The sequence below is a fragment of the Lissotriton helveticus genome, chromosome 1_1, assembly GCF_964261635.1.
Source record: "Lissotriton helveticus chromosome 1_1, aLisHel1.1, whole genome shotgun sequence".
NCBI classification, from domain to species: domain Eukaryota; kingdom Metazoa; phylum Chordata; class Amphibia; order Caudata; family Salamandridae; genus Lissotriton; species Lissotriton helveticus.
This window is the reverse complement of record NC_136057.1, coordinates 1287452220-1288028935: the sequence shown is the minus strand read 5'-3', so window position 1 is coordinate 1288028935 and position 576716 is coordinate 1287452220. Positions and strand designations below refer to the sequence as shown.

Below are 576716 nucleotides of genomic sequence, written 5' to 3'. Positions count from 1 at the left end.
TTGGAATAGGATTTGAGAAGGCAGACATAATCATTTCTTCGGCATGAGGGCACTCCCTGACAAACTCCGGTGGCCAGTCTTTCTCAGCTAAAAGGATGTCATAGCCTTTGGAAAGGTTATCCCAAAATAGACCCCTTACTTTCCTAGTCTTATCTCCCTCTATACGTAATGTTATTTCGTATATTTTATGAGGTTTGCTAACTCTGGTATCTGCAGTTTCCACCTGAATGTATTCATTCGTGTCCACTGTCTCCAGATGATTCATTAGGATCTTGCGAGCTATGGTCACTTCTGCTGCGCTGTCTAGCATTGTCTGGGCCCACTCTCCGTTTTTCAGTTGTGTCCTCAGTATCCTCGGCAGGTTTAATTATTTTAATACTGGCTACCTTCTTTCTTGGAAATTGTAATTTTTTACTTTGATGAGCAGGTTCCTTGTCTTTGGACTTGACGTGCTCTTCCCTGTGTTCTGACAGTCCTCTTCTTTCCGATTTCCGCAAGGAAGTCTGAAAAGATCGAGAGGGACGTGTATCAATATCTTGATATCTATCAGGTTTCTTCAAATTATCCCTATTTCTAAGGTTGTATCTTTTCTCAGAGGGCTCCCTCTGGGGAGACTTGTGTCCTTGGTCCGGAGATCTTTCTCTCCGCCGAGGAGACCTTACTCTGGACTGGAATCTCTTTTCTTTGGGAGTGGATTGTTTATTTCCATCCCAGCTCTTTTTTGGAGTGTTTAGATTATTTTAATAAATATCTTTTCAGGATTTTCAGTTAGTTGAGGTTTTACTGGTTTCCCACCCAAACTATCTCTTCCTAGTTCTTCATAGGATTTTTCTATGATTCTGGCAAGTTCAAATGGTTGTTCTGCTATATCTGTTTCTTTCAATTTCTGGCAGATCGCCACAGATGCTGCTTCCCCTTTTATGTTGGCTAATAATATAGCCGAGACCTGCTTGAAGTCTTTCAGTAATTTCATACCCAGAGTTAAAGCAGGTTCTGGACCGTATTCATTTTGAATCTGTCTTTGCACATCTGGTATTACCGCCATGGACGGAACACCATGTGTTTTTGTGTAAATGGAAGCAAAGACTGTGCCCCAAGTGTCACAGTCCTCCATATGTGGTGCGATCCCCATTGGAAGACAGCTAGTCAGAATTCTGTGTTTCTCAGTAGGAGTAGTATCCGGAAATACTACCTCTATTTGAGTGATTTTTTGTGCTAACCAGAGTGGAATTTGTTCCCGTTTCGCGGGTGTTTTACCAAGACATGATTGTATGTTCTGTGGTGTAATTTTGTTTGTGTTCCCCTGATGAGGGGTCAGCTGTGGATTGTTAATTGCTGGTTGGACTGTTGTAGTCCGAATTACATATTGGACTAATTGTCTATGTATTTTAATCAGTTGTTTTAGCTGGGCTAAAAGTTCTGATACTGACATTTTTCGATGTCTGGATGTGGTGTGTAGCTGGCTAGAACCGGCCACGTTGCTCCTGGTCTACCTAGTGGACCGATCCTGGTGATGTGATTGTTATGTTTTAGGGCGCCATTAAACCAGAGCAGGTGCTCTTGGTAATTTATTGGGATTTCCACCTCCTCGAAAGGGGTGTACTCTTCCGGAGTTTCCTCTATTTTGTAATAGTGGAATTCGTGTGTGACAGCGTTTGCTGCTGGAAAGTTTATCCATGAATAGAATACCTCTGTCTGCTGATATTCATGGGCCTCTACCACGAATATGACTGTACCACCTCGTGATGTCAGTCCATTTTCTATATGTTTAAGAGTTATAGTTTTTCTTATGTTGACCGGAATGAGTATAGCATTTGGGTCGTTTTCTTGGAGACTTGTGTCATCCGCTAGGAGTTGAGCTGCTATTCTAGCTGCCTCCCTTTCGTCTTCACTTTCTGACATTTTACTGACAGAAAGGTTTTTTTGTTGCAGATCAAGTTTCAAGGAAACAAAGATTAGGTGCACAATATTTTGGAACACTGTATCCTTCAACGTTGACTAAACCAAAAACTATACATAGGAATCTCTTCCTACTAAGTTCCGGTGGATTTTAACCTTTTACCCACTCCAGACGTCTTTTGGAGTATTTATGGGAAAAGGGTCTGTGTGAAAAAGCACGACTGAGTTACTCTAACGTCTTGCGTTAGATTTGTCGCCTTACCAAACGTTGGGCGCCATGTAGTGTAGTTCCTATATTCCCAATAGGCTCTGCGTATTGGAATAATATATTCAGCAGTGTAGACGTAGGACTGAGGTCGACTAGGCCTCTACTGACTATATTAGACTTAAGGTTTGCCAGCTAGCTCAGAGGTCACTAGAAACTTTCTCGAATAAACGAGGAGGGGTTTAACCTCCCTGGATAGACAAGAAGGGATTAGCTTCTGACAACCATAAAACATGACAACTCTGCTCCCTCAGAATAAGAGTGTATCTCTAGAGTCGTGTGAAAACAATAGACAGCTATTTCACTCAGTCAAGTGTGCATACTTAGTTTCACCAGAGTGCAGAGAATAGAGAGACGGGCGTTTTCAATAAAAGGTGTAATTTATTGAGAAGTCTTCTTTCCAATGCAAGAGAAATGAATTGCCACAATTGCAATACTCATAGTAAAGTAAAGTGCGTACAGTAAAAGGAGGATCATAAAATAATACTGTAAAAGCATTGATATGGTTTCTTAGCCATATGATACTTTAAAATAGATAAAATATATACATACTTATATACATTGACTAACGTACTAAACTGCTGCTTCTAAATACGCCTACCCCGGCGTACCCGGCCTAAGCCTTATACGTGGGAAGGAGTAAGTAAGTAGCAGTTTAAGTTAAGTTTGTTTTGCCAAGAATCTGACTCAAGAATTCTCTTTAAGGGTTTTAGTCAGCTCCGTACCTGGGTATTAGAAAGCAGGAGGTCTTGTATCTCTCTCTCAGGACTCGATATCCCAGTAACCCGCGAAGGTATCTGGAAACACCGGAGCTGGATTTCTCGTCAGGAGAAAAGACAGCATCTCTCTCAGTGCGTCAAAGAGGAGGGGCAGCGTCCGTGGGCTCTCGCATCAGCTGGGCTCTCGGGCAAGTAGATAGCTGCTCTGCTCCAAAACCACCACCGTGTGTTTGCTTAGGGCAACGTTGGTATATTTATACCTGAAAGGTGCCGGGTTTGACGTAAGGTTTGACATGAGACGTCAATAAAAGATGTCACTAAGAACTGGCCATTCTTACAGGGCTTCACAGGAGTTCTAGGACGAAATCAAAACAAAAGCAATGGGGATTTCCCAGGTTGCTGGAGGTTTGGTTTGTTTAGAGAACTTGTTGTGCTTTCTAGGAGTCCGGGGAAGTAGCCTTGCTTAATGTGACTGCATGGGCTACGACTAAATATGGATATGATTCCTATGCCTGTGTAGGGATATTATTTATTATAACCGTACAAAGGCATAAAATAAAAATATGGATTTAGGTTCCTAGATAAAAACACAATATCTTACAGTAGCAAAAACACTTAATATATATAGCCAGACTGCACTGATTAGACTGCCTAGCACCAATGAACATGAATTTATCCAAGTAGTGACAAACTAGAGCATGGTGAATCAAACGAAAATCCCCTTCTGTTTTCTTGGGGACCACTCCAAGAGTGGAGACAATCAGATTCTCAAAAGGACTCTGTAAGAAGGGACCAGCTATTCTACCTGCTTGTAATTCTGAATTAAGTTTTTGTTGCACAATCTGAGGCAGCTCTTTGGCAGATTTGAACTTGTCTGCCCATCTCTTTTGGCGGGGCCCTTGGTAACCAATTTTGAAACCTTTCCTGAAACCCCAGTACAAACTAGATGCGGCGTCTATGTCTGGATAACAGCCCAACCAATGTTTTAGCACTTCCAAATTAATTGGGGTAGGAGCCCTTTGGTGGATATGGAAAAGTTGTGCCTCTCCCCCCCTGGAATCGGCCATGATCTCGAAATTTATAGACCGTAAAGCATTGAGTGATTGGGTGTTTTTCCCCACATTGCAATAATTTGTGTTTGTACCAACAAAATTGCCTGTTACAAAATCCTCTATTAAAGTACCAGCAGGCCCTTGTGGCTGATGGTTGTCCCCTCCCATGCCAACCCGCCCTATCCTGGGCCAGGACGAGGCTGAAAGGGCCCATAAGTAATCGGCAAACCGCTTGCTATGTGAGTCATGGCTGGCGAATGAGTAGAAGACCTCCATTGAAGCCTCAGCTCGGAATCTATATCCTGCCATGTCTTGTCATGAAATATACTTAACCTGGCTATGAACTCCTCATCATAGCTCAACCAGGCATAGCCTCCAAAATGCATTTGGGCCTTACAAATTAGATCCATGTTCTTGAACACAGCTATCGCCCTATCTTGGAGACATTCACAATATAGGCTTGCATATATGAGAAAGGCTGATGTCCAATTTTCAATGGTTTTGGGAACCCTGGGACTTTTAGGCAGTTTCCATTCCTCTTCTTTAGATCCCTCCTTGGCTTGAATGTCCCTGTATAACAATGTAAAAACATCCACAAACTCATGTTTCCAAATTCAGTTTTTTGTTCTGTCTGAAAGATGTGACCCCCAAAGGCATCTCAATACCCATATAAGGAAGCTTTCTATGGATATTCTGATCCTCTTCTTTTTCGACTTTATCAGCATGCGCTACCTCCACCACTTTCTTTGTCTGAATAGAAACATCCATAAAACCACTATCTGTATCTTTAACCTGTGTCCCTGGTTTCTGCGATACTACTTCTGATTGTGAGATCAAGTCAGCATTCACAAACCCCTCCCCCACACCAATAGAATGCATTTTATTTTATTTTTTATCAAATTAATGCCACGTGTTCCACCACTGTGCCTTACCTGAAGGAAACTGTGAGGAACGCTTGTGAAATTCCCTAGGATAATCCCGCTGACGAGGGCCGCTCAGCCGATCTCGATCAGTCATCCTATCCGCTCTAGACTTCTGTAATATACTAAACACATTTGTTGTCCCCAACAAACCCTTTTGCACACCAGAGTATAGGTGTGAAGCCTTCAATGGTCCATCACAATCCCCTTCCCTCAACTCCCCCTCCTCAAATTTATCACTGTCATCCCCATAATCCAAATTGCCTTCATGGATATCCATCCCAGCATTGCTCACTCCTGGCTATTCCCCCTCAAGATCTTCTTTGAGTTTTAGTCCAACGAGGTGAAGCCGCATCCTGCTCCGCAGACAAAAATCCGGTATCACCAGACTCCGCAATAGTAGCGGTAGAAAAGTGTGTCTTCAAGCCGCACTTGCCTGAAAGGGGCGCTAAACCCATTTTCTTTTCCACCTTCTGAAATGTGGTACTTTTGGCACCGATGAAAAGGCTAACTCTGAATGAGTGACCCAAACCCATTGACCAGATTGTGGACCTAAAACTGGGTCAAAATATGACATGGGCTGAGAAACAGTATTAACACTAACCAGCTGAACAGGGGGTCTGACAAACATCAAGCCAACAAGTGCTTCAAATAGTCACAAACAGAGTTAAAGAAGTCGAGTGAGGAAAAGAAAGGAATAATAAAGGAACCAGAAAGCATTGGGCAGAGCTTGGATACCCATCAATTATCAGAGTGATCAATCTTATCATCTGGTTATCCAGCAATATGGATGGTGTATCTCCTGATCATGGAGACAGACTTCCAACATAAGGATTTGCCCAATGGAATCTGATGGAAGACCCCAACAAGAGGCGAACCAGACTGTACAGTGTTTTCAGTCTGTGATCACTTGGAAATCAAAAAGCAGTGCGAAAAAGTAAAAGAGGTGTGTGAAGTTAAAATAGAGTCGTGAGGAGGAAGTACTGAATTTATTAGTGTTATCACCTCACCTTCTAGACTAAAAACAGAACAGTGCAAAGAGCAGTGTTAACAAATAACAGGTAGATTAATACGGCCATCACGTTTCAGCCTATAGGGTAAGAGTGCCCTAGGCTTTCGTCAGGACCTCTGTTCTTAGTGATTTCTACTGCTTCAGTCACCCATATCGTAGAAGTGAAAAAGGAGTGAAAAAAATGAAAATAAAGATAATAATAATTTGGTTGGAATCAATACAACCAACTGTAACATATCCTCCACTTCAAGCGATGCAGATGGCATCCGTCTTGATCGGGGACTGTACCTCTGAAATGTGGTGCTGTTTGGCACCAATGAAGAGGCTAACTCTGAATGAGTGACCCAAACCCACTGACCAGATTGTGGACCTAAAACTGGGTCAAAATATGACATGGGCTGAGAAACAGTATTGCCATTATCATCTCTTAAGTGAGAGAAATTTGAAAAACCCTTGTCACTAGGCACAAGTGAGACGCCCACATGTTCAACTGGATAAATAACATTTTGGTACATTGACATAATGTCATCTGGGCCTAAAACCTGGCTAGACTCATCAAAAACAGATACCATGACAGAGAAAGCCTGCATTTCAGAATTAATCTCCGTAGCCAAAGCAGACCTTTCAGAAGGAAATAGACTCCCTGAATTAAAGCCACCAAAAGAGGTTGCATTACTAGATGTGGCAGGAAGAGCCGGTAATTTAATGGACTCTGAAAAACATTCCTCCTCACTCTCACTAGAATATGCCACAAGCGAGGAGGACCGCTGAGAAAGCTTCCTGTGATGGTGATGTTTTCTTTATTATCAGAGAATGTTATGCCCACTAAATCATTATGAGCCAACAACTCACCCTGATACTGTACTGAGTTAAAGGAAAGACACAGCAGATTTTAAACCCTTCCATCGCTTCTGGCCCCTGAGAGAGAGAGAGGAAGCCAATTTTGCGTTTGAAGGACCGCCTCTCCTGCATGACAAGCGCTTGGACGGCCTGCCTCTTTTGAAATCAGACGGAGAATGCGGCCGCCCCCCTGCTGTCATAGTTAAAGAATCACTAACACGCCCGGTCTAGTCAGCGGCCGGCTCTGAGAGAGAACGATGAGCGTTCGTGCTCATTAAAACCTTTCTTAAAGCCGATACACGTGACTCACTAGGGGGCCTGGACTGAGCACGTAAACATGCCGCAACTGCTACAGCAACCCCTTTTGCCGCTTTGCATTTCGGGCGCTTATCCCACCCACGCCTCCCCTGGAACACCGGGTTGCAATAAATCATCGCGCCCGGCTTCACAAATGACGCGTATTGCGTCAAAACAGCATCGCTGTTATTCATAATTACAGATATGCCCAAATAATGAAAATCTCACTAAGAGGTACCTGTCTGAAAATTACGTCCACGAAAATCCTCCTACAACATGGCCCGCTCCAGTTGCGGGAAAAAGCCCAAGAGAGACCGGCTCATCACATGCCATGCTCCCCTTGGGATCCCATTCTAAAAATGAAGAGCGCTCCCTTTCCCTCGTTCTCTCCTGTCTTTCCACCTCCTCCTCGACTAACAATATAAACAAGTGAGGGGCAAGCTGTAGGAGCACGTTCGTGCCTGCTTTCCTCCAGATACAGGAAGTAGCTCCTATTTATAGTCCCTGAGCTAATATTTCACAAAACAAGCAATACTTTCTTCGCGCATAAATGTGGTTTTGGGAGGGATGAAGGGGGCAATCAAGACCGACTACCATTTTGTGTGTGTAAAAGGCAGCTTTATTTGAAACAGGTGCACATCACATATATATTAAACTGGCAACCGCCTCACAAAACTATAACCTCTCTAAACATCGAGTTACCTGACCCCTTAGGTTTCGTCTCCCCCACCCCTACGATCCCCACATGATACAATCCCCCCACCCTGAATATACAAATATACAATTCCATTACATCCTCATAGTATCCACTTTTCTCCCCTACATCCTAACTCCCAAACCTGCCAATACCTACAGACCTATCGGCCTTCTTGCAACTGTAACTAAGCCCCTCTAATGTAACTCCAAAACTGTTTACCCTTTCCCCGCTCCCGTTCCCCAAATCCCCAAACATAATGATAAAGACCCGAACTCCAGCCAAACTTGGCCAACATCAACCCAAACTCCGCCTGCACCTGCTCAAAGCAACAAATACATAAAATGTTTTCCCCCCTGTGCACCTGTCCCAAACGCCGCCTCCCAAAAACAAAACCTTACTCGCCAAAAAGAAACCCCCCCCCACACCAGCCAATTCCTACGGGTGGTAGGGCGGGACAAGCTACCAAATACGCTCCCAGCCACCAGGTTTCAATACCTAAAATGGTGGCTGGGAGGAAGTGGACCCCAGCTATATAGCCTCATTTGGGCTTGCTAGTTGTGTTTGGGCTGCCTTTGGGCTATCCCCAGCCCAAAACGCGGCAAAATGGCAGCGCCCATGTTTACCCACTTCCCCCTCCCAAACCTGCCCGGGGGGCAGGCCTCGCGGCTCGGCTGCCCCCCAAATCCCCCTTGGGAGGGATGAAAGGGGCAATCAAGACCGACTAGCATTTTGTGTGTGTAAAAGGCCGCTTTATTTGAAACAGGTGCACATCACATATATATTAAACTGGCAACCGCCTCACAAAACTATAACCTCTCTAAACATCGAGTTACCTGACCCCTTAGGTTTTGTCTCCCCCACCCCTACGATCCCCACATGATACAATCCCCCCACCCTGAATATACAAATATACAATTCCATTACATCCTCATAGTATCCACTTTTCTCCCCTACATCCTAACTCCCAAACCTGCCAATACCTACAGACCTATCTGCCTTCTTGCAACTGTAACTAAGCCCCTCTAATGTAACTCCAAAACTGTTTACCCTTTCCCCGCTCCCGTTCCCCAAATCCCCAAACATAATGATAAAGACCCGAACTCCAGCCAAACTTCAACCCAAACTCCGCCACCCAGGAAAAGTGGGGTAGGTGCTTACACCTCCTTCCCCCTTTTCCTGCCCCCCCAACCCCCAACACTTCCGCGTAACCCGGAAGACACGTTCACTCCCGACGAACCCCCAACAATTTCGCCAACACATCCCGAAGCTCCAACAGATACAAGTCCATTCCAATGCGGGAGAGATGTACCCCGTCACCTCTGAACATTTCCGGCGCATCGTACTTGATGTCTCTGTGCCATATGCTCGCAAAACCCAAATGCCGGCAGAAACGCACCATCTCCACATTTAATTTCCGCCGAGCCTTGTCCACCGCCTGCGGCTTCACCGCTTCTCGCCACACTCTACGCGGCACCAGTTCGGTCCATACCACCGCACGACCTGTCCAACGCCTGCGCAGCTCCACCAAATCCCGCCGCATCGCTCTCATGAGCACCAAACCCGACTCCTGAACTAGGTCGTTCTCCCCCAAGTGGAGGACCAACACGTCGGGGCAACGCCCCCCGCACACCAAACCGTTCAACGTCGTGACCAACTCCTTCCATCTCATGCCCCCCCTCCCTGACCAAACCACCTGAAACAATTCCGGATTGAAACCCAGGTTATCCCCAAAATAACTGTCTTGCGCCTGCCACTTTGCCCTCTTCACAAAAGAATGTCCCACAATCCAGACCAACATGTCCCGGGACCTGGGGCCCGCCACCGAACCTGAAATGAGAAACAAATGGCAATCAACACTGTCCCCCCAACTCCAACACGCGCGCTCCCGCTGTGTCCTCGCAGCGCACATAACGGCGATAGCAATCCGAGGTCCATCTACCCAAGCGCATGATGGCCCCCCTCCCGCACCCCCGACGATCTGCCTCGGACGCCGTCCCTATCCGAAACGAGTGCGTGCCAAATTGCCGTCCATCCACTCCCAGTCTGACCAAGGTCTTCCGTAACATTCCCAACAGCTGCGCTCCGGTCGCACTCTTCCCATTCGCGTGCTGAAACACCAAGCCACTCCCTGCACCCTCACTCATCCATCTCCTGCCCCAAAGCACCAGGCGCTCTCTTCCTACCTCTCCTTTTTTCAGGCCCACCCATGCCCCCACCGCCCTCTGATCCCTCTTGGACTTACGCAGCCACAGGCGCACCTCCGACTGTCCCACATGCACTTCCGACCATTCGACACCCCGCCCGGCCTTAGAGCCCAACAGCTCAGACACCCTGAAAGCCCCTGCGAACATCCACACCATCAACGTCCCGAACAGGCATGCCTCCCTTCCATCCCTACACACGCGAGGCAGTATACCCACCACTCTGCCCAACAGCTCTTCCGACACCGGCCGCCGCACCGGCCCCCCCTCCCGCATTCCCACGCCCAACCCTCCAACATCCTAGTCCCCAATTCACCTGCAGACGGTGCGTATCCCCAAAACAGCTTCCCCATGAAACTAATCCCCGCCATCTTACCCGCTATTGTCACCCTCGACAAACCCCTTCCAATCAGGTCCAGTAAGTATTGTACCACCTCTTCCTGCCTGTCCCTGCCCGGCGGCCGCCACCGCGCCCCGGTCGCCACTAACTCCCCCCATGCTGACACATACGCTGTTCTGGTTGACTCCGCCAAAGATCCTAGAACCAGCTGCAACATCCGGTGTTGCCTATGTCCCACATCAGCGCCGGCATTGGTGTCGGGTCCCGTTCCGCATCCTTGGCTAACCCACGGAATCTCCCCCACTGCGAACGAGATAGAGCGTCCGCAATGTCATTGTCCATTCCTGGGACATGCACCGCGCGAAAAGCAATGTCATGGCGCAAGCAGCCCAGCACAAACACTCTCAGCAGTTTCAACACTTGCTCATCCCTCGCGGACTGCCGATTCACCACTTGTACCACCGCCATGTTGTCCACATTGAAAGTCACCCGTCGATGTGCCAGTGTTGCCCCCCACAGCCAGACTGCCACCACCAGCGGAAAAAACTCAAGGAAGGCAATGCTCCTCCCGCCTTTGACCACTCCGCGGGCCACCTCTCTGCGCACCATTTCCCGTTCCAGTAGAGACCGAAACCCTTGCTGCCCGCCGCATCCGAGAAGATCTGCACATCCCAAACCAAGTCCACGTCCCGCTGTAAGGGCACTCCGTTGAACTGGTTCAGGAAAAACCGCCACATCCGCAAATCCTCCTGCACATCCGCCGACATGCGCACGTGGTGGTGTGGCGGCCTCCGGCCCGCCAATGCCCTGCCCAGTCGCCTACAGAACGTCCTTCCAACCCGCACCACCCTGCACGCAAAGTTGAGATGTCCCAACAGCACTTGCACTTCCAACACCGTCACCTTTTCCCTGGCCACCATCACCTCCAGTAACCCCAGCATCTGCTGCTGTTTGTCCGCCGGCAGTCGTGCTTTCATTGACCTTGAGTCAATCTCAATGCCCAAAAATGACAGCGCCGTGCCTGGCCCCACAGTCTTTTCTGGCGCCAGCGGCACCCCCAGGTCCACCATGATCTCCTGAAACCTGTCCAGTGCCACCTGGCAGTTCGTGGAGTCTGGCGCCCCGACCAAGAAGAAGTTATCCAGGTAGTGCGTGACTCCTTGGTGACCCGTGCATTTTGTAAAAAACCACTGCAGGAATGTGCTAAAACACTCAAAAAGCGCGCAAGACATTGAGCAGCCCATCGGCAGCGCCTTGTCCACATACCAGCGGCCGTGAAACTGGATTCCCAGCAGGCCCAGTCGTCTGGGTGAACAGGCAGCAACCGGAAAGCCGACTTGATGTCGCACTTGGCCATCACCGCACCTCTTCCTTCTTTGACCACCAATGCCATCGCTGCCTCCACCGAGGAGTACACCACGAGGCCTCGTTCTTATTGATATAGTTGTTCACCGACCCGCCGTCCGGCCAAGACAAATGTTGAATGAGCTGGAACTGCCCTGTCTCCTTTTTGGGCACCACACCTATTGGGGACACTATCAGGTCTGCCATTGGCCAGTCCACAAAAGGCCCTGCCATGCGGCCTTCCTGTACCTCCCTGTCCAACTTACTCTGTACCACCTCCGGGTGCTCCCACGCCAAACGCAAATTTTCTGCCCACCGCGGCACCCGAGGACCCTCGTATCCCAAGTGAAACCCGTCTCGAAACCCGGCACGTAGACGTTCCGCGGCCCCCGCGTCCGGGTAAGTGCGCAGGGCCGCCGCCAATCTGTCCAGTCTAACCGGCGTACGAGCCCTTTGGCCCAGGCCCTTTTCCGCCCCTGCCGCTGCCTGACAGCTGTCCGCCCCCAGGGCGAGTTGCTCCCGCCGCTGCCGCATGTGTATTGCCATGTTGCTGTCCGTTCGGGCCCCAACAGCGCAGCACTGGGTGCCCATATTTGCCGCAGCCCGAGCACTCGTGCCTAAAACGGCAATGCTCCCTGGCGCATGCCCCTTTATTAAAATCCCAGCAGGGCCCCGCGGTTCCGGGCTGGCTCTTAGCTCCGGCCCCCACCCCTCCTCGGGTGGGGCGCCCTTGAAAGGGCTGATATATGATCGGAAGCCCGCTGGCTGTAAAGATAGTCTTGCCTGACCCCGCCAAGCCCATCGTGTGTTGCCACAGGTCGCAATCCAGTTCCCCCCACTTCGCTTCCGGGTCCCACGCCATGCTTACCCTGAACTCCTCGTCGTACTGCGCCCACGCAAACCCCCCCCCCCCCGTAATCTGTGCCTTCCGTATCACATCCATGTACTTAAAAAGTGACACCGATCTCTCCGGGAATTTCTCACAGTAAACGCTCGCGAAAAACAAAAACGCCGCTGTCCAATTCTCTATCGTCAGCGGCACCCTCGGGCGCTTCTGCAGCTCATACTCCTCCTCTTTCGACCCTTCCTTAGACCGAACCTCGCGGTGCAACAGCTTCAACAACTCCACATATTCTCCCTTCCATATCTTTTCCTTTGTGACCCCCATGTAAGGGAGCCGCTTAAACTTCAATTCCGCCGCTCGCACTCCCCTCCGCCTCTGGCTTTGCAACCTTGCCCGCTGCCGGCAAACCCTCCGGGCCCCCGTCCCCAGGACCCCTGCCTCCTTCCCTCCAGGCGCCGGCGCGGCCACATCCGTCCCCACACCCCGATCCGCCACATACCGCCCCTTGCATAGCCGATCCTCCCCCCACCTACCCTCCCCCCCCACCCCTACCGACACCATCCGCGGCGCCTCCCTGCCTTTACCTGTAACCAAGGTATCCCCTCGCCGATCCTCGCCTCTCCTGTCTGGCGCCGACCTGTCTCCCGACTGTGTCCGGGCCGCCGCAGCACCCAGGCCCCGTGACACCTGCAAAAAGGAATGACACCATTACCGGACCCCTGCCCGCCCGGCCCATCCCTCACTTCCCCTTCCTCCGAACTGTCCTCTCCTTCCGTCAACTCAACACCTCCCCACCAATACTTCCGGCGTGCCGGTGGCAGCGCCGACTGAACCCTCCTAGAGGCCCTCCTGTCGCCTCTGTCCCCACTCAATTTACAATAGTCCTCTTTGCCGCTGCTCCAGGATCTCTGCTGTTCCCCAAGCCGCTGGGGCCCTGTGGGTGCGGGGGCCGGCGAGCCCGCCGGGGGCCTTCTTGAGCCAGCCGTGCCGTGATCCCTCGTGGTCTCCAGGCTCGCCGCAGGAAGCTCCGCCCTCCCTTCTCCTTGGTGTCGCTGGGCCGCCCCCAAGCCTTACCAAGTCCGCTCCCCCGCGCCGGCCTTCCCCCTGCAAGAAAAAAGGTACTGCTGGTGTGCCAGGTCCCTGCCACTGAGCGCCACCGTCGGCCCGGTACCCATCTCCCCAGCCGTCCTCCGCCCCACCCTCATCCTCCTCCTCGCTCCAGCTAAGCCCCCCTACACCTGTCCCCCCTGCCAGCCCCAGTTCCTCCCCGACCCACCCTGCCCCCCCCAGCTCCCTGCCGCCACCCCGCCCAGTCTCTTCCCCCCCCTGCCCAGACGGGCCCGCCTCGCCCCCTACCTGCACCGCTGCCCCTTCCGCCGCCATACGTGCCTCTCGCAGACCCTCCTCCCATGACACGAACACATCCAGCCCCTCCCACTCTCCTTGCCCTCTGCCTGTTGCCCCCTCCCCACCCTCTTTCAACCCCTTCTTCCCCACCCCCTTGCCCCTCCCCCTCGCCTCCCCTGTCCCCTGTCTGGCCGGCGACGTGCTCTCCAAACGCCTCCCTCTGCCATTCCCCTCCTGCTCTTTCCCCCCCCTCCCCGCCCTCGCACCACTCGCCGTTCCCCTCTCCCGCACCTCCCCCGCTCCAACTCAACCCGCCCTCCCAGCCTCCCGGAAGCACCCGAGGCCTCGCCTGTCCCCCGCTCTCCCCCGACACAAGCTCCCATGCCCGGGCGGCCGCGGGCCTCTCCGCCCGGCCGCTCGGCCTCGCAGCCGTGCCTCCCGCCCACTGCCCCGCCCCCGCGCCCGCCCCCAAACGACACCGAGAGACACGGCGAGGCGTCCCTGGCCATGCGCCTCGCCCGCTCTCCACCAGATCGCTCCCCTCCGTCTCCCGGGGCCGCGCTCCTGGCCTCGGCGCTGCCCCGGAGACTCACCTGCAATCTTGCCGCCTTCCTCGGCGGCGAGCAGGCACTCACCGCCGCCGCCATGCCGAAGGAGGCCTGCCGGACCGGCCGCGCCGCCCGCGCCGCCCGCGGCCCTACCAAGAGGTCCATCCGCCCTGCCTCGCTCAGCAGGCAGATGGCCTCCAAAACACGCACGTCCTCAGCAACCGCCATAATCTACTCCCAAAAACGTCACGACGCACGACAAGCTACCAAATACGCTCCCAGCCACCAGGTTTCAATACCTAAAATGGTGGCTGGGAGGAAGTGGACCCCAGCTATATAGCCTCATTTGGGATTGCTAGTTGTGTTTGGGCTGCCTTTGGGATATTCCCAGCCCAAAACGCGGCAAAATGGCCGCGCCCATGTTTACCCACTTCCCCCTCCCAAACCTGCCCAGGGGGCAGGCCTCGCGGCTCGGCTGCCCCCCAAATCCCCCTTTTTGCCCGGTGAAGTGATCTTCAATTTACGAAGAGTGTAAAGCTACAATGGCATTCATTGCGAGAAAAAAATGCTGTCATTTCTTCGGTGCAAAAGTATAATCTATTTGTATTTAGGCCTTAATGATATGCACTACATTGATGTCTATATTCATTAGGGCACTTTGCAGTTGATACTCGAAGTATCATAAAAAGACTTGCTTGCAGGCTAAAAGTCAAACAATCATGTCACACACACATTTCTCCAAGACACAATCCTTCAGTATTTGAGCACTTACATCGCCAACTATATTTAATCTTGCAGATAACAGAAGGGCTTCGTTTGGCCAACTCTATGGGGATTGATTTCAGAAAGTACTTATTATGGAAATCGAATTGTATCTATAACAGGCATTTTGCAATTCAATAGGCATCTTATTTTCGAAACTTTGATCTATTAGTGTTGAAAATGACAATGCATTTTAACCCGTTGGCTGCTGCAGTCGGCCATTGGGTGACGGCAGCACTACCTTGCTGGTGCTACCGTCGGCCAATGGCCGACGCGACCACGCCCGTTTTTTAAAACGGCCGCACTGCCGCAAAAAAGCTGAAGCAGCCAACGGGTTAATATTGCAGGTTTCTGAAGCATAAATAAAAGGTATTGTCATTTACAAATGCCAATAGCTCAAAATCTCGCAATTGCGAGACCTATTGCATTGCACATTTTTGTTATATTTTAAATGCAGGCATAATTTACATTGTGCCATTGAAATTTCCCCTATTCATAGGATGTTTCAGTTAATCGCTCTTCTCCTTACAACCCTCAAGGACCTGAAATGCCGATTCAGCCCGGTTTTATGGTTTACACATTAACTGCAGTACTATATTAATTGTTCCACTGCATGTGCGTGTCATATCCTGCAATGATATTCAGGAATGATGTAATTATATGGCAAGAAAAGGCAAATTATGTAGTGTAATGCGGCACATTTTGTGACAGTAAGACTTCATTATTTTTACATTTTAAGGTCGAGCCTAGGCAGCGCTTGCATGGCCTCTTCGAGAAATGTTGTATATACTTTGTGAGCTTACAGCCCACCCATTGCCTCTCGCTTCATTAAATCGATTGTCCTTTAAAAATGGTTGCTACTAGTGGTAATCTGTTCTTTTTGTCTTTTGTTTGTCATTTGCTTCCTCCCACACAGCAACACCTAGCTAGTAGTCTCTTCCCACCTGATTGATTATGTGTTATTGATCCAGCGGCCTATAGGAAATATGTCATAAGTAACGCTACCCAACTTCACAATACTCACCATTAATCATAAATCACTCACAAGGCCCATAATCTAACATGACATATTTTGACCAACTGAATCATGTGACCTAATTAACCTATTCACAAAATGTATACATTTATATACAACTGCAGTTAAACGAATTTATCACACTTTAACAAACCCTACGATTAATTAAGCCACTGTGGCGAAAAGATCTGCTAATGGTAACCTAAACTCATGAAATAACAAGACCAGCTTGTTTTCCAAAATAGCTTTTTATTAACTATTATTTTTGAAAGTGCATTAGAATCTTTTATTAAAGCATTTTTATTAAAGTTTTTGCAAAAAGGTAATGACAGTTTCAAGTAAAATCAAAAACATAATTCAAATAGGAAATAGCAGTTTGACATCATCTAATTTCTAAGTCCCTAGCTACACTTGCTAAAATTTTAAAATTAAAAAGAGTAAAGAGTCTTTAAGCCCTAAGGGTCTCTTACGTGCTCCAAGTAAAGTCCGTCAGCACGACACTCCCATCTAAGGTCAGCAAGAAGCAGCAGCTCTCTTCCCCGGGAGAGAGTTTTTATACCTTTTTACACTAAACTAATCTAAGAAAACTTATATTTTTCTGCTCAAGTCGAAGTCTGATTGGCTGTCAAGTGACAGGCCATCATGTCATTGCATTTTTTAGAACCTCAGTTCCGTCTCTTTCTTAGAGTCCATTGTCCTTCGCTTTCGAATTTGTGAGGCTTCCTCCAGTTTGCAACATTATAATAATAGCGTCCATAACTTCCTCAGCTTGTCATATTCCTCTGCCGGTTCCTGGCCTTGGCCTTGCTTGACTAAAGAACAGTCAGCTCATCACGTTTCATTTTTCATCACGTCAATAAGTTTGGCAGGGAATCCGACCACATTTGGACTCTTGCTTTCTCGAGCAGAACTTTTTGCCAGTCACGAATGCACTAGGTCCAAACCACCTTTTATGTTAACTAGTATATAAACAAACACAAAAGAGTAATTAATGTAAGAAATGAAAATCGTTCTGTTACCCACCCACCATTACTAATTATTAACCCATTAGTCTATATTATCTAGCAGAAGCAAACAAATAAAGCAGCATTTATATCTACCATTCTTCATTTAGTCCAGCAGGATTTTCCACATACCTGTATAAAATAAAAGACACCACATAGACAAAAGCATGCATAATATAGGCGCATGCCATTAATTAAACAGTCGCAATTAATAAGACAATAGACAAACAAACAAAGATTAGTTAATTAATTTTAAAACGTACTTGTTGCAACATAGAGCACATATATGTTAAACCCATATGTTCGTGAATGCAATACTTAATCTAAGTTGAATTAGTAATCAAACAACACAAATCATCATTAATATTATTAATTAATTATGGAATTGTAACTTCACGAGCTGAAATGAATACATTTCTGAAACTCGCTCCATCATTATTCCTGGGGCAATATTTTTTTATTAGTTTACTGCTGGTGGAAGCCTAAAGGCAAAGCTCCAATGTGAGTATGGAGGCCGCGCAGCTTTAATTTAATGAACATGGCACCCATGCAGATTTGATTTTATCAGCAGGGCGTCTGCTTCCCAGACGCTGTGTGTTATGTTTTTGCTTTTTTTTTTAAACAAGCGAGTAGCGTGTGTGATGTTGTAGGTTACACAGCTTTTATTTTATAAACATCGCATCTGCGCAGCTTTAATTGTATTAGCATGGCACCAGCTTCATGGACGCTGCACATTATGGTTTTATTTTTCTTCTGCTAAGAAGGTAGTGTGTGTAATTTTGCAGGACGTAAGGGTTTAATTTTATTAACACAGCTCCCTTGCAGATTTGATTTTAGCAGCACGCTGTTCACTTCAAGAATGCTGCACATTATGTTTTTGTTTTATTTTTTTATGAAGAAGGTAGTGTGTGTGACTTTTTTAGAGTATACAGAGTTCATTTTTACAACACGGCGCTTGTGTGGCTTTTATAATATCGGCATGGCACCTGCTTCACAGACGCCACACTTTATTTATTTGTTTTTTGTATTAAAGAGGTAGTGTATTATTTGTTTGTGCAAAAAGATCTGTGACTGGAGGTGAATATTTGATTTGTTCAGCATTCCATCCATCATCTGTACTTTTAGCTTTTGTCGCCATAGGTGGGTAGGGTATGCCCAGACGTGGATCTTGGGCTCACTGTCGCACTGGATTCAAGCTATCCTGGCTTATGAGGGTGATGCCCCAAAACCGGTCCCATATGCTTATTTCTGGTCAAGGAAGGACCTGGCCAGGCATTTCGGGCTGGACTGTTCCCATCAGGATAAGGGTCAAGAACGATTTGCATATGGCTGGGTCCAAACCGGGGTGGCATAGTGAGCAAAAAACTATGGATTAAACCCAGATCTGTGACTGGGGGTGAATGTTTGATTTGTTCAGAATTCTGTCCATCATCTGTACTGTTCGTATTTGTTTGTGGACATAGTATTTTCCTTTTATTCTTGCTAATGGCATCTATCTTTAAGGCATTATTGTAACATGAGCATGTGTTTATAACTGTTTCAAGTGCTTAGTTTTACTTTTGCAAACATAAATAAACTTTCTTTTTATTTCCCATCAAAAAGGTAGCGTATATCTCTGTGGACATAGTATTTTCCCTTCATTTCCGCATTTGGTAGCTTCCAAGCATTTTTGTAATGTAAGTGTGTGTTTATGTATTGCGCTTTACTTAAATTTGGGAATCTGAGGGAGCATTACCATATTTCCTTATTTACGTATTCACAATGACACAACGTGTATTTATATACAGTGCTCCAATATTTGGTGGTATAGTTTGTGCTTAATTCACACAAAATGAAAAAAAAATGAGTAGCTTTAGAAAACTGGGAAAAACAATTTAGCTGCCTAATATAAATAATATTTATAATTTTGTATATGCAAAACAATTTTGTTTAATTTCCACAAACTGACAACACTCTTTTTATATATCTTCTTTGATCAAGTTTTATATAGCACGAACTCGACCTGAAGGTATCATACTGCTTTACATGACCACCAGCTGTGTAATAAAGGGACACATTGATTTCTTATGCACAGGAAGAATAGGTAATTTACTCAGAATCAGCGCTTCATGGACGTTACGTGTTATGTATCTGCTTATTTTTTTGCTTTGTTAACAAGGGAGTATGTGTGATTGTGTAGGCCGCGTTGCTTTCATTTTATCAACACAGCGCCTGCACAGCTTTTATCACTACAGTGCTGCTTCATGGACGCTGCGCTTTATGTTTTAGATTTTTTTTCTTTTAAACAAAAAGGTAGTAACCTTTCCGATGTATACTTTACAAAACATGTAATTTATTTGTTGTGAAGGGATAACTCCTTTATTAAACACCATATGTAATTTACTAAGTATAGTGACTGACTTTGTTTCTTGGGAACCAGTTCTGTGCCTTTGTGGGAGGTTTCATATCCTTTGATTTATACTACTTTAGGCTACTTTGTTGTGTCTGGGAAAAAAACGCAAATGCTGCATGTTTCCACTATTCCTTAACTTTATTTTCTCCTTAGGCTATGTCGCACTTCATCCTGCAGTCGATTTTTTAGAAAAGGTATGAATGCGTGACAACCAGGTACGGTGCTAACAATGAACCAAATGCTTACCGGCCATAAATGTTTTACTCACTTTTACTTTAAACAGACTGATCATTCCATTCAGCAGTAACATTACAAATATAAAAATATACAGGCAAGCCTTTCTTTAAAAAAAAACAAAAAAAAACAGTAACTAGGTTGTCCTAAAACACTAAACTTTAGAAACACCTTCAGTTTAAAAAAAACTTGCAACAAAGTTGTAAAACAAAAAATTAACTCCTCAAAATTCAAAAAATATATTTCTTTAACTTGCTAACTAAAGCCTGCTTAGTATATCCAATTATATCAATGCATAAAAAATACTTTTTAACATTAAATGTATGTATTTCTATATAAGACTATTATTTTCCTCACGTTTATTCACAGCCTACAGAAGCACCATCAGAAAGATTAACCATCTACATCTAAGGGATAGAAGAAAACCACACCAGAAATAACTACACTAACAACTCAACACAAGTTGATAACAATGACAATTTACAATCTACGGACATAAATAATAAAAAAACTAATGGGTTGGTTCTTTATCAATCCACAAGCAGAAGACCTAGGCAATGAATTAGAGGTACATCTACCATTAACATGCAAAATAATTTACAGCAATAGATGCATCAAGAACATTCTTAACAAAATTGCCACAGAGGAAATAATAAATAAAAAACATGTAAATAGTTTTTAATTTAAAATAAAATGTTTTACTGCTATCAAAAAATTATGATGCTAAATATGTATGCCATAAAAATACAAAGAGGAAGAAAACCCTAAGTCACATATAAAAAAGTGTCTATTTTATTTGTGTGCATTTACTCACTCACAATGCACCCAACACCACTGCAATTAACACGAACCTACTCCTCTGCACTACTATCCTTTACACAACTTTAAGCAAAACGACTCTACAACACTCCACCCTACAACACTCCACTCTATCTCCACTCTACAAAACGCAAATCTACAACATTTCACTGATAACAAGCGGAAAATCCATTAAACTATACTCCAACATAATACTCAACTCCAATCTATATCAATTCACTCAAAACTCTACAGCACTCTATACAAATCAAAACTACAACACTAAAGTTCACACTATACCACTCTACAATACTAATCCACTCAACAACACTGTACGCAACTCCTTCTACACCACTCCATACCACTTTAGTCCACTCGAAAATACAATACACTAATCCACACTACACTTCCAGTGTACGCCACTCTACTATACTCAAAACCACTAAACTTTACAACATTCTACTCCAATCTATACCATTATACTCATCTACAATACTCCACTCTATACTACTCCACACTCACAATCTACTGTACTATAAGCACCTCTACTCCAATTTATACACCACACAAATCTACTCTACACCACTTCACAATATTCCATACAACTTTACACTCTACTATACTCAAAACTTTACTCCCCTCTAACAATTACTCCACTAAAAACTACACCCTTCCACTGTACAACACTATGGGCAATATGTATCAAGCCTTTTGCGAATCGCAAACGGCCTTTTTGCATGTTTTGGTATGTATGAAATATTTTAAAATAAGGAATAGCAAAGATTTGTGATTCCTTATTTTGCCATAGCATTTAAGGAATCGCAATTTTGAGATTTCTTAAATGCTATGTATGTAGCATTTTTAGGTTGCCAATTATGGTTCAGAATTCGCAAATTATCACCAACTTGTAGTTGATGGTAACTTGCGAATTCTTCAACAAATGCACAATTTGGCATTTTTTAAGGTGGCATGTGATGCATGTGGCATGCATGTGCGCCATATGCACACACATGTACATTTCAGGGGTGCAGCAGGGTGTCTTGGAGACACCCCTGCACCCTTGAAATAATTCTCAAATTGTTATTTCGCAATTTGAGAATTATTTCAGAATCATTCCTATGGGCCTCATGGCCCATAGGAATGCATTGGAAATTATTCCCTAATTGCGAATTCGCAAAATGCGATTTCGCAAATAAGGAAGATTAAGGAATCGCAAAAAATAGCGAATTTCTTCATACATACCATTTTGCTATCCCTAAATAGCGATTCCTTAAAAATCGCTATTTAGGAATCACAAAAGGGTTTGTTGATACATATGGCCCTATACTCCCTACATTACACAACACAACACTCCACGCCACTCCATTATACAACTCACTCTTCACCACTATTTCTACACACCACTCTATAACACTACACTATACCCAACTTTATAACATCATTCAAGGCCCTTTTACACCAAAAACTTTCAAACTGAGGGGACTATTAGGATGGCGGACGGACCTGCGTCCGTCCGCCACCCCGAGGTGGAGGGAACGTCAGCAGGGGCTGCGGCGTTCCCTCCGTGCAGATTAGGATCTGACCGCCACTCTGGCGGTCACATACCCTATGTTTAACATTGCGGCGGGTGCTGCTTGAAGCAGCGCCCGCCGCAAGGTTAAAAGTGCATGCTTTGCATATGCATGCACAAAGCAGCAGGCACCGCGCGGTGCCTGCCGCTTTGTGCATGCATATGCAGAGGGGTACCATAGGTACCCCCCATGTGCACCCACCACCCCCCAACACCCTGGGGGCTCGCAACGAGCCCCCAAAAACGAAAGACCACATGCTTTTCCACGGCGGAAAAGCCGCCGCGTAAAAGCATGTCTTCTGCCCCATCCTAATATGGCTGGCGGTGTCTGATAGACACCGCCACCATATCAGAGCTTTTCCGCCGCGGTCGGAATGCGACTGCGGCAGAAAAGCGGCGGACGGTCTTCCTGACCCACCAGCCAACCTAATCTGGCGGTGGGTCTTTAGAGCCTCCGCAGCGGTGAATCCGCATCCTCTGGGCTGGCGGAAGCGGATTCACCGCGATCCTAATCGGCCCCATGCTGTTGGAAAGGGAGGTGTCTAGTTGGCTGTGGTAGGTACCTTTGTCCAAATAGGGACCCTTGCTTCTAGTCAGGGTAAGGGAGATACCCTTTTAAAACACCCCCTGCTCACCCCCTTGGTAGCTTGGCATGAGCAGACAGGCTTATCTCAGAGGCAGTGTGTAAAGCATTTGTGAACACATACAGTAATACAGTGAAAACACTACAAAGGGACACCACAACAGTTTAGAAACATAGGTAATCTTTATCTAAACCAAAACAAAACCCAACCAACAAGAATCCACAATTCAGTACTAAAAATATGACTGTCAAATGGTAGAAATAGTTCAGTTCAATGCAAATTGCAGATGCAACACTTTTCACACATAGTACCTTGGATGCATCATGCAAACAAAGAAAACGGGGTGCAGGGAAGGTGATGCGTCAGTTCCTTACACTCAGGGAAGGTGATGCATCGGTTTCTTGCTCCGGGGGAGGTGTTGCATCGGTTCCTTACGGCTGCGCAGGAGAGTTGATGCGTAGGTTCCTAACCAGAGAGGAGTTGATGCGTCAATTTTTTACTGTGTGGGGAGTTGATGCATCCGTTTCTTACTGCATCCCTGAATTATGTGACAGACTTGGCACCTCAATGCGATACGTGGATTCTTGCAGCCGCACAGCAGGCCTTGCATCATGATCGGTGCAGTGATCTTGGACTTCGGAGACCGTTGCACTCAATGCGGCGTGCAGTGATTTCTCGAGCCGCGGCAGGCACTGTAACGGTTTCTTCAACGACGCATCGGAAATAGGTATGGATGAGTCATGCTTCTCGATGTTGCGTTGATTTTCCAGATCACAGCAGAAAACAGTTCTCTAGAGGTCCACAACAGCAGCAGGCACCTCTTTGCAGGTCAGAACTCCAGCAAGGCAGTTCAGGAGAGCTGGTGGTGAAGTATTTGTGTCCCTGATACTTCAGAACAGAGGCAAGCTCAGTTTCAAGCCCTTGGAGATCTTCCTCAAGATGGGGACACAGTAAAAAGCAACGTCCTTTTCTCCTTTCCTTAGCAGCAAGTAGCCATTGCAGGCCAACCCCAGACAGCAAACAGCACAGGGACAGTATTCCTCCTCAGCTTTTCTGGCTCTTCTCCTTGACAAAGGTTCCTCTTCATTTCCCAGAAGTGATCTAAAAGTCTGTGGTCTGGGCCCCTCTTTTTATACACAAAAATCCTTTGTTCTCTGAAGGCAGAGAGTGTCTGTACCTAGCCAAAACCGGTTCTGTCCTCACAGGTGCAGCTTCCTGGCAGGAGGTGGAGACAGCATTATGGAAGGCAGACCAGGCCCATTCAGGTGAAAGGAAATTTCCTCCCCCTACTCTAAATGCAGCCCATGTCTATTCAGCCCAGACCCGACTCATAAGACTCTCTGGAGCCACTGCTCCTCCCCAGACCCTCACACTCCAAAGCCAGAAATGCAATACACAAACCTAGCAGAGGCACACTGGATGCCTAAGCAAGAAAATACCTACTTTCTAAAAGTGGTATTTTCAAACACAGAATGTAAAAATCACTCTCACTAATAGATGCATTTTAACATTCTAAGTTCAGGAATATCAAACTTTCTTTTCCTACCTTGTTCCCAGGGGATGTTATAAACAAACTCCCCATTCTATCCTACATGAGCAAGTAGCCTTGCAATAGTGAAAAACAAAATTGGCAGTATTTCACTATTAGGACATGCCACATACATACAACACACCCTGCCCACAGGGGTACCTTGGGCCTACCTTAGGGCTGACTAACATGTAAGAACAAGCATTTGCAATGCAATAGGTCTCGCATTGTAGTGTAGTTCCTATATTCCCAATAGGCTCTGCGCATTGGAATAATATAAACAGCAGTGTAGACGTAAGACTGAGGTCGACTAGGTCTCTACTGACTATATTAGACGTAATTAGTTTTGCCAGCTAGCTCAGAGCTCACTAGAAACTTTCTTGAATGTTCAGGAAAGAGTTAACTCTCCTGATTTAGACAAGAAGGGATTAGCTTCTGACAACCGCATAAACATGACAACTTTGCTCCCTCAGAATAAAGAGTATATCTCTAGAGTCGTGTGAAAACAATAGATGGTTATTTCACTCAGTCAATCGTGCATACTTAGTTTCACCAGAGTGCAGAGAAATAGAGAGACGGGCGTTTTCAATAAAAGGTGTTATTTATTGAGCAGTGTTCTTTCTCATGCAAGAGAAATGAATTGCCACAATTGCAATACTTATCATGAAGTAAAGTGCGTACAGTAAAAGTAGTATTATGAAATAATACTGTAAAAGCATTTATATGGTTTCTTAGCCATATGATACTTTAAAACGGATAAAATATATACATACATAAAAACATTGACTAACGTACTCAACTGGTGCTTCTAAGATACGCCTACCCCGGTGTACCTGACCTAAGCCTAATACGTGGGAAGGAGTAAGTAAGTTGCAGTTTAAGTTAAGTTGGTTTTTTGCCAAGAATCTGAATCAAGAATTCTCTTAAGGGTTTAGTCAGCTCCGTACCTTGGTAATAGAATGTAGGAGGTCTTGTATCTCTCTCTCAGGACTCGATATCCCAGCAACCCACAAGGGTGACTGGAAACACCGGAGCTGGATTTTCTTGGCTGGAGAAAAAGACAGCGTCTTTCTCAGTGCGTCAAAAGGGAGGGCCGGCTTCCTTCGGCTCTCGCATCAGCTGGGCTTCCGGGCAAGTAGATAGCCGCTCTGCTCCAAACCACAGTGTGTTTGCTTAAGGCAACGTTGGCATATTTATACCTGAAAGGTGCCGGGTTTGACGTAAGGTTGGACATAAGACGTCACTAAGAACTAAGGGGCAGATTTATGTTAACTGGCGCATCCCCAGGGATGCGCCAGTTAATGTGCGCCACAGTGCGCCACAGCTCCGCCACCCATGGTGCACCGCATTTACAATGCGGCGCACCATGGTGCAAGGCAGGGAAGATGCGTGACGCATCTTTCGGCATACGGGCGGCGCATTGCTGGAGTCATGTCGACATGACTCCTGCAATGCACAGGGGCCACCCCTACATTGCATGGTGTATCACCCTTACGCCTGCTTCAAGCAGGCGTAAGGAATTGACGTAGAAAGTGACTGAGTGAAATCTTATACGTTTAGGAGGCATTCCTGCGCAGGAACGCCCCCCCTGCGCAGGAACGCCTCCTTATGGCGCAGGGCTTTACAATGTGACGCATCTCCTTGATAGGGCATTGTTTGCGCCGCCGTTGCGTCAAATAAAGTGACGCAATTGCGGCGCTAAGAGGCGCAAGGGCCTCATAAATCTGCCCCTAACAGTTCTTTCTGGACTCCAGGAGTTCTTGTGCAAATCAAAACAAAAGCTGGGGGAATTCCCGGGCTGCTGGAGGCTTGGTTTGTTTAAAGAACACGTTGTGCTTTCTAGGAGTCTATGGGAGTAGCCTTGCCATATTTGGACTGCGTGGGCTATGACTAAATATGGATATGATTCTTATGCCTCTATAAGGATACTATTTATTATAACCATCTAAAGGCATAAATCGGGAATATCAAAGTAAGGTCCTAGATAGAATCACAATACCCACTCCACGTATTAATGTCCATCATTACTAAAAACTAAGCAATATTAAACATATAACGATGCATGTGTGTTTACCAACCCACCCCAAAATACAAAATTCGCATTTGAAATGGTATATGGTAAATACACGAAAATGAGTATTGGTACTGTACGTTTTTCAAGCAGCGGTATCATTCAGTTAGATGCATATATATAGCAGCTGAATGAATTGCAAAAATTACACATGAAATGGCTCTGAATACAGAAAAGAAGGTCGAGACCATGTGCTAGAGGCTGAGGTAAAATATTGTCTCCAGAGTTCCTAAAATAGAAGCTCTGTTCTCTAAGAATAGTTCTACTTTAAGCAGAGTACCATGTGCCAGAAAAAGGTAAATATTTGGAAGTGAAAAAAAAATTATTTCGCTTTCAGGGGAAAATAGTTCCAAATGTTTTCAGTAGCTGTGTTTATCAAAAACTGAAGGCCGAATTCAGAGTTCAGGGAACGCTGTGTGCTCGTTGTTTTAAAAGTTATTCTCGTTGTTAGGGGAGAACATCATATCAGACAGTGTTGCGAAAAATTGGTCTACAACATCAGGTGAAAGTTCGACCAAGTTCGAAAATGCCGAAACAGTGCATATGTGAGAATCATTGCCATCATCGATGTCAAGATCAGCAATGCTCACAGAAGGTTGTACATGTGTGGTGCCGCTTTCATCTCGTACTCCACCGCCACCTACTCGTAGTGGTGAAGTCTCAACGAATGCCGTCATCAGAATAGGTAGCCGTTGGGAACAATACGTTGCATGAGTCGTTACCGGACCTAGCAAAGCATCGATATCCATCGGTACTGCTGATGGTAGTGTAAGACAGACGTCCAACACGCATTCTTCTCCGCATAGCAGACATCGAAGCACAGGTAAGATGCAATCTTGCCAGATTGGTCTGAATGAAAGAAACCAGGTTGCACTTAGATCTCTTAGCAGGGCTAATCCGAGAACTTTAGTGATTCGGTCTCGGTAGCGTATAGCTAGAATCGTTTCTCCCATCGTTGCTGAAGTCTTGTCTGTGGCTTAGCTTGTCATATCAGTGCAGAAGGATCAAAAATAAAATTCCTGCTACGAGTCCCAAAAGAAGAGGCAGGCTGCCGAAGAGGGAATGGACAAAAATCGGGAAAATGCCGAGAACTGTTTCAAAGGGTGCTAACAGTCCAGAAATAATTGTCTTAAATACATGTGCGATGCCACTGGTATCAGACATGTTTAAAATTTGACTTAACATTTCTACGAAATGGACGGGGCAATTTGTTGATAATAGGGAATGTATCTCTGCCACTGTCCTTGCAACTTGCAAATCATACGTCTCTGTGGACGAGGTTAAAGGCACAGTTGTCTGTAAAAGAATAGACTTCATTCTGCTTAAAGTATCAATTCAAATAGAAGAGATATTCAAAGAAGGCCATAACGCAGCCTACATGTCTGGATTGCTGTGTGGATACAATACTTGCATACAGCAAATGACCCTGGAAGTGACGGTTACGATATAGGGTTTTCTTGGCACCATGCCACAACAGCTGTGGTCACTTATTAGAACATAACTGCGGTTGGAAAGCTGTCTGAAAAATGGCTCTACCTGTTTTGCAGGAGGGCCATGCAGGTGACATGAAAGGTTATTTGAAGACCCTTCGCAGGCTCCATGCAAGTTAATACCTTGACACAGAAGTGTACCACTTAGTGATTTTTTACAATTGTTACCACTAAGGAATACTTCCCTTTTTCCTTCACAATAACATTTGTGTGTGTAAGGTAAGTCCCAGGTTGATGTATCCTTTACCCTACCTTTCATACTGGCCTGCTGGTATATACTCTAGGCAATATTTAAACTGGAAAGTTGTTATCGGAATTGTAACTGTTCCATGTATTATCCATTCAATGACAGGTCTTTCTGACATTGTCAATGGTATTCTCTCAAGTTTTTCAATGCTCAGAATCGTATAGTCTGCTCCTTTTTGTGACAAACTCATTTGTTTTTCAGTAAGGTTAAAGATAGAGAATAATGACGTTGTGTTGATTAAACGCCATGGCACGTAGCCTGAATGCAGATTTTGCAACGTCCAGCCAAGCTGTACAATAGAACGCAATTGGGACTGACCATGTTGTAACATTAGCAAGTCCTGCTCTATTATATCAATAGCAGATGATACAATGCTGTCCAGTGAATATATTCTGGAGGACAGAGTCATTAACCCATTGTCCACTACAGAAAGTGATTTTTCCAAATTTATACGATCAATTTCTCATATTTTTTCAGCTGTTTAAACTTGGGTTTCTTTCCAAGCTTCGTTGTATGCAGCGTATATACCGGCCGCTATGAAACGTTTTTGACGCTGTTTGCGTGGTCCCAGTATGAAATCACGCAAGTCAGCACCGTCTTTAAGTAAAGTCAAGTGTTGCTTAATTTCAGCCAGTGTGGATTTCTGTAGCCACTCAAGGCATAGTTTGTAGACATTTTGTCATAACATTTTTCAGAATAAATCAATTTAGTATTTGTCAACATTGTTTTCATTCCTGTCTTATTTAACATTTTAAAATAAAACGTTTCTGGATCACTGTTGTTAAACCCTGAGAAGTATTGGAATTTCTCATAAAATGTTTTCGAGCTGCCTTTTGGCGGAGTTGGACAATGTTCCCATTGGTTATAAGTAAAAACATTTCTAGGTTGAGCAGATTTATGCAAATAGTGATCACCAAAATGATTAATACAATATAACTCTTCATAATTTGATGAACCCTGTAAATAATCATGTTCTGTGAATTTAGCTGACATTACTAAATCTGACATCATATTATTAATGTTTTCAAAGTCCCAATCATCAGAGAAAGTACTTGGTTTTACAAATTCACTTAATGAAACCTTGAACTGGTGTAGATATTTCAAGAGCTCAATCGGGCCATAAATTTCATAATCCGTTTTGTCCCATGCTACCCCACCGGGTATTGGATTGGCTGTGATGTTCACTGATGATAGTTCTCTTTTCTCGATGTGAGAGGATGTGTGAGGCTTTAGGACCAAGTTGATGTTCTGACTTGCTGTGTCCATTGTACTATATTTTCCATCAATAAATCTACCCAAACATAAAACCATGTTGAGCCAAAGCAGGAGGAAAAGTACAACTAACACAATCCAAAATGCAATCCATGGTGAAATCAGAAATGTTTCTTTTGGTTGATGAAAAAGTTCAGTTACTTTGTCTTTGAAAGTTTTTTCATGTTCACTTGGATCTTCAGAAAAGTCATCGCAATTGATGAAATAGCCAGATGCAGTTCTGTCAATTGTTGGAATCGCCTCCGGATTTTCATTTGCCTTTGGATATTTCTTTGTTTCATTAGCATAGTCTGAGGCTACATCGTTGTAGACAGGTGTTTCTTGACAAACTGTTGCAATTTGGGGTTCAAGAGGCACAAGTTCCATGGCTTTGTTGCATAGTCCTTTTTTATTCACTGCAGGTTTATCAAATGTGATTAGTCTCTCAGTTTGAACCTCTTGGATTGTAGCAAGATTTGGTCTTCTGCTATTTCTTGGGAGTTCACCGGGCCTACTACATATTATTGGCCACATGATTGTGGTTTTACCAGGTCGATGGATACAACTCGGTTCTCCTTTTTACCAGCAAGGGCCGGTAGTACTACTGATCTTGTTCCGCTGACAGCTAAGATAGGTACTGCTTTTCTGTAAGAAGGCCCAAATTCCTTCTTCACCGTGATCTTCTCTCTGACTAGATCCCCAATCTTTGGATTCCAGACAGGTCTTGCTGGGACAGGTGGTTTTTCTTCAGTGGCTGTTGGCTTTAACTTTATATTACTCAGACTTCTTCTTGTTTCATTTAAGTCCTGTAAAACAGCAAAACGGTCTTTGATATCAAAGGCTTTTTCTTCTACCACTGAAGTGTGACTATCTAAGTCCTGAATATGCATTCTAGTACCGAACAATAGTTTGTAGGGAGTGAGACCTTTTAGAGAATTTCTTGGCAGATTGTTAAGACTACGTTGGACACTTGTTGAATGTTTGACCCACCCATCACCCGAACCTAATACCCTCGCCGTTATAGATTGCTTTATGTGCCGGTTTTTTCTTTCCACTACCGCATTTCCCTCAGGATGGAATGGAGAAGAGTACCGCAATGCAATGCCCATGCTGGCCATGGCCTCCTTGTTAGCCTCAGAGCTAAACGCAGGACCCTGGTCAGAATGTAGCATGCCAATTGCGTATGTGCCGATAAAGACTCACAAATCTTTTATAACAGTTTTTCACAACTGTGACAAATCTTTTATAACAGTTTTGGCATCAGCTGAGCGCTGGTGTCTGCATTTTAAGTGAATCTAGTCTTAATATTTATGGGATCGCATTTCTTCTGCTGGATTTTTGCGTATAGATAGCCTTATGCTTTCTAATAGAGGTGTCCTGGCACTAGCCTGGTCCGGTTCACGACTGCGATCTCGGTTGCAGTATGGACAATCCTTTGCAAATTTGTAATTTTGCACGCTCATCCCCGGCCACCAGTATTCTGATTGTAATTCTTTTAGAGATTTCACAATCTCTTTGTGCCTTAGACCCAATCCTATGTGTGCGTCTTCAATCAAGAAGACTCTCCGGTTCGTGTTTGGAATTACTCTGTCCCCCACTCCAGGGATTTGAGCAAAAGGAACGGAGTTTGCATCAATTATGTATGTATTATTGAGTGGATAGCCGAGAGGTAATGCTGCATAGTCGCCTTTTAATGAGGCTTTTACCGCCAGCATGGTTTCTCCGTCTATGTGTTTTTTGGAACGCTTTTTTGTGGCTACGGAAGCCGGTTGAACCGCTTCCGCTGTGGCTCGGTTAGCCAAAGAATTCCCTGCAACGTGAACGCCATTACGTTGATGACTCAGTGTATGTATCACGTGAGTCTTTTGTAGTTCTTTCTGCAAAAGAACTACCTGTTCCCAAAGTTTTTTTATGCTTTATTGTGGCACCTGTGTCATCTTTGTAATCGTTTTTGATCTATGTCTGCATGTCATTATTGTAAGACTTGACGCAGAAATGCGAATCGCACACTATCAGTGTCGGGAATTCACGATCGGCATTTTCAAGCGCCATCTTTAAAGATCTTATTTCAGCTCGCTGACCTGAACAGTTTCGGAGTGATTCAGTTTTGGTGACTATTGGTCTGAATTTACCAAAGCGCCAGCGACCTTTAACAATCGCGCACGCTGCGTTGTAGGATTTTTTCTCTACATCGTAGTGTTGTGCAAATCTATCCATATAGATTACACATGTGTACTGTTCGAGAGGCAGAATTTCGATTGGCAGTGGATATTCTTCTTCATATTCTAGATCTTCTAGTTTTTTCATTTTCGGGTCAAAATAGTATTTCACGTCTTCTGCAGCAAGAGAATTTTCCCATTGTATCAATTTTGGATCTAATGCCACTGCATTTAGATTGCGTGGGCTTGTTAATACCTCAAGGGCTGATTCTGCTTTTAAAACAGATATCCTCCTGCCTTGGGCTTGGGCTCTTTCTTTTGCTACAGCAGTTTGAACCGCTATTAGAATTTTTTCAGTAGTATTGAATTTCATTTCAGCTTGTGTGTACAAGTGGGATTTGTAAGCTATTGGTACCGTTTCTCCCTCATTAGAGGTCAGGTACGTGAATCCGCATCCTCCTGGGATGACTCGGATTACAAGGTTGCGTATGTTTTCGCGAGTTTGCAATTTTGCTTTATCTAACATGTCTGTTTGCAATGATCTTAAAATTTCTGTGTGTTTCTGAGTCCAATTTAATGGTTTGAAATCAGGTTTTATTAATTCATAGAGAGGTTTAACCCTCGCTGCATAATTTAGAATGTATGTTCTTCCGAAATTCAGGAAACCTAGTATTGATTGTAAGTTCTTCAGCGTTCTAGGTGCTTGCAGTACAGCACACTTCTCTAAGAAGTTGTATGCTAGGCTTTTGCCTTCACTTGATAATTCATATCCTAAAAACAGGACGGTTAGGTGAGCAATTCGTGAGTTTTTAAAGTTGAATTTGTACCCTTCAGCTGCGAACCCAAGTATTATGGTGTTCACTCTTTTCAAGTGTGTCTCCAGGTCATCATCTGTGAGATAGATGTCATCGACATAAAATAATGCCTCATCATCATATATTTGTAGTAACTCTGTTACCCTTGCTGAGAATAATCCTGGGCTTTTCTTGAATCCCTGTGGGAGTCGACAGAAGTGTTTTTGTGACCCCATTATTGAGAAAGCGGTCAAATACCTGCTTTCAGGTGCAATGTTTTGACAAAAGAAGCCATTTGAGATATCTAATGTCGTTTTATATTTTTTGCGCACGATGTTATTCATTAGTGCTGCACTGTGTGAGTTTTGTACTGCAAATGTTTTGCAACAGGAGTTTAGGTGTCTGTAGTCCAAAACTAGACAATATGAATCATCTGGCTTGGAGACAGGAAACAAAGGATTGTTCATTTGTGAGGTGCATGTTTCAACCACCCCCTGATATTCAAGTTGATCTAAGATCTCCCTGACTTGCTTTTTCGCTTCTTGCTTAACTGGGTACTCCCTTTGTGCAGTAGGTTGACTTTTTAACTGGATTTTGTGAGGAGGAGAATCCTCATCCCATCCTACATGATTTTTATATAATGCAGGAGCTTGGGCCACTGCCCATTTTCTTGCAAATGTACATTTTTTATGAATTGGAATATGATTTGAGAAGGCAGGCATAATCATTTCTTCGCCATGAGGGCACTCCCTGACAAACCCTGGTGGCCAGTCTTTTTCAGCTAACAGGATGTCATGGCCTTTAGAAAGGTTATCCCAAAAGAGACCTGTTAGACCTGGCATCATTGGCATGAGTCTCTCCTCCATTTTTTTCTGTTTGCCTCCTCTGTTTACGATGTTTTTGCTGGTATATTGCTTTGGGCACTGTGCCACTGCTGATCAGTGCCACAGTGCAAGTGCTCCCTATGTGAAATTGCTGTATTGATTGAATTCCATGTTTGGCTTATTTGGTTTACTGTCAGTCCCTAGTAGCGTGCACCAGGAGTGCCAGGGCTTGTAAATACAAATGCTGCTAGTGGGCTTGCAGCACGTGTTGTGCCACCCACAAGAGCGGCCTAGTAAAAGTATGTCTAAAGGTCTGCCATTGCTAGACCTACGTGCAGTCTGGTACTGTCACGCAGACTGCGCAAGTACACCTACTTGCCAGTCCCTAAACCTTCCCTTAACTTCATGTTAGTCACCCCTATGGTAGGCCCAAGGGCAGGGTGCATTGTAAGCATAAGGTAGGACAAGCCTGACAAGGTTGGCATGTCCTAATAGTGAATTACAGCCATATTCGTTTTTCACTATTGTAAGGTTACCTGCTCTCCATCAGTTAGAATGGGCTACCAGGATTATTAATAGCATTATTAATGCTATAATCCTAGCGGGCTCGGGGAGCATGGTGCAATGTCGAGTTTGGTACCCTGAACTCAGGGTTTAATAACGCATCCGTTTGGGTGGATGGTTTTTGGACTCTGTGTTTGAAAATAGCACTTTTAGAAAGTAGCTATTTTCTTGTCTAACTGTCTACCGGTCTCTGCTGGTTCTGGTGTGCGTGTGACAGGAGCTGGGTGGCTCCAGAGGTCTGAATGAGTCAGTGTGGTATGAGTGGGGCATTTGCATTGAGAGTAGGGAAAGAGTAGCTCCTGATAGCCTGCCCTGCCTGATACAATGCTGGCTCCGCCCCCCTGCCAGGCGACTGATGACTCTGTGCCTGCCAGGGACTTTCCTGGAAAACCTCCTGCCGGGCAACAGATGGCCCTGCCCCTGCCAGTGACAATGCTGGCACCGCTCCTGCTGGGCGGCTGAAGACTCTGCCCTGCACAGTGAATAGGCCAGGTGCCTCGGCCTGGCAACACCCACAACAAACCCAAGATGGGGGGAAATTCCCCTGCATGGACAAAGGGATCAAAGCCAAAAAGGGGTATAAGAGAAGGACCCCTGAACCAAGAATTTAGATCACTTCTGACAAGGAAACCTGAACCAAGGACAAGAAGCCTGCTGATCCAAGGACTGCCTACCCCTCATGCCAGAGTGCTGTTTGTTGGGGGAATCCTGCAGTTGCTTCTTTATTTTTGCCAAGGAACCAGGAGAGAGGAACTGAGTGTGTACTCTCAAACTTGCTAAAGAAAATCTCCAAGGGTTGGAAGAGTGCCAGCCTCCTGTTGAAGTCACAGGGTCAAAGGACTTCATTTATTTGCTAAAAGTGCTTGTTGCTGGAACCTGAAATCCAGCACCTCTGAAGAATCCAGCAATCTCGACGCCGACGGACGCCGCCGAATCCAGCTCGACATCGTGAGTAACGGCTCCAGTGTCCCGCACCTTGGACGCCGGCCGCTGGGCCTGATCGACGCCAGTAGCGACGCCAGTAAGTAGCGAGTTCGGCTCCAGCTCCAAGTGACCCTGTGTCGACGCCGCCGCTGATAGCATCGACCTTGAGCCCCCTCGACGCCGTGAGCGCTGCTCACTCTTGCAACATCATCATCGACATCGACGACGACGCCGTATCCTGCTTCGCCTCGTGAGCGCTGCTCCTGCCTGACTTCGGTCGACGCCGCTGCAGATCGCCCCGACCCTGAGGCCCGATCGAAGCCGAAGACGCGACGCCGGACATCTCGACGCCGCTGATCATCGAGTGCTTCACTTTTCCAAGGTACTGTGTTGTTGGGGTCTGTGCGACTCCGGGCTCGACTTAGCGCTCCTCGCGGTCGACGCCGAACCTTTGGATTAACTTTGCCTCGACGTCGTGTGACTCCCGTGTGGGTTACATTGTTGCCAAGAACTGTGTTTTAAAGAAGAAGAGTTGCTTTTGATACTAAAGACTTTGTGCTAAGAAGAAACTACGCTTGAACTATTATTTTTCCTTCCAAGAGTATTTATTAAGATTGTGGAATATTTTTGTCGTTATTTGGTCTTGTGCTAAGCCTTATATAAAAATCCTTATTTTTATAATACTACTGTGTCGTGTCCATTTGTAGTGTATTCACTTTATTACTGTATGTGGTCATAAATGCTTAACGCACTGCCTCTGAGATAAGCCTGTCTGCTTTGCCAAGCTACCAAGGGGGTGAGCAGGAGTTATCTAAGTGTGTGATCCCCTTGCCCTGACTAGAAAAGGTGTGTCCCTATTTGTCAGAAGTGTATACCTCTGCCAACTAGAGACAGCCGCTTCTAACATTGGTGGGTCAGCGGTGGGATTTGAACTTAGCATTTATGACCCATGTGAAGTGATTAGTGTGCGCTACATAGTGAAAGCAGACCATAGCGCATCCACAATCTGTTTTGGTAGGATATTTTATTTTTGTTCTCCGCTTTCCTGGAACTTGATTTTTGAAACTGCCAGTTTTGACCATGAGTGATGCCGGAGTCACTGCCCCTGTTGTTGTGGAGGAATTTGATAGGAGTAAGATAAAGGATTACAAGTTACAGGATCTGAAATCCTTTTGCAAGCAGTTTAAAGTTCCTACCCCAGGCATCTCAAGGAAACCAGAATACCTTAAAGCTTTGGAGGCCTGGTTAGGGATGTATGACGTTATAACGCATACTATTACTCCGCAAACCATTACAACGCGACTTTTACTCCGCATACCGTTACAACGCATAGCGCCTTGGGGCGCTGGATAGTGGTAAGTATAATTTTCTATTCCAGCACCAGTCCCCGTGGACACTAGGGAAGGTGTTGGATAGAAAATTAAACGTATTCCCTATCCTACAGCGCCCCCCAGCGCAATGCGTTGTAATGGTATGCGGAGTAAAAGTCGCGTTGTAATGGTAGTGCGGAGTAAAAAATGCGTTGTAACAGGTGTATACCACCAGTTAGAGGCCAGAGATCCCTCTGATCCGGTGGTGGTACCGACAGAGGAAGGGGAAGGGGAGGAGGAGGTGCCGATAAATAAGCCCACATCCCCTCCTGGCAGCAGTGTTTCCTCCAAGGGTCTTTCTCCTGAAGAAAGAGAAGAAAGGGCGAAGGAGTGAGCATACAACATGGAAATGGCCAAACTTAAGATAGATGGGCAGTTGGAGATAGAGAATGCAAGAGGCAGGAGAGAAGCTGATATGGAGATCAAAAGGTTGGAGTTTGAAAGAGAAAAGTTAGCTTTTGAGCGTGAGAGAATGGTGAGGGAAATGGAGCTCAAGGCTAAGAATTTAGAATTGAATCCCTCTGGTGGCAGCATCCCATCTGGGCCTGCAGAAAGTAGGTTTTATTTTCCCAAAGATGTGATCAAAGATTTTCAGAAGAATGAGGATATTGGTCCATGGTTTAAAGCATATGAGTTAGCATTGTTGGCCCACCGGGTCCCTGAGAAGGATTGGGGGGCGGGGTTGTGGGGTCGCTTTGTGAATGAGGGAAGAGATACCCTGTTAGACATGCCTGTTGAGGATAGGATGTCTTATACTCATATGAAAGATGCTTTAATGTTAAGGTATGGCCTAACCCCAGAAAAGTACAGACAGGCCTTTAGAGAATGCAAGAAATTGCCTGGTACTACGTGGGTTGAATATGTGTCATTTTTTTGCAGAGCCATGGATGGTTGGGTAAAGGGCAGCAAAGTGGAAAGTTATGATGCTCTTTATGATTTGTTTGCTTGGGAGCACTTGTCTAATAACTGTTTTCCAGAGCTGCGCCAGCACCTTATTGATAGCAAGATATCTAACCCTAGAAAACTTGCTGAGGAGGCGGACCGCTGGGTCAGTACCAGGGTCCACAAGGGTCCAGTGGGAGACTCAGCCAAAGGTGGGCAGGGTCCCCAGCAGAAGAGTGGGGGGGACAAGGGTAAACAGAGGGAGTTCCAGAAAGGGCCCCAAAGTAATCCCCAAGTGAACCAAGGGAAGGGTTCCCAGCCTCCCCCAGTGAAGAAGTCAGAGGCCCCGACAGGTAAACCTGTTCATAGGGTCCCAATGACCTGCTATGTTTGTAAGCAGGTGGGACATCGTTTTTATGACCCCCAGTGTCCCATGAGGGACTCTAATGCACCACCACGTGCACCCCCCCGTCAGTTGGCGAGTGTAGCCCTGGGAGGGGTGGAGATGGTTGTCCATGGTGGGGAGGGTCCTGAAGAGATGTCCCTGGTCTCTTTAGGAGACATGGAAATGGTCCCTCCACCCCCTCTGCCTAGTAACACTAAGAAATATAGGCAGTGGGTGACCATTAATGGCCATAGAGTGGAAGCTCTCAGAGACACCGGAGCGAGTGTGACAGCTGTCAAGTGTCACTTGGTGTCCAGAGAGCAGGTTGTTCCCCACGCATTCTACGCTGTGATAGCTGCTGACAACTCCCAGAGAGAGTGTGAGGTAGCTCAGGTTTCCTTTGAATGGGGGGGGGAGTTTCAGGTACTCTTCAAGTTGCTGTAAGGCCCGCCATGCCTGTTGATTGTCTCCTGGGCAATGATTTGGAAGACTCCCCTTGGGCTAAGGTGGAGAGGGAGACACATTTGAAAATGTTGGGTGTGCCAGAGTGGGTGTGTGCAACCACTCGATCGATGACAGCAAGTAAGGGTGTTGATGGAGTCCCGGAGCCTGAAAGTATGGCCCAGGACCCAGCTGTGAAGAGAAGAGGCAGGGGGCGCGGGAAACCGTCCCCCGTAGTTCCCGTGGTCCAGGAGGAGGCAGACCTTGAGGGGGATGCCCTGGAACCCACAGGTGAACAAGTTGCAGAACTGGGAGACCTGCCCGAGCTGACCCACTGGCAGCAGGATGGTGGTCCCTCCAGGGAAGAATTTTGTGCAGAACAGAAAGTGTGCCCTTCTCTTGTGGGTATGAGGCAGCAGGCCTCAGCCCAGACAACAGGTGATCAGTCAGGGTCACATTTGGTGTACTGGGAGAACGATCTCCTGTATAGCGAGCCTAAGGCTGCTGAGCCTGGGTCAGCCCGTGTGCTGGTGGTACCCCAGCGCTTCAGAGCCTTCCTACTGGGTTTGGCTCATGACGTTCCGTTAGCTGGACATCTGGGGCAGGACAAGACCTATGACAGGCTTGTCACCCATTTTTATTGGCCTCAGATGAGAAGGGATACAGATATCCATTGCAAGACCTGTCAAACTTGCCAGGCAAGTGGGAAAAGCGGGCGGAAGCAGAAGGCTCCCCTCCAACCTTTTCCCGTGGTCAGTACCCCCTTTGACCGGGTGGGGATTGACATTGTTGGGCCCCTGGACCCCAAGACAGCCATGGGCAACACGTTCATCCTGGTCTTGGTGGACCATGCCACACGGTACCCGGAAGCCATCCCTCTCAGAACAGTGACGGCCCCCGTGGTGGGACGGGCACTGATGGGTGTTTTTTCCCGAATGGGGTTCCCCAGAGAGGTGGTGTCAGACCGGGGCACCAACTTCATTTCCAACTATATGAAGTCTCTGTGGAAGGAGTGTGGGGTAACCTACAAGTTCACCACTCCTTACCACCCTCAAGGTAATGGGTTGGTTGAGAGATTCAACCGTACCCTTAAAGGCATGATTATGGGTCTTGAAGAACCAATGAGGCGTAAATGGGACGTCCTCTTGCCATGCCTGCTGTTTGCTTACCGTGAGGTGCCACAGAAGTCTCTAGGGTTCAGCCCCTTTGAGCTTTTGTATGGACACCCGGTAAGAGGACCTTTGAGTCTGGTCAAAGAAGGCTGGGAGCAATCTCCCAGGAAACCTCCCCAGGATGTATACAATTACATGCTGGCCTTTAGGAACCAGACTAGGCGCTTCAGAGATCTTGCTCAGGCAAATCTGGAGGCCAGCCAGGAAGAGATGAAGCGGTGGTACGACCGGAATGCCACTCTGGTGGAGCTTCAGCCTGGACAGAAAGTTTGGGTCATGTCCCCTGTGGAACCTTGTGCGCTCAAGGACAGGTGGACTGGACCATTTAAGGTTGTGGAGAAAAAGAGCGATGTCACCTACATGGTGGACTTGGAGTCTCCCAGGAACCCCTTGCGGGTCCTGCATGTCAACCGTTTAAAGCCCCACTTAGAAAGGTCCGAAGTGGGCATGCTCCTAGCTACAGATGCTGGAATGGAGGAGGAGAGTGAGCCTCTTCCTGACCTCCTGTATGCAAAAGAGCAAGATGGGTCAGTGGATGGTGTTGTCCTCTCTGACACACTGACCCCTGAGCAGCAGCAGGATTGTCACCAACTGTTGGGACAATTCCCTGATCTGTTCTCCTTGATTCCTGGTGTCACTCAGTGGTGTGTCCATGATGTGGACACTGGGGACAGCACTCCTGTCAAGCACAAGGCTTACAGAGTGACTGACAAGGTCAGAGCATACATCAAGGAGGAGGTATCCAAAATGTTTGCCTTAGGGGTGGTTGAGTCCTCTAGCAGTCCTTGGGCCAGCCCAGTGATCTTGGTCCCAAAGGCTGCAGCGCCTGGTGCTTCACCGGAACTTCGGTTCTGTGTGGATTACCGAGGACTCAATTCAGTCACCAAGACTGACGCGCACCCCATCCCCAGAGCTGATGAGATCATAGATCGGTTGGGGGCTGCCCGGTACCTTAGTACGTTTGATCTAACGTCTGGGTACTGGCAGATCGCCTTGACTGATGGGGCAATGGAGAGGTCAGCATTCTCCACACCAGATGGGCACTACCAGTTCCGGGTTATGCCCTTTGGGATGAAGAATGCCCCTGCCACCTTCCAGAGGTTGGTCAACCAGGTCTTGGCTGGACTGGAGGATTTCAGTGCCGCCTACCTGGACGACATCGCAGTGTTCAGCGCCAGCTGGGAGGAACACTTGCGCCACCTCCAGGAAGTGTTGTTGGCCCTGCGCAGAGCAGGCCTCACAATCAAAGCCAGTAAGTGCCAGATTGGGCAGGGTTCAGTGGTGTACTTGGGGCACCAAGTAGGGAGTGGCAAGGTGGCCCCCCTGCAACCCATGATTGATACCATCCTGGCATGGGCACCGCCCAAAACCCAGACTCAGGTGAGAGCCTTCTTGGGTCTCACGGGTTACTACAGGAGGTTCATCAAGGATTATGGTAACATTGTGCACCCCTTGACTTCGCTGACTTCCAGGAAGCAGCCACGACTTGTGATCTGGACTGACGCCTGTCAGACGGCCTTTGACACCTTGAAAACTGCAATGTGCACAGCACCCATACTCCAGGCACCCGACTTTTCTAAAGAATTTGTTGTCCAGACGGACGCTTCAGAGCATTGCGTGGGGGCTGTTCTAGCTCAGGTGAATGAAGAGGGTCGAGACTTACCTGTAGCCTTCATCAGTAGGAGGTTACTTCCCAGGGAACAGAGGTGGATTGCGATCGAGAGAGAAGCATTTGCTGTGGTCTGGGCGCTGAAGAAGCTAAGACCCTACCTGTTTGGGACTCACTTCCGGGTTCAGACAGACCACAGGCCCCTCAGATGGTTGATGCAGATGAGGGGTGAGAATCCAAAGCTGTTGAGGTGGTCCATTTCCCTACAGGGGATGGACTTCACGGTGGAACACCGCCCTGGTACAGATCACGCCAATGCTGATGGTCTGTCCAGATTTTTCCGCCTTAGTGATGAGGACTCCCTAGGGTAAGGGTAGTTCTCCCCACATTTCAGCTGGAGGGGACACGTGTTAGACCTGGCATCATTGGCATGAGTCTCTCCTCCATTTTATTCTGTTTGCCTCCTCTGTTTACGATGTTTTTGCTGGTATATTGCTTTGGGCACTGTGCCACTGCTGATCAGTGCCACAGTGCAAGTGCTCCCTATGTGAAATTGCTGTATTGATTGAATTCCATGTTTGGCTTATTTGGTTTACTGTCAGTCCCTAGTAGCGTGCACCAGGAGTGCCAGGGCTTGTAAATACAAATGCTGCTAGTGGGCTTGCAGCACGTGTTGTGCCACCCACAAGAGCGGCCTAGTAAAAGTATGTCTAAAGGTCTGCCATTGCTAGACCTACGTGCAGTCTGGTACTGTCACGCAGACTGCGCAAGTACACCTACTTGCCAGTCCCTAAACCTTCCCTTAACTTCATGTTAGTCACCCCTATGGTAGGCCCAAGGGCAGGGTGCATTGTAAGCATAAGGTAGGACAAGCCTGACAAGGTTGGCATGTCCTAATAGTGAATTACAGCCATATTCGTTTTTCACTATTGTAAGGTTACCTGCTCTCCATCAGTTAGAATGGGCTGCCAGGATTATTAATGCTATAATCCTAGCGGGCTCGGGGAGCATGGTGCAATGTCGAGTTTGGTATCCCTGAACTCAGGGTTTAATAACGCATCCGTTTGGGTGGATGGTTTTTGGACTCCGTGTTTGAAAATAGCACTTTTAGAAAGTAGCTATTTTCTTGTCTAACTGTCTACCGGTCTCTGCTGGTTCTGGTGTGCGTGTGACAGGAGCTGGGTGGCTCCAGAGGTCTGAATGAGTCAGTGTGGGATGAGTGGGGCATTTGCATTGAGAGTAGGGGAAGAGTAGCTCCTGATAGCCTGCCCTGCCTGATACAATGCTGGCTCCGCCCCCCTGCCAGGCGACTGATGACTCTGTGCCTGCCAGGGACTTTCCTGGCCCACCTCCTGCCGGGCAACTGATGGCCCTGCCCCTGCCAGTGACAATGCTGGCTCCGCTCCTGCTGGGCGGCTGAAGACTCTGCCCTGCACAGTGAATAGGCCAGGTGCCTCGGCCTGGCAACACCCACAACAAACCCAAGATGGGGGGAAATTCCCCTGCATGGACAAAGGGATCAAAGCCAAAAAGGGGTATAAGAGAAGGACCCCTGAACCAAGAATTTAGATCACTTCTGACAAGGAAACCTGAACCAAGGACAAGAAGCCTGCTGATCCAAGGACTGCCTACCCCTTCTGCCAGAGTGCTGTTTGTTGGGGGAATCCTGCAGTTGCTTCTTTATTTTTGCTAAGGAACCAGGAGAGAGGAACTGAGTGTGTACTCTCAAACTTGCTAAAGAAAATCTCCAAGGGTTGGAAGAGTGCCAGCCTCCTGTTGAAGTCACAGGGTCAAAGGACTTCATTTATTTGATAAAAGTGCTTGTTGCTGGAACCTGAAATCCAGCACCTCTGAAGAATCCAGCAATCTCGACGCCGACGGATGCCGCCGAATCCAGCTCGACATCGTGAGTAACGGCTCCAGTGTCCCGCACCTTCGACGCCGGCCGCCGGGCCCGATCGACGCCAGTAGCGACGCCAGTGAGTAGCGAGTTTGGCTCCAGCTCCAAGTGACCCTGTGTCGACGCCGCCGCTGATCGCATCGACCTCGAGCCCCCTCGACGCCGTGAGCGCTGCTCACTCTTGCTCACTGCTCCATCAGGATTCAAGCAAGCCGGGCCGACGACGGCTGAAATGCCAGACACCGGTCCCCGGAAGCTTGTCTCCTTTCTGGTGAAGAATTGGCTTGGTAGTTTGGTCTGCCCTGTTCCCATGATGCACTGGGCCAGGGACAGACTAATTTGCATATAGCCAGGTTCTGAGCTGGGATGGGGCAGTGAGCTAAATAACGGTGATGGATCAAGCCCTGATCTTTGGACTGGGTAAGAGTGGTCTGCTTAATTCAGACACTCTGTTCATCACCACCCCCTTTTCTGAATCACTCTTGCAACATCATCATCGACATCGACGACGGCGCCGTACCCTGCTTCGCCTCGTGAGCGCTGCTCCTGCCTGACTTCGGTCGACGCCGCTGCAGATCGCTCCGACCCCGAGGCCCGATCGACGCCGAAGACGCGACGCTGGACATCTCGACGCCGCTGATCATCGAGTGCTTCACTTTTCCAAGGTACTGTGTTGTTGGGGTCTGTGCGACTCCGGGCTCGACGTAGCGCTCCTCGCGGTCGACGCCAAACCTTTGGATTAACTTTGCCTCGACGTCGTGTGACTCCCGTGTGGGTTACATTGTTGCCAAGAACTGTGTTTTAAAGAAGAAGAGTTGCTTTTGATACTAAAGACTTTGTGCTAAGAAGAAACTACGCTTGAACTATTATTTTTCCTTCCAAGAGTATTTATTAAGATTGTGGTATATTTTTGTCGTTATTTGGTCTTGTGCTAAGCCTTATATAAAAATCCTTATTTTTATAATACTACTGTGTCGTGTCCATTTGTAGTGTATTCACTTTATTACTGTATGTGGTCATAAATGCTTAACGCACTGCCTCTGAGATAAGCCTGTCTGCTTTGCCAAGCTACCAAGGGGGTGAGCAGGGGTTATCTAAGTGTGTGATCCCCTTGCCCTGACTAGAAAAGGTGTGTCCCTATTTGTCAGAAGTGTATACCTCTGCCAACTAGAGACAGCCGCTTTCAACAAGACCCCTTATTTTCCTAGTTTTGTCCCCCTCTATACGCAATGTTATTTAGTATAATTTATGGGGTTTGCTAACTCTGGTGTCTGCAGTTTCCACTTGAATGTATTAATTTGTGTCCACTGTCTCCAGAAGATTCAGAAGGATCTTGCGAGCTAGTGTTACTTCTGCTGCGCTGTCTAGCATTGTCTGGGCCCACTCTCCGTTTTTCAGTTGTGTCCTCAGAATCCTTGGCATGTTTTAATCTAATACTGGCTACCTTCTTCTTTGGAAATTGTAATTTTTTACTTTGATGAGCAGGTTCCTTGTCTTTGGACTTGACGTGCTCTTCCTTGTGTTCTGACCGTCCTCTTCTTTCCGATTTCTGTGAGGATGTCTGAAAAGATCGAGAGGGACGTGTATCAATATCTTGATATCTGTCAGGTTTTCTCAATTTATCCCTATCTCTAAGGTTGTATCTTTTTTTTCAGAGTGCTCCCTCTGGGGAGACTTGCCACCTCGTTCTGGAGATCTATTTCTCCGTTGAGGAGACCTTCCTCTGGACTGGAATCGTTTTTCTTTGGGAGTGGATTGTTTATTTCCATCCCAACTCTTTTTTGGAGTGTTTAGATTATTTTTAATAAATGTTTTTTCAGGATTCTCAATTAGTTGGGGTTTTATTGGTTTCACACCCAAACTATCTCTTCCTAGTTCTTCATAGGATTTTTCTATGATTCTGGCAAGTTCAAAAGGTTGTTCTGCTATATCTGTTTCTTTCAATTTCTGGCGGATTGCCACAGATGCTGCTTGTTAGAACCTGGGGTAGCCTGGCCTAGGGCAAGACATATTTTTCAGAGGCACAGTGTTAAGGTTGCAGACCACCCAAGAGTAAATCCACGCAATAGTACACCAAAAACAACACTACACCAAAGTATAGGAAAATAAGCACTGCTTTATAAAAATAATATTCTCTTTGTTCTCAGAATATATAGCTTAGGGCATTTCAGGTTACTTTTAGAATCAGCAATTATACCTTCTAAATTACTAAGCAAATTATCAATTAGCTTTTTCAGTACATTACATTTAGATGTCAAAAGTTCCACTTTCAGAGATGTTCACCTGTTTCAACTAAGCAAATTATCAATTAGCTTTTTCAGTACATTACATTGAATCAGACACCAGAATTATTATTCCCCACTCAATCTGTGAATACTCCTGGAATGTGCAATTAGACTTTAGTATTAATTAACTCTAGTTTCCATAAGGTACTCTTAATCTTCCTTCCTCAGTTCCTCTCACCCTCCTAGCAACTGAGCAGACACTGTGAGGATTCAAACCCACAAGAATGCCACTTGGGCATTAGCAGACCCTACGAGGAACTGTTATCCTTCTTCTACTCAGCAGGCCCCACCTCCTATACACAACTGAGGGCAATGAGCAGAGTCAACACTACCCCCACGTTCTCCTTACTGTAGCGTGGAGACGGTGTTCCCAGTCTCCACGCGTCGCTGCTGTTCTGGGGCTCCTCAACAGTCCGAATTGCCGATTTCACGACTCCACGCCCAGCGCGCTGCTGACTCGGCGCTGGTGTGGGGAAATGTTAATTTTCTAATCAATTCCCGGTCCAGGGACGTCTCCACTGTTAGCGCCCACTCCCCCGTTCACACCTCCGGGGCTCCTTCCGTCGAGACTGGGCTGCGCAGGCAAGCGCTGGTTTCCCTCACGCCTCTTCCGCCGGCTCCGCCTCACCACGCCCGGTGGCTCCACTAGGCATGCGCGGAGGGAGAGTGTCTCCCGCCGGAGATCGCGCTGCGTTGGGGACGCCTCTCCTTGTCTCCGCCCACCCGGAAACAGTCCGGGGACTTCACCGATCGGCTCCTCACCTCAGGATACTCAGGCTTCACTCCGTCACGGCGCCGCTCACCTTGCGCCGGTAATGGCAGAACGGCCTGACAACTCGCCGCCTCTGCTCCCTCAGCACGCACACACCGGCTCCCAAGCAGAGTGACTCCTCGTCCCACTACCTCCGCTGCCACAGGTAGGAAGAGGGGCTCGATGGGGGTGTAGCGCAAGGGGGCTTCTCAGAAGTCGATCGGCTACCAATTAACGAACTGAGCAACAGGGGGGGCACCAGGATTAGCCCCACTTTGTTTAGGACTCTTGCTGGCACAGTCTCTTTGGGATCCTTATGCTGGCACAGTTTCTTTGGGATCCTTATGCTGGCACAGTTTCTTTGGGATCCTTATGCTGGGCAGAGGACTACACTTTTTCAGTGCTGCAGTCTCCTTCTCCTGGTCACTTCCTTACTCTTCCAGTCAAGGGGTTAGACAGGCTCCCAGGGTCTCCAGTAACTTCCCACAGCGGGGCCAAGACAAGTAACTAAAAGGGGAGTAGTAGGTTGGACCAAATAGGCAGCTTCCCAGTCCAGGAGGTCAACCCTAAGTCTAACCTTTTCCCACCCTTAGCCACCACCTGTCCTCCAGCTGACTTCCACAGGTAGACCAAATGGCTGCCCTGCATTCCGCCTTTTATAGGCTGCCCTTCAATGGTCCAGCATGGACCAGAAGGTTCTGGAATGCCCTATGTTAGGCTATGGCCAAGTTCTGAGTGCGACAGTTGGGGCAGTTGGAAGCCACCATTTTGTGTGGTTCCAACTTTCCTGTCAGAACAGGCCTCTGGGCCTGAGGTAAAAGATTATGGGGGGAAAAAGAACACCTATCCCCTTGACCAACACCTAAAAAAATAGTAGACACAAAAATATTAAGGGTATGAGGGGCAAAAAGGGGACAAAATAAAGAATAATGAGGAGGGACTGCGCAAAAAAATCCAGACAGGTCTAACACGCGCCCCCCCCAGCTGAAAGTGGGGAGAACTACCCAACCCCTTGGGAGCCCTCTTCACTAAGGCGGAAATACCTGGAGAGACCGTCTGCATTGGCGTGGTCCACTCCAGGCCGATGTTCCACCCGGAAGTCCATTCCCTGTAAGGAGATGGACCACCTCAACAGCTTGGGATTTTCCCCCTTCATTTGCATCAGCCAACGAAGGGGGCGGTGGTCAGTCTGAACCAGGAAGTGCGAGCCAAAGAGGTATGGCCGCAGCTTCTTCAGAGCCCACACCACCGCAAAAGCTTCCCTCTCAATTGCACTCCACTTCCGTTCCCGGGGAAGCAGTCTCCTGGATAAGAAGACTACAGGCTGATCCAGGCCCTCTTCATTTAGTTGCGATAACACTGCCCCAATGCCATGTTCGGATGCATCTGTTTGAACAATGAACTCCTTGGAGAAATCGGGAGCCTTCAGGACCGGTGCTTCACACATTGCCTGCTTCAACTTTTCAAAGGCTTGCTGACAAGCCTTTGTCCAAACTACCCGTCGAGGTTGTTTCCTAGAGGTGAGCTCTGTGAGGGGCGCTACAATAGTGCCATACCCCTTCACAAAGCGACGGTAGTAACCTGTGAGGCCCAGGAAAGCTCGGACCTCAGTCTGTGTCTTGCGGGGTTCCCAGGCCATGATTGCCTCAATCTTCGCCTGCAGGGGCTGCACTGACCCCCTACCCACCAAGTGTCCCAGGTACACAACCGACCCCTGCCCAATCTGGCATTTGCTGGCTTTGATGGTCAATCCAGCTTGTTTCAGCGCCTGGAGAACTGCTTGCAAATGTTGCAAGTGGTCCTCCCAACTGCTACTGAAGACAGCAATGTCATCCAGGTATGCAGCCGAGAAACCCTCCATTCCAGAGAGGACCTGGTTCACCAGTCGCTGAAATGTGGCAGGGGCGTTCTTGAGCCCAAAGGGCATTACACAGAACTGGAAGTGTCCCTCAGGCGTGGAGAAGGCTGACCTTTCCTTTGCTCCATCTGTCAAGGAGATCTGCCAGTACCCTGAAGTGAGGTCAAAGGTACTTAGGTATTGGGCAGCTCCTAGCCGGTCAATTAACTCATCCGCCCTGGGGATTGGATGAGCATCAGTCTTGGTAACTGAGTTCAGTCCTCGGTAATCCACACAGAACCTCAGCTCTGGTGTGGTGCCCGGTGGGGCGGCTTTTGGGACTAGCACCACCGGACTGGACCAAGGGCTGCTGGACGGTTCTATCGACCCTAGTTCCAACATCTTGGCAACTTCGCCATGGATGCTAGCCTTCACCTTGTCCGACAGCCTGTAGGTCTTGGATTTCACTGGGGGGCTGTCTCCTGTGTCCACATCATGGGTACACAGGTGGGTTCTTCCCGGGACAAGGGAGAACAGCGAAGAGTACTGCCCCAATACCTGGCGGCAATCCTCTCGTTGCTCAGGAGTGAGAGACGGGGAGAGAATCACTCCCTCCACCGACCCATCCTTCTCTTGACATGAAAAGAGGTCTGGGAGAGGCTCGCTTTCTGCTTCCTCAGCACCATCAGTCACCAACATCAGGATGACCTCTGGCCTCTCATGGTGGGGTTTGAGGCGATTGGCATGCAGCACCCGTAGGGGCTGCCACGGGGTCTTAAGATCCACCAAGTAAGTGGCCTTACCCTTCTTCTCCAACACCTCAAATGGGCCTGTCCAACGATCCTGAAGGGCACTTAGCTCTCCAGGTTCCATCACCCAAACTTTCTGGCCAGGCTCCAATTCCACCGGGTGAGCATTTTGGTCGTACCATTCCTTCATGACTGCCTGACTGGCCTCCAAGTTGTCAGCAGCCTGCTTCCACAACTTGGCCATCTGGCTTCTGAAGGCCAACATGTAGCTCACCACATCCTGGGGAGGTTTTCTGGGGGACTTCTCCCATCCATCCTTCACCAGGCTGAGAGGCCCTCGCACAGGGTGCCCGTACAACAACTCGAAAGGGCTGAAGCCCACTCCTTTCTGCGGCACCTCTCTGTAGGAGAACAGCAAGCAAGGTAGGAGGACGTCCCACTTCCTCCGTAAGCTCTCTGGCAGACTTCTTATCATGCCCTTCAGGGTCTTATTAAACCTCTCAACCAGTCCATTGGACTGGGGGTGATAAGGAGTGGTGAACCGGTAGGTCACCCCACACTCCTTCCACATGGTCCGCATGTAAGCTGACAGGAAGTTGGTCCCCCTGTCAGACACAACCTCCTTCGGAAATCCTACACGAGTAAAGATTCCCATCAGGGCCCTAGCCACCACAGGTGCAGTAACAGTCCTCAGAGGGATGGCCTCTGGGTACCGTGTGGCATGATCCACCAGAACCAGGATGAACCTGTGACCAGCTGTTGTTGGTGGATCCAATGGCCCTACAATGTCGATGCCCACCCTTTCAAAGGGGGTGCTAACGACAGGAAGTGGTTCCAGGGGAGCCTTTAGCTTCACCCCTGTTTTCCCACTGGCCTGGCAGGATACACATGTCCTTCAGTATGTGTTGGACGCCGCTTTCATCTGAGGCCAGTAAAAGTGGAGAACAAGCCGTGCAAAGGTCTTGTCCTGGCCTAAGTGTCCTGCCAGTGGTATCGCATGAGCCAATTCCAGCAGAAAGGCTCGGTATTGCTGCGGGACCACCAAGGCCCTTGATGAGCCAGGTAGAGGTACCTTAGGTTCACTGTAGAGGAGGCCACCCTCCCAGTAAATATGGTGGTGTCCCGTAGCATCACCTGCTGCCTGGGCTTCAGCCTGACGCCTCAGTCCCTCAAGGGTAGGGCACTCCCTCTGCCCCTTACAGAATTCCTCTCTGGTAGGACCTCCCTCCACATGCCATTCAGCAGGGATGGGTAAATCCTCCAGAGAGTCTACTCCCCCCTCCATGGACTCCTGGCCTACCACCGCAGGTGGCCGATCTGTCACATGGGGCGTGGAAGCCGAAGCAGGCTGTCCCTGTCTCCGATTCTGTCCCTTTTTGGCAGCGGGTTGGGCCATTGTTCCAGGCTCCAACCCAGGCGAACTCCCTCTCCGGGCAGTCGCAGACCGTGTGCTTACACAGGCCCAGTCAGGTGTACCCAGCATCGCAGAATGCGTCCGGTATTCCACCTCTCTCCAAGTGTTGTGCTCCATGTCATTTCCCAACAGACAATCAACTGGCACGGCAGGGCTTACTGCAACCCCTTCCCACTCAAAGGGAACCTCAGCCACTGGATAGTGGCCCATTCCGCCGTCAGCCATCGCGGCGGGGTGGAGTACATTAGGAACAACCTGCCCTGGAGACACCAGTTGACTTCTCACCATAGTCATACTGGCTCCTGTATCTCTCAGAGCCTCCCCTCTTTGGCCATTGATGGTAACCCATTGCCCATACTTTGTAGTATTTGGGGGCACCTGGATCTTTGGTACCATCTCCCGCTCTCCCAGGGACACTAAGGTGACACCCGCCCACTCACCCCCCTTATCTAAGGGCAACTCCTCCCCGAGCGCTACACTAGCTACTCCCGGTGACTTTCCTCCGGTGGGAGGGGGTGGTCTCTTTGGGCATCTGACATCTCCCTTATAATGTCCAACACCACCACATTCAAAACAGTGGGGAACCCTTGGCTGCTGGCTTTGGCCAGGATTAGGGTTTCTGGGCGGGTTTGCCCTAGGGGTGAAACCTGCTCCCTTACCTTGGAAATTATTTTGGGGACCTTTGGAGAACTCCTTCTTTTTATCTCCTCCCTCTTTCTTCTGGGGGGCGCCCTGTCCGGCTTTTTGAGAATCCCCTCCAGTCCCCTTGGAGGACACCCGGGTACTTGCCCAAGTGTCCGCCTCCTCTGCAAGCTTCCGGGGATCGGTCAGCTTGCTGTCCACCAGGTGTTGGCGCAACTCGGGAAAACATTTCTCGAGGAGGTGTTCTTTCAAAAATAGATTGTACAGCCCCTCATAGTCTTTCACCTCGCTGCCCTTGACCCAACCCTCCAAAGCTTTCTTGGCGTAGTCTAAAAAGTCTACCCAATTCTGGGTACTCATTTTGTGACTTCCCCTGAATTTCTGTCTGTACCTTTCAGGGGTAAGTCCAAACTTTTTCACCAGTGCCACCTTCATTGCAGGGTAGTGGGTTTGCTCATCCTGCTCCAGAGCCAACAAGGTGTCTCTGCCAGCAGGTGGCATGTATTTATACAGCCCACCTCCCCAGTGAGTTTCTAAGATCCCGTGAGCCCTTAAAGAAACTTCGTAGGCGGCCAACCATTTGGCAATGTCATCACCTGGGGTGTAGCTAGCAATGACATCTTTGGGTAAATAGGGTCTGGATTCCCTGGTGTTCACTTTATTTTCGCTGCCACCATTATCAGGATTGGTAGACCTTCTTAGTACGGCTTGTAGATCCATCTCCTTGATGGTTCGCTCATGAGCTAACCTCCTTTCCTCCCTTTCCATATCCATCCTAGCTAATTCCAACTTCATTCTCCTCTCCTCCCTCCTATCTTCTAGCTCGGCTTCAGTTAAACCCCTGTCTGAGATGCTGCTGCTTGCCCTTGAAGGTATCCTGGGACCTGTCAGCAGATTCCCACTTCCCACTTGGTTCAACAATGCAGCCTCAGGGACAGTGTCCTCGTCACCCTCTTCAGTTTCTGGTTCCTCCCTTATATAAGCTTCCACCCATGCCCTTATGCTTGTCAGCAACTCTCCTTTCTTGGCACCTTTATTAAAAAATACCCCTTGATGCTGACACCAATCTCTGAGTTGGGCCACAGTATTGGCTTCCAGCTCTTTAAAATTCAATTCCATCTTTCGCTATGGGATAGAATCAACTCACAGGAGAAAAACAAGAAGTGACCTGGGGTTAACCTCCACCCACCACCAGAAATAAATTTAGAAAAAACAAAATTCAAATTAGGAGGGCCGCAAGGAGAAAACTCCTGGTGTAGGTCAGTGTATTGCGTTAAATTACTAGTGAGTAGCTGCAACCAAGTCAGTATCCCACCGCTAGGCACCAAATGTTAGAACCTGGGGTAGCCTGGCCTAGGGCAAGACATATTTTTCAGAGGCACAGTGTTAAGGTTGCAGACCACCCAAGAGTAAATCCACGCAATAGCACACCAAAAACAACACTACACCAAAGTATAGGAAAATAAGCACTGCTTTATAAAAATAATATTCTCTTTGTTCTCAGAATATATAGCTTAGGGCATTTCAGGTTACTTTTAGAATCAGCAATTATACCTTCTAAATTACTAAGCAAATTATCAATTAGCTTTTTCAGTACATTACATTTAGATGTCAAAAGTTCCACTTTCAGAGATGTTCACCTGTTTCAACTAAGCAAATTATCAATTAGCTTTTTCAGTACATTACATTGAATCAGACACCAGAATTATTATTCCCCACTCAATCTGTGAATACTCCTGGAATGTGCAATTAGACTTTAGTATTAATTAACTCTAGTTTCCATAAGGTACTCTTAATCTTCCTTCCTCAGTTCCTCTCACCCTCCTAGCAACTGAGCAGACACTGTGAGGATTCAAACCCACAAGAATGCCACTTGGTCATTAGCAGACCCTACGAGGAACTGTTATCCTTCTTCTACTCAGCAGGCCCCACCTCCTATACACAACTGAGGGCAATGAGCAGAGTCAACACTACCCCCACGTTCTCCTTACTGTAGCGTGGAGACGGTGTTCCCAGTCTACACGCGTCGCTGCTGTTCTGGGGCTCCTCAACAGTCCGAATTGCCGATTTCACGACTCCACGCCCAGCGCGCTGCTGACTCGGCGCTGGTGTGGGGAAATGTTAATTTTCTAATCAATTCCCGGTCCAGGGACGTCTCCACTGTTAGCGCCCACTCCCCCGTTCACACCTCCGGGGCTCCTTCCGTCGAGACTGGGCTGCGCAGGCAAGCACTGGTTTCCCTCACGCCTCTTCCGCCGGCTCCGCCTCACCACGCCCGGTGGCTCCACTAGGCATGCGCGGAGGGAGAGTGTCTCCCGCCGGAGATCGCGCTGCGTTGGGGACGCCTCTCCTTGTCTCCGCCCACCCGGAAACAGTCCGGGGACTTCACCGATCGGCTCCTCACCTCAGGATACTCAGGCTTCACTCCGTCACGGCGCCGCTCACCTTGCGCCGGTAATGGCAGAACGGCCTGACAACTCGCCGCCTCTGCTCCCTCAGCACGCACACACCGGCTCCCAAGCAGAGTGACTCCTCGTCCCACTACCTCCGCTGCCACAGGTAGGAAGAGGGGCTCGATGGGGGTGTAGCGCAAGGGGGCTTCTCAGAAGTCGATCGGCTACCAATTAACGAACTGAGCAACAGGGGGGGGGGGCACCAGGATTAGCCCCACTTCGTTTAGGACTCTTGCTGGCACAGTCTCTTTGGGATCCTTATGCTGGCACAGTTTCTTTGGGATCCTTATGCTGGCACAGTTTCTTTGGGATCCTTATGCTGGGCAGAGGACTACACTTTTTCAGTGCTGCAGTCTCCTTCTCCTGGTCACTTCCTTACTCTTCCAGTCAAGGGGTTAGACAGGCGCCCAGGGTCTCCAGTAACTTCCCACAGCGGGGCCAAGACAAGTAACTAAAAGGGGAGTAGTAGGTTGGACCAAATAGGCAGCTTCCCAGTCCAGGAGGTCAACCCTAAGTCTAACCTTTTCCCACCCTTAGCCACCACCTGTCCTCCAGCTGACTTCCACAGGTAGACCAAATGGCTGCCCTGCATTCCGCCTTTTATAGGCTGCCCTTCAATGGTCCAGCATGGACCAGAAGGTTCTGGAATGCCCTATGTTAGGCTATGGCCAAGTTCTGAGTGCGACAGTTGGGGCAGTTGGAAGCCACCATTTTGTGTGGTTCCAACTTTCCTGTCAGAACAGGCCTCTGGGCCTGAGGTAAAAGATTATGGGGGGAAAAAGAACACCTATCCCCTTGACCAACACCTAAAAAAATAGTAGACACAAAAATATTAAGGGTATGAGGGGCAAAAAGGGGACAAAATAAAGAATAATGAGGAGGGACTGCGCAAAAAAATCCAGACAGGTCTAACACTGCTTCTCCTTTTATGTTGGCTAATAATATAGCCGAGACCTGCTTGAAGTCTTTCAGTAATTTCATACCCAGAGTTAAAGCAGGTTCTGGACCGTATTCATTTTGAATCTGTCTTAGCACATCTGGTATAACCGCCATGGACGGAACACCATGTGTTTTTGTGTAAATCGAAGCAAAGACTGTGCCCCAAGTGTCACAGTCCTCCACATGTGGTGCGATCCCCATTGGAAGACAGATAGTCAAAATTCTGTGTTTGTCATGAGGTTTAGTATCAGGAAATACTGCCTCTATTTGAGTTATTTTTTGGGCTAACCAGAATGGAATCTGTTCCCGTTTTGCGGGTATTTTGCCAATGGCTGATTGTATATTCTGTGGTGTGATTTTATTTGGGTTCCCCTGGTGAGGGGTGGTCTGTGGAATTATTATTGCTGGTTGGACTGTTGAAGTCCGCATGACATATTGGACCAATTGTCTATGTATTTTGATTAGTTGTTTTAGCTGAGATAAAAGTTCTCCGTTTGACATCTTTTCAATGTCAGGATGTGGTGTGTAGCTGCTAGAACCGGCCACATGGCTCCTGGTCTACCTAGTGGACCTAGCCTGGTGATGTGATTTTGATGTTTTAGGGCGCCGTTAAACCAGAGCAGGTGCTGTTGGTAAGTTAGTGGGATTTCAACGTCCTCGAAAGGAGTGTATTCATCCGGAGATTCCTCTATTTTGCAATAGTGGAATTTGTGTGTCACAGCGTGTTCTGCTCGAAAATGTATCCATGAATAGAATACCTCTGTCTGCCGATATTCATGGGCCTCTACTACGAATATTACTGTACCACCTCATTATGATACTCCATTTTCTATAAGTTTTTTGTTATAGTTCTTCTTAAATTTACCGGAATGATTATAGCATTTGGGTCATTTTCTTGGAGACTTGTGTCATCCGCTAGGAGTTGAGCTGCTATTCTAGCTTTCTCCCTTTCATCGTCACTTCCCCCATTTTACTGACAGAAAGTTTTGTTGCCGATCAAGTTTCAAGGGAAACGAAGATTAGGTGCACAATATTTTTTAACACTGTATCCTTCAACGTTGACTAAACCAAAAACTAATACATAGGAATCTCTTCCTACTAAGTTCCGGTGGATATTAACCTTTTACTCACTCCAGACGTCTATTGGAGTTTTTACGGGAAAAAGGGTCTGTGTGAAAAAGCACGACTGAGTTACTCTAATGTCTTGCGTTAGATTATCGCCTTACCAAACGTTGGCCGCCATGTGGTGTAGTTCCTATATTCCCAATAGGCTCGGCGCATTGGAATAATATAAACAGCAGTGTAGACGTAGGACTAAGGTCGACTAGGTCTCTACTGACTATATTAGACTTAATTAGTTTTGCCAGCTAGCTCAGAGGTCACTAGAAACTTTCTCGAATGTTCAGGAAAGAGTTAACTCTCCTGATTTAGACAAGAAGGGATTAGCTTCTGACAACCGCATAAACATGACAACTTTGCTCCCTCAGAATAAAGAGTATATCTCTAGAGTCATGTGAAAACAATAGACGGTTATTTCACTCAGTCAATCGTGCATACTTAGTTTCACCAGAGTGGAGAGACATAGAGAGACGGGCGTTTTCAATAAAAGGTGTTATTTATTGAGCAGTCTTCTTTCTCATGCAAGAGAAATGAATTGCCACAATTGCAATACTTATCATGAAGTAAAGTGCGTACAGTAAAAGTAGCATTGAAGATCTGGACTCCGTGCTGTTGGGGCTGGCCCTGAAAGCGGAACATTGCATCGTGGCAGGGGATTTTAACGTTCGGATGGATGATCCGTCCGACCCTGCTGCCATCAAAATTTCCGAGGCTATGACCCCGCTGGGATTGATCCCTCATCTGCAGGAGCCTACGCACGAGAAGGGGCACACTCTCGACCAGGTATTCTCGTCTTCCCCTCTCGAGGAGATTGAGATTTCATCAGTACTATGGTCGGACCACTCGCTTGCCAAATTTACGATCAAAGGCATAGCCAAACCGGTGGCTGCCCTAGCACAGCAACAGGATCGTGTCCATAGGGCATATCACCGAGTGACCCCAGAGTTGCTGGCCCAGGCAGCTGTAGATCACCCATGTCCCCTCTCGGGCGATCTGGACAGGGATCTAGAGACCCTGCAAGATTGGCTTCTAGACAGGCTAAAAGATCTTGCCCCGGAATTGACACCCCGCCTGACACCGAAACGGGTCTCTGCGCCTTGGTTTACCGCTGCACTGTGGGCCACGCGGCAGCAGTGTAAGGTAGCCGAAAGAGCTTGGCGGGCACAATATGATACTGTAGCCAAGCTGGCCTATAAGACGGTGGTCAAGGCCTATCACCGGGACATTCGCCTGGAAAAGAGAGCATATCTAGCTAGGAGAATAGAAGCTGCTTCTAACTCCTGCAAGGAGATTTTCTCCATTGTGAGAGAATTTATTTCCCCATGGTCTAACACCTCGGATGAAAAACCATCCGGTACCTGGGCTTCGGACCTTGCTGATTTTTTTACGAGCAAGATCCAACGCATACAGGATTCTTTTCCATCGCCTGAGCCCAAGGGCCTGACTTATCCTGAGATCACCTCACCCCAGCGGGCGTGGCCAGGTGTGGTGTTGAGTGTGTTTCCATCGATCTCTGCCCCTGACTCTTTAGCGCTAATGGGCAATCTTAAATCGGGTTCGCCCCGCGACCCATGCCCTGCAAAATTTTTAGCGAAAGTTGCGGAGGTGATCAATCCACTGGCAAACCCGCTGTTGAATCTTTCGCTGAGTCAGGGAGTGGTCCCACAAGCCTGGAAGCAGGCGATGGTGATTCCTTTGCTCAAAAAACCAGGTCTAGATCCAAAGGCCCCGGTTAATTATAGACCCATCTCCCTGCTGCCGGCTCTCTCGAAGATCGTGGAAAAGCACGTTCAGGTTGTGCTTTCCAATTTTCTTGAGGCCAACGGGATCTTGCATGCCACCCAGTCGGGTTTTCGTCCCCATCTAAGCACAGAGACTGCGCTCCTGGAGGTCTCAGAAACCATTAAAGGGGTTCTGGACTCTGGGGGCAAAGTAATGCTGGTAATGTTGGACTTGTCGGCGGCATTCGACACCGTCCCCCATGATGGCCTTCTCGCAAGACTCTTTGAGATAGGTCTGCGGGGGACGGTGCTCGACTGGTTTTCTTCCTTTCTAGCCGGCCGCCGGCAAACGGTCTGGGCGCCGCCAGATTCCGCCGTGATGCCGCCTCTGGGAGTCGGGGTCCCACAGGGCTCTATTTTGAGCCCGACCCTATTTAACATCTTCATGACCCCGTTGGCGGCGTTGGCGGAGTTGTATGGCGCCCGGATCGTATCCTACGCTGACGACACCCAGCTCCTCTTCTCATGTAAGAGAGGAGGAGACTTTGATGAGGAGAGTATCCGGGATTGCCTTGGGGCTGTTTTCCAATAGTTCCATCTGAACAGCCTCAAGTGCAATTCCGATAAGTCCGAGGTACTCTTCTTTGGGTGCGACACAGAGCCAGACTGGCAGGCCTGGTGGCCGATTAATATGTTTCCTCCGTCTTGTTCTTCGCAAGTCGCCAAGAATCTGGGGGTCAAGATGGATAAGGGGCTAACATTGAAATCCCAGATCCTTGGGGTGTCGGGCATCTGCTTCGGCATCCTTAGGATGTTGCGGAGGTTCCTTCCCCTGTTGTCTGAGGAGCATAGGAAACTGACAGTGCAGGCTCTGATTGGGTCCAGGTTGGATTATTCCAACATTCTTTATCTGGGCCTACCAGAGTACTTGCTGCAGCGGCTCCAAGTGGTGCAGAACGCTGCCGCGAGAGCAATCTTTGGATTAAATAGACGGGCCAATGCATCGGGCCTGTTGACAACCTTGCATTGGCTTCCTATCCGGAAACGGATTGCCTTTAAGGCTCTGACGCTGGCCTATAAAGCTCTCCACGCGGTGGGAGCAAAGTACCTTCAAAAGAGACTGGTCTTCTATCAACCGACCAGGTCTTTGAGGTCGGAATCCCTGCTTTTGGCGGTTGTCCCGCGTGTGAAGAGAGCTCGCCTGGGAGGCCGCTCCTTTGGATTGCTGGCGCCACAGCTGTGGAACTCTCTGCCGCTTGCTCTGCGGGGAGCTACCAGCCTATTAGCTTTTAGAAAAGGCCTTAAAACCTGGCTGTTTACCCAGTAGCCTATTTTCCTGCATGTTTTTGTTTGGCATTCTGTTTTTTCTTTTATCGGTGTTATGTTATTTTGTTGCAGCCTTCCTTTTCCATTAAAGCGCCGGGACACTCTTTTTGAGTATCCGTGCGCTATATAAAAGAATAAATAACATAACATAACATAACATTATGAAATAATACTGTTAAAGCATTGATATGATTTCTTAGCCATATGATACTTTAAAACGGATAAAATATATACATACATAAAAACATTGACTAACGTACTCAACTGGTGCTTCTAAGATACGCCTACCCCGGTGTACCTGACCTAAGCCTAATACGTGGGAAGGAGTAAGTAAGTTGCAGTTTAAGTTAAGTTGTTTTTTTGCCAAGAATCTGAATCAAGAATTCTCTTAAGGGTTTAGTCAGCTCCGTACCTTGGTAATAGAATGTAGGAGGTCTTGTATCTCTCTCTCAGGACTCGATATCCCAGCAACCCGCAAGGGTGACTGGAAACACCGGAGCTGGATTTTCTCGGCTGGAGAAAAAGACAGCGTCTTTCTCAGTGCGTCAAAAGGGAGGGGCGGCTTCCTTCGGCTCTCGCATCAGCTGGGCTTCCGGGCAAGTAGATAGCTGCTCTGCTCCAAACCACTGTGTGTTTGCTTAAGGCAACGTTGGTATATTTATACCTGAAAGGTGCCGGGTTTGACAAAAGCAGGGGGAATTCCCGGGCTGCTGGAGGCTTGGTTTGTTTAAAGAACACGTTGTGCTTTCTAGGAGTCTATGGGAGTAGCCTTGCCGTATTTGGACTGCATGGGCTATGACTAAATATGGATATGATTCTTATGCCTCTATAAGGATACTATTTATTATAACCATATAAGGGCATAAATCGAGAATATCGAATTAAGGTCCTAGATAGAATCACAACAGCATGTACACGAGTTTAAGCTATTGGCTTTGTAAATGACAATGCCTTTTATTTACATTTTAAAAACCAAAACATAAATAAAAGTTATTGTCATTTACAATGGCAATAGCTAAAACTCATGTAAATGCGAGACCTATTGCATTGCAAATGCTTGTTTTATATAGCTGGAACTCTTCCTTTGAGGTCAGAGACTGGGGTGACACATACTGCCTCGATCTCTGGCACACACAGTAAATGGAGACATTCATTTTGAATGCACACAACATGATGCTTGTGTTCTAGTCTTCATCCCAAAATAACCCTGTCAAACTTATTTATTGTTTAAGGTTTATTAAGGTTTCTAAAGTTAGACATATTTAAAATGGTAACATTTTCCAGTGATGACTATCTGATCATATAGTACAGCCTTTTTATTGACATGTTGACAAGCTTTTTAAAGGACTTTAGAACATAACTCAAAATGTTTACTAATGTCTACAATTTCTTTATTTACCCTTCCATATCGGTTCCTCCATATTTTTACCTTGCTCGTATAGCTGCAGTCTTCTCAGATGTATTGTTTTACAGTGATTGATGACATAGCTGTTCACCAAGTTATTTATGGCATGACTGTTCTGGAGGGATTTCCGTGCTGCTGGGTGCTCCACTGTGTCCCCTCCCCTTGGTAATGCATGTCGGGAGCACTGCACATGAGAGCGGAGATTCCAGAATGGAAGCACTTGTAAAACAAGTAACCTGATACTGGAATGCAGTCTGCCATGCAGCTGGCACACTTCTGCCGTTGATGACTGTGCTTGCTCCCGAGACACATAGGCTATGGGAGGGAACTTTTAAAGAAAAAGCGGGACATACCTACGCCTTTGGCCATTTGCGTGCTTTCTTTTGTGAAAGCCTTACGCAATGGCCAATCAAATGTGTGGGCGTAAAAAAAAACACACATAGGAAAAGCTCTAGGGAGTTGGGAGTGCTTACAAGAAACCTCCCATAGAGTAGCTCATGCTCGCTGCACTTAGACTGTCATGTGTGAGCACTTGCCAAGTCGACACAACAGTGCCAGACTGGTTGACACGCGCTGACGCTGGCTCATTCTCTGACCGACCACGGACGGTGGTCTACGGTGCGCGATCCACGTTTTGGACGCGCTACGAAGCATACTTGTACTGCGAAGGTGACGTGCTGTGACTGCTCCTTCTGAGGGTTTGATGTACTAATCCCCTCGGATGAACGCCCGTGTCCCAGTAAAGCGGCTATAAATCCATATATCCTGTCCTGGCATCAAGACCAGGACACAGCCCCACCCCATCCTTCACCTCCCCCCACGTCCTGATGAAGACCCGCGAGTAAGGATCAAGTATCCTACACCTTTGGGTCGAAACGTAGACCACCATCTACCTACAAGAACTCCTTAACCCAAGATTGATAATAATAATCATCACGGGAGTTTCTGTTTTATGTGATATGTTTCTGCTGCTCAACATGTGTGTTTTCTTGATCTCCAACATATGGATCAATGATAATGTTTTCAGCTTGTGTATTGGTGCTTAATGATTTTTTTGATTAGTGATGTTAACTAATTGAAACACACCCCTTCCCTTGCACCCCCCCCCCCTCCCCCTTCTTTTGTGGGCGCACTGTAATTTTGTATACTGCACTAGCAATCGCAAAAATAATACATGTTTTTTCTGGTACAGTGATAATAAAAACACTGTTCACCATCATTTGTGTCTTATTTAAATAATTAAATAATATTTCTAAGTGTTGTGTGTTTGGTCAGGGACCCCTTTATATATCTTAGACTGCACACAAGCTCTGCAATGGCAGGCCAGAGTTACATTTACAGGCTGCTTATATGGGTGGCACAGTCAGTACTGCAGCCCACTAACAGTATTTGATTTACAAGCCCTGGGCACACACAGTGCACTGTACTAGGGACTAACTAGTAAATCAAATATGCCAATCATGGAATCAACAATCCATAAAAATAATTTACAAAGGGAGCACATGCACTTTGGCACTGAACAGCAGTGGCAAAGTGCCCAAAGCATCTAGACCAGCATAAACGGAGTCCAACACACAGCAAAAACACAGGAGGTAAAAGCAAAAATGCTGGGGAGACCCATGCCAATGGTGCCGGGTCTAACACATACTAAATAACAACCACACTAATATAAAACGAAACTAAAACATATTGTCAAAGCCATCGGCGAGACCTATTGGCTATGCCAGTGCTTGTAAAACATTGTAGGGCTGTCTGGGAAAAGATTTAACCTTATTACCAATTTAACATCTAAATACAGCAAAAAATAACTGAAAGATGACCAGTCAAATTTTGTTAAGGGCCTTTCAGTACATGGATGTTCCCATGTTTTCAGTAACGTTTGATCCGTTTTTAGCTAGAAACTATTTTTTAGGTTAAAATCTGCAGATTATACAGCAGATGGTGGATTATATTTGATACGGCAATTCTATAATTATGTAAAAAAGAAGCCACTGTTGCAGAATCACATAATTCCATTGGCCGTGATTGATAGTTCATTTAGATCAATCAATCAATCAGGAAATTTGTAGATCACACTACTAGCCAGGTCTTGAGTAGTCTCCTGAAGGTTAGTAGGTCTTGGGTCTGCCGTAGGAGGATGGGGAGGGTGTTCCAGGTCTTGGCCACCGGAGGTCACTCTTCGGATGCGAATGACGGTAGCTAGGGTGTGGTCGGCGGAGCGGAGCTGGCGGTTTGGGGTGAAGGTGAGTCGTCTGTTGAGGTATGCTGGTCCGGTGTCATGGAGTGCCTTGTGTGCCTGGGTGAGGAGCTTAAAAGTGATCCTCTTGTAGTGTAGTTCCTATTATCCCAATAGGCTCTGCGCATTGGAATAATACCTTCAATAGTATAGGCCTAGACCAGACGTTAACTAGGTCTTCTATTGTCGATATTAGACTTAAAGTTTTGGGTTTGCCAGCTAGCTCAGAGTTCACTAGAAACTTTCTCGAATAGGCAAGGAGGAGTTGAACCTCCCTGGATAGACAAGAAGGGATTTCGTTTCTGACAACCATAGAACATGACAACTTTGCTCTCCCCTAATCAAGAGTGTATCTCTAGAGTCGTGTGAAAACAAAAGACAACTTATTTTACTCAGTCAGTACGTGCATTCTTAGTCTCACCAGATTGTAGAGAAAAGGAAGAGACGGGCGTGTTCAATAAAAGATGGTATTTATTGATCAGTCTCTTTTCTCATACAAGAGAAATGGATCGATATTATCGCAATACTTATGGTTAAGTAAAGTGCATACAATAAAAGCAGAAGTATAAAATAATACTGTAAAAACATTTATATGGTTTCTAAGCCATATGCAGGTTTAAAATGGATAAAATAGATATATACATATATGCATTTGACTAATCGTACTCAACTGGTGTTTCTAACTACGCCTACCCCGGTGTACCTGACCTAAGCCTAATACGTGGGCGGGAATAGAAAGTAGCAGTTTAAGTTAAGTTTGTTTTGCCAAGTGACTGACTCAAGAATTCTCTGCGAGGGGTTATTCAGTTCTGTACCTGGAATTTAGGATGAATGAGGGATGGTATCTCTCGTCTCTGGTCTCGATATTCCAGGCTGCCTGCGAGGGCTACCCGGAAGCGCCGGAGCTGGATTTCTCGGCAGGAGAAAGCAGCGTCTCGTTCTCAGCGCGTCAGGAAGGCGGGGCTGCGCCAGCGGGGTCTGCTCTGCTCTGGGCTTCGGCAAGTCTGGCTGCTCCGATCTCGTCACCACCGCGTGTGTTTGCTTAAGGCAATACCGGTAATATTTATACCTGTAAGGTGCCGAGATTGACGTAAGGATGGACATAGATACGTCAATAAGGATGTCATACGACTTGGTCGTTAGCACATTCTTTTGCTGAAGTTCTCGATGAAATCAAAACAATGGCCGCAGGGTTTTTCCCAGGTTGTCATAGGTTTGATTTGTTTTGAGAACTCCGTATGCCTTATCAGGGGCTGGAGGAATATCGCTTGTCTAATTAGATGGCAAGCGTTATGACCTAATCAGATAACACGTTCCTGTGCCGTGGTGTGGCTTAATCAGATAACGGTTTCTGCATCATGGGATGGCTGCTAGTTAACTTGTTAACCAGAACAGGGTCAGGAATAGGGGGATCGATACAGAACCTATAGGAATACATCACACCCACTCCACGCTAACTATGGCCATATTTACGAATCTAGGCATAGTAAAACATACTGTAGAGTATTGTGTATACCTTACCACCCCAAAATACATATAATGCATTTCGAATTTATCTAATATACGAAAAAATAGTCACATGTATTATATGCACTCAAGCTGTAGAATAATGCCAAAGTAATCAAGCATATGTATACATTATTACTAATCAAATATGAGAATTACACATGAAATGGCTCTTAATACAGAAGAAAAAGTTCGAGACCATTCCATCACAGAATAAAATAATTATGAACATACCAGCGGGCAGCTAATGTCTATAAAGTATCTAAAAATAGAAATTTTAGTTCTCTAAGAATAGTTCTTACTTTAAGCAGAAGATAAGTGTCCCGAAAACTCGTAAAAATATTTTGGTGCTGCTGAAAAAATTGCTCTCCGTGAACTGGAGGGAAAATTGTTCATGGTATTTTGTTATTAAAGTTGAAGGCCAAATTCAGGGTGTTGGGAACGCCATGTGCTAGCTTGCTCAAAAGTCTCTATTTCTGCTCTGGTGAGAACATCATAACATTTAGACTGTCGAAAAAGCTGTCACAGCTTCCTGGGAGAGTTCCACTAACTCGGAAAAAGTTGTAACCATGCATTCGTGTGCATGATTGTCTCCACTGACGTTTTGATTAGTATTGCTGACAGAAGGTCATACCTGATCGATGCTGCTTTCATCTTGAACTTCACTACCCCTTAATCGTAGCGGTGAAGTCTCCACGAATGCCGTCATCAGAATTGGCAGCCGTTGAGGGCAGCACAAAGCATGAGCCGTTATCGGACCCAACAATGTTTCTGCATCCATAGGCGCATCCGATTGTAGCGTCAGACAGGTGTCCAACACGCATTCTTCTCCGCACTGCAAGCACCTTAATACAGGTAAAACACATCGATGCCACATTGGTCGAAATGAAAGAACCCAAGTCATGTTCAGGTCTCTAAGCCGGGATAGTCCCAGGATTTTTGATATCCGGTCCCGGTATCCAATGGCTCGGATTGTTTCTTTCCTTGTCGCAGGTGTTTTGTCTGTGACACGGTTTGCCATAACGAAATATTAGGACCAAGAATAGGATTCCTGCAATTAGTCCCAAAATGAGGGGAAGTCCGCCAAAAATCGAATGGACGAAGTCTGGAAAAATACCTAGTATGGCTTTGAATTGTGTTAATGCCATCGAAAATACTGTCTTAAATACTTTTGAGACTCCACTGGTATCAGAAATATTTAAGATTTCATTCAGGATTTCTGCGAAATGTATGGGGGAATTAGTTGATAACAATGAGTGAATCTCTGCAGTCGTCCTTGCGACTAGGAGATCATACGTTTCTTTTGATGACGTGAGCCTGGTTGGCGTCTGAAGAAGCACTGTTTTCATTCTGCTTAAAGTGTCTATTCGAATAGAAGTAATTTTCAAGTTGGGCCATGCCCTTGCCTCCCTGTCTGGAAAGGAGCTGGGGAACAATGAGTGTCCACAGCACATGACCTTCGCAGTCGTAGTTACGAGATAAGGAGTCCCGGGCAGTAAACTACAACATCTGCGATCCACAATTAGAATGTAACTCCCATTATAGAGTCTTTTAAAGAATGGTTCTATCTCTGTTGCAGGTGCGCCTAGCTGGTGACATGAAAGGTTATTTGAGTTCCCTTCACAGGCTCCATGCAAACTAATTCCATTACACAGAAGTGTACCGCTTAGTGACATCGCACAATTATTGCCACTAAGAAACACTTTCTGTCCTTTATTACTGACACATGCATGTGAATAGGGCAAGTTCCATGTTGTCTTAATGTACCCTTTTCCCAATTTTTCGTACATGCCAGCCTGTATATATTTTTGGCAGTATTGAAACCTGAAGGTTGATATTGGAATATTAATTATCCCATGTATTATCCATTCACTGACAGGTCGTTCTGACATTGTCACTGGTAATCTCTCGAGTTTCTCAATGCTCAGGATTGTATAATCAGCACCCTTCTGTGCCATACTGATTTGTTTATCAGTAAGGTTAAAGATATTGAATAGTGACGTTGCGTTGATTAAACGCCAAGGCACATAGCCTGAACGCAGATTTTGTAACGTCCAGCCAAGCTGTACAATAGAACGCAATTGAGACTGACCGTGTTGTAACAACAGTAAGTCTTGCGATAATATGTCGATTGCTGAAGACACAATGCTGTCCAAAGAAAAAATTCTGGAGGACAGAGTCATTAACCCATTGTCCACTACAGAAAGTGATTTTTCCAAATTAATACGGTCAATTTCCCGTATACTTTCTGCTGTCTCAATTTGAGTCACCTTCCAGGCCTCGTTGTAAGCTGCATATACAGAGGCTGCTATGAAACGTTTCTGACGCTGTTTGCGCGGTCCCATAATGAAATCACGCAAGTCAGCACCATTAGTAAGTAAAGTTAGGTGTTGCTTAATTTCTGTCAGTGTGGAAGTTTGTAGCCATTGAAGGCAGAGTTTGCCCACACTGTAGGTGGTTATTATCCCTGGGTGTTGTCTTTGGGAATATCTAGGGTCTGGCCTGGTCAATGTGAACATTTATAAGCAATATATCCCGAGCAGTTGCAATCCGCGTTAGGAAAAGCAATAAAGAAGAAAAAAAAGTCTTTCAGTATCAATCTTCTTCTTTTAATGTTCTTAAAATGATATTTCTTCAGATCTTTAGCCTTTAGCCAACACGTGTTTCGTCTACAGCAGTCTATGCTGATAGACTTCGTCAGGGCTGTCTGATTGTTAGAACTAGATCTGTATTTCTGATTGGATTTATCCCATAGACAAATTCAATGTCACTCGTAAAATCTTAAAAGGACTATCCAGTCCAATGAAGTAGCAGAATGAAATTAATGTTCTTGAATCGCAAACCCACGTCTGGGTTGGTCAAATCCCACAACTGTGTGCAGTTGAATCTGTATCTCACGAGTATTCAGGGCGCGGCGTTTAGCTAAACGCCTGGAAGGTGACTCAAATTGAGACAGCAGAAAGTATACGGGAAATTGACCGTATTAATTTGGAAAAATCACTTTCTGTAGTGGACAATGGGTTAATGACTCTGTCCTCCAGAATTTTTCTATGGGATAAATCCAATCAGAAATACAGATCTAGTTCTAACAATCAGACAGCCCTGACGAAGTCTATCAGCATAGACTGCTGTAGACGAAACACGTGTTGGCTAAAGGCTAAAGATCTGAAGAAATATCATTTTAAGAACATTAAAAGAAGAAGATTGATACTGAAAGACTTTTTTTTCTTCTTTATTGCTTTTCCTAACGCGGATTGCAACTGCTCGGGATATATTGCTTATAAATGTCTTATATGTAGTTTACTACATTGTTTTTGACGCTGGATAGACGTCACTATTGTCCCTTGTAGCAATATTGAGAATTGATTTAACTTAAATATTAGACATTTGTGCGCAATTTGAAGAACCTTCTATCTTGTCCTGGTCAATGTGAACCCCTGTGTTTTGTTCAGGAATCTATCTTGACAGTTATTAGTATCTGGGGGCCAGATTAACCATTGTTTCCAATCAGGATTTGTTCTGTTTTGGTTTAATATATAGTTTACGTCTATCTCTTCATATGTAGAGCTATTGCTGTTCATTGTTGGCTTTGGAATAGACGGTTTATTTAAGTCTTTGATTTTGGCTAGGCCAAGACAGGTAGTTTGTTGAACAGTGTCATTCAAAAATATAATTTGTTCTGGGATCATGCAGGCTCTAAACAATGATTCTATACCTTGTACTTGCCATTCTTTTGTACCCCAAACACTTTTTACTTCAACATTTTTGTCCCAATAATCAAAACCAAAGGTATTCATTTGTTCAAAAAATGAGTCTGAATATATCAATTTCGTGTTTGTAAGCATGGTCTTTGTCCCTGTCTTATTTGACAATTTGAAATAAAATGTTTCAGCATTACTTGTGTTGAACCCTGAAAAGTATGAATATTTGTTATAAAAGGTTCTTGAGCTTCCTTTTGGAGGGGTTGCACAATGTTCCCATTGATTATAAATTAAAACATTTCTAGGTTGTGCCGATTTATGTAGAAAATGGTTACCATAGTGGTTGTAACAGTACATACTATCATAATTAGTCGAACCCTGCAAATAATCATGTTTGGTAAATTTAGCAGACATCACTAAGTCAGACATCATATCATTTATATTTTCAAAGTCCCAATCATCAGCAAATGAGCTTGGTTTTACAAAGTCACTCAACGAGATCTTGATTTGGTGTGGGTATTTCAGGATTTCAACTGGACCATAGATTTCGTAGTCAGTATTGTCCCATGCAACCCCACCTGGTATAGGATTGGCTGTGAAGTTGACTGAAGAAAGTTCTCTTTTCTCGATGTGTGAAGATGTGTGTGGCTTGAGGATCAAGTTGATTTTCTGGCTTGCTGTGTCCATTTTAGCATATTTTCCCTCAAGGAAGCGTCCCAAAGTTAGTACCATGATGAGCCAAAGTATGAGGATAAATGCACCAAAGCCCACCCAAAATTCAATCCATGGAGAAATCAGATATGTTTCTTTCAGTTGTTTCAAAAGTTCTTTAGCTTTATCTTTAAAGGTTTTTGTTGATGGCTGTGTTTTTGATTCACTTAGGTCTTCAGAGGAATCATCGAAGTTTATGAAGTAGCCGGATGCAGTTCTGTCAATTGTTCCAATTGCTTCAGGATTACTGTTTCTTGCATATTCGTTTGTTACTTCATTGTAGGTTGGTGTGTCTCTACTAAATGTTTTTATTTGGGTTGTTAGAGGTCTGAGTTCCAATGCATTGTTGCATAGTCCTTGTTGTTGTTCTGTAGGCGTTTCGAATGTGATTAGCCTCTTAGTTTGGACCTCTGTATTTGTAGCAAACCTTGGTGTTCTGCTACTTATCGGGAGTCCACTTGGCCTACTGTTTGTTATCGGCCACATGATTGTGGTTTTACCAGGTCGATGGATACAACTCGGTTCTCCTTTTTACCAGCCAGCGGCGGTAGTACAACTGATCTTGTCCCGTTGATAGACAAGACAGGAACTGCTTTTCTGTAAGAAGGCCCAAATTCCTTCTTTACCGCGATCTTTTCTCTGACTAGATCCCCGACTTTTGGAATCCAGACAGGTCTTGCTGGGACAGGTGGTGGTTCTTCAGTGGTTGTTGGCTGCTGTTTCAACTTTATGTTGCTCAGGTCTTTTCTTGTTTTGTTTAAGTCCTGTAAAATAGCCAAACGATCTTTGATATCAAAGCTTTTTTCCTTCACCACTGAAGTCTGACTGTCAAGATCTAAGACTAACATCCTAGTTCCAAACAATAATTTGTACGGACTGAATCCCTTCAGAGAATTTCTTGGCAGGTTGTTTAGACTACGTTGGACACTTATTAGATGTTTGACCCACCCAGCTCCCGAACCTAATATCCTTTCCGTTATAGATAGCTTTATGCCTTGGTTTTTTCTTTACACCATCCCGTATCCCTCAGGAAGGAAGTGAGAAGAATCCCGCTATGCTATGCTCATTTGGCCTTGTTTCCCCACAGGCTTGAGGGCTAAAGTGAAAACATTGGTCAAACGTAGCATGCTCCTAACGTATATGCCATTTAGACTCGCAAATCTTTGTATAACAGTCCAGACGTCAGCCGAGTGCTGGGGATCTACATTATAAGTGGAAACTAGCCTGTATATGTTAATCGGGCGCTTTGCTTTTTACTGTTGATTCTTTCTGGAGTGAAACGCCACGGTAGTATACCGTTTCACTCGCCACTGCGATCTCTGTTGCAGTCCGGGCATTTTTTTACAAAAATGTGATGCTGCAGGCTCATGCCTGGCCACCAGTACACTGATTGTAATTCTTCCAGAGAATCTTTTAGTTTGAGGTGTCTGAGACCCTCGCCCATATGTGCGTCTGCAATTAACAAAGTTCTCCTGTCCATGTTTGGAATTACTCTATCCCCCACTCCAGGGATTCGAGCAAAAGGGACGGAGTTTGCATCGATTATGTATGTATAATTGAGTGGATAGTTGATCGGTAGCGCTGAGCAGTCGCCTTTTGATGACGTTTTCACCGCCAGAACTGTTTCACCGTCAATGTATTTCATTGTACGCTTTTTCCTAGCTACGGAAGCCGATTTAGTTGCTACCGCTGTGGCTGTCTCAGCCAATGAATTCCCTGCAACGTGAACGCCATCACGCTGATGACTCAGTGTATGTATCACATGAGTCTTTGGTAGTTCTTTTTGTAACAGAACTATTTGTTCCCAAAGCAGTTTTTGCTTTATTGTTGCACCTGTGTCATCTTTGTAACCGTTTTGAATCCATTTCTGCAAATCGTTGTTATATGATTTGACGCAGTAATATGAATCGGACACTATAAGTGTCGGGAATTCGTGATCCGCATTATCTAGCGCCATTTTCAATGCTATTATTTCAGTCTGTTGTTCTGAATTAGTTTCTACTGAGTGTGTTTTTGTTAATAGAGGTCTTAGTTTACCTCCGCGCCACACTTCTTTTGTAATCTCACATGTGGGGTTGTATGCTTGTTCTCCCCAAACGGAGGGTTGAGCATGTCCGTCTGTATAGATCACACAAGCGTACTGTCGTAAAGGCAGAATGTCGATTGGCAGAGGGAATATTCTTTCATATTCTAGATTTTTTAATTCCTTTAGTTCTGGATCAAAGTAGTAGTATACTTTGTCCGTTGTAATTGAATTCCCCCATTGTATCCATTTTGGATTCAATGCCGTTGTTGGTAAATTACACGGGGTTGTTAATGCCTCAAAGGCTGATTCTGCTGTTCTGACCGTGATTCGTCTACCGTCAGCTTTATCTTTTTCTCTAGCTATTGCGGTTTGAACTGCATGAACAATGTTTTCTTTAATGCTGAATTTCTTTTCAGCTTCTGTGTACAAGTGTGATTTGAATGCAATTGGTACCTTTTCTCCCTCATTAGAGGTCAGGTATGTGAATCCGCATCTTCCTGGGATGACTCGAATCACAAGATTGCGTGTGTTATCACGTGTTTCTAATTTTGTTTTAATTAACATGTCTGTTTGTAAGGATCTCAGAATTTCTGTGTGTATTTGAGTCCAATTGTTTTTTTTTAAATCTGGTTTTATTAGATCATAAAGGGGTTTGACCCTTTCTGCGTAATTTGCAATGTATGTTCTTCCGAAATTTAGGAAGCCTAGAATTGACTATAGGTTTTTTAGTGTTCTAGGTGCTTGGAGTACGGCACATTTCTCTAGGAAATTGTCAGCCAGGCTTTTGCCTTCACTTGATAATTCATATCCTAAGAACAGGACTGTTAGATGGGCAATTCTAGATTTTTTAAAGTTGAATTTGTAACCCTCTGCTGCGAACCCAAGTATTATGGTGTTCACTCTCTTCAATTGAGTATCCAAGTCATCATCTGTTAGGTATATGTCGTCGACATAAGATAATGCCTCTTCATCATATGTTTGTAATAACTCTGTTACTCTCGCTGAGAATAATCCTGGGCTGTTCTTGTACCCCTGGGGTAACCGACAGAATTGTTTTTGAGCGCCATTTATTGAGAACGCAGACAAGTATCTGCTCTCTGGTGCTATATTTTGACAAAAGAATCCATTAGAGATGTCTAATGTTGTTTTGTATTTTTTGCGCACTATGTTATTCATTAGTGCTGCACTATGCGAGTTTTGCACTGCAAAAGTTTTGCAACATGAGTTAAGGTGTCTGTAATCCAAAACTAGACGATATGAATTGTCTGGTTTGGAGACCGGAAACAAAGGGTTGTTCATTTGTGAGGTGCAAGTTTCAATCACCCCCTGGTGTTCTAATTGGTATAGGATTTCTTTTACCTGTTTTTTAGCTTCTTGCTTAATTGGGTACTGTCTTTGTGCAGTAGGTTGTGATTTTAACTGGATTTTGTGAGGAGGAGAGTCCTCATCCCATCCTACATGATTTTTATATAAAGCAGGAGCTTGAGCTACTGCCCACTTTCTTGCAAGTGTATATTTTTTATGAATTGGGATATGATTTGAGAAGGCAGGCATAATTATTTCTTCGCCATGAGGGCAGTCCCTGACAAACTCTGGTGGCCAGTCTTTTTCAGCTAGAAGGATGTCATAGCCCTTGGAGAGATTATCCCAAAATAGTCCCCTTATTTTTCTAGTCTTATCCCCCTCTATACGTAATGTTATTTCATATATTTTGTGAGGTTTGCTAACTCTGGTGTCTGCAGTTTCCACTTGAAGGTATTCATTCGTGTCCACTGTCTCCAGATGATTCATAAGGACTTTGCGGGCTATGCTCACTTCTGCTGCGCTGTCTAGCATTGTCTGAGCCCATTCTCCGTTTTTCAGTTGTGTCCTCAGTATTCTCGGCATTGTTGAATACTTTAATACTGGCTACCTTCTTTTTTGGAAATTGTAATTTCTTATTTGGATGAGCAGGTTCCTTGTCTTTGGACTTGACGTGCCCTTCCCTGGGTTCAGATCGTCCTCTTCTTTCCGATTTCTGCGAGGAAGTCTGAAAAGATTGAGAGGGACGTGTATCAAAATCTTGATATCTATCCGGTTTCTTTATATTATCCCTATTTCTAAGGTTGTATTTTTTCCCAGAGGGCTCACTTTGGGGAGACTTGGGTCCTTGGTCCGGAGATCTTTCTCTCCGCCGAGGAGACCTTCCTCTGGACTGGAATCTCTATTCTTTTGGATTGGATTGTTTGTTTCCATCCCAGCTCTTTTTTTGTGATGTTAAATTATTTTTAATAAATATTTTTTCAGGACTTTCAATCAGTTGGGGTTTTACTGGTATTCCACCTAAACTATCTCTACCTAGTTCCTCATAGGATTTTTCTATGATTCTGGCAATTTCAGCTGGTTGGTCTGCTATATCTGTTTCTTTTAACCTCTGGCGGATCGCCACATTCGCTGCTTCTCCCTTTATGTTGGCTAGTAATATAGCCGAGACCTGCTTGAAGTCTTTCAGTAATTTCATACCAAGAGTTAAAGCGGGTTCTGGACCGTATTCATCTTGAATTTGTTTTAGCACATCTGGTATTACCGAGATGGATGGAACACCATGCGTTTTTGTGTAGATGGAAGCAAAGACTGTACCCCAAGTGTCACAGTCCTCCACGTGTGGTGCGATTCCCATTGGAAGACAGATAGTCAGAATCCTGTGTTTATCCACAGGAGTGGTGTCTGGAAACACCGCCTCTATTTGGGTGATTTTTTGTGCTAACCAGAATGGTATTTGTTCCCTTTTAGCTGGTACCTTACCTAGGCAGGACTGTATGTTCTGTGGTGTAATTTTATTTGTGTTCCCCTGATGAGGGGTCAGCTGTGGAATTTTAATTGCTGGTTGGATTGTTGAAGTCCGCATTACATATTGGACTAATTGTCTATGTACTTTTATTAATTGTTTTAGTTGTATTAAAAGGTTTGCTGCAGACATCCCATCGATGTCTGGATGCGGTGTGTATCCGGCTAGGACCGGCCACGTTGCTCCTGGTCTACCTAATGGACCGAGCCTGGTGATGTGATTATTATGTTTTAGGGCGCCATTAAACAAGAGCAGGTGCTCTTGAAATTTAAGTGGTACTTCCACCTCCTCGAATGGAGTGTACTCATTAGGAGGTTCCTCTGTTTTGTAATAGTGGAAGACCTTTGTTACAGCGTTTGCTGCTGGAAAGTGTATCCATGAATAGAACACCTCTGTCTGCCGATATTCGTGTGCCTCTATTACGAATATGACTGTGCCACCTCTAGGTGTCAGTCCATTTTCTATAAGTTTTAAAGTTATAGATTTCCTTATGTTGACCGCGATGAGTATTATATCCGGGTCTGCTTCTTGCATAGTATTATCAGCTGCTACGAGTTCAGCTGCTACTCTAGCTGTCTCTCTTTCTTCTTCAGTATCTGACATTCTACTGTCAGGAAGGTTATTTTGTTTGTTTGCAGATCAGGTTTCTTATGGAAACAGAGATTAGATGCACAATATTTTGGAACAGTGTATCCTTCAACGTTGACTAAACCAAGAACCATACATAGGAGTTTCCTCCTGCGAGGTTTGGCGGATATGACCTTTCACCCACTCCAGACGTCTTTGGAGTATTATGGGAAAAAAGGGGTCTGAGTGAAAAAGCACGACTGAGTTACTCTAATGTCTTGCGTTAGTTTTATCGCCTTTCCAAACGTTTGGGCGCCATGTAGTGTAGTTCCTATTATCCCAATAGGCTCTGCGCATTGGAATAATACCTTCAATAGTATAGGCCTAGACCAGACGTTAACTAGGTCTTCTATTGTCGATATTAGACTTAAAGTTTTGGGTTTGCCAGCTAGCTCAGAGTTCACTAGAAACTTTCTCGAATAGGCAAGGAGGAGTTGAACCTCCCTGGATAGACAAGAAGGGATTTAGTTTCTGACAACCATAGAACATGACAACTTTGCTCTCCCCTAATCAAGAGTGTATCTCTAGAGTCGTGTGAAAACAAAAGACAACTTATTTTACTCAGTCAGTACGTGCATTCTTAGTCTCACCAGATTGTAGAGAAAAGGAAGAGACGGGCGTGTTCAATAAAAGATGGTATTTATTGATCAGTCTCTTTTCTCATACAAGAGAAATGGATCGATATTATCGCAATACTTATGGTTAAGTAAAGTGCATACAATAAAAGCAGAAGTATAAAATAATACTGTAAAAACATTTATATGGTTTCTAAGCCATATGCAGGTTTAAAATGGATAAAATAGATATATACATATATGCATTTGACTAATCGTACTCAACTGGTGTTTCTAACTACGCCTACCCCGATGTACCTGACCTAAGCCTAATACGTGGGCGGGAATAGAAAGTAGCAGTTTAAGTTAAGTTTGTTTTGCCAAGTGACTGACTCAAGAATTCTCTGCGAGGGGTTATTCAGTTCTGTACCTGGAATTTAGGATGAATGAGGGATGGTATCTCTCGTCTCTGGTCTCGATATTCCAGGCTGCCTGCGAGGGCTACCCGGAAGCGCCGGAGCTGGATTTCTCGGCAGGAGAAAGCAGCGTCTCGTTCTCAGCGCGTCAGGAAGGCGGGGCTGCGCCAGCGGGGTCTGCTCTGCTCTGGGCTTCGGCAAGTCTGGCTGCTCCGATCTCGTCACCACCGCGTGTGTTTGCTTAAGGCAATAGCGGTAATATTTTTACCTGTAAGGTGCCGAGATTGACGTAAGGATGGACATAGATACGTCAATAAGGATGTCATACGACTTGGTCGTTAGCACATTCTTTTGCTGAAGTTCTCGATGAAATCAAAACAATGGCCGCAGGGTTTTTCCCAGGTTGTCATAGGTTTGATTTGTTTTGAGAACTCCGTATGCCTTATCAGGGGCTGGAGGAATATCGCTTGTCTAATTAGATGGCAAGCGTTATGACCTAATCAGATAACACGTTCCTGTGCCGTGGTGTGGCTTAATCAGATAACGGTTTCTGCATCATGGGATGGCTGCTAGTTAACTTGTTAACCAGAACAGGGTCAGGAATAGGGGGATCGATACAGAACCTATAGGAATACATCACACTCTTGTTGATGGGCAGCCAGTGCAGGTCTTTGAGGTGGGGTGTGATGTGGCTGTGTCAAGGGATGTCGAGGATCATGCGGGCAGAGGCGTTCTGTATGCGTTGCAGTCGTTTCAGCAGTTTGGCCGGAGCTCCAGCATGGTGGGCGTTTCCGTAGTCTAGCCTGTTGCTGACGGGGGCCTGGGTGACCGTTCTTGTGTCAGTGGGGATCCACCTGTAGATCTTGCGGAGCATGCGGATGGTGTTAAAGCAGGAGGATGAGGTGGCGTTGACTTGCTTGGTCATGGAGAGTGTTGAATTGAGGATGAACCCGAGGTTGTGTGCGTGGTCGGTGGGTGTCGGTGCTGCTCCCTGGGCTGTCGTCCACCAGGAGTCGTCCCAGGCTGAAGGGGTGGAGCCGAGGATGAGGACCTCTGTCTTGTCCGAGTTCAGCTTCAGACGGCTGTTCTTTATCCATTCGGCGACGGCTTTCATTCCTTCATTTAGGTTGGTTTTGGCGTGAGTGGGTCCTTGGTAAGGGAGAAGATCAGCTGTGTGTCATTGGCATAGGAGATGATGTTGAGGTTGTGCAGTCTGGTGACGTGGGCGAGCGGGCCATGTAGATGTTAAACAATGTTGGGCTGAGGGATGATCCTTGGGGTACGCTGCAGATGATCTTGGAGGCTTTGGATCGGAAGGGGGGGAGGCGGACGCTCTGGGTTCTGCCGGAGAGGAAGGAGGTGGTACAGTCCAGTGCTTTGTCTTGGATTCTTGCATCATGGAGGCGTGTGCGTAGGGTGTGGTGGCAGACTGTGTCGAAGGCGGCTAATAGGTCCAGGAGGATGAGGGGCGCGGTCTCGCCGTTGTCCAGCAGGGCCCGGATGTCATTGGTGACGGCGATGAGGGCTGTTTAGGTGCTGAAGTTGCTGCGGAAGCCGGACTGGGATGGGTCCAGGATGTTGTTCTCTTCGAGGTAGCGGGCCAGCTGTTTGGCGGTTTTCTCGATGACCTTCGCCAGGAACAGGAGCAGGGAGATGGGCCGGAAGTTCTTGAGGTCCCTCAGGTCTGCCCTGGGTTTCTTGAGCAAGGCGTTGATCTCGGCGTGCTTCCAGCTCTCCGGGAAGGTCGCGGTCTCGAAGGAGATGTTGATGGGCTTGCGGAGATGGGGTGCGATGACGGCGCTGACTTTGTTGAAGATGTGGTGTGGGCACGGGTCTGACGGGGAGCCAGAGTGGATGGTGTTCATGGGTTTGATGGTGTCATCATCGTTGAGGTTAGTCCAGGTGAGCAGGGGATCGCTGTAGGTGGTGGCCGTGGCGTTTGAGGTGTCATTGGCTGTCGTGGTTGTCTGGTTGTCGAAGCTGTCATGGATGTCTGCAATCTTGCGATGGAAGCAGGAGGCAAGGGGGTTGCACAGGACTTGTGATGGTGGGATGTTGTTGGTGTTGGAGCTGGAGTTGGAGAGTTCCTTCACGATGTTGAAAAGCTCTTTGCTGTTGAGTGTGTTGTTGTCGAGGCGGTCCTCGAAGGAGGTCTTTTTGGCAGATCTGATGAGGTGATGGTGTTGGCGCATGGCATTCTTGTGGGCTGTGTGGTTCTCCGGTGTCTGTTGGTGGCGCCATTTGAAGTTTGGAGGTCTGCGGAGAACCAGCTGGCAGTCTTGTTGGTGCGTCTGTTGGAGGGTTTCTTGATTGGGCGAGGGTGTTGGCACAGTCGTCGATCCAAAGCCTGAGATTGCTGGCGTCGGGTCGGTGGGGGTCTGTGGGTGGGCTTCGGGCGGTGTTTAGCTGGCCTACTAAGCTTGATGCAAAAGAACGATGACAGTGCTAATAAAGATAAGTGCAGGTTTTTTTTTATTAACAATGAAATCATGAATGAATTCCACCAGGTAAAACACCATCTACACAATGAAAAATGCTTTTCTTCATTGACACACTTATGGAAGAATAAAGTCAGCTTGTCGAGTACACAGTGGTTGAAGTAGGCAGGTTCTAATAAGAATGATGTTCCCAATCTTATCTAATTTAACAAAAACAGTTCCCTTACTTTTTGTTAAAATACAACCGTCTCTGGGTGGTTAATGCTGACCTTCAGGTGTCTCTGGATGAAAGGGAAAGGAGGGGGTCTCCTACACCCTGAAGCCAAGGGATAGACAGGCAGCCAAAAGAAGAAACAAGTTGCATTTGCAGGTCATTTAGGATGACATACTAGAGGTACGTGTTAATTCTTTCTATTTATTTTCTCTGTTTTGTTTCTTATTTCAGAGTCCTTCACGGAATTATATATAGAAAACCTCAACTAAGCCAAATAAACAAATGATCCAAGGAATAAGGTCTTCGGTCTGGTCATCTGGGCTTTCTAGTCCTGGGTTTGTCTTCCTCCCTTTGCAAAAACTTACCGGCGGGCCCTCTGGAAAAAAAAGGTCCTGTGAGGTCTACTCAATGTCCGGGGAATTAGTCTCATCACCAACACTATTGTGAATCACACAAGACCGCCAGACTCAAGAGGGCAGTCCAGCCACCGCTGCACCGGCGGTCTGGCCACCCAATTGCGACTTTGGCGACCAGATCGCCATTGCAAAGCCACAACTGCCGTTCCCTAGCAGTGGCACGCAGTCAGGGGCTCACCAATATGCTGGTGGTGCTGCTGCGACCCCACCATGATTATAACGAGTTTCAGGACTGCCAACGATGTCATGGAAGTCTTTACTCCATGAAAAGGCTAGCGATTCTGAAACAAAGGGGGCCCTAGATGCCCATGTACATGGGGATACAGGCAGGGGGGCACAACATGTGCCCCCCTATGTGCATGTACTCCAGTTCCTGCACAGCAAGTCCATTCTGTGCAGGAACAGGGGTGCATGCACAAATGGGGGCACACGTTGTGCCCCCTGTATGCATTGCCATGCACATGGGCAACAGGCAGCCCATGATGTGCAGGAACTGGGGTGCATGCACACAAGGGGCATGCCCCCTGCATTTCATGATGCATCCCCATGCACAACATGTGCCCCCCTGCGTGCATGCACCCCAGTACCTGCACTATATGGACTTTACAGTGCATGCCGTGCAGGAACTCTTTTTGGCATTCCCATTGCGGTGCCCATTTTCAGAGGTAGTGCTGTGGGACCTCCCAAAAAAACCCACCAGACACGAGGAACTTGTAATCTGGGGTTGCGGTGCACACACCGGTTGGCATTGCAGGAGCAGGCCACCAGCGTGGCAGTCTGCTACCGCACCGCCAAACTCGTAATCAGGCCCACAGTGTTTTGTTTTTGTGAGGTTGTGCTTTGAATAGTGCTCTGTTCCCAATATTCACCACAAACACCTTAGGAATAGGGAGGATGGCACCCTTCCTCTCTGTAGCCCACCAACTCCTACCAATCCTGGCGACATGGGTAAAAAAGGGGGAGCTGGAGTTCAACACTTGCCTTAAGCCGCAGCCCGAGAGCCGAGCTGCGGCGGTCAGGTCCTCAGGGCTTTTCCGCTGATGCAATGCTCAGATTTCCATGACGCTCGCCCAATCCTAGGTTGTCGATCTCTTGGCGCTCTCCCCTTCCTGGGTTGTCGTTCTCCCAGCTGTACTCGTCACAGTCCTTTTACTTCCTGTTTGCCCAGAGTCTTACTCTCTGGCGATAAGTGGCAGCTGGTCCTCTCCTTCCTTTTCCTGCGTCTCCATTTCCTTACGTTCTACATCTTTTGGACCACTCCACAGCTGGTCAGCGGTCCTTCCAAGGCGAATGCCCCTCCCTTCGACTGTGGACTCACCCAGTGGGCATGAGTCATCTCCATCATCTAGTGCGCTGCCTTATCACACAGTGGTGCTTTGTCAGCCATGGTTAGACTCCAGGCGACCGTATAAGGGTCCCTGACACACAAGTGTTCTTTATCAACAAGAGGAGGGATGGTAGGGCTTTTATTCCAGGTCCAGCATACGTGCCCAAGGCAATGTACAAAGAAAGGGTATGCAGTTCCTAGGGCATGAAGATATACAGAGTCAGAAGTATACTAGGTTCTATGTGCAGGGTCACAATGTATATCCTGCAGTAGAAGGCGGGGGAGAAGCCCCACTTTGGAACTAGAGCCCTCAGACATCCAGCAAGCTAAGTGTCATGCTTCATCATATGGGCCTGCTCCTCGTTGGGCCGGCACTGCAATGCCCGACGTGCACCCAATATGGGGCTCTTCTTCGGAGATCTTTTGTTCCTGCCGTTTGGTGCAGTGGGGGTGAGGGGCCTAGTAGTGTAGATGTTGTGTGAGTGAGTTAAAACAGGTCAGTTAGTACTTGAACTGACTTTATTCTAGAAGGTAAACTGCCTGATTAAAAATATATATGAAGCGGCGTAAATCTAGGACCTATGTGTCTAGATGTCTACTCCCTACTCAATAGGTTGACATGTTTCTTGCCTTTGTTGTCAGAAGGATCATTGGCAGTTCTTCAGGACCAGAGTAAAGAATGCTATCTACACACAGTGGGAAGGGAAGGGAAACCTCCCTCCTACATCGTAGTACAGTGGGTGCCATCCCTCCGTCGTCAAGGAACCTAAGGGCCTAAATAATTATGAATCATCAGTCTCCAGCGTGACAAAAGGACACCAACAGTTAGTGTCCGGCCCTCCAATGAATGCATGCAGAGTGACCTACCCTCGCCCCGAACAAGCCCATACATGGCCACAGAAGAAAATGAAGGCCCTACAGAAGATCATATTCAAAATCCCTGACAAATATGGCTGACAGAGATGCTGCGCCGCACCCGAAATACAGGGCAACTAATCAGACGAAGCAAGAAATAAAAATCACGTCAGCAAGGTACGAGAACTTACTATCACGGGCTACTGAAGCATACTGTTACCATGATTCAAGAAGCACCTTCTGCTTGCAGGAGTTTTCAGAGCCAGCTTGCATCACGATCGTTTGAACGGCACATGCCAACACAATGGTGGCAGAAGGGAGTGCGAAATACAATGTAGCCATGTTCCTGAAGCCACCAACGCCTTTTGACACTTCTAAGAAGCAGAACATTGGTGGGAGGCGTGCTGCATGGATCGAAACATTTGCTAACTCCATAGATGCCATAGAGGAAGAAGATGACAAGAAGTTCATCAAATATTTGAAAAGCCTTGCAGGTGATAAAGTGAAAGAAACCGATGTAAAAGTTCAATTCCAATGCAGAATGTCTACTATAAAAGGTATAGCTTCAACCAAGCACAACAACAGGTTGGTGAAACAATGGACGAGTCCGTTGAAAAACTTGATGCACTTATTAAACATTGCAAGTTCTGAGACTTCATTTATGAAGAAGCCAAGCTCCTCAGAGTCATTGGATGCCTTTCAGATTCATTTAGAAGGCATATGCTGAGAGAAACAAACAGTCTAGAGAAAATGCCAATAGCTGACAGAGCAGAAGAACGAGCAGACCAACAAGGTGTTGACATGGAAGCAGGAACAGCACACAATGATTTGGCATTGACCGTGAAAAGCAAGCACAAGCATAAACAAGATTTATGTAAGTCGCTGTCTTCAAAGAAAACATAGCTATGCTTCTGATGTGGATTTTTGTTTCCACATGAAGGTAAATGTCCAGCTATAGGACAAGCCTGCAAAAGTTGTGGGAAGGAGAACCATTTCATAACTGTGTGCAGAGAAAAAGAAAAATCGAGTGCGTCCCGACATCAATAAAAGATGGACACAAGAACGTTCTAGGCGCATTCCCGTCATGCCCCTAAAACCAAAAAGCAACATCAGCTATGACAAATAGAACCCAGGCAAAATCAGTTGTCACCAATCTCCTCGTATAAAGGTTCTTCAACGTCACTGTTGAGTACCAGTGAAGAAGATGGATGTGCACTGATGATATCTACAAAAGGATGACGTGCATGTGCGGTGTTAGCTGCCTGTAAAGAAGATCACAGTTCAAAGAAAGCTCACCAAACAACACAACAAACTTCATTTGGACACTGTCCTAAAATTACATTGAAAGTGAACGATCACCCAATAACTTTCATCATAGACAGTGGTGAGTTGATTAATATCACGCCAGTAAAAAAGTTTCAAAGCCTATCCCATGTATCTAGCCTTACACCGTCAAGGATGAAGGTATATACATGGGCCGCTTCTGAGCCATTCCAAAGTCAAGGGTCATTTACAGCAACAATGTGACACAAAAACACATAGGTGCGAGCCAATATTCATGTTCTACAAGGGACTTCATTGACTGTCTGCATGTTCAGTTTTGCCACATCTGCTGACATGGGGTTGATTCGTGTAACAACAGTGGTCCTTAAAAAACTTTATAGAACATTTCAATGAAATATAGCCCACAATAAATACTATATTCAATAGTGTCCAGCCGGACACAGAATTTAATAAATGGAGTATATAGAGGAATAATTCAAATAACAGTGAACAATACAGTGGGATACAATCCTGTATCCAGTACAAGGAAACATACCAAACAAAACAAAAATAAACAAAAAGGTATTTCAGGCAACAAGGAAAAGGGATGCTTCTGGTCAATGGTACTACACAAATGAGCTATCCAAAATAGTTAACACACTGATAGAACACAATGGTTGACTGTGTGTAACTATATAAGTGGTCGACAGCGTTTCAATCCCTTTAAATGGGTAATGGGATCATCATCAGGACTTCATGTATCACATGCCTGAATAATTATTAACTGCCTCAATGGCAAAGTAGTGTTTACAATCTGTTTATGTGTATTAAGCACACACGATACCTTAGTCCAGGGCTAATGAGAACAACAAGTTCGAGATACTATTTCCGCTAGATTGGTGAACAGCGAGTATGGCGTCTGGAGAGGACGATGCCTTAATACCGACAAGCGCGGCCGAAGTTCGCTGTCACAATGGCGTGTGCAATAAGATATCACTCAACTACAATCTCCGTGCTCAGTCAAAGATCATGAGCCGATTCCCATAGTTGTTCTGTGGCCTAGGAAACCTCAAAAAAATGAAAGTACAGCATGATATCACTGAAGAAATCCACACTGTTGCTCATAGGCACCACAGTGTTGCTTTTCATCTACATGAAGCTGTGGATAAACACGTTCTTTGGTCAAACACTGCTCTGATGTTTATGACCTTCTTGAAACCGAATCCCCTGACACCTTATTTTTAACTGAGACGTGGCGCTCTGAAGACTCGGTGGCGATTCCAGGACTGGCACTGCCGAAGGGTTATGCTATTTATACTCTGAATAGAGACACGAGAGGCGGGGGTATTGCGGCTATTGTTAAAACTGGCTATTCCTTCACCTTCACTAAACAACCCATTTTGGGCTGTGAATGTGCGTGTTTTAAAATCACTTTTAACTCCAACTACACTACGACTGGTCTATTGGTATACAGGCCACCAGGCCCATCTAAAGCTTTCAGGGAAGCGCTTGTTGAAACCATCTGTACTCTGGCGGTTAATACTCCCAACTTTATGGTCCTGGGAGTTCTTAATCTACATTTCGATAACCACCTAGATGGCGATGTGGTCAGCTTGATGGCAGATTTAGTGGCTTGTCAGCTGGATCAGCGTGTCTCTGGCCCCACACATTCGGATGGTCACTGGTTGGACCCTGTTTTTACCAACCTTTCGGCTCTCACGGTCCATCCGCTGGTCCCGATGGCTTGGTTGGACCATTTTTTAGTCCCTTTGAATATTCAGGGCATTGCACCTATGCGAAAATTAGACAACTTCCATTCTTTTAAACGCCCTTGGCATAAGCTAAACTGGGATCAATTCCAAGCCCATTGTTCAACTTCCGTTCCATCGCTGCCGACGGACTCTGATGAGGCCAATTCTGCCTTTTCAGACTGGATCAATCTACCATTGGATAAGCTGATCCCAGCTGAGTGGTCTCCCAATCGTATGTCTAAAGCTAATCCGTGGTACAATGAAAAATTAGCGCTGCTGCGGAAAATTTGTATAAAATGCGAAAGGTCTTGGAGAACAGACTTTGATCCATTATATAAAGATCGCTATCGGGAGGCAGTAGGTATCTGCCACAAAGCTATTCATACTGAATGTGCGGCGTTTTACGCCAAGGAAATTAGTACCAGCATCAACCCTGCGAAGAGTATCTTCGCCATTGTCTCAGGCCTTAACAATCAGAAGGCGGCTGCTGGTCCATTGATTACTTCAAATAAGCAGTGTGAGGAGCTGGCCTTGTTTTTTTTTTAAAAAAGGTGGAAGATATCTATAAAAGCTTTTCCACGGCCAAACAGACTTGCTTGAGCAAATCAATAATGGTACGATGGCCACCTTAGAGGTTTTCCTTCAGATTCAACAAGACCCTCTGTGTTAAAATCAAGTCAGGCTCCCCATTTGACCCATTGAAACCGGACCAATTTAGAAAAATTCTACCAACTATCTCTCCATTCCTTGGTCAGGTGATCAATAAATCGCTCAGTTCTGCTGTTGTGCCCAGAGCATGGAAACAAGCCAGTGTGTTACCACTGCTCAAAAAATAACTTTGGATGCCAAAAAACCTGAGAACTTCAGGCCAATTTCATTGCTCCCCTGGCCTGCTAAGCTCTTAGAGGCATACATTAATTCCATCCTCTCAGAGCACCTGACCATTATCAACACGCTAGATCCCTTGCAAAACGGCTTCCGCCCCGGCCATGGCACAGAGTCGGCGCTTCTGGCGGTGACAGCGCTGGACGCAGGACAGACATCGGCACTGATCCTTTTTGACCTCAGTGCCGCGTTCGATACCGTGTCCCATGCCATCTTGCTGCACCGTCTAGAAGAGGCTGGTGTCGGCTGCCTTGCATTGAAGTGGCTAGCGCCATTCCTCTCTGATAGGACCTATCAAGTGATTGCCCCTCGTTCTCTTCATCTACCTTTCCCATCAACCACAGGGTTCCTCTCTGAGCCCTCTGCTCTTCAATTTGTACGTACAACCTCTGGCTGTAATGGGCAGGAGCAGAGGACTGACGGTGGTATCCTACGCCAACGACACTCAGCTGGTGGTAGCCCTTTCGAGCAACTCCAGGCACGACGCCTCGAAGTTTCAAGGAGATCTTGCGGCAGTTGCTGAATGGATGAAAGCTAACTGCCTCCAGCTGAATGCCATAAACGAACAATGGTTCTGCTACCGTAGAAAAATTGTTTTGATTGTCAAATATTTGTATTGAACCCATTCAATGAGAATGCAATGATTCACGAAGAACTCCGGATTCACTTAAATAGTCATACATAAACAATTCAAATGATTCATATATATTCAAGGCATAGTATGAACACACATAAAACACAAATATGTTCCACAATCTATACAGAAAAACAATACAAATACAGTGTCTAAATGATTAAATATATAAATCACAACACATTGAAATACACAGAAAATAATAATTACAGATAAAAATTATTTTGGTACATATAACGTCACACCGTAAAGGCAGTCTAATGTCAAATATGACAATTAATTCCAATCTCCCATTTAACACTGACTACGACGTTTCAATACTCATATACATCGACGTTCCGACCCCTCCTTGTCATGCAATATATTTGTTTCATCAATATGGGGTCTTCCTCAGGACTATATAAAGTGTGGGTAACCTATATAAAGAAAGAAAACCAAATATAGCTAATTTAGAATTTGGGATTGCAATAACACTGGAGAACTGTATTGGCAAAGTTAGAAATTCTGCGTTCAATGGCTCACCATAAACTTATTGTAGCGTCGTGGAGAACTGCTAAATCAAGGTACGGGGTCTCATAAATGATCTCCGCGTTCCATAACCTTTGAGATCAACAAATGACAACATAGAAACAAAACCTATACTAATGGTTTAGTTCTAATGTTCCTTCAGTTAAATCGTTGGCGACACTGTAGCAGGTATCTAACTCACCTCCTGCGTCTATGTGTCAGTGGTCCAATATATTCAAAAGTCGGATTAATAGTAAGACTCCTCTCCGTTGTATAAAATCTCTGACAGAGTCAATTACACTACCATTACGCCTGGTCCTATTTTATTTGATATGTATATATTGTTTATAATTGTACTGTGAAGGAACGTACCTCCTTTCTTGCCTCTAAAGCCAAAATATACGGAGATCCTCTGGTCGATTTTATTCTAAGAACAAGCTCCATCAATATTCCTTAAAGTTTAAATCACCTTTCTGTCGCTACAAAGAAATAAGCTCTTTGTTAGCAAATTGAAACCTTCACAAAAACAAGTTAAAAAATGAAGTGTAGGTAAAAATCTCTTACCTACAACAGTTCTTGAATCACCCCACAACACTTAGCAATTCATGTCTTACTCAATTCGTAAGAGGCGCGTGATTGTCGCCCCGAGCGCAGTTAGGACCAAAACAGAATATAACGCCCATTACTCTTAGTGTCTCAAAAAAAGAGGATTCTCTAGATAATCATTCCAAAGCCCGTATATAGCTAAGCGAGTTCCTACCTCTCTGTGGCCGACTCTCTGCCAACAGGAAAAAAGGCTGGGAACCAGATTCCATATTTCCGGCCCCATTAGTAACGAGGGAAGACGCCAAAGGCAACGTAAGCACGTGTACGTGCAAGACTCTCCCCGTTGTCATGGCAACCAAGTCGGCTCCGTCGTAACTTTTACTATTTCCTGGTTTGCATAGTGTGATGTACTAAATCGCCACACACTGTGGACATTAAACAATCTAAAGCAATATATAGTTATTTGTAAAGACGCAAACTTCTGAAAAATTATCATTAACTGATTGTTTACTCTAATTTTAAAACTCGTCATTTTAACGCATGACTACCGCGTATGGACTATTCTTTGTGATAAAAAATATACAGAATAGCCCTTTGTCTGGATGTCTCAGCCGAGACCATCGGTATTAACAGATTTCTTGTTGATAACAAGATAAACGTCGTCAATGAAGACGTGAGTGACAGACAGTCTACCTTTCGTCTAATAGTCAAAGAATACAACATGCGGTATATGGACTCTGACAGGGACCTCAGTTCCATTGGTAAACTCCGTATCTGATAGTCCTCCCCCTATCCAATATTTAGTTGTATACAATCACAGATTTAACATATCTCAAATTCACTGAGCATTATTACAAATAGAGAAAAACATATCAATGAACATGGATGACAATTATACATTATACGGATTATTGATCATAACACAGTTCCCAATTGGTAGTTAACAAAGTTAATATAGTCCAGAACCCACACGTGTTGTGTTCTAGTCAACACAGGGTGTCCACAATCATTGTTCACATATTCCACAGCTACTCTGAGTAGTGTCTTGGACATTTGTAGTGGTAGTTGTGTATCAAAACAAGTACCATACTATAATAGGCAAACTTATTTTTTATCAGTTAGATAGGCTTCTAAAAAGACGATTACCCCAAATTTAACATTAGAGTTAGCCAATATTCAATAGCAAAATCTGCCTAGAGATTTCTTCCTGTTTGTTCAGACCCAGGTTTGTTGAGTCAAGAAGGTGTATCCACTTACATTCACGAAGACTCAGTAAAAGCTGATATGGATCCACCTCTTGCATTGGGTATGATTTTCTCTAAGACCCACCATCTCAGGCTGTTATAAGGATGGTTCTTTTGTCCAAAGTGATCTACTAGGGAAGCCCCAGGTGTTTTACACCGAATCCTCGAACAGTGTTGGAGTATTCAAACCCTTATTTTCTGTCTCGTTTGCCCTACATATACCATCTCGCAGGGGCACTTGATAATGTATACGACGTCCGTCGAATTACAATTCGTGTGATGTTTCAGATGGTAACACTTTTGACGGTAGATGAAATCCTTTTATTCAATAGCCAATTCACATGCTTTACAGGTACTGCATCTAAAATGACCCTGCAAAGGAGGTAACATCAAGTGTGTACGTAAGTCAGATGGTGTTAGAGCTTTTAGAAATGAACTTACAACCTGATCCTTCAAATTACGACCCCTCTTAGTAGCAAAAAGAGGCGGATCTTTGGTTCCTATATCATCGGTTATCATAGACCAATTCTTAGTAATGATCCTTTTTATGTCATTACTCCTATCACTGAAGATTGAGACACACACAATCCATTCATTCTTCTTGCTTTTATTGGGATTGATCTCAAGTAGTATTTCCCTGTGGCAGTACCACGCTCTCTTCCTTGATTTCCTTAGGAGACTACGTGGATAGCCACATTCTCTGAGTTTCATAATTAGTGAGTCAGATTCACGAAAGAAGTCAGACCTACGGGAACAATTCCTGCACAATCTGAGAAACTGCCCATAGGAGAGATTTTCTCTCAGATTGCGTGGATGTTAACTTGAATATCCCAAAAGTGTATTTCGTTCCAGCGGTTTTCTGTACAAAGTTGTATACGACTTGTTTTTATCATGTTTGATAGTTAGATCTACAAAATCCATTGACTCACAACTATACTTGATTGTGAATTTGATATAATTCGATCTTCAGTTAATCCGCATGCAGAATTTGTTAAGTTTTAGAATCTCCCTTCCACACCATAAGAACATCATCGATATGCCGCTTCCACAGCACGATGTTAGCAGTGAAAGGGTTATCGGTATTGTAAATGAACCTAGTTTCATATTCGTCCATAAACAAGTTTGCTATGTCCGGGGCAAACCCGGCCCCCATAGTCACTCCCTTGCTCTCGTAATAAAATTGTTTCTGAAATACAAAGAAATGTTTTGTCATTGCTATTTCTAATAGCTCTATAATAAAGTCAGTTGGAACCAAGTGCAGCCTATCCCTATATTCCAAGACTTTTCTGGCTACATCTAGTGCTTCACTCTGTGGAATACTCGTATATAGGGACGATACATCCATAGTTACTAGGAATTGTGTATTAGTGTCAAAAGGAAAATCCTCCACCCAATTAATGACTTCCATCGTGTCTCTTATAAATGACTTAGTCGTTGCAACCCAAGGACGCCTCTTGGCTGGGGCAGCTGTCGCGCTCTATAAATGATAGAAATAGAAATAGAAATAAAGAGCTAGAAGCAGTCTTAAAACAAGACATCATTGAGCCCCCTCACAGGCCCCACACCATGGGTTTCACCCTTAGTGGTAGTATCAAAAAAGACAGTTGTGGAGCTGTGTGCATTTGCATTGATATGCACCAGGCAAACAAAGCCATTGAGAGGGAGAGATGCCCTGGTCCACATATAGCGGACATGATCATGCAATTCAACTTAGCCAAAGTGTTTTCCCGACTTGACCTGAATAAAGGATAACATTAACTCGAGTTGGAGGAGAAGTACAGGTACGTTACTTCCTTTTTGACTCATGTTGGTTTGTTCAGATATAAGAGACTGAGTTTTGGAGTATCTTTGGCTGCTGGGATATTTCAGGATGCAATTCTCTGAGTAATCCAACCTGTTACACATACTTTCAATTACAGTGATGACATACTGTTTTTTGGGAGAACACAGAAAGAACATGACAAAGCTCTTACCCAAGTGTGCCAGGTACTTGCTAATGTATGTCTCACTCTTAACGCAGCAAAGTGTGAGTTTCACAAAACCAAACTCAAGCTTTTTGGGCACATAGTCTCTGATGAGGAATTGACTCCAGTCCCAGAAAATGTGCAAGCACTGTCATCCACTGCCCTCCTGCACCCCACTCCCCAAGGATTTTACCATGCTGTGATCCTTTCTAGGTAAGGCCAGCTATTGCTCAAGATACATTTGCAAATTTGCTACAATGAGTGCCCCATTGAGTGACTTGACAAACCTAAATTAACCATTTCAGTGTCTCCGGAGTGCGACCAGAGTTTCAAATACACTAAAGATGGGATTAAGAAAACAACTGAAATGGGTTACTTCGACCCAAAGTTACATACCAAAATAGCGGTTGACGCTAGCCCGGTAGGACTTAGGGCAATCCTTGCTCAACACAATGGCCATCCGTTTGCTCAAACACATTGTGGCCTATGCCAGTTGAACCCTGTCTAAAACAGAACTTGCCTACTCTAACCCGGAGAAGGGGAGTCTGACTGTGGTGTGGGCCTGCAAACATTTTCATGTAATCCTCTACAGAAAATTATTCACTATCATCACAGATCACCAGCCGTTTCTTTCAATTTTTGGAAACCAAAAGGCTAAGATGCCCCTTTGTATTGAGAGGTGGGGGTTGAGACTGCAAGAATGCGACTATGAGATGAGGCGCTAGGGGGCGCACAGCAGGATGGCAGCTTAATCAAGCAGCTCCGCCGGGCAGATGTAAACAACGCATATAAAATGCATTGAACGGATCGCCGACAGGAACGAAACAGGAATTCCATGTCGGAAAAGTACACAGCGTGAAGTGGAGGCAGAACAACCACCGGGAAGATGCTGTGAGACTTGTGAAGATGGTGAGCAAGCGACGGCCACCGGGGGAGCCAGCATGGCGGTCGGCACGGCCGGCTCGGAGGGAAGCTAGTAATGCAGGCAATGTTCAGCACGAAGCTCCCGGGACAAAGTAGATGAGCTCGTTTGGATTCCGCTAGGCATATGAGACGCTCGGATAAAATGTCTGTGGGGTGGTGATGCCAATAGCAGTGATTATGTGCAGAGGCGTAGAGGGCAGGGAAACACAAAATGGCAGCGCCGAATTCAATGCGCGACTGGTAACGGACTACTATCTCGCCCTCCGGCACTAAATGGCCAAAGAACGTCAGGAGCAGCGGATTGACAATGTAAAGGGCTACGAACTCTGTGGCAGAGGGCTGTAATCGGCCGTGAGTATTCTGAGTGAGACTGTTGGCTACTAGGCGCCCGGAAGCAGCATAACAAAATGGCGGCGCCCGTACTTCATAATACTTGGCGCTAACAACAGTGTCCTGCACAGCGGGGTGGTCCTGAATTAGGGGCATTACAAAAACCTACCACAGATATTCCTACCTGTAGAAATGCTGCATCCCGCGGGGCCATCAACATAAACAGAAGGCAAGGTGCCCATTATCACTTCCTCCGATGTCCATCCCTCTCCATATATTAAAACAGTGACGTATCAGAACACCCTGCTACTAGGCCAGAGAAGGAAAAGCAAGAAGGACACCCGCCCTGCTTGTTTGGATTTAAAACCGACGCTACAAACTCATTACTGCGCAGGAGCTTCACTAGGGGGTCTGGGAGCCACTACAGAAGTTTGCAAACACACCAGGTCACTCCTGAGTGGCGACCTACACTATCCGGGGGTGCACCAGTTTCTGTAATCTACATCATGGGGAAACCGGATAAGCAGCAGCCTACGATTACATTCACGGCGCACAAGACTCCGAAAGGCCAGAGTGCGCCCATGGAAGAGGATCCAGAGGTGGAATCGACGGTGGGTAGCAAATTGGAGGGTATTCTCACAGCCATACAAGCAAATCTGCAAGAAATAAATGGCAAATTGGATCATCTTACGGGACGAATGGACTCCATGGCCACCAAACTCGACAAGCAAGGTGAAAGACTAGCCACGGCTGAAACGCGAATCTCCACGATCGAGGATGAATCCAAAACTTCAACGGCCAAATGCACTGGGTTGGAGAAAACGTTGGCTATGGTCGGGGCCAAGGCGGAAGAGTTGGAGGGACGATCGCGACGTAATAACATTCGCGTAGCCGGATTGCCGGAATCCACGAACACAGGCCGTATGGAGCTTTACATTAAGCAGGTATGCAGAGACATTTTTGGTGAAAAGGCGTTCTCCCCCATATTTATCAAAGGGAGGGCGCACAGGTCGTTGGCACCGAGACCTCCTCCAGGTGCATCGCCTAGGCCAATAGTGGCCCGGGTCCTAAACTACAGGGATCGTGATGCCATCCTCCGACTAGCACGACAAAAGGAGAAATTCACCATCAAGGGAACAAACTGGAATTCTACCAAGACTACACGGTGGCAGTGCAGCAGGCAAGAAGGGAATTCAATGATGCCAAAGCGAAACTGCGTGACTTACATATTCCCTATGCCATGCTGTACCCGGCACGACTGAAAGTCACGTGGGAGGACAAACCGGTGTTCCTCGCAACCCCCAAGGCCGCTCTGGACTTCATCAAGAAAGTTGCGCCGAAGGGTAAGAGAGGGGAGCGGAGAGATAAACCTGCTGACTCAGACTAAAGGTAAGAAGCTAATGCGTGTAGTGCCTTATTATTGAATGCAAGATCGGCTTAGGATCGCTGCTGCGGTACTGGATGGTGTGAGACACGGACTACTACCCATAACATTGATCGATGGCCCTAGGAACTGTAAGATGAACTTTATCTATTGTGTTGGTGTATCGCAGGGCCGCAGACTGTGTGGAGAAATGACTTAACTGCCTATTAAACTGGGCGTCCCAACATGCTGATGTGGGCGACTACTTGTAGGGGGAGAGAGTGCATGGTAAACTGGGCATAGTCAGTGCCCTATACCCCCCTGCAGTGGTAATGAGTGATGGGACTATGACTGCGTGATAGACTATTCATAATTCATGCGTCTCATTACTAGCCTGAAATTGTTCCGACTGTGATCTGTGTTATGAATCGTTAATCTGCCCCCGTCCTTTCCGGAGGACGGTGAAGTGTGCACTCGGCGGACCTCCACATGGATGGTCCCCAAAAAGTTATGTATCTTGTTGCTGTTATGAGGGGATTATGGCTTCGGCAAATTTGGGATGCTGGAGTGGGTGGGATTTGGGTTAGTTGGGATTTGATTTACTTGGAACTGCCAGGACACTTGAGATGCATTGCTGACCTTCATATGGTGCTGAGCAAACAGGAGACAAAGTTAACAGGCACTAAACTGAACCGAATTATGTACCGAGTAACAAAGCCAAACTGTAGTAGACTGTATATGGTTACCAGGGACGGGTACGTTGAATAAAGACAAGTTGAACCTTATAACGTGGAATGTGAGGGGGTTCACCAATCCAAAAAAGATTAGACAAATTTTTGCTCGCCTGGATAGCAATCATGTGGATATTGCACTGTTTCAGGAAACGCATGTTGCCCCACACACGTGCAGGAACATAGGGGCGAGATGGGCAGAATCCAGATACTCGGCTGAATATTCCTCTTACTCCAGGGGAGTTATGATTCAGATTAGGAAAGGGGTCAACTACAATATCGACCGTACTACTGTAGACACGCAGGGGAGATATGTGATTGTTTCGGGCATGCTTCGAAGGCAGAATGTAACCCTGGTAAATGTATATGGTCCGAAATTCGATTCCCCTGAATTTTTCAAGAAATATGGTCTCACCTGTTGGAGTTTCTGGACGCAAATATTATTTGGGGGGGGGGGGATTTTAATATAGCGCTGAATGATGCACTAGACCGCTCATCAGCATCCTCAGAACCCCATAGAAGGGCAAGAGGTAAAGTGAATGATATTATGGAGGAGTTGTCCCTTAAGGACATTTGGAGAGTGAAGTACCCGACAGTTAATGGCGCAACACACGTGAACATGGCACACGGAAGCTGGTCTAGAATAGACTTCTGGCTAGGTTCGGATAATGTTATGTTATGGACAACAACGATGAAAACGCTGCCTGGGACCCTGTCGGACCACAATCCAGTTCTATTAACTTTCCAGGTCCCTCATTACACACCCCCTCCCTTCAGTTGGAGATTTAATGCGCAGGCCCTCCTAGATCCACTATATGTCGATACTATATCAAATGCGATCAAAGAGTTCTTCCAATTGAATCTAGATACGGTTGAAGACCCAGGCACACTCTGGGAGGCATTCAAGGCCACATTGAGAGGTGTATGCATGAGTACAACAATAGGGATCCTGAGGGATATAAGGGAACAAATCACTAAGCTTGAAAGCAGAATGAAAGAGCTGGAAACAGAATTCGACCGTACTCACAATGTCGAGTTGTTGGGTGAGATCAGGCAACTATACACTGATCATCAGATATACGCAGAGGATGAGTTGAAATATGTCACCAAAAGACCACTGGCTAGGCAATTTGGCGAGGGAGGGAGGCCTGGGAGAGTACTAGCACGGAAGATATGTGAAGGGAGGAGTCCTCAAACGGTGCTGCAAGTGCGAGACGAAGCAGGCACATTACACTCAAGACCTGAGGGAATCTTAAGCAGTTTCGTAGACAATTACACATCCCTCTATCAATCTCACCACACGGCACCACAGCAGGAAACATTTCGATAATTACAGGATATTGCTATTGCGTGGTTATCTGATCACCAAAGGGAATATTTGTCACAACCTATCACGGTAGAGGAGGTGACTGAGATCATACGCTCCCTCCCAAATGGGAAAGCACCCGGTCCCGCTGGTTAGACTTGTGAGTTCTACAAGGCCTATGTGGACCTATTGTCCCCTCATCTAGTAGCCATGTATGGGGACGCGTTTGATCAGGCTGTATTACCCCCATCTTTGCGCGAAGCAATTCTGATTACACTCCTCAAACCGGGTAAAGATCCTGAAATGTGTGAATCGTACAGGCCCCTGTCACTACTTAATGTAGACTCGAAGATCCTGGCCAAGCTCTTAGCAACTAGATAACAGCCGCTGATGACCAATTTGATATTACCTGACCAGGCGGGGTTCATTCCCACTAGAGCTACATCGCACAACACGAGAACTCTATTTGCACTCTCCCGTTATCTCGACCCACGCACCAAAGCGGCGGCAGTGATGCTTGATGCTGCCAAAGCATTCGACACGATTGAATGGTCCTATCTTCAGACGATACTACACCGAATGGGGTTTCCTGTAAGATTTGTATCATGGGTTACACTGCTGTACACCAACCCGACGGCAAGAGTCTGAGTTAATGGCTACATTTCGGAGCCGTTTCACATAGGAAGGGGCACCAGGCAGGGATGCCCTTTGTCCCCACTGCTCTTTGCCCTTGCTCTTGAGCCTCTGGCATGCATCATTCGGCAGAAGCACAATCACTCGGCTCTACACTTCCCCGGCCGTCCATTGCACATCTCATTATATGCGGACGATATGCTTTTATATGTCCGCCACCCCGAACAAACCCTAAGCCCACTACTAAGGGAATATGTTAAATTTGGTCATCACTCCGGCTTGCAGATTAATTGGGACAAGTCGTTAATTATTCCTCTTACCGATTCCACGACACCACATGTTCCTGACTTTCTGCTGGATTGGCAAACGGACCCCATTAGATATTTGGGGATTTGGTACAGCCGGGACCCTGAGGAGGTTATACGTACTAACTATGGCAAAGTGCTTACTACGCTGGAGGAGAAGGTCAGCAGGTGGATAAGGCTTCCATTATCACTGGCAGACCACATAGCCATTGAAAAGATGAACATCCTCCCTAAGTTCTTATATTTATTCAATAATATACCGATTCCACCGCCTAAAGCGGTATTCAAAAATATAACGTCATTAATATTGAAATTAATTTGGGCAGGTAAACAAGCACGCATTGAATTGCGCACACTCACATTGCCCTATGAGAAGGGAGGATTTGGGGTCCCTGACTTCTATCTTTACTACATATGCGCACAAGCGCAGTATGCTGCACATTGGTATCATCCCACCCCCTACCTCACACACACAGCGATCGAGGAAGGAGATGCCTTCCCGATACCTCTGACGGCAATTATAACGCACAAGCGTCCCCCTTTGCACTCTGCGGATATTAACACGATAGATGCAACGACACATGCATGGCGTACACTGGGGCGTCTGGCACATAAGCTACCTTTATATGCTCCAGAGCTTCCCCTTAACCACCATCCTGAGATATCTGTGACCGCCGAAAAAGTGGGTATGGACCTCCTGAGACAGATCGGGATAGACACGTTTGGAGATTTGTACCGTGACGGATCCTTTCGTCAACCAGATGACTTCTCATACATCAGTAACCCCACAATGATGTTTCGCTTTACTTATTACAGACTGCAAAGGGCAATCCCGGATTACTATCCAAATTACCCGGCAGAACCGCCTATCCTGTATACCTTACAATTAATTTTAACGTCAGAGAACACATCACATTTAGTATCAAGGTTGTACACGGCGGCTCAGAATGAAATCCCATACAACTCCCACAAAGCGATGCAACGTTGGAATGAGGTCATACCAGAGGCGCTTACTGAGAAGGAATGGTATGCCGCATGCGCACTTCTCAGATTGCTAACACCAAATGGCAATCTGCGAATTACACACTTAAAATATCTACATCAAACATATAACACTCCGTATAGGATGCATAAGTATGGGTTATGGAAAGACGCTAATTGTAAAAGATGTAGGGCACAAGAGGCTGATTTCGCTCATTTAGCATGGCATTGCGGGAAAATACATGACTATTGGGTAAAAGTTACTGATGCGCTAAGTGAAATGGTGGGGGTCGAAATTGACTGCTCGATGAAAGTGTGCTTATTAGGGCTGGTAACAAATGTAAAAGCCGGGAGACGTCAGTTCTGTGCTGTGGCCCTCTTGATTGCCAAATGGCAGGTGTCTAAGTGTTGGGGGGGCAAACTGGCTCCGAATCTTAAGCAATGGCTGAAAGACATGACTTATTGTAAAGATAGGCTACTCACCTATGAGGAAGAACTGCCGATCAAAACACGCCCTAAGGACTATTGGTGCTACTTGACAGATTTCCTAAACAACGGTGAGGTAGACACGATGTCCTAAGATGCAAGGCTTATTACACCACGATCCCGATACTCCTCTATATGCATGTTTATATATCGATATTTTCTAACAGATGTGCCTTGATGAAACAAACCGTACCATTAATCGTGACATGCACCTATGGATGACAAATGCAGAAATGTACTGGCTCTGTTGTTTGTGTTGTATTCGCATTAATGTTTTGTTTATTAACTATCATGAAAAAGAAGTTCTTGAACATCGCATGCCAATTGGTAACTGAGCCACAAACGACGTTGCCCTTAGACTTGCCTTACATGTGCCGCCGAGCCCCTGGGATGTCGGCTTTAAGGCTGTGTTACTTAAGACAATATTGTGCTAGTGTATGCCGCCGGCCTCCGGGTTGTAGGCGCATGGCTGTGTCATTATGTATGTATACTAATAAAACATTTTTTTTTAACTTCAAAAAAAAAAAAAAAAAAAAAAAAGAATGCGACTATGAGATAGTGCACAAACCGGGGAAGGATCAAAACCCGGCAGATTACTTTTCATGAGCACTGCTAGCTTGTCGACCTAAAGGACAGCTGAAGCATATCTCAACATTATTTTGAGATCCAACACACCAACTGCTCTATCGGTGGAACATATAATTTCTGTCACCAATGAAGATAAAGACATGACCATAATCAAAGAACTTATTTCCACGCATTCATGAAGGAGAAGTACCTGGCCTCTTGCCGATGATTCAAAAAAATAACAAATGTACATGATGAGTTAGCAGTCACCCAAGAAGGCATAACACTGCGAAGCATGAGAATTGTTATTTCTGGAAGCTGAACACAGTGGGTCATCGAGCTGACCCATGAAAGACACCGTTCTATCGTAGCCACCAAAAAAGCCTTAAGACAACAAGTGTGGTTCCCTGGGCTAGATGAGAGAGTCAAGAAGGATCTGAAGGCAAGACACGTTTGCAATTGTTTGTCCCCCAAGGTGACGCAGCACCCAATGATAATGTCTGACCTTCCTGTCCATGCCTCAGAGAGGGTTGCAGTTGACTTTTTGAGGGTGTTTAGGAAATGGACACTATCTCATGGTAGTTATAGACAAATATTCGCATTTCCCTTTGGGGAAAGTCCTGTCTTCGACAACTCATGAAAAAGTCATAAAATGGCTTAATGCCGTCTTTGCAGTGTGGGGTATCCCCTAAACTTGATAATGGCCTGCCGTTTAACAGGAAAGAGTTCAAAGAATTTCTTGTCTGACTCAAAGTCAAACACCAAAAGAGCATACCCCTCTGGCCCCAAGCCCATGGTGTAGTTGAACTATTTATGGGAACCCTCAAGAGGGTCATTTAACAAGCATCCTTGGAGGGAATCAATCTAAACCAAGTCATGTGCCAGGCCCTACGGACCTATCGATCAACTCCTCACTCCACAATTGGTGAGAGTCCAGCCACCTTGCTATTTGGGAGAGCCATCAGAAAAAAATGAACTCAGTGAACCCTAGATCAGTCAGTGATTACTGAGAAGGTTCGAGACATCGAATTGTCACGGATAATTAAATTTAAAATGTATGCAGATCAGCGTCGCCATGCTCAGGAGACAGCCTTTCACAAATTAGACTGGGTGCTGGTTAAGCAGAGACAAAGATGGAAAATAAACACTCCTTTTGCTGCATGGTGTGCAAGACACATAGTGACAGCACATCGTCCTGGACTATCCATCACGCGGGACACATCACATTTTAAACACCTGCCGCAACACTTGTGGAGTCCTAAAACCATGCGTGTGGTGACCCCGCCTGCAGGTCCAGCTTAAGCGCCTGAGCCTATGTTGCCTGACCAGGGTGGACCTCGCTAACCCCAGATCATCCGAGCCAGCAGACAAGTGCGAGCGGCTTGCCAACTAATCAGAGAAATGTGATTTTAGTTATTTTTTCAACTTTTTATTTCAGAGACGGGGAGATGTAGCATATTGGTGTTATGTGCAATAGGACCCTTGTGGTTCTGAGCTGACTCTGAAAAGGAAATACATAATATGCGAGGAGGTGCTAGGGTGTGGTTAACTGAAAGTATAATGTAGTGTGCAGTGTGTGAGTGTATGCTGAAGAATAAAGTAATGACTGACCACAGCTAACGTGTGGCACAATTCATCTGCATACTCCTGGGCAGGGGAAGATGAGACGCTACACCTGTTACCTCAAAGAAAGATAAATGTGTGCATTTGGTTAATCAGCAAATTTGAAGGCTGTTTGGGAGCCAGTATGCTGCTTTAATTGGCTGGAGTTCTTGGAAGGTTTGTAGTGACAAAGATGTATGTTTTTTTCAAGTGGTAAAGTATGGAGGTCAGCATCTGAGATCTGGTTTGTGTATTGGTTACATATTATTAAAATATACATTTTTAAGCACTTGTTTTATCTCAAACACTAAATCAATTTGCACATTTTCAACATCTCATCTCATATTGTGTGTAATACAATTTTAAAATAACTACTTACAGATTGACCGTGCTTTTATTCGCAGCCTGGTACCTTGTAGCACTATAAATACACATCACTCTTTCCCGCTGAGCCAACCACGTTTCAGTTGTGTAAGTGGTTATACGCATAGTCTTTTGAAGCGATTGTATTAACCAACTGAGATTACATAGGGTAGAAAAGTGCATTTCCGACTGGCCCTTTAGCTTCTGTTGTTACACTGTGTGTTTATTTAGTCTGTAAGCACTATTTTCTTTAACGAGTTTCTAGTACTACAGGCACAACTTGCTTTCCAGCAACATTCAGCACGCCATACGCGCTTTTGATTTCAAAGCAGCCCAGGAAAATCGTGGCCGTTTCTTTGCAATGAAATAGGTCTCTCATTTACGAGAGTTTGTGGAGACTTATTACGTTGCAAATATTTTTCACTTTAATGGAGGCTGCGCCCCTTTCTTTAGATGTGGCTCAACTCGACAAACAGATGCCTTTTTTTGTAAAAGGGTTCCATGCGGCACTTTCACATTATTGGTGCCCGCGCTCCTTTCTTTAGACGTGCCTCGTCTAAAGAAAGGGGCGTGGCCAACATTAACATGAAAGCGTGGCATGGGGCGCTTTCCAAAAATTGCATTTGCACTTCAAGAGTTCTCGATTTTGCGAGAGTTTAATCTATTGGTATTGTCATTTACAATACCAATAGCTCAAACTCTGTTAAATGCAAGACCTATTGCACAGCGATTCAGCTCTGCAAGTGGTTACACACATACCCCCAGATTCATCATAGTCATGTTTTGCGAGTCCTTAATAGCGAATTTTAAGTATTCGCTATTAAAGACTCGCAAAACGGGATGCATGTAGAAATCGCAATATTGTTAGCGATTTCTACTGCTTCCTTATTTGCGATTCGCTAATTGCTAATCGCAAATAAGGAATGGCTTTCCCATTCATTCCTATGGGCCTAAAGGCCCATAGGAATGAATGGGGAGTCATTCTTTATTTGCGATTAGCAATTAGCGAATCGCAAATAAGGAAGCAATTTCAAGGGTGCCAGGGTGTCCAAAGGACACCCTGTTGCACCCCTGAAATGGTAATGTACACTGGTGTTGCAGCACACACATGTCCCAAGGACATGTGTGTGTGTGTAACATACAACTTAGAAAAATGCACTAAAGTGCATTTTTCCAAGTTTTTGCTATTTACCACGTAGTTAGACTTCGCGGTAAATAGCGGCCCCAGATTGCGAATTCGCAATTTTGAAATGGTTCATGCATTGCATTTAAGGAATCTCAAATTGAGATTCCTTAAATGCAAATAATCGCAATGTAGCGATTTCTAAAATTGCGATTTTTGCATTTGGGATGATGCATCCTAAATGCAAAAATACCGCTCGTAAAGGGCCAGCATCTCAGAATCTGGCCCTTTGCGAGCGGATTTTGGTTTGATGAATCTGGCCCATAGTCTTTTGCAGTGATTGTATTAACCAACTGAGATTACATAGGGTAGATAAGTGCATTTCCGACTGGCCCTTTAACTTCTGTTGTTACACGGTGTGTTTATTTAGTCTGTAAGCACTATTTTCTTTAACAAGTTTCTAATACTGCAGGCACGACTTGTTTTCCAGCAATATTCAGCACGCCATACGCGCTTTTAATTTCAAAGCAGCCCGGGACAATTTGGCCATTTCTTTGCAATGAAAAAGGTCTCTCATTTACGAGAGTTTGTGGAGACTTAGTACATTGCAAATATGTTTCACTTTAATGTCGACCGCGCCCCTTTCTTTAGATATGGCTCAACTCAACAAACAGATGATTTTTTTTTGTAAAAGGGTTCCATGCGACGCTTTCACATCATTGGCGCCCGTGCTCCTTTCTTCAGACGTGGCTCATCTAAAGGAGGGGGCGTGGCCAACATTAACATGAACGCGTGGCATGGGGCGCTTTCCCAAATTTGCGTTTGCACTGCAAGAGTTCTCGCTATTGCGAGAGTTTAAGCTATTGGCATTGTCATTTACAATGCCAATAGCTCAAACTCTCTTAAATGCTTGTTTCATTTAAGAAGTGTGTTACAATTTATATGTATTTTTATTCTTTTTTTGCATTTTTACAGCGCAAACTCGACCCGAAGGTATCAGAGCGCTTTACACGAGCACCAGTTGCATTACAGACAGACATATTAATTTTATGCCCAGGGATATTAAGTGATTTGCCCAGAATCGCAGGAGACTTGAGCCTCCTCCAGACTCGAACCTACTTCCCCAACTTCAAAGGCGGCCGCTCTAACCGTTAAGCCACATTTACACAAAGGTGACAAGCCAATAAAATAGTTATAGGTTATTGTATTCATTTTAGTCACTTATGTGGCCAAGACAAACCTACTGGCCCTGCATCATAGTTCGATATTTTTTAAACACTTCCGAAACTGCGAGTACACCTACGTTTGTACAACTGGTAGTAGTTGAGATATACACTCTTTTCATCCATGTACAGGATTCTAAAACTCTCACACCCTTAGGTGCTACCGCGCCCCCTCCCTCCTTGTAGTTTATTTATTTATTTATTTATTTTTTACATTTGTATGGCGCTACAGCTACCCAAAAAGGGTTTCCCGGCGCCTGTGACATTCAGTTCGATTGAAGGAGATGTGCTGAGTAGTGGTATTACTGCAGTTGTTTCTGGAACAACCAGGTTTTTACATGTTTCCGGAATTTCGTATAGCTTTCCTCTTTCCGAATATGCGGGGGGAGTGAGTTCCATAGAGTGGGTCCTCTGACAGCAAATGATTGCCCTCCAGTTCTTTGCAGTGTGAATCTCGGAACGGCGAAATTCGCTGCTGTTTGGGAGCGAAGGTATCTTGTTGGCAGGTAGGGGGAGGCCAAGGCTTGTAGGTGGCTGGGCGCAGTTTTGGTTTTAATCTTAAACATGTAACTCAGGGTTTTGAAGCTGATCCGATGTTCTATCCTGAGCCAGTGTAAATCATTCAGATGTTTTGATACTCTATCAAACTTTGGTATCCTGCACAGGAGTCGTGCAGCAGCATTTTGGATCATTTGGAGTCGTTTGATCACTGCTAGGTTTGAGCTCAAGTAGAGAATGTTTCCGTAGTCAATACGCGATGTTATTAATGCGTTGACTACGGTTTTTTGGGTGTTTTGGGGCAACATCCAAATGATTTTCTTCAACCATTTTATTATGGTGAAGCAGAGGCCAGCAACTTTATTTGCCTGCTGTTTCATCGACAAAGTATTGTCAATAATGACTCCTATGTTTCTTACTTGTGTGGCTGGGGGGGGAAGATTTCCCATCTCTGGTGCCCAATGTAAGGGGTTCCAAAGCTCTTTATTTCTTCCTAGTAGGAGGACCTCAGTTTTGTCCCCGTTTAACTTCAACTGGTTGGTGGTCATCCAGTTGAAGATTTCCTGAAGACCAGTTTTAAGTAAAGATGGGGCTGAGGGGTTTGACTCTGATAGGGAAAAGAGGATCTGAGAGTCGTCAGCGTATGACATTAAGGTTAGGCCTGCGCAGTCAGCTAGATCGGCCAGTGGTCTCAGGTATAAATTAAAAAACAGCGGGCTCAAGATGGAGCCCTGTGGGACTCCATAAGGGGCGGGGAACGTGTCTGAGCATGCAATACTGGATTTGATCTGGAAAGATCTGTCGGTTAGAAAGGACTTTATCCACTGTAGGGCATCTTTGCGGATGCCGTTTCTCTCTAGAGTGGCCAGGAGAGTTTTGTGTGATATGGTATCAAACGCCGCACTCAAATCTAAAAGAATGAGTGCGACTGTTTGACCCTCATCCAGAAACTTTCGAATTTTTTCCCTTACACCCAATAGAGCGGTCTCCGTTGAGTGTCCTGCTCGAAAACCTGATTGCGAAGGGTGGAGGAGGTTGTTATTCTCCGTAAAGGAAGTGAGGGCGGAATTAATGTGCCTTTCCATCAGTTTGGAAAATGCAGGGAGTAAAGATATGGGTCGATAATTCGATAAGACCGTGGGGTCGGCTGATGGTTTTTTCAATAGTGGGGTTACTATGGCGTGCTTCCAGCTTGACGGGACTGTGGAAGATAGGAGGGAAGCATTTAGCGTGTCTGCTATGGTGATCAAGGGAGTGGTGTCAAGTTGTTTTAGAAAACAGACCGGGAGAGGATCGCAGGGAGAGCCTGATGAAATGGACTTCAGGGACATTTTTAGGGAGTCCAAAGTTATAGGGGGCCATTTCTCGAGAGGGTTCATTTTCTCCGGTAGTATTAGGATATACTGCTCTGAACAGTTTTCCTGGGGTCTAGCAGTGATGTTAGTGACAATGTTTTCTATTTTGTCATTAAAGAACGTCGCCAGGTCTTGACATTGTTTTTTTGTTAACGGGGAGTTGTAGCCGTTGTTTGAGCACCTGCTAGATCCTTTACTGTGTTAAATAAGGTCTTCGTTTTGTTTGTGGCATTGTTGATGGTGTTTGCCACGTGAAGGGCCCGGGCTTTCATACAGGAGGAGTGATACGCATTTCTTGCCTTATTGTATATTGTCTTATTTTCATGGTTATAGTCTTTGCGCCATTTCCTTTCTAAAGCTTTACATTTAGATTTTTCAATTTTGAGAAGTTCATTAAACCAGGGGGCGGTGGAAATTTCATTTTGCCTCCGTTAAAGGAAGGCATTGGTTTACTGCTGTTTCTAACCACTGGTTGGTAGTTTTCGCTATATTTTCCACATTTTGGTCATGGGAGGGGATGCTAATTGTAAGTGCGTTGTTCAGTATGTTCATATCTAGTAATTTCCAATTTCTCATGGATTGCGCAGGCCAGGTAATATTTCTGGGAGGGAATGGTCTCGTTAGGCTAAAACTAACGAGATGGTGATCTGACCAGCATATAGGTCTGGTTTGGGTCCATTTTAAGTCAGGGATATTTGTAATAATAGGGTCTAATAAGTGTCCTGCCTTGTGCGTAGGACCGACATTGAGAAGTGATAGGTTTAGGGCAGTAAGATCGTCTACTTTATACTAGAGCAGCAGCCAGCAGAGCTTTAATATTTTAATGTGGACTGGCGTTCCAGCATAAAGATAGCGGCGGCCATCTTGTGAGTACACGTTCCCACACATTACATTTAATTTGTTAGTTCTTCGTTTGCCCGCAGATGCCTGCAGAGTTTTGTCACGCAAAGCAGTTAATTAAGTTTGCGAACTCCTGTCATATATACTTGGGGCAAGTTATGTGGTCGCCAAATACTGAAACGGGGTGCAACGTCATTTAGTGTATGGTCCCAATAAGGTCAGCAGCTGTCTCGGGGGCTCAGCGCAACTGAAAATAATAAATACTACAAGTTTCTTTATCGGGACGCCAGTTTTCCTTCGGTTCGCCGTGACGCTTTGTCTTCTTTCTATTGCTATGAACTGCAGTCTTCTTTCTATCGCCATTACGAAAACACCGGTTTCCCATAGTTCACCGCTGTGCAGTCATGGCTGGGGTCCTGAAAAAGGTAAATCTATGGAGGTCACACAGTTTTGTGTTGATGGTTTCTATTAGTGTCTTGTTTGGATGATAGGAGAGGTGCAGCAATGAAATAACCCGGTTTGAGGCGTAGGGCAGAGGCGCGGGCACTGAGTTGGGAATGGACGCGAGCGTATCAACAAGGACAGGCTCTGGGCGAAGTGCTAGAGAAGAGCAGATTGAAATCCAAGATAACAGAAGCGTGGGATACATAGGTAATGTGGACAGACAATAGGTGTGAGTGCGTGGTGCAAGGACAAACATTAGTTTTGCAGGATCACGTTAATTGGAGCGGGTGCAGGAGGTCAGTGACGAAAATGAGTGGGGCATGCAAGCAAGGTCAGGGAGCAGGACCGATCAGGATGCAGACCGAGGAGTGCGATGGCGATGTACAAGATCGTGGTATGGTTTAAGGAATGGGGGCTATAATTAGAGACCAGAGAAGGGTGGTGTGCAGAGACAAGAGCAGGGTGAAGGTCAGGAGTAGTGTCTGTGCATGGGTGTATGCAGAGGTTGGTGGTGGGTGCATAGTTGCCAACATTTAAAAGAAATTCCTGGGACACCACAGCTATCAATTACTTACTTGAAAAGTTACCACACCCACTGCCACAAAGCTCTGCCCACCATGCATAATTTAACTCTACCTACTTAAAATACTGTCACGGATTATCCCTTGCGTAATAAAATAAGCAATATGATGTTAGAGTTCATTCATTCATCCAGTCAAGACCGATAGCACCTTCCCAACTGGACAAAACTATCAATCTTAATCAGCACAGTGACCGATATTATTCACTCCCTTGCTCTCTTAGGACCAGCAGATGGCGCCCAGTGCAACAATGTTTTTGGGTGCCCCGTGACCTCCTTTTCCACGGCTCCCTACACAACCACTGGCCAACAGTGTCCCTCATCTCTCCATAATGCCTCTGTCACAAACATTTAATTTGTTTTATAGCGCTGCTCATACCAGTACAGGGTGTCAGAGCACTTATATCACAGTCACATTACGCAGAGACAATGAACCATAGGTGTGTAAATCAGTCTAGGAAATGTTAAATAAAAAATGAGGATTACAAGGTGTAGGAGTCACATGTCACAGATACTAGGAGGCAGTATATTTAAAGGGTGTTTTGTATGGAGAAGTAGAAACTCAGGTTTGAAACGTACCACAGTGGTTGGGGTTAGCTTTACTAATAAGAATGCATTGTACCCAAACTAATTCCTTTTAGCAACATTAGGTTCTGTGATATGCATGATACAGAAGACTTTGCAGCAGGCACAATTAAACCTCTGCGCTACTGTCGAGTCAAAGCTTGGAATAGACAAAACTCCGATCTCTCTCCAGGAAGAACATTAAACAACACAGTCACTGTTCATCACACAGAAATGCACTCTTGGTGTAGTTGATAATGCACATATTAGTATTGGTGGCAGGCGTTTTTCTTGTCCGCAAAGCAAACTTTGCACTATTTAATCGGCAGAGCTTATGCACTTATGTACAATGTGGGAGGTGTCTTAAAAAACAGGAAACTTTTATTAGTATTATAAAAACTAAGGAGGTTGTTTAACTAAACAAACTTTTCTGAAAGGAGAACAAGATAATTCTCAGACCGATATTAACCAAGCATGGGGCATACACTTTGGAAAGACCGTCAATAGCAGGTGCATTAACCTACTGAGCTATTAGCTTGATCTAGACAACATCACTACGTTAATGGCCAAAGCCTGTTCCACTTTGTTGAGTTACTAACAGATGACTGCTGGGCATAAGGCCTAGCACGTAAAGTAAGGATGGTGGGCCCTGGAAAACATGAAACCAGCTCCTCTGCATCACACACAGCACCATTTTAGGAAAGTCACCTTTGGTCACAGGCCTTTGTTTCTCCTAACTGCTGTAACAGTTGATCACGCTTAGAAACAGTATTGTGGTATATAAAACATGTAAAAGTGCAATTCCAGGATGTGTCCCTTAGCTGCAACAGTTGATAGCACTTAAGAATAGTAAGGCAGTGTGTGTGTGTATATATATATATATATATATATATATATATATATATATATAAACTACAAGTACCAATTCAGGGGCAGGTTTGCAAGCTCCAGGCAGTACTGTAGCCTTAGGAGGCATGTCTTCGAATCAGGTACTCACGAATAGGGGGTCTCTTCTTGACTACAGTCCCCCATCTCAGCACCTCGGTCGCAGCTGCTTCACCACTGCCTGTCTATCTACTCTCTTCCTCAACTCAGTCTTCCACCTCTGCACTGTTCCTCAGTGTCTGTCTCTCATCCTCTTCACTTCTGTTTTTAGGTCTCGCGCAGCGAAGACCTTATGTCGCCCGTTTTCGGGAATGTGGACAGGAGAGGGTGCACGAGCGCAGAGCTGCTCAGTTTTGACCTCGTGAGCGCGCACGGCGCCGTGCCCCTCTCCTGCCTCATTCCCTTGCGCAAACACTCACTCACGCATGCGCACATACACACACTGCATACACACACACGCGCGCACACGCACTTACACAGACACGCAGGCACCCAGACAGGCAACCCCCTCCTCCTCCCCCACAGTCACACACGCATACACACAGACTCCAAGACACACGCACGCTCACACACATACACAGCCAGCCGCCACGCGCGCGCCCACACATGCCCCCCCCCCCCGCCCTCGCAGGCCAGCCACAAAGCGAAGCCCCACTCACCGGCAGCAGGACTCTTCCTCCATTCTTCGGCACCGGGGCGCAGGGTAGGCTCCTGCCTGCTCCGGTGCTGCAACCAATCGCGGCTCTTCCGTGGGAGGCGGGGTAGGCTCCCGCCCTCCTACTGCCTGTTTCCGGTTGTCGCGCCTGCCTGACTTCCTGGTCGCAGGCCGGCAGAGTGACGGCGGTGATTTGCGGTATTTATTTATTTAGTTATTTATGCATTTTTATATAGCGCGGACTTTACCCGAAGGCGGTATTTTTTTTTCTGGCACTGATAGCTATGAGGACAAAGCTGCTTCATGGTCGGTAAATCTGATAAAAGTTTACACAGTCTCCCTTAGCCACGTCTAGTGCTCCATCCATGTGGGAAATGGATGTGGAGTCGATGCGGAGTTGCATGCAGAATGTATGTTGGGCCTGTATGTGTGAGCTTGTTGAGATTTGTCTGCAGTTATGCGGATTTCCTACCGAATGGCCTCCCTTCTGCACCCATTTACTAGTTTCCAAAGTGGGGACAGTGAGAAAACCAACTCTTATTGCTGCCCTGACAACACTAATCACTGGGTGCCCCATAAGGTGACACTGATGTAAAAATGCTAAAAACGAGTGAAACAGGCAAAGTGCTGTTGTCAAGTAAATGTAAATTGTAAATTGATACGTTAACTGGTGCTCATGCTGTTCTAGGCATTGCCAAGCTTTAGCACTGGTGCACTAGCCGGCGCCCGTGGCCTGTTCCCGCTGGGCAGATCGGTATTCCTTCCTTTTGGCATTCCCCCACCCGCCTGTCACCTCCTCCTTCGCACCTCTTTGTGAACTCTTCTCGGCTTTGAGATTACCGAGGAAGTGACGCGGGAGCGAGCCTCCTTGCAGAAGCTGCAGAACTGGGGACAGGAAGGTGCCTGAATTTATTCTCGCTGGGGGCTGCTGCTTTCCGACTGTACGTACACACCTGCCCTGTTGCAGCACAGGAAAAGTACAGCAGTTCAGTATCCACACACTTCACAGGAGGTGACATGGCAGTGCGAGGGGCAATGGGAGGGAGACTCTTTGTAACGGGTGGCTGCTGTCAAGAGTGCGAGTAACAGGTGCCTGTAGAGAAAGTGTGCAACTGGTGCTCTGAGAGGCGCAACAGAGGGACATGAATGAAAACGGCTGCTACCTGTTGGCCCCCAAGTCGTGTGAGGGATACCTAGGTCCAGTCATGAGTTCTTACCCAAGAGTACTTTGCATTCTGGGATTCATACTATCCGCCTTAACGTTGCTGACATTAGTTTACAAATGAGAGTATGTTAAGTGCTTTTATAAAACCCAGGACAGACTGATGGTGCCCAATGCTGGCAGGGGACTTTTTGGCTGCTATGAATACGCATGCTGTTTTTCATATCTGCTTGCTGACAGTCTTGTAGTATTTAATATAATATAAGCGTGCACATGCTCTGCTTTCTAGAAAGTCAAGCATTTGCAATGCCATAGGTCTCGCATTTGTGAGACTCATCTATTAGCATTGTAATGACAATGCCTTTTATTCATGTTTTATAAATCAAAACATAGATAAAAGGCATTGTCATTTACAATGCCAATAGCTCAAACTCACATCAATGCGAGACCTATTGCATTGCAAATGCTTGTTGAAAGGAAGTGGCCATTGTGTCGGGAAGGAGAATGCGCCTGGCAGACCCTCCGTATGCCCTTTTTCATAAAGAGTCAGAGCCCTCCCCTGAAATAGAAAGTTTGCTCCTTCCACGCGCAGGAACAGGAAAAGGGGGGGGGGGGGGGGTCAGGGCGGAGAGAGATACCCAAAAATGAATTGCAAATAAAGTAGGCCCGGGGCTCATAACTTCTATCAGCATAAGTGTACTGATGAATTTATGGATGTGGTTAGGTTAAGGAGGCATCTCAGTGGTGTGAGCGCCTGTGTGAAGCCTTAGGGCCACAAGTTTAACTTCCTCACTGGAAGAACTTGGCAGGGCTGGATGTGCAATTGCCAGGGCTGTCTGAATAGTTAATCACCCGGGAAAGTCTCTAACTTGCCCGGACTGTCCCAGCAAAAACGGGACAGGTTGCAGCTATGCGGGTGTCGTGCAGAAGCAGAGCGATGGGTGCAGGAACAGCAGACTGGTGAGGAGTGCAAGCAGAAACCGGAGCAGTGTGATGTGCAGGGAACGGTGACATGCAAGACAGTCATAATAGCTCTTCTCCTGCAGTGTTCTCACCATTATCCATACTAGAAGTGATTTTCCCTCATCAGATCCACTAAATCGGGATCTCTTATGGACCCCGCTCCCCGACAATCGCAATTCAGGTCACAGAAACTGTAGCTGCCTCCTTAACTAACATTTTCAACTCTGTTTAAACATGGTATTTTCCCCCACTGCGTGGAAAGAAGCTCCCATATTGCCCTTTTGAAAAAGTCAAATCTGTCTTGTCTTGTCTGATCTCAGTTGCTTGACGCCACCCAATTTGGATTTAGAGGCGTTCATAACACTGAATCCTCTCTGATCAAAACCACCGTAGGAATCCGGTCCATAGCTGACGATGGCGAAAATGCGGAGCTAATACTCCTCAATCTATCAACAGCCTTTGACACGGCGATCATAAGGTTTTGGTTGAGCGTCTTGGGGCTTTCAGGATGGAGGGGTCAGCGCTTAAACTACTAAAAATCCTTCTTGTGTGGAAGATCGCATGTGGTAGCTCTGGACCCATTTGTGGCTAAACCCTACTCACTGCCATGTTGGGGTCCCTCAGGGTTCTGCATGCAGCCCCACGCTGTTAAACATTTATGTTAAACCTCTTGCCTCTATCATCAGATTATTTGGGCTCAATCTTACCTCTTACCCAGAGAATACCCAAATTGTGGTGGCTTTTTTTGCTTTAAACAGCCAGGCAGGTTCAGTTTTTCATGACTGTATGATTGCCGAATGAATCGGAAGGAGTTAGAACGGTCTAAGACTAAACTAAGGTCATTGTGTTGGAAATTCCCCTTCCTTATGGACACTGTCATGTTGGCCAAAAGAATTTGGGTCCCTTCTTGTACCAGTGTCTAAGGGCAGACATCTGGGAGCGCTCATGGATAACAAGCTGACTTTTGGACTACAGGTTCTTGCAGTCACGTCCTCAACTTTTTTCCCCCCTAAGAATGATTAGAAATGTTTTTCCTTTCATTCCACTATCCTCCCAAAAAACAGTTATCACCGTTCTCATACTTTCCAAGATCGATTACTGTAATGCTCTATGTTTGAACATACAGCAGCACCATCTTAACAAGCTGCAGGTCCTGCAGAATGCAGCTGCCAGACTTTTAATTGGAATCCTAAACATCAATCAGTTGCACAAGCTATCAAATATCTCCACTGGCTGCCTGTCAGGCAACATATTACATTTAAAGCCCTCTGCCTTGCCCACAAAGCTCTACACTAAATTATGTCCAAGTTCCTTGGGCATTCATTTCAATGGTATGTTCCTGGAAGATGTTTAAGGTCTTCAGGTACCCATAAACTAATTGTCAAAAGGATTAAACAAACAAACTGGGGAGGTAGAGGTTTTGTGAACTCTACTACAAAGGAATGGAACGCACTCCCCCTGTCCATCAGGTCCATTCCGAACCGGTCACTGTTTAGGAAAAACATGGCTGTTCCCTAAGTAATTTTACTGTACTTGTCTATGCTTCCCATTGTGATAGCACCTTGACACCTTTGGGTATCTGTTTACGCTCTATAAATCTGATAACATAACAGTGCGCTTGAAGCAGGTTCCACCTGGGAATCATAGAGCAGATGCAGAATGAGCGGGGCAAGAACAGGAACTGTGGGGAGGTGGCATGAGTACGGTGCAAAGGAGGTACAATATGACGCACAATGAGAAGACACCGCAAAAGGTCGAAGGGTACTGTGATGGCAACAGCGGGATGTCCAGTTTTAGGTCTCAGTACAATAACAAGTACCATTGAGTTTGGTAACAATATACATCTGTTATTTCTACGCCATGATGCCCCGTTGCTGGGATGAACGTGCGCTTTACAAATACACATGTAATATTAACATGCTGGAAAAGATTTGCACTAACTGCGGGTGTTGGGGCAGGTGGGAGAGTAGAGTGAGAAGTATGTAGCACTGCATTCTACAGCAATACTCTGAGCCACTACTCTGCAACACTGCATTCTATGCCTCGGAACTCTATGGCACTCTACTCTGCATCACTCCACTCTTTACCACTGCACTCTGCAGCACTCCACTCTTTGCCTTTGCACTCTACATCACTATTTTGTATTCTGCATCCCTTTAGTCCGCACCACTCTATGCCACTGCACTCTTTGCCTCTCTACTCTGCACCACTGCACTCTACACCATATCACACCACTCTACTCAACTCTTCTCTACGCACCTGCACTCTACTATTCAACACTTAGGGCCTCATTAGGATGGCGGACGGACCAGCGTCCGTCCGCCACCCCCGAGGAAGAGGGACCGTCCGCATGGGCAGCGGCGGTCCCTCCATGCAAATTAGGATGTGACTGCCACCCTGGCGGTCACATCCTGGATCTTTAACCTTGCGGCGGGTGCTGCTTGAAGCAGCACCCGCCGCAAGGTTAAAAAAGCATGTTTCACATTTACATGCACAAAGCGGCAGGCACCGTGCCGTGCCTGCCGCTTTGAGCATGCAAATGCAGGGGGGTACCATAGGTACCCCCCATGTGCACCACCACCCCCTCCTTTACCCTGGGGGCCCGCAAGGGCCCCCAGAAGCAAAGGTCCACATGCTTTTCCACGGCGGAAAAACCGCCGTGGAAAAGCATGTTTACTCATGCTTCCTAATTTGGCTGACGGTGTCTTGCAGACACCGCCACCAAATAGCCCGGCAAAACCCGCGGATCAGCGGCGGACGGGCCTGTCGTCCGCTGCTGGTCCCACCACATTCCCACCGCCATCCTAATCTGGCGGTGGTTGTTTGATGCGGCCGCGGCGGTGAATCCGCATCCTCCGGGCCGGCGGTGGCTTCCGTGGGCCCGGAGGATGCGGATTCACCGCCATCCTAATGAGGCCCTATATTCTGCACCACCACATTCTACGATGCTGCATTGTTTGCCCCTGAATTCTATGGTGATGCACTCTACGCCACTATATTGTGCAACACTGTCCACCAATGCACTCTACGACACTCAGTTGTATGCCACTCTACACGACTCCACTCTATTAGACTCCAATGCATGACACTCTATGCCACTCCACTCTACAATACTCTACTACACTCTTCGCCATTCCACTCTATGCCACTCACCACTAAACCATTAACTTTTAGCCATGCTGAACAGCAGCCACAGGCTTATTGGTCTTGCAAATGCTTTTTTTTTTTTTGACCCGATGACTGGCTTAGTCCATGTAGACTTTGTAAGCATGCAACTAGCGAAGAAAGGATAAAAAAAATGCATTGTCCATAGGAGGACAAAAGATGAAAGATTCATAACAAGAACCCTGGATTTCCTGAGCGTTAGGCATTCATTAGGCCTCTATAGAGTGAATGTGTCCTGCATAAAGTGATGAGTGCTAGCTGGTTGTGATGCTGAACTGCTTGGTATGCCTTTCTGATGCACTGTACTTAGTGTGATTGCCAAGGTGTACAGCACTGTGAATAGGGTATAATGTGCACCTAATGCATGCCTGGGCTAAGATGAGGGCATCAATTCAGGGTTGTTGTAAAAAGGAGGTTTAACTTCCCGTGTGCAGGATCTTACCTGAATAATCGGATTGTTGGACTACTGATGGTTTATCTGGGTCTATAGAGTAAAGTAATTAGGATAAATGAAATTAAAACAGTTATAACACCTATTGTGGGTGTAAAAGAATGTCATATAAAACTGGTTGGAAGCAGTCCTTTTTGGGTTAAATGCTCAACGTTTGAGACTTGCAGAGTTACATTTTTTTTAGCTTTTTGCACCAAATAATAGTGTGTATATCTGTAAAGTCATCAGTCATTCCCTGTCTTCTGGTACCATCCCTTCAGAAAAGGGGCATTGTCATGCCACTCCTAAGAAACCAGGCCTCCAACTGGCTATTTTGGAGAACTATCTCTTCCTCACTGTCCTACAGGCCTTTCTAAAGCGATGGTGAAACACGTTGAAAAGTGACTGTCTATTTACTTTGAGGTCCAGTGTGTTTTGGATTGGGTTCAGGCAAGTTTTCATTCCAGGTGCAGCATTGAGGCTTGGGCATTAGCTGTTTTGAATGATATACTGTCGATGATGAAGGTGGACAAGGTTGCTTTTTGTTATTAGATCTGTCTGGTTCATTTGATGCAAGCAACCATGAGGTTTTGGTCAGCAGTCTAGTCTCAGTCTGGTTGACCGGATCTTCTCTTGGCTGATTCATGTCCTTTTCATGTATGCTCTACCAGACAGTGCAAGCTGTCTGTTGGTGAGACCTACTGTCTTTTTACAGCGGACTTGGACACTGCCCATTGCTAAACAGCGGTTAGTTTTATGTAGGCCTAAACAATAAATTCCGTTCCGCTTGCGGAATTTGGGTAATTTTGCGTTCTGCGGAGAACGCGAAATTGCCCAAAATTCTGTGTTCGGAGACTTCGCGAAATTTTTTGCTTGTTTGCGTTCTCAAAATGTGTGTGCGCGAGATATTTCACCCTGAGCACGCAAACAGCAATTACGAACAGGAAAAAAGCATTGCGAACAAGCAATTCTGCGTATTCCCAGATATTTTTTCAGTTTCGCAGAGATTTGCATAACGCAATTCCGCCCACCCCTAGATTTATTGTCACTTTCATTTGCTTGCTCTTTATTTGTCAGCTTGAGTGAGCATTACTCTCTCTGTTGTGTTTTTCCCTACCCTGGAGCATGTATGCATTACTTGTGTCCTTCCACTGCTCACTTCTGTAGCACTATTTTTTTGTTTTCGGTAAGCACTACACAAGAGTGCATGTGTTTTCCAGCTCTCTCCCTTATGTACTTCTGTTCCTCCGTCCTCTGCATTCAGTGTTGCCCTTTCTCAGCCATTTGCTTCTCACTGCCTCTTGTGTGTTGTGGTCACCCTCATAAACGTTTGCCCCTTCGTGTGCTTTCCACCAACATATCCACATTCCTCTCTAGACAGTGTGCTTCTCTTCCCCCCCTCTGCTCTACTGTCTTCACTCATCTGTTGCTTCGCCTATAAATTCCGTATTACTCCCCCTCACACCTTTTGTGTTGAAGCAACCACATGTTTGTTTGCTCCTGCTCCCCACACCTATACTGCTTTCCTCCCCATGCCTCGAAAAAAGAAAAAACACTTTTGCACTCATCCAAAAAAAGATTTACTGATCTAACTGTGATGGGGGCACACTTGTTATTTTGGATGTGCATGCGTGTTGCACGCCCTTACAAATTGACACCGATAGACAAGTCATAGCGATTTTGTTTATACAATAGGTTCCAAAGGCGAGACCTATTGGTCTTGCCAATGTTTAAGTTTGGCATCACCACTCTTACCATACGTTGTGGGTAGCAGAAAAAGCACTTTAAAGAGCACTACTTAGAGATGGATTTTGGCTCCGCCCAGATTTTAATTTCTTTGACTACAGATTGTTTTAACAACAATGACAAACCCTCGTGGCAGAAGATTTGCACTTTATGGATCCTTGTTAAGCTGTATATTGTTTTGCCGACTGTAATTTTGCATATGTCATTTTATGACTACATACAAAATTACTATATAATTATAGTATATATCTATGAGAGTATAATGATAGTTGCCATGTGTGAAAGCTTAAGTTGAATACAGTAGGCCTCAGTTGGGTATGGTGACAAGCCAGTGATCAAGGTTTTCGGCCTGATTGATTCATTGAAAAAAGTTATGTTATAGGTCTAATTTTCAATTGTGAAATGTGTGTCAGTAGGAGTAGGCCTGACTTGGATATTGTGAAAATCATGTTAAAACAATATGCTTTTAATAGTGGATTGGTATTATGTGCAAATTATAGTTACTTTAAGGCGTGTGTTCTAGTTATTTGAGATCACTAAAATGCACCAGTTACAGTTATTTTGTTAGTTTAAAACGATATGTTTAAACTGTCTTTCTCATCTATAATGTAATTTTAACCTTTTTATCAGTAAGTTACTTTTTTCTTTTTTTTTAAATGTTAAAGTAATATAATTTCTAACTAAATTGTCACTTTAACCTTTGTTTTTTACCATTAAATTTCTATGTTTGTTTTGATTGTAAAGTAAGATATCCATCACCATGTGCAGTGTGGTGTTGGAACCAGGGCCTGGCTTGGTGTTGGGAGCAGGGCCTGACCTGGAGCCAGGACCTGTGCCCAACCCCCTAAGTGCACTGTACTTCTAGTAGGGTACACCCTTTGGCTGTGTGCAGATTGAGGTTGGGCACAACGTCTGGGCTGTGCAAGGCCCTGTACGAAACCCCCTCGGCTGTGCATGGCTGACTGTGTGATGTAACAATATGTGTGTCATTTTAAGTTAGGCAGAACTATTGGTTTTGTCAAAGGGTTAGTGGTGCCAATTGGCTTGTCCCTATCATGGGATAAACACAGCAATGTGTGAATTTATAAAAATATACATTTGATTATAGACACTGGGAAAAGCAAACCTCCTCAGCTAAAATCAAGTTGGATGTTTGTTGGACTTTCATGAGTATCCTGCAAACTCAGCCGTCCGGATGTACAACGTTTTCGAACTTTAATTTCTGAAAAACTACTGAATGTATTTATACCAAATCACTGAAAGCACACATTCTGGACTCCGATTTAGCTTTCTGCCGAATTTGGAGTCATTCCATTTAGCCGTATTTGGAGTTTCGCTGTTCAATTTTTCTATTGGAATTGCATGGGGAATTTGCGATTTGGGACTCGCCTCCCTATTTTCTTAGCTTATGCTTTGACAGAACACCACAAAACTTTCAAAGATGGAGTCAGGTGGATAAACTTTTTTTATTTTTGGAGTTTTATTGGAAAGTCTTATGAAGATTCGGCAAACAGTGCCAAAGTTATAAGCAAACCAAAACATCTCTTCTTATGATAACCAGGTCCTTACTATACCTGCATAGTTTCGACTGCCACTGTGTGATATATGTTGTCGAGAGATAGCAAATTTTTTATATCTTGGGATTCCCTAAATCCAATAACATCCGCTATCTAGGAATCATGTGTGTGGCATAAGTCCTAGTTTAGTGGTAATGCCATATTGTGTTGATTTCTGGAGGATGTACTAAATTGGGAGGCAACCTTCCCACCCCGGCCTACAATTGGTGTTCTCCACCAGAGGAAATGTAAAGTGGAGGAAATTCCACCTGTCAAAGCAAAAGCAGACCTGGAAACTAGCATGTGGAAATAAGCAGACAAGAATGATGCGTCTCCCTTTATCTACCATTCATAAGCTGTGTATACTAGGTGTTTTAGCATAGTCTCATCTTATAGTGGTTTATCCTGACTAATGATATGAAGTGGAAATTTATGTAGCCCAGTGATCCAAAAAGGCCAGTTTTATTGCCTTGGAGACATTCTTTCATAAAAAGCTAAATACTTCTAAACCATGTAACAGTACGTGCTCATTGTTACTTTGGATGCATGCTTGCCTTTCTCTTTAAACAGTTTTTGATGTCATTTGTGCTTTTAACACATGTAGTAAACATGAATCTGTGTGTTTTGTAATCTTTACTGCCATTTTACTCTTCCCATTCACAAAGTGATTTGTCCTAAAATGTAATTTTTTAAATTTCTTTTGCATTGAACAAATATAAGCAATGCATGCTGCATTTACACGATTAAATTAATAAATTAATGCTTATTTATTTTTAATATATATGTATTTTTTCCTTTGCAGACAACTGGATTAGTTGGTCTCGCAGTCGCCCATAACCCTCACGAGGTATGAGAGGACATAATTGTGTCTAACAGGATAAACCTATTGTGTGTCCTCAATTGATTAATCCCGTTTAGAGATTTTTTTAATTTACATGTGCTCTCTTTGGCATATTTCGCATATACCAAATTGATAGTTCACTTGTTAAGGTGTACCTTCACTAAAATTGAAGGTAGCTAAAATGATTACTGTATTAAATCGAATTTTATCTTTGATGTTCTATCAATGTTTGTTTTGCAGTGACAAGTCCTGTAAGGATAGCTAATAATTAATTGATAGACTGCCTTAGGACGGTAAAGCTGAAACATTTGGTTTGTTTCACATGTCATGGATCTGAATTTATTTTATCACTTTATTGTAGTGCTGTGAAATGTTACAACAGTCATAAATTAAACAACTGAATAAGAATGCAAAAACCTGCTTAAATTGAAAATTCCTTTTTAAGACATCTTGAGTAGGTCATGTTTTTTTCATTTTATTGTATCCTTCTATCAATCATTCCTAAACTGTTGAGAATTCCTAGTTTAGACTGGTACGTTGTCACTATTCACAAGTTATTTTCTCTCAGACTGGATAAGGGGTGAAAAGATTATCCATTACCATACGAGGAGCAGTGTTTGTGATTGGGTGCTTTCCCCTGGATATATTTTTATAAGAGTATGTGCTCAGATGCTTAGAACGGGCATTAGAAGGCCTTCCTGCAGATAGGTTCTTGCTGTTATGATTTACATTGCAAACTGACTGACTACTCCCAATACTGAAATGCTCAACCCGAGACGAAACCCTTTTTAATCCATTCTGAAGACCAGGGCCACCTTGGAAGTAATGTTGGTATCTCAATTATCTCAGTAGAATTAAGTGCAGAAAACACAAGCACTTATAAAAATTATGGGTCCCCAAACTTAACAGAAGGACCTTTTGTGGATCAGTCATGAATAACTGTGTCTCTAATGCACAGCAACTGTCGTTGGTGGCATGTGCATCAGAGGAATGCAAGCTTCTCTGAACCACCTGGACGTTTAAATTGAGTTAAAATCATGCTCCTTCAAAGAAGAGGAACCAATGAAAGAATAAAAGGATAAGTGCACAGGTTGCCAGTCTCTGCGTCATGTCTATTGGGTGGACAGAACAGGAACTTTTTGATACTCGATTTTATTGGGTTTTAACAAGGTGAAAAACCATCACACATAATTTCCACACATCTTAGCATATACAGTTTAGGTATTCAAAGCGACCCACCCCTCAAACCAATATATATCTCTTTTGCATACTAGCTTAACAAACCCAGCCATTTTTCCCATATCCTTCTGTGTTTAGTTGGCACCCCCGAGCTTCATATACCGGTTGTTCTTGTGCGGCACTCCAGTCCTTTGCGCCACTGGGAAATCGTGGGTGGGATGGGATTTTTCCAGTTCCGCAATGTCCCACTTGGTCACCATGGTATCCACTCCCGTACCTCCTATGCCTTCCATCACCCCCAAGAGCAAGGTTCGGTAAATAAGGGGGACCTCCCAGACCAGGACCCCAGCCAACTCTGCAACCACCTGTGTCCGGTATCTTGTTAGGACCTTGCAGGACCATGTCCTGTGATAAGTCTGCGGGTGTACCTGCGCATTGTGGGCAACTTGGGTTCTGTAGGTATCTTGCCCAGTGAAGCCTAGCAGGAGTGAGATATGCACAGTGAATATAGTAGAACTGGATCAACCTTAATCTTTCTGAGATAGTGATCACTCCTCCGGAAGCTGGGGATCACGGTTCGATCCCCGGCACCGGCGGCAGATTAGCCCAGCACCATGTGACTCTGGGCAATAGCTTGCTTAATCTTCCCGACGCCCCCCAGCGCCTAGAGACCCTAATGGGTGATTGTGCGCTTTACAAATGTGGATATTATTATTATTTATTATCACTCGGGGGGGGGGGAGGGGGGAGGCAAAAGGGCGTCCCACCAATCCTCGTCCTCCATGGGACCCAATCAACACTTCCATCAGGACCGTACCTGATCATGTGTATTGGGTTATTAACCAGGGCCAGTAAATCTGAGACCCCCCTCCCCAGGGCTCCAATGAGGAGCTTGGTTTCTAAGGGGCTGAATTCTGGGAGTGTGGTACCTGTGAGTATGAGCAGAGTAAGGGCGTGTCGGAGCTGTAGGTATTTATAGAACTAAGTGGCATTGGGGGCTTATGGACCCTGTTGGGCTTGAAAGGTACGGATATGTCCTCCCTTCCACACATCTCTGATCTGGGAAATGGCAATAAGGTCCTACTTTTGGAACCCTGCTAGGGCCACCATGCCTCCCATCCATGTACATCACCACAATGATATCTGGAGTGTAAGTTTGGTGTCCCATTGAGTGTACTGCTGTGCTGACCACCAAGCTAGGAGGACCGTTGTAGTTACAGTCTGAATTGTATAGGGGATTGGTGACTGGTAGAGCATCGCTTGAACCTGTGAGAACGAGAGGCTTTCCAGCTTTAGTTGGTAGGCTGGGCCCGAACCCCCCCCCAAGAGAACCAGTCGTTAATTACCAGGAGCCCCGTTGCGACATAGTAAAGGAAGAGTTTGCTCGTTCCCATTCCACAGTCGTATGGAGCTTTCTAACAGTGGGTCAGCGCCACCCTTGGTCTAGAGTTTCCCCAGAGGAACAATGTTGTTAGTTTGTCTAAGGAGCTAAACCACTACAGGGCTCAAAAAGTCAAAAAAAGGAACTAGTCCTGCAGGACTAGTATCTTGAAAAATCTCCTTGAGCTAACTCCAACCTACTTGACCTCCGTCTCTGAAAGCGGAGCAAATGTGACAAGATAACAAGATTTAAAGGCATCTTTATTGCTCGTTACCTTTGTGAGTAATAAAAATGCCTTTAAATCTTGTTATCTTGTCACATTTGCTCCGTTTCCACAGACAGAGGACAAAAGTTAGTTTGTCTTTCTACTCAACAGAAAGGGCGAGTAAAAGCAGCTAGACCTCGTTAAATTTATCTCGCATATGTGAGTGGTGAAGTGGATTTTTCGAGCCTTGCACTAGTGCGGGAGATGAAGCGGGTGATTCTGCAGCATATAGAGGAAGCGCAGGAGTATCGTCATTTTGTGCAAGGCCATTTTCCCCATCTGGTTCAGTGGAAGGGTCTGCCACTTCGCAGGTCATCTTTGGATTTCTTTACTAATGGGGTCAGGTTGAGGGACCAGGTCAGTTCCGGGTGGATCGCTAACCAGATCCCAAGGTATCGGAAACTGAGGAGTCTAAAGTGAATGCTTGACTTCTATTCTATACATTCCCTTGAGGTGTGAAGGGGAACCAGAACCGATTTGACTGGAGTGAGCCTCAGACCCGACGCCTCCTCAAAGAGTTCTAGGAGGCTAAGACATTGGGGGTCAGTACGGGCAGGATCCGTCATAAACAAGAGAGCATCATCCGCATATAGGGCAATTCGCTCTTAATGAGAGGAGCTCCAACTCCATCTTTGGATCTGGGCATCGCATCAAATGATTAGGGCTAGTGGCTCTACTGCCAGAGCAAAAAGCAGTGGTGACAGGTGGCAACCCTGTCTTATCTCCCGTCGAATCGGGAAGTCCTGCCAGAGAACCCCGTTGATAAATACTCAGGCCGATAGATTAGAATATAGTACTAACACCAGCCCCCTGAAGTATAGGTCAATGCAGCCTACCCTCCATGTAGCGCCAATCCACCGTATTAAAGACTTTCTCGAAGTCTTTCAAGAGCAGGGCCTAATACAGTGGCAGGAGGTGTCGATATGCCAGTACCACATGTAGATACCTTAGGCAGTGCCTCGTACTGCGACGAGGCATGAATCCACATTGATCGGGATGTATTAAGGTGGCGAGAACGTGTTGAGGTGGGTGGCGAGGATTGTGGCGTAGGTTTTGACTTTACTGTTAATAAGTGAGATCGGTCGGTAGTTCGACAGGAAGTGGACAGTGGATTTGCTTTGGGTTTGTCTTGAGGGAAATCTCCTCGTTCTACCGCCTCCCCGTAAAGGGTCTGTAGGTGTGGCACCAGGATCTCCCTAAATGCAGGGTAGTACTCTGCAGGATAACCGTCTGGCCCCAGCGTGATGGGCTAATCCAGTACCTGGGCGTCGATCTCCGACAGCTATGGGAGCAGGGCATTTCGGAAGAAGGCAGAGCAGTCTCCTGTGTCTGGGGCACGGGTGTTGGAATAGAGTATTTTGCAATACACTGCAAACGTCTGGGCTATTGCCTCTGATTTCCGCTGAGTACACCTTTCAGCGTCCACGATCTCGAGAATTATTCCATTAGGTAAGGGTCGGGATGCCAGGCAATATAAGAGTTTACAGTTTTTATCCCCCTATCCGTAGGCTCTGGCCGTGGAAGCTCTCCACATTTGCTTAGCCGATTCTAGGGAGGCATAGCGAATTTCCTTGTGTATGAGCTTGAGTTGGTGGGACTCAGTGTCTTCATCCTTTACGCCCAAAGCATGCTCTAGGCGGGAGAGGCGTTCCTCCTGGAATCGGTGCATTGCTTTGACAAATCCTTTGGCAAAGCCTCGGATGGTGGCTTTACCGGCCACCCATAGTGTACCTGGTGATCCAACTGAACCCTCGTTACGTTGGAAGTATTGCCTAAGTTCTACTCTCAGGGCCTTTTTGCAATTCTTGTGTTGGAGGAACCAGGCATTAAGCCGCCAGATAGGGTGTGTGTGTCAGCGGGACCCCCACCCAGAGGGGTAGGGGCTAGTGGTCGGAAATCCCCCAGACGAGTGGTCGGACGTTTTTCACCAGGTGGCAGTCGGGTGGGCATAAACACCATGTCTATACAGGAGTATGTGGTGGGCCGCCCATGTGTGGGTGTTTTGGTGGAACTGGGGATTCTATGTTCTCCAGACATCACAGAGCCTAAACTGGGAGGCCCAGTCCAATAGTCGCCAGGCACCTGAGCACCGACCATGGGAAGGGACCACAGTAGTGTCGCTGGCAGGTCCATGACTGCATTGAAGTCACCACAGATCACTGTCCCTGGGGTAGAGACGACATTAAAGTTGTAATGTCTCGGAGGGATGTCTGTAGGAGTGCTGGAGGCATTTAGACCGTAATCGGATTCAGGGTGTGCCCTCCCATCCTCTTTGTGAGGGCTAAGAAGCATCACTGGGGATTCAGGATGTACCGGGGGAGACTGTGAAAGGAAGAGAGCGGCGAAGAAGAATAGGAACTCCACTCGAGCAGTGATTTCCCAGCTGGTGGGTTTCTTGCAGCACGAGGATCCCGGGGGCTGAACGTTGCGCCAACTTCAGGACTGCAGCACATTACAACTTGTCCAAGAGTCCATTGGCGTTCCAGGAGAGGATGCGCAAGGACTCCAGGACGGTGTCACTGATATTACTCCTAGGAGGGCAGTGACTGCTGGGTCTGGGTGCCCGTGGGTCTGTGCGCATTAGGTCTGCAGGTGGAGATTATTGACTCTTCACTGCTGTGTGGTCAATGAATGAGAAATAAGGTCCATGTGTGTCTGGTATAGTAACAAACTGAACATCATGCAGAAACATGAAGAAAGTTCCCTGAACAATCCTCCCAACCATCCCCCTCCCCATACTTCTTTCCCTGAAGCATCTGTCTCCCTAATAATAACAGTTCTAACAGGTGTAACCATTGTGGTTGGAGGACAAAGTGGTGGAGCCCTTCTTGTTGTAGGATTTAAGGAGTCTGAGAAGTTTAGGATATTAAGGTTCCTTGAGGCTGTCACAGGGCCTTATCTTTGTGTCTGTGAGTTTTGCTCTAGGTCTGTTTCTCCAGATTCATTTGGTGGTGGGGTCGGAGACCCCTTCCGACATGCCTCCCAGGATGGTTTGAGCTCCTCTGACAGTCTGCTCTGTCTTCTTTCGGCAAGGGATGCAGATGTGCTTCTCCCCGTTAGTCCTGGTGATACTGATGGTTTTCATGGTGTGTTGTGACCCCTCCGAGACCGAATGCGCCACTGCTGCAGTTTTGGTGCTTTACTCTGCATGGTGTCGGTGCTGCCTCTTGTCGGGGACACAACAGTTATGCTCTGCAGGGCCATTGTCTTTCCTCAGGGTCCCACAACCATGCCGCTTCCGGGGTTTGGAAAAAGGGACTTTTGTTGTTGAGGATTACCCTAAGGAGGTAGGGAACAGGAGTTGGTAGGTTAGGTTAAGCACCTGTAGTTTCTGTTTGAGTGCAGTAAAGGATCGCCTCAGTGCCTGCACTTCTTTCGTATAGTCTGGGAAGATTATCAGGTTGCTCCCTTAGCAGGAGAGGTGGGGGTGAGAGCGAACCTCTTGCAATATGGCATCTCTATCCTTGAAATTGAGGACGCATGCTATAATTGGTCTGTGCAGGGCCCCAGGAGGCGGTATGGGTTCCAGGGCACTGTGTTCTCGTTCCTCCACCATGAACCATGTGGAGAGGTGCTATGGGGGCATCCATGTCTTGATCCAGTTCTCTGTGAAGGGGAGGCCTGGACGGGTTCCGTCCCCTCTGGAATGCCCACAAAGCAAAGATTGTTCCTACAGGAACAATTCTTAGCATCTTCCGCTCTTCAATGGATCTTAGCCATGTGGGGCAACAGCTGCGATACCTAACCTTTCACTGTCGCCATTTTATCCTCCCTGCCGGATGAGCGCCACATCCACAAGCACCTCCCCTAAATTATTCTCCGAGTCCTTTGAGGCTGATTATCAGTGGTATATTGCTCCATGCGGTTTTGTGAGGGAGGTGGCTTCATCACCTTGTTTTTACCCATGGTTTTGCACTCAGGCTCCTTGCCTTTCCTCTATGGTGGGGTTGGGTGTCTCCTCAGAGTCAGCAACACCCAGTGTCTGGTGCGTCCGGTGCCTCCTTGAACAAGCCAACGGACTCTAGAAGGGGTCTCCCTTCACATCTGCGCTGGCACCTGGCATCTCCCACAACCGCCTCACTTGTGCATATGTTTTGTAGTCGGCTGCTCCTCAAAGCCTCCTCCAGGTGGCCCAGCAGGAGGCCAGGTGGGACTGCTATCGCTGTTCTTTTGTGGAGCCCTACCTTCCCTGGGCTGGGTCAACTTTAGGTTTAGCGGGGGTTCGAAGTCCCACTGCCAGGTTTGATGTTTGGGAGAAGGAGAGTGAGAGGAGAGGGTGTCGGCACTTGTCACCGCTAATCTGGTTTACAAAGCAGTCGGTTTAGAGGCTGCGCTCCTCACATTGACGGCCTTCCAGATATGTGGCCGAGCACCGTGACCGTTTCCGCAGTGCCGGTGGAGTTCTCGTAGGCCCCAGAGAGTCCTCTCACTCTGGGCCAGGCATTCTACTGATCAGTTCCAGCAGCTCTGCCATGGCCGAAGGAGGTTGAGGCAGCCTGGTAGGTCTTGCTGGCAAACTGTGCACTTCGCAGGCCCTCTGGGTCAAGGCCAGATTTTAGATGTCGATCTTGCAGGCCTTGGGCATTCTCTCCCCTGGGAGGCAGACAGGCCCCAGACCGACGTCTTCTGCTCAGGTCTCGGTCGTGGGACGTTGCAGCAATCTCATCCGTTTCATATTAAGGTGGGCAGCTGTTCCCTGGGCAGAGTCCCGGAGGGCCCGTGCCGCAGTCTCCAGTCCTTTCCCTCCCAGGGGGCTGCCATTTTGCATGGGGATGTCCCAGTGGCTAAGTCTGGGATGATCTCTCCAGGGCTAGGCTCCAGGATTACCGCCAGTTAGCCATCAGCGGGTACGGTAACTATCAATCAAGTCTAGATGTCCTGAGAGTAGTGGGGATTCGAGCTGATGACTGAGGGGTCCAGAGCACTCTTGGAGTGCAACCACCATCTTGTCGCCCCCACAGAACAGGAACTTATATGGCGGTTTGGTGATACACTAGTAAAGGTTGGAGCTCATGCATGTGTAATAATTATTCGGTTGAAAGGCTTCAAAATTAATTTGAAGTGTTTTTTTTTTTTTTATTTAGAAACAAACTTTTACTCTTCTGCCCAGCTAGAGTAGTCTGTTCGAAATCAGTTGGGAAGAAGGGAGAGCAAGGACTAAGAGTATCAAAATCACCTGAAAGACAGTTTACCTTCGTGCCGCTCCTTACAACTACTTTAAACCATAATTTCACTATATAAATATGAGTGGACAGAAGTTGTTTCATAATGTCCGTTCTTCAGGTTGCTTGTTGTAAGACTATGTGAAAGAACGGGGAACTGAGAATGTATCACCTTTTGTCCAGAGTATTCACATTTTGTGTGAGATCTAAGTTTACTAAATGATTTCAGTAGCATAGGTCAAACAAGCATTGGCAAAGCCAATGGGTCTAACCTACACAAGAGCTATTGGCTTTACCAATATGTTTTAGCCATGTTGTATACCAACGTGGCTGCTGTTCTACATGGAGACTGGACTGGAGTGGAGTGGCATAGGGTAGAGTTAAGTGGTGAGGAGTGGAGTGGAGTGGCGCGGAGTGTAGTGGCGTGGAGTCAAGTAGAGTTCAGTGCAGAAAGTGCATTGTTGCAGAGCAGACTGTTGTAGAGTGCAGTGGTGTAGAGTGCTGAAAGTACATTTGTGTAGAGTAGAGTATAGTGGCGTAGAGTGAAGTGGTGCAGAGTAGATTTGCATGGAGTGCAGCGACAGAATTAAATGGCATGGTGTAGCTTAGAGTGCAGTCTTATAGTGTGGATTAGAGTGCAGTGGCGGAGAGTGTAGTGGTGCATAGCAGGGTAGAGTGCATTGGCGTAGTGGCGTACAGTAGAGATGCATCTATTGAAGTGGCTTAGAGTGGAGTGATGCAGAGTACAGTACATTGATGTGGAGTGGGGTAAAGTGTAGTGTGCGTGGTGTGGTAGTGCACAGTCATTACAGACAACATACCTTCAATTGAAATGACCATTACATTTGCACAGACATACAGTTTTACTGACAAAATTATACAGCGCACACACAATGTGTGGAAATGTCATCACTTAGAGTATTGATTTGTTTTGATCGTATTAAAATATTTGTTTCCACCACAATTCAGATTTACCCAAAACACTTGCTTAATTTATGCTTTCCTTACTAATATCTACATAGTCAATTTACAGACATTTAAATGATTTGTGCTAGGAAAAAAATAACGTTGCACAGCACTCCCGATTAGCCAGCATGATTGTCACATAAATCCTCTCACTTAAAAGTTTGAGAAAGAAAAGTAAACACCAAGCTCCCTGGAAGACTGAGTCTGACACTTTACTTCTGTCTTTGAATGCAAAGCAAATGTGACAAGTTAAGAACAAGATTTAAAGGCCTCTTTACAGAAACCAGTACTGGTGCAAGAATATAGTAAATAGGGTTTGGGCAAGGGCAGGGACTAACTCAAGCTGGTCAGCCTAAAACAAATAAAGTCAGCAAGAGAAAGCAAGCAAATCAGTGTTACAAACCACAAAGCCAATTGTAAGCAATGGACGGAATGCATTCCCAGGGAAGCTTTCCGAATGTTCCCAAGAGGCTGTTAGCAAACCAGACAGCTATGCTGTCTGGTAGGCTTCATCCTATAAATGCTGTAAACTTGCTGGAGTATTTTTTCTTCAAAAATCAATGGAAAAACGTATTTATTCAAGGACTTTCAGCTTGGACACAGCAATGGATTTTTCTTCATGCTTCAGAGTAGAAAGGCTGCGTTTATGAGTAGGGGTTTGTCTCGGATCACATTTATATCTGCTACTCTACTTTTATGCTGTTCATCATCCTCTTTTCACTTGCCCCTGCTGGAAACTTAGATATTCTTCACCTTTTAAAATAATAGAAGATAACCTTCAGTTGGCTACTTCCTTAAATATTGAATTCTGAGAATCCGCTATTTATATCCTTAGCAACATATTAATCTATGCCATTTTAAGTTTCCCTTCCTTTTCAACCTGCATCCACCCCTTGCACCATCCCCAGTAGGAAACACAAGGTTGTGTTTTATCTGAAATTGAATACTTCCATTTCTACACTAGCTAGTACCAGTCACCTTCACAGTATTAACATCTGCTCACAAACTCGATCTCACTGTATCTTTAATCCAATTCTCATATCCCCAGAAATGAAATGACTGCATTTGTGGTGCGCTTTAAAAATCACAATTCTGCTAATAATATTTATCCTAATGTATACAGAAATAATTGCTTAGTCGCTATAGTGAAGAAACAAATGCAAGTACAAAACATGTCTGCAGATCTTATTGAGTAGCATTTGCTGTCCCTAAAGATTTACTTTTCGTCAATTAAGCTTGCCCTAAGACTTCTCTTGCCAACTCATTCGTGTCAGTTTTTTAAATCAACACATTTTAACACAGTTATTTAATAATAGTTGCTTCACTTTTCTTTTTCTCCTTTATATTTGTTGTGTTCTTTTGGTCTATCTAACCACCTTTCATGAATAAACTTCTCTGTTGAAGCTTGTTTCTCAGCTTGTATTTTCATGAAGCCTATCCCAAGCTGTATTTGTTGATCTCTTTCAAGGGATAATATATCGGCTTTTCTGTGTAGCTGCTCCATACGTGCGAGAGGGATGTATTTACTGTTATAAATAGTCAACATTGTCTCATTATTGGCCAGCAAGTGAGCCCATTTCAATGAAGAGTTTAACAGAATGCACAGCTAAGGGGAAGCCTTCGCTTTCTCTAAAATTGTGACTTTTATATGCGACATTCTTGTTTTGGTAGTTCTTGACTTTACAGTTTACAAAATGCCTTCTGTCAAGATCTAGTCCATCCATGAATACCCCATATCCTTTATTGTAAATTACAATGGCTTTGTTTGTTTTATTTTATTATTTTAATATACTACCTCACCAGTCTAGTTTCTTGAGCTCCCTCGCTCTAAGTAGACTTCTGTTTATTGATATGTAAGGTAAAGTGGAAGGGCGCCAAGACTCAATGCAATCCTGATGCGGAAGCTTAGAGAGTACTAGCCACCTAGAACATACCTTACTGTGACTGATAGGTCTGATTGAGGAGCTCTACTCACATTGAATCTAGGATGAACCACAGCCTACGCATATTAACCGGGTCTGACGGGACAATTGGATCCATATAGGCAGATGCAGAGGACCTTTCTGGGTCAGAGTCTATTTGTTGACTGAAGATGTAAAATCTAGATAGTACTTGACTTTCCAAGACTGTTAAGATTATGTCTGAAGGCATACTGGGACTCTGCTGGGAATTATTATTATTTTATTTTATTTTTTTGTGTTCAGTGCTCCAGCCGCATCGTAAGAATCATGGCCACTACTTTACTGAATAACTGATTGAACATTGGGTGATAAAATCTTGTGAAGCAGCTTAGCTTTTTAAAACTAGGCACATTGATTGAGGGCTCCATCTCATAGGCAACATGAATCTTACATCCACTTGTCTAAGGTCCCCATGTTTTATTCTCAGATGTTTCCTGTAATTCTTTAATCCAGAACAAACATTTTATACCCTCAATTGTTTTTCTTTTTTTTGTGACATGGGCATATGTATTCTTTTTATTTAAATAATATATTTGTATTACTGAGGAATACTTCTAGTCCCCCAATCTCCTTCGCCCTTTGCATTTTTGCTTTCCCTAGGCATTAGCAGTACATTTCATGCAAGTTCAAACACTGATACATCCCTTTGGGCTTAGCATGTACCTGTGTAGGAATGAATAGCTTGTACCTGTTTGAACAGAGGGGGATGCCCACCGTTCTTTTAAGAAAAAGTGGCGCAGGGGTGGTGAAACCCGTTAAGCCCTGCAGCACTCCAAAATCGAGCCCTATCACAATTATCTGAAAATAAATCTCTATTAGTTCATAAGTTGACTCAATTTTTCTTAAAGTAGTATACTCAACTGTTAATATATAAAGTGAGTACCTCTAGCCCAATATGCCATTCAGTAATACTGTGAACTGACAAACCTTAAAACATTTAACTGGAGCATTATATTAACACAATAAACTGATACTGAAATCAACTATAGGTTTTTTCTTTCTTGACCTCCTGGTCAAGACCTTAATCTGTCAACCATCTTTTTCAACTGCCAGTTTAACAGTTGCCAGCCATTTCAGTCTAGTTGGGGAAATGCCCAGCTTTGTTTCTAACAGACACAAATAATTATCAGCTGAAGATGAAAGCCTGCCTATTCACTGGCCTTATGTATTTTCCCTCTACGTTCTGTTTTGGTGTCAAATCTGTGACCACAATGTTCACTCCAATCAATCTTAACTGCTAGTCTTACTATTCTAGCAGGCTCCTCTCATGTTGTCCCAGAGCATAATGGGATTGTGTTTCTAGATATGAAAATGCAACGCAATCCAAGACATTGACCTAAAACCCCAATTCTGACGCTGGCATTCTCTTGTGCTAAATATACAGTTTTGTCACTATGCTGTGAATATACATTTTACATTAAACAATCTGGTATTGATGGGGCATTGCTTGCAGCCAGCATGGTGGAAACTCATACCTAGTGCTCTTGCTCGGTTTGACAAACTCCTAAACAATTCTGTTTTCAGAACCACAGCGCAGGTGAAACTGACGAGCATCTGCCATCCGATTGCTGTGGTGACTGAGACTGCCCATCTCGCCTGCGGTTCATGATGTAATTGGTCTATAACTGGGTGAGGCCTGCAGTGGCGAGGTGAGAGTTAGCAGGTACTTACCGAATGGGTGTGCATGACACCCTTGTGCCACTAGGAGCATGTGATGGGTCACTGCCCTTTCCGTAGAAAGAGAGAAGTTGTGCCTAGGCCTGGGTGAAGTTCACAGAATGTGGTACTCCGAAAAGTGACCCAAACACTCTACCGCTGTATGTGGAGTTCCACAGGCTGCGGAGTGCGTTAGGTTGCGCCGTTCGTGCTGATTTTTAACACTTAGTATTTATCTTTAAGTCTCGGAAATCTTTACGAAACACACTCACTGGATGATGTCAAAAGTGATGTCACTGACCATGCCATCAGTGATGTAATATGTGACGTTGTAAACAGTACATTGCAGGGTGTAAGTTATAGTTCTCTCAGGTAACTGCTGAATTTCTTTGGTTTTGTACGTGTGCAATCTGAGCCTAACTATAACATTCCTGTAACCTTCCATTTTTTATTTTTTTTTTGCCAATACTTTACTCAGTGTTGTTCATCACTGAGTAGTTATAGTTAGGTCAGGGGTTCCAGAGGAAATGCCTTTTTTTGTTTTGCTAATAACTTTGGCGCCTTTCGATTAATCTTCACGAAAGTTTCCAAAAAAGTCCTACTAGTTCATTAGTTCATACACCCACAGGTCTTACACACCAACCACACCATCAATCCTCAGACATCAACCAACTTACAAACACACTCGCAGCAAGTCACTATTCTCACATACTACCAGCTAGTGATCACTACACTGCCAGTGAACCTCCAATCCACAGCCAGTGAACCTTCAGTACATACACTGCTAGCCAAACACTAGTCCACACACGCTACTAGCCAAAACCTTGCCCGCACTCGCTGCTAGCTAAACACTAGTCCACACATGCTGCCAGCTAAATGCCTGTCCCCTCACGCTGCCAGCCAAATGCCTGTTGCCACGCACTGCCAGCATAGCCTTTCCCCACCCACTGCCAGCATATGGCCCCGCGCTGCCAGCCATATGGTTGTCCCCCCCCCGCACTGCCAGCCATATGGTTGTCCCCCCGAGCTGCCAGCCATATGGTTGTCCCCCCGAGCTGCCAGCCGTTTGGTTGTCCCCCCGCGCTGCCAGCCGTTTGGTTGTCCCCCCCGCGCTGCCAGACATATGGCTCTTCCCCCGCGCTGCCAGACATATGGCTCTTCCCCCGCGCTGCCAGACATATGGCTCTTCCCCCGCGCTGCCAGACATATGGCTCTTCCCCCACGCTGCCAGACATATGGTTGTCCCCCCGCGCTGCCAGCCATATGGTTGTCCCCCACGCTGCCAGCCATATGGTTGTCCCCCCGTGCTGCCAGCCATATGGTTGTCCCCCCGCGCTGCCAGACATATGGCTCTTCCCCCGCGCTGCCAGCCATATGGCTCTACCCCCGTGCTGCCAGCCATATGGTTGTCCCCCCGCGCTGCCAGCCATATGGTTGTCCCCCCGCACTGCCAGCCATATGGCTCTTCCCCCGCGCTGCCAGACATGTGGCTCTTCCCCCGCGCTGCCAGCCATGTGGCTCTTCCCCCGCGCTGCCAGCCATGTGGCTCTTCCCCCGCGCTGCCAGCCATGTGGCTCTTCCCCCGCGCTGCCAGCCATGTGGCTCTTCCCCCGCGCTGCCAGCCATGTGGCTCTTCCCCCGCGCTGCCAGCCATGTGGCTCTTCGCCCGCGCTGCCAGACATGTGGCTCTTCGCCCGCGCTGCCAGACATGTGGCTCTTCGCCCGCGCTGCCAGACATGTGGCTCTCCGCCCGCGCTGCCAGACATGTGGCTCTTCGCCCGCGCTGCCAGACATGTGGCTCTTCGCCCGCGCTGCCAGACATGTGGCTCTTCGCCCGCGCTGCCAGACATGTGGCTCTTTCCCCCGCGCTGCCAGACATGTGGCTCTTCCCCCTGCGCTGCCAGACATGTGGCTCTTCCCCCTGCGCTGCCAGACATATGGCTCTTCCCCCCGCGCTGCCAGACATATGGCTCTTCCCCCGCGCTGCCAGACATATGGCTCTTCCCCCGCGCTGCCAGACATGTGGCTCTTCCCCCGCGCTGCCAGACATGTGGCTCTTCCCCCGCGCTGCCAGACATGTGGCTCTTCCCCCGCGCTGCCAGACATGTGGCTCTTCCCCCCGCGCTGCCAGACATGTGGCTCTTCCCCCCGCGCTGCCAGACATGTGGCTCTTCCCCCCGCGCTGCCAGACATACGGCTGTCCCCCCCCCCCCCCCCCACGCTGCCAGCCATATGGCTGTCCCCCCCCCTCCGCTGCCAGCCATATGGCTGTCCCGCCCGCGCTCCAGCCATATGGCTGTCCCCCCTGCGCTGCCAGCCATAGGGCTGTCCCCGCCTCCCCCGCTGCCAGCCATATGGCTGTGTCCCCCCCCATCGCTGCCAACCATATGGCTGTCCCCCCCGCTGCCAACCATATGGCTGTCCCCCCCACTGCCAGCCATATGGCTGTCCCCCCGCGCTGCCAGCCATATGGCTGTCCCCCGCGCTGCCAGCCATATGGCTGTCCCCCCGCGCTGCCAGCCATATGGCTGTCCCCCCGCGCTGCCAGCCATATGGCTGTCCCCCCGCGCTGCCAGCCATATGGCTGTCCCCCGCGCTGCCAGCCATATGGCTGTCCCCCCGCGCTGCCAGCCATATGGCTGTCCCCCCGCGCTGCCAGCCATATGGCTGTCCGCCCGCGCTGCCAGCCATATGGCTGTCCCCCCGCGCTGCCAGCCATACGCCTGTCCCCCCCACTCTGCCAGCCAAACGCCTGCCCCCCCCCCACTCTGCCAGCCAAACGCCTGCCCCCCCCACTCTGCCAGCCAAACGCCTGTCCCCCCCACTCTGCCAGCCAAACGCCTGTCCCCCCCCACTCTGCCATATGGCTGTCCCCCCGCGCTGCCAGCCATATGGCTGTCCCCCGCGCTGCCAGCCATATGGCTGTCTCCCCGCGCTGCCAGCCATATGGCTGTCCCCCCGCGCTGCCAGCCATATGGCTGTCCCCCCGCGCTGCCAGCCATATGGCTGTCCCCCCGCGCTGCCAGCCATATGGCTGTCTCCCCGCGCTGCCAGCCATATGGCTGTCTCCCCGCGCTGCCAGCCATATGGCTGTCTCCCCGCGCTGCCAGCCATATGGCTGTCTCCCCGCGCTGCCAGCCATATGGCTGTCTCCCCGCGCTGCCAGCCATATGGCTGTCTCCCCGCGCTGCCAGCCATATGGCTGTCTCCCCGCGCTGCCAGCCAAACACTAGTCCCCACACCCTGCCAGCCAAACGCCTGTCCCCACACCCTGCCAGCCAAACGCCTGTCCCCCTCATTTGCCAGCCAAGCACCTGTCCCCCCCCACTCTGCCAGCCAAACGCCTGTCCCCCCCCACTCTGCCAGCCAAACGCCTGTCCCCCCCACTCTGCCAGCCAAACGCCTGTCCCCCCCCACTCTGCCAGCCAAACGCCTGCCCCCCCCCCACTCTGCCAGCCAAACGCCTGTCCCCCCCCACTCTGCTAGCCAAACGCCTGTCCCCCCCCACTCTGCCAGCCAAACGCCTGTCCCCCCCCCACTCTGCCAGCCAAACGCCTGTCCCCCCCCACTCTGCCAGCCAAACACTAGTCCCCACACACCCTGTCAGCCACACACTAGCCCCCACACACCCTGTCAGCCAAATGCCTGTCCCCCCACACTCTACCAGCCAAAATGCTTGTCCCTTCACACTGCCAGCCAAATGCCTGTCCCCCACATGACACCAGCCAAACACTAGTCCCCACACTCTGGCAGCCAAATGCCTGTCCCCCTACACTCTGCCAGCCAAATGCCTGTCCCTCCACACTCTGCCAGCCAAATGCCTGTCCCTCCACACTCTGCCAGCCAAATGCCTGTCCCTCCACACTCTGCCAGCCAAATGCCTGTCCCCACCCACTGCCAGCCAAATGCCTGTCTACCCACACCAATACTTACCATAGTCTGTCGCCCTTTACTCTCATGGTTGCTCCCAATACTTGAGTTGCGCATGGTACTGTTTAAAACATGCTTGGGGCAGTACATACAAATCTACTCTTGTACTCCTCCTCGGACACAGACTCTACATCACCGACAAAAGAAAGCATTTTTTAGGTGTTGAAGGAATGTTGTCACAAAAGTGGCGATCTTTCAGTTTAGCCACATCCTCGACTACTCTGACTCCAGGAACCCTTGTTTGCTCTACTGCAACAAGGCTGCCTATTACAGACTGCACAAAACCCATCTTGGAATTTGGAGAGAAATCTTTTAAAATACCTTAAGCATTAAAAGATGCTAAATGAAATAAATGAACAGCCAACCTCTTGTATCGGATAAAACTTTCGAGTAGCAATGCAAGACCGCAACCTTTGTCATACACTATGTATCCTCCGATGGGCTTGTTGTTGTCTAGAATGCACACTGGTTTGCACACTTCTGCTACCTGATCACAAACCGTCTCAGGCGCAGTACGTTCATCGTGAATAGTTGTGAGCATGTGAAATTCTCTTTTGTCTGAAAATTTCAGCACTGCTCAATCCCCTCTGAAATTTCTTACACACAAGCTCTTTAGGATAACGTTCATGGTTAAAGTGGATTGTGCCACATGCCACAGTGCTCACTCTAAGCAATTTTTTAAATAATTGTACACCTGTGTAGAAATTGGTGACCTTTGTGAAAATGAGCTCTGGATACTTCCCACACAATTCTTTCACTGTGGAAGGACAACTGGGACAATTGAAAGATGCCTCCCAATGTACACCCTGAAATTATATATGTATCCAATGGCTCTTTCACACAACATATACAGCTTAATCCCATAATGTGCTTTCTTGCTGGGTATTCCGTGTCTAAAAACCAAACGACCCTTGAACAGGCACAGAAAAAATAGAAAATGTTACCTTTGAGGGAGCGATCCTTGCCAAAGGGGTTGCTCTCCATAAACCTTATTATAATACAAATCCCTGGTGTCTTTTGGTTTCCATCCCCTCAGGGGCAGATATGCCTGTAAACGGGCTATCTGTCCACCAGCAGGGTGGAAACAAAAGCAACTTTTCTCATTTAGAAGAGTAATCCTTGCCAACGCGGTTTCTCTCCATAAGCATCATTATGTTCACTATCCCTGAAGTCTAATGGGGTCAACACCCCTCCCCCTGGGGAGGCACAGATCGGCTTAAAAAGAAGCTGATCTCCCCCCGAGGAGGTGAAAAATGGCCAAAACATGTGCCAGCATATTGGAGAATGACCCCTGCCCAAGGCTCCGTTCTGCCACCAAACAAAATCCATGGTGGGGGAATTCCAGCAGCACAATCGCAGTCCCACCCGCGATCCTGCAGCAGAAAGGGACTGAAAAGAGCCACCGGGGTACGGAAAAAATCATTTCCTTTCCCCTGGTGAATCTCTTCCACCCTGTTCATTCCCCAGCAGATGTGGTGGACGAGTCCCCAGCACCTGAGCTTCTGTGTTAAGGACATGTTCAGCACGCCCTTAGCACCCAGGGGGCTAACAATGCACTGACCTGTAACTGTGTCAGCGACTGCTAAGAGAAGCCTAACACACAAGGTTACACTTCGTAGGTGTTCCTTTTCCATCCTGTGTTGGATGAATGGCATGAGATGCAGGGCGGAAGTTGTGGCCTCTAAAGTTTGAGGTGCGTTGTCATCAGCACAGCGTAAGGAAAGGCGAATACAAATTAACACATTTCATGGTGTAGCTTGCAGAAAGTTTATGAATGACCCTGTAGCCCTGAACATAAAGAATCCCAGCATCTTGAAAATCTTTCTTTGAGTGAAAACACTTTAATTTGAACAATTCACCACAGTTGTTAAAATGCCAACTGTATTTTTGTAGTGACTATTATAATGATCAACATAGCTAATTCCTTACTCAATGGCCAAGTATTTTGAAAACTCTGAATGATCAAATCTCTTAGAATATTTGCAGATTTCTTATGGATACTTGTGCCGCCATGAGCGTGCAAAGGCCTGGATGTACAAAGTTTTCCAGCATCTTGAAAATCTCTCTAAGATTAAAAAGCACTTAAATTAGACAAATTTCAATGTTAAAAAATGTAGTTAGGTAGGGAAATTGAGGTTTGAGATTGTACTAGTGATGCATGGCAGAAGTGTTAATTGTTCCAGTACCCCTTAATTCGTTTTCAAACGTGGTTTGTCAAAGGTCTAAGGGTTAACAAGGACATGGGTTCTTTTACAATATTACATGGGATAATTAGAAGAAATATTTAGTTTCACGTTTCTTCTATTTTGAAAGACCTGCCTTCCTGCTTCAGACGCTTCACACATGCAGTGCAATTTTATGATGGAGTACCCATTTCTGCAGCTTTTTGAATGATCAGTTTCTGCAACTAAATTAGTGTTCACGCGTTAGGAAACTCGGAAATGATAGTACACTTCTCCCTTGATTTCATGTCGAGCCATAGCTCTCCAGAATTGATTGAAATGGGCAGCTCCTGCAGGAAACTATGTCTTAGTCCAAATGTACTAGAGCACCTAAGCACCGCCAGACATGTTGTACAGAAGCAATTTTGTTGTTTAAGTTGGGTCCGATGGGTGTTTGTCCACCTGAATCCTCACTTCATAATTTAGAGGTGTGTTAAGTGCCCAATATCTGTTCCAAGAGCAATCAATCCAACCAAACATTGCTCGGGCTAGGTGCTCGAGGTCATTTCATCTGAAGTGTGTGTTAGGCAGCATTGCACTGTCATTAAGGCATTTATGAGCAGACTGAGTAAAACAAAAAAGTGGTGGTTGAAATGCTTGAATTAAACTAAGCCCCTAAAAATTCTGTCGTTTTTTAAGCTTAGTGCACCACTAAAGCCGGCAACCAGTTGTATGCAAATTTGTATTGGGACAGTCCCCAAGAACATCTTGCCCACATTGCCTACTAGAACATAACCATTTGAACAAGGGCAAAACTGATCTGCGATTGCTTATGGTCCATTTAATGGGAACCTGGCCTAACAGCTTAGGTTGGGCGTTTTGATTTGTCCTCTTCTTTAAAGGGACAGGCAGCCAAAAAAGTGCACCTGAAGAAATTATCACAAATTCATAACGATCCAAACAAACTATTCCCCCCACCATTTGCAGAACTCTAAATAGGAAGTACGTCTATTTCCCACCTATATCCAAAGTCTTAGAGTAGCCTTACATTTATGCTTTTTCACAACTTAACTAGCTTGAGCAAACTGCTCAAGAACTGTTTCTTTGCTCGCTCTGTTCCATTTTACCCTCTTGTCTTCTTGTATTTCAGTGCATCTGGAGTTCATCTAATCAGTGCTGGGATACCCTTTAAAATAGCTGTCATGCTTTACCATGTTTTCCTACTGTATTCTACCTGTCAGTTTTAGGTTTCTCGGTCACAGCTCCTGAGTTGTGCTTGAAAAATCTATTGTATTTAATATATCTTACAAAGAGCTTGCATCTCGCCCTTACTTCGTATTTGTCTGTGTGCTTGCCCCTTTACTTTTCCTCCATTTCTATTGGTTGTAGTGTTCTATTTTCTATTGTTCCTTGTGTGTTTCTCTTATGTGTCTCCCGTGGCCCTCCTATGTGTCTCCCCTGGCCCAAGTACTTATTTTCATCCGCTTTGATGGGTGGAACCTTTTATTAGGTTATGGCTGCACAGCGTTTACTGTTACTTATCTTCCCTTGGCTGCACGCATTCAATTTTAATTTACTAGCTAGCTCTCAATTCGAGTGCATCTGCAGGCCATCTCTCTCCTCCCCGGCGTTTGTAGGGCTGGGTGTGAGGCCACAGTGCGACTCTCGGGCAGGCGCCATGTTGAAAGTAATTGTGTAAAATAGGGCAGAAGAGCTGGCCATCTCGCAGCGTTTATACAACCGCATCTCAAGGGAGTGATCTCTGTGGATTGTGCTCACATTTACAGCAGCCTGCGCCTTAACTAGCCTGCTAAAATCTGAGGTTTTCCCAAGGGCCCCCATTTTTAGGTTGAGCTATTATATCCCGCAAGGGATTAATAGCTTGAACATATAGTAGGGGAATCAAACTCTTGAACAAGTGCGGATTCCTCCCAATGCATGTGAAGTATTGAAGCGTGACGCTTCACACCCCATATGCTTGTTCCCTGCTACTCGCTCGCTCCCCTGCCCCCCCGCCTCCCGCTCCCCCCAGTCTGTGCCTCGCATCATCTCATCAGGCCCCATTCATTGCAGTCAAGACGTGATAACATAACATAGGCATCTATGACTCATGGGATGTACTTCTCCGTTAACTTAGCTGTGATTTCCAATACTTGACAGGGGGCAGCGATGAAAGGGTAGGGATACGTTTCAGGGTGTAGAGTTCTTTGTCACATATCAAATGGTGCATCTTAATTGCTAATTTAGTCTGGTAAGTTAATGTGAGGATTCTTTAGTTCCGACCCACAGATAACTGAACTATTTTTACATTCCAAATGGGTCAGTTTAATCAAAGCTGCTCAACAACACGGACACGTTTATTTCAGTACCGTGAAATTACTTAATAGTAATTATTCACGCAGACAACCGATCAACATTTTGAAAATTACTTGCACCAAAACCAATATGAACTATTTCTTAAATAATTGACACTCCACTGACTTTGAAAGTCTTCGGTATTCTACATTGAAACCACATAAACTGTATGATATTCATATTTGCAAGGAATATTTTGGCTTCCCAAAATGCAAAAATACATTAGTCGCCCAACGGCTGCTTTGCAAGGATGCCAAATAGTAGAATCACCTGGTCATCAACAAAAGTTAAGACCGTGATTATCCTTATTAGGGGCTTGCTTATAAACGTACATATAATTGTTTAAATGTTATGTTACAGACGTGATGAGCCTCCCAAGCTGCTCCCCTGCCCCTGCAAAGCAAGCCAAGAACATCAAAGCGACCAGCCGCTTTGAGTCCATTTGCCACCATCCACTTCACGCGCTCCGCAGGTCATAAACAGGACCATCTGCTCGTGAATCGGAATGCTGGCATGGTTGCCCAGTGCTGCCTTTCCTCTGCCGGCTTGTTTTACAGTGGCATTTTGCATGCTAGGATATGTAGGTCCACAGTTTATAACGTGAAAATAGAACTTCAAATGCCAACATTCTGTGTTTTGTTGACTGTAAAGTTGAGGCTGGATTATTGTGTCTCACAGAAAATAAGACTCCTTGGCAGAAGCTAGTACTTGTAGCTGGTAATTGACCTAAATAAAAACCTATGTTTTTACTTGCACTTCAATTAGGATTGAATGGCGTATATAGCAACATCTTGTGAATAGGCATGCAATGCTGCAGGTAATGTGGATGGAAACAGACTGCAGTCTGTTACTCGTTTTGTTGGGCAACATTTATTTAATGATTTAAATACTAATGTACTCCGGTTTATTTGTTAAAAGATCTTTTTATTGCACAGAAAACAAAGAAAAACGTTGAGACAGCAGCTTGCTGTGTAATGTTAAAACACAAGCATACATTGTCAAATTTCCATCTGATCCCTGAAGCCCCCCTCACCCATCCCCCTCCCCAACCATTCAAAAATTAGTAACAAAGTCCAGATGTCTTTGGCCCTGAGCATCACTGTCAGTATCAGCCATAGGTGCACATACCTCTCCCCGATATGCGTTCCATTTCCCCTATATTTTAGTCCATTTGTTCTGACAACTCTTACTCTTATAGATTACCACGCCACAGCATCACTCAGCACCACTGAATGGCACAGCAACCCTCAACGCCACAGCATCACTCAACGCCACAGCATCACTCAGCGCCACAGCATCACTCAGCGCCACAGCATCACTCAACGCCACAGCATCACTCAACGCCACAGCATCACTCAACGCCACAGCATCACTCAACGCCACAGCATCACTCAACGCCACAGCATCACTCAACGCCACAGCATCACTCAACGCCACAGCGTCACTCAACGCTACAGCGTCACTCAACGCCACAGCGTCACTCAGCGCCACAGCATCACTCAGCGCCACAGCATCACTCAGCGCCACAGCATCACTCAGCGCCACAGCGTCACTCAGCGCCACAGCGTCACTCAGCGCCACAGCGTCACTCAGCGCCACAGCGTCACTCAGCGCCACAGCGTCACTCAGCGTCACTCAGCGCCACAGCGTCACTCAGCGCCACAGCGTCACTCAGCGCCACAGCGTCACTCAGCGCCACAGCGTCACTCAGCGCCACAGCGTCACTCAGCGCCACAGCGTCACTCAGCGCCACAGCGTCACTCAGCGCCACAGCGTCACTCGGCGCCACAGCATCACTCGGCGCCACTCAAGGCCACAGCATCACTCAAGGCCACAGCATCGCTCAAGGCCACAGCATCACTCAAGGCCACAGCATCAGTCAAGGCCACAGCATCACTCAGCACCACTGAAGGCCACAGCATCACTCAGCACCACTGAAGGCCACAGCATCACTCAGCACCACTGAAGGCCACAGCATCACTCAGCACCACTGAAGGCCACAGCATCACTCAGCACCACTGAAGGCCACAGCATCACTCCGCACCACTGAAGGCCACAGCATCACTCCGCACCACTGAAGGCCACAGCATCACTCCGCACCACTGAAGGCCACAGCATCACTCAGCACCACTGAAGGCCACAGCATCACTCAGCACCACTGAAGGCCACAGCATCACTCAGCACCACTGAAGGCCACAGCATCACTCGGCACCACTGAAGGCCACAGCATCACTCTGTGCAATCATTCAACAACAACTGATTCTAATATGTTCTCTCAATGTTTCAAGCTTTATTACAAATGTCACAAAAAGATGTAAATATTTCACTGCTGTTCTTGGATTTTCATCACACTAAAATACACTGAACATAATCTTCCCAAAAAGTATTTTCAAAAGTTTAAGCTATTGCCATTATACATTACAATAACTTTTATTTAAGTATTAATTATTTTTAAAAAAAAGCCATTGTTATTTGTAATATTAATACATCTAAGTCACGTAAATACAACACATATTGCATTACAATGCTATAGGTGTCACGTTTGCGAAAGTTAAAAATATTGGCATTGTAAATGACAAAGCTATTAATTTCGCTATTTTCAAAACCAACACATAAATAAAAAATGTGTCATTTACAATACCAATAGCTCAAACTTTCCTAATGCGAGACCTATTGCATTGCAAAGTCTTGTTTTTGTTGGAGAGTGGATCAGATGTTTAGGCTTGACTCCTTTTTACTGCTTTTATAATTGTTTTGTTTTTCCTCTGCAGCGGGGTAGCCTATCGCCCAAATGCATTCGTCCCCTCTTAAGATTCTTGTGGCTGAGAGGCACGCTGTTTTGTATAGCAAAGCACACCACACACAGCATATGTATCTGAACTTACAAGTTCAGTTAAAATATAGTAATACATGTAATGCCAGATAGAAAATGCCCCTTTTAACAATTCTTACTCTCCTCATCTTCATCAAACATTGCTGGAGGAGCATTGGTGGCGTTCTCTCCCTGTGACTTGCACCTTTACAAGATGCCTGCTGTGGAAGAGAAATCAGTTTCACACAGCCCACGGGCATCTTGGAATCCTCACTTTCATTACTTAAGGAAGAGTCCTCCTTCATACCCATGATTCTGTTTCCCTTCAGCTGCTTTAGACACAGGGGGCAGAGTTGAAGCAGACAGTCACAGCCGCTGGATCTGGAAGTATAAATCTAGACTTTCTGCCTCCTCCCCCGCCCCCTTTCTTCTGCCCCACTCCAACAAATTTAGTGGTGATCCGACTCTGCTGCAAGCTTGTTTAAATGTTAGCTATTCACTCCTTAAGTTTGCATGTGTTTGCAGGTTGCTTCCCTCCTCCCGCTGCATGTTGCTGTTGCCTCATTGTTGTTTCCCCATAGTTGCTTCCCCCTTCGTTGCTACCCCATCGCTGCTTGTCCTGTTGATATTTGGCCCTCGCTCCTGTTTTGCTTGTCCCCCCACCACCTCGCATCCCCCTCCTGCATTCTTGCTTGCCCCGTTTTCAGATGTTTCACCGAGACAGCAGCCTATTAGTGAACCTTGCACGCACAATTCTTCCTTATTAGGCTTTATAGATGATGCTGACAAGCGCGATCTCATTACGATACGCAGGGTGCACATGTTTTCTAGTTTTTAGGTCTCGGCTAGAAGCGCGCGCAGCCCGTTCTCGCCAGAGAACTATAGCTGTCGGCTCAGCCGACAACGAGTGGAGACAAGAGCTGGCCACGCGCGCAGCATTCTGAATGGCAGAGGCCGATTCAGACGCGCGCCTTCGGATTGGGTCGCGCGCGTGAGCTTGTAACATTGACAGCTCACGACGCGCGGCTGGTAAGTTTCGGTTTTGCTATCAATTTCTTTACCTCTTCTGTTTCCTCTGCCCATTCATCTGATCCTCCGGACAGTTTCCCGCCCCATCCGTCCCATCTTTCTACCCCCGCGCCCCGCCCTTCTTTTCGTGCATCAATATGTACCCTCCTAACAGCCAGAATAAACTCCCTCGCACCTCCTGGCCTCGGGATCTCGAAGCCCACTATAAGCTGGACCGGGCATCACCTCGGCCAATGGAGGACGGAGCAGGAGGTTTGAGAGTGGGGCCCGGTGTCCCTGGGTTCGGTCCACCCTTAGCGGAGGGGGCGGTCACGGTTACTAAGCATGGCCAGACCCTCCCCGGCCCGTCAGTCCATCGCTGCTCCAGCAGACCCAGCGCCTAGGTAAGAGCCTGCTTTCACTAGGGGCTAGGGAGGGAGGGGGGAGTCACGCACTCAGGGTATGTGGGGGGTCCCCGACTTGTGTACTTCGCTGTATCCCAGTAGTCCAGCAGACAGCGAGGCAAGATGGCCACGTAGGGCGCAGTTACGGGTCCGGCCCCGACCTACCATCATGCAAATTGGCCTGAACTTGCGGTGGTGCAGAGACTGGAAGGCGTTGTGGAGGAAGATGACGGCCGCCTCTGCATCAGCAGACTAGGGCCCCTCTGACCTCACAGCTTGCAGTGATGGCCCAGAGCTGCCTCTAGCGCTGCAGACAAACCACTTGCCTGCCCTGAACTGTGGCCCGGCGCGGGCCCGAGGGCAGCCTATGGAGCTGCTGGCAGTAATTAAATGTTGCTCCCCTCCCCCCCCCCGTTCTCCCCCAGAGTTGCGGACAGCGGCAGGGGCCAAGGGTGGAATGCATGGCCATTGGGGAGCCCTCAACCGCACCTCCTGATCCCCTGTGGTGCTGGTCCTTCCTGGAGTGAGCGGAGGTGGGGCTGCATGGCCGCATTGCCGATCTGAGCTGAGCCGTGGTGCTGTCCTGCTCTGACCCTGCGGTGACGGACGGTGTTAGCAGGCAGATCGCGGCGTTTCTGATCACTCGCGCTACACGAGTGCACTGCGAATCGAGCTGAGGCGGAATCACCTGGCCGGTGCCTGGCACTCTCATGGCTGCTGAGTGGGCCCTGCAGGAGACGTGCTGCCCCGCCAAGACCCAGAGACGGAGACTGACCCAGATGTGGCCCCCACATACCGCTGAGGAGGGATCATCGAGTTGCCCCTGCTAGCTGTGGTGAGTGGGGTAGCGGCCTCGCCTGGGCCTGCATCTGCAGAGGCAGGTGTAGGTCTTAGTGCATGGTCATGACCAGCGAGCTGCTGCTGGCGGGACGGCTGGGGAGGCGATTGGGCCCGTGTATGCCGGCCATGGGACTGGGTCGGATTCCTGCATGGTGCAGACGCCGGGCGGCTGAGGGACACCCTCTACTTCCTAACCTGTCCTGAACATGCAGAGCCCTCACCGCCTGTGAGACACTCAGACATCGAGGCCTTCATCTGGCCTGGCGAGTGACTGCCATTGTGATGCTGCGCGGAGTTGGCAGGAGCTGGGAGGCCTGGATTATGCAGCCTATTTGAGACATTGCTTTGCGCACTCCTGCAATACGTCTTAAACGATGGACTCAGCTCAGTCAGCAGGTGCTGAACCCTGCATATGTGGAGGTGCAGGCTCTATAGGCCCATCACCAGAGACACGGCATTCAGCCTGGACCCATCTGCAATAATTATATGCATTTGGACGGCGTTAATGAACATGATCAGCCATGCTTCTTCTTGTGGAGCAGATTGAGGGGAGAGAGGCTGCCTATATCTCAGTATTGCCTGGTCATGAGGCTGCTGCTCTTCCTGATTGCCGGAGGTGTGTGTGGAATCGGGGGTAGAGCGCCTGGTGCCCGTGCATGCCTCCCCATCCCCGCTTGCACATCTCAGCTTCTCTTGTGTGCATCCCTCTGCCACCCTGTGCCCCGCGTTTAAGCATACCTCTGCGCTTCCATTGTTTCATGTGTGCACGTCCCTGCTTCCTTGTGTGTGCACACCTCTATCCCTTCTCTCTTCGTGCATGCTTCTGTCATAAGAACGGACGTGGTACAAGTAGGCTGTTTTTTATTTATTTATTAGTTTTCACTTTTATATAGCGCAAACTTTACCCGCAAGTATCAGAGCACTTTAAATCAGCATGCTTATAACAAGCAAGACTAGCACTCTATATTACTGCCAACTTAACTTACCATAAGCAACAGCTAACCACTCACAAACAATGTTTATATACCAATTGCAAATAAAAAAATAAATAATGCAAAGCATTGTCATTTACAATGCCAGTAACTCAAACTTTAATGCTGCGAGACCTATTGCATTGCAAATGCTTGTTTATATTCTTATTAAGGAGAAACCCAGCCAGTGCTGTAAGCAAAGCGCCATTAACGGCGAGGACATTTTGTACATGGACTCAGCGAGCTGTTGTGCTGTTTTAAATGTCAGTTATCTAGCTAATGCAGAGGTCTTCAAACTTTTTTCTCTGAGGTCCCCCCATAGCAAAATATTTTAAAGTTGGGCCCCCCCTTCAGAACCCTATGACAATGACTGGGAATTGGAGGGACAGGGCTGAGCGTACGGGGTCAGGGCTTATGAGCTCATTTAATGGATACTTTTTCAGTAGCTCATAATCCACAATAAATCTGAAACCTACAAAGAGAAAATTCATCAAACAGAAATTGGGCAACAAATTCTGCTCCCCATAATCAGTGTTTTTTGTTCACCTTGCACAACAGGCGCCAATGCAGCTACACCTGTTGTACTAGTGATAAATAGTAGCGGCCATGAGTAGAAGAATATTTTCTCTCTCTCCCACCAATGCCTGATAATCACTACTGTCTTGAAACAGGCTCTGTACCATTTGTTTTTTGGGAGTTCTATTCAGCGCAAACTTGGCCTAAGGGCATTGGAGCGCTCTTTTACATGAGCACCAGTTACATTACACAGGGTTAGATTTTTTGTTTGTTTTTAGGCACATGGAGATTAGGTGATTTGCCAACTGGACGTTGAATCACCATCGGGAGCCAACAAAGGCTTGAACTAATGAAGCCACTTGTTGCCTCAGTGCTCTGTCCATCATCTTATTGTGTTTGCTTTGTTCGCCCGGGGGTTGCCCAGACGTGGGTCCCTTGCTCACTTTGTCGCTGGATTCAAGCTAGCCTGGCTGATGAGGGGTGTTATCCGAAAACCGGTCCCAGGATGCTTGTTTCCGGTCAGCGGAAGACCTAGCTAGGCTGTTCATGCTGGACTGTTTCCATGAGGAATAGGGTCAAGACTGATTTGCATATGGCTGGGTCTCAACTGCGATGACAAAGTGGGCAAAAGAACGATGATGGATTCAACCCAGATCTAATAGTGACTGGGGCTTAGTGTCTGAAAAGTTTCAGCGCTCTGTCCATCTTATTGTGTTTGGAATGTGAGGGTGTTACCAGTTGAGTTCTTGAGTGCGTTTTTTTAACGATCACTCATCAAAATGTTTCCAGGTGTAGTTTGTTTACTTATTACTAAAATATATTGATAAAAATTATGACTTACATATTCTCAGTGTTTTCTGTCACAGGCTTGGAGTGTTTAGCACTGTATACACACATTCCACTATTCCCTACTGTGCCAACTAGGAGTCAATATTGTGATTATTTCAGTTGCTCGTTGTATTTCGGGGGTATACTGGTACTAATAAAGTGAAATCTTTGCCCAGACAGTATTCACATGTGTACAAATGGAAACATAATGAAATACTATCATAAAATGTGCCACATTAAGTTGTATTATTTGCATTTTCTTGAAACATAATTTATTTTACCCTACCGCATAACTTTGGTCCTTTCCTGCTGCATACTTCTATTGGTGCTGCTTTCTGGCCACAAACATACATTTGCCTTGATTGCATTAGGCAACTGAGATTTTCGTAGTAAAATTGATTAGTTTAACCTGCATTTATTTTCCATTTAAAGTGTGCATATTTTTTTGTTTGCAGTTACCTGAAGGTTAGAAAAATAACAAACCTGTTACATAATATATTGCTCTTTTTAGCCACATCCTTGACCTTGACCCCCGGTAATTCTGTGTTTAGGAATGTAAGATTTTAGTAGGATCAGAATAAATCAGGCCACTTTACTTGGTAATGAACAGATGAAAAATATGCACTGAAACACGATTTTCACACATAATTTGTGTGCAGCATAGTTTTATCTTTAAAACTGTACGTCTGTGCAAATTAAGTGACAATTTTAATGGGAAATGTGCTATCTGCAAATAATGCACTTTCACAAAATGCTTTAGTTACATTAAAAAATCACCTGCCTCATGTCTATTAAAGTTAGGTTAGCTGCAGAAATTTGTCGTAATGAAAAGTGGGTCGTGGTTTTTAAAAGTTTGTGAAGCACTGCCCTAGTGTGTACACTCGTCTGCCATTGTGCTTTGTGAAAAGGCTTCCTTCATGGAACATTAAACTCTGATGCTAGTTTCGGTTGTTTAATTTCTATTTCAGCGCCTGAGGATCCTGTACACAAAAATTCTCGCCACACTTCAGACTGTCCCCCAAGAAGCAGCCTACAGAAAGTACACAGAGCAAATTATAAATGAAAGATTCAATGCGGTGAAGACGGTAAGCTTCTGCTTGTTCCCCAGTATTCGTGCACCATTGTGGTTTTCTGTAGAACCATGCTTGAATCATTGTCTCTGCGTGAGCGTTCTCGCTTTGTTATACCAAACCTTCTTCCATTGCAACACGGCACTGTGATTTCTATAAATCGAGCACTGAAAGTTCAAGTGATGTGCACAAATGTTTCCCATGGCTAATCCAGGACTTGAGGGCTGCTAAATCCTTTGTAGTTACAAGGCCGCTCCTCACCTCGGTGACTGCGACTCTTTAGCTACAGAGCTGCACAACATTTGTCCCCATTGTTAGAGACCATCAGGCTGCAGCATTAAACCTCATTCTCCTTACATAGCGATGGATTCCGCGCTGCAAACATGAATATGAAAACCCAGTAAGATTATTAACTGGTGTATCTAGAAGTAAATTGACTCTCCTACTGTTGTCCTCTCGTAAAACTGTTCTCTTTATTTGAGGGAATAACTGTTTACATTTGCTTTTAACTGAACTCGTTCTATAATTTGAGTGAAATAGAGAAAAAAAGTTATTTCCTGTATTATTTTCATACCGTGTGAGAACAATGCAATGTGCCATATTTGTTAGTGGTATTCATCAGTGAATGTTAGTGAAAGCACTGTTGTAAAATTTGTCACAGGTCTTAGACATAACAGGGAATAATGGTGACGAGATGGATAGGCAGGAGCAAACACTGGTAGGTAGAGGCCCATAGTAAGCCTATTGTATGATGACGGGATGGATACAGAGGTAGCACACTTACAGTGTGGTTCAAAACTTAGAGATGAGTTTAGTGTGTGAAACGCCGATGAAGCCCTGCCATTATGGTCTTCTAGGAAGAGGGAGATAATGGGAACCATCATGCTAATCTGTTTCATACACCACACTGTGCAGAGATGAACCATGATTCAGTGTATATGCTGAATTCACACCTCAGAACATATTTTGTGGACATCGAAGGCTCTTTTGGTGTGATAGTGAGGTTTGCTTAGGGAGGCGAAGATGCACAGGTTCGGAAGGGTTTAAAGTCCGGTTCGGTGTCAATACTTTTACTCTTTTATTGTAAGTCTCTGCCTGTTTCCAAAATTCTCAGCCAGTTGGCTACTTAAAATCTGCCTGTGCTTGCCATAAGGGAGACGTGAAGCCCAGTCAAAAGGTCTTCAAAAACAGAATAGCCTGAGTATTTTAAAAGAGTAATTCAGCAGCATAGCTGATGTTCTTCAGTTTCAGTCTCTCTGCTACATTTTGGGGCACATGCCTCAACATAAGGAATTGCGATTCCTTATGCATGTAGGAATCGCTAAAAGAAATTGTAATTCCTACATATTCCTTAATTGCAAATTGCGATTCGCAATTAAGGAATAGCTTCCCATTCATTCCTATGGGCCTAGAGTCCCATAGGAATGAATGGGAATTGCATGTGCAATTTGGGAGTACCAAATAGGCACTCGCAAATTGTGCATGCAATTTCAAGGGTGCAAGAGTGCCAAAAGGACACCCTGATGCACCCCTGAAATTGCCATGTGACCACATGTTGCGCGCACACATGCCCCAAGTGCATGTGTGTGTTTAACATGGAACTTTGAAAAATGCGCTTTAGTGCATTTTTCGACGTTTTCGCAAATTACCATCAACTTTAATTTGATGATAATTTGCGATCCCTAATTGCGAATTCGCAATTTAAAATTGGATCATGCATTACAGTTAGGGAATCGCAATGTGCAATTCCCTATATGCATTCCCAATTCAAGTTGTCACAAATTTTGTGATTACTTAAATTGCAAATTTGCATTTGGGTTGATGCATCCTAAATGCAAAAATACCGGTCGCAAAGGGGCAGATTCGCAGAATCTGCCGCTTTGTGACCGGTATTTAGAATTATGCATATGCCCCTTAGTGTTATTAAGAGATCTACATTTTATTAAATGCTTTTATTTTGTTTATGTGCTTTAAATTGCCAACTGGGATGTATACATATTAAAAGTGAAAACTGTTGTGTGCTCTTGCCCTAATTTTCTTTTTTTTAAATACATAACAATCTCAGCCTGTTGATCCATATTGCTAAATAGTCAGTTAGTCTTCCCTATATTTATCTCCATGGGTAAAATTGGCTCCTTGCTGTGTTGTCCTTCACAGCAACATAGGTGTGACCGTTTGTATTTTCTAAATGAATGAGCCCCAACTGATTGAAATTGAATGTCCCCAACACAGAGATCCTCAGATTGAACTGTAGGTCATCTATCTCTTTGGCCAATTCTCTTCCGTGACCTCCAATGAAGTGAATCTTATAACTGAGCATGACCTGTGGACGGAACCACAGACCCATCAATTCACCAAGGCAGTCTTTTCACATCTAAAGTCTTTGAGGACATATTTAACGTCATACCCGACTCAAAAAGAACATGAGTGGCGATTGTCTAGTTCAGTCACTCTAGAATGCATTATGTTTCTTGAATAGGTATTCCTTCTCCTGGAGACACAGCAGAACGTTGCAGTTCACAGTTAGTTGAGTTCGAGGTGTAGAGATCCCCCAGTTATTCTTATATTAACTTTGTTTCAAGGAGCCAAATTAATTGAATTGAAAGCCCTTTCCTTTACCAATGAGGCCTTTTGTTTTCACATCAAAAATCTCAACCACATACTCCAACCAGAGCTAATCAGTCATTCAGTACATTCCTTTTGGAAGTCCAGACTCTCCCAAGTATTTCTCTGGAGGTGGAGTCTCAAGATGTGCCCCTCCTGACAGGTAAACACTTTAAAATGTAAATATAAGCACTTCTTAAAACTCCACCTCTTTTAGGAGCCAATTCTGCTCGTGGTCCAGTAAAAGTGAACTTGAAAGTATACAAGAAGCGCAAACAGAGGGATCTGCTGATGTGCAACTAGGTGGGGCGATTCTTAACATTTGAAGGGAAGCTATTTTCTGAACTTCCATCAGTGAACCAAGGATTTTCTATGGATGAAGCAAGTTTTACAACCCGAACTCCCATGAGGCAGTCACTCTCCATAGAGTGAATTCCAGTGTGCAGGCATGAAACGGGAGACACCTTGAGCAGCGTTCTCTCTCCTTCGGGTGGCCTGGCCTATACCTGGATCATATGTGGGTGCAAGCATATGAAACTTTATTTAACCCCTTCGCTGCGGCGGCTATTCCGCCGCAGCGCTAAGGGGGAGGCGGGGCCGCGCGGCTGTCCCGTGCTCGTGATGGAACCGCTCCGTTACGGCCCTAAGGTGTGCTGTGCTTGTGACGGAACGATTCCGTCACGGACCCGCTCACCCATTAGAACGTCAGCGCAGGCACGGAATTCACACAGCGCAGGCGCGGCGAGCAGGCCGTGACAGAACCGTTCCGTCACCAGCACAGCCCACCCGAGAGGGAACGGTTGGGACGGGTTAATTAATGCATAATAATGGAACACTTGTAATGCCTCCACGCACTGACTGGGCTCAAACACTAAACTTAAACGAGCGATGTGCACTGAGAGTGATGAACATAAACATACCCCTGTGCATGTACTGTATAATCAACACTGCACTCTCAGAAAAGCGTCTATCTCGGTCTCCACCTGCATTCCTACATCTAGCTCTATAATTGGAAGCACTGACATATCCCAGAGCAGCCAGCCTACCAGCATTTTCAGTCTTAAAGTTTTCTGCAAGGGCATATAATTGGGGCTCCCGGTTTTATGGTATTTATTTTTTTGACATTTCCGTCAGCTTTTTTAATCTATATTTATTTTTTTGCGAATTTAATTTGCATTTATCCACATTAATTTTCGGTTTTGTGAAAAAATGAGGCTGACATTAGCATATTTCCACTTTTATTTAACCAATAAATATGCACTTGTGCTTGAATGCCTGCCAGGTTTCAATGCTGTGAACACCTGCAGAAGGTAAGTTAATGCACTTGTATAAAAATATGCACATTTCAGTATCAACCTTGTGCATATCTACTGCTGTTAAAGCCTCTTTTCTAAAATACCTCTCTTTTTTAACCGCGCTACACAGCTTTTGGCCTGGCAGACCATATTTAAAACTACTCAAAGCAAACAAATTTCTGTTTTTATCCACATTTAAAGATAAATACAGACGAGAAAATAAATGTTTTCTGACTGTATTTATCTGTAAAAACAAAAAACAGGGAGCCTTACATATAATTAAAGGTACCTGTTATCCGTTTTTACTGATTTTTTTACAGATAAATACAGACAGAAAACCATTTGTTTTATTGTCTGTATTTCTTTTTAAATGTGGATAAAAACGGGAATTTAGTGCTTTTTGAGTGGTTCTAAATACACTTTGCCATGACTGTCTGGCCAATAACTGTGTGGATTCATAGGTAAAGGGGTTAAAAAAGGAAGTAATTTTAGTAAGGAGGCTTAAACAGCAGTAGATATGCACAAGGCTGATACTGAAATGTGCATTTTTTCATATAAGTGCTTTGATTTATCTTCTGCGCTGGTGTTCATATCACTGAAACCTGGCAGGCATTTAAGCATGACTGCATATTTGCTGGTTAAATAAATGTGGAAATATACCAGTTTCAGCTTTACTTGTTCACAAAACCCTTAATAAATATGGATAAATACACATTAAGTTGATAAAAAATAAATATGGATAATTACAGACTGAAATAACAAAAAAATAAAAACCATAAAACCGGGATCCCTACATATAATGGAGTACATCCAGGACCTAGTGGGTATTCCATAGCCCTCTGTAGGCAATTGCCGATATGACCCTTGAAGTAAGTGGAGGTTGAGTAATGTGAAGGATAACCACCCTTGGGCCCACTCGATGCAACCTTGGATAGAAGAGTGCATTCCAACTCTTCATGTTACAATGGCTCTTTTGTATTTACACCTCATTCAAAACTGGTTCCCTAATAATAATAATAACTCCACTGTTAATGTTTTCTCCTTGGTTTTTCATTTTCTAATGTTCCATGTTTTTCCCGTGGCATTCCTAAACTTGATTGCTGCTTTATTCATTTAAGTGCATTCTAGGTAAAAAAATGCTGGGGGGGAAAAGAGGGCTTTGCTTGAATTATATATCTGATCGAACTGCGATAACTTTCTTTGTAGTTATCCAATAACTTTATATGCAGTTGAAGACCCTTCAAACCAGTCACTTTTTGCTCACCACATTTACCCCACATTTCTTTCGATTTTGAGACTGTATCTTATACCATACTATGAGATACAAGGAATAGGGTTGATATTGTCACATATTTGGCAGGTGGGATTGAAACTTGATCACGGTAATAGTATCGGGCCAGTGTCTTTTCCTTATCATGTTTATAGGGTGTGTTTCAGTTAGGTTACTCTCAACTGGAAGTCTCCAGGACTTGCTTATTCTTACTTGCCTTCTATTTCAGTCTTCTGCCTGCCCATTGTGAGGAAATTATGCTATACATTTGTCAGAGTGCCAGGCCTAAGCCCTTAACACAGTTATTCAGCACTTATGACAAGGCTGTTACTGTCTTTTTGCACTCTTCAGGGCAAGCCTCTTAAGTTGGCAATGATGTTGTGTTGCAGTGCCCGTCTACAACATTGATATAAGTTGGCCCTTCAGGGTGTATGCTTAGATGCAAGGCTGAGGCACTTGGCTGTGCACAGGGCTCCAAGATTTTCATTCTTGGAGGGCTTGTTCCTCTTTTCTCCACGCCAAACTACTGTTGGCTATAATGACCTCTTTTGCCCTGTTTTGCGCAAATTGTGACTTCCCTTGTGTCTTTCCAAGCACATTTTAACTTAAAGGGTAAGCTTCTTGTTAGATATGGTGTCCCTCTTCTTTTTGACTTGGGACTTGGGCCCTAATGATAATGAATTCATCAATCCTTGCATAGTGTCTGGGTCCGTCTTTCCTGGAGGACTGAGAGGCAATCTTAAAGTAGATGCAGTGGTGTCCCATCTATCTCCAGCACTTGTCCCTGATAATTGCACCCACTTATGTCACTTTGTAGGTTTATCAATTAATCAGGATTTGTAAAGCGTGGCTAATCCCCTGTGAAGGTATCCAGGCGCTCAGAACAATGCTGCCGGGTAGAGTTCAGTTAAACAGCCTGGTCTTGAGTCCTTTTCTGAAGTCCAGCAGATGAGGAAGAGGTCCAGAGGTGAAGTGGGAGGTTGTTCCAGGACTAACCGGCAAGGCAGGAGAAGGAGCGTCCTCCACTCTTGCTGCGACGAATGCGTGAGGTGTGAGCGACCAAGAGGGAGGCAGAGTGCAGGTGCCTGGATGGTTTGTGGAAGTTCAGGTGGTGATGTATGCTGGTCTTTGGTTTTGTAGTACTTTGAAGGTGTGGATCAGCATCTTCAACAGACATCTCTTCTGAATGAGGAGCCAATGGAGCTTCTTTCGGTGGAAGGTGATGTGGGGCTTCTTTGGTGTCTACAATGAGTCTGGCCACTAAATTCTGTATGGTCTGCTGTCTCTTGAGGTGGTGCAAGGTGATTCCTATGTAGAGTGTGTTGCTGTATTCCAGTCGGCTGGTGATAAGGGCTTGGACGATGGTACGTCTGGTGTCAGTGGAGAGCCACTTGAAGATCTTGCGGAGGATGCGAAGCATAAGGAAGTAGGCGGTTGAGACTGCATTGATCTCTCTTTTCATGGTGAGCTTACTGTCCAGAATGATGCCCAGGCTGCAGGCGTGAGCAGTTGGAGTGAGTGAGGGTCTAAGTTCGGGAGGCCACCAGGCGTCGCTCCATGAGGAGGTGGTGTTCCCAAAAGATCAATACTTCTGTCTTGTCTGTGTTGAGTTTAAGGCCGTTGTCTTTCATCCAGTTGGCGACGCTCGTTATGCACTTGCGGAAATTGGTCAGTGTGGCTCTGGGGTCTTCTGATAGTGAGAGGATGATCTGGGTGTCGGTGACGTAGGATATGATGCTTAGTCCATGTGTTCTGACGATAGTGAGAGGATGATCTGGGTGTCGGTGACGTAGGATATGATGCTTAGTCCATGTGTTATGACGATGTTGACCAAGGGGGGCCATGTTCAACAGAGTCGGGCTGAGGGAAAAACTTTGAGAGATACCACAGATGGTGTTCTTGGGTTCTGAGAAGAAGAAAGGTAGGCGGATTCTGTGGGTTCTGCCAGCAAGGAGGAGGCGGTCTATTTGATTCGGATGCCAATGTGGTGAAATGTTTTGATGAGGGTGTGGTAAAATACTGTATCTAATGCTGCTGAGAGGTCAAGGAGGATCAGGACGGCTGATTTTCCCTGGGCAAGGAGGGATCTGATGTCTGTGATCAGGGCTGTTTCAGTGCTGTGGTTGGCACGGAATCCGGATTAAGAGCTGTCCAGAAGATTTTTAGTCTCCAGATGTTCTGTGAATTGGTGGTTGATGGCCTTCTCGAGGACTTTGGCAGGAAAAGACAGCAGGGAGATGTGGCGGTAGTTCTTGGTGCTTACCAGTAACTGACTACTTTAAACTGCTGCTTCCTCGATTGCAGGTGTTTTGTGTCCTGATGTTAATTTGAGCCCATACCTCCCCATCAGCCTGGCATCCAGCTCCCTTTTCATGTGCTGGAGCCCTTGTGATCTCTCTCTTGTAATCCTCCATCAGTGTCACTTCACTTGGAGATCCCCTTATCTGGCACATCTCACATCCATCCTTACCTGAAATGCATGTTTCTCCATTGCTGGAGAGAACATCAAATTACCAACAATCGGTGAATGGGGATGGGAATATGCTTGGTCCCTTCCTCATTGTTAGTCTGTCTAACACTTTGTGTGGCTGGGGTGACCAGCGACAAATACAGTGCACATGACCTGTGCCTTGTATCCTGTCACGCCACATTCCATATGGGGGTATCAAAAATCACCTAATCAATAAAGCAGTACTGTTTTTGGCACTCAGCCTGTCACTATTCCACTAGGAGACATGGCTGTGAAACCTGATAAAAAATGCATTGTCTGCAACTCCCATCTCTCCCTAGTTTCACCTTCATACGCCTTCCTATTGTGGGATCGTTACCGGCCCAAATGAATTTGGATGCCACCCTCTCAGAACGTCTGTGACTTAATGGAAGTACCTGTAAGTTTTTAGGTCGTGCCTGAGCAGCGCATGCGCTGCTCTGCCAGGCATGCTGTATTCGCGTATGCACTTGAAGTTTCCCTTATATTCTTCATTGGCTTGTGTCTTTTTCCTTTGTAAATGCTGGCTTCTGATTTGGTAATCGGCCTGTTAGTCCCGCCTTAGTACTGCCTTGTCTGCATTTGTCACCTCCCATGATGACTGGCCCTTTTACTCCTGTTACACCGTCTGTGTTATTTAGTCTGTAAGCACTATTTTCTTTACTGAGTTTTGTCTTACTTCGAGCACAACATGCTTTACTTACATTCAGCGCGCCATGCGCGCTTTCACTTTCCTAGCAGTCGGGAGAATGGCGGCTGCTTCTTTGCTATGCCATAGGTCTCGCATTTAGAAGAGTTTGAGCTATTGGCATTGTAAATGGCAATAGTTTAAACTCTCGCAAATGCGAAACCTATTATTTTACAAATATTTTTTGGGGGGTTGTTTCCAAGCGCCACATGCCACGCTTGCGCCTAATAGAGTACTCGCCCCATTCTTTAGACGTGGCTTGTCTAAAGAAAGGGGTGTGGCTTTTTTTAAGTGAAAGCGCGGCATGGGGCTCCTGGAAACAAACAATATTTGCAATTCAATAGGTCTCTCCTTAGCGAGAATTTAAGCTATTGATATTTACAGTGCTAATAGCTCAAAGTCCCATAAATGCGAGACCTATTGCATTGCAAATGCTTGTTTAGAAAAGTCACCATGGCGAGATATTGGTATAACTGGATGTTGACACCCTCATTTGTCCTTGCTGCTGTTTTTTTCCTGCTCCTTGATTTGGAACCAATGCACTCTGCTGAGGATATGTGTGAGTCCTATCTTAGCCGATGCGCCCACACTGTTCTTTCTAATCCTGTGATGCCTCTTTCCTCCAGTCCCTTACATCACAAATACAGGTTGTTAGATGTGGACTTTGGGGCTCATGTTGTTTCTCGGAGAGTTATGGTTCCACCACAAAACCAACGTGCCAATATTCTAGATCATCCGTTTAATTGCAGCGTTCTATTTGACTCCTCTGTGACTACAGCTTAATCATGTTTCCTGAACCTCCCATTGTAATAAATGTTCTTTAATATTCCCCTCCGAAAATCATGCGTTTTGTGCTGCCTTTTGCATCCTCCTGAAGTGACTTAATTGACTTCTTTCAAAGTCAGCTGAAGAGGAAGTCTGGGTGGCGCAGTGCCCTCAACTTACACACCCTTCAGACTCTGGCAACAAAAATGATGTGTCTTGGGGAGCTTGGCCAGCTGGAGGACAAGACGCCTTCTGCCTATTTAGGCTCCCACTGAAGCACCACGTTTCCACCTTAGCGACCAGAGCTGAGGTGCCCTAGGCGGCTGGAGATGCTAGCCCAGTGAAGACCGCTATGTTGCTGCCCTGCGGATGCTTCAGTTTTCTAGTCCACATATGAGATCCACTCACATGTTCATGGATCTCCAACAAGCGATTGCGCAATGCATGCTGAACGAATGGAGCTGGTAATGAAGAGCTGAGCTTCCTCCATAAACAATGTTAATTTGCAATGTCACCTGAGCAGCACTGGTTACTTTGGAGTGACCAGAGGAGTGAACTCCGAGGTGATTGCTGTGATGACCACAGGTCAACCAGAGCCACCAAAAACATGTAGAGGTGGGCAGGCATGCTGAGGAAACTACAGCCACGGGTAATGAGCTGGAGTTTTACTTGAACTGAGGTTTTCTTAATGGGCCTTTCACTGTGTGCGACTAATTGATAGCAAAGGAATACGAGTGAGTTTTTCAGGCATGTGTCCCAGTGAATTAGAAGGGGAGGAGAAAAGAGCTGAGCATTCTCTCAAAGATTGCGAGATTTCTACAAGGAAGAGGCAGTTGTTGAAACGGATCATTGTCTGTACTGTAATCGGAAGACTGGTAACATTGAGGCAGCTGTGAGGGCAGTAGACGAAAAGGTGGAGGGCCTTTCTAATAGAGTGTTAGGGGTTGAACAAGACTTTGCGGATTCAGGCACCAAGATAAAGACACTAGAGACCAAAGAGGGAAGCTAGAGATTTAAGAACCGTTAAAGAGATAATGATCCTTAAGAAATGTACAGTCGAAAGCCTAGTGAGAATATACACGTGGATGAGAACGGCTAGAGATTTAGGTACTGGTAGAAGAGAAAATGGCCTTTAACAATTATACAGTCGAAAGCTTAGTGAGAATAGACTGGTGGATAGGTATTAGACAACCTGAACATGGATGCTCTCTTGCACGTGCTGGGCTTTCCATTGTTGGTTCCTAAGGCGTAGGCAACTTATCTAATGGCAAGTACACTGAATTAGCTTGTGGACTTTAAAGATGGTTTGGTGCAAGAGATGGTGGAAGGCATGTAGACTGTTCTCTCATGCTAAACAAAGTGACCCTAACAACAGTGCTGATCTAGCACTCTGCTGGATGCTATGAGCAGATGCTGCTGGTAGCGGTTTGTAAGAAAATTATGATGTTGGTGATAGGTCTTGCCTCCTCTTATTCACCTCATTCACAGACTCAAATATCAAAAAACGATTTTGCCTGAAAAGCAACAGTGGTGGATTTCAAGAAAGACTTGAGCTCTAAAGGCGCGGTGTCCTTTACTAGCATTCTGGTGACATTTAAAGTGTTAGAGAAAATGCCCGTTCTCTTTATATTGAGGCATGTATAAAGCAGGCAGGGCTAGTTTTCATTCCAAAGTTTTGTGTTCATGAAGTCTGAAGATTCCCTTCTTTCTCCTAGTCTGGCCCATTTCTGAGGTTGAGGAGGCACTCTTGTTTAAGTTCTGAGGGGTTGGAGACCGGTCTCTTCTGGAGTAGTTGATGCTCAAGCTGTGAAAATTTAGTGTATCCTGGCTTTTTTTCTGCTGTGTCCCTCTTTGCTTCTTAGGCTCTGACTGAGCCACCGAATTAACTTATTTTGTTTTTCTTTATTTGTTTCTACACCTAAATTAGCGAAGCCCTTTGTTGGTTGCATTGTAACTGGTTATTATTTATTGAGTGCACACACCTTTTGTTATTGCAGCTGTGTTGTTGCTTGTTGAAAAGTTGTTTAAAAGCAGTGGCAGTAGATATCTGTCTTTCTTTCAATTTAATTTTTGTGCTCTTGTGTGCTCTGTATTTATGGTCGTTCCCCTTTGGACTTTACACTTTTTTGTAAAGTTTATTTTTTTATCCGTTACCTGAATTACCTTTGTTTTTGGTGCCATATCTTATTCTCCTTATGAGACCCGTTTGGGACTCCTGCTTTAACTCCTTAATCGATGTTCTTCAGTCTACTCCAGATGTGCATTGTCTCTATTTCAGAGTTGCGGCCATTCTTATGGTGATGCAGTGGACTTTCACCTCTCGTTATGTTGGTAGACCTCTTCCCAGAAACCCTTCTTTTTTGGGAGGGCCTGGTGGGGTAGAAGGAGACTGGTGTTTCTAGCTCCCAGGGCCAGCTTGGTTTGATCCATTTATATTGGGGATAGTTAGATTGGAGGTCAAGGGCTTCTCTCTTGTGGTAAAGCCTTGCTTCAGCCATGCCAGGATTTATGAACCCCACCTGTTAACTTTCTCCCTCAAGCTGGAGGTCAATAGGGGAGGTTTCCTCATGTGTTTAATTTTATATAGTCTTATTTAATAGGAAATATTTTATAATTCTCTCATGAGCCTGGAGGATGGACAAGTTATTCATTCCAATCTTGATTTTATACTTAGATTACCATATCCCCCTTCTTTCAGCAACCCACTTTCCTACTACTCTTTGGTCTGTATTGCACTTGGTTGCACCCCATGCAGAGAATTGGATCGGTAATCTGTGATCACTGTATCGGAGCATGGAAAGAGCCAAGTACAACACATGCAGGCTTTCTTTATTTTTCTTTATTAATTGAAACTGCTGCGATATCTCTTATTTTGCCTGCATTTTTAAATGTCCTTTGCGTATGTAAGGCAGGATTCTTAGGATAACCACTGTAAGAGCACTCGGTAAGCCAAAGGTACAGTTTTGGAGATGAAAATAATACTTCAGTAAAATCAAATGTTACTAAGTTCATGTGAATAGATTTAAATACATCTATTTCAAGGAACATTTAATTGAATTCTATTTTTTAATTTGTGGTGTGTGAAGATTGCATGCTTGAAAAGTGATAACCAACTGTATCTTTATTTGAACAGGAACCAGATGTGCAGAAGTTGGAAGAAAGGTTTAACTGTGGTCAAATAGAGGAGGCCATTGTACAGGTGATGACTTTTTCATTTTCACGTTGTTACACAGAAGACATTAATAGATAAATCATTGAAGTCAAATTGTACATTTTATTTTTCACTTTTAAACAGTTGCATCTGACAGGTTCAATTAGTGAAAAAAACACAAAACTGCTCGTCACACGCTTAAACAGCCAGGAGTGTATTATGTACCATGTAGGTTTATAAAAGATGGTCCTGTACGTTTTCAAAACTGCTTCTAAGCAGAATGATCATGTCCGAGGTTAGCACTTTTACTTTGTCACAGCATATTCTCACATATTGTTCCTTCCATGGTGAAGGATGATGCCCAGCATATCTCAAGCAATTAAGTTTCTTTGGGTGGGTACCTTTTTAGATGGTGTTTATAAGCAGTATGGATTTTATTTTTATTTGGCTGCTTCACCAGCTCTTTTCCTCTGGTGTATAGGACAGAATTACAGGCACATAGTTCTTGTGGCGGAACTTCCACGTGCGACAAATGCCAGGAGATATGAATTCGAACACTGACGGACAAAGACGTAATTTGCTGAGACCAAGCTGGGCCTTGTAGGGAAAGGAGACCACAGAAAGCTATTTTTTCACCCAAAACAAAGCACTGCATCGAGGCAGACAGGTTTGCGATCAGGGGCAAGGGAATGCCATAGGACCTCCCCAAAAGATTTAGCTAGCAGTGGCCAACAAGGGCGCATTCTGACCTCAGCCGCCTTGAATCCATGCCCCTTAAAATCTTTCTGGTTGATTATGGGACAATGTGGAATAATTTGCAGGCCTCTTTGTCAGGTACCGTAGAGAGGACTTGTGCAAAATGTTGAAGAAAGGAATAATGACAATTATAGAAAAGATATTCAGCACAGCTGGTGACCCGTGGATATTCCAATTAGTGATCTTCACACTTTTTCTAAATTAATATCAGAAAATGCATGGCCTACTTTTCTTAGGCAGCAGGGTTCAGATAGCGTGCAAATGACGAGATCTAGAAGGTAAGAACAGAGGCCTGATTCTTAAGTCTGCCAGATTACAGAAAGGAAAATGCTCTCTAAATTTCAGTTTAGAACATATGGGAAAGTCCATTACTGCTTGTTGGCTTATAAAACCTACCATTAACAGCTGCAGTTTAACTAGCAAAAAAAAGAAACCATCCACCAGAGTACAATAAAAGACCTTAGCAGCGCTGAGAGCCAATTACCGAATCTTTCTGCATGGTATAGTATCCAAAAATACAAATGTTTGTCTCTCCCTTCTCTGTTACATGTATCTCTGTTTCTTGGTTTTCCAAAATAAGGCTTAATTTGAGTCTAACACAGACTCTTGTGGGTAAGAAATGTACCAAGACATACACTCAGACTGAAGCCCTAGAGTACAAGTCCCACATGTGCGCTGCGCGATGTCACATATGCATGACCACACCCAAAATGCACAAAATGCACAAGTGAAATATCATTTTAAGTTATTTTCCTAATCGTATGTCTCTTCATTACTACATTTACTCAGGTAACTTTGACAGTAGTCGACTCCTACAACTACTGTGGGTCACTGTTTTCAATGTTATTTATACCTACATATGCTTCAGCTTTAATGCTTGGCAGAGTAACAATATATAAGTATGGTCCTGTAGAATGCCTAGTACCTCTTTGTTAGGTCATGAGCCAGGCAGAAACATGTTGCCCTCTCTCCTATTGGGTTGAAGTTCTATTCCTCTCTGTTTTAATCCATTCCTTGGGGTCACCAGAAAAAACATTGTTTAGCCCACCAAGTGGTATTTTCAACTCCTCCTGTCACATACTCTGTGTTCCTCATCCACACCACAAACTCTTAGGGCCCTGATTACGCAAAACACAATTCAAGAGCTCCCTGGGTTTAGAGAGTTGTAGCCCACATTTGTCCTAGTGAGGGGAGGGGGCGAGGACCCCCGATGGTGTAGCATGCCGCCTAAGGGTGGGTGAGGATAACCGTCCCTTACTTGCCAATAGTACAGGCACAATCTATTGTAAATTACATGTTGATGCAAGGTTAGAGTGCTTATATGGACTAACACACACTAGAGTGTTAATGGTCTACCAGACTACAGTGACTCCACAAAAACATATTGGATCAATCCCTCTAGCTTGAAAGTCCTTTTTGACCTTTCTGATACTGGCTTTTTATCGTACTATTGTCTGTATCAATATCAAGGTAAGCTCAAATGAGAATGTAAGAATTTAGCACTGGCTTGACATGTTTAAATATGAGTGGTTTATCCGCCAGGTCTCCAGAGACCAGCTTAGGAAGCATCTCTTGAAAGAACTCAATGTATTGCAAGAAGAGGACATCTCTAAGCAGGAGAAACAGGATGTTTATCTTTATGCCACTGCAAATAACATACAGTGACAGGATTTTATCTGCAGGTTGCCAAAGGCCAAGGGGAATACCCTTTTAATAAACTGTTAAAAAAATTATCTACACACTTTCCCACCAATTCCTCCTCTTCCAATGTGGTCATCAAAGTGAAACAACTGATAGAGCATTTTCTTCTTGTTTCCCCTCAGTGGTAATGACCGTGGTGGTTGGTATGCAAATGATTTTCTATCCAGCTGGAGAATTATATGCAGGCCGCAGGAACCTTCAGTACAGCCTAACACAGCTGAACCTGACTGCCTGGCTCCTGGGTATCTAGAGTACGGCAGGTGGATCAGAACTATGTGATTGTCTGAAAGAATAGGCTAATCGTCTCTCCATGAGCTCATTCTATGCATTTGCTTTCTAGAAAAGCTGACTCACCGACAAACATGAAAAAATAAAACAAAATACCTTGTCTTATCGATTTGGATTCCCTTAGCCTCCATTTTAGGGCTCGCCTATTAATATCCCTATAGGGGCTAAACTGAGAGCTTAAACTAAGCTCTCAAAAGCGGATTTCCACAAGTGCACGTGCTCGTGCACGAGCTTGCCCGAGCCTTTCGCCTGCATTTCAACTTTAAAGCTCCATCTCCCCGTAGGGTGCCCTCCCGCCACCAAACACAGGCTGCCCATTGAACTCTCTACCCCCACCCCTGCTGCCAGGTTAAGTAGTTTGTCAGCGGCCGGGTTCAGACTCTTCAGCTAACCCCATGCGGTTTCTTTCTATTTTTATTTATATTTCCCCCACTACCTGCGGTTTCATTAAAGAGACTTTGTGCTCACTTTTCTTTAACAAAAGCAAACAAATACGGGGTTTAATCCAACCCCTACAAGCCCTTTAAAAACACTCCGTATTTACATTTTAGTTACCGGCATTTGCTTATAGCACACAACATTGCGTGTCATACTGAATATTTGTTCACTGAAAGCTAATTGCATTCACTGTCTGCGCCTGCTGAGAGCCAGAATAGTTTCTTCAAACAGTGCAGTTCTTTGTCCTGGCAGTTGTCTGTATCATTTTATTAATCGCATAATACGGAAATATATTTGGGCCGACCACTCCTTCATTTAATGCAGTGCGGAATAGGTATTGTCAAACCTATTCCTCTCTGATTTAGTAATTCGATATTACCAAATATAAACACACCATCTGACGCGTGCACAAAGCCACCAGCCTCCCTCCCACAGGCATTTGAAGCTTCCCCCAGCGTGCGCTCTGCCTCAGGCTGGCATTTCTCCTCCCCTAATTATTCACTGCCCACGGCCGCCCGGCACATCAAAGGCTGCTGCTCCCCATGCGTCTCGTCACCCTTACTCTCCCCTATTCTTCCCTTCTTGCCTCTCCCCGCTCCCCTCCCCACCACAGCAATGCCGAGTGCTTGTCTCTGAACTGACTTTTGTCCGCAGTCCGGAACAATCGCCCAGTCGAGATCTTAACTCACGTTTCCAGACAAGTGCATTTTTTGCCTTTTACATCCCGACTACCTGTCCCTTGCACTCGGCCTCTCCAATTTTTACAACGTTCAGTTCCATCACTTTCCCCTTCATGTCATCTAACGTTTCATGCTTGCGCTATGTTACACTGCTTGAGACCTGAGCTATCTGTTGCAATTTCCCACCTCCAGCCCGTCCCATGTCTCCCTCCTCTTAAGCACCGCGCACCCGGCCCCCCTTTGCTACCCTCCGCCACCCCTAACTCCCCGATGGCCACAGCCACACTGGCACTTCGTCAAGCCTTGTTAAAGCTGTGTTCCAATGGAGTAATTCCAGTAACTTCAAAAATCCAAGGCGATTGTACGGCTTGTGTGAATGCAACCACACCACCAAATGATTACGCAGATACCAACATGCATGTAGGGACAGGAACACATAAACAAGATTTTATCTGACAGAACAAAAATGTTTCTGACACTGTCAGCTCAGATCTCAGCTTCATTTAGACTGCAGTTTGTCTCTCAAAATAAAAGCAGCCCAAACCCTATTCACTGAACAGCTACGTTGATCTTATCTGAACAAAGCAAGCAGGAAGTATTTTGAGAGCAAGAGGAATGTATTTTGTGCAGCACGACTATTTCCTTTTCTTTGGCTTCTGCCTCATCTATTAAAGAACAGAAAATATTCGACAGTCTCATTGTCTTTCTTGTGTCTGCAAGCTCGTCAACGAGAAATCGTATTTTCTTTTTTACTTTTGAGGCTTTTGTAAAAAAAAATCTTTTTTTTTCTTGGACTTCTAGCAGAATCTAGAGGTTACCTCCTGCTTCAAGTTTCTAAAAATGTCTGTCGCCTGCCATGTTCAGAACCATGTAGGATACAAAATCATTAAAATTAAAGTGATACATTGTGATAGAGCACAACAAATGTAAGGGTTGGCAAGTAAGCTCATTCGTTTAAAAAAAAATATTTTTAATAATCTTCTTTTCCCCAGTAGCATCTGATTCCATTGAGACATTATAATTTATACCAATCTTCTCAATGGCTCCCCCTGTGAGAATGCCTTTTCCATTGAACTGTTACAACAGAACAACCACCCCAACTGCCCTTTTCCGTTAGCACCACCTGCCCTATGATCAAGCTGACAGGTGTCTAGAGTTGCAAAAGGTTTTGTCGATTACCATAACATGGTGATTGTAGCTACTTTGATAACAATACTCAAACAAATGTAGTACTCTCAATTTCAGAGGACAAGAGACTTCTCTACAGGCTTTCCCACCACACCCACAGGGCCTGGCGTTACGATAAGATATCACAAAATGCTGGTTTGAACCTGTGGTTTATGTTTCTGAGAATGAGTGCATGGCTGTCTCCTTGCTCTGTGTCTATCGGTGTTTTTGTGAGCCTTCATGTATACATGTGATAGGACTAGTTTTTTTCTTGCCTTCTGCTCCCCTGGATGTACTCATTTTTTGTGCCTTCTGCTCCTCTGATTGTACTCGTTTTTCGTGCCTTCGGCTCCCCTGATTGTACTCGTTTTTTTCTTGCCTTCTGCTCCCCTGATTGTACTCATTTTTCGTGCCTTCTGCTCCCCTGATTGCCCTTGTTTTTTTTCTTGCCTTCGGCTCCCCCACTCCATCCATCCATCCATCCATCCATCCATCCATCCATCCATCCATCACTCCATCCATCCATCCCCCCACTCCATCCATCCATCCCCCCACTCCATCCCATCCATCCATCCCCTCCATCCATCATCCCCTCCATCCATCATCTCCTCCATCCCCTCCACTCCATCCATCCCCCTACTCCATCCACCCATCCCCCCACTCCATCCCACTCCATCTATCCATCCCCCCACTCCATCCATCCAACCCCCACTTCATCCACCCAACCCCCACTCCATCCATCCATCCCCCCACTCCATCCATCCATCCCCCCACTCCATCCATCCATCCCCCCCACTCCATCCATCCATCCCCCCACTCCATCCATCCATCCCACTCCATCCATCCATCCCACTCCATCCATCCATCCCACTCCATCCATCCCCCCACTCCATCCATCCCCCCACTCCATCCATCCCCCCACTCCATCCATCCATCCCCCACACCATCCATCCATCCCCCACACCATCCATCCCTCCCCCCACTCCATCCATCCATCTCCATCCATCCATCCCCCCACTCCATCCATCCATCCCCCCACTCCATCCATCCATCCCCCACTCCATCCATCCATCCCCCACTCCATCCATCCATCCCCCACTCCATCCATCCATCCCCCACTCCATCCATCCATCCATCCATCTCCATCCATCCATCTCACTCCATCCATCCATCTCACTCCATCCATCCATCTCACTCCATCCATCCATCTCACTCCATCCATCCATCCATCCCACTCCATCCATCCAACTCCATCCATCCATCCCTCCCACTCCATCCATCCATCCATCCATCCCAATCCATCCATCCATCCCCCCCACTCCATCCATCCCCCCACTCCATCCATCCATTCCCCCCACTCCATCCATCCACCCTTCACTCCATCCATCCATCCCACACTCCATCCATCCATCCCCGCACTCCATCCATCCATCCCCGCACTCCATCCATCCATCCCCGCACTCCATCCATCCATCCCCCCACTCCATCCATCCCCACACTCCATCCATCCCCACACTCCATCCATCCATCCCCCCACTCCATCCATCCATCCCCCCACTCCATCCATCCATCCCCCCCACTCCATCCATCCATCCCCGCACTCCATCCATCCATTCCCCCGCCCCACACTCCATCCCTCCCCCACCCCACACTCCATCCCTCCCCCGCCCCACACTCCATCCCTCCCCCGCCCCACACTCCATCCCTCCCCCGCCCCACACTCCATCCCTCCCCCGCCTCACTCTCCATCCCTCCCCGCCCCGCCCCACCCTCCATCCCTTCCCCCGCCCCACCCTCCATCCCTCCCCGCCCCACCCTCCATCCCTCCCCCGGCCCACCCTCCATCCCTCCCCCGGCCCACCCTCCATCCCTCCCCCGGCCCACCCTCCATCCCTCCCCCGCCCCACACTCCATCCCTCCCCCGCCCCACACTCCATCCCTCCCCCGCCCCACACTCCATCCCTCCCCCGCCCCACACTCCATCCCTCCCCCGCCCCACACTCCATCCCTCCCCCGCCCCACACTCCATCCCTCCCCCGCACCACACTCCATCCCTCCCCCGCCCCACACTCCATCCCTCCCCCGCCCCACACTCCATCCCTCCCCCGACCCACACTCCATCCCTCCCCCGCCCCACACTCCATCCCCCCGCCCACACTCCATCTCTCGCCCTCTTGCCCTGCCTCTATCTCTCACCCTGCCTCTATCTCTCGCCCTCCCTCTGTCTATCTTTCGCTTTCCCACTATCTATCTGTCGCCCTCACTATCTATCTGTCGCCCTCACTATCTATCTGTCGCCCTCACTATCCATCGCATCCCCACAGCATCACTCAGGGGCACTACAACATCACTATGCGCTACCACAGCATCACTGAACGCCACAGCATCACTCGTCGCCGCCACAACATCATTCAGAGCTACCACAGCATTAATCTGTGCAACCGTTCAACAACAACTGATTCAAATATGTTCTCTCAATGTTTCAAACTTTATTACAAATGTCACAATTTATTTTTAATATTTCACTTCTTTTCTTGTATTTTCATCACAATAAAATACACTAAACATAATCTTCCAAAAAGTTATTTGCAAAAGTTTAAGCTATTGCCATTATAAATTACAATAACTTTTATTTAAGTATTAATTATTGAAAAAAATACAACCCATTGTTATTTTTAATATTAATACATCTAAGTCATGTAAATACAACACATATTGCATTACAAATGCTATAGGTGTCACGTTTTCAAAAGTTAACACTATTGGCATTGTAAATGACAAAGTTATTAATTTCGCTATTTTCAAAACAAAAACATAAATAAAAAATTTGTCATTTACAATACTAATACCTCTAACTTTACTAATGCGAGACCTATTGCATTGCAAATGCTTGTTACCCTATGATAGCGAACTTGTTTCCTATTACTACTTATCACATAGGTCTACCCTGACATCTTTTTTTTGCCTTCCTGTTAATATAGCTTTTCTACAATGCTGAAAGACAGATTTTTCTCCTGTAAACAGTTCTGTTCCTTGATTGGAGTAAAAAATGTTCTTAAGCTAACTGACCTCTCATTTGGACTCATGCACTGCTTTGACTTGCAACCCTTGTCATGGAAAGTGGCTGTAAATGTAGGTTTTCCTAGTTATTTATGAAGGAAAGTCTTAATTTTATTAAAGACACTGAGACAAGTATTATGCTTCTCTAGTCTTGCCTTCATTTATATAGTAATAATAATAATCTTTATTCTGCATATATAAAAAAGTATGACCATAAAAATGCAAGTTCATCAGCACAATAATACAGTACATTTGATCATCCTATAATAAAATTAGAGAAGGCTGGCAATCAGGGCACCACATAAACATAAGGAGCAATGCTCAGAAGCATCTTAAAACATTAAAAAACAATAAAAGGTGTACCACGCACACTCCCCACTAATGCTTCAGGTACTTAAAGGTCTCCTCCTTTTATGTTCCCCTCGTGTTTCTTAGCTTTAAAGCAGATCTTAAGAAATTTGTGACACATGATAATGTAAAAGCATCAGGGGACAGAAAAAGGTCACCCGGGCCTGCTTAAAATTATGCTTCCTTAAAAGCCCCTTGAGAAACGCTCTTCTCTGGAATGAGTATTACGGACACAAAAGAACGAAGTGGAGGGTATCCTGTGGAGAGCTATTGTCGCAGCCACAGGGTCCTTTTTGTTCTAAAGGTGCCGTATACCTCGCCGGTAGGGCCAGTAAGTGGTGTAACAGGTTCAGTCTGAATCGTGTGATTGAAAATCTATCATGAGCGCTGGTTAAAACAGTTAAGTACTGTTCTATACTTTGTGTTGACCTAACTAAAATGTGATTTCTGACCATAGGCTTTTTCAGTCTATTTTCCTCCCTATGGGTCCCAATTATTTTAAAAACTGATCTTTGATGAGAACTTTATCCCATGGACTCATCTTAACCGGGCAACCAAACAACTCTGCCCTGCCCAGCATAGTAAGGGAATCCTTTACATATTTTAACCACGGGATTTTTAGCGCATGATCCAAGGAGAGACAGTCTTGAATTACTTTCCTATTAAAACCTGTCTCCTCATTGGACCACATGTTCACCCAACGCAGGAGGGGTTTCACCACCACCAGGTCAGAAATATACTTGGACCCCAGCTCCTCATGAACAATAAACGAGGGAGTACTTTGGGGGACTCTCAGCAACCGCCTAAAATACCGTTTTTCTTCATTCTGTATTTCACTTGTCCCTTTAAAACCCCACACTTCACTACCATATAGAATTTTTGAACTACAGAATGAGTTATACAATTTTAGGATTGTCCCCGGTGACCACTTGCCTAACCTGTGAGCAAAGGATGTTATTGCCCCTGTAGACTTTGCTAAACCTAGACACTTACTCTCCAGGATACCTAGATATGAGAAAGCCGGTACTTTTCCCAGAATGTGTGTGCCCACTACATAAGAGTTCCCCTTCCTCCTCCTTTTCCCTAGTTCCATTATGTAGGATTTTGTTAGATTAGGTGTCAAATCCAAACCATTCATAAATCCCACAAACCCATCTAATAGGATCTACAAAGTATTGGGTGTACGAGCAAGGAGAACCGCGTAGAGTAGCACAGGGTACTTTAGGGGTGTCAACTTGTAATGCGGTTAATGCAGAGTCAAGACCATTAATATATAATGTAAATATAATAGGAGCTAAAATGTATCCCTGTCTGACCCCACTTGAGCACTTAAAAATAATCTGTAGTCTTCCCCTATATCTTACTGCGGCAGAGGTGTTAGAGTGTAGAGCCATGAGTACATTAATTAGGGCTGGGTCCACCTCCAATGATCCCATAAGCTTCCACAGTTTTGTTTGATTTACACAATCAAATGCTGCGGTAAGGTCCATGAAGGCGAGATAAAGCCCCCCGCCTTTGACTATAGTGTACTTCACATTAATCAAATAGAGATTTAGGCATTTTGCGACCGTGGATTTGCCTGTGCGGAACCCATATTGGACATCCGTTATTATTCCATGGGTCTCTGCCCATTCAGACAACCTATTCAACACCACTCTACCCAAAACCTTTGCTGTTACATCAATAAGGAATATTGAACCATAACAGTGTGGGCTATTCCTATCCCCTTTCTTGAATATCGGGACAATGGTTTCAGTGGACCATGAGGGAGGCATCTTTGTTGCAACTGACAAGTTTAATACCCTCACCAGGATCGGTTCCCATATCTCTGGGTTACTGCGGAATAAATCCGGTGGAATCCCGTCTGGACCCAGGAATTTATTCCACGTGAGGCAATCTATTCCTAATCTCACCTCATCTATAGTGAAAAAAAGAACGCCAGTTCTCTGAACCAGTCTGTAACTGTGGCTCCTCTCCTCTCAGGGGCTGATTATACAGGCCTTCATAGTGAGCCAACCATTGCTCAGGTAAAATATTATGGGTCAGACATGGGTTATTTGAATCTTTAAAACAGGGGCTGTTTATTACCTTCCAAAATCGGGTGAAATCCTTAAGCTCAGCGGCCTCTTCTAGATCTTCCCAGGCTTTAACTTGAAGTTGGCGTTTCCGCGTCCTAACTGCCTTCTTGAACATTTTACGGCAGGTCATAATCCACCCTTTATCTCTTGGTGATTGTTTAAGTGCCATCTTTAGATCTCTAGGGGCCTTTGAGCATTGCCCATCAAACCATCTTGAAACGTCTCCGAGGCATGTGGGTGCAGGTGCTTTTAAAAGGCTATCTACTAACTGTGCAATAGCTTTGTATGTCCGAAGTAACTCCGGTCCCTGCATATTTATTTTATTTTTTATTTTTATAGTTTTATAGTGCGCGAACCAGACCCGTGAGGGTATCAGAGCACTTTATAGGACTAAGGGGTAGTATACAAGCGTAGGGACGGGGGATAATTTTAGAAAGGTAGGGGGTGCATTATACAAGAAATGCACACTGCAAGTTTAAAGTCCAGGCTACATATGATATAAAAATTAATACAAGTTGATACAATATACAAGAAGGCATGCAGTCTTAAGTCTAGGTGGGATGTCCAGGAGTGCAGAAAGGTATCCTCCATCTAATCTCGGGATATTGCTGAGGTGGAGAGTTGGGTAAGTCAATGCGGTAATTGTAAAGTATTTGTTAGGCGAGGTATTTTCCCATTAAGAAGGTTTTGGTTTCCTTCTTAAAGTGTGCCAAGGACGGAAATCTTCTGATGGTGGGTGGGAGAGAGTTCCAGATTCTTGGGGCGACCCCAGAAAAGGCCTGATTGTAGGTTTTGTTCTTCCGGAAGCGTGCTGGTTGCAGCAGCAGGTCTTTGGCAGATCGAGAGTTTCTGGCTCCTCTGGATAACACAAGTTTTTGTGCAAGAAATAAAGGGGAATTGGAGAAAAGGGCTTTGTGAGTAATGCAACCCAGTTTAAATTGGATTCTCGCCTCTAGGGAAGCCAGTGCAAGGCTTTGAGGTGGGGGAGATGTGGTCGAATTTCCTTGAGCCAGTAAGGAGTCTGGCGGCAGTGTTGAGGCAGGCTTTCAAAGGGGCCAGGGAGTTCTTGGGTAGCCCTGCAAGAGTAGAGCATCCATATTCTAGTCTGGAATTGACTAGTGCCTGAGTTGCTGTTTTAAGGTCGGCCACATCGAGGAAGGGTTTTAGGTTTCTTAGGTAACTCAGATGAAATCTGGCTGTTTTAGCCATCAAGTTGATATGGCTGCGCATGTTCAGGCTGCCGTCAAGGGTTATTCCAAGAGATTTCGCTGAGTCAACAATAGTAGGATGGCAGTTTAGCGCTCTGATGGTCTTTATCCATTCTCGGATGTCTGGGTTGGGTTTGGGTGGGGAGATCAGGAGAAATTCCGTTGTACTTGCGTTGAGTTTTAGCTGGTTGGTGGTGAGCCAGTGGACTTTCCGCTTCAGGGTTTCGTTCAGGGAGAGAATGTCCTCAGGGGAAGAGATTTCTATGGAGATCTGAGTATCGTCAGCGTACATAAGGTACGAGACGTTGGCGGCACGTAGCACCTCGGTGAGAGGTTCAAGGTAAAGGTTGAAGAGGGAAGGGGAGAGGGTTGATCCTTGGGGGACTCCAACCGTAACCGCCGAGGGGGCGGATAGATTACCGTTAATGAGGACTCTCTGTGAGCGGTTCTGGAAGAAGGATCTAAACCATTCAAGGACCGTGCCATCCAACCCCATCCTAAGTTTGAGACCTTCTAAGAGAATTTCGTGGTTAACCGTATCAACCGTATCCAAGGCAGAGGACCGGTCTAGGAGGATTAGGAGACAAGTTTTGCCTAGGTCGAGGGCTTGGAGGGCGTCATCCACTATTTGAAGATCACCTGAAAAAACTCACCGGAATCTGCTTCTCCACTCTCAAAACTCTACGCAGATTCCTTCCTCTGCTTCCGCGATCAGCTAAGGAGACGGTCATTCGCGCTCTGATATTATCCAGATTGGATTACGCGAATGCTCTCTACTGCGGACTCCCAGCCTATCTGATCCACCGCCTCCAAGTCATCCAAAACACTGCGGTTCGGCTGCTGTTTAACATCCCCAGAAGATCTAGCGTCCGCCAACCACTCCTAGACCTTCACTGGCTTCCAGTGGCTCAAAGGATCTTATTCAAGATCCTTGTGTTAGCATACCGAGCACTCCACCTAACAGGCCCAACCTATTTGAGAAAAAGATTCTCTCTTTATGCCCCCAACCGCCCTCTCAGATCAAGCAATCTTCATCAAATGACTGTACCAAAGTTCAAATATAGCAGGCTTGGTGGACAATCCATTTCTGTTAGAGCAGCGAGAGCTTGGAATACCCTGCCTCTGCAACTGAGAACAGCCCCTACCATCATGGCTTTCAGGAAAGGCCTAAAAACCTACCTCTTCAACACCAATGCCTAATAGCTGTCCCTCTTTTGCATTTACTGTGATCTGTCCCCTTCTTTTTTCTTCGCGCCAGGATACTATACTATTTAGTAGCAGAGCGCGTTATAAAAGCCTCTATAATAATAACTATAATAATGTGGAGGAGGGTGGTTTCCGTGTTGTGACCAGGTCTGAACCCTGATTGGAAGTCATCAAGCAGGTGAAAGTTGTTGATGTGTAGGCTTAGCTGCTGTTGCACACATTTTTCCAGAACTTTGGCAAGGAGAGGGATGTTGGATATGGGCCTATAATTCTCGGCAGAGGTAGGGTCCAGTGTTATTTTTTTTAGGATGAGGATAACTTGGCCAGCTTTGAGAGAGTTGGGAATTGAGCTCTGTAGGAGAGAGGCATTGATTATTGAGGTCTAGGAAGGGATGATGGCCTGAGAGGCGGCACCTAGGCAGTTAGAGGGGAGAGGATCATTGAAGTGATTGTTCGGTTTTAAGGAGGCAAGAGTTTTTGGGATAAAATGTTCATCATAGGTTTCAAATTTGGACCAGGTTTGGCTAGGTTTTTGGGTGTGGTTTGGGAGGACAGCGCGGAGAGAGAGAAGGTGGAGCAGGCGGATTTTGGTTTTGGTTGTGAGTAGCGGATTTAAGTTCATTTACAAGGGCAGTGATTTTGTCGCAGAAGAAGGAAGAGAATTCCTCGCTTGATATTAGGGGTTTGGGTGTTTCTTTGGTGGTTTGCGCTCGTTTGTTGGATTGGTGTTTGACCAAGTCAAACAGCTTGTGAGGTCGATTTTTGGTATTCTCTAGTTCAGATCTGAAGAATTCTTTTTTTAGTGTTGAGGATTTTCTTATTGTAGGTATTTCTGGCCTGGCGGAAGAGTTTTAGATGTGCTGCTGAAGGGTGTTGTTTCCAGTTTCTTTCAGTCTGTCGAAGGGATCTCCTCTCCTTGTTGAGGGATCTGCTGAACCAGGGGTTTCGGTCTTTGACCTGGGTTCTTTTTAGTTTTAGTGGTGCCAGGTCATCGAGAATGTTGGATATGGTTGAGGAGTAATGAGTCGCTAGGTTGTCAACCGAGATGCACTGAGGGGGTGGGTGGAGGTCAGACACACAACGCGCTGCCAGTTTCTCATGATCAAGGTTCTTAGTGTCTTTAACCCATCTTTTGGGAATCACGGGTTGAGGTGTCCATGTTTTGTGGGTGCTGGGCAGGAGGAAGGTGATGGTGTGGTGGTCAGACCAATCGCAGGGGTCAATAGAGAGGAGTTTGACCGCTGATTCCTTAGCAATGATCCAGTCTAGATTGGCACCTTTCGAATGAGTAGGGAGGGAGCAGGCTTTGGTAAGGGCTTGATTGGCCAAGAAGTCTCTGATGGCATTGACCTGAGGGTTCGTAGGTTAAAGTCGCCAAGGAAAATGTCATTAGAGTTTGGCGAAACCTTGTCTGTGATGATTTCCATGAGGAGGTCCGTAAAGGAGTCGTTCTTGTCTGGGGGGTGGTAAAAGATGTGAAGTTTGCACAGCTGGGACTTGTTGTTGGAGATGGAGATCGCAAGGTATTCGCAGGAGTCTGTGGGGTCCACTGGCAGTTCCATTACAATGAGGTTGGAGGGGTGGATACAGCCAATGCCACCCCCTTTTTTCTTTGGGTTCCTATCCAACCTTGCGATGTTATTGTTGGGCGGGACTAAGAGGTCTAGGTAGGGCGATGAGGAATCCTAGCCAGGATTCAGTCAAGATCGCTAGGTCCGACTTATGACTCAGAATGAGGTTGGCTACATAATATGCATGCTTTACAGCTGATCTTCAGTTTATTAGGAGGCCGGCTAGGGAGGGGTAGGAGTGATTGTCAGGGGTAGCAGCGGCGTTGGGAATTTTAGCTAGGTTGCTGTTGACCACCCCTCTGGTGCGGATGGTAGCAGATCTGTTAGGGTTGGTTGCAACCGTACAGATAGGGTGTTCTTCCCTCGGGTGTAAGGGGCGTGGGGTTGTCACAGCAGAGTCGTAAATAGTGAGGAGGCCAGCCACTTCTTCCTCCGTGAGTTCAGAGGGATTGGTCAGGCCAGGGGTGGGTTTGTAGGTGTGGAGGAGAGCAAGAATTTCCTTCTCCGAGAGGTGACAAGGTTGTTTGCGTGGGCACCGGTGTCTCAGGGATAGGGGTAGAGGGTGAAGGATGGGCTTCATGAAGGGAATGTGGGTCGTATTCTGTGAGATCTAGATCCAAACAATTCTGTATATCCTGCTGACCTCTCCTGAAAAAGAGATTTATTAAAAGCAATTGTTTCAACCTGCGCCCATCTCAGCCGTCTGCCTTGATCCTTTACCGAGATCGCTCCCCCGTCAGACTTTGCGAGACCAAATGCTGTTGTGGGGCAGCCAGTGACAAAGTTACTGGGTTATGGTCACTAAATATACTATGCCTAATATTGAAACTAGTAATGAATCACCTCACGGTATGAGAGACAAAAATTGAAATCTATAAATGACGCGCAACTTCTACCCTTATACGTAAGGTGCGTCTGGGTGGCCGACAATCAAATCCATTGTATATCAATCAATCAATCAATCAATACATTTATAGAGCGCACTACTCACCCGTAGGGTCTCAAGGCGCTAGGAGGGGGGGGTGCCTTTACTGCTCGAACAGCCAGGTCTTGAGCTTCTTCCTGAAGGAGAGGTGGTCTTGGGTCAGGCGCAGGTCGATCGGGAGGGAGTTCCAGGTCTTGGCGGCCAGGTAGGAGAAGGACCTTCCTCCTGTTGTCGCTCTTCGGATGCGGGGGACGGCGGCGAGGGCGTGGCTGGTTGATCTGAGGTGGCGCTTGGGAGCGTAGAAGTGGATTCGGTTGTTGAGGTAGCTCGGGCCTTGGTCGTGTAGGGCTTTGTGTGCGTGGGTGAGGAGGTGGAAGGTGATTCTTTTGTTGACGGGGAGCCAGTGCAGGTCTCTCAGGTGTCCGGAGATGTGGCTGTTTCGTGGGATGTCGAGGATGAGTCTGGCTGAGGCGTTCTGGATCCGCTGGAGTCTCTTCTGGAGCTTGGCGGTGGTTCCGGCGTAGAGGGCGTTGCCGTAGTCCAGTCGGCTGGTGACGAGGGCCTGGGTGACAGTCTTCCTGGTCTCGGTGGGGATCCACCAGAAGATCTTCCGTAGCATGCGCAGGATGTTGAAGCACGACGAGGAGACGGCGTTGACTTGTCTGGTCATGGAGAGGGAGGAGTCCAGGATGAAGCCCAGGTTGCGTGCGTGGTCCGTTGGTTTGGGTGCGGTGCCCAGGGCGGGGGGCCACCAGGAGTCGTCCCAGGCGGAGGGCGAGGAGCCCAGGATGAGGACCTCCGTCTTGTCTGAGTTCAGTTTCAGGCGGCTGGTCGTCATCCACTCGGCTACATCTCTCATCCCTTCGTGCAGGTTGGCTCTGGCGGCGGCGGGGTCGTTGGTCATGGAGAGGATCAGTTGGGTGTCGTCGGCGTAGGAGATTATGTTGAGGTTGTGTTGGCCTGCGATGGCCGCGAGGGGGCTCATGTAGACGTTGAAGAGGGTGGGACTCAACGAGGATCCTTGAGGGACGCCGCAGATGACTTCGGTGGCCTCTGACTTGTACGGTGGTAGGCGGACTCTCTGTGTTCTTCCGTAGAGGAAGGAGGTGATCCATTCCAGTGCCTTCTCCTGGATTCCGATGTTGCCAAGGCGCTGCACTAGGGTGCGGTGGCAGACAGTGTCGAATGCCGCGGAGAGGTCCAGGAGGATGAGGGCCGCTGTTTCTCCGTTGTCCATCAGGGTTCGGATGTCATCGGTGGCAGCGATGAGGGCGGTCTCGGTGCTGTGGTTGGCTCGGAAGCCAGACTGTGTGGGGTCGAGGGATCCATTTGTCTCGAGGAAGGCGGCCAGCTGTTTGTTGACGGTCTTTTCGATGACTTTGGCTGGGAACGGGAGGAGCGAGATGGGACGGTAATTCTTGAGTTCGGTGGGGTCTGCTGTAGGTTTCTTGAGTAGTGCGCTGAGTTCGGCGTGCTTCCAGCTCTCAGGGAAGGTGGCCGTGTCGAAGGAGGTGTTGATGATGTCCCGCAGGTGGGGTGCGATGACAACGTCGGCCTTGTTGAAGACGTGGTGAGGGCAGGGGTCGGTTGGAGATCCGGAGTGGATGGAGTTCATCGTGCGGATGGTGTCTTCGGTGCTGATCGGAGTCCAGGCGCGGAGGGTGGTGGTGGGTGGCGTTGCTGCGGTTCTGGCGTGCGTTGGTTGGATGTTGAAACTGTTGTGTATGTCCGCGATCTTGTTGTGGAAGTAGGAGGCGAGGGAGTTGCAGAGGTCTTGCGAAGGGGTGATGTCGTTGTTTCCGGCGTTGGGGTTGGAGAGCTCTTTCACGATGTTGAAGAGTTCCTTGCAGTTGTGCGTTGTTGTCCAGTCGGTCCTTGTATGCAGTTTTCTTGGTGGCGCGGATCAGTTGGTGGTGTTTCCGGGTGGCGAGCTTGAGGGTGAACATGTTGTTCATTGTTGGTTCCCTTCTCCATACTTTCTCGAGGGCTCAGCAGTTCTTCTTGGAGCTCTTGAGTTCGTCGGTGAACCATGGGGTTTTTCTGCTGCCGGGTCTGCTGGGCGGGGTCCTCAGAGGGGCGAGTTCGTCCGCGCAGTTGCTGATCCACTTCGTGAGGTTGTCGGCGGCCTGGCTGGGGTTCGTTGAGCCGGCAGGAGGGTGCTGGCTCGGGGAGGCGGTGAGCTGGTCGGCTGTGATCTTGTTCCAGCTTCTTCGGGCAACCTGTTGCTGGTGGTGGTGGATCGTCGTTCTTTTGAAGGTGAAGTGGACACAGCTGTGGTCCGTCCAGTGGAGTCCTGTTGCGTGGCTGAAGGCGATGTCTTTGCTGGATGAGAAGACGGCGTCGAGTGTGTGTCCGGCGAGGTGGGTGGGGGTGGACACCAGCTGTTTGAGTCCGAGGTTGGCGAGGTTGTCGAGCAGGGTGATGGTGTTACGGTCGCTGTTGTTCTCCAGGTGGAAGTTGAGGTCCCCCAGGAGGATGTAGTCGGCGGACGGGAGGGCGTGCGGGCTGATGAAGTCGGCGATGTCCTCGCTGAATCGTGTGCGTGGTCCCGGGGGTCGGTAGATCAGGGTGCCTCTGAGGGTGGTCTTCGGGTCGGTGTGGATCTGGAAGTGCAGGTGTTCGGCGGTGGTTAGGGTGTCGTCGGTGTTGGTCGTGATGCGGATGGTGTTCCTGTGGATGATGGCGATGCCTCCTCCCGTCTGGTTGGCGGTGCGGTCCCTCCGGGTGATCTTGTAACCCTCCGGGATGGCGATGGCGATGTCGGGCGCAGAGGAGGCGTTCATCCAGGTCTCCGTGAGGAAGGCGATGTCAGGGGCTGTGGTGTCGAGGAGGTTCCAGAGTTCGATGGCGTGTCTGTGGACGGAGCGGGTGTTGAGCAGGATGCACTGGAGGTGGTTGCTGCTGGTGTTCGGCTTGGCGGGTGCTGGTGCAGGGTAGGTCCGGATGCAGGTGAACTTGCAGGCGTGGCAGCTGAAGGGTCCGTGGGTGTGCTTCGGGGTGGCTCGGTGACATCCCGGGATGCCGCCGGTGTTGAGTGCGATGAGTTCGGTGGCGTTGTAGGTTCGTCGGGTCGGCTTCCGTCGGTGGGGGCCAGGGGTCCTGGCCCTGGGCGCGGACGGGCGCAGACGGGCTTACCTTTGGCGCGCCTTCGGCGCACAATCGGCGCGCCCGCTGCGCGTTCGCACGGTCGCCATATATGGCGAAGTGCGCGGGGGGCGGAGCAGCTGGGAGGCGGGAGCGGGGAGGGTACAGAAGAAAAAGGGGCGGGGTTAGCAGCGGCGGCGGTGGCGGGGAGGGAGGGCGACGGGCGGCAGGACAACGGGCCAAACAGGACGGAAAATGCAAATACAATTACAAAACTCTAAAACAGGCAATATGGAGAGACAAAACAAAACAGTAAAAAATACAGCAGGGGCAGGTCACGCGAGCACGGACCACGCCGCTCGAAGGAAGGGGGCGTGGCCACGCGGCGGAGCTCGGCTAGCGAGGCAGCAGGCAGGGAACACGCACACAGCAGCTGGTGGCCGTGCGGCGCGGGGGTGTCCTAGAGCTAGGTCAGCCCAAAGGTATTTAGAAGCATACTCCACTCACTCCCTTCCTGATTTAATGTGCTCCATATGCGGCCCTTTGTTTAGTGTACATGCCTGCCAATCACGTTCAGCCACCCTACAATTAGGACACAGGTGGTAATTTAAGTCTCCCAATACTTTTTAGTGTGCATGGGCACGTACTTCAGCTTGTAGTTTCCCTAAGCAAATGCTTAATTCCTCAAAGGGTTTTGGTCCCTGCAAATTTTGCTGTGTGTTATAGAAGTTAGTAAATGCCAAACAGTAGTTCTTACTAACAAATGTTAGACCCTGTACTACTTCCGACACCCATGGGGTCAACTTCCACCTCCCTTGTATCTTTAAATCTACAAACATGATTAGACCCCCGCTGGCTCTCCCTACACTGGACCTTCTTGCTGGACAAAAAAAGGTTTTGTACCCTTCTAAAAAGAAGGTATTTACGAGTTCCCATATTTCCTGGATGGCTATTATGTCACACATTCTAATATAGCGGAGCCACTGTTCGTGCTGAACGTACTCGCCAAACCTGCCACGTTCCATAAAATAAGTTTTAAGTCATCCAGATTTCGCCTCACCTGAACGCCTGAGGCGTCGCGGTTATCCCCATCAGTGCTGGGAGACCTGCTTTCCCATGGGTCCCTATATTCCTCGTGGGTGTCAGTGGTTCGCCCTTCATCGTCCTCCTCCCTCCCCTTTTGGGCCTTGGAGTGTGTTGCCTGAATACCCTCCAATCTTACCACACTTGCTCCCACTACAAGTCAATGTATGTCGTTCAGGTCCCTTAATGAAGCGAAAGTATTTCTTAACTGCAATGGGCCCCCTCTCCAACTCAGACCCTCTTCCTGTGTGGCCACCCCATGAGGGAATACGAATTTGGACGGGAGTCTATAAAAGAAAACCCAATGGTACTGGTTTGATCCCAGAGTCTGCCATAAATGATTGTAAGGATGAGAACAAAATCTTCTGGGCCATTGAAGGGTACCTCAGCGTGACAATCACGCAAGTTCTTTCAAATATTTTCTTAGACCTGCCTATCCACGCAACCCTTCTCGCCATCAGGACATGTCTGTGGTCTGGGCTATTAAACCCAAAATGTTTCTCTAGCCAGTGGGTAGCCTTATTTGTCAACATTTATGCTAGATTCTTCCTGTGAGCTATCATTTCCTGGTACCCCCACGAATACCACTGTGTACGGGCAACATGCTGGTGGGAGGTCTATGACTGGCAAATTCTGTGTGTTGTTCTGGGCTAGTTGAGCGGCACCACTAGCTCGCTGCCCCTGGTGATGAGATCCACCCTGATCGCCTCTTTCATTTGGATCCCTGCTGTGTTGAGCCAGCAGGCCAGCCCTCAACAGCCCCACCCTCTGGTCCCCCCTTTTCCCCCTGCCCTACTTTATCCGTTGTCACCAAAGGGATCTGGGGTTCAGAGCTCATCACTTCACGTGGCATAACATTCAAACCTGTTTGTTTTTGGCAGGTGTGATTAGCTCCAACATCCTGCCCAGACTGGGCCTCCGGGGGCAATGCTTTCTCAATGTTCGACAAAGATACCTTAATGTCAGTGACTCTGTTCGATAGTTTGCTTAAAAAATCCTTAAAAAGGCCAGCCACCAATGTCACGATTTTTTCCCTGAGAGACCCCCAGAGTTTTTCTCCATCCTTGCCCAGTCCCATGGCGCCCCTAGAGTCTGGGTCTTTAGGACTTTTCTTCGACGTCTTGGGCACTATTTTTCTCTGCACCTTATGCTGTCTCTTCGGGGCTGGTGGACCGCTCTGACCTGTGCATCAAATAGTGGGCCTGCTCCGTGTGACCTGCTCTGCTGGATTGTTTGAACTAGTACTGGGCCTGGGACTCTCATTTACATTACAGATCTCTTCTATTTCCTCCCCCTGCCTCAAAGTAGATCCAGTTCAATTTCCATCCACAATTTCAGCTACCAGTGCCAATGCCTGATCCCCTTCTGTTGTCAGCGCAGGTGATCCAGTCCTGCCCAACAAGAGCCGTCTCTCTGCCTTATCGATTTTCTTTTCCGATTGCTCCCACTGCCTTTATTAGGAAAGAGTCAATAGTGCCCTTGGATGTGTTTGTGCATAAACCCATGTGGGGTCCTTCCTTTTCCCCATGGCCTGTTTGGAAAATGCACCTACCCAAGTGAGCCTTACCCACCACTACTAGCTCAACACGGGACACAGAGCAGTTGCAAGTTCTCGATACTGCTACACAATACGCAATACTCTAAGCAACCACAGGCTGCGGCTCCGGCTCATTCCACCCGAGATATTCAATAATTGTCACTTACTTGGGCAGCATGCAGTCTGCTGATATATTCTGGGTTGGCTGCTGACAGATGAAAAGGGTATAGCCCGGCCATCTCCGGTCAGTGATGTGCAAGGACGGGCCCGCCCTTGGCCCGGATGAGCCGCGCAGCGGGTGTTTGCGGGTGCTTTTCAGCGCCTCCAGGCGCGTCGCGGTGCTGCTGACGGTGCTCCGGCTGCTGGACAATGGAGTTCCTGGACTCCGTTTAGCCCCTGGTGATAATTGCAGGCTTCATTTATATAGTAGCAGTCAAGAAAAGTGGAACTACAAATCCCAAGAGGCTTAGCAAAAGGCTAGCCAATGGGAAAGGAAAACATAATCATCACAACTACCAATAGTATACCAATAGCATGTATAATCCCAGACTTGACTGCTAACAGCTCTCTTTTCTTATGCGCGAAGTTAAATAGAACCTGAAAACAAAGGAAAAATAGATAACACAATAGAACATGCAAAAGTAAATGTAAAACGTTCTTGGCAAAAGTTCATGAGAACGAAACTCCTAGAAGGATCCAATGGAACAGTAGGAAGAACTCCATGGAGTTGCGCTGAAGCAGAAGTGGAAGATAAGAATCCTGCTGGAAGTTTGATGTCCTTAAGAGGAAGCAGGTGGCAGTGCTGGAACTGCTGTCAGGGAGGGAAACAAACAGAAATTACCAAGTGTTGAGGTGGGATAATGCTCGCCTCTGTGTCTTTAATAAAATTAAGACTTTCCTTCATAGATTACTACGAAAATCTAAATTTCTTGTCCAGACTAGAGGCTCCTATTATGCTTGTTTAAACCATGTCAATTACTATAGAAGTTGCAATATGAAATGTTTAATGTAAAATGTCCTAAAGACCTTATCATTGGACCAGTCAGCCGATCTGAAAGTATGCAACAAATGGTGATGCGCAGCTCAAGAAGTCCAAAAGGCCAGTGTAAATCGAAAAGTAACTTTTTATTCAAATATTTTCTTTTAAAATTCATTGAGTTTAGGCAATCCTAATGGCAACCCCTGTATGGGAATGAAACGTGTTTCATTCCCATACAGGGAACTTCCTCCGGGCAAACAAAATGTCACATGTAAGAGTACACTTCGAGAGGGATGTCAGCAAATAGTTATTATTGGTACTGGTTTTTAAAATGGTGGCTCTTCACAAGGAGCAATATACTCCTGTATAATCCTGTGTTTTGCAGGAAAACCTTCCCCCAGATATCTAGAAAGAGGGGGTCCAAATACGGTGAAGCAGCCCTGCCGGACAAGATCAACAACCAAGTAGTAGCTGTTTGTAACAGAAAGGACTCCTAATCAATATCTTGAGAAAAGGAAGGGGTCCAACCGTAATAAGGTGACCCCACAGGAAAAAGTCAACAACCAGGTAATAACTGTAAACACCACCCAGGACACTCCAAGAATGGAAGGTGTCGTAAATCAGTATGGCGGAACTGAGGCAGAGATCAATTGGAGAGTTGAAATGTGGTGCCTCTTATTGTATCATCGCATCACCAAGAACTGTCCAAAAAAGTTAATCTTCTTAAGGTATAGTGTATTTCACCATGACCCAAAAGTGTAATAACTAGAAAAAAGGGATTCCTCCACGTTGCAAAAAGATCCGTCCTTCTTCCTCGTATTCAGACTATCTGAAAGTACTCCAGTCTGGAACCCGCCCAAAAAGCTTTACAAGCCATGGCAGCCCTGGACTTAAAAGCCCTAAAAACTAGGTATCAATGCCTGCTAAAGACATAACCAATCTGACCCAGCGAAGAAGGTTGGCAGAAGAAACTGACTTGTTTTCTTTTAAAGGAATGAGGAGGTGGGAATGAGCAGGGTTTTGAGATCAAAAGCCTGTTGTTTGTACACTTTAAGACATTGTCCAACATAGAGTTTTGGTTGGTCCAGAAAATAAAGGCAAAACACTGTGTTTAAATTAGTCTTTGTATGTTTAACTGTCAACATCACCCCAGTAGGACTGTATTAGCGAGAGGGAACATCCAAAGCTTTAACACCCGACAGTCGTTTAATAGAGATGAGGCATAACAACATAGTACGTTTTAGAGAAAGATCTGCATTGTCAGGCCAGGAAGTAAACAAATTTATGTCAACATTAACATGCCACAGTTTGTCATAATTTGGAAGAGGAGGATTAGAAAATGCTACTCTCTTTAAAAGATGACAGATGAGCTGGTGCTCTCCTACTAGTTTGGCATTGATGTGGGGATGATTCATGGAGATCACCAGTCTGTACATGTTGATGTCCCTATATGACTTACTTCCACTAGCGTCAGCTGGCAAAAAATTAACAATATAAATTAAATTTGGCTTAAAAGGGTTTGAGATATTTTCTCAAACACCAGCTTGACCATAAAGCCCAAGCAGACTTTTAGCTTTGGTGGTTCTTGGAGCCCCGGCCTTGCTAATGAGTTCCGAAGCTTCTGGCGAAATGAGATTGATAGATTGGCTGGGCCTGCATTTATCCAAGCAGAGAGATTGAGGGAGTTGTCGAGAACTAGGTGGTGAGGATGGCCCAAGGAGTCCAGGAGAAGATTGGTAAGGGACGGGAGTAGGACAGGAAAGTCTATAGCCAGTTCAAGAAGAGGGGGAACCATACGTGTGATTGCCAGAATTGGGCCACTGTTACCAAAGTAGCTTTTGACATCCGACCTGAGCAAGAACCCTGCTGATCATAAGAAAAGGAAGAAAAGCATAAGTGACTGAAAGGAACCAGTTCTGTAAGAAAGCATCTGTAGCTAAGGCTAGGGGATCTGGACACCAGCTGAAAAAAACGGTGATTGGGCGTTGAGACAGGAAGCAAAAAGATCGATGCTGAAAGAACCCAGCTTGTGAAACGGAGACCGAACGCTGAGGGATGAAGTCTGCAATCGCTGGAGTTCCACAGATGATGGGAGTGCCAGTCTGCTATTGAATTGAGACTGCCCGGTAAGTATTCTGCCCGGACTGAGATCTTGTTGACCAGGCAGAATTCCCAAAAACTTTTTGCTGATAGTTTTGTCTATAAAACTGGATCTGCGGTCTTTCACATTGGCATAGTTATTCGAATACTATTAGATGAAGGATAATTCCAAGATGACGTTGTAGAATTAGACTTCAGTAACTTTTTCCATTTCAGCCCATAATATGTGATGTATTAGCCTCATGCTTTTTTATTTATGTTGCATACATTTTACCACCAGGGCCCGTACTACACTGAGTGCCCTCGGCAAAATACAAAAGTTTGTAGGATATTCCCAGAGCAGCTTTCTGTCTAAAAAAACTGCTAGCCTTCTTGCAGCGCAAACTGATCTCTCCTCTGAGAGAGAGATATGGAACTAATGGACCTATTACTGACAGCGTGGTACAAAAGGGGGTGGTGATGGACGGAGCATCTGAACCAATCAAACACTCACACCCAGTCAAAAGATCTGGGTTTAATCCATCACCGTTCTTTAGCCCACTCTGCCACCCCAGTTCAGACATGGCCATATGCTATTACTGACCGCTGCGGTTAAACTAGTGCTAACCAACTGGAAAGACACAAGCAAAACTATCTACAAAGGATGGATCAGCTGGGTCACTCACCTCAGAGGAGCGGACCGCATGGTGCTGCAGTACTCGCCCCGGAACGCGTCCTCAAGGGGGCTGTGGGAAGCTCTGGACAGGTGCCTAGACCCCTACCAACCTCCATAATCAACTGGCCCTTACTTCCATTGTACCGACCCACAGTCCAAAGGCACAGCACAAGGCAGAACCTGGGTGGGCTCGAAGACTAACTCAATAACCTCAATTTGGGATAAAGTGAAATGCAATTGATATAACGAACGCTAATGTTAAACCTAGAAAGTGCACCTCTCTATATGCCTGTCCTATCCCCTTTTTTTCTTTCATCTCTAACTTTTCTGTCCTTTCCTCCTTACATCTCCTTCTCTATCAAAATCTAACCAGCAAGAGAGTAACCACATATACATCATTGTACGAGCGATCTGTGCCAGGTGTGGCTAACCCTGCAACCGTATTTGTGAATGTATACAGTATATAAAAATAAAATATATATTTTTTTAAACCGCTAGCTTCTCGAAAAATTGTGTTTAAAATTGTTTTAAAATCTCCAAACTCCAACAAGACCTATTGCTGTTTTGAGCTACGAACAAATTCTAATCTCCCTGAACTACTTCGCAATTTCTCCAGGCTGCCATTTGCCCTCTTGACTTAACTGACAGTTGACTGACAATTTTATGATTTTTCTTGCTCCATGGAGGATTCCGTTTGAATTGTAGTCAAGTTAAACCTGAAAAATACAAGCTCAAGACTCTTAAGAATATTCCATTTAATATTTTCCAGAGTTTACTCTTTAATCATCACTCTACCCTAAACTGATGTTAATGCAGCTCACTCTTTCAAAATGGAAACTATGCATGGACTATTTACCAAATAGGCTCCTTGGTATTTGAGCGGCACTTAATCTAATCTAAGTGGTTCATATCTGTCCAATTATAGGTTACATCATAATGTTCCATTCCTGGTTAAAATCATGAAAAGGGTTGTTGCTTCTCAGTTAGAGGAACATTAGGGACCCTTCTAAAGAACATCATCCAGCCTCTAGGGCACATTAATTGGGAGCATTTGTGAAATTTGGTGTTTTAATTGAAAATCAGTAATCAGAGGATTTTATTTTTGTTGCATGTTAATAAATTCACTGTATGCATTGAGTGTTGCACACTTAGGGGCTCATTATGATAGCGGATAATCCGCATACTCCGGGCCGGCGGAAGCCACCGCCGGCCCGGAGTATGCGGATTATCCGCCGCAGTGACTTGGAAGACCCACCGCCAGATCAGGATGGCGGTGGGAGTGCGTGTGGACCAGCGGCGGACGGCAGGTCCGTCCGCCGCTGATCCGCGGTGTAAGGAGGGATATTTGGTGACGGTGTCTGCAAGACACCGTCAACCAAATCAGGATTTGCACAAACACATGCTTTTCCGCGGCGGTTTTTCCGCCGTGGAAAAGCATGTGGACTTTGGCTTTTGGGGGCCCGTTGCGGGCCCCCAGGGTGTCGGGGGGTGGGGGGTGCACATGGGGGGTACCTATGGTACCCCCCAACATTTACATGCACAAAGCGGCAGGCACCGCGCGGTGCCTGCCGCTTTGTGCATGTAAATGTAAAACATGCAGTTTTAACATTGCGGCGGGCGCTGCTTCAAGCAGCACCCGCCGCAATGTTAACACATACAGGATGTGACCGCCAGGGTGGCGGTCACATCCTGATTTGCACGGAGGGACCGCCGCTGCCCCTGCGGACGGTCCCTTCACCTCTGGGGTGGCGGACGGACTTGCGTCCGTCCGCCATCCTAATCGGCCCCTTAATCTGAGCCTTAATGAGGGTATGTTCTTGTATATATTACTCAAGTATTGAAGTATGGTGGACTGTTGATTTTTTAAACTCATTTCTAAGAAATGCATTCTAAAAATAAAAGTGCATTAAATGTAATTCATGTTCATGATTTTGTCAACAGGCTGAGAATGAACTCTCATTGGCACGAAAAATGAAAGAATGGAAACCCTGGGAGCCCCTAATTGAAGAACCTCCAGCTAACCAGTGGAAGTGGCCGGTCTAAATTCAGTGTGCAAGATTCATGTATATATGTATTGGTTAAAGTGTACTCGTGCGACCATTGAAACACATTAATGTGGTTCATTCTTCGAAATAAAAAAATAACCAGATGTTTGCTTTTGTGGTGGCTGGACCTTTTTCCATTTAAACTTTGCTAAGCAAGCATAATATTTATTTCTATATCGGTGTGTGAAGGGATAGTGCGTTCTCACAAAATGTCTGTCCTCACATGTTTGATTTGTCATCTTTGTTCACTTGGAGGTACACTGTTAGGCACAAAGGTAGGTCTCTTTCTGTGCATAGGTGATGCCGCCGAATTGTGAGAGGTTCTGAGCTCAATAGTAAGAGACCCTAGGGTGTAAGGCTTTTGTACACCTGGCTAACAAATCAGAAAGTAAACTAGTATAGGTGCACTCTGGGTTCTGATGAATAGTGAAGCTGATGAGCCCTGTATGACTGGACTGGCACCAGGAGAAGCCGGGGGTACTCTGGATGAAGTTGTGGAGAGACTTAGGTTACACCCTAGCTTGGTAGGACCTCTTGCGGCTCCTGCGTGTTTGCTGGAAGTCAGGATAAAAGGGATAAACAGCAAATGCAAGTCGGTGTGCAGTAAACCATGTAAGAGCACAGTTCAAAAGCAGCAATTCTTTGTTTTCGTGTCTAACCCTCTGGCTGGTCGTCCATCAGTGAGTGGGGATAGAACCCCACCCCTCCTCATTCCTTTCGGTTTGGTGAAGCAGGATTTCCCCCAGGCTGTTTAAGTACAGGTGGGTGTGAGTGTTGGGTGTGTTTGAGTCCTCAAGTTCTTATAATCTCCGGTGACAGAAAAGTTCCGAATGTAGCCTGAAAATACAAAACCGCTTGTACTATCAGTACAGACTAGATATGGCAGCGTGTGACCTCCCCTCTCAGTTTGTGTGGGTGAAAGGATGAAGACTACGTTGCCCTGGGTTGATTCCAGAGTAGGGCATAAATTATCCAGTATTATGGGTATCTTTCATAGATTCACATGCCTGAATCATTCCCCGTCGTCTGGGTGGGAGTCCCCGGTAAATAATTATAGTAATGTCACATGGACATATACTTAGTACTAGGCCAGAGGCCTCACATTAGTAGCCTATCTAGGTCCTTATGTAAAAAGGACCAAACTTTGGCCAGTAGCCATTCAGCTCTTATCACCCTCCTGACCTTCCTGGAAGGAGCCCTTGTCCCTCAGATTTTCTACCGCACGTCGTGCTGAAGGGAGTCTCCACTGAGCTCTGCTCAGGTTTTTTAGGTCTCGCCTGTCGATGCGCATGCGCATCGAGCAAGCGAGACTATAGGGGCTCATCCACACTTTATCTAACTTGCAAGGAATCGTGGCGATTCCTTGCAGTGCCCGTGACTTTTAAGCTCAATGCGCATGTGCATTGAGCTTAAAAGCGCGTGCACAGCCGCCCGCATTCCTCCGACACCTTTGAAGTGAAGCTTAGCTTCACTTCAAAGGCCCGGCTTCTTCACACCCACATGCCGCTCTGCCCCGCTCCGCCCCCTCCCCTGAGTCATCCTGCCTGCCCCTTCCCGCCTTGTCGTATTTCTCCTCCCCCCTCCCCTCTCTTCCCTCCGTCTTGTCTTTTAAGGCACAGACCGGCAAAACACCATTTGTTACAGTGCAGTTCATCCAACGGTGGAAGTGACTAGCAAGCACTTTTCCTCTGGCCCAACCCTGTAGATCTCTGTATTGGGACTTTCAGGTTTTAAATGTTCTGTCCGTGATAACGAATTTGTTGTTTTTCCCTCTTCATTTTGCTCATCAGACACACTTTGGGAGATGACAGGCGAGTTATGTCGGCCTCCTCCCTTTACCCGTCCCCAGCTTCTTGTTACAAATCCCACACTACATTGCAGAAGCGAGCCTACACTGCATCCTTGGCCGTGCGCATTAAATGCGACTCTGTTTTCACTGTGGAAAGGCCTCAGGGTGCATATTTTTGTAATTAAGCCTTAACAGCAGAGAAACAGATTAAAGAAACAGCCAAAGTGCTCCTTGCCTTTCCCGCTCTCGTCCACTCCTCCCTCTTGCCCGCATGCGCCATTTTGGCCAAATGCTGCCAGGAGTGAAGTCCTTAATAACCTCGCCCCTCCCCAAGTCTTGTAAGCGCCCCCACCCCCTTCAAAACTTATGGCTGGCTTTCATCTTAGTACATTGTTCCCAAGGATGCTGCGCCAGGCAGGAGGCGAGGAAACTTCTGTGCAGAGCTGGGAAATGTTCCCACCTCAGAGGAGGAGGAGGTGGTGCGAGCCGCCGGGTCCCCAGCACCCCCGCCGCGCGCTTCCTCTCAGCCTTCCTACGCGCCCGCTCCCTCTCAGGTTCCTCTTGGGGAATCTTCAGACGTGGTTAGATGTCTGGGCTCAGTGCCCCTGATCCTGTTCCCACCCGCACACAGCCACCTCCTCAGCTGCAGGCCCGGAAACCTTGCTCCAGCTGCTGTCTATTACTAACATAAATGTCTGACAGCGAAGAGCAGGCCAGAGACATCATTAATAGAAGAAAAAAACTGAGCGATTGAGCCATGTGTGTAGGCAAGTGGAGAGGAAACGGCACAAAAAGGACATTAAAGTGAGCGAAGTCTTTCAGCCCTTACACTTACTTTGTGGACAGATTTTATGTTTCCAGTAATGCCAGTTGCCGGATATGACTGTGATGAAATAGAAGCAGGGTCGTACTGGGACAAAAATAGGCACCAAAATAAAATTGGCTCGTGTAGCGAATCCGACAGTGGCCCATATTTATATATCAGGCCAGTTTTGAACTTGTAAAAACATGCTATATGGCTATTTTGCAAGGTATAGGACTGCATTCATTTGTGTTTGCTGCAGGCAATGTTTGTTGTAATATCAGGGAAATAAACTTTAAAGACCTGCCCACCTGGCCATGAAAAAGGCCCACACACTGCTAACAAACCGGCCCACACATTGATCTGTCAGATCAGCTCATCAGGCACTGGCTAATTGTCCGACCCTCTCGGGCCCTTGGGCCGAACAAACTTCGATTTTTGGTTCAGATGATCTACACCATCATTTTGCATTCCGGATAACAGATTGCATGGTGATGACAACAACTCCTGCCATCTGGATATCTCATGTTCCCAATTTGTGGGTAACATACCACTAGTGGGATAACCGCTTTTCTAAGATCCTGCATGGCTTGTAATGCACATTTGCAAGCATGCGTGACTTTCGACAACATACTATATAGACGTGTGTTGTGCATGACTTCTCACTTTCTCCATTTCCTTTACTTTCTGCCCAATGGTGCGGGCTAAAGCTGCTTCTTTCATGTTCAGAGCCTGCACGTCACGGGGCGCTGACCTGTCTGACTCCATCTTTACCTCTTTAACCTGGACCCCCTTTGCTGCTGTATTCAGGGTACACGGTCTTCAGAAAGTGACACATAGTTTGTAGGAGACGATCCTTCAATGCAAAGTGTTATATGACCGGCGTTTTTCACAAAGCTGCTCCTATTTCACACTCCCCAGTCTCACGTGGTACACCCCTCCTACCAGCCTTAGTGGTACTCAACCCATACCAACCCCAGAGATCTTCTTGCCATTCCAGCTTCGCGCGGGTTCTCTGTCCTGCCACTGTCCCAGTGCGTTTCTACCCTGGGAATGCCCCACCGTGCGCCGGTCACAATATCTCACACAGTTCGCACCTTGCTGTCTCGCTGTGGTGCTCTCTCTGCCCTGCAAATCTCTGGCCGTTTTCCCGCTCTATCAACTCCCAGTGGTATTTATGCTATAGCCCCCTCCTGTGGTATTTCTGCCCCCCATAGCTTTGCGGTCCCTCACTCACCCTCAACCCCTCACCCTCACCCTCACTCACCCTCAACCCCTCACTCACCCTCAACCCCTCACTCACCCTCAACCCCTCACTCACCCTCAACCCCTCACTCACCCTCACCCTCACTCACCCTCAACCCCTCACCCTCACTCACCCTCACTCACCCTCACCCTCACTCACCCTCACCCTCACTCACCCTCAACCCATCACCCTCACTCACCCTCACCCTCACTCACCCTCAACCCCTCACCCTCAACCCCTCACCCTCACCCTCACTCACCCTCAACCCCTCACTCACCCTCACTCTCACTCACCCTCAACCCCTCACCCTCACTCACCCTCACCCTCACTCACCCTCAACCCCTCACTCACCCTCAACCCCTCACCCTCAACATCAACCCCTCACCCTCACTCACCCTCACCCTCACTCACCCTCACTCACACTCACCCTCACTCACCCTCACCCTCACTCACCCTCACCCTCACTCTCACTCTCACTCACCCTCAACCCCTCACCCTCACTCACCCTCACCCACCCTCACTCACCCTCAACCCCTCACCCTCACACAGTGGAATAGGTCTCGGAGCATTTGAGTTAGAGCTTTTAGAAATGTTTATGTTTTTTTTTTTTAATTCTTTAGCATTGGCTACAGGAAACAAAAATGCTAAAGATTTACAAAAAAACCCATAAACAATTCTAAAAGCACTAACTCTAATGCTGCGAGACCTATTGCATTTCCAATGCTTGTTTCCTATATCTTTGGATTTTATCCTTTTATTCTTCAAGTTTTGGTAGTAAATATGGCTACTACTCCTAAAAAAGGGCTTTTTAGACCCTGTGCCTCTTGTAGTAAAATGAGGTTACATATAGAGGACAAACATGAAGATTGCCTGTATTGCCTCTATCCTCAGCATTCTGCCAAGGAATGTAAGATTTGTCGCACTCTCCCGGTCAAGACGTTGAAGGACAGGGAAGGGCGACTGCTTCTGTGGCTCCAGAGACTAAAGAACAAAGAGCAGGTAGTCTCCTCAGGTGAGAGCGAGTGTTCCTTCAGGAGCTTCCACTCCGCTTCAAAAAGGCCTGGGCAGTCATCTCCAGATCAGTCTGTGGCACCTCCTCACAAGAAGCCAAAGTCTGTTGAGAGTCATCCTAAGGTCAAGCCTTCTCTTCAGATGACAGAATTCAAAAAGCCTGCTATAATGTCATCTAGCCTGCCTGTGACGTTGTCGACAGTCTCCATTTCGACATCCACGGCGTCTACTTTCTCCATGACATCGACTTCTACCACGTCGTCGACGATGGGTAGGTCAATATCTTCTGTCATTCCTGTCACAAAATCGTCGTCGTCGCCTTTGACAGCGCTCCCGTCGACGTCTGCTTCATCATCGACGAAGGCAAAGCTTCTAGCGTCGACGAAAATCCCATTGTCGACGAGGACTTCCTCGTCGACGAAGATTCCATCGTCGACGAAGATCCCATCGTCGACGAAGATCCCATCGTCGACGAAGATCCCATCGTCGACGAAGATCCCATCGTCGACGAAGACACAACCGTCGACGAAGATACAGCCGTCGACGAGTTCCTCGTCGGCGAGGACACCGTCGTCGACGAGGTCGTCGATGCCACCGTCGACGGGCCTGTCGACGACGAGACCGTCGACGGCGCCGTCGACGGTGGCATCGTCGTCGTCGAATGCTACAGTGTCGACGCCGCCGTCGACGAGGACGTCGTCGTCGTCGACGAAAACATCAATGACAATGAAAACACCTGAAACATCAAAAATAGTAGACGCTACACCATCAACGGATACCGCGTCAAAGGATTTACACTCCAAGGGCTCTCCCTCATTGAAGTATACATATACACACTTCAAAATGTCGTCATGTTTGGTCACACCAGAGATGACCTCACCCAGCAAGGTCCAACAGTTGTTGCCAACGCAGTTTTTAGACACGGAAGATCCAGAAGATCAGTCCATGTTCCCCATAGCATCCAGTCCCTCTCATCTCAACATCAAAATTCATGAGAGTTCGGACTGTGAAGATTTTGAGGAAATTACAATTCAAGAATCAGTTCAAGAGCATACCACTGTTCAGCCTATGGTGTGCCTTCCAGCTTCAATTGTTTCTGACCTACAATTTCTAATTTCAGATTATAAACAAAGATTTCCATCATCTGCTCCTGCCTCTGGAGTACAGGTACCACAGGAAACACCAACTCCTAAACATCGACAGCGGCCTCTCCCGCGGGATGTGCATCAGGAACAAGAGACATTTCCTCCTCAAAATTCTACGGATGACGAAGAATATGAGGAAGAAGTGGGAATTGATGAGGCCCAGGATGAAGAAGGCGAAATACATGATGACGATGATATGGATTCTAATTATAATGCTAACCCAGATCCATTATCCCCAGACCAAGTACAGGACGATTCAACCCCTGAGGACTTAGGGGGATTCCATAATATCGTAGGAAGAGCGGCTGCAAGATTCAACATCCAAATAGCATCGGAAACGAAGGACTGTTTTCTTCATGATTTCAAAGAACCCTTCAAGAGATCAGCTCGCTCCATTCCAGTAATCGATTATATATGGGAGCAAGGACAAAAAATTATGAAAACTCCTCTCTCTCTCATTCCAGTGCCGGCTAGACTTGAAAAGAAATACAAAGCCCCAGACACTGCACCCGCATGTTTGACTGGTCAAACTAAACCTGATTCAGTTATATCTCAGGCCGCTCAGCGGAAGTCCAGCAATCCGTCAGCGACCATGACCGCTCCTCCTGATAAAGAAGGAAGAAAGCTTGATGCCATTGGCAAGAGATTTTCCTCCATGTCCGCCCTATCAATCAGGGCTGCAAATTCTCTGGCTTTACTAGGTCGCTATAATCGACAGATATGGGCAGATATAGCCCCATATCTGGGGGCGATTCCAGAAGACCAGAAAGACGAGGTTAAAAAGATTTTGCTGGAGGGTGAACGCTCTGCTTCAGAGATGATAGAGGTGGCCCTGGATATTGCTTCCACAGGGTTCCGTCAATTGGCGGGAGCAGCAGTTTTAAGGCGCCAGGGCTGGCTTAAAGCCAGAGCATTCCGGCCTGAAGTGCAAGCCAAAGTCCTCGACATGCCTTTTGATGGGGAGCGCCTTTTCGGTGAACATATTGATGACATGCTGCAAGGCATTAAGAAGGATACCGAAACGGCGAAAGCCCTAGGCACTCTACAATTCAAGCAGAATTCCTTTCGAGGCTCCAGAGGTCGAGGACAACAGTCTCGTGGCTACTATCAAGGTTACAAGTCCTCTTATAATTCTTCCCAGCAGTACAAACCTCAATATCAGCAAAGGCAACAACAACAAGGACAATCCTCATATAACAAGTCGTCCTTTCGAGGAAGAGGAGGAAAGAAAGACAATAACAGACGTCAATGACTGCTTTCTCCAGCTGGCCTCCACCTCTTCTCCACAGTTCGTAGTTGGAGGAAAAATTACCAACTTCCTTCACAATTGGAAGCAAATTACTACAGATCGTTGGGTGTTGCAGTTAGTCCGCTTCGGTCACACTCTGGAGTTTGTGGAGCATCCTCCTCCACATCCACCATGTCCAACGCAACACAAAAATCTAAACATACTTCAACAAGAACTCTCGCTAATGCTTCAGAAAAAAGCAGTGGAAAGAGTTCCTCGAGAACAAAAGGGGAGAGGATTCTACTCCCGTTTTTTCCTGATCAGAAAAAAGGAGAAGAAGCAGTGGAGACCGATACTGGATTTGAGAAACCTAAACAAGTACCTCAAGAAGCAGTCTTTTCGTATGGTTACCCTTCAGGAGGTATTACACCTACTCAATTCGGAAGACTATATGGTATCCTTGGACCTCCAGGATGCCTATTTTCATATCCTCATTCACAAGAGTCATCGACAATTCCTGAGGTTTGCAGTGGCAGGCAGGCACTACCAGTTCAGAGTTTTACCATTTGGCCTAAAGTCAGCTCCACGCATCTTTACAAAGTGTCTGTCTCCGGTAGCAGCATACCTTCGCCAGCATCACCATCAAGTCTTTCCCTATCTGGACGACTGGCTTGTCAAGGCTCCTACTCGGACAGACGTGGCCAAGTCCTCTACCGCCTGCCTTCGTCTCTTCGAGAACTTAGGCCTAACGCTCAACCAGGAAAAGTCAAATCTACGTCCATCACAACGTCTCAATTTCCTAGGAGCGACATTGGATACACAACAGGGGAAAGCCTTCCCTTCCAGGGAACGTCAGGTCAAGCTGCGAAACCTGGCAGTCCAAATTCAGACCAAAAAGAGAGTCAAGGTTCGACTTTTCAAGTCATTGCTAGGAATGATGTCTTCCAACATATTTCTCATTCCGCATTGTCGCCTCCATATGCGACCTCTACAGGAAGCTTTAACAAATCAGTGGATCCAAAGTACAGGATCCTTCGACGACTGGATCAAGATCACTCAGGTCATGAAAAAGGCTCTGAGATGGTGGCTTCTGGGCGACAACTTGAACAAAGGCCTTCCTTTTCTACTCCCAGTCTCCCCTTATGTCATAACCACAGACGCATCACTGGAAGGATGGGGAGCGTTCCTTCAGGAATTGCAAGTACACGGTCAGTGGTCAGTGGCAGAAAAACGACTCCACATCAATTTGCTAGAGTTACGAGCAGTACGCTTAGCTCTTCGGGCATTTCTACCCCGAATCAGGAGCTTCCCAGTGCTTGTGAGGACGGACAACACCACCACAATGCACTACCTAAACAAACAGGGAGGTACTCGATCCAAGACGTTGTCTCGCGAATCTCAGCAAATTTGGAAGTGGCTACTCCAGCACAACATTTCTCTGCGGGCAGAGTATGTCCCAGGAGTAGACAACATCCTGGCAGACTCGCTGAGCAGACAGCGCTCAATTTGCCACGAGTGGGAGCTCGACCAGAAGACGCTCGACTCAGTGTTCTCCCGTTGGGGCAAGCCTCACCTGGATCTCTTTGCGACGGAAATGAATGCGAAATGCCAACGTTACGCAAGCTGGCTTCCCCAGAAAAGATCCCTAGGGAATGCCTTTTCGATGACATGGTGCAAGACCTTTGCTTACGCCTTTCCACCGTTTCCCCTAATCTCAAGGGTTCTCCGGAAATTGAAAGCAGAGAGTTGTACCATGATCCTGATAGCCCCAGCGTGGCCACGCCAGCACTGGTATACAGAACTACACCTTCTATCGCTGGAACCTCCAATTCTATTCAGGACATGCCCACATCTCCTTACAATGAACCAGGGACAAGTCCAACATCCGGATCCAACATCTCTCAAATTATCGGCTTGGCTCCTGAGTTCAGAGAGTTCCACAATCTAGATCTTCCACAGGAATGCAGAGTCGTTCTAGCCCGGGCCCGGGCTGAAAGTACTAATAAGACATATTCCCTTAAGTGAAAAAGATTCTGTTTGTGGTGTAGGGCTCAGAAATTGCATCCGTTCACTTCTACTCCAGCACAAATTCTGCCCTATTTGCTCCACCTAGCCAATTCAGGGCTGGCACACGCTTCAATAAAAGTCCATCTGGCGGCCATCTCCAGGTTTAGACGTTCTTCGTGTGGCGCTTCACTATGGACCAACAGACTGGTCAAGCAGTTTCTGAAGGGATTATTCAGAACTTTCCCTCCAGTACGAGCGTCACCACCTACATGGCAACTAAACGTGGTACTAGCTCAACTAATGAAACACCCGTTCGAGCCAATTCACAAAACAGATCTTAAATATTTGTCATGGAAAACGGCTCTACTACTGGCGCTCACGTCAGCAAGGAGAGTGAGTGAACTGCAGGCTTTTTCTGTGCAAGACCCTTTTATCCAGTTTAAGAATGACAGGGTTATTTTAAGGACTAATCCAAAATTTATACCAAAGGTTCTGTCCTCTTTCCATCTCAATGAACCTATTGTCCTGAGATCTTTCTTCCCAAATCCATCATCTGCGGCTGAAAGATCTCTGCACTCATTGGACCTCAAGCGATGTCTCAAATTCTACCTACACAGGACTGAGCAATTTCGGAAGTCTAACCAATTGTTTGTTGCATTTAGCAGGCCCAGGAAAGGCCTAGCATTGACAAAACAGAGCATTTCCAGATGGATTTCAGCGGCCATCGCATTCTGTCACCAACAGGCGGGCCATCCTCTGCCTTCAAAGGTTCGAGCTCACTCCACTAGAGCGGTAGCCACCTCCATGGCGCTCTTTGCTGGGGTACCCATTGTCGACATCTGCAGAGCGGCGACATGGAAGACGCCGCATACGTTCACCAAGCACTACTGCTTGGATTCTGAACTTATGAAGGATGCAGCAGTAGGACAGGCGGTCCTACGTCATCTATTTCATTAGAGGTGAGCCTTCTTCCTATCATCCCGCCTTCCAGGTAATTTTCCGCACATTTCTTATCAGGTTGTGAGTATCATGTAAACTGTGTAACAACTTATGATGAGTTTATTATGTCTTTCAAGATGTATGTGAGAAATGTGCTCATTATTGCTTGCTATTCTGATTCAGGCATGTGAATCTATGAAAGATACCCATAATACTGGATAAGAAATGCGTTACTTACCTGTAACAGCAGTTATCCAGTATTGGTATCTTTCATAGATTCACATGCAACCCACCCGCCTCCCCTGGAAGGGCTCACCTAAGTCTTCTCAGTAGGTACTACTTGGCACGGTGCTTACGAAAATCTGAGGGACAAGGGCTCCTTCCAGGAAGGTCAGGAGGGTGATAAGAGCTGATTGGCTACTGGCCAAAGTTTGGTCCTTTTTACATAAGGACCTAGATAGGCTACTAATGTGAGGCCTCTGGCCTAGTACTAAGTATATGTCCATGTGACATTACTATAATTATTTACCGGGGACTCCCACCCCGACGACGGGGAATGATTCAGGCATGTGAATCAATGAAAGATACCAATACTGGATAACTGCTGTTACAGGTAAGTAACGCATTTCTTAATGCTTCAGCCCACCCAGAAGGAACACCTGCCAGCATACTGGGTCTGTTTCTGCATGAAAGATACCCAAACTTTGAAGGGGCGTCTCCAACAGGTCTCCATCATGTCCTGGGATGGAGAATAGCGCATCGGTGCTGATCTTGCTGACCACCTTGGAGCTGAGAAAGGGCGTGCAGTGTCTGTCTTAAGGTCTGCACAGTGTCCATTAATGCTGTGAACAGTGTTGGTGACCTGGGTTCTTGACTTGCCCACCAACTCCTGCTACCCCTGTCTAGGACCACATGCTATAGAAGTAATGGCTCCTTGGCTTTGTCTGGTGCCCAGTCTCCTGTGGGAAGAAACCCCTCACCCATGAGCCTTGCTAGAATGGAAGTTGTTGGGGAGATCCGGGATCAGCAGCACCAGCAGTCCCAGTCCCTCCAGTTTTGCTGCAGCCTTCCATCAGAATTGGGAACGGGAGTAGGAACAAACTAGCTCAGTCCCCAGCCTGCCTAACCATCCTATAACTTAGTTGGAATGGGAACATCTTGCAGCGGGACAGAGGACTAAAAACAGAGGAGCATTCCACTGGGGAAGTTAGAAGCTGGGAAGATGCAAGAATGGTAGAGCTACCTGGGGCACCCTGCTTCAAAAGTTAAATCTCTCCTTATAAATCTATGCACCTTTCTGGTAAGGGGATCAAAGTCCTTACAGCATTTAACTCTCCACTATATCGACACTACCAAGCAAAGAATGTATTATTTTAACGGAACTTGGTACTTGCACGACTTATTACAAAAGTTACCATTTGAGCTTGATCATAACTTACAAATTTGAGGCAGGTAAACTATCAATTATGACTCTTTGGTGGAGGAACCTGTGTTGTATGCTATTCAGGGAAGCTTGCACAGCTGTGGCTTTTGAAATACTTTGACTATATCTGGGGAAGTTGCATTGCGTACTGCACATGTTCTAACAGGGTATCTGTGTGTAAATCTTGTACTGCTGTAGCTTGAGATACACCATGTGTGTGGGAGTTCAAGTTGAGCTGTTAACCTGCTACAACCCATGTTGTCGATTTTCTTAGTTTGAATAAAGGTTGCACCGCTGCTGTCTTGGTGGTACCTGCAGTCTTGTGTCTGAACCAGTTTCATAATAGACGAAACAAGATGATTGGTTTTAGGGCAGGAATGTCTCCGGCATGTGACACTAGTATCCTGACTTTTATTTTGGCCCTGGTGTCACACTAATCTAGAGTATGAACAGAGGACACAGGTCCGTCCCTTATGAAAAGAGGTCCAGAACCTGTTCTGTGACATGGAGGTGTGCACCAAGTATGCCATCATATTGGGCACTGTACTAATGTCCGTGCCCTGGGTGCATTACAGAGAGTGGTGGTGGCAGTGTGTTGGGATGGAAAAGTCTGCTACATGGTAAGAGCCGTGCACCCCTGCCCTAAGTGCCGAACTGTACGGATGTCTGTATCCCAAATGTTGATTTTTTTTTTCTGTCATAGGCGAACCTGGATAATACGTGTGTGCCAAGACATAGGCCTGCCTCACAGATTGAGGCCTTGTTGGACCGGGAGGGGCGCCCAAAGCATCGCCCTCATAGTGGTGGAAGGCTACAGCCTTCACCAGGAGTTAAGAAGCACAAGTGTATTGGTGCTAGCATACCATGTTGTGATCAGTAGTAGTGCACAGGACCTTTTTACCCCGTGTCTCTGGAGTGAGGCCTACATGCTCACTTCATTCTCTAAAAGTTCCACTGCTGTGTGCTTAACTCACCCCTGGCCTACATCAGGTAGATGTGAAAGACATCCGTGATGGAAAAGAACTGAGTGTATGCGTGCTCGCAAGAAGTACACTACACAAGGGGTGAAGTGTGGTACAATGCGCACAAGGTAAATGTGTGTATGCTGGCAGTGTGTGTTTTTGAAATAACACACACTGGTACAATATAGAAGGACAGCAGTACGAACAGTGCACAAACAATGCCTTTGCTGCATGTTATACTTGTGGTGGCATAATTCATGAGGATATCGGTGCTGTGCAGTAAGTGTGCTGTGGATGCACACTGAGTGCAAGTGTGCCTGCACTGGTACATTAAATGGAGGACCTTGGGTTCCATTTAGGGAAGCCCAGGCCTGCCTGGTGGAAAACATGAGAAGTAGAGGAATCCCTTCACACAGATTTGTGTATTGCTGTATTCCTGTAAGCTAGGAGGGACATGCATTGGAGGATGGCAGAGCCAGACTCTGTGCATTTCAAAGGGCTCTTTGGTTCAGTGATAGATCACAAGGAAAGGCATGGACGCATCTCAGGAAGAGAGAGATGGGGCCGATAATGGAATCGGAAAGAGTAGGGCTGGGAGCCCACGATTAACCTTTTGATATACAGATCACTGTGGCTGACATCTAGGTGTGAATTCTGGTTGCTCCCATGCATCTTGTGGATTAGTCCGCTTCAGAGCTCTTCCTTCTGTGACAGACATTCCTCAGGAGGAAGACGAAAGGGGAAAGATGTCCATTTAGAAGAATCCGAACCCCATGAAACTTCAAAAACTCACACTAAATTACATTGTGTGTCTGGAAAAGGAGGAATTTGAGACCTCAACATTTGTCATCTGCAGAGCAGCCAGACGAGCTGTGTGATGAGGGGAAGCTCAGCAAGACTTCTGCCCTTAACCAGGATAGGGGGCCCTAGCTTGCTAGTCTATCTGCTGGGTGAGGGCACATTACTGAGGGAATCCATGACCACCTAGCCTGGAGCACCAGCACATGCCTGCTCGCCAAAGCCAATGTGCCCTGTGACGAAGGGGAGAGCGTTGGGAGGGGCAAAGTCCAGCGGGGAGCCCTAACGGGGGGACACCCTGTGCAAGGTGTGAGGAATCCATTCTTGCACCAAAGAGGTCATAGCTCGTGAGCTGGATTGATTCAGTGACTCGTGTGCCCAGAGGGGCTGCCATGGACTGAGCCAAGGAAGCTTGTGTGGAGGGCTCCAGGCTGCACAACCTCATGGTGGGTGGCTCTGTGTGCCAGAGAAAAATCTACTATGACCATCAATGCCAGGTCAGCGTGACCGGACTTGAGTCTCATGGCAGCGAACCCATATGCCAGGAGGGGCTGCCAGAGACACTGAGCCCTAGGGTTCGGGCTGTAGCCCTGGGGCCGAGAAAGCGCTGCTTTGAACAAGTCGAGTCCGACTAATATACTGTGAACTGCACTGAAAGAAGTCTGAGGAGCAAAGTACATCACTGGAGCCTTGTTAGAAGCAATGAGATCAGACCCCTCCCACGAAGTTTGACTTTTGCAGCGTGAATCTTTCTGGATTCACTATGCTGTGCATTATTCCGCGGTCTAGTGGTTGGGTTCAGAATCATAGTTTTTTTCTTTCTTTTTTTTCTTCGTAGCCCAGGTGGGTGTCGACGTCCCACCTTCTGGTGTACTTCCTGTGAAATCGGCACGCTTCCTGCGGAAGCTCCCACCTTTGGGCGCCATCTTCAGATTATTTTTTCCGCCGTTGGGTCTGGATCGTCACCGAGAGGCTCCAGAGTTTTTGGAGGAAAGAAGAGGAAAAAGCCGTATTTTACACGGAAAGGATTAGAGAAGACACCGAGAAACAAGATCACTGAACCGGGAAAACGAAGAAGGGGGAGAACTTCAACGTCCAACGGAGAATTCGCACACAGGGGGCCCCCTGATCGCAGGAATTGACAAAACACCTTTTAAATTCTGCCGTAACTGCCACCACAAATACGCGCAGAAGGACCAGCACCTGGTTTGCAACCTCTGCCTACCGGTTGACCATGAGAGCAAGGATTGCCATGCCTGCTCAGCCTTCACCCCGAAGACCCTCAGGGTTAGAGAGAGACAGAGAAGAGTCACCTACAACATGCAAGGCAAAGGCCAACCTCTGTCGCTTCGGGACCTGGGCCTCTCCAGCGATGAAGAGGACCACATCGCCGAGGGACCAGATGACTACATGGTCATAGAGACAGATAAGAAAACATCTAAAGAGGTAGGAGAGACGTCGACCCCTAAAACCCTGACAGACTCTCGAAAGCCTGAGTCAGACTCTCAAAAAACAGAGTCTAAGTCCACGAAGGGAGCACTGGCGCCGAAAATCTCGACGCCCGCAGCTGCATCCAGGGACCAACAGCCCAGCGGATCCTTCGAAAATGACTCCCAGACGACGAAAAGCCAAGATAGTCGAAACATGTCCCCGAAAAAGACCGCTCGACTTCGAAGGAGAAGGACCCGAAGGCTGCTTCGACGTCGACTAAGTCGAAGAGGTTGGCCGAAACACTCGACGCCGAGCAGGCTGCCAAAATGGAGAGAAAAAAAGAGAAGGCTCGAGGCTGAAATGGATATCATCCTGCAAAGGAAAAGAGAGTTCGACGAAAAAATGAAAAGGTTCACGATTCCGTCGAAGCCGCCGACGACGGTCGTAAATAGAGGAGGAAGAGGAGTTTGCGCCGAAGAACTGCCGAAAACTCCCGAGCCCCAGGAACACCTAGAGGAAGAGGGCCTATACTACGACGAGGAAAGCGATGATGACCAGCGGACGAGTTTCGGCTCTGCATCCTCGGTGGCACAGGACCTGGAGTGGCAGGACCTCGACGCCGAAAGCCCAGAAGAGGCCGTGGAGACGTACCCTTCAAGGCCTTTGTCGCCAGATGACATTGGGGTCTACAACATGGTCATCAGGAACGCGGCAACGGCTTATGGAGTCAAACTGGAGCAAGAAAAACCAAAGGCATGCTTCCTCTTAGAGACACTGCTGCCCACTCAAACAAGAATTCAAATCCTCCCCATGCTTCCAAGTGTCCTGACCTGACCTGGTCAGTGCCGGTCGCTCCTCACGCCCCATCGCTGCCGCTGCCCTCCGGAGATAAGTTCTGAGGCTGCATTCATTTGGTATTGTTGCTGCATTGATTTAATTTTATCGTCCTCCATGCCCCTGCTGTACTGTTGTGTTCGGAGGCTGCATTCATTTGGTATTGCTGCTGCACTGATTTTATTTCATCGTCCTCCGTGCCCCTGCTGATACTGTTGTGCCTGCTTTATTATTGTGCTTAATTTAGTTTTGTGTACATCGCGATCCCCGCCGCTGCTCCCCCGCGGCCCTACCCCCGCTCCCTCCAGCATCACCGATCCCCTCCCCACTCGCCACCCCGCACCCGCCTCCCAGCTGCTCCTCCCTCCCACTGGAACCAAAAGGAGAGGTCCGATAAGCCGGGAGCTGTGATCCGACCTGACCTGGTCAGTGCCGGTCGCTCCTCACGCCCCATCGCTGCCGCTGCCCTCCGGAGATAAGTTCTGAGGCTGCATTCATTTGGTATTGTTGCTGCATTGATTTAATTTCATCGTCCTCCGTGCCCCTGCTGATACTGTTGTGCCTGCTTTATTATTGTGCTTAATTTAGTTTTGTGTACATCGTGATCCCCGCCGCTGCTTCCCCGCGGCCCCACACCCGCTCCCTCCAGCATCACCGATCCCCTCCCCACTCGCCACCCCGCACCCGCCTCCCAGCTGCTCCTCCCTCGCTCCGCCCCCCCCCCCAATTTCCACTTATGACAGATGAATGTACGCGTAGCGTTCACGCGCAGCGGCCACGCCCTATGCGTGCCAAAGCTAAGCCCGTCTACGCTCGTCCGCGCCTGGACCGCGCCCAGCGCCAGACCCCCTGGCCCACCCAGAGACCATCCCACCCGCCGAACTTACGACGCCGCAACCCTCTCTGCACTTAACACCGGACGCCTTATCGACTGTCACCGAGCCGCCCCAGGAAGTACCCATTGACCCTTCACTTGCCATGCAAGTTCTGCTGCATCAGGACCCACGCTGCAACCACTAACACCAAACTGAACTCCAACAACAACCACCTGAAGTGCATCCTGCTCAAGACCCGCTCGGTCCACAGACACGCCATTGAACTATGGAACCTACTCGACACCACAGCGCCGGACGTCGCCTTTCTCACGGAAACCTGGATGGACGCCTCATCAGCACCCGACATCGCCATAGCCATCCCGGACGGATACAAGATCATCCGAAGAGACCGCATCAACAAAACAGGAGGAGGCATCGCTATTGTCCACAAGAACACCATCCGCATCTCGACCAACTCCAACGACACCCCCTTAGCCACCTCCACTTCCAAATCCAAACCGACCCCAAGTCTCCTCACCCACGCACACAAGGCACTCCACGACCTAGGTCCCAGATACCTCAACACTCGCCTGACCTTCTACACCCCCACCCACCACCTTCGATCGTCCAACCAAGCCCTCGCCACGATTCCATGCATCCGGAAAGCCACCATGCGAGGAAGATCCTTCTCCTACCTGGCGGCCAAAACCTGGAACTCCCTCCCCACCCACCTCCGTCTCACACAGAACCACCTCTCCTTCAGAAAGCAACTCAAAACCTGGCTGTTCGATCAATAGTGAACTCATCTCCCTTAAGCGCCTTGAGACCCTCCGGGTGAGTAGCGCGCTATACAAATGTTTAACTTGAACTTGTCCTGGACCAAGGGAGGGAGGCATTCAAGGACCCAGCGAACTATGGAGATGGGCCATCCCACTCAAAATAGACCTACTAGCCATATACCTACCAGGAAAGGACTATGTGCTCAGCAGACAGACATCAGCATCCCACGAGTGGGAGCTCAATGCACAGGAAACGCAAAGGCTATTCAGGAGGTGGGGAACACCAACAATAGACATATTTGCAACACACCAGAATGCAAAATGCAGATACTTCGCATCCAGGCAACCAGAGGAACAATCCCAGGGGAATGCCCTATGGATAAGCTGGTCAAAAACATTTGCCTACGCTTTTCCCCCGATACCACTGATACACAGGGTACTCAGCAAGTGCAGAACCAGCAACATGACACTGATCCTGGTGGTACCACAGTGGACAAGGCAGACCTGGTACTCACAAATAAAGGAAATGGCACAGGGACCACCCCACAAGTTCGGGGAAAGAAAAGACTTACTCTCCATGCAAAACGGAGAAGTACTACACCCAGAGCCAGAGAGCCTCAGCCTAGCTGCATAGCTCCTGAAGACAAAGTTTGCACACCAGAGACTACCGGAGAGCACTCTGCAAGGCTACGGGAGGCAAGGAGACCTACCACGCGAAGGTGCTATGTGGCAAAATGGAAAAGGTTCACACAATGGTGCAGCAAGGAAAAGCTACACAAAAAAATGACAAGGGAATCAACGGTGCTAAAATATCTAACACACCTGCTGAGAGCAAAATTAAGTTCATCCTCGATAAGAGTACACCTAGCAGCGATAGTAGCCTACACAAGCGGTAAGACAGGAAAGAGCTTCTTTACATCACAAGTAGTTAAGGGATTCCTGGAAGGGGCAAAAAGGATCGCACCACCTCAGGATGCCGCCACCGGCATGGAACCTTAATTTAGTCCTAACAGAGATTATGAAAGCCTATTCATAAGGCCTCACTACAAATGCTCACAATGAAGACAGCCTTTCTGGTGGCAATCACCTCGCTGCGCAGGGTAAGCGAGCTGCAAGCGCTGACGCTCCCAGAACCCTACATCCAACTACACAATGACAGGGTAGGAATGAGAACGGACCCACACTTTATGGCAAAGGTGGTGTCAAGGTTTCACATGAACCAAACAATACGAATACCGAGCTTCTTTCAGAAACCATCCACAAGCGTGGAGAGGGCACTGGACACTCTGGACGCTAGAAGGGCAGTAATGCATTACATGGAAAGAACGAAAGAGCACAGCAAAACAAAGCAGTTCGTTGTGTCCTTCGCAACCAGTTTCCTGGGTAGACCAGTCACAAAAGACACCATTGCACGATGGATCGCACAAACTATACAATTCTGCCACAAACAGGCAGGGCAAGAACTAACAGAGCCATCTCTATCACTCTATCAGAAAAAAGGGAGCAACAATAGCCTTCCTGGCTAACACACCCATTCAATACATATGCCTGGCGGCAACATGGCTTCAGTGCACACCTTCACTAAGCACTACTGCGTGGATATACAAATAAACAAGGAAACACAAGTAGGACAGAAAGTGCTTCAACACATATTCAACAACCAACGCTCATCTTCCACCCAGCCGCCACAAACATAACAAACCGCTACAAAGTCTATGCACAGCATAGTGAATCTAGAAAGATTCACACTGCAAAACGAAAGTTTCTAACCTGTTGGTGTAGTTTTGCAGCTTGAAGATCTTTCTGGATTCACTAGCGAACCCGCCCACCTCCACCAGAAAGATGAGGCAGGAGAAGAAGGTGGGAAATACAAGGAATATTGTACAAACAGACACTTTAAGAGACAAAGTGATAAATCATTTACTTTAAGGAAGAACTTGAAAACATTGCCAAGGATTCACGAACAGAACACAAAAACAAGAAAAAAAGAATCCGAAGATGGCGCCCAAAGGTGGGAGCTTCCGCAGGAAGCGTGCCAACGTCACAGGAAGTACACCAGAAGGTGGGACGTCGACGCCCCCCTGGGCTATGAAAAAAAGAAAGAAAGAAAAGACTACGATTCCGGACTCAACCACTAGACCGTGGAATAATGCACAGCATAGTGAATCCAGAAAGTTCTTCAAGCTGCAAAACTACACCGACAGGTAAGAAACTATTCGTTACTGTGCAATCACCAGAGTGGGAGCAATCCAGATCGCTAGAACCAGCTGGTAGCGTGGCTCAGAGGAAAGAGCCTGTGCATGCCGGGTGCTTCCCTTGTGACAGCGTGCAGCTCAAATTTGCCAATCCAGCGCAGGACTTTGCTGCGCCGCTGAGGGGTTTCACACCACAGGAGTGGGTAAATGCCATGGACTGGGCCTTTAATGCCCCGGGGGACATACTGCAATCGGTACTGTATCCCCGTAAACTCTTGTGAGTCAGAAGCGGGAATAGAATTCTTGAGTATGGCCTAATAGTTTACATTTCCTGGATGTGGTCAGCAGTGACTGGGGAATAACATTGAATCCGTTGAACTGTTTAATTGGTCAAGGAATGCTCTGACAAGTACTAGAGCCCTGACCTCAAGGAAAATTGTGTTATTGCTTTTGAATGTTGTTTACTTTAGCATGTGTAGAATAAGAATTAAAATACTTTTTTGTATTAAGTATTTGGCTGGACATTGATTTATTGTTCTCGCTGCTCTGCTGTTCTGTATCTGCATTTCTCTTTGAAGGATCTTTGAATGCTTGTCTGATGCTACCTAACAGAGTCACATGCAGAAGGGGTGCTTGGCCCTGTTGATCAGGATCCATAGTAGGTCGGAACCCAGTACATCTGGAGTAAAAGTCCTCAGCCACCACGGGTGGGCCCAGTAACTCCTGCTTGCTCTGTTGCCCATTGAAAGGGGTTCTGACACAGTGTATTTTGTTATTTGAATCTATAGGGTGACCGAACCTTTTGCTCTTGTGTTAGAGGAGAGCCTACTTCCTCCTCGCATGTAAAGTTTAAGCGAAGCCAGAACCTTGCACTGTCATCCCGTTTGCATGTCAAGCACATGTATGAGAAATGTGTGTTGCACACATATGGCAGTAAAACTGTGTTGTAATAATCTGAGTAGTGGGGCCAGTGGAATCCAACTTGGATGCCCCTTGTTTCAGCCTGGCACAAGATAGAGGGTGAGGACAGCTTCCCCTAGACAGTGGAAATCTATTGCCTGCAGCTCTGTAGCTGGAGAATAGAGAACCCAGGCTCTGAAGTAGGGGCTGAGGGCGAGCGAAAGGAGACATTTAAAGAGGACTGTATTAGCTAAGGGCTATAGGTTTGTTCTTCATGGGCACTTCCATTTGGTAGGAGAAAGGTAGAATGTGAAGGGGTGGGACTGCAGTTTCAGTAGTTTAAGTTGAGATTGTTTCTAGCAAGGACTTAACTCGAATTACTGCTTTTGATATGCTGATGACAGCAAGGTGTTGAGACCTCATACTTCATTGTGCCCTGTTCTGGATACTTCTAGATAGAGCCAGCTCCATTGCTACCAGCTCATTTTGCACAAAGCTGAAAGAGGGCAGCATGAGAAGTGCATTTGAAGGGGACAGTCCAAACGGGTTCTGACATCTTGCAAAGTGGATCCACATCCCCTGTCTAGAAAACTTGATTTAAAGTGTTATACAAAGCACCCTACTTTGATCCAGTCTATATCGACCACCTCACTCCAGGACTAAAGAACACTGTCTTCAGACCTGAACATTTAATCTACAAATCAATGATTTCCGATGTGGTAGTCTGAGTTTGATGCAAGAAAACAAAACTTTATTACCCATAATATATTAGGTTGGTGGTTCTTAATCAGTTTCAGTTTGTTTGTCTTTATTTCGATTAACAAAAAAATCTTAAGACATGCATCAATAAAACATATGGCCCAGCACCGTACCAAAATGACCACTGTAGCCAATAAACAGTAAAACCGTTAAAATTACCTAATGAATAAAATAGATAAGAGATACATACAGTGCGATATTACCTCAGATTGTCTGTAAAACGGATCATACTTCATATAAATAGCTAAAATCACAGAAATTTTACAGCTGGCATAAAAGACAATAAAGGAATTTGGGCATGATACATGTGAAATACTGTAGACTATGGCAACTTGGTGGGAGTAGCTCCTACAGGGGGGCAGAGACTATATTAAGTATGAGGTTGTGTTAGCAAGCCCTCAACTTTTTTGCTTGCATGACCCACAACCAACTCAGAAATGTAGCCACTGCTATGACAATAGGGTTATAGTGTTGGTTTTCAAAATCCTAAGAGCCTCCATAGCTACTCTGATGCCCATGTTCTTACAAATAGGTTTCAGTCATTTGTGCCTAGGTGACCTATAGGCGGGGCATACAAAGAAAGGGTCTTAATCTTTTTACTTCTGTGGACTCCCACCAAATCATTTCGGGAGATCGAGAACCCCCACTGAGTCATTATTGAAAGCCAGAGACCCCCCGGCCTCAGCACTATCTATGACTTAAACCAAAAAAAATTACACAAAATATAAAAACAAATATACGCCAAACTACTGCTCAAATATTGAATTTTTTTGTTTATTTCACAATCAAATATAGAAAAAGATTTCGAATTTGCAATTTTGTCTTTATTTGCATATACTTTATTTTAATTTATTAATTTTAATATTTAACTTTGTAAAACAATCGTGGGCCCCTGAGTAGGCTTTGTAGGATCCCGGAGTAGGCTTTATGGACCCCAGGGGCCTTTGGGCCTCAAGTAAGAACCTCTGTATAAGACCATCACACAAGCCCCGGACTGGAAACTGTGTCCAAAATAACCTGGAGGGAGGTGGTCACCTTATCCAGTCCTAGGTCCTTCTTTCAGGAGGGAGTGCTCTGCAGTGTAGTCAAAGAGCAGCTGTGCAGCCAGGACTGGTGTCTATTTGACATCCTGCGCTACATGATTTGACCCCACAAACGATTGCTTAGCCTATGTGAAGGGTACTCTGCTCGCCTATTAAAATAGTGAAGTGCTCGGGATTTATGATATCCCCTGTTGAATTGAGATGTTACGTACAGAATGACGTCAATCCCCATACGTTAATAAACGATGCCCTGAAGGAGTCCATGTGTATGGACGAAACGCGTTGGCTATTTAGTTCATCCTGATCGCTTTTAATGTTTGGGTGGTGCACCTTTGCTTTAGTTTAAAATTGTGACATTCCTGTTCTTGGAATTGCATTGTGACAGTGGGTGCGTTAACAGTGTGCACACAGATTTCTGTATATTCTCAGTGTAAATACACTACATAGGAATAGCGGGTCAGGTGCTGTGTTTCATTGGGTTCCATTGTCTATGTCTGAAATGCCTTGGAGCCTGCATGGCTGCCAACAGCGATAAGGCGTGTGCCTGGATTTGCGGGTGGACCAAGCAAAAGCTGACTTTGCACAGAATGAAACCAGGAGTGATCCGTGTCATTGAAGGGGTCCTCCCCTGGTCAGTCTGCTCAGTTTCCTAGTGAGCTGCTTAACACTGTACTAGAATAAGTACCCCAGGTATCCCGTCACGTTGCTTAAGTGACCAATACTGCCACTGCTGATTCTGTGAGTGAAAGTCATGCCAATGCGGAAAGCCCGGATAGACCTGGAGGCCACAGCGGTGGGAAAGACACCACTGTGAGGGATTCAGCTTGGAGGCTGCAACTGTCACACAAGAACAGGTGTCTACAACCATCATAGAGGGCCGCCACCAAAGAAGAGTGCTGCTGCACATATCTAATGCAAACAGAACAGATGATGGATGGAATGCTGAACAAATCAAACCTTCAACCCCAGTTACAGATCTGTGTTTGATCAATTTTTTTTGCTCACCTCCCCATCCCAGTTTGGACACAGCCATATGCAAATCACCCTTGATTCTGCTTGCCATGGGAATTTTCCAGCCCTAACTGCCAGGCCAGGTCCTCCCTGGATGGAGACAAGCATCCTCTGACAGGTTTGGGGGCATTGCCACAAATCAGTTAGGCTAGCTTGAATGCAGTGGCACAGTGAGCACGGGACCCATGTCTGGGATTTCCTTTACTCACGGCCCACAAAACAAAGACCAGATGATGGTCGGAATGCTGAACAAATCCAAACATTCAACCCCAGTCGCATATCTGCTCTATAATTTTTTGCTACCATGCCACCCCAGTTTGGGCCCAGCTAAATTGAAATCAGTCTTGACCCTGCTCCCCGTGGGAACAGTCCAGCCTGAAATGCAGGCTAGGTCCTCACTGGACTGGAAACAAGCATCCTGGAACCGATTTCGGGAAATCGCCCCACATCAGCCAGGCTGCCTCGCCGACCACTGCAAACTACAACCATAGTAGGTGGAATGGGGTACCAGGAAGAAGGGAATGTAGCACCTTACTGTTTAACCCAGCTTAGTTTGCAACAATGTATGTTGTTTACAGTAAATTTTGTAGTATTTAGTTCTACATATTAAAATAATTTAATTTAACATGAAAGATGAGCACTGGGCTGGATGTTATGTTATTAAGTTTATTGGGTGACTGTTCTGAGCTCTTGCCCCCACTCTACCTCCCTGAAAGGCCTGTGGCTGCTCGCTTCTCACTACCCAGAGGGTCAAGTGTGGAGAGGGCAGTACTCTGTCCAGTCTGCAGAAACCTAGTAGGACGGACCACTTGACATCAATGGCAAACAACCTCAAACATATATAATTCACATAGATGTACATCTGGCTATGTGTGAGTGGAAGACGTGCGAGAGATAATGAAGAACGAGTGCTATGTAGGGACATGGGGGAGGGGAGAGTGTTCCCTCAGGACAAGAACCCTCACTCACCGTTAGGTGACATGCTTCATCATATGGGTTCCTTCCTCACACCGTAGTGTGGGCTTAGACACCCCGAGTGGAGGAGCAGAGGTGTTTTCTTAGAAGATTAGCATAGAAGTGTAGGTGAATGAGGGGCAGACAGCAGAAAAGTGTGATATAAAAATTTCTGTCTGAGTCCACTGAAAGTTTAATAGGTGGTCACAGCGACATGGTTAAAACGCAAGAGGGGTAGGGATTCAACAGAAATACCCTAGTTCATTAAGTCAACATGTTTCTGCCAAAAGGCATTCGTCATGACCTATGTATCCAGTCACTCTACAACAAGTAGTTAAAGTGAGAAAGAGAAAGTATACAAGCCACCACTGGAACTGTGTGGCCTGTTGTTCAACGTCCCTCTTTGTTTAAGAGGGAATCGTAAAACTGTGGAGAAATGGTCATGTTAATGTTATCAGACCTCTTCATAAAATTCAAAACCATAGTGCACCCGTGCTCCATTCAATCATAAATATGATGCTTACCTAATGTGCGTAAAAGTCACGTGCACTCTCCAAGCTCTTGTACCATCTCGTGGTGCCCAGCTGTAAGTGCATATATTATAATGCTTTGTAAATATCTATGTGCTACGTACATATTTTTCTACGTGCACACAGACATGGCAAATATTGCATTTCTTATCGGATAGTCTTGTATGATTTCTGAACATGGCTGCTAACCTGCGTGTGGCAGTGCCTGTTCAATTATCTATTGTAACGAAGCCCCCGGTGTGTAGCCCCGTTGTCCCAGTGATATGCATGATCTGTGTAGGACACTGGCCCAAATGAAATTTCGCCACGTGTGACATGTCAATGGTCCCTTATGGGGATCACCGTGTTATGTCTAGAAATCCAGCCTAGAGTGTGATGTCTGGACTACCTAGTCCGACCCCAGCCGGAAAGGTGCAGGCCCATCCTGGCAACAGGACAGCACATGTGCAACCCAAGGGAGGGTGTGCTTTAAACAGCCCCCTGCAGGACAAACGAGTATAGACACAAGAAAGGGACCGCCGGTGGTGCCGAGGTGTCCACTGGGTCAAGACAACAAATACAAAGTGTATCTGTCTGGAGACAGACCCATAATTACTTGTATAGTGGGGACAATGATTTCCCTCCCTTTCCGGGACCCGGAGCGACCCCTGCCCAGCTTTGTCAGTTTTTCAAAGCCATGCATGCCGCCTTTGGGTAGCACCGACTCCAACGGCACCGCGTCCGCTGCGGACACGGAGCAGGACTGGCGTTGACCGACACCGAATCAGCCGTTGATGGGTACTTTTGCCCCTGTGTTCCATCCTGGCCATTTTCAGCCAACCTGGCAGCCAGAAGAGGGTGAGGAAGACTGGGAGGGGTCTGGGGACCCTTTTCAGACCAGTTGGAGTACGAACAGGACTTGAGAGAGGACCTGGGGGATGCCGATGGTCTGGATACCTCCCCAGACCGTGGCATGTTGTCTCCTGCTACCGTGGCTACGGAGGAGGGAGCGTCTTATGGAGTGGTTTTTGCATTGGGCGGCTAAGGCTCTCCTACGGTGGCAGTCAGGACTTACCTCCTGACAGAGGTGCTTCAGCCAGCAGCGAGTTCTTCGGTGCCCCTGCTGCCAGTCGATGAAGCCCTGACCGACATCCTTTTGGGCACTTGGTCCAGGCCCAACACGGGGGCTCCCCTGAATAGGGTGGTTGGCTGATGCCACCAGGCGACCGCTCTTTCCTCTCCCAACACCCCACCCCGGAGAGCTTGGTGATCCAAGCTTCTACTTCCACGAGCGCATTCCCTAATGCACAACCAGATAGGGAATCCAAGAAGCTGGATCATCTTGGGAAGAAGGTTTTCTCTTCCGCCAGCTTGGGACTGCGGTCGGTTAACACTGCATGACTATTAGGCCGTTATTCCCACTCTGTGTGGGACCGGTTGGGCAAGTGCTGCCTCAGTGTCCGGAGGAGGCCCGGGCTGTCTCTTCCAGGCCGTTGCTGCAGGGAGAGCTGCAGCAAAGTTCACCATCTGCTGTGGGCTGGATACCTCTGACTCTCTAGGCAGGACGATTTCCACGTTGGTAGCCCTTCGTCGCTATGCCTGGATGAGATAGACTGGCTTTTCTGGGGATGTCCAAAGCGCTCTTCTAGATATGCCCTTTGATGGCCGTCGCCTTTTTGGCCACAAAGCAGAACACACTCTAGAGCGTTTCAAGGACTTACGGGCTACGGCCAAGTCCTTGGGCTTCTCCACTCGCCCTGCGCAGTCTGCTTTTCGCCCCTTTCGTGGCTACGGAAGGGGTGCCCCACTACGTCCCGCCCAGAGCCACAGGCCGGCGCAAGCTGCACAACCTTTGCGCAGCCGAGGATATGGGAACCACCGCCTGGGTTCTGGGGGCCAGAGAGTGGGCCAGTCCACCGCCCCCACCCCTCTGCTTCGGCCTCCAAACATTAATAGTCCGACCTTTCAGGCCCATCAATGGCCAGTGGGCGGCAGGATCTGCCATCACCTCACCCACCGGCTTACCATCACATTGGACAGGTGGGTTTAGCAGATAGTCCGAACGGGCTACTCTCTCCCCTTTGAGGCTACCCCTCCAGCCATGCCACCTCATTACCATCACATGCCGGAGGATCACCTGGGCCTTCTCCAACAGGAAGTTTCAGCTCACTTGGCCAAAGGAGCCATCGAGCGTGCTCCTGCCCCAGAAGTAGGTTGTGGTTGCTATTCCCACTACTTTCTGGTACCCAAGAAGGACAAGGTCCTGCATCTTATCTTGGACCCCAGGCCCATCAATCGCTTCCTCCGGAATGAGAAGTTCGAAATGTTGACGTTAGCTCAGGTCTTGTCTGTCCTCGACCCTGGAGACTGGATGGTAGCGTTGGACTCGCAGTATGCCTATTTTCACATCCCCGTCCTGCCGGCCCACCGGGGCTACTTGTGGTTCATGGTAGGCCACGAGCATTTTCAGTTTACAGTTCTCCCTTTCGGCCTTACCAGCACCCCTCGGGTGTTCACGAAGTGATGGCGATGGTCGCAGCTCACCTGCGCAGATCAGGGGTCTCAGTCTTCCCCTATCTCGACAACTGGTTGTTGAAGGCGGGCTCGCCCCAGGCAGTCGTCTCCCACCTCCAGACTATGGCCGACCTCCTGCATTTGCTGGGGTTTTCCATCAACGTGTCACACCTGATTCCCTCTCAGAAGCTCCTCTTCATCGGAGCAGTTCTGGACACGACCCGGTTTCTGGTCTATCCTCCCGAGCAGCGAGTCCGGGATATTCGGGCTATGATTCTGATCTTTAAGCCCTTCTCACGGGTTTCGGTCAGGATGACCCTCCGGCTGCCTTGCCTGATGGCCTCCTACATCCTACTGGGGGATCATGCCAGGTGGCATATGCGGGCTCTGCTCTGGGACCTGAAGTTCCAGTGGGCGCAACATATGGGGAATCTGTCCGATTGCGTCCAGATCTCAGAGGGCACTGCACACCAATTGCAGTGGTGGATCACGTACTAGCATTGGGTCAACGGCAGATCCCTCTCCCTTCATCAACCAGAGTTCACAGTGGTGACCAATGCATCACTACTGGGATGGGGCCGGCCACATGGGAGAGGCAGAGATCAGAGGCCTCTGGTCTCCGGCGGAGTCCGGGCTCCCCATCAACCTTCTGGAGCTACGGGCACTGAAAGCATTCCTTCCCTCTGTCCGGGGAGGAGTAGTGCAGATGTTCACGGACAACACAACCACCATGTGGTACTGCATAAATAGGGCGGGGTGGGGTCGTGGACCCTATGTCAAGAGGCCCTCCGACTCTGATCATGGCTGGAACATCAGGGCATATCCCTGGTGGTTTAACACCTGGCAGGTTCTTTGAATGCCAGGGTGGATGAACTCAGCCGCAGGTGCATGATGGATCACGAATGGTGTCTTCACTCAGAGGTGGTGCAAGTTCTCTTTCAACAGTCAGGAGAGCCTTGGTTAGATCTATTTGCCACAGAAGAGAATGTACAATGTCAGCAATTCTGAGCGTTGGAATTTCCAACGCGTGTAGTTGCGGTCTGCTGTACGCCTTTCCGCCCATACCACTTCGGCCCAGAGTGCTGAAGAAGATCAAGCGCAACCGGGCCCGAAGTCATTCTGGTGGCTCCGGATTGGGCACGAAGAGTCTGGTATCCCGAGCTACTCTACGTAGCCATCGATCCTCCGATTCAACTGCCTCTTCGGGAGGATCTTTAGTTGCAGCAGCAGGGGACGGCCCTCCACCCGCACCTGTCCAGCCTCCATCTCCTTGCCTGGAGATTGAGCGTGGCAGTTGAGGTCGTTTGACTTGCCTCCTGAAGTCTGTGATGTAATCTTGGCAGCCAGACGTTCCCTCCACTAAGACGGTATTCTAGTGCCGATGGAACAAATTCGTGGCATGGTGCGCAGCAAAGGCTGTGGATCCCCTTTATGCCCCTCTTTCTGAGGTTCTCTTGTTCCTCCTTTCTTTGGCCCAGCAGGGCTCTGCTCTGCTTCAGGCACTATCAAGGGCAATCTCTCGGCCACTTCTGCCTTTCTCAGGCTTCCTGATCAGCTTTCTCTCTTCAAGCCCCTGGTTGTAAATAGTTTCTTAAAAGGTATTACTCATCTCTTTCCTTCTATCTCCTTCGTAATGCCTCAGTGGGACTTGAATTTGGTCTTGGTCTATCTGATGTGCGCTCCCTTTGAGCCGCTTCACAACTGTCCTTTACGACTCTTAACTCTTAAGACTGCATTCCTGGTAGCCATCACATCTGCCAGGAGAGTGAGTGAGCTCCAGGGTCTTTCATCTGAGGCCTCCTTTTCTGGGTGTACATCCGGACAGCTCGTCCATCCTTTCTTCCCAAGGTGGTAACCTCCTTTCACATCTGGCAAAGCATCACTTTGCCCACTTTCTTTCTGCATTCTTCTAAAGAGGAGGAGAGGCTCTACAGTCTGGACCCAAAACGTGCACTTTCCTCTTATCTGGATCACACAAAACAGTTCCAGGTGGATGACCAACTCTTTGTTGGCTACGTGGGCGCCAAGTAAGGTCGGGCCGTACACAAGCATTCCATCCCTAGATGGGTCATTTTGTGTATTAAAGCCTGCTATTCTCTAGCAAAAAAGGAGCCTCCAGTGGGGCTACATGCCCATTCCACCAGGGCGACGGCAGCCACTACTGCTTTGGGACGAGGAATCCCTCTACATGACACCTGTCAGGCAGCTATGTGGGCATCGCTGCACACGTTTATGAAACACTACTGCCTGGACAGCCAAGTCTGGAGAGACAACTTCTTTGGCCGTTCTGTTCTCCAGGACTTTCTGGTGTGATCTTGATTCGCAGACCCACCTCCGGGGTTGGTATTGCTGGGGTAACTATTCTAAGGTAAGGAATCTATAACTAACTGTTTCTTTCAGATGAACAAGTTACTTACCTTCGGTAACTATATATCTGTAAGAAACATAGGTTAGTTATAGATTCCTTAGCGCCCCACCCATCCTCCCTGTTCTGTGAGCTGATTTCTAGGGTTAAGGACATCCTTTCAGGGCCCTAGTTTTGTGCACCAGTGGTCAGTGTCTTGCATGGCTCTGGGTTTCTGGCGTGGAAAATCACGTACAGAACTGACGTCAGCCCGCGAGGGCGGTGTCTAAGTAGCTACCGGGACATCATCCCGGCGACCACGACGCCAACGACGGACGCAGAGCCGACCGCCACTTTCCGATGCGCAGAGGTTCTGCTGATGAAAAACTTTAAGGGTCCAGTCTGACACCTGGGGGTAATTCTAAGATAAGAAATCTATACCTATGTTTCTTACAGATATATTGTTAACGAAGGTAAGTAACTTGTTCTTTAAAGCCATAAAATGCCACAAACCTGGACTTGAACAAACATTCTGGCTGTGCTGTTATGAGTCTCATGTCTGGGTGGAGGGTATGATGTGGATACGTAAATAAGGACAGTATAAAATAAACAAAATGCAAAATATTATAACATGATAGTAGTTTGCTTGGACCAATATACCAAACTGAGTAGAGATAGATAAAATAGAGAGCATACTACACACAATATATAAAACAATGTGAGTACATATCAGTCAAAAATATTAAATTCACACTGACAAAATCGAAAGTATTGCATATAGTAGCCTCCGGATCCTACTGCTCTTGTGCACCTTTCTCACCGAACTATAGCATGAAGGTTTCGCCATTATTTTAGTCAACTGGTAGTCCGTTTCGGAGCCCCCAAAACATTTGTGCAGTCCGTTGTTTTTAAAAGCAGAAGGTTATTTAGCTCATTTACATGTGACAGGGTCCTAAGTAGAAATTTAATAGAGTAGGAGTGTGTCTTGTGCAGCACTGTGTGAAAACTGGGAAAGCATTATGTTAGATTGGGCCTTTGCTGTTTGATCATGACAAACTGCTTTGTGATACTGGTTACACACTGTGTGATACTTAGCCCGCATTTAGTGATCATGGCCTAGCACACTGTGATCCCACTCAAGTTCTGTGGTGGTGGTCCAGGGCTATTTAGTCTTGGGACACCCTGGTATGGTTTTGAGTCTACGAGGTAAAGTCGTAGTCAAGCGTTGCTTGGTTTTGACCGAGCTTAATATGTTCTTGGGTTTGAATTTTAGTATCTTGGTCAACGGTTTTGTGATGTTGGTGCAGTGCTGTTTTGTATTTCCACAACGATGTTCAATCTTTGTCCAGTGGTGTGTTTTCTTGAGAGAGTACTTTGTGATCTTGTCCACGCATATGGGAAGCTTCTCTGTTGTCCTATGATGTATGGTAGAAGTTAGTCATGTCTAAGGATTAGGATGAAAGAGGGGTTCCATCTGTACCCTACATGCATTACTTATAGCAGGGACGCAGTAGACCTGCTCTTTCTGAATATGAATTGAGATTCCTTTGGCGCTCCAAGTGGATCCTTTTCTATACAGTCGTTTTTTCGCAATAGCCATTGTTTAATAAATTCCAGTGTATAGAGAGCGATTTTAATGTACTTCGTTACTTTTAACCAGGGTTTAGCCAATTTAATTTCTTTGAACAAGTCCACTCAGACCTTCTAAATACAATCCAGTCGAAGGAAGCGTAGGCCCGAAATAGATAACGCTCTTGCTAGTATCTGCTAAAATCATCTATATTTATCGTTTGTACATTCTTTATCTCAAGCATGCTAAAAGAGCTTTTCAATGAATGTGGGTCAATCTGGTGACGATTTGTCCCCTACTCATGTCATACTGGTCTGACATCCCACACTCACTTGTCTGTTGCTTTCCCTACTGAAAAAACTCATGGTCCTTTTATCCAGGATGTGGATGGTTTGTACCTCATTAAGCTCAGAACCTTTGAACCATGGTCCCCACCCCATGGTCATTTAAGCTGCCTTCCCCAGCTCTAATAAAACTGCAGGGTTGATGGCTTTGAGGTAATAGGTTGAAGCAAAAACATATTTTGTGCTTTGGCTATCCCTAGAGCTCGCGTCCAGCTGAGGATGAAATGATGCTGAAGTTGATGTTGAGTCAAAGAGCACAAGGAAACACCATTGACCGGTTTTAGCTTTCAGCCGTAGGTCCATGCTCAAGCCTTGCCCCACACTCCCCAAGTCTGTTATGACTGCAGTGTCTCTGCCAATGTGACACACCTGAGCCATGCGGAGACAGCATGGGAGAGAAGAGCCTCCACCCACCAAGACCTGAAGTGATTCAGAAATGATCCCTAGCACACAGATCCAGGATGAGAAAAAGAGCCTGGGAACAACAGCTCCTGCAACAAAGAATAACAACACCCCTTGAAATCTCCTATGACCACTGCAAAACAAGCATTCTTACCACTGTACCTGCTCACTAGGGCAAGACGTGACCTGTGTAATGCTCAGGGAATGGAGGGATTTGACAGTAGAACTAGTTTTGAGGATAGGAAGTAGCAATCCAACCCTGCTAAATGTTATCCCTCTAAATACAGTAGTATAGCATTAATAATCTGTTAAAAGAACTACACGCACCAATCACCTGGCATACTTACTCCATCTTCATGGTGAAAGCAGAACAAAAAAAGCTTTAACTTCCACATGTTGCTTTGAACTTTGGATATGAATGATCTCTGCGCGCTTAATATCTTACTCCTGCAGCATGAAGCCTTTAGATTAGAGTGCGCAGTCACTCCTCCGCTTGTTGCTCTCAAACAGAAATCTAGATATTTCACAAATTCTATATATACGCATCAGTGGAGTGTTTCCCGAGGGTTCATGCGTTGCGGAGCATGGCAGACAGTCGGCGTGGGGTGGTGGTGGTGTGGTCGTATTCTGAGGTGTTGCAGGTGAAATCACAATGGGTGCAGTAGAAAAGTCCTATTGTGGTACTGGGGATGCGCATCAGCAGCGTCTTTGCCACTGTGTGTTCTTAAGGTCACCGAGGATTGCAAAGGAGTGGTGGCGGCCTTTGTTGGCTCAAGTGGTGACTGTGGTGTTGCATTAGATAGTCGTGGGGCCAGAATTCCTGCACTGGATGTGGTTTATGTGCAGACTGGCTCGTCTTTGGTGCCCCTTTGGAGGACCAGCGGAGAGGGTGAGACAATTTTCCAACAGTCTGCTTGTTGACTGTCACTCTACCATGGCAAGAGAACAATCACAAACAAGTCACAGAAGCTATGGCCACCCAGAATCCCCAAGGCCAAAGAGGTATTCCAAAGGCACAAGGGAAAAAAATACACGCCCAGAGTAAAATGCTGTATCACTGGAACCAAGCTGTAACTGGCTGGTGAGCCTATAACTAGGGCAAAACCGGCCCTAGGTTGCTTCTGTTCCGGGTCAGGGAAGACCTGGCCAGGCAGTTCGGGCTGGACTGTTCCTACTGGAGTAGGGTCAAGACTGATTTGCATATATCTGGGTCCAAACTAAGGTGACATGGTGTGAAATAATGATGGATTAGGATGCGGCCTGAGTGATTGCCAGTGGTTGAGATTAATTCAAGCATTCTATCCATCACTGTTTTGTATACTTATAGTAAAACACCACCAAGATCCTCTTGCACGCATCCAACCAGGCCTTGCTTCCCTGGAGACCAGTGGCCAGTCAGAGGTCTTGAAAACAATTCTCGCATGAGTGCAGGGGAGGCCCAGCGAAACCACACCTTTCTATTCAGCCTGAAAAAAGAGGCACATTGACTGCTAAATCTTGCAGAACTACACAAAAGTGCCAAGCTGGAAGAGATAAAGTCCCAAATGGTGACAACTAAAGCCCTTTATCCACCTAATACCCACCGCTACCATATTTCATGGCATGGGGGATGCATTGTGATACTTACAAAGTGTCCAGCAGAGTAGACTCACTACTAATTCTAGTGTACACTTTATGCATTTTTTTCCAAAACGTAGGAATTATAAGTCTTCTGGATTCTGTTCAAAGGGACGGCTAGAGAATCAAACTTCTACAACTGGCTAATTTCTTGCCTGCGTGGCTAATCCAGTTTGTGATTTTTCTAGTATATTTAGCCATGTATTCACAGTGGTAGAACACACAACTACACATATCGGAGTTCTGTTTTGGTTTTCAAGGAACAGCCACTACGTTTTAAATTTTTTTTTCTCTCAGCAGTCCTCCAAGATGTGCCTCTCATCCCATAAAAGTCAAAACGTTAACATTTATTCCAACGTTATTAATTCTAAGAGGTCCCAAGTCATATATGACACTTTCATTCAGTCCTGTTTTGTTTTTAGCCAGAATAGTACGTTTTAAATATTTATTTATTTATTTATTTTATTTTAAGAGTTTTATATAGCGCTGGCTAGATCCGGAGGTATCAGAGCGCTTTACGTGAGGATACACATTGTTATAAAGTTACATCTGTGGCTAGAAACATTTAAATAGCATGGAATACTAAATAAATGGTGCGTAGAAGGGTAAGGGGGTAAGGTAAAAGGGTAGGAGGGAGATACAGCGGAGCTGCAGTCCGGTGCAGCGAGATGGGGGGTGGGGGAATCGAGAGTGAGGAATTGGTTTTGAGGTGAGGTGCCACTCTAGAGCGGATGTTCCTTTGTTGAATGCGTTTGGTGATTTTATTCCTGATGAAGAGTTGCCCCATTCCATGTATTGTTTTGTGGGTGATACAAAGCATCTTGAACGTGGATCTTCTGGGAACCGGTAACCAATGCAGGGCTTTCAAGGCAGGGGAGATGTGGTCTTGCGGTTTTATATGTAAGAGTAGTCTGGCAGGTGAGTTCTGAATCCATTGTAGTCTTTTCATGGGCGTTAAAGATGATCCATGGTAGAGTCTATTAGTGTAATAGAGTTTGGACAAAACAAGGGAGAAGGTAGCCTGAACCTTATGTGTATTTCTCCATAAGCAGAAATGCCCCCACAGCACTTAAGTCCCTTCTTAAGTATTCGAAGTGCCAAGGAAACCATAAGGAGTATAAGGCTGGACACTCAACAACTTGAGTTCCCCAACACCATGATGGCTTCACTGAACCCAGGCGTGTTTGTTACCAAACAGTTCCTTGTATTAAACCTACACCAATGCCAGTGAGATTTATTAAAACATGTACTTAAACGGCACCTCAGAGGTGCCCCGAAAACCCACCGACTCTGGTGTGGGCACCGACTGGCTTTAGGCAGCCTGCCACACACAGACATGGTTCTGGACCACTGGGTGGAGGGCCTCTGCTTTCTGGAACCAGATTCAATGAACATCCTGGGAAGAGATGTCCAAGGGGAAGCTTAAAAGACATGCAGGCTTTGCAATGCGAACCTAAGCCTTTGCGGTTAGCGGCAGATGGCAAACCTCGGTTTACAACCCCACTTTGGGCGGGAAAACCCAAAAGAATAGGAGATGTGCCCAACTCTGCCAACTCCACCCATAAGTTGGGGGAGGCGAGGTGAAGCACATCTTTCAGTCCATATTTTATTCAAACCGTTTCATATAGTGCAACTGTACCAATGTATTAGCATGCTTTACATGAAAAAACATACATAGTAATTGATCGAGCAGTTGTTGTTGCCTTACCATATGAAATAAGTCATTTAGCCTGGGAGCTTCAGAGGGATACACCATCGTTGTTGAGGGAAGCATTTGTTCTCACACCTGCAGGTTTGTCGGGAGGGATGTGATTTCCAAAAATTGAAGCTTTATAAGAGTTAGTTTAGGTGTATTTTGAAAAGATAAGATTGTAAGTGCTCTCTGAAGGGTGTGTAGGTTTTCAACAGTTTGCGGAATGAGTACCAGACGATAGTGGTTGCAACGGTGTAGCACATTCATGGATTAGGGAGTAGTGAAAACAGCGGTCTCAAGCTACAATGAGTCTTCACTCCTCAGTCCACGCTGACCTGCTGTGATGGTAAATTTCAATGGCTGTGGCAACTTTTTCATATAGGGTGAGAGAGGGAGTGTTATGCCTAATGTAAAACTAAATGTTTGTACCTTCAGGAATAGAAAGGGGGGAAACCTTCTATATTTAACAACTCAAAAAGTGCATGGTCAAGTTTGGTTCTGAATTTTGATATAATAATAAGAAATTTAGAGACATATTTTTACAAACAAGTCAAACAACGCAATGCAACAACTTGCTGCACTGCGTGACAGGGAGAAGGCAGGAATGAGCAATATCTAGTAAGATATGGCACATGCCTGCCCTCTCCCTGTGCTGGCGCACTGAGTGAAGCCTAGCGCCAACGCAGGCACCCTTGCGCCATGGTAGAAGATAACGGTAATCCACAGTGTTAAACGCAGTGTGAGACTTCTAATTGTGTGAGCTTTCTTTTTCCACGACTATGGTCTGCAAAGTCCTAGTATGCAGAACTGGTGGTGAAAGTGACAAACATGACATTGGGTATTGGGCAGTACAGCAAATGTTTGCGCTGCGCGGGGGGTTTACTAAGTGGGCAGGATTTCGACGGCCGGGGGCTGTCCTGCGCACACACCCACCGTGACGGATCCCAGCCGTCACGAGCATGCAAGGGGTTAAAAATAGTTGTTTAGAACGTCTCAACAATATTCCTCATTCAAAGGCCGTTCAGCCGTTGAGTTTGAATTATTTTCACTCTCTCAAAAGTACCATCATAAAGAACACATAGGCGAGTCCCACACCGGCTGAGTCTGTTTAGACCAAATGCCTAGCCCTTGTTCCATTGGACTCACATGTTATTTTAGAGGCAAGTACATCTCTCGCACTGCTACATTTCTCCCTAAAGGAAGTTTCTGAAAGAAAAAGATAGAAACTGAATGAAGCCTTGAGACCCTCACGGGTGAGTAGCCGTGCTTTACAAACCCTGATTGATTGACTGAATGAAGGACAACTGGCAAGTATGGTACACTCACAAATACAATTTACATTGATCCTTTTTCTGCTTGTACTTTTTTTTTTCTACCTGAAATTGGAGTTTGAAGACAGAAAACATATGCAAAATGTGTATCTACAGTCTGCTGCCAAAATGCACTTCGCATGGATGTCTGTGGCATGGGCACAGACTCTTGGATCTCCATGACCGTATTGTTTTTCTAATATTTTTAACTGCTGGAATTCTCCTGGAATAGTTTTGCTCAGTGGCGGATCCTCCATGGGGGCGTTTGGGCGCCGCCCCACTGCTTTCTCGCCGTGCAAGAAGGCAGAAACAAATAGTAGAGAACTACCATTTGTTTCTGCCTTCTCGCACGACGAAAAAGCAGAAGTTCCTGCTTGAGAGAGTGGGAGGGGTTACTCGAGGGCAGGGGGGAGTGGCTTTCCCCACTGTTGTTAATACTGTCTGGGCAGCCTGAGAGGCTGTCCAAACAGACAGTATTAACTGTATTAATAACAGCGGGCAAGCCGTCGAGTAACCCCTCCCACTCTCCCTGCTCTCTGTATGCTGCAGCATACAGAGAGAAATGACTTGGGTAGGGCAGCCGGCCGAACCAATCACAGCGCTGGCTGCTGTGGAGGGGAGGGAGGCTGCCTGACGCCTTCTGATGACGAGCTCAGCCCAGAGGTCGGAATTCACAGCGACGGCGGGAGTCAGAAGTCTGGAGCCTGTCAGGAAAGAAAAGCGGGAAGCCATTAACTAAGGTAAGTTTTAATATTTAATTATCCCACCTCCCATCACCATTCTTTAGCCCACTCTGCCACCCCTTTTGTACCGCTTTGTTCGCTAAATTGTTTCCAATAATGCTTGCGGTCTAGTTTTAAAATTATCATTGAACGAGCAAGCTAAGAGCGCCCAGCTAAAAAAAACATGAATGCTATGAGGGCACATGGTAGTGGCATGCCAGTGAAATATGTGGTGTCATATTATCCTACTCTCACAGCACTGTTCAGTACATTACCATGATGCTTACATTTCGACAAATAAGTTCTAAGACTATTCATATCTCATAGCCATTTAAGGTTGAATGGATTGGAAAAGTCTGTGCTAGACATCGAACACTGTTTCAAGACAGACCTATAAATGTGGTATCTGGAGTTTTATAGCATGTGTTGCTTATGTTGGAATTTGGCTGAATCAGCACTCCACATGTTATCTATGCATTTTTGGCTATTTGTAATGTCCTTTTTGAAGATTCTTCTTGTTCTGAAAACGTTTTAACTTACGGCTGAACAACCTTAAAGAAAGGTAATTGAGGGTGGCTGGGAGAGAAGATTGTATCTTGCTGGAATGGGTAAAGTGTTTTGTGAAGGTGTATCTTCAGATGTGTACATGGGAGTCCGCCTACCATTGAGATAATGGTATGGGGCAAAGAAGACCTGTTGGTGAAAACTGAACTGAAAATGTGAACTTTTTTCTAACCGGGTAATGTGTTACAAGCAGTTTCTTCCTACCAGAAAATTGTTCGTTTTGGTTAGTGTAAAAGTCTCTGAAATGAGAGAATGCAAGAGATCTAGATAATTGGTGAATGGAAAACGCAAATTTGCTTTTAAAGGCCCCATTTGTCCACTGTTTTTTCAACATTTTCTCAGGAGAGAACCCTCCGTATGTATCGGGCTCGCTCGCTCGCTGCAATGCAGTACAATCATTATTTTCGCCACACCACTTTCAAATCTCACCAGCCGCCACTGGTTTTGCTTGGTAAGCCAGGGCATGCCAGTGATGTAATTAAATAAATAGACAATCCTCCCTTCTTTACAAAGTCTCTACAGTGGCCAATTGCACTAACACACTTTATTTCCTGCGTTTAGCATCATGTTTTGTGTGCTGTTGCCACTTTTGAGACTAATTCAAACTACAATTTAGCTAGAAATAATTCTTATCAGTGCCAGATTGATCTACCATGTGGTATGCTTTGCAGATCAGCTCTACTGTATGCAGGGCGCTAATTTATTTTCAAAAAGACAAATAGAAAGCACGTTTCTCTCGTGTAAAACTGGAGAGAGGAGATAACGCTTAATGGCTAAGCGGAAGGCTATGTGATTGAGTGAAAGGAAATTATAACTTTCCATTTGACTAAAGTGTGTGCTACTAATGAAATTGCTTTACATCACTGTGCCAAATTTTACAAGACTGTCAAATTTAGGATCACCTCAAATTAATTCCATTCGTGATTTATGTATACCAAAACTTCTATTCTTTATGATGTAGTATATGAGAGTTTTGCTCCAAATTATTACAATATTGCCCATGCACATGGTTGTCATGATCTGTACATTTGTGGCAATGATTGAGCATTCAGGGCGCTGGATTCTTCAAACTATTACATTTATGTATCTCTCAAAAGAGGAATACATTGTAATGTACTGATATATCAAATTGGAGAATTTAATGCTTTTAGTAATAAAATTCATACTCAAGCGAATTTAAGGCAAATTAGACTTTAGACGCCATCTCTTCTGTGATGTTTCATTGAACCACGTGAATAGACTTGCAATTTCATGTTTTACTAGAATAAAATTCAAATGTGTACCACCGAGAACGATGACAACTTGCAGAGATTATTTTGTATAAAGTGAACACAATCAAGGTTAAACCTAGTTGTCTGTGAGAGAATCACACCTTATGTAATCTTTTCAGTTCCATGTGTAGACGAATGCTCGTGAGAAGCTCCATGTAGTAGAATTATGAAATATGTTGAATCTGTTCAGTTTTACATGTTTCTCTTTACTTTATTCTGATTGGTTGGGAGCCTGTGAACCATGCAGTACTGTATTGAATGTATGAAATCCTTTGTTTACAACCCTATAAAGGCGTGTCATTTCCTGATGTGGCTGAGAACCCCTTTCCACTTGTTTTAGGTGAATTTTTGTTGCAATTTCTCCCGAATTCAAACTCTCTATTTTGCTGCTATGCACTTTACCGATTTGTGGAATGATTCTGTACTTTAGCTGACGTTTGCATTCTGATTTACTGATTAATTGAATTTGACTACATAGAATTACATCATGTATGCCTGAAATGATTAAAATAAAAGGTTTAAGGTTGAGACTTCATTGTCTGATATTTTTGTAGGACCAAATGCGTTCTCCATTTCTGTTATTTGAAACTGCCATCTTTGACATTTTTACTGAGTTTTAATATTATACAAGTATAGAAAGACAGACAAGCAAACTGTGTTCAGCACCCCTGGTTACATATTAGAAAACACTGGCCATTGACAAGAGAAAATTGCCCATAACGTTGTGTACATAATTTTGTTCTTGGTAAGCCGTACAGTATTACTGAGATATGTGGTTAGGCTTAATGAATACCCCAGGCTTGCAATGTACATTTTAAGCATCAGTGGTGCACATAGTCCCACGGTGTAGAGACATCAAACATGTAACGAAGTAAACATACGGGGGAGGAGTATCAGAAGGAGGAGTGGGGAACAGGATCGAGACAATCTGTGGCCGATAGATAGGTTCTCGAACACAGGCCAGAGTATAGGTTGGAGATCAAAGTGTCTGACCCAGAACACATGTTCTTATCCTGTATCTTACCTCTTATTGGAATACTATTGCCACCCAACTAGGTAGCATACTCAAAACACCTATCTCGATGGATTTCCCATCAATCATACTAGGCCCATATGCATTAGAAACACCACTGCCTCTGTTAGAATTGGATCTTACCTTACTCGATTTACTCATCACTATTGCAATCAAGGTTATCTTGCTAGACTGGCAGGCCAATAACAAAGTTTCCAGCCACCTTTGACTTCTTTAAACTGGAATAGTATAGAGGGGAGCATCAAGGTCTGTCTAGGGACTACACTGCTCCAGATCCATCACTGCGTTTTGGAGAAAGATTGAATGGTTTTTGCATGCCGTCAGATCTGGTAGCAGAGTTGATGGCTCCAACTGGACCATCTGGTACCGATTGGATCAGAATAGGTAAGTTGGCATTTAGAAACCAAACAAAATTGCACCTGCATGAGTTTAACTGTTTTGACCAAGGAACTGAAAGTTTCCTTTCCATCTAGGGGAAGCAGACAAACGTAGTTTAGAGAAAATGTTTATTTAGCTTTGGTCATTGAAAATGTTGCTGTATTCTATGCGGATTGCCTCATTATGTGCTGCGCTGAATTAGGTCGTTTGGTGTCGAAACTCACACTGTGATTCGTTGACCTTTGCCCTGGTCATCCTGGGATTGGCAAACAGGTTGTAGAGGCTGCCTTATGATTGGATCGATTGCCAGAGAGGCTTGCTCGAGAATGTGAGCGTTGGTTGACTATTGAGGAAGCATGGGGAATCTTTCATTGAAAGTCTCAAAATCTTTAACCGAGGAAGGGAAATTACCGCCAGAGGGAACACCTGCTAGGAAGATGGCAGAAAGGAAAGGTTTACACAAGTGTGCATGGCTCAAACAATGGCATCAGTACACCGAGAAAGATGGAGCTTTAAAATTTCCATTAAGTGGTACTTATCATATAACGAAACTTGAGAATCTAAGAGAATGTATGACATGTAACCCCAGCCCAGGCCCGCACAATTAGAGGAATTGAACTTATTGGAACAGGTAGCAAATAAGAATAACCACAAGAGATATAAATTCCATACCCAAAATAGTCATGGCTGGATATTCATGACCATGAGAGGCAAAATAATTGGCTTGAAAACATAGTATAGGCAGGGGTCACTTATCCTGCAAAAGCCAGTGAAATCCCAGAAAAGGAGAAATCTCCCAACAAAAAGAAACATGAGAATGATGCAGGAACTGAGAATTGCGATGATGATGACTTTCTAGATATCCTGTTAAGAGCAAGACCGCCACCATAAAACTGCTCACCCACAGCGCAACACCCCAGAATTCCCCTGAAGGAGTGATATTCACACGCTCCTCTACAGAGGTGAGTTCAACCTCAACCTACACAGACACCAGTACTTCCCAGACCCCATTGGCCAACAGTGTCTCCTCAACACCAGTCACCTTGATTACATCTCAGACTTTGACAAGCACAAGTCTTCCCTTGATGCCCATGGTTACAAGCACACCGCAGGTATAGTCCGCTTCAAGTATCCCCCAGACTCCAGTTGGCACAGGTACCCCCTTGCCACCCAGGATTCTGTGAGGAGCGACCACTGATTCACCTACCACCAGAGAGGTTGCAATACCTGTAGCTCCTGAAATTTGACCCCGTCCCAACAGAAAAGTAAGCCAGAAATTAAATGTCAACCAGATGAAAACTGAGTTTGAGAAGATTGTGAAGGGAAATTTGAGATTTAAATTTCTAAGACACTATAGTGAGAAAGAATTGAAGTATATGAGCAAAGAGGCTGCAAGAGTAGCAAATGAGGCACATGCTAAGATAGTATGGTTGGCAGGTGAGTCCTGGATTGATTTGTCCCACAGAAAGAAGTTACAAAAGAATTTCAGAATGACCATAAACGACAGGGATTTGAAGGCAATGAAGCTGTGAGGAATAAAAACCCATGTTAAATAATTAGTAAATGTGTTAGAGAATGGAGTGACTTGGAAAAGTTCCGAAAGCAGAGGTCCAAGAAAAAGAGGTCGAGGGTGAAAAGGAAAAATTAAGTAATGGAGGGTGAGAAGAGTGAAAGCACTGCGGTGGCATGAAGAGAATACCCTTTGAGAGAGGTGCAAGGAGGAGCATACATGCATATCTCATGAACACGAGCAGATCTTTTCCATTTCATAAACAGTTCCTCAAGTTGCCTCAAGTTGAGAGAGAACCCAGATAATTGGTACACCCAGGTAGACCAGACTGTGACAATTTCAAAGGTCTTATGGGAGGCTCTAGACATGTTTTTTGAAGTAGTGGCCTGAAAGATTTGTGGATTGAGTGTAAATGAGTTGTGGACTAGCCAACACAAGAGCCCCTGAGGGTAACAAACACAAATGCCCTTTCACCTGTGGTAAAGGCCAATTATGATGAAGTCATTGCACATTCAAAGTCCCAAGAAGGCAGTGAATTAGCCCAAGATTTTCTGAATGACACAAGAGCTGAAGGTGTCAGTGTATGCTTTTAGTGAGAGATTGATGTAAGCGTATCAAGAACATAGTGAAATAAATGATCCACTTGATGAGAACATGGGAGGGTTAATTTCATCTTTTGACTTTGGTTTGCGTCTGTAGATTTCCTCTCAGATACAGCAGAATGTGATCTGTGGGCAGACAAATCCTCTTTTTTGTTTCAATTTTTTTTATTTGGTTTTCGTATTTCCTCACATTAAGTAAATCGACATAGGAAAACATTGCATTTCGCAAGTATTTTCGACTAGTAGTCGGCAAGAATTCACAACCAAAAGAGAAAGAAAAGCTCTGGTACATGTTTTAAATTTTGGATACAGCATAATGTGGGAAGAAAAATCCTCTAGATGAAATTTTGCTGCTTGCAAAATATTGTAGTGACCCTTTAGAAGCAAAACAGAAGAGCCATGATTGCACAGACCACGTTGGTGCAGAATGGTGGATCGAGGGGTTGGTCATGAAGGATTCGGATTTGGATCTTGCTGGTGGGGCAGGTGTCCCATGCGGTATGGGCAAGGAGCGAATGTTGTTTACAAGGGAGATGTAGAGGAAATATTGGCGGTACAAATATTGGTGCTTTGAAGAAAGTTACTCCTTGCCACATTTGCAACAAGGTCATACATTGGAAAAGGGAATGTAGGTACAATTCTGATAGAGTGCAAAACGATGCTCAAGCACAAAATACCATATCACAGGAGGGAGTAATGCAGATGCTTCCGCCTCTCATGATCAACCAGAAAGATATTATGCTGAATGTGCCTCAGGCTATCATGGTGCAGCCACAGCTGCAGAAGGGAGGTGCTAACTTCCAGCCCTGTCCCGGAGCCCATCAGAACCTATTTACAAATCACATGTCCAAGGTCCCTATGATGTCCGAGAGTCCAGTTGGATTCGATCAGTCATAATTCTGGAAGTGGATCAGAATGGGACATGTGTGGAAGGTGACGTAAACGGACATCCTGAATCATTTTTAATCGATACTGGAGCCTCTCGTTCAGCTGTCAGGAAGTTTAAGGTCCCAAACCTATGCCTCTCGGTAACAGAAATCCACTTTTCAGGTATCGCAAATCAGCAATGTATAAATATAGTTTCAGCCACAGTTCCAGTAAAAATAGTTTTAATCAGAGACTACCATCAGTTTGTGATTTGCAATTTTAATCTTGTGAACCTGTTGGAAAGGGAACTGCTTTGCTAACTGAACTGTGTGTTTGACTGCACACCAGAAGGAATGGAGATGAGGACACAAGTAGTTGATACAGAATTCACATTAAAATCCCAAGAATCCGCAAATAGGCTGTACCCTGTCCTCACCAAAGAACATTGACCTCCTGCTTTAAAGGAAACAGTGAAGGAGGAAGTGTGGGATTCTACAGGGAAAGAAACTGCAAAACCTCTCAATATTACCTTTAGAACAGACTCAGTTTTCTCTCAGAAGCAACAGCCGGCGTAACCCCTATCATTGAAAGCATGATAGAACAGGGCATTCTGAAAGAAGTCATTGGGAGTCCACGTAACTCTCCTATTTCAGCTTTACAGAAATCAAAGAAAAATGGAGAATAGTGCAAGACCTTAGGAAAATTAATAAAATAGTCATTCCATGCCGTCCAGTGATACCAAACCTTGCTGTAATCATTTTCCAAATTCCCTCAGAAGTTAGATGGTTTAGGGTCACTGACTGTAGCACAGCCGCTCCTAGAATGCCAGACTACAACAAAGAGTTTGGGCTATTTTGCCATGAATGCGACGGGTGTGCATTGTCTGTTTTGACTCAGCCAAGAGGACTTCTTTTCAACCACACTTGATCTTCTAGTTGCTGCCCTCCCTGGGTGTATCAAAGCGGTTGTAGCAGTTAATTTGAGTATACAGTAGATTCAGTGGACCCGCTCATTGTAATGGTTCCCCAATCTATTGATATCCTTATGACTTGTACTCAAACTAAACACCTGACAAATAGCCGTCTCACTCGATACGAAAGAATCATTTTGGCTGTTGAGGATGTCTCAACCCGGCAACTCTTTTGCCACTCTTGAGGAAGGTGATGAATGTGAATTCACCCACAACTGTATTGATGTGACAGAGTTATGCATGAAACTGCAACCAGACATTTTAGATGCACCCCTTTTGGAGCATGATCACTCATTATTTGTCGATGGTTCTTTCCTGAGAGACAAACGTAGTATTCTAAGAGAAGCTTACGCTGCCTGTACAACAAATGGGGTTGTGGAAGCATCCTACTTGTCCCATATAACCTCAACTCAAGTGGCCGAATTGATAGCTCTGACTAGGGCAGGCTGTACAGGGCAGGCTGTACACCTAATGGGTTGAGAGTTACCATTTATACTGCCAGCTTTTATCTATTCAGTATCGTCCATGACATTAAACAGTTGTGGTCATAGAGATGGTTTCCGACCTTTTCTGGTTCCCCAATTCAAAACAGTCTGTATATTATGAATTAGTTGGATGCGTTCCAGTTGCCAAAAAAATAGCTATTGCGAACTGTGCTGCCCACAGGAGTGACGATGATTTTGTTGCCGTAGTTAACAGACACATAGATAAGATTGCCAGATATTGCGTTCTTGAGTCCAGCATATTTCACTTAGATGAACCATGTAATGAGGAAAAACGTGACAGTCTCGAATATGTTGCTGGACACTGTACAGAAATTTAATGAGCTAATAGAGATACAGCACAAGGCTTCTGAAAGCGAAAGTGGGAGAAATCAGGATGTGTAAAGGATTCCAGTGACATTCGGGTTCCAGATGAGTGAAAGCCCATTCTGTCCAATTCCATGTTACCGGCTATGACTCGACACATGCATGACCTAACCCGTATTGGTCAGGAAGGGATGGTGCAGACCTTAAAGAGTTATTGGCACAACCCTCATTTCCACATCATAGCTGAAAGTTTGTGCCAGAAGATGAATGCAGGGAGAAAAGTTGTTGTTACCATGAGTCACATAGGAAAGTGAGATGGCCCCTTCAATTGACTCCAGATCAGTTTCCTAGAAAAGCCTCGCTGTAACCATCTGAGGTATAACTGAGTAATTGTGTGGTTATTTTCCAGATGGGTCAATGCATACTCCACTAGGAGATGTGACAGTCTAAGTGGCCAAACTACTTTTGCAGGACTTAATAGGTTTGGAGGTCCAGTTTATCCTGAATGGGAACAAGAGTCACTTCAAGAATGAGGCGATGTAGCTACTGTATTGACTAAGGATTTTAATGCAGATCAGAAACATCAGGTGTGGCAGAGAGGATACATGGGATGATCTAAGCAAAGTTAGCGAAAGTCTTATGAATCTGAAGTGATCAGTACCTCATAAGAAAAGGTGCATCACAAAGACAAATGGCCAAGAACTGAAAGCAAGAGAAGAAAAATAGTGACCAAGTTAAGGAGGCCAGAGACTATTTGAGAGTATACTGAGCTAGATGAGCAAGAAGACCAAGAACACAGAGAACTTAGTGACAGTGACCTGGAGCTACCTAAAAAAAAGAGATCAAAGAGACTAAGCAAATAGAATGAAAGTAATAAGGTCCTCACTGGGCTTACTTCCTGTGGAATGACGCAGCCTCACGTGATTTCCAGACTGACGATGACAAGCCTCCATGAACCCTGAGACCGCAGTTGAGGAGACAAAAGACACAAGAAACTTGTAGAATGTTGTTGAAAAAAAGGAGCCAAGACAATTGACTTTAGGCTGACGGTTAAAGGAACATAGATCTTATAAGCATCTAGTTGGTGTAGGCACGTACCACTGTAGATTTCCAGATAGCGTAGAGATAGTAGGGCAGGAAGAAGATAACTAACAAGAATTAAATTGAAGCAAATAACTGATATTCCCTACTGCCTTGAACTGTAATGAGTTCAACATGGTGCAGATGTGCTAGTCCTAGTAGTTTTGGCTGTTGCCATGGCAATTCCCATAGTTGGGTTCCTGATGGATTTTCTCTGTTGGAGGGAAATGCCTCACTTAATCATAGTAGAGTATATCAGATGATGGTAACTAGACCAGAAAAGTAAGTAGTTAGAATTTCACATGGTTCTAATTCTGAAAGTATGTGGGCCATTGTTAGACCTGAAAAACAGAGGGGAGAGCAAGGTATTTGGTTCACCAAGTGAACGGGGGAATACTCCTTTACCCCTGGGTATATTGATAAAGAACAAAAGGAGGAGTACCACCCAGCGGAAACGGCGGTTCCTAATGGGGTACAGGCTGGAACAAAAGGGGGAAATTTCCTTTTGTTTAGAAACCCCTCACTCACCACCTAGTGGTGACATGCTTCATCATCGGGGTCCACCCTAATGACCTAGCGTCATCAGGGTGTGCTACAACACCTGATTACAGTGGAGCTGGTTGTGAGTGAGGATGCGTGAAACGAAAAAGGGTATGTGTGTTAAAAATTGTCCTGGTTTAACTTAAGAAATGGAATTTTTATTTATAAGCAACTGGACAATGTTAAAAACAAAAGTGCGAGATAAAGTGAGGGTGATTATGAGCCCTTGTATCTCTATGTGTTTATCAGGTCTACATGTTTCAACCATAAAGGTGTGGGTTCACCAGGTTTTCATCAGGACCGTTGCCCGGAGAGTGGGTGGTGTGCGTCCCCTAACAGGCGCACCCAGTCCTACTCTCTGGGACCACAATGATTGACAAAAAAGCAATTGTCTGTGGTAAACGCTATAACCCGGTTGGGTTAGCGTGAAAAATCAAAATACCTGCAAAGAAATTGGGGAGCAATGTCAGATAATCGGTTTGTATACAAGCCTGTAACGTCGTGCAGTGTCTCACATTCGTGTCTGCATGCTGATGATCCCATTAGGACAGGTACCTTGTGTTCGTGTACACGGTACTTGCGCTCAGTGCCATGATGTGGAGGTACCTGAGTTGAGTTTATAAGTGGTGTGCTGCTTAACCACTCAAGTTCAAAAACACTAATTTTGCGTGCGTCAATATCTATTAGATGCATACACCAGACATCCAGTTTATGTGGCGTGAACAAATCTTGCAAGCCTACAGTGAGGGCAAAATTTTCTTTAAAAGTGCATAGGCTGCCATGCTCTACATGCGTCACTCGTACCGGACTCACAGACAAAAAACATTGAAAGACACACAAGGGTTAAGCTTACTCGTATTGGGGTATTAAGAAACCTCGTAGGGCGGGGAAGGCTAGCCTCGTCAGGAATAACTTATTCTGAAACAAAGATCGATGGTATGTTTCAAGAATAGCGTCTAACTAGGAACAGTGGGTAAAGAGAGTTGGTTACGAACAAGTCGGGACCGGGCGCTGAGGTCTGTGCAGCCCGCGGGACCTGGCACCTGAATTACTTACAGTTTAGTGGAGAGGTTGCTTGCCGTATACCTACTGCGGTCCTCCGCCTTGCTACAGTGGGAGCGGGCGTCTGGGCCGGTATGTAGGCTTTCTGCTTCCGCGGTGGGCGGAATTGGCTGCCGGTCACGTGGGTCGGCGTCAATGTCGTCATGGGCGCTGGGAAACGTATGGTGGCCGCATTTGCTCAAACTCGCCCTACACTTTAGGGTTCGATTCCCTACCAGAATCATCGAAAAATGTCAAAAGAGAGCTAGGAACCAACCAAGAGAGGGGCTCCTTGAAGAAAAAACAGTGGGAACAGACCAAGTACCACTCACCTGCGTCACAACATACAATACCATATCCAACCAAGTGAGTAAATGTATTAATTACGACGAGGCTAGCCTTCCCCGCCCTACGAGGTTTCTTAATACCCCAATACGAGTAAGCTTAACCCTTGTGTGTCTTTCAATGTTTTTTGTCTGTGAGTCCGGTACGAGTGACGCATGTAGAGCATGGCAGCCTATGCACTTTTAAAGAAAATGTTGCCCTCACTGTAGGCTTGCAAGATTTGTTCACGCCACGTAAACTGGATGTCTGGTGTATGCATCTAATAGATATTGACGCACGCAAAATTAGCGTTTTTGAACTTGAGTGGTTAAGCAGCACACCACTTATAAACTCAACTCAGGTACCTCCACATCATGGCACTGAGCGCAAGTACCGTGTACACGAACACAAGGTACCTGTCCTAATGGGATCATCAGCATGCAGACACGAATGTGAGACACTGCACGACGTTACAGGCTTGTATACAAACCGATTATCTGACATTGCTCCCCAATTTCTTTGCAGGTATTTTGATTTTTCACGCTAACCCAACCGGGTTATAGCGTTTACCACAGACAATTACTTTTTTGTCAATCATTGTGGTCCCAGAGAGTAGGACTGGGTGCGCCTTTTAGGGGACGCACACCACCCACTCTCCGGGCAACGGTCCTGATGAAAACCTGGTGAACCCACACCTTTATGGTTGAAACATGTAGACCTGATAAACACATAGAGATACAAGGGCTCATAATCACCCTCACTTTATCTCGCACTTTTGTTTTTAACATTGTCCAGTTGCTTATAAATAAAAATTAAATTTCTTAAGTTAAACCAGGACAATTTTTAACACACATACCCTTTTTCGTTTCACGCATCCTCACTCACAACCACCTCCACTGTAATCAGGTGTTGTAGCACACCCTGATGACGCTAGGTCATTAGGGTGGACCGCGATGATGAAGCATGTCACCACTAGGTGGTGAGTGAGGGGTTTCTAAACAAAAGGAAATTTCCCCCTTTTGTTCCAGCCTGTACCCCATTAGGAACCGCCGTTTCCGCTGGGTGGTACTCCTCCTTTTGTTCTTTACCATTGTTAGACCTGCCATCATTGGCGTGGGTTTACCCTCTATTTTTGCCTTTGCCTTCTGTTATTTTGCTGTGTGTTGGACTTCTTTTTTGCTGGTCTAGATGCTTTGTAAGTTGTAGTCATGGATTGGTATTTCCATAATTGGTCTATTTGGTTTACTGGTAAGTCCCTAGTACAGTGCACTAAGGGCCCAGGGCCTGTAATCCAAATGCTGCTAGTGGGATTGCAGCACTGATTGTGCCACCTACACAAACAGCCTTGCAACAATGTCTCAGGCCTGCCATTGCGGTACCTATGTGCAGTTTAGTACTGTCATGTCGACCTGGCAAGTGAACCCACTTGCCAGGCCTTAACGTTCCCTTTTTCTTACATGTTAGTCACCCCTATGGTAGGCCCAGGTACCCCCTGTGGGCAGGGTGCAGTGTATGTGAAAGGTAGGACGTGCCCTGATGTGTGTGGCATGTCCTGATAGTAAAATGCTGCCAAATTCGTTTTTCACTATTGTAAGGCTATCTGTCCCATAGATAGCAAAATAAAGTTTGATATGCCTGAACTCACATGTTAAAATGCATCTTTTAGTGAGGGTGATTTTTACATTCTGAGTTTGAAAATCCTTTTTTTAGAAAGTATGTATTTTCTTGCCTAACCATCCAGTGTGCCTCTGCTAGGTAGTGTAATGACTGTTTGGCTTTGGAGTGACAGGGGCTGGGGATGTGCATTCTGTTCAGACAGCCCCTCGGTGGGTTGAGGTGTGTCCTGCCTTTCCAGGGTGAGTCAGGGCTGGGCTGAATAGACCTGGGCTGCATTCAGAGAAGGGGGAGGGGATTTCTTTCACACCTGAATGGGCCTGGTCTGCCAAGGACAATGTTGTCTCCACCTACTACCAGGAAGCTGCACCAGAGAGGAGACAGAACTGGTTTTGCCTGGGCAAAGAGCTTCTCTGCCACAGAGAACAAAGAGATTTACTGTATAAAAAGAGGGTCCCGGACTACAGACTTTTAGATCACTTCTGGGAATCAAGAAGAACCTTTGCCAAGGACAAGAGCTGGAGAAACTGTGGAGGAATACTGCCCCTGTGCTGTTTGCTGTCTGGGGTTGGCCTGCAGTGGCTACTTTCTGCCAAGGAAAGGGAAAAGGACTTTGCTGTTTGCTGTGTCCCCTGCTTGAGGAAGATCTCCATGGGCTTGAAGAAGAGCTTGCCTCCTGTTCTGAAGTCTCGGGGACACAAATACTTCAACACCAGCTCCCCTGAACTTCCTTGCTGGGAGTTCTGGCCGGCCAAGGGGTGCCTGTAGCTGTTCTGGGCCTCTGGAGGTTGTTCGGGCTGTTGAGAGCTGGAAAGCAATGCAACGACGAGAAATGCGACGCAACCATACCTGTTTCTGACGCAACGCCGGAGAAATCGACGCATCGCCTGCCCGCTGCTTGAGAAATCGCTGCACACTGCATCGAGTACACCAGTCTCCAAAGTCTGAGAATACAGCACCGATTCCAATACAAACCCTGCTGTGCAGCTGCAAGAACACACATCGTCCCAGATCATCGCATCGCGGCCCCAGGTCTGTCACATCGTTGGGGGGTGCAGTAAGAAACCGATGCATCACCTCCCCATGAAGTAAAACTATTGCATCACCTCCTCTCCAGTAAGGAACCAACACATCAACTCCCCTGCACAGCAGTAAGGAACCATCACATTACATCCCCTGGAACAAGGAACCAACGCATCACCTTCCATGAGTGTAAGAAACCGTTGCATCACCTTCACTCTGACCCTTTTTGTTTGTGTGTGCGACGCATTCAAGGTACTTTGTGTGAAAAGTGTTGCATCTGCAATTTGCTTTGAACTGAACTATTTCTACCCTTTGAAAGTCATATTTGTATTACTGTATTGTGGATTTTTGTCATTTTGTGTTTGTTTTGGTTTAGATGAAGGTTACTTATTTTTCTAAACTGGTTTGGTGTCCATTTGTAGCGTTTTCACTGTATTACTGTATGTGTTCACAAATGCTTTATACATTGCCTTTGACATAAGCCTGTCTGCTCGTGCCAAGCTACCAAGAGGGTGAGCAGGGGTTATTTTAGAAGTGTATCCCCCTTACCCTGACTAGGAAGAAGGGTCCCTAATTGGAGAATGGTGGAAACCATTGCCAACGGAGCCTCCATTTCTAATAGCCATAATGTTTATTTTCAAATGCTTCCTGAATATGCAAAGTTGATGCACGTAGAAAATTGTTTCGTTTGTTACTATCTTCCCACAAATGGTGCTGAAGGTTCGACCTACTTTCATCTTCCTTTGTCCTATGTATTTTCCTGTAGTGTGTTCTTGAATCTGTTTTATCATCAAGACTTGATTAAACATTATTATTATGATTATGAACAGGTGAGTAAACCACAGCACATGGTGAAATTTCTCTTGCCTCTTGGACACTCTAACTTAATTAACCCAGAAGCATGTGAGCGTTCATGCAAAATTAACCAACCTGAGAGGATTATTGTAGATGAACTAGATTAAAGAATAAGATACGAAAAGAAAGCATCCATAGAGAGAGTCAAGGAAGGATCAAAAAAGAGGAAAGGAAAAAGATGGGAACAAAGATTTACACCCAAAGTTACATTTGGACTTGGCGAAGGTGGGAAACTATGCACTGTCATGACCAAGAAAGAAACAACACTTGAAATGGTGGGTTAGAGTGAGTATGACCAGAAATATTTGGTAGTGAAAGACAATGTATAAGCAGAACATGGTGTGAACATAAGGGGAATATATTATGTGTGCGGCAATTAGGCGTATATATAGTTATTGCATAATTGGGTAGGTAGTTGTTCTGCAACCTTGGTCTTTCCAAGGATTTACCATAATAACATCTAGAAGCAAAGAAGACACATTTTTCTGAGAAGAAGCAAAATTTGTTATGCACAAATGTTGGCACATTAATGCCTCCCGTAAGTGTAGCCTTAATTGATGTGGAGTTTAAAAAGCTGTCAACTATAATTTTTGTCCTCAACATCTTCAGACTCATGCACTATTGCGCAGCAAAAATGGTCTTGTCACTTTGGTACGGAGATAACGGAGCACATGTCGTCGGACACCTGGCAATTGATAGGTATATTCTCTCTGCGCAATAAAATTGCGCCTTCTTTATTTCAATCCAAATTTTTCTCCATCAACCTTCTTCATTGGACTCCTAAGCGGCTTTGTTCTCTTCATTTAAAGGATGATGATTTATGTTGGAGTTGTGGTTTGGAGGTTGGTGATTATCCACATATGTTCTTTAATTGTTCACTTCTCCAGCCCTTTTGGGATCTTATTCATAAACATCTCATGTTAATCTTTCAAATTAAATTTCCTCTTTCTTTTCCTATGATCCTATAGGGACCCTGGGCTTCCCAGGTACCTCTGCCGTTAGATACCTTGGATATGCAATTGTTAGATATTTTATTGACTGTGGCTGTTAAGGTGATTCTTATTGAGTGGAAGTCTTTTGCTTCCGTTTCTTACCACACGTGGTGGGCATGGGTATCCTTCTTGAGAAGTGCACACACTTCTGTGGATAGGGCTCATCTCACTCCCACTATTTCTTTTAATGTTTGGAGAACTTTAGATACCCATGTGGATTTGGCCTCAAGGGGGTTGGTCGATCAATATCCCTTTGTGACGTCTGACTGACTGGTGTCTGTAGTGTTTTGATTTGTTGCGCCATCCAGTGAGATCCTTCCTTTTTCCTTTTTCTCTTCTTTCTTCTTTCTTCTTTCTTCTTCCTTCTTTCTTCTTTTCTGTCTTCTGTCCTCTTTTCTTTTCTTTTTCTCCTTTATTTTTCTGCTTTCTTAATAATGATGCCACTCATGGGTTCCTATGATTCCATAATGCCACTCTATTTCTTGATTTTTATTCTTGCTCTACATGATATGAGTTGGGGCAATTTATTGGCTATGATTGTCATATTCTGCTGATCTTGTGGTTCTTTCCTTATTCTTCATATTGGTATCATTATGAACTGTACCTAACTGTTTTTACCTTTTTAAAATCTTAATAAAATTATTGAACATTAAAAAAAAAAGCAGTCAACTTTGGGAGATGGACTAGCATCTAATACAGCTGCCCCATTAACCATGATTAACAAGGAGCTTCTTGCAATGTGGGCTATGATCATCCAGAACCGACTTGCTTTAGACATGCTTCTTGCAAAAGAAGTTGGAGTTTGCAAGGCAATACGTGAAAGAGAATGCGGTGCTTATATCCCTAGAATAGATAACCAGATTAACCACTTTGTCATGAATATTTCTAACATCATGGACATCATGGACTGTTCCCATGAGGCACAGGGTCAAGACTGATTTGCATATGGCCATATCTGAACTGGGGCAGCTTGGTGAGCAAAATAACGATGGATTAAACCCAGATCTGTGACTGTGGGTGAGTGTTTTGCCATTGTGCGACATTTCATCCATCATCTTGTGTGTTTTGCTATTTCTAACATCACGCGTAAACTAAAAGAGCTTGAAGAGACTGGCACTTGGGAAGGAGTATCTTCTGTGTTTAGTTCTATTGGGAGATGATTTTCAAAGTCAGGTGAGTGGTTGGGAAACATAGGTGGAGGAATCCTTAAATTAATTTTGACCCTTATACTGATCATACTAATCAGAGCAGCATGTGTTTACAGTTTTCTTTAAAGTCTTGAGAATAATTTCATCAATGGGTGGGAAAATTTTGGGGGGGAAAGCTGTCAGCAATGAGTGGAATAAAAAGACAGAGGAATGATGTGAAATTAGAGGAATTACAAAGTGACTTATACACTGAGATGAAAGAGGTGGAGGAAACAAGACAGAAAAGTTCAAGCTCATGATGGCTTTCCTGTGATATTTCCAGAGATCCTTTTTATAATGATTCAAGGGAATCATCGGGGGAGCTGATATAGCTGTTTTGTTGAACGTAATGCTTTGCAGTAAAGAAAATGTGTACTTGAGCTAACTTAAGACAAACTATACCTTAGAACAAAAATCTTATGTGACCCACACAGAAGGATGATCGCTTTCACAGCCTGTTCCGAATAAAGCGTACACCTTCAAGGTTTTAACTAGCTGTCCCTAGGAGAACCGCATTATATGTAACTTTTTCTGTTCTATGTGTAGACAATTGCTTGTGAGAAGCTCCATGTAGTAGAATTATGAAAAATATTTTCAATGTATTTAGTTATAAATGCTTCTCTTTGCTTTATTCTTATTGGCTAAGCGCCTATGAAGCATGTACTACAATACTAAATATATGAAATCCTTTGTTTAGAACCCTATAAAGGTTTGTGATTTCCTGATGTGCCAGAGAGCCCCTTTCCACTTGCTTCAGAAGGCAAATCCATGTTGGAATTTCTACCCACTTTATATTCTGAACTTTACTGAGTTCTTGATTGATTCTGTATTTTAATTGAACTTTGCACTTTGATTAATTGACTAATTGATTTTGACTATATAGAATGAACTCCTGTATATCTGAAATTCTTAAAATAAAACCCTTAAAGTTGAGACTTCATTGCCTCTCATTCTTGTAGGACCAAATGCATTCTTCCTTTCTGTTATTTGAAATTGCCAATTTTTACTTCTTAAATTAAGACAATTCCAGTGGGGCTCACCAAAATCTGAAATGCATGCCTCACCAGCACCTGTAGTTGTCAACAAACACCCACATGTAAGTTTCCTAATAAAGAGATGTGTTAGCAAAGTTAAAACTAACAATATGCCACAAAGGTCACTCATGTATTTTACCAATTTTTTTCTCACAATGCCATCAGGAACATAAGCTATCTGGTACTTTCTTCTGATCCAAAGTCCATAGTGCATAAAGAGATGCGCTTTGGTGTTAAAAGGGTTTAATCACTGCTAACGCATCCCGTGCACACCCCATTTACCCAGATAGGTGCCTTGGGCTGTATAGGTTTGTGTGAGTTAGAAATGATGGAACCCTTTGTGTTCCTGATGGACTCTGTAGACCCGTGATGTAAGTGTTAGAGAGCATAGTGAAGTGAATGCTGGTTTAGAATGTTGGGTTCGCGTTTACACGATGATGACTAAAGACATGTAAAACCACCCTCCATGTGTGGTGTAGTCATTGACAAGTGCCTGGGCTGGGGAGGACACTACAATTGGCAACGGGATAGGGGATAAGTACCCCGAAGATTGACATCGCTTCCCCAAAACAGTTTGCCGTGTTCCAGCAGAATGCTCGGGCGGGCCAACTATGCCTCAGTCGAAGTGCAGAATTGACGTTGGCGTATGTGGCGTCAAAGCACAGCCCCAGTTCAGTGTAAAGCACTTGAAGCTAATGAAAGCATTGCTGAGAACTTTACACATATTGGCCGAGAACCAGATGAGAAAGCCACGAACCAAGGTACTGTGGTACTATGCAACTTGCTGCTATAGATCATAAGGAGTGCTAACACTAAAGGTTGATGCAACCAGGTTCTGAAAGAGCTGCCTATAGTGACAGCCAATTGCAAGTTAGAGCTGTGATCAGACGTGCTGCAAGACAGAGATTAACCATGTGTCAAACAGTACAAAGACACCCACAAGAGCAAAGCCATTCAAATACGAAAATATTGTTTACTTACCAGAACTGAGAACAGAGAAGCATCATACCACCATGCAGGGTGAAATAGCCCCAGAGGAAGTGCCGGGGTTATGCGCCCTGAGCCCTCCCTAAATGTAGCAGTACACCACAAAGACTGCTGGCTGGGGCTCAGAACAACTCTATAGGTCTTCGAAGATTGAAAGCTGAGAGTGGTGCTCGGAATTATGAAAGTTTGCTTTTCCATTGGAGCTGAAGAAAGAGTTCACTTTTCCTGTGATTATCAAGGATGACCCTGAGGACAGCACATTGCAGGACCATAGAGATGGTTTGCATAAACAAGATCACCAAACCATCAGAAAGAACCTTGTTTTCTACAGCAACAAGTTTTACAAATGGTTACAATGCTGCCGCGCTTTCCCGAACCCACCATCATCATTTGATACAGCCAAAAAGTAAAATATTGGTGACAGATGGACTACTTGGATAGAGACATTTGAAGATTTGATTGATGCAATAGAAGAAGCTGATAAAAAGATTATCAACTATCTCAAGAATCTTGCTGGTGAAGGTGTAAAAGAAGTAATATTGAAAATTCCACGAGTTGACGAAATTATATTCAGTCAAATCAAAGCAACCTTGAATCTCAAGTTCAATCCAGTGCCAAATGTAGATTACCAAAGGTCTATTTTCAGTCGAGAATGACTGAAATTGGGTGAAACCATCGATGAATTCATTGAGAGACTCGATACCCTCTTCAAACACTGTAAGTTCAATTCATTTAATGATGAAGAAGCTATACATCTCAGAGGTATTGATGGATGCTTGTCAGATTCATTCAGACGACGAATGCTGAGAGAGACTCTTAGCCTGGAGCAAGTTCTCATGGCTGCTAGGGCTGAAGACTGTGCTGATTGACAAGCAGCTGACATGGACACTGGAGGTGCCCAGGGTGAGTCAGTCATGAACATGAAAAGTAAGCCAAAATACAAGGCAGAAGCATACAGAGTGATGTCGCCACGGAAAAAGAAGGTGTAGATTGCCATTTTCACACAAAAGTAAATGTCACGCCATTGGACAAGTTTGCAATGGCTGTGGGAAGGCGAACCATTTTGTTGCGGTTTGCCAGGCAAAGATAAAAGTAAGTGTGTCATGACGCATTGACAAAAGGGCTGCCCGAACGTTCCACAAATGACATTTGATGCATGCCCACAAGGCCAAGCGACAACACCACCTGACGCATATTGACACCGAACAAAGCTGATCGTCATCTAAATCATCGTCGAAAGGTTTGTAAGTATCTCTATCAAGTGAAAGTGAAGATGATGGCTGTGCAATGTTAATGTTCACCTCAGAGAAACATGCACATGTGGGACTGGTCTCTTAAGAAAAAAAAACATAGGTCGAAGAAGAGTCGACATAAAGAAGCAGCAAAGTCATTAAAACATTGTCTGAAGATTACCGTAGAGCTAAACGGGTGTTCCATGCCTTTCATCATCAGCAGTGGTGCGTTGATATATTTTATGCCTGAGGAGAAGTACAATTAACTTTCTCCATTGCCTTGACTAACGCATTGAAAACTAAAGTGTACAAATGGGCTGCATCGACGCCATTAAAAAGTCAAGCTTCATTTGTAGCCATGATGAAGCATAAGAAGACAAAAGTAGAGACGCCCATTTGTGTACTTCATTGTAATGCATCCAGAGCCTGTTTACTTAGCTTCAGTATAGCTGCTGATATGGGAGTGATATCAGTGAACTATAACATGAATGCTCATCAAGTAATAGTAATTTAGTTCCCTTCATTGTTTCATGTGTTAGGAAAACTCAAGACAATTAAAGTCCATTACACATCAACGAGGACATTTGTCATATTGCTGAAAGACACAGACTGATTGCATTTCATTTACAGAAAGCAGTTGAAAAGGAACTTGTATTGTTACTCAAACATGACATCATTGAGTGTTCTGCTGGTCTGATGCAATGGGTTTCTCCGATAGAGGTAGTCCCCAAAAGAGACTGTGAAGGAGCTATATCCATATGTGTTAACATTCACAAAGCCAACAAGGCAATTGAAAGAGAATAACATCCAGGCACACATATTGCTTGCATGATATTGCAATTAAATGTGCAAAGGTTTTCTTTCACCTTTATTTAAATAAAGGATATCAACAGTTTGAACGCGAGGAAAATTGAAGGTACATTACAAACTTTTCTACACATATTGGTTTGTTCCAATATAAAAGACTATGGGCCTGATTTATAGCTTGGCGGACGGGCTACTCTGTCACAATGGTGACAGATATCCCGTCCGCTGAAATATAAATCCCGTAGGATATAATGGGATTTATATTTCGGCTGACGGGATATCTGTCACCGTTTTGACGGTGTAACCCGTCCCCCCAAAATCTAAATCAGACCCTATGTTTTGGAGTGTCATCTGGTGCAGGTCTTTTTCCAGGACGTTATTCAACATATCATACAGCCTGTCATGAATTAATTTACTTATAGCGATGGCATATTGGTTTTCGGAGCTACCCAGAAAGAGCATGACAAAGCTCTCACAAAACTGTGTTGTTTGCTAGCTGATGCTGGTTCGAGTTTGACTGCTGATAAATATAAGTTCCATAAGACAAAGTTGATATTATTTGCCCATTCTTTTCAGATGGGGGGTATGACACCTGATCGAGCTAAAGTACAAGCGCTATCTACTGTCAATCCCCCACAAGACATTACTATGTTACATTCATTCCTTGGCATGGCCAGTTACTGTTCTAGATATATATGAGATTTTGCCACTGAAAGTGTTCCATTAAGAGACTTCCTCAGTCATCTTAATGTGAAGCATCAGAAAAGCACCCCTCTTTGGCCACATGCCAATGGCTTTGTCAAAAGTTTCATGAGCACTTTGAAGAACGCTGTTCAGCGTTCTGTGTTGGAGAAGCTCAACCTTAAGGCAGTTTTCAGTTCCACTCTTTGAGCTTATCGTTCAACCCCTCACTCGAAGTTACCTCACTGGATCAAACAGAGACCGATGAATGATGGAGATCCCCATACCAATGACTTCGGTTGAAAGAAGAAAATGAAAGACTATGCTGAAAAGAGACATCATGCAAAAGATATTACTTTCATGAGCTGAGATCGAGTGCTTGTACATCATCCTCGAAAAAGGATATCTGATGCTCCCTTAGATGCTGAGATCTTTTATGTTGTGACCAGCAAGGACACATGAGGTCTACCCAGTGTCCTGGGAAGTCTATTACGCAAGATTCCTCGTACTTCTGACATGTGGCCAATCGCTTGCCGAACATTGATGTCAACGCAGAGACTGGGTCTGAACAGGCAGTTGAGAGTCCATTGACTGCTGTTGCTTCTACATCATTAATGTAGATTGCTAACGTTTCGACTGCCTGTACCCAGTTTCCAAAGACATGTTACATTCTTTATTTCTTTATATTCCTTTTTCCATGTTCATTGTGTGCACTGATTGCTGGAACCTGGAATGTAATGATGCTTGCCTACATTTTACATACCAAGTTCCAGGTTCCATGAAAGACAGTTTACTGTTTGCCTTCTTGCTTCGAGACGTGCTGTGCTTAACCTGTTATCTTGAAAATAAATCTAGTATTTTATATAACTCTATCTGCATCTTCGTTTTAATATTGGCGACGAGGGACTCAAGCAACTTTTCTGCCACTCTGAATACAAGCACAGGAGCAGAAATCATACGGAATCCACGGAAAACACTTCAAAAGGAATTTTCTTTACCTCGGATGATTAGAGGCAGTTTTGTTTTTATTTCTCATCTTAGTCCGGCGATTTTGCGTCTTCCTGTTCGTGATTTCTTCAATTTTGTTCACTTTCTTCAATTTTCCGGTGAGCTCGTCCCTCAAAGTTCTACTTGTCATCGGATACGTCATTGCGTGTTGCATCGCGCGTCTAAATACGTCATCACGCACGTTTGTTACGTGCGTCCACCATGTTTGTTTGTTTCCTTGGTGACTGTGCTACGCTATAGTCACCGGAGGGGGAGACGCGATATGTTCTCCTCGGCGCTGTGCTCAGGTATGACTTCGTGTGTTTAGCAGTCCTTGCGCATAAAACTTTTAAGTTATTTCAGCGCTTGTGTATTGCGAGCGTAGTTATTCCTGGAGCATATTCAGCGTTTACAGTTTTATTTGAGCATATCCTTTGACGTGGGTCCACTTCTACTGTTATTTTAGCTTCATTAAAACAATAACGACATTCTGTTTTGGAACTGGATATTTCACGGTAAATCTATACTGCAGCTGTGTCATTTGTCTGCCATCTACTGGGTGTTTATGGACATTACACCATATTCATTGGAATATCTTTGGATATCACTCACTCTACCTTTATCTGCAGCATTATTATTTTAAGGAAGACATTTCAGCACTAATTTTATAAGGAAATTTATAAAGGAGTGAGCAACTTTAAATTTTTTTTGCATTTTTGGTTTATTTGGATTGATTTACATTATTTTTTTTATTTTTGTTGTTCATTGACATTGACAATGCAATTTGATCCTCCATCTAAATTTTTACAAACCAAAGGTGAGCCACCTATACCGTGGACGAGATGGAAGGAGGAATTCTTTACTTACCTCAAGGCTATGGATGGAGAACGTATGTCTGCGGAGAGAAAAATATATATATTTTTACATTGTCTTGGTTCAGAAGGACAGTTAGTTTTCAGAACCCTACCACCTGTAAGGTCTGGTGGTGATGCTAATGTATATGAAGAAGCTGTTTTGAGAATTGAAGGTAGATTTAAACCCGTTACTAGTGTGGCACTTAATAGATTCAAATTTTATACTAGGGTTCAGGATGATAGTGAGTGTTTCGATGACTTTCTTACTGCTCTACGTGCATTATCTCTACATTGCAATTTCGGTCTGATGACCGACGAGATGATCAGAGATAGTCCTCTGAATGGGTTTCTCCCATTGTTTTAGCACTCAAACAGGATAAAAGTATCAGATTATGTGTGGATTTGAGGGCACTTAACTCGAATTTAGTTGTTGATTGTCATCCACTCCCTAACATCAATGAGATGGTTTGCATGTTGGATGGTGCTTGCGTGTTTTCCACATTAGATCTAAGATCTGCATATAACCAGATCGAGCTTACTGAAGATTCTAAACAGATCACTGCTTTTATTACCCCTCATGGCCTATTCCAATTTAAAAGGATGCTTTTTGGTTTGGCATCGGCTGCTTCGGTCTTTCAAAGAGCTATGTACCATATTTTTTAAGATGTGGGATTGTATGTGAAATGCTTTCAAGACGATATCCTTGTTTTTTCCAAAAATGACTCGGAGCATCGTGTTCATCTTGAAGAGGTATGTTCCAGGCTAGAACAGTTCGGCTTAACACTCACAGCCAGCAAATGTAAATTCTTTTGTAAATCTGTAGAATATTTGGGTCATACTCTTTCTGGGAATGGTATTGTACCCAAGAAAGCCTTGGTTAATGCCATTGTGAAGGCTCCTGCTCCTGACAATAAGGAAAAGTTGTTGTCTTTTGCAGGTTTATGCAAATATTATAGCAAGTTTATTCAGAATTTTGCCACAAAAATGGAACCGCTTAGGGAATTGACCAGAAGTTCGACGGATTTTGTTTGGTCTGACAGACAGAATCTTGCTTTCAGACAGAGTAAGGATGAGATTGTTAATGCACCCACTCTTAAATCATTTTGTATTAACAAAAAGTGTATTATCACTGTAGATGCCAGCTTATATGGTTTGGGTGGTGTGCTTAGTCAACATTCAGGTAAGGAAGAGTGGTGCGTTGCATTTGTGTCCAGAACTTTGTCCTCCACAGAAAGGAGGTATTGTGTGATAGAAAGAGAACTTCTGGCTTGTATTTGGGCTGTTGAGCACTTTCGCAATTATGTGTGGGGTAATAGGTTCATTCTTCGAACAGACCATAAGCCTCTTGTAGGAAATTTATCTCCTGGAGGTGGCTGGAATTCTCCTGCACGAATAGCCCGTTTGACATCTCGCCTTCAAGAGTATGATTTTGAGATTGTTTATGTACCGGGAAAATCTAATGTCACGGCTGACTTTCTTTCGAGGTTGCCTGTGATGATGACAGTATTTCTGTTGTTGAACAAGAAGAGGATGTTGTTACTTCTATTAATGATTGTGTTTCCGAAGAGTTATTGTCTTTAAAAAAAGAAGAGTGGTTTGAAGAATTGAGTAAAGATGTTTTGTGCCAGCAGATTTTTCGCTTTGTAAAGGAAGGATGGCCCAAAGAGAAAAAGATTTCTGTAGAGTTAGCTCCTTTTTCTCAGGTTCATTCTGAAATTGAGGAGTTTGTTGGTCTATTATTGAAATCTGGTAAGATTATTCCTCCAGTTTCTTTACAAGAAACTGGAGAATTTTGTTATTGTCACACCAAGGACACATAGGTATGTCCTCTATGAAACGGCTTATCAGGAATAATTTTTGGTGGCCGGGCATTGATAAAATGGTCGACAGAATAGTAAGAGAATGCCCGCAATGCATAAATAGTGATAAGATGTTACATGTGTCTTCGGCTCCCCTCAAACTGGTGCCTTGGCCAAGCTTCGCTTGGCAGAAGGTAGCTTTTGATATTTCAGGTCCCTTCAAACATCTTCCTCTCAATGCTCGTTATGCCTTGGTCATGGTAGATTATCACTCTAAGTGGCCTGAGATTAAGTTTGTTGGAAGTCCCTCTTCTCAAACGATAATAATTTTTTTAAAGGAGATTTTTTCACGTGAGGGGGTTCCTGAAACTTTTGTCACGGATAATGGTGCGCAACTTGTTTCTTCTGATATAGTAGAATTTTTCAATAGTTGTAATATCAAACATCTTACCACATCCTTATATGAACCAAGGGAGAATGGCCAGGTAGAGCGCTTTAATCGCGTTCTTAAGGATTGTTTACATGGTGCTGTTTCATCTGGAGGAGATTGGTTGGAGATTGTGAGGAAGAGATTATGGACGTATCGCATTACTCCTCATTCTGTCACTGGAGTGAGTCCTTTCATGCTTCTTAGAGGTAGGGAACCTTCTTGTGACATTTGTCCGTGGTGGATAAAAAAACTGAATAAAGGCAGTTCTTTAGTTAATCTTGAGAACATCGCTAAACGTGTTGAAGACAAACAACACAAAATGAAAACATTTTTTGATTCTAAAATTAATGTCAAAATTCCGGATTTTGTGGTGGGAGAGTGGGTGAGGGTCAAAAAACCTGGTTTCCTTGTCTAAGGTTTTTCCAAATTTTTTCCTCCCATTAAATGTAGTTAAAGTTTTTAAGAATAGTGTTCTCACCCAAGATGGAAGAGTTTGGAATGTTCGTAGAGTTGCTAAGTGCTGTGATCTCAACATGTTGCATAATTCTCAAGTATCTCGTGCAGAAAACAACCATGGAGATCTGGTACATAATTTGAAGTATGGTCCTCAAAATATTGTGCAAAATTATTTATCTATTGCTTCCAAAGTTAAGGGTAACATTAGACCTAAAAGACTACCCTGCAGGTATTTGAATTAATTTGTCAATTGTCTAAGGAATTAGTATGTAAATTGTTTAGGGATAAGATGCGTTACATTCTTTATTTCTTTATATTCCTTTTTCCATGTTCATTGTGTGCACTGCTTGCTGAAACCTGGAATGTAATGATGCTTGCCTGCATTTTACAAACCAGGTTCCAGGTTCCATGAAAGACAGTTTACTGTTTGCCTTCTTGCTTCGAGACGTGCTGTGCTTAACCTGTTATCTTGAAAATAAATCTAGTATTTTATATAACTCTATCTGCATCTTCGTTTTAATAAGACACAATCAGGATGTGTGATTAGAGTGCCACGAAGACTCATTGAAGATTTTTAATTATGCATGTATTTGTAAAACTTTATAATTTTTTTATTTAACAAAGGGGGAAATGTAATGTTGTGTGAGTTCGAAATGACGGAAATCTTTTGGTTCGAGATGGATTCCGTAGACCTGTGACGTTAGTGTTAGAGTGTAGTGAAATGAATGCCGGTTTAGAATGTTGGGTTCGCGTTTACATGCGATTAATAAAGATGTTTAAAACTAACCTCCGTGTGTGGCGTAGTCAGTGACGAGTGCCCAGGCTGAGGGGGAAGCTGCAGGCTGTTGTCGATAGGTAAATCCACTATCATTGAAAGGAACTTCTTGTGACATACAGTCAAGATTACCACCTGGTTGGTATTTTGCAAGCCTGGCTTGCATAGCTGCCAAGGTTTCAGATGGCTATGTGTGACATTTTCATAATTTCAGTGTAATTATGAGTGACATTTCCACAAATATGAGTGACACTTTCACGCAAGCAAATCAAGCAATGAAGACAAGGGATACATATAAATATCAGAAATTACACACATTAAAGCACAGCTGTTAATGTTTCAGATTGCTTATGTTTGACATTTTCATAGATTCAGTGCATTTATGGGAGACATTCAGTGACTAAATGTGACATTTAAAGTGACACTTTCTTGCAACCAAAATCAGGCAATGAAGTCCATGGAAACAGACAAATATCAGAAAACACACTCATTAGTACAACATGAAAGTCATACACTGCAGCAGGTGCTTTTTAAGATATTTTTTAATTTCTAAATAATCAGCACCCTCCACCCCAACCTCCGCTACAGCTGAACCACAAGTAACAAAGGGAACTATGTGACAAAAGCTGCAACCCACTGAGCTATCCACATACAATACAGTTCTACAAATTATGATGGTAGACTTTCTTTATAGCAAGCATATTAACCCTCTGCACTACTCTATGGTGAGTGAAAACTGCAAGTAGAGAACAGTATGACCTCTATCCAGCAGGAACTTTAAAAACCCTACTTATCTGTGACTTTCACTTAGCAAGCCTCTTAGTGTTGTGAAAATAAAACAGGCTGCTTTGTACTGTCAAGCAAGGATATTAAACCCTTTGAACTAATAATGCATCAAAACATCTGCTAGTTTAATTAGACAAAACTCCCACCTTAGATGGCCCTGTATTTACAACACAGACAACTTTAGTGTGCCATTTGCATGGCGCTATGCTGTGCTGGAGCCCCCTCCCCATTTTCGTAATAAATATTTTAAACCATGGCAGGAGTACATTATATTAAAATATGACTTACTAAATCTCTTTATAGAATGATCCACCAAGAGGTGCTGCTGCGGGACCCAGGAGATTGCCTGCGTGTGTGTCTTCTTCAATCAGAGCAAGCTGTGCTGCACTGCCTCAGCCTGTGACACCTGCTCCGCCTCCCACTATGAGAATCATTCTGTTAGTGGGGAGTCCGGGGCACAAGTTAGGCTCTGCCTGGACAGGGTCCAGCAACAGCACGTGAGAAGGTCAACTTAGAGCATGAGTGCCTGCTGGCAGTGCTCCTGTAGTCTGTAAGTGGCTGCACCTTTCCGTCTCTGCTTTGATACCTTGCCCGCGTTTTAGTCCAGCAAGTGGAAGTAGAGCCTCGCCGATGTCCTTTGTTGTCCCTATCAGTAGTATGATGTTAGACATCATGTTTCATTTAGCCCAGCGCACCAGCTGTTTGCTTAAGGATTCATTCCGGAAGGCTTGCCCGGGTGACAGAAATTATTTTCTCTGGGGTCGGGCCTGCATGATTTAGTTTGTACGAAAATTAAAAACACCCCAGTGGTTTCTAAAATGACGCTGATCCTGTCTATGGCGGCTAGCACACAATGCACTACTCGTAAGGTTTAACTCACGCCGTGTGGACGTATCAGATAAATAATGATTGATTGTAGAGCCCGACTCCATTGAAGATTTTTCACACATCTTCCTCGGACTAGTCCCAGCCGGGATCGAACTGTTAGTGGTAGCATACGGGGCACCGGAAAGTGAAACAGAGCTTGAGCAGAGCTGTGACAGGCTCTCGGGGCATGACGCTTTCAAATAGGCCATGATGCGAGACTGCGTCTGAGTCTCGTGCGCCGCTCTCTAATCCCCCGCCACTTCTGCACTTCCTGCTTCCTCCGGATGTGAGGGCCCTAATCCGAGGCCGGCACATCCGGATTAATCCTTGCCCCTGTGGTGCACCAGTAGTGTGATTGACAGCTCTGAGGCTGCCCGGCCCGGCCCCCCTGCAGACTCACCATTTCGCATTCTAGTTTCCAGGGCAACAGACTCGCCGGACTGGCAGAGCAGAGAGATACTTTGTAGCGCGGCGCCGCTCACAAGCTCAGAGAGCTCAGCTGCAGTCTTAACTGTTTAGGCACTAGTCGGGCTGAGAGCAGCACTCTCATAACAGTAGAGAGAGCCTGGGCACAGGAGCTGCTGGCACAGGTGGCAAAAATGCGTGACAAATGCATTCAGTGCGGTGATGCGGATCACCTCACTGAAATGCGTGAGTGTCACACCTGTTGCGTGACGCTTGGCAGGACTGCGCTTGTATTTTTTATGTCACTGGTAGTATAAAAATTCTACAAATGCGGTATTTTTTTCCTTTTGAACTTTAACTCTGAATTGGTATGAGTAAACACATGAAGAAGATTCCTATAAAGTATTTGAGAGCCTTCTAAATTATTTATAACCGTTTATTAAATACAACAGAGGGATAATTGCCAGTACCACAGTACACCCCCCCCCCCCCCCCTCAAACTCCCCCAAAATTCAATTGTGGATCTGGTTGTGCCCCTGATGTAATATAATCATCATTAATCACCATCCAAACAGAAGTCATGGATGTATTTTCCAGTGATGGCATTACTGGGTTAGTTAGAGGCATTGAAACATGAATCACAGAAATATTGGCAATTATGACGTAGCCCATGACATTTAATAGTCTAAGAACTTCGTTTCTATGCAAGCGAAGCTGCAGTGCAGATGTAAAGCGACTTGGGAGCAGATGGCAGATACGAGCTCAAACCGCGAACGTCAGACCGCGCTACTCTAGCATGCTTCTGCGCTGTCCTCCTCTTTTCAGCTTTTAAAATGCTTCTGCGCTTTCCTCCTCCTTCTAATATGGCCGTCACGTAGAGAAGAGTTTGCGTCACGCTCGGTCTAGTGTTTCAAGCGGCCATAGTTCCGGCTTCGGTTGCCATGCCACCGGTGATAACAGAGTTGGGAGCCTGCACGGGCTTACCTGAAAGAGTGGGTGCTTCTGCCCCACTTCGCGCGGGAGAGAGGAAGTTGTGTCCTCCAAAGGAACCAGGTAAGCTACTAGAGACTCCACCCCAAAACTCCAAGCGAGGCATGCATCCCGGGGCAGAGGGGTAATGGGTGACTTTATGCACTGAATCGAGGTGGTGATTTTCGATGATCCTGATTGATCCAGATTTGGAGGAAGGACGGGCTAGCCTTTTAGATTCCCTTAGGAACAGAGTAACTTACTTCTTCACCCGTCATTTTCTGGACATTTCCCATGCTGCAGCAGTTACTTATCAAACCGAGTTCACTGTCTCACGTTCCCATCCTCTTTTGCCCCTTTTCCGTCCTGCCATGTCCCCTATACTATGCTGTCCAGCCTAATACCTATCCTCCCCTGCCCTGTTACCCACCCTCTCCTGTACTGCTCCACATCTTGTTTTCCTCATTGTCTTCCTCTCTTAAGCGCTTTCCCTCATAGTTATTCTTCACATTATGCTCTTGCGTATCCCTTTCATCGCACACCCCCTTCATTTTATTATCACCCGTCGTTCTCTTCTTACATTCTTTACTTATCTGTATATTCTGCCATCCTTTTCCTCGCCATCCATATCCGTACACATTGCCTCCTCCAACCTCATTTTCAGCTTTAAGGATAAACAAGATCAACAGCAAGGACTAATGCGTGTGTATTGGAAGGGGTAGAAGGGTGGTGATGGCAGATACATCTTTCAATTTGTTTTCAATTTTGGATCAGGGCTCTGTTGCGCTGTACAGTGCAGCACTTAAATGATAACAATTGTACAAGGATGTTATGTCGTACTATTATTATTATGTGTTTTTCTTTAAGGCTCGTGTTAAGTGCGAGCTCGTGGTTAGAACGTCTATGACTTCATATGTATGTGTGTTCTTACTGGAAGAGTCAGTTGTAGCTTGACTCGTTGCTGTACAGCTGTGCTTCCTGGCTCCACCTGTTTTGCCTTAATCTTAAATAAACAACTACACAAGGAACCCTGCCTCCACCTCTACATTTCAAGTGGCGACGAGGATGGGATCTTACGCTCCTACTGCGTGAGGAATTTTTTTACTTCCATTCTTGGGAAACAAGGAAACCACGTCTGGAATGAGTAACTTACGAAAAAAAGAAAACTACGCTTGGATTTGGTAACTATTGTTTACAATCGTCTTCATTATCTCAGCGTATTTAAAGATTTCAATAGATTGTGCCTCAAGTCGGGAGAAGTTACTTACGGACTTCCGTGCCTGCATTTTTTAAAGCGTCTCCTGAGTTCTATGCACGCTCTGCTGCTGCACGAACCAACAACCGCGTCAGACGCTTTAGATCCAAATAGCAAGGAGAAGGTGCTTGTCCTAGATGAGTGTAGCAGATTAGAAGACGCCTTAAAAAGTAAATTCACCAGTGTTGTGAGTGGACAGTTGGGCGAGTTGAAAGGTTTTGAGCATAGAATTATGCTCAAGAGTGATGCCCAACCTAAAGTTCACAAGGTCAGACCTATTCCCCTGTTAATAAGGGACGAAGTTAAAAAAGAAATTCAAGGTCTTTTGGCTAAAGGTGTCATTGAAGAAGTAGATTCTTCTGAGTGGATTAGTCCAGTGGTCGTAGCAAGGAAATCCAATGACAAAATTCGGCTATGTATTGATTTACGCCACCTTAACAAAAATATTATAATTGAACGATTTCCTTTACCTAAAATTAATGAAATGGTTTCTTCCTTAAGAGGAGCTACTTGGTTTTCGACCATAGACCTTTCCGCTGCCTACCACCAGGTAGTTCTGGAACCAGAGTCACGACATCTAACAGCATTCATTACGCCGTTTGGCTGTTTCCAGTTTATACGAATGCCATTTGGCCTTGCATCGGCCGCAGCTGTATTTCAGCGTTTAATGCATAAGCTGTTTGGTGATATGAAGGGAATTTGTTTTTTCCAGGATGATGTTTTAGTTGCAGGTACTGACAAAAAAGATCATGATGCTAAACTCTGGAAGGTATTTGACACGCTCAATTCGGCAGGTTTGACTGTTGAATTATCCAAGTGCAAATTTGGTGTGAGAAGCGTCTCATACCTTGGCCATATCATTAGTGAGGAGGGTGTCAGGCCAAAAGCGTCACTGATAGAAAGCATTGTTGCTTTGCCTGCACCTGAGTCCAAGGAAGAAATCAAATCCTTTTTGGGAATGGCAGAATACTGTGCCAAATTCATTAAGAATTTTGCTTCCAAGGTGTATAACATCAAGTCTTTATTAAAGAAAAATGTTAAGTTTGAATGGACCGAGGAGTGTGGAAGAGAGTTTGATGAAATTAAATGGGAACTGCAAAAAGTTAACGCTTTATCTAGATTTGATCCCAATTTGGATTGTCTTCTGACAACTGATGCAAGCGATAAAGGCTTAGGCGCAGTATTGTCACAAGTGGGAGAGAATGGAAAAGAAAGAATTATTTTGTTTGCGTCTAGGGCCTTGTCACCAGCAGAGAGCAGATATCCTATTATAGAAAGGGAAGCTTTAGCCTGTGCTTGGGCATTAGAACACTTTCGTGCATTTGTGTGGGGTAAGATGGTGAACATCAGGACAGATCATAAGCCACTGGTCCACATCTTATCTACTGATGGTAGTGCAACTGCTTCTGCTAGGTTGGCAAGGATTTCCATGCGCATGAAGGAATACATTTACAGTATCGCTTATGTACCAGGGAAAGACAATGTAGTAGCTGATTGTTTATCAAGACTTCCTTCCCCACTTGAAGAATGTGTAGATGACCCATGGGGGAATTTCAGGGTGGCGTTTGTACACGATTCTGGTGTTCCAGCCATCAGCAGGGAAGATTGGTTAAAAGAACATGACATGGACAAGGAGTTGGTGGAAGTCTCAAAATTTATTTGTCAGGGCTGGCCCAAAGAAAAATTCTTGTCAAATAGTTTGAAATCATTTTGGGAGGTACGGTCTGAGCTATCATTTGAGAAAGATGTTTTGATGAGGGGGGACAGGATTGTTCCACCTGTTGGGTTAAGGAAAAGAGTTTTACGAATGTGTCACGAAGGACATTTTGGTATAGTGAGGACTAAGTTGTCGGTCAAAAGTTTATTTTGGTGGCCGAAAGTTGATAAAGAAATAGAAACATTTGTGAAGGATTGTTCTGTTTGTAATTCTGCAGATAAATCCTTGAGGACCTTGAGACCTACTATGAGTGAAGGACTTATTCCAGGTATGCCTTGGGAAACTATCGCTGTGGATATTTTTGGCCCGATTGGTGATGCAAAGGAATATGGTTTGGTTGCTATTGATCTTTTCACCAAGTGGCCAATGGTTAAATTTGTAGATAGAGTAGACACTCAAGCTGTGTTGAAGTTCTTGGATAAAATTTTTGTGGTAGAGGGATTACCAGTGAATATTCTAACGGACAACGGAGTACAGTTTCTTTCACAAGCTGCTAAGGAGTATTTTGAGAAGTGTGGCATCACACATAAAACAACGTCCTTGTACAATCCTAGTGGTAATGGAACAGTAGAACGCTTTAACAGGGTTATTAAAGGCATTTTGCAGGCAGCTAACAACAAGAGATTAGATTGGAAATTGGAGATACAGAAAGCTGTTTGGTCTTATAAGGTGACTTCAAACAATTGTACTGGACTATCCCCTTTTGTAATGATGAGAGGTAGATTACCCAGGTGTAAATTTAACCCAGGTTGGCTGTTCAAAGATAGCGTTCAGGAATGGTCTCCTATGGAAGTCAGGAAGAATTTAGAGTTGGTTCATGGTAGAAGTAAGGAGTACTTTGATAAACGACATGGTGCAAAAGATGTTATTGTAAAGGCTGGAGATTGGGTAAGGATCAAGAAGCCTTTCAAGGTTTTGAAAGGTGAGAATAAATTCGATTCGCCTAAAAGGGTTGTTGATGTTCTTAGGAACTCAGTCAGATTAAGCGATGGTAAGGTTTGGAACCTTAAAGATGTTGCCCTTGATATTTGTCAGGATCATGATGAGGAGCCACCGGTGAGGAGGAGATCGTGTGATTTTGATTGGGTTGAAGACTATTTCGATTGCAGTGAGTTACAGTCTCAGCTAGCGTCTGGGAGTTCTCTTCCTCAGTTAAGGGAGGGGGAAGTTGTGGTTGGCATTCCTGATTCTCAGGCTGGTGGATCTTCGCATGATCCAGGTTGTGGTGTGTGTCCACCAGGTCAGGATGACATTGGGTACAAGGGTGGAAATGAGAATTCTCCTTCCTTGGATCCTGATGCAGTTTCCGTTCCTTGTTCATCTAGCATGGAAGGTTCAAAGAGGATAAGAGTTTTGCCTAATTGGCTTAAGGATTATGTTAGGTAGATTTCCTAGGGTTTAATTTGTTCCTTTTTCTTTCCTGGTCCTTCTTCCTTCCTTTCCCATGTTTTCTCCTTTGCTTCCTTTGTGAGGGGGGGGATGTGTTATGTCGTACTATTATTATGTGTTTTTCTTTAAGGCTCGTGTTAAGTGCGAGCTCGTGGTTAGAACGTCTATGACTTCATATGTATGTGTGTTCTTACTGGAAGAGTCAGTTGTAGCTTGACTCGTTGCTGTACAGCTGTGCTTCCTGGCTCCACCTGTTTTGCCTTAATCTTAAATAAACAACTACACAAGGAACCCTGCCTCCACCTCTACATTTCAAAGGACTAAAACCAATTTTTTTTAAACTATTTAAATCTGGTTTACCCGAGTCGAGTTTTAAACATTAAGCAATATGTGTTGGTATAAAACAGGCCGATAGTTTAAAACCGAACTGCTGTATAAATGACGCGCATCGAAAATGAAACCTGTTCTTATTATTTTGACCTAGGGGTTACACATAGCTGCAAGAGATGGTGAATGCATTGGCTTTCCTCTGGGATTAGAGAATATAACTTGCAGGTTAGCAGGTTCGGGCTGGGGCAGAAAATAGACCCGGGCATCAAAATAAAAGTGAACCACATTTGTAAACTGAGTAACTCTTGACTTTTTAAGATGGGCTGTCTAGATGGTGTCTCAGGGGTTGGAAGTACAGGAACACTCATGTTTATCTGAGTGCCTTCGGGCTATCGATGTAGGAGTTTATTCTAGTGTGCTTTTGATCATTAATGTATATTTCTGACCAGACTGAAGTACAGACGTGTATATAAAAAGAAAGAAATATATATTTATTGCAGAGTTAATTAAAACAGGTGCAAGTCACTATAGCCATACTTAATTAGAAAAGAAATGCAATAATAAAATAAGACACATATAATAAACAGTATAAGTTAAATCGAGTTCATATCTGAAAAAATGTATCTGAAAAATTTACAGAACAGCTTTTAGGCATCAGCTGCATCAGCATTTCTGCATGTGTATGCTACAGAGCGCTGGCCATGCATATATGTTTTATAGATAATAGTTATACACTATACATTTTGAGCTTTAGTGCAGCTTTTAGTTTTAATAGTTAACAAAGCCTCTTGCTAGTTGCATATTTGTCGCATTAAAACATTCTTTAACCACCTCGGCACAAAGCCTAATGCCTAAGTATTGGAACGATGGGATTAGAAAAATGGCTCGCTCGGATATGACACTCTTGCAGCAACATATAAGGTGTGTCAGGGATTCTATTGTGTAATAGCAGAGCCTGCAATGACGTGCCCGAATGCATTTCCATTCTTGTTGTATTTCACCAATATCAAACAGGCCGAATCTAAATCTAGCGATATTCTTTTACAGGCTTGATGAAACTTCTTCAGTAAGGTAAGGCTTTAATTTGCCTTGAGCGTAAATATCCAATGAAGTGTGATAGAGCTTTAATGTAGTGCACATTTTATTGTCCTGATTAGGCTAAGTTGCTTTTTTAAAATGGCTTTAAAGAAGAGTCCCAGTTATCATACACTTTTAAAAGCTCTAAGGTGTTGTAAAGTGCTGTTTTATGGCGCTGATTGCTCATTGGGCTATCTCTCAGTTCGGCCCACAAATACAATTTTGAAGTACCCAGCATCGCAACCTTCCATCGATGCCAACAGTTTAAAATGCAGGATGATTTCTGGAGAGAATTTTTAGGTAAATTAAAACTCTAAGCGTGGAGGGGGGTGGGCGCACACTGCCTCACATTCCAGCACTCAGTTTGCCCGGATGCATCATAATAAATGCAGTGCATGATAACACTTTCTTCGGTGTCAGGCTTTAGTTTTTCACCCTTGTTGGTGCAGCCAGTGCTGTTTAACTCTAGACACGTGTTTCAGGATAATTGTCCTTCTTCAGTAGAGCCTTTTCAAATAGGAGGGGGGTGGGAACACATGTCTAGAGATACACAGCACTATTTGAAAAGGCTCCCTTGAGCTAACGAGCTGACGAGCTCTGGTTGATGCACCTGCGACCAGTGAGTGGTACTAAGACCTGAGAAGACTTTGGGCAGCATCTCGAGCTCCCCCCAAAAAAGTGTTGCTCTCTACTGAAGAAGGACAATTATCTTGAAACACGTGTCTAGAGATACACAGCACTGGCTGCACCAACAAGGGTGAAAAACTAAAGCCTGACACAGAAGAAAGTGCTATTTATTATGATGCATCGGGGCAAACTGAGTGCTGGAGTGTGAGGCAGTGTGCGCCCACCCCCCTCCTATTTAAAACTCTAAGCGTATTTGTGCCTTTAAGAGTGTCCTTTTGTTTTGAAAAGGTCCCCATGTTTTGAATCCACACCATCAAGTATTTATGAATCAGCCAGAGCTATCTGATCATTATGTAGTCACTATTTAGTTTTCCCTGGTTTCACGCTGCCAAAGAATAGCACATTCGTTGTTCCATGATTTACCACTAGATGGTTAATTGTACATTAGCTTTCTAACTCTCTGTGGGTTTGTTGCAGACCCATGTTAGTGGTATCAAATAGAACAGTATTGTCTGCATACATGAGTATTTGTAGAGAAGTCCTATCAACTTTTGAGGGGCATGCTCTCAAGTTAGCTTAGGATTTGGTGATATCAGACATATACATTGAATTATTTTCTTAAAGTATAAAAGGCTGCCTGAATCGTAAATAGAGCGGAATCTCCCAATATGCAATCATAGTAGTAACAGGTGAATTTAATTTGAAAATGATGCTAAAGTAGAGAGGTACATATAATAGTTGAGATGTACGAGTAATTATGCAAAATTGTGTTCCTCCCTATAATTAGAGAATGGATGCCCATGGAATGTGCTTGCTAGATTTCTTACTGTATGGGGATTTTAGGATACTAAATGGGATGACTGTTGGAGATATTCCTAATCAACCGACATTATGCAGATCATTTGTCCACCAGAATGTTGTTTGTTTTGTCCTGACGTTGTTGAAACAGTGGCTTACTTTGTTTTGTGTCCACAATTAAACAAGACCAAGAGAAATATTCATTGTCAGTGTTTCAGAACATGGGTCTGAGATGATACTAAGCAATATGAAGGTTGGGTTGTACAAGACAGACACTTTATGGGCATTAAATGTTGTCACTTGTAAACATCTCTTCTCTGCTGGAGTCATCCGCCAAGATGTATTAAGGAAAAACTGTAAATAGGTGAACATCTACATCCTCTCCCTCACCAAGGAAGCGACATCACCAAGCACAGTTTCCAGGAAAGAATGAAGGACGTCGCATCCTGAATGAGCAGCAGCTGCCTGAAGCTCAAGTCTGAGAAAACGGAAGTCCTCATCCTCGGATCCACCCCCGCCGCATGGGACGACACCTGGTGGCCTCCCGTCCTCGGAAACCCTCCCATCCCCATGGACCACGCCCCCAAACTCGGCATCTTACTCGACTCCTCTCTCACTATGAACCGACAGATAAACGCAGTGTCCTCCACATGCTTCAACACCCTCCGCATACTCCGCAAGGCCTTCACATGGATCCCCCCACTCCAGGAAGACCGTCACCCACACACTCATCACCAGCAGGCTGGACTACGGAAACGCTCTCTACACCAGAATCAACAAATCACTCCTTCGCAAACTCCTGACCGTCCAGAACGCCGCAGCCAGATTCGTCCTCAGCATCCCTCAACACAGCCACTTCACTCAGCACTTCTGCGACCTCAACTGGCTCCTCGGCAAGAAGATAATTACCTGCAAGTCAGGGGCGTAACACAGGCCCCCGCAGTGCGGGGGGGGCTCCAAGCTCCAGGGGGCCCCCTCAGCACAGCACTTCGGCTGGAGAGCTCCTGATAAGAGTCCAGAGGGGGCCCCTCCACGAACCTTGCAGGAGGGCCCCCTCAATTAACGCTATGCCACTGCTGCATGCTGTTCACACACACATACAAAGCCCTCCACAACACCGGACTCCAATGCCAGAATGGGTGGCAGATCCTTCTCCTACATTGCGGACAAGACCTGGAACAAACTCCTCCTCAGCATCAGATGAAGCCCTACACTGCAGATCTTCAGAACAGACCTCAAGACCTGGCTCTTCGGATGACCCCGAAGCTACTCAAACCAAACCCACCCCGCTCATTGAGACCCTTACGGGTGAGTAGTGCGCTCTATAAAATTCTGATTGCTTGATTGAATGAGTTTGTCTAAAGGCAACTAATAGGCATGTGCTGGAGGGGAAGTGCGTGGGAGGAATGTTGTTTCAATTTTATATACTGGCAGTAGCAGGAATTATGAATGCACATCATCTCTGATTTTAAGCCTTATTGCCGGTTTGATGAATTCTATCAGTTTTAAATGAGATGTCTATTCATTTAGGGCCTTAATCTTAAAGTTAAACTTAACTCTGTTTGTGTAAGTTTACAATTTTTTTGCTAGTCAAAAACTGAGTGTAGTTTTATGTGCAGTATCTTTACGACTGCAGAGAACCCTGCACATAAAAAGATAGGGCAGTCTCTGCAGTCATAAATACAGTACACGTACAACTACACTCGTAGTTTGTGAATGGAAAAAAATTGTAAACTTGCTTTAAAAGTGTAAGTATTACTTTGTGAATAAGGCCCACTGTATTTTCATTCTATATATTTTCAAAATCTATAAGTATATATTTATGTTATGTGTTTTATGGATTTTATATATATCCGAAATAAACTTAAATGAATGAGTGACTCATGTAGCTTCACGTGAAATTCTGTTTTAGACTATATTCTTACTTATGGTGAGCACCGTAGGTATTATTCTAAATTCAAGGTATTTTTCACCTGGAAAGTGATCCCTTTTTAGATCTCGCCTGGTGTTATCAACGCGTACGCGTGGCTCTCGTCAAGCCAGGGCCTTTTGTAATCGATAGGATTCCAGAAGTGTACTTGGAGCCCCGTCCCTCTTTTCCATTGGTTTGCGTCATCGTTTATGTGAAACGATGGCACGTGATTGGAAAGCGGGCACGTGCTCATGCTAGTCATGGCAGATGTTATTATTTTTCGGGAACCAGCTTAAGCTTATCTATTTGAGCCCATTTCAGTTGATAACCGTTTTTCCTAACCAGCTGTCAACACTCTGTCTTCTTGCATGGAGATTGAGCGGTAACAGTTGACAGCTCTCCACCTTCTGCCCGAAGTCTGCGATATTATTCTGGCAGCCAGTCGTCCCTCCACCCAAATGGCATATGCCTCCCTTTAAGAAAGTTTGTGGCATGGTGCGCAGAAAAATAGGATTGCTCCCCTTTCTCGTGCTCTTCTCTTTATTCTTCCGTTGCTCTGCAGGTCTCTGCTCTGTGCGCCTTAAAGGGTTATCTTTCTGCTATCTTAGCCTTTCTGCGGTTGCCTGACCAGCAATCCTTCTTCAAATTAACTATGGTACATAGGTTCTTGAAAGGTTTGCAACATGTTTGCTCCTTCTCCCTTTATTATGCCTAAGTGGGTCCTTAATCTCGTCCTGACATTCCTTATGTACTCTCCCTTTGAGCCCTTGCACAACTGTCCTCTCAGTCTCCTTGCCATCAAGAGAGTTTTCCTGGTGGCAATAACATCTGCCTAGAGGGTCAGTGAGCTTTAGGCTTTGTTAGCCAAGCCTCCATACCTGAACATCTAACTAGACAAGCTGGTTCTATGAACTAGAGCTTCCTTACTACCGAAAGTCGTTAATCCCTTTCATGTAGGGCAGTCCATCACTCTGCCTATTTTTTACGCTCCACCACATCCCTCTAAGGAAGAGGAGCATCTTCACTGACTGGACTCAAAAAGGGCATTGTCATTCTACCCTGAACACACAAAAGAGTTCCGGTGGATGACCACCTCTTCGTGGGGTATGTCGGAGCAAAGAAGGGCTCGTGCTCTGCATTAAAATCTTTTATATATTGGCCAAGAAGCAACCCCTGAGGGTTTGTGTGCTCATTCCACCAGAGCCAAGGCTGTGGCCACTGAGCTAATACGCTGAGTTCCGGTCCTGGACATCTGCCAGGCAGCAACGTGGCCTTTGCTGCACATGTTCACAAAACACTACTGCCTAGACAATCCGGTCCGTCAGGACTGACACTTTGCCTGTTCGGTCCTGCAGGACTTTTTGGTATGACATTGTGGAGGTATTGCTTGAGTAGCTATTCTAAGGTAATGAATCTGCAGCTAGGAATTTCTATCAGATAAACAAGTTACTTACCTTCAGTAACGCCTTATCTGGTAGAGACTCTATCTTGCTGCAGATTCCTTACCAGCCCACCCATCCTCCCGGCTCTGCAAATGGATTTCTAGGGTCAGGGCTCTTCTGTTTCAAGGCCCTAGTATTTTTCACTAATGGTTGTGGTCATGGCTCTGCGCTTCTGGGTTAGAAAGTTGCTAAAACAAATTCAGATCAGCGTGCTTGGGAGGCACTTATACAGGCACCACGCACGTCCCATTCAGTGTGGACAACGCCAACATCATGCAGATCGGATTGGCGCTACCTACTGGCACACAGGTGTACTGCTCATGAAAACATTTCCGGATCCAGTCTGTCGCCTGGGGATAATTCTAAGGTAAGGAATCTACAGCTAGATAGAGTCTCTACCAGATAAGGCATTACTGAATGTAAGTAACTTGCTCTTTCATCCTCGTTTTATTGAATGGACTTGGATATTTGCAGTGGCGGCTGCCACAAACAAAGGGTGGTGAGGCGGGTGTAGGGAACGCAGGAGGGGTAGCGCGGGGGTGGGTGGTGTTTGAATATATATAATAAAAAATAACTTACCTTAAGGTGCAGGCCGCCTCCTGTGTCACGCTCCCTCTTGTCTTCCTTGTCCCAGCAGACACTGGGACCACGTCACAGACTCCCATCCAATCCTGCGCTGCTCTCAGGATTGGCCTGAGTGGGCTGAAAAGACGCTCCGCTCAGGCCAGGGAGTCTGTGGGGGTTTCTCCAACCTGGCTGTTCAGTGCTGGAGAAACCTAAGTGTGCATGTGTGTTTAGGTCGGACTTCGTCATGGAGCATCAGAGCAGAGTCAGGTCTCGCAAATAGAAATTCCTCTGTTGTCTCTGTGTTTAGTTCGGTTGTAATACAAGGAAAACCAAGTTTAAGATGGAAGGACTAGCGCATTGTCGCATGTACCTATGTGGGCACTAATCAGGAAATACGATAAAAAATGTTAGTGGTCTGGTGTGAAAGATGAAGCGGGCTGCCGTGAAGAGGCGCTGCGCTGATTAAGGGAAAGGAAACACTAACAATTGCTTACAGAGCTTATAATGGGAGAAGTTTGTATGCCACAAGCAATCATGGTGATCCATTGGGGTGAACAAACAACAGCAAGCTCTTGGCATTGCTGTGGCGGGGGCGGGGTAGTGGAGCAGGAGCGCATTCCTTTGAAGTCTGATGCGGGGGGCGGGGGAGCGGATCTTTTGAAGTCTGATGCGAGGCACAGACAAATGGTGGTGTGACGTGGCTGGTTTGTGCACGCGCATAGCTCACATGAACTGTGCGTGATCCGCAAGTTTAGTAGAGTTTTTCAAGTGCTTACTATAATTCTCGCCTGTCTATCCCTGCGGGATACAATAGTCGAGACCTAAAAACTAGAGTGGGAGTGAAAAGGGTCAGTGAATAGTGAAGAGAAATGGTAAAAATACCTGGCCACTAGGAACCTAAACTTTATTGAATCTAGTGGCTGATATGGTTAAAAAAGGGTTGTTGGGAGGTGCACAATATAATATATATGTAGGCTCCGGGTCTACATGCTTCAAAGCCTGCCCCTATGGCTTTTTCGTCAGGACCAAAATAGAGTTGATCCCTTCAAATCACTCCTTACAACAGGTAAGTGTATTCACTCTATACCTATACAGTGATTTCTTAATTAGTTTACACAATACCCAATAGGTATGTTGCTTCAGTAACCACCTAGTATCTTGCTTAATTCATATCTGGAATGATAATGCATAAAAAACATGGGTTAACTTACCAACACGTTATACAATGCAAACCATATCACCAACTGGTGGGAAAAAAACGTGATATATTTTGTGATATATTTTTCTATTGGCATTACTCTTTCTAAAGTGCCTTTGTGCTCCGTGAGTAAAAATATACAAACAAGACAATACAACATGTAACAGAAAGCACACACACTATAATGCCATCATGGTTAAGCGCTAGCTGTTCTCGCAAAGTTCGTAAAAGTACATAGTTGGAAGGTCGTACCTTTTATGAGATTTTACGATGCCCCATGAGCTTTGTACTGGAGGGAAGGGACGCTTCTTGTCACACTCTATTAAAAAGATAGTGTTTTTAAAGATTGAGGTGAATGTTAAGGAAAGCATTAGATGGTTTTTAGGCGTCTGCTTGTTTAGTTTAGCGCGATGCGGCTATGCCGCACTTATACCATCAAAGCTACTCCCTCTCTCAGCATTCTCTGCCTGCCCGTGGCTCCGTGGATAAAGGAAGTGTCTTGCCGGTCTGTTTTTAAAGCCCAGGCTGCACGTACCCGATGCATCGTGCAACGATTTTCTGGGCCGCTAACTTTTACAAATGACCGCCGTTAGTGGCTAAATTTGATGCATCATGGGAGCGGTTTTATTGGGAAAGTGAGCAATCGTTGTTTAGAGTGTTTGTTCGATTGTATGGATTAAAATGATGTAAGGATGTCATAGACTATACCCTCCTGGCCAAATACCTTCAGGTAAAATGTCTATTTTATATGATTGGTATGGAAAGACCCCTGTTTCTTTTGACTTATTAATGTGACACCCTCTGTCATGAAATCTTTCACTGCTAACTTCAGTAAAAATGGCCTTCGCTCTTTCGCTCTTAGCGGTGTATACTCGACTGCGTATTTGTTCAGATCTTGTCAGAAAAACATATCGATGGGCTGTCATATATCGCATGTTTATCCATCGCCTTTTGAAGATAACTAGAAATTTTATTTTCTGAAGAGATTGCCTAATTAGTATGAAATTTAGGCACACTTTCATTTTTGTTAATTTAGACCATGTGCATCTTTGAAACTTCAGGATCTCTCTAATCAGGTCTAGATGTGATGATTTCTCTTAGTTATTTTTTCATGAGAATTGGCTCAATGAAATTTCGTCATTCAGTCCATTAGTATGTGTTCTCAAGTGAAAAACCCTATGATGCTCTTTTTCAAAGAGGTTTGATTCAAATAGGATTTGTTCTAATACAGTCCATTTTAAGTCTTGTACGGTGTGTCCCTTATCGAGGAAGTGTGCAGACATCTTTGTTGTAGCTCTCTCGCAGCTGTGGGAGCTCTTCCCTACCAAGAAAGGTGAAAGAAATACTCCCTTTCTCGTCAGCTGAACAAACACACTCCTGTCATGGCAGAAATCACAGGCCTCACGTTTTCTAACGAAGAAGTAGAAATGATACTCGCCATGATCAGCCCTTTTGAGGGCCTAAATTACACAGATCCCAAAACAGACAGCATAGACTGGGATGAACTGACCACCCTAAGAAGAACCCAAATAAAAACAGCTCTACACCGGTTAATGATGACTGAATAGTGAGGAATGAGCCCTTCATTTTCACACATGACAAGGTCTTCAAGAAGGACTGGTCCCTCATTTTGGAGCACTGCACACATGATTGGCTCATTTTAATAATAAAAATAGTTACTAGGATCTCACAGGAACTGAAGACGGAGATACAGACAATTGAAGCTAATCTTAAAAGCTACCAATCGGTTAGCTCTCTGAAAAAGAGACTCGAAGAGCTGAACCAGACCATGAGTGATTTTTGAGTTCACCTTAAAAAAAGTAAATTCAACAAGCTCAAAAAAGATACTACAAGGCTCAGCCACGAGCGGGTGTATCCATATATCAGGGATGATTATACCCCACCTGAGAGACATCAAGACTTTAACACCGATGTGGCTTCAGCAGAGATAGCAGAACCAACCATCCAGGAAGAAGAGGTCAAGGTAGGAGAGGAGAGTACAGAGGACCAAGGGGATGGGACCCCAACCAAGGCCCACCAATTGTAATCCGGTTGTCCCTCGGGATCGGGTAACTCAGTATGAACCCCAAGCTCTCACCCCCTAGTTAGCCCACAAAGGAGGTGCCAGTCCAATGGAGGAATGCAACAAGCTCTTTATTCAGACTTGTTTAAAAAGGTAAAGTATAAGTAAAGCAAGAGTGATGAAATGATGCGGATCGCGTCTTACCGTCCTCTGCAATGGCGCTGGTCCTAGCACCTTCCAACAGAGGACCCCGTGCTAAATAATGGCCGAAAATGCCACTCGAGTCTTATCCGCGTTATAACTCTAACGTGATCGTCCTTCGCATGCGTGTTAGTCCTAACACGCGTCCAACGGAGGGCAAAACACCCAAGCGTTTTCCACACTTGATACCCTCGAGCGGGGACTGGTCAGGGTCTCAGTAACTCGATACCCTCGAGCGGGGACTGGCCACAGATAACCAAAGTTCCTTCCGCTCGATACCCTCGAGCGGGGACTGGCCACAGATAACCAAAGTTCCTTCCGCTCGATACCCTCAAGCGGGGACTGCCACTGCGTCGGAGCCGACTTGCTCGATACCCTCGAGCGGGGACTGCCACTGCGTCGGAGCCGACTTGCTCGATACCCTCGAGCGGGGACTGTCAGTGTTCGGAGCGGACCGGAGTCTATGGAGTGCTCGATACCCTCGAGCGGGGACTGACAAGGCGTCGAAGCCAAACGGGATCTTAAGGGTTCCACCGAGCGTGAAGCGGAGCCCCGCTGTCACAGACTCGGGAAATCAGAGTCTTCTCACCTTTCGGCTTCTACTCCACTCCAAAGCCGTCGTAGTTCACGGAGTTCTCCAACCGCTCGCACGCTTCTCCAGGTTCGCGGGGAAGTGTTCAAAATATTCGACGCCTACCGCTGGCGTCCTGATTCCTTATATGGGTACGCCCACTGGCGCTCCTGTCTTGCACAGCCTTCTGGGGATCGTAGTTCGGGCGGGCGGTTTCCGGATTCCTGTAGGTTTCCTCACCCTTCTCGCCTCCGCCGGTTGTCTTAACAATACATCCCCCTCCCGTCATGGCCTCTCGCCGGGCAGGGTTTGGCCGGGTATTTCCTGTGAAAGGCCGCCAGCAACCGTGGAGCACATAACCCAGCCACGGGCTCCCTCGAGTCCTCTTCTCTCCCGAACCCTTTCCAAGCAACCAGGTACCACAGCTTGCCTCTTCTCCAGCGGGAATCCCTAATGCTGTGTACCTCGTACTCCTTCTCCCCGTCCACCAACACCGGCATAGGTGTAGCTCGTTTAGGCTTCGCTGCGGGCTTGAGCAACGACACATGGAACACAGGGTGTATCCGGAGACTGTCAGGCAGATCCAATCGCACATTCACTGGGCTAAGGCAGTTCCTGATACGGTAAGGCCCTATGAAGCGGGGATGGAAGACGCTGTGTTTTCGGAACCGGAGGTTCCTGGAGGACACCCAGACGTAATCCCCAGCCCGATACAGCGGTCCTGGTCGCCTTCGTTTATCCGCTGTGGTTTTATATTTCTTCTTTGCCTCCACCAAGCACTTCCGTGCTTTTTCCACGGTCTCCTTGATATGCGTCACCCTCTTGGAGGTTTCTAGTACTCCTGATGTCGACGAGGGGTGTGACAATGGGATGAATCGGGGATGGTGCCCATAATTGCTGTAAAAGGGCGACACTTTGGTTGAGGTGTGTGTGGCGTTGTTGTACGCGATTTCCGCAAGCCACAACAGGTCCACCCACTCTTCTTTTCCTTGATCGACACAACAGCGGAGGTATTGCTTCAGGGTTTGATTAAGACGTTCCGTCTGACCGTCGGTTTGCGGATGGTAGCTCGTTGACAATGCAGGGGTGACATGGAGTGCCGAACACCAGGTTTTCCAGAATCTTGCAGTGAACTGCGACCCCCTGTCCGACACTATGACGCTGGGAAGACCATGAGCCCTTACAACCTCTTTCAAAAGTGTTACCACCAATTGTCCTGCAGTGGGCACCCCCTTACATGCGATGAAGCGACCCATCTTGGTTAGATAGTCGACGACCACCAGTATAGCCGTACATCCTTTGTCGCTGGGCAACCCCACGATGAAATCCAGGGAAATGCAATCCCAAGGTCTAGTAGGGGATGGCAACGGAATTAACAACCCTTGTGGGCATTGGTGGTCTGATTTCATGGCGGAGCAGGCAACACATGCCAGGATCCACTTCCTCACATCCGCCCTCAACGTCGGCCACCAGAACTGACGCGATGCGTAGTCGACCGTCTTCTCCAGGCCGAAGTGACCTGCGCTGGCTGACTCATGGCACCACCCGAACACCTGTTTCTGTAACCGTGCGGTGGGCACCAATATCCGTCTTCCCTTCACTGGAACGCCGTCGCGTACCTGCCACTCCTTGTGTCTGCTCAACCAGTCGGTCCATCGAAAGGTAAGGACCCCTTTCTGCACGTCACGTAGAAAGTGTCCCGGCTGGACGGCCCCCACCACCCTGCTTGGGTGGATGATTGACTCAACGGTTGGTCGCGGACTCCGTGCCTCTGAGTTTTGCCTCGACAAGGCGTCTGCCTTCTTGTTTTCAGATCCTGGTCTGTAAGTGATGGTGAAATGAAACCCCGAAAAGAACAACATCCACCTCATTTGACGAGGAGACAATTGTCGGGCGGCCGTCATGAACTGAAGGTTCCTATGGTCGGTGTAAACCATTACTACGTGTTTAGCACCCATCAACAGGTGTCTCCATTCGCCAAAGGCGTCTTTGATGGCCAGAAGTTCTTTTTCGGCAACATGGTAGTTTCTTTCCGCTGGGTTCAGTTTGCGGGACATAAACGCAACCGGATGTAGCACCCCCGTCTCCGGGTTCTTCTGCGACAATATGGCCACCACCGCCATATCGGACGCATCCGCTTCCACCGTGTATTGTTGTTCTGGGTCAGGGTGGGCCAGGACAGGTGCGGAGACAAAAGCATGTTTTAAGGCTCGGAATGCCCCCTCCGCCTCTTCAGACCAATGGAACTTCACAGTCTTCCTGAGTAGGCAGGTGATGGGCGTTACCACCCCCGAGAACCCTTCTATGAACCGGCGATAGAAGTTGGCAAAGCCAAGAAAGCTTTGAACGTCCTTGATGTTTTGTGGCGTTGGCCAATCCATTACCGCCTTCACCTTCCTCTCCGCCATGGTTTGACCTTCTGGGCTCAACATGACCCCCAGGAATTCCACTGTTGTTACGTGGAAGTCGCATTTGCTGAGCTTACAGTAAAGTGAATTGTCTCTGAGGATCTGTAGTACGGAGGCCACATGCTTCACATGTTCTGCGGTAGTGTCGGAATAAATCAAAATGTCGTCGATGTACACGACCACGTATACATCCAGGATGTCTCTCAGAACCTCGTTCAAAAAGAATTGAAACGCGGCCGGGACGTTACAGAGCCCAAAGGGCATGACTCTATACTCGTACAGGCCGAATCTCGTTTTAAAGGCCGTTTTCCATTCGTCTCCTTGACGCATTCGGACCAGATGGTAGGCCCCTTTCAAGTCGAGCTTAGTGTATACATGCGCCTTTTTTACCTGCTCCAGGAGTACGTTTATGAGAGGCAACGGGTACCTGTTTTTGATCGTAATGGCGTTAAGCGCTCGAAAATCCACACATGCGCGCAGTTCCCCATTAGCCTTAGGGATAAAGAACAGTGGCGAGGCCGCCGGGGATTTGGAAGGCCTGATGAAGCCCAGGCGAAGCATCGTATCCAGGTACTCCCTGAGGTGTAAGTTTTCGGCCTCGGATAAGGCATACAACCTGCCGCCCGGTATAGTTGCTCCTGGGACTAGGTCTATTTGACAGTCGTATACCCTATGTGGCGGGAGGGTTTCCGCTTGTTTATCATCGAATACATCCAAGTACTCCCGGTAGGCTGCAGGGAGAACCACCTTCTTTTCAGCGGCGGTGGCCACTGTCCACCTATGTTCTTCCTGAGCGCTCTTCCTCTGGGTGCATACCATTGAGCAGTAAGGGGAGTCCATTCGGAGTTCCTGAGTTTCCCAATTGATGGAAGGGTTGTGTCTTCTCAGCCAAGGCAAGCCTAATATAATCCCGTACTGCGGTGCACAGATGATGTTAAAATCCATAGTTTCTGTGTGATGAGTTCCGTAGACCACCTTGATATTCCCGGTGTGGTGTCTGATGGGCCCTGAGAGCAATCTGCGCCCGTCCACTGCAAATACTTCCTCCGGGACTTCACACTCCAGCATCGCTACCCCTACGCGATGAGCTTCCCTCTGGTCCATGAACAGGCCTGTGGCACCTGAGTCAACCATCGCCGAGACCGAAACCCAGCGGTTTCTAACCCACAACTGTAAGGGAATGCAACAAGTGTTTATTCAGACTTGTTTAAAAAGGTAAAGTATAAGTAAAGCAAGAGTGATGAAATGATGCGGATCGCGTCTTACCGTCCTCTACAATGGCGCTGGTCCTAGCACCTTCCAACAGAGGACCCCGTGCTAAATAATGGCCGAAAATGCCACTCGAGTCTTATCCGCGTTATAACTCTAACGTGATCGTCCTCCGCATGCGTGTTAGTCCTAACACGCGTCCAACGGAGGGCAAAACACCCAAGCGTTTTCCACACTCGATATCCTCGAGCGGGGACTGGTCAGGGTCTCAGTAACTCGATACCCTCGAGCGGGGACTGGCCACAGATAACCAAAGTTCCTTCCGCTCGATACCCTCGAGCGGGGACTGGCCACAGATAACCAAAGTTCCTTCTGCTCGATACCCTCAAGCGGGGACTGCCACTGCGTCGGAGCCGACTTGCTCGATACCCTCGAGCGGGGACTGCCACTGCGTCGGAGCCGACTTGCTCGATACCCTCGAGCGGGGACTGTCAGTGTTCGGAGCGGACCGGAGTCTATGGAGTGCTCGATACCCTCGAGCGGGGACTGACAAGGCGTCGAAGCCAAACGGGATCTAAAGGGTTCCACCGAGCGTGAAGCGGAGCCCCGCTGTCACAGACTCGGGAAATCAGAGTCTTCTCACCTTTCGGCTTCTACTCCACTCCAAAGCCGTCGTAGTTCACGGAGTTCTCCAACCGCTCGCACTCTTCTCCAGGTTCGCGGGGAAGTGTTCAAAATATTCGACGCCTACCGCTGGCGTCCTGATTCCTTATATGGGTACGCCCACTAGCGCTCCTGTCTTGCACAGCCTTCTGGGGATCGTAGTTCGGGCGAGCGGTTTCCGGATTCCTGTAGGTTTCCTCACCCTTCTCGCCTCCGCCGGTTGTCTTAACACCAATGTATCCGGTACCCATCTACTATGGTACCCTGACTACGCATGGCCCACCTATGGCGTACAACCATTGGAATCCAGCACCACATGAATTTCAGTGTTAACCACAGAATTATTTTTTAGGGTCACGCCAAGGCCCAAGAAGAGGCCGCACATGGAGAAGAAACCAAGTGCATTGGGCGACAGAAGAAGAAGACTTGAGAAGGACAACAAGGAGCATGACGGGTGCCCAAAACCAACAACCCACAACCAGCAAACGAACAGCCTAGTAGTGAATCTGACCAACTTTACCCTATCAGAAACTCAAATGGAGGTTCTTGAAAAAGGACTAGGTTTCGTTCCAACAGAAAGGATGGACAAAGATGTGCAACGAAGTGAATGAGTTTGTTAGAAAACTGAAATTAAAGACTTAGTTTTCAGGCAAAGAACCAATGGACCACTCGGAGGACGACACAGGATTGAGACTGACGTCCACATTCACCTCACCCAATACTAGCCTACCACCTGAAATTCTAGCTTTTGAGAAGGCAGTTCTCAAAGACATCGGAAGCCTGGATAACAAAAACAGTAACATTTTCCTCAACACAACTAGAAAACAAAAACAAGCAATGAAGGAACTGGGGAACAACGAAGACCTAGTCATTAAACCAGCTGACAAGGGAGGTGCCATTGTGATCCAAACAGCGGCAACGTACTACAATGAGTGTATGAGACTTCTTAATGAACAAAGGAACTATGAAGAACTTGCCACAGATCCAACAAAGGCACTGAGGGTACAAATTGGGAGCATTGTGGAGGAAGCCATTACCCACAACTGGATATCAAAGAAGGAAAGTGAATACTTGTCCAAACAGAACTCCAGGAGACCCTACTTCTACACAATCCCAAAAATCCCTAAGATCCTCATAGATCCACCAGGACTCCTTATAGTATCAGGGAATGGGTCGATCCTGGAGCCATTATCCAAATTCGCAGACGCCTTTTTAAGACCATTGGTGCAGAAGACTGATACTTATGTATGAGACACTAAAGACGTCCTTCACATTCTACAGGACCAACCTTTCGACCCAGACACATAATTACTGATGGGACTTGATGTGGAGAGCCTATATACCAGCCTCCCACACGAGGAAACACTTAACATCATTGAGGATGTCCTCTTTGAATCCGAATGGGATTATCAAACGCCTCGTAACATCGTCATGGAATGTTGCAAACTAGCCCTCACGAGAAACTATTTCCAATTTGAGGAAAACCTCTATATCCAGAAGCACGGGACCAGCATGGGAAGCACCTTTGCACCCAAAGTAGCGGGACTCTACGTACACCACCTGGAGAAGCACAAAGTCCTGAATGAGCAAAACCACCCTTTCTTTCCACACATCAGTCTATGGAAACGCTACATAGACAACATTCTAGTAATATGGAAGGGAGACAAGGAAACAGCAAAAAGGTTCTTGACATGGCTGAATGTCCAAAGTGATTTCTTGAAATTCACAAGCACTATATCAGACCGAGAACTGGTGTTCCTAGATCTCAATATTGTCTGCCATATTGGTGCCCTAAAGCAACCACACACATAAAATCGACGGCAAAGAATTGCCTCCTGATCTACGAAAACTTTCATCCTTGACACCTGCGTAACAACCTCCCATTTGGACAATTCCTATGACTGAGAAGGAACTGTACAGACATAAGTGATTTTAAAGAGCAGGCAACAGATGTACATCAGAAACTGGTGAACAGGAAGTACCCAGTGCAAGTGGTAAACAAAGCATTTAAATATGCTCGGAAAAACAACAAAGAGGCTCTATTAGAAATCAGACCACCAAAACCAAAGGAAGACAGACCCAAATGTATTACTACATATAACACAGCCAGCAATCAGCTAAATAAAATAATCAAAAAATACTGCCGTGTGTTAAACTGTGGGGACTTGGCTTTTCCTATACCCATGTTCTCACATAGAAGGGGAAACAACCTGAAGGATTTACTAGTGCACACTAGACCCCAAAGGACCAATAATGAGATACAACAGTCCTTTCTGACACCTTTTATATGGCCATCATCCATATGGGACATGCAGTGTCTATATTTTGACCGCAAAAAGATTCAGTTTAATGACAACAATTTTTGGGATCAATGACGCTTCACCAATTGTAATATGAAGAAAGTAATCTATATGATCACCTGTCCTTGCCAATTGTATTATATTTGTATGACCATTAGGATGGTAAAAGTAAGCACTGGTGAAAACAGAAGTAACTTTCGCTTCGAGAGAGCTACAGCAAAGATGTCCGCACACTTCATCGATAAGGGACACACAGTGCAAGTCTAAAATGGATTGTATTAGAACAAATCTCATTTGAATCAAAACTCTTTGAACAAGAGCTACGTTGGGTTTTTCACTTGAGAGCACATACTAATGGACTAAATGACGAAATTCCATGGAGCGAATTCTCATGAAACAATAACTAGGATAAATCACCACATCTAGACCAGGCTAGATTAGAGACATCCCGAAGTTTCAAAGATACACACGGTCTAAATTAACTAGAATGAAATTGTGCCTAACTTTAATACTTATTAGGCAATCGCTTCAGAAAATACATTTTCTAGTTATCTTCAAGAGGTGATGGAAAAACGTGCGATATATGACAGCCCATCGATATGTTTTCCAACAAGATCTGAACAAACACGCAGTCGAGTAGTATACACTGTTAAGAGCAAAAGAGCAGGGGCCATTATTTTTAAGTTAGCAGTGAAAGATTTCATGACAGAGGGTGTCACATTAATAAGTCAAAAGAAACAGGGGGCTTTCCATGCCAATCATATAAAATAGGCATTTTACCACAAGGTATTTGGCCTTGAGAATATAGACAATGACATCCTTACATCGTCTTAATCCATACAATCGAACAAACACTCAAACAATGATTGCTCGCTTTCCCAATAATACCCCTCCCATGATGTATCAAATATAGCCACTAACGGTGGCCATTTGTAAAAGTTAGCAGACCAGACAATCGTTGCATGAGGCATCAGGTACGTGCAGCCCTTGCTTTAAAAACAGACCAGCAAGACACTTCTTTTATGCACGGAGCCACTGGTAGGCAGAGAATGCTGAGTGAGGGAATAGCTTTGATGTAGTAAGTACGGCATAGCCGCAGCGCGCTAAACGAAACAAGCAGAAGCCTAAAAACAATCTAATGCTTTCCTTAACCTACACCTCAAACTTTAAAAACGCTGTCTCTTTTTAATAGAGTGTGACTAGAAGCGTCCCTCCCCACCCGTACAGAACTTATGGGGCATCGTAAAATCTCATAAAAAGTACAACCTTCCAGCTAAGTACTTTTAAGAACTTCGCTAGAAAAGCTAGCGCTTGACCATGATAGCATTATAGTGTGTGTGCTTTCTGTTACATGTTGTAATGTCTTGTTTGTATATTTTTACTCACAGAGTACAAAGGCACTTTAGAAAGAGTCACGCCAATAGAAAAATATATCACAAAATATATCACGTTTCTTTCCCACCAGATGGTGATATGGTTTGCATTGTATAACATGTTGGTAAGTTAACCCATGTTTTTTATGCATTATCATTCCAGATATGAATTAAGCAAGATATCTATTGGGTATTGTATAAACTAATTAAGAAATCACTGTATAAGTATGGAGTGAATACACTTACCTGTTGTAAGGAGTGATTAGAAGGGATCAACTCTATTTTGGTCCAGACAAAAAAGCCATAAGGGCAGACTTTGGAACATGTAGACCGGGAGCCTATACATACATTATATTGTGCAACCCCAACAACCCCTTTTTAACTATATCGGCCACTAGATTCAATAAAGTTTAGGTTCCTAGTGGCCAGGTATTTTTACCATTTCTCTTCACTATTCACCAACCCTTTTCTCTCCCACTCTAGATTTTATAATATAGTCCCCACCTCTCAAAAGTGCTCCCACATCTGCGTCGGTCACAGCATGCTCCGACCCGCAGCGGGGCGTGAAGAACCCGATGATGAAGTATGCCACCAGGCGGCCTTTTGGTGAGTAAGGGTTATTTTAAGAAAAATAAGTCTTTTCCCTCAGGGAATATCTGGAGTGACCCCAACCTCTAAACCCTAGCGGATTTTCTTTGATTAATTAAGCTGTTTTGAGAACCAACTGGATTTCTTGGTAACAAAGGATCACAAGTATTAATTTCCTTACAAAGGGAGGGCAAATCTTTTGAGGTTTTCTTCTCAGGACACAAGATACAGACAGTAACCAGCAAAGAGAAGGAGAAGTTTTAACCACGTAGAGATTACAAAAAGTTGACATCCAATAGACGGGCTTCAAACCAAAATGGGCAGTGCTCCTGACTATCAAGGAACATGAGATGCAGCAGCTCAGGCGGGAGGTCTTGGATCTTTGGGTGCTGAACATTTTCAAACAAGGATACAGTTTAGATTTCTGTTCATTACCTCGAATGCGGGCGTTCATCCCTAGTAACAATGGGGAAGCAAGGGCTCTGTGGAAGGTGTTAACTATTTTCTGAGGAATAAGGTGATAATCACAGTGCCCAAAGCAAGGGACTTATTCAATCCTGTTTCTAGTGGAAAATACATCAGGCGGGTACAGGTCTGTCTTGGAGCTGAAGTTAGTAAATAAATGGGTTGCCACAATTCACTTTATGATGGATTGCCTTCAGAGAAAAAAATCATTCGTCCAGCAGGGAGATTTTATGGTCAAATTGGATTTGAATGGCACATTACTTCATATCCCAATATTCCACGAGCATTAGAGGTAGCTATGTTTTGCTATGCAGGATCACCACTAAAGGTCTGTGACCTCTCGTTCCGACTGAAATCAGCACTGAGTGTTTTTACGAAAGTAATGACTCCTATGGTAGCTCCGTTGCACAAGCAGGGCATTCACCCTGATTTGGACAACCGGATTATTAAAGCATGTTCAATACATTAGACAGTATCCCATTTGGAAAGTGTGGTAACCCTACTCCAAAAGCACATATTCCTAATAACCTGGAAAAAAATCAAGTTTAATTCCTTCTCAGAATATGGAATTGACTCGCACATGATTTTAGTCAGATTTGGGAGTGGTGCTGTTTCCGGAAGGAAGAAAGTTAAAAACTCAGGCTTATGTTTCTCTTGTTGAGGTCCAGAAGAATTGGCTGCGGGTTCAGTGAGACATGGTAGCAACAGTTTTCATCATTCCCTGGGGAAGATTCTATCTTGTGATTTTTGATTGAAATCTTCTGACGGTCTGCAAACTGGTCAACAAGGACCTTGATACACTTCTTCCTACATCTGAAGACATCCGCCAAGAACCGCAATGGTGGCTCAATCCCTTGTATGTGGGACTCCTTTGAGATCTGCTCAACCAAAGATCATCACGATGGATGTAAGCGGCTACAAATGGGGAGTCAAGGTTGGACCCACAAGATTCATGGCAAATGTCCTACACACGTGATGAATCACTCCTCCGACTAGAAAGAAATGTAAAAAGCCAGTCGAGCATTGTTGGGGTTCTCACCTCATAATTGAGATGCTTCCATTAGTAATCAGAATAGGTAATCTTACTTCAAAGTCTTATGTAAACAGGTGGGGCACTCATTTGCATGCTTAAGCAGAGAGAGCAGAGCTAATCTTCCACTGAGTAGAATGGCATCTGTTATCCCTAATGGCAGTATGCTTCAAGGTGAAAGGTAACATGGTGGTGGACAAGCTCAGCACAGTTTGTTCTTAATTTCTGGATCTTTCTCTGAGTCAGGAGAATTTGCAGGAGGAGGGTGTTTTCTTAAAGGTGGACTTTTTTGCAACAAGTGGGACCTCCTTTTGTCAGAGTTGTATTACCAGACACATGGAGGAACCAGCTTGGGCATTGAGCCTATCTTGCCAGTGGCCTCAAGCTTTTGTATATGCCTTTCCCCTTTATTCTGATCCCAGGAGTCTTAATAAAGCTCAAGAGAGAAAGAGAGCTTTGTGTGATAATGATTGTTCCCTTCTGGTCACGCCTCTTCTGTGGGTTCCCTCTTAGTAAACAGGTGAGGAGGGAGTGGATTCTTCCAATTTGTCCCTCTCCTGTTCTGAACTCTTCTCTCGATCAGTTGACCCTGAAGAAACTATGATTTACAGTTTAGAAGTTGAGAGGTTAGGTCTCCAGAGAAAGGGTCTTTCAAAGAATCTAGCCATTGTGGTTCAAAGTTGCAGATAGATTTCTACTCTTGTCTCCTATTCTCATCCTAGGGAGTCTTTTGAAGATGGTGCTATTCCTAAAATGTATGTTTTATTTCCTGTGAGGGGTAAATGGTCTCTCTTTTATTCAGGGTGTATTTTGATTAGGTTTGGCTTCTTCCACCGTAAGGCTGCAGTTGGCTGCTGTAAATGCCTTTGGAGAACCTTTGGGTGGGGTAAGTTCCATTGGAACTTATGTTTTAGACATCTAGACTTCCAGTGACAAAGTTGACTCCAGATTGGGATCTTCATTTACCTCTAGATGCCTTCCAGAAGTATCCATTCAAACTTCTGGAATCTGTTCCTCTACAAATGTTTATATGGAAAATCTTATTTTTTGTTTGCCCTAAACTCAGTATGCAGATTGGGGAAGTGGGGGATCTTTCACGTAGACCATCTTATTTGAGGATTTTTCCAAGAAAACTCATTCTTTGGTTAGACCTAAGGTAATATCTTCTTTTCAAAAGGATCAGGAAGTGACTTTTCTCCAGTTTGTTCCTAATCAGCAAATCAGGAATCTGTTATTTCCTTCGAAGTTAGAAAAGCAGCACGATTACACAACAATCAAGCCTCTTCTTTCGCAAGGGGAGAATCATGGACCATGGATTCAAACAGAAGACCAAAGACATTTTTTTAAAGCTGCGTCTCGGTATAGTACCAATTCGCCCTCATTTGGCCCCATGGAAAAGGAATCGGGATGATAAAACCTGCCAACTCTGCAGTGCAGGACCTGAAGATTTAATCCATATTATTTGTATCTGCCCAACCTTAATGGACAAAAGGAGATCCTTACTTTGCGTAATATGGAACCAGAAGGGCGTTAGAACTTGCAGACAGGCAGTTAAACTATGTTTTAACCCGCAGGAGACCCAATTGAACTGCCGATTTGCAAAATTCTTTGACGTCGTGGCGGAGAGAATTAAGCAGACACAAAAGGAGGAAACTGAGTAACAGACAGACAGTGCCTCCGAGTATAAAACCTTGGGTCCACAGCTCCAACGAACAATATTAAAAATGTAAATTGTAACATGATCCTTACATAATTTTAATTTTCCGCCAATTAATTTTTTACTCTTGATACATACTTCTTTAAAGCTGTGAATCTTATATTGTGAGTTTTTATTAACTGTGCAATAAAATTATCTTATCTTGTTTGTTAATTTCAGCCCTTGCAGGAAGTGTTTGAAACCCTCTGACCAATTCTTGAGCAGATGGGTAAGAGCTGCAATTGCTATGGCTCACACAAAAAAGGATTACACTTGCCTGGGAGAGTTCAAGGGAGGTCAACCCGAGGTATGTAATTTTCTGGACAGAGGTTCAGGGAGCATCCATCTTGGAAATATGCGGGTCAGGCACTTTGGCCTGTCCTTCAGCGTGTGTAAGTCCTTATAGAAATCAGTGTGGCGACACGTGTTATGGTAATTTTGCAGCAAAGAAAGCGCTGGCACTCTAATATGGTCTCGGGAGCACCTGAGTAAACCTTTTTTTTAACTTTATTTACCAGTTTCTCGAGTACAACATGGAATGTGTAAATACAACATTGCTTATTTGCATAACACAATGGAAGATCTAGACCTAAAAAAAAGTGCATCGCCACTGTCTGTCACATTTGACAACTATTACAAACTGTGATAACATATCAGCCGTTATCCTCCGAGCCACCTGCCCCCTCCCCCAAGCCCGCTCACATTCCGCGGCAGTACCTGCAAGGTAGTGTCCTGTTACACAGATGCCGATTAATTGTTGTATTGGTCGAACCCCGTGCATGATCTTTTTCAGCCCACGCCCACTGGGTCAATCCCTTGTTCCTGTTGTGCGGTATCTAAGGACTGCGAGGTGGCAGCAAAGTTTTTGAGTGGACCCCAAATGTCCTTTGGACGGGAAGTCCTGGGTAAGGTTCTGCAAAATAGTTCGTAGTTGGTGTTGCAATATGCAAGACTATTTAACCAAGTCTGTAATGTAGGAGCTACCTTTGCCCCCCACAGAAGCCCAATCGCTCTCTTTGCCAACAACAACCCCAAGGCAATTAATTTTCAGAACCCCTTCGGAAAGTTGACCACATACCCCATTAATGCGACCTCTGGCGTGGGTGTAATATCCATGTCTACCATGTTTCCCAACGCTCGAAATATTTCTGCCCAGTATGCTTTAATTTTGCCGCAGTTCCAAGTGAGATGTGCAAAATCTGCGTGCGGAGCCCCGCATTTCAAACAAAAGTGGGGTCTGGTCGGGTCTATCTTATGAAGTTTCTCTGGAGTGACATAGAGCCTACGTAAGAATTTGAAATGGATTAGCTTATGGCGGCTGTTCAAAGAAATTTCCTTTGTCTGCATACAGCACGCAGCCCATTGGTTGTCTAGGATTGGGTGACCCAGATCAACCCAGACTTTGGTATTATCAATTGGGATGGTTTCTGCGCATACTCTGTATAGTTTGGAAGTGAGATGTTCTCCCCCCTTACATTCAATAACTGTGGAGAGTGGTGCAAATGGGTCTGGCTTGAGTGGGAAATCAGGCAGTAGCGGCCTCATCGCTGAACGTACCCATATAAGAATAAACTTGTCCATGAACGTTTCCTTCTTGAATTTCTCTTCCTCTGACATAGAGAAAAACTGCCCGCCAGTGAACAACTCACCGGCGTTGCCGATATCATATTTGGAGAATGGTTTTTGCACCAGTTGTTCGCCGGTGATTGGGATCCAATCCTTATTAATTATGGGAAGCCCAGGTGAGTATAGAATGAGGGCCCTCATAATTCTAATCAGTTTTTTCCAGGCCCAGCTGGTGGTTGAAACCGTTTGTATGTCTTTGGGGTCTCGGGGTAAGCCCTGCTGGAGCACCGTGTTTAAGGAGGACTAAGTCAGCCTCTGGCGTCGGGATGGAACCAGGAGTGCGCGTAGTTGCACTGCGCAACTAAATAATATAGCTGAAGATTAGGCTCCCAGAATCCGCCTTTACCATAAGGAAGTGTCATAACCTCCCAATGTGCTCTGGGTCTATTACCACCCCAGGTAAGCCTAATAAGGGGAGTGCGTAATGTCAAGAAAAAACTGTTGGGAAGCTGTATACGGATGTTATTAAACAGATAGAGAAATTTCAGAAGGATAACCATTTTAATTAAAGCCACTCGGCCGGCAATTGATAGGGGGAGTCGCAACCATTTTTCAACCTGTTCCTCTAGTTTGTGCACCGCCTGGCCGTAATTTAGTTGGATTATTTGGGCGGTTTCCAAATGTATATGTATTCCAAGATATTTTGTCGAGTCATCGCACCATTCCAGGGGAAACTCGCAATTCCAGTGAATAGTGTTTGAGGTAAGAGGAAAAATAACTGACTTTTGCCAGTTTATTCCCAGACCTGAAAAGCGTCCAAACCTAATGATTTCCCTAATCAAAGGTTTGAGGTTCGCCTTTGGGTCCCGGACGTATAAAATGACGTTGTCTGCAAATAGGGAGACCAGCAGAGGGCCAGTGGGAAACTGAAGTCCTCTCTGCAGATGTCGCTCCTGAAAGTGTCGGACCAGGGGGTCCATTGCCAAAATTAACAAAAGTGGTGACAACGGACAGCCTTGCCTGGTGCCTCTCGAAAAGGGAAAAGGAGCGAGACACAGTACCATTAAGACAGATCCTGGTCCGTCGGGTCCTGGTACAAGAGAGCAGTGAGATTGTTTAATCCCTTGAGCATTCCCATCCTGCACATAATAGAAAGAAAAAACAGCCATTCTTAGGAATCAAAAGCCTTCTTGGTGTCTAGAAGGATTGCCGTGGCTGGGATCTCAGGATTAATTCTGTGCAGTACCGCAAAAAGCGTCCTTAAATTAAGGGAGGTAGACCGGTGAAGCACAAACCCCGATTGAGCGGAGGAGATGATTTTGTCCAGCAACAATAAAAGCCGCAGCCCTATCATCTTCGCTATGATTTTGTAATCTAAGTTTAATAATGATAGCGGCCTATAAGAGCCACAGAGGATTCTTACCCGGTTTAGGGAGTAAAACGATCACAGCCTCTCGGAGAGGGGGCGGTAGCTCATTCCGATCCAGTGCCTCATTGTAAACTTCTAGTAGTCTTGGAGCCAGCAGATCTCTATACGATTTGTAAAAGTCGCCAGTGAAACCGTCAAGGCCTGGTGCAGTGGATCCATTTAGTGCTTTGATCGCGCTTATAATCTCATCAGAGTAGAAGGGCTCGGCCAGAAAGTACTGCATGTATTTTTCTAGGTACACCAGAGCTATCTCTGAGAAATATTCTTCCTGTTCGGCCGGATTGTGGGTGGTTTTGGAAGTGTACAATGTGCTATATGTCAGGAATTCGTCCCTGATATCATCAGTATCAGTGAGGAGTTGCCCTGACAGGGAGTTGAGTTCTGTAATATAGGATTTTCCATAAGGGCCGTCTCAACAGGCGTGCAAGGGTGCGTCCTGGTCTCTCTCCCTCGCCATAATGGCGGGCGGTAGCATATTTGCTCAGGAAGTGAATTTCTGTATCAGCAGCTTCACGAAATTCTGTGAAGAGAGCCAGGCGATGTCTAGCACTGCCCGGTGGAGGGAAGCGGAGTTGAGCTAGGTCTATGGCATCCAATTGTTGCTCAAGTTGGGCTAGCATCCCGCTAAGGTCCCTCAACTCTCCTGCATGCTTGGCAATGCTAACTCCCCTGATGAAAACCTTAAAGGCCTCCCAAAGTACTGCCCAGGTGTCTACCGATCCTGTGTTTAATTCAAAATAGTCAATTATTGCCTCTCTAATCTCGGTGAAAAACAGGTCATCATTCAAGGCCCTACCAGGGAACCGCCGCTGTCTCTCATGCCCCTCGGGCCTGGGGACAGAAGCCTGTAGCACCACAGGGGAGTGATCAGAATATGTTCTGGGGAGCGTCGTGGTGGAAGTGTACCATGTGACAAAGCTGGGGAGCATAACCAATAGTCCAACCTGGTCAATGTATTATGTTGTGCCGAGTAATGCATGTAAGAGCTAACTGTGGGATTGCGACGTCCCCAAATGTCTAACAAGTCCAATGAGTCGCACAGTTCTGTGAGGGCGCATCGTGCTCGAGGCTTGGTGTCTGGAGTGGCGGAAGAGCTGTCTAATGTGGGTTGTCAAAGTAAATTATAGTCTCCACCCATCAATATGAGATCAGAGCCTGTGCGGAGAACTAGGGAATGGAGTTCATGAAAATATTCGAGACTGTCAGAGTTGGGGGCATATAAGCACACCAACGTAATGATGTGGCCCATCAGTTTTCCTGTCACTATGGTGTGGCGACCGTCTGCGTTGCAGTAAGTGTTGTGAAAATCGAAGACGAGGTGCTTGTGTATCAATATGGCTGTGCCACGAGTGAATAAGCTATAATTGGAAAAGTAGCGGATTGGGCCCCAGCAGCAAAATGAATGTTAGTGGATTTCAGACGGTGGGTTTCCTGAAAGAACGCCACATCAATGTGATGCCGTTGTAGGTATTGGAGTACATGCTTTCTTTTTTTTGTGGCCCCTAACATTCCAGGTGAGTAAGGAAAGACCGGTGTGGTCGGTTATGTCAGGTGACGTTGTCATTACCATGATTGATGTGTAAGAGTAAGATGACAGTAGTGGAGACATGTAGCACAATATAGCATCAAGCTTTATGCAAAATGAACCAGTGAAACAAATCCGAGAATTTTCCCCTTTCCCCTACCCCCACCCAACCTCACGTCCATAGATGTCAGGAACCAACCTCATCAAACCACAACCAAATGCATCCAGTGAACATCGTAGTTGTAAATATGAGCAAGGGACCCACGTCAGGGCATACCCTGCCAACTTAGGGTGAACAAAGCAAACACAAGGAGATGATGAACGGAGTGCTGAAACTTTTCAAACACTCTCCCCCCAGTCACAGATCTGGGTTGAATTCATCATCATTCTTTAGCTCACTTTGCCACCCCAGTTCAGACACAGCTTTTTGCAAATCAGTCTTGACCCTGTGCCTCATGGGAACAGTCCAGCCCGAACTGCCAAGCCTGGGACCGGTTTCAGGTTCACAGCCCTCATTAGCCAGACTAGCTTGAATCCAGTGGCAAAGTGAGCAAGGTACCCACATCTGGGCATACCCTGCCAACTTAGGGTGAACAAAGCAAACACAAGGAGATGATGGAAGGAGCGCTGAAACTTTTCAAACACTCACCCCCAGTCACAGATCTGGGTTGAATCCATCATCATACTTTAGCTCACTTTGCCACCCCAGCTCAGACACAGCTATATGCTAATCAGTCTTGTCCCTGTGCCTCATGGGAACAGTCCAGCCCGAGCTGCAACTCCATGTCTTTCCCTGGACCGGAAGTAAGCATCCTGGAACCGGTTTCGGGCTAACAGCCCTCATCAGCCAGGCTAGCTTGAATCCAGTGGCAAAGTGAGCAAGGGACCCACATCTGGGCATACCCTGCCAACTTAGGGCGAACTAAGCAAACACAAGGAGAGGATGGACGGAGTGCTGAAACTTTTCAAACACTCACCTCCAGTCATAGATCTGGGTTGAATCCATCATCACTCTTTAGCTCACTTTGCCATCCCATTTCAAACACAGCTATATGCAAATCAGTCTTGACCCTGTGCCTCATGGGAACAGTCCAGCCCGAACTGCCAAACCATGTCTTCCCTGGACCGGAAACAAGCATCCTGGGACCGGTTTCGAGCTAACAGCCCTCATCAGCCAGGCTATCTTGAATCCAGTGGCAAAGGGAGCAAGGGACCTACGTCTGGGCATGCCCAGCCAACATAGGGGGAACAAAGCAAACACAGATTCAAGCGGAAGAAACACGGAGGCCTTAGGTTTTCATATTTAGCCCCGTCCTTTTGGAACTCTCTGCCTCTTCCTCTTAGGTTGGCTTCCCCCTATTCCAGATTCAGATCTTCCCTTAAAACGCACCTCTTCACTGAAGCGTATCATTAGTTGATTTCCCTTGTTATGTTATTGCTTGTCTCTCCTCCTAGCTCTCTCCTTATAGCGCCAAGGAACCTAATGGTGTTAGCGCGCTCAATAAATTAATTTAACATAACATAACATAACATAACAGTGAGATGATGGACGGAGTGCTGAAACAGGGTAAAGACTGATTTGCATATGGCTGGGTCCAAACTGGAATGGCATGGTGAGCAATAAAACTATGGATTAGGCCCAGATCGCTGTACTATGGTGAATGTATGACATTGTTCTGCGTTCTGTCCATCAATTGTTCTTTTTGCATTTGTCACCCCTAGTGGGACGGGTATGCCCAGACGTGGGTCCCGTGCTCTCCATGCCACTAGAGTCAAGGTATCCTGGCTGATGAGGGTTGAAAGCCCGAAACCGGTACTAGGATGCTTGTTTCCAGTCCAGGGAGGACCTGGCCAGGCTTTTCGGGCTAGACTGTTCCCATTGGGGGCAGGGTCAAGACTGATTTACATATGGCTGGGTCCAAACTGGAATGGCATGGTGAGCAAAAAAACATTGGATTAGGCCCAGATCTCTGTACTGGGTTGAATATATGACATGGTTCTGCATTCTGTCCATCGATTGTTCTTTTTGAATTTGTCACCCCGAGTGGGACGGGTATGCCCAGACGTGGGTACCATACCTCCATGCCACTGGAGTCAAGCTATCCTGGCTGATAAGGGCTTAAAGCCCGAAACCGGTCCTAGGATGCTTGTTTCCAGTCCAGGGAGGACCTGGCTGGCAGTTCGGGATGAACTGTTCCCATTGGGCGCAGGGTCAAGACTGATTTGAATATGGCTGGGTCCAAACTGGAATGGCATGCTGAGCAAAAAAAATGATGGATTAGGCCCAGATCTCTGTACTGGGGTGAATGTATGACATTGTTCTGCATTCTGTCCCATCAATTGTTCTTTTTGTGTTGGGCCAGGAGCACCAACTGTTTCTTCCCTTCCTATTAGTTCTTTGGTGGCTGTGGGAAGGGAAAGGAATTGCATAAAGCAAACTACAACCCTGTTTGCTTTGCTCCTGCCTCTGCCTTCATGAACTCTAAGACATATTAAGGGCACGCACTCCCATAGGTCTCAGAAAGCATGCCACCAATAGCTACCCCTATGTTTACCTTGTCTAATGTTGATGTGGCGCCATCTTGCACAAGCTGTGCCTATTTTATTGGGATGAAGTTTTACGTTCATGTCAGGTCGTTGTTTACTTTCATCACATAGAGATGAAGTGTGTTGTGATTTGCTGTGCAAATAAGAATGATGAGATTTTCACACTTTTTTACCTTTGCCAATTCCTCATGTCTTGGGTGGCGTTTACTGTGTGGCCACGGTCATATATTTTCGCAGGATGGATTTGTTTTGGACAGAGCATTTACTAATTAAGTTGCGATATTTCATCTTTTGTCCGTTCTGTCCAGTAACCACTAGGTGGCAGTCCATCCTCGGTATGGCGTGCTGTTTAGACCTCAAAGATGACTCCTGAAAGTGTGTGTCTCCGTTGATTTATTGACTCCTCCAGCAAGCGATGTCATAAGGATTTACGTTTAATTAAAACAGCAACCTTTTGACGAAGGAACGCACCCACGCCGTTTAGTTCATCAAAGCCCTGAATTCGTCGCGCTGGCATATTCATGTGGCCGATTGGCCCACAAACTGTAATGCACACAGAAAACAAGAAGGGCGGCGGGCGGGGGTTGCTAAGAGTACGCGCGGTGCATGACAATGCTGCTAACAACAAGTGTCCGAACAAACACACAATTTGTATTTACATTAGGACCACCGAGCTCGTCTTACTATAACACATAGTTCATACAACATAACCTGAGAGGCACCTGTGGACAAGCTCACACACTACTACGCCATGGAGGTGACTGATAGCGATATTACGACTGCGCAAGTTTATCTTTTAGCAGCATATTTGTCAACAGCAGGAGCATTTCGACAAGAAATGGTGTACCTGGCAGGAGGTCACTGGCCATTGGTGGTTTTGGGCGGGCCGCCGCCACATATAGAGCACGGTCCAGATTCAAGGATTCGTGGTTGTTAAATAATGAGACAAGATTAGAATTATGAACTGTGGTGGGTGTAAGAACCGTAAACGTCCTTATGGTAACTTTAATTGGCATAGCATTATGCTGAACACATTTGGTGCCAATGAATTAGGCTGTGAGAAGACATGAAGGGATGGTTTCAAGATTCAGCTAGTGAAACAAGCATTGGCAAAGCCAATAGGACTCGGCTATGCACGAGCGACTGGCTTTGCCAATATGTTTTAGCAATGTTGTACACCGGAGTGGTTGCCGTACAGCATGGCTAAAAGTTAGTTGGGGTCAAGGAGAGTGGTGTGGAGTGGTACACAGTATAGTGAGTGGAGTGGAGAAGACAGTAGTGAAATGGAGTGTCATGGAGCAATGTACAGTGTTGTGGAGGGTGTAGAGTGTCATACAGTGGATCGCCCAAAATGACCAGACTAGGACACATGTCTCTTAAATAGCAGAATTGGCCACCTTTATTTTAGAGCAGGTAACTCCAAATTCAGGCAATTGAGTTTATAAGATCAACAATTTAGTAAAACATGCCAAAACCTTTACCATTTTCCTGGGTATAAAATATTAGCATTTTCAGACCAAAACATTCAAATATTATGTTATCACATTCTTTCAAAACCTTGTGTTTCATTACTCTTCATTTGTTACCTTTATTCCTTTCACCTTTCTTTTTCTTTAAATCCGAGGTAGGCAGGCCCGCTCCAGACTTACCCACCCCAAAACCACGCCATAACTTTTCTTAAGCCTGGGAGCTACCTATCTAAAAGTGACAATCTATATGCAACACAAACTTTTGAACTTTTTTTTGTAAAAAATATATTTCTTTATATATATATATATATTTTTTTGGGGGGGGGATGGGAGGATGGGACTTACGAAAATAACACCTCCCGCCTCCCAGCTGCCGCCTCGCAACCTCCCTCAGGCGCACTGTGAACGTTCCACAGCGCGCGCCTCATTCCCAGCCTATCCTTTGCCCTCAGTCTGGTCCACTGGGCGAAAGACCCCTGGGGGAGACCGCGCGTGCTCTGCTCCCCCTGAGGCCCCAAGGGCATAGAGTTGAGTAGCGTAAAGTGGAGCACAGTGCCATCGTTGATTAAAGTCTGGAAAGTGAACCTTACGCAGTGTAAGGTAACAATCTCGAATCCTCCATGTGCGATGAAATTGCTTTGTCGATAATCACAAAATAATCAAGATGTACTCTAGTGTATTTGGAATTTATTGCAACTGGTATTCAAATCATATTACGTCATATACAACACTTACTAGTAGTAATGTGAGGGAGGCGCACCTCAAGCACAAGTAGAATCAGATAGGATCAAAGAGTAATATGTTCAAAGGTCACTAGATCTCAAGATAACCATTTGGAGTTAGTGTCACTTGGGATAAATATGCACCCTACTACCTAGATGCTCAAGTTCACAGTTCCTGCCAGGCATTCACTATGAGACACAATATTTATATACAGATATCCCGGCACTCAAAAGTAACTTTTGTTGTCTATATTTAATCAAAGCGCGATATTCTGTGTGTTAACCCAAATATCACTGGCAATGGACAAGTTTAGGTTCCCAAAAATTGGATGAGTTTTAATTCAAAACTGTTTCTGAAATATCGCAATTCCAAAAATGTTACAGACATAAAATACAGTTTCAAAAAGAATTCAAAAGCATAGACCAAGAAAGGACAAGTATCCCCCAATTAGAAAAACATTCAGAAGACTAAAAACAGTAGTTGTGTCCTCTTCATCCTGGTCCACGATAGACAACAGCCAAAACGTGTTTTGTCACGTCAAGTGACTTTCTCAAGGCTTTCTCCCCAATTCTAAAGGGTATCGGATACGATATCCTTGCTAAAGTTTGCAAGAACAACAACACGTCAAATCCTCCCAATATGTCATGAAGATACCTGCGTAAAACGACCCAGTATGCCTCACACCAGAAAATTCTCTTAATTAGCACATGATCGAAAAGTAGATGGATTGGTAATAGACCCAAAATTCAAAGGTTATTCCAGTGTGTCGCCATCTTGTTGGACGTTGACTGGGGAGTCCACGCCGCTCGTCTGTCGAATGAAAATATACGAGGCCTATCATAGCCATTTTGGTTTCTCCACACGTTGGAATTTGTTTAAAAAAATGATCTTCTCCACACGTATGGAAAACCCTCACAATGCATTAACTATGGCGACACACTGGAATAACCTTTGAATTTTGGGTCTATTACCAATCCATCTACTTTTCGATCACGTGCTAATTAAGAGAATTTTCTGGTGTGAGGCATACTGGATCGTTTTGCGCAGGCATCTTCATGACATATTGGGAGGATCCTGACGTGTTATTACAAAATTATTGGTTACTGCCTTAGCTGTTTGATGTTCTTGCAAACTTTAGCAACGCTATCGTATCCGATACCCTTTGGAATTGGGGAGAAAGCCTTGAGAAAGTCACTTGACGTGACGAAACACGAGTTGGCTGTTGTTGACTCGTGGACCAGGATGAAGAGGACACAACTACTGTTTTTAGTCTTCTGAATGTTTTTCTAAATGGGGGATACTTGTCCTTTCTTGGTCTATGCTTTTGAATTCTTTTTGAAACTGTACTTTATGTCTGTAATATGTTTAGAATTGCGATGTTTCAAAAACAGTTTTGAATTAAAACTCATCCAATTTTTGAGAACCTAAACTTGTCCATTGGCAGTGATATTTGGGTTAACACACAGAATATCTCGCTTTGATTAAATATAGACAACTAAAGTTACTTTTGAGTGCCGGGATATCTGCATATAAATATTACGTCATATGATGGACCGTTTATCATTGATACATTTGAATCCGGAGATGGATGGAATCCATATTAATAACAAAGTTCCAACATAGTAGAATCCATAAACTCAATAACAGATGCGTCCCCAATGCATTTCGAGCAAAGGCTCTTCTTCAGGGGAAGAATTATATAAGAAAACCAAAATGAAAAAGTATATATCGCTATTCAGGAGTGGGAAAACATGTAGATTAAGGGTATACAAACGACTAGGGGGTGAACTGAAATGATAAAATGACAAGAGTGCCGGAAGGTGACCGGTGGTGGCAAGAGTGGCTAAAGTTGCAAAGTGATACTAAAGTGAAATAGCATACATTCGGAAGAATGAGTGGACTGTGAGGGGTGAAGGCACCAAGTGTGTAATACTGCGACGTCAATTCTCTAAAAATAACGTGAACTGCGGAGGTCTGCGGCATAAGTGCTGTATCAGAACTGTCACTTTCGAAATACATGCAAGGCAAAACAAGGTGACTCCAACATTGACCCCAGTCTTATGAACAGTATCCTCCGTCTGAAAAGGCGAACGGGTTTCAAAGTGATAACTGGTGATGAAAACCAGGTGGAAACTGGAGCAGCGCGGCAGTTAACCTTACCGCGAGGTAAGTGAGTCACGGGCATCTCTGTGTTAGGGCGTCGGGTCGGCGTCTTGGAGAAGCGCCGGTAACAGTGCGGGCGTTATGAACGCGCTGACAATGGCGATAGAAAGAGGACTGTGTAGGCTAGTGCTCGGAGTGAGGAGCAGCAAGTGCTCGCTGTGGCGTAGTCAAGTGGGGAATAGTAAAGTTGAGTGAAATATACAGAAAAAAGCACAGAAAAAGGAGTGCAGTATCAGAGGGATATAAAAAAAATGATATAATTCAACAGTCCGAAAATGAGAAAGAAACAAGTGAGAATGAAGTGATAAACTTAGAAAGATGAGACCCAGGTAAAAAACAAAAAACGCGAAGGAAGTCAGAACAAGATAAGGGAATTGAATACGAGAAGTAGAGATTAGGAAAGTCTGAAAATAGGGTTAAAATGGTGCAAATCAGATAAGTAATAGAGGGGCAGAGCGCACCGAGAGCAAATGTCTGGGTTCTGCAAAGGATAGCTAGTGAATAGAAAAGAAAGTGTATGAAGGAAAAGGTGCAGGTAGGCAAAATAACGAGTGGAACGTGCGAATAAAAGGGTGAAGTTCAACCAAGCTTGACAGAGATGGGAGCCAGGAGGGCGTCTCAAACCAGAAGGGAGGTAGCAAGCAAAGGAATCAATCATAAATAACAACTGTATTCAAGTCTCTCATTGAGCCCTTTCGCGTGTATAGAGTTCAATTTATGCATCCAGTAAAGTTCTCTTTGTAGTAGAAACTTTTTGTTATCTGTAGCTGCAGTTTTAGTCACGACCTCCAAAATCAGGAACTGTAATTGGCTCACATTGTGTGCTTGATTTACAAAATGAGCGGCTACACAGGATTTAAAAAATTTTGTGCGGATATTGCTGCGGTGTTCTGTGAGTCGAGTTTTAATCTTTATCTCGGTCTTGCCCACATATGGGAAACCACATGGGCATTTTAGGAGATATATACCACATTAGTGGTGTCACATGTAGCGTTGACTTGAAGATTTATGGGGGTCCCTTGAGTGGGGTGTTGTATGGTGGTACCTTTGATAATGCTGTTGCAATTGCCACAGTTGTGGCAAGGTACTGTCCCCTTATATACAGCGTCAGTGGGATTGGTACGAGGTTTCAACATCTGTTGAATGTTCTTGGAGCGTTGGTAAGCAAAAATTGGAACGCTATGGAAGATGTTATTAAAATCTGGTTCCAATTGAAGTAGTTGCCAATGTTTTTTAATGGAAGCTTTGATTTTGGCACTTGTGGTGGAGTATTTGGAAACGAATACTGCACGGGTGTCAGTTGTCTGTGGACGTGGTTTCACAGTTAGCAGTTGAGAACGATCTTTAATCTGAACTCAGTTTTCAGCCAGTTGAGTAACGCTGTTTGGATAGCCTCTTTGGTGGAATTTGTTAATGATGGGAGAACTATCTGCTTTGAAAAGTTCCTCTGTGGATGCAATACGTTTGGCTCTCACAAGTTGAGAGTATGGCAGGTGTTTCTTAAGACTCATCTGATGAAAACTTCTGAAATGTAAATAATTATTACGGTCAGTGGGCTTGGTATAGATGGAAGTCTCGAGTTTGTTATCAAGAATTCTAATGTTTACATCAAGGAATGATATGTGCATTTGACTGATGGTATGAGTAAATTGAAACCGTGCGTCAACTGAGTTGATATGATTGATGGCTGTCACAAGTTGAGCTTCTGAACCTTTCCACATCAGGAAGATATCATCTATGTAACGGTAATAAGTTGTTAAGTGATCTTGCCACTCTTGGTTCAACATGATGTGTTCAGATTCGAAATGGTGCTTAAACAGGTTCGCATACGCCGACGCGGCGCAATTGCCCATCGCAACACCTGATAATTGAAAAAAGAATTTGTCAAGGCAGCTAAAATAACTGTGATGGAGGGCAACTGCTTCAGTTCCAAGAGGAACACCTGTAGGTCCAAAGGTTTGTCGGTGGTTAGTAAGACTGATTCCAACGCTTGTAATCCCAGATTGTGTGGGATTGAAGTGTATAACGAATTAACGTCGATAGTACATAGGTGAATGGTTTCATTAGATTCAATGATCATGTTATTGATTTTAGTGAGAAAATCTGTGGTATCTTGTATGTAGCTTGGAATGCGTCTTACACTCGATTGTAAATGTCTGTCAATATATATGCCAATCGGCTCGTGGATGGAGTTCCGTGTGCTTACTATGGGCTGAAACTGTGGACATGTGGCATGTTTATGGATCTTTGGAACCATATATAAATATGGCACTTGAGGATGATCCTTCATGAGGAATTTTTTGTCTTGTTCTGTGATGGTTCCCGCTGTGACAGCTTTATCGATGATGTCCTGTAACACTTCTTTGAATTCTAGATATGGGTCACAGTGCACCTCCATGTACAGTGTAGTATCACTCAAGTGGTTGGTAATACTTTCACAATAAAAGCTGGTGTCTAAAATAACAAGGGCACCCCCTTTATCAGCTTTACAAATTGTAATGTTGGAGTTGCCTGCCAATTGAACAAGAGCTTGGCGTTCTTGGTTAGAAAGATTAGATTGATGTTGTAAAGATCCTTGATAGATGGTATGAACGTCTCTTTGAACCAGTAGTTCGAATATATCCAGAATTTTTTGCTCACTGGAGCCAGAAAAGTGCTCTTGGGTCGAAGGTCCAAAACAATTCCAGAATCACCTTGGGGCTGTGAGTCCCAAACGTTATTAAAGAAATGTTTGAGTCTTAAAGATCTCATAAACTTGTAGAAACAAACTTGTGTTTCCAATTTGTTGGAATTGTAGGTGGGGACAAACGAAATTCCCTTCTCTAAAACTTTGGTTTGTGTGGCCGTGATGTTGGTTTTGGAGATGTTAATCACTAAGTGCGATGACTTCTTGTTGATTTCGCCACTGGTTGTTGTAAGTTTTGAGAACTGGGACGTCCTGGGTCGCCGATTTGATCGGGATCTAATCCTAAAAAAGGCACCGGTGTTGTATCAGCTGGTTTGGAGGTTGAAGGTTGGTTCTCCGATTGAACGGTGGACTGCCATTGTAAGCCCTTTTGCGAAACTTTCCGGGAGGAATCATCCGAAGAGGAAGTGTCCCCTTCGGTGGATCTGTTGTTATAAGGTCGTTGTTGTCTCCTGGCTGCATATATTTCAGCCCAATTATAAACTTCGCCTAGCTTGTAATCGACCGTGTCTCTTTTGAACTTCCTCAGTTTTCTTTCGTCAATTTCTTTTGTGTATTTGTCAAGTTGTAAATTGACCTCCTCCAATGTTTTATTCAACTCTTCAGGTGTAAGTTTACTACTGAGTTCTTGCTTTAATTGGGTAACTTCACCTTCTAGTTCCTCAAGTAATTTTGAAAGTTCTTCCTCAATCAGATGGATCAAGTCAAGTGAACATTTATTTAATTTTCCATACCATTTTTCAGTAAAACGTGGATTATTTTTGCATAAAGTAGATTTCAAAGGAATACGTAGGCCCCTGGGGATTTGCTGAACTTTAAGATATCTGATTAAAGTGCTCGCATGCAACCGCTGGTTGGTTTCCCTCTTAGCTGCAAAAAGTAGCTGACGGATGTTAGACTATACAGATCCGGTACTGGATGAGATGCATTCAGGCTTATGGAGTGGTGTGGAGTGGTACACAGTTTAGTTGAGTGGAGTGGAGAAGAGAGTAGTGAAATGGAGTGTCATGGAGCAATGTACAGTGTTGTGGAGGGTGTAGAGTGTCATACAGTGGAAGGGCATAGAGTTGAGTAGCGTAGAGTGGAGCACATTGCCATAGTTGAAGAAAGTGTCATGAAGTAGAATGGCATAGAGTGTCATCGAGAGGTGTGGAGCAGAGTGGAGTGGCATGGGGGATGTTGCATAGAGTGGAGTAGAGTGTTATAGAGTAGAGGGGCGTACAGTGGAGTAGATTGTCATAGAGTAGAGTGGGATAGGTGGAGTGGAGTAGTGTGTCATTGAATAGAGGGGAGTAAAGTGGCATGGAATGGCATAGAGGGAGTTACATAGAGTGTCGTAGAGTGCATAGAGTGTCAGTGGAGCGGAGCTTAATGGTGTAGAGCATCATAGAGTGGAGTGTCGTGGAGTGGAGTGTAATAAAGTTGAGTAGAGTGGCCTAGAGTGAAGTGGCGTAAAGTACAGTGGTGCAGAGTGCATTGGTTTTGAGTAAAGTGGTGTAGAGTGCATTGGTGTAGAGTGCAGTGGCATAGAGTAGCCTATAGTGCAGTGGCATAGAGTAGAGCGGTGCAGAGTAGAGTGCTATGGCGTAGTGGAGTGGCACTGTGTGGAGTAGAGTGGCGTAGAGTGAAGTGGTATAGAGTGGAGTGTTGCAGGGTAGAGTGCAGAGGTGTTAAGTGCAGAGGTGTAGAATGCAGTGGCATAGAGTGCAGTGGCATAGCGTATAGTGGCATACAGTGCCGTAGAATGGCATAGAGTTGAGTGGTGCAGCGTAGAGTGCAGTGGCATAGGGCGCAGTCATGCAACTGCAGGGTAGTAGAGTGGTGCAGAGTAAAGTGGTGCAGAGTAGAGTGGTGCAGAGAGCAGAGTAGAATAGAGTGGTATAGAGAGCAGTGGTGTAGAGGGATGTGGTGTGTAGTAGCGTAGACTGCTGTTGCATAGAGTAGAATGTAAAATATAGCGGTGTAAATTGCAGGGATGCACAGTAGTTGGTGTAGGTACGGTGGCAGAGGGTGCATTGGCTTTGAGTAAAGTGGTGTGGAGTTCACTGGTGTAGAGTGCAGTGGTGAAGAGAACAGTGACTAGCGGAGAGTGGAGTAGAGTGCAGTGGCATAGAGTGCAGTTGTGTAGAGTAGATTGTTTCGGAGCAGAGAGGAGTGGTGCAGGCTAGAGTATAGGGGTGCAGGATGGAGCACAGTGGCATAGAATAGAGTGGTGTAGAGTAGAGCGGCACAGCATTGATTGCAGTGGCATGGAGTGGAGTGGCACAGAGTGGTGTAGAGTGCAGTGGGGTACGGTAGATAGTTTCAAAGTAGAGTGAAGTGGTGTAGAGTGGAGTGGGGCAGGGAAGAGTGGAGTGGTATAGCAGCATAGAGTGCATTGGCGTAGAGTGCAGTGTTGCAGAGTGGAGTGACCTATACTGGAGTGGTTTAGAGTGCAATGTCAGAGAGTGCAGTAGTGTACAGTAGATTAGAGTGGTGTAGAGTGCAGTAGAGTGGCATAGAGTGGTGAAAAGTAGAGTGCAGTTGCATAGAGGAAAGTGGCACAAGGTTGAGTGTCACAGAGTTCCGTTGTGTAGGGTATAGTGGCATATTGTGCATTGGTGTAGAGTGCAGTGGTGTAGAGTGGTGCAGAGTAAAGTGATAGACTGCAGTGGTGTAGAGTGACGGAGAGTGTGGTGTTGTAGAGTATAGTGCTGTACAGTACAGTGGTGTAGAGTAGATTGATATAGAGCGCAGTGACGTAGAGTGTATTGGTTTTGAGTAAAATTGTGTAGAGAGCATTTGTGTTGAGTGCAGTTGCATAGAGTGCAGCGGTATAAAAGTGAGTGGCGTAGTGTGCAGTGGCATATAGTGGATTGGAGCCGAGTGGATTAGAGTGGCCTAGACTGCAGTGGCATAGAGTAGATTGTTTCAGAGTAGAGTGACATGGTATAGAGGGCAGTAGTATAGAGTGTCTTAGAGTGCAGTGCTGCAGAGTAGATTAGAGTGGCTTAGAGTGGATTGCCATTAAGTACAGTGGCGTAGAGTGGAGCGATGTAGAGTGGTGTAGAGTTTAGTGAAATAGACAGCAGTGTTGCAGAGTAGAGTGACATAGAGTGAAGTGGCATAAAGTGGAGTGGTGCAGAGTAGAGGGAAATGATGCTAGTAGAGTGGTGTAAAGTGCATTGGCGTGGAGTAGAGTGGTGCAGTGGCATATAGTTCAGTAGAGCAGAGTAGCATGCAGTGGTGTAGATTGCAGTTATGCAGAGTAGAGTGTCATAGAGTACAGTGTCATAGAATGGTGCAGAGAGCAGTGACGTAGAGTACAGTGGTGCTCAGTAGAATAGAGTTTCGTAGAGTGCAGTGATATAAAGTGCAATGGTGTAGAGTGACATAGCGTGCAGTGGTGTAGAGTGCAGGGGCATAGAGTAGAATATTGTAGAGTATAGTGGCATAAAGTGCAGTGATGCTGAGTAGTTTTTAAAAAATGTTTATTATTTAATTCAGAGCACCGCCTACATTGGAACATTTGCGGATTACATTGAGGTTCACTAAAGCAGATCAGCAATGAGCAACAGCTTGTACAAACACTGCATAGGCACCATTTATCAATAAACAGTTGTAGGATTGAATGATAACTCTGCGGGAGAAGGAGAAAGCCCGACTGGAGGGGAATGATGACAGGGAAAGAGGTGGCTACTGACCTACACCGGCGGCCGCTGCGGGCAGAATGCAGACGGGGAGCGCAGGAGAGGCAGTCCGGCTCAGGGGTGAACGAGACTGAAGGTATGTCACCAGGGGGCTCCATATGTTAAGTGGGTGAGATCTCGCAGGCAAGAGGTCCCAGAATTCAGATAATAGGGTCTGGCATCGTGAAGCATCCTCGAGCCATTGTGCGAACTTAGGTCCAGGTCTGCGACCCCAACACATAGATACCCTATGCCCCCCGAGGACAAGCAGCATAGCAATCAAGCGGCGGGAGGCATCTGGGCAATTCTTAACAAAGCCTAGGAGGCAGAGCGGTGAGTCGGACTGAACCAGAGAGGAGGTGATCTCGGATATGGCAGTACAGAGCTCCTGCCAGTAGTCAAAGACCTTTGGGCATAACCAGGCAAGATGAGAGTAGTCCGCAGCAGGGGCAGAGCAGCGCAGGCACCTATCGCTGGGAATGAGTCCCAATTTATGTTGCTGAACGGGGTGCGAGTGATGCAGAGTAGTTGGCATAAGTACAGTGGTATAGGGTGCATTGGTTTTGAGTAAAGGGGTGTAGAGTGAATTGGCATAGAGTGCAGTGGTTTTGAGTAGATTGGCATAGAGTGCAGTGGAGTAGAGCTGGCAGTGTAGAGTGCATTGATGTAGAGTGGAGTGGTGCAGAGTGGCATAGAGTGCAGTGGTGTAGAGTAGATTATTTCAGAGTAGAGTGGTGCAGGATAGAGTATAGTGGTGAGGGTAGAGTGCAGTGACAGAGTAGTGATGTAGAGAGCAGTGGCATAGAGTAGAGTGGAATCGACTTGAGTGGCGCAGCGTTGATAGAGTAGCGTATTTCAGAGTAGAGTGAAGTGGTGTAGAGTCGAGTGGTGCAGGGTAGAGTCAAGTGGTATAGAATAGTGGCATAGAGTGCAGTGTTGCAGAGTGCAGTGTTGTGTAGTGGTGTAGAGTGCAGTGGTGAAGAGTGCAGTGGTGCATAGTAGAGTGGGGTAGAATGCACTGGCATAGAGTTGAGTTGTGCAGAGTAGAGAGGCGTAGAGTGAAGTGGCGTAGAGTGCATTGTCAGAGTGCAGTGGCACCCAGTAAATTAGAGTGGCGTAGACTGCATTGCTGTTAAGTGCAGGAAAGTGGTGTAGAGTGGCACAGAATTTAATGGAATTGAGTTCAGTGGTAGAGACTTCAGTGGCAGAGAGTTCAGTGACAGAGCGCAGTGTTACAAAGTAGAGTGTCGTAGAGTGCAGTGGTGTAGACTGCAGTGCGTACAGTGGTGCAGCGTAAAGTGACGTAGAGTGCAATGGAGTGAAGTAGAGTGGCGTAGACTGCAGTGGCATAGAGTAGAGTATAGTGGCGTACAGTACAGGGGTGCAGAGTAGATTGACATAGAGTGCAGTGGCGTAGAGCGTATTGGTTTTCAGTAAAGTGGTATAGTGTGCTTTGGCATAGAGTATATGGCGTGGTATGGAGTGGCATAGAGTGCAGTAGAATGTTGTAGACTGCAGTGGGAGAGCATATTGTTTCAGAGTAAAGTGAAGTGATGTAGAGTGCAATAGTATAGAGTAGAGTGTTGTAGAGTGCAGTTGTGCAGAGTAGATTTGACTAGTTTAGAGTGGATTGGAGTAGAGGTCAGTAGAGTAGAGTGGCATAAAGTAGAGTGGCAGAGAGTCAATGTTGCGGAGCATACCATCATAGAGTGCTGTGGTGTATAGTAGAGTGGCATGGAGTGCAGTGGCGGAGAGTAGAGTAACATAGAGTGCAGTGGCGCAGAGTAGAGTGCTGTGGCGCAGAGTAGAGTGATGTGGATACCAGTGCTTAGAGTATAGTCATGCAGATGTGAATAGAGTGGATTAGAGTGCACTGACTCAGAGTAGAATAGAGTGGCATAGAGTGCATTGGCAGCATAGAGTATAGAGTATAGTGGCGCAGAGTGATTTGGTGCAGAGCAGATTGGTGTAGGATGCATTCGTTTTTAGTAAAGTGGAGTAGGGTACATTGGCGTAGAGTGCATTATTGCAGAGTAGGGTGGCATAGAGTGGAGGGGCGCTTAGTGGTGTAGATTGCAGTGGCCAAGAGTGCAGTGATGCGTAGTAGAGTTCTGTGGAGTAGAGGGCACTGGCATAGAGTAGTGGAGAAGGTGTAGAGCAGAGAGGCATATAGTGGAGTGGTACAGAAACAAGTGTAGTGACAATGTGGAGTGGATTAGCATAGTGTGGAGTGGTGCAAATTAGAGTGCAGTGGCATGGAGTGGAGTGGTGCAGAGTAGAGTGGAGTATGCATGGTATGGTAGTGTACTGTCATTACAGACAACACATCTTCAATTGAAATGACCATTACATTTGCATTCACATATGCTTTTACTGATTACAATATACAGCACACAAACGATAATGTGCGTAAATGTCATCACTCAATGGACTGTTCCCATGAGGCACAGGGTCAGACTGATTTGGAAATGGCCATGTCTGAACTGGGGTGGTGGAGTGAGCTAAAGAATGATGATGGATTAAACCCAGATCAGTTGACTGGGGGAGTGCTTGCTATGTTCAACACTCCGTCCATCAATCCCTTTGGTTTTGCTTTGTTCGCCCTAAGTTGGCAGGGTATGCCCAGACGTGAGTCCCTTGCTCACTTTACCACTGGATTCAAGCTAGCCTGGCTGATGACTGCTGATTAGCCAGAAATCCGTTCCAGGACGCTTGTTTCCGGTCCAGGGAAGACATGGCTTGGCAGTTCAGGCTGGACTGCTCCCATGAGGCACAGGGTCAGACTGATTTGCATATGGCCATGTCTGAACTTGGGTGGCGGAGTGAGCAAAAGAATGATGATGGATTAAACCCAGATCAGTTGACTGGGCGTGAGGGCTTGCAATGTTCATTGGAAGCATCCCCTGGCGCACCACTCATTAATCTTCTGGGATCACCAGAATTCCATAATCCAAAGATATTATAATTCATGTATCATTTCAAATACTCTTCTTTAATTGATAAGTTCATCTCAATTCATAGACTTCTTCGTATTTAATTTCATACACAACTTGTGTATGCTTACTGAAGGACGCCGGTGACAAGAGACGCCACCCGGGCGGCACTCTCGAACTTTTTAAAAACCCAGAACTTTTTCATTATATGAACGCTGTGCACTTTCCACTCCCACTTCTAGGCTTGCAATGTTCAACACTCCGTCCATCATCCCCTTTGGTTTTGCTTTGATTTGATCGTCAGCACAGTTTGTTTACATATATTTCAATGTTGTTGTGCTTAAAAAAAACATCTGTCCAGCCTTCCTCAAGAAGACCCCCACTATCCATCTTGATTGTCATAAAAATCCTCTCACTTTGAAATAAGAGAGAGAAAAATAAACACAAAGGTATTGGAAGACACAACCTTGCATTTAACCTCTGTCTTTGAATGCACAGCAAATGTGACAAGATCAGCACAAGATTTAAAGGCTTGTTTACAGAAAGCACTGCAAACGGTTTCAGCGCTCTTGTACATACATATTACTTTGTCATATTACAGTCCACAAGTTATCAGCACAATAAAGAAGAATTGTCCAACTCCTGTAGTATGTATTTTCAAATGCAGTTATCACTTTATTTTTCATCAATGGATTCACTCCACAATTCCATAAAGCATAGCCTCCTGGGAGGTTGTGGCCTACAAATGGCCAATGTGGCCCTTATAGAGCACGCAATACCGTCTCTTAATTGCTGGCAATGCAGGCCTGGAATCCCCAAACTGTTAAGAAGCTAGAATGACAAATCAAATCCATTGGTAATTCATTTCTATAGTGTTATGCTACAGTGTTAGAGGAAATCCCAGGACATTTATTGTAGCTTACAATACTATGCTTGTTCATATGTGTCCAGCTTGTAATGATGCATTTTACTGGCATTCATGTACAATCAATTATCTTGTCTTGATATTGTGGCTTTTACTTGTGAAGAGTGTTGGCTGTGCAGGATGAAATTTGTTTATATTCTACAAGGCTATTCATTGTGGCATATAACTTATTTCCATTTATATTTGTGATGGACTAAATACATACAATAAATTGGATGCTCAATATGACCTATTGACTATTGTGAACTAATTTGTTGGTATGCACGCCTAAAAAATATTGTGTATAAATATTGTGGGAGACTGAACCCCAATAATTCACTGAACCCCAATATTTTGTAAACCCCAAATGTATCTCTGGTAGTTCAGCATTAATACCCATAGATCTTGCGGCAAGAGTCACCACCCTCCACAACATGAAGCCCACCAACTTAGCAGAGTAAAATCAAACAGTAACTGGGACCACACAATAACTGAGTTCTAGATCAAAATTAAGTTAAACGTTTTATTGCACAATTCTTAATATGGCTATTCCACCTACTTTTTGCCGGCAGTACGAAGTGCAACTGTGGGTGGCCTACTAATCTGGGTAGCCACAGAACTCAACTGCAGGGTGGAGGAGCGGGACACTAATTGCCCTGATCTCCTAAATATTTTGCTGAGAAATTCCCAGGGCAGAGTCATTCTAAACATTTTTAACATCTACGCCCGTGGCACTAAGGGGGGAAGAGAATCCCCAGTAATAGCTTGTCTGGAAGCCCAGCTCCGCTCATCTCCTCATAGGTCTTGTACCTTGTTGGCAGGTGACCTGAACTGCACTTTCGAGCCCCTGGACCTGGATATCCTAACAGACCAAGAGGAACATGATAACAATGATAATGGGTGGGGGATTCCGCCCCTCGAGCTTAGTCCTATTAAAAAGTGGACAGAAGTGGCCCTCCAGATCAACTCACTAGTTATGGAGTTTGGTCTTAGAGCTGCCAACGGCAGGACTAGGTCCGACAAAGCAGGGGCCCACACCTACAACAGGCCAGGGCACATGTCACGGATTGATTATTTTCTCCTTGACATACACCTGTGGAGCCTGGTGGAGGACATGGTAATTGTACCTTCTGTAGAGAGTGACCACAATCTCCTGTCCCTCACCCTGTCCCACAGGTGTTTCAATAGCACTGTGAGTAGATCTCCTTGTAACCCCGCCCCGGACCCGTCAGTGGTTACAAACTGTGGTCGAAGGCTAAAGTGGGCGAAGCTAGCTCTTTCGGAGGAGAAAACTTCTGCGATTAGGCAGCTTCTGCTCTCAGCCCTAGTCAATCTTGATTGCCAAGAGGAAGGGCTGATGGAGGTGGCACCCAGGTTCTGTGTCATAATTCAGGCCATTAGCGACCTCTTTGTAGTTCCAGCTCACCCGAGTGGAAGGAAACCAAGTTTACGATCGGGCCAGGGCTGGTACAATCAGAAGTGTAGGGAGGCGAAGTCACTTCTCATCGAGGCAGTCAAGTCCAAATTACCGTCTAGGACTAGGGAGGCCAGGAGATACTATGCACTCTGCCAGAAAAATGCAAGGATGGAGTGGGAGGTTAATTTCTGGCAGGACCTCCTGGCTGCCAGTCGTGGGAAAGATGCCAAAGGTTTTTGGGACATGGTGGGCAAAAGGAATCGCCCTGACGACTCCCGGAGGACGTGTACCATCAACGCCCAGACTTGGTTCTCCCACTTCCAAAATCTTTATTCTGCTGTCGAAGGCCCACTTAATGACTCCTTTAAACTCCCACCCTTTACTCTAGTTCGTGACCTGGAACTTTTTTCTGCTTTGGATGTAACAAAGCAGATCAAAACCTTGGTTCCTTTGAAAGCAGCTGGTCCGGATGGCCTACCGGGGGATATCCTCCGTGCTTACCCGGAAGAATGGGGGGTACTAATCTCTGCACTCCTCAACGCAATTATGGGGGGAGGCCCTGTGCCTGACTCCTGGAGAGGTGCGGAGGTGGTCCCCATTTTCAAAAAGGGCAGTCGGGACTTACCCGGGAACTATAGGCCCATAAGCCTAATAGACTCAAGCCAGAAATTGGCTGGGAAAACCATCTTGGGGAGGATCACCCAATGGGTGGACGACAATCACATCCTGTCCGATATGCAAGCTGGGTTCCGTTCGGGTACAGGAACTATTGAACAGGTCTTTAGGCTCTTGTTATTACACTGGAAGGTGGTGGTACTGGGCAAAGGCAGTCTTTACTTGGCCTTTATTGACCTTAAGACTGCCTTTGACCTGGTACCAAGGGAGGAACTTTGGAGGGTGCTTCACGGTTTAGGGATGCCCCCGTACTTACTAAACCTCCTTATTAACCTGCACACCAACACCTATGCCCAGGTTAGATGGGGGCTGAATGGGGAAAAGACCGATAAGATCAGGGTCGAGAGGGGAGTAAGACAGGGCTGTGTTTTGGCCCCTACCTTATTCTCCCTCTACATTAACGGGGTGGTAGATCATCTACTGGGCGAACCATCAGACGCTCCCATCTTGGGAGGAGTAAAAGTTCCAACTCTGTTGTTCGCCGACGACACCCTCCTCATCTCTAAAACCCCCCAAGGTCTCCAGACACTGCTGAACCGCTTCCAGGACTTCTGTACCACCAAGGGCCTTGTCATCAACATAGACAAGACTAAGTACCTAGTCATGCATCCACCTCGCAAACTTGGCCGCCCTCCAATTCTGAACTCTATACCCCTAGAAAGAGTGGCAGAATTTGATTACCTGGGAATCCGACTGAATGATGTGATGAGCTGGACTGCCCACATTGATAAAATGACATTGGCCCACAAAAGGGTGGGGGGCGCCCTTCTTAAGGAGTTCAATAACTCTACAAAACATTGTGTTGCTCCTATACTTGAGATCTACAAAGCACGTGCGGTCCCTGCGTCACTTTATGGATCGGAACTGTGGGGCTTGGGCAAAGTTGACTCATTGAGCAAGGCCGAAAATAAATTCATCAAGGATCTCCTTGCCATTCCATCGAGCAGCCCGACCATCCCAGTGCTCATGGACACTGGCTGTAAAGCCATAAGGGACCAGGCTCGGCTTCGACCCCTTCTGCTCTGGGCACGCTTGTGGAGGGTCCCGGAGCTACAATCCTATGCCAATGGCTTGGCAGAAGTGATGCACTCTGATGGTTGGCGTAGCATCAAATGGCTGAAGGATATAAAACATCTCTTAGGGGAACTAGGTTTGGACTCTTGCTGGCATAGTCACTCCGCTCCTCCAAAGAAGACCTTAAAAAAACTTTTTTGGGAGTGGGTTTGTGTGAAGCGCTTTAGAAGTCAGCAGCACTGCAAAACCACCGCAGCTTTCCTGCTGTTCAAAGACGCTGCCCTGTACGAGCCATACATGGACATTATATCAGTTGCTATGGATAGGTCCTTGTATATTAAATTTCGGTTAGGAACCTTGCCCTTGGCCGACCTCTGCTCGAGGTGGAATAAAGCCCAGCCCACATCACGCTTCTGTGCTCTTTGCCAGGACAAGCCAGAGACGGTGCCACATTTCCTTTTCGAATGCCCGGACTATGGTCGTCCCAGATCACGTTGGCTTGGTCCCATCTGCAGAGAACTGGGGACTCGTCAGCACTCCGTTGCACTTCGGATTCTTTTAACCAATACAGCCCCTCCCATTGTTTGTGCTGTTGCTAAGTTTTTAAAATGGGCTTGGTTGATTAGACTTAGAAGACTGTCCACTTCAATTTAATTCTTTTTTATCTAATTTATGCTGACCTAACGTGTTTTTAATTCTCACACTATATGTACAGTCTTACTTATTTCGACATGCTGTTTTTATCTTTTGTACTGCTTTTATGATATGTGCATATCGAAATAAAGCAATCAATCAATCAATATAAGTGATACAAAGAAATGCAGTAAATGCCAGGCTCGGATAAAGAATACAAAATCAAAGATCAGAAGTATTAAAAAAACTTAATTAGGCAAGAAAAAACCTAAAAAAATTTACATGTCAGGCTCATTAAGAGAACTGACAACATCCTAAAGGATAAGAAAAAGTCTTGAGTAAATTAGACAGAGTCTCGGGAGGAAAATGAGAAGTCACCCACAATACCACATTTTATGCATAAATAATTAGCAAAAACTACAGATTCAGCATGACATGACCATTGTCTGCATACATTGAACAAATCAAAAGCAAGATAATAATTTTAAGACTCTTTAGCACTAACCCATTTCCAAGATAGAATAATTCTTCTGTTAGCTTCCACAGCAACAGTAATCTGGAGATATAAAATACAAATATGAAACATTCTCGAACAAAGCCGTATACACTAGTATGTTTGCAGGCCTACATTGGAATTTCCAGCAGAAGTTTCATTCAATATGGTGCACAAGGAACACGTTGGAAAGTTTCATTCACAATACACGCTCTCTGAGGAAAGTTGCTAACTAAGTAATATCACACTGTACTCCGTGGATACTCTGGGGAGAGAAGACTCTCAGCGGGACATTGATTAGGCGGGGGGATGAGCTTGAACAGCAGAACTCCAGAAACACCATCCATTTTAATGAAATGGCGACTCTCACAAAAGTGAGGCATAACTAAACTAGATTAATAAATACACTTCTAAGGGGCGTGGCTTGGACGGCAGGAGTAATGGCCGCCTGAACCGAGTGCTCCGCGGGAAGGGAGAGCGAGTCCTGAGCCACCACTGCTTCCAGAGCCGCAACTCGCCCCAGAACTAAGGTACCGGCACTGGGACCCTTGCTGCATCCTCCGATGAGCTGAAATCGGCCTGGGACGGCTTTTACCGTCTTTTCTGGACTTTGCCGGCAGTGCACACTCCGACCCGGACTGCGCCTAAAATGGCGGCGCCCGGTCGCGGCTGCATCGCCTGACCCCACGAGCGCACACAGCGCTCCTACTGCCAGCAGACATCCACTAGGGACAGAGGAAGCGCCACAAACAACGAGATCCACCCCTCAAGTGCTGCTGATGTTGGAGGTTGGCAGCTAGGCATCCCGGCAGACATCGACCGGCTCGACGTGCCTGACCCCAAAATGGCGGCGGCGCCGATCCCCGCGAAAAACCAGCGCCTCGACACACGGTGAGCTCCTATGCCCTATGCCCTTCTTAAGCCCATCTTAAGCCCATCCATTGCCATCTATTGCCGAGTCCACCATCCAAGTGAATTTCATATGGATCTGTGCAGCCCCATCTGCCACACCATAATTGGAAGTGTCTACTCGTGCCACGTGCCGGTGCTGCCTTTCAAGTGAGCATCAAGGCCTGCCTCATTGCTTCATTGCCGAACGTCTCACCTTATGCGAAGAATCTCACCCCTAACCTAATTGAGCAGCATAACCCTTTTGCTAAATAGCGCACAGTCCCAGCGCCTACGCACTTCTCTGTGCGCTCTCTACTCTACCATAAGTCAGTAGCCAGTGTTCCACATAACCACAGGCAGCACTAACAACCCAGGAGGAGTTCTACTTCCACGATCTACAAGAGCTACAAGAGCAGCACACCTCAGCTAACAGCTAACAGGCTAACAGGGTAACAGGCACTGTTCAGTACTGCACCCTGCTCATCCACATTCCAGTAGCCATTACCCAGGGTCATACATCCTTTGGATCCTTTGGATTCTGGTCCTGTCCCCTCAGGTGGCCAAAGGGGTGTATGTAATCGTGCAAACGTCCTCCTTTTGCGTGGGTGCCAGTCACGACAGCCAGCAGCGTCTTCCTACAGTTTCTTCCTACAGTATCTAAGTTCTGGCCGGCTCCTCACAAACACGATCAGTGATCAGCATCAGTGATTCCACTGCCATCTCTTAGCACGTAGGTGCCCGGCCTCGTCAACAAGCGGTGCCCTTCAACGGCGATTAAGTTCGAGCAGGCTCCCAACGAGGGCGAACTCAAACCAGACAACAATGGCAAATATAGAGGACAGGAATAACCCTAAAAAAGTAAAGCCTGGAAGTCTGTTGGACTCACCCATCAAAAGTAAGGCCGACATGGCATCCAATATAGAAATGATCCTAAAGAAGATGGCAGATCTACATGAACTTTCCAAATCTACCAAAACCAACACCGACTCGATGCAACTGGAGCTCACTGCAATCAGAGCAGATATAAATGTGATTAATATTGGCTTGGGCGCAGCTGAGCAACGAATAAGCGACGTGGAGGACATATCGAAACAATCAGTCGCCAAAATCAAAAGTCTAGAAAAATCACGGAAGAGATGAAGCGTCACAATGCAGAGTTGGAGGACAGGAATAGAAGAGGCAACATCAAGATCTTTGGTGTGCCGGAGAATTCCGAAAAAGATGCGGATTCCTGCGTGGCTTTCCTCGAATCATGGATTCCCATGATAACCAAATTGTCCTTCCCACACGGCCTTGAGCTGGATAGGGCACACAGGATCCCCACCTTCACTGCCAAGAACTCCAATGGCCCTAGACCGCTGATCTGCAAACCACTTAGATTTCAACACGTAGAGATGATCCTCCAATTCGCGAGAAGAAACCACGCCATCACATGGGAAGGCCATAGAATCATCTTCACACAAGACTACTCTAGAGACACGGTATCAATCCGCAAAGGGTTCCTGGAGCTCAGAGACAGGCTAAGATCCAAAAGCATTCCTTTTTCTTTTGCTGGACCAGCGAAATTCAGGATCGTCGTCAACGGCCATCCGAGATACTTCACAGACCCCAAAGCCCTTGCAGCTCTTCTGGAAGATCGTCAGGAACAAGAAATGGACCTAGCGTTAGGCCTCTCGAACAAGAGGAAAACTTGATATCATATGTTTCACACGCAATCAGGCTCATTCTCAGTCTCGAGCTCAGGTGTAAAATGTCATTGTCGTGCTTTATTGGTGCTAGTCATTAACTCGCGGTTTCAGGTCTCCACATGTCTCCACAGGTATCCTCATCTGTAATGTGAGTAGGCCTTGTGCCCCATGCATTATTATTATTACGTGTTCTACTCACGTACGTTGCATCGTCATGTTATAGGCTACGTTGATTCCTTTACAATCTAGTTTTTGCAATTTGGTTTGTGCCCAGATAGAAGGAGGTAATTTTGATGTAAGAATATTGTTCTTTATTGCTCTTAAAATGCTCCTAGTAGGCCTTGTGCCCCATGCATTATTAATATTACGTATTCTCCTCACGTACGTTATTTCTTCATGTTATAGGCTACGTTGATGTAACAATATTGTTCCTTATAGATCAGAAAATGCTCCTATGTGCTCACCAACACAGGACAGTTACAATGTTTTGAATTTCTAGAGTATAGATTAATGGATTTATAGAGTTATTCATTCCGCCCATGCTCAAGGGTAAGTTCGAGGACATCTCAACTCACCGTCAGGGATGGTTGTACTAGTTGACTGTTGTACATTTCTCAAGCTTTATCCCAGCAGTGTTTTATTTTAAGACTGGAAGCTTCTAGTTATCTTCTATGTATCCCTTAACTCCGCCTTGCACGGGTCTGCCGTCGCACTCCCGATGTACGTTTTGGGGGGGAGGGGGGGAGGGACAGAGGGTGGGGGTGGGGAGTAGGGGGGGGGGGGTAGGAAGGGGAGAAAATGGAGCTGAAAGGGTCCAAAGAGCCCTAATGTCCTTTCTGTACGTTCTATGCTGTTTTGTTCTTATGGTTACCTATGTCACAAATGTCAATTGTATTTTTTTACAGTCCACTATGAGTCCACACATTGTCCCACATGTTGTGCAGCCGGGGGTTTTATCCACTGCCTGCCTTAGATCACAGCGCACTATCTCAACGACGTTCCTCATCCCCAATGACTAAGATAAACTCGTTGGCCGACGACCTCACAATAGTCTCTCTCAATGTTAAGGGCCTAAACCACCCGGTAAAAAGGAGGAAAATTCTTGATTATATCACCAAGTCAAAGGGTGACATTATTTTGTTGCAAGAATCCAAATTGTCCGAGGAAGACCTACGTTTCCTTAATATTCATTGGGCATCACACATCCTGTCCTCACCAGCTTCCCACAAAAAAGGAGGGGTTATTACCATCTTAGCGAAAAAAGCAAACCTTACTCTAATCTCACACTCCCACGACGAAGTAGGCCGGCTGTCCATTACTAATCTTCTCAGGGAAGATGACCCTATTCATGTTCTAAATATATACGGCCCAAACGCAGACGACCCAGATTTCTGGGAATCGGTCTCACAGTCCCTAGAACCTATCCCTACTGATGATCTGTTGATAGTGGGAGGTGACTTTAATCTCCCCCTGGACCCGATCCTCGATAGGCAATCCAAATGTGCCTTCCACCCTTCCCGCTCACATGACGCCCTCCTTCGCATATGTGACAGATACCACCTGAAAGACTCGTGGCGCCTACAAAATCCAGACGGTAGGGATTACACGTTTTACTCTGCACCTCACAATTCCTATTCACGTATCGACTTCATATTAGTTTCAAGCCCCTTCACTCACCTTATAGAGGAGACAGAGATAGCCCCCAAATTAGTCTCTGATCACGCATGCATCAGAACCAAACTGGCTGGTTCCAGATCGATTTTACCACCTAGGAGATGGCGATTCAATGACTAAACACTTACAGATCCCACAAACAAATTATTAATATCGGAGGCCATTGAGGATTATCTCTCTTTAAATGACACCCCCGACACTACACCTACCACCCTGTGGGATGCTCTGAAGGCCACAATCCGCGGGACCATCATCACAATTAGGGCAAGGGTAAACAAGACTCTCAATAAAGAGCTAGTAGATCTAGAGCAGCAGATTACCACACTCGAAACCCAACACAAATCCAACCCGCTTGACTCTTCCGTCTTTGATACTTTGACCAAGAAAAAATATGAATATAACACCATCACCAGCAAACGGGCGGGGGTATGGGTTAACCGATTCAAGGCCCTGAAACTGTGCGAGGGCAACAAAGCAGGGAAACTGTTGGCCTCCTATCTCAAACACAAACAGAAACTGACTACCATATCGTCCATTAAAGACTCAGGCAACGTCACACACACCAAACAATCTAACATCCTTGACACTTTAAAAAAATTCTTTGAAGACCTTTACAAAAATGACAAGGTACTAGATGAAAATGCCTGCGCAAATTACCTCTCTTCACTCCACCTCCCGAAAATTTCGGAATCTGACAAATCCCATCTGGACTCCCCAATCTCTGGTTCGGAAATCAAAACAGCGATTAACACCCTGAAGAACAATAAAGCCCCCGGCCCAGACGGCTTCACTGCACCCTTTTTTAAGGCCTTTGCGGACCAAATTAGCCCCCCACTCCTAAAACTCTTTAACTCCACTGCAAACAATGGAGGTGTTTCTCCATCAATGAGCGAAGCCACAATAATAGTACTGCCAAAAGAGGGGAAGGATCCACTACTCACTAAAAATTACCGTCCCATATCCTTGATAAATCTGGACTGCAAGATTTATGCTAAAATCTTGGCGAGCAGACTAAACTCCATTCTCCACAAAGTAATTAGCCCCTCGCAGGTTGGCTTCCTAAAGAACAGGACGTCCAACGACAACACTAGACTACTATGCCACATCCTAGAAAAGGCAAAATCCTCTTCCGCGCCAATGGTAGCAATAACCTTGGACGCGGAAAAGGCATTTGACAAGGTTTCATGGTCCTTTCTGCGCCAGTGTATGTACGCCTTCAACCTGGGCGATACCTACACCAGGATGGTGATGGCCCTCTACTCTGCACCTTCGGCCAGGATAGCTATAAACGGCACCCTCTCGGAACCGTTCCGTCTCTACCAAGGTACAAGACAGGGCTGCCCTCTTTCACCAGCACTCTTTCTCTTAGCCCTTGAGCCCCTCATTACAGACATCAAATTTAACAGAGACATCGCGGGTATCTCCTTTGGGGACACGCGAGTCAAGTTAGCTGCATATGCAGACGATATCTTGATTGCGACCGAAAACCCTACTACCTCCATTGCTGCCCTAATGAGCTCGATAGACAGATACTCCTCCCTCTCCGGATACAAATTAAATAGGGATAAATCCGAAGTAAAACCTCTAAATGTCCACACTTCGAAAGAGGTGTTGGGCGACTCCGGCCTTCTCTGGCAAACAGGAGTGATTAAATATTTGGGAATCGAATTCACGGATGAGTTATTGAGTACCCTTAAACATAACGAAAACAAAATCCTGAACAAAATCAAAAATTTGCTGGACGGCTGGTCACCCCGTTTCATCACCTGGTGGGGCCGTATCGAAACTATAAAAATGATGATATCACCCATGGTTAACTACCTCGTCACGATGCTCCCTCTCGTCCTCTCCAAAGAATTCCATGCTAAAGTAGATAAACACATCTCAGCTTTTCTATGGCAGGGCAAAAAAGCGAGAATTAGCTTAAAAAAACTTCGATTGGATAAGAAACTGGGAGGAGTTAATCTGGCGGATTTTAAAACATACCAAATAGCCTTCTTAGCAAAACAGGGGTCCTACTGGATAACCTCCCAACCGGACTATAGCCCAGTTTGGCTGGCTGTAGAAAAAGCGATACTGAAGGGGCTCAGTCCCAGCGCCCTACTCACTGTCAAACCCAGCCCCAACCTAGGTCCAGGTCTAATCTTCAAAAACACGAAAATGGCTCTCTTAAAAGTCAGTAAATATTTACCACATCAATTCCGAAACTCACAGTGGGAGTCTTTATGGCACAACACAACCATCACATACAAAGGGAAACCTCTCAACTACCACGCCTGGATAGACAAGGGCGTCATATTCCCCCACCAACTCGTCGGAAACGCGCTACCCCTAACCTTTAAAGAAATTCAGGTTAAGTTCCACCTCAATAATATTGAATTTTATAACTTCCTACACATTAAAGTAGCTCTAACAAAGGCTAATCTGAATGATGCCACTCCTTCCCTCCTAGATTTATTCCCCTCCCTTAACAAACAAGGACACCAAGTCTCTAGCTTGTACAAATTAATGCGTCCGCAAGCGTCCTCCCTAAATGCACCCATCCAACGATACTGGGACTCATTCTCCTCCGTACCGAACTCGGACACAATTTGGGCCAGAACGTGGGAATCCACCACCCGCCACAAAATATGCCCTACACTGTCTCAAACCAAGTTCTGGCTTCTGCATAAAGCATTCTGGACTCCCAGGAGGTTGTTTCTTCATAAAATCAAGGACGATGACACGTGTTGGAACTGCTCAGGGGTGGGAGGAGATCTGGAGCACCTAGTCTTCAAATGCCCCTGTGTTATCTCGTATTGGGACAAGATTTTTGGATTCGTGAAGGAAGTCCTCCATATTACTCTACCAAGAGAATTCTCGTCGCTTGTACTAGGTTTTGCCAAAGCCGTCACTCTCAATGAAAACGATAAAGCCCTACTGGACCTGCTGCTGACGGCTGGGGTTAAAATCATACTTAACAACTGGAAAAGCACGAACAAAGCCTCCTTTCCTCACTGGTTGAACTGGGTATCGTACTTGAGAGGTGCTGACAATATATCCTTGACCTCCACCCCGTGGAGACCCCCATCGAGGAAAATCTGGTCCTCGCTAGACGCTCATTTTGATGCATACAAACCTCCTTGAATCTTGTCTACAAGGTCCTAAAGCGTGTCATCACACAATGTTTCATTCTGATTGTTAGCCAGTCTATGTTTTTGTACATTCTTAACCACAGAGTGATGACTCCAGCTCCCACATGTACTACAGGTTTGGGATACGAAATTGTACATCTTATGTAGCCTCTGCGATAGTGGGGTGGTGCCTATCTCCTTCAAGGTCAGGCTATACATGACACCAGTTATCATCGGAATGTATGTGGACATTTTAAGGGGAATTTTATGTAACGTGATGGACTCATTGTTTTATGGACTCAATTGCATTATTGGTACCAACTTTCTGTATTCCTATTCATGGGACTGTAACTATTCGTACTGAACCGACTATTCCTGTACTGATGATTCTCTTTGCAGCTCCTAATAAAAATCTTTTGAACTCAAAAAAAAATAAATAAATACACTTCTAAACATTAGAATCAAATCATTTCAAATGTAGCATCATTAATTCATCAGTTCCCACTATGTTCATCATAAAAGTCATTAGTACAAACATATTATTTGTCATCCAAAATTGCACAATAAAAAAAAAAAAACTTCAACAACGTCATATTTAATTGTACTCCAGTGAGGGTAACTGTTGGATTGTGAGTGCTGGATACTAATGCCCTAAATACCCTCATTGTTTCTTCATAACCTGTTTTGTGTAGAAGTAATTGTCGTGTGATTGATTATGGTTATTCTTGCTAGATAAATTGTTCCTTGAAAGCAGTCTTGAACATGAGCATGGAAATTGAAGCGACATCAGCAGTTCAGTTGCAGATACGAGGACTGAAATCTAGATTCTGCTTATGGATGTTTAGAGGGTGAATGGAAGGGTTTGTTGGGCGAAGTGTAGGTTACAAGATGAGATATACTGACTCTGGAGTGCAGAAACTAGGAAGAATAGCTTTTAAAGGGCTCTATAACTAGTAATATCAAGCTAGCCTGGTCGTTGTATTGTGTGGGGGACACGTCTGGGAAAATTATAGAGTCCTAGTAGACTCCATTTAGTTTAGCACCTTATCCAGTGGCAGAAAAGAATATAGCCACGGACCTGACTTACAGCAGTCAAATGTAAGGATGGTGCATGCATGCACTAGTCCTAGGACTAATCGTTCATGTAAAAAATTAGGAACATCAAGAAGAAAATCAGTAAAAAGTAGTTTTATAATTAACTTGCATTGAGGTAAAAAACATTTTCAGTGGGAAAATGTTTAAATATCTTCTTTTATTACTAAAAAAGCATCTCCTACCTTAAGCAGGAGTATTGAAGTGCATGTTGCTGAGGAAATCAGTATCATACTTCTTTGGTAGGAAGTGTTTGGACAGATTTTTGTATGGTCAATAATTACAATCTGGCTAATGTGTTAGTTTGAGGAGTTAAAGTGTTCGATGATTTTGAATGAGGATGTTAGTCAGAATGTCTGGAGAAATTGGATGAGGCATGTGGTGGGAGGCAGGTACTGATGTGTCAGAAAATAGATGATTTCTGTTTTGGGTGAATGTAACATATGTAAACAGTGACTCAGTGGCGGATGGCTCTGAGACCGTTTACGATTCATGCCTGAAGATGAAGAATGAAAGATGTATTTAAAAATAAAGGTTGGGTTTCATCTGCATAGAGATCATCAGAAAAGGGAAGGAAGTGAAGTGAGAGTAGTGATATAAAAACAAGGTGAGAGGGCACAGAGCAGATCCTTATAGGATGTGTACCGAGTAGCGTCAACATATTCCAAGAAGGAGGGAGCAAAAAATGATATGGTGCGCTCAACTTCCCAAGCATCTAACCATTCAAAAACAACAGAAGGGAACCCCTACAGTGTGTACTCTATCTTTGTGTACCTGCCCAAGGGGACTCACCCTATGGTGTTAAAATCTCAAGTGGTATGCTTCATTATAGAGTCCTCAGCCAGATACTTAGGGGTCGATTCCAATTCGGGAAAAAAAACGTCCGTACGATTTGTATCCGGAGCCCTCTTTGTACGAATCGTACCCGTCCGTCCGAGTCGCGTAGTACGATCCGTATTCCGTGAATCCGTCCGAATCGTCGCGATCCGTACTAATTGCAAGGCTGAAACGGTGAACCGTCTGACTCGTACACATGCCGTACGACTCGTACACATGCCGTATGACCCGACGAGTACGATCCGGACCGGGGTATGAGGACGCGATTCGTACGGTCCACGTCAGGTAAGGGCGAGTCGTACGGAAAAGCACACAAACACACCGTACAGTCCGTACCCCCCATGATCGCAGGGGTACGCACCGTACCCCTGCGATCATGGGGTGTATGAGCCGTACCCCATGTACGATGGGTGAATGAGCCGTACCCCATGTACGATGGGTGTACGAGCCGTACCCCATGTACGATGGGTGTACGAGCCGTACCCCATGTACTATGGGTGTACATGGGGTACGGCTCGTACACCCATTGTACATGGGGTACGGCTCGTACACCCATCGTACATGGGGTACGGCTCATACACCCCATGATCGCAGGGGTACGGTGCGTACCCCTGCGATCATGGGGGGTACGCACCGTACCCGGGGGGGGGGCGTTCCGTACCTGTTTCTGCGCAAACTCTGCTTTTACGGCTGTTTTCATCTCCCGTAGAAAAAGGGTCTTACGGTGCGTATCCGACATGTATTGTACTTGCTGGGTCGTAAAAAACCAGCCGCGAACCGTACAGATGTCGCGTACAGCGGGTTCCGAGGGAGAATCGTACGGAGATTAGAGTCGTACGGTCTCTGTACGACTCGTACAGAGTATGGCTCCTGGTACGAATCGTACTTCGTCGTACGTACGGGGGACATTGCAGGGTATGATTCGTACTGGAAAAACGCTCTGAACGGCTATTCGGAGCAGTTTTTCCCGAATCGGAATCGGCCCCTTAGTGTATCTGGAGAGGCTCAACTTTGATAGTTAAAGGAGCTCTTGGGTTTTTGGATGGAATCCTGGATTTAAAATAGTCTATGGTGTTTCAAAGGGCACCCTGACGGAGTTAAAACAGGTCAGGATGCACTAAGGAAATTAGTATGCTCTAACTGGGTCAACATGTTTCAGTCAACACATTAATACCTCACCGGGCTAGTTGGCTTGTCAGGACCTCACAAGGATCCTGTTAGTATCCTATTTGTGTACATTCAATTTTGAAACTTCCATTCATCATACTCATACATGCCATACATACCAGCCCATTTGGTCTGTATGTTCAGATTTCTTTAGTAGTGTCCTATTTATAGATCCAAGAGGGTAAGGAGGCAGGTGGACCTTGAAGTCAAACGTTTGTCAAATGTCTCTTCCCAGCAATGAATCTATTGTGTTCTTCCCTCCCCTGCATCCAAGTAGCAACCATCTCACTCTATGTTATCATGGGCACTGCTTCTCGTCCTGAATAATTTGACCTGCAAATCATTCATATCTGGTGTGTCAGTCTGATTAGATCAATGGAAGCAAATCAAAACTACAAAACCCAGAATGCATCAGGCTGACACTGAGAACCCCAGGATTGGAAACTTTGTCCCTAATTACATGGAGGAAGGTGGACACCCTACCACTGGCAGAGGTGAGGGGATGAACAGCACAGACCCGCACAGTCTGAGAATTAACATGTGAGTAAGTAATCTGTGATCGTAGGGTTGGTTCGGGTGGAGAGTAAAACACAATGATCCAAAAATTCAAAGGCTGTAGCGAGCCCTGGAAGTTTTAAAATAGAAGAAAGGGTAATGAGATGAAGTTCATCACATCGGGGAAGGAGTGTGCAGTGCAGAACGCTGAAACCAGATTATATGGAGTCAAAGTAGTAAGAAAGATCTGAGACAACAGAAAACTTGTCACTTCAGGATTTCTTAGAACAATAGGAGAAGCGAGGGTGGTAGTTAGCTGGGTCTTAAGAGTCAGCGATAGGGTTTTAAGTCAGAGTAAGACAACTCCAGAATTGAAGCATGGTGGGAAGGTGTCTTTGTTAAAAGAATGATTAAAGTGAGAAATCATGCAAAGTAGGGCATGAGAGAACATGGCTGATGGTTTGATGAGTTGGAGAGTGAGAGCAAAAGTGTCAGATGCTGTTCATGAAGACTTGGTGGATTTGATGTGCAAGAGAGAGCAAATAGCGTATCAGTGAGGTTCAGGAGAAGTGTATAAAGAAGGTGATGGCATGAGAGGAGAGTAGCAAGGTTAGTTCCCAAACCTGAGATCTTAGAGGAGAAGTAAGAGGCACACTCTTCAGCTGAGGTGAGGTATGAGTGACAGGATGCAGAGTGGGGAGAGAGGAAAATCATTGAGGTTGGGGTGCAGTGAAAAGATGCAGTCCTGAAAGACAGACTTATTGGCAGTTGAGAGGATAGGCCTGATTGTAGTAGGCATGTTTTTAGGATTCGAGATGTCCTTGGTTGAGAATTTCTTTAGCTCTCAATCTACACTTGAGAACTACCCAGAGTTCTCTGCTTCTTTTTTGCATAATTTAAGCAGCACTCTATGCCTGAAAGGGTTTTGTTTTGACTGGGTGCTCCCTTGTGTTTGGACACAGCTAAACCTCTTGGAAGAGCTATAATGATAGTAAAAGACGTGTCAGAGGTCGTTTTTATTCATCCCAAGTTGGCTTGGATGGTATTTTACCAATTCAAAGCTGTAATACTGTTCCTGGAGTGGTAAAATACTTTTGTAATTTTACAGCTCAGAGTAGATGGCAACGTGCTAATTCTATGGTTAAAGACTTTGGTGTAGAAATGGCAAAAACCTTTGGGGCATATTTTCTAGAAAATGTCGGAGCACCGAGCTCCGCCAAATTTGGCGCATGCTCTGACATTTTCAAAATGCAAGGGATACACCATATTGATAAGAATAAGGCGTACCCCTGTGTTTTCCCTAGCGCACGCACTAAATTTAGCTGCCTAGCACCAACGCAGCCCCCCCTTGCACCATAGTGCAAGGGGGCCTGCGTTGCAGGGAAGGATTGTTTATGTGCAAGAAGGTGTCCCATAATGTGTGGAGAGGAAGACCTACTTGTCCGTGTGAGCCTTTGGACTGTGACTGCAAGGCCACATTATGGACCCGAAGTGAAGTGCAGAGCTCAGCTGCCACAAAGGATCTGTACGGGACAGCTCAAAATAATGCATCTGCCTTTGAGACACAAGGTCACTCCCAGTCAGCTGACCAGAAAGCAAGGTCTACAACACAAATCATCTGGGCCCAAGGGATGTCCACAACAGCAGTGAGCATATTTTGTTACTGAGCCTACATTGTTCCCTTTGCTCTCAGGGTCTTAAGGTTTCCTTGACCTCAACTACTGGTCGTGCAGAAGAGTCTGCTCTGATTCCAGGACAGTTGGAATTCTAGACCAAACGGTTCCAGAAATATTGGAATTTCATCCCCCATTAAGACCTCATTTCCAACGTAGGGCTTGATTCAGATTTAGAACTCACCACTGGCCCAGCAGTGATATATGTACTCTCAGAGGACTCACTTTCATGGTGGTTCAACTGAAGGTACCAAAGATTTGGTGGACTGCCGCTGTTGGTTTTGACTGCCATTTTTTTTTTTTAATATGTTTTTATTGCAGAATTATTGACAAAACATCGGGATAAGTCAACCATCATATCCTCCACAGTACGAGGCACTATGCGTTGTTAAAGTAGTACACAGCCCTTCAGCCCACATCGCGGAGGCCGGGCGGCGTAACAACAAGGTCCAGCAAAAGGTCGCTTTGGTTTTGACTGCCATCCAATAACTTTTTGTTTTTTCATTAAAACATCCAAAGTAGATTATTTTGTTTTGTGCCCTTTCGGGTGGGCTGTTTAGGGATGATGTACAAGGATTATATTCCAAAAAGTGGCCGCACATTGCCCACCAACGTTTTTGCGAATGCACTCTGAATTTGCAAACTTAACTGTATACTATTAGGTTGGCTCACAAAATACCGCATTGCAGGGGGTCTTGGAGCATGTTGCCTGTTTAATATACAATGGGCAGGTCACAATTTGCGACCCAGTGTGTTTAGATACAAACAATCACAAGTGTGAGGACCTGTGAGTCACAGCAGACCACCGTCACTGGGATTACTTTCCAAAATTGAAAACCTTTTTTTTTTTTTTAAATAATCAGAGAGTTTTAAGGGAACCAGGGCTTGCTTTAAAAAAAGCTTCCTGTTTTGGAAAACTTCAGTAAGAGCAGGCATGATCACTTGAACTGTTGCCTTCTCTCCCTGAAGCAACCAAAAGATCCCTTCCTTTTGGCGAATCAGTTTCCACTCCAACTTGGGAGTCAGTAACAGTTGAATGATTTGTGACCAGAGTTACTGTTGCAATGATTGATACATCGGGGTCAGCATTGTTATTTGGAAGGGTCACCCAAAATACGCCCCTCCTAAATAGTAATAAGGACACCATTTCTAATCCTATTTAGCGATTTGGAAAAGGTTTTCTAAATTGTTAAAAGGGTGTAGTACATTTCAAAAAGCTTTTTACTGGTTTCAAACTCTTTGATTTAGTGAATTAGATGGGTTGAGACTGGTAAAAAACGGTGTAAACCAGGCACTTGGTTAGTTGGGATATGAATCTGCAGGTTGTCTAGAGCATGAGTGAGGTTTCTTAGTGGCTGTGTCTAAACCTCACAGATAGCACCAGTTACTGAAACTAGTTCTCCTAACCAAACACGGTTCTGTTGATTTGACTTTGAAGTGTAGCACTGGGAACGTCTGTCTTTGAAATGTGTCTCTGAAAACCCTTGTTCAGCTACCATATTGTGATGTGGAAACATCCATCGAGAATTGTCTGCTTTGGCCCAGTTGCACCACAGAGCTTCCATAGAATAACATTGGCGATAGGCCCAAGTGAACTGTATTTATAGTGCTTAGGGTTTAGGAAGTATATTTGGGGTTTGATCTCTTGCTATGAAGGTGCTTGAGACATCTGCTTTTCGCTGCATATCCTAGTTTTTTTGCATAGGATCTTATGCTTATGTTTACTTCACCCTGTGAAATTCAAGTGCTAAGGGGAGTGTTGGGTCATGCAGTTGGAGCATATTAGTAGTATGGCTCAAGTACACTACAAAAAAAAAATTGCTGTGAAATTAGATTTTTGAGAAGTTTTTGGAAAAGTAGGAAACGTGCCTTGTGCTGTCTGAGAGAGAATTACTTTATAATAATTTTGTCCCTAGCCCTAATCCAGAGTTTAAATACATATTCATAGCTGGCAGTTTATGACCCAGCTCTAGAAAGATATTCGCTTGGCATATAGGATCAGGAAGGCAGGACTTTTGTCAAGAAGTAGTCATGAGGTGTAATCCATCTGGGGGAGAGGCATAAACTGTTTTCATAACAATGGCATCTCACCACCTCCTCTGAAGAAAGCCTCTTTCAAGAAGAATATCCTACCTGCCTACTGGAAGACAAAGACACATGGACTCCTGGCTATCACTGATACCCATGGGCTGGGGCTGCTCTCCAAGGGTCAAGTGGTTAATCTCCTGTTTGCGTGCTCTCATGACACAAAATGCAGAAGGATTCCTTACTCCAAGACGGCTATGCTGACCACTGAGAACTGAACACTACAGGAGACCTGGCTGGCTAGAGAGCTGGTACCTATAAGCCCGTCCTGAGATCTGAGAGCTGTAGGATGGCCCAGATGAACTCTCCCAGCAGTTGGATAAAAGTGGAATTATTAAGGGACCAGGATAAGGTGCCAAGGCATCCCAGGGATGGCGCACCCTTAGCGGGTAAGAACACACGGTTCGTTACACTCCAACCTTTTTGCCGTGCAGAAAACTGGGTCAGTGAGATTTTGCAGTAAATGTATTAAATCTTGTGGAGCTAAAGGTTCCAGCCTTGCCTCGCTGGTGGATTTTAACAACCAAAAAGTGACTCAGTGTAGATATAAAACCTTAAACTAGTGCAAGATGGCAAATCAATCCAGGCTGTAAAACAGCCTCGACATCTAAGAAATCCAACCTTGTCCCCCGCTGAGCTTTTGGCATCAATACCATCAGTTTTCCTAGAAGCTTGATGATGATTTATCCGACTTCTAGAGATCCTTGCCAGCTTCAGCTTTGGACCTTGCCCCTCAAGAAGACTTTGTCCTCCAAATGCTTTTCACGGTGTCCCGGTGCAGTCACAGTTGGCCTGAAATTGTGCCTAGGTCCAGGACAACAACAAACAAAATGTTCCCATTGGTGCTTTTTGCCTTAAAAATGACAAAATTATATCTCTGGTTTCCGATTTCCTATTTTGATTGTTTTGGTGTCTTTTGGCTCATTATTTCTCTTTGTCACAGCTCAGGGGTGAACTAAGTTTCACTGTGAACTGTGTTAAGACATAACCACAGTGTGTTTATTAAGTTGGTGAGTGTACCACCGTGCCAAATTAATAACTCCCATCCTGACAATATTGTTGAAGTAAAACGTTGTTGCACCCTGGCTTGCCCTAGATTCTGCTCCACCATCCAGGCTGTGATATATTTATAACCTTCAGGGCTGGACTGGCCATAGCGGGCACCGGGAGTTTCTCCGTGGTCCGGAAGGGTGGGGGCTGTTTTTGTTGGTTTTGCAGCAAAATCGGCCCCTTGTAAAAAGGCCAGCAGCAGTGCTCCCGCCAGCCTCTTCCCCCACCCCAACCCCTCCCCGCATATCCCACCCCCTCACCCCCTCCTCCCCCAACCGGTCAGACATAATTGCCAGGGATGGTTTGCGATCCCAGTCCGGCACTGATAATCTCTACTTGGGGTCTTGATGACTGCCAAGGTGGTTTATCACCCCTGAGACCTGGACACCCTTTTGTTCTTCATCTGGTCTGATTGGGATTCTACGAAGGCATGCCATGCTATGTGATTTCAGCAAAGCAGTGACAACCTTATCAGTGTTCTGCATATCGCCACCTGGTGCAGCTGACCTGCAGTTCGCCTAAGACCTTGAAAGTATACATTGAGTGTGTCTTGCTGGGTAACTCTTAACCATGTGTTTCGGAAGCCCTTTTATCCACCTTTGGAACTCCTGAAGTGTGCATTGGGAGTGCACAAACTGAAGACATGGCGTTCACACAATCAGTGCTTGTGATGACTACCTACAGTTTACAATTTGACTATGTCGTGCTGGCAGCAATGCCATTGTACCTAAGCTGTTTGTGTAGTTAGTGTAAATGTAAGAAGGCTCCCCTTTCCTAATACTCATTAGTTTTGTTTTGTTGCATAGCATTCTCACGGCATATTTAGACAAACTAAGTGTTTTTATGAAATACCTTTACAAATAAAACTAAAACACTTCTTTATATTCTCACTAATTAGAAGTTTCCTGCTTCGTTATGGCTTGTAGTAGTTTTACACATTGGAGAGAATCAATCATATCAAAGATTTTAACAATTGACTTCAGAATCTAATGGCCATATGTTCAAAGCATTTTTGCGGTTGGAAACTGCACCTGCAAAAATGCTTTTACATATGTTAAAATAATAAAGGAACAATGGTCCCTTTAAAAATAGGTCATATAAAGCAATACTACACACAGATACAATATCTATGTTTTTGAATTTCATATTTAACACACATGAGTTTATTAAATCAAAAATTAGGTAAAAAAGGCAGAAGTAGGACTAGTTACAACGAAAAAGGAAGTCAATAGAACTTCAGAACTTCGGCATTGCACATCATGTGGCTTAGGTACAAACAATAGTTGAGCCACAAATACATAGTACCTTTCCTCATATCAAAATGAGTTAAGTAAACAGGTGGAGTCAAGGTACTCAAGTTGACAACATTTCAATCCCATAACAGAATAGGGGGATCATCATCAGGATACAACTGGTCATTCCTGGGAAAATGCCTGCATGCCACAGGGGGCATAAATTATGTCAAGAACTGCCTTTAAAAAATTTCCAAAGGAGACTTGATCTAAATACAAATACAAATAGAAAGTTGAAGCTGAAGATTGTGGCAAAATAAGAATCTAGATAGGATATAGCCGATACTCAAAGTTTTCCGGGAGACTATCACTGGCCGTTTCTGGCTCCTTCTATGCACCCTCAATGGTTGCGCCCATGCTTGGTGTGAAGTATTTGTGAGATGATTCCTGCCACTTTTGAGCCCTTGACTCCACCATTAGGAATCGCTATCTAAAATGTGTGCGTTTTCTTACATTAGGAATTACAACTTCCTAATTGCAATTCGGTAAGAATCGCAGTAAAAAAAAAATCACAGTTATACATATTTAACATTAAATAAATGGCCCGAAATTATTTAGCTCCGCATGTATCATGCATTAAGCAAAATTCTGTAACAGTGCATTGTGGTGGGCAGTGTGGTCTATTTGCTTACAGTTGTTTATTTGTTATTCATTTAAGGTGAATGGAGAATCCAGGAACACCATCTTCAAGTAACACAAAAATGGACAAAGAGGCCGTGGAGGAAGTGCCTACATTAGTGGCTGAAACATCTGACACAATTGTTAACGAGACAACAGAAGTCCAGGCAGAAGTTGCACAAGAACCAAGTATTGATGAGGAGCCAGAACAGGAACAGCAACACATACATCCAAATGATGCATCCGAGCATCAAGAAGAACCAAGCTCACAACATGAACCTAGTTTTACAGAGGGTGGATTAACACATGACGATCAGGAACCAACCCAAGAAGAAATGGAGCAACCAAGTGCAGGACAAGAAGAATCTCTGGTGCAACCTAGTGCAGGACAAGAAGACTCTCTGGAGCAACCTAGTGCAGGAGAAGAAGAATCTCTGGAGCAACCAAGTGCAGGACAAGGAGAATCTCTGGAGCAACCTAGTGCAGGACAAGAAGAATCTCTGGAGCAACCTAGTGCAGGACAAGAAGAATCTCTGGAGCAACCAAGTGCAGGACAAGAAGAATCTCTGGAGCAACCTAGTGCAGGACAAGAAGAATCTCTGGAGCAACCAAGTGCAGGACAAGAAGAATCTCTGGAGCAACCTAGTGCAGGACAAGAAGAATCTCTGGAGCAACCAAGTGCAGGACAAGAAGAATCTCTGGAGCAACCAAGTGCAGGACAAGAAGAATCTCTGGAGCAACAGGAAGAACCAGATATGCCCCAGGAATCTCTTGTTGCAGCTGAACCTATTCAATCTGATGATCAGGAACCGACCTCAGGAGAAATTGAGAAACCAAGTACAAGCCAAGAAGAAATCCCTGAGCAACAGGAGAAACTAAGTGGTGACCAAGACACAGTGACTGAAGAGCAGGTTGCAGGCCATGAACTGGAAGTGACCATAGAGCAGCATCGTGATGACCGAGAAACGCCTATTCCAGAACAGGGGCAGGTCCTAGATAAACAACAACAAACATTTGCATTTGAAGAGCAAGATCTTGCTGGTGATATGATTGCACACTCTTCACCGGATGAGAGAAGGCGAACGAAGGCAAAGTTGTCTTTTCAGAAGACCTTGCCTTCAGATGACATGAACAATGCCACTGCAACAGGTATTTGCATTTTCCTTAGCTTTCTCTTTTTAGTGAGCATTACTTCCTGTTTAAAGAGTTTGCTCATTTTGAGGAGGGTGAGCCACATCACTTGTGAACACCCTTGAACATGCTTAGTAGTGCTGGAGCGCATAGAATTGACAAGCATATACCTTTTACTTATTTTTACACATTGAATTAAAAATTCACTCCACTTTAATAATTGTGCTGATGCAATTATCACCAACATGAGTTCTCAAATGTTTCTTCCTGTTGCTTTTCGAGGCAAATAGATCTTCATGTGTTCTTTTTCGCACAACTGTCATAACATTTTGAGTTTTTCAGCGCCACACTGTGTGACACCCAACATAGGCAGAACTGAATATATGAATATGCACACATACATATTTTTATATTTGCTTTAGGGATGGTGCTGAATGATAGGACATGATGGTGGAAGCATTGAGGTGGCTAAACACTGCATGCCTGAGTGGGCAACTTCAATGGATCATATGACCATGTGATGTGAGCCTGAGCTGAAGGATGCACACAGGATGTTCTAGATTTGCACTTTTGTAAGACCTTGACAATGCTTCATTGCTTGTTTGCTGTTAAATACGTTTTCCTAGGTGGTAATTGCATGTATTACAAGACATTAGTCTCAAGCTCACTCTGATATAGGGCTAAAGCTGCACTTCACTGTTGAGACCCTTTAAAGCCAAAAAGGTATTGGATAGCTTGTGTTCCTATTCATAGTAGTAATAGCCTATCAGGATGGATTGCTTTGTCTGTTTTGCACGAGAGCTAAGCCTGATTGGCATATGATTGATCCCTCTTTCTCTAAAGGTACAGATACGCTAAAAAATGATAGGATTGATGGGATGAATACTTACCTGAATAATAAAGTTTGATTGAAGCTTTTCATCCATTTCTTTTTTGCTGTCTAAATGGTTTTGCATGTTCAGCCCATTTCAGCCATGATCAGCACCATGTGTTCTTCAGTTTAATATGTAAGGCAGTCTTGTTCCTGCATTGTAAGTTCTAGCTGAGAAGGTATTCATGATTGAGGTTGGTAGGGGTGTGTCTTCATATCTGTCAGACAATATGCTACTGCTTTTCTTTGGACACCACGTTGTTTTTTGTATGATACTGAATACATTATTTTGAATATCCCAGTGAGTCCTTTAAGATCTTGTTGCCCGTGATGCTTCCTCCTCAGCTTCTAGTGGACATATCAACGTAAAACCTAGACCTCAGACCAAACAACCTTAATTTAAAGTCATATTCTGTATCTCAAGGTGGTGACTTGTGTATTCCCAAAGACAACTGCTATTGGCCTTATTTGGGCCATTGTACAACAAGTCTGTATGCACAGGTAAGATTTCAGCAGGCCGAGGATCCGGAAAAATGGGAAACGGTAAATGTTTCACTTTCTTCTCCCTGCTCTTGGGGTTTGGTAAACTTTCCAGCTCAGAAATCTTCGCAAATAGTGTAATAAGGAATACTCTCTGTTTGCTTGACTTTCATTTCTATGCTGCGTGATTCATAGCTCAAATTAATTGACAGATTCTATCTTCATCACCATTTGCAGCAAATGGTAGAAACCTCTTGGCCAAAGGAATAAGGAAAGATGTTTCTCTGGGAGACAAGGAAAATGGGATATTGATACTCCTTCTGGGATTGAGAGTTCTAAAAACCTTTCTTGTAAAAGAAAGATGTGTGATGCTTACTTAGATTCCCAGGACACCTGTAACTAAAGAGGTAGATTGGTTTTGTGCCTTGATATGAAAGATACAGCGTTCCACATCACAAAGAGGAGAAATCCATACAATGTATTGATTAGCAAAGTAAGGTTCAAACAGCTAATATTTAGGTCAAACCCTTGAGACTCTGCCCATCTCAAACTGACATGGCCCCTTACCCTTAATGGATTTCCTAGGTTTTTAGTGGAGATTGCCAAGGCGTCCTTATGTCCATTTACCTGACTCCCTGGAAGCCTGAGTGTAGAGAAGAAGGTCTTCTAGCATTTTCTGTTCTCTTGAGATATTCATTTCTCTCCCAGATTGTGAACCCCAAAATGTCACTGGAATTGAAATGAACCCCAGCACCTCGAATACCTTTACAAAGTTTTGGTCTGGGTGTAAGACTCCATCGAGGGCCCCATAACAAGAGCCTCTTTATGAACACAACGTTTTGAGAATCTAGAGGTTGATCCCTGTGCACTTCCCAACATTATTGGGAAGGATTTCATTTTTCTTCCTCTCTTTTCCTTTTTCCAGGGGGGTGACATTTGCAGCTGGTGTCAATATACTACAAGAGAGCATCACTTCCGACTCCTCAAAGAGTCTCAAAATTGGCTGGGATTGGAATATCCCATGTCCTTATTGGAGCAGGGCTGCCTTCAAATGGCACACTATATGTTTTAAGTTACTGATCACAAAAACATCCCTTTAGTCAGGCTCCAACCACGATGCACTTTTGTCACAGTTCTGTTGCTGAGAACTCCATGTTCCCCTGACCAACTAATCCTTATATTTATCATATCATACTTTGCTTTCTTAGCCTTTCTATCTGGCTTAACTCCTGATCCCCTCAAACTCTCTGGCTGCTCAATGACTCTTTACTCTTTGCTGTCTGTACCGCTGCCACATGCTCTTTACCTAATACTCAATGTTCGATCTGGGGGTCTCTAGTTGGCAGAGGTGGATACCAATGTCCAAATAGGGACCCTTGCTTCTAGTCAGGGTAAGGGGGATACACTCTTTGGATAACCCCTGCTCACCCCCTTGGTAGCTTTGCACGAGCAGACAGGCTTATCAAAGGCAATGTGTAAAGTATTTGTACCAACACTCACAGTAACACAGTGAAAACACCACAAATGGACGCCATACCAGTTTAGAAAATAAAGTATCTTTATCTAAACTACACAAGACCAACACAACAAAAATCTAACATACACTGTTCCAAAATAAGTATTTAAAAAGAGTTCAAAGGTTCGCACCAAAATAATCCACAGCTGCGTCACTTTTAGCCCAAAGTACCTGTAGATGCGACAAAAGTTCCAAGCGGCAGCTGCAGCGTCAGAAAACAAGTGATGCGTCACTCCTGAGACCCTGGGGAGGCGATGCGACAACCCCGCTGCATGCAGCGGGCGGGTTGCGTCGAATCCGATCTGTATGGGGTGCGATGCGATACCTTGTATGGATTCTGAATTGCAGGTTCTCCGGTAGGAAGCGTCTCGCACAGGCATGATGCGATAATCCTCGGGACGGCGACGATCTTCGGTGCGGCGGTGATGCGCAGCGCAGAGTTGATCTTCTTTGGCGACCCCTCGATGCGTTGACTCTGCGACGATGTTCGCAGCAACGGGATGCGGTCCTCAAGCAAGTGGTGCGACGGTTCTCACAGTGACGACAGGCTCTGCGACGATATTCGCAGCAACAGGAATGTTCCTGCACCAGGGCGATGTGCTCCGCAAGCGAACAATGCGTCAGTTCTTGCAGCGGCAACAGGCACTGCGACAATCTTCCCAGCAGCGGGAATTCTCTTTCACTGTCGACGATGTGCTCCGCAAGCAAATGATGCATGCAAAATTGTAGATCTTCTTTTCTTCTTTTTCAGCTTCCCTTCCTAAACAGCAGGCAACAACCTCCAGAGGCCCTACAAATGGATTAAGCACTCTAGGCAGGTCAGAACTCACACAGCAGAGTTCGGGGGAAAAGCTGGGGGTGAAGTCCTTTTGTTCCTGACTTAACATGAGACCAGCTCTTCTCAGGCCCTTGGAGATCTCTTCAGGCAGGGGACACAGCAACAGCAAAGTTCTTCCCCTCTCCTTGGCAGAATAGCAACTGCAGGTCAGCCTACAAACAACACAGCAGGGCAGTCCTTCCTCTTCAGTCTTCCAGCTTTTCTCCGTGGCCGAGGTTCCTTCTTGATTCCAGGATGATCTAAAGTTCAGGGGTCTGGGTGTCCCTTTTTATACCAATATTCTTCTTGTTCTCTGAAGGCAGAGAGGCCTTTGACTAGTCCAAACCAGTTCTAGTCAGTCCTGGAGCATTCTGTTTACAGGGCTCCTTTCCTTTGAGAGAGAGGGGCAGGGTCGTCAGCCGCCCAGCAGGAGGTGGAGCCAGGATTGTGGAAGGCAGGCACAGTCCTATTCAGGCCCAGGTGCTATCCCCTCCCACCACAAGATGCAGATGAAGCTATTCAGCCTAGTGCTGACTCACCCAGCCTCCTGGAGCCACCCCAGTCACTCACAAACCAGACAGTAAATTCACAAACAGGCCAAGGCACACAGAAAGTTCAGACAAGAAAACAGCCACTTTCTAAAAGTGCTGTTTTTAAAAACAGGATTTAAAAAACATCCTTCGTAAAATATGGATTATTAAATTCTGAGTTCAGGGATACCTGACTTTCATTTTACATCTTGCTACTATGGGAAGGTATGCAGGTAAATATTATACACATCATTCCCCATTCTAGCCTATGGGGGCAAGATAGCCTTTCAATACTGAAAAACGAAATTGGCAGTATTTCACTATCAGAGCATGTCACCCACACTAGTACATGCGCTACCTTTCACATACATTGTACCCTGCCCAGGGGGGTACCTTGGGCCTTCCATAGGGGGTGTCCAATGTGTACAGAAAGGGAAGGTTTAGGCCTGGCCAGTCAGGTCAGCATGGCAGTTAGCAACTGTACACAGGCACTGCAGTAGCAGGCCTGAGACACCATTTTAGGGCTACTCGTGTGGGTGGCACAATCAGTGCTGCAGGCCCACTAGTAGCATTTGAATCACCAGCCCTGGCACACTCAGTGCACTTAACTAGGGACCCACTGGTAAAACAAATATGCCAATCATGGATAAATCACAATAACAATTTAACCAGGGAGCACTTGCACTTTGACACTGATCAACCCTGACAAAGTGCCCAAAGCATCTAAACCAGCAAAAATGAAATCCAGCACAGTGTCAAAAAATACAGGAGGCAGAGGCAAAAAGTCAGGGGAGCCACTCCAAAGATACCAGGTCCAACACTCAACAACCTAATTCTCTTTCAGAATCAAGGGCGGAAGTGGCAGTCCGCAGTTACATTTTGCTTCCCAGGTACATGGTCTACCATGAATTGGAAGTCCAGTAATTCAAACAACTCTCCTCCAATATGGGCTATAGCCATATCTGCACCCTTCATTGTCATGAAAGCCCCCTAAGGTTTGTGATCGGATCTATATGTGAAGATAATTCTGCAGAAGACATCCTGATGCACTTGGAACTCCTTTAAACAACCATAACCATCTCTCTGAATTAAAACATATCTGCTCTGTGGTTCCCGTAGAGTAACAGAGACTAATGTAATAATGTCTATTTTTCTGCTTGTACTCCACTTACAATTGCTCTAGCCCTTCTTCACAGACATAAAAGTCTAGCCCTCGATCTTTAATTAGTTATGATTCATTAGGTCTCAAGAGCTATCTTTATCGCCCGCCGGTCCCTAGAGATTGTTCATACTCTTCCATGATTCTGGTGTGGCGGTGAATGGGCATACCCCGGAAAGAGAGGTTCTTCACTATTAGATCTTTTAAAGCTTCATATACCAGTTTAAATATGTATAGTCCTCAGACAAAAAAAAAATCTATTGTTAATTTTGAACTAAAATGACATTTTATTTTCTAAACCATCCATTCACACCAGTTTCTTTTGTCTGAAGATCCTGTGTTCTCCCATATCGCGCAGCACCCTCAGGCAACCTAAGGACACCACCATTTTAGTCTTTATTACAGTGCATTTGTTTAACTGGCCTTTGGAAACCAAAGATAAAATATGACATTACATATTAATGAATAGACAAACAATTTGGTAAAGGAATGCAATTCATATAAAAACATCAGTCTTGGAAAAAAGTGCTAATATTAATTTCTATGTAACAACTGGTCTTGGGATCTAGTATACAGCTTGCTATTTAACCAATAACATTCTAATAATTCCATTCAGTCCAAAAGTTTGATAGTTGCAGGGTCCTGCACTGTTTAATGTGACTAGAACCGGAAACACTAAAAATAAGTTGTACATAAACAACAAATTCTTTGGATCTATACAATAAAGAGTACATTTTTGTCCTCCTCACTTCACGTCATTCACTAAGGTATCCGACATTGCATAACCGCGGTCACAAAATGCAGAACAAGGAAAAGAGGAGAGAGATTATGCCCTTCAACATAGGGTATTACAAAAGAGTCACAATTTAGAAAACATTAAATCTTGCTAGAGTTCTGATTAGCTCAGAATTTCTTCTCAATGTTTCGGGAAAGTTAGCCAGAACACTGCCTATAATGAAATAACTACTCATTTATACAGACCATTCTTAGAGAAAAGGATCATTCTTTTCCTCAGTTTCTCTCCTATTAAGGGCTGGGTCTTGTTCTTTATTGCCTCCCCCGATCCATCCGTGGATTTTACTTGAGGGACATTTGTCAAAAGAATGTTTCTCAAATCTACTAGGTTTCTAGACAATCCATTTTAGGTCTTGACTAGCTGTACAGCAATCTGAACGACCCATTGCTTAAAGTATACGTACAATGGGCTCTGGGTCCGCACCTTTCGACCAATGGGTTATTTTGACCAGTCTGTTTCAGCGTTGGCTTGAACAATTGCTACCACGTATCAGACCAGTCCAGAGTAGTATTTTTCTCACTGTCATTCTATTGGGTGTTTGATGTTTCATTCTACCTCCTTGTCTGGCAATGCCGGAGGAGATATTTTGCATCTTAAAAGCACACTATACAATCACGTTTTGCCTGTTCTTTATCTCCTACAAGGATTTTATACAGAGAGCAATATTTTATTTTAAGTAGAGCCTGATCCTAATATGACCTGATAATTAATTTGTATTTATCACATCATATGGTCATCTTAGTGTCATGCTGTCCAGATAAGATAAACGAAAAGCTTCACAGGTGCTTGCTAGATGTCCACATGTTAATATAGGGGCACGTGATCAGAACCATTCTCCTATATCACCAATACCACACCACCAACAATATCAATTACCACACATGCCATCACCACCAATACCACCACTACCAGTACCCCCACCACCAGTACCCCCACCACCACCAATACCACAAATACCAATGCCACTGCTGCAATATCAACACCACATCTGAACACCACCACCACCAATACCATTTCACAAGCACTAATGCCAACACAATCAATACTACCAGTAAATGACAACCACCACTACCACACCAAAAATATCAACACCACCAGCATGGCCAGTATCACTCAAATTGATAACAATACCACTACTGCCAGTACTGCCATTAATACCGCCACCATCAATATAACTTAATATAACCATCATCAATATCAGCACCCCAATACCGCCATGAATATCGCAACCTCACTAATAACACCACTAATGCCACCAATATCACCACCACCAAGACAACACCAATCCAACATCACCACTAATAGCACACCAGGTCTACCACCAATGCCACCTTCACCAATACAATAGCCACTAGCACTAATACCACCATTCCCAATACAAATATCACCACCACCACCAATAATATTACTTGGCCATTACTGTAAATACCACCACCAGCATCAAACCACATCTTCCTGTACTACCAACACTACAAATAACACCTCTGCCATTACGAGTTCACCATCACCAATATCTTTAATACCAGAACCAATACCAGGAGTTCCAATACTGCCACCAATAACTTCACAATACCCCTTCAACACTACTACTCAACCTACCTCTATAATACCAATACTACTACCAGTTTCACCACCCACACCAATACTACACTACCACAAACAACACCACTACAAAGCGCACCACTAGCACCAGTGTTAGACCATTTCAGCTTTAGGGTGGTCTTCCCCCAAACATTTTGACTATTTCCCTACTGTTTTTGCTTTATTTGTTTTTGTAGGCCTTAAGATCAATCGAACGAGAGCTAAAGTGCTTGTGCTCACTCCCTAAAACATGGTAGGATTGGCATATACTGATTGTCATATTTAGGTTGCTTAGCAGTCATTAGTAAAGTGGTATACCATATATTCAGGGCTGGTAAACGAAATACTACTAGTGGGTCTGTAGCACCAAATGTGACACCCACTTAAGTAGCCCCTTGAAACATGTCTTAGGCCTGCCATTGCAGCCTGAATGCAGTTTTAAAGTGCCAATTCAACTTGGCAAAAAAAATCCCCTCGACATGCAAAACCTCCCTATTATTGCATATAAGTTACTCCTAATGTATGCCCTAGACAGCCCATAGGTTCAGGTGCATTGTAATTAAAAGTTGGACATGTACTTTTAAGTTTTACATACACTGGTAGTGAATTATTCCTAAATTCGTTTTTTACCACTGTGAGGCCTACCTCTCCTATATGATAAAATTGGGTTAACTTATTAAAATGAATACACGATAATTTTTGTTTGGGAGCAAGTGGAAATGTCATTTTTGGTCTCCAGGGAATTTTAATTTAAAATTCTATCTAATGGTAAAGTCAGAATTTAAGCCACAATTCAGAAAATGCCACTTTTAGAAAGTTGCAAAAAGAAAAATTGATGGATAGAATGCAGAATTCACCCCAATACAGAGATCTGGGTCCAAATCCATCGTTTTTTTGCTCACCGTGCCATTCCAGTTTGGACCCAGCCATATGCCAATCAGTGTTGACCCTGAGCCCAATGGGAACAGTCCAGGCCGAACTGCCAGGTCAGGTCATCCCTGGACTGGAAACAAGCATCCTAGGACCGGTTTCGTCCCTCATCAGTCAGGATAGCTTCACTCCAGTGGCATAGAGAGCACAGGACCCACGTCTGGGCATACCCGTCCCACTCGGGGTGACAAATGCAAAAAGAATAATTGATGGACAGTATGCAGAACAATGTCATACATTCACCCCAGTACAGAGATCTGGGCCTAAATCCATCGTTTTTTGCTCACCATGCCATTCCAGTTTGGACCCAGCCATATGCAAATCAGTCTTGACCCTGCGCCCAATAGGAAAAGTTCAGTCCGAACTGCCAGGCCAGGTCCTCCCTGGACTGGAAACAAGCATCCTAGGACTGGTTGCGGGGTTTGACCCCTCATCAGCCAGGATAGCTTGACTCCTGTGGCATGGAGAGCAGGGGACCCACGTCTGGGCATACCCGTCCCACTCGGGTGGACGAATGCAAAAAGAACAATTGATGGGCAGAATGCAGAACAATGTCATACATTCACCCCAATACAGAGATCTGGGCCTAAATCCATTGTTTTTTTGCTCACCATACAATTCCAGTTTGGACCCAGCCAAATGCAAATCAGTCTTGACCCTGCGGTGGCATGATGAGCAAAAGAATGATGGATTTAACCTAGATCTCTTGGGGGTGAATGTTTTGATTTTTTCTGCATTCCGTCCATCAATTGTGTGTTGTTGGACTTGGCCGTTTTGCAGGGTTATCCTTGAACTTTTTGCCTTCCTCCTGGTATTTTTTTCTGACCTGATGTTGGTGGTTTTAGGACTCTGGGCACTTTATCACTGGTGTTTAGTATTAAGTGCATGTGCTCTCTGTGGTAAATATGGTAAGATTTATCTACACCTGTTTGGCACATTTAATTTACCTATCAGTCCCTTGTAAAGTGGTATCTCATATACCCAGGGCCAGTGAATTAAATGCTACTAGTGGGCTTGCAGCGCTGCTTGCGCCACCCACCAAAGAAGCCTTTCAAACCTGTCTCAGGCCTCTGCAATTGCGCGTGCAGTTTACTGCCACCGTGATGTGGCACATTAAGTAGTTGCCACATCTGTGACTCCCCTTTTACTACATATCAGTCACCCCTAAGGTAGGCACTATATAGCGCTATGGGCAGGATGCACTGTAGGTAAAAGGTAGGACATGTGCCTTAACTGTGTGGCATGTCCTGGTAGTGACAAACAGCCATTTTGTTTTCTCCCTACTGTAAGGCTGCACTCTCATAAGAATGCATTCGGGATTCCCTGATATGTGTGTCAGTGGTAATTAAATCCTGATATGAGAGGAGTAGCATGATGAAGTTTGGTATGTTTGGAATAGTGGTGATAAATGCTGCGTGGTGGTGTGCGCAGATTTATTATCACTATTTTAGAAGTTCCAGAGGGGCTGGGTGAGACAGCGCTAGGCTGAATAGGCCTGATCTGCATTTGGAGTAGTGGGAGGAGTAGTCCCTGACCCTGAATAGGTCTGTGCCTGCCTTGTACAATGCTGGCTCCTACCCCCTGTGATGTGTCAGGGGCCAGAGCCTACACTAACAATGGGGGTGTTTTGTGCACTGAGTATGTTCCTAAGTGCCCCCAGAACTGGTTTGGACCGGGCACTGTGCCCTGTGCCAGGGGGAAGAACAAAGACACTTGACCTATAAATATTGGGGCGCTGACGCCATGGCTGGTGGAGCTGTGTTGCTGCTGGGCATCGGGAGGAACCAACACAAAGGTGTCAGTGACGGACCTCTAACTTGTATGCCATTGGTGGCTCGAGCACGATCCTTAGTTGTACTCAGACTGTTGTGCTATGAATGCCAAAGCCTTGCGTAAGCGATATCTTAAGCTCATGGCGGCTCAGCATGCAACACCGCGACGTTAGAGGTACCAGTCGAAGGGAAGGTCCCGAAGCAGTAGCGAAGTCTGAGATCCTCGTCGCATTCTGAATCATGGGGAAACTTGGATAAGTTCCATCACAAGACGAAGAAGAAGTCATAGTGGTCTTCGACTTCTCCTTGTTCGTCGGCTGATGCAACAAGAGAACGTCGTCCTTTAAGGCCTGGATCTGTGGTAGAGTCTGTGCCTGGGCCACCTCTGCATCTCCGCGACTTTCTGGGAGCCGGAGTGACCCCTGCCCAACTGAAAGAGTTTTATGAGACCATGCAACTCATATTTGTGCAGGCTTACCCCTACGGTGTGCCTTCATTACTGGGGCATTGGCAGGGGTCCAAACTGGTTCTCCTCTGGTAGCTCTGGTTCCAGTTGGGCCCCAAGGATCCATTTTGGGGAAGAATGTTTTCTTACACCAACCTGGCATTGTGGTCATGAACACTGCAGGCCTTTTGGGCTGTTACTCCCATCCTCTGTGGGATCTTTTTGCACAGATGCTGCCAACCGTCGCAGAGGAAGCCTGGAGTTACAGAGGAATCCTGGGCCGTACTCTTTCAGGCAGTTACCAATGGGAGAGATGCAGCGTAGTTCACTATCCATTGTGGACTTGACATGACTGACTCACTGGGCAGAGTGGTTTCATCGACAGTGGCCTTGTGGCGCCATGCCTGGTTGAGGACGACTGTTTTTTCTGGGGCTGTCCAATCCTATATTTTGGACATGCCCTTTGATGGGAGCCGCCTATTCAGAGGCAAAGCAAATTTGGCGCTGGAGCTCTTCAAGGACAGCTTGGCTACAGCCAGGTCCTTAGTACTTTCCGCAGCCTCATATCACCCCCAATCTACCTTTCTCTCCTTTCATGGCTACAGAAGGGGTGTACAGCAATGCCAGTTCTCTTCCAGCCACTGAGCCGCACGTGCTCCCTAGCCTCTGCGAAGCCAAGGGTGCAGTACCCGCAGACCTTGTGGGACCGGCAACCAGTGGGGTGGTCAGGCCACCACCCCTGGCAGCTGCAGACTCCGAACCCTCCAAATCTGCTCTCTTACCAGCATGTGCACCCAGTTGGAGGCAGAATTCACCATCACCTACCCCACTGGTGATCCATCATATCAGACAGGTGGGTTTTTCAAATCATCTGAAGGGGCTACTCCCTCCCCTTCGTAACAACCCCTCCTCCATGCGTCCATCTCACGATCTTGATGAAGGGGGATCATCTGTCCCTTCTTCGCAAGGAAGTCCCAATTCTCTTGGCCAAGAGAGCCATAGAGAGGGTACAAATTCCAGAAGTGGGCTGTAGTTGCTATTCCTGCTACATTCTCATTCCCAAAAAGGATGGAGGCCTTCATCCTATTCTAGACCTGCGACCTCTCAACTACCTTCTCAAGAAGGAAAAGTTCAAAATTCTCATGTTAGCTCAGATTCAGTCTGCTCTGGACCCAGGAGACTGGATGGTAGCATTGGACTTGCAAGACGCGTATTTCCACATTCCCGTCCTGCCTGCCCAAAGATGCTATCTGCGGTTCACAGTAGGCCAAGAGCATTTTCAGTTTACCATGCTTCCTTTAGACTTTACCAGCACCTCTTGGGTGTTCACCAAGGGGATGGTGGTTGGTGCAGTGCACTTGCGGAGTTCAGGGGTGGCAGTCTTACCCTATCTCGACGACTGACTGTTGAAGGAGGGCTCGCCCCAGGCCTTCGTCTCCCACCTCCAGGTTACTGGGAACCTCCTGCACTCGCTTGGGTTCACTATCAACATGCTAAAGCCACACATGACTCCCTGTCAGACGCTCCCTTTCATCTGAGCTGTTCTGGACACAGTGCAGTGTCGGGCTATCCTCCCGAGTGGTGAGTCTAGGATATTCAGGCTATGATACCGATGTTTCAGTCTCTATTCTGGATTTCAGTGAGACAGGCACTGAAGCTGTAGGGACTCATGGCTTCCTGCATCCTGTTAGTAACTCATGTTTGATGGCATATGCAGGCTGTGCTGTGGGACCTGAAGTTCCAATGGGCACAGCATCACAGGAACCTTTTCAACATTGTCACGGTCTCTGAGGTCACTGCTCAAGATTGACAGTGATGGCTAACGAACTGTGATTAGGTCAGAGGCAGACCCTCTCCTTTCCCCAATCAGAAGTAGTGACAGATTTGTCACTCCTGGAATTGGGTGGCCATCTGGGAGAGGTGGAGATCAGATGATTCTGGTCTCAGTTGGAATCCGCACTCCACATCAACCTGCTGAAGCACTGTGCGATCCGACTGGTATTGAAAGCCTTTCTACCCTCCATCACGGAAAGGCTAGTGCAGGTGTTCTCTGACAACACCACCGCCATGTGGTACTGAGACGAACAGGGTGGGGTGGGGCCGTGGACCCTTTGTCAAGAGGCCCTGTATCTCTGGACATGGCTGTAATATCAGGGTATATTCCTGGTGGTTCAACACCTGGCAGGCTCTCAAACTGAGCCGTTGATGCTTAGCGGATCACGAATGGCATCTGTACCCGGAGGTGGCGCAAGGTTTCTCTCAACTGTGGGAGAGCCTTGGCGAGATCTGTTCACCTCTGCCGAGAATGCGCAATGGCAGCAATTTTTCACACTGGAGTTTTCAAGGCGGCTCTCGCTCAGAGGGGCTTTTTGTCTTGAGTGGAGCACAAGCCTCCTATAAGCCTTTCCACCTATACCACTCCTGCCCTGAGTTCTCAAGAAGATCAAGAACAACCTGTCCCAAGTCATCCTTATGGCTCCGGATTGGGCACGGAGAGTCTGGTATTGGTACTGTGAGCTATTGAAAATGACTATTGATCCTCCGATCAGGCTGACCATTCAGGAGGATCTTCTATTGCAGCAACTGGGGAGGGTCCCAAACCTGTCCTGTCTCCTCCTTCTTCCTTGGAGATTGAGTGGCAGCAGTTGACAGCTTTTATCCTTCCTCCTGAAGTCTGCAACATCATGTTGGCAGTCAGGCATCCCGCCACCAAGATGGTATATCCTTGCCATTGGAAATAATTTGTGGCGTGGTGTGCGGAAGAATCATTGATCCCCTTTCTGCCCCTCTTTCTGAAATTCTACTTTTCATTCTTTCCCTTGCCCAGCAGAGCTCTGCTGTGGGTACTCCTAAAGGCTATCTTTCTGCTTTTTTGTGGTTGCCTGACCAACCCTCTATTTTTTTTAAAGACCTTTATTTTACATTTCTGAGATTACACAGCTTTAGGCCTACAACCCAGGGGCCGGCCGCTTTTTACACAATTTCTGTTCAACACTTTCGGGATAACACAGCCCTTCAGCCGACAACCCTGGGGCCCGGCGGCGCAGTAAAGTAACGTGTATACAACTCAGTCATTTCGTGTTCCGGATAAGTTATAGGTCTAGGGTTTTTATTTTTTTCAAAACTTGAAACAACGTACAGTTTCTGTATTAAATGATGAACATACACAGTGTCCTCCTTCACGACAGTCGCAGTAGTAAAATACACATATAAAGACCCTCCTATTCCCTAGTGTTTTAGACATCAGCACGCGCGCCACTGCTTTCCCCATGTTTTGCAAGTCGGCTACCCCTTGATTTTGTCTTATGTTTCACCCTTGCCCTAACTCTCTTCGTCAGAGCTGGAGACATCATTTTCTGGTAATGGCTCACATATGTTACCCCTATACACATTCCAAGGCGTCCACACTTTATTCCATTTACGCGGGCTGGCTCTGGTGACATATACTGTACGCTCCGTAACCATAAGCATGTCCATGTGTCGGGACCACATCGTCAGGGTTGGTACTTCTGATACGCCCCATTTTTGTGCTATATCTCTCTTTGCCACCATGATGCCCAACGTGCCCCACAGTTGACCATATCTGGATAAGTCATTAGGCTCCCATATGTTTAAAATGCATTTACGTGGCTCTGGTACCAGCGAGACTTCAAGTGCCTGTGAAATAGTTCGCATTACTTGCCTCCAGTATTCAGTCATTAAGGAGCATTCCCAGAGGGAATGTAGCAGAGTCCCCTCCTCCCCGCAGCCCCGAAGATAATAGGGATGTGGTGCCCTGTGTAGCTTGTGCAGCATGGTTCGAGTGTAGTATATCCTATGTAGGATCTTGAGCTGAACTAATCTGAACTTTGTTGAGATTCCCACCTCTCTAGGGGACGCCAGCGCCTCATTCCACTCATTATCGTCCATGTCTCCCACTTCATCTGTCCACTTCTCTCTTAATTTTAAGGTGGGGGTTGGTAGGTTATTAATTAATTTACGATAGGTGAGGGAAGTTGCCCTATGCTGCATAAAGTCAGTAAGTAGTCTGTCTTCTAGCGGGGAAGATTCCGGGATTTCAGTGTCTGGCGGTATGACCTGTAGCAGTGTGTGTCTGATCTGCACATATTGGTAGATTTCGTTCGGCCCTAGGTCGTACTGTTGCTGGAGTAGTGAGAACGGGAGTACCGTCCCCTTGTCCCACAGGTCCTCTACTGTGGATATACCGATACTGTCCCATTGTGCGAACCCTTTGCTATCTCTCAGTCGTCCCAATGCTTTAGTGTCCCAGAGCGGGGTGAGCTTAGTGATCTTATCTTTCCAACCCAGTTTCGCCTGGGCTATATGCCACAGGTTGGCTGTATGTTTCGTGGGGCCAATCAATCTAGTCGCTTTGGTTCTGTCATAGAGGGCCGTGAGTATGCCATCTGTGCCCAATTGTGCCCTGTCAGCCCAATAGGCTGGGCCGTCTTGGGGCACGTGAAGCCATTGGTTAATAGTTTTAAGATGCGCCGCCCAATAATACATCTGCAGGTTGGGCAGTGCGATCCCGCCCTCATACCAGCTCTGGTTGAGCTTGACGTGCGCAATGCGGGCTGGGCGGTTGTCCCACAATAGATTAGAGACCAGTGCTGTGACTTGTTGAAAATATCTTTGTGATACTGGGTAGGGCGTGTTTTCAAGTGCGTACAAAAAGCGCGGGAGTGCCATCATTTTGTAGGGTGCTGCTCTGCCAAGGAGTGGCAGTGGCAGAGACACCCAATACTTCACATCCCTGCGCAGACGCTCCAGGGGGGGGTTTCAAGTTTTTATCAAAAAATTCCGCCGGATTGTCTGTGACATATATGCCTAGGTATTTAAAGAAACCCGAGGCGCGTACCAAAGGGCAGTCTTCCGCGAGGGAGGGCTCTGGGCCTTTCAGGGTGTAAAGCACTGATTTTGACCAGTTTAAGGTGTAGCCCGATGTTCTCCCATAGGCATCACAAATCACAAGGACTGCTGGTATGCTGCTATCTGGGTCTGACAGGTAAACCAACATGTCGTCCCCATAGAGCGATATCCGGTCTTCCCTCCCCTCTGTCCAATCAATGCCCTTCAACAATGGAGTCGTTCTAATTAACGTCGCCAATGGTTCCAGAACCAGGGCAAACAGCAGGGGTGACAAGGGGCAACCCTGACGGGTACCTCTCGCTAGTCGGAATGTGTGGGATAAGTGGCCATTAGCCGTGACCTGCGCCACTGGGTTGATGTATAGGAGGCGTACCCATGCGATAAATTTAGGTCCAAATCCCATTTGGGACAGGACGACGAAGAGATGTCCCCATTCCACCATATCGAACGTCATCCTGGCGTCGAGGGAAAGGATCACCGTCGGTTTCAATATTAGCGGGGCCCGTGCCAAAATCCCGTGTACTCGCATGAGGTTAAGCGCTGTGCTTCTATTGGGCATGAAGCCGGATTGATCCGGGTGTATCAGTTGTGGAAGATGGGCCATCCGTCTTGTAGCTAGTAATTTTGCAAGGATTTTCGCCTCAGCATTAAGAAGGGAGATCGGGTGGTACGACGCACAGTCTCCCGGTGGTTTACCAGGCTTTGGGATCGCCACTATTGTTGCGGTTCTTTGGTCCACCGGTAGTATTCCACTCGATAGGCTCTCCTTGTACATTACTAGCAGTGGGGGACTTAGCGTGTCTGACATGGTTTTGAACCATTCTATGGGGACACCGTTCGGACCCAGGGCTTTACCGGAGGGGAAAGCATGTATAGCTAGTCGTACTTCCCCCGTCGTAAGGTCGGAGTCCAATTCTAGGGCCTGCGTCTGGTGAAAGTGTCCGGGTCACTATGTGGTTAAGGGCGTCCAGCGCTGCTTCTTCTGAGACTTCTCGGTCAGGGGTGTAGACCTTTTCAAAGTGCTTTGCCAATGTGGGTACTATCTCCTTGGGGTGTGTCTGAATCGTTCCTTCTCTGGTGTGTATTTGTTGTATGCCCTTAGTGCCACCCCATCTCTTGTCCAGCCATGCCAACAGTTTCCCGGCTGATATTTGTGATCACTTGCAGTCTAAGATGTTCCTTGTATTGCTGCTGGCACAGTTGTAGGATATGTGCATTGTGCGTTGTGGGATCGGCCATATGGGCCGTGTTGGCTGAGTGCAAAGATAATTCCAATTCAGCAAGTTGTTACTGCCGCGATTTTTTGTGGCCTGTAATGGATGCTATCGCTTGGCCCCGCAGGACCGTCTTATAAGCCTCCCAGAGAATCGAAGGCGAGTCTACGGATTCTGTATTTTCCTCAAAGTAATATTTAGTCAGTGTTTTGAGTGCCTTCTTAATTTGGGGGATTTGTAAATAATTGGGGTAGATGGGGTACACCCTCTTACGGTTCTTCTCCCTGCTAGAGAGAGTCATTATTATCGGAGAGTGGTCAGAGATTCCTCTGGGCAATATATCTATGGTGTCTACAGTGTGCGTTACATCCCGAGCAACAGGAAATAGTCAATGCGGGACTAACTGCTGTGAACGGTCGAATGGTAGGTATATTGTTTTGCAGTGGGGTGTTTATTTCTCCATAGATCTGTTAAACCCATCGCCTCAAAGAAGCCCCTGAGTTTGGAGGGACCGGTCGTGTGTGCTCGTGTCAGGAATTTATCTAACGTCGCGTCAACTACCGAATTGAAGTCACCCCCGATGATGGTGTCTCCTTCGGGGAGATTTAAGAGGAAATCACCCAGCGCTGGCAGGGCCACTGTGTGTAGTGCTGGAGGTATGTAATCTGACACTATGTTGAGGGACCTGCCCTCCCACTGGCCATGCACTGCTGCGAAGCGTCCTTGGTCGTCCACCCTGGTTTGTGAAAGAATGAATGGGGATGACTTTTTCAGTAGGATACCTGTCCCTCTTGAGTTTGAGGTGAATTCGGAGTGTGCTGCCATCCGGTAGCCCCTTCTATCCAGCGCCTGGTGTGCCCGACCAGTGAGGTGTGTTTCTTGTAACAGGACCAGAGCTGGGTTCTGTCGCTTGATCGCAGTTATTACCAGCCCCTGTTTAATCTTGTCTCCCAGCCCCCTCACGTTCCAGGTTAGGAGGCGTAAAGGTTGAACTGAGGTCTGCAGTGGTGTACCGCTATGTGCAGTGGTTTGTAGGTGGTTTGCCATTGTGAGGTGTTGTGCGTGCATCCTGCCCGTCTTCCCACCACCGCGCCATATATTCGTCGCTCTGTGGAGTAGTGCGTATGTATTCTTCATCGTAACCTGAATTCATATGTATTATTTTAACAATAACAAACAATAACTCCCCTCCCTTTCCCTCCCCCCTCCCTGCTTCCCCGCTCCACGGACATAGAACTGCCCGCCTCCCCAACTTCGCAGAGTGCTTTTCCCTTCCCCAAACTATCTTACTTGCTTGCTGGGGTTAGGATTCCCCTCGAGGCGGCGGCCCCCCCTATCCTCTGCGGGCACTCCACGTCCAGGAATCAAGGGCAACACACCCATTCTTAGCATGAGCCAGGGCTGGTTCGTCAGGATGCTGGTCACTGTTCTTTGTTTACTGAACCCGCTTCCGACGTGTGTTGCAAATTGTGCCGCTCCGATGTCTGTGTACCTGTAAGATCCTCGCCCTGACGGTTCCGTTGAGTGCTGTTGAGTCGGCACGGAGTGCCCACCGGTCGCCAGCCCTCCAGCCAATCTTGAGCAGCTTCAGGTGTGTCAAAAAACCAGGTCTTGTTATCAGCTACTACTCGTAGGCGTGCCGGGAATAACATCGAGTAGTGTAATTCTTTTGTTCTTAAGGCCTTCTTTACATCTATGAAAGTTCTCCGGTGGCGGGACCCCTTGGCCGTATAGTCCGGGAAAAAGACTATTGTCGAATTTTGTATCTTTATTGGTGGCGACATTCTGGCCGCTTGAAGTATAGCATCCCTGTCTCTAAAATTAAACAGCCTGGCCAGCACCGGTCTCGGCGCCGCTCCCGGTTTCGGTGCTCCACCTGGGACTCTGTGCGCTCTTTCCACCGAGAAGAAATGTGATAGACCTTTGGGTTGGAGTCTGGTTTTGATTAGTTCTTCAATGTAGAGGTCCATCGCTTGTCTGCCTTCCGTCTCCGGCACCCCAAATATTCGAACGTTATTGGGTCTTGAGCGCCCTTCCTGACCGTCCAGTCTCTCCCTGAGGTGTTTATTCGTGGCCTCAATGCGCTCCATCGCTCGCTGCAGTTCTGAGGTATCTTCCACTAGGGACAACCCTCTATTTTTAAATACCCTATTGTACATAGGTTTATGAAAGGTCTTGTTCATCTTTTCCCTCCTTCACCATTTATCATGCCTCAGTGGGACCTAAATCTGGTCTTAACATTCTTTATGTGTGCTCCTTTCAAGCCTCTCTATAATTGTCCCCTCAGGCTTCTTACAATTAAAACAGCCTTCCTTATGGCTGTTATATCTACCCGCAGAGTGAGTGAACTGCATGCCTTGTCATTCAAGCCACCTTACTTCTTAGTCTAGCCTGACAAACTTCTGCTTCGAACAAGAGCCTCCTTTCTCCTAGAAGTGGTCACTCCGTTTCACATAGGCCAATCATCACAATTCATTCTTGCTATGCTCCTCCGCATCCCTCCAAAGAAGAGGAGCGACTCCAGAGCCTGGAGCATTGTCTTTCTACCTTGACATCACATGAGAGTTCTGGGTGGATGACCAACTATTTGTGAGGTATGTTGGCGTGAAGAAAAGTTGGGCTGTGCAGAAGAGGACCATCTCCAGATGGGGGGTGTTTTGCATTAAAATCTGCTACGCATGGGCCTGAAGGCAGCCTCCTGAAGGCTTGCAAGTTCGTTTCACCAGAGCTAAAGCTGTGACCACTGCATTAGCCCGCAGAGTTCTGGCCTTGGCTATCTGACAGGCTGAAACCACCCATTACTACTTTGACGGTCAAGTCCATCGGGATGGGATTTTTCCCCGTTCAGTCCTGCGGGACGTTCTTGTTTGAAATTGGTCCGCAGACCCATCGCCGGGGGTGGTATTGCTTGTGTATCTATTCTAAGGTACAGAATCTGCGGATAGAAGTCTCTATCAGATTAACAAGTTACTTACCTAGATAACACCTTATCTGGTAGAGACTATATCTAGCCGCAGATTCCTTACCAAGCCACCCATCCTCCTTGCTCTGGGAACAGATTTCTAGGGACAGGGCTGCTACCTTTCCGGGCCCTATTTTTCCATCCCAGTGGTCAGAGTTCTTCATGGCTTCGTGTTTCTGGCGTAGAAAGTCATGAAAAGACACTGACAGGCTTATAGGTGCCACGAAAGTCACTTCTGATGCAGATGACACACGCAGACCCAATCAATGCCAGCTACCGGCTCGCAGGGGTACTGCTCATTAAAAATCTTCCAGATCCAGTCTGATACCAGGGGAAATTGTAAGATAAGGAATCTGCAGCTAGATATAGTCTCTACCAGATAAGGCCTTATCTCTAGTAAGTAACTTGTTCATGAGGGCTTTGTAATGTTCTTTCTCTAAATCCTTTATGGGGTTTTTGTGGAACTCAGTAGTGGATTTTATCTTGATGAGGGGGGCTGATACCTAAATTCACCTTTGTGTCTTTGTGATGGGCACCCACCCCAAAACAACCTCATTACAGTCTCATTCACAGTCTAGGACGCCTCATGATCCCCTTCTCATCTCTCATGGGCAAACTGAGAATCATTAACTTGCTGGTGATCTAAGGAAACAGACTGAATCTCCAAGGCCGTCTTTTCATAGTCGCAGTGGCAGCTGCCGTCAGTCGAACCTGGTAGAGTGCCACAGTATTGGGGGGTAAGCGCGTGGGGAGGGGCTAGGAAATGTAAAAATAAAATAAAAATGTTTACCTTCTGCTCCGCTCTGCTCCCGCTGCGGCTTGTTGCTCCTGCTAGTCTCTTCCTCTGGAAGTGGATCGGCCTGAAAGCACAGGCTCCTCACCCAATCCGGACACACTGCTCTCATAGTATGAGAGCAGCTCCAGGATTGGTCTGAGCAGCCTCGTTTGCTGCTCAGACAGTGCATTGGAGCCTGTTGCATTTCTCCAACCCGGCTGTGCAACACAGCTGGGTTGGAGAAACATACATGCGCATGTCTGTTTGGCCGACCTAGGATGGCCAGCCAAACAGACATGCGCAGTTATAAGTGCCCACCATGCCTGCCTGTCATTGCCCGGCCTTGCCCCTCCTACTCTCATGTAAGAAGCGCAAAGATAAATAAAACGATAATAATAATGTTTTATTATCATTTTACTGATCATCTGCTGGCAGTGAGGTGCAGCTCCTCTGCCATAATGGAGGAGCCACCCCTGCAAAGTTAACATCAACATACAAATTGACCCTCACACCTTTGTTTTCAACTGATTATTGGAACAACAATAATCAGGACTGTTTCTGATTATGTGGGCTTAATTAATTTGGCCCTTTACTTTATTATTCATTCAAGTAAAAAAAAAAGTGTTGTATGTATGAGAAACACACGAGACATGTGACAATTCAATCAAATGTAAAAATTCACAAATAACAACACATTATTTTCAAAAGACATTAAATCATACAAAACAAACATGAAGAAAAATTGAAGAAGAACTTTGCACATTATTTGCAGTTGTAGCATATATCAAATGGTGAAAATGATGATAGTTCTTTGAAAGACAAAAAGTCTACAAGAAGGCTAGTGGATATAAATCAATCAATATAATATCACAATAAATTCTGTGTGTTTTGTAGCCTTCTTACTGCCGACGCGTTTTGACCCGTTAAATCAATAAACGGGGTCTCATCAGGGCCTTGTCACTTCTTTCTTTTCTATATCTGGAGATATTGTGCAAAAGAAGAGAAATTGAAGAACAGCATCTTAGTTTTGTTGTTCTGACCCATTTTTCCATCCTAAGCCTCAGTCTGTGGCAATAGTGTACCTGTAGCTTTAGTGTAGCTGGATCCAAGTGGTTCAACAGCTTCTTTTTGTTTTCTGTATCTCTGGGGACTCTGTAAGAAAATTAGGCTCTATTAGAGTGGTGGTCCTAGTGGGGTCCCTTTCCTGTCGTCCGATATGTGTCTTTCATACCTGCTTGCAGCGCCGTTGTTTTCGGCGTCTGTCTCCGTCTAATCTCTTTTCTTTTTTCTTTTTAACTTTTAGGTCTGTGGCTGACTGGATTTTAGTTTTCAGTGCGTTGTTGTCCCTGTATGAAAGGAGAAAGTCGTTTGTGTGTCAATTTATCATGAGCCTGTGTTGTAACTTGAAACGATTTCGATCAAAGTACCTTACGAGGGAAACGTCCCTCGATGGGCGGGGATCTGGTCCCTTTAGAAGGCGGCACGGTTCCACATTATTCTAGTGAGTGAAAACAGTGTGCATTAGTGAATGTCCTGCACTCGCATGTCTCTACGTCTGGTAATCTGTTTAAAACAACTGGTTCTTACCTTTGGAAAAACGGGAGTTTATTTGAATTCAGAAGTCCTCAGCACGCTTTGTCTGGCTCGTTGCAACTGGCGTTTTGGCAACAACAGCCATGTTGCTGTGGGCATTGGTTATGGGTTTTGGTCACGTGACCATGGAATGCTGGGATACGTAGTTCTGTCGGGTCAGGTTTCCGCCTGATGTTTTTGTGAAGATGTTTGTCATTTAAAGGAAACCCTTTCTATATCGACTCGCACAGGGCACTATACCAACAACAGCCACTAAAATTTCGCAAAAAAGATTTTTCAGCAATTGATGATTTTACAGCCGGGAGACCTCTGATAGTGTATTTAACCCACTCTGGGTGCTGTTGAATTTTAAGATTAAATACGCTTCTTTTGTTAGTAGCACTTTCTCAGTATCAGGAGGACACCTAGTTTGATTGATGCTGTATAGTACTGTCCATTTGAAATCTGTCTCTCGGTGGTCAGTCTCTATGAAGTGCTGCACCATAGGTGCATTAGCCACCTTGTTTTTTAGTCTTGATCTGTGTTGTGTAATGCGAGTATTTACTTGTTGGTTGGTCTTACCAATATAAATTTTGTCGCAAGGACATATGATCGCATACACAACATTTCGTGTCCGACAATTCGAAAAACCTACATTATTCCATTTGATGTTGTTGTGGATAAATTCACTTCCTTCTATCGCAGTGTCACATGATACACAATTTCCATATCTGTGGTGACCAATGATCGGTTTGAGGCCCCACTTGGTCAGTAGATCACTTTTCGGTTTTTGTATTCGCACATCTGCACGAACCAATTGTTGGCCTATGCTCTGATTCTTTTTGTAAGCGAATATGGGCTTTGGAAAAGGACATTCTAATTCCTCCAACAAATGCCAGTTCTTCAAGATCATTTGTCTGACTTTGTGCGTGTCTGGACCAAAGGTCGTGACGCAGACCATTTTATCAATTTCCGGTTTTTGCTTTTCTTGTGTTAGCAAACACTCCCGCGGCGGACCTAACTCCTTTTACTCTAGCACCCCTGCAAAGTTGGCTTCTCTTTCAGTGTACATCTTCCATTTCCTTGTCCACTCCTGTCTAACATATACTGAGTTGGATCGGTCTGACATAAGGATCAGATACAGCAGAAAAACCCAAAAAACTGTAAAGACTCAAAGGGTTATGGATACTTGAGCATTTTGTGCCTTAATCTTTCGACACTCCATTGTGAGGGGTCTCTATATAGGGAATATTAGAAATTTTAGGAGATTAAATCAATTAAGTTGAATTCCTTTATCAACATTAGTCAAGTGGAACCATTTTGTACTTTGTGAGTTTCTTAGACAAGATCTGTACTTTCAACAATTCAGTTCTTCTTCCGTTTTGAAAATATGGAGCATAAGAAGAGAAGCTCCTTTTAGATATTTAGTTGGTGAGGACATAAGAATACCTCTTAGGTTATCCCTCATGAGGATGGTATGCACTTCTTTCATCCTGTCCACAAGTTCGCAATTTGTCGAATTTTCCTACCAAAGGGACAGAAGAGGAAAGCCATGAAAGAGTTTTATTTCATTCAAAACATACAGCTTCGTAAATACATGGAAATGTAGCTCGAGTCCAGCAAACCATGTTCTAACTCTGTCCCTTAAGCTTCCAATCACTAGCTTCTGTGGTAATTGAGACTAAAGATGCAGATTCTCGTTTATCAAAGATCCTCAGGTGCTGTATCTTCCTCTCGTTTAACATCGGACCTCCATAACTTCTTCGAGTCCAAAACTATTAAAAAGAAATCTTGCTTACCATAGCAACCATGATGACTGCCTCTCTGATCCCAGCATCCAACGTGAAACTGACACCAGGCGCCTCCCTCCCAAATGTTGAAGATATCAAGGTCAATGTCAAGGTCATTGGCTAAATGTTGACAACCAGTCACAATTTAAACACTGGTCCTGCCACATGAGCGAGTGAAGACTGAAAAGGGGAAAATAAAGAAAAAAACTGAGCGAAAAGGAGAGGCCAATTGAGTGGAGAATTAGGAGGGATAACTGGACGGGGAAAGAAAACTAGAAGCTGAGGAAAGGCAAAATAAAAAAAGAAAAGAGCAGCCATGTCACCTGTACCCTTTATGTTCTCTAGTCGGGATGATTTATTAGTAGCGTGACATATAAACTGACCGAGTCAGAACAACTGTGGTTGTGCCATTTCCACATCAGTTTGACAATAATCCTTTCCACATGACTGCCTAGTATAATGAGGAATATTAATATGAATACAAACAGGAGGCTTCATTCTGTCAGCTGCATCTAGGTGCCACGGGAGAACACTGGAAGTATTACATAGCACAAAGGGAAGTTGCAATCCACCTGCCACCTTGGTTCTCTCTTTCTGAGGCCACATTGTTGTACATTGAATTAATTAAAAAAATAATATCTGAGTTTTGCTCTATCAATGCAAATGAATGCTGAAAGACCAAAAGAGTCCATCTTAGCCATGCAAATAGTGAAATCTGCATGGATTTGTATTGTTCTATGCTCCAGCTTCTCTGTGAACTATCTCAACATAGTTAGATAAAAAAAAAACAGAAGGACCTCCCAAAACCCCATGGTGTTTACAGATGAAGAGCCCATTTTACAGTTCAGTGTAGCAGGAGCTCTGTTGTAAATGAGCAGAACTCATGCTGTGCCACAGCCCCTCACCCCCTATCTAAATTTGGGGCAACTCTGGGTTTACACTGATGGAGACTTCACTGGTTTCACCGGACAGGGAGAAGAGACCCTGCATGCGTGGGCCATTTGTTTTTGGCTCTCAAGAAGCAGACACCTGCTTTGAGAGATTGTTTCTGGAAGACAAAAAAGTTTGCAATTGGTTGCTTTAAACATGCCTCCTGAGTGGCAAGGATCACTGCTGTGAAAGGAGCTGCCACAGTGCCAGCTCCTTTCACAGCAGATAGATAGCAGTCCTCTAGATATGGCGGGTGGGTCCTTTCCTCGGAAGAGGAGGACATCCCTCTACTGACCTAGTGGGAAGCCCGCCAAGGACTAAATAAAGTCCTAAGTCTAAATCAGATGTGTCTAATAGCATTGACAATTCATAGGCCTTCTGTAAATCCGATCTTCTTAACACCAGTTTCACCGGGTAAGGAATACCACAAGTTGGAAAGTATGGACTACAGAAATCCCCACACAAACCGTAACAATAATGCTGCCATTTCCATCGTGCTCCTCTCTAAAGAAAAATTGGACAACTAGATCCACGAATAAGCTTGATTCAGGGAGGGCTTATGTCCAGGCACGCAACACATACTTTGTGGCACTTGGCAGATGTGATTTCAAGCACATATCCAATGGCCCGAGATTGAGGAGCTTGGCATGGCTCAAATTATCGGCGTAGCTGTGACGTGCTCTATCTTAGACATTCCATTTAATGCAGAGGATTTGTTCCGAAAATGTATGGATGATAGTGCAGTTCATAAAATCAGACAGTGATTTAGAAAATGACACAATGAAAAAAATTGTGCTTTGGCAAAGCACAGCGATTACTTGAGAGGACAATGAAGGATATCACCTTTGTTGAGACTATTCTTATCCACCAGTGTCATACAGTTCCCCTCACTGTTGAGCCCGAAGAATCCAACAAAGTTACACATCCACAAACTGACCCAAGAGAAGAGCCTCCCAGTCTAGAAGAGCTCCCCAGAAACTTCTCTGGCATGTCACTCCTGGCTAGATGGCTGGCACTTTTTTACCATATGGGTAGAAGCAACATACAATAAATGGATTATTGCACTTTTGGAGTTTGGTCACACTCTCAAATTCACAAATGTATAGCCTCTCCGAAGTATCTAATACAGTTGGTTCTTGAGATTCTAGCCTTAACCTACAAAGGACTTTGGAGCCGGTTGCCTGACAAGAATGGGCAAATGGAAATGACTTGAGATGTTTCTGGGTTCAGGGGAAGCTAAGAGTTGGGATCCCCTGAGGTTCCTCAAGCCATTTAATTGAAAGCAAAGAATCAGAATGCTAACCTTTCGTGACATACTTTCAAGCCTCCAAAAGGGAGACTTTTGTTTGCTTTAAGTTACAACAGTCAAAATCTTTATTCGGATTTCAGAAAAATCCATAAAAGCACAGTTTTTAAAATACAGTTCAACATATTTAAAATTACAAGTACACTAGATGCAATAGATGTGTATGAAGTGCATATTAGTACAATGACAAAGGCACATATTTCCAATATCTAAAATTCAAAGGAGATCAATAATCATTAAGACTACAAATAAGTCAAGGGCATCCCATACTTCTATGAACATTAAAAATAACTTCTAGGAAAGTGCTTGTGCGGAATATGACTTTAAATTGCACAGTTAAAGGTTAAGCATACTTTACACAAACCTTTAGGCAACGTTGTAGGTAACAGTGTTCTAAAAGATCTAGTATTTAGAATGCATAAAACTATTATACGACGGTTTTGGACAATTAAAAGCCACTGAAAAACTACTGCCATTACTTAAATGGGGTCCTTTGCCCACTAGATTGTAGTCAATGCCCCAGGGACTAGGGGAAAGCATGTAGGACATGTTAGGATAGAAATCATGTAGATTCCAAGTAGAAATGAGTCCATCGCCATTTTGAGATAGCCATGTCTGCATGTATGGCACAATATTTCTGCTCCTAAATCTTATTAAGACCAAATCACCCAGGATGTCCTTTTTAAGGGGTCCAAGCCAGCCCACCCTCTGGACACTTATTATTCGGCCATCAAGATGGTAGGGCAAGGGTCTGTTTTTGGACAGCCAGAACTTGACTTTGTTCATAAGTTCATGTTGTCTCTCAGTTTTACCTTTCACTAGTTCCGGAACTCCCGAGAGAACAATTACAAAAGGGGCAGCTTCTGGTGGCAGTTGAATATGGGTGGTACGCACATGTTGAAATGGAACCTGACGCGCTGTAGACAATTTCGGCGGGGCTTTAGGATTAATGGGCAACAAAGAGGTTGGAATTGGCAATTGAATAGGCACCGCTTCATAAGGTGTGATCAAATTAGATGGGTTTGAAGGAGCAGTTGTCGGCGGGCGTTGGGTTGTTGCAGCATGGGTTGAGTGGTTCAGGAGACATTCAACAGAGTTCTCCAACCCCGTCAGCTTCTCCCCCAACATAGTGATTTTGTCCATCAAGGGGTGTATTAAAGATGTGATCAAGTGCTCGATCATAATCAGAAAAGCCTGATGGGAGGGTGGTGGTGAGTCGTCCAGGTTAGCAACAGGCGGCAAAATAAAAGATGAGTTAATTGAAGATGGTATAGGGCTTAAAGAAGGTTTGTCAAGTTTGGGTGTTTTAGGAAGACTCCCAATGAGTTTGTCCCCATCGAACTTCCGTTTGGCAAGAGTAGCCCTGGGAGGTATATGTTGAGTATCCAGAAAGGATTCCAACACCCTTGGACATGGTGATAAGCTGCGGCATTTTGACGTGGGGGAAGGTACTGCTGGAACGTACTTAACCTTACACAGGCTATTTAAGTCCTCCAGCCATGAAAAACTGGAAGGTGAATGAGCAAATATGTCGTACGGGATTTTATCGGGCATATCCCCTGTTTTGAGCTTAGGCATAGGTGAAGTAGGTACAAGTCGAATAATTACCTCTAAACTGACAATGGGGGTGGCCCGTCCCCGTCCTCCTCGGCCCGATGAGGGCCGTAGAGGGCCCGCCCTTTGCCCGGGCTTCGCCCGGCGCGTCCCGCGGGCCGGAAATAGGACGATGATTATATCCTCCCCGATGTCCAAGGGGTGGGGCTGCCGGTCCGCTCCTCGCAGCCTCCTGGGACAGGTAGTCCCGCTGCGTCCCTGCTCTTCCCTGCAGCACCACAAGCAGGGCCGATGCGTCTCCCGCGAAGCAGGAGGCGCGAGAGGTATTTCTGTTTTCCCCGGTGTCCAAGGGGTGGGGCTGCCTGTCCGCTCCTCGCAGCCTCCTGGGACAGGTAGTCCCGCTGCGTCCCCGCTCTTCCCTGCAGCACCACAAGCAGGGCCGATGCGTCTCCCGCGAAGCGGGAGGCGCGAGAGGTATTTCTGTTTTCCCCGGAGTCCAAGGGGTGGGGCTGCCGGTCCGCTCCTCGCAGCCTCCTGGGACAAGTTTTTTTAAGTTGTAATATTCATATGTCCCTACCCACAATTTTGTCTTTTTCCTGTTTAGCTCTACAGTCCCAAATCAGCCCCTTGGTTGTTCACAAAGTGTCTGGTGTAAGTAGCTGTCCGTCTTAGCAGATAAGGGCTGCACATGTACCATTACCTCGATCAATGGCCAGTATAGGTTTTCACATAATTATAAATCTAAATGGGGTAGATCGCCTTACTCTTGATAAGATAGAGAAACTTGCAATCTGAAAGGTGGACATGGTAGGAGGCGGAACCTGACAGCAGCTGGGGTGAGAATACCTTGAGGATTCGTTTTGTCCCTTTCTAACTCCCTTAGCTTGCTACATGCTGGCATGGAAATTAAATAGTGGCCAAGATGCACAGGGAGAAGAGGCCCTGCATGCATGGGCCATTTGTTTTTGGTTGTCAAGAAGCAAACACCCGCTATGGGAGGTCGGTTGTTTCTTGAAAACAAAAAAAGTTTGCAATTGGTCGCTTTAAACATGGCTCCTGCGTGGCAGGCTTCACTGCTGTGAAAGGAGCTGCCACCGTTCCAGCTTCTTTCACACCAGCCAGCCAGATGGCAGTCCTCTAGATATGGTGGGTGGGTCTTTTCCTGGGATGAGGTGGACATCCCTATACTGACCTGGTGAAATGCCAGCCAAGAACTAAATAAAGTCCTAAGTGTAAATCAAATGTGTCCAATAGCATTGACAAATTAAAGGCCTAATGTAAATATCTATCTTCCTAGCAGCAGTTCCACCAGGCAAATAATACCAAAAGTTGGAACGCGTGGACTGCAGAAACTCTTACGATAGGGCTAGATTAATGTTTTCCGTTCCACGGCCTCATGGGATGGATATTGAGATTAACGGGTGGGAGGTGGGCCTTGGGCAACCATACAAAATCACTGTGGTGAGCAATGTACACTGAAGCCAGGGCGTGTAGGTTGTTTATTTGTTTAAACTCTAGGGAAATTATGTTGGCTTTCTTTGAACCAGCACAAGTAATGCAGAGATGTTTTAACGTGACCAATAATGAAAACAATCCTCTCATGGCACCTTTTGACAGTGGCGACTTCCTGCTGCCCCCTTGGCTCTTCCACTGCAGATCATTCACCAAAGGGCAGTACATAGTTCCAACAATGGTTATCAAGGGTGTCTTGAGTTGTGATGCAAGGAAGGGAAGTGGGCTCAGGGAATCTGGATGCAGTGGGCCCCTAATGCTCTGGGTCCCGGTACCACTGCACCTGCAGCACTATTGATAGCTACACAGGACTTTAAGTGGGATGAAAAAACTGGGGGGGGGGTCTTCTAAACTGGCGTGGCCGATGTAATTAAGGACGTGGTTTAAAAACAGGTAAGCTAAAAATATATGCTTTGCATAGCCTTCCACTCAACTGGTATTTTGTACTTCTGTCATTGCATCCAGATATATATTACAACAAGTAACATTACACCTACAACAAGCCAGGACTATTGGCTTTGTCATGGTAGTTAGTTGCATAAGATAAATAAGCACCGTTGTATATAACATTGAAAATTCTTCAGTTCTGAAATGATGAGACTGAACGAACTATAACGAGTGTCTGTGAAGTGGGTGGTACTGCTGCGGAGTTAAGATTTGTTTTGCACCCCCAAGGGTGAGGGCAAAAATGGAGAGCCCGATAGGGACCCGTCTCGGCACCTGCTCTTTAGAACTGCCGCTGCTGAGCACCGGCAGGACCCGGCCCACTTAAAGCCATGACTCCATGAAAATGCATTCCACGTATGCCGAATGAAATGACTATTCTTCCCTCTTCGCTGTTTCCGAGAGTACAACAAAGCTCTTGAAAATACATTTTTCCCAAATGCCCAAAGCGTCGAGCTAAAAAATTACATTATTTTGGCCATGAGCATTTGTGAGGCTGTCCCTCCATTTTCATGGGAAGCATAAAAATATGAGTACTTCTGAGAGCTACAAAAGGCAGTGGGACTTAAACGATTAGAATACCGGTAACGTACGCCAGCAGGTGCTTTGGTTGTAACTATGCGCAGGAAATGCAATAAAACCCCGTATTGAACATTACCTGTACACGCTTCATCTGTTTTCTCTGTTGTGCCTACTGCTGTCGAGGGAGGAGGGGGGGGGGGGGGTGGCGCTGCTCGCTTTATTACCTCTGTTCTCTGAGCTGAGCTGCTTGCCAAGGTGCGTGCCTCGCCTCCCAAGCACCCTGCCTCAGGCAGACGACAAGGCTGTTTGTTTTCCTTCACACATAATCAGACAGCCAAAATCTATGAGCCGTGGTTCTGCCGCGCGTCTTGCTTGTAGTACGTGCCTGCAGACGGAAGCAACATATGTTCCAACGTTTCTTCTAACAGAGGAGGGAGGCTAAAATGAAATAGACCCGATACCGATCACACGTTCCAGCCTTCATATTGTTGATTTTGAGCTTGATATACAGTTAGGCTGTAATTGGAAATCCTCCAATTTGTAGAAGAAATGCAAAATGGGGACTAGACTTGTGTTCTGGGGCGGCCTTAGGCATGTGCAAGCTGTGCACCTGCACAGGGCCACCAAACCCCCGACTGGCCACCACGCCAATATATATCCTTAAAATAATAATCCGCTGAGGATGGATACATATTTGCGTGGTGGCCCCTGGCTTGGATTTGTCGGCCTCCGGCTCTGTTCCACTTCCAAATACCCTGACCCGCCCCTCTTCACTGGCCTCCGCGCTTTGCCCCGCCCGGACCCCCTCTTCTGGGGCCCCCTACCTACGCTCCCTGTCCAGGGCGGCCATGAGCCTAGAGCCGCCTCTGTTGCTCCCCACCGCAATTAGAATTTCCTCCAGAAATTGAAGGATTTGCAGTTATCAAGGAAATCGATTTAGATCATTGCTGTGGTCTGGGCAAAGTGGAAAGTGAGGTGGATCCGACTACCCTCGCTGTCCTACATATTGTTGCCTTGCACCCATATATGCCGAACATTTTTAACTTGTTATCCCAACTACTTCCTTTCCCTCATCATAGCCACGAGGCCACTCCAGGTTTTCGAGCAGCATCGTTGCCTTTTCTTTTACCTCCTCGTTGATTCCACTCCACTTTGGATCTCATGGGGTTAGATTAAGCCATCGCTCTCTAATCCAGCATGTCTACATTTTATGATAAATTGATGCATAAAGGGTGCAGGAAGAGGCAAGTGTCAAAAAGACATCGTTCTATGTATATATCATGGTATAAAGGTGGACGATTCACGTTGACGACTGTTCTGACATATTCTCTGGTACGGTATCATGCCCTTCTTAGCAACCCTAATGAGGTCATAGGTCCGGTTTTCAACTGAAGCATTTGAACCAGACGGGAAACATCATTTACAACGAAGTCTTTTCCACGCATGACGTTATCAACGATCCACTTACCCCGCATACGTCTCTTCAACGCGGGTGCCTTCCACGACCGTCTTTACCACGCAAGTGGTATTCCTTTTGGTCGTCCTGCTTGTAAGTTCTGCGTGGCCTTGGGGGGTTGGGGGGGTCTCCCCCCCCCTAAAAAAATAAAAAATAAAACGAGCAGGCTACATACATTAAAAAAACGCACTACAGTGTCATTTAAAAGTAAAAGAAAAGAGCCGCACCAAAGACGTGGCGTGTACGTCATAATTGTAGTCCTTTTTTAGTTTTGGTAGACGTGTTTTGACGCATATTTCCATGGTGGATGGAAGTAAGAGCTGCTGAACGTAACGTTTTTTAAATGCGATGTTAGAACTTGCGTTCTAAAAAGCTGCGTGGTAAAGCCACTTGCGAAGTAAAATTTGCGTGGTAATGCCATGCGGAGTATTTGTATTCGTGGTAAAGTCATATATTCGAACCAGACATGCTGACCTTTAAGATCCGAGCTCTATTATTTTTTTCTGCCAGTAAAATTAAAGTAATTTATTGAGTATTCTCAAAACATGAAGGAATGGTGGCAGCTGCCATAGTTATTTCTCAGATCCCACATCTAGCTTTTAAAGCAACATGACCTTGCTTTTTGAGGGGTTGGAGTTTCGCTTTCCCATCAGATCGGGAGTGCCCAACATAAATCCAGGACAGCCGGATTCCTTCCTGATTTTCAGTATATCCACTTTAAAATATTTACACAGGGTCTCAATTTCACAGGTAGTGGTTATCCTGTAAATCTTGCATTGATCCGGTGTTCCTGTCCCATTGCATTAGATGCAATGGTTTGAAACTGCCGGCATGCAGAGTGCCAAGGCTTGCTGAAAGTGCTACACAATATGCAGAGCCACTTAACTGCTGTAGACTTTGCTTCTCACAGACGTTACAAACATTTAACACATGTAAGAACAACCACTTTCATTGTTCTTCTGCCACTCCCTCAATTCCCTCCTTTGAGCTGCAGCTTTTGGCTTCTTTCGTATGTCCTTTCTCTACAAATGTTTACCACTTCTGAATTAGATTGACTTCTTTCTGCTCTTTTCTGTTTGCTTGCCATTCACAATCCACTGAGAGAGTACTCTTTCTTCTCTGACTAGTGGCACTCATACTATGGTGATGGAATGTCCGTGGAGTCTACAATGTGTTTGAATGCACCAAGAACAGTGACTTCATTTATTCGTAGCAAAAAATGTACCTAAATAATCTAGCTGTATATATATATATATGTCTGTGAGCAAGGGCGGATGCCCGAAACGCGTCAGATTGCTTGGTTCAGCTTTTAAATAAAAATCTGTGCTTCATACTTACTGGATCCGCGTAATTTCCTGGGTCGCTGTGGTCGGAGCCTGGGTGATTGCACTTGTTTGATATATATATATATATATATATATATATATATATATATATATATATATATATATATATATGAAGAAAACCACTCCTACTGCAAGGAAGAAGAGGCACGTACACGAGGCGTGTATGGATCAGGCTTATTTAATATTTGTTCAGGTCACCCACGACCCTGCAAAAAAGGAGAGACGCGTTTCGCCTGCGCAGCAGGCTTTGTCAATCTGTTTTGGCGCCATGACATAGTAGGAATATATAGCCCTCCTCCCTCCTTCAGGTACACATAAACATAGAGGATAGACTACAAGTTTAGGCATTCTGGATGGAAGAAGTATTGATCTGCAGCATATACCTCCTTAGTAAAGTGCAGGGAGTTTGAAGTTATAAATAACTACATATTACATTTTACACGAAATTGCCAATAAAAACCTGAGCCAGTTCATAATGAATGCATGATAACAATTACAAGCTGTGACCTGTTTTAGCCAGAGGTATAGACAAGTTGAATTAGCCTATCGAGGTACGGTCATTATAAAACATCGTATTGGCGCCAAATGCTCTCAACATGTGCTGCCTTTCTGATAGTAAGTCTATTTTATACAGAAAGATTTTAAAAAACTGCTTGAATGCAGATTGCGCTGCCGAAAAAGGCGTACCAGCTCCCACTTCGTTGTCTCTTAGTTCAACCATACAAAGTCTATCCGGTATCGTCTGAGAACCAAACACACGCCGAGCAATCATTTGTAAAACAAATGTTTCCAAATGTGCACGCAAATATGCACTTTATATATATATATATATATATTAAGGCTCCACAGTCAAAGAAATGACAGAATCAGCACTCGCAATAGGTAAAACCCGCTAAGGTTTATTGCACAAAGTATAAAACAAACGCGTTTCAGCACTTGCCTTCGTCAGTGTACATATATATATATATATATATATAGACAGATAGATAGTAGATAGATAGATAGATAGATACACATACATACATTTGATATTTGACCACAGCTCCTTACGAACCATTAGTGAAGGATGCAGACACTCCAGGGTGATCGTTGTGCAGCTTTATTAAAGACCCCGTGTGCTACCTGTTCTTGTTCTACTTTTATGCCAACTTTGGTTTAAATCAGTTTAGCCGCTTCGGTTGTAGGTGAATTTCTGATGGGAAATACTCATTTTTTCACTTACCTATAATTTTCATCCCGATAGACAAATCTTCACGAAACTAGGGGCACTGAGAAAACTGCTGACTGAAGTCACAACTTGAAAGTTGCATGCAAATCTGTCCAGGGGGTCAAAAAGTATAGGCAAATCAAAACAGGCTTTTTCAGTTGAAAGTGTGCCTTAAACACAATTGTATTCACTTAAAAACATTGTTAAAGTGCAGTTATGGTTACAAAAAAACACTGAAAATCTTAATCAAATAGGTACTGTAAATCATCTTACAGATGAGATTACATATCACATTACCATTTTGACAGAGACGACTATGAGTGTAATATCATTTATTGGTTTGAGTATGTGTTGGTATTTAATTGCATATTGTTTTCAGTGTTATTAATTGCTACAAATATTGTAAGATCACAGGCATTGCATTTGGTGAGCAATTTATAGCTTGTATGACTGTTGTGCAAGCTATGGTTTGTGATTTAAGTCATGATTTACGAATTTCAGAGGTTTTCAGTTTTAATAACCATAACAGCTTTTTAACTGCTGTGGTTTTTAGGAGAACGTCTACGGTAATCTGTTATAACCAAAATAACCTACACTTCTTGGAACTTTTTTTTTCCAAATGATTTTAAAAAAATGATTATATACTAAGTGCAACATGATGGGAACAAGGCTGCAAGAGGGGCTAAACTGTATCGTGGCAGAAGTCTGATAATAAAACAAAACGTTTTAAGATAACTCTGGTGAATCTGCAGGCTTTTGTAGAAACAGGAGAGGAGAAAGTTATTTATATAGAGACTGCTGACTCCATTTCTATGTCAACACTCCCTTTGGATATAGGGGCACGATAGTGGGCAGCTAAATGTAAGGTGTATGTGTGTGTGTATACAAAAAAAAATATATATATATACACACACACACACACATACACCTTCTTTACATCTACAATATGTGTTTCTGGTGATATATAATATTCAATAAAAAAAACAAAGATAAAAACGTATTTATAGTTAGGGGTGTGCGGAGCTCGCGGAGTTGCACTATGCGGAATTCAGCGGAGTTGCAGAAAACCTTTGTGGACTGTCCGAGAGAGCCTTCAGCGACTTAGGCATGCATCTTTCTTACCCGGAACTCATTGTGCGGTTCAAGCCTCGTTTTGAGTCCGCAAGAGAAAGTGCAGCTCAGCTTTTTCCTCCTTGACACAGATTGAACACGAGGGTTGAACTGCACAATGTGTTCCAACTAAGACATGTTGTTTTCTCTGCCCATGCAGGCGCTGGATGGTAAGGGAAGCTGGGCTGCAGACCCTAAGGAGTAGCCACCACCTCGCTTGGCCCGGCGAGAGCAGAGAGCAGCCAGACTTGCCCCAGCTGCTGATACACTGCTGCAGGAGGAGCTCCATTGCATGTTCAAGGACAGCCTAGGCATAGGGCACAGCTGGGAATTCCAGTTAACGGTGCCCCATGTCAGAGGGTACGGGATGCTGCTTGTGGACACCCACGTGTCCAGAGGGTTGATGACTTTCACCCACGTGCCCTGGTGGCCCGTGCCAGGGTGGCGCCGCTTTGTTGCTGGTGCTTTGTGTCTGCTGAGCCACTGACGACAGGGACTCCTAGTCTCCCGCCTCTCACTGGATTACTTTAATTTCGTCTCTGCTGTCCTAGGAGGCTGGAGAGTACACTGAGGCCAGCTAACCAGACCTCAGTGCCAGTGCTCTTATCCTTGCAAAGTGTATGTCGAATTGGCAGTACTCAATTGGCAAGTGCTGCCTTACTTCTAAGTCCCAAGTATATGGTACCCAGGGCATGTAAGAAAGTGTCCGCCTAGGGCTGCAGCATTGTTTGTTCCACCCTGAGTGTGACAAAGGCAAAGATGGCTCCCAGCCTGCCATTGCAGACTTGAAGAGCAGTGTTTGCACTGCTAGTTCAACTTTGCCATTTAAAACCAATGGCAAAGCCAACACTCCAATAACCCCATATGTAACTCTCCTCTAAGGAAGTCCTATGGAGCTGTATGACAAGGAGCTATATATTGTTAAGTAGGACATATGATTTTATATGTCTTAACAGCAAAACTCTCAAGTTGTCATTTTGCTGGGGAAAAGTTAGTATCCCCATTGGCTAACACAGGGTTACAGGTTGGCACCCCAGCCTGACTATCTTCTGAATGGGACTACTTAACTGGGTACTGTAAGCTTTACAGTGTAAGATATCAAATTATTTGTGACAGTGAACCCAACCTGATGCCCAGGTCAAATTTAAGATCACAATGAAAGTTAAGTAACTTTTAGAAAGTTGCCACACTGCACCCAGCTAGTCCAGTGCCCTCACAAAGACCTTAGCACACAGATCACTTTCTTCCCACCTGGGGAGACATGTGAAAATCTCCCAGGATAAGTAACAAAGGCAGTTACCGCAGAGTGAGGTGTTACCTCCTCGCACAGGAAGACTACTCACGGTGTTAGCCCAAAAAGTGAGCTTCAAAGGGGAAGCCACCTTTGAATGACCGCCTGCCATAACACTCCCGAACAGGATTCCATTTGCTCCTGCACACAAATTTGAGACAAGGACTGCGAGGGAAAACCCATCCCCAAGCCGGTTTTCCCTTAGGCGTGTAGCCCTCTGGTAGCCACACCTCTAGGGTGGGGTATCAAGCTCCTTACGACCGAGGAAGGGTCCCAACATTTGGAGAGTGGGTAGAATAGTGCACTCTGGGAATACAAGGTGCCACACATTGCAGGAAGCACATCACTAGAAGGGAGGGGACCCAGTAAGCCATTGGCTAGTGACCGCTTTGTACCCTCAGGACTCTTTCCCAGGATGAAGTTGGCACATTGTATTTGAAGACCGGACTGAAGAAGGACTGCTCTGTTGCCCTTGAAACTCCACAGAGAGAGGCTGCACCGTTGGAAGGACCACACCTGCTGCACTTTCGGCTAGTAAAGTTTGGACTGTCCCTACGGCTCCTGATCCAGGGAAAAGTATATTCTGGGACCAAGTCAAAGCAGTGACTGCAAAGATCAGTTTGCTGATCCTCTGTTGCCAGCACCAGGGACACAAGAACTGAAAAAACCCAAACTTGCAAGTTTGGAGCCACCGCAGAAGTTTTGCCACTACCTGCCTCCAGGCGTACAAATGACTGATCCTCGACAGCCAAAAGTTGCTCCGAGGCTGCCGGACCTGGGAGTGTTGTTAAAGTCCAGATTTGCCAACCAAGAGGGATACCATCCCCCACCCAAGGATTTTACCCCAACCGCGGTGCAAGAAGACCAGTTGCCCAGCATCGGCAGACCAGCTACTGCAACAAAGAGGACTTTGTGGTACCTCAATATCTGTGGCCAAAGTTGCCCCTCCACCTGTGGACCGAGGACTCACCACAAAGACACCCCCCGTTGACCACACCTCAACCGGAACAACCGTGAGCATCTTTTCGCCTGCCTCTTGAGCGTCAGGACCACTCCATTGTAGTCTATGGCGATCGTCCTGAACTTGCCTTAAAAACGCTCTGGTGGCCAGGTAACCATCCAAGGTATCCTCTCTGGCCCCTTTGACCTCCATCTTGTTGGATTTGGTCACCCAAGCTGGGCCAGAACTAACTCTTTCAAACTTTTCAAAAGCTTGTAAGCTCTTGTTGGCCAATGCTTGTTTGTGGTTGCATTTAAAAGTATTTATATCTTCAAAAATCCATATCTCCAGAAAACTTCCAGTGGATTTTGATCATCAAGGTCTGTAAAAATTCATAAACATACGCTCTATTTTTATAACATTTTATTGTGTCTTTTTCATGCTGTGTGACTCTCTTATTTTGTTGTTTGATGCTGTTATATTCTATACACCAGGGGGTAGATGTATCAAGATTCCATTTTGCGATTTTTAAATAGCGATTTTTAGCGAATCGCTATTTTAAAATCGCAAAATGGCATGTATGTAAAAAATTGCTAATTTGTTGCGATTCCTTATTATTCCTTATTTGCGAATTCGCATTTTGCGAATTCGCAAATAAGGAATAATTTCCCATGCATTCCCATGGGCCAGGAGGCCCATAGGAATGATTGTGAAATAATTCTCAAATTGCGAATTCGCAATTTGCTAATCGCAATTTGAGAATTATTTCAAGGGTGCAGGGGTGTCTCATGGACACCCTGCTGCACCCCTGAAACTTACATGTGTGTGCATATGCCGCACATACATGCCCTAAGGGCATGTATGTGTGTCACATGCCACCCTCAAAATTGCCAAATTTTGGTTTTTTGAAAGGATTTCGCAAATTAACACGAACCTCAAATTGGTGTTAATTTGCGATTCCTTAACCTGAATTCACAATTTAAAAAAGCTTCATACATGGCATTTAAGGAATCGCAAAATTGTGATTCCTTAAATGCTTAAGCAAAATAAGGAATCGCATTTTTTTGCGATTCCTTATTTTGCTAATTTCACATACATTCCAAAAGATGCAAAATGTCCATTTGCGATTCGTTAAGGCCGAAATTCTACGAATTTTGGCCTTAACGAATCGCAAAAGGCTTGATACATCTAGGCCTGAGTTCCTTTTTCTTTTTTTTTTTTTTAAAAACCTTTATTGTGCAATGTCTTCAAACAATTACGGGCCTACTGTGGTAAATAAATAAATAATTACCAGTACTATTTTTCTATGCATTAACTGAAAAGGATAGCTCAATAAATAAGAGGCAGAATCCGTGGTATCTGAGTCATACGGGCTTTAATTAGATGGCTCGAGCCAATGGACCATCGGGTTCCATCACCTGCAAAGGTTCAGGAAGGGACAGACACAGGACAAAGGGAAAAAAAGCCTAATGTCATATTAACATCATACAGTATATATAGTAAAACAGTACAATTGCATTGAATACAGTAGGCGTAACAAGTGACAAACGGAAGATAAGAACATATGGGCGTGAAAAGAAGGCGTGCACAGGGCGTGCACGGAGACATGTGATGTAAACGTCACAGAAGTGTCATAAATGGGTGGAAACATGGAGGGGGCTACCTGGGCAGCTGGAACCTTTAACCTACTGGTGCGCGCAAACGGGCCATGACGTGTAACTGGGGAGAGCTGGGGGCTCTGACTTCTGGCACTAGAAGAGGAGACTAAAGTCTGGGATGTCAGAACGACCTGTACCTATAGCATATCTGATATCTTGTGTTTGGAGTACATGTTGATTGAATCTAAAAGTCATCAGGGCAAAGGCTACTTGTCACTAAGGCTGGTGCATGCATATATTTCGTCATGTATTGCGTGTGCTAGGAATCTTCTATGGATACTAATTCAGTAATTCTCTTGCCTGGAAACAGAAAGACTAGACTATAGATGAAGATGTTTATGCGGTTCGTTAGCTAGGAATGTGAAGCCGGGGAGCTGAACTGATAACTAGAGGCATAACATATTCTTGGCAGACAGGCAGGCAGGCCAGGCCGGGCACCGCGCTGCTTGGCAGAAAGTAAGTGAAGGGTCAGGGATGCGGGCGGGGCTGCCTCTCTCCTCGGAGTGGTTTCAGGAGACTGGAGCTTGAATCTGGTGTCCGGGCCCTGTGAGGCCTAGAAACGGGGACAACTCGATGATTTAACGTGCACAATGTAAAGACGTTGGCAACATAGGCCTAATACTTGTTGCTTTCAGGAGGACTGGATAACTGGCATACTAACATTGGACACAACTATAATTGCGTCTTTATTCGGTCAAGGGGGTGAATATGCATATTAATCATGCACATATAACATATGATGGGGAACACGTAGGGACACATGACAGGGCAAAATTCAATTTTCCTCATTCCCTCCTTGTTCCCTACGTTTCCTTCAGGAAACATCAATATTCATGATACCATCTATCTGTTCATACAGCATCATTTGCTCGTCTCTTATCTTCTGGGAATAGGACTTTGGACTTGGAATACAAGAGGTAGCGCACAAGCCGCAAATCGCAGGGCCACATTGTAAACAGAGACAACAACTGAATATGATCATTACTACTATTCCTAGGAATGACAGTACTTTCCATCCCAAGGCAGATATTATATTCCAGAGCCAACCGGACCATGTCCAGGTGCCTGGATTCTGGTGTAGCTGATGGGCTATTTTATGAAGTCTGGTTATTGCTGAATACACAGACGGTGCGTTATTAGGAATGAAAATGCAGCAACTAGATCCGATGACTCTACAAGCTCCGCCCCTATCGGCCAGTATGACGTCAAGAACAAGGCGGTTCTGAAGAACAACAAATCTCATAGCAGATTGCTCTTCTGTTAAGTTACCTAGAGCAGAAGTAGTCTCATTCACTACTGCTTCAAGGGTTCTGGTTAACCTGCGTATTAGCTTACTATTCTGGATAGGTCCTATAAAGAAAAAGAAACCTTTGTTGAAATCTGTATACTGTTCTAATGCAGTTTCAGTCTGATCGACAATTGGGGACTCGATCTCCCTTCTATGTCTGATGTGTACTAGATGTGTATTTCGGTGATAATCGGATGGGGCTAGGAAAACTGGTGGCAGTAGGAAGGCAATGTAACATGTTCCATCCCAATCTAGGGGCAGACGTACATATGCGGTCTGACCACATACAAAATATGAATGACGTGAGGCTTTGAAAGTAGATTTCCCACTGTCACTATACTCGACCACAGTAGTACAATCACTGTGTCCTAGATGTACTGAACCATTCTTTCTAACACATAACTCGCCTTTTACTGGTAGAACTGTTATAGCAGGCAAGTCTGGAGTAGTCTCGGACTGAACATTCAAAACCATGAAGTTAGAGGAAAAATTACCTAGATCATATACTTCATTTTCTAGATCTAACCCTGTCCTATGGGAAAGACCTTCCTTGTCTGGGAAACATGTTCTATTCAAAAGGGACTTATCGTCTAAGGATGATGTTAACGTAAACCATGCTCCACACGAACCATTGTGTGAAAACGGATAGGAAAAAAGTGGCAGAACTCCCTTCGGTGTCTGGTAAGGGGGAAGTCGACCACACACCCAACAGTTAGTGGCATTGCTGGTCTGATGTGAATAGTGTAACATACGTATAAAAGTATTGTTGCGCATTGCAAGTCGGTAGGATAACTCGTGAGGGGGTAGTTCACTAAATGTGTGCTCTACTGTATCATTGGAGGAAAGATGTACATGCGGACCAAGAGGAGGAAAAAATACATGTAAAACATAACTTATACATGTGATCGTAAGACTCAGAAATAACATAAACAATAATGTAACAACACATCTGCTTCGCAGATTCTTACAGTAACGTATTTTCTTGGAGTTTCGTCTAACTCTCTCACTATGTGGGTCTATCTCATACATGTCAGGAACCTGTCTAACCGCTTCACCCGAGAGGGACTTAAACAATTAAACTGTCTGACTTGCTAGACCTTAATTTGAGTTTATACTCCTGCTGCGGAGTTTTCTCTAACAGGGGAAGTTTAGAGTCAGTATCGGGGCAGTCCTTGAAAAAAGTCTTTGGACGCAGTCCATGGAAACGCTTGATGTGGCTGGAGTGTAGCCAGCCCTTTCTGCCTTCCAGCTTCACGGCGGTCCTTGTGGTCATCAGAACGAGTTTCGGCTCCTTCCAGCGGGGCTCCAGCGGGCTTGAACGATCAAAATTCCTAACGAGGACGAGGTCGCCTGGAACGACCTCGTGCGGTTTCACCTGGGTGTTGTCTGGAAAGGCAGCCGCGACCTGTGAACGACAAGAGAGTAGTGCAGACATCAAGGAAGCTAGGTAATCTGTCAGCATATTACTGTCAACATCGGTAATTTTACGTGGCATAGGTGTACCCCACATGTTTGGGGGACGACCAAACACTACTTCATACGGTGACAGACCTGAACGGGAGTGAGCGACCATTCTCATGTAGAAAAGGGCAACCGGCAGAGCTACCATCCAATCTACACCTTTCTCGGCACATACCTTCGCAATACGTATTTTCAGAGTCTGATTATGTCTCTCGACGAGGCCGGCTGCCTCGGGGTGTCGTACGCAGTGGAACTTCCACTGGTACCCTAACAGAAGTGATACTTGTTTCATGAGTTCGGATGAGAATGGCTGTCCGTTGTCTGAATACACGACCCTGGGCAAACCATAGCGTGGGAAAAACTCACGAACCAACTGCCTGGCAGTGGTCGCGGCAGTGTAATCTGGGACTGGATATGCTTCTGTCCATCTGGACAAAGCACATACAACTACGAGGACATACTTGAAACCTCGACATCGATCCATCTGGATATAATCCATCTGGAGGACTTCAAAAGGGTGGTTAGGAGGATGGAATCCACCTTGTTCCACGGGGACACCTTTACCTGGATTGAACTGACAACAGATCATGCAGGTACGCACTTTCTGCTTTGCTGCTGTTCGTAAATGCTTGTTAAACCAAAGGTTCTGGATACTGTCTAACATGGCTTTTTCTCCTAGATGTGCTGGACTATGTGCTGTATTAATAATGACTTGAACCATAGAGTCGGGGAGAAACCATGTGGCTTTTCCCTTCGTCAACCATCCCTGATCTGTCTGGACCCCTCCTTGTTCAGACCATTTCTTGATCTCGTCTGGGGTAGCATGTGTCTGTATGTCTTGTACGTCTTGTGTAGGGTCCTTAACTGTCATACAAGTCGCCTGAACTGGAACATCTGTCTTTGTCATGTTAACTGGAATGTCTGGAGTCTGAGCTGTAAGCTTGGCTGTTCGATCTGCCAGATCGTTACCCTGGGAAATGATGTCAGTAGCTTTCATATGTGCTTTGCACTTCATAATCGCTATAGCTGTCGGTAAATGTATTGCTTCTAACAGAGCTTGAATGAGGGGACCATGCTGAATCTTGGCTCCATGAGAGGTCATGAAACCTCTTTCTTGCCAAAGGACTCCAAAGGCGTGAACGACTCCGAATGCATAACGTGAATCTGTATATATGTTTACTTTCAGGTTCTTAGCTCGTATGCAGGCTTGGGTCAGAGCGATGAGCTCTGCTGCTTGAGCAGACAGGGTATCAATACGATGTGTTTCTATAACTTCAGTTTCAGTAGTCACTGCATACGCTGCTACTAACTCTCCTGTACTTGTTCTCATACATGAACCATCCACGTAAAGTGTCAGGTCTGGATCAGGTAATGCAATGTCCGTCAAGTCTTGTCTTGGCTTTGTCATGGTGTTAATGACTTCCACACAGTCATGTATGGCAGGATTTGGAACAGTCGAGGGTAACAGTGTAGCAGGATTTAAAATGTTGCAGCGTCTGATTTCTATGTGTGGCTGAAACAGTGTCAGTTCATATCCCGTTAATCGTGCAATTGTCAAATGCTGAGTCTGTGTTCGATTTAACAGAACTTCCACGGAGTGTGGAACTTGTACTGTCAGGGAGTGTCCTAACACAATGGAATCACTTTGTCTGATAGCTAGAGCTGTGGCTGCAACTGACTTGAGGCACGCAGGCAGAGCCTGGGCTACTGGATCTAATGTGCTAGAAAAATAAGCACAAGGCTTGTGTTGTCCTGCTTGATCTTGCGTGAGAACAGATAATGCTGTACCATCACGTTCAGTAACAAAAAGTGTAAAAGGCTTACTGTAGTTTGGTGTCGCTAACACAGGTGCATTACATAAAGCTTTCTTTAACTCATTGAAAACAAGTGTATGTTCCTGGGTCCAAGGGAGGACAGTCGATGTGGCTGCCTCCTGTGTTGTCAACTGTATCAGTGGTTTGGCTAGATATGCATACTGAGGGATCCATTGTCTGCAGTAAGAAGTGAGGCCGATAAAAGCTCGTACCTCCTTCTGTGTCTTGGGCTGTGGAAGATGTGCTATTAACTGGATACGGTCAGGTGTCAACTGTCTACCCCTCTTGGACAGCAAGTGTCCAAGGTATACCACTTGCTGGACACAGAATTGCAGTTTCGAAGGGGACACCTTGTGTCCCATCTCTGCCAGAAAATACAAGACTGTCAGTGACGCACGCTCGCAGTCACGTTCTGTTCGGGCTGTGATCAATAGATCATCAACATACTGGAGCAGGGCAGTGTCAGTTGGCATGTGAATACTGTCTAGTTGTCGTTTAAGTGCTTGACTGTAAATACTAGGACTTTCTGTGAAACCTTGAGGAGCACGTGTAAATTTATAGCTTCTTCCATTTAAACAGAATCCGAAAAGGAACTGGCTGTCTGGATGAATGGGGACACTAAAGAATGCGTTCTTGAGATCAATAACAGTAAAGAACGTAGCTTCAGAATCAATGGCAGTCAATAGGGAAGAGATATCTGGAACCACTGGGTACTGGGGTATGATACATTTATTGAGTTCTCGGAGGTCAATCACTAATCGATAAACTGGAGGTGCATTTGGGTCAGTACGTTTAAGAATCGGAATGATAGGAGAATTACATACATTGGAGTCAGTTTCTACAACTACTCCTTGAGCAATGAGCTCGTCAATAATTTTCGATAAGGCTGCTACAGCCTCAGGTGGCAATCCCTGATTCGGTTCTGGTGATACTGTAACATCTGTAGCATTTGGGACGGGGTATTAGCTTGCCATGTACTCTCGACTTTTAGTACTCGATTTTTAACTTGCGGTAAAGAATTTTCAACTAGTTTGGTAACAAAGAGATGTGGATACGACTCACTACTTGTTTTCAAACCGCTATTAATAATGAAACATTTCTCAAATCTGGAATAAAAATCACTAGTGTCTTCGTCTTGTTTCTGTTTGCAGGCTGAGATGGCATCCCAGTCTTCCTTTTTCGTGCTTAATAATCTTGGCAAGACTTGTATTAACAACTCGGGCAATGCTTTGGCTTTTTCCCCGAGACCAGTACCTGGAACTCGTGTGTTATCTTCGGTTTCTAACGCGGTCCAGTCAATCTTTTTCTCGCCTACCTCCCATTCTTTTTCTTTGAGTTTTTCATATATGCCCGCAGACAACAGGACCTTTAACATTTTGATGATATCTGGATGCGTGTATTCTCCCATACGGAGCATGTCTTTTAATTCACGGTGGAACCCTGCTGGATCTTTATCGTGACAGGGCACTAACTTTTTCATTTCTAGTAGTTCTATTTTCGTTATAGGGGTGTAAACAAATACTCGTTCGAGCTCACCCCCCGTTCCCTTAACAGGATGCACTTCTCGCAACGGATTCTGTCTATCTATGTAGAATGGGGGTGGAACAGGAACAAAATGTGGAGTCAGGAACGTTCTGTATTTGTGGCGTTGTTCTAAAATGACGCTAATTAGATCGGTACCTAGACCTTTCCATCTGTTTCGGAGTAACTCGTTCAATACATTATATAAAGGACCTGGATCAGAATGCTGATCCTCGTACAGTGTAATGAGGTGCTGGATCATGTACATACCCACCAGTCGCTGTTCGGCTGGGAGCAGTTTCAGAAACATTTGAGCCACTATTTCGTCTGAATACGTGATAGAATCGCTAGTCCATCGAACTGCTGATCGGGCTAGTTCTTGTTCATGCATGGTACTAAGCTCACTGTAACCTATTCGTAGTTTCAGAACTTTATCGGTAGCCTGGAATAATTGTTCAAGAGAACACTGTTCTGGTACGGGAGGAGGAAAAGCTTTCTTGTAGTCTAGGCGTGTGTGTCTATCAGAAGGTCTTGTCCTACCTACATACGCTATTCTGGTGGGATTCTCGTTGTCTACATCTTCGTCTGAAGAGTCATTCTCTTTCTCTGCTATTATCCTTGCTTTCTCCCTCTCGTGTATGCCTATAATTTCTTTACGAATCTTTCTGTACATGGTTTCTATACTATTCTGTGTCTTGTGTTTTCCGTCTGCTATATTGTCACTCCATCTTGTCAGGACTTTCATCTCTTCTTTGTCTTTATCAGGACGATCCTGTTCTCTTATTAAACAATTTATTAGAAATTGCAAAATCATGCCTTGAGTCTCGACTTTCCTATGTGCCATGGCTTCGTGAATACTTTCTGGTTTCTCCCCTGTTCGAATGAAATGATATATTCTGTCTAAATGTTCTTTCATATCTGATATGGTAATCAAAAAGTCTACAACTCGTCGTAAACGTACGGAATGCAATATCATGTGATCTTCACCTGGCACTGGGTCATATCTACAATCAGTAAGGTACTTTTTGAGGGCTTCGTACGTAGCCACCTTTGGCGTACGCTGTAATGCTGCGTCTCTCAGCGTCAGGCGCTTTGTTTGAGGCGGGGTGATAGGAGTACCTCCCCCTGCTCCTCCTGAACTAGAATCATCAATTAATACTGAATGTGCGGCTGCTGGTAACGTGACTGGTAAAGTAGGTGTACGTAATGTGGGTTGGTCCTGGGGTACTGGCACATTAACAGGATTCCCGGGACCCACGGCTGGAGGCACAGTAATTACGTTATTAACAGGAGGTTGAACTTGAACAGGCGGAGTAGGATTCGTATTAGCATATTCTGGGACAGTGTCGTCTAAATAGGAAGAAAGGAAGATTTCAGCTGCGGTCGGTTTATGACGTAGCTTAATCGGGACCAATGGTGGTGGTAAATTACAGAGCATTTCTGGGGTTGCTTTAGGCGGACCCTCGGCGAGAAGGGGATACATACCCCTAATAAGGGTATTTCTTTGTCTGTCTGACTGTTCTGCTCTAACTCGTTCACCTTCTTCTAGTAATTCCCTTTCTTGGGCTTTTTCGGAGGATTCCCTACTTAATTCTGCTTTTCTGAACTCCTTTTCCGTTCTTTTATGCGATTCTTTACGCCACAATTCTATGGCATCTTTCTGGGATTGTCTGGCTTTCTTTTTCCATAATGCTTCTTCTACTCTCATGATGCACTCGGCATCCCATGTTCCTGAAACAGGCCATCTATATTTCTCTTCGAGATCTTTGGTGTAGTCCACCCATAAATCTAGATACAGTATGGCATCTAAGCCATGTTTATGATACATGAAATGTCCAGGACTGTCCCTAGGGGGGACAGGAACTGATTCTTCGAGTAACCCTTTTCTGGTTTTTATCTGACGTAACTTTGAAAACAGAGGCATATTTGAACCGTACTTGAACTTGAACACAATACACAATGAACACAGTAATGAATAGCAGACAAATCACTCATACCACGACATCAAAAACACATTAATAACAGTTCGAACAGATAGTACCTAATACATTGAAAACATAATACTTGAATTTCTCGAGAACAGACTTACTAGAATTACTGGATGCACTGCTAAAACAGTACAGAACATACCGGTCTCCTAAAGAGACACGTCATACCGTATCCACCTAGGTGAACACGTCGGACCGGATCTGTGTACCCAAACCCGTCGGACCGGGCACAAATTAATGAACCCGTCTAGATACGTTCCCAGCAACGGTACTCACCGGGAAGCAAAACTGAAGGCCTCGGACTGGACTGGACTGCTACGACATCTGGTTACTGCTACGCACTACGCATGCGCCTCGGGCTTCGGGAACAGGTGGGCCTCCGGATACCTCGGACCTTGCTCTCTCGGCTTGGGCTCTGGTCGGGACGATCCGCCTTCCTCACCGCCTCGTCTGGATGCCGGACCGCAGTCTCCGTCTCCTCCGTGGGCCTGAGGGAGACTTGAAGCAGAAATATCTGCACGTGCACAGTAGGGGTCCGTCACGGCTGTAGAAGGGTCAGGGGGCCTGCGTTACATCGCCGGCGCGTGGGGAAGGGGCTCGTCCCTGTTCGGGCGCCATTATGTGGTAAATAAATAAATAATTACCGGTACTATTTTTCTATGCATTAACTGAAAAGGATAGCTCAATAAATAAGAGGCAGAATCCGTGGTATCTGAGTCATACGGGCTTTAATTAGATGGCTCGAGCCAATGGACCATCGGGTTCCATCACCTGCAAAGGTTCAGGAAGGGACAGACACAGGACAAAGGGAAAAAAAGCCTAATGTCATATTAACATCATACAGTATATATAGTAAAACAGTACAATTGCATTGAATACAGTAGGCGTAACAAGTGACAAACGGAAGATAAGAACATATGGGCGTGAAAAGAAGGCGTGCACAGGGCGTGCACGGAGACATGTGATGTAAACGTCACAGAAGTGTCATAAATGGGTGGAAACATGGAGGGGGCTACCTGGGCAGCTGGAACCTTTAACCTACTGGTGCGCGCAAACGGGCCATGACGTGTAACTGGGGAGAGCTGGGGGCTCTGACTTCTGGCACTAGAAGAGGAGACTAAAGTCTGGGATGTCAGAACGACCTGTACCTATAGCATATCTGATATCTTGTGTTTGGAGTACATGTTGATTGAATCTAAAAGTCATCAGGGCAAAGGCTACTTGTCACTAAGGCTGGTGCATGCATATATTTCGTCATGTATTGCGTGTGCTAGGAATCTTCTATGGATACTAATTCAGTAATTCTCTTGCCTGGAAACAGAAAGACTAGACTATAGATGAAGATGTTTATGCGGTTCGTTAGCTAGGAATGTGAAGCCGGGGAGCTGAACTGATAACTAGAGGCATAACATATTCTTGGCAGACAGGCAGGCAGGCCAGGCCGGGCACCGCGCTGCTTGGCAGAAAGTAAGTGAAGGGTCAGGGATGCGGGCGGGGCTGCCTCTCTCCTCGGAGTGGTTTCAGGAGACTGGAGCTTGAATCTGGTGTCCGGGCCCTGTGAGGCCTAGAAACGGGGACAACTCGATGATTTAACGTGCACAATGTAAAGACGTTGGCAACATAGGCCTAATACTTGTTGCTTTCAGGAGGACTGGATAACTGGCATACTAACATTGGACACAACTATAATTGCGTCTTTATTCGGTCAAGGGGGTGAATATGCATATTAATCATGCACATATAACATATGATGGGGAACACGTAGGGACACATGACAGGGCAAAATTCAATTTTCCTCACTACAACCTTCCGGCCGGCCTCGACGTCCACGTAAGCACATAGGCAAATTATACGGTAACTCAGTAGCACCAATACAAATAGCAAGCATGCAAAGTTACATTGAAGACATATCGGACTGTTGAGATACAGGGGAATTTAAGGTTCAGTTTAAATTTTTATATAAAGGCGAAAACGAAAATATAGTAACTAAGAAGGATCAGATACCACAAAGACGCCGGGGGCACAGGGTGAGCAATGCATACCACAAGATATCAAACCAGCGTAAAACACAATCGGAAAAGCGACACAGTGATATGCATATCAGGATAAAAGGTAGATATTCATAATTCGCGCCAGTCATTACCCACCCCATACCGAGCCTCCCCGTAGATCCAAAAGAAGAAAAAGAAAAAAGTGAAAAGAATTGAGGAGAAGAAAGAAAGAAATAAAGGCCCATAGGAACATAAAACGCACAAGACAAGAACCCCCCCCAACCCCCCACCCTACACACATGCAGAGGCTACGGCCTACCCCCCCCCTAGCAGTGTGTCTGTCGCCCGAGAAAGGTACCCGAAATATAGATGCAAAAGTGAAAAAGAATGGAAAGAAAAAGAGCATATAAAGCCGGAGGAGGATCATCCCTACACGCTCCCGGTCTCCCTTACCACGTTGTTGTCCTCCACCCCAAGAGCAACAGTCAACAAAAGCAGGCAATTAATACAATAAGAAAGGGGGAGAGTTAGCACACACTGCGCAAAGAAACGAGCCATAGGAACATTCCAACCCGATCTCCCGCCAGCCAAGCAAACACCAACCGTGAAAAAGGATCACTTATCCCTGTCCTGTTCGTGTGAGTCCCCCGAGGTATGCCAGCCGCGTAGAGCCCATCCCAGCCAACACAAAGGAACAAAATGGCCACGCAAGGTAGAAGAGCGGCATGTAAATACAAAATGGACGCTGTCGAACACCAGTAGAATCCTCTATGCTGACGACCATCACCCCCAGTTCCGCTCGAGGACACATATTCCATAGCAGGGGAACAAGGGAGAGGCAAGAGGAGGTAGTCACAGGAGCCAACAGTAGTAAGAATCGTCTCCGGGCCAATAGTGTCGATACAATAGTCCAAGCCACAGTCCTCAGCCATGAGAAAAGTCCTCCAGTGTAGTAGAGGCAGACAAACAGCCGCCCGCCGGCACCAACGCTGTTCGGGATCATCCGTTCCCCTCCGCACCCATGTGAAACCACAGTATCTTCCTCAAGAGCAGGCATAGGCAAATCCTGGCACATCTGGGAGTCGTCCGATCGTAGTCGCCCCAGTGTAAGCACAATATCGTCCAGCTTTCTCCCCAGCTCTCGGGAACCTTCCTGCCACACAGACTGTAGGTCACAAAGAGCAACAAGAACGTCAACACAGGATAGCGCAGGCTGCAGTCCCAACACCATAGCATTACGTGGTGAGACACGCTCACCATCACACAGCGCTTCGATAGGCAGGTGAATACACTCCATCTCATTCAGGCAGCTAGTAGACGCTTCCATCTTGCGGGGAAACCGGAGGTGAAGCAGGGACGAGTACAGCTCAGGCGGGCCACAATTCGAACCACCAAGGCCTCCAAGGCACACATCCAAGGCGCTGTCTCCGACAATGGTCATCCCCCTCTCCGACTAAGGGCTAGCGGCAAATTCGGGAGCGACCCGCGAAAACCGGGAGAGTCCGAAAATGGAGTCGATACAGCTCACCTCCAGCGTCGCGCATTCAAACAGTATTTCCAGTGAGCCCCCTTCTCGCGGATGTATTCAGGCAGCGTATCGGGACAAGCCACGTTCGTGCAGAGAAATGGTATATTTGTTTTCCCCTCGGTGGTCATTTCGTCCCGGAGGACCAGCCCCGCCCCAGACCAGTCGGACGATGTTGATCGATGAGCATCCGGCCGTGGTACGCAGCAGAGGTCCCGGCTCCAGGGGTGTCAGGGCCGCCGACAAACTTTGAGCATTTCTCGGGTTACAAGGCAGGTAGAGACATCGGGATCACGCAAACTATGCCAGTGCACATTCACCGACGCCCCGCTGTAGCACAATCACAGGAGAATGGGCAGGATTTTAGTGCGGGGCTCGGAGGCTTACGGAGCCGGGAGCCTACACGTCCACTCCAATCGCCATCTTGGCTCCCCTGAGTTCCTTTTTCAAGCCTTGCTTCTCAAAGGTACAGCTACCCATGGTTGAGCAAAGGTGATACAAGCAAGCCTGTCTGGATCCAAGACAGTTTTTGCAAGTGTATTCCATGATAAGGTCCACAGCCATATCATATAATACACCCAAATCCTCACCGACGGAGAGTCTTGTACAGTGTAGTGTCGTACAGCGGAGTGTCATTATTTATGAGAATGAAGTGCATGGTTGAGTGGTGAGTTCTAGTTAGTATTGTCTGTTTAGCAAGCTGAAAAGAGTGTGTAATGAGGTGAGCTACGTATAATAATTTGAAGATGGTGGATAAATTGTAAATGAAAGCTATAATTATGACTTTCGAATTTTCAAAATTTGTGTCGTATAAGTTTGATTGTATGGGGTAAACACATTTGCCTTACTATAACAAAGTTTTAACCTTTGTATTTTTAATTGAATTTCAATGTTTTATAACATTTTTAATAAAAATGTGTTTCAAGTCCACTGTTGTCGAATGGAGTAATTTTTATGTGGAGAGTGTTGTAAAGTGTATTGTTGTAGAGTGGAGTATTGTAGAATGGAATAGAGTGGAGCAGAGTGGAATGGAGTTGGCATATCACACAGTGTAGTAAAGTGTTATATAGTGTAGTGGTGTGGTGTATCATCTAGTGGAGTCAAGTATCGTAGAGTGGAGCAGTGAGTTGTACAGTGGACTGGTGTTTCGTACAGTAGAGTAGGGTGTTCTAGACTGCCATAGAGTAGAGTAGAGTGTTTTAGGGTTGAGTAGGGTGAATAGAGTGTTGTAGAGTGGAGTGTTGTGTCATATAGTTGAGTGGCGTATCATAGAGAGGAGTGGAGTGACGTGGCATGTCGTCAAGTGTCATAGAGTGGATGGGCATAGAGTGGAGTAGAGTGGCATATAGTATTATGCAGTGTTGTAGAGTGGAGTTGCATAGAGGGAGTAGAGTGTAGCACAGTGGAGTGGGGTAGAGCAGAGTTTGGCACAGTGGCATAGACTGGAATAAAGAGTGGTAGAGTGGAGTATAGTGGAGTGATGTACACTGGAGTGTGGGGGCCTGTGGCCACAGCGGAAGGGCAGGACAGGTCACACGACCGGGAGAGGATTTTAATTACAGCGCTCACCCCCTACATATGATGAAGCCGCTAACGCCCCCCTGGGAGAGCCAAGATAGACATCTGGGGATTTGTTTTAACACCCCTACAGCTAATGACACGGGTGGACTGTGGTGCCCAGTACAGGAGCGTGGGAGCATTTAGACCAGGGATCATGTGTGTGCAGCAGTGGTGAAATGAGGTGCAAATACTGAAGATGCTCCTCCTTTTGTCTGTCTGGCTCCTTTTCCCCTCTTGTTCTTCCTCCATTGGGTCGGCTCCTTGGTTTTCTTTGGACTTGGCCCCTGTAACTTTTGGACTGGAACTCGAGTGCGCCCGCCATTTTGGGACCCTCTCCTGTTGTCGCTCTTGCCCTGGGGGCATCTTGCCATGTTGCGATGGTTTCCATCGATGCCCACGACCCGGGTCCGCCATTTTGTTGATTCTTGTCCTTTCCTTTGGTCCCTTGGTCCCTTGGATTCCATCCTGCTGCCCTTCAGACATTTCTCTTACGCTCTCCCCCTCAGGTCCCCCTCTCTCCTCTCACCAATCTCAGCCTCCAACTCTTCTCCCCCACATACCGCTCTCTACCCCTTCTTTTTATTTAATTTAATTTATTTTTTATTTTTATTTCTCTTTTCACTCTGTAAATATGTGCTATATACTTGTCCAAGCCGAATCGCTGGTAAAATGGAATCCTGAGAAAATCTACTATTTGTGTATATATGTATATAGAGATAACTCTAACCATTAGTATATGTAGTATACCTTTGTACTCACTACCATTCCTATGTGATTCTTAGAGTTTATCTATTTGTATCTCTTCCTTGAGTGACTTTACAACTTGTACATTTGCATTTTTTTTCCTGTTTGTATCTTTTATGTAACTCATGTAATCCTAAATCCTTATGTATCGCAACTGGTTCTTTTGTAAAGCGCTCTGACACCTTCGGGTAATGTTCGCGCTATAGAAAATTGCATGAAATAAATAAATAGAGTGAGGTGTCATACAGTGGAGTGGCATGGCATAGACTATAGTGGCGCCGAGTGCAGCAGAGTGGAGGAGAGTAGCATACGACTGAGTACATTGTCATAAATTGGAGTATCATGTTGTACAGTTGAGTGGAGTGGCATGTCATACAGTATTGGAAAGTGTTGTAGACTATAGTACAGTAGAGCGGCATACAGTCTAGTTGAGTTTTCTAGAGTTAAGTGGTGTACAGTACAGTGCTGTTGAGGGTAGTAGAGTGGATTGGCATACCGTGTAATAGAATACAATGGCATAGAGTGGAGTAAAGTAGAATACTGTGTCACAGAGTAGAGTGAAGTAGGGTGCAGTGACATACAAAGAGTTGCGTACAGTGTCGTATACTGAACTAGAATATCGTAGAGCAGCATAGAGTGGAGTAGAGTGGTGTGCAGTGGCATACAGTACAGACCAGTGTGGTACAGTGGAGTGTAGGGGTATAGACAGGAGACACGTGTTGAGAATGGCACAGTGTTGTAGGGCATTGTAGAGTGTAGCTCCATAGAACACAGTAGTGTGTCAAACAGTTGAGCTGCTTAGATTGGGTTGTTCTACAGTATCATAGAGTGAGGTATAATCTTGTACAGTTGATTAGAGTTGAGTGGAGTGGCATAACATAGTATAGAGTAAAGTATAATAGAGTATACTGGCGTTTCTTAGAGTAGAGTGGCATCGAGTGAAGAGTAGCGGCATAGCGTAGGTAGCAAACTGGAAAATTGAAGTGGGGTCTCGTACAGTAGTGTGGAGTTCTGTGTTGTATAGAAAAGTGTTATATGGTGGAAGAGAATATTGTACAATATAGTGTGTGGGCATAGAGTGGAGTGTAGGCTTGTACAGTGGAGTGTACAGGGATAGAGTGGAGTAGAGTGTCGTAGAGTGCCATAAAGTGTAGTAGATTTTATAGACTGTACAATTGCCGTGTACGCAACTCCACTGTATGCCACTACACTCTACATTCTTACACTGTACACACCTCCACTCCACTCACGTCTACAACACTGCACAGTACTTCTCTCCACTGGACGCTACTCCGCTATGTACTATTATACATTACGCATTCCACTGTATGCCACCCCAGTCTACACCACTCCACTGTATACCACTTCAGTGTACGCTACTCCACTCTACATTATTACACTCTACGCTACTCGACTGTACAACACTCCATGCCACTCCACTCTACATTATTACACGATACGCAACTCCACTGTACACCACTACACACTACGCTCTTACACTACACACACCTCCACTCCAGTCTCCAACACTCCAAAGTGCGCCCTCCACTGTACACTATTCCACCGTATGCCACACCAGTGTAAGGCACTCCACTCTATGCCACTTCATAATATGCAATGCTATTGGACATCACTCCACTGTACCCTACTCCACTGAACGGTACTTTACTATACACTTTTACACTTCACGCCATCCACTGTACAATACTCTACTCTATGCTATTACACTGTACACAACTCACACTCTAACCCACTTCTGTGTATGCCACTTCAATCTATGTTACTCCATTATATGCTACTCCACTATACGTCATTCCACACCACTCTATGCTATTTCACTGTATACTACTTCACTGTATGCTATTTCACTGTATGCCTCTACATTGTATGCTACTCCACTCTACGCCACTCCAGTGTATGCCACTCCACTCTAAGCCACTCCATTCTATACTATTCCATTGGACACCATTCCACTGTACGCTACTCCACTGTATGCAATTCCACTCTACTGAAGTCCACTGTATGCCAATCCAGTCTACACCACTTCACTGTACACCACTGTACTATACGCTACTCCACTCTACACCACTCCAGTGTACACCACTCCTCTCCATGCCACTCCATTCTACGCTACTCCATTGGACACCACTCCACTGCCTGCTATTCCAATCAACCCCACTCCACCGTACGCAGCTCCACTGCACTCCACTCCACTGTACGCTATTCCAATCAACACCATTCTTCTCTGTGCCACTCCACTGTACTCCACTTATGCTATTCCGCTGCATGCCACTCCACTCTATGCTATTACACTGTACGCAACTTCAATCCTCACCACTCTACTATATGGTATTCCACTCGACCCCACTTCACTGTACATCATTCCATTCTACCCTATTCGGTTGGACGTCACTCCACTGTGTGCCACTCTACTGTATGCTATTACACTCTACCCCACTCCATTGTACATCACTCCAGTCTAAACAACTCCACTGTATGCCACTCCACTGTATGCTACTACACTGTCTCCTATTACACTGTCCACTACTACACTCTACGCCACTCCACTGTACAGCCCTCCACTCTGCGCCAATCCACCGTGCGCCACTCTGTTCTATGCTACTCCACTGTACGCCACTCCACTGTATGCTACTCCACTATATGCTAAAGCACCGTACGCCACTCCACTCTATGCTGTTCCACTCTATGCCACTCCACTCTACGCCACCCCAGTGCACTCTCCTCCACTTTATATACCTCCACTCTACAAATCTCTAATACACTCTAAGCCCCTCTACTAGACTCTCCTCCACTCTATCCCTGTACATTCCAATGTCTAAATTTGTACTCAACTCTATGCCTGTACCCTCTCTTGTACAACACTCTACTCCACTGTACGATAGTTCCCAACACTCCACCCTACTCTACTGTATGAGATGCCACAACAGTTTCCTCAACTCTACACTATGCCACTTCAATCTAACCCGCTCTACTCTACGCTAATCCACTATACCCTACTCCACTCTTCACCAGCCCACTGTACACTACTCCACTCTACGGTATTCCACTCTGTGTCACTCCACTCTCTACACTCCATTGTACGATATTCCTCTGTATGGTATTCCACTCTACGCCAGTCCACTGTATGACACTCTCTTCCACTCTATATTACTCCATACATGTAGAGTGAAGTGGCATGGCATGTTGTACAGTTGAGTGGCAAAGAGTGTAATAGCGTATAGTGGGGTGAAGTAGAGTGGAGTGGCATATACTGGAATACTATAGAGTGGAGTGGTGTATAATGTAGCGGCATACATTGGAATGGCGTACCGATGTATGTGAAATTTAGCAGCAATGTAGATTATGGTGTGCAGAGTAATGCAGAACAGCAAATTGAGCTGCCTGGCTTTTCTCCACATATATTAATCAACACAGGACACGCACGGTGGCCTTGTGTTCCTTTGTAAATGTGACTTAAGTATTGCATTGGGCATGTGATAAAGGTACCATAATACAGTAACACAGCTAGGCCTTTGTTTTATTTTGGGCCACAGTATTCCGTGGTAACTTTGCGGAATAGCACGGAACATGGCAATGACAAGCTAGTATACAATTGGGTAATAGCTGCTTTTAGAAAATGAAATGGTAGCCATATGGTTTTTACTCCACTTTGGCTGTGTTCTGTGTTAGGGCCTTAGATATAGGTAAGTGGTACTTCTTTGTAGTTCCCTACCCATTACCACTTTACTAAACTGGTAATAGGTAGGGAAAAATTAATTAGTATATTTGTACATATTTTTAAATACGTTTGCGGAGTACTGTGCTAGTATCTAGTAAGTACCTATTTTTTAGGAAATGTTTTATTTACAGAATTAAATATGTTAAAAACTGTAAACATTACACTATATTTGTGAAATAAAGTGTATTGCAGTGTTTTTTCAGGTTTTTAAGATATATTTTTTTAAGTACCGCAGTACTTCATAACATTTATTAAAAATATACAGAAACGTATAATGATTTTTCCCTACCTAATACCACTAGGTAAAAGCAGTGAAAATGCTCTTGCTTGCTGAAAGTGGTTCACTGTCAAGCGAGTAGGGAAACAGGCAAATTGCTTTGTGTTTGAATGCAATGACGGCTCCCGCAGGAGGCAGGGACCAGCAGGATCCACGGGGGCCGTCAGACGTGGTCCCAGTGCAGACTGGGTGCCCTGGGGGCACCCAGGACAAACCGCCAGGCCCTAGGGGATGGGGTACCCAGGGCTCAAATCGACCCGGAAAGGGAGACCATGCGGCCCCCTCCCCTTTTTCTAAACTACCTGGCCCCCAGGGGATGGGGTCTCTTGGGCCAAAATTTGCCCGGGGAGAGGGGCTATGCACCCTCACTCCCCTATTTGAAATATAAATGCTAAAAAGGCTGGGCCCCGAGAAATAAGGTCCCCGGTGCCAAAATCATCCCAGGAGGGGGCCCATATGTCCCCTCTTTCCCTTTGGATAATGCTGGGCCACAGGGGATGGACTGTTGACATGTTTTAACATGGTTGATGTCAGCGGTCTACCCTGAGTAATTTTATGTTCAATAATTTATGCAATCTAAGAATTTATGTTTACAAATGAAGCCTGTCTCTGCCAACTGCTAATTACTTCATAGAGGTGAATTAAAGTGTGAGGCACCTACTCATTGAAACCGAGGTCCACGTCAGTTGTAGAAGACGTGACTCCCTTAAAAAAAGCCCTGATAAAGTATTTATATAACCAAAGGGAATCTCCTGCCAGTTAATATGCAAAGTCGGAGGGAAAATATTATTGTCCCTGTTTTAGTGGTGTGTATGTAAAACCCACACACATTTGTGTTCTTGCCCTCCGTAAGAAATAAAGCTAATACTTCCTCATTTGAACTTTTAGGAGTATTTTTTCTATGTTTATTTCCTTGCTAGAATACCCTGAAATACCTTTTAGAACATTATCTGCGGCAATCTTCAAGGCTCGTCCTTCAGACCCACGGTGTTCAACACCTACATAACCCCGTGGCCAACATCGTCAGAGCCCATCGGTTAAACATCATATCCTACACAGAACACACCCAGCTCATCCTGTCGCTCCCAGAAGTCCCCACCACCATGAGAGCCATCTTCCACCGGTCTATGACGAGTGTTGCAGACTGATTGAAAAATGACTGCCTGAAACTCAACACAGAGAAAACACAAGTACTGATCTTTTGAAACAACTCCTACAGGTGGAACGACTCCTGGTGGACCACAGTACTAGGAGCCTCACCCACACTGACAGACCATGCTTGTAACCTCTGATTTATCCTGGAAAGCAGACTCCCATGAAAACTCAGATCAATACAGTCTCATCCTACTGCCTCTTTACTCTTCACACACTCTTGAAAATCTTTAAATGGCTCCCTATGAACACCAGACGAACTGTCACCCAAACCCTAGTCACCAGCTACCTGGACTATGGCAACACACTCTATGCAGAAACCACCACTCACCTCCCGAAGAGACTGCAAACCATACAGAACTCGGAGGCCTGACTCATCCTTGAACTACCCAAATGGACCCACATCATCCTCACCTCAAGAAACTCCACTGGCTCATCATACAGAAGAGATGACAATTCAAAATGCTGATCCACACCTACAAAGCCCTGCACAACCAAGGACCCGCTTACATCAACCATCGCCTGAACTTCCACCAACCCTCCAGATACCTGCGCTCTGCCTCTCCCTCCCTTGCTCACACACCCCACATCCACGAAGCAACAGTTGAAGACACTCCTACTCCTACCCCGTGGCTAAATCCTGGAACATCTCCCCTACACCTCTGGACCTCCATCTCTCTCCTAGAATTCTGGAATGCACTCAAGACCTGCTTGTTCAAATGATCCCACCATAGGCAGCAAAACCCTTAGGGCCATATGTAGGTGGCCAAATACCGGTCGGTAACGGCCGATTTCGGCCGTTACTGACCGGTATTTTGATTTTCTGATGTAGGTGGCCAAAATATTACAGATTCTGTATACTTACCGAATCGGTAAATTTACCGAATCTGTAAATTACCGATTCGGTAAATGTACAGAATCGGTAATATGGGATGTAGGTGGCACTGGAAACAGTGCCACAGGCCCTTAGGAATTCGTTATTTACCATGAAATATTATGGCATGGTAAATAACGAATTCCTGTGTACATGCACATCTGTGCATGTACACCTGTGCCATGTGGCACACAGACATGCCCTAAGGGCATGTATGTGTGTCACATGGCATTCAAGCCAGAAACAGGGGTGCAACAGGGTGTCAAAGTGACACCCTGTCCCCCTTGTAAAATCGGTAATTTTACTGAATCGGTAATTACCGATTCGGTATTTGCTATTGAATCCTATGGGCTTCAAGGCCCATAGGAATCAATGGCAAATACCGATTCTGTAATTACCGAATCGGTAATTACCGATTCTTACCGATTCGGTAATTGTTAAAGAATAATTACCTACATTGCATTTACCGAATTGTAAATACCGAATCGGTACAATTCGGTATTTACGATTCGGTAAATGCAATTTACCTACATATGGCCCTTAGTGTCTAGATACCTTCATGGGTGATTATCTGCACTTATAAATCTTGCTTGATTAACTGATTGATTAAACTCATTCCTGATCTCATCTATTCCCACATCCTTTCCATTCTTACCTACCTGCTCTCCTGTAACCTAAAGTTGAAGCTCAGACTGCCACGTTACGCCACAAAAACCCTAAGAAATATACATTCATCCACAAATTCCGTATGTTATCTTGATAAAGTTTAACTTCAGAGAAGGAATAATTAAGGTTAATATTTCTGAAACACACTATCAATCTTCTTAATGTAATGAGAAATAAAGCTAGTTATATAATTAATACCATTTTATTATGCAATTGTTTAGCTATATAGGGCAGGGATATTTTTTAAGTAAGTTTTATTATGCAACTGTATAGCTATATAGGCAGGGATATTAGTGAACTGGTTGCTATATTCATAATTAGCAGTTATTCCCCTGTTAATACTACATGAGATTTTTCCTCCTGTATGAACAAACAATATACCAGTCTCTCTTCATCTTACACTGCAGAACATTTCTCTCTTCCCAGCATAAATGTATTTCCCCCTTGGTTTCCCTCTCTGATTACCTTTGGTATAGAGGGCACTCCACTTCATTCCTTAGTGGCTTCCCAGACAACGAGAACATCCATTGTGTCAATATTGCATTTCTTGTAGCTTTAGATGTGTTCTTTTCTACGTTTTTAAACCCCAGAACAAGAACATTTCCCACAGTTACTGTCTATAATATGACTTCGGGCATTTTTTTGAAGTGAATCTTCAAATTCTCGTGGCAATTATTGGCTTTTAAGAAAGGATCGGTTTCATTTCTCGTTTGCTTAGAGCACTGAAAGCGATGAACTTGTGATCGCTTCTAGAGTAAGAATGTTGGTGATAAGCATAGAAAGTGTCTTCTTTCCTATCCTTGGAGTGAATCACTTGCTAAAGATTCCTAACCCCATCTTTCCCACTGATTCTTAACAATTGTTTTGGCTTTAGTCCTGGTTGGTACTGATTTATGTGACTTTTTTTTGTTACGGCGATGGTTTCTAAAATAAAACGTCTCTCAGAGAGACATTTTTATCCATGAACAAAAAAGTTTTTCATCGGATCTGTCTCCTGCCAGTATCTCGCACGATTTTTTGTGCGAAGAAGAAAAGTCCTCAGAGAAAACAATTAATTGTGATACCAGTGAAACGTATTTGACATAATACATGAAACTTCACAAACATATTTCACAGAATAAACTGAATTGTTCTCACATCTCTATTTATTTATCCCTTTGCGTTGTTACTTGTGTCAGTGCTTTAAACTGAGGCTGATATTTAGCATTTTTTCATGCAGCGCAGAACATCACGACTCCTTGCTGAGCTGCGTGAATGGGAAAGGGTAGGAATGCCCCATGTTTAACATTATACGGCACATTCCTGTCCTTTCCTAGCGCTGACGCTCTTTTGGCTGCCTAGTGCCAATGCAGGCCACCTTGCGTCATGCTGCAAGCGTGTCTGCGTTGTAGGCCGGATTGTTTTTTTGCCTGCACAAAAAAAATCCTAAGAAGCATTGTCCTCTTTTTCTATGTGCTGCAAAACTAGGAGAGATAAAGATATTTCTCCTCATTACGCCTCACCAGGGCAGGCGTAGCATTTTGACGCATTCAGGTAAATTTGGGAATGCGCCATAATCCATGGGTGGATGCGTTGGAACACCCACGCTCCAGGCATAGCATGCCTCCCTCAGGCAGAGTAACACAAGGCAGAGATTAGTGCTGCCTTGCTTTGTTCCAGATTTATCAATCACGACCGGGCCATGCAAGGTGGCCTTGAATGGTCTAATAAATCTCACTTAGGTTTTGCCTTGCCCTTACACCCCTTTGTGTCCCGCAAGGGTGACACAAAACCTTGATAAATATGCTCTGAAGTTTTTTGTCATTGTCCGGATCAAAAGAAATATTAAAATCCTCTCCTACATAGTAGGGTCCTTAGTAAAGAGAAGGAGCAGTAATGTTAACTCTTCTGGTTATATCTGATTGCGGTTCTTCTCTGTGGCTCATTGCTTTGCTGAATGAGACAGAAGGTGCTCAAGAAACAAGACATGTTAATTGCCTTTGAAACTGGTAATTCAAGATGTTGCAATTCCAAAAGTTGTGTCACTAACAACCTGCATACCACTGAAGATGTAGCTACATCTACTGTAGCTTTGCAACTGTTTGTGAGTGCTTAATTTCTGACAAATTAAACTTGTGTCTGCCCTTATCATGAACCGTTACTAATTGAGAAGGCAGCATGCTGATTATTGGACCTGTATCCTTAGATCATATTCTCCAACCTACCACCCCGTTAAAGATATGTCCTAAATATATGAATGTCCATCCGCTGCAGTACGGTTTAATAGGAGACTCGGACTCAAAAAGATAATTTATTTTCACTCCCACTTCCTATGGTAACATGTCAGTGTAAAGAATGTTCCTGATAGTTGGCTAAAAACTAATAGTGATATTACAAAGATATCTGTTTTCTAATTTGCTCAGACGTGGGTCCCGTGCTCTCCATGCCACTGCAGTCAAGCTATCCTGGTTGATAAGGGGTGAAACCCCGAAACCGGTCCTAAGAGGCTTATTTCCAGTCCAGGGAGGACCTGGCCCGGAAGTTCAGGCTGGACTGTTCCCATTGGGCGCAGGGTCAAGACTGATTTGCATATGGCTGGGTTCAAACTGGAATGGCATGGTGAGCAAAATACCGATGGATTTAGGCCCAGATCATCATGACATTGTTCTGCATTCTGTCCATCAATTGTTTTTTTTGCATTGGTCACTCCAAGTGGGATGGGAATGCCTAGATGTGGGTCCCGTGCTCTCCATGCTACTGTAGTCAAGCTATCCTGGCTGATGAGGGGTGACACCCTGAATCCGGTCCTAAGATGCTTGTTGCCAGCCCAGGGAGGACCCGGCCAGGCAGTTCGGCCTGGACTGTTCCCTTGGGGCGCAGGTTCAAGACTGATTTGCAAATGGCTGAGTCCAAATTGGAATGGCATGGTGAGCAAAAAAACTATGTATTTAGGCCCAGATCTCTGTACTGGGGTGAATGTATGACATTGTTCTGCATTCTGTCCATCAATTGTTCTTTTTGCGAAAATGACAGTGTCCCAAGAAGTTATCTGTAATTCAGATGGATTTAAGTCCTTAGTAAACAATGTTGGGATTGGTGATCAATCCGTGTTGATCCCTTTATGAACGAGAATGTATCTGTGCTGCAACAATTGCCCCAAAATGGACTTGCACCTTTTTTTATTTTGGTGAATAATGTGTGTTAGTTGCATGCTCCCTAACTCCTTTACCTACTGTTGATGATGTTATCATTTGAAGTCCTCAATCTCATAAAGTGAAGGTTAGTTGCCAATAAACACCAGCAATCAAATGTCCTTTTTTTGCAAAAATAGCTCAGATTGCTATGATGTATTGTTTACTAACAAAAACCATGAGCAAAAATTAACTATGTGTTTTTTTTCTCATCAGTTAAAATCATGATAGTTCCTGGCTGCCATGTGGTCACAACAGCCTTTTCCATCTGCTTTACTATTGGAATGCTCAAGGAATACTTTGCCTCACAGCTGAAAATCCCACAGATGGTGATCCAAATCATGTTTCACGGTATGTGTGCAGCCCTATAGAAAACTGTACAATCAAGAAATCGATTATATTTGAACCAATTTTTTTAACACAAAGAATTGCGTTCACGACTATCAGGATAATTATATTTTGATTTATATAAGAAATGCTCTTCCAATGTGCATTGAATGTAGGTGCCAGGGAATTATTTGTGGATGGTGTATGGAATATAATTTGAGAAAATCCGAGCTCTTGCTGAGTGGCATTTCATATAGTGATGATCTAGGTATACCACTATGTTCTCACAGATTGAAGTTATGCTAAATTACTTAACAGGTACTTGTTTGCTCTCAAATTTTAGGCAAATTAGTTCAAGACACAGAGACTCTAATGGATCTTGGTGTTAGACCTCATGGAACAATCCAGCTTGAGATGTCATCCACTGACCCAGACAGTTTTCCAATTAAAGCGGTTAAGCCACATCATGACTACAACATGCCTGACGTGATAACTGTTAAAGTTCAGACTGGTTTGTATGGATAGTTAATTCATATGTACAACACTCATTCATTGGCATGCCGGTTTGCTAACACTTCGGTCCTTCTATTGTCCTTGAGTAGATGCCGATACCTATCAGGATGTGGTGGTGGAAATTGAGAGGCTAACGTTCCACAAGCCGTACCTTGGTGGGTACAAACATAAACTCACAGGAGCAGAGTACCATCATGCAGGGACCCAAACAGTGCCAAAGAAACGACCAGACAGAGAAGTTGAAGTCTTCAGCAGAGACACACAGGTAATTATTGATCGCATGTCTTGGGAAAGAGTCCAATGGTCAAATAGTCAGGTCACTGCTAGGGTGTTCCGCATACTAGTTCTGCGTGGTTTTGACTGCATCATCTTGTTTGCAATATTTTGCAAATAATGTTGTAGACTTCTGTGCCAACTGAAATTCATCAAACTACTCATTGTTTCTATGGCCTCTGTATGTTTTCTATAACCACAGTTTCTCCTCCTTCTTCTTAAAATTTAGAATGTGGGCGAAAATCGAATTTAGGAAAGGATAGAAAAGCTGAATTCCAAAAGGACCAATTAACAGACAGGAACAAATCTAATCACCGTTAATCATAAGTGTGACTTTAAAAACAAGCATTTTGCTTTCAACTGCGTGCTCTGAGAGAGTCTGAACTCAAACTGAAATAATGATTCTAATAACCTTGGCCATGAAGGAACATTCCTTAGGTGATCGGTCCACAAGTCAGAACATGTTTGTCCTTTTTGCACAATCAGTTCTAATCATCCAGTTGTGGCTTTACTTCTGTAAACATTGTGACAACTAACCCTGACATATTAAACTTTGTGTGATTATAAAAACCCCAAGGGTATCTGGCATGATAACGACGAGTTAAAATTGAGGGAAGAGACTACGAAATAACTAAATTCAGTCATTTAGTGCAAATGTCCAATTAATATGTGTTCCCATTATCCCGAAATTAACAACCATTCCTGGACTTAGATTTAATCTGTTTTTTGTTTATAACATCTTGTGCAGGTTAAGTCCACTATTGTTTTCCACTTTCACTGTTTATGTGGAGCGTGATTAGCCTGATAATTAAGAACTGATGTTTTAAAATCCTTATGTTTTTAATTTGATCTCAATTTGGTATAACAATGAGCACATGGCTTTTTAAACTTGACATGACAGGACTGTGTGTGATTCATTGATACACTGGAAATATATTAAAACAAATTGGGTAACAATGCTAGCCTCTTGGTCAATGGAAGCAATTCTTTCCAAATGCTTTACATGAATGTGGAGTTTGTGCTCCCCGAGGTTCGTGTGCGATGTCGGTGTGTCGAAGTACTTGGGATTCTGAGCTGGAGTTGGATTGCAAACTGCTATATCAATCTATAAGAGACCTTGACCTTGAAGGTCTCATGTCCTTCTTAGGAACCCCCTTCGAGGTTGATCCCAATTGTACCCTAGAGTCTCCGGAAGAGGATCTCATGTTTAACACTGTAGAAGTCTCTTATGTAAGAGGGGTTTCCATCCATCTGACATAGCAAGACTAACAAAATAAAGTCTGTGAAATGTCTGAGGTTGTCCTGCCATCCCTTCCCTGTTGGGAAGTTACTATAGAATTTTCAGTTTTGACTCATTGCACTTAGCCAGATGGAGGTTTTCCATGCTCGAGGAAACTTACAGGCCATGGCAAGTAGCTTTTTTGCAATCAAAAAATCCAAAGTCTGCAAATTTATATTGGATGTGCACATTTAGGTATTAGGCCCTGTAAGCATGTATTTGGTTTATGAATAATAAATCTTAATGTGCAAGTGATATTACAGTGTTCGTAGCATGTGTGCTATAGATACACATGCTCTGCATACTCCTGCCTTCTAGTGTTGGGCTTGGACTTTTAGAAGGTGTTTTTCTTTAAAGTAGTCTTTTGAGTCACAAGATGTACTTTGAATCCTCCCTTAGTGGACAATGCACATGCCCACCGACTCCATGTTCACGACTGTCCATTGCATTACTTTACCAGACACTTTCGGAAAACCAACAACCAGCACTGGACCACCTGTATGCTACCCCACTGCCCCTTTTGGGGACCTAATGTCCTCCCTTGAACTTCAACCCCGGGTAATACAGACTGAAGGATGGTGGTGGGTTGGACGCCCTTTCAACACTTCCTCTAGTGTAACTCTAAATACCCGTAGTTGAACAATTGCAATGTCTGCCTTTCTCCTGACCAAAATTATGCCTCTTGTGAGCTCTGCCTTGCCTTCTGCTCAAAGACCCTGAGGTACAGGAGGGAAATGTGCTGAGCAGTAAGAGGCACCAAAAAGCTTCCTCAGAAATGCCGGACATCTTTGAAGAATAAGAACTCTTGGTGCCGAAGAAGGCAAAGAGGCCAGACCATCCAGGATCTCAGCAGCCCAGGCAACAACCCCCCTAAAACTGTCTTCTCTAGTGCATCAGAGCATGAGGAAGAGGAGGATATTGAGCTGCCATGGAAGACCAGCGGCCCTTGAATAAAACACATGCCTGGAATTCCCATCATCCATCAGCACAAGAAGTGACCTCTATTTTCCTGGCAAAACTATCTTAAAAAACATAAGTCAAGCAAAAGTACTTAGTTTCCAATTACCCCTCGGTACAGGAAGTTACATCACTGGATTTCCCATCATGCATCTACACAGGAAATGGCATCATGTTTTTCCTTCCTATGGCACCCTGCTCTCCTCCCCTGTTAGGACCTATTTAATGACAGCTGCAGCACAGACGCTCAGCGGACATGCCAAAAGCAAGTCTGTTTGCGCCTGGACCGCACCCAGCACCGGGAACCCTGGTTCTTACCCCACCCACCGCTACCCTGCCATGCTGCTCTTCACTCTCACCACCAGTCTCCACTCGCCCCTGCCACAACACTCCACACAACATAGAGAGGGTGTTCACGTGCACCTCCTGCAAATTCTCATGCACTTTCCCATACTCTAATTCCACCACTCTCGTACCACTCACACCAGCCACCCGCTTGCACTCACACAACATTCCACGCACGCATGCATGCTCCTCCACACCCACTGGCTCACCAAACACCCCTCAGAGATATGGGACCTACTGCACGACCACGCTCTGGAATCGCTCTTCCTCACTGAAACATGGCTAAATCCAACCTCCGAACCGGACCTCACAACAACCATCCTCACCGACTTCAAGATTGCCTGGGAAGACCGTCAGCACAAGCCCGGAGGTCGAGTCACCTCCAGCTGCACCACCTACACAGGCACCCTCACAGCTACATGAAATGCCTAACGTTCAAGACATACATGGAAGCCAACTTCTCCTTGGACGAAACTATCCTATACAGACCACCAGGACAAACACCAATTTCATCACAGATATCACGAACTTCATCGCACCCCTCATCATCAACACCAGCACCTTAATTCTCCTCTGAGACTTTAACTTTCCCCTAGAAGATTATAAACTCAAACTCTATGGCTCTTCTAGAAAACTGCACACGTTAGTGAGTCCATCCACACCTCTGGACACCTTGGACCCGATTTTCTTCTCAATCAGAAACATTACAGTCGGCTTGCCAGCAACTATGACTTGGACAGACCATGCCCTTGTCAGTATCAGCATACGCATCCCACACCACCACCGACCTGCCACCACCAGAACTGCCCGCTGCAGCTCTAAAAGCATCACAGGAGAGGAGTGGGCATTTGCTCTCTCCATGCATCGGACCAAGCACACTTGCAATAAGCCATCACAATCCTCAACAGGTGAGTCATTGCATGCTTCGACACCCTGGCTTCCCTTCAAGTGCAAACAAATGGCAAGAGCCTAACCACAGGCCAGCTGGTACACAGAGGAACTAAGGCCGAAGAAGCACCACTGCAAGCAACGGGATTGCAAATGGAGAACAAATCAAGACACCACAGATAAAGACATTTTCAAATCAACATTAACACACTATCGCCAGCAGATATGAAACACCAAGTGCACAGCTCTTGCAGATCATATTGCTGCCTGCACATGCACTAATAGTTCGCCTTCATCAAAGATTTCACTTTACTTCCTGCTGCCTCCAGCAATAGCAACCCTTTGCTTCAAGCTCTCTGAATTCTTCTGTAACAAAATCACCTTCATATACAGCAACTTTGACCTTCAACCAGACTCCGTCACTGTCACAATGTAACTTCTCAGTTAGTCAAAAACGTAAGAGAGCCCCCGAATGACGAGATAAAAGGCAGAATGAACAGGGAAATAAGAGTATACACAAAGGAACTAAACAAACTGCCTGATCTAATCGATTGGTGGAATATCTTGCTGTATTTTGGTAGATGTTGATCAAATCATCTAGAAGTCATGTTGTATATACATATACTTTCAACTGTGCTTAGGACAAAAATAAAGAATCAAAATAGATTTTCTCATTCAAAATTTGATCAAAAATATATATCATTTATGATCGTCATAAATAACCTTATGTTCATACACTTCGCATTGCAGTGCATCACATAAGTCCATCAATATATATAACATAAAGAGATAACTGAACCCACAGAGATAACAATAACAACACCCCCACTGGTATTCCAGCTCATCAACCATAGCATTCATACCACATTCATTCAAAGGACAATCCTTTTCACATACTAAATACACCCACAAAACATTGATCGCCTGTAGATAATAACAATCCATAAATGCTGTGCAAATAAAAGATTTAACAATCCTCCACTATTTTATACATATATATGATCAATTTCTTTCAGACACTATGGTCATTCCCCATATTATCCATTGTTTTTACAAATAATTGTGTCATGTGGTCTAAATGATGCTCTGACGCACGTTTTGGTATAGACCCACAATCCAGGTCACACCTTCTTCAGAGCGCTAAACAACTCCACTGTAGAAGTAACCAGGGGAGTATCCTGAGGGAAATCTAAAAGTACAAAACAAAGTAATAAGAATATGAATAACTATGCATATACCTAGACTCCAGCGGACACTATGTGCAGAAATGATATAGATAAAATGGAAAAAATGGAAAGCGTGGAGTAGAGAAGTAGTGAAATAGAAAAAAACATGTAGCCCATTTCTGCAGTGCTCCAAAGTTCCAGGAAAAGAGATTGTGACAGAAAGATAATCTTCATGCAGGCACACATGGTCGTCAGATAAAGTCATGCCTCCTCCAAAAATATATAGTGAGAACTTGGTGCCTTATATCCCCAAAAGAGAGGGGCTCTCCTCTCCATCAGATGCAGTGGTGTCTCTTTTAAATAGTAGATACCTGGCTACTGGCTGACTGCCCTTAAATGGGAGCAGGGTTTTTCTCTGTTACTTCTCATCACGGCCAAAGAACAAACCCTGACTTTGTGGCCCGCTGATACTACCATCAAAATAGCTGCTCCCTGTGAGACCATCCACTCGGGGCCCCATCTGACCCTTGCCCAGAACATGCCTTCACCGAAGGACTCGTAAAGATCAGCAAAGTAGAAACACCCATCCTCAATGCCTCTATCGACACAGCCACATTCCAGAACAACTGGAAACACCCGCTGGACCAGTCACGCTTTCTGACTACAGATCCATCTACCTCCAACCATACTTGGCAAAAGTCTTAGAGAAACTAATCAACCAAAGTCTAACCAATCACTTCAACAACCACCAGCTCCTTGATGCCACGTGGTCCGGATTCATGCCCAACCACAGTACAGAAATAGCACTCATCGCCGACACAGACAACATCCTCATGATCATGGATAGAGGAGGCACGGCAGCCCTCATTCTTCTGGACCTCTGCAGCATTTGCCATGGTTGCACGCCCTATACGTATCAGGCACCTGTATGAAATTGGCATTAAAGGACCTCCTCTCTGCTGGATCTGCTTCTCCTTAACAGATAGAACACAAGCTGTCAGCCTGGCACTTACTTCTCTGAAGCCTGCAAATTGATCTGTGGAGTGCTTCAATGTTCATCACTCAGTCCCACCCTGTTCAACGCATATATGATCCCTTTGGTCAATGTCATACACGCATACGACAGCATCATCCTCTTGGACATGACCCCATCACAAGAAATACGATCACTGCCTGCATGACCAGAGTCGCTAACTGGATGAAAGCCAAGCTCAAGTAGTCGAGAAGAAGTAGTCTTCAGCAAGAACGCCTCACTATGGGACTTCAGCTGATGGCTGGCAGAACTTGGATCTACAACCAGCACCTACACCAGGAACTTTGGAATAAGCATCAACAGCAAACTGAACATGACTGCACAAGTCAACCCCATCTCTGCAAACTGCTTCTACACCCTGAAGTTGCTGAGGAAGTCCTTCAAATGGCTCCCCTCAACAGTGGAAAATCGGGCACTCATGTCCTAGACCCCATTAAGTTGAACTACAGAAACACCCTCCACGCCAGGATCACCAATTAACCATCCAGAACTTGGTAGCCAGACTCATACACAACCTCCCACACAGAACGTACATCACATCACAACTCAAGGAGCTCCACTGGCCCCGGATACACAAATGTGCTCATTTCGAACTCCTCTGACACACATTCAAGGCACTACACAACTTAGGCCCACCTACCTAAACAGTGGCATCTCCTTCCAGCAACCACCCTGACACCTCTGCTCCACAGGACTCCTACATGCACACAATACACTCATACACAGAACCGTCCTCTTACATCACTCCTAAAGTGTTGAACGGCCTCCCAGTCCACATCAGAGCTTCATTCATTCTTCTTGAATTCCGCAAAAAGCTGAAGACCTGGCTTTTTCAATCAATCAATCTACCATAGGCAGTTCTAGGCACACACTCCTGCTCTGCACCAGGACACCCTTGAGGGTGATAGTGCGCTTCACAAATACACATAATATAACATATCCAGGGTCATACATATGCCACCCAGCTGTGACACCCGACACAACTAATCCAAGATGACATATAAAAAGCTTCACATCAAGGTAAAGAACAACTTCTGCTGGAGTCAGACATCAAGCCCGAGCACGGACACAAAAGGCTGCCACCTTCAGGGTCCTGAAGACCATTGTACCATTCGGGCCATCTGCCCTAGTGCTGCTGTTCGCGACCCCATATGTTAGACGGGGGCTGCGGTGAAGGTTAAGGGTCATCACCCTGGTACGGCGCAGCTGTGATAAGCGTGCCATCATCCGAGCAGTGTTGTGACCCGGGGTAGCGCCGTCCTCGTGTGCTGTTCACGATCCCCATATGGTAGGTGGAGTCGCTCTGAAGATCAATGGCTGTCACCCTGGTGCATCGCTGTGGCAAGACGATTGCCTGTGCAGTGTTGAGACCCGGATGGGCTGTCACCCTGCATGCACTGTTTGTGACTCCCGTATGTCATGTTCAGGCTGCGGAGAAGAGAGAAGGCTGTTGCCCTGGAGCAGCATGTGACAGTGAAGAGTAGTGGGTTGCGACCCTTGGAAGCAGAGCATTGATTCAACCACCTAACCCGGAAGCACCTGAGAATGTCTATTGGAATCAAGAATACTTACCGCCCGATCTGAGGAGCTTCATGGACACCTGCTGCCTCGCCTGCAGCATCCAAACTTCTCCTCACTGTCAAGCTGCAGACCCGCCCTCGGGCCTGTCAAACTGCAGCTCCAGGTAGAGCAAGTCAAGGCTGATTGCCTCACAGCAAGCCTCCCGGAAACTTGATCTGACGACAGGAGCTACTATGGTGGGACACTTTAACTTTTCAAAAGCCATCATAGAACTTCTAAGACTATTACTGACTCCTTGGGTCTAACCTGAATGTTGCCTCACATTAATGAGGAATAACCAAAGTCCTTAGATAGGGGAATGGGATTTAATGGCTTGCCCGAATGATACTAGTGTGCCAGACTTTACGAAGACTGTGTACTGTATTTGTTTTCTGCTGGATTTCACTTTGTGTTTGTGTGTAAATACTACTTTTTCATAAAATGTCTGGCTAGACTTTCATTTATTGGGGGTGCTGAGCGTGTTTTGAGATGTGGGGTCTGTATACACCCTGCACCTCCCCCCTGCACCCCTTCACCCCCCACCGCCATCGAGCCTTGCACTGCTTGATCCACGCCACCACTGAGAGTCCAGTGCTGAAGGGATAGTGCTTGACCCAGTTAATCCGAGTCCATAGGAGGCCGGGCCCAGGACCTCAGGAATAAAAGGCCACAACCCACACAGTTGGGCCCAGTAACTCCTGCTTGTCTCGTACCCCCTGGAAGGGGTTCTCTTCTTTGACATCTTTTTGCCTGAATTATAGGTTTTATTCTACAGTGATATTCTTTACTCCAGTGACAGGATACACAATGAAGGCCACACCTGGTCTATCCTTCTGCCGGTATACCTGGTTATATTCAGTGTTACGCATCACTGTCTACAGTAATGGCCACACCATGGCTATACTTTTTTTCCAGTTTTATCGGTTGTATACCTGTGAAGTTCTTTAAGCTATCCACAACTATCCTTCTCTATTGAAATATCAAGGGAAGACATATATTTATTGATAGAATCGTTTTCATAAAACACAATTAAGCCACATTTTTTAAAACCGGTGTAATTAATTGGCTTTATGATGAAATCCATCAACGAGAAATCGACATGACAAACATGTAGCTAGACCGGGTAAATAAGGTAATAAAGTAAATAATTAAACGCACAAAAATCAGTTGTAGTGACAGCTGTAATCCTTCTCTTCCGGTTATTGCACCTGAAGAGTAGAAAAGAGGATTTACACCGAGCACCTACAAATGCATTACAGCTGCAGAAGTATGTTTGACCCTCAGCCTCTCATGAGAACTTCATTTTGTTAGAAGCTCCATCTACAGGTCCTACTTTTCTTTTGGTGTTTATCCGAGATGCTGTAGCTGTAACTCAACCAGCTGACCGGAGGCTACTTGATGACTTTAGTGGCGAGTGTTTTCCAGGGATCTAATTCCGTTTTGCAGAAAAATAGATTACGTGCAGATCAGAACACACAACGAGACCTTGTTTTATCACGTGATCTCCTACGTAATGCGTTTGCTGGGATTGCCCAGGGCCCTGTGACTCGCCTCCAAATCTGGTTTAGTCATTGGCCATCGCTCGACAAATGACCTCATCTCCTTGTGATACACCTCTGAGCCAATTACTGGATTTATCGTGAAATATATGATGGTACTCTGACGGATACCTTTTTGTCAAGCAAGCTGAATTAAACAGGCCAGTTGCTTATTTAATGGGTAACAGTGAGTTACTGTTTAGCTCTTCTGGGCTGCAGTACTTGCTTGGAGTCGATCATGAGGATAAATGCCGTCTGACATGTTTTATATTGAATACTTAAAATGGTAAATATGAAGAAAGTTTCTCTTTGCTTACTCCAGTGACCGAGGTCGCTCCTATGCTACTATCAACCTGCATGTGGCCTGCCACCCAGTTGCTGGGCAAGAATTTGCTTCTAAATGTTGTCATGCACTGCGGATTCCGCCTATGTGCCATGGCTATATGGCGGCTCTGCTCCTTTGCTTTGCAGGTGTGGCCCCTCACAAAATTCTTCTACGACCGGTGTGCATTGAAGCCTTCTTCTCTTGTGCTTAGCAATTGGTTAAATGAGACCCCTTTCCAGAGTTGTTCATACTTTTCGCCATATCTTTGCCCTGCTCCTGTTCTTCCACTCAGGGCCAGCTTTAGGGCAGTGCAACTGGTGCAACCGCACTAGGCGCTGACCGGTGGAGGTGGCGCCGACCTCACTGGGAGGGGGGGGCGCTGTTTTTGGCAGTAGCTCATGATTAGAGAGTTGAGGGGCACTTTTGCCCAGTGGTTGTGAGAGAATCAGAGAAGGCGGTCATGGGATGTGGGGGCGCCAATAATGATTGTCGCACCGGGTGCCACCAGCGCTAAAGCTGGCCCTGCAGAAAGAGGGAAAAAAGCGGGAAAGCCCATATAACCCTACTTCTCAAGGGCTAATCATATACTGAAAAAATATGACTGAGAAGCAGGAAAAGATACAAGCATTACTAAATCTAATGATTACATAAAGTACTCATTGATACACCTCGAAAAATCTGAGATTCTTCTTTTATTGAATCCATCGAAGTATTCACATTTTATTCATATCGGAAGCGAGATACTGTAAGGTGTGGTAGATAAAACATTAAAATCTTCCTATATACACAAACTTTACAAAATATTGCAGAACATTACACATAAAGTCATACAAAACCAAATTATATCCCTGTAAAAACACTCCTATCTTCCACACATATACTTATTGGGGGCTGTGCATAAAATTCCTACACAGTCGCTTTAACTGATAATCTCTGGGGTCCGTATGTATATTCAGAGTGAAGATCGTTGATATTAGGGCAACATACAGTGTATTTAATACAGAGAGTTCATCACTATTTTGTAAAGTTTTTGTATATAGGAGGATTTGAATTTTTTATGTACCACACATTACAGCAGCTAGCTTCCGATATGAATAACATGTGAATACTTGGTTGGATTCACTCTCTGATTCCCCCTTTAGTCCTGCGCTCCAAGACCAGGAATCTTCTGCTGTGGGAAAAGATTGATCTCGCCTTTACTTGTCTCCACACCATCTAAGCTGGCATCAGTCATCACCATCCCTGCTGGCTTTCCCAGGCATTGCAGTTTGGTAGCACTGTTAAACACTCCTGTGTCCGATAAAGGGAGTCGGTGGAGATTGCCATAAGCAGAGCGCTAGTCTAACTTCATCATTTTGGGCCCGTTGCCATCTGTCATTGGTTTACTTGAAAGGACCCAAGTAGAGACTGATGATGTGCTCTATCCAAGGCTTGGCTTGGGTTCTCACCCTGCATTGCAAAGAGTACTAAGATGTTTATAAGCTATTGAAAACAAGATATACGACTAAACATTGATTTAAACACTTGGTTTACCAGGAGGGTTAGGGACTGAGCATCATCAAAGAAAGCCACATGTTTTTCTGTATGATAAAAGGATTGGTTCTTTTTCCCAGCACATTTTGGGCAAAGTGTATGTGTAGCCCCATACCAAATGAGGAGTGGTTCTGAAAAATGTTACTTGAAACGTTTGTGCCTTCAACTGCAGTCTACTGTTTCTCATTCAGTTTTGCAAGCGAGATAGGGATTTGAAAAAGTTGCCACGCTGATCCTTATGCCCTTTAGGAGAAAATGAGTCGGGCATAAAACTGAAAAAGCATATTTGAGTATATCGTAAGGTTAACACGAGAGTGCAAGTAGATCTTAAAAATAACTGACCAAAGTTTATGAAATTAAAAAAGGAAAAAAGTTAAACCTTACCTGTTAGATTTCAGCCAGTGAGGAGCACAGCCATTTGATGGTGGTATCAAAGACATTAGCACGTTGTTCCAGAATTTCGATCAAGATGGGATGGTTCTCTGTGCCAAAGACTGTGGCGAGATCTCACATGATAAGCATATTTCATGCGCCTCAAACATTAGCTTTTAAAAGACCTGGAATGCTGGGATATAGACTTCTTCATGACACATCTGAGCAGAAAGTGTTAGAGCTCGACTCGTGTGGTCAGGAAGTCCGGATCCTTCAATGAGACACTAATCCTGGATTAGTTAAAGTGGTTTCAGAGGCAGCGGCCATTGTGGCTCATGCATACTGGCTGGGTGGATCCTTTCCCACTGTCAAACACCACATGGCTGGTATCTTATTATTGTACTCCAAATAACAGCAAAGCGCCCTAGATGGTTCTATCAAGAGCTAAGATTACTAGCAAATGACAAGTACATGTCTTCATCCAAAGATAGACTCTCCAAAATAGGACAGAGCCATCCATTATGAGAGATTGGATTTTCGGCCATTGAGGTTTCCGCCAGTTTAAAATATAAGTTTTATTATAAAGGTTCTCCTATCAAGTCGGGGATCCTCTGTATTTCCCCAATGAGCAGACCATAAAGGGTGCTATCAGGGAGAGCTCGCTTATCAAAGCAGTTTTAATATAAAGGTTCTCCTATCAAGTCTGGGATCCCCTGTATTTCCCCAATGAACATACCATAAAGGGTGCTATCAGGGAGAGCTCGCTTATTAAAGCAGGTGACTGTATGAAAACGTTCAATATAAGACAAAGTGCACACAATAGAGGTCTTGATAAAGATGGACTTATAAGACAAAAACCCATAGAAACGCGTTGACGCTACATTTTGATACACAATCTTGACACTGAGCATTGGTGAAAGAAGGCTAAATTTATATGGCATATTTCCCTGCTTGTACAATTTTGTTATGACGGAGGTGTAAAACGTTAAGACCAATTTCTTTTTGTCTAGCTTTTGGTGCTCTACTCTTGATGTTTTCATGCTTACTGTGATAAACTTTTTTAATGTGTTGTAATTTCATGAATTTTTCGTGTTATCAACTGTACGGATTGATGTGTTCTTTTAAAAATGTGATATTTTGTATACGAACAAACAATAAATATATGTGATATATTTTTTTATATAAAGTGTTTATGCTGCTTTCCCTATTATATATGGTCCAATTGTAGTATGGGTGGAATATGAGACGAAGTATATAGGAATGTGTGATGTGTGAACATTGAGGCTACTCTACGACATTATTTCCCCTAAAGGACCTTCCTTTTTTCACATCTTATTATTCTTCACACATAAAAAGTAGGGCTATATATGAAATTCTTGAATTTAGTTTTCATCTAATTAATTGAAATGCTGCAACATGTACAAGAAATTGTGAAGAAAGGAAAACAGGCGTTCAGCGCTATATTTTAGCGCGACATGTGTCATTGAATCTATTCGTGCTTAAAAAAATAACGCAGAAAAACACAAATTACGTGAACAACAGCCACTCGTGTTGTGATCATTTATGTTGTTCTCTTATTGCTGAACTAAAATGTCGCATAATGCCATAAGCTTGGGAATTTCACGTAGGTGTTACATGAAAGTAATGAAATTACAAGTGATTACACCAGCATAACGCAAATTATGCCTGGGCCTAATCAGAAGGTTGATGGGGGAAATTATACTTTACGATCGTCCTTTCCCATTAAATGCTTAATTTTTATCATCCTAAGACACGAAGTTGCTGCCCTAGTGGACAACTTTCCTGACTGCATCAACACCGCAACAAGTATTAGTACACTCCAGGCCCTGTGCTCTCCTGAACTGTACACAGACTACCACTGTGCCAAGCCAATAATGACAGCTTCAGCAGTGGAAATCATGGGGTTATGTCAGACATGATCTCATGTTTGATGTAGGCAGAACTCGTTAGCTGAGCACCAGCAACCAGTTTTTGCTTCCTTATAATGGCACACATGCTGGTAAGTCTGCTTCATTGATCATGTTTGCCAAATTCATTTGCATAATTAATTGGCTTCACCTCCAGGGGAGATCTTTTCCATCACATTTTTCAGCATGTTTCATTAGAACAAACCTGGCACCTGTAGCATTCTTCAAGCTTGCTCCATTATGGTGATCTGCAGGGCAGCTTCATAGGTGACTCCATCTTTTTGCAGTTTATATTTATTGTTAACTAGTACCAAGGGCATTAGAGTGTTTTACATGAGCTCCAGCTTACATTTTACAAGGTCACTTTTTTTAGGCACAGGAACTTAAGGGATTGGCCCAGAATCATAGAATTTGGAGCCAACGCCAGGATTCAAAACTGGTTCCCCTTTACAAAGTTCGCAGCTCTGGGTGTTTGTCTACTTGTGAATGTAATGTGTAAGTACATCACTGATGATGTTGTATTTAGACTTTGGCCAGAACATCCTGAGAAGCCTATCCACTTAGACTCTCAGGCTGTCAAATGTTGCCTTTCACATTCCTTTATTTTTAGGTCTGGCGTTAGCTAAGGCCTTTTGATTTTCTAAAAGTATTGGTATAATACATTTACATAAGGGGGCTTTCATCCACCTTTCGTTATCCATTGGTCTGTTGCTGTGTCATTCAAATTTTGCTTTCGCTTACTAGAGCTTACAGAAAGGGGCAAAGATTCAGCCTTCTTCAGCCTAGCTAACTTCACTTTGAGTGACTACATTTGTTCTTTCACAAAGAGCACACCCACCAACAAGGTAGTTCCCTTCAGTGCCAGTGGTTTGAATTTTTTTTTAACTTCAGTGTTGCCTTTCCGTTTAGAGCTAATGTGATAGGATGCTTTGTGCCAGCATTTCATGTTGTTTTTGATGTGAGCACAAGGTACATTTCAGCTTTATCAGTTGGTGACTTCTGCTAATGGTATTGTAAATTCCTGTTGGAGTGGCCTTTGTTAATCTGACTGCTGCAATTCACAGCTTACCAGACTGTGTTCAGACTTGTATATTGGGATAATATAGACATTAAACTTTTATATCACTAATTACAGTTGTGCCATTTATTCCAATATCCTGCCCTTTCCATCTATCTTTGCAACCCTATCTATCTGTCTGTCTGTCTGTCTATCTATATCCCTACCTAACTGTTTGTCTGTCTATCTATTAGTCGATCTGCCTTTCTATTTCCCTGTCTATCTAACTGCCTGTCTATATATCTACCTATCTGATATCTATCTATCTATCTATCTATCTATCTATCTATCTATCTATCTATCTATCTATCTATCTATCTATCTATCTATCTATCTATCTATCTATCTATCTATCTATCTATCTATCTGTCTGTCTGTCTGTCTGTCTGTCTGTCTGTCTGTCTGTCTGTCTATCTCTGTAAGTGTATATCTCTCTCTCTGTCTGCCTATAAATCTATCTTTGCAACTATCTATCCATATATTTATAGTTGCAAATCTACCTATCTAACTTACTATCCAACCTCCTCTGTGCTATATCTATTCAGCCATCGCTATCTATAGAATAGTCTATCATCTGTCTTTCGTTTATCTATCTATAAAACCCTTTCTATCTGTCTTTGCAAGCTTCTCTATTTGTTTATCTTTTCAACTGATTTTACTAAGATTATGTATATGGTGGAATTACATATTAGGGGGTTTCCGCCAGACTTAATCCATTCTTCTGTTATTGCTCAGTTAAAATCTTTCTTCCACCCACTCCAGCATGCATCATGGTGCAATGTGTCAGCCCACTTCAGGCACTGGGCGACTAAACTGTGAGTTATGACATGCTGTCCTTTCACAAAAAGCACTTCCACAGAAAAAGTCGTTATCTTCAGTGACAGGGACTACTATGGTAATGTGTGCTTATTTAAATCTCAAAAAATATTTTTGCCTTCAGCCATTTTTTTTTTTTAGATTGATGAGGCCCTGGCAGCTTCCTCAAAAATAATCTATTAGCGCAACTCATGACAGAACAAAACAAGAATTACCAAAGCCAAAACGCTGACATCCAACACTAGACCTGTTGGCTTTGCCAATCTGGTTCCTCTTGCTGTGCAATCCTCTCACAGTTTACAAATAGCAGAGGCAGGGTCATAATCGTAGTATAAAGTTATATTTCAGACAATTATTACTTCCAATCCCAGAGTCTCTCTTTGAGCCTTGTTCCTGATGTCGTCTTTAGTATACCTCTGCTATCTGCTGAGATCATCACTCCGAATGGCTGTGTTTCAAAACTGGCTGAGGTATACACATGCTTTGATAAACCAAGCATGGCCTATTTAGCTTATGTCACGACACATATATTGGCTGAACAACACCTTTGAGAACCAGTTCCGTCAAACCAGGGTTGCACAGGTTGGCAGTAGGAGAGATCATGTGGAGTAGGAGTAAAGGGGTCACCTAACAAGTGGTTTATATATGTTATTTATGGAGAGACTCACCCTAAAATATATATTTGTTTGTGTTGCTGCCTGTGCTGGCATGGTAATGATGCAATGTACGTGGTGCCAGAAGATAATGTGCAAGGACTGATCTTACTATTGACATGGTTTGTTGCTGTGTGAACAATTACATAAACATGGCAAGACTGTACACTCCTTCCAGGCACCTATGATTTGACGCAGGCTAATAGACCCCTGGGGAAAAGAGGAGGAGGGGTGGCCGCTGTCATTTAGAAAGGATTGTCAGCCTCCTTCGAGATGAGCTCAGTAGATAGTCCCACAATAAAAGTCATTTATCCCAAATTTACCTTAGTGTGCATACTGATATACAGAACCCCTATCGCCATGGGAGGGTTTGTCACTGAATTAGCTAACTAGCTGACTCCACTTATCATAGATTTTGCCAAAATAGTGCTAATCAGTGACTTGAACTGCTGGCCATCGGAAGAAGGGGAGAGCCAGGGTTCTAAAGAGCTCACTGACCTACTAATTAATCTGAATCTAGAGGGACATATAACACAACCCACCCATATTAAAGGTAATGCATTAGACCAATTATGGACTGCTAATTACTCGTCCTCGACTTACTGGTACATCCATGTACTTGGTCGGATCATCATCTCATTAATTTTTCAATAAATGGTTTATCCATAGTTAAACCACGGAGTAACATGAAATCACTGACCCGGAATTGGAACCGGACTTGCTTACCGGAGTTTTTTAACATGTTGCACTCTACTCTTCCGTTTACTACAACCAGTGTTAATGAGATAGAGAGAGCCATGTCGAACTAGCAATTTCAAGAATGCAAAGCTCCTGCCCCCCTACAGAGGAAGGAAAGGTCCCTGAGGCGGCATGAAAACTCCAATTGGTTTACAGTGTAGTTAAAACTTATAAAACTTAAAACACGCCAAGCAGAACGTAAATGGCAGAGAAGTTACACTCCGACAGAAAGGGAAAGCGATGAAAAAGAGCTCACTGATTACAAGGCTGCCATTGTGGAGGCAAAAAAGGCCTTCTATTCTACTTAGGTGCTCAGCTCTAGTAACAAATCTAGAGATGTTTTTAAAATTGTTAGAGAGCTTTCTAGTCCTGACCGAATTACCTTGGCCATCACTCCCTCTCAGGCCTTGTGTGACGAGTTGAACACCTTCTTTGTTGAAAAAATCAGGCCATCCAGAACTCTGTTTTTACCAGTCACTTGGAATGGAAATCTCATAAGCCATACAAAAATCCAACAATGATGTCCAATTTCCAAAAGATCACCCCAGTTCGACTGGAAGAACTTAGAAATAAGGTTCAGTCTGGCTCCCCAATGACCACTGTCCTGCTAGGATACAAAAAGAACTGCTCTCTCATTTCCTGGCTGCTATTTTGCTTGCCCTAATAATGTCCCGGTTGGACTATGCCAATTCCATTTACCTAGGACTCCCTGCTAACTAAACTCATAGGTTACAGCTTATCCAAAATCAAGCGGCCAGGCTAGTTTTTCAACCACCGAGACACTGCCACACTAAACCGCTAATGAAGCAGCGTCATTGGCTTCCTGTGATACAGCAATCCATGTTCAAGACCGGTTGCATTGTCTTTAACGCACTATGTGATACAGGTCCCAACTTCATATCCACTAAGATCTCAAGATACTTGCCTAAACGGAATCTTATATCGCCACAATGAACTTGTTGACGACTCCTAGATTTAAAAGAAAGAGAATTGGTGGCTTGCGCTTTTTGGTACTAGGCCCCACACCCTACCAATCGAAATCAGACTAATCTCGTAATATACCAGTTTTAGGAAAACACTAAAAACATGGTTATTCACCCAAGCTTGTTGTTAGAGTCCTGGAGGACAGCTCCCCTCTCCTCATAGCGCCATGAGACCGTTGGTATACGTGCGCGCTATAAATTCCATAAACAGAAACATAAAATAAATGGTGCCCAAGCTATTATGTTATGATTCTTATATTACATGTTTTTTGTATGGTGCACCCACCAATCACTAGATCTCTTAGAGCATTGGTGCAGAGCTTGTATCTGGTTGTGAGTATGCTAACGAGACATGGAACTCAATAGGGGTATATGCAAAGACATACTCTGATCTAGTGAGTAAGTGTTTTTTGATATGAGTATACAGTTTTTCCTATGAATGAGGTTGTAGGAGGTGTCGGTCTTGCAACCTGCCTGCCAAACCCATATAGAATTGGTATATGTTTTGGTTATCTCTGTGGTGTGTTTAACACGTGGACTCCAGGTATTTTATTTCTCCACCAAACCTGAGTCAGCTGTGCTGTTATAGTTTATCAGTTGTACGACGATGTTTGGACAAAATATAGATTTAAAAAATATCGGGAGACAGAAATACCGTAAATTAAAGAGTGTGACACACAAATATCTTGACAAGAATTTTTTGAGGTAGTATATTTGTAAATTATATTGATATCTTTAATACCGGTTTCACTGATATAATGGTTAAAAATATAATTTTTAAATTATTTTAATGTGTATAAGCTGATATATTAATGTTATGAGTTACTATTGTTTATATAAATATTAACTGTTTCTAAAATATAGCCTGTTACTTTAAGGGACTTAGATTTTTTTAAATTAATTTTAATAGTAATTTACAGTGTTGTAGCTGGTTGTTGGGTTTGTAGGGGGATAGGGTGAGTACTGTATTAGGTAATAATAATTAAGAATTATTTGATAAATTGTATTTAATTATATGATTGATATTTGTGATGTATGTAATATTGATTTATGTTTGTTATTTGTAGGCTGATAGGTTTGTAGGAGTGAAGGGTGGGAAATTAATTAAGTAGTAATTAACAATGTATTATTAATTGTTCATTATTTAATTGATTTTTAATTATAGAAAATATAGAATATTTATTTATTTTACTTATATGTCTGTTGTCGGGTTGTAAGTTTGTAAGGTTTTAGGGTGGGAAGTTAGTTAAGTAATAATTACGCAACTATTAATTATAATTTGTAAATTCATTATTTAATTGAATTTTAAATATGTAAATTGTGAAATTCTTATTTATTTAAATTTTAGTTTTGTTGCAGGATGCCAGGTTTGTAGGGATCTAGGGTGGGAAGGTAATTAAGTAATACTTAACAATTAGTAACTCACTTAAGTTATGGAAACGTTGCTTTTTTATTAATATTTTAGGTGCCAGCTGCTAGGTTTGTAGGGGAGCTGTGGAGAAGGTTATTAATTATTGAATAATAATTATTTATTGATTTTATTTATTTATTTTATTTATTTATGCGACTTTTAAAGCGCGCAAATACCCATGGGTGTCTCGGCGCTATAGATCAAAAAGTAGTCAGACAGAAATGGTTACACGGAAAGGGCAGTTTACTGAGTGAAAAGCCAAGTTTTTAGCTGTCTCCTGAAGGTCATGAGGGTGGGGCTGGTTTTGATGTAAGTGGGGAGAGAATTCCAAAGTTTGGCGGTGGCTATTACAAAGCATCTGTCTCCCCAGTTGACTCTTCGGGTGCGGGGAATGTTAACACAGTGATAGGAAGAGGAGCGCAAGGTTCTGGGGTTGTTTTTAGGTTTAAAGGCCTCTCTGAGAAAAGCGGGACCTATGTTGTTGATTGCTTTGTATGCTATACAGAGGGACTTAAATCTGATGCGGTTTTTGATGGAGAGCCAATGAAGGTTTTGCAAATGGGAGGAGATGGATTGAAATTTGGGAATCTTGAGAAGGACTCTGGCTGCCGCATTCTGAACTAGCTGAAGTTTATTAGTAATTTTGGCCTGTGCATTCAAAAAAAGAGCATTACAATAATCTGTACGTGAGAAAATTAGGGAGGTGATGAGTGTTTTTGCATGAGTACTGGGGATATACGGTAGTAGCTTTTTTATTTTCCGTAACATAAAAAATGAAGAGGACACCACATTGTTAGCATGATGGGTAAATAGCAATTTATCATCGAATATTACCCCTAAGTTCCTCACCTTGATTGTTAATTTTTTCATTGAATAGCAATAATGTAAATTGCTCAATTGTTTTTATTTTTTTAATACACTTGTGCATATCTTTTTATGTTAGATAAATTTTTTTATTAGTAACTTCATATGTTTCTACATTCATGAGGTTGCTCATATATGTAATGTTTTTTAAGTGAAATATTTTCCCTACTCTTGCTAACGTTGCAGTAGGAATAGTAAAATTAACCTCTTTGAAGTTCATCACTTTCCCTACTATTGAGGTGTTTGGAGTGGGAATAGTAAATATCACCCCTTCAAAATCCAACACTTTCCCAACTATTGCAGAGACTGGAGTAGAAATAGTACATTTTACCCCTCCAAAGTTGAACACTTTCCATACTGTTACCCTGACTGGAGTGTGAATAGTAAATTTTACCTCTCCAAAGTCCATGCTTTCCCTAATGTTGCTTATACTGGAGCGGGAATAGTAAATGAAACCCCTACGAAGCCCACACTTTCTCTACATTTGCATAAACTAGAACAGGAGTAGTATTTTTAATATTCTTAGATTCCAATAGTTTTCATAATATTGGTTAAATTGGTTTTTTTTTAAAAAATTTTTTTTTTTATTTGTACATTTATTTTAATGCTTGGAGGGGCAGACATACTAGTTTCTGGCACAGTGCAGTGCAGCAGCCGCAAATGCTGCAATGTGTGTTAGAAGGAGAGAGAGGGGAGGCACTCTCCTCCCCTCTTTCTACGGCCGGTGAAGAAATATGCTGCCATGCACCACAGACACACCTTTGCACTATAGTGCCAGGGTATCTCTGTGAGTCTAGCATAGGTTTTGGACTGGAAGGGAACCCTTCTAGTACAAAATACCATGCTTAGACTAACTTAAAACCTTTTCCCACTTTGTATGTGTGCTGTACTGTGCAGTACACATACAAAGTTGAAAAGAAAGGAGAAATTAAAGCATTTGTCCTTCATAGCGCCTGTGTGAAATGGGCGCTTGTTTGTCACACTAAACCCTGTCTACGTTTTTAAGTAAATATGGTTTAGCGTCAAAAACCTTGGGTGGCTGCATTGTAACGCCCATGCACCACCAATGGTATGTCCTCTTGATGCTAAGTGCGCTACTTTGCTCTACTTTCGAGTATTTTCCAGTGCTAAACAAGTTTAGCTCTGGAAATTAAATTAGTAGAAAAAGATTTAGGGCCTACTTACAAGTTTGACAGTCCATAGGGTCGTCGAACTCGCGATAGAGGTGTGGTGGTGGTCGTGGACCGCCACACCAGCTGTCCGACTGCCGTATTAAGTACGCCGGCCAGACGTCCATGGGACCACAGCAACTCCCAGGGATCTGCAATCACGGGTGTTGGTGCAGCAGTCTTGAGGCTGCAATATGGGCACCACCAAACATATTGCGAGTTTCCTCACTGCCAGCAGTTTCATGGCAGTTCTCACATGATAAAACCACTGGTGGTGAGGAAACAAAGGGGCCCTACAGGGTCCCTCTTGCCCCTGTGCATGGGGGTGCATGCAGGGGGGGACGTGTTGTGCCCCCCTGTGTGCGTGCACTGCTGTTTCTGTACGGCATGAACTGCACTGTCCATGCCAGGCAGGAACGTGCAGTGGCGGCCCCACAGTGGTGCAGTTCTAAGGCTCACATATGAGCCTTTGCACTGCACTGCTGCGGGACTGCCACACCGCCCACCTGCCAGACCATGAAATAACTAGGGCTGGTCAGTTAACTTTGCTCCGCTGGCAGACTTTGCAGAGTATTGCAACTCTGCGCTTTGCTTGAAGCGCAAAGTTTGGTAAAACTCCACCAACCGCCAGCGGAGCAGAATTTGCTGGAACACCATCCTAACAACAAGGCTGTCTGGTGCTGTCAGGCAAGGGAAACATTGGCACTCTAGCTTTAATGGTGGCCATTTAGTCATTTTGTTGCAGCACCTCTTTCCTCATTTGATTTCCTGAGAGTTAATTCGCTACAGCTGAGTTAAGATGGCGGCGCTGCCGCTGTGCGAACCTGCTAGGTTGCAGAAAGATAAACACTAACCCTGCTCATCTCCCCTCCTTCAAGGGTGAGGGAATCTGGCGCAAGGGATCTGCAGAAATCCCCATAGTTGGGACGGGTCGGTAGCTTCATTTCTGCAGGGGGCTTCTCAGTGCCTTTCATACGCCATATTCAGATGAAGGGCATAGTCTCCAGGGGGTCTACAGTCAACGGCCCACAGGGTCTTCTGGTGAGGGCGGTCTCAGTATATGTGCAGTGTGTCACACCAACCAGACCTTCATGTTAAACGATGGAAACACACCCCCAGGTACGTCCCCACCACCTTCTCTTACTCATGCACCTAACAAGGACATGCGCCACCTCAGTGAGCTAAGGACCCAATCGCTTCTGTATAGTGCTTCATTTGGCAGTCTTGTCGTCACTGAGCAATGTACTTAACAGACTTCATAATCTAATCACCCGACTCAAAAGCGCATGGATTATCAGCCTCAGTGTGATAATAGCCAGCACTTCCCGACAGGTATGAAAGCATGTGACCTGCAGCTAACTCTTAGATACCTACATAGCTGGGCTCTGACCCCACTTTGTTTTTATTCCCTACATGTGTCTGTTTTAGTCTCACTGGAGTTACTCACAAAGTGTTTTGGTGGCGAGCCTTGCCCTCTCTCTTAATTTTCTTGTGCACTATACAACATTACCTAAGAGGTTACGTCTTTCTACTAGTCCCTAAATACACTGAGACATCGGGGGTTAATGGGCTACTCTGCCTGCTTCATAGAGTTCTAAAGAGGGAATTGTATCGCATGATGTGAACTGACATGAAAAGGTTCTTAAAAGGGAATGTGGTCCCATTCCAATCAAGCGGGCAAGAGAGAGGATTGAGAACAATTTGTGTATTATATTTTAAGAGTAACTGTACCGAACCCCAAGGTTCCTTCTCACAGACATTTTCTATGTAGCAGATAATTGAACAGGTTTATGAACGCCTAGGTTGTTTCTTGTAAGAAGTGGGTGGGTCTGCACTTTCCCTTCTCTACACATCCCCAGCTGCTTCATATTGTCTGGTACCCGCTCTCTAAGTGCCTACCAGAGGCCGGGCTCCCTCCTCTGCTCCACATCGGGCTCTGCATCAGCTGATTGCGCACACACACTGCTTTGTGTAATGGTGTTACGTCCTGCTCCACATCCCCAAAAACACCACGGTCTCCCAGCTGACCATCGGGTGACAACAAACCCCTTATAAGGGCGGGTGGTACTCTGTGGAATTCTACCGAGTTTCTATGTAACTCTGTTGATCTCCGCGTAGTAGAACTCTGCCCACCCTTAGAAATAACTCGTAATCAGGTGGGCAGGCAGCGATCACCTTTGGCAGTCTTGGAGCGGGGAGCTGGCGTGGCGGCCAGCTCCAAGACCGCCAAAGTCGTGCTTCTGCGGAAAAAGGTATATAGGGAGCACAATATGCCCTTTAGAGGAGTGGATCCTGGAGCACATCAGGGCAACACAAAATCATGATATGACATATGCAATTGCAAAATGCATGCAATGCACAAAGTGAAGAGATGGATGGACATGAAATATTCAGGCTTGATAAATGTGCCACCACACGAGAGGGGAGGCAACATGACCTTAGAATTGAGACGCCTGGAATCCAAACTTCTCATCAGATTTAAAACTAAGATCCTGCAGGGACTTAATGGGGATGAGAAGATGTATATTCATCTCTAACAACGAATAGAAACAAACAACTTGAGAAGTCCCGGATGGACATTGAAATTTGTAGTAATGATCTAAAACTTTTATTAGTGACCCAATGTGAACACTAATGTTTTTGCAACTACAATTATTCTCTTTATAAAAGAGATGATGATCATAAAGGTAACAGTGAAAATATTTCTGATATGGATGGGCAATCGTTGCAAAATGCCTAAGAGTGTAATATTAATATATACACAGACTGAAGTGATATACAGGCACTTAGCCTAATAGAGTAGAAGGAGATACTAAGTCAGTGATTGTTTATAAACATGTAAATAGTACAGATAACTGAATCCTCAAATTCCCAATAGGAAGAGAATTAGAGGGAAAAGTAATCTGCCAAACAGGTAGTCGTTAAGGAACATTACCTGTAACAACAACATACAAATGTTATGCATGCTAGATCCGAGATAGGATGCCATCAGCAAATGAAAGTGGCAGATTACATGTATATATTTGTAACCGTAGGAGGAGGCGAGTGATGGAGTGAATTAAAAGTTGAATAACCCAAGGAGAGTGCCATGTATATTTTTTCAATTGTTGGGGAAATATATAGATATATATGTATGTGTGTGTGTGTGTGTGTGTGTGTGTGTGTGTGTGTGTGTGTGTATACAAACACATATATATGTGTTTGTGTGTTTATACAGTGATATATTTATATATAGTGTTAAATATTAGTGGAATATATTTAATTCACATTTTATTGAATGTGTATATTAAAATATTTTACATTTACTTCATTAAACTTTATTTATATAAAAAATAGATATTTTGGTCTATAGTTTGATGATATCAGTGTCAACGTTTTTTTTTTTGCCAACATTTTTGTACTTACCATTATAAGTATAGGAGAAAGATATTGTGGAAAACAATATTTTTGTCACAATATTTATGTCGGCAACATTGTTTACCACGATACTGTGTCAGTGATCCCTTACAGTAGAATATCAAGGACAGGAATATTGTGAGAGCAAAATATCGAGTCCTAAATATGGAGTGCCAAAATATCAAGAAGTATATATAAGTAGATATAAATGTATTATTCATATATATATATATATATATATATATATATATATATATATATATATATATATATATATATATATATATATATATATATATTAAACCTGTGCTTGTCTATATATATTTACCTTCACAATATGTTGCTCCTTGATATTCTAGATTCAGTATTTTGGCTCAACAATATACTGTAGTTGATGTGCTGGTGAAATACCAGTTAATAACTAGAGGTATTGTTGTACTCCCTATTCTGCAGGGTGACTCCTCCCTTTCTTATGTAATTTTGGGTGATTGGGATGTTGGCTGAGAGATGATGCAAGTTTCTGTTTGTGCTTGTAAGATTGTCCTTTAGCTGGGTCTAGAGCTGAAAAATTACTCCAGTGACCTGATTTTCCTTAGAAAATAGGAATGACTGATTGTATGTCAGAAACTCAAGGACACTCATACCCACCTGCAAAAATATACATCTACGATATGTCAACTACATGATTCTGCTAATCCAAGCCACGGCTTGGCAGAACTATTTGGACAGTTCTTACTGCCAAACTCATGACAGCAATTCCCAATTGACATGTGACAATCCAGGTGTCACTGAATGGTCCTCTGGTTTGGAAGAGAGAAGAAGGAACAATATAAATATCTGGTCTAGTTTCTGGACCACACGATATATCAGGCACACATGGTACAGGGAAAAGTGTTTTTTAGGGTCTTTCTTTTGTGAAGGGGCGTGTGTCCTCTTTCAGGTAGATCAATCCTGTTTGGCCAGTATTAAAACTTAGGTTTTTGCAATCCTCTCTGGCTATATAATAACATGAAAATTGTATTGCCCATATTGCAGTGTTAGTTAGATGCAACTTAGGTGCCTCACATTGTATTTGGGGGTGGCGGGTTGGCGTTCACATACATTAACGATAGTCTCTACGCCTGGCGGGGCGCTCTGTGTTTTCATCAATTCATGTATTGTAAAGTAATGTCAATTAGTCGAGTGTTTAAGTATCCTTTCTTTTGTCATTTATGTGATTATGTTTTATATTGTCTTATGAGTACACTCTCTTAACTGACTAAAAAGATCCACGACAAGTAGTCTCTGCGTGTAAAATATTTATCATTTATGTTTTTTGTGTTTGTCACATGGTCACCAGTATGTCTTGAGCTACATGCATGTCATGCGAGCATCAAAGGTATAGAAGTGTGAGGTGACACAGGTAGAACTATCATAAATACCCAACAAAAGTTGGCAAAAGAGGTGTGGAATAATCACATAGCCTATACATTGATCACATAAATCAATGGTACTGCTGTATTACTCTGTATGCAGGCAGGCCTACTAGTAGCATCTAATTTGCAGGCCCTGAGCACATGAGGTGCCACTTTACTAGGCACTTACAAATTATATATGCCAATTGGAGAGAAACTGATATTGCCATGTTTTAAGTGCACACGCACTTTAGCACTGGTTAGCAGTGGTAAAGTACTCAGAGTCCTAAGTTCAGCAAAAACAAGATCTGCAAAATTAGGTAGAAGACCACCCTAAGGCTGACAGGTCTAACACAATTCATGTATAGAGGGTTATGTTTGTGTAATTTAAAAAATACCTTTTCATGGTCTGGCTTCATAGCGCAACTGTCTCCAGACAATTATTTGAGTATCACCATTGAATGGCTTTGGCTTTGTCCACCTGTTGCAAGCCTGGAGTTCATGTTTTGATTGGGCAGAAGTTGTGTGCTTCAACAAAATTATGCATGCTCTCCACACAGCGCTGATCATTTTGCCTATTTATCCAGATGTCTAAGCTTGAACTTTCAGGGCCACACACATTGTAATGCTATTGAAGTGTCTTAGATGGGGAAATCATTTATGTTGTTTTTCTCTGGCACCAGCACAGAAGGAGGAGGGCAGACATTCACCTAAATGGATTTTTAGGTCTGGCTTTACAGTGCAACTGCCAATTGACCTTTTAACCTATGCCAATATTATTCTACAATTCATTGCTTCCACACAAATACATGTCCTTTTTTACGACATTTACTTATAATGCATCACATTACCGTACAATATTCGTTTAAAGCTTGGCATATTGGTTTTGCAAATGTTTGTTTTGTTTTTTCTTCACATGTAAATAATGTTCCATGAAAATTACTTCTTCCCTCGAGTGCCAGGGCAAAGCCGTATTTACAGTGCACGTTCCTTCACTTTCTGTTACACATGATTTAGGTTCATTCGCATAAGTTTAGAAGAGTGGGGAAGGTAATGTTTATAAATGCCTACAAAGTGCCTCCTCTGTTGGCGTTCTCCTCGCTGGGATTCACCTTGTTGGCATTACATTTCCATGGCTACCCTTTGAACGTCCACTACAGATTGTCTCTATGCCATGGTGTTAGAAATATCCACATTTCCACACTCGTAGACATTTCCCATGTTGGGTGGGGGAGGTTTGATGAAGAGCAAGGGAAGATAGAAAAAAATTGCACTGACGCGTAGAAGTAGGAGTAGCAGAACAATAACATCCAGATAAACGATAATTGTTTTAGGACCCTGACGTTTATGTATTGGTGCTAAACTCTGCATTAATGACTCATTTTAGCCTGAAGATACAATGAGATTTGTTGAAGATCATTTTTTTTTAATACGAAGTATTTGTTGCATTTTTTTTAAAACGACAAACATACATCCAGTACAGCTAATGAATGAAAAGTTGCTCTAAATGTCTGGAAACTGCCAACACTAAACATCTGGAGAGTTTCCATGGAAATGCAGTGCTGCAGAATGAATTATGTAATATTAGCACAGATCATTAGTTTGTGCAGATTCTTTATGGCACGCTGTTCAGTTGATGACAGATATCAAACTTCAGGACTATGTGAATATTTTCTGATTAGGTCTATATTTTTTCATTAGTATTTTTCAAAACATGCTAAATCCCTCCAGTCTCTGCCGTGCAGGAACAGATCTCTGCCATGGCGTATTCCTCTTTGTCTTGTGAACATAGAAGTTCTGGTCGTGTAAATATTATTTTATATGGGCTTAGGGTGCCTACAAACGATAGATTGGATAGAATGCATTTGGGAAAAGTGGAAATCAACTAAAAGGAATTTCTTGGTTCAGGGCACCTGTCTTTTGGTCACAGATCTCACCGTGGGGTTGTATGGAAAATATCACAACCATATATTTTTTACATCCACACATCTAAATGTTTCTATTGCTGGGTGCCAGACCTCTCTCACTCTGATTGGCTGGCTGGGAGTTGAACTGAGCATGATCTCTATTAGAGTTTTAGCATTTTTCTCCAGAACATGGTATCTTCCTCACTCTCCCTCATGCAGAAACATAACTTTCACTGGGCTGGATCCACAATGGCCTTCCTCAGGATTGCCTGAGTCTGGGGCTTCCAGGGTCCATATTACAATAAGTAATCCCTACGGTGGTGCTTGCTCAGGGACCGCTTTCATTGTAGGGATTACAGTTCGATCACTGCCCCAACAGGCTTCTTGAGCCTTTCAGAGGCAGCGGTCTGTTCCTCCGACTGCTGCGGTCCAACTGGCCGCACCGTAATGCGATGGTTGGACCGCTATACTGGATGTTGGTGGGACCTCTACTGAAATCCTAATAAGACCCATAGTTTTTATTCACCCCAATTTGTATTCATTAGAGGTTTCATTATCAATGAACATGTGGTCAGAACACAGTGACAAAACATTGTAAATCGCTTATTCCCTTGGGGATCTTGAGGACAAAACCAACCATGGGCTGCTGCTGTTGTGGACCAAGTAGGAAACAGCAGCAATTCAATCATTTTATTAAGTGTACTGTTATAAAAACATATATATATATATATATATATATATATATATATATATATATATATATATATATATATATATATATATACACGCTCCAGTTTCCACCATAAACGGCGCACTCTGGAACGGGTGCGGAAACCGGTTGTGGACTCTGCTACTTATTTTCGCTCGAACGCCTTCGTTTTCAAAAAAGAGATTTCCGCACTCTCGGGAGTATTCCAAGAGAAGGCTTTTGTTTCAGATTGACCAGCAACGGACGCGTTTCGGTGAAAATGTCTTTTTCTATGTCAATAACATTACGAAACTGTCATGTTTTTAAGCATTTCTCCTTCAATACAACAGAGAATGGACTTTCGCACACATTCTAATCATGGCGCCATTTTGAAGTGTCAAATACCTTTGCATTGAATATGCAATTTACTTGTTCATAGTAGAATTGAGCCCCATACACCAATTCTAACCGTGTCCGATCATGCCTCATGACAATTTAGATGTCTATCATTACTTTATCATAGAGGACCTTAAAAAACTGTATACCACCACAAACAAAAAACATGTTGCAATCTACAGACAAAACCAAAACTACGAAAATCTAGTAAGGAAACTAAACAAGAATAAGAACATTGTGGTTAAACAAGCCGATAAAGGCGGCAACATTGTGCTGTGGGAACGAGACCTCTATGTAAAGGAAGCTGAAAGCCAACTGGGGGACCAATCGTGCTACAAAAAGAGTAACTTTGGGGCAATCAAAGCGGCATGGAATGATCAAAACTCGAAACTTATAGCATGGAAGAGTGGTGGTTTGATCTCCAAAGATGAATTCAAGTTTTTGAAAAAAGATCACCCGATTATTCCTACATTCTATATGCTGCCAAAAGTGCACAAAGACACTTCTGTCCCACCCGGGAGGCCTATTATATCTGCGATTGGGAGTTCCACCGAAAACATCTCAAGGTATATTGACTATTTTCTGCAGGAGTGGGTCACACAACTTAAATCGTATGTCAGAGACACAACCGATTTTTTAACCAAATTGGAGAATGTGGTTTGGAGCGAAGATTACTGCTTGATGACTCTGGATGTGAAATCCCTTTATACTTCCATCAGATATAATGATGGGATTAAAGCAGTTGAACACTATTTAAACAAGAGACCCATGAACTATGTACACCACAACAGGATGATCATCAGCATGTTGAGACTTTGTTTAGAACAGAATTTCTTTTTGTTCTATGGCCAAATTTACCAACAGATAAGGGGGGTGGCCATGGGGGCCTGCTTTTCCCCCAGTTTCGCGTGTTTACACATGGGACTGTGGGAGGAGCGGGTCCTCATGGGGGACCACGAAGCCATCATGAGGGAGAACATAGTCCTATATTGCAGGTACATAGATGATTTATTCTTTGTTTGGAGGGGAGATGTGAAAGAAGCAACTGACTTTGTGTGCAAATTGAATAATAACAACTATAATTTGGAGTTCACATCCACAATACACAAGGAAAGAATAAACTTCCTAGATGTAGAAGTGTACATCGAGAATAGTGCATTGGAGACAAGGGCCTATAGAAAAGAGACCTCAGGTAACACTCTCTTACACGCTACCAGCCAACACCCTGGACACCTCATACGCAGCATTCCCTATGGGGAAATGTTGCGCATGAGACGGCTCTGTAGTACTGAGAAGGAGTGTAATATAGCACAGAAAGACAGCAGGAGCCGCTTTTTAGAGAGAGGATACAGAGCGGATGTGGTGGACAGTGCTATAGAGCGCACGAAAAATATTCCAAGGGCACAGGCCCTGAAAGGTAAGGGGCTGGTAACTGTAACCAATTCTGAAACCATACAATCAAGGGCAATTGTCACCTATAGTGTCCAACATGCTGAAATTCGCAAGATTTTCAGCAGAAATTGGAACCTGGTTAAGAGAGATCCGGTCATTGGCAACCTTGTACCTATCAAGCCACAACTGACTTTTCGTAGGTCTCCGTCTATGGCAAAAGCTTTAGTGAGCAGCACTCTGGACAAGCCCCTCTCAGGAACCTGGATGGACCTCAGCAGAGGTTTCAAAAGGTGTCCTTTCTGTAAAGCTTGCAGGCAGGGACTCAGTAAAACCCATTATTCTATCCCATTCCATGATAGGCCTATAGCCATCAAGCATAGACTAACGTGCAAAACTGAATACGTAGTATATGTGCTTCAATGTCCGTGTGGGCTATGCTATGTGGGCAGCGACCGACTGCCCGCCCACAAACGGATCTTGCAGCATCTTCGAGCCATTTCAGGCAAAGATCCAGCTTACCCTGTTGCACGACATTTTGAGCAGATCCATAATAGCAATCCAGATGGATTGGTCTACTTTTTGGTGGACACGATCCCGCCCCTTAAAAGAGGGGGGAACAGGGATGCTCAATTGAGGCTACTAGAGACGAGATACATTCTGGAGTTTAATAGTAAGGCCCCGGGAGGCCTTAACGCCACCGAGGATATGTATACTTGCCTATGATTATACTGGCTCATATATTTTCTGCACATCAGTTTATATGAGAGATTAGGTTTCCATTTCTCTTGTTTGGCTGTACTATTTGGGATTGGACAACATTATGATTAACAACTTGAGTGCTCGAATCCCCGATTATAACCAGACTATTATGATGTAGTTTTTAAATAATTTTCACATTTATTCACTTTGGGTGATCTTTCCCCAGTACGATTATGTAGGGTATGTATATATGTAACAGCTAAGATGCTAAACATTCAACTTAGACATTTTTAGGCAATTGGTAGACCACTGGAGTAGGATTGGGGATTGCGAGGTGGGGGATCAACGGAGTTTTGAATCTTCCACTCCTCCCCATTTTCTTTATTGTATCCTATACCAGTCCAGCAAGACCAATGTTAATATTTGAGGTTATATGAAATGCGTTTTTATATGTGAATATGACTTCCTTTTAAATTGGTTATTCTTAATAATATGTAAATATGAGTGTAAATAGATGGTCTATTTTTCTACATATTTATTTATTTTGTATATAGTATATATTTTTCTAAACATTCGGAAGATATATTTCTGTACAATGTTGGGCACTTGCCCTTTAACCTTGCTGCTTGCTGCTTAGTATTTCCTTCGTGGCAATATCTCTACTATGTCTATGATTGCATTTAGAAAAAACACACACAGCTGTAAATGGTTTGCAATCAACCGTTTTTACATATATACCCTCTTCTATGTCTGTGACACATCATGTGATCAAGCCTCTGTGAGAGGTGAAACGCCTCATGGCATTTTGCTGGCTGAATTATATGCACGGAATAAAGCACTGAAAATACTGCACGCATTTGTGGTTTCGTTCCGACGTTGTTTGCCCATGAGGTAATGGAGCGTGATGGATGGCGTCTGTTGAGCATATATATATATATATATATATATATATATATATATATATATATATATATATATATATATATACACACTCCAGTTTCCACCATAAACGGCGCACTCTGGAACGGGTGCGGAAACCGGTTGTGGACTCTGCTACTTATTTTCGCTCGAACTCCTTCGTTTTCAAAAAAGAGATTTCCGCACTCTCGGGAGTATTCCAAGAGAAGGCTTTTGTTTCAGATTGACCAGCAACGGACGCGTTTTGGTGAAAATGTCTTTTTCTATGTCAATAACATTACGAAACTGTCATGTTTTTAAGCATTTCTCCTTCAATACAACAGAGAATGGACTTTCGCACACATTCTAATCATGGCGCCATTTTGAAGTGTCAAATACCTTTGCATTGAATATGCAATTTACTTGTTCATAGTAGAATTGAGCCCCATACACCAATTCTAACCGTGTTATAATTACACTTTCCCAAGTACACATTTGTCGTTACACCAATCCATTTATCATGATTGATCCTTGCTACGTATAAATACTCATTGTGTGACAAAACACATGTCATCTGCCGTATATCGGCTTTTTCCGACAATTGCCCTGAGACAAATACCATGATCTCGCCGTGGACCGGCATATGTCCTTTCCCTGCTAATTATTTTAAACTTTAAGTCAAACTTGTTTTCTTTCTTCTTATATCTTTTTTTCAATTTTTGTTATTCATTAGCAAATCAACAGACAAATATCATTCCCGAAATTTAAAGTTTTAAAGTCTAAACACGAAACTCCGTATTCCAATTCAAAATTCATGATTCATGAGGCACCAGTTCATCTTAAATTGATCAATCAATTAATTAATCTCAACTCATTTTAACTTTCAACTATTTACAGCAAAACAATAAGTTTCTATTCAGATTCAAAACATGACTTTTGAAGAAAAGATCCCATCTCAGATTCATGATAGCAATTACATTTCATATGATTATACTCAAAATCCAAATCAAGCTTCAGGTACCTATGTGTACTGCCAAATCTTGCCCACTATTTAATCCCCCTGGAGATTTCGTAAGGAGATCTATTATATAACGTCATTCAAGTCTGCGTAACTTTCTTATTCTATCCCCTCCTCGAACATTTGGGGGAACATGGTCTAAACCAAAGCACTATAGTTGGTTGCGATCACTCCGATGTTTCTCCACGAAATGTCGCGCCACCGGATATGCCTGATCGATCTTATCAATTGCCCTTAAATGTTCCAGTATTCTTATTTTCAGCTGATGAACCGTGCTGCCTATATAGCGTAGCCCGCATAGGCATACTAGGCAGTACACTACAAAGGTCGTGCTACAGGTTATGAATTTAGATATTTTCTTTATCCTCCCAGTGTCTGATAAGGTGTACGTTAACATTTATTGACATAGAAAAAGGCATTTTCGACTAAATGGGTCAGAGTCTGAAAGAAAAGCCTTCTGTTGGAATACCCCGGACAGTGCGGAAATCTCTTTTTTGAAAATGAAGGAGTTGGACCGAAAATAAATAAATAAATAAATATATATATATATACACGTGCTTTACCTGCTACCTACAATAAAGAAGGCTAATCTCCATCTGTGTTGGCGTTTCCATTGCAGGGCAACCTTTGCAGGGCAACCTGGTGTGTGGAAAATATATATATGTTTTTATAACAGTACAATTTTTTAATGTAATCTGATTTAAAATGTATGTTTTCATATTAGTGCTACTTTATATATATGTATATATACATTTACACACACATATATAGAATTTGTAAAAATAAATTACAAAACATTTGAAAATTGCCAAATTAATTTAATATAAAAAATATAAAACCAGAAAAAAACCTTTTCTATAGAAATAAAATATTATCTATCTATCTATCTATCTATCTATCTATCTATCTATCTATCTATCTATCTATCTATCTATCTATCTGTCTATCAATCCATATATATATATATAAATAATTTACAAGTCAAAAAATAATAATAATAGATATATTTAAACAATATTAGGAAAAGTCTAACAATAATAGATTTGCAAGTTTCATGTTTTGTTTTTATTCTAGTGTTTAGTTACACTAAAAAGCAATCATAAAAACATTTGGTGCGCTTATTTTACAAAAACTTTAAATATAAATATATATTGCGAAAAAAATTCATATAATATCATCTTATTAAAATACATAGTATCTTTCACACATCGCTCATGTGGCAGACCATTAACAAGAGATGTTTCTTTACAATCAAAAAATGATATAAAACGACTTCTGTTTTCTTTCAAGATTTGTGTATAATATAGGATTAATTTGTTCCATCAAGACCATAGTTCTGCCTAATTCTAGTATTTTCCTTGTACCCAAAATTTCTTCTTAATAAAGTGCAGTCATCAATCATTTAGATTGGGCTTGCTATAAACTCTTGGTTGGTGTGTAATGCAACTGATCCTTACATAGAAATGTAATCTCCCTTGGGTGCTTGTTGTGTTGTTAGTCCTTCATTTGATCTATTTCTTTTAGCTTTAATTTTAAAATGTTTGTCCCTCGGCAGACAAGTGAGAGTTAGGTACCTCCCAACTAAGGGGCCGATTAGGATCGTGGATGGACTTGAGTCCGTCCGCGACCCCTGAGGAGGAGGGAAGGTCCGCTGGGGCTGCGGCGTTCCCTCCGAGCAGATTAGGATGTGACCGCCAGGGTGGCGGTCACATCCTCTATCTTTAACATTGCCGCGGGTGCAGCTTCAAGCTGCACCCACCGCAAGGTTAAAAATGCATGCATCGCATTTGCATGCACAAAGCAGCTGGCACTGCGCCGTGCCTGCCGCTTTGTGCACGCAAATGCAGGGGGGTACCATAGGTACCCCCCATGTGCATCCCCCACCCCCCCCCCCCCCTTCACCCAGGGGGCCCGCAACGGGCCCCCGAAGTGAAAGTCTGTATGCTTTTCCACGGCGGAAAAGCCGCCATGGAAAAGCATGAATTTACCACCATCCTAATATGGCTGGCGGTGTCTGATAGACACCGCCAGCCATGTTAGAGCTTTTCCGCCGCGGTCGGAAGGCGACCGCGGCGGAAACGCTGCAGACGGAATTCCAGACCCACCAGCCATCCTAATTTGGCGGTGGGTCTTTGGAGGCTCCGCAGCGGTTTTTCCGCATCCTCCGGGCTGGCGGTGGCTTCCGCCGGCCCGGAGGATGCGGAAAAACCGCAATCATAATCGGCCCCAAGTTGTTACCGCTTAATTGCAGGTGCAGATTTTCAATGTTGTGAAATTTGTTTTCAATAGTTTTTTCCTTTCTGTTCCAAACTTTGGGCACACACAGAGAATATTTGTTAAAGATTCTTTCTTATATTTACACAAACGATATTCTTGATTTTGGAACTGGTATTTCCAATTAGGAACGAGATCCTTAGTTTCCATTATACTGAAATGGAATTGCATGAACTGGTGTTTTATGTTCAGTGAGAAATGAGCTGAGAGGTATTCCTGAGGCTGCTACTTTTTGTATGAATTGATCAATGTCCAGGCATGGTGTCTTCGAGTGAGGATGTTCTTGTCAGTTGTATTGTACAGATTTGTGGCTGTGGCTTTAATTGCCTGATAAAAGCTGCTTTTCCTATGCTCGCCATCCAAACTTCTTGCATGCCTATTTCCTCAATTACCTGCATTAGATAAGATCCCCAGGAACCTTTTTTGTTAATCAATTTTTGTTCTTCTATTTCCTGCCAGCACAAGTTATCGAAAGAACCTCTTTCGGATGCGCGCAGGCTCCAGCATAATTTAACAAATGCTGTTTTGCTTTGAAATGTTTGATTTATCAAACCGAACTCAAGGCGGACTTGGGCCGGAGAGGCTGATTTTGATATATTGAACACAGATTCATATACTCTAGTTTCTATTTTGTTTTAGATGGTTGCTTCACGACCCCTCATCATTTCTGTGCCATATGTTACTGTTGGCATTAACTGGGCACGCAGTACGCATAGCAGATGGCCGAAGGACGGGCAGCTTTTTTTTTTTAGTAGCTTAAAATTGTAGATTAGCGATTGGGCTTTTGCCCTCATGGCTGCTGAATGATGTTTGTACTTCATTTGATAATCAGTGTTGAATCCTAGAAATGTATATGTTTCAGCTACTTCAACTTATTTTCCTTCCAAGAACCAGGAGTAGGATTTATATTTGGAGTCTACCAGTCAATTCAATTTTGTCTTTTGCAAATTGAATTCTAACGCTTGTTTGTTCATGTACATTTTTAGGGCCTTCATGCTGCATTGTTAACCTATTGGCGTTTGGCTTAGTAGGACGATGCCATCTGCATACTGAATACATCTTATTTCCTCATGAGCCAAGGAAGGCGGGTGTCAGTTATTTTTCTCTAGTGCTGCAAGGTCGACAAGATATCAATTAAGAAACCTTGGGGCTAACACACCCCTTTTTTAATAATTTCCTTATGTCTATTGTTTTTTGCTCGTCTGCCATCTCCAATTTTAACACCTTCGCTGCGGCGGCTATTCCGCCGCAGTGCTAAGGGGGCAGTGGGCCATGCGGCGCTCACACGCTGGTGACGGAACCGCTCCGTCACCAGCCTCGGGTGAGCTGTGCTGATGACGGAGCGGTTCCATCATGGCCCCGCCCGCTCAATAGAACGCGCCGCACAGGCGCGAAATAAGCGCCGCGCAGGCGCGAAATCAGCGCCGCGCAGGCGCGTCGGGCGGGGCATGACGGAACCGCTCCGTCATCAGAACAGCGCCACCGCGGCTGATGACGGAGCGGTTCCGTCATCAGCATCGATGCGGTTAACCTGTGCCCTAGTTCCTGTTTATAGTTCTATAATAGCCCTCAGCAAACTGAGGTTAATGCCCCATTTGGCCAATTTTCACCTTAAGAGCCCACAAGGCACTCGATCGAATGCGGACTTGAGGTCTATAAAACAGGCAAAGAGCCGGGTCTTCTTGCTTTTTGCCTATTCAGCTAAGAATGTTATTGCTGTTACATTTGTTAACATTCCCACCCCGGCCCTAAATCCTGTTAGGAACCGCAGTATAAGCTTATTGTCCTCGGTCCATGATTTTAGGTGCTCCAATAGACAAGAAGTGTAGATCTTAGCCTCTTCGCCTATTAAGGCTATAAGCCTATAATTTGTTGGTAATGACGGATTTCCACTTTTAAAAATCGTTTGAAAGATATTACCTTTCCATGAAACCGGACTTCTATTTGAGCAATACAGCTTGTTAAATAGAGGAAAAAAGTAAGGGGCCCAATATGTCCCGTCTCCTTTAAATCTTGTGTTGGGGATTCCGTTCAGTCCTGCCGCACTTTCTGGATTTATTTTCTTTATGATTTTTATCAGTTGATCTATATCCGATATTATTGTTGTATTTGTATTTTAATACCTATTATTCACATTATTCTTTTCGTGAACCATAATGACTGTCTGAGTTTCTAGGAATAATCCTTCTCGCATTTTGGGCTCTACTTCTGAGCTGCATACATTTCTTGGACATAGGCTTCCCATAAGGCAGCATTCATCCGTGCATTTTGATGTCTATTCTTTCCGAGTGATAATCAGTTTATTAACTGCCAACATTTTCTGCTGTTCGAATGTTTACTGTCATCAAGAGTTTATTCCACAAGTCAACTTTTAATCTTGTTTTTATTTTCCAGAAATTTTTCTTATATTGATTTCTTAAATTTTGCTATCTTTTCTTGTCCAGTTAAATTCCTTGTCTTTTTCTAATTTCTTGCAATATTAGCTTTTTTTGATTGCGTAATTTCCCGCTAAACCAGGGTTGGCATCCAAATCTCTTATTGTGTTTTGTACTGAAATTGTGCCTTATTAGTTGATTTTTTACTTGAAATGTTTCCAATAATGTATTCTTTAAAATTTCCCATGTCTTTTACCGTTCTTCTTTTTCTGAATTCATATTTTCTTGTGGGTTTAGTTTGCTTTTCATTACATCTATGGAACCCTCACATGAATAAACCTCAGTCATCAATCTCTATGGCCTTGTGCCTCTCCATTTCAGGTTCTTTAGATTGTGAACTTGAGGGCCCAAAATTATTTCTTTAGTTGATGGTATCAAGTCCATCTTATACATTATCTTAATAATTTGAGAAAAATGGTCGCTCTCTGTACAGGGAGTTATTTGAAATTGACGTACCTGAGCCTTTCCAAAATCACTTACCAGTGTATGATCTATAATTGAGGTTTTGCTGTCACTTAAAAAAGTAATTGATGCAGGCGATTCATCTTTTGTATTCCCATTCAAATGCCTTAACCCTTGTTGTTCTAGTGGAAGTCTATATGCATTCCCACTTTGACGAATACTCTTCGATTTCTTACACAAATTTGTGTTGACGTCTCCGGTGATGATAAACAGCTAGTTTGTGTTGCCTCTGTATTGTTTTTATTATTTCAAGCAACATTTTCACATATTCCCCTTTTGTCTCTATTCTAATTGATATACTATTCAATGCTGCACCCTGTTCAACATTAGGGAAAACGTTGCACTTCGTAGGGCTAATAAGTATGATTCCCACTCCAGTCTGTGCAACAGTAGTGAAAACGTTAGACTTCGGAGAGGTAAGATTACTATTCCCATTTCCCATGATAGGTCTTCCTGATCTGCTTCCTTTTTCCAATTGTTCTTTTTTCTCTGTCTGAGGGTACGATTGAAGATTTCTCTTGACTTGTGAAATTGGAACACATAGGAACAGATCTGAGAAAAGAATATTTCCACAAGAAAGAATGAGTGCATATAAAATTGTGATAATTAGACTGCCGTCTTCATGTATTACTGTAGACCTAAAATAAATGAGCATTTGCCAATGTGCGGCCAGCAATTTCTCTGCTATGGCTGGAAGAGAGGTGACTAGCATGATATTAATAATAATTCATTCATTCATAAAATCTTTATTTCGGCTATTTGCCATAAAAGAGTACAATGGAATAAAACAGTAATCAGGGATGATAATACAATTCATTAAGGCAGACACAATGAGATATTCAAAATCATACGCGCTAGGATAGTACATGATTTCAATGTGGCAGACCTTGACGACAGATATATCAGTGTCATTCATTAACCATCATAAGCCTACGCTTATGCCACATGGCTGTCAGAAACGGAGAAACAGCAAATACAATATACCTAGTCGTATCCGTTTTTAAAACTCTAAAAGCATGCATACACTGTACAAAACCCAAATTTTTACAAAGTGGTACGAGCCAATACTTCCTGGATTTGCTGTAAGCTGGGCAAAAGAAAAGAACATGAAGTTCATTTTCTATGTCATGGCTACACCCAGGACAGTTCTTATCTACAGAAACTGACCATTTGCTAGTAAAGGCTCTTAAGGGTAGAGTACCGTATCTCCATTGTAGATAAAGTTTCCTAGCTACAATGGGATAGATATCATCCATAAAATCCTCAAAACGATAAAAAACTTTGATTTCTAAAAAAGAATTAGTTAAGGTGCCGGCACAGGGGTCAGACAAAGCAGCAGTAAGTTGGTTATCCATGAAAATCCTGGAGAGGGACTTACGTGAAACCTCTTTGCAACTCCTCTCCGGATCATACCATAAGGCCGTCAATCCCAATCTTGCAAATTCCTGCTTTATGAACATGAGCCAGGGGATTGTAGCTGCTCTAGAATAAGTTAATATTTCCTTGAGTTCTAGCCTATAGTTGATCAGCTCTGGCGTTATCCAGAGCCTACGCCAGAACCTTAGGGGTTTGAGCGCTAATTCATCTTCCATGGGTCTCAACCCCAGGTCAAACCTTAGATGAAGTAACAGAGTACTTTGTGAATTTATTTTCTGTTTTGGCAATTTCAGGCCTACAGTGATATCCCCACAGTTCCCCACCATACAAGATTGCAGCCCTCGTCTGAGTTTTATAAATCGCCAAAGGGGGGCTAACGGGTTTAACCACATGGCTGCTTAAGCTATTCCTCTGCGGTGCTGGACAGCAACCAAAACGGGTGTGGTCATGACGAGCTCAGCTCGTCATGAGCACCTGAGAGGTATATGCCATGACGAGCTGAGCTCGTCATGAGTCCCGAAGGGGTTAAATGTAGATGAATTGGAAAGCTTGAGTATTCCGCCCGCAGGCTGGGCCAGTTTCATTTGTAACTTTATTTGCTGGGGGCCCCATGACAGGTTTTCATTAATGGTTACCCCCAGATATTCAAAAGTCGTCACCCTTTCTAGTCTTGCTGGACCCAAACTGGGATTCGGGCGGGTGGTTGCAGGTGGGTTAAATATCATAAATTTCGTTTTATCCGCGTTTATCTCCAACCCACGACCTCTGCAAAAATCCTCAAAGCCGTCCAATATACGCTGTATCACCATGGGAGACTTGGAGAGTAGCAGGGTGTCGTCTGCAAACATGATCGCCGGCACCCTGCTACCTGCCAGCCTTGGCGCATCATTGTGGAGAACACCATCTAGGTGGGCGATTACTCCGTTGACATAGAGGCAAAACAGGGTCAGTGCCAGTACGCACCCCTGCCTTTCCCCCCTGCCAACGGGGAACCTGGATGACAGCACCCCATTCTTCCCACATCTAACCTGCGTGAAGTTCTCCTCGTGTAGCTTCATCAGAATGGTTAGGAGTTGAGGCGAGATACCCAATTCTTGAAGCACAGTCCACAGTTTCCCCTGGGGCACTAAATCAAAAGCCGAGCGGAGGTCCACAAACACCATGTAGAGGCTGCCACCCTCTATGTTCACTGTTTTCCAGAATAGTAGTGTTAGGCGAAAGATTTGGTCCATGGTGGGGGTGTTCCTCCTGAACCTCGCTTGGTACGGACTGAGGATTGCACGCTCCTCAATCCAGTCCTGTAGACGGTCTAAGATGAGGCGCGCAAACATTTTTTGCGGAACATCAATGAGGATGATGGGCCTGTAGTTGACTGGGAGCAGAGGAGAGCTCTTCTTGAATATTGGGACAATCTCTGCTCCCAGCCAAGTGCAGGAAACCGCCATGCCCCTCAGGACTGCATTGAAAAGTATTTGAAGGTAAGGGCCCCAAATCCTAGGTTGGTGTCTGAAGAGGTCTCCCGGAAGTTTATCAAGACCCGGGGCTTTTCCCACAGGAAGTTTGCCTATTGCATTACATACTTCCTCTATAGTAAACTCTAGCTCATCATACTGGGAGGTGGGAACTGGGGGTGCCGGTATACTTTCCGCACCTTGTTCTGCGGAATATAAGGCCTGAAAGTGGTCTTCCCAGACTTTAGTGTCTATGTTTGGTTCAATAGCCGAATTCGGTTCTCCACAACCGGTATTGACTATTGACCAAAATCTCCGTGCATCCCTTGTGTTAAGGGCGACGGTTAGGCTAATACACTTTTCTTGATCCCAGTCTTGTCTTGCGTGTTTTATTACTTCTTTATAGTGTTGTCTCATGGCTCGAATTTGGAGTTTGTTGCTACCGAGTTTCAGGGCCTGGACTAACTCGGACTTTGCCTTTCTGCAAGCCGCAGTATACCATGAGGATACAGGAGCCCTTTTTCTCCTGTTTGCCACCTGGGGATTGAAAACTTCAGCTAGGTTGGATACTAGATGCATATGAAGCACCTGCATTTTATCATTAAAATCAGAAATCGAGGGTTGCATATTTAAAACATCCCCCTCCACAAACAGGGGAACAATTAAATGGTATCTATTACAAAGTTCTTCTGGGTTTGCCACTATTTTATCCCACCTGACCCTGCGTCTATCATTAGATAATATGGTCCTATCTTCTGGGAGCTCCAAATTTGCCGTGCCATTGCCTCCTGGGCCAGGGAAGACCATCTTCAGACTTAGAGCGTTATGGTCGCTCTCAGCTCTATTAATTACCTTAAAGTCGATGACCTTGTACCACAGCCGTGTCTCCACCATGATATAGTCGAGACGTGACTCCTGTCCCATTTTGTTGAAGGAACACCTAGATGGCATGTCTGAAGGCGTACGGCCATTACAGGCCCTAATGGAATGCTTTAATGTTAGGGCCGTAATCTGAATTACTAGGGGGGACCACGTCTTTGGCGATGGAGATTGACTCGGAGGTATAGCCCAGTGATCATCCTCCGCCATAAAACCACCCTCATTCAGCCCTAGTAGGGCTCAAAGTGGCAATTCAGGTCACCCCCCACCAGGTGATGAATATCACTAGTGAGTGTGTGCAAAAATTGCGACAACTCATCGATGGTACTCGACTCACTTGCTATGCTTACAGGTCGTGAGTAAACGTTCACGAGAGCAAGCTTGAAAGCATTTGGCCACTCCAGAACTACACACTGGACATCGTCCGAGTGAGTGGTCAGCGTCTCAGCGGTGCAGACTAGGTGCGAGCCAACCCAGGTGGTGAGGCCTCCTGATGGCCGCCCCTTCCCCCCCCATCGGGCAGGTACATGGAATGCGGCATAGCCTACACGAAGTTGTTCATCGCGAGCCCAGGTCTCTTGAAAGAGACAAATATCATTCTTGTCCACGAAGGATCCCCAATCTGGGCAAGCCATTTTGTTAGGTAAGCCTGCAACATTCCAGGATAGTATAGTCATAGAGCTCGGCTTAGTACCATTAGCACTAAAACCACCACTCCCCATTAGGTCACCCTCGATCGAACATGTCGGGAAGGAATCCGATATGGGACCCGTCGCAGTATTCCCAGGTGTGTGGTCATTACTACATATAATAGCGGCTAAGTTGAGCAAGTAGGGATTAGAGGTGTCACGGGATTGTTGGCAGCTAACCTGCTCCGTAACTACCTCATAGTGTGCGTTACTCATACTTTGAGGAATCCCTTTAGTGCCATCCCGGCTAAACTGCAGTCAATCTACAATTTCCAAGCAGCTGTATCTATTTTGAATATGTATTTGGCTGGATGCATATGGTAGCCCAGACCAGCCTCTGTCAGCCCTGCCCACTCCTCGGAGCTGTACTAAAGTCCAATCATGTTCTGTATCTGGAATATGGGGTGGGGGGTAGAAGTATGACAATGGGAGGGATTGGATAGTTGACCCATGAGTATGGTGCATCCAATGGCAGATATGCGCCACAGTCCGTGGGTCCTTAAAATTAACCAGCACACAGTCACCTTTATGGTTTTTGGCCTTTGCCCTACCCAAGATAATCTGCGCACCATCAAAATTTTGCTAGTAATGTGGCCGGGGAGCGGTCTATTTTTGTTGAGCCAATCGGAAACTTTATTTTTTGAAGACAGAAAGGATTCCCTTCTATCATTACTTAATTCGGGGACCCCTGCTAAGACTATCAGATACGGGCTTGATTCTGGGGGCAAGTCAATTCTAATTTCCCCAGAGGAGCCCCCAACGAGTATTTCCTGGCCGTCCTCCCTTGGCTTTACAACATTGACCCTTATTGATGTATTAACAGGTGAAGCCACAGGCGCAGGTAGCTTAGTGGTAGATGCATTAGGAGGAGGTGGTGCTATTGATGGTACAATTTTTTGTGAAACGATCCCTCGCTGTACAGTATTCAATTTTACGTTCCCCCCAAGCAACACATTAGACTTGATACAGTCTGCAGTCTCCAGTGTAGCTTTTTCAATCTTGGACAGCCGCTGCTCAATCGGCGCCAGTCTGTCTTCGAAAGGTTGTAGAGAAGACCTTAATATGGCGCCCAAGTTTGCAAGGAAAGAGTCCTCCGTTGTAGTTATTGCGCTGACGAGGTTGGCCACTCCTGGGGTGTTTACAGTCACGGGTAGTGAACCATTTTTGTCCATAGGTTTCAAAACCTCAGGGCCTTGGCGCCCAAGAGTTGTGTCGCTATTACTAGTGTACTCAGCAAGTTTGGGCTTCCTGCCACCGGTGGCAGCAGCAGCCCCTCGCTTCCTCTTGGGTATCGCCCCCTCGCGTCTCCCTCGCAACTACCGGGTATTAGGTCTTTCGGGGGAACTGTCCGTGATTGGCACTGCCGTAGTCTCTATTACTGCTGATAGTTGGAACTCATCGGCTAGGGAAGTATGACCCTGATCCTGAGAGATATCTGGACTATGTACAGACACAGGGACTTCAATGATGGTTGGTCGCAATATAGGCTCTGGTGTACGAGCATTTGCGAGGTGACCTAGGGAGGATCTTTTCTCCAGGGCAAGGTCTTGAGAGACGCGGCGCTCCATTCAACTTATCCCATGATCAATGACTGAGTTAGCGCTAGTAATAAAATTATCCAGCGTCCCTGTTAAATGCCCACTCGAAATCGCTGCTCCTTCTGTCGCGCGCTGGCATTTTACTAGGACAGATCGTGGTTCCAGCAAGTACTTACGGTGGGTCAGGATGGAGAGAGTATGTGACAGGCCAGATGAAAGAGGGGTGGCCCGGTCCGGTCTCCTCCGGGCTGCAACGGGCTTAAACGGGCTCGCCCTTGGCCCGGGCTTCGCCCAGCGCGCACCCGTGCGCGTCCCGTGAGGAGTGTAATCAGCGTGTGTTTAATAAGCTGCAGGCGGAGGGCTGGAAGAGGAACCACCTGGGAGTAGTTGTCGGGCTGCTGGTCCTCGCAGTCCCGATGTGTAGTCCTCAGTGGTCAAAAGAAGGCAGCAAAGTCCCCACTGCTGCGAGCGGCACCCGCAAAGTAAATAATAATAATAATAGCCACCTGATGGCCCTGAAAATTAGGGCACCTAAATGTATTCTGAGCTTAAGCAGCTCACAAAATCTGTTTACTGCAGGTCGTTCAGAAGAAATTGCTCATGTGGTTCTTTGTTCTTGAAAATCTACACACGTGCGAGAGTCTCATAAACAGAACGGTTGATGTAAAATTCATGTTAACTTGCGCGTGCTGATAGATAGACCTGTAATGTTCAGACTGAGTTGAAATAGGGGGTAATACCTAAAAACCTCTTACACTATGCTATAACCACGTGACAAAGGAGATATATGTAAATGAAAGCCAATATCATCCAAGGCACAAATCTAGTTGGGAATCAGCAGGAAATCTGCTGAAAATGTATGAAATAAAACACAGTATGTTACAAAGTACTTCACAGTCCACTATCTTAATGCTGAAGGTTTTCTATTCTGAGATGCTTAATTACGTGTTGGCTTTACAGAAATATCACAATACACATTTTCAGATTTTAATATATCTCTTTTTTAAGGCATTGTGGAGTACAGAACATCCACAATAGATAGACAAAATCTGTTGCTATGAGTGGCATTTATAATTATATTTGTCAAAAAAAGAAGGGAGGGGACTAGGAGCTGATAGAGGTCCAGTACCCCACACAACGATATCAATCCAAACAATTGGGGTCACTGTTCCTGATAAGACACAGTTAGTGTCTGTCAAAAGAAGAGAACAAAGAAAAGAACCAGTGGGTATCTAGGTACTATGCTACTCAACACGAGACAGTCACAAGATATGAAAATTAGATTGTCCATATTTTGTAAGTTACCATGACTAGGCAGAGGTTGTTCGAAACATGAGGGGAATCCTTTTAATGTGTATTCTTTGCTTTTTGGCATGTGGATCGAAATACATTATTTGAACCTTCATGACTTCTAGGCACTTGTACTGCAGTTGCCAACATCTTTTGAGTGCTGGTGATTGCTCTTTATCTGGGTCTTAAACGAACAACAGACACACCAGCAGTTCTAAATGAAAAGATACTGTGGCTTGCCAGCAGGGATTAAGGCTATTATCGGATTGCCTTATTAATTCAGAGTTATGAATTCAGTGCAAATTTAAGCTGTGAGATAGAGATCCTAAAATGTTATTTTCATTAGGCTTAAAAATACGGGCTCACTGCCTTTACAAACACCTAGGGCCAGATGTAGGAGAGGAAATACCGGTCGGTAACGGCCGATTTCGGCCGTTACCGACCGGTATTTAGGAATCGGCATGTAGGGGCCAGCATTTTACAGAATCAGTAAATTTACCGAATCGGTAAATTTACCGATTCCGTAAAATACCGAATCGGTAATTTTACCGATTCGGTAATTCCACATGTAGGTGACACTCCTGAGAGTGCCACAGGCCCTTAAGAGTCGGTATTTTAGCACCTAATCCTATTGGGTGGTAAAATACCGAATGCAGGTGTGCATGCACATCTGTGCATGCACACCTGTGCCATGTGACACACAGACATGCTCTTAGGGCATGTCTGTGTGCCACATGGCACACATGCCTGTATTTGGGGTGCTAGAGGGTGTCAAAGTGACACCCCCTGCACCCTTGCAGGATTCGGTATTTACCGATTCGGTAAATACCGAATCGGTATTGCCCATTGATTCCTATGGGCTTCAAGGCCCATAGGAATCAATGGGCAATACCGATTAATACCGAATGTTACCGATTCGGTAATTGAAAATTAAATTTTACCTACATCTCCCACCTTCTATTTTACCGATTCATAAATACCGAATCGGTAAAATTCTGTATTTATGAATCGGTAAAATAGAATTACCTACATCTGGCCCCTAGTGAATACCTTGAAAACATTTGGATGGAGTTTAGAAAATTGCCACGTGTTCATAAGAAGTTGAACTGGCTTCCTGCCGGTTTTGTTTTGTGAATAAAGTATACGTATAAAACTGGGTGCTTTCATTCTCTCAAAATTGTGTCTCTTGGTTACTGCACTACTTCCTGTTACTAAGAGACTAGAAGTGGCTAAGTTGGGACTGGGGGCCACATGTATGACCATTTCATTTTGCGACTTGCAATTAGCGAGTCGCAAAATGAAATGTACTAATGTGTCTCAGGCACATTTTGTGATTCCCAATGGAGTTGCACATGACCTACCTCATTAATATTCATGAGGTAGGTTGCAATTTGCGATCCATTGGGAATGACACCACTGTGTTACTACAGGGATGTTGGCCTGCTGGGGACAGCAGACCACCATGTCTGTGACTGCTTTTTAAATACTGCATTTTTTTAGATGCAGCCTTATTTCCATAAAGGAAAGAGGTATACATTTAAAACATTGAAAAGCTTCCTTTTATGTATTTTTAAAGTATGCAGCATTCAGTGGGACCACTGCCAGCTCTTAAAAAATGTTGCTGCCCACATTCACAAAGGGGAACGGGTCCCGTTTGCAAATGAGTTACAACCTCCTTCACGGAGTCGGTAAAGTATGAAAGTTTTGCCACTGCTCACCGGTCGCAAAACATTCATACATGCCCCTGCGACAAGCTATTAGGAAGGTATGCCCTTGGCATGCCCCATCCTAATGGTGACTCGCAAATACTCTTGCGAGTCTGTAATAGGCTACCGACTCGCAAAATAGGCTTAGTATATGCCAGAAGCCATTTTAGCTCTTGCAAACGTCATCAATCTTTATTTGCGACCGTTAAAAACGGTCGTACATCTGGCCCTGGGTTTCTTACCAGTGGGGCCTTATTACAAGTGGCAAAATAAGTCTTATCAGCGCCTCGATGTATGAGGTTCATGGAAACACAGTGGATCTGTGAGTGAAAGTCTGGGCCAAATAGAGGCATTATTGGGGGAATTGGACATAGGAATATTGACTTGCTCATATCTCGGTCCACTGTCAGTGTTCCACCTGTAAATATATTTTTAATGAACCCAATAGACTGGTGGTTCTGGTATCAGTAAAGGGTGGGGACAGATTTAACAGCTATAAAACAGGGGGACCTCGTAACCATGTCCAAATAGAAAAGAGAGCTTGATGTGAAAGAGACCTATCCCGGAAGTGCTCTTTCAAACCAAGTGCTGTGAGTTAAGACACCAATAACTTGTAGTAAGGTTGAAGAGGGTGACGGGAGCTTTAAAAAGGTGTAGAGGGTTCTGTTCATTAAACTGAAACCATTTTCTAGAATATGTTTTTTGAATGTTCTCTTCTATATATTTTTTCCGAACAGACTGTCGTCGCAAAAAACAAGTATCAGCAGTCCAGAAATACAACTTCAACACAGATGACCAAGATTGGCTGCTATGTGGCAAACCTCACGGACAAACTAATAGAACCAAAGCAGTACGTGACAGCGGACGAATACCTGGCACGGAGACTCGAAGCGGTACGTAGCTGCCCCTTCCATAGAGCGCAGTGAAAGAAACTTTTATTTCTCAGTGGCCTACATCGCACGGCATGAGTACTCACTGCAGCATTGCTACCCTACTGAGGTTATTTGTGCATTTTAAAATAGCTAGGCTATGATTTGCAGTTTGACATGGTTTTCAGATGTGCTATAATTTCTTGCTTTAGCGTGAGCGTCTAAACATGCGTCTTCATTAAATTAGTTTCTGGTCAGCAAAAACGTAAGAGTTGGTATTCACTGAATGGTTACTGCCAGGGCCCTTCTGAATTTCCCTAGAAAGTCTGTAGAATTATCATAAAAATTCACAGAGCAGTAACACAATAATTAATTTTACTTACGCTTTCACTCTTAGTTAATTGATTTGTTTCCAGGCCTTTCTTTTGGATTATAGTTTGTTTGTTGTGGTGTATCCCATAACATTGGACAAGCATCTCATATTCATAGACTTCCCTCCACCGGTGACTTTAGTTTTGGAGGAAACCTATATTAAATGAGAGAAGTCCCTCTGCACCATCTCACACTTTGGGGCCTATTACGATGTCGGCACAGGCTTGGTGTGAGGACCGACCGACCATAGGTCGGCGCTTCTGCACACCTTATCACGATCTGACTGCACCAAACTCCTATTTTCCATTGGGAGCTTATGCTGTGGGTGTAAATCGCCCGCAGCACAAGCTCCCATTGAGAAATGGGAGTTTCTAAATAGCCCTGCACCGTGGAAAGGCCAACATGGAACTGTTGTCGGGAAGTGCCATCATAATCCTGAAGCGAAATGCCTTCCTAAAGAGATTATTTGGCCTTTCCGACTGGCTGACGAGCTCCTTCAGCCTGTCGCAACCCAGTTGGTTTCGCCGGCTGGTTTACACTCCGACCTCCGACATTATAATTCTGCGGTCGGAATATAAACCTACCATGTAGGTCTGAAAGCCTCCGACGAGCGGTCGGAGGTTTTCCGACCTACATCATAATCAGGCCCTATATACTATATTCATTATAAAGCATTAGCTAATTAAGTGGGATCACCTGCACTGTCTGGCTGATTTATTTATTAAGATATTTTGGATCTCCCAAGTCTGAGCGTACCACTGCCTCAGTGAGCCTTGCCTGACCCATGGGTCATCAGCTGCCCCAGAGGGTTTCTATTCCTTCTCCCCACCACAGCATTCACAGGTTTACTTCTATTGGTCTTTCCGCCTAAATGAGCTTGTGCTGTCTTCCCTTGAGTGTTTTTGGTTTTCCTTTTCTAATTTTCTTCATATCCTTTGTTCTCATTACCATGCATGCCAGTCAAATAGTGCATAGGATGCATTAAACAGTCCTTAGTACCTTATTGTCACAAAACCTACATTTCAAGTGTCAGCTTGCTTCAGCAACCATAATCAGGTGAGCTACTATCCTCTCTAGACATGGAATTCATCAGAGTTCACTGATGGATCGCCTGCAGTCTATTACCACAAAGGGATCAGTACAGAAAGAGACCTGTGCTTCAAACCTCTATTTTGTAGTTGACCAGCAGTGTCACGTCTAGCTAGTCTGGACTCTGTCTCCATCACCCATTGGGCTCGGTCAGAGGTGTACAGCCCATGTTCCAAGGCACTCTAGGACCTATTCAAGAAAGGGTTTTTCCAGGCCGTGGATAATTTCAAGCACATACTCCGAAGTAGGGCCCAGTGTTACCAGAAAATATTTTCATGCCATACAAGATTGTGAATATACCAGAGAGGGGGTTCTCAGAGCTCCATCAAACAGGATTGCAGCATTTTAGGGTAGATCAGGCTCCGTTGTTCCGGTACCACACCATAGATACCAGTTGCATCTGGGACTGGTTTCACTGCATTTATTGTTAAAAAAAGCCCATTCCTCCATCTGGCACCATAAAGGGGAGTAAGCCGGTCTACTAAATTAACTTTGGCACGAGTACAGGTGCCAGACATGGTACTGATTCCGCTTTAGGAGATTCTCTGTTGTTAATAGAACCCCAAAAGTTCTACCAAGAGGCACAGAGGCCCTTTCCTCTCACTATCTAGCGGACATCCGCTTCCCACATTAGAGATCCCTGTATGTCTGGTGGGGAGCACTCTAATGAAAGTGATTTCTCCATACTGACAGGCACTCTTTATCAGCTCAGTGCTGAGTGTGCAGCCATATTTTTGACCCACTCCGAATTTCATTTGACTTTTTCAGAGATAAACAAGGAGGTTGTTTATGAATAGCAAAATGACAATGGCCCTGGTGCTAAGTAACTTTTCTTCCGCTCCTCGTGGTACTGTTTGTTTATCCAGCAAAGGTGCACCACGTCACACCTTGATTGCCAGACACATGCATAAAAAATGAGTGGCCCTAGCCCACCCTATATTGGGTAGTGTCACTCTGCGGCGTCTCCTCCGTTAAGGCGGAGAAGCGTCGCCCCACTGCTATTTGAGCAGCGCAAAAAGAAAAATTAAAGGATAATAAGACGTTATTATCATTTAATTTTTCTGTGTAAAACTGGAGCCGGGGCGGGGTTTAGCACATTGAGGGGTGGTTAGCACTCCCTTAGTGCGGAAGAATGTTTGGCCGGACTTCTTTGGCCGGGCAAACATTCATGCGCTCTTACCATGTTCTCTGCCTGGCTGTGTTGAGGATCCTGAGGTAGAACATGCCGAGGCCCCACGGGGACTGCCTGAGCGGCCAAATAAGGCCACTCAGACAAATAGCAACACTGCTCATGTCAGTGCTGCCAGTGCAGATGAAGAGGACGGAGGAGATGCGTGTGGCGGCGGCTGCAGTGAAGGAAAAGTAAGTTTATTTATTATTATCATTTTTAATCCATCCCCCTACCCCCGCCCCACCTTCCTCGTTTTGACGCAGCCACCACTGTTGTCACTGCCTTTAGGACCTTGTGGTCTCCTTGCTGACAGATTGTCAAGTCAAGGGTTTCTAATGTCAGACCAAGCTGAGGCTCTGTCTTCAGAAACCTGAGTGATCCCCCACTTCTAAATCAGACAGGGGAATGGCGAGTTCAGTGGAGCAGGCACTTCACCAATTTATGATGGAGCTCTTGATGTTCTGAACTCTAAATGTACCCCTTTCAAGTCTCTCCTAGTGTCTTACGTGTGAACAAGGAGATAGAGCAACTTATCTTCATCCACATTTGACAATCACATTTTAAGATTAATGTCAATCTCTAATGATTCCCTCGTATTCCAGAGGAGATCTTTATAGACAGAGAAGGGCTCAGTGAATGCCATATTTTTAGGCTATCCAGATGAGATACAGTTACTTAAAATTAATTTATAGGGAACTTGTGTACAAAATCAGCGTTAATCCTGAAAAACGTGGCATGAGTTGATCTTTGTTGCCTATATGTGGCATCCTTCTGTTAGTCGTTTATGTTTAATTCTTCGCGAGTTGACAGTTTCTGTTACAATCTTTATGTTTGCCTCCATCAGCGTATTATTCAAGCATGTGTTTGTGTGCACACTTACTTAACCATGCTTCCATTTTGTTTAATATACTTCATGAAAAGATATCTTTTTCATGCATTATCTTGGGACTGCCAATCGTTGAATCGTTGAGTGTTAAGGTTGTACTAAAATATCTATATATATATATTTGTTCTTTCCGCATCTCCTAACCTCCATGTTACTAGTGCCTTTTTGAAAGGATGCATTTCCAGTGCAAATGTATATATTGCATAACTTCCAATCCTCCTGTTATCGAATTATTTCATCTCAGAATTAAGGCAAGCAACAGACCTAGGGTGTGCACATTCTCACTGGGATCAACCCACTTATAATCTTCACAGAACACCATCAACAACTCAGAATAACATCCTAAAATATATTTAGCTCCACTGTAAATTGATTGTGTCAATCAAAGGCAGATATCTTTCAAAAATGTGCAACAATCAATCATACAAAATATTGCCCCACTTGGTGAATACTTTTATTGACGTACCTTGAGATCAGCATAGGAAAGTATTGGAATAGCTCAACAGATGCAGTAAAGATGTGTGGAAATCAACACAACTCATGGCCCTCACTGGCCTTTTATTAAGAAATTATAGCCCTACTTAGATTTGAATGAGGCGCTGCCTCTGCTTAAATTGAAGTGTGACAGGACTGAGGTAGACATCAACATGTCAGTAAAGCTACCTTCCTGAAGAGCTCTTGTTCCTCAGCTCTACCTGTGGATTTCCAGGCTGGTAACTTAATAATACTTCATACAGTTCGTAATCCCGACTCTGGTGCCTGGCTTGGCACTGCTGCCACTCGGGACTACGAACCTGACTGCTACCCCGTTGAGATCACTGATCCTGGCGAAGGCGGCAGTCTTTCCCTTGACTGCTGGTATTGTAATCCGGCGGTCAGACCGAGGGGCTGTCGGTGGTTGGACCACCACCGCCAGCCTGTCGGTGGCAGTCCACCTGCCATCATAATCAGCCCCTAAGTCACTATTGTGGATTACTTTTTTTTTGGTGTTGTGGCCTATTTTTTTCCCATTCTGACCCTGCTTTTCATAGCCCATTCTCACCTTCTCACTGTTTGAATAAGTACTCCTGTCTTCAGCAGAAATAAATTCTTATCAGATGTTAGAATATGAGCAAACATAACAATTGGTCGTGGCATGTGGGAAACAGTTTTTCCACGAGAAAAATGTATTCCTTATAGAAGAAAATTTAATAAAAAGGTTAGCATGTGTCAGTGCTCTTTTTCTAAGCATTCAAATTGCCTAAATGTGCAACATGCATGTTTACCCCTGTGCAAATGGTTTATGCCCTGAATTACTTCAGGAAAAAAGCAATGCTGAGACGTTTTGGAGAACTTTCAAATCTATTACCAATGTTGGTGTAAAGCTGTGGGTGTAGGTTTACACATTCTATTGAGAATTGGCAAGGATGTGCATGGGGCATTACATGTACCCCCAGGGCCACTTTACAGTGCCCACGTTTGGGGCCCCCAAATTAAATTTCTGACAGCCTTTTCATGGTGGTCTTCCCACCAAGAAAACGATGTCGGAATGCAATATCGTAATCCTGACGGCGGTGCCTGCCTCGGCGCCACTGCCATTCGGGACTATGAATCCGACCGCCACGCCATCAGGATCATTGATCCTGGCGGAGGCGGTGGTCTTCCCCCTGACCACTGTGGGTCCGGGTGCCGGTATTGCAATTCAGGGGTCAGACCTAGGGGCGGCCGGCAGTGCGACAGTGCGTTGGTGTTAAGTTGTGAGTTTAGGTTTACAAATTTTATTGAGAATTAACTCATAAACTTTGTAATGTCCATCACAGATTTGTAATGTTATGTCTGATGTAGCAGTCGTCGACCTGCTTTTCTTCTCTTCCCATGACCAGTTGATACCATGATTATGAAGAGAATCCACCGCTTGCATTTGTTTCCCGACAGAGTCAGAACCCATATGGCTCATCCAACCTTTGCGCTTATGGTGCTTTAGCTCCAGCGCTTATAGTGTGAACTTCAGTTTTAATGCGAATTGCTACAGAATGCATCCAGTGTGAAAAACTGAACTTTGAGTGTTTTCCTTCTAGGTGATCGTGATCCAGAAATATTACAGAAGGTTCAGTGCTAAAAGACATGTAGAGGAATTGAGAAGAGCAAAGCAAATGAGGCTGGAGTGGGAGTGTGAAGAAGAGCTTCGGAGGAAGAAAGAGAAAGAGGACCACCTGAAGCGGGAGTATGATCGAAGAATGAATCCAAAGACAAAGGAAGATTTCGAGATACTTTACCATGCACTTGAAGGTAGGTTCCTGGCGCTATTTAACACCTGTACAACAGAATCATATGTGCCTTTGTAATGGTCCTGTTAACCCTATATTTCCTCATACTTAGAATTGTCCAGGTTGGCAGAAATTAGAACAATATTTGTGAAGAACATGGCGCCTGTGCGCTCCCCCTTTTCATAGCAAGAGTACTTTTCTAGTGCTGCTGTTATATCAGTGTCTCCAATGGATCTCCATCCTAATGCCGTGATCCCAAGATGCTGCGTTAAAGAACACTCAAAATCTACACTCACAATATCATAACTCTGGATAGAGTTTCTGCCACCCTTTGCAAGTGATAAGTACTGTGCTTGCGAAGCCTTCAACAGAGTTTTGGTTTCTCTCGTTTAACCACGCCTTATTGCCATCACCATTCCTGATTTCCTACTTTTTTGAAGAGGCTGCTTTATCGCTCTCACCTAAAAAAAGGTTTTTGTACAAAATTGTACAGCACCCCCATTCTACATCCAGAATCTAACTATTCTTTTCTTCTTCTTGCCTCTAACATCTGGTTTCATGCTATGCTTAGTCTACTGGTGTCTTCTTCAAGTAGCTCGCCCCAACATGTGCTGGCTGTGGACCAGCAATTCCTGCAAGCTGTATTTTTGCAGCCGAATCTAGAGGAATGGTTTAATTTGAGCTATTTCTTGGGCAAGCAAACGCTATTGCTGTTCACTGTCTCACTAACAAACTCACTATTCAAATGGATCAAGTAGGCTCACTACTAGGTTCAGCCTCAAGCCCAGCTAAAGCTTTTGATGCTGGGTGGAAAGGTTCCTCAGCCATCAAAGTACATGCACCTAAACATTCAAGGTACCGCCTACATTTTCACACATTTATACACACATTCACACCTGGTGTTATCTGTTTTTTTCTGTCCTTATAACTTAATTCATCTGGTGCAAGATTCCTGTTCTCAGTTGCAGTGCTTATTGTATCTGGGGATCCGGTGTGGCAATATCCTCTGGCCTGCTTTGTTTTTTAGGGTTGATAAGGCTCCCAGACAAGACCCCTTGAAGGGTGACAAGTATGCAGCCATACCTATTGTCCTAAATGCAGGCCTCGGTACCAGCCAGTAAGGGGGTGGAGTTCTTTTTGACATATGGTGCAAACAACAGTGTACAATTTCTCTAGTAGCCGTGCTAAATAGCCCAAAACAGGTGTAGTCTATGTGTTCCTGCATCTCACTGCAGCCTCTCTCTGTCTTCGTTACACTTTTCTTTCATATAAAAGCTTCATCAAAGCGCTTTGTGGGTGCTATCTGGCCATGCCAGAAGAAACAAGCTCCTCAACGCAATGAGCAAACATTGAAAGTTCAGCTAGATTATCTACACAGCAATGATAATTGCCCTTGGAATAAAGGACTGATATGACAGTTAAAGAAAGTTTAATTTCTAAACATAAATGCTTATTAGGAATAAAGCCCGTTATCATAATGTCTGTTTTTAATCACTTTCAATTTCATATCTTCCCCGTGCCTTTAAGCACTGCCAGGCCTAAAGGAAACAGTAATTGCAATGCTGAAATTGCCCATCCTACACAATTCTAACTGGGTCATGCATCAAAATTATCAAGGGCTGATGCCATCGTGTGCCTTTTTTGCAACATATTCACATTCTTAACTTTGCCGCCTACGAATTTCACAAAGGCTAATTAAAGGTCACAGACAAAAGCTCGGGGAAGATTACAAAGACACCATCAACATTGAAAACTCTCATAACTTGGCATTTGAACAGAATCATAAACAGAATTCATTAGATTGTGAGTTTTTCGCGCCTCTTTCATTTGCTGATTTCCGGTTTTTGAAAGTTTTTGGGCTTAATCAGAAGCACCTCATCATTTTGCAGTATGCTCCTATTCAACTCTCCTTGTTTAACATACATCAATGGACGTCGATTCACCAAAATGGCAGGAGTAATGGAGGTGACATCACAGGCCCTTTGGCCCCCCAATGATGTCACAGGAAGTGCTATCCCAAGACCTTATGCCTTGTGACTTCATAGGCTGTGACATCTGTGACCTTTTGACCCACATGATCTCATAGGAACTAACATTGCATGACCTTTTGCCTGGTCCCATCACAGGAAGCGATGCATCTGACCTTTGTTTAGCTACATCACACAGAAAGTCTGGAAAATCTAAAGATAGAAATAAAATACTTTACAAACAAACACAGTGTATTCAAATCGCCTTGAAAATGTTGCTACATACATTAGCACCTATTGAAAAACAGCGTTTTGTAGTACGTTTAGTAGTACCACAAAAGTATTACCAATGTTCTACAAACCGCTATTCACATACCTACCCGCGGAAGTCAACGCCTCTCCTATCTTTTATGCGTGGAGCTCTCCATCCTGTCTGCAGAGATCACTGCACAGGTAAGTATATGTTTAAGTAATAAATGTTGGAAGGATAGAGGGGAGTGACTGGGAAATGGAGAATACTCTCAACTAAAGGGGATGTGTTAAGGGAGGAGTAAAGAGGCATTAAGGGAGGGATTTAGAAAAGGACATGCACTTACCCATCTACCAATGAGACAGCCCCTACCGATTTACAAACTGCCGTTCTATTGAGACTACAGGCAAAAAAGTCACTTGACAGCTGAGACCTGGAATAAGTCCAGCACCATACATAACCACTCACAGGTACTGCAACGCCCTCCTATAGTAAATAATGGATGCAGGAACTTAAAATAAACTTATATGAACCAATGTTAGAATAAATTACATTTAAACAATTTACAAATATAATAACATGTATTCAGTGTTAATAAAATCTGAAAATAAAACATTTTAAAAAAAATTCTTATTTGAACATAATCATGGAGCATATGTCAACCGTCGCAAAATAAATCAATTGTTAATTTATTTTAATATAAAAAATATATATATACACTATTGTAACATTAATATTGATTAAAATAACTACATTACTGTTAATACAATACATCTCTTTTTAATAATTTTAAATATATAATAAAAATATAAGCAATTACTTTAGGTGGGGTATTTTTTTAAATAAACTAGAAAAAGATATTTTAAATGTAATAGTTTCAAAACAATTACATGTTTAATTTAAAATGTAATTAATAATGCTGTTCATTTTTTATATTATTCTGCAATAAAATGAAATAAAATGAACATTATTATTCAGTGGAAAAATATTTTTTCCCGGTTTATTTTAGACTTTAAGAAACTTTTTAACTTTTCCTGATATTTTACCATTGGGAGGGCTCTACCTCAGTGGCGGAGAGCTCTGCCTGAATGTGAAAAGTTACAAGTAATAACTTTACACTCGGAAATTGGTCAGGCCCTACGGTGGGGACGCTTGTGAGTAACTTTACAGTCATAAATGCTGAATAGCCTAATGTAGTAAACTTACTTATAAGTGTAATAATAAGCTTTCACGTGTATATTTACTCGAGGGTAATTTACCTTTGTGAAAAAGCCCCTTTGTCTGTATCAGATTGTATCTTCAGGCACCGGCTTGAGATAATGCAGCATTGAGTAAGAACCAATTAAATGGTATGGAAACATGGAAAATGTTCTGGTCAAGTTGAAATAAGCAATATCAATATCAAATAACTTATATAATGGAAAGGTTGATGGTCCTGTAGTACACAGCACAAGCCCACTTTGCTGTTTGTTTTAGAAATTAAGAGTACCATGTAGTTAAATCTCACTCTAGAAATGTAGGTCACAGTGCTTTTTAATGCTGGTCAAGTTGTCCCAGCAACCTTCCTTTTCATTACCTGGTATACATATTTCCCCAGCAAGGAGCCAATGCCCCTTCCCAGGTTTACTATCATTAATGTCTTCTACAGATAAAAATGTGCACATCACCAGTAGAGTATTGCTATGCTTGTCCTCCTCAGCATGCTTAGTGTATTAAGTACAGGTGGTAAGATCTTACTCACATGGAATAAAAATTAGCTGTCATATTGAAGCTGCATGACTGATGAAAGAGACTTGTGAGTGTCAAGTATTACTTTAATGGCTGGAATTTGAGAGACTGACAGACATGACTATTATAAAGCTGCTTCATGGCATCCTTGATAAGAAGGCTCTGATTGGCCCGTGAATAGCTGCCTGACTAGCAGTATATAATGAGGCCAACAATTCACATGTCCTTAAATGGAATCTGCCTGTTGCCTCGATTAGCTGTGGTCCTGATGATGGTTAGGCACCCTGTTAAACAGAGACATACCTAAGGGTTATTTAGTATCTGTCAAGAAGGTGGCTGCTAGTGCAGCAGATATGGTTCAAAGATTTCTGATTAGGATACTAAAAATAGTTGCTGTACTGATGTGTGGTAATCATGAAGAGAAAACAAAACTCTGTGAACAGAAAGTTTTGCTTGGCTAGCAGGCAATCGAGGGGGCTAACAGTGCTTTGCATTACTGCTGTCATATATCTGCACATAACTAGCTGATATGCTGAGGTTGCATATCCATTGTGACAGGAAGAAACGTACTGCACAGCAAGTTGGTACTTTGCCGCTAATGATTGGCAACATGGTAGCTCAGATTTTCCATGCCCTTTCATAGGATACTCGCTTCTACGATCAAAGGCAAATGTCATGTAGCATTTACCTGAAGGTGAGAAGAAAGTGACTGGAGGGGAGCAGGGCAGTTGATTGTCTGGCAAGCAGGAAGAGCAATTGTAGTCATCTTCATGACCCTGTATAGATTACTGGCTTCTGTAGTCACTGGCAGATGTCTTCAGGGAAAATACTAACTTTTAGAACAAAAAAAAGTGCCCCCATATGTATACATAATCAGGACTGGATGAGATCGCTATGAAGACTAATGCGTTTCTTGTAGAGATTGGAGTCCTGTAAGTCATGTAAGCATAGGTTTGAATACTAGTGGCTCACACAGACTAGTTTTTCTGAGGTCAATGTGATGAGTAAGATTAAATTGGTTAACAATAATTAGCATTTGTTATCCATGTGAGAGACCAGGTAAATGCTAGATCACATTATACAATTATATTCATTAATCGTAGTTATTGGTTTACAACAAGCTACTACAGAGTACAGTGTACATACGAAGAGGCTCAAACTACTGTCTTATCCCAGAGAAGATCATGGTATATCTGATATTCCTGTGACTTCCAATAACCAAGTTATGTCTTTGGGGTACATTAACCCAGTCCGATTGGAATGGCAAATTACTGATACACATCAATCTTATAAAAAGATCGGACATCAGAGGGATCATATAGGGCAACATTTAAGAACACCACCAGGCTCCAAGCAGCAGAGAAGGATCATCTCTGAATGCTCTTTAGTGGCACTTAAGTTGCATACCGTAGCTTGTTAGTCAGCTCATGGGCCTGTATCTTGACTCTGCCAGGATGAGTCTAAGACTGGGCTTACAGAAGAGCCTTCAACCTAGTTATGTGCTGCTGCTGCTGCTGCTCCTGGCTGGTGACTGTTGGTGTCTCTCTCAAGGGACCATAAGGGCCCCAAAAGGCGGGGTCCCAAAATGCATTGACCCTGTGCACTTTTCCATAGAAAAATTAAACAATGATACTGCAAAAACGGCTGAATGGACTGTATAGGTAAGTGATTACATGTTAGTATATGTATGAGTAAGAAAGTGGTTGTGCGTGTAACTGTATGGGTGAGTAAGTGGCTGTTTGATTGACTGTATTGGTGAGTGATTGGTTGCTGATGAGAATGGCTGTATGGAGGAGTACGTACTTCTGTCAGCTGTGTCAGTAACAGTAATGTATCTCTTCATCAGTTCATCCACTCCCCTGTCATGCCTGTTTCAGACTGGATAGTCTGAGGGCATTGCATGGTGTTCACAGCTCTACGAATCACTGCTCCAGATGTGATCACTCAGCTATCAAAGCTAATGCAATGTTGAGGTCAACAAACAGAGTTAGGTCTGCCTCCTGAAGTGGCTCAGTTCAAGCCTAGTAATCAAATGTTGTTTAAAGGCACACACTCTTAAAATAAAAATGTTTTAAATCTTGTTTTCTCTAATGTACACTGCCATGTAAAACACCTGCAATCCCTGGCTTCAATATTATTGTATAATATGACACAATTTAAGGGCTGTTTCAAGAAGAATGCATGCTGTAATAATTTGCTGCAAAACAGTACAACAAGTAGTATTTTAAGACAATTGGGAACCCTAATGTAGGCACAAGATTCAAAACAGATATGAGCCATTTAATATTTGAGCATTCAGTGATATTACGATGCTAATATGTAAGACTAGTTTCATTGTTGCTGTTCCATCTTGCCTGTTTGACAGGGTTAATGAACTATGTGTGTGAATGCACTGGCTCCACTGGCACAACATATACTGTTCAAGTGTTTGCGTTTTGCTTATATAGTCTTTTGTGGTCGTGGACCAATTATTTTTCGGGACAAATTATTGAGTTATGCTCCTACACATTCTCTCCGTTTAGAATCTCTGTATTAACTCTGTCCCTCTTAATTAACTCGCTGAGATGCGCTTGCGTATGGTGGTATTTTTTTTCAAATCCAGACCCTTAATTGTAGACTAAGATATCTCTGAAGCAGCTCAGAGATATCAGAAATTATGAAACTATATCTCGTTCTGGAGAGCTCTTAAAACTCACTGTTCTATTGAAATCAGGCTTTTTCATGGGAGGTGGAGAGCAGTTCTGAATCTTTTGGCAATTAATATGTTGCATTTTACAAATCACTCTCTTATTTAAACTAGATGGAAAATTGGATGGAGCCTAGCTAAATGAGAACAAGACAGAGACCATATTATTAGGTTTGAGGTATAGTTTATGAAATGTATGGAGATCTGTCCTCCTTTTTATTAAAACTGTTAGTGAAATAATGTAATAGGCAATTAAACTATTTGTTAAAAAATGTGGGGATCTGTCAGGGTGACAATATGGTAGGGAAGTGAATAAGGGGTGCTACACACAGCAGGAAACTTTTCTGCTACCACTCTCCATTGCAAGAGCGCCTCTGCCACTATAGTCATACTCCCAAGACGTGTAACCTGATTCCTAGCTTCATCTATGAGTTTTAACATCCTCCATGGCTATTATGAGATGTCTCTAAGCATCCTGGATTCTGTGATACTGCACGTAAGGGATGCCTTAAACTGTAAACTGTAAAGAAAGCAAGACCCACCACCTGGAAAGGTGAGCATATGAGAGACTGGTGAGCAATGCATCAGCTTCCACCACTTTAAAATATAAGTCAGCCCTTGAGACCAAAATATCAATTTGCTTAACTGATGTTCGGAGCACCTGGATGAAGAAGGATTGAATCAACAGCGGAGCATTCTGATGCTGCCTTCCTTTTCTGCCAATCTTTATGGGCCCTCGGTGCTGCAATACCATAACCAACCCACTTTGAAAACTTCTTACTAGTCTTAGAAAATAATATCAACCATGATCATCAAGTAGCCTTAAACCTTGTGCATCATCCATGAATACGTTCAATGCTAAAATCATCAGACTATGACAATCAGCTATCATTCTGGTCATACAAGGTTCAGGGGCGTAACAAAGCCTCACGCAGCCCATGCGGTACGGGGGCCCCCAGGCAAACCCATACTGAAGGGGGCCCTCTCAGCACCTACTGATGTGAGTGTGAGTGGCCCCTTCAGCATATCTTGCAGGGGCCCCCTCACGTTTTGTACCACCTCTTGCAAGGTTAGTCAATGCTTCCTTTCCCTCAGAGGTACTTCCTTATAACTTAAAACATGTAATTAGAAACCTGCTAATTTAAAAAAATGCCAACCCTGAAGTCCTGTCAAGACCACAGCCAATCTCAGGCCTGCGTACCATTGCAAAGGTTCTGAACACTGTTGTCACATCTCAGTTCTCTGTTCTTCTGATCAGCTTCTATTCAGCTGAAATCAAGCTACGTCCTCATCAATTTCCAGTCTGCTGATGAACGTAAGGGAGGACCTTAGTAACAAGAGGGTCACTACCCTTCTTCAATCCTCCTCTGCCTTTCTACTGCCTACCATATGGTACACAAAAATATTCTCCTCACTCAGTTGAAGTGGGCTGTAGCATGCATAAGTTATTTTCCCTATTTCTAAATCTATTCAATGTCTGCATTGCAGCTCTCACTGTCATTCTATCAATCACAGAATCGTCTACCACCTATATACCAACAGCACCCAGCGCAAATGTCAAGCTAGAGAAGGACCTAGAAAACGGACACTCTATCATTGATTGCCTCTCACATGACATCTAACATCCTCTAGATGAGTCGGAAAGATGGGGTCACCTTAAAGTATCTTCATTCTTCAAATTTATAAAAGTGACCAGGTTGATGTTTTATAAAACTTTGCCACCACTTTAGGATCCCTTTGTAACTAACACCAAACCACCACCAAGTTGCTCTTGTTCTTGCAGTGGATTTATGTTGCATTGATTGCTACAGTAGAGGCTACAAGAAGCCTCTCCCTTAAAGCAAGGAATGAACCAACAACAGAGAAATATGAGACACATCTGTTACTCAAAACGATTGGTCCACACCTCTCCTGCCCTGATGTCACTTGCTGGTTGCTCGGTAAACAGAGCAATTTAAATCACTCTCCCTTTTGTCTAGAGACCTTCAAATTGGTATTCCAGTTTCGTCCAAGTATGTTGCTTTCTTATCACCTGACCAAAACATGCTGTTGTGCTCCTTGAGTTGTCTGCTCTAGATGAGATAAAAGAACAGTGGGAGAGTTTTTTTTTATTGGTAAAGCTCATCCCTGTGGAACCCCTAATCCTACCTCCATCAGGACTCGAGGACAGATTTAAAGAGTTTCCTAAAGGTCTGAGCATGCACCTCTTCTACTAAGGCCATGGATATAATCAGTGTAAGTCTTTGCCTCATCTCTTTCATCCTAATTCCGCACAGCTCTGCCCAGTCAGTGCTTTAAGGCACCCACCTGGTTGTACTAATGCAACATGAAAAGAATAAATAAATAATAAAGTACAAAAAATGAATGCAGTCTAAATAAATATCTTAGTAAATATGGTGGGGAAACAGGAGGCCAGCTGGCACAGATGGGCCTGCAGCGTTCAGGATCAATACCTCAAAGAGATACCTGGCATCCAGCAATATAAATCTGCTTGTTCATGACTGATGCAACTGGAAATCCCATGTTGCGAGGTCATTTGTGTCATGGCAGCTCTGATCTGGAATGCTCTGTGCCAAAATACGAAAACTTAAAAAAAGAAACTGAAAAGAGGCTTTCATGAAACATTTGTGAAAACACCGGGACCACTCCACAATCCAAGAAGGACCAAGGACTTTCTGTACACACCTTGATGCCACCAAAAGACAAATCTTTTGTAATGTCTAGGCTTGTCCCGCACTGCTACAGCCTTGTTCGAGGTGCCTTGATAGAAAGAGGACAATTATTCACCTAAAAAGCATATCCCATTTCGCTGTTTTTGGATCTATGACATGACAGTCACAACTCTGTGCTTTACAAAACTCCAAAAGTAACTGCACTCAGATGTTAAAGAGTGGCCTGGAAGATTCAAAAGGCTTTCTTCAATGTCACTTGGTTTTGGTAGCATCAGTGTGCAAAATACCACTTGACCAAAAAGGGTGGGTTTTGGGAAGGTGTCCTAGAGCAGTATGGATATGCCCAGGACAGCCTCCGGGTGTTGCTAATATGCACCCAAAATCCTGACGACATAGATTTCCATATTTCTTGCTTCTTTTCCTATTTGTCCTCTTCATGGCCAATGTTTAAATGAACAAAGGTCAAAAAATCAGTTTGCCTTCTAAAGGATGGCGACTACATTCCACCGGCATGGTATATAGCTTGCCCTGATTCTAAAGTGGCAGTGATCTAGGCTGCATCCACTTTTGAACAAGTGTAGTCAATTGTTATGATAGTAATAATTATATTATTTGAAAAAGAATCTACTCATACACCAAAACAGAGCCGGAGGTCAAGCCTTCTCATATGTCGCTCCTAAAGTATGGAACAACTTCCCACTACACACCAGAGCCTTCTTCTCTCTTCTTGAGTTCTGCAAGAAGCAGATGACTTGGCTCTTCAAATAATCGAGATGAGCCTGTACGCCTGCTTAGCACCAGGATCTCTTGCGGGTGATAACACGCTCTATACACATAACATAACTTAACGTTAAGACATCAGTGGAGGCTGCATCTTATGGGAACCTTCTTAGAATACTAGAATATTTAATTCTACTGATGTCCACGTGTGGCACTATCTAGGATTGAGATTTAGGTGGGCGCTGCTTTCGATAGGAAATAACTTAAAATGCTAGAATTTTTCATTCTACTGCTGTCCACTTGTGGCACTATTTAAGATTGAGATTTAAGTGGACGCTGCTTTCGATAGGAAATAATTAAAAATGCTAGAATATTTATTTCTACTGCTGTCCACGTGTGGCACTATTTAGGATTGGGATTTAGGTGGACGCTGCTTTCGATAGGAAATAACTTAAAATGCTAGAATATTTTATTCTACTGTTCTCCACTTGTGGCACTATTTAGGATTGAGATTTAGGTGGACGCTGCTTTCGATAGGAAATAACTTAAAATGCTAGAATATTTAATTCTGCTGCTGTCCACTTGTGGCACTATTTAGGATTGAGATTTAAGTGGACGCTGCTTTCAATAGGAAATAACTTAAAATGCTAGAATATTTTCAGTCTGTGCTGTCTTCATACCATGCACAAGTATATCATTAAGACATGAGTATAATCTCAATTTGTGAATCGCAATTAGCGATTCGCAAATTGAGAATGCGATTTCGAGGGTGCAGGGATGTCCAAAGGACTCCCTGTTGCACCCCCTGAAATTGATATGTGCACATATGTTGCGCACACACATGCCCTTAGGGCATGTGTGTGCGCAACATGAAACTTTGAAACATGCACTTTAGTGCATTTTTCAAAGTTTTTGCAAATTACCATGAAGTTGTACTTCACGGTAATTTGCGTGCCCTATTAGTGATTTCGCTATTTTAAAAACTTTCATGCATTGCATTTAAGGAATCTCAATTTGAGATTCCTTAAATGCAATTAATCGCAATTTCGCAATTTCTAAAATTGCGATTTTTGCATTTGGGATGATGCATCCCAAATGCAAAAATACCGCTCGCAAAGGGGCGGATTCTGAGAATCTGCCCCTTTGCGAGCGGATTTTTGTTTGATGAATCTGGGCCTTAGCCTCCACTTGTTTCCTAATGTGATAGTGTGCCACGGACAGCATAGACTGAAAAAATGCTAGCATTCTAAGCTTTTTTCTATAGAATGCAGCCTCCACTTAAATCATAATGTTATGCTGTAACACATGTACAGGCAGCACCAAATTGAAAAATATTATAGCATTCAAGTTGTTTCCTATAGAATTCAGATTGTCTTCCCATTCATTCCTATGGGCCTCTAGGCCCATAGGAATGAATGGGGAGGGATGGGGAGGTATTCCTTAATTGCGAGTCGCAATTTGCGAGTCGCAATTAAGGAATTCTAAGAAATCTCTATTTTTTAAGTGGTTTCTTGATGCATTCCATTTTGCAATTCCTTTATAGCGAATCAGTATTTTTCGCTATTAAGGAATCGCAAATTGGGTTGTTGATGCATCTGGGGGTAAACTCTTTAGGGATCCACTTGGAGTGCTAGAATATCTTCCCTGCCTGCATGCATTGTGCAGTATAGGTTTAAGACATAAGTGGAGGCTGCATTCTATAGAAAGCCAATTTAACACTTGCATATTTTCGGTCTGCTGCTGTCCCCATGTGTTACACAGTATATACATATTATTTCAGGGGAAGGATGCATAGTATAGGAAGCTGTTAGACATAATAATATATTTTCAGTCTTTGCATTTCATGGTGTGCTATAACATTAAAATGTAAGTGTAGGCCGATTCTACAGAAATCAACTTGCAGTGCGAGAATATTTTCGGACTGCTGCTGTCATCATGCTTTTCCATAGTAAAGGATTAGGATATTAGGAGGGAGTTAAGTGTATTGGCAAAGACATGGGACACTAGAATATTTCTAGTCTTCTACTTTCCACATGCATGGAGCACAAGAGAAATAACAGGGAAATGGAGGAGGAAGAGTGGAATGTTGAGAGCTCCATTGAAAGCAATGGGGTGGATCAGGACTAACAATGGCTGGTCCAGACCTTCTTCCTCAACATTTCAATGTTTGTCTTTCTGTTTCTTTGTGTTTTATTCACAGAATTACAATAGCACTATAGTTCTTCTGCCTTGAGTAATATCAGTTGTAACAGTCCATTCCTTGTTATAAGGCTTCACTTCCTGCTCAGGAATATAACTGGGGAAAAGGGCCTTTAACAATATTATAGCCCTTGGCAGTTGGCTATAATGCTATAATAAACTACTTAGAATTCTAGAATGTTGTCATTCTGTAGAGAATTAAGATAAATGTTCTCCAAATTCGCATCTTGCTTGTACCTCTCAATTGAAGCAATCAGCTATTAAGATAAATGTTCAAGAAAATCACAGACTCTCGGGGTGCCCAGTGCTTGGACATGTGGATTAGCAGACTGTAATGCAAGGATCTACATGGCCACAGGTAGGCTATCTGTTTTCACTGTTGAGAAAAGAGGATGGGAGCCATATTTACCACACCCTGTTTTGTCAATGTTGTGTGCCAATGGAACATGTGCGTCTCCTTTGAGGAATGACAAACAAATTCCGTGGAGACACTAAGAGAGATTGGTTCCTACGGAGATTGTAATTAAAGATGAAGTAAGGAGTGACTAGTGGATGCAAGCACAAAGGGATTTGGATGGCCAATGCATCTGTGTGCCCATGAAGTAGGCCACAGACCAGGTGTCTGTAAAGCAGGGAGGCAGGTGACTTTGGCAATTTTGTTTGTGGCAGTGCTAGTACTGGGGTTAGCAATGTATGTTAAACATATCTGGGCAACTAGGGAGGGCAAAATGAGAAAGTGTTTGAGCCACCAGATGAAGAAAGAGGTTATGTAACATCATAGACTCATTGCCCAATCATAGACTTATTGCCCAGTTGCTAACTTGTTTCTTGTCTTCATTCAAACTGGTTCTAGTTTAGCTGATGTTGTAGTATTTCTTTTTCACCAGAACTAATTGAAACAATTATTTGTGTGCTAATTATTGACATATAATTTACTGTATAACAATGTGCCATGAAATTCTGTAATCTTTCATGAATCTGGTTTAGTGTGGAGGTTGGAAGAAGTTGAAAGGATCAACAAGACCTACTCAGGAGCTGAAAGAAAAGCAGCTCTGTATGAACTCCTGGAGCAGCAGACCGAGCTGATCGCTTCAATTGAGAGGTACAGGCAAGATGCGAATGTGGAGAACCACAAAGAAGCTATACAAGCTTTTCTAGACAAGGTCAGTATAACAGAAATACTCTGTGTACCATAAATAAGATTACAAAATAGGAAAGCAATAGGTTTTTATTTAAATTTTTATATTTATTATTTTTTGACTGTTCTAGTTTAACAGCTTTGTTAGCATCCATGCTTACTGATAATTGCGAATCTTTAATTGCTGATTTAAACTGCATATTTCAGTACCTCTGCCTGCTTTGAAGTCCAGGATCAATTCACTGATATAATCGGAACATCACATGCTTTTTTTGATGAGTATAAAACCAACATATAAATACAAAATCTCACAGAAGCATTAAAAAAGGGTGCACAAAATGAATGCATAGAGGTGATTCAAAGAATCATCGATAACTACCGGAAGTAGTACTAAAAGAGTACTCTTTTACATACTCGTACATGCCTTTGTGAATGGGCTCCTAAATTCCAAATGCCTATTAGGAAAAGTACAAACAATGTACAGTCCTTTCTATTTCTACTAGTTGTATATGGATATTCCCTGAATATTCCCATTTTATTCCCATTTAGTTTTTGTGATCATGTACTGTTCTAGAGTGTTCTTCCCCTTTTTTGATCTTTAATTACAAGACCTTCATATTGTTTTGCTTCCCATCATTTCAGCTCAAAGATGTCTCTGTACCATCAACATAGTATTAAAGCACAATGACAAATAATAGTTTGTCATTGTTTATTATTGTCATTAGCCTAGTATGATCAGGAAGCAACTACCAACATAACAGCAAATACGACGAAGGATTAGCATCTCACATTGGTTGTTGCGAAATGAAAAGGTGTCAGGGTGATAAACTCTTAAACATCTTTAAGAAAGGAGGTGTATCCTTAACTCTCACCTCACACGGTCAGTATTCCATTATGTTATGTCTGACACTGTTGAAAGCAATTGACAAATCGAACAAAGTAAGTGCAGTAACACCGCCACCATTCACTGTCATATGCCATGCAGATCAGAAACAATCACATGTGCACTTTGCGTGGTCTAAAGCTGTAGGAGAGTAGGGTCTGCTATCCTATGGTCACACCAAATTTTTGCTTTTTGCTTCACTGGTTTTCGACTACTGAGGCTGTGGGCCTGCTAATCAGACCCCCAGCCTGCTGTTCTCTCTCCAAATTATTAATACATGTGCTATAGGTACATACCACAATTGGAAATGGACTCCTTGTCAGCCCCTGTACCATGCACTATAGGTGCTCAGGGCATAGGTGCCACCAAGGCCTACCAGGGGCTGCAGCATATCTTTTGCCACCCCTGGCTGGTTCTTAAACTGACACAACTGGCTGATCACTCAGCTGGGGCAAGATGGTGTAATCACCTCTTGCTTAGATATAGTATACCTATATCTAAACCTATATCTGGACACATATAAACCTGTGAGTCACTCCTATGGAAGGCCTTATCAATCCTGGAGGCAGAGTGCGTGGTTTAATGTGAGATGGAGCTCTAGCATGAGCTGAGCCTGTCTGCAGCCATCGGGAACAAATCCCTAAGCTGTTTCAGGATAATGCCATACCATATACTATTAAGTGCATTATAATCCTCGCGGTTATATAGCAACTTTGGTTTGGCTTTATCAAAACATGTCGTGTAAGGTGTCATACGATTTGGAATACTATCCCCTCGCCAGTTCTGGCGACGGGGATAGCCTTCCACCCCTCTAGAGGGAGAAGTCATGTTACTTTACTGAAATGCGGTTAATTTCTAAAAGAGCCTCAGATCCACAAAATGGATGCTTCTGCCACAGACACAAGTCTGACCCCCTGAAGCTGACCGAAACTCAGCCAAGGGGGCCTGGACAAAGGGTTTCCTGTCGCAGGGAGGTGTCACACCACCCCAGACAGGAGTTAGTGGATTGTAGCAGGGAGGTTTGAAAGAAACCAGACACTGCATGGGGAGCACAAGGCTGCCCCTTGCATAATCCGGTCAAACCGGTTCTGGGGCACACCAGCCCCAGTCCCAGCGCAGCCTGGATCAAAGGAAAGGGGTGTACCCACCCCCTTCCTGGGTCCCACCCATAGGAGGGGACCTAGCAGGTTTTCCAGCCCCCTAGATTGGTATAAGAATGGGAGCAGTACCAATGCACTTTAGATTATCCTGATGAAACATAAGAAACAAAACTCTGGACCCTTCGACATCCTACTCAACGTAGAAGACTGAAGAATCTCCCTTGTGGTCAAGGAGTGACCACCCTGTGCAAACAGGCACCATCCAGCCTATCGACGTCTGCTTTGTTGCAGTTCCCGCCGGAACTCGAGTGACAGAGATCAACGAGATCAAGCTTGCCTGCCTTCTAACAGCCCGATCCACAGTCCCTGCAGAGCTGAGACCCGTGGAGGCGACCGGAAGCGTGGGGCACGCCATCTTGAAAAGACCACGAGACGCTGACCGTGCAGCCCATGAGTGACCCTCGAAGCTGTACACCGGGGTTTGAGAAGCCCCAACCATGAGCCAGTCTTGCACTGAAGTTCAGCCCTCCACACTCGACGAGTGCTGCGTGGGGCCCTTCCGCTTCTTTTGGCTCAACGCGTTGGCCCGGTCACTTGCCAGCCGGCTTGTGGCCCCTGTGCCAACGAAACTTGAAATACGACTTGTGATTCTGGTTGCTCCAGATTTACACCAGCTCCCCTGAAAAGGAGCCCCCGCTCTGACCTTCCTGGTCCGAGTGAGAAGCAATCTCCCAGTTCCGCGTGGATTGCTTTTGCCAAGTGTTGTTTGCTCCAATCTTGAAGCCGACAGCGCCGACGGCGAGAGCCTACGTGGGACAGATCGTGACCTGCTCCTGGACTTCGCAGAGGCCCCAGAGCCCACGTGACAGTGGAGAGAAGCTCCTCAACAACCACCTGATTGCGCCCGACATTGCCTGGTTCCATCCTGGTTCCACCCTGGTCACTGCTGAGTGACCCAGACTCTGTCCCCTCTGCTTTCAGGTACTTTTCGACTTCGATCCACCCTTGGATCCCACCGGACACTTCTCCTTCACAGCGCCTGCAGCTTCTTCAGCTTCAAGCACCAAGAACCAGCGTGACGAAACCCGACACTACTTCGACCCTGTGCACCCGCTTCCTGTGGGCGAGGTAACATTGCAACGCCGGTGTTCCCACACTGGTACACACCTCTAGGGTCTGTGTCTTAAGTTTTGTCTTTCTAGGTTCAGCGGAAGTGTCCTAAAACTCTATTTGTGTAACTTTTACGCACCATTGACTTGCATTGGTGCATGCGTGTGCTTTCCACACTGCACCTGAATCCCGCGGGCTTTTCCAGACTTCAGGATTGCTTGTCCCGACTGCTCCCAGCGATTCCCTAGGCCCTAGGCCTAACCACTGTTCGATTGGTATCTCTTATACCACTTTTTTAGTATATGGTCTGAGTGGCCCCCCGCCCTCATCCATAATTGTGCAACTTTGTATGTTATACTGTGCTTTTGATTTAACGCTTGTGCCCCTTTGTTCATAAAGAATACTGGGGATTATTTTAAGTAATAAATACATATATTTTTATAATATATACTTGTGTGGTGTCCTTTCATTCGCTTAACACAACCTCTTGAGTTAAGCCTTTAAGGCTGCTTAGTCTATGCTACCATTAAGATAGCTTGTCTACAAGGTTGACTTACAACCAGACACCATAAGGGTTTGCTTGGACTGATACAAGGTGGTTCCAGAATTGGAAACATCATATATCAGGCCAACTTCTCACATTGGTGCGCAGCGGTGCGGATTTGAGCTTGCTGTTGTTTTACCATTGCAATCTTTTTATCAAATTGAAAGATCACATCAAGTACCTTAGGTACATATAAATCAAAAGCTTAGCATATTAAGTTCTACTGAACTTAGTAGTTGTAGATAAAAAGGGATTAGCACACCCTGACTACAACTCACTAGCAAGGTACAGTAGGAAAACACTTAGTGTAGGTAAGTGCACCACTTACACCTCACTAGCAGTCATGTCTGGCACAGGAGAGACTCCCAGCTCTCTGCCTGTGACAGTTGACCTTACCAAGGCAACTTCCAGCTATGACAAACTTAGCCACAAAGACTTGTGTGCCTTGTGCATATCAAGAGGGCTAAAAAGGGGCAGAGGTCCCACCATTCCTACCCTGATAGCCATTCTAGAACAGGATGACTTAGCTAAGGCGAGTGCAGCTCCCCTAGATTCAGGAGATGGTGTGAACCCCCCTGTAACTGATACCACTCCAGAGGAGGAAGAAGATGAGGAAGTGGAGGAGGAGGATGATTCAGATGTAGAGGATCTAGAAAATCAGGACCAGAGGGGTAACCAGGTTGTAGTTGCCAGGCTTAACCAGGCTAACTTAGACCTACTGGGGAATGGAGAGGGCCAGCACCTCCCCAGAACCCAACATATCATTCTCCCAGGCAACAGAAGAGTGAGATCTCCATCAGTGGACTCTCATATTTCTAGTGCCTCAAGAGAATCTCAGAGAGGAATGACTTCTTCTCAGAAGATAGAACATAGGGCCAGGATGAGGGCTGTCAAACTCCAGATAGAGAGGGAGGAGGTAGCCCTGGCTCAAGCTAGACTTGCCTTGGCAAGAGAGCAAAAATTGTGTGGCTTAGATGCCACTGGTGGCAGCATAATTCCTAAAGAGAAAGACAGGGGCTATGATAATAGAAACCTGACAAAAATTGTGCCCCCCTACAAAGAAGGGGATGACATCCACAAATGGATGACTGCACTTGAGAGAGCCTGCATGGTACAGCAGGTTCCTCAGGATCAGTGGGCTGCAATTTTATGGTACTCCTTTTCTGAGAAAGGGAGGGATAGGCTCCTCACAGTTAGACCTGAGGATGCCAAAAACTACTCTGTCCTGAAGAGTGCTCTTATTGAAGGGTTTGGCCTAACCACCGAGCAATACAGGTTGTTGTTCAGAGACACCCAAAAAGCACAGGCTCAGGACTGGACTGATTTTGTTGATTGTGCCACTAAGGCTCGGGAGGGTTGGTTGCAGGGAAGTAACGTTTCAGACTATACAGGATTGTACAATCTTATCATGAGAGAACAGATCCTTAATAACTGTACAAACCAGCTGTTGCATCAATACCTTATTGACTCTGATCTGACCTCTGCCCAAGAATTGGGAAAGAAGGCAGACAAATGGGTCAGAACAAGGATTAAGCAGAAACCCCAGAACCAAGGTGGTGACCAGAAGAAAACAGACCAGAAGGGTGGGAATCAGAAAGATAAAGAAAAGGACCATAAGTCTTCAGGCCCCCAAACTAGTAATAAGGAGGGTGGTTCCCAAAATGGCAACAAGAAAAAGAAGAATGATGGCCCAAAGAAACCTTGGTATAATACCTGCAAATCAGTTTCACACTGGGGCAGTGACTGCACCAAGTAAAATCCAGTCCCCACCACTGTAGCTCCTAAAGCACCTGTACCCCCTAGTACAGTTAACAGTGGTGGTACACAACCTAAGGGTATAGTGGGGTTAACCCTGGGTACTGAGATGGAATCTGGCCTAGTAAGAATCCCTACTCAGGCAGTTCTCCTATATGATGTGGACCTAGCTTTGTCCACTACAGTGAGTCCCAGTAACCTGGGCAAATATAGGCAGACGCCTTTGATAAATGAGAAACTGGCTCAGGCCTACGAGGACACATGTGCCAGTGTCACAATGGTGACACCTGACTTTGTGGACCCTGGACAGATTGTACTAGGTGAAAGTTACCTAGTGACCAATGCAAGCAACTCCACTACTTCACATAGTGTGGCTGTTGTGAACTTCTCCTGGGGAGGGGTAGATGGCCTAAAGAAAGTTGTTGTGAGTGCAGACCTCCCAGTAGACTGTCTGTTAGGCAATGATCTTGAAAGCTCAGTTTGGTCAGAAGTGGAGTACAGGACTCATGCAGAATGCTAGGGATTTCAGCACATGTCCTTGCAGTGACAAGGACTCAGGCTAAGAAGTGCCTTCCTGAACCAGTGGTGGATCTTGGAACAATAGACCAACCACAACCCAAGAGAAGGAGCAAGAGGGTTAAGGCTATGTCTTCCCCCTTGCCCCAGGTTGAGGATCAGATTTCACAGGAGACTGATTCTGCAGTCCAAGAGGAGACTGTCTCAGAGGAACTGGAGCCTGATCAGGTTGAGTTTCTGGGGACAGGGGGACCCTCAAGGGCAGACTTGGGGCAGGCTCAATTAGATTGCCCTTCACTTGAACCCCTCAGACAGCAAGCTGCTGCTGAGGCTGCAGGGAATGCTCAAGGTGTCCATAAAGTTTATTGGGATGATGGACTCCTTTACTCAGAGGCTAGAGACCCCAAGCCTGGTACTACCAGGAGGTTGGTTATACCTTTGAAGTTTAGGGGTTTCCTTCTCACCTTGGCCCATGATATTCCCCTTGCAGGACACTTAGGCCAGAACAAGACTTGGGACAGGCTTGTTCCACACTTTCACTGGCCTCATATGTCAGAAAATGTCAAGGAGTTTTGTCGCTCCTGTGTCACTTGCCAAGCCAGTGGTAAGTCAGGTGGCACAACAAAGGCCCCCCTCATACCACTACCTGTGGTGGGGGTTCCCTTTGAACGTGTTGGAATAGACATTGTGGGTCCCATGGATCCTCAAACAGCATCTGGGCACAGATTTATACTGGTGGTAGTGGATCATGCCACCAGGTACCCAGAGGCAATTCCCCTAAGGACCACCACAGCACCTGTGGTGGCAAAAGCCCTCATTGCAGTTTTCTCAAGAGTGGGCTTTCCAAAGGAGGTACTATCAGACAGAGGCACTAACTTCATGTCTGGTTATCTAAAAGCAATGTGGAAGGAGTGTGGCGTAAACTACAAGTTTACCACACCCTATCACCCACAGTGCAATGGGCTTGTGGAGAGATTCAACAAGACCCTCAAGGGGATGATAAAAGGTTTACCAGAGAAGCTCAGGCGGAAATGGGACATCCTTTTACCCTGCTTGCTCTTTGCTTACAGAGAGGTCCCACAGAAGGGGGTTGGCTACAGCCCTTTTGAACTTTTGTTTGGCCACCCTGTGAGGGGTCCACTATGTTTGGTAAAGGAAGGATGGGAGTTACCTCTCAAAAAGCCTAAGCTAGATGTTGTGGACTATGTACTTGGTCTCCGCTCCCGGATGGCTGAGTATATGGAGAGAGCATCCAAAAACCTGGAGGCTAGCCAAGAATTACAAAAAGCTTGGCATGACCAAAAGGCTGTTCTGGTTGAGTTCCAGCCAGGACAGAAGGTGTGGGTGTTGGAGCCAGTGGCCCCAGCAGCACTGCAGGACAAATGGACTGGACCCTACCCTATCATTGAGAAAAAGGGAGAAGTCACCTACTTGGTTGACTTTGGAACCCCTAGGAGCCCCCACAGGGTGCTTCATGTAAATCGTTTGAAAGCATTTGTGGACAGGGAGGACATGAGCTTGCTCATGGCCACATATGGGGAACAGGAGGAAGAGAGTGACCCTCTCCCAGACCTGCTTTCTCAGAACCCTGATGATGGTTCAGTTGATGGAGTAGCCTTGGCAGGCAGCCTCACTGACCAGCAGCAGATGGACTGCAGACTAGTTTTGCAAGCCCACAGACATTTGTTTTCACTCACACCCAGTCAAACTAACTGGTGCACCCATGAGGTGGACACCGGTGACAGTCTGCCTGTGAAGAATAAGATCTACAGGCAACCTGACCATGTCAGGGATTGTATAAAGGCTGAGGTGCAAAAGATGTTGGAGCTTGGAGTGATTGAGCCATCAGAGAGCCCTTGCCCAGTGGTCCTTGTGCCAAAACCTCATACCCAAGATGGAAAGAGAGAAATGAGATTTTGTGTGGACTACAGAGGTCTCAATGCTGTCACTAGGGCAGATGCACATCCCATTCCAAGAGCAGATGAGCTCATTGATAAATTGTCTGCTGCCAAGTTTCTGAGCACATTTGATTTGACAGCTGGCTACTGGCAGATCGGACTAACTGAAGAGTCAAAAGCCAAGACTGCATTCTCTACCCCTAGTGGACATTATCAGTTTGTGGCAATGCCCTTTGGTTTGAAGAATGCACCTGCCACTTTCCAAAGGTTGGTGAACCAAGTCCTTGCTGGGTTGGATGACTTTTGTGCAGCATATCTAGATGATATTGCTGTCTTTAGCTCCACCTGGGAGGATCATCTGATCCACCTGAAGAAAGTTCTGGAGGCCCTGCAAAAGGCAGGCCTGACTATCAAGGCTACCAAGTGCCAGATAGGGCAGAGCAAGGTTGTATACCTGGGCCACCTAGTAGGTGGAGGTCAGGTTCAACCACTGGAGAGCAAGATCCAGACCATACAGGACTGGGCTCCTCCAACTACCCAGACACAAGTCAGAGCCTTCTTGGGCCTGACTGGGTATTACAGAAAGTTTGTGAAAAACTATGGGTCCATTGTGACACCATTAAATGACTTGACATCCAAGAAGATGCCAAAAAAGGTTCAGTGGACAGTTAGCTGTCAAAAGGCATTTGATGACCTGAAGAAGGCCATGTGCTCTGCACCTATCCTGAAGAGTCCTGACTACTCCAAACAGTTCATTGTACAGACAGATGCTTCTGAGTTGGGGGTGGGAGCTGTGCTTTCACAACTTAATCAAGATGGTCAAGACCAGCCCATTGCTTTTATTAGCAGAAGGCTGACCCCCAGGGAGAAACGTTGGTCAGCTATTGAGAGGGAGGCCTTTGCTGTGGTTTGGGCCCTGAAAAGTTGAGGCCATACTTGTTTGGTACTCACTTCCTAGTTCAGACAGACCATAAGCCCCTCTTGTGGCTAAATCAGATGAAGGGTGAAAATCCCAAACTGCTCAGGTGGTCCATTTCCCTACAGGGGATGGACTTTACAGTGGAGCACCGCCCAGGGACTGACCATGGTAATGCAGATGGTCTCTCCAGGTACTTCCACTTAGAACATGAAGACTTATCTGGTCAAGGTTAGTTTAATGTCCCTGCGTTTGGGGGGGGGGGGGGGGGGGTTGTGTAGGAGAGTAGGGTCTGCTATCCTATGGCCACCCCAAATTTTTGCTTTTTGCTTCACTGGTTTTCGACTACTGAGGCTGTGGGCCTGCTAATCAGACCCCCAGCCTGCTGTTCTCTCTTTAAATTATTAATACATGTGCTATAGGTACATACCACAATTGGAAATGGACTCCTTGTCAGCCCCTGTACCATGCACTATAGGTGCTCAGGGCATAGGTGCCACCAAGGCCTACCAGGGGCTGCAGCATATCTTTTGCCACCCCTGGCTCGTTCTTAAATTGACACAACTGGCTGATCACTCAGCTGGGGCAAGATGGTGTAATCACCTCTTGCTTAGATATAGTATACCTATATCTAAACCTATATCTGGACACATATAAACCTGTGAGTCACTCCTATGGAAGGCCTTATCAATCCTGGAGGCAGAGTGCGTGGTTTAATGTGAGATGGAGCTCTAGCATGAGCTGAGCCTGTCTGCAGCCGTTGGGAACAAATCCCTAAGCTGTTTCAGGATAATGCCATACCATATACTATTAAGTGCATTATAATCCTCGCGGTTATATAGCAACTTTGGTTTGGCTTTATCAAAACATGTCGTGTAAGGTGTCATACGATTTGGAATACTATCCCCTCGCCAGTTCTGGCGACGGGGATAGCATTCCACCCCTCTAGAGGGAGAAGACAAGTTACTTTACTGAAATGCGGTTAATTTCTAAAAGAGCCTCAGATCCACAAAATGGATGCTTCTGCCACAGACACAAGTCTGACCCCCTGAAGCTGACCGAAACTCAGCCAAGGGGGCCTGGACAAAGGGTTTCCTGTCGCAGGGAGGTGTCACACCACCCCAGACAGGAGTTAGTGGATTGTAGCAGGGAGGTTTGAAAGAAACCAGACACTGCATGGGGAGCACAAGGCTGCCCCTTGCATAATCCGTTCAAACCGGTTCTGGGGCACACCAGCCCCAGTCCCAGCGCGGCCTGGATCAAAGGAAAGGGGTGTACCCACCCCCTTCCTGGGTCCCACCCATAGGAGGGGACCTAGCAGGTAATCCAGCCCCCTAGATTGGTATAAGAATGGGAGCAGTGCCAATGCACTTTAGATTATCCTGATGAAACATAAGAAACGAAACTCTGGACCCTTCGACATCCTACTCAACGTAGAAGACTGAAGAATCTCCCTTGTAGTCAAGGAGTGACCACCCTGTGCAAACAGGCACCATCCAGCCTAGCGACGTCTGCTTTGTTGCAGTTCCCGCCGGAACTCGAGCGACAGAGATCGACGAGATCAAGCTTGCCTGCCTTCTAACAGCCCGATCCACAGTCCCTGCAGAGCTGAGACCCGTGGAGGCGACCGGAAGCGTGGGGCACGCCATCTTGAAAAGACCACGAGACGCTGACCGTGCAGCCCACGAGTGACCCTCGAAGCTGTACACCGGGGTTTGAGAAGCCCCAACCCTGAGCCACTCTTGCACCGCAGTTCAGCCCTCCACACTCGACGAGTGCTGCGTGGGGCCCTTCTGCTTCTTTTGGCTCAACGCGTTCGCCCGGTCACTTGCCAGCCGGCTTGTGGCCCCTGTGCCGACGAAACTTGAAATACGACTTGTGATTCTGGTTGCTCCAGATTTACACCAGCTCCCCTGAAAAGGAGCCCCCGCTCTGACCTTCCTGGTCCGAGTGAGAAGCAATCTCCCAGTTCCGCGTGGATTGCTTTTGCCAAGTGTTGTTTGCTCCAATCTTGAAGCCGACAGCGCCGACGGCGAGAGCCTACGTGGGACAGATCGTGACCTGCTCCTGGACTTCGCAGAGGCCCCAGAGCCCACGTGACAGCGGAGAGAAGCTCCTCAACAACCACCTGATTGCGCCCGACATTGCCTGGTTCCATCCTGGTTCCACCCTGGTCACTGCTGAGTGACCCAGACTCTGTCCCCTCTGATTTCAGGTACTTTTCGACTTCGATCCACCCTTGGATCCCACCGGACACTTCTCCTTCACAGCGCCTGCAGCTTCTTCAGCTTCAAGCACCAAGAACCAGCGTGACGAAACCCGACACTACTTCGACCCTGTGCACCCGCTTCCTGTGGGCGAGGTAACATTGCAACGCCGGTGTTACCACACTGGTACACACCTCTAGGGTCTGTGTCTTAAGTTTTGTCTTTCTAGGTTCAGCGGAAGTGTCCTAAAACTCTATTTGTGTAACTTTTACGCACCATTGACTTGCATTGGTGCATGCGTGTGCTTTCCACACTGCACCCGAATCCCGCGGGCTTTTCCCGACTTCAGCATTGCTTGTCCCGACTGCTCCCAGCGATTCCCTAGGCCCTAGGCCTCACCACTGTTCGATTGGTATCTCTTATACCACTTTTTTAGTATATGATCTGAGTGGCCCCCCGCCCTCATCCATAATTGTGCAACTTTGTATGTTATACTGTGCTTTTGATTTAACGCTTGTGCCCCTTTGTTCATAAAGAATACTGGGGATTATTTTAAGTAATAAATACATATATTTTTATAATATATACTTGTGTGGTGTCCTTTCATTTGATATTACAGGACTGTGATTGGTAAAACAACTCGCTTAACACGACCTCTTGAGTTAAGCCTTTAAGGCTGCTTAGTCTATGCTACCATTAAGATAGCTTGTCTACAAGGTTGACTTACAACCAGACACCATAAGGGTTTGCTTGGAGTGATACAAGGTGGTTCCAGAATTGGAAACATCATATATCAGGTCAACTTCTCACAAAAGCCAACTTTGGCACAATTCAAGATATCATGAGATGCCACAAATAATTGGAGCTCCCCCGTCATCACTGGTCCTATTTGCTTTGCCACATATGGGAAGGCAGAATACAGTGCAAAATTGGGCGAAGTCCCCCTCAGTGGGCTAACAAATACATTTGACCAGCTATTGAGAATACATCAAGGTGCAAGAGAACAATTCATTAAGTCTTGCAGGATCTTGACCAGTTAGGACTTGTGAGCTTATTCTTTAAAATTTGTGAGGGCATATATTATTCTATGAGGGATTGCATTGGTCAGTTGAGATAAGCAATTACTCCTCTGAGACAGCAGAAAACGCATGAAGCAGAAAACGCTGATAGAGTCCAATACCTACCCTAGCCTCCATCTCTTTCAGACTAATAATTCCCCAGTGGTCTCATGAAGAATATTTATTTTGGAGTTCCCTGTGTATCTTTTTTTAAATACCTGCCTGATAAGTCAGTTATACCACTTTCAACCTAAGCTGTTCCTTAACTCCTCCATATTTTTAGAGAATTCGTTCAGAGGGGACCTTGCTTTCTCAATTATTTTTAAAATAAAAACGTTTTGCTGCAAATTTCAGACTTGGGGAGACTAGGGTAGAGTTTTAGATGGATCTGTGAGCTTAAAATTATATCTTAAAATTATATCAGGACCAGGGATGTTCCTGCTTTCATATTTAGATAACCTTGTCCTGTACAAAGTCAAAAGTCGTCATGATGTGTATTTCAACTTTGCTATGATTTACTTTTATAAGGCTTTCGGCTACAAGCTGTTTGCCTTTACAACTTATTTAAAGCACAATAAAGTCTAGAAGGGATGAAAGAAAGGAACAAAGGAAAGTGAAGGAGAAGAGAAAGGAGAAGAAGAAGAGTAAAAAAAAGCAACACTTTACATTTTACTTTGCAGTCTCTCCCAATTTTTCTGCTTTTGCCTTCTAAGCCCCGTCTCTGTTTCACTCAAAGCTCCCTTTCCCATACGATAGTGCATTGCAGCTTCTTAGCGCTAACTGTCACTTCTCTTCGGAACCCTTAATTGTCCTCACTTATTGGTACAATGCCATATCTAACCCTTTTTCTTTCACAAGAACAGCTTTAAGCTTCTTTTAATTCTATATTAAGTTCTCTGTATCTTCTTTTGTGCTTTATTAAATCTTTCTTGGGCAGTCAAGAATGTTAGTGGCAGATTCCTACTGCTTGACACATGGCACCTTTCAGCTTCCTGCTTTCTGGTATAAAGTCTCTCGACTGCCTTTAAGTTCATAGCACCCAAAGGTAATTAATCCTTGGGCGCTTATATGTACTTTTTTTGTTTAGAAAAAGGATAATACAAATTTCACCAATTTTTTAACCAAGTCTGAGGTTTTTTTCGTGGCCGTACACGGGACATATATTTACACTTACTATATACACTTTTTACAATACAAAAGACATTGAAAACATTTCACCATTACACATTACACAATACATTTAACCAGAATTTGTTTTGTGTTATCTAACTTCACAGTTATACCCTACCAAATGATTCTACCAGGTTTATATATTAGACATTTTTAGTTTAAACCTGATCACGCAAAGGCTCAAAACATAGTGCGTAATTTTTTATCCATTACATTCATGGAAATATTATAGGGCCTTTTGCGGAAAGAGCATTCGTTTTTACGACGAATGTACCAAAGCTTTGGTACATTCATCGTAAAAACGAATGCTTTCCGCAAAAGGCCCTATAATAATTCCATGAATGTAATGGATAAAAAATTACGCACTATGTTTTGAGCCTTTGCATGATCAGGTTTAAACTAAAAATGTCTAATATATAAACCTGGTAGAATCATTTGGTAGGGTACAACTGTGAAGTTAGATAACACATTTTTTTTTTCTTGTTAAATGTATTGTGTAATGTGTAATGGTGAAATGTCTTTTGTATTGTAAAAAGTGTATATAGTAAGTGTAAATATATGTCCCGTGTACGGCCACGAAAAAAAACCTCAGACTTGGTTACAAAATTGGTGAAAATTGTATTATCCTTTTTCTAAAAAAAAAATAAAAAAAAAAGTACATATAAGCGCCCAAGGATTAATTACCTTTGGGTGTGATTCTGCACAAAAATAAAAAAGTGGCAGATCAAAATAGTGACCGGGTCCCTCTTTTTTCACAAATTTAGATGTTGTCCTACCCGGCCACAGTGCAGGACACAACCCCCCTTTGTTGTTGAAATTTAAGTTCATAGCAGCATGGCCAATCTCACTGTCTCTTGGAATCAGTCTAGTCGCTTCTGTTGTGGTATTTAGGATCTGCTAACAGTTTGGCAGCTACTGCCCTTTCTTTGTGCCATCCTGTAAATCTGCCTTAGTGTTGGTAGCATCTTCCCTCCTCAGCTCTTTTGCTCGCTTGCGGGCAATTCTTACGCCCACTTCACAATATTTCCTCCTCTATCTCCAATGAACTTCTAGTCCAGTCAGAGGAGCTTCTGGCTGTTTCTTTTAGCTGGCACCTTGCTACTCTGTTGGTACAGCTCTTCCCGAACCTGGGTATGATTATCAAACTTCATCTTTCTTCTTCCGCCTTCATTGGGGGTTAGGGCGACTTATCTTGCTTGTGCCATCAGTTACCGTTTCGTATAGGTAATCTCTGCTATTTGCCATCAGCTGCTGACCTATCCTGGGTCCATGCCTATTTCGCTATGGGGTTCTGCCATGCGGTTCCACACCCTTCACTGGAGTCCTCCTCCAGCCCCTGTGTGTCCCCCATTTTTTTGCTTTGCTTTCTGTGCTGCGGCTTTCACCTCTGAACTGGACAGCAGTCACTTGCACATGCATTCTTCCTTGACATCTGGAGTACCCCTCTCTTCTCAGGAGATTTGCTCAGTCTCCCCGTTTCCTACAAGGATGCTAGGCTACCCACCCATACCCAGGTGTTCGAGCTCTTCATCTTGGAACAACCAGAAAAATACATGGAGTGTTTCTAATTGTTGCTTCCGTTGGTAACCATGTGACTTCTTAGGAACTGCTACATGCTCTGCGCAAGATTTCTCTTTCTCCGTCCCAGTCTTTAGCAATGCCTCACATTAAGCAGGTTGCTGGTGGTCCAAAGATGCCCTGCTGGCTTTTTTGAGTTAATTAACACACTGCTGGCTTGCTATTGGCCTGCTGGGCCCGCTGATGGATCTGAAGTTATGAATCATGTCCTCCTCCATCTTGCCCTGACTGTCTCCCCCAGCAGATCACATTTTAGTTGCACAGAGAGCTTTGATAGATTTTCAAAGCCTAGAAATGCATGTTGGGCTCAGCTGAAGTGCCGACCTGCCTCAAGTGGTTTTAGTTAACATAACTATATATAACACCTTTTGCAGCTGTTCCATCTTTGCCATCTATGTTTTACTTTGTTCTGGAATGTTTCCATTAAATTGTTTTTGTTGACATTAGTTTATGGGGATGCCTACTCCAGATGAACTGCTTGTAGTGTACTGGAAATTGAACCATTCAGGTTTGTGGACATCTAAAATATCATAAGAACACATCAAAGGAAAATAACTTGAGTTCTTGTTTTCCTCTGTGTGCGGCACTGTAAGGTCTTTGTGTGCTGCAGCCAAGGCTATGTGCACTAGGAAGCAGTCCGCGTGTGTGGGTGCAGTGCCTAAAGAAAAGACGCGGCCAACATTAAAGTGGAAATGCCTATGGGGCGCTTTTACACAAAGTGTAATAAAAATAAAGAAAGAAAGAAAGCTTTTGTAGTGCGCCCGCTGAAGTGAAAGTGGTTGTGCTGTGAATTAAATAAATAAATAAGTGCAGCAGCTAAAGTGAAATTGTCCTGCGTTGTAAATTAAATAAATAAATTAGCACAGCTGTTAAAGTGAAAGCAGACCGCGCCGTAAATTAAATAAATAAGCGCAACCGCTATAGTTCAAACTGACTGCACTGGAAATGAAAAAATACATGAGTAAATAACATGAGATAAAAGGTGGCGGCGTGCTGCGACATCGTGGGTGGAATAGGGAAGATCATTAAAGAAAACAGTGCTCACCCACTAGATAAAGCAGACCGTGTAACAGCACAAGTAAAAAGTCCAGTCATTATGGGAGGATACAAATGCAGACAAGGTGGTGCCAAGGAGGAACTACTAAGCTTAGTCATGAATGAAAAGCGATGATTTTGAAATGACAGTAACAGGAGCCAATTGAAAAGTTGGCCGGGAAAATCTTTAAAAAAAAAACAGATTAAAAAACGGACTATGGTTTATAAAAAAATAATTCAGGTTAAAAGCTTTACATTAAATAATTTTTCTTTTACATAAATGTGCTTTATGATTGAGCACAAAATGAACTTTGCTTGGTGGTCCAGCTACATCAGTTTCATAAATTTATACAAGCATCATTATAACAGATAACATGTCACCTCACCTGGGTCAGACACAGAAACCCATGTCCTTTCAAGCTGTTCCACCTGTGGCTGCTATTTCAGCTATTCTAGTGCTACATGGCAATGGTCTTGGAGCTGCGTGACAGTGGCCTCTCCACTGATAATTTTTGGCATCCTCACTTCACCTACTTTGTTATAGATAGGGCACTTATTTTATTTATAAAGTTTTAGGTAGCACTAATATGACCCAAGAGGGTATCAGAGCGCTTTACAGAAATAGCAAAGTGACAACAAATCAATAGCGAAATGGAATGTGGTGGGTCCCAAAATGAGGCAAGAAGCCTCCAAAGGGACCAAGCCGCGCACAAAATATACATGATCATAGAAGTCCAATATTTCACATGATACAGCAAATGAGGGCTAATGTGGTAGGCTACTAAAGTACATGAGCCTTAGAGCAAGAACATGTTCATTAGTAGCACTTCCTTTTTAGGTCTCGCCTAGTGATGCAGCGCACGCGCTGCTCGCCTTGGCGAGACATATTGTCTTCGGTTTCTCTGGGGGACAGGAGATGTGCACTCCGTACGTGTGCACATCTCCTGTCCCCGCGTAGGGCTGGCGTTTAAACACAACGAGCGCCCCACCTAGGCCATCTCGCGCCTCCTCCTGCAAAACTGTGCTGGGTGAAACCCATATGTAACTCCACGCAGGGACTTTGGGCAGGGGCGCCTTCCCACCTAGTCCGCCTCGCACCTCCTCCTGCATAACAGAAGAAGCGGGCAACACTCCCCAGAATATCCCTGATGTGCTGCACATCCGCACGTGTGCCTCAGCCAGCAATGAACATGAACAGCTGTCAAATGGCACCGGTTAAGGGCTGTAATAGGGTATGCAAGAGGAAAAATACCCCTTATTCCAATGTCCGCTTGTTGGTCCATATCCTAGCTGCCAATAACTAATAATGCACCTTTATTTGGTACAGGAATTCAACCCAGACTCGGAGAGTCCGGATCCATCGAATCCTCGTACCGAATAAGCAGGTGCTCCTAACGAGGCTCAAAATTGTGAGAGGTGGGCAATCGGATCTCAAGGAAAGATGCTAAGATTTTGTTTGATACTGATGGGTGATTCATTAATTGATTTATATATACCAATGGAAGGTCTCTACTACAGGGAGGGGTGCCAGCATTTATTTAGGCGCCCCCCTGCCTAGAAAACTCTGAATTTTACATTGAGTAATGTAACTGATGCTCATGTAAAGCACACCGTTACCTTCGCGCAATACAAAACTGCACACAAAAAAGTGCCAAAAACTACTTACAAGGACAACCTTTACTTAGAACTTTGGGTACTTCAACTTCTTACCAAACTGTCTGTTACTTCTCAAACCTGCGATTGGAAAGAGCTGTTTACTCAAATGTGTCTGGTTTGCTACTTGGTAAATAAGCCTTGTCAATCACGTACCAATACCGGGTCTTTGTTCTAGGGGAAAAAACAAGCATCTGCAATGCAATAGGTCTCACTTATACACAAGTTTGAGCTATTTGCATTGTAAATGACACTGCCTTCTATTTATGTTTTAAAAACCAAAAGATAAATAAAAGGCATTGTCATTTACAATAACAATAGCTCAAACACGAGTAAATGCGAGACCTATTGCATTGCAAATGCTTGTTAAATGATACTGTTGACTTCTCAGAATCCTTTACAATGATGTACCATTAATTATATACATGATTGTATCCGAACTGAGATTAGCATTTCTGAGAATATTTTAACAGTTAAAGTAGTAAGTACCAGACTAAACGTTAGCGTAAGGAATATTGTTATGTGTGCTTAGTTAAGGTGCAGTGTTTGGTTTAAGTGAAGGGTAGAGTTAAGGTTCAAATTTGGTTCAGCTGTAGGGTAGGCTTATTCTCCAGTTTAAGAACTGGGAACTGTTCTGGCAATACTCAAAATATTCACCATAACTATGTAGAGCCCGCAGGCATACATCACATAGGTGGTTACATCAGGCATAATGTACCACTTTTGTGGCTATCTCGGGCACAAAAAATCAAGAGGAAAACATACCTTCAATGTAATGTTCCTAGACTCAATATCGGCACTATGACAACGTGCATATGCACAAAATAACAATGAAATGCTGCCAGGTACAAACCACCACCACCACAGGGAGATCCGAAATGCACATCAAAATTAAACAGCCGCATACACTACATGTCACTACTGGGATTACCAATTGCACACAACATTCCTAATGCAATATTCCTAGACACAAAACACCACAACTGTGTTGATAGCATGCTGGAATAATCCCAGATGCAAAATATCACCATCTTAAAACTTTCAAACACTACATATGAGCATTATGATTTGCCCATGTACAGAATACTGCCACCTATGTTAATGACAGGCAATAACTGCAAGTCATTTGCACAAAATATCACAATAGTGCTGGGCACTTGCAAAAAATTGTTTGGACTGTTATGATCTCATGTATAAAAAAAAATCATTGTGATCTAAGGCTCAACAAAGCACTGGGGAAACCCCATGTGCAAGACATCAACTGTGTGAGCATATATGCAAACCATTACCAGCATGGTGATTCCACGCACGTAATACCATCAGTGTAGTGATTCAAGGGACACTAACACTAAAGAACATTGGATTATCTATAAAACATCAAGACATTCTCAGTTTTGTACATCAAAGAACAATTTTAAAACCATAACTTGTACCTCCCAGAATTAAAAGATATGAATGAGCCAAATACAGATGTCTCTCGTTCTTGGGTTTTTAAGGAGCTACAAAAAATGTGGGCCTTGAGGATCTCTGATGTAGGGTCACTTATTTATTTATTTGCACGTATACCTAAAAGAAATGCAGCAAGTTCAAAAGCACGATGTGTGTTTTACACGTTGTGCTTTTAAACTTGATGCATGTTTTTTTGTTAATGGAGTGCGGCTGGGGGCTCATTGTGGGCCTTTGTGAAAATATTGCTGTTAATTGCAGCGCATGACAGTTCTGCGATTAACAGGAAGTATTTCTGTTAATCGCAGCACTGTCATACGCTGCCATTAACAGAATTATTTCCAGCTATGGCCCACAATCAGCCCCAGCTGATCTCCATTAAGAAAACAAACACAGCAAGAGCAGGAGCTTCTTGTTGCTGAATGAGTGGACAGGCTGCTATTAAAAGGAAATTTACCTGCCACTCCCGGAGATGCAACCACTCTCTCAGGTGATCTGGTGTGTGCGCGCTTCACTTAGGACACTGCGCGCTCGGGCTGAAAGAGGTGCGCGGCCGCACAGGCACGCACGCTACTGGGAACATTGGTTACAATGTATCTGGCCCCTCCAAAGAAAGATGACTTTGTCTCAGAGTTTTTTGTGCTTTTAGAAACAGTGAGCAGATGGGGCAGGCATGGTATGGCCTCCAACAACAGGTGTAGACCTACAGGCACATAACACTCATGAAAAACAGTGAGGGTCTCTAGATCCAGCAGCTGCATTGCTAACTGGGATATAGACAACTGCAAGCAGAGGGTCAAACAATAGGAGATAACAAAAGCAGTTCAGGGAGGATTTTGCATGCAAACCTGAGCCACTTACAAGTTATTAGCTGTGCCTTGTATTTTTGAGCCTGTACCTGTCTGTGTACTTGTCACTTGGGCCATCTTTAAAAAGTGTTTTCTCTCTGTTGCCCGCTTTTCTGAATTTGTGCCCAGTTATCTGTTTAATCTGTGCCTTGTGACCTTCAATTGTCGTTTCTCCCACTATTTTGCCATTTATTCCTCGCCACTTCATGCTTTTCCGCTGCCCCCCTACCTCCCGCCTCCCAGCGCCCCGCCAAATCTTACCTAATGGAGGCCGAGGTGCAGTTACTCCTCTGGTGCGCTGTCCAAGCCTGGAACGCTCCTAGTGCCAGGAACACTGGTTCTTCCACCCTGCACAGCTACGCCACCACAGACCTCCGAGCTCTGGATCCCGGGTGCATCGACAACAACAACTGCTGCCGCACATCACCACGCATCACCAGAAGACCGTTCTCCTGCCAGTACTAATACTGCTGCTTCACCTGCAACATTGAACTAACCAACAACTCTTAAGCCACCGCAAATGTGACTACATCTACCACGCTGACCAAGCCAGCCACAGCACAACTCCAGTCCATTCTACTCAACACACGATCGCTCGGCAAGCACGCCACATAGATCTGGGACACAATCTCATCCCTCAACCCGGGCGTCATCTTCATCACCTGGCTGACCACCCTGGACATGACCATCGCCACCCCAAAGGCTTCAAGATAACACCCTGGACTAGAACCAACAAACACGGAGGAGGAAATGCCATCACCTACAAAGACACCATCCCCTGCACAACCTCCTCTGACAACTCAACCCTAATAATGGAGCATGTCAACTTTCCCCTTCACGCAGAAGGAAAAAGCACCATCAGAGGCACACTCGCCTACAGACCAGCAGGACCACATGCCAGCTTCTGCAATGCCATTCCTGACCTCATCGCCCCGATCGCCATAGACTCCAGGCACTACATCTTCCTAGGGGATCTCAAATTCCACCTCAAAGACCCCAGTGACACCAACACTACTGACCTCCTGGAAAGCATTAGCAACATCGTCATCAAGCAACTTGTCACCGACCCTACCCCCATCCATGCTAGACCCCATTTTCACATCAAGTGATAGAGTCAATTCCAACCATGTCTCACAGCTCATCTGGACTGACCACTACAGCGTCCACTTCACCATCTCAGAACCTACCAACACTGGCCCCATGGCCCCCAGTTCCATGCGCAGAAAATGGAAAAAGATATCAGAATACCAGTGGAACAGCGCTCTCAACTCCCACCTCCCAGACACAACACTCAACCTAGATCAGGCTGGGAAGAACTTCTCCCAGTGGATCACAGAGTGTGCCGACACAATCGCCCCGCGAAGCCAGCCAAATCCAAAGGACCTGCCAGAAGAGCCAGCTGGTTCACCACAGAGCTGAAACTCACCAAATGCAACTAGAAAGGAAGTGGTGCACCAGCAAGCTGACAGGAGACCATCCAACCTTCAAGACTGCACTCAACCAGTACCTCCGCCTCCTGAAAGAAACAAAGAAGAATGCCCTAGGAGACCGTATAGAAGCCAGCACAAACTGCAGCAAGGAGCTCTTTGACATTTTGAAGGAGTTCTCCAACCCTGCAGCCTCTGAGAATGACATCACCCCCTCTCAAGAACTGTGTGACACCCTGGCGGACTTCTTCCACGACATGATCTCAGTCTTCTACAAAAACGTCATACCCCAACCCCCACAGCAGACAGCTTCGGTCCTCAAATACAAACCCCGAAAATCTGCTCACCCATTGGGACCCTCTCACAACTGAGGCCACAATCTCCATAATTAACTCTTTACACTCTGGAGCACCCACAGACCCCTGCCCCACCACATCTTCAACCTAGGAAGCAAGACGATTGGTAACTAGCTCAAGAAAGTCCTGAATACCTAAATCACCTCGGCCTCCTTTCCTAAGGACTGGAAACACACTGAAGTAAGGCCCCTCTTGAAGAAACCGTCTTCTGAACCAGCAGAACCAAAGAAATACCAGCCCATTTCCTTGCTCCCCTTTCTAGTGAAGGTTCTCGAGAAGACCATCGACCATCAACTCATTGAGCACCTGAAATGCAACAACCTCCTGAACCCCTCTCAATCCGGATTCCGAGCCAACCACAACATAAGGCAGCCGTGATCTCAGCCATCGGTGACATCAGGGCCATGCTGGACCACAGGGAAATGACAGCCATCATCCTCTTAGACCTATGAGCCACCTTCACACCATCTCATCTTGATAAACAGACTGCACCACATCAAAATCCAGGGAGACGCTCTCAAATGGATCACCTCAGACCTCATTGGAAGAGCCCAGAGAATCTGTCTACCACCTTCACCTCGGAACCCATGAAGATCATCTGCGGCATCCCCCAAGGATCGTTCCTCAGTCCCACCATCTTCAACATTTACATGACCCCCCCTGGCCAACACCGTCAGATTGTATGGACTCAACATCATCTCCTACACAAACAACACTCAACTCATCCTCTCACTGAGAGTAGACCCCTCTACCAACAGCGCCAACGTCTACAAATGTATGATGAATCTTGCTGAATGGATGAAGAACAACTGCCTTAAGCTCAACTCGGACAAGACGGAAGTCCTACGTTTTGGGAACAATACCTTGCCATGGAACGACACATGGTGACCTACTGACCCCGACCAATAGCTCACTCCCACAACCTCTGCATCATCTTGGACAGCAAGCTATCTGTGAAAAAATAGGTAAATGCAGTCTCATCCTCCTGCTTTCACACCCAAGAAATGCTCCATAAGATTTTCAGATGGCTCCTAGCCAAAAACAGAAGGATCGTCATGCAGGACCTCGTCACCAGCAGGCTGTACTAAAGGAACAATCTCTACGTAGGAATCACTGCATGCCTCCTGAAGAGACTACAGATGTTATGTTAAGAAGTTTTATTAGGCGCTTGAAGGCCCACAGGCGTCTTGGCGCTAGCTGAAAGACCATATGAGAGATACACCTGAAATGATTTTGCAAGACCTAAAGTGCCAAGTTTTTAGTGATTTCCTAAAAGCCAGCAGGTTTGATACAAACCTCATCGGCAAAGACTCATTCTCATCCTCCCCAGATGAACCCACATCACACCGCACCTCAAGAAGCTACATTGGCTCCCAATCCAGAAGAGATGGCAGTTCAAGATGTTGACACATGCATACTAAGCCCTGCACAACGAAGGACCAGCATACATCAACAAACTAATGACTTTCCTCCAAACGACTAGACACCGATGATCTGCTTTCCTCTTCCTCGCAGACATCCCCTCGATCCGCTGATGAAACAGCGGAGGACGATCCTTCTCACACCTGGTGGACAAAATTTGGAACAACCTTCCTCTGCACATCAGGACCGCCTCACCACTCTGGGAATTCAGGAAAGGACTGAAGGACTGGGTGTTTGAATGAAAAAATTACTACAAAGCAGCTGCCAACTCTAGCTACGTGAGAATCTCTCAGGTGATTTGCTGCGCTTCATTAAATGCTGATTGATTAATAAGTTCAAATGCACATGCTGCAGTCAAAATCTCATCTTCGTGCCTCCCATCTCTGGGGATGAGTGGAGTGAGCGTCAAGGTGCTGAGTGGTATCTTTGGTCACTGTGGGCTGCAGTGGGGGCTGTCAACCAGGAAAGGGCAGCAGCAGGGCAGGCCAGCAGATATTCAGCAATTTGTTTAGATTCAGTCCCAACATGCAGATTTGCACATTGACACATCAAAAGCAGCAGGTCCAACTCTAAAAAGTTATCAATTGAACAGGTCCTGCTTATATTTCCAAAGCCAAACAGATGCTTATGGCCAATCACTCACCAGTTTGTTTCACAATTTCAATGGGTCAGCAAGAGCAACTCAGGCTTGGTCAGTTTTTCCCTTCACAGAGAAATGTTTGTGAAGGTCCTCTTCTCAGAATGCACTATATGGGTGTATGCCGTCATGCAAACCAGGCTTTCAGGGGGCTGCCTTGTATGAAGCTATTTGTACTCCATAAGATATTGCATTACCTGCATGTGTGCATGTGTTTCAGACCTAGCCACGGTGGAGTGCTGTACATGGGCAAAGTCAAGATGTAAGAAATCGGGTTGTTGGTTGAGGGGGGGGGGGTGTGAGCTCTTCTTCGGCAATCTTTTTCAGAGTGAACCACAAACAGTCACTAAATTAACTTGTGTTAACACTGTGGTAGCTTGGCACAAAAGCAGTCAGGTTTAACTGAAAGGCAATGCGTAATGTATTTATGCAGCACTCAAACAGTAGAAAAGTAAAAAAACAACACAAAAAACTCCCACACAAATTTAGGAAAATAGAGTAAAATGTATTGCATTATTTGACACCAAAACAACAAAAGTACAATCAGTAGAAACAGAGATTTGCGAGTTAAAAGATTTAAGTTAAGTATAGCGTCCAAAAGCACAAAGTGCCACCCACGGTTATCTGGTTACGTGAGACCAAGTGAACATCACAAGTTCAGACTGACTGTGATGGATCTCGGCCAGATACAAGGGCAGGTTAGAAGCTCTGAAAAAGTTACCTTCATACCGGGCATCATGGACGGTCATCTCATTAGCGCGAAGATCCTGTTTGGTTTCAAGGACGGTCACTGCTGGGGCTTCACGTTGGCAGTCTCATTTTCTTCCAAGAGAATCTCAACTGATGCCACACCAAAGATCCAGGATCTGGATGGCACCTCTTGAGGATCAGGAACTCACTCCAGCAGAGTCCAGCACGGCTCAGGCAGGGCCAGTGCAGCAGGGCAGCTGGGCGGTTGCAGGGAGGCTTCTGGAGCTTGTTGTGTCCCTGAAGCTCAGAATAGAAGGCCAGCTAACTTGCCCTTAAAGTCCCTCAGGAAGCTTGAGAGGAAGAGAGCAGGACCAGTCTTCTTTCTCAGACAGCAGGACAATCCTCTGGCAGCATGGCAGTTCTTCTTCTGTAGTGTCCACAGGTCCAGGCGAGTACTAAACAGTGGGTCTGAGATTCCTAGTTTTATACCTGGTGCCAGCTTTGAAGTGAAAGAAACTTCTGGAGGTTTCCCCCACATAAGTGTGTGGAATTTCCTGTCGCCCTGTCTTAGTCCCAGAATGTTTGGGGGCACATAGACTAGTATGAAGTTATTTGTTTCTGTGCTGAGGCAGTGTCTTTGAAGTGCAAGTGGGGTTGTGAACAGCTCCGTCCTCATCCTGCTTGGATGGCCCATCTCGCCAACATCCAGTCCCTCTATTGTGTTGCTGTCTGGGAGGAATACACAAAGGCCAGCTGCCAGGTGCAACTTTTCATATGGCACAGGAAAGAGGTCGCAGGCTCCAAATGGTTATGGCAAGAAAATACCAACTTTCTAAATTTGGCATTTTCAAAATTGTGACTTAAAATCCGACTTTTCCATTAAATACGATTTTAAATTATAATTCATTTGACGCCAAACATGACATTTCTAAGTGATTTCCAAACAAAGTTTATCACTTATTAAATATCAAATGCTATCTTATGAGAGAGAGATAGGCCTCACAATAGTGAAATTTGAATTAGGGAGTTTTTCACTACCTGGTCATGTAAAATTTAAAAGTGCATGTCCAATTTTTCTAACACAATGCACCCTGCCCTATGGGCTGTTTAGGGCATACCCTTGGGCGACTTGTATGTAATAAAAAGGCAAGATTTGTTTTTGCCAGGTTAAAATGGCAATTCAAGACTGGACACAGCGTGCAGCGGCCAACTTGAAACATGTGTAAAGGGACTACTGGTGGCACACTAAGTAGTAGCATTTAATTTACAAGCCCTGGGTACACGTAGTAAGACTTTACTAGGAACGTATAAGGAAGTTAAATGTGCCAGTTGGGTGCAAACCAACTTTACCATGTTTAGAGGAGAAAGCACAAGCACTGGTTAGCAGTGGTAGAATGCACAAAGTCCTAAATCGAACCAAAACAAATTCAGCAAAACAGGAGGGGTGAAAGCAAAAAAATTGGGGACTACCACGCAAGGGTGTCAGGTCTAACACAAGGTTACAGTCAGTAAGTGATTGGAGAGGTGGCTGGTTTCTAGGAGCAGAATTCTGTAACTACATCTTGCAGTAGTGTTCTTTAAAAGAGTCTGTCTTCAACTCTTTCCTGAATTGGAGCAGTGTTGGTGCAAATGGTGGTGGATATGGTGTAGTCATTTCAGATCCTTGTAGTAGTGGAATTATGATTTTCTGTTTTTTAAAAGGATCAAAAGGTATCAAGTTCTGGCAGAGAGCACACTAATACTTCCGTTGCTAGAGGGTATGAAGATCTCATCCAGTGTTTATGGTTGTACTCCTTATTCACGGACCATCAGAATTTCAGGATACTCTTTCCTCATGGTAAGATAGGAGAGCATTAATGTAGAAATTAGGGACGCTATTAACTCACACATGCAAGCTAACATGTCCTACTTTTGGTGAGAAATATTTAACTCCAGTTAAGCAACACATTTTGGTGCAATACATACAACAAACAAGCTACTTTTTTCAGAGTGTTTCACTACATTTGGCAGCAGCCTATTCCTCAGCTTGCACCATGACCTTCTGCCAAGTACTTTGGCTTTCACAAACTTTGCTTAAAACAAATGTAAAAATGACAAGGTGATGGACTGAATGCTAGAATTAATCTCAGCCACTGGCAATTGCTCATAGCTGCATCCCAATCCATTGTTATTTTCCCATCATGCAACCCCAGTTTGGACCCAGCAATATGCAAATCAGTCTTGGCCCTGTTCCCCACAGGAAAAGTCCAGCCCGAACTACCAAGCCAGATCCTTCCTGGGCCGAATTGAGAGGCACAGTGAGCCTGGGACCCATGTCTAGGCATATCTGGCACACTTACGGCAGCAAATGCGAAAACAAGGTGATGGATGGTATGCTTGAATTAATCTCAGTCACTGGCATTCACTCAAGGGTGCATCGCAATCCATTGTTTTTGTGCCCGCCATTCCAGTTTGCACCCAGTCATATGGGGAGGACCTGACCTAGCAGTTCGGGTTGGACTGTTGCCATAGGGAGCATGGTCAAGACTGATTTGCATATGGCTGGGTCCAAACTGGAATGGCGTGGTGAGCAAAAAAACAATGGATTTAGAACCTGATCTCTGTACTTTGGGTGACGTTTGACATTGTTAAGCATTCCATCCATCATTTGTTCTTTTTTCTTAAAATGAAACCGCTTGTATTTTTGGCACACATTTTTTAATTGTTATTGTCTGGTCCTTACGCACAGGAGAGAACCACTGGTTTGACAATGTGACCTTTGCTAACTTCAAAATTCCCTGTAACAAATGGTCATGTAAACTAGATGTTCTCTAGAAAATTGGCCTTCACAACCCCACTATATAGGAACATTATTTCCTGCTCACTACTAAGCAGGAATAACGATTGAGTTAGCCCAGTGGATGGATCATGAGATATTAGACCAGTGTCCTGACACTTTTAATCTGTGAGATTGTGAAGAAGTTGATTATTAGTTGAAGTGTATGGTAGTCCTTTTTAAGTAATATTGACACTATTTCTTACCAGGTCAAGTTAGTTAATTTAAACCTTTGTTAGCGGTAGCACAGAGCAAAAAGGGGTAACTTTGGAAAAATGTGTGAAGCATTTATTAGTAACAAAATAGTAAAAAAAAAGTAAAAAACATAATACAGTTAAAATCCCAATCCAATTTTTAAATAGAGACCATTCTGATGAGCAAATAGGCATAAGAAACCAGAGAAACTATTTTCATATTTTTAAGTGTTTCACGGGTATCTGGTCATGCTAGACTGTGTCAAAGTATAATGTTAAGGCCGACCGAGATAGGGAGCGGGTCAGATCCAGGGACCATATTTGGTCGGGTAGAAAATGTACCTTCTGACTTAGTGCCTGATTTATATCTAGGTGGATGGCCCACCGTTCTGCCATGGAGACAGAATAAATAACTCCATCTTGTGATGGAGGGACAGCTGCCTAATTTATAAATGACCGCCACGCTGTGATTTTCTTTTAGAAACTCAAAAATATTCTTCCCTTGCAATGAGAGTTGTCTCCCATACTGGGGACGGTATAATTGACATTTTAATGTCCTTCAGCGCAAGGGTTTGCTTGATAGTGACGGAGAACAAAACAATTGCTACATCTAAAGGTGGTAATGCAGCCATTTCTCCGATGGATCAGAGGAGGACTTTGGTCCAATCAGAGATGGAGTAATGTCTTCTGTGGGCAAACTTAAGGTCCCCCACCATATAGATCGGGCGGGCAGACACTATGTGGATGGGGAGGTAACTCTGTTGCTGCTGTAACGGAGTTCCCTTTCTGCCAACATGGGGCCCCTGATCTTTTTTCTTGGCGAAACGAGGATCTGAAATGGAGCTCGGCAACGTAGACAGGCTGAATCGCAGGACCTTGGTGGCGGCCTTAGCCTTGGTCAGATGTTTGAGGCTCTCAATGTCAAAGGTGGGAAAACTTAGGACGGGCGAAGTCTGTAGATCAGGCCCAAGAAGATGTTGATGTTGGTAGGTGCTACTTTTCATTGGTCCTGGTGAAGTCCTATATGTTCGACGTAGAAATGTTTTGGGAAGTCAGGATCCTTTCAAAGAGGCAAATCGGCAAGTGTCTGACTAGCAGTTCGACATCAGCAACTGTGGCTCAGCAGGGGTCTGGTGGTAGCTTCTGTTTCTTTTGGCAGAAATCCTTGAAAAGGTTTCTTAATCTCAGCTCTTAGGGTTAGGCAAGAGTAGTTCACTGTCATACTTATCCAGGGGTTCCAGGGCCTTAGTGACATCATTTGGAGGTCGAGACTCACTCCAGGGGAAGCGACCACCATGGTCTTGGGCAAGTCCACTTGGAACTGGTCAGATGAGCTCATCATGAAGGTGGGCTTCTTACAGCTTTTGTGTCACTGTAGCTTAACAGTATGTCAGCCAACTGACCCATGAGTGCAATTCTTGCAGACGGGAGCAGATCACACCAGGTTCAACTGCAGGTTCAGTCCTTCTTCTCTTTTCCACAGGTCCAGAAGTCTTATAATTTCGGGATCCAGGAGTGGCGCTTTCATGCCTGACACTAGCTTGTTATTGGAGGAAACTCCCTGTCCTAAAGGGTAAAAGTTCCCAAGAGCAACCCTACCAACTATGACATACCTGGGGTTTCAGCCTTAAACAATTCCATGTTGCCCTGCTCTGCCAAATCACACATGGCAGAATCTTACTTTCCCTTGTTAGAGTTCTGGACATACCCAAAATCACACATGGCAGCATCTTTCTACCCCTTGTTAGAGGTCTGGATATACCCTGGTGTGGGAAGAAGAGGTTTTGTGGACAAGGGCAAGGGAAGGCCTAGGTATTAGTTCTTTTTATGCCTGTGACAGCGAATGCCTCTTTAAAGTGTGTGTAGTTGGTGGGCACAGCCCCCAAGCCATCTTGAGATGGCCTGGCTGGGAGCAGATCACACCTCCTCCCAGCCAAGGCTATTTTACTCTCTTTCCTGGGAGCCATTCACACCTCCCAGCAGGCTGCCAGGAGACAGTTGGGGATTAACTCTGTAAAGGCTACTAGAGGCTTTTGAAAAGACAATGTTAACTTTCTAGAAGTGAACGTGCCTACAAGGTCTTTATTTGTGCTATCATCTATAAGACCATCTTCAGGACGAAATGTTCATATGTGGACTGAAGACCCTAGATCAATAAATGAACATAATCGGATAATGATTCTCTGAAATGGAGCAAGGATGACCTCCTGAAGCCTAAACTGATATTAGGGCGGCAATCCGATTTGACTGAGCTCACCACAATTACTTCACAAGAGAAGGTGTAAGACAGCCCCTATTTAGGGTGGTAGCAAGAAACAAGACCGAAACTTCGACAAATCCACCCATTTTCATGTAGAAAGAAACTCTCTGGAAATGTTCATCGTTTATTCAATGATGTTCTCCTTATTCAAAATGTTTGAAATGGGTTAGAACAGGAGTGTTTATGAGAAATCAGTTGCTGTATAAACAATCTATCTCAGTCACTTTCAAATTTATGTGATTTGGATTTTGTACCCTTATTTATAAACAGATTTTTCTACATAAATTTGTATTTTTTTTTTTAAGTATACACCCGGCTTGCTCTTCTTTGTTGATACTCATTTTGTTAATTTGCTTTCTTGAAGTCCATAATTAGGGCTTCACAGATATAGTTCTTTTAAAGATTTTCTGGAATAAAATCCCTTGTAGGCATGATTACATTATTCTGATCTAGATTTGCCAAAGCATCCAAGGGTTTATTGGGTTTCCCAATTTTGTTGTTAGTAACTTTCTAGAAGTGACATTTTAAAATTAGTAATTTTAAATCCGACTTGACAACCATCATACTGGCTTTTAAATCCCTATTAATTTGAGTCCTTGAACCATGGTTCTAACTATTCCCAAACTGAAGTTATAAATTATAAGGTGTTGTAATGTAACCCAGTGCTTTTCTATGGGAGAGTCAGCCTTGCCGCAGTAAAAAACGACTTTGGAGGTTTTTCACTGCAAGGACATGTACAACTTAAGAGCATATGTCCTACTATGTAAAAACCGTGCATCCTGCCTTATGGGCATATAGGGCATACCTAAAGGGTGACTTATAAGTATTCAAAAAGTTGGTTTAGGCCATTTAAAAGGGTTATTTTAACAGGTTGAAATGGCAGTTTTAAACTCCCACCGTCTCACCACTTCACAGTACCAGCGCCCACTCCTGCTACTTAGAATTTGAGATCCCTGAGTAATTGCCACTACATTGTCCGAAATCCTTAATCAATCAGCGTTGAATATGGACACCACTCTTCCCATAAACTGGATCTATCTGTGCCAACGTAAAACAGCTAGATAGAAGGTTAAGATTATCCAACCCACACAAAGGTGGTGAGTAACTGCAGAGGCGGTGCTTACTATATTGTTTTGCACTCAAGTTGTCGTACTGCTGGTAACATAGGTTCTTCTGCTCTTTGTTTCCTACATGAGCAGGTGTGGTAGTTGGATGATGACATTCTAGAGACCCGTGAAATACTTTGGGTCGAAACGTCAACAAACCTGCCCTGTAGGAGGCTGGCTTAGCATATGATGCACCCTTAAAAGAGTCAGACACCTTGCAATAATCAAGGCAACCCTTATCGTGTTGTTAGTGGTCTTTGATAACCTTAGGCTCTCAAAGTGGTAGCTGTAGAGAGCAGCATTCAGGCTTATCTTGAATGAGTGTAAAGCAGCTTGTTTTTCCACATTTAATCAATAGTGTAGAATAGATGAAAAAGAACCACACAGTGTTTATTAAAAAAATAAGTCTATTTATTACACAACACAATCACTATCACATTGGAATATCTCCTATCCTGAGATATCAATTATACACATGAAAATACTTCAAAGAAATCAGGTAAGTAGCACAAATATACACTGGTCTCCAGGGAGAGGCCATACCATATACTAAAAAAGTGGAATGTGAACTGCATAGAAGAATGGGACTTGGACCAAGGAACTCAGAGGAGCTGGAAAAACCAGGAACCACCCAAGGAAAGTACCCGGGAACCCCACAGATGCTGTGTGCAAAGTGGAAACACAGCTGCGTGCCAAATTTAAGTCAATGGAGAAGTCGCAGTTGCAGTTTTAGTGGTGAAGTGACGGAACCTCCAGTAGACGACAATGGAAGACTTGGGAGAAAAGGCCTCAATAGACATTAGTGAAGAAGTCCAGTGGAATCCACGAGTGGATTCTTGAAAATGAGAAATGCAAGCAGAGGGGACAGATTTTATGCCACGCGGAGGTGACGTGGAGGCACGGAAGCTCAATCCCCACCTTTGGTCGGTATCTCAGGACATTTGACAAGGACCTTGTCGCTGCAGCTGTGGCAACCAAGTGACACTGTGGAGGACCAGGAGCCATGCACGAGTTGTCCCATATTGAGGTCTAGGTGGTCACAGTCCGACGGGAGCAGCAAGAAGCCTTGGTAGCCGCAACTGGCGTGGAATATGACCAGATGCAATGGTTGGGACCAGCAAGGTTCAAGGGACACACCAAGTGCAGGAAAGTCATAGCAGACCCCGAGCCAGCAGAAGAGCCCACCAAAGCAGAAGTAGACCATCAAGAGGACCAACAGGCCAAAGGCACAAGAGTACCTTAAGCAGCTCACCAAAGATGGATTCCCACAGTGCAAGGGATGCAGTGAGGATGCTGATCTTGAAGGGATGACGTTCTGGAGGCTGGAGCTTCTAGTAGCCTGAAGATCTCTGGAGTGCAGAGTTATCAAGCCTTGGCAACGGCAAGTTGATGCAGTGCACAGTGGTTTGGTCCCAGCAGCTCCGACTAGGGATCCTGTCCTCCAAATTGCAGGGACGACAGGTTAGGCCTCTGGAGAGCCGCAGTACCACCACCTGTGCTGCTGGGTCTCTGGAAATCCGTGAGAAGACAGGAGCAGCAGACTGGTTAGCTTCAATACGGTGCCTGCAGATGCAGGAGAGTGACTCCTTCACTCCAAGGGAGATTTCTTCAGATGTCCTTGATGCCCCAGGTCTTTTGGAGAACCTGAGTGAAGCACAGACTCAGACGAGGCAGAAGACTTGCAGAACTGTGAGACAAGGAGCAGCAGGAGTCTTCCTTGATGCAGTCTCGGTTCCAGGCGAAGTCCAACAAGGTTTAAGTGTCCAGACGGCCGAAGAGTGTCTTGGCTTCAGAAGTGAGTTTTGTTCCACAATGAATCTGAGGACCCACCCACGGGGGAGCTCTTAAATAACAAAGGAAATGGTTGGAACAACTCGGGGTTCCCTCCCAGAGGAGGTGCTGGACAGAGGGTAGGGTACTCCCCTGTGTTTTGTCCAGTTTCATGCCCGAATGGGACCAAGGGTTCCTGAATTGGCTCAAACTGGAGTATGCAAGGAGGCCACCAAATGTGCCCTTCAATGCAGTCTGGTGGAGCTAGAAAGCACCCCCACCCCCACCCCAGCCCAATACACTAACTTCCGTCTGGTTGGTGGTTACACCTCCCTGTGACAGGAAACCTATTGTTCCACCATCCCCTGCTTGAGCTCAGCTCAGCAGCAGGAGGGCAGAACAATGTTTGTGACCAGCAGCAGCACTAGCTTGCTGGCAGACCCTAAAAGGTTGGAACCAGGAGTACAGGGGGCTTCCCGAAGGGCCCCCAAACTACATTGGATAATACCTCCAACTGTGGAATCGGTGTTGGAGTATGATTCCAACATGTTAGATACCAAACATGACCAGGTTTGACGCAGACATTTTATAGCTAGACATCTCGTTATGACTGATGTCCACTATGTCTTAAAATGGCTGAACGCACTTACAAAGCCTGGAGAATCGAGTTCGGAGTTTGTAGGAAACCCCTACCATAGGGGTGACTTATAGGTTTTAAGTGTTGTGACCTCAGATATAAGAAAACATATCTGTTTTGAGAGGTGCAATCACCACCTCCCACCGGCTGTAATGACAGGCATGTAGTCTGAGTTTAAGTGGACTTCCATGGGCAGCACAATACATAATGCAGCCCATAGGAGACCTCTGGTGTACCTACGCCCTGGGTACTTTAGTACCATACACTAAGAACTTATAAGGGTGCACCAGTAGCTGATTGGGGAGGTACAAAGGCACTTACCAAAGCCATTTTGGGAGAGAGAGCATAGATGCTGGGGTCTCTTGTTTTCAGGATACCTGCTAACTAGAGTCAAAACACACTACAAAGAATCCAATCAGTTTAATCTACTGCAAAGAAACTATATATACATACACACACACACATATATATATATACATACTGCCCCAAAAACTCTTTTAACTATGTGCAAACACGTGTTGATGTTTTCAAGTTTATTCGCAAACTGAAATTAGGGAAACATTTTAAACTTTCAAGTGCACAGGCGCGGGCAGGTGATATTATTGAGAACTCTCAACCTTCCAATGTATTTCAAATTGCGGATACCAACGCTCTTAGAGTTGCACATGAATTGGCACAGGATGAGGATTTTGAAACAGGCACCACTCAGGAAACCCTATCGAATGTAGGTATTTCCATGAATAGACCTTGTGCGACGAATTTCAAACCTCCCTCTACCTTCTGTCCGGTGATGCCTAAGGACAACATCGACGCATTTTGTGATATTGTGGTAGAAGATCTCAAAGGTTTACAGCATTCCATTACTCGCAGAAACAAGAAAATCAGATATATGGAAAAACAATATAATAATCTGATTAAGAAACTGAGATCGAATTCCAATCTAATAATCAACAAAGCGGACAAGGGAGGGAATACTGTTATCTGGCCGCGTAACTTGTATTTGGATGAGGCAGAAAAACATCTTAATGATCACACGTGTTACAGGAAAAGCAGTTTCAATTACATTAAGGTTCTCAAAGACATTGTCCACAAAGAGCTCAATCAATGGAAACGCGAGGGCCTACTGAGTAAACATGAACATTTCCCTGTTACACCCTTTTTTAATTTAATTCCCAAAATCCATAAGCAAGTTCAACCTGTTCCTGGGCGTTCAATCATCTCTGCCCAGGGAAGCTTATTGGAATCGGTTTCCAGATATGTAGATCATTTTTTGCATGAATTCGTGGAAGATTTACCTTCTTTCATTAAGGACACTGGACATTTTCTTTCTAAAATTAACAATGTGAAATGGGAAAATGATTTTGTCCTTATTGCTTTAGATATAAATTCCCTTTACACGAGCATTTCTCATGCAGATGGTTTGAATGCTGTCAGATTCTATTTGGGAAAGCGAAGCATTGCTTACAGTCATCACACTTCTATGCTGCTAAGAATGTTGGAAATATGTTTGAATAATAACTATTTTCTTTTCAATAAGGAGTTTTTCCAGCAGTTGCGCGGAGTGGCTATGGGGGCATGCTTCTCCCCTACCTATGCATGTTTACATGTAGGGTGGTGGGAGGAGCATGTCCTCATGGGTACTCTTGCCAGCTTTTTCCCCAATAAGTTAATACACTTTTGGCGCTTCATAGATGATATCTGCATGATTTGGAAGGGGTCGGTGGAATCAGCCGCAGAATTTGTAAGTAAAATCAACGAAAACAAACTGAATCTGCAATTCACCTCTCAGATCAGTACTGAAATGATCCAATTTCTGGATGTAGAAATCTATGTTCTCGAGGACACACTCCAGCCAAGGTTACATAGAAAAGCAACAGCTGGCAATGCGATACTGCATGCAAGCAGTTCGCATCCTTACCATCTTATCAAAAGTATCCCCTATGGGAAGTTTTTGAGGATGCGTACGATCTGTAGTTCTGAGGTGGCTTTAGGGAGATGTCAAAATGAGGCATTTAAGAGATTTTGTGAACGAGGCTATCAACCTGCTCTGATTCAAGAAGCTAGAAACAGGGCTAATGAATTCAATAGGGAGAACTATCTTACCTCTATTGTAGCAAATCCTACTCAGACACCTAACAGCGTTATTGATTTAACAGCCAGTAGGAATATCAGTTTAATAACAACCTACAATGTTGATGAAAAGAAGGTAAGAGGCATATTGAAAAAGCACCGGCCTCTGCTCAAAACTGACATCAGCCTAGCCCCTCTGATACCCGAGGAACCCTCTATTGTATTTAAACGAGCTCCATCAATGAGGGATGTCTTGGTCAGGTCAAGCCCAGAGGTAGTCTCTAAAAACATCAGGATTTCAGACAAATGTGGCTTTTTTAAATGCATTTCATGCAGGGCCTGTATGTTCGGGATTAACACCAGTGAATTCCATTCAGCTTTCGACCCTAGTCCCATTAAGATCAGGAACCATTTCACCTGTCGCACCGATTTTGCGGTTTATGTGCTCCAATGTACAAGTGGCCTTAGGTACATTGGAAGCACAAAGTTACAAGCTTTTAACCGCATCCTGCAGCATCTTAGGGCCATAGTGAATTCAGATAAAAATTATCCTGTGGCTCGTCATTTCGAGTTGGTCCATAACAAAAACTTAAATGACCTCAAATATTTCATCATTGATGCTGTACCCAAAAACATCAGGGGAGGAAATAGGGAGAGAGCTTTAAGACAACTGGAGAGCAAGTATATTTTGCTTTTAGACACCAGAATCCCAAATGGGATGAACACAGGAGAGGACATGCATTGTTTTCTCTGATTTGGTTGCTGTACATACTGTGTCTAATCTGTACTATTACATCTGGTAACATAATATATTCTGCCTGTGGCTTAAAACTGAAAACTGAAAACTGATATCTGATATTTGCTGCCTCATTGAGGCTTAGTTTGCTTTTCTGTCTGACTCTATTGGAGTTATAATTCTGAGTTCTATTTGAGGATTACAATGGGAAAGGTCTTCTTGTGTGTTCTCATAGTATACATATTTTTTGTCTCTGTTCTTTCATTTGTTAGGAAAATTGTCTAGATTTTTTTTCCCAATCTGTATTTGACAGGATTTCGGGATTTTATCCCTTTATGTCATGATTGATTTGAATTCACTATCTTGAGTTTGGATGTGAATTGATTATCACGTAATCCTGGTATTTGTATATATGTATATATTTTTTTGTGTATATATATATATATACAAGTGTTTTGTTGAGGAAATTAAGGGCACTATGTCCTAATGACAATTTTTTCCGTATAAATTATCACTTCCCCTGATTTGATTTGTGGTTTTGCTTTTCTTTTCATGCATAAGGTTAATAGTCATATAACCCCCATAATTTAGGGTTCAATGTGCCGTCCAAACCTGCTGTTTTTATTAAATTGTATTTGAAAGTCCTTTTTGTATTAATTAGGATCTGCACTGTGGTAATGAAGTACGTTTTGCACTGTATATAGGTTTGCACTTGCACTTTTTTCTGGATTGAGCCACCAATGACTGCTAAGACCAACTATAGATTTAGCAAAATCCTTTTGATTAAGTGTATAGGATTTTTTTAACTGTTGCCTCGGGAGTACCATTAATGGTTTGTAAATTTTCGTGAATTAAGTGTAATTATATGAATCATGAAATAGCCTTTTATTAATATGTATGTATAGATTCATGCATTTGGTTAAATAGTATGACTTCCGGGCATTAATGGACAGTATGTTTTCTATGTTGATCATTGCTGTTGTGACGTCAATCTGTTTTTTGCACTGTATTTAAACACTGGTATTGGTTCCTTTTGGCCATGTGATCAAGGCTACCGTGTTGTAGCCGAAACGCGTCATGCTGGGGATCTGGGAGCATTAAAACTACCCTGAACTAATTTTTCAGCGTTGCTGTGGTCTGTACCTACGTGGTTGGATCGGCGTTCAGAGCCGATCAGTGGGACTGGTGAACGGATGGATATATATATATATATTCTCGCTCTCTGTCCCACTTAGAAATCGGGGCACTCGCGGGTGGGTGCGGCATGCGGTAATGGGCCACCGCAATAACACAGCGCTCAACTCCAGAATTTGTATTTTCCAAAGAACCGCACTCGTGGAGTCAAAGTTTCTTGTGCTCACACCATCAAAGTTTAATCACACGGATCAACAGACGCGTTTCAGCAGACTCCACGAGTGCGGTTCTTTGGAAAATACAAATTCTGGAGTTGAGCGCTGTGTATATATATATATATATATATATATATATATGTGTGTATATATATATATTTATATATATATATATATACTGTGTTTATTATTTTTTGTGCCAAATAAATCCAAGTAGGATTTAACCCCCCCGCGAGTGCTGGCTTTCCTTTATGGAGCTTTCATATATATATATATATATATATATATATATATATATATATATATATATATATATATATATATATATATATATATATATGCACGAATGCAGCTCTCTCACCAAACCAGCGCAGCAGCCGCCACAGCAATGATGGAAAAGAAAGCCACGCCACTCCAACGTCCGTTATGGGCTAAAAACGATTTATTAAGCGCTCAAGGCCACCAGATCTTACGCGTTTCGGGCGTCCGCCCTTGTTCACAGATCGTTAGTCAGTAAGTTCACAATGGCTTAAGTACAAAAAGTTTTTCCCGGGCATTTTTTTCTTCACAACCACGTGATTAATTGACATAAAAGACACACTACCTAGCTTAGGCTGAGGCAGTCTTTCCTCTAAATCAGTGCCATGATGGATATATACATAAGTAGAATAACAACATGAATGCGTTTTTTAAAATCACAATCAAAATACAATTCATTTTATAATTAGAAAAATAAATATATTGTAATCTATAAAAATATATATACATTTTTATAAAAAACATGTAATTTGAGACACTGTGCAAATATCGCAATTTTAGTAGTGGTAGCAATTGGTCACTGATACATAAATGGCATGTTATGTACAAAGAGAAAATAATGTCAAATCATTAAAATCTAATGCCAGTATGTGACCCCAATGCAGTCTCAAATCTATCTGACAATAGATTTGTCCGATGTAATATCAGCATAAATGCTTAGTGTATTGATTGTGATAAATTACGTATAACATGGTCACAGGATTAAATCGTGCAATACGAAAGAGTTTAATGACTGCCTATAATCATGCCCCCTTAGTCTGTGTCAAAATAGAAGTAATGGAAAGGTTTTGGAATGTGTGTGCCCCCCAGAAGGAAGGGAATAAAGTAAAGGGAAAATTAATTTTTTGTATATAGACATATTTTCAACATGTGAGCCATGATGAATAAAATTGATTCAGTGAATGTGATTCTAAACAGAAACTAAGAAAGAAACAGGAAAGCTAGGCACTGGCAGACTAGCTGAAAGTAAGTGTAAATTGGCCAACAAAAGGACATTACAGAAACACACATGAAGATCTTCCGTAGTGTTGAGACCATTTGGGAAACGGCTATCCAGTTCAAGAATGAACTGCGATTCCAATCTCCTGAGCATGAGATCCCTATCTCCCCCCCTGATAGGTTTGGGTACGGAGGCTATGACAAAGTATGTTAAACAGTCAAGATTATTCTGGTGGATGGCTTTGAAATGACGGGCCACAGGGTATGAGCTGTCGTTGTTCACGATGGCTCGAAGGTGTTGTAGAATTCTGACATGCACCTGTTTGCCTGTGCTGCCTACATATCTGAGGCCACAGGTGCATGTCAGAACATATACTGCAAAGTCTGTTTTGCAGTTATGTTTCCCCTTAATTTCCACAGGGTCAGGTCTAAAGGGTGTGGAGTATTTGGTGGTGTTTATCCCAAATTTACATGCTCTACAACTGGAACAACGGGTAAAGCCAGGCCTGGCCATCCAATTATCTTGTTTAGTCAGTTCAGGAAAATCCCGACTGAGTTGGGTTCTCATACTTGATCTTTTCCTATAGGTGATAATAGGTCTATCCGCTATTCTGGGGGCCAGCACCAAGTCAGTTTTTAAAGCTGGCCATCTTTGGTTCATGATAGAACGTATTTTGCGTTCCTGTCTATTGAAAGTCAGAATCAATCTGGGTGGATTGTTACTTGATTCTGTGCTTGCTACAGTGCTAGATTCTGGGCTTGATAGAAGAGATTCCCTGGGTCTACAATTGGCTTTTGCTATGGATTGCTTGAGAATCGATTCTTTGTATCCCCTTTCTCTGAATCTGTCAAGAGCTTCAGTAGCACAGAGTTGATAGTCCTCATCACTACTGCAAATTCGTTTGAGCCTTAACAGTTCTCCAAATGGGATATTATCAATGACGTGACGGGGGTGGGAGCTACTAGCATGGAGTATGCTGTTACCGGCAGTACTCTTACGATGCAGTTTGGTGCACAGCTTGGAATTTCTCACAAAAACTTTAACATCAAGGAACTCTATCTCTAATTCATCGATGTGTGATGTGAAGTGCAAATTCTCATTATTGTTGTTGATTGATTGTATGAAATTTTCTGCATCGATCCGATCCCCCTTCCAAATAATGAAAACATCATCGATGAAACGCATCCAATGCAATACATTATTGGACATAATGTTACTGAAAGTGACATTGAGTACCCGCTCCTCCCACCAGCCAACGTGTAAACACGCATAGCTGGGGGAGAAGCAGGCGCCCATAGCTACATTTTTATAAAAAACATGTAATTTGAGACACTGTGCAAATATCGCAATTTTAGTAGTGGTAGCAATTGGTCACTGATACATAAATGGCATGTTATGTACAAAGAGAAAATAATGTCAAATCATTAAAATCTAATGCCAGTATGTGACCCCAATGCAGTCTCAAATCTATCTGACAATAGATTTGTCCGATGTAATATCAGCATAAATGCTTAGTGTATTGATTGTGATAAATTACGTATAACATGGTCACAGGATTAAATCGTGCAATACGAAAGAGTTTAATGACTGCCTATAATCATGCCCCCTTAGTCTGTGTCAAAATAGAAGTAATGGAAAGGTTTTGGAATGTGTGTGCCCCCCAGAAGGAAGGGAATAAAGTAAAGGGAAAATTAATTTTTTGTATATAGACATATTTTCAACATGTGAGCCATGATGAATAAAATTGATTCAGTGAATGTGATTCTTAACAGAAACTAAGAAAGAAACAGGAAAGCTAGGCACTGGCAGTCTAGCTGAAAGTAAGTGTAAATTGGCCAACAAAAGGACATTACAGAAACACATGAAGATCTTCCGTAGTGTTGAGACCATTTGGGAAACGGCTATCCAGTTCAAGAATGAACTGCGATTCCAATCTCCTGAGCATGAGATCCCTATCTCCCCCCCTGATAGGTTTGGGTACGGAGGCTATGACAAAGTATGTTAAACAGTCAAGATTATTCTGGTGGATGGCTTTGAAATGACGGGCCACAGGGTATGAGCTGTCGTTGTTCACGATGGCTCGAAGGTGTTGTAGAATTCTGACATGCACCTGTTTGCCTGTGCTGCCTACATATCTGAGGCCACAGGTGCATGTCAGAACATATACTGCAAAGTCTGTTTTGCAGTTATGTTTCCCCTTAATTTCCACAGGGTCAGGTCTAAAGGGTGTGGAGTATTTGGTGGTGTTTATCCCAAATTTACATGCTCTACAACTGGAACAACGGGTAAAGCCAGGCCTGGCCATCCAATTATCTTGTTTAGTCAGTTCAGGAAAATCCCGACTGAGTTGGGTTCTCATACTTGATCCTTTCCTATAGGTGATAATAGGTCTATCCGCTATTCTGGGGGCCAGCACCAAGTCAGTTTTTAAAGCTGGCCATCTTTGGTTCATGATAGAACGTATTTTGCGTTCCTGTCTATTGAAAGTCAGAATCAATCTGGGTGGATTGTTACTTGATTCTGTGCTTGCTACAGTGCTAGATTCTGGGCTTGATAGAAGAGATTCCCTGGGTCTACAATTGGCTTTTGCTATGGATTGCTTGAGAATCGATTCTTTGTATCCCCTTTCTCTGAATCTGTCAAGAGCTTCAGTAGCACAGAGTTGGTAGTCCTCATCACTACTGCAAATTCGTTTGAGCCTTAACAGTTCTCCAAATGGGATATTATCAATGACGTGACGGGGGTGGGAGCTACTAGCATGGAGTATGCTGTTACCGGCAGTACTCTTACGATGCAGTTTGGTGCACAGCTTGGAATTTCTCACAAAAACTTTAACATCAAGGAACTCTATCTCTAATTCATCGATGTGTGATGTGAAGTGCAAATTCTCATTATTGTTGTTGATTGATTGTATGAAATTTTCTGCATCGATCCGATCCCCCCTCCAAATAATGAAAACATCATCGATGAAACGCATCCAATGCAATACATTATTGGACATAATGTTACTGAAAGTGACATTGAGTACCCGCTCCTCCCACCAGCCAACGTGTAAACACGCATAGCTGGGGGAGAAGCAGGCGCCCATAGCCACTCCTCTCTGTTGTAAATATATTTCCTTACCAAACATAAATCTGTTTTTTGCACTGTATTTAAACACTGGTATTGGTTCCTTTTGGCCATGTGATCAAGGCTACCGTGTTGTAGCCGAAACGCGTCATGCTGGGGATCTGGGAGCATTAAAACTACCCTGAACTAATTTTTCAGCGTTGCTGTGGTCTGTACCTACGTGGTTGGATCGGCGTTCAGAGCCGATCAGTGGGACTGGTGAACGGATGGATATATATATATATATATATATATATATATATATATATATATATGTGTATATATATATATTTATATATATATATATATACTGTGTTTATTATTTTTTGTGCCAAATAAATCCAAGTAGGATTTAACCCCCCCGCGAGTGCTGGCTTTCCTTTATGGAGCTTTCATATATATATATATATATATATATATATATATATATATATATATATATATATAATCGCTCCTTTTCTTTCATGTTGCCAAAATATATATATATATATATATATATATATATATATATATATATATATATATATATATATATATATATATAATGTAATTTCTGTACAATTGTCATCTATCCAAGCACAGATTCAAACCCTCTTGTATCTTTATGTGATGTTATAATATTGATGAAACAGTATTAGTTAATTCTGCTTATTGTTATTTAGAGTTCGCAGCCAAAGAAATGGAAAGCCTTCGATGGAAAAACCACAAACATGCACACTCAGTACACCATTCGGGCGAGGGAGCTGCGTGACATCTACACCAGCATCAACATCAAGAACCTATCTATTGATGAAAGACTGGACGCACTGCTAACACTCAAACAAACTGTTAAGGTAGGTAGGTGTGTACTGGTTACTTGTACTGTGCAGATGGCCACCTCTTGGAGAGAATGGGGCCACAGGCTGTATATGAAATGTAGACCAGGCCTCTAGATGTTTTTGATCACTTGATGCAATCTCTTCTTGGAGCACCTGTCAGATTAAAGGACTGAAAGGAGCTTGATGTGGTTAAACAAATCCATCGATTCATCCATCCATCCAGAAAACTTCCATATAGCTGGCCACTGTCGGGCGCCTAACCAAAGGGGGCATTGGCTTAGAAACTTAGTTAGCTTTTTCCATATAAATTACTCTTTCTCCTTTCCTGTATGTACAAAAGGCTGCCGAAACACTGGAGTTATCTAAAAATGTTCTATTTTATTATCAAACTTTCACCTTGACGCATTTCAGCTGCTCTCGCTCCTTACTTGCATCATGTTGAACTGTTGCATATGGTATATAATCATTAAAAAAAGGATACAAAAGGTATAGTAAATTGTAGATTATATTTGGTTGTAACAGATTACCTTCAAATTCTATTTAAAAAAAACAACAGTTAAAATATAGTTATGGTTATTAAAATTGAAAATCACTGAAATTAGTAAATTATGGTTAAAACCACAATTCATATCGCCCACAACAGACATGCAAACTATAACTTTGCACACCAAATGCAATGCTTGTGACTTTATAATATTTGTGCCAATGAATAACACCTTAAACAAAATGTCATTAAATAACGACACATATCCAAACTAACAAATTACACTACATTCATAGTCGTGTCCGTCCAAGTGGTAAGGGAAATGTGATATGTAATCTCATCCGTAAAATGATTTACAGTATTTTTTTCAATAAGGGTGAGGTTACGATTATCGCATTTTGTGAGTGAGTTATGGCTTACATGGCTATAGGTTGAGTTGTAATTTATGATTCTAACCATAACTGGAGAATTTCACCTTTTTTTGTAACCATAATTACACTTCAACACTGTTTTTATAAGTGAACATAATTATGTTTGATTCACACTTTCCACAAAAAAAAAAGCTTTTTTTGGTTTGCCTACGAATTGTGATCCCCATAGACAGATTTGCATTCAACTTTCAATCCATGAATTCAGTCATCTCTGCCTCAGCATTCCTAGTTTTGTGTAGATTTATATATGGGCAAACAATTATAGGGGAATTACAGAGATAGCAGCCCTTAGACTGGTGTTGTATTTGGTCACACTAGTGAGAAATCTAAGAGCGACAGTATATCTAAGATCTTTGGAAGATGCAGCTTCGGAAGGGGGTTCCGGTAGGAACGCTTGATTCAACCAATGTAAAGAAATTCTTGAATGAGCTGTAGTTGGGATTTCTATGGTCAGACCCAAGAAGAGTAAGCCGGGACAATGCAGATTTGACTAAAGATTGCTATCACGAGTCCGTGCAGATGAAGCAGTACAAAGTGCTAAAGGCTGGGTCTCCAGTGGGCAATAATTTCTGCAGCGTCTATGGCCCTCCCTGTATCTTCTTTTTGGATTTGATCTAACCTGCGTTTAAATGAACATTATATATAAAATTCAGTATGGTACATTGCCGACCAAAGAATATATTGAGCCAGAAGCTTTAGGCTTGCTGTTGGCTCTGAATTTTGTTACTGTGTATTTGGAGGGAGGTACAACCTACAACAATTTTTGCTGTTTTGTTCTATATATGTCTCCGCAAGTATGCTATGGCTTCTTCCCCTTTCTAGACTTTATGGGGCTAATTGAGTGAAATCTGCATGGGAACTTTGCTTCAGGACTGATCAGTTTGTCCTCGACTCTAGTATCATATTTTTGGGCTGCTTTGCCACGTCTGAAAGATTTGCCCACTATCTTAGGTACTAAGTTAACTGGATAACCTATATCAGAGGAGCATTCACTGGTGGTATACCTTCTATGTCCCTATGCACATGCATTTACTCCTTAGTATGATGTTATCTCTGTTTTACTGGCATAGTTGCATTATCTGATAGTCCTCTACTGCATTTGTTTTAGTGATCTTTTTTCATGCTTCCAATAGGATGGGATTAGTAGCTATTGTTTCCATAGACATCTTTTTCCAGTGTCAGTGGTCGCTGACAATTGCTAGTTTGAATGTTATCATTGTTATGTACCATGTTGTTATGCTTCCTAGTACTTCCGTTTAACAGGTCCCTGCGTCGTTCCGATTTACGAATGTGTTGTTCTTGTTGCCCTTTAGCTATTGTCTCTGTAGGAATTAATCTCTAACACTGACGGTTGTTGACTTACTGCAAGAACGTATTTTATTTGATATTATTTGCTTTGTTTCTATTCCTTTTTGTGTTGCACTTCAACAGGTCCCTTATTGCACTGAATTATTAATTGATTATCCTTGTCCTCACAACTATTGTTTCTAGGAGTATTACTCTCTAGTGAAGTCGGCTGTTGATTTATTGTTTGATTGTATTTTCTATTTGATATTATCTAATGTGTTTCTATGCTCCCTTGCATTTGTACTATAATTTTAATCCCTGCATTGCACCGGCCTATGAATTGACTGTACTTGTTGGCGTAGCCCTGGTGAGGCCCTTTGTGCTTCCCCTATTTTTTATTTGCATCTCTTTGTCTTTCCATATATCCATCTTTTATGTTTAGATGTTAGCCATAATGCCATACTTATGTGTTATAAGCCATACATTTACTTGGTGGTTTATTTTATGTATGATTTTAACTCATGAATTTGCTGGCTCTTCTTATGTATGAGTTAAGAATTATGTTTCTTTTTAATTGGGGCTTTTAACTATTGTAAGGCTGATAGCTGAAACAATAAATACTACTGAATAAAACAAATCTGAATGTACGTGAATGAAAAAAAGAGTGATTTCCCATCGGAAATTTTGCTCTCTTCTACAACTCGTGCGACAAACAGATTTACATCAAAGTTGGCAAGAAAGTAGAACTTTACTTGAAAAGCATATTTTTTAATTTTTAGGTTTGACATATCACACACTAATAGATACATAAATAGAGGCTGTCAATCAAGATTCTTGTGCCATTTGTCTGGTCAAATGTCACTCAAATAATGCCCCCTCCTTAATATAGCACAAATTATTGGTCTTCAGCATTGGATGCCTTTAATTTAAGTAACTGCATTTTGCCTTGTACATGTACACAGTTGCAACTTTGTTGACAGGTGGACTTCCCAGTGACTGCTATTCCCTGAGTACAGTACGGCCGTATCAACTATTTCTATCACATTCAAGACATTTATTGTAAGTTGCAGCATTGACTTATCACTCACTATCCACCAGCTTTGGTATATTTATTACTTTATCCTTTAGAAAAATGAGCACCAGTTATTAGAGCAGTTGGAGAAGATTGTTTGGATATATATATATATATATATATATATATTGCAACACAATCCGACTATGTAGTCGTTTCGCTACCTTAGCTTCGTAAAAAAATATATACATATATATATATATGAATCCTCAAATGTCCGCCAGTCTCCCAGCCACACACGGCGGCGGGCTCGAGTGAGGAGGCGATCCTCGTAATATTCAAAGAAACAACTTAATCAGGTTTTTGGGATGACAGCTCGACGCATGCAACAAGCTGTTGCCTGCTGTAGGCTTTCGATACAGCTTGCTGATGAGTCGTCCATTGTTAACTGATACCTGATTCACAGCATCCCCTTTGGCGAGTTGCTACGCGCAAAGAGGAACTGTGCAACCGACACAGACTTTCACAAGGAAATGAATATCATGAAGGAGAGGTTCAGGGAGAGGGGCTATCCGGCCAAAGTGGTCGAACAAGCCTGTAACAAAGTCAGAGACGTAGAGAGAAAAGATCTTCTCATATCCAAACAACCAAGCGACAGTGAAGAGGGACCTCTTAGATTTATCACCACATATTCTGACCAAACATGGCAGGTCAGAAGAAGTCTGAAGAAATTTTGGCATATACTCCAGCTGGACGAAACACTAAAAAAGGCTGTGGGGAATCAACCTATGATTACCTACAGGAAATGTCCAGCTCTGAAAGACGTGCTATGTAGCAACATGGTAAAGGACAAAGAAGATACCGGGAAGGTAGAAGGTTTCTTTACCTGTCGCTCATGCAAAGCTTGCAAGAACAGTGTCAATAAAAAGGAAATCACTTTGTCTAAAAATAACAAACCCTTTAGGATTGCAAAACATTTGACATGTAAATCTGACTACTGTGTCTATGCACTGCAATGTCCCTGTCCATTGACCTACATTGGCAGCACGATACATCCTTGTAAAAAACGTGTGTTAGAACACATGCGGGCCATAACGAATGAGGACAAAAACTATCCAATTGCCAAACATTTTAAGGACCTGCATGGAAAAAATCTAAGTGTATTTAAGTTTTGTGCTTTAGACAGAGTCCCACCGTCAGAACGAGGCGGAGACAGATTGAGACAACTACGCCAGCTTGAATCAAGGTTCATAATTAAGTATGACACTGTACACCCGCTGGGGTTGAATAAGGATGAGGAGTTAGCAGTCCACCTAATTTAAAGAGTCCGTGTAACATATTCACCGTACTGATGATACTCTAGTAATGTAATCACTTAAAAACATGAATTTGAAGCTGTCTTGGATGTTTAACTATTTGAGTATATTTTAAAGTGATTATATATTTTTTTATGTTTGTAGGAGACATATGTGTCGCCGCACAGGGATTACGTAATACCACTGGTTGCTGCCGATTTGACTTAATTGGATGGAATCACAGGACTATACATTTGTTTATTTGAAAACTTTTGGAATTCAACTAAAATGTTGAAGTTCCAGGACATTGAGATCACTGACTGGTATGATGCAGTCATGCCCACTGGGGCGGAATTGTTATGTTTTATGTATCTGAGCATTGGTACATTCGCCCACTTGGGCTCAATCTTGAGAAACGTTTGAAAAAACTTTTTGATTTGACATAAGGGTTTAACCTTTGAGTAAATTGTAACAAATTAATTTAAAGTTACATTAATCTCTGTGATCCTTATACAGTTTCTTTTGTACATATTGTATAATGTATATTATATCTGTGTCCAATCACACATTCAAATATGGCCGCCACAACTGTGGTTGAACTAACACTGGTGTGAGGACGAGTAGTCCTACTTTTATGTTTATATTTTTTGACTTTAAAAATGTAATTGTTTGTAAACACCGTTACCCGTGACCAAGGTGCGGCTGCACCGAAACGCGTCGGGTGTTGTTTGGCATTCCGTGTGTGAATAAATAACACGCTAAAAGGACCTGGGCTCGAGTCAACTTTGTGATTCATAAGTTGTTTCTTTGAATATATATATATATATGTATGTATATATATGTATGTATGTATATATATATATATATATTCACTGAAAAAACCATAGGTTATAGACCATATATAGTTAGGAATTAGCATTTACAAAACCTTGAAAATTCACTGAAAAAACCATAGGTTATAGACCATATATAGTTAGGAATTAGCATTTACAAAACCTTATTTTACTCACACAAAACCATTGAAATTCCATATATAGTTAGTTGCACTAACTATATATCGCGCACCCGCAATCCACTGCTGATGATGTCACATATTACATCATTCATGACATGGTCAGTGACATCACTGATGACATCACTGATGACATCTCAAATGACATCACTGATGACATCACTGATGACATCTCAAATGACATCATCTAGTGTCTGTGTGTTTTTGTAAAGTTTAAATATGTTTTACATATTGAAGAATGAGTGGATGTATGGAAGACTGAGTGTGTGTGTGGCTGGCTGGGAGGTGTGTGACTCTGTGCATATCAATGTGTACTTGTATCAGTGATTGTATAAGAGAGTAAGTATGTGTTAGTATATGTGTGAAAAAGTATGGTGTTCTGTGTTTAACTGTATAGATGAGGAAATCGAAGTGTGATTGATTCTTCACAGGACTGACTAGGTGTATGAGTGCATATGATAGTGTTGTAATAATGAGTGACTGTATGTATGAGTGATTGTATGGGTGAATGAGTGAATGTGTGTGTAGACGTAGGAATCAGTGAGTGCGTATGTAGTAACTGGTATTGGTGTGTCATGATGTCATCAGTGATGTCATTTGAGATGTCATCAGTGATGTCATTTGAGGTGTCATCAGTGATGTCACTGAAGTATGGTGTTCTGTGTTTAACTGTATAGATGAGGAAATGGAAGTGTGATTGATTGACAGGACTGACTAGGTGTGTGAGTAACTCCATGGATGAGTGGCAGTGTGTGAGTGTCTGCATAGGTGTATGAGTGACATCAGTGATGTCATTTGAGATGTCATCAGTGATGTCATTTGAGGTGTCATCAGTGATGTCACTGAAGTATGGTGTTCTGTGTTTAACTGTATAGATGAGGAAATGGAAGTGTGATTGATTGACAGGACTGACTAGGTGTGTGAGTAACTCCATGGATGAGTGGCAGTGTGTGAGTGTCTGCATAGGTGTATGAGTGCATATGATAGTGTTGTAATAATGAGTGACTGTATGTATGAGTGATTGTATGGGTGAATGAGTGAATGTGTGTGTAGACGTAGGAATCAGTGAGTGCGTATGTAGTAACTGGTATTGGTGTGTCATGATGTCATCAGTGATGTCATTTGAGATGTCATCAGTGATGTCATCAGTGATGTCATTTGAGATGTCATCAGTGATGTCATCAGTGATGTCACTGACCATGTCATGAATGATGTAATATGTGACATCATCAGCAGTGGATTGCGGGTGCGCGATATATAGTTAGTGCAACTAACTATATATGGAATTTCAATGGTTTTGTGTGAGTAAAATAAGGTTTTGTAAATGCTAATTCCTAACTATATATGGTCTATAACCTATGGTTTTTTCAGTGAATTTTCAAGGTTTTGTAAATGCTAATTCCTAACTATATATGGTCTATAACCTATGGTTTTTTCAGTGAATTTCATTGGTTTTTTAACAGCTAATATCTGTAGCTGTAAAATGTATTCTTCTTTAAATCCAAAAATATATTTTATATGTTTATGAATAATTTTTTTTTTAAATATTTTTTTTTCTTCGTTCCCGCTTCGCGAATCGGGAAGCTTCCCGTTAGCTGACCTTGATGCCGCGAAATAGACCGCGAGCCGGTAAACGTTTCTTTACCGCAACTGCCGCGTTAGAAAACAACATCGTGACGCCTCCCGTCCGCATGACGTTTCGCGTTGTCGCGTGATACGTCATATGACGTGCTACGTTAGCGAACTGGTACGCGAAGCGAGTCGCAAAGCGCAGGTTTCTGGAAGCAAACCGGGAGGCCCTGCAAAGCGCTTAACGTAAACACAGCAGGTCATGTGACTTGGTAATAACACTTTTCATTGGTTCATTTCACTTTTGGTTTCCTAATGATGTAAGACTAGGTCATATAATCTAAAATGAACACTTTTCATTGGTTGAGAACTCTTGTTTTTCCCAAATGATGAAAATCCCTCCTTCTTTCCTCACTCTGACTTTCATCATTGTGAGAGAAAGACCCTTTGTGATCACTGAGCAATGGCTTCTTTAGTAGCTTCAGCTGGGGCTTCCCCACCACCTCCACCACATCCAAGGAAGAGTGGACCACCTGCTCAAGTTATAATTCAACAAGAAGAGGAAGAAGAGGAACAGAACGACGAGCACGAAGAGAGGCAGTTTTTGCCTGAGGAGCCCAGGACGTCTCACCGGAAAGAAAACTTAATTTGGCAATTTTTTAAAATTCCCAAAGGTCAGAAAAAAGTAAATGCAAGATACGTAACTTGCCTTATATGTCAAGATAGACTGTCCAGAGGAACCGAGAAAAAATACAGTTTCGGAAACTATACAATGCATCGCCATATGACTAGGTGGCATCCTAACAACTACAGTGCTGCACAGTTTCGGAACGACCTAGATAATCTCCCTATTATGGCCAGAAGATCTGTTGTACCGGAAGTAACGGGACCAGAGGGCAGGGAGATGGTGCCAAATATACAAATGAGATTTGGTGAAGTAAAACACATCTGCGTATTTTGCGATGGATTCATTTGCTACGGAGAAAGAAGCATCACTCTGATCAACAGAGCTATTGACTATCATATGCAAGTTTGTACGAAACGCCCAAAATAATAAATACTTTTTTTTTGTTTTGTTGCTCCTGTTGAGCCCTTTACAATGAATCGTTTTCATTGCCCCCTCCAAGAAAAACCCAAAAAAATATAAAACTGTTCAGAAAAATTCAAAAAAAGTAAAAAAGTGTTCCGAAAAATAATAAAAAAAATATAAAACAACAAAAACAATAAAAAAAAAAGTTCTTTTCAGAACTACCTCCCCGTTATTAAAAAATTGGTACAATATTTGGAACTGTGCCAACCTTTATTTCTCTTAGTTCGCTTCCCAGTTCGCTCGCCGGTACGCGAACCGGAAGCGAACCAAAAACAGTAAGTATAAGGGAAGGAAACAGACACTTATGTTAAAAGAAAGACAGCTATAGGGGAGTAAACTAGAGATACTATTACCCGTAATCCACTGCTGATGATGTCACATATTACATCATTCATGACATGCTCAGTGACATCATCAGCAGAGGATTGCGGGTTTTTTGGCAACGTGCCTTATCCACGGTTTAATAACGCTGCCTTTTGCTTTATATAAGTTTTCAAATTGTATGAAATATATACCAATAGGTCGTTATGAACCTTTAGGTAGTGCTTTTCTTCATGAGGTCTGGTCGCTTCCATACACATACAGATGTTTCAAAGATGATCAAGAAGTTTATCTGAATGGAGAGGAATGCACTGAGACGCCAGATCATTCACTAATGTGTAGGCACATACAGTTACACGGTTCATGCAACAAACACCGACCAAATATGGCTTGCGTGTTGCAAGGCACGCCAGTTCCTGCTATCATCCCCACGTTCAAGTTGTTGGAAAATGGTAGTTATTTGATGCTCAATAATGAAGATTGTTCTGGGTTAATTAAAAGTATTCCTTTTATCGTAACAGTAAGTGAACGGGTTATTTGCTGCAGAAATGTTCTATTTCCTCCCACACATGAACATAGGGAGTTTTCAATCTCGCCACAAATACCAACCTTGGGAGCAGATTTCAACGGCATGGCAAGAATAAGAGCTCTTTTGTCTCAGAGAGAGGTGGCCTTGAGTTCGGCCCGTGAAACTTTCGTGCTTCACATAGCGAACACCCGTACAGAGGTGCAGACCCTTTTCAATTCAGATTTGCCTTTCCATTTCAGCAAGATGGTTCGGACTATCTTTAACGCATCCTCCACAAAGGCCCTGGCGCACTTTTTTAAAGTTGTTACCAGTGGTCTCGTGACTTCATTTGAGAAAATCTTTGGAGTCATCCCTGCTTTCTTTCATTCTATTTTTTCCACTCTGCTTCGTGGATTGCCATTTTTACTTGCATTACCAGCGGACGCTCTTGTGCTTTTTTACATTTTTAAATATGGATGTCCCTCCTATGCAACCTCCCGCCCTGCAGCTGCTGACACTGTTCCGCAATCGCATGCTAGAATATTATGGCACAATGCCGTTGGCGATATTAAGCACGGCATATGGATTATCTTTTCGATTCTCCTACTTCACCTGTGTCCAGCCTGTATTTCACTGCCTGACCTGTGATTTCGATTGGGCCATTGATTTGTGTCTCTGCGGACCGGTTTCTCCTGACGTCGACTTTAATCAGCTGATGACTCCTATCATTACTCACGAGTTGGTTTGTCCTGGCGAAAGGATTATGGCTGTGGCATTGATGCATGGACTAATTGGTCCCTGGAATTTACTGGCGGCAACACAGTCTTTCTTGGAACAGAGCTTTCTTGAAAACCCACCGAGCTGTCCTCTGATGGTGATAGAGGATCCGGTGCTGGGAGAGCACGTATGTTCTTTTCCGCTTTTAAATTGGATGGCTGAACTGTTTTCGGATGAAGACGGTGACTTCCTATTGGAGGCTGTTGCAGCTTATTTTGCATATACAGTTATGTCATAGACCTTTTTCATGTTTGATATGCTGAGTACTAGCATTTCATTGACAATTCATTGACTTATTTGTCAAGTTTTTATTATTTACCTTGCCTATTGGCTTAAGACTCTATAAAGTACTTGGCTGTTTTATTTTTCTTTAGCATTAAATTTTCCTAGTTTTTAATGCTTTACCTTGCGGACCGTCCACATATAAACTTGCAATCTGCTCTCATGAGATGGCACTTCTATTATCTTATTCAGTTCGTTTCCGGATCATGGGGAGGTGTCATCTAGGTCCTGGATATCTTTACACCGTGTTAAGTTAGCATGGGCTCATTACCGGTTTAAACGCCATTTTTCCTTTTTTGCAACTTCTGCACACGACACTTAGTTGTTGCTTTAGCTTTCAACCTAGTAGTTCATCGTGGTTTACATGAGAATAATATGTTATTGCTCTACTATCTGCTTTGCTTGTTAAACTATATCTGTACAGCGAGTGCTAAAGTTTCAAGAACAACACGATACAGAATTGTTATGAGGTCTGATCTCCACGACTTCATACTCATAACATAAGTGCAACTTCTGCCAATTCTGGGCATGAGGCGGGTTTTATATTGCTTTGCCGAACACACATACACAACACTTGATGCGGTTCACATGAAGAGAGAGCTGGTGTATGCTGATGTGATTCCTTCAAATCTAAGACACTAAAGTATGGGCACGCCCTAAACCAACACAAAGAGACCTTCTTAGCAAATAATATAATATGTGTATTAGGGAGGGTGAGATATAAGCAGCCGCGGGCCGTGGAGGGAGTTACGGTGAGGCAGGGAGGCGGGGAGGGGGAGAAGCAGGGTGGAGCCCTCTCCACCCTGCCCCTCCCCCTCCCCGCCTCCCTGCCCCACCGTAACTCCCTCCACGGCCCGCGGCTGCTTATAAGTGTTGCTAACTCTTATTCATTTACAGCATGTTAACATACTGTCACCATTCGCTTTTTATGTACTAGTAACTATGCTGGTAATTTTGCTACTGATAATATGTGTACTTGTATTATCTAAGATACTACGCCTGAGAAGACGGCATTAGTAAATAAACATTTCAAATACACATGTGTTCTTCTTAACTCCATGTTCTGGTTTCTAAGAAATATATAACGACCGACTGTTCATGAGTTCCACGTATCCTGAGGTACTATAAGTTCATATTCTGGATTGTCTAAACATTGAGAGTTTGTTATATCCAATGTGACACTGTACCTAGCTTGCTAAGGGGTTTTTGATTACTAAGGTGAGTTTTGGGACACCCTAATTCGCCGAGGTTCCAATCCTCTGTCCACAGTTCTGTGTGAGAACAGAAACCCTGCGACAGGGGCACCCCCGACCCTTGCTGGAGCTTCATCACACTTGCGATACAACTCCAGCAATGCGCCACCTTTACGGCACAGATACATCACGCATCTGTGCTGTTTTTGCCCCATGATGCGCCGCATTGTAAATGCAGCACACCATAGGTGACGGAACAGCGGCACAGAATGACTAACACATCCCTGGTGATGCGCCAGTCATCATAAATCTATCCCTATGCTTCTTATCTTGTTAGAGATGAACCGCCATATGTATCATCAACGTTTTTTGCATTTCCTAAATAGCGAACTTTAAGGAATAAATAGCGATTCTTTACCATTCCTAGTTTGCGATGAGCTATTTGCTAATTACAAATTACCCATTCATTTCCTTCATTTCCATAGGGCGGTTGGACTCACTTTTAGCTCGAACGGCTGAATGGATTTCCACGAAACTTGGCAAAATTGTAGGGACTGGTAGCCCGATGTGCCTTTGCTATGTCTCAAGATATATGCTCCAGTGGTTTTTACGAAAATTAACTTTGAAAAATATATATTGGGCTACATTGGCCTATATATATGTTGGAGCCCAAATGTAGCCCAATGTAGCCCAATGAAGCCCAATGTAGCCCAATGTAGCCCAAAGATGGCCGCCAGAGACGAAAAAAAACAAATGTAGCCCAAATATCAGCCAGATGTAGCCCAACTATAGCCCAGTGACAGAATGACCAATCAGCTTCGCAAACCTCCGTTACGCGAAGCGGAGCGCTGTTACAGATATATATCTTTTTTTGAACGTTAATTTCTCAAAATCCACTGGAGCACATATATTGAGACCTAGCAAAGGCACATCGGGCTACCAGTCCCTAATATTTTACCAAGTTTCGTGCAAATCCATTCAGCCGTTCGATTATTATTATTATTATTTTTTTTTGCCCCGCGGGGCCCTTTTAAAACCTCCACATCAAACCTAGGGGGTCAGCGAGGATCTACTATTCCCCCTTATGGTCATTTGCCCCTTCGCTTTCGCCTCCTCTTGTCTCTCGATCCTACCGAGAGACAAGATGGCGGCCGCTACGGACTGTTTGGAATGTTGACAGACGCCGGAGAACCAATCAGCTTCGCTTCACAAAGCTCCGTTGCGCGAAAAGTACGCGTCCTGGAGCGCTGCCCGGTCCGCTGTTACAGATATATATCTTTTTTTAAACGTTAATTTCTCAAAATCCACTGTAGCACATATATTGAGACCTACAAAAGGCACATCGGGCTACCAGTCCCTACAATTTTGCCAAGTTTCGTGCAAATCCATTCAGCCGTTCGGGCTAAAAGTGAGGCCAACCGCCCTATGGAAAACTCAATGTTAAAAACACGTTTTGGGACCCCCCTTTTTTCTCGACCCCCCCTGGACGAACCCCCCCCCCAATTTTCAGGGGCTGCTCAGAAACAAAATGTGCCATTTTCCTGAAAATTTCAGCCAATTCCGTCCACAAACGCCAAAGTTATTAGACATAGAATTTTCAAAAATCCCATAGAGAAAAAATCCTAACTATATATACCTACTGGCGACCGCCAGTAGGTAATATATATATATATATATATGTATATATATATATGACTGGAATCTTTTCGACGAAAAGAAGAGAGGCCACACGGGGATACAGGAGCAGGTAACCATTTATTTCAGAGGTCCAGGTAATGGCGGATGCATTTCGGCTTAAGAGCCTTCTTCAGCGCCTTCCTCCTAAACAAAACAGCCCCAAATGATTATCCTCCTGTGACTGGATGTCTTGCAGGCACTAAGTTCCCTCCCCCTAATGCATTCAGCACAGCAGTTTGTAGTCCGTGTTGAATATTACGGACTCAAAATCCCAGCATGCACCATCATGGCAGGTCCAGGTCGCTGGTGTGGGGGAGTGGAGAAAATGTAGTTTGAAAACTCATAATGCCTGTAAAAAATTGCAAAATACTGTAAGTCGGCTGGCAAAATCATGCAATGACTTTACCGATCGGATGACAGAAGTGGAAGGTCGTATAGCTGTATTAGAAGATCAGGCATCACTTAATAGAACTGATATTGATGGAATTAAAGCTCAGAAAGATGACGTGAATGCCAAGCTGGTTGATTTGGAGAATCGGCTTCGCCGCAATAATTTACGGGTTTTGGGGGTACCGGAAGGACGTGAGGGGTCAGATGTGAGACAGTTTATAGTTGAAATGTTTGAAGAAGCATTCCCAGAGGTTAAAGACTGGCAATGGTCCCAAGAGATTCAAAGGGCTCATCGCTTTCCATTCCGCAAGCAAACTTCACGGGCCAGTCAAAGCCAACAATACCCCCGCGCAATCTTGATATCCGTTAATAACTTTCTTGCGAGACAAAAAGTGTATGATCTTGCGAGACCAGATAGAAAGCGATTTGGAAAGGGTATTGAATTTTTTGTTCGTCCCGACTATTGCCATGCTACTGTGGAAAACCGCTGGAGATTGCGCCAGCTGATTCCGCCATTTCAAAAGCAGGGTGCTTAAGCTTTTCTTCTTCAACCATCTACTTTAAAAACGATATATAAAGGACAGAATCACTTTTTTACAATGGAGGCTCCAGCAAAGGAATATCTAAATTCCTTAGCATGAGAAAATGTACTAATCTTAAAATCCTATTTGGGTATATTGTTTATCTCTCATGCTTGTTCTTTATTGGCTAACGGACTCTTCCAAGCTTGAGAGAGGATCCCACACGCATCACCGGGGCGATCGGCCCCTTTGCCTTAATGTTGGGGGAGGGTCACAACGGGTGGGGGGAGGTTTGGCGGGGGGGGAGAGGGTTTGGGGGGGCACGAGGGGTGTGTTTGGGAGAAATAGGGGGAAAAAAATTCAGTCAAAGTCACAAAATATTTAGAATATACGTATTGTTTTTCTTTGGGTGTAAATATGCATGGTATGTATTTAATAGCCATGACTAGCCTTCGTATATGTTCATTTAATGTATGTGGTCTGAATATTATCCAGAAACGAAAACGAGTGATGCATGAAATTCGTTTGATTCAACCAGATATAATATGTCTACAAGAAACGCATATACCATGGACTAATAGAAAAGATTTGAATGACCTTGGGTATTCGGTATTTGCGGTTTCTAAACAATCCACAATGAATCGAGGAGTGGCCATATTGGGGCGACAATTTATATCTACGACAGGCAGAAGCAAAGTGGATAGTTTGGGGCGCTGGGCTATTATTGAATGTGTTATAGGTAATGCTGTGGTTACTATATGTACAGTATATGGATCTAACATGGATGACACTGCTGTGATAGAATTTTTGAATGTAGAACTGGCTCTATGGGGGACCCCACTCTTCTTACTGGGGGATTTTAATATTCATGGGGAGTTGAATAATTGGGACAGGGGGTTTAGCCGCTATATAGGTAGGAAACCTAAAGTATTTAAAGAATTACGACAACTGCTATTTCAACATGGTTTGATTGATGGATGGCCGATAGCTAACCCGAGCGATCCCGGATTTACCTATTTTTCCTCACCTCATAAGAAATTTGTGCGCCTTGATTATATTTTTTTACCTCGGTCTATGGCAGAGGGATCTAGAATGTTTATAATGCCTCGCATCACATCTGATCATGCTCCTATTGTTTTAGAAGTGCCCTTGCTTAAAATTCAACGTATAATAAGGTCTTTCTCATTCAATAAGAAATTGCTTTTGGATGAAATATATGTCCAACAAGTTGTAGTATGGGCCGAACAGTTTTTTGATCTTAATAGAGGGTCTACCTCTTATGCAATGGTTTGGGATTGTTTTAAGGCAGGTCTACGTGGGGAGACCTGTAGTTATGGTTGGGGTCTGCAACAGGAAGGGAAAAAAAAAATGACCCAATTTCTGCAGGATCTAACAAATGCAGAGCTAGACCTTACACATATAATAAGCCTACACCAAGATAGTAGTGCAGCACAAACCAGAGTTGCCAAATGCAAAGCTAAAATAAATGGGATATGGAGTCAGGATATTGCACGTCAATATAAATGCTATCGTGCTGAGCGATATGAATACGGTGAAAATGTGGGAAGATGTCTAGCCCAAAGAATGCGGGGGCGCCAGACAGCTCAACGGATAACTTCCATAGCAGATAGACATGGTAATGTAATAGAGTCACCAGAAGGCATTCTACAGGTATTTCACGATTACTATACAGATTTATATACCCAAGATAAATCTTCTAATGATCTAATTGATCAATACATTGATAGGTGTGACCTAACACAATTAGATCCTGCGAATAAAGAGGATTTAGACTTACCAATTACAATGCAAGAGCTTGAAAATGCTATTAATGAACTCGCGCTAGGGAAAGCCTCTGGCCCAGACAAACTTCCATTAGAGATCTACCGTATATTGTTTCCTATTATTAAATACGACATGCTGGCAACGTTTTTAGATGCTCAGAATGGAAATCCCCCTCCATCATGGGATAACGCTAGTATAATTGTATTTAAAAAGAAAGATAAACCGCAGCACCTTCCTGGGTCATATCGACCTATTTCTCTTATTAATACAGATGTTAAACTATACTCTAAAATACTTGCGAATAGGTTGATACAAGTTGTCCCTGCACTGGTTTCTAATCAACAACATGGCTTCCTTCCTGGGCGTGGTACGATTAATCATATACATCGTGTTATTGCAACTTTAGATTATGCCACTGTAAAACACGCAAATGTTGGCCTGATCTTTTTAGACGCTGAAAAAGCATTTGATCGCGTAGCATGGGTATTTTTATGGGCGATTTTGGGGAAAATGGGGTTTGGACCTCGATTCATATTTGCTTTACAAGTAATGTATAGACACCCTAAGGCTAGGATATGTTTGTCAGGTCAAGAATCAATAGTAGTTAATATTACTCGGGGCACTCGTCAGGGGTGTCCATGCTCACCATTATTATTTGCCATTTATATAGAACCACTGTTAAGAATGTTGCTGATCTCTCCACATATTCAATCTATGACCTTACCTGGGGGCAATATACGTGTATTAGCTTAAGCTGACGATGTAGCGATTATAACGTCCGATCCCGAAAGTGCATTACAAGAGATTGAAAATTTGACTAGTGAATTCGGTAAAGTATCGGGGTATAAACTTAATATTAAAAAAACCCAGGTCATATGTTCACCAGGACTTTGTTTAAACGATACTAGGGTCACTACTGAGGCTAAATATCTTGGTATCAAAATTAGGTTATCGCTGCAAGAGCTAGTCATGGCAAATTGGTCAGATATTCTACAAACCACAAGAAACCAACTTGAGAAAATTGAGTGTTTACATTTGTCATTAGTTGGGAGACGTAATGTCCTAAAAATGACCATTCTGCCTAAAGTTTTATACTATTTTCGATCCGTGCCATTGGAGATACCTATACTACAATTGAAGAAACTACAATTTGTAACAGATAGATTTTTATGGGGTTGGAAATCGGCACGCAGGGCGTCTAAATTTATGACACTACCATTACTACGTGGGGGTTGGGGAGTTCCAAACTTCGCATTATATTATATAGCGTGTCTTATGCAGAATATTAAGTATTTTGCGATTGGTGGAACCCCACCTATATTTGAGTGCCCTGATATCTTTTCTCTTTTATTAGGCCCACAGTCTCAGCAAATGCTACTACGTTTTCTAGAACCCAGTTATTATAAAAGAACTAGATTCAAACTGGTGATGGCTGCATATAAAGGATGGCGGTTTATACGGAAGCTTACCTCATTTGGACCTATTAATTTCTATACCCCGTGTAATTCTACAGAACTGCTTCCTTCAATATTCTGGGATCATACTATGGGTATATGGGGGCAAAAAGGTATTTTAACTTTAGGCAATATGGCCAAGGATGGTACAATTGTTTCGTTTCAGGAGTTAAAAAACAGTTATAATCTTTCTCAACATGATTTCTTTAAGTATCTACAAATACGTGATTTTATTTTGAAACACCCAAATGTGCTACCGCTTTGTCACAATAACTTTATTGACATTCTTAAAAAACCTTTTCGTATTGGAATTATATATAATTATTTGGTAAATCAATATCAGGATGATTTGGACTCGCAGGAATCCAAATGGTGTAACAGAATGGGTACACGGGCAGTACCCTTTTTAGAATCTATTTCTATAGCGGATAAAATCATCCTGTCTGCCAATTTATACTCACAACATTATAAAACTTTATTTAATCTTTATCATACGCCATTTAAAATGATGAAATGGGGTAGTGCTAATAATGGGAAATGTTATAGATGTCAATCAGATCAAGCAGATATTGTACATCTATTCTCAGATTGTTTAGTGTTAAAATCCTTTTTCATATCTATAGAACAATTTCTAGCTTATATCACTAAATGTGATGTCATAATTTCTAGAGAGATGATCATTTTTGGTTTATCTAATGATAATAATTTATTTTTAGGATATCAAAATAATAGATATGTGATATTTATGGCAATGGCGGTCGCGCGCCTATGTATATCATCAATGTGGCTGAAGCCAGAAGCTCCTATATTCGAAATGTGGCGCGCAAAGTTTTATAATGTCTTTTATTTAGAACATAATCTCTATCGGATTGGATATGTTAGTAAAATGCAAAAAGGGTACACAATTTGGCAGGCAATGATTGATCATCTGGACCCATGATAAAAATGATGGGTTGTTTTTTTTTTTTTTTGTTTGTGAAAAGATGATAATATTGTTGTTTGTATATAATATCTTGCGGTCTGCCTGCTATATATATTTGATTATGACTGTGTAATTGTCATATACATGTGTTTGTTTTATGTGGCTTTGAACTGAATCAATAAAAAAATTTAAAAAAGAAAAATGAGCACCAGTTATTAGAGCAGCTGGAGTGTATATATATATATATATATATATATATATATATATATATATATATATTGCAACACAATCCGACTATGTAGTCGAAATAAACGGCAAGCACGCTGGTATCCGGATTTAAGATATTTTAATGCAAACCCCCCTCACCCCAGACAGACACGTTTCGCTACCTTAGCTTCGTAAAAAAAAAAATATATATATATATATATATATGTATGTATATATATGTATGTATGTATGTATATATATATATATATTACCTACTGGCGGTCGCCAGTAGGTATATATAGTTAGGATTTTTTCCCTATGGGATTTTTGAAAATTCTATGTCTAATAACTTTGGCGTTTGTGGACGGAATTGGCTGAAATTTTCTGGAAAATGGAACATTTTGTTTCTGAGCAGCCCCTGAAAATTTGGGGGGGTTTCGTCCAGGGGGGGCCGAGAAAAAAGGGGGGTCCCAAAACGTGTTTTTAACATTGAGTTTTCCATAGGGCGGTTGGCCTCACTTTTAGCCCGAACGGCTGAATGGATTTGCACGAAACTTGGCAAAATTGTAGGGACTGGTAGCCCGATGTGCCTTTTGTAGGTCTCAATATATGTGCTCCAGTGGATTTTGAGAAATTAACGTTTAAAAAAAGATATATATCTGTAACAGCGGACCGGGCAGCGCCCCGGTTCGCGGACCTTACGCGTACCGGAACTTCGCGTAGCGAAGCTGATTGGCTCTCCGGTGTCTGTCAACATTCTAAACAGTCCGGAGCGGCCGCCATCTTGTCTCTCGGTAGGATTGAGAGACAAGAGGAGGCCAAAACAAAGGGGGAAATAACTATAAGGGGGCATACTAGATCCTCCCTGACCCCCTAGGTTTAATGTGGAGGTTTTAAAAGGGCCCCGCGGGGCAAAAAAAAAAAAATTTTTTTTTTTGTTTTTTTGCGTGGGTAGCGCCCGGTCCGCGAACCGGGAAGCGTTCTGGGCAGCGTACTGCAATGAAAAATGAATGATAGACTTTTCAAATACTGTATGTTAATTGATTGTTGGTTTTGTTGATTATTTTTTATTTTTTTTTATTTTTTAAGCAATTATTTATTATTGTGATTGTGTTTCAAAATTTAATAACATTTCTAACATTTCACTGTCTGAAATGTCGTCATTTTCATTGAACATAGCTTGTAATCTATGAGGGTGTAAAATGTCCTTAATATTTTTCAAATGTTTGTTCTCTCTTTCACAGATTGAAAGTATAAAAACAAAAAGTGAGTAAGTTAACGACAATTATAAGGTAAATGTTTTGTACTCTTTTTGTTACATTTCTATCACATTCACCTACTATTAGTTCCACTGCTTCATTTCTTTAACCCTCAGTTTCCTGCCTTTGCTACTTTCCTCATTCCTTTCTCTATTACCTACTTACTCAACTCCTTCCACTCTTTTTCTCAGTCCCTCTCTTCTCATAGTTCCTCACTCTTGTTCACTCACTCCGTCTCTATTACTCTTAGTGTCTTTGACTGATCACTTTTTCACTACTTGTTCATAATGCTTTCTCTGTGTAGTTGAAGCACACTAAGAGGCATATTATGAACACAGCCAATAAAATTATTGCTCTTTTTATTGGCAGAAAACTGGTGCAAAAGTGGTTTTAGTGGCAGTTTTCTGCCGCAAAAGCAGCTTTAGCGACACATTTCTGCCAATAAAAGCTGCAAAACTTTTATTGCATATGTTGATGATATGGCTCTATGTTACTTACATTTCTTTGCTGTTTCAATTAATCTTTTTCTGTTATTTTTTGTTTTCTGTTTTCTATTTTTTCTCTCTGTTATTCTTCATGTTTTAATCTTATTTTGAACATTCACTCACATTCTCCAAGAAACTCTTCTTTGTTAATGTTATACTCTCTTTTTTTTTCTTTCACTTCGTTATCTATTTTGTTTTTCACAATTATACCCTCTTCCGTCTTTTCTTCGGTAAATAGATCTATTAAACAGTATCTCTTCTTTAGTCCCTATAGCTGTCTTTCTTTTAACATCACTCTCTGTTTACTTTCCTTATACTTACTCTATTTTTTTTTTTTTTTTAATTTTGGTTAGCTCTCGGTCCGCGTACCGGGAAGCTAACCGGGAAGCGAACCAAAAGAAATAGAGCTTGCCAGAGTGCTAAACATTCTAGCAATTTTTTAATAACGGGGAGGTAGTTCTGAAAAGAACTTTTTTTTAAATATTTTTGTTGTTTTATATTTTTTTTTTCTTTTTTGAACATTATTTGTTTTTTTTGTATTTTTTGAACACTTATTTGTTTTTTTTGTTTTTTTTCAAAGGGAAAGAACAGAAAGAAGCATTGAAAAAGGCTCAACAGGAGCAAAAAAAAAAATTAAAACTTGCTGCGTTTGGAGCATCGGTGTTTCTCGAAAGCCAAATTAATTAATTTCAGACTCATGTTTGCGCATGAAATTAAAGTGCCACAATATAAGCATGTCAGCTTCATATGGACAATTTTTTTTTGAATATTTGGCACTGTTTCGTTGGCCTCTCCAAATGTGAGAGAGATATCAGTAGATGTTCTTGTCACCGAAGTTGGGGGGTTCTGTTGTAGTTCACGCATCTCTGCACGACTATAGTTGTTTGGATGCCACCTCTGCATATGTCGGTGCATCGTGTGATTTCCATAACTGTATTTTTTATTAGTGCCCCGGGATAACTTTTCTTGGCAGATAAGGCACGTAGCATAGCGTGCATTGACTTTTTTCTCTCCTGGTGGAATGGAAAAAAATTGCCAGATAAAGCTAACTTTGCGATGAGATACCCGGGGTAACTCTTTGACAAATCGTGGTCCCTCTTCTTCCTCTCCGTCTTGTTCTTCCTCTTCCTCCTCTGTGTCTCCAATAAACTGTGCAGGTGGTCCTCTCTTCCTATGAGGAGATGGTGGTGGTGGTGGTCGGGGTGCAGAAGCTGAAGCTACTATTGAAGCCATTTTTTAATCAGAGCAAATGATCAGGTCTTCCTTTCTCAAAGTTGAAAGTCAGAGTGAGAAAAAAGGTGGGGGCTTTCATCATTTGGGAAAAAAAATAGTTCTAAACCAATGAAAAGTGTTATTTTTAGGTCACCTGACCTAGCCTTACATCATTATGAAACCAAAAGTGAAATGAACCAATGAAAAGTTTTATTAACAAGTCACATGACCTCTCACGCTCATGTTACGCGCTGCGGAACGCGCCCCGGTTAGCTTCCGGTCGCTGCGCTTCGCGCCTCGGTCCGCGCCCCGGGGCACTTCCGGGTGCGCTAACGCGGTACGTCACAAGACGCATTACGCGGCAACGCGATACGTCGCGCTTTCGCGACGCGACGCAGATCGCTTCCGGGGAGCTGCGTTTCGCGCCTCGGTCCGCGCCCCGGGGCACTTCCGGGTGCGCTAACGCGGTACGTCACAAGACGCATTACGCGGCAACGCGATACCGTCACTATGTTGATTTCTTACCGGTTCGCGGACCGGGTCGCGGCATCAATTTGAGCTAACGGAAAGCTTTCCGGTTCGCGGACCGGGAGCGAAACAAAAAAAAATATTACAAAAAAATTATTAATAAACATATAAAATATATTTTTGGATTTAAAGAAGAATACATTTTACAGCTATAGATATTAGCTTTTAAAAAACCAATGAAATTCACTGAAAAAACCATAGGTTATAGACCATATATAGTTAGGAATTAGCATTTACAAAACCTTGAAAATTCACTGAAAAAACCATAGGTTATACACCATATATAGTTAGGAATTAGCATTTAAAAAACCTTATTTTACTCACACAAAACCAATGAAATTCCATATATAGTTAGTTGTACTAACTATATATCGCGCACCCGCAATCCACTGCTGATCATGTCACATATTACATCATTCATGACATGGTCAGTGACATCACTGATGACATCACTGATGACATCTCAAATGACATCACTGATGACATCACTGATGACATCTCAAATGACATCACTGATGACATCACTGATGACAACATCCAGTGACTGTATGTTTCTGTAAAGTTAAAATATGTCTTACATATTGAAGAATGAGTGGATGTATAAGTGTCTGAACAAAGGATTTAGTAGGTGCATGACTGACTGTATGAGTGAGTGATTAAATGTGTCTCACTGAGTGCATGGGTTAGTGACTAAACTGTCTTAATTTGTGCATCATTATGTCTGTTGTTCTGTAAACTGCTGCATGTGTTGATCAGTAGCTATATGATTAACTATATGGGTTATTGATTGGTTGCCCAAGTATTTGTATGGGAGACTGAGAGTGTGTATGGGTGGCTGGGATGTGTATGACTCTCTGCATAGATGTGTGAGCAGTTGATTCACTAGGTGTATGGGTTCAAAAGTGCATGTGGAAACATCTGTATGGGCGGTTGACTGTGTGCATGAGTGCATTGGTGAGTGAATGGATATCTCAGTGCTACATGTCAAAGTAAGTACATATGTAAAACACAGTACATGTGAGAGTTGACATATATAAATAACTGTGCATAAGAGCCAGTGAATGTGTGAGTGGCTGTATGAATCATTGTGAACTTGTATCCAGGATTGTATAAGTGAGTAAATATGTGTTAGTATATGTTTGAATAAGTAAGGTGTGTATAACTGTATAGTTGAGGAAATGGAGGTGTGATTGATTCTTTGCATGACTGACTAGGTGTGTGAGTAACTCCATGGATGAGTGACAGTCTGTGAGTGTCTGTTTTCACTGAGTGTATCTAAGGTTATATTAGAGTCTGAAGAGGTTCATCGTATTATCACATGAATGATGTCATCAGTGATGTGATCAGTAATGTCAAATGAGATGTCATCAGTGATGTCATCAGTGATGTCATTTGAGATGTCATCAGTGATGTCATCAGTGATGTCACTGACCATGTCATGAATGATGTAATATGTGACATGATCAGCAGTGGATTGCGGGTGCGCGATATATAGTTAGTACAACTAACTATATATGGAATTTCATTGGTTTTGTGTGAGTAAAATAAGGTTTTTTAAATGCTAATTCCTAACTATATATGGTGTATAGCCTATGGTTTTTTCAGTGAATTTTCAAGGTTTTGTAAATGCTAATTCCTAACTATATATGGTCTATAACCTATGGTTTTTTCAGTGAATATATATATATATATATATATATATATATATATATATATATATATATGTATACATATATATATATGTATATATATATGACTGGAATCTTTTCGACGAAAAGAAGAGAGGCCACTCGGGGATACAGGAGCAGGTAACCATTTATTTCAGAGGTCCAGGTAATGGCGGATGCATTTCGGCTTAAGAGCCTTCTTCAGCGCCTTCCTCCTAAACGAAACAGCCCCAAATGATTATCCTCCTGTGACTGGATGTCTTGCAGGCACTAAGTTCCCTCCCCCTAATGCATTCAGCACAGCAGTTTGTAGTCCGTGTTGAATATTACGGACTCAAAATCCCAGCATGCACCATCATGGCAGGTCCAGGTCGCTGGTGTGGGGGAGTGGAGAAAATGTAGTTTGGTGCCCACGCAGGAGGGCGGGGTGATCGATGGTCGACGAAAATCACGGCGCCAGTCCTGTGTCCCCATAGACTGCAGCGCCCTTCATCCCAGGTCAAACACGAAAGCAGGGGCGGTCAAATACGAGACTGTTTGCCCGTCGAGGTAAAATACCCCAGTCTGCTTCCTATGATCTGAGACTCTTGGCGGACCCCCGGTGCTATCGATTCCTCGATTGTTTGACTGCTGCAAGCAGCGTGATGCCAGTGAAGCTCCGTAGTCACTTAAAGCTGCAGGGCCATCCCAACTATGCGTCTGGCTGCGCAGAATATATGACTGGAATCTTTTCGACGAAAAGAATAGAGGCCACACGGGGATACAGGAGCAGGTAACCATTTATTTCAGAGGTCCAGGTAATGGCGGATGCATTTCGGCTTAAGAGCCTTCTTCAGCGCCTTCCTCCTAAACGAAACAGCCCCAAATGATTATCCTCCTGTGACTGGATGTCTTGCAGGCACTAAGTTCCCTCCCCCTAATGCATTCAGCACAGCAGTTTGTAGTCCGTGTTGAATATTACGGACTCAAAATCCCAGCATGCACCATCATGGCAGGTCCAGGTCGCTGGTGTGGGGGAGTGGAGAAAATGTAGTTTGGTGCCCACGCAGGAGGGCGGGGTGATCGATGGTCGACGAAAATCACGGCGCCAGTCCTGTGTCCCCATAGACTGCAGCGCCCTTCATCCCAGGTCAAACACGAAAGCAGGGGCGGTCAAATACGAGACTGTTTGCCCGTCGAGGTAAAATACCCCAGTCTGCTTCCTATGATCTGAGACTCTTGGCGGACCCCCGGTGCTATCGATTCCTCGATTGTTTGACTGCTGCAAGCAGCGTGATGCCAGTGAAGCTCCGTAGTCACTTAAAGCTGCAGGGCCATCCCAACTATGCGTCTGGCTGCGCAGAATATATGACTGGAATCTTTTCGACGAAAAGAATAGAGGCCACACGGGGATACAGGAGCAGGTAACCATTTATTTCAGAGGTCCAGGTAATGGCGGATGCATTTCGGCTTAAGAGCCTTCTTCAGCGCCTTCCTCCTAAACGAAACAGCCCCAAATGATTATCCTCCTGTGACTGGATGTCTTGCAGGCACTAAGTTCCCTCCCCCTAATGCATTCAGCACAGCAGTTTGTAGTCCGTGTTGAATATTACGGACAAAATCCCAGCATGCACCATCATGGCAGGTCCAGGTCGCTGGTGTGGGGGAGTGGAGAAAATGTAGTTTGGTGCCCACGCAGGAGGGCGGGGTGATCGATGGTCGACGAAAATCACGGCGCCAGTCCTGTGTCCCCATAGACTGCAGCGCCCTTCATCCCAGGTCAAACACGAAAGCAGGGGCGGTCAAATACGAGACTGTTTGCCCGTCGAGGTAAAATACCCCAGTCTGCTTCCTATGATCTGAGACTCTTGGCGGACTCCCGGTGCTATCGATTCCTCGATTGTTTGACTGCTGCAAGCAGCGTGGTGCCAGTGAAGCTCCGTAGTCACTTAAAGCTGCAGGGCCATCCCAACTGCGCGTCTGGCTGCGCAGAATATATGACTGGAATCTTTTCGACGAAAAGAAGAGAGGCCACACGGGGATACAGGAGCAGGTAACCATTTATTTCAGAGGTCCAGGTAATGGCGGATGCATTTCGGCTTAAGAGCCTTCTTCAGCGCCTTCCTCCTAAACGAAACAGCCCCAAATGATTATCCTCCTGTGACTGGATGTCTTGCAGGCACTAAGTTCCCTCCCCCTAATGCATTCAGCACAGCAGTTTGTAGTCCGTGTTGAATATTACGGACTCAAAATCCCAGCATGCACCATCATGGCAGGTCCAGGTCGCTGGTGTGGGGCAGTGGAGAAAATATAGTTTGGTGCCCACGCAGGAGGGCGGGGTGATCGATGGTCGACGAAAATATATATATTTTTTTCTTGGTTGAAGCCAAATCTCATCTGCTGCAGCAGTAGTCCTTGCACTTCTTTCCAATAAGCTGTTGTTGTAGTTGCATGTATTCATTGTGTTCAAAATTCCCAGGGTGTTAGAGTCATCCCGGAATAATAGTTCTGTAGTTGCCATTCACCATTGTGGTGCACATCTTGATTTCTAAAGAGAAAGGAAAAGTTTAATGGAAGTCAGTCCAGGGCGAATGTGATACTGTAGAAGTTAACATGTTTGTTTTCTCTCTGGTTTGAGGAGGCTTGAACCTAGGTGCAGAGCAGTGTTGTGTGTATTTTCTCAGTATGTCAACCCTCTTCCAAAGTGTAAGCATACACCCAGAAAGGGCTGTAACACCTCTGTACTCTTCTGTGAGGAACTGTGTTGGTTATGTGGTGCAACAAACGTTCCATTTCCATTGCACTCTTCTGGGAGGATTTCTGATTGTAGTATAGCACAACTGCAGCTTACCATCTCTAGTGCCGTCTTCATGTGAGCAACTCTGTTGGTAGTATTGCACAACTGCAGATTTCCATCTCCATTGCATTCGTCTGGGAGCCCCTATGTTGGTAGTTTAGTACAACTGCAGCTTTCAGTCCCTATCTCCATTGTATTCTACAGTGAGGATCTGTTTTGGTAGTAAAGTGCAACCAAGTTTTCTATCTACATTTTACTGTCCTGTGAGGACCTACATTGGTAGCATAGTGCAACTGCAACTTTCCTTCACCATTTCAATTTTCTGTGAGGACCTCTATTGGTAGTATAGTATAGTGCAACCTCTGCTTTCAAGCACATTTATATTCTCCTCAGAGGACAACTGTTTGCAGTACAATGCAACAAGCTTTCTTTCTCCGTTGTACTCTCCTGTAAGGATACCATCTCTGGACTGCTAAGTGATACTTCAGTTTTCCAGCTTTTGTCCAAGACTGTGAACAACTTGGACGTAGAGGCTGTGCTGTATGCATTTTCTCACAATATTAACTTTGTCAGTGCACACTCATGCCTTTGCTTTGTATGGTGCAAGTATATTTTCACTACAAAGAATAAATACTGAGGTTGCATAAATCACACTTCTGAAGCCTATGATATGATAGTTTTATAGAGCGCTTGAATGCCGAGGCGTCTTGGCGCTAAATGGTGAGATAGGGGATCGTAGCAGCTATAACTGATCTTAAGAAGGTGGAAGCAGTCGTGTTTTTAATGCCTTCCTGAAAAGAAGCCTATTAGACATTAATCTCATAGAAATGGGCAATTGATTCCACAATTTGGCCACACAGTGTGACAGACTTCTGCTTCCCCATCTGGCCTTATGAATCTTGGAAATACAAATAAAACCTGGGTCAGTAGATCTAAGGTTTCTAGTGGGAATGTACCAGGAGAAGAGATTCTGAAGATCACCGGCCCCTCCGCTGAATAATGTCGTGTGGATTAGGCATTGGGCTTTGAACTCCGTCCTTTGCTGGATGGGGAGCCAGTGCAATGACCTAATGGCCGCAGAAGTGGGGTGTCCTCTAGGAATGTTTAACAATAGCCGAGCAGCAGCATTTTGTATCGACTGTACCTTTAACCTCTGGGCTTTATCGATGCCTATATACAGTGCATTACAGTAGTCGAGCCTCGAGAGGATGAGGGCAACAACCACTAATTTCTTCAGATCCTGGGGGATGAAAGGGAATATCTTCCTAAGAAGCTTCAGTATGTAAAAGCAAGAGGAGGTTACGCTATTGATCTGGCCTGAAAAGTTAAGCTGATCATCAAAGAAAACCCCAAGGTTCTTAACTTAATTAGACGGAACAGGGCATTGACCCGCCTTTGCCGGCCACCATGTGGAATTCCAGAGTGATGGACCATTGCCAAATTCCAGCCACATCGGTCTTGTCGGTATTGATCTTAAGATAATTACTGCTCATCCATCTCATGATGTGAATCATGCAGGCATGGAAGCTGACAGCAGTGGCCTCAGACTGGATACAGAGATGACAATTTGTGAATCATCTGCATAAGAAACCAGCAAATAAAAAAACATACTCTCTAATAAGTGCAGCAAGTGGAGCAACGTATACATTGAACAATATAGGTGACAGTGCAGATCCCTGTGGCACTCCGCAAGGAGTGCAGGAAGCTTCGGATTGCAAATTGTCCCAATGTATACTCTGCTGCCTAAAGGCGAAGAATGAGGAGAGAAGGGACAGAGACAATTCCCCAACCCCTGCCACCTTCAGCCTTCTTATTAACACCGTGTGATTCACAGTGTCAAATGCTGCAGAGTGGTCCAGGATAATGAGGATGGCTCTGCCCCCTCCAGCCACCTGTCTGCAAATTTCCTCCGTTGCCATAATCATGGTGTTCTCGGTCGAGTGACATGACTGGAAGCCATGCTGACTAGAGTCAAGTTGATTATTGATGTCTAGATATTGCATAAGCTCCTGATTTACTGCCCTTTCGAAGATGTTAGCTGTAACTGGCAGATAGGAGATGGGTCGATAATTCTTTACCTCCTTGGGATTGAGAGTAGGTTTTTTTAAGATTGGTTTTATGCAGGCTGCTTTCCAAACCGATGGGTATATCCCCGAGTCAAGCTCTTGGTTTAAAAGAGGGGTTAGGTATGTACTATGTGTGAATAATGCAAGAAGGCCAGATCATGTTTCTTTTTGGTCTAGTACTGCTATTCCTGTGTATAGTTATTAATAAAAGATTGGAAATAACAGAATGCAGGGAAAAAATGTCACAGAATAAACTATTAAATGTTCCACAGGAAGAGCTGTGTCCCCCCACCTGCACTTCCTTGGCTTTAATCTTTTATGAGAGACTATTTTGCACAGCATCAGTTCTCTCTCTTCCCTCCATTATAATTTTATGACAGCATACCTGTCTTCCCTTTAGTACACTGCAGTCGTCCATCTTCTGTGAGGACATCTGTCATCAGTATAACACTACTGCTGCTTTCCATTTCCATTGTATTCTTCTGTGTGGACATCTTTTGGCTATATAGTGCTACTTCAGTTTTCAAGCAATTGTATTGTCCTTAGAGAGGATATCTGTTGGCTGTATAGTAAAACCGCCCCTTTCCTGGGCCTAGCTTTGTTGCCAATAGCAACTCTATAGCATTTGGAGTAACAGGAAGACCAGACATTTACATCTTTGGGGTTTGCAGAAACTCGTGCCTTCTAGTCTGCCAATAACAAAAGCAAATAAAAAAATCCAGCTGCAGTGCCAAACATAAAACTGCTTTATATATTCAATTCATGAATGAAATAAAGACATAAATGTGCTTTTCAAACGTGTGGTTTCTCAAGCATTCCACAAAAAGCAAAAAAACACATCTGAGCTGACAGAAAGGCGTGAGAATAAAATGTTACAGTGGGATAATCCAAGAATGTGTTTAACAATGTCTCAATCCAATAGAGGCCTGACCTGAAACCCCTTTCTATATGAATGGAGTATGTATTGAATTTAATATATTAGAAAAAATGGTGCAAGCATCATTGCATACCAAATGTAATACTTTTGCCAGCAGTAAAAGCATTACACGAGAAACCTAAAAACAGACATACATTCTCATTCTTTTATTAAAAGTATAATGCATTCAATATTGCCATATGAAAGACACAGTTGAGACCAAACCATTAGCTTTGCCATTCCTTGTTTTGCTTGGTGTAAACCAGTACAGTAGTTTTTGAGATACTGATGTTTAAAAAGGGGGCAAGTGATGAACACTTTTGTATATCTGCCATTTAAACTGGCAAATCAATCCTGTCAATCACATTTTCTAATTTAAAGACAATACGATTGGTTGCACTAGGGCTGAAATGTTTTTCTGCAATCTTGAAATTCAAAAGTCTTCTCTGACTTATGAGTTTCACGCAGAACATAGGATTTTCCACAGCCATGTGCGGCCAATCGCAAAGGTGAGCAGAGATGTGTGGGACCCAGATGCGTGAAAATCCACAGCAACCCTGAAAAAAGCGCTATTTTGTGCAAGCGAGTCAGTGCCAAGACACAAACTCACCAGCAGCCATTTTCGGTCCTGCATCTTATAGACATTTTGTCCATGACTTGCAAGTTGCTTCCGATTCACATGTTTCAGGCACTGCAAAACTGCAAAAAAAAAACACAGTTAAAGCCAAACGCTAAAATAATTGTCTGGCTTTGCTTGAAGGGCAGGAGGCCTAATGGAGACTTTCGTTGGGCATCTATGGTGGACCAGGCCTGTGGCCAAGCAGAGCATGCGTGAGCAGCCACAGTGGGTTGAATGCAGGGCCTGATCACAGCTAACACAAGCCAAATACGGTGCGCAGCTTGAATTCAGCAGCTTCAGCTTACTTAAGGGCCCTAATCTCCTGAGGCGGAAAGCCGGGAGCGACGCTTGCTGCTAAAAAAATTGTATTTGCTTTTAAAACTGTGTGAATTTGTGTATTTTAAACGCACTCTGCCCCCCTCCCCCTGCACTCACCTGTGTCACTGGGAACAGCGGATCTGAACGCTGTCTGGCACAGGACCCACTCGCACGCCGCCATCGCCGGCCGCGAGGAGACTAGGACACGCCCCCTCCGGGTGGCCACGCCCACTTTGACCGAAAAATCATTTAAAAGCGCGCTCTGATCACTAGAGCTGCACTTTGCCCTAATCTCCTGAGGCGGAAAGCCGGGAGCGACGCTTGCTGCTAAAAAAATTGTATTTGCTTTTAAAACTGTGTGAATTTGTGTATTTTAAACGCACTCTGCCCCCCTCCCCCTGCACTCACCTGTGTCACTGGGAACAGCGGATCTGAACGCTGTCTGGCACAGGACCCACTCGCACGCCGCCATCGCCGGCCGCGAGGAGACTAGGACACGCCCCCTCCGGGTGGCCACGCCCACTTTGACCGAAAAATCATTTAAAAGCGCGCTCTGATCACTAGAGCTGCACTTTGCCCTAATCTCCTGAGGCGGAAAGCCGGGAGCGACGCTTGCTGCTAAAAAAATTGTATTTGCTTTTAAAACTGTGTGAATTTGTGTATTTTAAACGCACTCTGCCCCCCTCCCCCTGCACTCACCTGTGTCACTGGGAACAGCGGATCTGAACGCTGTCTGGCACAGGACCCACTCGCACGCCGCCATCGCCGGCCGCGAGGAGACTAGGACACGCCCCCTCCGGGTGGCCACGCCCACTTTGACCGAAAAATCATTTAAAAGCGCGCTCTGATCACTAGAGCTGCACTTTGCCCTAATCTCCTGAGGCGGAAAGCCGGGAGCGACGCTTGCTGCTAAAAAAATTGTATTTGCTTTTAAAACTGTGTGAATTTGTGTATTTTAAACGCACTCTGCCCCCCTCCCCCTGCACTCACCTGTGTCACTGGGAACAGCGGATCTGAACGCTGTCTGGCACAGGACCCACTCGCACGCCGCCATCGCCGGCCGCGAGGAGACTAGGACACGCCCCCTCCGGGTGGCCACGCCCACTTTGACCGAAAAATCATTTAAAAGCGCGCTCTGATCACTAGAGCTGCACTTTGCCCTAATCTCCTGAGGCGGAAAGCCGGGAGCGACGCTTGCTGCTAAAAAAAATTGTATTTGCTTTTAAAACTGTGTGAATTTGTGTATTTTAAACGCACTCTGCCCCCCTCCCCCTGCACTCACCTGTGTCACTGGGAACAGCGGATCTGAACGCTGTCTGGCACAGGACCCACTCGCACGCCGCCATCGCCGGCCGCGAGGAGACTAGGACACGCCCCCTCCGGGTGGCCACGCCCACTTTGACCGAAAAATCATTTAAAAGCGCGCTCTGATCACTAGAGCTGCACTTTGCCCTAATCTCCTGAGGCGGAAAGCCGGGAGCGACGCTTGCTGCTAAAAAAAATTGTATTTGCTTTTAAAACTGTGTGAATTTGTGTATTTTAAACGCACTCTGCCCCCCTCTCCCTGCACTCACCTGTGTCACTGGGAACAGCGGATCTGAACGCTGTCTGGCACAGGACCCACTCGCACGCCGCCATCGCCGGCCGCGAGGAGACTAGGACACGCCCCCTCCGGGTGGCCACGCCCACCTCGACCACCCTCCCTTTTGTGCGCATAAATAATGTGTCAGTTCAGGGAGCGCAGCGGACGGGCGCAGCGGGCGCGCCGTCAGCGCGCCGAAGGTGCGCCAAAGGCAAGCCCGTCTGGGCCCGTCCGGGCCCAGACGGACCCAGGCCTAGGGACTCTGCCAAACAGCCCTCATGACCGTGTGGTGTATGCGAAGGGGTTGGGCGGCCCGATAACTCTATCGGAGATTCGGGTGGCCGTTAAACAGATGGCTAGGAATAAGACACCGGGGGTGGACGGCCTACCGGTTGAATTTTATGCGAAATTCATAGATATTTTGGCTCCGAGACTCCTGGTGGTGTATTCAGAGGCCCAGACCTTGGGACGCCTCCCCCAATCGATGAGGGAAGCCTTAGTGGTGCCGTTGCTGAAGCCAGGGAAAGATGCCACAGAAGTGACCTCATATAGGCCCCTATCTATGCTGACAGTCGATTACAAGATCTTAAGCCGTATACTGGCGACCAGATTGCTGCCACACATGACCACATTGGTCCATGAGGACCAAGCGGGGTTTATCCCCACGAGAAATACGTCCCTTAATATCCGCCGCCTGATTCGTATACTGGATGGTGCCCAGGCACTGGACGGTAGATCCGCAGTGTTATCAGTGGATATGGAGAAAGCCTTTGATAGCCTGGAATGGCTATATCTTGATAAGGTCCTGGAGAAGTTTGGCCTTGGGGGTGGCTTTGGCCGCTGGACGAGGGTCCTCTATGCTGATGCAACAGCCAGGGTCAGATTGGGACAGGCAATTTCTCCTGCATATCCGGTGCGTAGAGGGACGAGGCAGGGCTGCTCGCTGTCCCCCCTCCTGTTTGCTTTGGCGATGGAACCATTGGCGGCGCAGGCGCGAACGGGAGTACTGTATCCAGGAGTCTGGAGCAACGGGGGACTTCATCACATCTCACTGTATGCGGATGATCTGCTGCTCTACTTGGAGGACACGGAAGGCGCCCTTGGTGGGGCGACGGAACTGCTCTCCCGGTTTGGCAGGATGTCGGGCCTTAGGGTAAACTGGAGTAAAACCTGCATTTTCCCGCTGAAGGGGAACGTGACATACCCCCCTCTATCAATGGATGTGGTCTGGGAGGGCTCCTGCTTCACCTACCTGGGGGTCCGGGTTTATCACGTGGCCGCTGACCTGTTGGAAGGTAATGTAGGCCGTTGCATACGGGGGCTGCGGGGCTGCATGACTTTTTGGGCCTCTCTCCCCTTGTCGGTGCAGGGCCGGGTAGCGCTGCTGAAAATGGTGGCACTGCCGCGGTTGCTTTATTATTTCCGCACCTTGCCGGTATGGATCCCTCGGAGGATCTTTAGAGAGCTGCGTTCAATGGTAGTTGCCTTCCTTTGGGGCCACGGAAGACGCAGAGTGGCATTGCATACTTTGCATAGGCCCAAGCTTGAGGGGGGGATGGCGGTCCCCGATTTTGAGTTGTACTACCTAGCGGCCCAGCTCCAGATCTGACGCAGAACGTCGCGAGAGAGTTCAGGGGCCCCAACCAGGGACGAGGGAAGGGGATTCAGCGGCACATCCTGTCCTACATTGTACTGCAGCAAAAGCTGAGATTGGGCGATCTCACGATTGAAGAGAAAACCCTCAGGTCGTGCTGGCTTAGGAGCCTGAAGAGAGCGGGTTCTGCTCGCCCATATGCACCAGAGATCCCCCTGGGAATGCTGACGGCACTGCCTCATGGAGGTGATTGGTCTCCGTTGGCGGAATGGGAGGACCTGGGATTGCAGATGGTGGGAGATCTTTATGCGGACGGGGTGCTAGTACCCTATCGGGTGTTGCAGGACCAATTTGGGCTTGCGGATGGGAGCTACCTCTTGCATGCCGCTGTGACTACGGCGATACAAAAACACTGGCAGGGGGGACTAGGCGAACCAGAAACGACTATGGCCTGCCAGTACGTTGTGATGGCTGCGGGTACGGTAAAGGCGGTGACCTGTCTTCATTCGAGAATGCTGAACGAGGGTCTGGCGCCGTTGTCCGAGCTGAAGGAGAAATGGGAGGACAGTATAGGTAGGCCCATACCGGACCCGGAGTGGGGCCACATTTGGAAGAGAGCGTGGAAGGGTTGTAGGAACGCTCGCTTCCAACAGGTCCATTTCTTCATATTACATAGAGCATACCTGACGCCAGGGAAAATCAGACGGTACTTTCAGGTACAGGATGCAGCGTGTCCGAGATGCTTGGTACCTGCAGTTGAGTTAGACCATATGCTGTGGGGTTGCCCGCGGTTGGGGTCGTACTGGGCAGAGGTGGGGGAGCTTTTGAATGCTGTCACGGACAGGGAGGTGGACTTTGACATGGCCGCATGTATATTGCTGTGGTTCCCACACACGGCGAAGACCAAAAACACGAGCAAGTTTATCGACTTAGGACTTATCCTGGCGCAGAGGGAGATTACCTGGCACTGGAAGTCCAGGGAGGGCCCGTCTGTCCGGAGATGGTCGAATGAGCTGCGTAAATGGTCCCAATGCGAGAGTGTGCTCAGAATGCGGCAGGCTACGCGGACCGGTAATGAGATGAGCTTAGAGCTTGCGAGAGCGTGGGAGATGATTGTGCAGGCCCTGAACGACTACTTGACCAGGGAGGAAGAGGAGGGGAGCCTGGACGGGGAGGTTCCATGAGGCTAGGGAGACCACAGCTTGACCCCGATGGGCGTATTGACGCAGTTTCTGGGACACATAGATACCACCCACATCTATGGCGGCAGGGGGGGGGGTCGGGGGGGATAGATACTGGGACACTGCTGACACACTGAAGGGGGCTTCCAAGTCAGGGGATCCCACCAGTTCACCTGCAGTCGGTGGTAGGGAGACACGTAGGGGTCGATGAGGAGGGAATGGTATTAGACGCGATCGGGCGACTGATCTAGTGGAGGACTAAGGTGGACATGCTGGGGTGGATACTGGGGGCCTGGACATAGCATACAGGAAAATGTGGGAAGTATCAGCGTTGGGGGGGAGTTTGTTAGGTGATAAAAAAGCAGATACATGATCGTGCTGTTGGCCGGATGTCCTTTTGGCCGCTATGTGGACCGGACGGAAAGAGATGATTGGTGCGCCGCCCGGCCTCCGGGATGTGGGCTAAATGGCTGTGTACTATTTTGTCACGTTATGGTGCCTCGAGTTGTAGGAGGTTGTCTGGTCGTTTGACCTTGAAGTTTGTCTATAATTCTGCAATAAAAACAAATTTAAAAAAAAATGACCGTGTGGTGTACTCTGGAGAGGCGCTCCGCGCACTCCAACCTCATAAAGATCTCGCTTGCTACTACAAACACATTGAGGGCACACCCTTTTCCAACTGTGCGCACTGCAATCCGACCCCCCGGAGCTCCACTAAATCCGAACTGAAACTTGGACTCCTAAATTGCCGCTCCCTTCCCAAACATGCCCTTGAAACCAACCTGCTAATACAAGATCTGGATCTTGACCTACTTTTTTTAACGGAGACATGGCTATCAGATAGCTCCGATTCAGACATCGTATCGGCCCTCCCCACTGGGTACCTCTGCCAAGCCTTACATAGACCAAAAGGGAGGGGAGGGGGGGTAGCCATAATCTTCAGGGACAAATATACCTGTAGAACTTCCAATGCCCACATTGAGGACTGCAAGAGTTGTCAGTTCTCCATCCAAACCTCCCCAGCTCACTCTCTGTCAGGGCTCTTAATCTATCGCCCCCAGGTCCCCCCGGCAATTTCATCAACGCCGTCGTTGAGTCAGTGTCACAACTAGCATCTGCCACCTCCAACTTTCTCATGTTAGGTGACCTAAACCTCCACTTCATGGACCCTACGGACCGGATAGCCTCTGACCTTCGGCTAGACCTAATGTCACTCGATATCCGATTGGTCAACAACGAGCCTACCCATGAGAAGGGACACCTACTGGATCCCATTCTGACAAATGTAGCAACTATCACCACTAAACCACCCGTGTCCCTTCCATGGACGGACCATTTTCTGGTCCCTATCGCCTGGGAAATCTCCACCCTGAACCTCCCAACCACTAAAATTCAGGTAACCGACAGACGGTGGCATAAACTTACACCTGGGGAATGGGCCGCCGTCCTTGCAGAATCCACCCCGAGCTCTCCACCGACCTTATTACGGCCGATAAGCAGTTTGAGGAGTGGATTACCTGTTCCTTAGATACACTTCTCCCTAAAACGGCGACCTTCAAACATCCCAAAAGAATAACATCGGCTCCATGGTACACTCCAGAACTTAAAGCTCTGCGCCAAGAGTGTAAGAGAACAGAACGCTCTTGGAGAAAAAACAAATCGAAGAGTGACAAAGATAGCTACTCGACCTCCCTTCTAACCTACAAAACCGCTATTCGAAAAACTAAAAGCGCGTTTTTCAAGGAAAGAATAGAGAAAGCGGGATGCTCTAGTAAGGAATCCTATGCCATCCTCAAAGAGCTTTTGAAAACCCCAGAACAGGGACCAAGACACCCCACAGATCCCAAAGCCGATCAGGAAAAATGCCAACAACTGGCTAACTTCTTCCATGATAAAATCAAAACAATTCTCGACTCAATCCCCCTTACGAATCTGTGTGATGAAAACGATCCCCCATACCCCTCAATACCTACTTGTCTCTCCTCTTGGGGACAAGTCACAACTGAGGAGGTAGGAAACACGTTGAATGCCATAAAGAGTGGATCTCCTAGGGACCCCGCCCCTTTCCGGATTCTCAAGGAAGTAGCCCCCACGATCACCCCCCCCCCTGACACATCTGATCAATGCCTCACTCCAACAGGGAGTTGTACCCCCGAGCTGGAAGAAGGCCGTCGTAAAAGCCTTACTCAAGAAACCTTCCCTCGACCCCGAAAATTTGGCCAACTACAGGCCTATTTCCCTACTCCCGGGAGTAAGCAAGATCGCTGAAAAGTTGGTTAACAGGAAACTCTCCCAGTTTCTGGAGAGTAACAACAAACTAAAGAGCTCACAGACGGGCTTTCGTCCAGGGCAGGGCACTGACATCGCCCTCCTGGCCGCGGTTGAGGAAGCCAGAACACTGCTTGACGAGGGAGGATCAGTGGCAGTGATCCTCCTCGACCTCAGCGCGGCATTCGATACCGTCAACCACCAACTTCTCATCAAAAGACTCAAGAGAGTAGGTGTGGAAGGCTCAGCCCTTTCCTGGATCTCATCCTTCCTAGATCAACGGACCTATCAGATCTGGGAAAAGAACGCCCGCTCCTCCGAAATTCCCCTCCAATGTGGGGTGCCTCAGGGCTCCTCCCTGAGCCCCACTCTATTCAATATCTATATGTCCACATTGGAGGAGGTTATCACCCCATTCGGAGTTAGCGTCGTCAGCTACGCCGACGACACACAACTAGTGGTGTCCCTATCACACCCCAGACAACAATCAGCAGACCTATTTAACTGCCTTTCACAGGTCCATCTCTGGATGAACAACTCAGCCCTAAAATTAAATGGGACAAAAACCGAAGTTTTGCTCCTCGGTCCAAAAGGGCTTACACTCTCCCCGAACATCTGGCCAGCCTGTATGGGCCCCCCCCCTGACCCAAAAGTAGAGGTAAAAAGTCTAGGGGTATGGCTCGACTCGGACCTCTCATTCACTGTGCAGGCAAACAAAGTAGCCGGGGCTTGTTTCGGGCTCCTGAAATCACTGAGGAAAGTCCTGCCCCTCTTGCCCTTCAACTCTCAAAAATTGCTTATCCAAGGCTTGATACTCGCAAGGCTTGACTATAGTAATGTGATCTACCTAGGCGCCCCTGAAGCGACCCTCACCAAGCTTCAAAGAATCCAGAATACTGCGGCCCGGATTATCACAAATACCCATGCCAGAACCTCCGCCAAACCTGCCCTCAAACTCCTCCACTGGCTTCCCATAAGGGAGCGGGTCAAATTCAAGGCCTTGTGCCTAGCCCACAAACTACTTCAAAAGCAAGGCCCCCCTGTTCTCAGTAAACTTATCACACCCTATAGACCCACGAGATCTCTCCGGTCGGACACAGAAAATCTCATCACCACCCCCAGATTTAAGAAAACCCGCTCAGGCGGAAGAAGTTTCTCAGTCCAAACTGCACGACTTTGGAACTCGCTCCCCCGCGACCTGAGACTAGAAACACGGTACCTTCACTTCAGGAAGCGGCTCAAAACTCATCTTTTTCCCCAATGATTTACACCTACTCTAAACATTGATCCCCGGTCCCCCCCTTTCCTTCTTCAACCGTCCTTGAACCGGCCCAAATTAAAGAGATAGGGTGCCTAGCGCTAGGATACCTTAGGGTGACTATGCGCTCTACAAAATAAAATAATAATAATAATAATAATAATAATAACTTGGGGACGGTGGCCCTTCAGTAAACCTATACTGTGCCCAGCCTTTTGCCACGCGCAGTGTGTTTTGGGTGACTGGTTGTGTGGCTAGAGAAGCTTGCCCATTGTAGCCAACCCACACAGCAGGGGTTGAAAATAAAGTAATTCATTAAAAAATAAATTAAATTCACTGAAAAAACACAGTTGACCAGTTAGTTACATTTGAAACTAAAATGCGAAAATCACTTACATTTTTCATATTAAGTTGCTAACGATGTCCCTACACAAAAATTGTTGGCTCAAGAACAGCATGGCGGGCAACCGTGAGTTACTTAGTGCATGTGTTGCATGCGTTCCAAACTGTAACGTGAATTTCAGTGGTTTCACGTCTTTGAGGCTCAAATATGTCTCAGGCAGTTAGATAGTTGGAAAGGCAGCTCAGTGCTTTGAGGTGGGAGAATGGCATTTTGACAACTTGATTGATTTAGGATGTCGGAGTGAAGGAGGAAGACAATTTTTTTCACTGATCTACAAAGGCAGGTATGGTGGGTGAGCCTAACGTCGATTTCCAGCTTGGCAAAATATGTTACTATAGTGGAAGATCTTTTTTGTTTGTGCATTTAGCTGAAAGCAGTAAGAGTCATGCAGCAGTCCACTTCTGCAAGCATCTGCCCCGGCTGTCGGAGCTCAAAAGGGCTGGCCTTTTGATTTTTCACTGGATTTTGGGATGATCAGTTTAATTGATACAAGTTATGCCTCGGAGTGGACCAGGCTGTGGTATGGTATGAATGTATGATAGTATGGGTGAAAGAAAGAACCTTTGAAGGACTCAAAAAGGTAGTGGTTTGGAGGCAGGAAACAAATGGAGGTAGAATGATAATTTAAGATTTGTTCGAGAGGAAAGAGATTCATTCCATGGCCAGATCCTGGGCCCCCACCTGGTGTTGCCTGTTGAGTAGGATTAAGTGGATTCTTGTGGCAAAGGCACTTCTCTAGAGATCCTCCCAGGTCGAGGGAGACCGGGACAGACCAAATATTAAAACCAGATCCGGCAGAAATGTTGACATGAACCCCATGTTGCACTGTGCAATTGTATGAAGTAAACAAGATAGATGCTCTTGAGTGGGGTTGAGCAGTGCTTCTCCCCGCAAAGACAGGGTTAGAAAAAATGGGGAAAGTAGCACAGATTATAGCTCAGCTTTTCAAAGTGCTTTCATAATATCTAGATCTGACTAAATGCTGCACTCTCGATTTTTGGCTGTTCTTATTAACTGCTGAACTAGACGTGGGTCCCAAGCAGACTGTGTCACTGGAACCAAGCTATACCCGGGTGATGAGCCCCTAACCAGGGCAAAACCATTGCTGTGTTGCTTGTGTTTCAGTTCAGGCAGAACCTGGCTTGGTAGTTCGGGCTGGATTGTTCCTATTGGAGCGGAGTCAAGAATGATTTGCATATAGCTGAGTCCAAACTGAGGTGGCATGGTGTGCAAAATAACAATGGATTGGGATGCTGCCTGAATGATTACCAGTAGCTGAGATTAATTATTAATTCAAGCATTCCATCCATCACTGATTTTTATATTTATTACGTTGCCCTAAGTGGAACAATTATTCCCAAACGTGAGTCCTGTGCACACTGTGTCTCTGGGACCAAGATGTGCCCTGCTGTTGAACCCATAACTAAGACAAAACCATCCTGTTTTGCTTGTGTTTTGGTTCAGGGAGAACCTGGCTTGGCAGTTTGGGCTGGACTGTTCCCTGGAGAAGCACAGTCAAGACTGAATTGCATATAGCTGGGTCCATACTAAGGTGGGATGGTGTGCAAAATAACTATGGATTGGGATGCGGCCCAAGTGATTACCTGTGGCTGAGATTAATTCAAGCATTCCAATGATCACTGTTTTGTATATCAATTGTTAACCAAGCATTTACAATGCCTATAAGTCGAACATATAAATGAAAGTGCCATTTTGTGTCAATGATGGGTTTAGGTACTCAATTGGTTCTCATACATTGAACTGTATTGAATTGAAATTGCATTTATATAGCACTTACTACTTCTGATGCAGTGTTGAAGTGCTGTATGGTGAGTAGCCCACTATCCTGGAGCCCAAAGTTAAGGGTCAGTCCATTGGATTTGGGGTACATCTTGCAGGCTAAAGGAAACCATTGCATGCATTTACTCCAGTTTCTTTGTGGTGCATTAATTACTTAGTTGTGATCCTTAGAGGTGGCTATGTGAGAGGCAAAAACAGGCTGGAATTTATAGATATTGTTAGGTTATGAGCACATGGTTGAAAAATAAGAGATTGAGACACAGAGGCAAACCAGTTAGCTTAGTCTTCATACAGAAAAGGCATGCATGAGGTGGAAGGAAAGGTGCATTCAAAATAAATAGGGAGAGGAAAAGTAAAAGTTTAATTTAGGGGCTATTTTTGATGCAGGATTTTAAGGAATATAGCTGGAGGAGAATTTTTGTGGCAGCTTGCAATCTGTGGATGTATACGTAAAAAGAAACAGTTTTAAATTATTTTCTAAATGAATGTGGCTTTCAACAGGTTTTCCAGAGACACTCCTCTTTTAAAGAGGTGACAGATACTTGCCTCACTTCAAAAAGCAAGCCCTGTGCATGTGGGTCTCCTTTACGAGTGTTTGTTAACCCCTCCCATGCTCGTGACGGAACCGTTCCGTCACGAGCCTCGGGTGGGCTGTGCTGGTGACGGAACGGTTCCGTCACGGCCCGCTCACCGCGCCTGCGCGGCGCGAATTCCGCGCCTGCGCTGACGTTCTAATGGGCGGGTGGGTCCGTGACGGAACCGTTCCGTCACAAGCACAGCTCACCTGAGGGCCGTGACGGAGCAGTTCCGTCACGAGCACGGGATCGCCGCACGGCCCCGCCTCCCCCTTAGCGCTGCGGAGGAATAGCCGCCGCAGCGAAGGGGTTAAGGACTGCGACATTTAAGCACATCCCAGTACCTGGAATTACAGTTTACAACACCACCATTGCCCCATGGTATGGAATGCAAGCAACACCTTCAAATACGGAAAGACCTCTATGTGTATCTACCACAGCAGTGTATTCAGTGCTATAAAGTATTGTTACAGTTTGTCAATCAAATAAACTTAATAAAAAAGATAAACACACAGACATAATAATTTATACACTTACATTTACTTTAAAACAATTAATAAACCATTATTTCTAATTTATGTTAAAAGTTTAAAGTAATATAAAAAAAATATGTGTTAATGATTTAAAATCTTAAAAAACAAAAATATATAATAAATTAACACAGTAAACTATTAAAAAATATTTAAACTTACATTTCAAAATACAATCAATGCAACAGTAGGGAAAATGTTGGATAGCAAAAGGGTAAAAAATAACTATTCCCACTCCAGTGAGTGCAACAGTATGGGTAAGTGTTGGATAGCGGAGGAATTAAATTTACTATTCCAACTCCAATGGGTGCATTAGTAATGAAAGTATTGGATAGCAGAGGGGTAAATATTACTATTCCTACTCCACTGAGAGCAACAGTAGTGAAAGTGTTAGATAGCAAAGGAGCAAAAATTACTATTCCCAATCCAAAGAATGCTCTAATAAGGAAAATATTCGATAATGGAGGGGTAAAAATTACTATTCCCACTCCAAAGAGTGCAACGGTAAGGAAAGTGTTGGATAGCGGAGGGTTAAAAATTACTATTCCCACTCCTAAGAGTGCAACAGTAGGGAAAGTGTTGGATAGCGGAGGGTTAAAAATGACTATTCCCACTCCACTAAATGCAACAGTAGGATAAGTGTTGGATAGCGGAGGGGTAAAACTCTTTATTCCCACTCCAGTGAGTGCAACAGTAGGGAAGATGTTGGATAGCGGAGTGGTAAAAATTACTATTCACACTCCAGTGAGTGCAACAGTGGAGAAAGTGTTGGATAGCAAAGGGATAAAAATTTCTATTCCAACTCCAGTGAGTGCAAAAGTAGGGAAAGTGTTGTATAGCGAAGGGGTACAATCTACTAGTCACACTCAGGTGAGTGCAACAGTAGGGAAAGTGTTGGATAGCAGAAGGGTAAAAATTACTATCCCCACTCCACTGAGTGCAACAGTAGGGAAATTGTTGGATAGCGGAGGGGTAAAATTAACTAATTCCTCTCCAGTGAGTGAAACGGTAGGAAAAGTGTTGGATAGTGGAGGGGTAAAATTAAGTATTCCCACTCCAGTGAGTGCAACAGTAGGGATAGTGTTGGATAGCAGAGGAGTAAGAAATTACTATTCCAACTCCAGTGAGTGCAACAGTAGGGAAAGTGTTGTATAGCGGAGGGGTAAAATTAACTAATCCCACTCCAGTGAGTGCAACAGTAGAGAAAGGGCTGGTTAGCAGAGAGGTAAAAATTACTATTCCCACTCCAGTGAGTGCAACATTAGGGAAAGTGTTAGTGGAGGGACATAAATTACTATTCACACTCAACCAGTTAGAAAAATATATATTACAAATTAAAATAAATAAACAATATTTAAAAAATGAAAAATAAAATATATTAAATATATAAAAGGAAAACATATTAAAATATTAATTACATATAATAAAGTCCTACAAACATTATATAAAATAAAATAATAAATACATTTTAAATTCTTAGAAAATATTTACAAACAAAAACGTAATCAATACATAAATGTATTTATTTTATTTCCTACCCTATAACACCCCACCAAAAACAAAACATTTCAACATTTTTAGTTACATTTACTTCCATAATTATCATAATTAATAATCATTGAAATAAATAGTATTAATAAAAAAAACTAATAAACATACTAACAAACTAATTAAACTATAAAATAATAAAACACAATTAAAAGATATTTTTAAATAAAAACTATTAGTATTGACAACTAATAATAAAGCAATTAAAATGTATTTAATACCCACCCTTTACCCCATTAAAAGTAAAAACAACACACACAAAAAATAATTACCCAAAGAAATATCAATTAATTAAAATTAACAACTATATATTAAATAATAAAACACAAATTACTTCCCACCCTTTACTCCTATAAATACCACAACACGCACCTAAAATTAATTACACAATTACCATCATAACATTTTAATTAATTTAATTAATATCAATTAACAAAACATTAATAATAAAAAAGAAATAAACTACTTAACACCCTTTACCCCTATAAACCCCAAAACGCATATCTAAAATGAATTACACAATTACCATAATTATTTACCAATTAATTAATTAAACATAATTAACAACCAATTATTTGTTCATACATTAAAACTAAATTACTTCCCACCCTTTACACCTATAAACACCACAACACAAACCTAAAATTAATGACACAATTACCATAAAATAATTACCATGTAATTAATAAAAACTAATTAACAACCAATTATTATTTCATAAATCAAAAATAAATTACTTCCCACCTTTTACACCTATAAACACAACACCCACCTAAAATTAATTACACAATTACCATAATTAATGACCAATTAATCAATTCTAATAATTCACTACTAATCATTAAATAATTAATAATAGATTACTTTATACATTTAAAACTATAAACTCTCAATTAAACAAATATTAATAAATACACATTTATCAATTAATTTAACATAATTAAATTACTTCCCATCCTATTCCCCTATAAACCCACGACCCGCTATGTAACATAAAACGCAAAATTCTGATGAAAAACAATGAATAACAACTAAACATTTAACACAAAAAATAAAAATACAAACAATCCTATACAAAAAAATAAATCACACATATATAAAATTAATACTAAAATACATACTAATATTTTTAAAGTCGATATTATTCACTTTAAGTCGAAATTCTTGACCACGATATTCTTGCTGTCGATTTTTCTGAACCACAATATTTTTTACTCAATATTTTTGCAACTCAGTATTTTTTTATTCGATATTCTGTCTGCACACCTCTGTCCACCAGGTAAGATTTAAGCCAATTCCAGCCTGATCCGTCCACGCCAAGGTCCAGAAGACAGGTCAAAAACAAAACATGGGGAACCGTATCAACCACCTCGATAGGTCCAGAAAGACCAGGGCTGCCCTGCCGCTGCATCTAGAACCCCCCATATAGCTTCAGATATTTCAGTTAGCGCCGTTTCTGTGCTGTGCATAGCTCTGAAGCCTGATTGAGCCAGGTGGAGAAGTTCAAATCTGTCAACAAAACTGGACACAATTGGATGTTAACCTGCTTTTCAAGGATTCTAGCCACTGCGGGGAGAAGCGAGATAGGACAGTAATTGGAGGGCAGTGCCGGTTTGTTAAGCAAAGGAATAATCATGGCCTGATCCATGCCAAAGGATCCCTGGGTGAGGATAAAGATAGATTGATTAGTGTGTTAATTACAGGATTGATGATGTCTGCTGCAGCTTCAAGCAGTTTTGTCGGACAAGGATCATTAGGAGAGCAAGATTTGAGAGTTTTTAGTGCCACAAGGGAATCTTTTAAAGAGATGACTTCAAAGATCACTAATTTGTGTTGTGGGGCAGGGTCCTTTAAAATAGAGAAGTCTACCACCCACCTCTGTCTGTCAGCAACACCAAAGGTAGCTTGAATATATTTGATCTTGTCGGTAAGGTAACCAGCCAATTCATCGCACTATTCCTGCGAGGCCATTTTGGCAAACCTCTCAGCTTTAGGGGACATAAAACTCTTGACAATTGCAAAGATTTCTTTGGCCTTGTTGCCTGATCGGGTAATGCACTCCTCATAATACAAGCTTTTAGCTTTAAAAAAATAATTATGCCTCCACTTACTTTCTAGTTTCTTACACTTTTGTCTTTTCCAGTTTACATATAATAGTTATATTTATAATGATAATAATAATATATATTATTCAAATGCTATGTAAACACCTGCCAACTTACAATATAACAAGGCAGTTGATAAACACGTTGCAGCAATCATCATTAGTAAATTACATGCACTCTGTCACACATCCTTGCACTCATATATCCATTCACTAATCCACTTGATCATTCTTGCATCCACCCTTTGACACAATCACAATAAACCCACACAAGCTCAACAACATATGCAAGATAAATTAAAAGGATATAAGGCATATACTTGCTATAGCAAAGCTAAACATACCAGAGGGTGCTCGTCATGCACATGTACTGTCGATAGCGTATTATTTTTAAGTTCAAGCACAGCCGCACATTTAGAATCAATGTGTTAGCCACCTTGGAATGGTAAAACAATCATACACTATGGACAACTGCATTACACAATGGTCTCCTTGTTCAGAGGAAGTGGCCGCCTGTGTTAAGGCACAGTGACGGCGAAATGAGTAGCAAGCAAGAGACACTTTGGCACTTCCTGGAGAGCTGCAGGATCCTCTTAAAACATTAAAATAAAAAGAGAAGCAAAGCCATGAAAGGGAGGTTATTAAAGGAGAAAATTCAAAACTAAAGGACTGGCCGACCAGCCCTAATTCTGAGGCACACTCATTTTCCTGTGGTTGCATACACATTATTAGAAAATGCTGCCATTCATGGGAAATGAGAACCAATGCATGATGCGAGCTGAACTGTTACCCTGTGCAGCCTTTATCATGAATGGTAATAAGTGTAAATGGCAATCAGACAGACTAATGGTGCCAAAAACAGACCCAGTGCAGCCTTTATCATGGATGGAAATAAGTGTAAATGACAACCAGACAGACTAATGGCACAAAAAACAGACCCAAAGGTCCTGTATGTATTTATGTGCATATATATTTATATGTATGGATGGATGTATTATTTACATCATTTCTTATTACAAAATCCTGGCAGAATGCTAAAAAGAGATTCCAGCAAGAATTATTACAGTGCACATTTTCTCCCTCTAGGGTTTTTCAGTCAGTAACCAATGCAAAACGTACTCCTTACAAAAGAAATCTGCTGTATTTCATGTAATAAATACCTATCTGTAGGTTTTAATACAGAGAACTAAAACTCCACCCTTAAATGCCTATTGATTTTAAAATATGCCTTTCACAATCAATCTGTCAGGCCTAATTTGTTTATCATAACTTTTCATAATAAGCCGAGCAGAGTTATGGCAACATAACTATTGTTTTCTAGTGAACCAATTAGACCTGTATTTGTTATTAATGGCTTATCACCGTAACCAACTGAAGGCTCTTTCACTGAGCGAAAGCATTCACACAAGCAAACATCAGGCACACAGTCAAAAAATTCTATAATTTGCAACATTTCAGTTGGTAAAGCAAAATAGTAGCTCTTCTGAGAGGGTCTAAAAACGATTCTGACAAATCTTTACCCACATTTTGTCAGAGGAGGCAACCAACACCAAAACCCTTTCCTACAATAGTAATCTGTGAGATTCCATTTAACAAAACAACTACTTGTAGGCTTTAATATACAGAGTAATAACAATCTATCTTTAAATACCTTTTAATTTTATCATTTGCTTTTCACAACCAACATGTCAGGCCTACCACCTTTGTCATAGGTTTTTATTATGAACAATCAGGCTTATAACCTATATCAAGGGCTTGTCGCCATAACCAACTCAGACCTACTATGTTGTTTCATTTGACTTCCTACAAGGCAACCATTAGGTATATTGTACAAAAAATTACACATATGTACAAATATAATTGTCAAAACAATATACAATCCCTACCAATACAGCCTAATAAGGACTACCATAGTGCAAATAGTCAACCATCATAGTTTGTTCAGTTGGGTCACCAACACAAACAACATTGTCTTCTTCAGTAATCTGCAATATTTCATGTATCAAAGTACCTGCCTATGGGCTTTATCATAGTGTTATAACAATCCAGCCCTAAAAGCTTGTTACCGTTAACACATGCTTTCACAATAAGTAAGTAAATCCTACTTGCTTTTATTATAATTTTTCATTATAGACAGATCACACCTAAGAATCTGATATAGCTTTTCCTAGTGAATCGATAAAGCTTCTAGCCTTACCAATCACTTGACAATGTGTACAACCCAAGTCTTCTGAAGTGCGCATATGCTGGCAAACATTTATAAAATTAAAAATATGTACTAAATTAGAGTAGGCAGAACAATATACAACATCTCTCAATAGGGCCTAACAACAATCTTCACAGTGAAATTCTACTCCCAGGGTTTGTCAGAGTGGGAGACCAAGACCAAAGTACTTGCCTACTATGGCATTCTGTGGGAATATATGTGATTAAATAGCTTTCTGCAGCCCTGAATATAATGTGATCACAATCCTCTATTAGATGCCTATTGGCTTTAATCTACATTTTTCACAATATATCAGCCAGGTCTACTGCCTTTGTATGAACTTTTCATAACAAACAGGCTAGACATATGGTATCTGGTATGACATTTCCCTGCACACCAATCAAGCCTTTAGCTGTTATCATTGGTTTGCCACCATTGCCCTCTGGCTACTGTACCTAGCGTAAGCTTTCCAACAAGGCATACAGTCATAAAATTGCTAATGTATACCAAATTCCAGTTGGCAAAGGAAAATACTATCTCTCCTAACAGGGCATAACAAGTCTTCTTACAGTGCAAATCTTCTATACTCATGGTTTGCCAGAGGGGGTAACCAGCTCCTTGCCTAAGGTAATCTTTGAGAGTCTATGAAATAAACAAAAGAACTATCTGCCGGCTGTAATTCACAGTAATTTAACAATCCATCGTTAAATGCCTACTGACTTTAACATATACTTTTCGCTATCAATATGTGAGGCCTACTGCCTTTATTATAACTTTTCATAATAAACAGTCAGGCATATTGCCTTTATCACTGGCTTGCCAACATAACCATCTGAAGCCCATTGTACTTATCATAAGCGTTCCACAAGGCAACCTTCCAACTTGTATCATAAAAGTACAAATGTATACAAAATTACAGTTGGCAAAGCAAAATGCTATCTCTCCTAAGAGAGCTTACCAAGAACTATTGTTGTCAATATTTTCTGTGTCCATGGTTTGTTCAGGTGGGCAACCACCACTAAAACCATTGCGCACTCTAGTAATCTCCTAGAGTCTATGTGACAAAATACCTTTCTACAGCTTTCGCACAGTGTAATAACAATCCATTCTCAAAAGCCTTTTGTCTTTAACACATACTTTTCAAAGGCAGTAGACAAAGCCTATTGGCTTTTTCTGAACGTTTCATAATAAACAGATCAAATCTATCAAATCTGGCTTGGCTTTTTTCCCAGTGAAGTGATGAAGTCTTTACCCTTCAACATTGGCTTTACACTTTAGCCATTACTGCCTTATTCAAATACACATAAACTGGCAACCATCGTGCATCCAGTTATAAAATTACAAATATGTGGAAAAATGCAGCTTGCAAAAGAGCACAATACTATATATTTCCCTCACAGACCGTTATACATTCTCATTAGACATTGTTCATATGCATTTCAGTAAACATCAAAACACAACAGTGACAACTACAATCATCTCATTGTTATTTTACTTTGTCAAAGCATTTCTTTTCTTTTTTCATCTCATTGTTTTATTTTATTAAAAACTTTTCTTTTTTGAGTTATTATTTTCCTTATATTTTTTTCTATAAAAACACATTTATACATTCTTTATCTTGGTTTGTAAAATCACAAACACATTTCTTTTAGTCAGTGATTCTTCAAATCCAAAAGATTACATACATAATACATAATCAGAACCAATTTGTAGAAAAAATACACACAAACAAACACCCCTGGATTAGATTTAATAAGTACAATCATACTTCAATCACACCAACTCATCCACTCTCATACCAACTACAAACATCCAGTATCCGTAAACAGTTGAGTAATCTGTGACAAGAGAAAGCCCCTGCCACAAACGGAATCACAGTGCAGGACACGAGGCTCAACACAAGGTCGATGCGCGTTTCGGTGGAATCAAGACGTTAGGACCACCTTCCTCAGGACCTTTCCAGATATCTAGCTTTCAATTCCCAGGGGACATAAAACCAGTAAAGCAATATTAGTTCAGGATGATAATGTAAAGCAAATAAGCTTGCGTTCCAAAACCGGAGTCCATCCGGATCTCCAGTTAAAAATGTCTCTGTGTACCAGAGATTCTATATGGTTGTTATCTATATTGTCTAGGTAGAAAAGTGCATCTCGAATAGCTAATGACGAGCAGGTATACCGACAAATAATCTTGTGTAGTCATATATACTTCAGATTCTACTTCTGTTTTTTTAATATGATGCCTTATCCTCCACACCTAGACGTCTTGGTGTCATTTGGGCGGCCGACACGGAAGCGTCAGTTGAACAACGAAAAGGTGAAAATATATAAAACGCTTTGGTGTTGCCCCCCGCAAATATTTAATGAAAGTCCCGGGGTGACGGTCCCCGGGGCTGCGGGGCCTGCCTGGGCCTCCGCAATTACGATTTGCATGCGCCCGGGACTTGGCCCACACGGGGGCTAAAAAATAACGAAGCGTGGTCAGAATTTACCGCCGTTCTCAGATGCTGTAGGATTCTATTATAAACATAGAGTTTAATGCTCCCCACGTACTTGTGCCCACACGGACATTCCAATACGTATACTGCGTGGTCAGTCCGAGTGGAAAGACCTCTAATTTTAACATGGTTCGTACTGAGTGCAGTCCTGTTTACTCCAAATTTGCAAGCGCTGCGTGAGCTGCATTTGAAGGATCCTGTCAACCAAGTGAGAGCTGGGGTGATCTCAGGACTGCTCAACACTAGTGCATCCCTCATTGAGGGTGATCGCCTCAATGTTAATGATGGTTTTTATGGGAGAATCTGATTTAGTGTGAGCTCAGTTAACACTATAGGCCAATGAGTGTTGATGATTTGCCTAATTTGCCTTTTCTTTCTTGCTATATGTTGTGAGGAGCCTAATCTCTTGCGGAGTCTCCCCAACATTCATAAAGGTAGCAGTGGTGGGTGTACTGATATCCTTTTTAACCGATAGACTGGCCTCTCTTGTCTGTGCATTTGCTTTTTGGATAGCTTTGTGTAAATCGGCAATATGATAACCCCGAGTAATGAATAGCTCTGTTGCTTCTTTCTTGCATTGTATTAGATCGTTTTTGGAGCTGCAGATTCTGCGTATTCTTAAATACTCCCCATAGGGGATGCTCCGTATCAAATGCCTAGGATGTGCACTTCTTGCATGCAGGATAGAATTTCCTGCATATATATCTTTTATAAATATATATACACATACATTTATGTATAGAATGATCAATATACTGGTTTGTCTTAGGTACAGACTGTGATCCTTGTTTAAAGCCATTGAAATATCCCAGGTATATAGAAAGGTCCAGGACAGCACTAATGAAGTCTGACAATTTCAGATCTGTTATATTGTGAATTCACATGAGATCATGTTTATCAGTTGAGTCTGACAGTTGCACCTCTTTGCATCACATCTATTCTGAGTGGCCTTGTGCTTGGGTGTGGTAAAACCCCCAATGGGATATATTGTTACTGTATTGTCCATTTTTCCAAGATGTTGCTTTTCCTCACCATTAGGGTTTCTTGCTCGTAAGGAGGGATAAACTGGTTATCAGCATCGCAATAACAGGATGCAAGTGCTGGTGATGGCGGTGCGAGCGCTGGCATTGGGAAATGCTGATAACTGCAGGCGTCGGCAAGCATTGAAGGGTGTTCGAACTGAGGTGCAGGCCTGGATGTGCGTCATGCACTAAAGGAGCGATGACCCTGGCCTCTGTGCACGTTGCTGCGTCTCAGCGGTGCCGCTAATGGTATCGGAGACAGGTTTTCTTGCTTCTTTCTAGTTCAGGAACAACGCGCAGAGGCCCAAAACTTGAAATAGGCACCACTTGGCAGGTACAGGAGGAGCCCGTGGAACACTGGAGTGCAAACAAAATTGCGTCTCCCGGTGTCTCACCGAACCAAAGTGCAATGTGCCCGTTCAAAAATATAAAATAACCAGGATAGTTCTGGAGGGACAAGTAATTATGATGCCCAAGGCAGCGTACAGAACACGGGTATACCTAAGTTACGATCTACATGGTTGCATCATGAATCAGGAGGCACTATACTACAGTTATTTCACTATGACCAGGAGACGAGGGAGGGATTGGGTGGGACTGTTGGGGAGGGATGGGAGGGGTAAGAGTTGTTTTTTCTTTGATATGTTTAGTGGAGCTGAAGGACTAATGCAGGCTCTACCCATAGTGGAGCTGAAAGGACATGTCAATACTACACACGAACACGAGAATGTTGGACATTATCCGTAGTCATGCATAAACTATTAGTCAGCCTCACATGTTGCAGGGAGGAATGTAAGCACGATGACGACAGATAAGATGTTTTGTTTCTTTGGCTCTTAGTTGGGGGGAAAAGATGAAAATGAGACTGATGGAAGACACATGTATTAATACGTAAAAGTGTTACCTTGTTGTAATCAGTCTTGAATAAAGAGTTTAAAAAAAAAACAAAAACAAAAAACCAGGCTAGTTACCACAATTCACAGATTCAACAGTTAACAGTGACAATATTGCTTGGCCCCCTGCCGCATAAATGTCTGTGCGACGCTAACCGCAAGTCTGCACAGTTGGTCCCATTAAGTAGAGGAAGAACCTGTGGAACGCTAGAGCGCTAACAAAAATAGCGTCTCCGGTGTCTCACTGAACGAAAGTGCAATGTACCCGTTAAAAAATTTAAAATGACCAGAATGGTTATCACAATCCACAGATTCAACAGTTAACAGTGACAATATTGCTCGCCCCCCAGCCGCATAAAGGTCTGTGCAATGCTAACGGCGCGTCCGCACAGCTGGTCCCATTAAGTAGAGGAGGAGCCCGTGGAATACGGGAGAGCTAACATGCTCATTTTGAAGAATGCTTTCAGATATCATTTATTTTAATTGTCTTCTTCAAACTCTCTGCCCCCAAAGACCTACTACCTAGAAGACTTGAAAAATATAAGACACGTATGTAAGGAAGCAACATCAAATGCAATAGGTCTGGTCATTTTTGTGTGTTTGTTGTTTCCAGTAAACGCTGCAATAAAAGATCCTCCAGCTCCTGTCCCATAATGAGTTGCATGCATCAGTGGCCCCACACTTCCCATGCATCATTTGAGCTAATAATATTGGCCACACTTGATGCAGGCAGTAACAGGCCTAGTAAAGAGTGCCAGAGCCCTACAACGTCCATGCTGCAATTAGCCTAGTGAAATTACCCATGCCAGTGCATGCATCTTTGTGTCTGGTAAAGGGTGTTAGTTATTAATAATATTGAGAAAATTATGCCTGGAATAAGAGCACTGATCTAATCATACAATTGATTCAAATGAATATAATTGAACATATGATTTTATTAATGGAACTGTGCAATACAATGCATTTCATGTTGACGTATTGCTTGGATTGGTGCAATTAAGAGGCATATCCGTAAATTCATGTTTGAAATTAAGCGTTCTACTTGTATACCACAGTGCAAGAGAGTCAGTGTGCTTGCATTAGTTGTGCTTTGATTGGATATTTCTAAAATCTTCAGAAGAATATGTGGCTGTGTAGAACTGTGATTCAAATCTGTATAAAACACTTTGAGATCTGGTCATTAAGTTTGAGCCCATACTTATTTTTCACATTTTGTCTTCATGTAGGAACACGATTGTAAATTGACCCAGGAAATAGTTGAATTGATCGACAGAGAGGCAGATCTTCTGATGAGAGGAGTCCAAGATTCCAACCTGGAAGGACTTCGGAAAAGGATATCGACACTCTTCCTGCAATACATCAAAACGCCGATGTTTAACCCCGAGGTGGCAAGGCTGCTTAAGGTAAATATATTTTGTTTTCAGCGAATAATTACAGATAGGTATTGATCACTGTCCTATAGTTGCACAGACATCTGTTAAATAGCATCAGTTGGATTCTCTGGAATTTGTGATACATTTAGTTGATCCACTGGAAGAAATGTACTGATTAAGAAGGACTAGTATGATAAGGTTCTGAGACCTCAGAGGGACTTACTTCAGCTATGAACACATTGCCGTCACCAAACCTATGGTTGCTATGAAGTTAGTATGGGCAGGGTTGTAATGTGAATAGTTGGACAGGAAACCAGAGATTATAACTTGGTTCTGCCTGTGATTTGCATAATAAAGTATTTATCAAGTTACCTATCAGTTTGTAAACTTTCCCGTATAGTGGTTTATTGGGTTTGGATGTGAACACTTGTGCATAAATGCACATTGATTTTGTCTGATATTTGTTCAGTGTGCTAGCTTACAATGTGCATTAAACCATTTTGGTAATCACAGGGGCACTATTCAGACTGGGACGACACTGGGGTGACAAGTAGGCCCAGAATCACTTGTGTGCCAGCTTCTAATGAAGTCTCTCAAAACAGAACACAGGATAGTCTGCTGTTGTTTTGTGGCACCTTCTGTTTCCTACATATGTGTTCCTCTACCAGCATTGCCTGAGGTACATTGTACCAACGGCACACAAGAGGGACGTGGGGCTGCCCGGAAAGTATAACCTAGGACAATAATACCTTTAGAAAGGATTTGCTTATCTACACTTCTGAAAAAAAATATCAGAGCAACACTGTATTTTTGCAGCGTTAAAAAAACACAATAATTTTCACGTAAAATTAAAATTTCTGTGTTTTTAGGCAATATGTTAAATATTTAAATGTTTGTAGCTAAGTTGATAATAGTTGATATTAGTTATTAAATGTAGGTGAAACAGAATGCCCATTGATGCCATGCTCGATTCAGTTCCTTGTTTCTGGAAGAGACAGAGTATTTACCCTGGGTGCGTAGGCGCAGTGATTGGCTCTGCTAGTCGGCCTCCTTGATTGATTCATCATGCCCTCTGTTCAGCGAAGCTCTGCTGATGAACATTGCTGCTCCTTGTTCTTGTTCATGAAATAAGGATATTAGTACAGCTATATGTAATATGGCACTAACAGGAACAGGCTTGACATTTCAGTTTGACTCTTGTAAACATTATAAAATGATATTCAAGTATAGTGTTGATATTAAAAGTACCAAATGTTAGTGAAACCTAAACACTTCAACTACCGGTCAATTTTGTCTTTGAGCATGTCTTTTATTCCTGTTTTTTTACAGGTGCCTCAAGACCCAGCAATGCTATCCAAAAACATTTACTACTGTCCCGGCTGCAAAAGCTACTTACCCTCCACAGAATTCACCCTGTCGATTAATGCGCGCACTGTAGATAGGTGTCGTCAGTGCAACAAGTTGAACAATCGAGCGCGTCGAAGAGAAGACCTTTCAAACTACAGATTGCTCCTCAAACAGCTAAAAAAATCAGAGGCAGATTATGAAGATGATGCCAAAATTGCATTCTTGTTGCAGGTACAACATATCAAATTGATTCTTGAATTGAGGTTCAATCACTGCAAGTTACAAAATCTCCTTTCAGCAAGGTTTTGTTTTTATGGCTTTGGGTCAAAGCTTCATGGTTTACCCTCAAATGAAAATATTCCAATCAACTCTCAAACTGCTTACATTTTATACCCTGACAGGTATTCAGTTTATGTTGCCACTAGTATTGAATTTGTTGTAGATGTGCCATAGACCTGGCCTCCTTAGCATAGTTTCCCCCTAAGATTTTACTTTCAGACCTCCTGTTTTGCTGACTTTGTTTCTTCTGGCCTCAGCACTCTGTGCATTTTACCACTGTTTGCTAACTTTTGCTAAAATGCTTGTGCTCTCTCTGTAAACAATGGTAGGATTGGCCTAAACCCATTTAGCATATTTATTTTACTTGTAAGCCCTTAGTAAAGTTGAACTACCTGTGCCCAGGATCTGTAAATTAAATGCTACTAGAGGGCTTGTAGCACTGATAGTGCAACCCACTCAAGTAGCACATTAAACAGGTCTCAGGCCTGCGATTGCAGCCTCTGTGTGCAGTTTTACACTGCCAATTTGACCTGGCAAAATAAACCTTTTGCCAAGCATGAAACTTACTCTTTTTTTTTTTATAGTTTAAATAATTTTATTGAAAAGAAAATCAGGTAATCATACAAAGTACATGCTATAAATGTACAATATCAAATTGCAATCACGATACTTAGAAATGAAGAAATTGAATAAGGAATATAAGATACAATATGAGAGAAAAACAATACATATGAAATTAACTATATATGCACTGTAAAAAATATGACAGAAACATATGGAGATATAAGGGATATCAGGGTGGTTTGGGAACCTCTTGTTGAGACGGCCTTGGCCAAGAATATGTTTTGGCACTATTGTCAATAAATGTTGTGACAGGAGACCACAAGTCAACACGTTTCATAGCCATTTGAGGCGGGAATACAAAGGAAGTGTCCAACCTATGATTATGACAAACAGTGTACCACCAAGCTCTGTGTGAAATCTTCGAAAAATCTTTCCAATTAATAGTAATTTGTTGGAAGGCAAGTGCTAGTAACAAATTGATAATTTTGACATTAAGAGAAACCTTATCACAAATAGAGGAAAGACTACCCAAAAAAATATGAACAACAGAAAAAGGAAATGAAGTACCATATATCAAGTTCATCTGTAACCATACTTTGTTCCAAAAATTTTATACCTGTGGACAAAGGAATAACATATGAAACAGGTCAGCATTAGAGGAAGAGCAGGTCCAACATGTATCCGGGGTGGTTGAAAAATGCTTACATAGAACGGCAGGTGTAAATAAAAGCCCATTATAAATATAGAATAATGTTTGAGTAGTGGTAGCTGCCGTAGAAGTTTTACGTAGTTTGGACCAGGTGCCTTTCCAAAGTAGGAGTGACCAACATACCCAAAGTCTTCCTCCAAAGCAGCTTCAAGTTTTGTTTTTTGTCTATCAATGTCAATGCCTTGCAGATGTTTATAAATAGTAGAGGCTTTGGGAATAGATAGCAGCAAGGGGTATAGTCGTGAAGAAGTTCCTGACGCAGTGGGAGTAGGTGACGTGTCAGGGAGGAGGGAATAAACTGCCATTACAACTCGCCTAAGCGTGTTGTATTTTTAAATAAAAGAGCTGGTAAGTTAAATGTCTGCCTGAGCGAATCAAAAGATAAAAAGTCTGAATTCAAGAATAATTGGTGAATCCATATCAAACCCCTATCTCTCCAAGTCCTCCAATATATGGATCTGTTGCAGATCAATAAATCTTTGTTGTGCCAAATAGTGGAATTCAAAAAGGAATCCTTAGACTCAAGAGTAGAACGGACAGATAAATAGAGTAGTTTGGAAGTATACTTCAATATAGGAGTGGAAATGGATTGAGGGTTACGCGAAAAGGAAAGGTACTCATGAAATGAATAAGGAGATATAAACTGACGTTCAATTGAAGTCCAGAGATGAGAATCATCTAAAGAATCAAGTAACCACATAGAGGCCTGACACAATAAGAAGGCTTTATGATAAGCCTGAAAATCTGGAAAGTTAACTCCACCTTCTGTTTTTGGACGAATTAGTTTCAATAAAGACATTCTAGATTTCTTATTATTCCATAAAAAAGAGGTTAAAATGGAGTTAATTTTTTTTATTAATTTAAAAGTGATAGGAATTGGGATATTCAAAATAGTATATAAGACTATAGGTGGCAACAACATTTTTATAGTGTCCAAGCGACCCCACCAAGACAAGTAAAGGGGGTGCCACTTAGAAGTCAATTCTGTGATCTTGTGGAGGCACTTATGCATGCACAGTGAAACCGTTTCCACAATTGAGGGTGTAAAGTATAAACCTAAATATTTAATTTGCTTTGGACTCCATTTAAATTGAGAAGCTTGAAATTGTGAATTAAAAGTATGTTTTGTTAACGGCAATATTTCACACTTATCATTATTTAACTTATAACCAGAGATACTTGAAAAAGATTTCAACTCCGCTAAGAAGGCTGGAATTGACTCTTTTGATTTAGACAAAAAAGGAGAATATCATCGGCATAGGCAGCAAGTTTGATATGAACATTCGGTGTTTGGAATCCGTAAATGGCTGGGTTTTGACACAATTTGGATAAGAATGGCTCTAAGGCCAAGTTAAAAAGAAAAGGAGAAAGGGGGCATCCCTGGCGAACCCCTCTGCCTAGATCGAAAAAGGAAGAAATCAAGCCATTAGCGCAAATTGCTGCACAAGGTTTGTTATAACGAAGAGACACTAAATTAATAAAATTAGGGCCAAAACCAAACCATTGAAGGGTGTGAAATAAATATTTCCACTCAACTCTGTCAAAAGCCTTTTCGTCATCTAATGCAATTGCCGCAAGAGGATAATCAAAATGTGATGATTTAGATAAAATATCAAAAAAGAGTCGTGTATTGTCTGTAATGACTCGCCCTTTGACAAAGCCAATATTGACCAACGAAATAGGTCTGTCATTTTTACAATATTGAATAATGAAGGTTTTTACCTTCTTTGGGGATAAGACATATATGAGCTTCAGAAAAGGATCCAGAAGAGCTTTTGGAGGTAGAAAAGAAATGTATAAGGGAGTATAATTTGGGCAATAAAAGTGTAGAAAAATGGGAATAAAATTCTACAGTAAAGGCATCCAGACACGGAGCTTTATCTTTTTTGAGAGTCTGGAGGGCTTTTAAAAGCTCATGTTGGGAAATGTTTGACTCTAAAGGGGAATGATCCAAAGGGATATGTTGAGATTGTTGGATGTTTGAGAAGAATTGCGATAGCAAATGATCTGTAGGTTTAGTTTCTGCCGAGTATAAAGATTTATAAAAAAGGGAGAATTCGTGTAGAATTTCAGTATCTTTACATTTTAAAACCGAGTGGTCATCAAATATAGATTCAATATTTAGTTTGTTTTGTCGAATTTTTAAGTAATTGGCCAAAATGTTCCCTGCTTTGTTTTTACCGCCATAACATTTTGCGCTAGGTTTTAATAAATAAAGTGAGGCATCTTCTGTGGACTTTTTGTTGAATTCTAACTTGGCACTGATGAGGGACTTTTAACATGCTTCTGAGTTTGATGTGTAATATGATTGTTCTAAATCCTTAATAACTTTGAGAAGATCTGTAGTTTTCTTACGTGCAATTTTTCGTTTATTTGCCACGAAATAAAAAAAAAAACCTCTAGCTGATGCTTTGAATGCATCCCAAATGACTACTGGAGTCATGGAGTCGGTACAATTCCTGTCAAAATAGTCTGTGGAGAATGAAACAAAAGCTTTGGTGCGTTATTAAAACGCCATCTTCTGGGAGAGTTGGACCTGGGTAATATATCAAAAACCAATGGAGACCGGTGCATGATCTGATAAGAGAATAGGGACAATTTCGGCATGCACGAGGGATTGTGAAATGTTATGAGATACAAAAACATAATCTATTCTTGACTGAGTGTGATGGGTCGGGGAATAGAAAGAATATTCTCTGGTGGTCGGGTTACAGAGACGCCAAGCGTCTAACAATTTGTGTTGATGTATCGTGTGGGTAAAAGATTTATGTATTTTGTTAGGTACAAAGGACACTCTTGAATTTCTATCTAAAAAGGGGTCAAGCACCTGGTTACAATCCCCGGCCCGAATAAAATTATCTTCCATGTGTTGAGAAATGTGTTTCGCCAAAGAAGGCCAAAAGGATGCGTCTCCACCTGTAGGTGCATATACATTAAGAAGAGAAACTAAAACACCTTTTAATGAAAGTTTAACAACAAGCCACCTCCCATTATCATCTGATTCCTGCGAAACAAATGTAACTGGTACAGATTTGCGACATAAAATCACCACACCATTTCTTTTGCCATCACCCGGGGAAAAATAAGCCTCACCCACCCAACCCCTTTTCAGTTTGAGAGATTCAGTATCAGTAAGGTGGGTCTCCTGTAGACACACAATATCAGCATTTAGTTTAGCCAAGTGTGACAAAACTCTTTGTCTCTTGATAGGGGAATTTAGACCCCTAATGTTCCATGAAACTAACTTAAGAGACATGAATTGTTAAAGTGGAATGTCAAATACAGCAAGAAATAATAAACCAGTTCCATAGGATAAAGAGAACCATTAGAAGAACGATACAAATTAACAGTGCATGAATCTGATACAATGTCAAGAAATTGTAAAACATTAAAGGATACATAAAAAAGAGGAGAAAAGAAGACAGATTTAGGACACTCATAGATGTAGAAAGTAGAGAAGTAGAAGCAGAAAAGGATACGAAAAGGATTTGGATTCAAGAAACAACAGCCTACTCTGTCAAAGTGAGATTGCAAAGTAAGTTTGAAGAACAGAATGAAGCAAGAGGATACTGTAAATTGAAGACTAAAAAGGGAAGAAGAAATAGATATCCACAAATCAGGATAAGAACAGACAATAACAACAAGAGAAAACAAGAGCATAAAAGGAATATGAAGAAAGGAAAAGGGAATAGATAAAATAGATATTGTAGGACGAACATGGAAATGAAAATGTAGAGTGGTTACATAAGAAGAAATAAATGAAGAGACTATGTGAAAAGAGAACAAAAGAGACAAAAAGATCATAATCCAAAAAACAAATAAAACAAAAGCAAAGAAATACCGAAAGACAACATACCTACAAAGGGAATGTTCAGGGAAACACGGGGAGGTAGGATGGAACCACATGGAGAAAGCAACACATCGGGATCAGCCGAACGGAAGAGCGGGAGGAAACCACGTTACAAGGATCATACAGCTATGGAGACGAATAAATAATACAAAGATTAGAATAAACATTAGCGCCAACAAGAACAAGTGAGAACAGATAGTAATATTAAACCGAATAACAACCAAGGAACTTAAACAAAACAATAAACTTAGCAAAGGACTAGAAAAATTCAAAACTGGAGTATTAGAAAACTTGTGAGGAGAACATCCAACACTGAACAACCTGTAAGGGAAAAAAAAGAGAAAAAAAACAGCTACTCAAGTATTAAATGAAGAAGAGGGCCCTGAAGACTCCACAACATCCATCCTGCCGGAGTTTATGAAACTTTGAAGTCTTATCTGATCGTCATACGTTGTTGTTTTATTGTTATACGTAACCCTGAAGAGACATGGGTGAAAAAGGCCATATCGAGCTCCTATGGAACGGAGTTCAGATCTCATATTAAGAAAGGCCTTGCTTCTATTAGCAGTGGTTTTAGCGTAATCCTGTGCGAAGAATAAAGACGAGCCCGACCAAGTAATTCTCTGAGAAACTTTGACTGCTGATAGGACTCTCAACAAGTCCGTATATTCCAAGAAGTTTAAGATGAGTCCTCTCGGTCTTTGTGATGGTGAGGCATGAGACGGAAGGCGACCTAACCTGTGAGCTCGTTGAATGTTAAACACATTTCCTTCAGGCATATGAAGCAGTTTAGGGAGAAATGACTTGAAGAAAGCAAGTGAGTCAGATCCCTCAAGACCCTCACCTAGTCCATAAATACGTAGGTTGTTCCTTCTACTACGATTTTCCAAGTCCTCAACCTGTTTCTGAAGCATAGAGACCTGAGAGTGTAATTGAGAGACATTCACACATGTTTCTTGTAGGGAGGAAACAGTATGTTCGACTGCAGAGACCCTTGTGTCAAGTTGAGACCAATTATCTGTCAAGACCTGCAACTTGGTGTTCATCTCTTCCATAAAGGGTCGAAGAGCTCTAATCTCCTCAAGCAGCATTTCCAGAAATACAGGCGAAGTGGACTTGAGAGGCGAGGTGGGGTCTTTTTTAAGACGTTTAGTTACTGATTTATCAGGCGCTCCAGAAGGATCCATTGTCGCTGTGGTCAAACTACCAGATGTGGACATCAGGGAGTCCCCAAGCTTAGAGAGTTCAGAAAAAAGTCTTGAATTTTTTATAAAGACCTGTTTCTTAGTAGACTGAGCGGAAAGATTTTCGAGTATGCCCATAAGCGATAACTGAGCCTCCTTTGAAGTTTAGAATTGCAAGTAAATAATGAGGGTTAACAAGCACCAAGAAAAGAGAATTATGAAAAAGGGCTTTTCACCATTATGCACTTGGAAACTGTTGAGGAATGTTACAAGTAAGGCAAACTCAGACTCAAACTCAAACTGTTTGTTAGGGGCAATCTTCACAGAACCTCCAATGAGCAGGCAGCCAGGAGATGTTATGTCGACCACAAGTCAATATGTTATACTTTCTGTGCATTTATTATGTCCTCTATTCGTGGGATACATCAAAGTCTACCACATCTTATGAGACATGTCTGCAACAAACAAGCCGCTTAGAGAGTGGGCATAACTCCCATATCAGAATAAACGAAATCGCAGGAAAAAACAAAATGGCGGCCGTGGCAAAACGAGGCCGCAATTGCGATGTGTTGAGAAAAAAAGGTGGTCGTTTTACTCCTTAAGGAGGCCCCAGAGGTGATAAGAGGCTTGGAAAATACTCCTCATCCACTGCCCTTGCTTAAGGGGATCTTAGCTCCAGTGAAACGAAAAACCGCAATCGCGGTAAAAATACTGAAACAAAATGGCGGCCGCGATAAAACGCGGCCGCAAATTCAAGAACATATAACAAAGTATAAAACACTTGCTGAAAATCATGAAGGGGCTCCGAAGATTACATGATGCTTCCCACTTGCTCCGCTGTCTGCCACTGCCACCAGCATCGCTCCGTGGAAGGTGAAATGTGTGGAATCCTCAGACCTCACCGAGGAGCTTCACCCAGGAGACGCCATCTCGTTCGGCGCCAAGCCACGCCCCTGAACCTTACTTTTTAATGCATATAAGTTACCCTTAGAGGAGGCCCTGGATAGCCCCGAGGGCAGGGTGAAATGTATTTAAAATGTGGGACATGTGCTTTTAGGTTTAAATGTCCTGGTAGTGAAAAACTCTAAAATTAGTGTTTCACTACTGCAAAGCCTATCTCTCCACTATGATGACATTGGAGTTACCTTATTACATTTAATAAGCTGTAATTTCCAAATGGAATAGATAACCAGTTCAATTTTGGTGTGTTTGGAATTGTAATTAAAAATCCTAATATATGGTGAAGTCGGTTTTAAATTAAAATTTGGCATTTTCCTGCATTTGCCATTTGGTGCCTGCAGCCTGTCTCCTGATTACATGACTTGGTGTAGTTGACAGTTGGGCATTGTGCATTCATCCTAGACAGCCACATTCAATAGCAATATAAGGTATCTTTGGATGGGCTGTCACTAGCAGGATGGGAGGAAGGAGCCCTGCACAGCCTCACTTACACTTGAAAATGTTGTGTCCTGCCTCCACACAAAGGGCTGCATACCCCTGTAGTTAGTCATGAGCCAGGACCAGGAAGGCTGGGCTCCTGTGCACTTCAAATGCAAAAACAACAATTGATGGACGGTATGTTGCACAATGGCAAAACATTCACCCCCAGTGTCTGATCTGGGTTTAATCCTTCGTTATTTTGCTCACCACAGCACCCCAGTTCAGACATGGCCATATGCAAATCAGTCTTGACCCTGTGCCTCATGGGAACAGTCCAGCCTGAACTGCCAAGCCATGTCTTCTCTGGACCAGAATCAAGCATCCTAGGACCGGTTTCTGGCTATCAGCCTTCATCAGCCAGGATAGCTTGATTCCAGTGGCATGGAGAGCACGGGACTCACGTCTGAGCATACCCGTCCCACTCGGGGTGACAAATGCAAAAACAACAAATTGATCGCCGGAATGTTGCACAATGGCAAAACATTTACCCTCCATTCACAGATCTGGGTTTAATCCATTGTTATTTTGCTCACCACACCAACCCAGTTCAGACATTGCCATATGCAAATCATTCTCGACCCTGTGCCTCATGGGAACAGTCCACCCTGAACTGCCAAACCATGTCTTCTCTGGACCGGAATCAAGCAGCCTAGGACCGGTTTCTGGCGATCAGCCTTCATCAGCCAGGATAGCTTGATTCCAGTAGCATGGAGAGCACAGGACTCACGTCTGAGCATACCCGTCCCACTCGGGGTGACAAATGCAAAAACAACAATTGATGGACGGAATGTTGCACAATGGCAAAACATTCACCCCCAGTCACAGATCTGGGTTTAATCCATCGTTATTTTGCTCACCACACCACCCCAGTTCAGACATGGCCCTATGCAAATCAGTCTTGACTCTGTGCCTCATGGAAACAGTCCAGTCCAAACTGCTAAGCCATGTCTTCTCTGGACTGGATCAAGCATCCTAGGACCGGTTTCTGACTATCAGCCTTCATCAGCCGGGATAGCTTGATTCCAGTGGCATGGAGAGCACGGGACTCACGTCTGAGCATACCCGTCCCACTCGGGGTGACAAAATCAAGAACAATTGATGGACGGAATGTTGCACAATGGCAAAACATTCACCTCCGTCACAGATCTGGGTTTAATCCATTGTTATTTTGCTCACCACACCACCCCAGTTCAGACATGGCTATATGCAAATCAGTCTTGACCGTGTGCCTCATGGGAACAGTCCAGCCCGAACTGCCAAGCCATGTCTTCTCTGGACCGGAAATAAAGCATCCAAGGCCCGGTTTCTGGCTATCAGCCTTCATCAACAAGGATAGCTTGATTTGAGGGGCATGGAGAGCACGGGACTCACGTCTGAGCATACCCGTCTCACTTGGGGTGACAAATGCAAAAACAACAATTGATGGACGGAATGTTGCACAATGGCAAAACATTCACCCCCAGTCACAGATCCGGGTTTAATCCATCGTTATTTTGCTCCCCACACCACCCCAGTTCAGACATGGCCGTATGTAAATCAGTCTTGACCCTGTGCCTCATGGGAACAGTCCAGCCCGAACTTCCAAGCCATGTCTTCTCTGAACCGGAATCAAGCATCCTAGGACCGGTTTCTGGCTATTAGCCTTCATCAGCCAGGATAGCTTGATTCCAGTGGCATGGAGAGCACGGGACTCACGTCTGAGCATACCCTTCCCACTCCGGGTGACAAATGCAAAAACAACAAATTGATCGCCGGAATGTTGCACAATGGCAAAACATTTACCCCCCATTCACAGATCTGGGTTTAATCCATTGTTATTTTGCTCACCACACCAACCCAGTTCAGACATTGCCATATGCAAATCATTCTTGACCCTGTGCCTCATGGGAACAGTCCACCCCGAACTGCCAAACCATGTCTTCTCTGGACCGGAATCAAGCAGCCTAGGACCGGTTTCTGGCGATCAGCCTTCATCAGCCAGGATAACTTGATTCCAGTAGCATGGAGAGCACAGGACTCACGTCTGAGCAAACCCGTCCCACTCGGGGTGACAAATGCAAAAACAACAATTGATGGACGGAATGTTGCACAATGGTAAAACATTCACCCCCAGTCACAGATCTGGGTTTAATCCATCGTTATTTTCCTCACCACCCCAGTTCAGACATAGCCATATGCAAATCAGTCTTGACCCTGTGCCTCATGGGAACAGTCCAGCCCGAACTGCCAAACAATGTCTTCTCTGGACCGGAATCAAGCATCCTAGGACCGGTTTCTGGCTATCAGCCTTCATCAGCCAGGATAGCTTGATTCCAGTGGCATGGAGAGCACAGGGCTCACGTCTGAGCATACCCGTCCCACTCGGGGTGACAAAGGCAAAAACAACAATTGATGGACGGAATGTTGCACAATGGTAAAACATTCACCCCCAGTCACAGATCTGGGTTTAATCCATCGTTATTTTGCTCACCATCCCAGTTCAGACATGGCCATATGCAAATCAGTCTTAACCCTTTTCCGCCCCGGCCGCAAGGCGACCGGGGAAGAAAACCGGCGGACACTCAACATTCACATCCCTTAACTAATACTGATCACCGCTCTAACGTTATCAACGCTGCCTCTGGTAATACTTAGCTTGTTACTGAGGGCAAACCTAGGTCTAGCCTAATGAACATACATTTTTGGAACGTGGCAGGTTTAACTTCTAAATTGTCTAACCCTGATTGATTTAAATTCATTTATGATTTCGATATTTTATGTTCTCAGGAAACCTGGGTAGGTGAAACTCAACATATTAATGGGTTCAAAACATTTTTCACCCCTGCTGTTTACTCCAGTCATCGGAGGAAAAAGGGTGGCCTATGGACTTTCATATCTCACAGGCTGATTGCAAGAAGGGTGGCCCTTCTGGAATCTAATACCTATTATCAGGTTTTAAAAATGCATACTGATAAATCCCATTGCATTGTTCTCTTAAACGTTTACAATAATATTCCTGCCATGCAAACGAGGGAAGTCTTACAGCAGCTACGGGAGGATTTGGATACTATCTATGGCAACACAACTGAAGACCTTTGCATAATTTGGGGATGAGCCTTTCTACTCAAGCGGAAGGTGGACATTGTGGTTTATTACCTGATGATGAGATCGATATCTCTCATTTTTCGCATTCCCCCCTCTGGGAAATGTTAAACCTGATGAAATATACCATGGACCTGGGTTTCGCCAATGACCTTTGCTCACCACCCATACCGTTCAGTAATACCTTTAACGGTCTTAGTCTTGAGTCAATCATAGATTTTCTTTTAATATCAAATAGATACGCCAATAGAACATATCATTTTAAAACCCATACTGTCTCCTTTAGTATCCATTTTCCTATTAGCGTTACCTTAGATCTTCCAACCAAAGCGTTATCCATTAGACTTATGGCCGCCTAGTCTTCACAAGACATTGCCATTATTAGATCAAACGGATACATGATTAGATGGGCGGGAGTAGATACCTTTTAATTAGCTAAGTCACTTTTAACTAACTGTAAAATTGACTTCTCGGTTTGCCTTGACGAGATGGCCACGGATCCCAATATTTTTAATTCCTTCTGCAAAATCTCACTGGCCATTCAAAATAATTTAACCCCTTCGACGCTCATGACGAGCTCAGCTCGTCATGGAGTTTCCATTGATTTCAATGGAAAATACATGAGGAATTTGCAAGGGCCTTAGCATCCAAGTGGTTAATAACATAACCCAAAGGATCCTCTAATAGTAAGCCAGGTGGTTTGATTCTCAGAGTAGCAAATCACAAGCAGCCCTGAAATCTGCTCTACATAAGCCGAGGAGAGATCAGGAAGCAATAAAAAAGGCCAGGGCGATGTATAAAATGTCCCTCAAAGATTGAAAAGAGGCCATTAGATCTGAACTGTGGCTGGCCCTTAAGCAAGTATCTGCCACAAAGAACATGGTGGGCTTTTGGAAGGCTGTGAAGGTCCCGTTCTAGGCCCCTAAAAAATCACCAAGCTTTGAAAACACGGTCGGGGAAGATCAATGGGTTACCCACTTTTCCAGCATATACTGTACTAACGCAAATTCCAACGTTAGCGAGGATCCCAGAGCAGGCCCTGCATGCTACCTCTCTATCTGCATCAATTTTAACGTGGATGAGGTGATCCTGGCCATCCACGCAAGCATAGGTGGAAAAGCTCTGGGACCAGAAAGCATACAAGTAGATTTATATAAAACCTGCCCCTTGCTCTGGGGCCCACTCCTAACTTTGGTCTTAAGGGCCTGCTGTACACAAGGTTTCACTCCGACTTGGACAGAGTCCATTCTTGTCCCTATTTTTAAAGCAGGCAACAGCAATGACCTGGCCTGCTATAGACCCATATCACTGCTGGACTCCCTTGTGAAAGTGGCCGGGCGCGTTGTTTTAAATAGACTGCAGTTGTGGGCTGAAGACACAAGTGTCATCTCAGATCTTCAGTACATATTCTGTCAAGGTTTAGGTTCTGTGGAACAGAGTTTGAACCTGAGCCTTGTACTGGGAAAATATACTCAGGCAAATAAAGGGAGCCTTTTTATGTGTTTTGTTGACCTTTGCTCGGCGTTTGACTGTGTCAATCACCAGAAGCTGTGGCGCATGGAAAGGCAAAAAACATTTGTTTTTAAAAACAGTCTTACCTTGACGCCCGGGCAAGGGTCCGCTATGGTAGAACTGGTTCACTAAGTCGCAGCTTTCCTGTCAGGAAGGAGGTAAGGCAGGGGTGTGTCTTGGCCCCACTCCTCTTTACCCTCTACATAAGTAGTCTGGGGGACACTTATCGAGGGAATGCCAAGATCTACCTAGCTTAGGCAAAAGAACAATTGGTGCACTATTATACGCTGACCACACTGTCTTGTTAGCCCGCACTGTGATCAGCTTGTAGAAAATCGTGTCGAGCTTTGCATCCTATATGTCAACATATACAAACAAGACCTAGACTTTTTAGGCACTTATGCACTTCATCCATCTATTAAGGGGATACCAGTTATTCCAATACTGTTGCAAGAAAAATACTCCCCTATTAATAATTCTGGGGTAGTCGGTATATTATACCGACTACCCCAGAATTAATAATAGGGGAGTATTTTTCTTGCAACAGTATTGCAATAACTGGTATCCCCTTAATAGATGGATGAAGTGCATAAGTGCCTAAAAAGTCTAGGTCTTGTTTGTATATGTTGTATTATGAGTGGAGGGCGACCTACGACTAGCTTTTCCCTCTAAGCTCCTTTGTTTTTGGAATCCTATATGTCAAGATTGGACCTTAATGTTAATATTACCAAAACCTTCATCATGAAATGTAGTAAGCCCAGCGTCAAGTTTTGTGACATTTTTATAAACAACTAAAAACTTGAATTTGCTACCCACTTCTCATACTTGGAAATTGTCTTCGTTAGAAGGGGTTCATGGGGGCAAAAGCCATAAATTGTAGAAAATTGCTTTTTGCCAAAGCCATAGGTGCTTTGATCAACGTTGCCAGGAAGTTAGGAAAGCGTCCTATTAACGACCTGTTGATAATATACAAAGTCAAATGTACTTCAGTTGCTCTGTTTGGAGCAGGTATTTGGGGTTACGCAAATGTCCCTCCAGCAAGTTGAGAACAGGTTCCTAAGATATCTTCTAGCTGTCCCGAATAGCACGGCCATGTATATTTGTCTCGCCGAACTGGGACTGTCATACCTGTCCACCTAATTAAAATCCAGCCGACTTTATTATGGCACAAGGTTTGGACAGGCGTTACCACTGCTCTCAACCAGGACGTGCTAAAAGACTGTTTGAACTTGCAGCGGGCACAATGTATTCCTTGGCTAGCATATGTTAAAAATGTTATGCATGACCTAGATTGTTCTCAGTACTTTGTTAACCCCGATAGCTTGTCCCTCATTACAAGGAAGGAATTAAAAGGTATTATGTATCAAACACATGGAGATGATTAAATTGTCCTCTAATATTATGAAAACATCAGTCAGAGCAAATCAAATGCTCTTGATTCAAACGGGGATACAACCATATTTCCTATCCATCACAAGAAATTATGACAGGATGTTATTGACACGCCTACGCCTATGCAGTTTCCACAATTTGGTTACATTCCTCAGATGAATGATTGGTCACACTTTCTTTGCCCATGCCCCTGCAATGAAATGTCTGCAGTCAACAATCCACATCATATTATTCTGCAAGTTTTATATTTTATTCTGGAAAAGATGGATTCTGCCTCATCTGAAAATGCAAGGACTGAGACAATGTTGAACTGCTTTCCTTAAACTACAATTCCTAGATGATTAATTTTTTACCAACCACATTGTAAACTATCAAAAGGGGTGGTTAGAATTAGGAAAACTATGCAAGGTCCTTCCTTTGATTTAATGGTTATGGTTTTTATTTATGTAATGGCTGTGCACTGAAATTAGTTTACTGTTTTTCTCTTTGTCATGTTTAACAGACGCCATTTTTAACATATACTTGTATATACAATAGATGCTATTTTTAATATATACAATTATATGAATTGACATATTCTCGTTATTGTAATGTATTGTGCTTTTATGATTTTAAATCGAATAAAGCGTATCTTGACTTGACTCCATGATGTGCATTTTATAGATTTTCTGTGTTCTTTTTATTTCTCCCCATATTTGAGTGTATTCATGTTACCACAGAAACAAACATTTTGTGCAACTGCCAATTAATAAATTTTAATATACCTATACTTCAAAAGGACTTTCCTTGTTGCCAATATGCTTGCTTTCAGTAGATCATGGTTCTCCTTTTCTTTACTTGACACCACAGGAGCAGGACATCCAGTACCTGGTTGAGAATATTTGGGCTGCACAGTCAATTCTCAGTTCTTGGGATGATCTATTTGATTTGGTCATGGTCAGGTGGAATAAGTACTTGGAATGGACTCCATGGAACTGCATCCTGCTCACGAAAGATGAAGCAGCTGCCCATCTCAAGCTTAGCAATGCCGAACAGGTAATTCCTTATTTTCTTTTTATGTGATGTGTGTGTGTAGAAAGATATTGGTCATTCATTGCAAACAGATTAACATGGTTTTAAACAGAAGTAGTTTAGATTTCTCAACAGTGATTGATATTTCTACTAGGCCTGGGCTGAGCTTGCGGAGTTTTACTCCTCGGAACTTCATGAAGTGCCTGAAAAACTCTGCCGCGCTCCATGGAGTTTCGCCAGCGGCAGACTCTTTTAAGTTGTGCTGCCCAGCCTGATTTTTAGCACCAGGAGTCTGTACCGGGCTGTAAAATCAGTGCGAATGGCACTAAGCGTCCCGCCAGAGGGAGTAGACATTCTACTTGGGCGGTAGCTTCCACAAAGTGAGCAGCAGATTTCTCAACCCGAGCGGTCACGCCCTGCCGTGACCTCCCACATTCAGAAGTCTCGCCAGGACTAGGTCTAGGGCACAATTTTTTTCTCTCAAGCACTCGCCAACTCAACATTGGTGAGCGGCTCAAGAAAAAAACCCTCTGCTCAGCATCACTTTTTGGAGTTTTTCGGAACTCCACATTGGAGCGCAGAGTGGGCAAGGCTCAGCGAACTCGGTCGGTGGAGAGGAATTCTTCACCACCACTAACTTTGACCACCCCTAATCTTTGGGAGTCATTGGATGACTATGCTGATTTTACCCGATTAGGGCCTGCTAAAAAAGTAGAAGGCGGAGTGAACGGTTGTGGAAGTCGTTGAGCAGAATTGGATTGATACCTCAGTCAGGTGTTGCTCAAATTGTTTTATGAACTAAGCACTTCTGAGACTCTGCAGTTGTTCCAAAATTAATTTTAAGTTCTTTTCGTAGTATATTTCACTGCTCATTACCAGGTGTATGCTACTGTTACATATTTTCCTTTCAAAGGACAATACAGTATTAAATCTGCCTCATACATATACTTTTACTTCATCCTAAAAGTCATAGCTTTTATATTGTGATGATTTTTAAGGCCCCCTTCGACTATCTGACGATGTGATCCCACGGTAAAAGGGTAGTAAATGGTGCTAGAATATATGTTGTAAAGCTCCCAATGACAAAAATAATAGAAACACAACAAATTTCGATTTTCTTTACCTGTAGCAATCTTCATGAATTTATCAATTTCAAAAAAGTATTTCATGCCTGACTTAAGGGACACTATTTAGACAGTAGGTGAATCCTCTACTTCCTGATTTTAACTACTCTGATAACTATGGTATTTTTCAAAGTTAGAAAAAATTACAAAACAACATGAAATACAATGAATTACTAGCGTGGTCACTTTACATCCAACAGTACTTCACTTCATGGTATACAGACTGCATTTGCTCTTCCCCCTTCTAAGTATTGCCAGGCCCTATTGCAAATCAAGCATTGACAAAGGCAGTAGTTCTGGGCTATTTTGAGTGAAGTTGTTCTTTGTAGGTACAGCTGTACATTGTGCAGTATATGTGGTTTCAAAAACAAACACCACTTAGGTGCCTGTAGACATGCAGACAAGGGCATAGAGGCGCTGGCACATGGAGAGTGGAAGCAAGATCCATTGGACAGATCCTGAAAAGTGGAAATACCATACCTATATGCTGCACAAGGCGAGTTGGGTGAAATTATGAGGGGCTGATTGGCAGGTCTTAGGTATTGGAGGGACTCTGAAAATTTGTCTCAATAGCTTGTATAGAGCCCTGTTTTGGGCAGAGAGCCTTCTACCTTGGTGGCAATAGACTGAAGATGGGTCTGCATTTGGGGATTGCGTTGGGTTGTAGTGGAAAAGAAAAGCGAGTGGTGTTAAGGAGTACTGTGGAAGGCCTATTCGCAGATGTTTTGCAGTAGTCCAGTTTTCTGAGTACTAAAGGATCCAATGGTGCCTTCATTTCATGGATAGCATTATATTCATGGAGTATGGGATGCTGAGGGTATTTGGGGAGGAGTAGTGTATGGTGATCAATGGTATCAAAGGCTGCTGATAGATTAAGGAGTGTAAAGGATGGATGAGATGTGATGGTGCGAGCTGAGATGATGATGTTAGCTGTAAGTTTTGTTAGAGGACTGGCGGGATCCAATATATGCATGAGGCCTTCTTGTGGATGCTCCTGCGTTTCACTCAATTAGCTAAAAGGGGGGGATAGGTCTCATTTGTTCCGAGTGAGGATGTAGACATTGGACACCCTGTTCGACTCTGGGCGCTGTATCCCTTTTGAAGAAATTACACAAATGCATGGCCTTCCCACTGGGCAGTTTCTAACCCCCACGGCATCAACCAGGGCATATCACTTATCTAAGGTGGTGTTGGGATGGAGCCACCGACAGATGCATTAATGTAAATGTTATGGACAATAGGGACTGGCCGACATTTCACTACACTAGTTTACAGAGCCATAAAAACTACTAGGTCCAAAACCCTGACTTCCCTATGGGCTGGCTTGGATAAAAATCTGGATGACGCAATTACTGATTTAGAATGGAACAGGGTCCTACAACAGGTAAGCCAAATCTCGATGCCAAAGCATTCTGTCTTTTCGAGGAACTCCATTCGCTAATAAACAAAACTACATTGGCCTGTTGTTGCTTCCATCTCATTCATGATAGGTAGAGACAGGATTCTACAAGTTGTGACCCATATATACTCTCCGCTTTTTTGTGTCCTGTACATGAGAATCAAGGATTAACAGACACCTAATATTTGTGCCCCCTCAGTCACAATGCATGAAGGCTTCCTACCCTTGATGCCATTGAGGTTCCCTCCTCAATGCTTGCTCTGCTGTCATATATATGGTACCGACCTCCATCATTTAATCTTTGACCATGCTCGCCCCCATCTTGCTATCTCCATAATCTGGATCACAAAGCCTCAATCGACCTCCTCCAACTGTCTACCTGCGGCCGTATTACACACTTTGGTATTACAGAAGGGGCCGCAGAGGCTTGTGCGGCGCTTCTGTAATACCGATAGCGCTGGTGTACATAAAGTGCCAGCGCTATCTTCAGGCGGCATTCCCTCATTTGCATGGGGGCTTTCCCCATTGAAATGAGGGAATTCCTTTGCCTCTGCGCCCGCGCCATACTACAGACGTGGGCGCAGAGGCAAAGAAGCTCTCGGAAGACATACTGACAGTGCACCACCTAAAAGGTGGCACACTGTCAGTGTGCCCCTCTGAGAGCGGCTCTATGGGGCGAGAAAGTGGATCCTATGGACCCCCCATACATCCCCTTGTAGGCGGGTGCAGTCACTAACTGCACCCACCTACAAGGGACACTCTAATCCACCTTCAAAGTGCAGGCGACTTGCCACCTGCACAATAAAACACTGAGCGGCTTTAAAGCAGCCGCTCTATTTTTCACATGAATGCACTGCCCCCAGGGCAGCAAGAGTTCACGGCTGCCCTGAGAGCAGCGCATTCAGCATAATACAGCATATTTCCCTTCATTGCGCTGGCCGCACCTTTTTAAAGGTGCGCCCAGCGCAATGAAGGGAAATGCGTTGCATGTAAAATGCGGCCCCAGAACGTTACAGTATAGTATTTCAGATTCAAGTGCCTATTTCAGATTCAATGGGGAAAGCCCCCATGCAAATGAGGGAATGCCCCCTGAAGATTGCGCTGGCACTTTATGTACACCAGCGCTATCGGTATTACAGAAGCGCCGCACAAGCATCTGCGGCCCCTTCTGTAATACCAAAGTGTGTAATACGGCCGCAGGTAGACAGTTGGAGGAGGTCGATTGAGGCTTTGTGATCCAGATTATGGAGATAGCAAGATGGGGGCGAGCATGGTCAAAGATTAAATGATGGAGGTCGGTACCATATATACAACAGCAGAGCAAGCATTGAGGAGGGAACCTCAATGGCATCAAGGGTAGGAAGCCTTCATGCATTGTGACTGAGGGGTAACAAATATTAGGTGTCTGTTAATCCTTGATTCTCATGTACAGGACACAAAAAAGCGGAGAGTATATTTGGGTCACAACTTGTAGAATCCTGTCTCTACCTATCATAAATGAGATGGAAGCAACAACAGGCCAATGTAGTTTTGTTTATTAGCGAATGGAGTTCCTCGAAAAGACAGAATGCTTTGGCATCGAGATTTGGCTTACCTGTTGTAGGACCCTGTTCCATTCTAAGTCAGTAATTGCGTCATCCAGATTTTTATCCAAGCCAGCCCATAGGGAAGTCAGGGTTTTGGACCTAGTAGTTTTTATGGCTCTGTAAACTAGTGTAGTGAAATGTCGGCCAGTCCCTATTGTCCATAACATTTACATTAATGCATCTGTGGACTTGTTGCAATACTGCATTGCTCAAAAAGGTTTGAGTATGAGTCATTCAAGCAGCTTCTCAATGATCTGACAGACCTATTCTGCTTCTTCATTTATATAAAATACACTGCTGTCAAAAAATGTTGAATGATTCCTTTCCTAGTGATTTCAATATCATGGCACTTGGCCCCGAAAACATCTGCGCTTAGACCATTGTAGAAGACAGGCCTGGGATTTGCACATCTGGATAACACCCAAGCCTCTGACTCGGTTCTATTAACTGAGTCATGGGACCAGATTTGCGATTATAATTATGCACATTTTTATAGGCTGCCCAGAAACATTATCATTTATTGCCTACAAAATCAAATGTTGTTATATTGTCTTTAGTTATTAATTTAAGAAGAGTTTTAATATTTCCGTTTTTAAGGTTTTGTTTGGAATTTGGGTCAGAAAAGGCTGTATATATATATATTAGAACTGCCTCCAAGGTTTCAGTGTAAGTCTTGAAAAGTAATGATGAAATGCCTCACTGATCATTTTGGAGTTTACAGACAGTGATGGTGGACCAATTCTACTCTGACCCCATTTCTACTTCCTGTGGAGCTCCACAGGGCTCATCTTTGAGCCCCACCCTATTCAATATATATGTTTCCCCGTTGGCTAAGCTGATTAGATCCTTTGAGCCGCAGCCTTTATTCTATATAATTGTGTCTATCAGAAATGATATAGAGGCCTCCGCCTGCAGGCTGTGGCCTCTTGAATGGTAAAAAAACAACCTCCAACTGAATGGAGACAAAACTGAGGGTCTAGCCCTTGATAGCCAACAATCAATCTAGGCCCAATCATGGTGGCCAGAAATGCTTGGACAATGTCCCTGTCCCGTTGACTCTGCAACGAATCTTGGTGTCCTAGTTGATAACAATCTGTCTTTCAATCTTCAGGTCAATAAGACAGTCTCATCCTGCTTCTGAGTTATACGTACACTTCGGTAGATATTTCCATTTCTCTCCCCGTGTGTAAACAAGCAGCTGTGGCACTAATTATGTCCAGGATGGATTATTGCAAAGCACTGTACCCGGACATTAACAGGGCATCCATCGATAAGTTGCAGCTTGTCCAGAATGCTGCAGGAAGACTTGTTTTGGATCTTCCGAAATACCATCCGATCTCTGCTGCTATTAGGAAATTGCCCTGGCTCCCAGCTCAGAAACAGATGGTGTTTAAAGCTCTTTGCATTGTTCAAAAGCCACTTCACAACTCGGGTCTGGAGGGAATTAAACAGCTTTTCCAACACTATGTTCTCACTAGGCAGCTGTGTTCTTCTGAGAAAGAATCGACTGGTTATTCCTAGGTTTAGGAGGGCAAGATGGGGAGGAAGAGCCTTTGCTGTGGCGTCCTCCAAGCTTTGGAATAATCTCCCCAAATCCATCTCTTGTTTGGAGGCACACCTTCCTTTCCGGAAGGCCTTGAAGACATGGCCTTTTGCCTTGTAACTGTTTCTGGTAGAGGGATGATGATCTATCCCCCTGGCAGAGTAACTGCTACAGCGCCTTGACGACCTCAGGCATTTGTTTGTGCTTTATAAGCCGGTCATTCATTCATTCATTCAGGTAGGCGTTGAAGGATCACAATTAGGTTGAATAGGGTATGAGTGATTTCTTAAGCTCATCAGCTTTGTGTAATAACTGTGATTGTACTTTTGTAGTTGCATTTATATAGCGCTTACTCCCCCTGACGAGGCATCAAAGTGCCTTTTGGTGAGTAGCACACTATTCCGGGAACCCAAAAAGAATTAGTGGTGAATTAGTATAGGGAAATATGAAATCAATTTGAGGAGTGGACATGTGAGTGTTATTTGGGTTGAAAAGGATAGTAGTGGGATAGAAGAGGGAGAGGTTTGCCTTTATACAGAGCTTGGTACCCCTGATGAGGCATTAACGCACTCTGAGGAGTAGCACACTACTCCAGAACCCAAACAGGATTATTGGTGAATTATTATAGGGAAATATGAAATTTATTTGAGCGGTGGACATGTGAGTCTGTTAGTTGGATTGAAAATGATAGTGGAGGGATAGAAGTGGCAAGGGTCTAGAAATGGTTTATTTGGAGATCATAGGAGAAGGTTTGGGATGAGTAGGTACCATGAGGCCCAAACCCACCAGTGGGGGTATCACTGAAGGGAGGGCCTGTGTGAAGACTAGATACAGAGAAGCAGATGTCATGGTAGGAGATTGGTGCCTTGCCTGGGGCTTGGGACCTACCTTTCCATGTTCGAGACTGCATGAGGTACCAAGAGGGCTGAAAAGCGGGCCCAAAAAGGGAAAACACATTTTCAAATTGCGCAGTATGAATACAGAACCCCATGCACCTTCTCATCCCCACTAATAAGATGCGAGTGCCAAAATTATATCAAGGTGATGTTGTTCCAGCTCTTTTGAAGGCAAACAAAATTTTAGAAGGGGACTGATATTGTTTAGAATAAAAAATAAAATGAGGGGTAATCTGATGCTTAACCCAGTAAAAACCAAATTAAAATAATCAATACATTCAGATGTAGCTTTTCTTTTCTTTTGGAAATAGTCTAATTGCTCCTTGTTTTTCAGGCTAGGTCCAGATTACTAAACATAAAATTCAAGTTTCCACCAATATTAAATAGGTTACTCACTGTGTAAATGTTGTCTTCTAACTGAATAATCGTGGATGGGACATATTCATTTGACCATAGAAGAGACAATGTTGCGGCTGACCATCGCCACAGATTATCTGCTTTGAGTTATTTAATCACTGAGTTTGAATTTTTGAATCAAAATGGCCGTTTCTCTTACAGGGGTGTGGCATTTTATTTTTAAAAATCTGCTTTTCTATGGGACGGGATGCTTTATAAATTTACTAGTCATGTAAAAAAAAATCCACCTGTCCCTTTGGTGCCATGTGTTGAGATGACACATTATGGCAGTGTTCTCATGACATCAGAGCTTTGATAATTGCCTCTCTGATCATCACTGGACTCATATTGTGGCAGAGTTTGTATTCTAGCAATGCCCTCATTTTGAAACCTTTCCGCAAATCTACATACTGAGGCTGTCCAGAGTTGGAATACCCTTTTCTATCTGTTCACACCTACAAACGTGCATGTTTAAATGGTTTTACCAACTCACAATCTCTTCCCACAGGTGAAGGTTTACTCTGGACAAAAACAAAAATAAATCCTTTCCTAGTGTTGGGAAATAAGGGGGAGAGGTTACAGAGAAAGTTAACTTGCTAACGCTTAGCAGATTTTAAGTATGCACAAACATGGACATTCATATTTGTACTCGCAAAAAATGCAGTTCACACACTTTTTCTAGGAGTACGGTTTCCAGGCCTAATTCAGTAAATTGCTTGTGAATTCATGAAAGTCGTAATTCTGGACTTTTTGCAAGGAAATGTACCATCGGTGCTGTTTTATGACGTTCTGTATTAATGGGCCCCTAATTCTGTCTGGTGTTAGCTGAGACCTTTTGTTTTCATTAAAATTATATAAATATTTATCTTCATATATGGCTAACTTTTTGTGTGAGTGGCATCATTTTGGTCTTTAACAAGGAGCACATCAGCACACAAAGAAGTTTCCTTCAGTCCCAGGCACTACTACAGCAATGTTTGCTTTTGAGACCAAAAACATTTTTACTTTTAACCAATGTACTTGTTACAGAGCAATCATGCAGTGCCCATTGGGGTGGTCTGACAGATCAGAACCAGGACCGAATTTCTAACTGTTTGTGGGCCTGTTTTATGGTCTGCTGGGCTTGTTTTTACTGATGACTTCCCTGGGTTTAAAACAATAATTGCCTGTAGCAAGTTTAAATCCATACCATCTTTCATACATTGCAAAACAATCATACAGCTTGTCCTCACAAGTTCAAAATTGCCCCAATTTGCTACTCATTCTCGCCTTTGTACAAGTTTTAACAGGTTATATTCTCTCAAGGGATGAGGCATCGAGGGAGGGCAGGTTATATCCTATCAAGGGATGGAGAATCGAGTGGGGCAGGTTATATTCTCCCAAGGGATGGGGCATCGAGAGGGGGCAGGGTATGTTCTACCAGCAGATGGGGCATCGGGCAGGTTATATTCTCCCAAGGGATGGGGCATCGAGAGGGGGCAGGGTATGTTCTACCAGCAGATGGGGCATCGGGCAGGTTATATTCTTTCAATGGTTGGGAAAACGAGGGGAGGGCAGGTTATATTCTGTTAAGGAATGGGGCATCGAGCGGGGCAGATTATGTTCTCTGAAGGGATGGGTCATTGAAGGGGGGCATGTTATATTCTGTCAAGGGATGGGGCATCAAGGGGGTCAGGTTATGGTCTCTATGGGGATGGGGCACTGAGGGAGGGCATGTTATATTCTGTCAAGGGATGGGGCATCAAGGGGGTCAGGTTATGGTCTCTATGGGGATGGGGCACTGAGGGAGGGCATGTTATATTCTGTCAAGGGATGGGGCATCAAGGGGGTCAGGTTATGGTCTCTGTGGGGATGGGGCACTGAGGGAGGGCATGTTATATTCTGTCAAGGGATGGAGCATCGATCGGGGCAGGTTATGTTCTCTCCAGGGATGGGGCCTCGAGAGTGGGGGGGGTAGATTATATTCTGCCAGCACATGGGGCATCGGGGGCAGGTTATATTTTGTCAACGGATGGGGCATCGTTGGGGAGGTAGGTTATGTTCTCTCAAGGAATGGGGCATCGAGGAGGGGCAGGTTTTATTCTGTCATGGGATGGGGCATCAAGTGGGGGTAGGTTATTTTCAGTCAGGGGATGGTGCTTCGAAGGGGGGAGGTTATATTCTGTCAAGGGGTGGGACACCGAGAGGGGACGGGCTATATTCTGTCAGGGGATGTGGCATTGAGTGGCTTCATGTGCGATCTGACGGGTCGCATACATAATTGAAAAGAGAGCATAGATAAAGGTTGTTTACAGTTTTACAGGGGTTAAGAAAAGGTCTGCCAGCTCGTCCACGCAGGCAAGGTAAGTGATAGGCAAGCCTCTCTAAGCCTTCCAAGAAACTTCTGTTTATCCACTTAATAAATGCATTGCTTTATCAATGCATTTCTTAGAATTTCAAAAACAAAAAAGTGTACAGCTCGCTACAAAGGGAACTGTCAGGCTGATTTCTATTGACTTAATTCACATTCACTCTCGGCTCTAAATGTGTTGGCAGCCCTTCATTTTTTCCACAAGCGAACTGCTGGCAATAAGATTTGCTTGGCACAGGTACATTTTTGTCTGAGCATCTTAGTTTATCTAGAACTGCTCGGCAGGAACGTACCAAACGTATATGGTCGGTGGTTCATCAGAATTGCAGCAGTAGTGAAAGTGACATCACACAGCCCCAGGCGACATCACAGGAGTGACTCCTTGTCCCACGCTTGACTGTTCTGAGCACCCTGTTGATGAGGAGGTTACAAGGGCAAAGGCAAGAAGGGAAAACTACAGAAAGTTAGCAGGACTTCCAAAGGCCTGTTAACTTCCCCTTCCTGCCTATGCTTCCATGGCCTCTGACACCCAATGGTAGCAGTGGCAATGCTAGGGGTACCAATCATGGAGGCTTACAAGAGAAGTTACGCAGGATGTGCAGTTCATTTGGTCTAGTCATTAATTGCAACATGGTTCAATGCTTGAGCAGTCTCCAAGAGGTACTGCTGAACAATGTGCCTCCCTTGGATAAAGAAGCTTGCTTCAATGCGCTGAGGGTTGCAGTGTGCGCCATTTCAATCGTCCTTACGCCCAAAGATGGCAGCCTGGGGCATAATCAGTTCTGCATCATGATTGGTCCGATGGAGGCAAGCAGCCATACACTGTAAGACACTAGTTGCCTCCTAAGGAGCTGTAACTCCCCCATTGTTTTTACAGAGCAAAATCATTCTGCCCCAAATGTCCAAGGAGACACTCTTTGATAAAGGCCTCACGCCGCAGGAGGCATTTCCCACAGAGGAATCAGAGTGGCAAGTGGACATGCCCATCTCATGAATTTGATGGGCTAAGTTATATGTATGGTGGGGCAGACGTGCTTTTGAGCACCACACATAATACTTGTATTTATTTAGCTGTGCACAGAAAAAACTGGCCTTCACACATTTCTGTGGAAACTTAATTACAAGTAAGTAATCAAAACGTGCATTGGACTTTGTCTACTGATGTGGTCTTACTGCCTGTGCATGAACAAAAGAGATATCTCTGACTTGTGTGTCCTGTTTTCTGTTTTAGGCCTATGGCGTGGCATTTATTCGCAAAGTCAAGCATAAGCACATCCTTGCTAAGAACTACTTCTCACAGATTTCACACATGGCGCCGTTTTTGCACGAAGATGCGTCTCACCGGAAACCACAGCCGAATGAGGTTTTTCTCTAACTACTATTAAAATATGATGTCATAGATAATGTTTAGAGAATTCAGTAACATAATAATTTAAAAGGCATTACGTATTTTATGTACAACAGCGGCCTTATTATTAAAAGAAAACGAATTACAAAAAAGAAAGTCTGTCTTTGTAAAATCTTTAATCAAAAAAACATTTTGACGCTCAGATGGTGAGCACTGAAAGCATTTTGGCTCCTAACTGTGATGTTACCCTACTTGGTTGCGGACATATTTTAAAGTTTATTTATATGTTTCAGAATGTGATTACTCAGTTACAGTAGCTGTATCCTAGTTATGATATTTCGTGTTTATTCTTTTCGTGAAAGCAGATTCCTGTTTTGAAGATATCTACTCAAACTCCTCCAGACTTTCCTTCCTCCTGTATATTTCCTTCTCTGTGTACATTAAAAGTTTGCTTCCACAAGTAAATCTCTGATTGTGTTTTTTTTGTGTGAGTGGGGGCAGGTGTGTGCAGTTAGGCAAAAATGGCAAAGCAGCAATTGGGGGCTTTTGAGATCATATTGTTCAGTATCCACCTCCATAATATGCAGTGCTGAAAAGTAGGGGGAACCCACCAGATCCCGGTTCCTGCAGCTATTTCTGGGCTGTATCCAGGGGCGACTCCTCCACTAGGGAGGAGTAGCGTCACCCCACTGCTTGCTCGCAGTGCGGGAAAGCCAAAACATAAAATGGTAATAACTTTTTGATTATTACCATTTTTGTTTCTTTCCGCACTGCTTGAGCCGAGCTGCCCTGGCAGGGCAAGAGTGGTTCGTCTGGCCATCTCAGGGCTGCCATAAGCAGTCATGCGTACTCTGCACTTTTCCATGCAGGCTGCATTGCAGCTTACATGGAGAACATGCTGTCCCCTACAGCAGCGTTTCCCAAACTGTGGTCCGCGGACCCCCAGGGGTCCGTGACACAATCCCAGGGGGTCCGCCAGACTCGAGTGCCTTCGTCAGCTTTACTGAAATGACCATGCGCTACAAGCCCTGATAATGACAGTGCAGGGGCAGCGGGATCACAACAAAATCACCACAATTAAATCGGGCTAATCACCATTCAGATTTAGGTGCAAGCTGAAGGGTAATTGGCTTGTTTTATTATTTGATTATTCCAGTGGTAGAAGTGGGGGGGATTGGAAGGGCACGGCGTGCCCCTACTTTAAAATATTCTTTCAGTCCGTTCCCCTACTTCTTTCTTTAAAAAAAGCATCCCGGGTTGGCAAGAAAGAATAGTCCTACTTACAAAATGATAACTTTTTCTTTCAGCTTCCAGGGGCTGCTCGCAGTTCTCTTTGACTCCAGAGGCTGCAGCAGCCCCTCCCTGAGCTCGCACGGACCGAGGGCAGGCCCATTGTCATTCCGATTGAGGCTGATTACCCCCTTTCGAATGACAATGCGCCCGCCGCCTGCCTTTAGCATATCATGTGCCAGTGAGATCGTAGTTAGGGATTTCAAAGAAGCTTTCCCTATTTTCGATTTTTTTGGGAGGAGGTGAGGATCTTGCAAA

General features: G+C 44.5%; 2 protein-coding genes across 6 annotated transcripts; both read left to right on the top strand.

The window, feature by feature from the left end:
- Positions 1 to 102556: 102556 nt before the first annotated feature.
- Positions 102557 to 183950, top strand: NDUFA5 (NADH:ubiquinone oxidoreductase subunit A5). Its single transcript, XM_078680888.1, has 5 exons — positions 102557 to 102639; positions 115167 to 115211; positions 144570 to 144686; positions 156915 to 156980; positions 183738 to 183950. The coding sequence occupies exons 1-5, from the start codon at positions 102619 to 102621 to the stop codon at positions 183837 to 183839; spliced, it is 351 nt and encodes a 116-aa protein (XP_078537014.1). The 5' UTR covers positions 102557 to 102618; the 3' UTR covers positions 183840 to 183950.
- IQUB (IQ motif and ubiquitin domain containing) lies at positions 144620 to 575633 on the top strand. Of its 5 annotated transcripts, none has more exons than XM_078680839.1 (14): positions 144620 to 144686; positions 156915 to 156980; positions 321066 to 322174; positions 385498 to 385632; positions 385952 to 386119; positions 386211 to 386386; positions 433635 to 433790; positions 439342 to 439552; positions 452740 to 452915; positions 495105 to 495275; positions 548011 to 548187; positions 549487 to 549735; positions 564365 to 564550; positions 575052 to 575633. In XM_078680839.1, exons 3-14 carry the CDS (start codon positions 321070 to 321072, stop codon positions 575193 to 575195), a joined length of 3054 nt encoding a protein of 1017 aa, XP_078536965.1. In that variant the 5' UTR covers positions 144620 to 144686; positions 156915 to 156980; positions 321066 to 321069; the 3' UTR covers positions 575196 to 575633. The 5 variants fall into 5 exon arrangements, with proteins under 5 accessions (XP_078536965.1, XP_078536992.1, XP_078536975.1 ...); XM_078680857.1 differs by lacking the exons at positions 144620 to 144686; positions 156915 to 156980 and adding exons at positions 250642 to 250750; positions 256405 to 256428; XM_078680866.1 differs by lacking the exons at positions 144620 to 144686; positions 156915 to 156980 and adding an exon at positions 243578 to 243633.
- The last annotated feature ends 1083 nt before the right edge of the window (positions 575634 to 576716 follow it).

Bases quoted from the DNA above. Each gene is read 5' to 3' on its own strand.
- NDUFA5 (XM_078680888.1), top strand. From the start codon at position 102,619: ATGGCTGGGGTCCTGAAAAAG. The intron at 115,212-144,569 runs GTATGAGAGGAC...TTTCTATTTCAG, and splicing joins TCGCCCATAACCCTCACGAG to CGCCTGAGGATCCTGTACAC. The intron at 144,687-156,914 runs GTAAGCTTCTGC...TTATTTGAACAG, and splicing joins GATTCAATGCGGTGAAGACG to GAACCAGATGTGCAGAAGTT.
- IQUB (XM_078680839.1), top strand. From the start codon at position 321,070: ATGGAGAATCCAGGAACACCATCTTCAAGTAACACAAAAATGGACAAA. The intron at 433,791-439,341 runs GTACGTAGCTGC...TTTTCCTTCTAG, and splicing joins TGGCACGGAGACTCGAAGCG to GTGATCGTGATCCAGAAATA. The intron at 495,276-548,010 runs GTAGGTAGGTGT...GTCTTCATGTAG, and splicing joins CACTCAAACAAACTGTTAAG to GAACACGATTGTAAATTGAC.